This window comes from Zootoca vivipara, chromosome 4, assembly GCF_963506605.1.
Source record: "Zootoca vivipara chromosome 4, rZooViv1.1, whole genome shotgun sequence".
NCBI classification, from domain to species: domain Eukaryota; kingdom Metazoa; phylum Chordata; class Lepidosauria; order Squamata; family Lacertidae; genus Zootoca; species Zootoca vivipara.
Genome location: NC_083279.1, coordinates 94,138,709 through 94,676,539, shown reverse-complemented (window position 1 = coordinate 94,676,539; position 537,831 = coordinate 94,138,709). Strand labels below are relative to the sequence as shown.

Genomic DNA, 537,831 nt, shown 5'->3' with positions numbered 1-537,831 from the left:
TTTTTATTCTTTTATTCTTATAGTCAACATTTTCAACGTACAATTCTCCCATATTTTTTCCCAGCTTTGACTATCTATATGCCCTATCAATCACCTCTTTTTTAAAATTAAACTTTGTTCAATTTTTTTTAAAAAGAAACAATTAAAAACAATTCAATACATATTCAAACATAGAAATCATAAAGCCTTTTACAGTTTCAATACCTTCTTCTCCCTCCCCATGCTTCCCTTCACCTATGTACGATCTTCTTTGCCTATTATTCTTTTTGTTATCGTTGCGGTGCCCACTATCTTATTTATCATGTCATTACTCTTATATTGTATTTTCTATATCCTTGCGGCATATTTTAATCATAGCATATTAAATTTCAAATTCCACCACCAACTTTTTCCATATATTCCTTTACACATTCCCACCCTTTCTTATTTTCTTGATTAGAGCACCCTCTAATTGATGCTGTTAGTTTTGCCATCTCCGCAAATTCAGACATTTTAATTCTCCATTCTACCACTTCAATAGTAATGTATGGAAGTGAGAGCTGGACCATAAAGAAGGCTGATCGCCGAAGAATTGATGCTTTTGAATTATGGTGCTGGAGGAGACTCTTGAGAGTCCCATGGACTGCAAGAAGATCAAACCTATCCATTCTGAAGGAAATCAGCCCTGAGTGCTCACTGGAAGGACAGATCGTGAAGCTGAGGCTCCAATACTTTGGCCACCTCATGAGAAGAGAAGACTCCCTGGAAAAGACCCTGATGTGGGGAAAGATTGAGGGCACAAGGATAAGGGGACAACAGAGGATGAGATGGTTGGACAGTGTTCTTGAAGCTACGAACAGGAGTTTGACCAAACTGCGGGAGGCAGTGCAAGACAGGAGTGCCTGGCGTGCTCTGGTCCATGGGGTCATGAAGAGTCGGGCACGACTAAACGACTAAACAACAACAACCACTTCAGGTGTTTTATCAGATTTTCAACTTTTTGCCAATAGTTTTCTGGCTGCCGTGGTTGCATACAGGAATACATTCCTTTTGTCCTTAGGGATGCCATTTGAAACTAAGCTTAGTAGGAATGCCTCAGTCACCTCTTTTTTGATGCCCATGGCAGCCATTTCACACTGGCACCCGCAACACTTTTATCAAGATATGAGTAACGGCACCTCACCCCCCCCAAAAAAAGTGCTAATGACACCTGCACATTCAGGAAATCTTCTGCAACATCCTTGACCCAAGGCCTTTCAGCCTCTGCTTCAAAACCTCCCGTGAAGGAAAAATCCACCCCACTAAAAGGCAGCCTGCTCTTATAAGCTCGCACCCCCGGCAAATTCTTCCTTATGTTCAGCAAAAATATCTTCTTTGTTATATTTCAGTCCATTGCTCCAGGCTCTAGGAACTGAATGAGGCAAAGTGATTTTGATATTGGCCCAGGAACTTACCATTGGGGTGGGCTAGTCATGGAAATAAACCCTTTTCAGTGATCATCTCTTATGTTCAAAGAGATCTTCGGCTCTCTGTGTGGATGGGGAAACTGTTGCTCTGTGGGTTTTACGGAGATATTATTTCAGATCATCTTTCTAGCAAGACGATGAGTGCCGTTTCCAACTTCACATTGTGATGCCCACAAAAATAAGTGTAGCTATCCTCTCCCGTCCAACTGTTTATCGACTGTTTGATCAAACAAGCTCTAATGGACCATTTTGGATCAGTTTTATCACAGTCAGATTTTTGGAGATCACGGCTATGGAGAACAAGCCTGTATTTAGTCAGTTGCAGTTGTTCTCCTTCCTCAATCTACCTTGTTTCTCTGAAAATAAGACACCGTCTTATATTTATTTTTCCTTAAAAAAAAAAAAACCCACAGTGGCTTATTTTCAGGGGATGTCTTATTTTTTATTACGCGTCCAGCCTCGCCTCTTCCTTGGGGCCCTCCAGAACTGCGCCTATCACTATGTCTTATTTTTGGGGTATGGCTTATATTGTGCAAATGCTTAGAAATCCTGCTATGGCTTATTTTATGGGTATGTCTTATTTTTAGGAGAAACAGGGTATATTTCATTCATCTACAACAGACATGTCCAACAGGTAGGTCGTGATCTACCGGTAGATCACGGACGTCCGCAGTAGATCACTGGTAGATCATTGGCTCCCCTCAAAGAAGCTGAACAACTGTGGCTCTCCTAAAAAAAAAGCTCAACATTTTACTTCCTCCCTGAAAAAACTCAACAACATTGACCCAACCCCCCCCTAAAATGGACCTTCCTCATTCCTAAAAAAAAAGCTAAACAACTTTGACCTGAACCCCAAAAAGGGGGTAGATCACTGCCAGTTTTTAACTCTGTGAGTAGATCACAGTCTCTTGGGAGTTGGCCACCCCTGATCTACAAGAAAACCACATGGAATTGACTTACCGGCTCAGTTGAATGTAGTTACTGACATTACTGACCACCACAGCACAGAGTTTGAGGGGGATACTTCATAACGGCAGGCTCAGTGGAAGCCCTTGGTTTTTTCTACAGCTTGAAGAAAATTCATCTACGAATGAAATAACCAGTCCTTAACTGCCAGAAGAGGCGGCGACAGTTGCCCTGAACTTGGTGGTAGAAAACAGCACATTCAGCACCAAGGAGAGTTCCTCCCTTGGGACTCCTAATTAGAACTGCTTTGACAGCAGGCTAACTAATGCTCTTGGTAGCGTGTTATCAAATGAAAGGCACTGCTCTCATTTCAAAGTTGTTCTCCTTTGGGAGGCTGCCGCCAACCTGCGTGTCTCAAAGTGGCTCCAAATGCGAAGCAGCATCTTAAATCCCGACTCCGTTCATCAGCCAGTGAGGCAGCGCTTGTGAGCAGCCTTTCCTCTGTGAAAACACGTCCCAGCTCCGTATCGGAGGTGCCCGCCATGACTGCAATTGCAGCAAGAGCATGTTAAACCTCTCTTACTTGGGTTAAGAGGATTTCGATTCGTACAATACAGGTTTTGTTGCAGAGCTGGGAGGGCAATGCAAATCCAGAGGGATCAAGGCCCTGGTGTTGCGGACATGGATTCAGAGTGAGTTTAGTGGGCAGTACAGCACACTTTTATATGCCTGTTGTCGTTGTCCATGGAGTTTTCTTGGCAGGGATACTGGAGTGGCTTGCCGGTTCCTGCTCCAGGTGGATCACGTTTGGTCAAAACTCTCCACTATGATCTGTCCGTCTTGGGTGGCCCTGCACGGGCATAGCTCATAGCTTCTCTGAGTTATTCAAGCCCCTTTGCTATGACAAGGCAGTGATCCATGAAGGAGATCCCAGTAGTGATATATGGAAGTGAGAGCTGGACATAGCTGCCAAGTCTCCCGTTTTTCACGGGAAACCCCCGTATTTTAAACCATTTCCTGCTGGCAGCCCGGATTGGGAAAAAATCCCGTAAATCCCCATGATTTCCTACCTGCCAGGGAGGCTCCATTTTGGGTCCTGGCGCCGCCCGATTTCCGGTGCCCAGACATGGGTAGTGCAGCACCGGAAGTCACTTCTACGCGTACAAGCGACTTCCGGTGCCGCTCCGCCCATGCCTGGGCACCAGAAATCGGGCAGAGCGGCACCGGAAGTTGCTTCTACGCATGTCCTGACATGCGTAGAAGCGACTTCCAGTGCCGCGCTACTCATGTATGGGCACCGGAAATCGGGCGGCGCTGGAAGTTGCTTCTACGCATGTCCAGACATGTGTAGAAGTGACTTTGTGTGCCATGCCATTGTTGGTCCCGCATTTTTCAGCGGGAGACTTGGCAGCTATGGAGCTGGACCATAAAGAAGGCTGATCTCCGAAGAATTGATGCTTTTGAATTATGGTGCTGGAGGAGACTCTTGAGAGTCCGATGGACTGCAAGAAGATCAAATCTATCCATTCTTAAGGAAATCAGCCCTGAGTGCTTACTGGAAGGACAGATCGTGAAGCTGAGGCTCCAATACTTTGGCCACCTCATGAGAAGACTCCCTGGAAAAAACCCTGATGTTGGGAAAGGTGGAGGGCACAAGGAAAAGGGGACGATGGAGGATGGGATGGTTGGACAGTGTCCTTGAAGCTACCAACATGAGTCTGACCAAACTGCGGGAGGCAGTGGAAGACAGGAGTCCCTGGTGTGCTCTGGTCCATGGGGTCACGAAGAGTCGGACACGACTAAACGACTAAACAACAACATAGCACACTTAAGAATATGCCTCCCTATGGGGACTTTCCCTCCAGAAGCTGCAGTTTGTGACACACCTTGTTAACACATACAGTCAAACTTCGGTTCTTGAATGTAATCCATTCCGGAAGCCCGTTCAGCTTCCGAAATGTTCGACAACATTCCAAAATGTTCGACAACTGGTTGCAGGAGCTTCCTGCACTCAAACAGAAGCCGTGTTGGATGTTTGGCCTCTGAAAAACATTCAAAAACCAGAGCATTTACTTCCGGGGTTTTGGCAGTCAGGACCCGAAACGTTCCAAAAAACAGGCGTTCGGGATCCGAGGTTTGACTGTGACACCTGTGCTCAGAGATCTGCGCTGGTTGCTGATTTGCTACTGAGCCAGGTTTAAGGCATAACTATTAGTCAGGGGTCAGCAAACTTTTTCAGCAGGGGGCCAGTCCACTATCCCTCAGACCTTGTGGTGGACCAGACTAGATAGATAGATAGATAGATAGATAGATAGATAGATAGAGGAATGAACGAATTCCTATGCCCCACAAATAACCCAGAGATGCATTTTAAATAAAAGCACACATTCTTCTCATGTAAAAACACCAAGCAGGCCCCACAAATAACCCAGAGATGCATTTTAAATAGAATAGAATAGAATAGAATAGAATAGAATAGAATAGAATAGAATAGAATAGAATAGAATAGAATAATTTATTGGCCAAGTACCAAACATACTTGGAATTTTGCTTCGGCTACATTGCAATGTAAACGTACCTTATACAAACACTGTTCCCCTCACAATACAACGGCACAGCAAAGGAACCCCACCCATAACTGGCCTCCCCTTCCGCTACACAACTACAAATTTAACAATTTGATGGCACGAGGGGAAAACCTGTTCCTGTGCCTAGCCGTTTTTGTGTATAGAGTCCTGTAGCGACGTCCAGATGGAAGTAAATCAAACAGATGATGTCCGGGATGCAAAGGATCTGCGACAATTCCCTCTGCTCTCTTCCTAGCTCAGATAGCATAAAGTGTCTCTATTGAAGGCAAACTAATATCAATTACATTAAAAGGACACATTCTACTCATGTAAAAACACACTGATTCCCAGACCATCCGCAGGCCAGATTTAGAAGGCGATTGGGCCAGATCCAGCCCCCGGGCCTTAGTTTGCCTACCCATGCTATTAGTACATAAAGCCCCAAACAACTTGGGACCACTTTACATATGAGATCGCTTTATCTCCAAAATGCTTCTGCTTCCACTGTTACCACATACACATTTGTTAGAACTTGATCTTTTAGCATAGCAGCACCTATTGGACTACTGCAGTGCGCTCTACGTGGGGCTACCTTTGAAGGTGACCCGGAAACTATAACTAATCCAGAATGCGGCAGCTAGACTGGTGACTGGGAGCGGCCACCGAGACCACATAACACCGGTCTTGAAAGATCTACATTGGCTCCCAGTATGTTTCCAATCACAGTTCAAAGTGTTGGTGCTGACCTTTAAAGCCCTAAATGGCCTCGGTCCAGTATACCTGAAGGAGCATCTCCACCCCCGTTGTTCTGCCCGGACACTGAGGTCCAGCTCCGAGGGCCTTCTGGCGGTTCCCTTATTGCGAGAAGCCAACTTGCAAGGAACCAGGCAGAGAGCCTTCTCGGTGGTGGCGCCCGCCCTGTGGAAAGTCCTCCCATCAGATGTCAAAGAGAAAAACAGCTGCCAGATTTTTAGAAGACATCTGAAGGCAGCCCTGTTTAGGGAGGCTTTTAATGTTTAATAGATTATTTTATTTCATTTTTCTGTTGGAAGCCGCCCAGAGTGGCTGGGGAAACCCAGCCAGATGGGCGGGGTATAAATATATTATTATTATTATTATTATTATTATTACTACTACTACTACTATTGACAGCAGGAAGAAGCCTTCACGGTACTCTTTTCAGTTCCAGGTAAAGCCATCCTTGTTTAGACAAGCCTACTCAGATGTTTAGAAAGTCAATGGGAGTTTCCATCTATTCTCTGACTTGTCTTTTTGAAAGCTTTAAATTGCTTTTGCTAAAGTTTTAATAGATGGGTTTTTTGTGTGTTTTATTGGGGAGGGGGTGTTGTAAACCACTTTGAGGTTGTTGCTCTTTTTACAAGCAAGCAGTGTATAAATTTTATGAAACAAATAACAGGGGTCTCGGAGGAGCGGACTGAAAGTCCTTTGACATCGGCATCCTGGCTGTGGCAGTGAAAAGCTCCCCAATGGTTTCGTGTCGTACCAATATTGTTTGCGTGCTTGTTTCATAAAACTTCTATGCCACTTGTGTAATTTATAATAATAATATATTATTTATACCCCACCCATCTGGTTGGGCTTCCCCAGCCACTCTGGGCAGCTCCCAACAGAATATTAAAAACACGATAAAGCATCAAACATTAAAAACAGAGCTGCCTTCAGATGTCTTCTAAAAGTTAGACAGCTGTTTATTTGCCTGGCATCTGATGAGAGGGTGTTCCACAGAGTGGGCGCCACCACCAAGAAGGCCCTCTGACTGGTTTTTTAACTTGCTTATTATTATTTTTTAAATCCCACCTCAAAGCAGTTTACATACCAAGCTGCAAGAGGGGAAGGGGCCAGGGCAAAGACTGCTAACTTTATGTTATGCAGATTCGATGTGCAGATGTGCAGCCCTAACATTATACAGACGCAAGTTTCACTGACTTGAGGGGAAACATTTAAGCAGATAACTGGCTTTGGCCCAGGCTTGTATCTCCCTATATGAATAGCTGCCTGGGTGCTAAGATCCTTGGATGAGCACCTTCACTCAGTCCCATCACCATCAGAGGCATGGCTGGTGGTGACATGAGGCGGAGCCTTTTCTGTACCTGCTCCAAAATTGTGGAATTCCCTCCCAAAAGAGGTGAGCTTGGCTCCCTGTTTGTTATCCTTCCGCCAGCAGGCTAAAAGCTTCCTGTTCAGACAGGGCTTTGGAAACTAAAGTACAAAAAATGATGATTAATGGGCTGCTGTTTGGGGCAAACTGCATTTTAATTGCTATTATTATTATTATTATTATTATTATTATTATTTACTGCCCCATACCCAGAGGTCTCAGGGCGGTTCACAGAATAGTCAAAATATCAAAAGCAACCCAATAACCCCCCCCAAACCCCCACATTTTAAAAGATCATAGGATGTCAATCAAATCAACAAAGGCCTGGTTAAAAAGGAACATTTTTGCCTGGTGGTTCTAAATGTGCTTCTGATGCATTTTGATTATTGTTTCAAACTAGCTTGGTTTTTTATTATTATTTTGTACGATGCTTTAAACCAGGCTTCCTCAACCTCGGCCCTCCGGATGTTTTGAGACTACAATTCCCATCATCCCTGACCACTGGTCCTGCTAGTAAGGAATAATGGGAGTTGTAGGCCAAAAACATCTGGAGGGTCGAGGTTGAGGAAGCCTGCTTTAAACATTGAGGGCTGCCTTGAATCCATAGCTGCCAAGTCTCCCGTATTCCCCGGGAAATCCCCGTTTTTCCAGCTGTTCCTAGCTGAAAAAACAGATTTTTTTGTTCCCCCCGGTTTATTCTGGCGCAGTGGCCATTTTGGAACTGGGCGGAGCATGCTCAGAAGCGACTTTTGATGCTGCTCTGCCCAGTTCCAAAATGGCTGCAGCGCTACTTCCGGTCTGCTACTTCCGCCTGGTCCCTTATTTCTCCGACAACAACTTGGCAGGTATGCTTGAATCCCAATTTGGGGAAAAGGTGGGATATAAAATTAGACGCAGAAATCTCAACACACGGTTCCCCATCTAACCTGAAACCATACCAGACCCTGCTTAGCTTTGCAGAATAAATGAACTGCACTTAGGAGTTACAAGAAAGGGAGCGGGGAATGGAATAATCCCCTTCTGCCCACATTGCTGTGGGATGCTTTAATAGCTTCTGCAGGGAGGACTGGGCCAGTTTTTCTCATTAAACGGAAGCAGGTGCTTAAGGACTCCTGAAAGGCTAATTTTCCAGCTGGTTATGTGATTTGATAATGAAAAGTGCTTCTTGCATAGAAGGTCTATTTAAAAAGAAAGGGGGGGAAGTGGGCTCCTAGGTCCTGCCGCGTAAGGTTCTACGCTCAGCAGTTTTTGCTGGAGTTTGATTACAATTGATAGCTGAAGCACCAGCAAGTCCAAACTTGCCCTAGTCTTGAGTAACAGGCGTTTCCTCTTCCTAGCCTGTTTTTCACATTTGCAACATCAGCCTCTCGCATAGAGCCAAGAAGAAGGAAAGCAAGAGAGGCACTGAAAAATGGGTCCTAAATTCAGTCTGGTGAAGTGGTAAGGGGGCTGGACTATGACTTGGATTGAGACCAGGGTTCAAATCCCCACTCAGACATGAGGCCCACTGGGTGACTTTGGGACAGTCTAACCTACCACAATGATTACAGTGGTGCCTCGCAAGACAAATTTAATTCGTTCCATGAGTCAATTCGTTTTGTGAAAAATTTTGTCTTGCGAATCGCGGTTTCCCATAGGAATGCATTGAAATGTCTTTTTTTGCCCATAGGAACGCATTACAGTAATTAAATTTCAAGGCGTTCCTATGGGAAACCACGATTCGCAAGACGAATTTTTCGCAAAATGAATTCGCCTTGCGAGTCACCATCAGATCGCAAAACGCATTCGTCTTGCAGGGCATTCGTCTTGCGAGGTACCACTGTATAATATTTTTTAATTGAAGGGCAGTATTGGTATCTTCAAACAAACACACAAAATTTAAGAAGGGCCTCTCTACCGTTTTAAGCCCCACCACCTTCTAGAGCCTGCGGAGAATCCTACAGAGAATCCGGGTTGAGGCAGCTAGACTGGTGACTAGGAGCAGCTGCCGAGACCATATATCACCGGTCCTGAAAGACCTGAATTGGCTCCCAGTACATTTCCAAGTACAATTCAAAGTGTTGGTGCTGACCTTGAAAGCCCTAAATGGCCTTGGTCCAGTAGACCTGAAGGAGCGTCTCCACCCCCATCGTTCTGCCCAGACACTGAGGTCCAGCGCGAGGGCCTTCTGGCGGTTCCCTCCCTGTGAGAAGTGAGGTTACAGGGAACCAGGCAGAGGGCCTTTTTGGTGGTGGCACCCACCCTGTGGAACACCCTCCCATCAGATGTCAAGGAAATAAACAACTATCTGGCTTTTAGAAGACATCTGAAGGCAGCCTTGTTTAGGGAATTTTTTAATGTTTGATGTTTTATTGTGTTTTTAATATTCTGTTGGGAGCCACCCAGAGTGACCTAGCCAGATGGGCAGTGTATAAATAAATAAATAAATAAATAAATAAATAAATAAATAAATAAATAAATAAATTATTATTTACTGCATTTTCAGGCAGAGAGAGATGGCAGAGGTAATCGGGAAGAGAGAAACTGAAGCCAAATTGTGAAGAGAGAGAAAAACTGAGGATTCAAATTATTATTATTATTCGCTTTTTCATTCCACTCTTCAGACAGGAAAAAAAGGCTCCCAGGGCAGCTTTCAAATATCTCTGGGAAGACAGTGGGGTCTTGTTTTCTGGGCAGCCCGAGACCTCCAGACATGCTGCCCAAGCTTGTGCCCCAGAGGCCACTTTTCTGCTGCTAACACAGCGGTCTAACTACAGGAGGCCCACTCCATTATCTCTTGAGCCAACAATATAGATATATTCTATAACCTGGTGGAATGGCTCTTTCAGCAGAGCAGATGGAGAGGACCTGTAGCCCCATCGCCCCCTGCTGCATCCTGATGGAATGACTGCTGCCAATTACAAATAAAAATGATGAAACGTTACATCCTCCTCGCTTTTGAAATTCCATTTCGACAGATACTTAACAAAAGCACTCAGAGCGCAACCCTGTTGTTGTTTAGTCGTGTCCGACTCTTCGTGACCCCATGGACCATAGCACGCCAGGCACTCCTGTCTTCCACTGCCTCCTGCAGTTTGGTCAGACTCATGTTCGTATCTTCGAGAACACTGTCCAACCATCTCGTCCTCTGTCGTCCCCTTCTCCTTGTGCCCTCCATCTTTCCCAACATCAGGGTCTTTTCCAAGGATTCTTCTCTTCTCATGCGGTGGCCAAAGTATTGGAGCCTCAGCTTCACGATCTGTCCTTCCAGGGAGCACTCAGGGCTGATTTCCTTCAGAATGGATAGGTTTGATCTTCTTGCAGTCCATGGGACTCTCAAGAGTCTCCTCCAGCACCATAATTCAAAAGCATCAATTCTTCGGCGATCAGCCTTCTTTATGGTCCAACTCTCACTTCCATACATCACTACTGGGGAAACCATAGCTTTAACTATACGGACCTTTGTAGGCAAGGTGATGTCTCTGCTTTTTAAGATGTTGTCTAGGTTTGTCATTGCTTTTCTCCCAAGAAGCAGGCGTCTTTTAATTTCGTGACTGCTGTCACCGTCTGCAGTGATCAAGGAGCCCAAGAAAGTAAAATCTCTCACTGCCTCCATTTCTTCCCCTTGGTTTTTTTGATGTTGAGCTTCAGACCATATTTTGCGCTAATATAGATATATTCTGGGACCCAGGTAGCGCTGTGGTTAAACCACTGAGCCTAGGGCTTGCTGATCAGAAGGTCGGCGGTTCGAATCCCTGTGACGGGGTGAGCTCCCGTTGCTTGGTCCCAGCTCCTGCCAACCTAGCAGTTCGAAAGCACGTCAAAATGCAAGAAGATAAATAGGAACCGCTCCGGCGGGAAGGTAAACGGCGTTTCCATGTGCTGCTCTGGTTTGCCAGAAGTGGCTTTGTCATGCTGGCCACATGACCTGGAAGCTATACGCCGGCTCCCTCGGCCAATAATGCGAGATGAGTGCGCAACCCCAGAGTCGGTCACGACTGGACCTAATGGTCAGGGGTCCCTTTACCTTTTATAGATATATTCTATAACCTGGTGGAATGGCTCTTTCAGCAGAGCAGATGGAGAGGACCTGTAGCCCCATCGCCCCCTGCTGCATCCTGATGGAATGTCTGCTGCCAATTACAAATAAAAATGATGAAACATTACATCCTCCTCGCTTTTGAAATTCCATTTCGACAGATACTTAACAAAAGCACTCAGAGCGCAACCCCTTCCGTGTTTATTATCCCATTCAGTTCTGTGGGACTTCTTACTTCTCACTCCACAGAGTATATGCTCGGCCTTGTTGGCTGATGTTAAGGGTGAGCTTTCGCAATTCAAGGGGCTGGGGAGGTTTTCCTTTAAAAAACCAAACCATTGTCCACAATTGGGAATGTTAGGGAAAATATTTGATGTGGCATCTAAATTGGAGTAGAATCATTAGACCCAGAGAATTTAGCGGCTGTCCCCAGGGAGAAAGGATATTAAATGCATAAGCCGTTGTTGATTTGAGAATCTGGATGAACAAAGAAAAGAAGATTAGAGACACGCATTGTTCCCAGGAATTAGGAGACCCTGAAATTGGAAAACACACAGGGTGCCATCAACAAAGTTTTTTGATATAAGATACACATGGCCAGCAGGCTATTTCTTTCTAGACAAAGAACCGATATCTCTGGTCTGCATAACGCAAACACAACCAGTACTCTCAAACTACACTGCTTTTCTGGCATTTTAATCCTAGATACAGCCATGGTTCGCCTTTGAGTTTTTGCAGAGAGGGCCCTTGCCCTCCCACACCAAAACCTCTTCTCCCCTCCGTCCGCCAACCAAAAAGCCAAATGGCATTTATTAGTTTATCATATGTATGGTTGCCTAAATATCCAGCATGTGGCCCTTTGAAGAGGAACAGTGATGGCCGGCCCAACATATTTTGGTGTCCAAGGCGAACCACAAAAGGTTACCTCCTCCCCTCCAGGGAGGAAGGGGTGAGCAAAGATCTACACTGGGAACACGGGAGGAATAAAGCTGTACATCTGGATCAAATATCGGAAGGACTGTCACATTTAAGATGGAGGAAGCTTGCATTCTCCTGCTCCAGAGGGGAGGACCCGAACCAATGGATTCAAATAATAAGAAAGGAGACTAGGAAGAACTTTAGGAAGAAGTACGTTCTGACAGCAAGAGCTGTTCAACAGTGGAACAGCCTACCTTGAGACTGCCTCGGCCCAGAATACCTGAAGGAGCGTCTCTACCCCCATCGCTCAGCCCGGACACTGAGGTCCGGCTCCGGGGGCCTTCTGGCAGTTCCCTCCCTGCGAGAAGTGAGGTTGCAGGGAACCAGGCAGAGGGCCTTCTTGGTGGTGGCACCCGTCCTGCGGAACTCCCTCCCATCAGATGTCAAGGAAATAAACAACTATCTGACTTTTAGAAGACATCTGAAGGCAGCCCTGTTTTTAATGTTTGATGTTTTATCTTGTTTTTAATATTCTGTTGGAAGCTGCCCAGAGTGGCTGGGGAGACCCAGCCAGATGGGCGAGGTATAAATAATAGATTGTTGTTGTTGTTGTTGTTGTTGTTGTTGTTGTTGTTGTTGTTAGGTGGTGGACTCTCCTTTCTTTGAGGTTTTTAAGCAGATATCGGATGGCCATCTGTCCTGGATGCTTTAGCTCAGTTTCCTGCATTGCAGGGGGTTGGACTAGATGACTCTTGCGAGTTCTATGAGAAGGAAGCTTGTTCTAGCATTAACTCAGCTTGCAGTGAGTCTTTTATGGAAACAGAAGGCAACACACTTAGAAGTTCCATTTTAAAAGTTTAGACCAGGCACCCCCAAACTGCGGCCCTCCAGATGTTTTGGCCTACAACTCCCATGATCCCTAGCTAACAGGACCAGTGGTCAGGGATGATGGGAATTGTAGTCCAAAACATCTGGAGGGCTGAAGTTTGGGGGTGCCTGGTTTAGACCAAAGCTTGTAGAGGGAACTGAGGGGCAGGTGGAGCTCATAAACTTGGGAAGGTGGTCCATTGAGAAGAATTGCTTCTTCACACAATCAACTCTAGGACAAGCAATTAACACTGGGCAGAAAGCCAAGGTCTGCTTCTGCCATAGTAACTGCGCTCTCATTGGTTGATGATCAGCACAGAGACCTGTTATCAGTGAAAGCTAGCACAGTGTGTGACGTGGTGAGTGTGGTCAGTGTAGGAGGAGAGGTGCTGTATCGGTTGTGTGTGTGTGTGTGTGTGTGTGAGAGAGAGAGAGAGAGAGAGAGAGAGAGAGAGGAAAGGATTTATTTTACTTTGTTTTTGAGTTCTAAAGCTGTACATAGAAACTCTGGATTTTCTTTTATTTTAATAAATCCTGTATATAGTTTATTCTGCGTCCAGACGTCTAGTCATTTAAGTTACCGCCAGAAGCTTCCGGAAAAACCTGCGCAAACTCTGCTGTGTTCAGGCTGAAGTTACACCTGACACTTAAAAACACTAAGAAGACAGTTGGTTGATGCCTTGTAACGCCTCCTGCAGCCAGGCTGGTGCCAAATGTATTGCTCTGCTTTCCTTTGGACCACATCAGCGAGGCTGAGAGGGGGCATCTTGTTGTCTGGGCAGCCCAGGACACTCTGGTCTACAGCATGTGCTGAAACTGCTTTCTTGGGCTGGGGAACTGCAGCAAGAAAGTGCTATTATACCCAAACGCTTCATTTTTAGTTTACCACTGGCATTTAGTGGGCCATTACGGAAAACAGGACGCTGGACCTTGGGCAGGGCTCATCTCATGTTCTTACGCTCTGCATACAGGTGGAAGCCCATTTGAGGAAGATACTGCAATCCTGCAGATCAAATTCACCCACAGAGACATCCACACCCGCGCCGGTTCTTCAGCAACCTTCCGACAGGTGATTATCATCTGCTGATGTGTCTCCTCTCAGCCACCAGGTGGCGCTCGGTCCCTTAGTAGACTGCTCTGGCATAAATCGGGCGGAGATTCCAGTTTACTTCTTACTCCCAGTCAAAGCACGATGGTCATTTTTCCTGGAGGAATTTCTGGAGGGTGTTTGCAGGAGCCAAAGGGGTGGGGAGAAGCAGGGGGTCTCTCAAGTCTTGCTTGGTGGATTAGAAATAGTTTGCCAGCCTTCACTCTTCTCTTGGCTGCATTCCTGATCCTCATTAATTGCTCAGTGCCATAAATTTCTCAGTTGTTGTTGTTTAGTCGTTTAGTCGTGTCCGACTCTTCGTGACCCCATGGACCATAGCACGCCAGGCACTCCTGTCTCGCACTGCCTCCCGCAGTTTGGTCAAACTCATGTTCGTAGCTTCGAGAACACTGTCCAACCATCTTGTCCTCTGTCGTCCCCTTCTCCTAGTGCCCTCAATCTTTCCCAACATCAGAGTCTTTTCCAAGGATTCTTCTCTTCTCATGAGGTGGCCAAAGTATTGGAGCCTCAGCTTCACGATCTGTCCTTCCAGGGAGCACTCAGGGCTAATTTCCTTAAGAATGGAGAATTTTTCAGATTAAATGCTAAATACAGTATGCAAGCCACTGTGTGTCTCTCTATGTATCATGTACACTAGGGGTTAGCAGCTGCAGGCCTGGAAACTGAATGCAGTCTCCCTCTCTCTCCCTCTCCCTCTCCCTTCTTGTTTTGTTTGTTTGTTTGTTTGTTTGTTTGTTTGTTGTTGTTGTTGTTTAGTCGTTTAGTCGTGTCCAACTCTTCGTAACCCCATGGACCAGAGCAAGCCAGGCACTCCTGTCTTCCACTGCCTCCCGCAGTTTGGACAAACTCATGTTCGTAGCTTCGAGAACATCTCGTCCTCTGTCGTCCCCTTCTCCTTGTGCCCTCCATCTTTCCCAACATCAGGGTCTTTTCCAGGGAGTCTTCTCTTCTCATGAGGTGGTCAAAGTACTGGAACCTCAGCTTCAGGATCTGTCCTTCCAGTGCACACTCAGGGCTGATTTCCTTCATAATGGGTAGGTTTGATCTTCTTGTAGTCCATGGGACTCTCAAGAGTCTCCTCCAGCACCAGAATTCAAAAGCATCAATTCTTCGGCGATCAGCCTTATTTATGGTCCAGCTCTCACTTCCATACAGCACTACTGGGAAAACCATAGCTTTAACTATACGGACCTTTGTCTGCAAGGTGATGTCTCTGCTTTTTAAGATGTTGTCTAGGTTTGTCATTGCTTTTCTCCCAAGAAGCAGGCGTCTTTTAATTTCGTGGCTGCTGTCACCATCTGCAGTGATCAAGGAGCCCAAGAAAGTAAAATCTCTCACTGCCTCCATTTCTTCCCCTTCTATTTGCCAGGAGGTGATGGGACCAGTGGCCATGATCTTGGTTTTTTTGATGTTGAGCTTCAGACCATATTTTGTGTTCTCCTCTTTCACCCTCATTAAAAGGTTCTTTAATTCCTCCTCACTTTCTGCCACGTTTTGTTTACCCTCCCATTATTAACAATTATACTAGGAGCTGCACCTTTACTAATGCCGTTTGCCAACCCACTACCATTCCCCCACATCAATCCCCTAGAACTTCCCCTTCCCATGGTGACTGGGAGCGGCCGCCGAGACCACATAACACCGGTCCTGAAAGACCTACATTGGCTCCCAGTACGTTTCCGAGCACTGGTTCAAAGTGTTGGTGCTGACCTTTAAATCCCTAAACGGCCTCGGTCCAGTATACCTGAAGGAGCGTCTCCTCCCCCATCGTTCTACCCGGACACTGAGGTCCAGTGCCGAGGGCCTTCTGGCGGTTCCCTCGCTACGAGAAGTCAAGTTACAGGGAACCAGGCAGAGGGCCTTCTTGGTAGTGGCACCCACCCTGTGGAATGCCCTCCCACCAGAGGTCAAAGAGAACAACAACTTCCAGACCTTTAGAAGGCATCTTAAGGCAGCCCTGTTTAGGGAAGCTTTCAATGTTTGATGGATTTCTGTATTTTAATATTTTGTTGGAAGCCGCCCAGAGTGGCTGGGGGAACGGGGTATAAATATATTATTATTATTATTATTATTATTATTATTATTATCTCCTTCAACTACTTCCCAACCCTATTTAAGAACCCCAGAAGAGCCTGCTGGATCAGGCCAGTGGCCCATCTAGCCCAGCATCCTGTTCTCGCAGGGGCCAACCAGATGCTTGCGGGAAACCAGCAAGCAGAATTCGAACACAAGAGCATTCCTGCATTGCAAGGGGTTGGACCAGATGGGGTCCCTTCCAACTCTGCAATTCTATGGTTTTATGATTCCCCTCAGTGAGAGATTTTACTTTCTTGGGCTCCTTGATCACTGCAGATGGTGACAGCAGTCACGAAATTAAAAGACGCCTGCTTCTTGGGAGAAAAGCAATGACAAACCTAGACAGCATCTTAAAAAGCAGAGACATCACCTCGCCTACAAAGGTCCGTATAGTTTAAGCTATGGTTTTCCCAGTATGGAAGTGAGAGCTGGATCATAAAGAAGGCTGATCGCCAAAGAATTGATGCTTTTGAATTCTGGTGCTGGAGGAGACTCTTGAGAGTCCCATGGACTGCAAGAAGATCAAACCTATCCATTCTGAAGGAAATCAGCCCTGAGTGCTCCCTGGAAGGACAGGTCCTGAAGCTGAGGCTCCAATACTTTGGCCACCTCATGAGAAGAGAAGACTCCCTAGAAAAGACCTTGATGTTGGGAAAGATGGAGAGCACAAGGAGAAGGGGACGACAGAGGACGAGATGGTTGGACAGTGTTCTCGAAGCTACGAACATGAGTTTGACCAAACTGCGGGAGGCAGTGGAAGACAGGAGTGCCTGGCGTGCTCTGGTCCATGGGGTCACAAAGAGTCGGACACGACTAAACAAGAACAACATGATTCCCCATCTGCGGTCTCCAGCAACTGGTGTTCAGAAGCGTTGCTGACTCCAGCCGTGAAAGCAGAGCAAGGCTATGATGCCAAACAGCCATTTCTGCAGTGCTTTGCACCCCCATTTTCACCTTCACCCCATGGCCCATGCCTCCTCCTCTGCAAATGTCTCTGACCGGTTCTAGGCAGTGTGTCTTTCTTCTGTAAGCCATTATATGGGCCTAAGTTGGCTCAAATTCTTTGCTAGGAAAAAAATATATCAGGAGCGGAGAGGAAAAGAGAGCCTAACAGATGGCCACCCGTTGAGTTTTATGGATGAACGGGGACTTGACCCTTGGGCCTTCCTGGTGCTCTCCCAGTATTCTGATCACTGTGTCACAAATTTCCCACAGCTTGCAGAGAAGGAGCAGCAAGCCAACATCTTCTGGAGGAGACGCGGCTCCAGGCTGTTGCCAAACAACAACCGAAAACACACGCAACGGCATCAGATAAGCTATTTTATTACATGTAAACTGTTGGACGGGTTCCTGGATCAGTTATATGCACATGTGAGCTGCAAGTGAGCATGACTCACTGTGATTGTTAAACAGCTGGGTGTTCCTCTGGGTGCAATTTGCCAGTGTTGGAAAGGCTATGCACATATTTGTCCAGTAAGCGTTCTGCATCGCTGTCACCTGTGGACTTGGGGGAGGGATCTGAACCTAGATCAACTGTTCTCCGGGGGAGAAATGGAGGAGGACTGGTTCACACCTGCTTGGAAGCTGCTTGGTAACTCGTTGATGAATTTCAGAGAAATGCAGGGGGAAAGGATTGTGTTCAAGGCTAGGGGGGGAAGTTGTGGCTCATTGGTAGAACATCTGCTTTGCATGCAGAAGGTCACAGGTTTGATTCCTGGCAAAGAGGTGCTTCTTCAGCATATGACGAAAAACAAGGAATAGAATCATAGAGTTGGAAGAGACCACAAGGGCCATCCAGTCCAACCCCCTGCCAAGCAGGAAACAGGGCCGGCTCTAGGTAGAGTCTCGGCCGGGCCTGGTAGGCAGGGCGCTGCACAGCACAGCCGCGCGGAAGCCATGCTGCGCCCTGCGAGGGCAAGGACGCCGGAGCGATCTCCGCCCCTCAGCGCCAGGGCGCGCGACCTGCTCGAGACTGCCCTGACAGGAAACACCATCAAAGCATTCCTGACCTATGCCTGTCAAGCCTCTGCTTAAATACCTCCAAAGAAGGAGACTCCACCACACTCCTTGGCAGCAAGTTCCACTGCCGAACAGCTCTTACTGTCAGGAAGTTCTTCCTAATGTTTAGGTGGAATCTTCTTTCTTGTAGTTTGAATCCATTGCTCTGTGTCCGCTTCTCTGGAGCAGCAGAAAACAACCTTTCTCCCTCCTCTCTATGGACATCCTTTTAAATATTTGAACATGGCTATCATATCACCCCTTAACCTTCTCTTCTCCAGGCTAAACATACCCAGATCCCTAAGCCGTTCCCCATAAGGCATCGTTTCCAGGCCTTTGACCATTTTAGTTGCCCTCTTCTGGACACGTTCCAGCTTGTCAGTATCCTTCTTGAACTGTGGTGCCCAGAACTGGACATAGTACTCCAGGTGAGGTCTGACCAGAGCAGAATACAGTGGTACTATTACTTCCCTTGATCTAGGAAGTAAGGAAGGTGCCAGGCTCACCCCTGTGGGAAGGGAATTTCACAACTTAGGGGGCTGCTGCTGAGAACGCCCTTTTCCTGGCACACCCAGTCTTTTGAGGGTGGTGGAACTACCAAGAAGACCCTTTCCGCCGATCTTGACTCCTGCAAGAGTTTGTAGGAAAGGAGACTGTCTTTCAGATATTCGTCCCCTAAATCCTTGAGGTCACTCTGCTTATTGCTTTGGTGGAGAATCGGAAGACGTGTTTATGTGCGAGTTTGGTGTGGCTGGGATGTAGCCTACTGGACAACGGGAGGAATCACAGAATTGAAGATTTGGAAGGGACCCAAGGGCCATCTAGTCCAACCCCCTGCAATGCAGGAATCTCAACTAAAACATCCATGACAGGTGGCCATCCAACCTCTGCTTAAAAACTTCAAATGAATGAGAATCCACCACCAAGTCTGTTCTTACTGCCAGAAAGTTCTTCCTGATATTTAGTTGGAATCTCTGCTCTGGTAACTTGAAGCCATGGGTTCAGGTCCTCTCCTCTATGTGGGATGGAACACTGGGGCAGACAAGTCACAACAGTTCCTAGAGTGTCCACTAACAGGAACTCACCTGGAGGGACACCTGACTAAGTTCCTGTTCCTCCAGATATGCAGATGAGATGGATTAGCTGGGACAAAAGCCCCTAGCCAGCAGCCATTCTCTCTCTTAGCCTTCTATCCTTCGATGGGAACACATCTCCAGAGAATCTCCAGTTAGGATGGTTCTCCCTCTTGGCCTGCAACCAAGAGAGAGACCAGATGGAGCCTTACTTTACCAAGTAGTCTCCACATGTATATATCTGTAACTTTTCTACGTAAGCCTGCCTTTCTGCGATTATGCTGTTAACTCAGGATGAAACTGTAAGTAAACTCTATCTTATTTTATAAACACTGTGTTGTGTATTTCTTTTAAGAGGGACAAAGGGGACTTTGCCAGGAAGTATAATATTGTACAGGTTTTAGCAAACCTGAACGCACACGCTTTGCTGCGCACAAAAGGGGAATGTCACTCTGCTGACATTGGAAGCTTGCTAACACAAGCTTGGATAGGATCTATCTAATAATATATCCTAATCCACATCCCTAACATTCCCACACTCTAGAGCCGGAGAAAACAAACTTGCTCCATCTTCCATGGGACAGTCCTTTAGATGTTTGAAGAGGGCTATCATATCTCCTCTTGGTCTCCTCTTTTCCAGGCTAAGCATACCCAGCTCCTTCAACCATTGCTCATCAGGCTTGGTTTTCAGACTCTTGAACATCTTGGTTGCCCTCTTCTGCACACCTTCCAGCTTGCCAATATCTTTCTTAACTTGCAGTGCCCAATTCTGCAATGTGGTTTATACAGCCAAGTAATGTGTATAGCACAATGGGTGCTACCGGTATATAAAACACTATGGATGGAGCAGCCGAGTAATTTCGTTGTTCCCGCAGGGGGGCAATGACAATAAAGATTATCTTATCTTATCTTAAGGTAAAGGTAAAGGGACCCCTGACCATTAGGTCCAGTCGTGACCGACTCTGGGGTTGCGCGCTCATCTCGCATTATTGGCCGAGGGAGCCGGCGTATAGCTTCCAGGTCATGTGGCCAGCATGACTAAGCCGCTTCTGGCGAACCAGGCAGCGCATGGAAATGCCGTTTACTTTCCCGCTGTAGTGGTTCCTATTTATCTACTTGCATTTTGACGTGCTTTCAAACTGCTAGGTTGGCAGGAGCTGGGACAGAGCAACAGGAGCTCACCCCGTCACAGGGATTCGAACCGCTGACCTTCTGATCAGCAAGCCCTAGGCTCAGTGGTTTAACCCAAAGAGCCACCTGGGTCCCTTATCTTATCTTACTATATATTTGGGTAAGGTGTGCAAAAAATGCATATGTTGGTGAAAATAACTTGCAGGAACGTATCAGGGTAAACATAGATATTAGGGGGAATATGCCTTGCAAAAATGTGTGTTAGGCAAAATTGCATACAAAATGTATAAATTTCTGGTGGATTTTCATGAGGTTTTTGTTTTTGTTTTGTTTTAATGCAAACTGATGTGGAAACATGGCAGAACTGAACTGAAGTTTGGGGAAATGAGAAATAGAGGGAAACAGAAATTGGCATAATTACCCAGCCCTGGAGGAAAGCGGCTGCTTGTAGCTGGCCTGTTTATTCATCAGGGAGGCGAGATGACGTTGTATCAAGTGTGGTGCAGCGGTTAAAGTGTCAGGTCAGGACTGGGGAGACCCGGATTCGAATCCCCCGCTCAGCCATGAAGCTCACTGGGTTTGACCTTGGGGGTCAGCCACTGCATCTCTCAGCCCAACCCACCTCTCAGGGTTGTTGTGGGGATTAAACAAGGAAGGGGAGAACAAGGAAGGGGGGCTCCTTGGAGAGAGAAAAAGGAGGCATATAGATGAAATAAATAACCCCCATGCTTTGTAGCACATTTCATCGTCACCTTCCTTCCCACCCAAAAAAAAGCCCACCCTTTGAGCGGAGGAGCTGGTTTGTTGCGCAGGAGCTCCGCATCGACTTTAATCGCGCAACTTGCATCTGCCGGTGTGCGTTCGAATTCCACGCAAAATAGTGACAGCCTGGAAGCGCCCGGAGAGGAAAAAGAGAGAGAGAGACACTGAGAGGGGGAGGGAGATGGCATGGCAACCGTACAGCTCGATAAATCAATCTCGCCCACCCATTGCGAGGGTGTGGGCGCTGTCGGCGCATACGCGAGATGCCTCTCGCACCTCGGCCGAGCATCTCATGTGCAGATTTGGGAAAGCATCTGATCCCACCCCACGTGTTCAGAAAATGAAGCATTCGAGATTAGCCAAAGCCCTGCCATAGCTTCCTGGCCCTCCCCTCTCTCGCCCGACTTCAAAGAGAAATGGTGCCTTAAATAGTCATTACTTCATAAATTGACATCTAAGGCACCCTTTAGGAGAGCTTGGGTGATTGATGGTGGCCTATGTTGACCTTTCCGGGGGGGGGGGCAAGCCCTTGTTCCCTGCTTGACCAGCTGATAGCTCTGGTCAGGGGTCAAGAATCTGAATGGAAAGTCACTTTGATTCCAACAATAGACCAGAGTCTGGCGCTTGTTGGTGGCTTATTTTCATTTTTTAATATATATATATATATATATATATATATATATATATATATATATATATATATATATAATATATATATATATATATATATATATATATATATATATATATATATATATATATGCTTGGCTATCTCGATCAAAGCTCAGGCACAAAGTTCCCTGGACTAATTGTCATGTTTGTCCTTCTGTATGCCACCTGACTTGGTTCTTGGGCCATTTTTGGCTATTGACACTTTGGGACATATTTTCTGTTTTCGAAGCCGGTGGCTGGTGTTTTCGTTTTTGCGGGGGACTTGTGAATATGTGTAATGAGGCAGGTCACCTGAGAAGCGGGCGGTTTTTCATCGGAACAATAGGCCCTCAAAATGCTCCCATTGAATTAAAATGATACGGGCTCTGAATAGATGCGTTATTGATCACCGAGATCTGCCTTGTGGAGTCAGGAACATTACTGCCAGAGTCTCCCTTTAGGAGTCTGGATGCTCCAGCATGAGAAAATGACGAAAATGCACACACAAGACGGCTAACATCTCCTCTTGAAAAATACAGTAGGTATAGTGGTACCTCGACTTACGAAGGCGATCCGTTCCGTGGCGCTCTTCCGAAGTCGAATCCTTCGTAAGTCGAAGAGTCCATTTTGCGCATGCGCAAAGCACGATTTTGCCGCGCACGCCGCTTCTGCGCAGGCGCAGGCCGCGCACACGGTGAAAATACTTCCAGGTTTGCCGACTTCGGAAGTCTAAACCTTCAGAAGCTGAAGTATTCGTAAGTCGAGGTACCGCTGTATTCAAACGCATTCGGAATTCGGGTCAATCAAGACGACTGTTTTCTCCCTAGGTTGAAAGTAGTTCAAACCCATCTTCAAAATATCTCAAGGGCTGTCACATGGAAGATGGAGCAAGCTTGTGTTCTCCAGCTCTGGGAGGTAGGACTCGAACCAGTGGCTTCAAGTTACAAGAAAGGAGATTCTGACTAAACATCAGGAAGAACTTTCTGAATGTAAGAGTTGTTTGATAGTGGAACGGACTCCATTAGGAGGTGGTGGACTCTTCTTCCTTGGAGGCTTTTAAGAAGAGGTTGGATAACCATCTGTCATGGATGCTTTAGTTGAGATTCCTGCATTGCAGGGGGTTGGACTAGATGGCCCTTGGGGTCCCTTCCAATTCTATGATTCTATACTGCAGCACAATGGACTTTTCAGCAGGACTTCTTCTTTTGTATATAATTTTTATTAAATTTCCTGTTTTACAATTTAAAATAATCATTTTACATCCTTAAGATATCAATGACTTGCCTTCTTCTCTTTCCATGGTTCATTTTGCATATCAAAAATCCTTGCATATTTTACAAAAACTATACCATTCAGTATTCCATTACTGCATCCATCAAAACATATTTACACTGTTGAATGTATCTTAATGCTGCCAGCGTTTTCAGCTGTACACAGTTATTTCTCCCCTTATATTCAATAAACGTTTCCCAATCTTCTCTAAACATATGCTCTTCTTGGTCTCTTATTCTGTATGTTAAGTCTGCAAGCTGTACATATTCTGTCAATTTAAGTTGCCATTCTTCTTTAGTTGGGACCTCGCTCGTTCAGGGAAGCTTTCAATGTTTAATAGATTACTGTGTTTTATTTTTCTGATGGAAGCCGCCCAGAGTGGCTGGAAAAACCCAGCCAGATGGGCGGGGTATAAATAATTTATTATTATTATTATTATTATTATTATTATTATTATTATTATTACAGTATTATTACAGTATTATTATTACAGTATTATTATTATTATTATTATTATTATTATTATTAATTTGGGGGCTAGCAAAACACCGGCCGCAGTAGTGGCATACATAAATAACCTTTTTTGACACCTGGGAATCTCCATCTGAATTATCCCCAACAGAAAGGACTCTGGGTTGTTTTTTTGGGGGGGGAGTACATTTAAATATTTTTTTCCAATTCATTATGGAGACATCCTGGCTTCTTCACCAGCTGGACTCACCTCTGCGTCTTGGCCTCCTTCCTGCTTCGGCTTCTGCCTCTGATTCTGGACTGCTCTCTGCCACAGACTCTCCCCTCTCACTAAGACTCTCCCCTCTCACTAAGCCCTGTTGTCCCTTCAGCTTCCAACACCGCCCCCTCCTCATCTTCTCCCTCTGACCTCTCATCCTCACTCCCTGAACCCTGAGCCTTCTTCCCTTGGGTGTCCTCCCCCAGGCAGTCCATGACATGGGATTTTCTGGTTTTAGATATGGGTTTTATGTGGGAATACACAGCAGCTACATTTCTGAATGCAGGGAATGGAAATGGCCGTGTGCTGTAATGGCTAGATTGCCAAACTAGGATCAAGGACTCAGATCACTGCTCACCCATATGGAGCTCACCGGGTGACCTTAGGGTCTTTCTTCTTCTTTGGCGATCACTTGTAGCCGAGTAAGATTTTCTTCCATAAACACGGTTTTAACAATGGGTCTGCAAGTGACTGTGGAGGCCAATTCTGGACCCACACGTCCTTCCACAGTGGGGACATTGGTTTCCAGGCAGGAGTTGATCACGGTGTGGATTTGCCAAGCGTGCCTTTCTCTTAGCATATTTCTCCCTTGTGTCCTGAGTTCGAGTGTCTTCAAAGCCCATGACACCTTTGGTAAAGGCTGTTCTCCATCTGGAGCGCTCGCAGGCCAGTGTTTCCAGTTGTCAGTGTCTTACCTTCCAAGTCCCGGACTGCAGAATCCGGGACCAGCAGCCGTGTGACACCGGAAGTTGCGTCGATGTAACTTCCGGTGTCGCTTTGCCCTTCTATGGGCACCAAAAATGGCCGCCGCCGACACCGGAAGTTGCGTCTACGCACTTCCGGTCATGCGTAGATGCGACTTTTGAAGCCGCCGGTGGCCATTTTTTTGTGCCCATAGAAGGGCAAATCAGAAAAAAATGGCCGCGAGCAGGAGAAAATAACAGAGAAAAACGGGAGACAAAGTGATATGTGGGACCACCAGGAAAAGGTAAGTAAAAACGGGGGTTTCCCGGAGAAAACGGGGTACTTGGCAGCTATGCAGTGTTTATACTACATTTTGAAAGATTTGCCTTGAGACAGGTGCCAAGTCCCTGAAGCCCTGGGTGCCCGAGCACCCATAAAATTTCCCATGAAGAAGCCGGGCACCCACAAATTTCAGTGCCAGGGCTATGCACACTGCATGGCACCCACAGCCCCGGGCAGCCACAGTCATAGGGCCAAGCTGGCAGTTCTGACCTTCGGCCCATCACTGCCTCTCAGCCTAACCTACCTCACAGGGCTGTTCTGGAGATCAAATGGAGAAAGGGGGGAAACCACGTTTGCCACCGTGAGTTCCCTGGAAGAAAGATGGGCAACGGATGTGATTTTTAAAAGAATTGTGAGAAAGTCCAGATTTGTGGAAGCAAAATGAAATCAGCGCCACATGTTTGGCGGATCAGTCTTCACCGAATGACGCTGTTCGAACCGTCAACTGGCTTGGGGATTAATTTCCTTCTCTTTTGGCTGATGGCACAATGTTCCACTGTGAGCACATGTTTGTTCATGAGCTGGAGCAAGTTAACATTTTCATTTGGGCTGTTCCAACAGTAAGAAGGGGAGGGGGATTATTCTCAGTGGAGCTGTTGTTGGGCGTTCTGCTAAATGCTGAGGCAGCCAATCATCTGGGCTGGAAGAAATCATTTACTTAACAGTGGTACCCGCCAGCCAAGCCATTTCCTCATGCAAGATGAGAACCAGGCCTGGGATTTGAAAAGGGGCAGGGGCAGAAACCATGAATGGCACTAAAAAAACAAAAACAAAACAAAACTGCCCTCTTGCAAAACAAGTGAAAAAAATTTCAGCCGTTATTGAAATATGCTGTTTATTTATTTCATAAAAATTATATACCACTTGATTGTTTTTTTAAAAAAAACTCAACGCAGTTTACAAAAATTATTATTATTATTATTATTATTATTATTATTATTATTATTATTATTATTATTACTATGGCTGCTTTTTCTTGCCCAAGGCAACTAAAATCAACTTACGACCGACCAAATGACAAAACCTACAGAGATATATTAAAAACAAGGGAGGGGAATGCTTCGAAAACATCCCACCCACTCTAAAAAGAACAAAGCAACGAAATTATCAGTAGAAACAACCATTCGGAACGGTTTGAAAAACCAGCAGTAAACTAAAAACACATTTAAACATATGCCAATGTTCAACATGTCTGGGTAGGCATGTCTAAACAAAAGTGCTTTCAGCAGGCACTGAAAAGAAAAGTTTGCCTCATTTGGGTCTTTTTAATTTAGAGAGGAAAAGCAAGGCATATGATAAAGGTGAATAAGATTAGGGAGAAAGCAGACCCTCCAAGTGTCCCTATTTTCCGGAGACAGTCCCAGATTTACAGAATCCATCCCAGTTTCTGATTTGATCCCAGAGTGTCCCGCTTTTCCTTAGGACGTCCCTATTTTCATCAGAGAAATGTTGGAAGGCTGTGGTAGGATGTTCCTATTTTTGGAGGGCATAGCTGCCAAGTCTCCCGTTTTTCCCGGGAAATCCCCGTTTTTCCCGCTGTTCCTAGCTGAAAAAACGGATTTTTTTTGTTTTTTCCCGGTTTATTCTGGCGCGGCGGCCATTTTGGAACTGGGCGGAGCATGCTCAGAAGCGACTTTTGATGCTGCTCTGCCCAGTTCCAAAATGGCGGCGGCACTACTTCCGGTCTGCTATTTCCAGCCCGGTCCCTTATTCCTCTGACAGCAACTTGGCAGGTATGTTGGAGGGACGTCTCTGTTTTCATCAGAGAAATGTTGGAGGGTACGTATTTAGGGCCATGCAGAGCACGGCCTGAGCAGAGGTCATGAAAGCTGGCATCTGTGAGCCACAGAAGCAAAATTGTTCCCATGCTACAGTTTCCAGATATCCAACCAGTCTCTATAACTTTGTCTTTAGCAGTAGTGTAGTTTGGAAGTATTCATGTTTATTTCCCTGCTGTGAAAAGCCTTACCTTGGGAAACCCAGGCAGATGGGCGGGGTATAAATAATGATAATAATAATAATAATAATAATAATAATAATAATATATGATTATTATTTCCCACAAATACCTGAGATGCTCTTAAAAGGCAGAGCAAGCTCTCTTATCTCCACATTTTCTCTCTCCCCTCACACAATTTGCTCTGTTACACATGCACACAGAGAGAGTCACTATTTTGTGGGCCGGATGCAATCAAATACAGTACCAGAATGTTAAAGGTAAAGGTAAAGGGACCTCTGACCATTAGGTCCAGTTGTGACCGACTCTGGGGTTGTGGCACTCATCTCGCTTTATTGGCCGAGGGAGCCGGCGTACAGCTTCCAGGTCATGTGGCCAGCATGACAAAGCCGCTTCTGGCGAACCAGAGCAGCACACGGAAACGCCGTTTACCTTCACGCTGTAGCGGTTCCTATTTATCTACTTGTACTTTGACGTGCTTTCGAACTGCTGGTTGGCAGGAGCTGGGACCGAGCAACGGGAGCTCACCCTGCTGCAGGGATTTGAACTGCTGACCTTCTGATCAGCAAGCCCTCGGCTCTGTGGTTTAACCCACAGCGCCACCCGCGTCCCTATCAGAATGTTAGGTCTGTGCATTTAATGTGTATAAGGCACCCTAGTACCACAAAGGTGTGAAAAAGTGACAGTGAGGTACATTGAAAAGTGTGATATGGACGGATGATGAATGAGAAGCCGTGCAAAAAAACAAAACAAAAAACAAAAAACCCACAAGCAAATTAGAACAAGTGCATACAGTGGTACCTCGGTTTACAAACACAATTGGTTCCGGAAGTCTGTACTTAACCTGAAGCGAACTTAACCTGCAGCGAACTTTCCCATTGAAAGTAATGGAAAGTGGATTAATCCGTTCCAGACAGGTCCGCAGAGTACTTAAACTGAAAATACTCAAACCTAGGCGTACTTAATCGGAGGTATGACTGTATTGTCCTCTAATTGCCCCACAAACCAATTGGAACAAAAATAAAAACCAGATGCAGTGTAACTTTTGTGGAAGCAAATCAGATTGAATGCACAATAAACAGGTTGTCTGGAGGGGCTCCAAGAGGCTTTCCCCCTGAGGATAACTGGTCTAAACTACATTATTATTATTATATGAATTAATTTCTGCACCGCCCTCCGTAGAGCAACATAAGAATACAAGATGAAAACACCAAACACACATGTTCTACATACTATTATAGGGTTTGAGGGGGGGGTCATTTTTAATGGTTTCTGTGGGTTCCTTACAAACCTGTGGTCCTCCTGATAAAGGAGGGTTAGAATCTATAAAAGGAATCCACTCGAACCAGTCTTTGTCGAGGTAATGACAATTCCCTATACCCAGGGGTCTGAGGGCAGTTCACAGAATAAAATCAAGATATAAAAACGACAAAATACATACCAAAAATAAAAACAACTCAATACCCCCCCACACACACAAAGGAACACATTTTAAAAGGGCATAGGATCAGGGCTGTCTTAAGCATATCGGGCGCCCGGGCGCCGTGGTGTGAAGATCGCTCTGGCGCCCCCCCGCCCCGTTTCCCACCGCGGCTGGCAGGCGGGCACAGCGCCGCTGCACCGGGCATAGCCGTGCGGCGCCCCCCTGACGGCACGGCACCCTGGCGCCCTGCGCCACCCAGCCTTGCCTTAGAGCCAGCCCTGCATAGGATGTAAATCTGATCAAGCAAAGGTTAGAAAGGAACCTTTTGGCCTGACATCTAAAGGTGTGTAATGAAGGTGCCAGGCGAACTTCCCTGGGGGGAGCTTTCTACAGACAGGGAGCCACCGCAGGGAAGGCCCCGTTTTTGTGTTGCCACCCTCCGGACCTCTCAAGGAGGGGGCACACGAAGAAGGGCCTCAGAAGATGATCTCAGGGTCTGGGTCATAGCTGCCAAGTTCTCCCTTTTTCTAAGGGAAATTCCCTTATGCTGAATAGGCTTCCTCGTGAGAAAAGGGAAAACTTGGCAGCTTTGGTCTGGGTAGGTTCATATGGGAAGAGGCAGTCCTTGAGGTATTGCAGTCCTGAGTCGTTTAAGGCTTTATAGGTCAAAAGCAGCACTTGGAATTGGGCCCGGAAACTAATCGGTAGCCAGTGCAATCGGACCAGGATCGGTGTAATATGCTCAAACTGTCTTGCTCCGGTGAGCAACCTGGCCGCTGAATTCTGCACCAGCTGAAGTTTCCGAACCATCTTCAGAGGCAGCCCTACGTAGAACGGCCTATGTATAACAACCTCGCCGGGTTGTTGTGGGGATTAAATGAAGAGGGGGAGAGAACCGTGTAAATCATAGAATCATAGAATCGTAGAGTTGGAAGAGACCACAAGGGCCATCCAGTCCAACCCCCTGCCAAGCAGGAAACACCATCAAAGCATTCTTGACATATGCCTGTCAAGCCTCTGCTTAAAGACCTCCAAAGAAGGAGGCTCCACCACACTCCTTGGTAGCAAATTCCACTGCCGAACAGCTCTTACTGTCAGGAAGTTCTTCCTAATGTTTAGGTGAAGTCTTGTAGTTTGAATCCATTGCTCCGTGTCCGCTTCTCTGGAGCAGCAGAAAACAACCTTTCACCCTCCTCTATATGACATCCTTTTATATATTTGAACATGGCTATCATATCACCCCTTAACCTTCTCTTCTCCAGGCTAAACATACCCAGCTCCCTAAGCCGTTCCTCATAAGGCATCGTTTACAAGCCTTTGACCATTTTGGTTGCCCTCTTCTGGACACGTTCCAGCTTGTCAGTATCCTTCTTGAACTGTGGTGCCCAGAACTGGACACAGTACTCCAGGTGAGGTCTGACCAAAGCAGAATACAGTGGTACTATTACTTCCCTTGATCTAGATGCTATACTCCTATTGATGCAGCCCAGAATTGCATTGGCTTTTTTAGCTGCCTGATGTCCTTGGAGACCTTGATGTCCTTGGAGGGAAAAGAAAGGATGTGTGTGTGTGTGCAATAAATGAAATAAATAAAAGGATTTTTAGAGGGAGCGATTAGTGCAGAAGAACTGTGGCTCTTCCTGCACCCCATATACATTACAGGGACCTTTGGGTTCCTCCCAACTCTACAATTCCATGAGAATGCCCATGATTGAAATCCATGGGAAAGGAAAGTGAATGTGATTGTTGCCAAACTTGGGTGCCACCCCCACTCTTTGCTAAGGTGCAGCAAGACCCCAGGGGGTCCCAGGAGATCTGTGTTCCTTTAGAGAATTGAGACATGGCGGAGGCTGTTGTAGCTTTTAAGAAAGATGGTTAATCGACCTATTTACACCTTCAGTCTGCATGGAGGGAGTCCAGACCTTACTGCACGGTCCTTTCAAGAGGGGCTCGTTCCCCGTAGCAGTCCGAGGCATCTCTCCCAGCCAGCCTTCGGCCAACCTGCCCAAAATGGATCCCAGTCTTTCTTCTTCCTTTCATCTTCCCAGCACCCCTTGCTCAAAAACTCCCTTTTCCTGTCACTTCAAACACACACCCCATCACCTTGGCAACATCTGTCTCCCCAGGCTAAAGGCTTCCTCTTGGGCATGTTAACAGATCTGCTCTTTGTTAGGTCAGCCAGGCTGGTTTGCAGAAGCCAAGCCAGGGATTCCTTGTCTAGCATAGCAGCTTGTACTTTCATCCATGTCCCAATTAAACAAAACACTACCATTTATTACTTTCTAAGGTTTAGGGCAGGCATCCCCAAACTGTGGCCCTCCAGATGTTTTGGCCTACAACTCCCATGATCCCTAGCTAACAGGATCAGTGGTCAGGGAAGATGGGAATTGTAGTCCAAAACATCTGGAGGGCCGAAGTTTGGGGATGCCTGGTTTAGGGCGTCTCCCTCTGTTATGTACTGAGCTGAATCATAGAACAATAGGATCCAGAATCAGCAGTCTGATTGGTCCGCAGGAGCCACCCAATCCAACTCCAGGTGGAAGTGAATCCGCAACCTGATTGGCCTGCAGGAGCAGCCAATCAGGCGGCTGGCAGAAGTGAATCCGCAACCTGATTTGCCTGCAGGAGCAGCCAATCAGGCTGCTGGCAGAAGTCAATCCACAAACTGATTGGCCCACAGGTGTAGCCCTGAAGTAGCCAATCACGCAAAGCCCATTGTGTAAATAATGTATATAAGCAGATGGTTTTGGGGAAAAGGGCATTCTTCTTCTCTTCTTCTCCTTGATGACTATGAGCTGAATAAAGAGCATGAAATTCACTCTCGACTCCGAGTATATTTCACCCTCCAAAATCTATAACACCGCCTTAATGGGTGAATAAACAAACTAATGAGGTTTTAAGAGCAAAAAAAACTGAATGGGAGGGGGGAGGGACTCCTGCAGATTTTTACCCCAGACTGAAGCAAGGACACCATGTATTTGGAAAACCTAACGCCTAGGCTCAAATACCAGCACTATTTGTCAACCAGATTCCAGTCCAACCAGTACATTGCTGGCATTTATTTGCTGCGGCTCAGATTACAAAGGGAGCCCCATGCCTCAGTGATCTTTGGATTACCCAAGATATCATCTCACGAGTTTCCTTTACATCCAAAGCCTGCTTAAAGGAAGCTTCTAAAAGGATTTGTTTATTTATCTCAAGGCTTGCTTGCCATTCAAAAAGGGAACCGGCTAATCTCCAGGAACTGGAAACGATGCCTTATGAGGAACGGCTTAGGGAGCTGGGTATGTTTAGCCTGGAGAAGAGAAGGTTAAGGGGTGATATGATAGCCATGTTCAAATATATAAAAGGATGTCATATAGAGGAGGGTGAAAGGTTGTTTTCTGCTGCTCCAGAGAAGCGGACACGGAGCAATGGATTCAAACTTCAAGAAAGAAGATTCCACCTAAACATTAGGAAGAACTTCCTGACAGTAAGAGCTGTTCGGCAGTGGAATTTGCTGCCAAGGAGTGTGGTGGAGTCTCCTTCTTTGGAGGTCTTTAAGCAGAGGCTTGACAGCCATCTGTCAGGAATGCTTTGATGGTGTTTCCTGCTTGGCAGGGGGTTGGACTGGATGGCCCTTGTGGTCTCTTCCAACTCTATGATTCTATGATTCTATGATTCTAAGTGCCACACAACCTGGGCCAATTTGTCTTGAGATTGAGTCACAGGCTGGTGACAACTGCCACCTTTTGCCTCGGGACGGTGCATGAAGATAATAATAATAATAATAATAATAATAATAATAATAATAATAATAATAACCCCACCCATCTGGCTGGGTTTCCCCAGCCACTCTGGGCAGCTTCCAATAAAATATTAAAATACAATAGTCCTTCAGATATTAAAAGCTTCCCTAAATAGGGCTGCCTTCAGATGTCTTCTAAAAGTCTGGCAGTTGTTTTTTCCTTTGACATCTGGTGGGAGGGCGTTCCACAGGGCGGGCACCACTACCGAGAAGGCCCTCTGCCTGGTTCCTTGTAACCTCACTTCTCGCAATGAGGGAACCACCAGAAGGCCCTCGGAGCTGGACCTCAGGGTCCGGGCAGAACGATGGAGGTGGAGACGCTCCTTCAGGTTTACTGGGCCGAGGCTGTTTAGGCCTTTAAAGGTCAGCACCAACACTTTGAATTGTGCTCAGAAACATACTGGGGGAGCCAATGTGGGTCTTTCAATGTGTGTTATGTGGTCCCGGTGGCATACCTGCCAAGTCTCCCGCTGAAAAATGCGGGATCAGCAGCTGCGCGGCACCGGAAGTTGCATAGAAGCAACTTCCGGGGCCGCTCTGCCCATGTGTGGGCACCGGAAATAGGGCAGAGTGGCACCAGAAGTCGCTTCTACGCATGCCTGGCGGCCATATTGGTGATGGCCACATGGCGACGGCCAAGATGGCCACCGGGCATGCGTAGAAGCGACTTCCGGTGCCCACACATGAGCAGAGCAGCACCCAAAATGGAGGCTCCCTGGCAGGTAGGAAATCTGGGGGATTTCCGAGATTTTTCTCCATTTGGGAGAACAGTGGGAAATGGATTAAAATATGGGGGTTTCCCACGAAAAACGGGATACTTGGCAGCTAAGCCCGTGGCCACTCCCAGTCACCAGTCTAGCTGCCGCATTCTGGATTAGTTGTAGCCCCACGTAGAGTGCATTGCAGTAGTCCAAGCGAGAGATAGCTAGAGCATGCACCACTCTGGCGAGACAGTCTGTGGGCAGGGAAGGTCTCAGCCTGCATACCAGATGGAGCTGGTAGACAGCTGCCCTGGACATAGACCTGACCTGCACCTCCATGGACAGCTGTGAGACAAAATGACTCCCATGCTGCGCACCTGCTCCTTCAGGGGCACAGTTACCCCATTCAGGGAATCCTCCACACCTGCCTGCCTCCTGCCCTGGTGAGGCATGGGCAATTCTCCTCCTCCTCCTCTTTTCCAGAAGGGATATCCAGTTTTCTAGTGTGTGTCCTGCAGACCAAGAATGTATAAGAACGTAAGTCCTGCAGGATCAGGCCAGGGGCCCATTCAGGCTGCTATCAAGGAGTGTGGTGGAGTCTCCTTCTTTGGAGGTCTTTAAGCAGAGGCTTGACAGGCATATGTCAAGAATGCTTTGATGGTGTTTCCTGCTTGGCAGGGGGTTGGACTGGATGGCCCTTGTGGTCTCTTCCAACTCTATGATTCTATGATTCTTAAGCCACACGTTCAGACTTTAAAGTTCCATGTCCAAACATGTGGGTTTTTTGTTCCTGGGAAATCCTGTGTTTCCCTACTGAATCAGAACAAACAGCCATCAAGTTCCCCACAGATTGCCTTTGCTCCAATTCAGTGGCAAAACGTGCTTTGGGACCCATGTCCGGCATCTTGTTTTCACAGCGGCCAACCAGATGTCCGTAAGAAACCCGTAAGAAACTGGGAGTCTTCCCAGTTTCCAGCAGCTGCTCTTCTGGAACATACAAAAGGAACTTTCCAACACTTCTGTCGCAATAAGCAGCAGGACAGGAGCAAATTTGACAATACTGCAAGTCCCAAGCAAAAGTGCCTTCGGCCAGGACATGGTCATGAGATCATGTTTTTAGCCCTGACAGCTGCAGAAATATGAAGTTGGTCCCGTCTGATGACTTCCCAGAAGACAGTGGATGAAGGAAAGCAGAGCTTTTCTGAGGTTAAGGAGCAATGGATACTGGCCCCAATCCCCTCCCTATCTCCTAAGCAAATATATACAGATGTCCTCATTTTTGTTCTCAGACAGGACCTCTCAAAACCTGAAGATCGAGAAACTCATTATGTCAAACAACGAAGTTTCCAAATGTTGCTCACCAAACGTCTGCTGTGTTTAGAGAGCCTGGGACTTTTTGAAATAATCTACAGGCAGATGCAAGCCGAATAGACACTGAGTTTTATGTTTTGGTTCCTTCCCTCGCACAGAACGGCAATCAGATTTTTACTCTTCCTTTCAGGGACCAATTGTCCTTCCCGTCTACTGAGATGAATTAGACTTTGATTAACTGTGGGCTTTCTGAAATATTGCCCTGGACTTAATAATGGATCTGTTATAAACATGGCATCATCATTCAACACCCCTTTTTCTTAGAGACCGGAAAGTTGCCTTTTGAAATACCTAATATTTCTTTAAAACCAGACATTTTCGGGATGCAGAAAAATTGTGCCTCCAATATCAGTTTCTGCCCTTTGTACCAAGAGAATGGTGCTGTCTACAATTCCCAAACACATGTGTTATGAAACCAGATTCAAAGTGGCAAAGTGACTTGGTCATGATGACGACTCTGAAGGCAGGTTAAAAAAAACACCAGGGTAATCATAAACAAGATAATAAATGTTGGAAATGTAAGAAGCAAGAAGGAACCTTCTTCCACATGTGGTGGACGTGTCCCCAAGTGAGAGACTTCTGGGAAAAGATTTATAATGAACTGAAAAAAGTGTTGAAAAACACATTTCCTAAAAAAACAGAGGCCTTCTTACTGGGGATAACGGGGGATGAAATACCTAGGAAGGATGTTACTTTCTTTCTGTATGCCACAACAGCCGCAAGAACTCTACTTGCATAGAATTGGAAGAATGAAGAATTACCAACAGTGGATGAATGGCAGAAGAAGGGGATAGAATTCATGGAACTGTCTGAGTTGACCGGGAGACTCTGAAGCAGCAGTGGAAGAAGATTGCAATCAATTTAAAATTTATTTAAAGAATAAGCATATAATTGATTAGAATTAGTGGAAGTGAGGGAGATAAAATAGAGGCTGTAGTTAATACAATGGGGTGAAATAGGTATTGTTAGAAGTTAATGATGATTTAATTAAGAAGTAAGATATAGATAGAATATAAAAGGATAAGATGTAAAAGATAGAGAAATAAGGTAATATTAAATTAATAATTAGAAATTATATAAGATTTAGAGTTTACTACAGATGATATGTAAAGAATCGCAGAAGGAGGAGGAATGAGGAAGCCAATAGATTAGAAATAAGGGTTATAAGTTAGAATTTTTGTTTTTATATTTTTTTGTATTTTTGTATTTTGTATTTTTTGTGTTTTGTATTTTCTTTTTGTGTTTTGTATTTTTGAATGTTTTTGTTGTTTGAAAATCTTTAAGAAATACATTTAAAAAACAAAAATAAAAAAACAAACCAGGGTTATCAGCTTCAGGATTGAAGTCCTAGATCCCAAAGAGGGAATGGTTACCAGATGTCCGTTCTTCTTAGGATGGCTCCTTTATCCTCAGGCTCATTCCTGACGTTATGCATTTCTATGTTTGTTTGTTTAAAGCTTGCAAACGGCCCTGAAATCAATATACATGATGGGTAGTGTTGTGACGTGGGGTTTGTGATTTCAGCTCTCTTGACAAAACATGCTGGAGACAGTTCTCTAGTAACAGCTCTTTATTAAAGTGAACAAGACTGAAGACTGAGGAGAGGAAAGCTACATTTATAGGGACAGGGGACTAGCTAGGAAGGGATACATTTTGGAGGGAACAATATCAAGCAATCACAGTGCTGCCTTTTGGAGGAAACCAATAAGACAGAGGATCCAAATACAGCAGCTTAAATGAACCAATAGTAGCTGTACCCTCTGGAACCAAAAGGCAGTTACTTTATCCTAATGCAAATACAGACAATAATAATACAGATATAAAATCCTTTGACTCAATACACAACACCCCTCCCCCCCTAGTGAGCACAGCAGACGTAATCCCTCAGGTACTGTGGGGTCCTACAACTTCTACCTGATCTCCTGACAACAGGTGTTGCAGGTTCTGGATTGGGTGTTACCTGTGGTGGAGGGGCTGCTATAGGGGTTTCATCAGGAACAGATGGAGTCCCAGACATCTCAGGGTCCCCGACCTGTACCTCGTCATCATGAGGACTAGCAGACCCTGGTTCATTTGCTGAAGCCCCTGGTGACTGTACCTCTGGACCATTTTCACTCTGGTCTTGCAGCTGTGCGTCATTAGCCAGGGATGAATTATCTGACTCCTCCCTGCTGAGCGCCCGGCGCCTCAGCTGATCTATATGTCTCTTCCAAACTTGCCCATTTTCCAAGGTCACATAATAGGACACAGGTCCACTAGCCCGTGTGATCACACCGGCCACCCACCGCGGACCTCGTGAATAGTTCCTCACCCAGACCAGATCTTCAGGGGCGAGATACCTTGTTGTGTCAGTCTCAGCCTGGGGGGTTGCTCTTGAATTACGGTTTGGCATTTTATCTGGGTGGACATAATCCAGCACCGTTACCAGTCTTCTACCTAAGAGCAGCTCGGCTGGTGACTTGCCCGTCGCAGTACACGGTGTCGCATGCTGCAAAAATAACATTCGCGCAATGCGAGCCGACCAGTTACCCTCCATTAAGCGCGCAATGGATTCTTTGGCTGTTCTTACCATGCGCTCAGCCTGCCCATTGGAGGATGGGTGAAAGGGCGCGGATGTGACCCCTCTTATAAAGTTATCAGCCAAGAATGCCCTGAATTCTTGGGATACAAAAGCTGCCCCATTATCTGATACAATGGTCTCAGGTAACCCGTGGGTAGCAAACAGCTGCCTCAACACCTTGATTACGGCAGCTGATGCCATGCTAGGGACCATCGCCACTTCTAACCATTTGGAATATGCATCAACGATAACCAAAAAGACCTTCCCTTGGAATGGCCCAGCAAAATCTATGTGCAGCCGGCTCCAGGGAGTCCTGGACTGCTCCCACCAGTGGACTGGTGCTCTGGCCACTTCTGGCCGCACCTCTTGGCATGCCTTGCATGTTCGTACCCATTGTTCTATGTTCTGGTCCATTCCAGGCCACCACACATAACATCGGGCTAGCGACTTCATCCTGACCATTCCCGGGTGTCCCATGTGAAGCGTCTCAAGAACCCTGTTTCTCAGTGGTGCTGGGATTATCACCCTATCTCCCCATAGGAGACAACCCTTATGCATGGACAATTCGTGCTGCCTTGTCGCATAAGGCCTGAATTTTTCTTCATGCGGACCACCTGGCCACCCCCTCCCCACCCAAGTGAGCACACGGGAGAGAACAGCATCTTTCCTAGTTTTCTCAGCTATATCCGTAGCTGTTACAGGAGCCCCCGGAAGTGTTTCTAGCATCATAATGTGCTCCGCCGGAGCAGGATCCTCATTGCTCCCGCCAGGAAGGGGCAATCGACTCAGCGCATCAGCATGGCACAACTGTTTCCCCGGCACATGGGTCAAGGTGTACTGGAACCCATTCAGGAATATTGACCAACGCAACATTCTGGGGGAGAGAATTTGTGGCGTTTGTTTGTTTGGGTTGAACAACCCTAACAGTGGTTTGTGGTCCGTTTCAATGGAGAAATGGCGACCGTACAAATAATCATAGAACCTTTTGATTCCGGACACAATAGCCAGTGCCTCTTTATCAATTTGAGCATAGTTGCGCTCTGTGGGCGACAACGTACGGGAATAGAAAGAGATGGGCTTTTCCGACCCATCCGGTTCCCTATGACTCAGCACAGCCCCCAGACCGTATTGAGAGGCATCACATGCCAGGACCAGCGGCTTTGACTCATCATAATGAGCAAGGACGCTCCTGCTACTCAGCATTCCTCGCAAGGAGTCAAAAGCCTTCTGCTGCTCCCGCCCCCATCGCCACACACATTCTTTTTCTGCAATAGTCTATGTAATGGTTCAGCTACCGAAGCTTTCTGGGGTAAGAACGAATGATAAAAGTTAATAAGTCCCAGGAATGACTGCAACTCCGTCTTGTTCTGTGGTCGTGGTGCCTCGATGATGGCCTTAATCTTAGCATCTGTGGGGTGGATGCCTGATGCATCAATTTTAAACCCCAAGAAATCCACAGTTGGCACCCCAAAACTGCATTTTTCTTTTTTCAGTTGCAACCCCACCTCCTTGAACTTGAGCAACACTGCACGGACACGCGCAACCAGTTCCTGTGGGTCTTTTCCAGCAATCAAAACGTCATCAAAAAATGGCAAGACCCCCGGCAGACCTCTTAACAGGCGTTCCATGAGCCCTTGAAAAATCCCTGGGGCCACACAAACTCCGAACTGTAATCTGTTAACTCTGAACGCCCCTTTATGTGTGACAATAGTCTGTGCTTCCGCTGATTGTGGGGTTACTGGCAGCTGTTGGTAAGCTTGTGCCAGGTCAATTTTGGCGAACACCTTGCCCCCAGCCAGTTTAGCCAACAGATGTGATACGACTGGAATGGGGTATGAGTTTCCCCTGAGTGCCTTATTGATAGTACATTTGTAATCTGCACATATCCTGACTTCCCCATTTGCTTTAAGGGGTGTGACGATTGGAGTCTCCCACTTAGCAGAGTCCACGGGTGAGAGAACTCCCTGCTTGACCAATTTATCCAGCTCTGCCTCGATCTTGGGTTGCAGTGCAAATGGCACTCGCCTTGGTTTGAGTCGGATTGGAGCCACCCCGGGGTCCAACTCGAAGTCAACTGGGGGCCCTTTATAACAACCCAGTTTTCCATTAAAGAGACCAGCAAATTCCTTGCATAATATCTCACTCATCTCAGGGCAGGTTTGGATTGAATTAAGCCCTGAGATACTCAGTCCCAGGGCAGGGAACCAGTCAGTGCCCAGGAGACTGGGGCGACTGCCCTTCGCAATCACCAGTTTGAGTACAGCCTGTTTGTCCCGGAACTGTACTCTCATGGCACACATTCCCATAACATGGATGCGGCCTGCTGAGTACGACTGCAAGGTTGCCGGAAAGGGCTCCAGAGGGGGCAACTTACCCCTGGGGAAGAATGTCTTCGCGGTCTGGTCCGACACGATGGTGAATGCGGATCCGGAGTCCACCTCCATGTCGCACTGCTGACCCTCAATCTTCACCTTGACGTGTGCCTTGCCTTGCGCTGGAAACTGCACGGCCCTCCCGTTGATCTCCGTTACGTAGTGGCAGTCCTTTAGAAAACGAGTTGCTGTGGGCGGTCTGCGGTGCTCCAGTCTAGGTGCTCCTGTCGCTCCCGACGACGCCGATCTACAGACCCTGGCGATGTGACCCGTCTTTCCGCACGTCCGGCAGATAGCATCCCTGAAACGACAACTCTTCCTTTCATGGTTTCCGCCACAACCTGGGCAACTGCCTCGGCGATCTCTGTGCACTGTGCAGGCCTGACGCACCGACTCGACCCCACGGACTGGGCTCTGGCTCGGAGTAGCCTCTAGCTCGTCCATGGCATGCGCAACTTCTATCTGTGGCTTAGTGGCCTTGCGACTGGCATCAAGCTCCTCTCTTTCATAATTCTCCGTGGCGGTGGCCTCCTTCAAGGCTGAAGCAAGGGTAACCTCTTCTTTAGCCACGATGCGTCTTCTGGCTTTCTTGCTGCTCAGACCACCAATAAACCGATCCAGGAGAGTCTCTTCCAGATTTTGGAAGCCGCAGTGCTGAGCGAGCTTCCAGAGTTCAGCCAGAAATGTGGATACAGACTCCCCAGCATGCTGCTGCCTCTTATGGAACTCCATCCGCCGGGCCATCTTGGTCTCAGTAGGCGCCAAGTGGCTTGTTAGGCAGGCAAGAATATCTTTGAGAGATGTCTCACTCAGCTTCGCTGGAGCAAGTAATGCCTTGGCCAGCTTGAAGGTCTCGGGCCCACAGTAGCTCAGGAATGTGGCCCTTCTTTTGCTGGCATCGGTGATCCCTTGAGCCACTGCAAAGAACTCGAAGCGTTCGACGTAGTCTTCCCAGGTGTGGGGCTCTGATGGCTGGAAGGGCTCCAATACCCTTGGACTCTCCATTGTCCTAGCGGGCAGGGTCGTCTTCTCAGCTGGCCAGTGAGTCTTGTTCTCAGCTGCAATCCGGACTCTGAGGCAGGGTTGTGTTTAACCGCTCCTCAGCATTCCGGATCCCACCTTCGTCGCCAGTTGTTGTGACGTGGGGTTTGTGATTTCAGCTCTCTTGACAAAACATGCTGGAGACAGTTCTCTAGTAACAGCTCTTTATTAAAGTGAACAAGACTGAAGACTGAGGAGAGGAAAGCTACATTTATAGGGACAGGGGACTAGCTAGGAAGGGATACATTTTGGAGGGAACAATATCAAGCAATCACAGTGCTGCCTTTTGGAGGAAACCAATAAGACAGAGGATCCAAATACAGCAGCTTAAATGAACCAATAGTAGCTGTACCCTCTGGAACCAAAAGGCAGTTACTTTATCCTAATGCAAATACAGACAATAATAATACAGATATAAAATCCTTTGACTCAATACACAACAGGTAGGATGAAAAAATGTTGTAGACAAATAAGTAAACGTTTAAAGAATGGGGATTATCCTAGATTTTTGCTAGGTGCTGAAAATATTGGGAGGCGAGGGGTAGGTAAAAAGGTAAAAGGTAAAGGACCCCTGGACAGTTTCGTCCAGTCAAAGGCTACTATGGGGTTACGACGCTCATCTCGCTTTTCAGGCCAAGGGAGCCGGCATTTGTCCACAGACAGCTTTCCGGGTCATGTGACCAGCATGACTAAACTGCTTCTGGCGCAATGGATACCAGAGCGAATGGAAACACCATTTACCTTCCTGCCAGAGCGGTACCTATTTATCTACTTGCACTGGCATGCTTCCGAACTGCTAGGTTGGCAGGAGCTGGGACAGAGCAACGGGAGCTCACCCCGTCGTGGGGATTCAAACTGCCAACCTTCTGATCGGCAAGCCCAAGAGGCTCAGTGGTTTAGACCACAGTGCCACCCACGTCCCTCTGGGAGGCGAGGGGTGCCTCAGGTCCATGACACAGTTTTACCTCTGGGCAAATTAAAATAATGTGTTGACGGACTAACGTTGCCATTGTTGTTTGCAGAGTGTTCAGCTAACCTGCAATGTAAGCAAAGTAAAATAATAATAATAAGTGGGGAAGGCAGACGTTCCTGGGCCCAGTGCAAAAGACCAGGGGCTCAGGACCCTTGGGCAATCTCCTGGTTTATTCACCAGGAGGATCAAATCAGAAACCGGGACGGCTTCTCTAAATCAGGGATGTCCCTGGAAAATAGGGATACTTGGAGGGTGTGGAAGCTGTGATATGCAAGCCTGCTGGCTCCTGCTCTCTGAGAGCATCTGAGAGCTTGCTGGATTTGCAGAACTAAGCAGGCAGAGAATATGCACCTGAAATTCAAGGATCAGGAATATTTTTCCGTCTTTTTGCAGCAAAATTCTGAGCATGCTTACTGAGAAGTCCCACTGAGCTTAATGGGGCCAACTTTGAAACAAGCACGCAGGGGATCGCCTCTTTTGACTCCCAGTTTCAAAGTAAACAGAGTTTCCAGACATCCCAAAGCTCGTGAACCAGCATGCTGGCTAGGATCCGAGAGGGACCGGAGAGGTTTCAGGGAACGCCCGTGGCCAGAGCTCAGCACTTCTTCTGCACATGTTTCTTTGGTATAGGAACTTCTGATGCATTATGAAATCAACCCACAATGAGCCAAGGCCCAGCCTCCCAGAGTCTCCCCCAGCTGCAAACCCTTTGGCCCCTGCAGGGATAGGAAGGGGAGAGGGAGGAGTTGTGTTGATTAAGGGAAACTTAAATCTTGCTCCGTCTCCTCCCTGTTTTATGTAATTGGTGTCATTTTTCTGGTTTTTCTTTTTTTGTGCAATTGCAGCTGGAATGACTTAAAATGTCAGGCAGGGACAATCGCAGCTATTGAGGCTTGAGGAGCAGCTGTACGTAGAAATCCTAGCTGGCTTGCGGGGAGGGGGGGGAAGCTGGGCTCCGTTTAACTGGTGATTAGCCAACGCATTTGAAGAGAGTGAAGGTTTTGGGGCTTGCCTGGGTGTTCAGTTCGAAGTCGAGACATAGCTGCCAAGTTATCCCTTTTTTTAAGGGAAATTCCATTATGCTGAATAGGCTTCCTCGCGAGAAAAGGGAAAACTTGGCAGCTATGAGTCGAGACCCTTCCCGGAGAAAGTTGGTCCTCTCATTAAAACCTGCCTCTCTTCCCACCGATTCCTTAACAGTTTCACCTGAGAAGCAGGGCCGGCCCGAGTAGGGTTGCCAGACTCAATAGTGGATAGGACATCTGTGTCTTTAATTGCCCTGTTCTCTTTTGAGTCTGGTAACCTTAAAGAGAAACCAGCAGACCCTTTGCTTGGAAATTAAACAAAGGGTCTGCTGGTTTCTCTTTAAGGTTTTCAGACTCAAAAGAGAGCAGAGCAATTAAAGGCACAGAAGTCCTGTCCACTATTGAGTTTGGCAACCCTAGGCCCAAGACATTTTGCCACTTGAGTTATAATATCATGGAATTGTAGAGTTGGAAGGTACCCTGGGGGGTCATCTAGTCCAACCCCCTGCAATGCAGGAATCTCAGTTATTGAGTCCCTGACAGATGGGCACCCAACCTCTGCTTAAAGACCTCCAATGAAGGAGAGGCAACCACCTTCCGAGGAAGTTCGTTCCACTGTTGAACTTCAGTAAATTGTCACTGTTTTTTTTATGGAGCAAGATTAGCTGTTGTCTGCACTTAGAGAAGCCAGGAGCTGACAGAATGCAAGGGAGATGTCAGGGAATTCACGCCTCTGGGACTGATGTGGAAATACCTGGTTCTGGGTTAGGGTTAGGGTTAGGGCACCAGAGCAGATCCTTAATCTTTTTGTCCCATGTTTTGCATATGTTCAGGGGTGTCACAAGGGGGGTTCAGGGATGTGGTTCACCCCAGGTGTCATGCCTGGGTGTGTGTGACAAAATCCCCCGGGGCGGATTGTCATTGCGGTGCTCACACCTGCAGTGGGCTGATTTTTGCGATCGCCGTGATCGTTGTTGTAAAAATCTGCCTGTTGATCGCGCAAATATGCCCGGTGATCAGCCTGGCACCCCCCGGCAGACGGTGTTCCCATCCCCTGGTGGGCGGATTTTCATGATTGGCGGTACCCTTAAAAAAGCTCAACAGCTCTGGGCAACGTTCCCAAAAATTGCAATGTGGGGGGGGGGGAGAGAGTGACCAAAAAAAAATGTTCCGGGCACCACCTGACCTTGCTACGCCTCTGCATATGTAAACAACCCAGATAGGGAATCCAGGAAGGATAATAGAATAAGAGACCCTGAGGGTCATTGCAGTAATCACAGATAAAGCGTCCCTGCCAGATCTCCATTCAGCCTCTGTTAAAAAATCTCCAGGGAAGGAGAGTTCACCACCTTCAGAGGCAGACCATTCCACTATCAAACAGCTCTAACCACAGTTCTTCTTGATGTAGAGTCAGAATCTCCCTGCTTCTCATTTGAATCCGTTGGTTCTGGTCCTCTCCTCTGGAGCAGGAGAAAGCAAATGTGTGCCATCTCCCATTTAATAGCTCTTCAGAGATTTGAAGATGGCCATCGTATCACCTCTCAGTCTGTGGCTCTCTAGAGTTCTCCTCCCAGAACCACTTGGCTGCTGCTGGAGAGGTGAGAAAGTGAGGTCCCCTTCATCTTCTCAGCTGGGCTCTGCTTTGGCGGCCATACCACCTGGCCATTACATAATAGTACTATGCAGGGCCCCAGAATTGCTATGTTTTCCTCCTCCCTCCCCAGAGCTTGGCCAAAAGAGTCCCGGGAACTGTGAGTGTAGACGATAAGTAATAAAGTTGGCATGTTACATTCAGCTGTAACGTTTACCTGCTGCATGACTGAGCCCCAAATTAAATTCTTAGATCTGCACCGACTTTCAAGTCAAGTCACGGGGCATCAGTTTCAAGATTCGAGTCCATCCTTTATGCCAAAGTTTCCCGCTTGCCTCTCCCTGCTAACTTGTTAGGCTTTTATTTTATTTTGCCTGGAGGAGACGGCCTGCAATCTGTTACAGCCCCGACACAAGCAAACAGCCTAGCCCTAGTATGAGTGAGGACCTAAGATTTACTATATGTATGATAATAAATGCTGGAAATGTAAGAAGGAGGAAGGTTCCTTTTACCACATGTGGTGGACGTGCCCACTAGTAAGTGACTTCTGGGAAAAGATTTATAATGAAATGAAGAAGGTGTTGAAAAACACATTTGTGAAAAAAACAGAGGCATTTCTAGTGGGCATAGCAGGAAAAGAGATTCCTAAGAGAAGCGTCAATTTTTTCATGTATGCTACAACGGCAGCAAGAATTTTGTTAGCAAAGAACTGGAAATCCCATGCAATACCAACTATCGATGACTAGCAGATGAAGATGATGGAGTTTATGGAACTGGCTGAGATGACCGGAAGAATCCGTAACCGGGGGGAAGAAGCAACAGAAGAAGAGTGGAAAGATTTTAAACTGTATTTAAAAAATATGTAAAAGTTATATATTAAGATCAGAAGTAGGCTGAAATTAAACTGTGGAGATGATGAATATGTAAGATGTAAATTATAAAATAAGATATGACAAAGTGAACAAATTGGTATATAAATTGCTAAAATAGTGTATGTTAAAGAACCACAGTGGATGGGGGCCCGAGGAGGTCCATATATATAAAATGTGAGAGGAAATTAAGTATAGAAATTTTTTCTTTTTTGTTATGTTTTTTGTTTTATTGTAGTGTTTATTGTGTTTCTTTTCTGTTTGTATTTTTTGTGGTGTTTTGGAAAAACTAATAAAAATTATTATTAATTTTTTAAAAAAGTATGAGTGAGGACCAAGTCTCCATCTTCCCACTGCATTCCAGGTGGGTGTTTTCTTTCGCAAGGTGCAAAAGCCCCTGCTTTCTGTGCAAAATCTCCCAGGTCCAATCCCTGGCACTTGCAGTTTAGGGGCTCTCCGATGCCAGAGCCCTTTGAAAGCGGAATGTCAAGCTGTCCTGAAAGTCATGGCGAACTCACCCGGTGCAGCAAGTGTACATTTGCTGCATCAATAACTAAACAGAGATGACCAGCCTCAAAAGATCCCACTCTGGAAGCCTTGACCCAAGTTCCTCCATCCTTATCTCCAGCCCTGTAAACACAACTCTCACGGGGAAAAGCTGCCTCTTCTGGAACAAAGGCAAAAACAGTGCGCTCTGGCTCTGTACACCTGAATATTTCTGATCATGATCTTTTATATATAGATATATAATATTTATTGATTTTATAGCAAACAAAAACAAAAACATACAAAATACAAAATAAAAAAAATAAAAAAAATAAAAATAAAAAAAATTCCAACATTCTATATCTTGGTTCAAATCTAACACTGTTGACTTCTCATTCCTCCTCCAACTGTGTTACATTGTAAATCAACTTTACTGATTTCTACATTGTTATGTACTGAACTGAATCATAGAACAATAGGATCCAGAATCAGCAGTCTGATTGGTCCGCAGGAGCCACCCAATCCAACTCCAGGTGAAAGTGAATCCGCAACCTGATTGGCCTGCAGGAGCAGCCAATCAGGCTGCTGGCAGAAGTGAATCCGCAACCTGATTGGCCCACAGCTGTAGCCCTGAAGTAGCCAATCAAGCAAAGCCCATTGTGTAAATAATGTATATAAGCAGATGGTTTTGGGGAAAGGGCATTCTTCTTCTCCGTGATGACTACGAGCTGAATAAAGAGCATGAAATTCACTCTAGACTCCGAGTATATTTCATACATCTTGACCTTAAACTTATTTTCCATTTTAACTAAGCCTTTTTTACATTATATTATTGTAACTTAACATATATTTCAAATCCTTTTCCAAACTTATAACTACATCTCAATATATTTACTCCTCTACATTTTATATTTCTACAACCTCTCTGTACCTCCTTCACTTCAATTAATTCTATCCAACAATATGCTTATTCTTGAAATAAACTTTAAATTTCTTCCACTCTTCTTCCACCGCTTCCTCCCTCTGATCCCGGAGTCTCCCGGTTAGCTCTGCCAGTTCCATGTATTCTAACATCTTCTTCTGCCATTCATCCACTGTTGGTAATTCTTCGTTCTTCCAATTCTTGGCTATTAAAATTCTTGCTGCTGTTGTGGCAAACGGGGGGGGGGGGGAATTTCCTCAGTAATTTCTCTAACTATCCCAAGTAATTTCTCATCGTGATTTTAATGCTGGTGGCTGCAATTGCTCGTGACATGCAGGAATTCAATGCTTGCAGCTAGCATTGTCAAGCCTCAGCTGTGGACTTGCAAAATGTTGGGCTCACCGGCTGCAAGACATGGACCCACCAGGTTAAATCTATTCGCTGCATCTATGCCCCGTCACTCCCCTAAGGAGCTCAGGGCAGCATGTGGGGCTCGCCACATCCTGTCCCCCTTTTGTCATCGCAACAACCCTGAAAGGTAGGTTAGGATGAGAGGGAGGGACAGGTCACCCAGGGAAATTCATGCCTGAGTGGGATTTGAACCCTGGTCTCCCAGGTCCAAGTCTCACTAACCAATACAACATTCTGACTCGCTGCCAGGGGTGGGAAGATCTGTTCATTTCAAATTCTCTGTTTCTCATTTCCCCTCCAATCTTAAATTTGGTTCTCCGCATTTCGCAGCAATTTGTGAATATTACTATGTCTTTTCAAAAACTCACCAGCTTCTTCGTGTGAATTTCTACTAATAAACACATTTTAATATGTGTTTTTGACCACTGTGCCTGTGTTTGCAAGCCATTTCCCATAAAATAATGCATTTTTCCAAGTCATTTGCATTTTTCTAAGTCATTTGCTCTCAGATCCTCGTTTCTGTGAACACGTTCCCCAAATAGAATACGTTTTTGCAAACATTGTTTTCTTGGAGAACTGCATCGCAGAATTCAGATCCTTCAGAATTTCAAAGGGTGGTTATGTTTCAGCTCAAGAGTTGTTCTGGAAAGTGTAAAGTGGACAGGTTTTTTTTAAAAAAAGATGCATGCTGAATTTAATCTCTCCTCCCTCTCTACTCACCATACACCACACTGACACAATTACACCGCTAATGCTCATTATTACCTAATAGGCCTGAAACCGAATAAGCACTACACTATGTTGGCTCTCAATGGGATGTCCTTTCCCTTTGCCCCTTGCCCGCATGATTCCTGCAGACTTCTTATTTTCAGTTTTTATTTGCAAGTACCTTTCATCTGATGAAACTGCTCTTAGAAGTTTGGAAAGGCAGCTTTGTGATTGACATGAGGGCTAGCCAGTGAAACCTGTGTCCAGCGCTGCTCTAACAAAGGGAAATGTGAGTTCAGAATGTGTGCTTGTTTACTTTAAGGTGCCCTGCCGCGTTCCAAAACACAGGTTCTCACGACTCCTCAAAGGCTGGCAAATTTGATTCTGGCATAAGCTGCCGTGGGCCAGAGCCCCCTTCATCAAATAAATGAAGTGTCATTCATCCGAAAAATGCAGGTATATGAATGCTTTCTGGTAAACAACAGGTGTGGGGGTGTCGCAAACTGCGGGGTCAGAGGGAGAGGAATTGCAACAAACACAGGTTGTAAAAAAATCAATTAGATCTCAAATGTGTTGAAACTAAGCACAGAGTTTAAAGTCGATAGGTGATGAAAGGATCCGCTTGGCAACGCTGAATTAATTAGCATGTGTCATGGGGAAGAAAACCATTGTCTCCATTTAGGCGCAAATGAAGAGAGATGGACTTCTTGATGAATCGTCATCCCACACTCTTTGCCCTTCTGAATTTCCTTTGTTCAAGTGTGACCACCTAAAGATCAGTGGGAGACGGAAATGTTCTCCTATTGGGGTACGAGAAACGCTATCTCTGATGCCAGGTTTCTGTCCATTGTTTCGGGGCAAAACTGCTGGATCGCAATCCATCAAGAAGTTCAGCTCTATTCACTTGGGCTTGAATGGAGACAATGGTTTTCTTCCTCACGGCAGACGTTAATTAACTCGGCATGCCTAAGCTAATTGCCTGATCCCCTCTGCCTGCTGTTGTGAAGAGTCACTGGGCTTTATTTGCATACATCCTGGCTCTAATTGAATCGATCCTGCTTGCTTATCATTTCCCTCTGACCTCACTGCTTACAATTCCCCGCACCCTTGGACCTTCATGCTTCTGATGAAATCTGATGCCACTAAGGTAGCATAAAACACACATCTAAAGCCCATCCACTGGTTGGCACCCATCTGTCCCCAGAGAAATGGTGGAGAGTCACAGCGCCTGCTGTGGCTGTAGAGACTGATGATAGAGAGCCCAGCCCTCACTGAAGAAGCATGTCAGGAAATGCTGTGGCCATTCAGGGACGAGATTTCCAAGAAGAGAGGAAAGTAGCTTGTCCAAACTCAAAATAACCCAGTCCCTGAAAAAGCCATACATATATAATAACAGAGTCAGAGGAATGATTCCTCCATTTGGGTTAGCTTTATCCTTCTAATCAGGTAGTCGCTCAGTTACCTCCTCCTATAATTTTCAGTCTAATTTAAAGCAAGTGGAGCAATTTTTGCTAGAAATTGCAGCTAGCACCAGGAGGCCAAGGAGGAGGAGGAAGACAGGAAGCCCCGTAACCCCGTAACTCAGCGAAAGGGCATCTGCTTTGCCTGGAGAAAGTCCCAGGTTCAATTTTCTGCTAGAATCTCCAGGTGGGGATGGGAGGAGACTCCTGTGGTCTAAACCACTGAGCCTCTTGGGCTTGCTGATCGGAAGGTCGGCGGTTTGAATCCACGCAATGGAGTGAGCCACCATTGCTCTGTCCCAGCTCCTGCCAATCTTGCAGTTTGAAAGCATGCCAGCGCAAGTAGATAAATAGGTACTGCTGTGGCAGGAAGTTAATCGGCGTTTCCATGCGCTCTGGGCTTCCGTCACAGTGTTCCGTTGCACCAGAAGCAGTTTAGTCCTGCTGGCCACATGATCCAGAGAAAGCCGTCTCTGGCCAAACACTGGCTTCCTCAGCCTGAAAGCGAGATGAGTGCCACAACCCCATAGTCGCCTTTGACTGGACTTAACCGTCCAGGGGTCCCTTTACCTTTTACCTTTACCACTGCCCTGAGGAGCTGCTGCCAGCCAGTGTAGGCAGAACTGAGCTGGATAGACCAGGGTTTTAACTTGGCACAATGCAATATTGCTAGATCTCTCTCTGTCTCCTTCCTTCCTTCCTTCCTTCCTTCCTTCCTTCCTTCCTTCCTTCCTTCCTTCCTTCCTTCCTTCCTTCCTTCTCTCTTTCTCTCCTTTCTTTCTTTCTTTCTTTCTTTCTTTCTTTCTTTCCTTCTTTCTTTCTTTTAAATAAAGTTTTATTAGCAATAAAAGACAAGGTAATCTTTACAAAGAATAGCAAAAATACAAAAAAAAGGAGAAGAGAAAAGAAATCAAAGAGATAAAAGAATACAGGATCTTCTCTCACAAATATGTCTTGACTTTTGTCCCATAAAGAAAAATATGTGTCTGCCCGCCAGCTCTCACATGGGGTTTTCCCTTTCTTCTCCCAGCCTCTCACCCCTTCCTTGTCTCTCACACAGGGCTCTTCAGATTACACATCACGTTATCAGCATGCAAGTCTTACCCAAATACAATAAGAAATGATAATATCGTTATAAGAAAAAAAACTGCTCCTTTTCCCTTATGGGGTGCCCAAGAGTCCGTATAGAGTCATTATGTAGGAGAAAATAGCAAAGCGGCTAGTAAGCCTGATCTATATTAAACTGTTGCAACAGGGTGCTCAAACCACGCAGGAGGGAGGAGGAACCCAGAACATTGGTGTGCAAGTCCTTATATAGACTTTTGAAATTGCCCACCCTGTATCCCAAGACCATCCCCTTGAAACATCATGCATACATCACAGAAGGAGGCGGTCTACGGCAGAGGAGGTGGTCTATAGCAGAAATCCTGTCTGGCAGGAAACCTGTTGATGGGTTTAAAGGTGAAGGTACCCCTGACCATTAGGTCCTGTTATAAAATCATATTGGGGGGGTTGCAGGACACCATTATTAATGAACAGAGAGGGGTAACCACAGCTTGACAGCTACGGCTACCCAGAGTCCTTCGCACCACCATTTCGCCGCCACAGCTTGGCTCTCCTTCCCTCCACAGACCCGCACCCCCTCCGCAGGGATTAACATATTCAAACACCTCCTAAAATCCAACATAAACTCTGCATTTCCCCTTCGCCTAAGGACAAGCATATGCAACCCTTGCCTAGACATCTGCATTTCCCCTTCGCCTAAGGACAAGCATATGCAACCCTCGCCTAGACAATTATCACAGACAATTATCATAAACTCCACCAAGTAACGCAGCCCATTTTTATACAGCCTTACCATTTTATACAAACCTTATACAAACTTGCTATGAACCTTTACCTTCTCGTGATTATATGCTTGCTTCTTGTGATTATATGTCTGCTGGCCTTATGTGCCTTAAATGTGAGAAACCCCTTATATCCCTTGAAAGGCGTCCCTCCCTATATGCCTAAGAACCTAACCACAACCTCAGTATTACTCTTGATTAATTAGACTAGTGTTCCTCTGTATTAGAAAATAGGTTTGTTAGTATCTCTTTGTATTAGAAAACCACTGTTTTATATTTTAGAACTGTATACGTCAGGATGTATTAGAAATGTTTTCCATACTTATTTTCTGTGCAACCCTTCTCTGACCCCAAGCCCCCCTGAAACCTCCCCATCACCGTCCCATACCCAACGAAGGAAGACACGGACAATAGAAAGATTAGCTTGACAACTTTATTCAAATAAATTGCCATCCTCAACGTAGCCCACCCTTCCATGGCCTGGAGGAAAACACTGCCGGGCGGACTTCCACCCCATGGAAATCGCCAGGAACTGCCCCACCTCTGCACCCATCTTGACTGATTGCCCTTCCTGCCAAACAACAGGGAGCACCATCAACGACAGGAGAAGAGAGATTGACATCTCTCCATCTGAAAGGAAGAGTCATCTCCGCACCCCGTCGCCCTTGTCTCCCCCTCCCTCCTAGTCCAGAGATTTCCATGCATGAACAGGAGGGTATATAGGGGGACTTCACCATTTCCCGGGTTCCTTCCTTCTTTCCAGAGGCAGGGACCCTACAGCTGTAGCTTTGCATTCTGCAATAAAGGGATCAGTTTGTTTTTCCTGACAGCATCGTGTGGTCTCTGTCATTTTCCCGGCGGAGCTGAACTTAGTGCAAATTTTGGAGCTTCCGACCCGCGTCTGTCCTTCTTAAAAGGCAACGCATTTTGGGGTACATTTTTCATAACAATATGGCGAGCCAGGCAGGAGACTCCGTTTAGCCGTACTCTTGGGGCGCCGTGGTTGGGGAGCCCAAGCGCACCCAGCCATTTGCAGGGGGGATCCCCTTCCCCGACTGTCCCTGGAGTTCTGGCCTAACTGGGATCCTTAGCGGGACCACACAGGAAAAACAAACAGGATCCAGACGGCCGTGGGGGTTGATTTTACAAGATTTTTCTTCTCCTGATTGTTGCGAGGTGACCAAGCTTCAGGAAAAGAAGGCAGCGCGCTGCGACGTGAGTATCAATAGGGAAATTGGCTTTTCGGGGTGGGAATTGTCACAGCAATCAAACTCTTTCCTATTTTTCATAGCCAAAAAAACCCAAAGCCCGTCGGAGTCTGCCCAGGCTGGAAGGTTTTGCGGCTGCCCTTTTCCTCCCCAAGGCTTGTTGTCCGTCGGAGTTTTGCCCAGATAGCGAGCCTTGGCAACTCTCCCTTCTCTCGCTTAGCTATCCCGGGTGAAGACGCCCCTCTGCCATGGCGACCTTTTGTTAGGTATGACCCATGACCAGAGATTGCAAGTGCGCCCGTTCCCTTTTCCTACTTTTCATTCCTCAGGTCCGATCTGGCATTGCGTAGGCAAGCGTTCAGTAGGACCTGAGTCTAGAGAGCAAGAGGCAGGGAGATTGCTGTGGCACTATTAAATTGTGGGTGGGAATAAGAGTCCTCCTCGGAGTGTGCCCACTTTCCTAGAACGTTTTCCTAAGGAGACTTTCCAAACCCCATTTTTCCCTTAGAGAGCCCTTTAGCAAACCTTCCCAAGCCCACTTTCCTATCGGAGTCGGTCCACTTTCCTATCGGAGTCTGTCCACTTTCCTTAGACGTGCCCCACGTTCCCAAGGAGTCCCCAGAACCCCGAGAGACCCCACAGCCCCGTCGGAGACTGCCCAGGGCTAGAACTTGCGCAAGTGCCCCTTCGGAGACTGACCAGGGCAAAAATGGGTGCACCCCTGTCCAAAGAGACAACTCTGCAGGCTTCAGGGGAGAAATAAGCCCAAGGAGAGCTTACTTCCCGTCTGAACTCTGATAAACGCCTCCAATTGTATTTAAGAAATGTTTCAGGGTCTAAAAAAAAAACAAAAGGAAAAACCAAAACAAAATGCAAGCTTGCTTAAATAATTTTTATGTAAGGGCTTGATCAACCCAAAAACATGGCAAATATTAAAAAGAGTGGAAGTAGTGTGTAAAGGTTTGTTTTAAAGAGGCTGTAGAAGGGTTTTTTTTCTCTCTCCAAAAGTATAAAGAGGTGTGTGTGTGTGTACCTACCCATTTTTCAACAGAAAAGAGGGGCAGGATGGAAGAAAATAAAGAGTTGTAACTTTGAAAATGCTTGCTCAATGCTTTGAAAAAAATTTCGAAACTTGAAAATATTCACTTCATAAACTCCAGCTATAAGTGGATAAGAGATGTACTCAATGTTTAGAAATGTTGTGGGGTTGTGTTTAGATTGGCCACAACATCCATAGACTGCCTTCTTAAGTGTGCATAGTTAAAACTGCCAACTTGTTTTAAATTTCTAGTATAAAGAAACAATGTTGAACCAATCAATCTTAAACATGATAAATATGAGAATGAGGTGTGCAAATGTTGTTATTGAGAGAGGCTACAAAGGGGAGTCTTTCTCCAAGTGACTAGAGGAATATTGACTAAAGGAAAATTGAACAGCTATTCCTATAAAGGTGATTTGTTTGTCAAAAGTAGAGCTTCCATAGCCAGGAATTGTCTATCTGAGTCTAGTTTTAACTTTGATTGTGTTGGACAGAAGGGTTATTGTCGGGCTCCTGATATCAGTCTCTTAAGGAAAAAAAACTCATCTGCTAAAGGGTTCTGTATAAAGTTGGTATTTTCATTCAAATCTTGTGAATCCTGTATCTTAGAGGGTTAGACTAAATGACCTCAGGGTCCCTTCTAACTTCCATTTTAGAGCTATGTGAAAGGCAATGTGTCTGATGTGGTGATGGGTTGAAATTCAGCCCAGCTCTGCTTTCTGGCAAGGAAAGATTATTGGTTTTCAGAGTTGGAACAAGAGTGTCATTGTTGTTATGGAGTGATTATATAAGTTTTTATCACTTTCTCTATTAAGGTTTAAAGTTTAAGCACATATGAAAGTCTTGAACATTTCCCAATCTTTATCCAATCTTAAGATTTGCTAAAGGCTTCTATATAACGTTGGTACTTTTAATCTTCCCCTTCCTTATTTTTCCCTTAGTACACACGTGTGCTTCCGTGATAGGGCATAGCCCGTGTTTCCTTCCCAGTCAGGCATCTGTACTCAAATGTATGTGTATCCTAAGGGCGGTGATAGTGTTGAGATCCCCATATTTCAGAAGGGGTGGACTAGATTACTCAAGCACTGAAAAGTGAGTTTAAACTCTGGTGGCTTAGTGAAATGGCCTGAATTCAGTCAAGCTTTACTCTTTGGTGGAGAAGGATGGAAAGACAGATTTTTAAAGTTTGGCATGAAGAGTTTGAGGTGCCACTTAGAAAGAGGTAGAGATGGTATATCATACATTGGAAATGAATGTCTGGTGTTTCCCCCCCCCCACCATATTGTCAGCTATTTTTTAACTGCAAAACTCCACCCAACAGTTCAAGCACATACAAATTCATAATCAAGCAGAATGAGCCTTGACCATCCCTGTACATAAAGGCCAGAAGAATTAGTCTGGAAGATGGTGAGGCTGAGATGAGTGAGAATGTTGAATATCATTAAGTCTGCTCTGGCCATATCACCCATAGATAAGGGGGCAGAGAATTTAGTCTGCCATGGCTGTAATAAATTAATTAAAAACAAACGAAAACATTTGCAATTACGAATTCACCCCGAACCCTGTAGATAAAGGGGGCAAATCAAGATTTATTTTGCCTGGGGTATGAGATGTTTATATAGTACAGTAAACATGGCTAATTAGTGCCATGACTTCATTAAGGAGTTTAATTTGACCAAACTTTTATTGCAGCTTTCTTGTGAAAGTATTGGGTTGGGTTGTCTGTGAAAACATTGGGTTGTCTGGATGTTGAAGTTTTATATATTTAAAGTTTAAGATTTATAAGCCTGCTTCCTAAGCAGCAAGGAACAGGAAGTAAGAGGTGTCAGAAATATCTCAGGACACAAAAGCTATAGAAATGGATTTAAACTGACCAAAAATAATTTAATTTGACCACTTTTTGTTGCTGGTTTGGTGGAAGTGTAAATTGTTGGGTTTCTGTGTAAAATCTAACCTATTCACCCTTCCCTTCCTCTATTCAAATGGTAATTTAGCCAACACCAGCAACACTTTCAAGTGGTACAATGGATTTCTGAATCATGAACTTTGTACATGCACAGAGGCTATGCCAGCTTGAAGAGAAAAATAGAGAGAAAAAGGAGGTTAAAAACAAAACAAAACAAAAACAGCAACCAAATGCTGAAGTGCCTGTGCCATGCAGGGGAAAATTTGTTTAAATTTCCTTATGTGTCTTTGACTCCAGGGGGTCACTTGAGAAAACAAAAGGGTCAAGTGTTGGACCATCATTCCAAATCTAATATGCAAAATTCTTTCCAGAGGTAAATATCTCAGCACTCCCACTTTGAGTTCATCGCTTGAGTACTTTCATCGCTTGAGTACTTTTTGTTGCTGTTTGTTTCCCCTTTCAACAGGATACTGATTGTGATTTTAGTCAAGGGCTTAGAAAAAAAACTCCAGACTATGCAAACCAAGGGTCTGCTCCCCCTTTCCAATGGGTATTCAGGAAGCACCTTCAGATACTTATCTCGCATTTGCATTTCACCCCAAGCATTAACTCCTGCATAACCTCCCCCCTTGCAAAGTTCCAACCTAACATGCAAAAATTATTCTCACAGCTTTTCCAGGAAGAACATTTCTAAAGGATATGTGAACCTTTAAGAAGACTAAACTCCAGTAACAAGTGTTTATTTTTTCCTTTCTCCCACAGCAAAAAAAAAAGGGGGGGGAGTGAAGTGATACAAACAGTAATTTCCTTTTTCCTCTTTTATTATTTCTCTTTGGCTTTGACGCTTCTCTTTAGCTTACAAATAATCTGCTTCCATTTATTAAATCAGTTTTTCCATTATGTCTATTAAATTAATCTAACCATACTTGTACAACTTTAGATTGCTACTCTTTATTTTCATTTGAGATGCTCATTATTAGAAATTGTGTGTTTTAGCATTTATTTATTTATTTTGGTTCCTCATATGTCAGTGTTTTGTTTTGTTATATTTTGGGGCATGTCCATCAGTCCATCACGTGGAATGCCAATATTAACCTGTATGGTCTTTATAATGTCTTCATATTATTTGATAATAATTTTTTTAAATCTGAGATTTTTGTGTCAAGTCCTTCTTAAAAAAAAAAAATTGCTGTTTGAGTGGTAATCTAAATATCATTTTGTTTTTATTTATGCATTTTTTCTATTTCTACTTTTTCTTCCTGTACATACGAATGTAGCATCTAAGTCATTCTTTCCTGTAAATAATAATAGTAATAATAATCCCTTTCAAACAGGATACGCGAACCTCAAAGAGAATTCAGAACCACACATGGAAAATGTTAATAACTTATCAATTGTGTCCTAATTAACAAAATTGTTGTCCTCCACAGCCAAACTAGGTGAAGTAAATTAAACAGACTGAGTAGACAATAACAGCAGTAATTAAATATGAATGATAATAATAATATTTAAATGAATAAAATGCTTAACTATGATCACATATTATTTGCAGCTTCCCAAGAAGAACTTTATAGAATATTTTCCCCTTTATTATTATTATTATTTAACTAATTATATCTTCAGGCCCCAACCCCCCTGCAGGCCTATTTTCAAAAGGATGTTTTACAGGAAATCAAATGCTAATACCATCCCCTCACCACCTTACCAACCTGCCAATGCATCACAGTGGCCACAACAATTTATTCCCATAAAAGACTTGAGAAACTAAGTAATTGAATTATGAAGGGCATTTTATCTCTTAGCTATAATGTTTCAGCAAGGTTTAGAAGTGCTGTTAACTTCCTCCCAGTGACTCAAAGGCAGACAAGAAAAGCCCTTGTGCCCAAGGTTGGAAATACATGCAAAAGCAGCAAGAATTATCTCAAGTTCACCCAATTGCCTCAAGATATACAAATGGTGTAGACTTAACAATGTGAAGGTTTTATGCATTATGTGTTATTATGTAGGAATGCTGAAATGTGTCAAATGGGACGGACAAGGGGGGGGAATGAGTTACAAGGATATTTCTTTTTTTATTTTAGACTGTGCCCTCAAGATTGTGCAACTGATATATAATTATGTTTTATGTTACGTGATATTCTGCAGAAACCTTGACCTATGTCTGACAAGTATATGTTATTTCCACAAAGGGGGGGGGCATTTTTGTGTGTAATTGCTTTCATGTTTTATGTATAGTAAGTTATTGTATAGTGTAACATTCCTTATGCACCCAATGGTGGTATTATTCCTTATACGCCCAATGGAGGACTCATGTTTTCTAAAAGATCAGGCTATTGCATAGTCCATTGTTGAGATTTAGATCAATTTATGACCACATTTCCTTATCTCACCTGGCACTTTGTAGTGTGCCAGCCTTCTTTTTACCAAGAAGCAGTTTCAGGATTCATGAAACCAGCAGATACAAGAAGGTGTATATGCCTTGATTTACCTGGAATGATTCCTTATAGAATTAAATTGACCAATTTGGACATGTGCCCTTTTCAGAATGGTTTTTATGGGGCTGTATAAATTATAATTGGGTCAGTTCTAATTGGGCAAGTGAATCCAAGGTGCAAGTAGCTTTCTCCCTTTAAGAGTAACTGAGCAACTCCCTACTACAGTGCAAGACCAGAGCCTATAATAAAAAAATCCCATAGAAAGCCCAAGGCAAAGGCATCTCTCTCATGACATGTCCAAACCTGTGGCAGCTATGGTGAGTGCCAGGTGACATGGTCGATATGAAAGCCCTAAGGGGATTCACCAGGGATTGTTGCTGCTGTGCCATGATGGAGGTGTGAGACCAGAGGAGAGCTAGCTTTGACACCTGACAACACACAAAAAGGTAAAAACAAACAAACAAACTACGCTTTCCAGTCAATATTGGTGGATCTTCTGGTAAATGTAAAGCATAGACCACTTGTTTTTCCCATAAGTGCTAGAATACTGCTGCATACAGTGAAATGGAGAATGCGTCACTGTCGATTATATGAGGCAATGATTGGTTGTTACACAACAATATTGCCTCAGAGAGGGGACACTGTTATAAAATCATATTGGGGGGGTTGCAGGACACCATTATTAATGAACAGAGAGGGGTAACCACAGCTTGACAGCTACGGCTACCCAGAGTCCTTCGCACCACCATTTCGCCGCCACAGCTTGGCTCTCCTTCCCTCCACAGACCCGCACCCCCTCCGCAGGGATTAACATATTCAAACACCTCCTAAAATCCAACATAAACTCTGCATTTCCCCTTCGCCTAAGGACAAGCATATGCAACCCTTGCCTAGACATCTGCATTTCCCCTTCGCCTAAGGACAAGCATATGCAACCCTCGCCTAGACAATTATCACAGACAATTATCATAAACTCCACCAAGTAACGCAGCCCATTTTTATACAGCCTTACCATTTTATACAAACCTTATACAAACTTGCTATGAACCTTTACCTTCTCGTGATTATATGCTTGCTTCTTGTGATTATATGTCTGCTGGCCTTATGTGCCTTAAATGTGAGAAACCCCTTATATCCCTTGAAAGGCGTCCCTCCCTATATGCCTAAGAACCTAACCACAACCTCAGTATTACTCTTGATTAATTAGACTAGTGTTCCTCTGTATTAGAAAATAGGTTTGTTAGTATCTCTTTGTATTAGAAAACCACTGTTTTATATTTTAGAACTGTATACGTCAGGATGTATTAGAAATGTTTTCCATACTTATTTTCTGTGCAACCCTTCTCTGACCCCAAGCCCCCCTGAAACCTCCCCATCACCGTCCCATACCCAACGAAGGAAGACACGGACAATAGAAAGATTAGCTTGACAACTTTATTCAAATAAATTGCCATCCTCAACGTAGCCCACCCTTCCATGGCCTGGAGGAAAACACTGCCGGGCGGACTTCCACCCCATGGAAATCGCCAGGAACTGCCCCACCTCTGCACCCATCTTGACTGATTGCCCTTCCTGCCAAACAACAGGGAGCACCATCAACGACAGGAGAAGAGAGATTGACATCTCTCCATCTGAAAGGAAGAGTCATCTCCGCACCCCGTCGCCCTTGTCTCCCCCTCCCTCCTAGTCCAGAGATTTCCATGCATGAACAGGAGGGTATATAGGGGGACTTCACCATTTCCCGGGTTCCTTCCTTCTTTCCAGAGGCAGGGACCCTACAGCTGTAGCTTTGCATTCTGCAATAAAGGGATCAGTTTGTTTTTCCTGACAGCATCGTGTGGTCTCTGTCATTTTCCCGGCGGAGCTGAACTTAGTGCAAATTTTGGAGCTTCCGACCCGCGTCTGTCCTTCTTAAAAGGCAACGCATTTTGGGGTACATTTTTCATAACAGTCCAGTCACAGACGACTCTGGGGTTGCGGCGCTCATCTCGCTTTACTGGCCGAGGGAGCCGGCGTTTGTCCGCAGACAGCTTCTGGGTCATGTGGCCAGCATGACTAAGCCACTTCTGGCAAACCAGAGCAGCGCATGGAAAGGCCGTTTACCTTCCCGCCGGAGTGGTACCTATTTATCTACTTGCACTTTGATGTGCTTTCGAACTGCTAGGTTGGCAGGAGCTGGGACCGAGCAACGGGAGCTCACCCCGTCGCAGGGATTCGAACCACCAACCTTCTGATCGGCAACCCCTAGGCTCAGTGGTTTAGACCACAGAGCCACCCACGTCCCTGTTGATGGGTTTATCTGGCTGTTAATGGATTTACCTGGATAGCCTGGCTATTCTTTTGTGATGTTAAATAAGAACACCTGCTGGACCCTAGTGAGCATGATTTAGTAAGTGAAAATGCTTGACTACCGGTATTTTGCCTGCCTCTCTCCCGAACAGTTTGGCTACATTTAATCCTCTTCCCTGTGTTATTATCAGCGCGCCGTAGGGCAATGTAAGTAAGTCAATAGCCTCTTTCTTGCCGTGCATCCAGTCATTACAGCGGCGCTATCTGTGCCGACAAATGTCACCTCTGCAAGACCCCTGTGTCCGATAACAGCAGAGCTTTCTCTGCTGTCCTTGGTTCCCCCCCACCCCGCCCTGCCCCTGTTTCCCCACCCCCGCCCTTCCCTCAAGGCACAGTTCCCGGCCCTCCATCACATCAGGTCCAAACTACACCATGTGCATACCTAATATCTCTTTCCTGATGTGCATGTTCTCAAAAAATACAAAACAAAGCCATCTGAGACCGAGGCTGCTTCTGGGCGATCTGTTTATTGAGCTCAAAACCTGATTTGTTTGCAGGGAGATTAGATGGTGCCAGCTATTTAATGAGCATTTGTTTTCCTTTGTTTCCAGGGAGGTTAGATGATATTGTGTCAAAGGGGGTGTGATCTCATACTTTCCAGTGTATTTTCCTATCATCACTTTCCTTATTTCAGAAAGATGCAGATAGGTCTGGGGTTGCCATATTTCAAAGAGTGAAAATCTAGAAACAACTGGCTGAGCTTCTTCTTCTTCTTCTTCTTTTTTAACAAAATGTTTAAAAAATAAAATAAATTTGAGCTGTTTTTAAGGAAAGTCGCCATAACCTGTACATGGGTTGCCATGCATCCAGAATTTCCTGAACATTTCAGAGATTTCCTCCAGGACACTGTTTCCGACTGCCGTGTTCCATTTATGTCCAGGAAATTCCAGACATATGGCATAGGTAGATATAGGGAGCTCGATGGATGAAAGTGGGTTTGCTGTGCAAGAACTTCCAATCAACTATAATTTCTCAACCTGAATTTACTGCCATGTAGCTGAATCCCATTCAGGGGGAATAATGAATGTCTGGAAATGCCCAGAGGCTATGAGTTTGAATGGCGCACAGAAAGAGAGGCTGCTTGATCCCTGCCCCCCTCCTCTGGTTCTTTTTTCAGCTCGTAATCACCTTCCCCAACTGCTCTTTCATCCACAGAAAAAAACCCAGGATGTACCGATCTGTATGAAGTGGGAGGGAAAGAAGAGGATCATTAATAAAATCTAGAAGACAGAGAGAGAGAGAGAGAGAGAGAGAGAGAGAGAGAGAGAGAGAGAGAGAGAGAGAGAGAGAGAGAGAGAGAATATTTTGGCTAATAATAATAATAATAATAATAATAATAATAATAATAATAATTTATTATTTATTCCCTGCCCACCTGGATGGGTTTCCCCAGCCACTCTGGGTGGTTTCCAACAGAATATTAAAAATAGAATCAAACATTAAAAACTTCCCTAGGCAGGGGTGCCTTCAGACGTCTTCTAAAAGTCAGATAGTTGTTTATTTCCTTGACATCTGATGGGAGGGCGTTCCACAGGGCAGGTGCCACTACCAAGAAGGCCCTCTGCCTGGTTCCCTGTAACCTCAGTTCTCACATGGAGGGAACCACCAGAAGGGCCTCAGAGCTGGACCTCAGTGTCCGGGCCGAACGATGGGGGTAGAGACACTCCTTCAGGTCTACTGGGCCAAGGCCGTCTAGGGCTTTCAAGGTCAACACCAACACTTTGAATTGTGCCTGGAAATGTACTAGGAGCCAAGCCTACTCAATCCCCCACCCCCTCTAATTTATGCCCTGCATGAGCTTCCACATGTGTTTCACACTTCCAACACACACAAAAATGTTTATTTATTTTTATTGTATTATATTCATATCCCACCCTCTCTACCAAAGGAGCCCAGGGGCAGTGAATGCAATAGGATCAAAAATGAAATGGAAAACATCTAAAAACAATAAACAGGGTAAAGCAGTGGACTCCCTTGGGAGGTGGCAGTCTCTCCTTCCTTGGAGGTTTTCAAATGGAGATTGGAAAGTCATCTGTCAAGCATTCTTCAGCATTGCAGGGGGTTGGACTAGATGACCCTGGGGGAGCTCCCTCCCAACTCTACAATTCTATGATTCCAGGGAACTGAACCTACGATGCCCTTCGGTTGCGGAGCTAGGCTTGCTCCCAGAGCCTTACCCAGGGAACCCGCCCCCCTTTGATTTGATTTCCCTTTTGCCTCAAAATAGCTCTCCCCCATCACACCTCCGGCTCTATCCTGTTTCCAGGGAGGTGGGGTAAAGGAGGGAGGGAGAGAGAGCAGGCTCCTTTGACCGTGGAAAAGGTCACAGCTGGGAAAACACAACCGGAGGGGGGGAGTTTGGCGGGGTAGGATTTTCCGGGGACAGAAAGCCGCCCAGGCCTCTCTCGGCACAATCTCTTCTTTATCCAGCCGCTGCTTGACATGGGAGTCAGGAAGTGACGGGAGCAGAGTTCAGGCGCGGACTATGCGCCAGGAATGATAACAGTCCGCAGCGGAGGCGGTAGAGCCTTCGGAAACATCACGCAGAGGACTTGTGCCATCTCCAGTGCTGGAATGACGTATAAGCTAAACAAGCCACAGTTTAGGGCCCCACTCTCTTGGGGGCCCCCAAAAATTAAAAGGGGGGGAAACCTGGATGTACATTTCCAAAATATGAGATTTTAAAAAAAAACCTACATGCAGCAACAGTGTGTTGTGTTGTGTCCTATGATGTAAGTCATAGGCCCCGCCTGCTAGCTTGCTCCGAAAAATATCACTGGTTTGCTCCTTTCTATATGTAGGGTTCCATGATCACTGCAGATGGTGACAGCGCAAAATATGGTCTGAAGCTCAACATCAAAAAAACCAAGATCATGGCCACTGGTCCCATCACCTCCTGGCAAATAGAAGGGGAAGAAATGGAGGCAGTGAGAGATTTTACTTTCTTGGGCTCCTTGACCACTGCAGATGGTGACAGCAGTCATGAAATTAAAAGACGCCTGCTTCTTGGGAGAAAAGCAATGACAAACCTAGACAGCATCTTAAAAAGCAGAGACATCACCTTGCCGACAAAGGTCTGTATAGTTAAAGCTATGGTTTTCCCAGTAGTGATGTATGGAAGTGAGAGCTGGACCATAAAGAAGGCTGATCGCCGAAGAATTGATGCTTTTGAATTATGGTGCTGGAGGAGACTCTTGAGAGTCCCATGGACTGCAAGAAGATCAAACCTATCCATTCTTAAGGAAACCAGCCCTGAGTGCTCACTGGAAGGACAGATCCTGAAGCTGAGGCTCCAATACTTTGGCTACCTCATGAGAAGAGAAGACTCCCTGGAAAAGACCCTGATGCTGGGAAAGATGGGGGGCACAAGGAGAAGGGGACGACAGAGGACGAGATGGTTGGACAGTGTTCTTGAAGCTACGAACATGAGTTTGACCAAACTGCGGGAGGCAGTGGAAGACAGGAGTGCCTGGCATGCTCTGGTCCATAGGTCACAAAGAGTCGGACACGACTAAACAACAACAACAAATATATAGGGGGCCTACATTCTGCATGGACTGCTTGCATGGCAACATGTGCAAATGGCTTGAGATACCTATTAGGTCCATAAATTACTATATGGCATATATTCAACACAAAACACAGCGACAAATTGTTGTTGACAAAGGACAGCTGGACATATAAAGGGCCCCATTACCTTCAGTAGCTTAGGGCCTCATCAAAACTACTAAATCCGGCCCTGGTCATATCCAATGCCCGGGGATGTAAACAACAACAACAACAACAACAACAACTTATTATTTATACCCCGCCCATCTGGCTGGGTTTCCCCAGCCATTCTGGGCAGCTTCCAACAAAAAATAAAACACAGTAATCTATTAAACATTAAAAGCCTCCCTGAACAGGGCTGCCTTCAGATGTCTTCTAAAAGTCTGGTAGTTGTTTTCCTCTTTGACATCTGTTGGGAGGGCGTTCCACAGGGCAGGCGCCACCACCGAGAAGGCCCTCTGCCTGGTTCCCTGCAACTTGGCTTCTCGCAACGAGGGAACCGCCAGAAGGCCCTCGGTGCTGGACCTCAGCCAAGTGCCTGCTAGCCGTGGGTGGCACCTTAATGATTGGGGTTGGCAAGGGGTACTAAAGAGGGCAAGGAACAGAGGCGGGGACCTCCTTTTCCCATGTGAGCTATACACAGCCTGTGCCAAGCGCAGGTTGTTTTTTTACATAATGAGCTCCTCTCTCTAAGCAGGCCTCCTCCTGTCAATCTTGGCTCCTTGCCTTCATAGGGTGATTTTTATTAAATTTCCTGTTTTACAATTTAGAATACTCATTTAAACAACCTTAAAATATCAATGACTTCCTGTCTTCTCTTTCCATGGTTCATTTTGCATATTTTAGATAAACTAAACCATTCAGTATTCCATTATTACATCCATCAAAACTGAATCACACTGTTGAATTTATCTTAAGTGCTCCCTTTTGGCTATACTTAGTCACCCGACATTCAACTTCAGTTCTAGGGTTGTGAGAAAGGGAGAAACACATTCTTTTTTAAAAAAAATAATTATTATTATTTATGCTTTTCAGGTTTATACATTTCATTAATTTTACAATCATTTTAACGTTTCAAAAAACCCGATAAAAAACCCAATAATAAATAAAAAGCTTTTGAAAATAAAATAAAATAAATGGAAGCACATAAATCGGTCATTGCCTCTACTGCATTAGATAGTCTGATGATCTGACTCAGGGTGTGTGTGTGTGTGTAGTCCCCCTTTTTCTTCTATATTATGTTATGTTATGTTATATGTTATGTTATGTTAATACTTTTCAAGTTTTTACATTTCACTAATTTTATACATTTCACTAATTTACCATCATTTTAACATTTCAAAACTTGACTTCCTTCCCCCTTTGTGCGGTTCCTTAAATTTATTTTTAATATCTTCTGCATATCCAAATTAACTTAATTTCCTCATTTATTCATCTACTTTAAATATATACTCTTATAAAAATGCAGGTTGTTACAATAATCCTGCCAATGTTTTTAATCTGTTTATATTCAATAAACCATTTCCATCCTTTTATAAAAAGTTTGTTGTCTTGATTTCTTATTCTTCCGCTGAGTTTCACCATTTCTTCACATTCCACAAGTTTTTGAATCCATTCTTCCTTTACTGGGACTTCTGTTTCTTTCCATTTTGGGGAGAGTAACATTCTTGTCGCTGTGGTCACATACACGAATAAGTTTCTATACGGTTTAGGTAGTTCTGTCCCTATGATTCCCAAAAGAAAAGCTTCTGGGGGTTTTTTGGTGTGTGTTTTTTTACAAAAGTTATTTTAAACATCCTTTCAATTCATTATATATCATTTCCCAGTAAGCTTTAACCTTACTATAAGAACACCACATATGATTAAAAAAACACCTTCTTTCTCTTTACATTCCCAACACTTGATTTAGATTTATACATTTTTGCCAATTTCTATCCACTTCCTCTCCATCATATCTCTCTCATGTCCTCAGCTAACTCACCTTTTTTTCCTAACTGAAAAAAAACCCAAAATGCTTTTCTCACAGGGGATTTGCTCCAGCCTTTATTCATTTGAGCTGCCCTTTCTTGAACCTTTTCCAATTCTGCAATATTCTTTTTGGGGATGCTGGCTAGCAAGTCCCAGGAGAGCTCATAAGTGGGGGAATGTGCTGGATGACTGACAAGACTGCAAGAATTGCCCAACAACAAGGTTGGATTTCAGAGGGAGGGAGGGAGGGGAAGAGTTCAATTATGCAATTTTTCCCCGGCAGGTAAATTTCCGGGAGCATTGTTTTATTTATTTACCATTTGACCTGCCCTTTGTGTAAATTACCTTTGGAAAGGGACAGTTTGTGCTTTGAACTCCGTTGCCCTGTTGTGAGAAGCCTAGGCTGGCAGAGAAATAGCACCAGCTGAGTTGAAGATTGGCCAGGAAGATAATTCAGATTAGCCATGCATGGCTTTCTATATAATGGCAAAGGAGGAGAGAGAGAAAGACCTGAGAGGAATCCTCAGGTGCCTGCTTGTAAACAGCTCTTAAGATGACTGCGAAATTTCAAAGGTTATCACGGGACAATAATGAGCAGCAGATGAAGGTCCTTAGGGGATGTGTGAGCGCGCGCACACACACACACACACAAACACACACACACACATCAGGCACAAAAATATACCTGAAGGAACGTCTCCACCCCCCATCGTTCAACCTGGACCCTGAGGTCCAGCGCTGAGAGCCTTCTGGCGGTTCCCTCACTGCGAGGTTGCCGAGAACCAGGCAGAGGGCCTTCTCGGTGGTGGCGCCCGCCCTGTGGAATGCCCTCCCATCAGATGTCAAAGGCAACCCTGTTTAGGGAAGTTTTTAATGACTGATTTTTTAATCTTTTGTTGGAAGCCGCCCAGAGTGGCTGGAGAAACCCAGCCAGATGGATGGGGTTTTGTTGTTTAGTTGTTTAGTCGTGTCCGACTCTTTGTGACCCCATGGACCGTAGCATGCCAGGCACTCCTGTCTTCCACTGCCTCCCGCAGTTTGGTCAAACTCATGTTCGTAGCTTCGAGAGCACTGTCCAACCATCTCGTCCTCTGTCATCCCCTTCTCCTAGTGCCCTCAATCTTTCCCAACATCAGGGTCTTTTCCAGGGAGTCTTCTCTTCTCATGAGGTGGCCAAAGTATTGGAGCCTCAGCGATAAATAATCATCACCATCATCACTATCATCATCATCATCATCATCATTATACAAGGAATGCTCTACATGCCCAAATCATGGAAAACAGTGGTACCTCGGTTTACGAGGATGATCCATTCCGGGGAGCCGGTCGCTCCCCGAGTTCGTCGCTTGCCGAAGACACGCTTTTGTGCGTGCGCGAAGCACCAATAGAGTGCTTCTGCACACGCACATGCTGCGTAGATTGCTTCTGCGCATCCGTGCGCAGGGAACCCGGATGTAAATACTTCAGGGTCCGCAGCGGTTGCTCTCTGAGTTCATCATAAATGGAGGCGGTTGCAAACCGAGATTCCACTCTATTTATTAGTAGTATAGTCTAAAAGTGTGTAGTAAATTTGTAAATAAATAACATGGACCATGCTCCAAGCCCAGGTAGGCCCTGAAGCAGACAGGGACTGATGTTTGCAGCATAATGAGGTAGTCTGAGGTAATCTTCTTTCTTCTCTGGCGATCCCTCGTAGCCGAGTAAACTTGTCTTCCATGAAGGTGGTCTTAATGGTGTGACCAGGGCCGGTGCATCCATTTAGGCGGACTAGGCGGTCGCCTAGGGCGCGTAAATGGAGGGGGCACTGGCCATCCTGCCCCGCAAAACCCCTGCGCCACCGCCACCTTCCCACGGCGCGCGCTCGCGCTCCTCCCGCTTATGGAGAGGACGCTGTGAGCTCCTCAGCGGCTGCAGAGAGCGAGCAGGTGGTAGCGGCGGCGGCAGCGGCAGTGCCCATAGCTGAAGCCTTCAGCTACGGGCGCTGCCGCCGCCGCTCACTTGCTGCAGCCGCTGAGGAGCTCACAGCGCCCCCTCCACAGGCGGGAGGGCGCTGAGCTCTCCTTTTGGCTTGCGCCGTTGTGTGTGGGGCGTGACACATGCGCCATGATGTGCGACACATGCGCCATGACGCATGTGCCGGGGGGGCGCCAGAAGGCGATTTTGCCTAGGGCGCAAAAAGCCCTAGCACCGGCCCTGGGTGTGTCCGTAAGGGACTGTGGAGGCCAATTCTGAATCCACACGTCCTTCCACAGTGGGGACACAGGTTTCCAGGTTACAGGTTCATCATGGTGAGGATTTGCCAAACGTCCCTTCCTCGTAGCACATTTCTTATTTCGTCCTGAATTTGAGCATCTTCAAAGCCCATGACACCTTTGGTATAGGCTGTTCTCCAATCGGAGCACTCACAGGCTGGGGTAGTGCAGCGCATGGGACTGTACCACTTCAGATGCAGTTGGTGGTATGTGAGACTATGCCACTTCGGATACTTGGGATCGGATGCCATGGTTTGCTGCAGAGGAATGGTGGGAGGAACCAGCTGGGGAATCTCCAAGGGAAGAAGGTTCAGAGTCTGGGGAGTGGTGGTGCGAGGACGATGAGGGGTCAGAGGGAGAAGGAGGAGCAGACTGGGAGAAGGAGGTGTCGAAGGAGAGGGAACAGGGCTCAGTGAGGGGGGAGAGTCTGTGGCAGAGAGAAGTCCAGAATCAGAAGCTGAAGGTGAGGGAGACCAAGAGGCAGAGATGAAGGAGAGGTTGACTTCATGCAGGCGCAGTCAGGGCCGACTTATCCATAGGCGCTAGGGTGCAGGGCACCCGGGTGCCGGGCTCTCAGGAGCACCAGGCCAAGAGTCCAGGGCCGAGATTTGGAGTATGGAGATTGGGAAGAGCCAACAGCCACTGCCGAGCGGAGCAGAGCCCACCGGAGCACCGCAGCTCTTCTGCTGTGGGCCAGCGAGGTGCTGAGGCAGCCAGCCAGCTCCGCTCTCCTGCGCCCTAAGGTTAACTTTGCTGCCGCTGCCTTGGCTTCCTCTGTTGATGTCGAGGCGGCCAGCCAGGCCAGCCCATGCTAAAAAAAGGTCAACAACTTTGCCCCCCCCCCTAAAAAAGGTTGACAACTCCGGACAACCGGGGGGGAGCGCTGGACAGATCTTTGCATCCTGGCGCCGCATATGCTTAAGACGGCCCTGGGCGCAGTCTCTGATTGGTTGGGGAAAACCTTGGAGAGTTTGTCTGTGGACAAACGCAGGCTCCCTTGGCCTGAAAGCAAGATGAGCGCTGCAACCCCATAGTCGCCTTTGACTGGACTTAACCGTCCAGGGGTCCTTTACTTTTACTTTTACCTTTACCTTACAGTATGATAATCATCTTCAAATATCTCAAGGGCTGTCACATGGAAGCTTGTTTTCTCCTGCCCCGGAGGGTAGGGCCCAAACCAATGGATTCAAGTTACAGGAAAGGAGATTCCGACTAAGGGCTTCCTGACAGTAAGAGCTGTTTGACAGTGGAACGGACTCCCTTGGGAAGTGGTGGCCTCTCCTTCCTTGGAAGTTTTCAAGCAGAAGCTGGATGACCGCCTGTTATGGATGCTTCAGCTGAGATTCCTGCATTGCAGGGGGTTGGACTAGATGACCCCTGGGGGTCCCTTCCAACACTACGATGCCAACTCCCACCAGCCACTGCTGGCACAAGCACCAGGTTGCATGAGGCTGCTGCAGAAGATGGCAAGTGAGCTTGTGCCCCAGAGGCAACGGGCCTCTGACTCAGCGCTATTTTGCTAGATAACCGGCCCATTAAACTGCTTAGTTAATAAGTCGCTAGCAGGTCAAGGAAGGGCAATCCTTTTGACAATCAAACATTTCCCAATGCTGCAAAGACTCTGCTTTGGATTTGGCTCAGATGAGCCACAGCTCCTTGAAAGGTCAGATAAATACTGTTTGGATTTGGTTCAAACTTTCTGAACTCATAACACCCGCCCCAGTCCACACCCAGCCTAAGCAAAGGAGTTCGTGTTAATGAGTGATTTAATGGGTTACGGTTAACTTTGCCCAGATCTCTCAGGCCACGTGACAAGCCACAAACTTAGGAGGCAGCAAGAAGCTTATCTGTTTAGTAACATATCGAAGCCCCATCACAGGAGCGTCAAAAAAATGTATGCAATCCCTACTTGGCTGCACATTTTTAAGTAAAAACATAAAAAAAAATATTTATAAGGAACAAGTCAGAGCCCTTTGCCTATCAACATTCTCACCTCCTTGCCCAGTATTGTTATCCTGACTGTGCAATATACAAAATCTGCCTTTATTCTCTTCTGGGGTACACAAGAGCCCTTACAGAGTCCTTTGTAGGTTCTCCATCGGTAGGAGAAATTAACAGAGGCCAACCAGAGAATATTGAGAAGCAAAGCAGCTAGTAAGCCTGATCTTTATTGAACTGTTGCAACAGGGTGCTCCCTTCACAGGCAGGAGAAAGGAGGACCACCCAGAACAAACTTGTGCCTCCCTTATTTAGACATTTTGAAATTCCCTGCCCTAGAGCTCAAGACCACCCCTCCATACGTCATACCTACATCACAGAAAAGGCTGTCTACAACAGAAATTTGAATGTTTTTCCTGTCTGCCAGGTTATCTGATAATGCCTTATCTAATTGCCGTTCCTGGTAGTCTGGCCATTTCTTTGAGATAGTATTGACTTAATTCCTGAGACAATGGGAAGGTTCCCTCACCCCCTCCCTCCTTACAGAGAAACATTTGGTCAGTTTGGGAGTCAAAATGGTTTCAGGACTGTACTATTTCCATTCATTGGTTTATATATTTACTAGCTGGCCCTGCCACGCGTTGCTGTGGCTCATCCCTGTGATTTCCCCCACCCTGTGCCGATTCATGACGTACCAGGCCCCCTCTTCCCCCCATCCCCAGCTCATCCCTGTGACTGGCCCCACCGTGTCCTGACCTATCCCGTCCCCTCCTCCCCCCAACCCCCTTCCAGACGAGTCAGTACCTCCATTCGGCCTAGTCTGTAAAGGCTTTGGCCTTGTATGTAAACAGGAACCGAGGTGCTGTTGAGAGGGAAGGTTTTATAGGTGCAGTACCAGTGTAGCCAGCCTCCGCTAGAGGGCGCTGGTTTGCAACCTGGTTCTTTTCCCAGCATGCACTTTTGGCTGAGTGGTGCATTCTGGAACAGGGTTTTTTTGGGGGGGTTACCTGGCGGGGGTGTGACATCTGTCTTAGCAAACTTTCCTATGTCCTTCAGACATTCGCATGTGATGTTGTGTCAAAATTTCACCTCAATCGGTCAAGCAGCTTTGGTGAAAAGTGGAAACACACACACATTTCCTTTTTACATTTATATATATATTAGCTGACCCGGCCACGCGTTGCTGTGGTTCTTTCCTGTGACCCCCCACCCACCCTGTCATGATCCATGACGTATCCTGCCCCTCCTCCCTCCACCCTGGCTCATCCCTGTGTTTCGGTAGGATAACCTTCCCTCTGTTGTCCCTGGGGAGTGTTAGCCCCCTCCCCCTGTATCTCCATACCTTGGTCCCCACCCTCAAAAAGGAACTGTTAGGTTCTGGGTTCTATTTCCCGGCATGCACTTTTGTCTGAACCCTCTGTTGTTCCTGGGGAGTGTTGGCCCCTACCCCCGGTATCTTCCTACATTGGCCCCCATCCTTGGAGAAGGAGCTGTCAGTTTCTGGGTTCCATTTCCCAGTATTTACTTTTGTCTGAGCCCTCTGTTGTCCCCCCCCCCTGTATCTCCATACATTGGCCCCTGCGCACGCATCGTGAACATTTCTATATGTTTAGATTAAGGATCGGGGGTGATGATGTGCCCTGGGACCCAGATAACTACTTAAAGAATCCCAACCCAGGGAGGGGGGGGGCAGATAATGAAGCCCCACAGCCCTGTAGCAACAGACAGGCCCAGACAGAAGGAGGGGGATCATATGGGCCACTTGGCTTACAATCAGTTGTTTCTCCTAAAATAAGACATACCCATAAAATAAGTCATATTTATTTTTGTCTTGTGGATTTTTGGGGGGTAGTGGTGCTAAATTGTAAAGTAAAAACCCCTTGCAGTGTAGGGGCCTACATAAATCAAAGGCCGTGCTGCGTCCTGTGGCAACCCCCCCCCCCCCAGGCAGGCCCCGACCTCCACTTGGCAATGTTGGTTCTTTGGTGGGGTTTTTTGGGGGGCGGGGTAGTGGTGCTAAATGGTAAAGTAAAACCCCTTGGCGTGCCCCCAAGTGTGTTGCTGTGGGTTATCCCCCTCCCCGGGCCTAGTGGAGGCCTGTCAGCCTGTCAGGGGCCTAAAACAAAGGCCTAGATAAAATGGCTACCTTGGTGTATTTCAGTTGCTTGGTTGATGATGATGTCATTCGGTTTGTGGGTGTGGCTTAGATTTCACAGGAAGGGAGGGGGTGGAGGAGGGTACTACGCCACTTGAGGGCGCTGTTTGACTTGTTGGAAAAGCAGGTCTGCACCTGGGCAGGTGTGCGATTTGAGAGATTTTTGCCCCCAACAACGCTCTAGGAGTGGCCTGGATTGTTGTGTCAAAAGTTCAGGACGATCGGTCAAGCGGTTACGGAGAAAAGTGTCAAACGGAATTTCACGATTTTTACATTTTTATATATATAGATATATAGATGTACGTGTTTGCCTTGTACATTTCTGAGCATTTATTATATATCTAAGACCTTAAAATTCTTATAACAATTGCCAATGGCATGCCCTCCAACATTTCTCCGATGAAAATAGGGATGTCCTATTCCACAATACCTTGGTATTCAAACAGCTTAGTTCTCGAACATTTTGGCTCCCAAACGCCGCAAACCCAGAAGTTACTGTTTGGGAGTAACTATTTTTGGAAGCCAAAGTCCGACGGGGCTTCCGGGGCTTCCGATTGGCTGTAGGAGCTTCCTGCATCCAATCAGAAGCTGTGCTTTTGTTTTTGAACATTTTGGAAGTCGAACGGACGTCCAGAATGGACTTCCAGAACGGATTCCATTTGACTTCCAAGGTACGACTGTAACAACAACAACAACAACAACAACAACAACAACAACAACAACAACAACAACAACATTTATATCCCAACCATCTGACTGGGTTGCCGCAGCCACTCTGAGTGGCTTCCAACATATATAAACACATAATAAGGCATGAAACACTAAAAAAACTTCCCTACACAGGGCTAACTTTTAAAGGCTGTATAGTTACTTATTTCCTTGGCTCGGTGGTCACATAACTCCATACCCTCTGACATTTCTCTGATGAAAAGAGGGATGTCCTAAGGAAAAGTGGGATATTCCGGGATCAAATCAGAAACCAGGATGGCTTCTGTAAATCCAGGACTGTCCCTGAAATAGGGGTATTTTTTATGCCTTTTCAATTTTAAAAGGGATCTCCCCTACTCCAGGTCTAATTGCTGCAAAGAGGCGTGTGCCCCAAGTGTGGGGGCACAGAGGCTATATTTCAGGGGTTCGGGGGGGGGGGCAGAAAGGACCAATGGAGCTATGGAACAGGACAGAGGGTAATTATGGCGATGGGAAAATCTTGGTCTGTGGTTTAATTCCCCACGCAGACTTGAACGTTCTTCCTGAGGGCAGAGATTTCTCCGGGCCTGGACCCTCGGCTGCTGGAAGAAGAAAAAGGCAGATAAATGGTCACCATGGTGACCAGGCCTTGGCCAAGCTCTGAGACAATGGACCAGTGTGAAGGAGCCTTGGGGTGGGATGCCTCCAGTGGCTCTGAGCCCAGAAGACCCTGGGATCATGTCAGTCTCCCGGAGACAAAATGAAGCTGCCCAGCAGTAAAGTGGTGTCAGGAACTCCCGACCCCAACACCATTTAAAGAGCCCTGAATTTTAGTTATGAGGAAATTTGGAAGCACAGAAAGAAACCAGTCAGTGAGCAGGAGAGTTTTTTGGGGGGAGGATATTGGGACCCAAAGTTTTATGTGTAAGGGACCCAGGTGGCGCTGTGGGTTAATTCACAGAGTCTAGGGCTTGCTGATCAGAAGGTCGGCGGTTCGAATCCCGGAAGCTGTCTGCGGACAAACGCCGGCTCCCTCGACCTATAGAGCGAGATGAGCGGTGCAACCCCAGAGTCGGACACGACTGGACCTGATGGTCAGGGGCCCCTTTACCTTTACCTATTGGGAAACAGAGGGAAAGCTTCGATTTCTCCCCAGACTTCACAGAAGGCCAAAGAAATGGATCCCTTAGTTCTGTATTTGGGCCAATAAGTGCAGGGTTCGAATCTTAGAATTACAGAGTTGGAAGGGACCCCAAGGGTCTTCTAGAATAACCCCCGGTAATGCAGGAATGTCAGCTAAAACATCCATGGCAGGTGGCCATCCAACCTCTGCTTAATGAACAGCTCTTACCATCAGAAAGTTTCATGTGTGAGGGACAGTATCCCTGTGACCCACGTGTGTGGGGTAAATAACAAAAGAACGAGCTGGATACATGGATTCCAAACATGGGACTGAACTCAGCTGTATAACCATAGCTGCCAAGTTTTCCCTTTTCTCGCGAGGAAGCCTATTCAGCATAAGGGAAAATCCCTTTAAAAAAGGGATAACTTGGCAGCTATGTGTATAACATGGGAATATAGGTTGCATATTGCAAACATGTGCTGGATTATGGAGAAAGCTAGAGAGTTCCAGAAAAAACATCTGCTTCATTGACAAAAGCATTGGACTGTGTCGACCACAGCAAACTATGGCAAGTTCTTAAAGAAATGGGAGTGCCTGATCACCTCATCTGTCTCCTGAGAAATCTCTATGCGGGACAAGAAGCTACAGTTATAGTTAAAGCTATGGTTTTCCCAGTAGTGATGTATGGAAGTGAGAGCTGGACCATAAAGAAGGCTGATCGCCGAAGAATTGATGCTTTTGAATTCTGGTGCTGGAGGAGCCTCTTGAGAGTCCCATGGACTGCAAGAAGATCAAACCTATCCATTCCGAAGGAAATCAGCCCTGAGTGCTCACTGGAGGGACGGATCCTGAAGCTGAGGCTCCAATACTTTGGCCACCTCATGAGAAGAGAAGACTCCCTGGAAAAGACCCTGATGTTGGGAAAGATGGAGGGCACAAGGAGAAGGGGACGACAGAGGACGAGATGGTTGGACAGTGTTCTCGAAGCTACAAACATGAGTCTGACCAAACTGCGGGAGGCAGTGCAAGACAGGAGTGCCTGGCGTGCTCTGGTCCATGGGGTCACGAAGAGTCGGACATGACTAAACGACTAAACAACAACAACAACAACAACAAGGCTTGGCTTCTAGACCCTTGATCACATTGGTCACCCTCCTCTGCACATGTTCCAGCTCGTCAATTTCCTTCTTAAATTGTGAAGCCCAGAACTGGACACAGTATTCCAGGTGTGGTCTGACCAAGACAGAATAGAGTGGGACTATTACTTCCCTTGATCTGGATACCAGACTTCTGTTGATGCAGCCTATAATAGCATTTGCCTTTTTTTGCTGCTGCATCACACTGTTGCCTCATGTTAAGCTTGTGGTTCACTAAGACCCCAAATCCTTTTCACACATACTTCTGTGAAGCCAGGTGTCTCCCATCTTATATTTTTGCAGCTCTTTCTTCCTGCTTAAGTGTAAAACCTTACACTTGTCCCTACTGAAATTCATTTTGTTAGCTGTAGTCGAAAACAAACAGAGGACAAACAGAAGGCTGTTGTGTACTTTTATTTGGGACAGAATGGAGTGGCTGGGAACTGGAACCAAAAAAACCCCATGCTGCAACGTTTTGTTTTGTTTTGTCTTGTTTTTTTTTTTTTTACTGCTGCAACTTTTTGTTGCAGATGCCCTGCTTGTAAATGCCAATTCACGAAGCATTTGATGCACATGCTAGGTGCTGTTAACAGAATATTTTTTCAATATACACAGAATCACAGTCTTTTTAAAGAAAAAAGAAAAAGAAAAGCACAAGACCAAAAGGAAAAGGAAATAAAAAAGAAATAGAGACCTTCACAAACAGTGGGGAAAGGTAATAGAAAAGGCCTGACAATGAACTAGGAAAGGCATTTTTGAAAGCCAAATATTCCATCAAGAATTGCAGCGCAAAAAGAGAAAAGGTGTCATTTTCATTTCTGCTGTTGTCCTCCTTCCTCTCAGCATTTTCCAAAGTGGTGGCAATTAGGAAAGTGTGTTACAACAGAAAAGGAAGCTACCCACTGCGGAGGGCGGGAGGGGGGATCTCCTCCACTCTCTATACCTCTTCCTGGGTTTTTATTGTCTGAGTCAGCTTCTTCATTCCAGCTGCAAGCTTTTATTATTCCAAGAATTATTGTCCTTTGGCTCAGGCTCCTTGCGGGCTCAAGGGGGGAAGAGACTCTGAAGCCTGCCGTGCAGATGGAGCCTAGCCCAGGGGCTGAAGAGCCCCATTTGAACCAGATCTTTATGAATTGAGCTTCGAAGGGTGGGGCGGAAAACAAAAGAGAAGCTGCGTTTCTATTCCGTTTGCAACTCATTGCATTAAAAACATGTAAGAGGAAGGCGCCTTATGCTGAGTCAGCGGAGGCTGGCAAAGCAGGTCTGACTCAGCATAAGGCGCCTTCCTCCTCTTACATGTTTTTTAGTCAGACCTACCGTCAGGGCCGTCTCTAGGCCTGGGCTGGGTGGCGCAATGCACCAGGGCACCTGGCCACCAGGGGCCATAGCTGCCAAGTCTCCCGTATTCCCCGGGAAACCCCCGTTTTTCTAGCTGTCCCCAGCCGGAAAAACGGATTTTTTTGTTTTTCCCCGGTTTATTCTTGCACGACGGCCATTTTGGAACTGGGCGGAGCATGCTCAGAAGCGACTTTTGATGCTGCTTTGCCCAGTTCAAAATGGCCGCAGCGCAACTTCTTGTGCGGCGGCCATTTTGGAACAGGGCAGAGCAGCATCAAAAGTAGCTTTTGAGCATGCTCCGCCCAGTTCCAAAATGGCGGCAGCGCTACTTCCGGTCTGCTACTTCCGGTCCAGTCCCTTATTTCTCAGGCCGGAACTTGGCAGCTATGAATCATAGAATCATAGAGTTGGAAGAGACCACAAGGGCCATCCAGTCCAACCCCCTGCCAAGCAGGAAACACCATCAAAGCATTCTTGACATATGGCTGTCAAGCCTCTGCTTAAAGACCTCCAAAGAAGGAGACTCCACCACACTATTCCAGGGGCGCTGCTGCTCTGCCCCCACCTCCCTGCCCATGCCTCGAGCGTGCCCTGCGGGGCCAATGACAAAAGCTCCCCCCCCCGCCCCCTGCAGTCGCCGTGGCCTCTGTCTCCCTCCTCCCACAGCCGAGCACCTCGCACTCGGGAGAGCCGAGCGTGCTGTCTGAGGGAAAGCGAAAGAGCAGCTCAAGAGAGTTGAAAACATCTGGAGGGCGTCAGGTTGGTGTCAAGTCTAGTCTGCATGTCCCGGCAGCAGTTCTCTGGGGCTTCAGGTAAGGAACACCCCCAGTCCTTACCTGGAGATGCCTGTGATTGGACCTGTGACCTTCTGCATGCAAGAAAGATGCTTGGCCACTGAGCTACAGCCCTTCGCCAGCATCAGGCGTAAGCCGGATTGTTAGGGGGTACAAAGAGGAAGGAGAGGGGGGACCCCCGTTGCGCTAGCAGGACTCCTTTTGCATCTACTTATTTGAATTGCAGGGGGTTGGACTAGATGATGCTTCGGGTCCCTCCCATGTCTACATATATGGAAGGAGGGGGGGATTTGCGTCCAAAGCCCCCAGTTAGAAGGCATTACAGTAGTGCATAACATTTCTCTGCTGCTTAGTGTGGGAATTGTCAGGAGTCCAGGTTTCCAGCTTGATAACACAGTAAGCGTAGGTAATTAAAAAGGAGGATTTATTGCAAAAACAAACAGATAGCTCCGGAGGGCTCCAACAAAGCCTCCGGCATCATTACTCAAGATGACCCTTCTGAAGACTCCTTCCGACATCTTCCGACATCGACAGAAGATATTGAACTTACGACCCTTATGTCTCGTTTTGCTTCCTGTCTAACAGCCCTCCCATTCACCGACTCTTAGGACTTAGTGCAGGGGTGTCAAACTCAAATTCATCGGGGACCGCATCAGCAGTTTGGTCACCCTCAAAGGGCCGGTTGTATCTGTAGGACTATGTGTCCACTCTTTATTATCATAAATTATTGTCACTGCATTCAATTATTACTGTTTTTTGTAATAATGTAAGCAATAACTAGCTCTGAAAGCAGAAACATAGTCAGAATAATGGCAAGTAGATATTCAAATGTACAATTATTGTACAATTTATTGAAAAATGTTTTTTGGTAACTGCACTGGGTGGTGGAGGCTCGCTAGGGTTTCATGCAGGAGCTTTGCAGAGCTACTGGTACCTGGAGATGCTGGGGTCCTTCTGCATGCAGGACAGATGTTCTGCCAGTGAGCCACCACCCTTCACCAAAGGGACTGGCTGAGGTTGACTCACTGGAGCTGCTCTCCTGGTTCCAGGGTTTAAGGGCCAGAAGTATAAAGCAGCATCCTATGTTTCTGAGGAGAGGGAGATGGAGAGGGAGGGGAGGGGAGAGGAGGGGAGGAAGGAAGGAAGGAAGGAAGGGAGGAAGGAAGGAAGAGTCCAGAGAGTCTGCAAGAGCATTTCCATTAGGACACACAATATATAGGACAATACAGGGACCCAGGTGGTGCTGTGGTTAAACCACTGAGCCTAGGGCTTGCTGATCAGAAGGTCGGTGGTTCGAATCCCTGCGACGGCGTGAGCTCCCGTTGCTCGGTCCCAGCTCCTGCCCACCTAGCAGTTCGAAAGCACATCAAAGTGCAAGTAGATAAATAGGTCCTGCTCCGGCAGGAAGGTAAACAGCGTTTCCGTGTGAGGCTCTGGTTCGCCAGAAGCGGCTTAGTCATGCTGGCCACATGACCTGGAAGCTATACACCGGCTCCCTCGGCCAGTAAAGCGAGATGAGCGCCGCAACCCCAGAGTCGTCTGCGACTGGACCTAATGGTCAGGGGTCCCTTTCCCTTTCCCTTTATTCCATTATTACATCCATCATAACTTATTTTCACTGTTGAATTTATCTTAATGCTGCTGTTTTGAAATGTACACAGTTCCCCCCATATACAGTGGTACCTCGGTTTAAAGACGCAATTGGTTCCGGGGAGCCGTTTGCTCCCCGAGCACTACTTAAATGGAGCACCTCTTCTCCGTGTGCGTGAAGCGCCGATAGATCGCTTCTGCGCATCCGCACGCATCCCCACAGAGTACTCAAACCGCAGTGGACTTAAACCAAGGTATGACTGTTTAAAAAAAAAAAAAAACATTTCCCAAAACAAAATAAAAAAATCCTTCCAGTAGCACCTTAGAGACCAACTAAGTTTGTCATAGGTATGAGCTTTCATGTGCATGCACACTTCTTCATGCACACGAAAGCTCATACCTATGACAAACTTAGTTGGTCTCTAAGGTGCTACTGGAATGTTTTTTTTACTGCGTCAGACCAACACGGCTACCTACATGAAACATTTCCCAGTCTTCTTTAAACATACATTCTTCTTGTTTTCTTATTCCATATGTTAAGTCTGCAAGTTGCGCATCTTCCACCAGTTTGAGTTGCCATTCTTCTTTAGTTGGGACCTCGCTCGTTTTCCATTTCTGGGCTAATAAAACATGGCCCGCAGTAGTAGCGTACATAAATAGTTTTTCTTTTTTTAACTCTGGGAATTTCTTTCTGGGCTATCCCCAATAAGAAGGTCTCTGGGTTTTGTTTTGTTTTATGAAAAGTACTTTTAAACATTTTGTTCCTTGTAAATTATCTCCCAATACTGTTTTACATTTTACAGATCCACCACATATGATAGAATGTACCCTCAACCTCGGTACATCTCCAGCATTTATTTACACATACAGTGGTACCTTGGTTCTCAAACTTAGTCCGTTCCGGAAGTCTGTTCCAAACCAAAGCATTCCAAAACCAAGGCGTGCTTTCCCATAAAAAGCAATGCAAAATGGATTAATCTTTTCCAGACTTTTAACATCCCCTAAAACACCAATTTGACATGAATCTAACAAAACCATTGATCCACAAAATGAAAGCAATAAACAATGTTCTGCAGTCACAAAATCAATCCACCCGTAACTGAACTGGGTTCCACGCAGTCACAAAAACAAAAAACTGCAAAAACAAAAACGCAAAATAAATAGCAAAAACGTGGCTGGGGAAACCCAGTCAGATGGGTGGGGTATAAATAATAAATTATTATTATTATTATTATTATTATTATTATTATTATTATTATTATTATATGGCATGGAGAATTATTCTCACCCGCTGGCAAGTCTAACACCCGCTCTCACTACAGTATTCTACAACCACCTCCTTCCTTCAAAATTCAACATTTCTAAAGGCTGCCCAACTGCACAGCAATGGTGGCGGTGGGGGAGGGAAGCTGTCGTCCACCTCTCTCGCCTCGCAGATTGCGCTTGGCAGCCAGAAGTGTGTACACAGCAAATACCTTCCTAAAGGTTTCCCCCTTTGCCTGGTCCCTTATGTAATCTTGGTTCATCCATCCTTGGCGCCGCATAAGGGAAGTCGCAGTGACTCACCCTTGGGGTTTTTCGTTGCCAGATTCTTTTCCTGTTTGCAGCTGGAATTTGAATTGCGTATGCCTTATTGTTCGTCCAAACCAAACCACTGGCCTGAATGGCAGAAAACCAGCTCGTCTCCCTTTCTGGGCCGGCCGATGTATAATCCTGACGCAGACCTTCTAAATCTGTTGTTGTTGTTTAGTCGTTTAGTCGCGTCCGACTCTTCGTGACCCCACGGAACATAGCACGCCAGGCACTCCTGTCTTGCACTGCCTCCCGCAGTTTTTCTAAATCTAGGCGCAACCAATATCGCAAAGACATGGAGCAGCTGGGATCATGGCTGCTGGCCCCACCCATGCTGACTATACATTTGATCAGACCTTGCTGAGCCTGCATGAAACCAACCTCTCCTCTGCCTTTTCATGCCTCTTCTAGTGCTGGGAGTGTCAGGGGCTGGTCTGGATCGGAAGACTGGGGAATGCAATCTCAGGGAGATCAGCTTCTAACAGTAGAGGAGGGAAAATACCCCCCCACCACCACCACCACTTCCAGCTTTTCTAGAAACAGAGAGACAGGCAGACACAGAAGCTGCACAGTTGAGAGAGGAGATACCCAGCTATGAGATAGTAGCTAAGCAACCGGGAGGGAGGGAGTAGCTGCACGATACATCAGTCAAGAGTGGTGGGGCACTTCCTCCCTCCTCCTGAAATCGGAGGTCCGAGCGTGTCAGAGAACAAAGGAGACGCAGGGAGGAAGGGACTTCCTGTTGGCACGCTTCTTACTGCGGAAGTGAGGAGGAGTCAGAGTAGGCAACTGATATCCTTGTGGCAATGAAGCAAGTGTTTTCTGATAAACAAGAAGTTTTGTATCTGTGGATTGCCAACACCTGTAACTAAAATCAATATTGTTGCTTGTCCATATAACCCCACATTGTAACAGTTGCTGTTTATCGTGGCTACTACTATGCCATAGATAGATCCTCTATTTTGATACATCACATATGGTATGTACAGTTGTCTATGGTAATTATATTATTCTTTTGTGAAAATGTATGTGTAGTATTGTATGATTTTACATTACCCAGCACTTGCACTACTGGTGAAGCCCAGGACGGCGAAACAAGGTTAATATTCCGGAAATCCTTGTCTTAGACTTTGTGAAAGGATTCTGTGGAACAATAACAACTCTCCTTGTGGATAACATGAACCTGATGAACAGACACAGGTGGAATAGACACTAACATACCTTTGGACCTGATCCATGAACTGATTAGAGTGTGCACTGATCTACTGACTCGTCTGCTTTTTCTTGTTGTTTTTATGACTTATTTCTGTTGAAATCTATAATATTATACAGTGAATGATATACTTTATTTATGCAAGAGTAAAGATAACAATTGGCCAGCTTCCCAGCTTTTCTGGGTTACGCTTAGCATGCAAGCATCCTGAATCACAATGACCTAACTCTGACCTTGCTCTCATGGATTCAATCACTCACTGTTCATTCCTTACAAGTTTCTAACCTGGGTCAGCTTTACCTCTTGGTAAACAGCAAATTACTGCAGAGGGAACGTTTCCCTTTGTTTTCAAGCCCGTTAATTCTTATTGGTGAGCTACCAGAAAGGAGAGGGGAACTCCTGTACTTGACAGGGCGACAAGTAATAATAATAATAATAATTTATTATTTATACCCCACCCATCTGGCTGGGTTTCCCCAGCCACTCTGGGCGGCTTCCAACAGAAAAATAAAACACAATAATCTATTAAACATTAAAAGCCTCCCTGAACAGGGCTGCCTTCAGATGTCTTCTAAAAGTCTGGTAGTTGTTTTCCTCTTTGACATCTGTTGGGAGGGCATTCCACAGGGCAGGCGCCACCACCGAGAAGGCCCTCTGCCTAGTTCCCTGCAACTTGGCTTCTTGCAACGAGGGAACTGCCAGAAGGTCCTCGGTGCTGGACCTCAGTGTCCAGGCAGAATGATGGAGGTGGAGACGCTCCTTCAGGTATACTGGACCGAGGCCATTTAGGGCTTTAAAGGGGAGGGAAGCTTGTCACAGCAGGAGGGGGAGACACCCTGGGCTCTTCACCCAGCCTGACTCATCTCTTGGCCTCCCTCATCCCAGTCTCCTATTTCAGCTTCTGCCTCCGATTCTGAACTTTTCTGTGCCACAGACTCTTCCTGTTGTCAGGGCTGGAGTCAGACGCAGGTCATCAAGAAAGGAAGCAGATCTCTGTTGTCAGCAAAGTTAACTCTTTATTCAAGGGAACAAACGGACAACTCGGCCTAGTGGTCTCAGCAATGCTTCCCAGTAAGTGTTGCCCCTATGGAGCAGTTGTCACCATTGAAGGTCCCTGCCTTCTTACAACAGCTGTGCGGACGCTACTTGCCCAAAGGTGGAAGGAAGACAATTTACCTACAAAAGAAGAATGGCTGATAAAGATGATGGACTATGCGAAATTGGTGGAAATGACCAGGAAAATCAGAAATCAAGAGGACAATAAATTTAATAGAGAATGGGGAAATTTTATAAGTTACTTGAATGAACACTGTAAACAATTGGAAACATTGGTGGGGTTTTAAAAACACTTGCAATGAAGTGTGAATTTTGATAAAAATTGAGATTTAAGAAAATATGGAGAATATGATAAGATGCAGCTTGAAAAGAATATTTGGGGAAACCATGGAGGAAAGTCCAGGGATTCCGAGAATCCCACTTGTAAAACGATTAAAATTTGTGCCTGATGATAAATGTTAAAAGTGATAATGAGTGATAATAATAAAAACTTATAGAAGGTCCCTGCCTTCCACTCTTTCTAAGGCTCCTCCTCTCCTGGATGTCTCCCAAGCAGTCTCAAAAGGTGTCTGCACACCTCTGACCTCCATACCTGCCAAGTTGCTGTCAGAGAAATAAGGGACAGGGCCGGAAATAGCAGACCGGAAGTAGCGCTGCCGCCATTTTGGAACTGGGCAGAGCATGCTCAGAAGTGACTTTTGATGCTGCTTTGCCCAGTTCCAAAATGGCCACTGCGCCAGAATAAACTGGGGAAAAACAAAAAAATCCGTTTTTTCAGCTAGGAACAGCTGGGAAAACAGGGATTTCCCGGGGAAAACGGGAGACATGGCAGCTATGCTGACCTCTGTTCTGCTCTTCTCATTACTTTGCAAGTTCTTGGAGATCGAATGAGGGGAGATTGTCACAGCAGGAGAGGGAGACTCCCTGGATTCTTCAGAAGTCCCTTGGCCCCTCTCTGCTTCAGCGCCAAAGTCTGAACTGCTCCCTATCACAGGCCCTTCCTGCTCACTAAACCCTGTTTCCCCTACAGCATCCAGCACTTCCTTCTAAATCTTCTCCCTCTAACCTCTCCTAAGTGTCCCACCACCAATCTGAGGGCTCTGAGCCTTCCTCCTCGGGGGTTTCCCTTAGGGGTTCCCCAGCTGCTTCCTCCCACCTTTCCTCTGCGTCCAGCCAGCCCATGACACATGCCAGCCATTTCACAGTTGTGACTACCGGCCGCCAAATCCTTTCATCTTCAAGAGAGGGAGAAAGAGTGCCGCTCGGAGCAAAAGGTCTGGACAGAATCTTGGACAGAGCGGACTGCACAGATAAATAGAAAAGGGGAAACATCTAGTAAAAGAGAACGAATAGGCTTTTATGCATGCAGAAGGAAGGAAAGGAACTTATTTTAGAAATGATTAAGTACCCATTTATTGTGGACTGATAATTTGCGGAGTAACTCACTCGCAGATACTGCAAATGTTAAAATATTGTACGTGCAGGAATTGGCAAGTGGATGGCTGATGGCTAAGGATAAATAAAAGCAATAAATAACCAGGGCCGTCTTAAGGTCATCGGGCGCCCTGGTGCAGGGACCCCTCGGGCGCCCCCCCACTCTTAAAAAAAGGAAAACTCTTACCTGGCATGCCGGGCGGCGGGAGCCTCACAGCGGCCCCCGCACCTCACAGCAGGGCCGCGCTGTGCCGGAGGCTGCCTGCCTGCCCGATGCCGGATTGAGTGGGGGAGGGGGTACCGCTGCTCTGCGCGGCCTTCCTCCCTTCTCCCAGCGTGTCGGGGTGCCTGGGCAGGCTGGGCCACGCCGGGTTCCTTCCCGTCAACAGGTGCTGCGTTTCATTGGTAGAGGTGCTGCCATGTGGCGTCACCTCTACCAATGAAATGCAGCGCCGGGGTTAGGGATGACCCTGGCCCTGCAGAGCAGAACAGGGTCCTAGTGCCCCTGTTCCGCTTGCTTCCCTCCCTGCGCGGCTGGTGGAGGGAAAAGGGAGGCCGCTGCGAAGCTCTCCCACTTGCTGGGGCGCCCCTCAGCGCCCCCTGATCGCCCAGGCACCGTGGTGCATTGCGCCACTAGAGTCAATGGGCGAGCCGGGCCTGTAAAGAACCATTGTTCTATAAGGTTAACTGTAACAAATGGAATGCGAACAATTAGGAAAATTAAGCAGCAACAAGGGGAAACTTTGGACGCATCAAGAACGGATTGCAGGAAACCGGTTTGGGGGGGGTTGTATTAGATTTGCCTTAAATTGTGGCTGATTTGGTAAAATTTGGGAAATCGATAAAAAAAATTGGGCAAAAAATAAAAATAAAAAGAGCGCCGCTCAGACAGATTACATTCAAGCAAAGGGCCCTCTCCATCTGCAAAATGCCTTTATGAGATATGACAGGGACCGATTAGCATATCAAAACATCTCGGGAAGAAAAGCACAGCTGTTGGAAGCAAGGAGACTTGTGCGCCAAGTCCCTAGCTCTGCGTAAAGGGGTAGGGGTCGGCTGGGGTAGCGCCGCTTCATTGCAAGTCGCATTGAGACCCACTGTGCAGTTTCTGTGTCCCTGAGCTCAGCCAACTCTGCAAGGAAATCTGCAATATGAACTGAAACCTCAGTTCTCTTGCTTAGTCCTCCTTCGAGCCCTCTGATGAGCTTGGAGGAGGAATGAGACCGGGGGATCATTGCCACTCATCCAGACAAAGAGCTTCTCAGTGGTTGGCAGGAATGGCAAACAGGAAGAACGGCGGGCTGGGAGGAGGGAAGCTCACGCGCTATAGATTGAAGGAGCGTCTCCACCCCCATCGTTCAGCCCAGACACTGAGGTCCAGCTCCGAGGGCCTTCTGGCGGTTCCCTCCCTGCGAGAAGCAAGGTTACGGGGAACCAGGCAGAGGGCCTTCTCAGTGGTGGCGCCCACCTTGTGGAATGCCCTCCCATCCGATGTCAAGGAAACACAGTGGTACCTCTACTTACGAAAAACTCTACTTACGAATTTTTCTACTTACGAATGGAGCTCCGTCCGCCATCTTGGATGCGGTTTAGATAGGATTTTTTTCTACTTACGGATTTTTAGATAGGGTTGCTTCGACTTACGAATTTTTTATCCCAATGCATTCCTATGGGATTCAACTTACAATTTTTTTCGACTTACGAATGTGCGTTCGGAACGCGTTAAATTCGCAGGTAGAGGTACCACTGTAAACAACTATCGGACTTTTAGAAGACACCTGAAGGCAGCCCTGTTTAGGGAAGTTTTTCATGTTTGAAGTTTTATTCTGTTTTTAGTGCTCTGTTGGGAGTCGCCCAGAGTAGCTGGGGAAACCCATCCAGATGGGTGGGGTATAAATAATAAAATATTACTTTTAGATTGGGGTGAGGAGCCTCTTTTGGACTGAGGGCCACTTTTCCTACCATACAACCTGTCAGGGGCCATATGCAAGTGATTAGCAACGCCAGAGGTGAAAAGTGGGCGGAGCATCATCAAAGGCATGAAGGTAACAGACTGTCCCTCTCACGTTCTCCAAGTTCTGGTATTCAGAGTCTTGTTCTGCAGACAGAACGTAGTTATGATAACTAGGGATGGACAAACTGGTCAATTTCGGATCCTATCAGTTTCTGATTTCCCCCCGTCTCCCATTCTCAGCATATTCGCATCAATCTGCAATTTTGTTAAAACAGGACACATGAAAACCTATTGTCAGGGTTGTTGCGACTACTCTAGAGTAACGACTTTCCACATGCTTGTCTTTTAACAGTCTTTATTGGTGCACTCTATTTACAGTGTAACGAGCAGTTGGATGCATGTCTGCTCATTCCGATCCAGAATCCGGCACTGCCCCTTTGCGTGATTTCGACCAACATAACAGCCTCGGGACAGTGAATCTCCTCCCCTTTCTCCTCCTCCGTAATTCCGGTGCCGGGGGAAAGGGTCTGCGCTCCGTCTTTTCCCTTTCCCCCCTTTCCGCCTCTCTCTCTTCCCACCTGTGGAGCAGGGGCTCTCCCATGCTGCCAGAGACCTGGCACTCTCTCTCCTCTTCCTGACTAGCCCCTTCAGACCCCGCACTATCATGGCTGTTTGGGGAGGAACTGCTCCTGATGAGAGGGGGAGGTTCTCTATACTCTCTCCCCCTTACACCTATCAACAAATTTCTCGTCATATACAGGTTTGTATGTGTTTCCCCCCAACACAGGCATTTTTGCAAAGCTACCGTATTTCTCTGAGCGCTGTGTGCAATTTCTGTACACTTTGCTTGGCTGCAGGAACTTGCCCTTGCAAAATTCAGAAAACTGCAGCTTTTGAAGGACAGCTGTTTTTCGGTTTGCAAATTGCCACGCAAAGTGTGAATTGCGTAGGTTCAAGTGGATCGAATTTCCTCCCCATCCCTAATATCAACTCGCAGCCACTGACGGTGTTTTTATCCTCCATGGGTTTGCCTAGCCCCATTTTAAAGCCATCAAAGAAGCCATCAGCTCATCTTGAGGAAGGAAATCACAGTTAAACTCTAGGCTGTGTGAAGACGTCTATCCTTTTGTCTGACTCAGCAAGAATCCCACCATCAAGCAGTCACACTCAGTGACTTTGTGGTTCCCCAGAGATTGGCCAATAGCCTACCAACAAGCCACGGTCTCTCTGCCTTGAGCCGAGCCTCCCATTGTTAGCTTGCAGAGTTTGTATGCAACAGCAGAAGTTAAGTTAGGAAAATTTAGAGAAATACATCCTGCACAGGAAAGAGTTCTAAAGTCCTAACTAGCTAATCTGCTGTAGAAACAAAGAAGCCATATTGTCCCTTTACAGGTAAGTAGCTGTGTTGGTCTGACGTAGTCAAAACAAAATATAAAAAAATCCTTCCAGTAGCACCTTAGGTAAGGTAAAGGGACCCCTGACCATTAGGTCCAGTCGTGACCGACTCTGGGGTTGCGCGCTCATCTCGCATTATTGGCCGAGGGAGCCGGCGTACAGCTTCCAGGTCATGTGGCCAGCATGACAAAGCCGCTTCTGGCAAACCAGAGCAGCACATGGAAACGCCGTTTACCTTCCCACTGTAGCGGTTCCTATTTATCTACTTGCATTTTGACGTGTTTTCGAACTGCTAGGTTCGCAGGAGCTGGGACCAAGCAACAGGAGCTCACCCCGTCACAGGGATTCGAACCGCCGACCTTCTGATCAGCAAGCCCTAGGCCCAGTGGTTTAACCCACAGCGCCACCTGGGTCCCTTAGACGCCAACTAAGTTTGTCATTGGTAGGAGCTTTCTTCAGATACACTGAAACAGAAGTCACCAGACCCTTATATATAGTGAGAGGGTGGGGAGGGGTAATACTGAGAAGGGTGGTGGGAATGGGTGATTGGCTGATAGGAGTGTTAAACCTGTTGACGACTGTTAACAACTGCAATTGGTCTTACAGGAAAAAGCAAGGGGTGAGATGGCTAAAAATAGCTTTATCGTGTATAATGAGATAAGAATCCAATGTCTTTATTCAGACCAGATCTCTCTATGGTTTTAAGTTTGGTAGTTTGGTGGAACTGCAACTTATTACCAAACTTATAACCATGGAGAGACCTGGTCTGAATAAAGACATTAGATTCTTATCTCATTATACATGATAAAGCTATCTTTAGCCATCTCACCCCTTGCTTTTTCCTTCTGAGTAATACCCCTCCCCACCCTCTCACAATATATAAGGGTCTGGTGACTTCTGTTTCAATGTACAGTGGTACCTCGGTTTAAGTACACAACTGGTTCCCAAAGTCTGTACTTAACCTGAAGCGTACTTAACCTGAAGCGAACATTCCCATTGAAAGTAATGGAAAGTGGATTCATTCATTCCAGACGGGTCCGCGGAGTACTTAAACTGAAAGTACTCAAACCGAAGCATACTTAAACCGAGGTATGACTGTACCTGAAGAAGTGTGCATGCACACGAAAGCTCATACCAATGACAAACTTAGTTGATCTCTAAGGTGCTACTGGAAGGATTTTTTAAAAAAATTATATTGTCCCTTTGTTCTCAGAAGATACATCCAAGATGACCTTGCGCCTTAAAGTCCAGGAAAAGTGGGAGGAGGAGGAGGAGGAGGAGGAGGAGGAGGAGGAGGAGGAGGAGGAGGAGGAGGAAATTGTAAACTGGATGGAACCTAAGTTGTATCAGTCTAAACTTTAAAGGAGAGAGGTCAGCACAGAGGTTAAAGGTACAGGGGTAGCCTGAGAATCTGGAGGTCCCTTATTTGATCTGCTTAAACCCCACACTTTTTTTGAGGGAGTTCTTACTTTCTTGGGCTCCTTGATCACTGCAGATGGTGACAGCAGTCACGAAATTAAAAGACGCCTGCTTCTTGGGAGAAAAGCAATGACAAACCTAGACAGCATCTTAAAAAGCAGAGACATCACCTTGCCTACAAAGGTCCGTATAGTAAAAGCTATGGTTTTCCCAGTAGTGATGTATGGAAGTGAGAGCTGGACCATAAAGAAGGCTGATCGCTGAAGAATTGATGCTTTTGAATTATGGTGCTGGAGGAGACTCTTGAGAGTCCCATGGACTGCAAGAAGATCAAACCTATCCATTCTGAAGGAAATCAGCCCTGAGTGCTCACTGGAAGGACAGATCGTGAAGCTGAGGCTCCAATACTTTGGCCACCTCATGAGAAGAGAAGAATCCTTGGAAAAGACCCTGATGTTGGGAAAGATTGAGGGCACAAGGAGAAGGGGACGACAGAGGACGAGATGGTTGGACAGTGTTCTCGAAGCTACCAACATGAGTTTGACCAAACTGCGGGAGGCAGTGCAAGACAGGAGTGCCTGGCATGCTATGGTCCATGGGGTCACGAAGAGTCCGACACGACTAAACGACTAAACAACAACAAACCCCACACAAACCCTTTTCAGCAAGCAGAGTTGCTCCCGAACTTCCAACATCCATTATATAAAGATTAATAATCGACAAAACTGCATGTTTACTCGGCATCAGAACAAGGAAAATAATGGTTTCCTGCAATGATTCTTGGGACTCTCTCTGCTGTTTGGATTAAAAAAACACCAATGAAAATTAAGAAAAAGAAATGATTCATAATGGCAACAGGGAAGGAATTAAATGTGACAGCTGAGAGGCACATTTGAGCACTGTTTCCAGAGCAGTCAGAAGTTACGGGCTCCATAAAAGCTCTGTTGAGTAATATTCTCCGGCTTGTTTTGTACAGGAGGTCAGATGGTATTATCATAACAGTCCCTGCCAGCTATAAAATCCATAGCACAGGCGATAAAGCCTGACACTGCAATTCTTCCACCCAGGCCATAAATTTGAGAGCCTGTTAAGAAATGTTCCGATAACTTCTCTTGTCTGTTAAAAAATGATGTGTTCATCAGAGAAAGAGCAAAGTTCCTTTTCTCCCACATCAAAACCCTCCATTCTTTTCAGCGGAATTTCAATCGCCGATAGTGCTGAATACCAAACAGACTTCTTTCACTTTCAGTTGCGATGCTAGTTTGTCACAGAGGCGGCAGCCATTGGTTTTCCATCATGCACTCTGTCCAGATACCGAAGGCATGAGCGGTGAAATTCTGACTTCTTTCGATCTGAGCCTAAAATATCCTTTTGTAGAAATTCTATCGTTCTGTAGGTCTGCATTACATCGCAGTTTGAAGTTGCTCCTGTACAATGTCATTGGGGGGGGGGGGTCTTGGGCTACAGGGTGGACAGTTTCAAAAGTCTATATAAATGCTTGCACACCATTGTTCTGGGTTCCTCCTCCCTCCTGCGTGGGGTGAGTGAGCACCCTGTTGCAACAGCAGTAATAAAGATCAGGCTTAATAGCTGCTTTGCTCCGACTTGACCATGGTTGATCTGTGTTTCCTTTCTCCGACCGATAGGTAACCTTTTAGTTTCTTATACGGGTTTCCCGGCCAGCCTCCTACAGGCAGGGAAACGGGGTTACTGAATTCTGTTTTCAGAAGGTACCTCAGGGGACATCTAGTCCAACCCCCTGAAATGGAGGAGTCACAACCGAAGCACTCATGACAGATGGCCATCCACCCTCCTCTTGAAAATCTCCAGCAAAGGAGCACCCACCACCTCTCGTGCAACTGGTCTCTTCCAACTCTATGATTCTATGATTCTATGTTTATGGAAGACAATCTTACTCGGCTACAAGGGATCGCCGAAGAAGAAGATGAATAGTAGCACGCAGGGGCACACTAGCAAGAGTATCGAAGCCTCCGGCAGCAGCCATCTGGAGTCATGCTAACAGTTGCACCAGATTTACTAAAGTTTGTTTGTTTCAGTCTCCCCGGGCATCCCTGTAATAAAGTTTGCAGCAGCAAATATTAACACTGCTGTTGCCATTGTTACAAACACATCTGCTCTGCACCCTCGCTTAAGCTGGTGCGGGTTAGCTGATGCATCAGGAAAGGTCATTACAGAAAATTGCATTAGTCAGCCCAGACTATCGCAGATGAACCCACCCTAGTGACTTCACTGAGACGTTTTGTAATCTGAGGCACACCCGGCGATGTAAGCTTACATTCCTTCTTCTTTCTGCGTTGGACTAACATCATAACAAAACACATTCAGCCATGGCAAAATTGGCCTGAATGGTGAAGCCTGGAGGCATTTGCATCCTGATTCCTCATGAGGACTAGCTGCTTTTTGGTATCTCAAAAAACGAGGAGCAACTTCTGAGGTTTCCCCGAGGTTGTTCATAGGAAGCTCACCATCAACAACTGGAGTTTTGGGGAGATTTCAGAAAACTTTAGATATGGGTCATTAGATTTGGTTTCATTTCCAGGTGAACAGTTCACGGTCCAGAGTCCGTGGTCACCACCATGTCATTCGTTTAAAACACAAAGAATCCTTGTGAGATAGAAGGTTTTCACCTTTCAGCCTGGATTATTATGTTTGCCGTGTCTCTGGGGCAAAATGAGTAGGGTAGCAAGAAGCTTCTCCTGTACTGGGTGTAAGCATGTGAATCTTGTCGCTTTATTCAAGACAAATGGGATGTTTCCAGATGGGGGCTGCAAAAATGCTGTTCCGATATCCTAAACAGTATATTGGTGACAGGTCGTTTTACTGGGTTTTCCACTAAAAGAATAAACCTTGATTAAATGGAGGGAAATGCGGGCTAGCACTTGGGAGATGGAGAAAAGGTTGTTCAATCCTTGCAGGCCTTTATTAGTGTAAATAGCAATTTCAGTTTCAAAGACTGAAAAAGAAAGAAAATAGTGGCACTATTTATTAACCTATAAACCAGTTTCGCTTTATTTGGTTTTTGTTTTTTTTTAAGGAAGACATCTAAGATGTACACAATTGTACAATTCTCTTCTGCCTTGGTCAGACCACACCTAGAGTCCTGTGTCCAGTCCTGGGTACCACAATTTAAGAAGGCTGTTGACAAGCTGGAACATGTGCAGAGGAGGGTGACCAAGATAATCAAGGGTCTGGAAACCAAGCCTTATGAGGAACGGTTGAAGGAGCTGGGTATGTTTAGCCTGGAAAAGAGAAGACCGAGAGGAGATAAGATAGCCATCTCTCAAGGCTATCTTGATTCTATGATTCAAGGGCTGCCACATGGAAGATGGAGCAAGCTTGTTTTCTCTTGGTTCAGCAGCTAGGACCTGAACCCATGGCTTCAAGTTACAAGAACGGAGATTCCGAATCAACATCAGTAATAACTTTCTGACGGTAAAAGCTGCTCGACAGTGGAAGAGTCATAGAATCATAGAATCGTAGAGTTGGAAGAGACCACAAGGGCCATCCAGTCCAACCCTCTGCCGAGCAGGAAACACCATCAAAGCATTCCTGGCATATGGCTTTCAAGCCTCTGCTTAAAGACTCCAAAGAAGGAGACTCCACCACACTCCTTGGTAGCAAATTCCACTGCCGAACAGCTCTTACTGTCAGGAAGTTCTTCCTAATGTTTAGGTGGAATCTTCTTTCTTGAAGTTTGAATCCATTGCTCCGTGTCCGCTTCTCTGGAGCAGCAGAAAACAATCTTTCTCCCTCCTCCATATGACATCCTTTCATATATTTGAACATGGCTATCATATCACCCCTTAACCTTCTCTTCTCCAGGCTAAACATACCCAGCTCCCTAAGCCGTTCCTCATAAGGCATCGTTTCCAGGCCTTTGACCATTTTCGTTGCCCTCTTCTGGACACGTTCCAGCTTGTCAGTATCCTTTTAACTAATCGTTAAACATGGTTTTAACGATTAGTCTGCAAGTGACTGTGGAGGCCAATTCTGGACCCACACGTCCTTCCACAGTGGGGACATAGGTTTCCGGGCGGGAGTTGATCACGGTGAGGGTTTGCCAAGTGTGCCTTCCTCTTAGCACGTTTCTCCTTTGCGCCCTGAGTTTGAGTGTCTTCAAAGCCCATGACACCTTTGGTAAAGGCTGTTCTCCAACTGGAGCACTCGCAGGCCAGTGTTTCCCAGTTGTCAGTGTTTATACTACATTTTTTGTTGTTGTTAGATTTGCCTTGAGACAATGAGACAGTCTTTAAACCTCTTTTGCTACCTATTCATAGAACACTTTGGCCCCTGCCAATATTACAAACACACTGCCAATAGGATATGGAAGGTGTGCAGAGGAGGGCGGCCAAGATGACCAAAGGTCTGGAAACCAAGCCTAATGAGGAACGGTTGAAGGAGCTGGGTATGTTTAGCCTGGAAGAAGAGGAGATAGCCATGTTCAAATCTCTCAAGGGCAAGGAAGATGGAGCAAGCTTGTTTTCTGTTGCTCTGGAGGGTAGGACTCGAACCCAGGGTTGTGTTTCCATTGGGAATTGAGGCATGTTGGAGGTTGCAGCGTTTTAAGACATATGGCTTATTTTACACATGGGTCTCGGTGGAGGAAGAGAGTTTGCAGCATTACACCTCGAAAGGGGCTTGATCCCCACAGCACTGGAGTCCAAGACATCACCATTTCCATGTCTCTGCCCAGCCTGGCAAGATGGTTCTTGCCCCGAAAAAGCCTATGCCACCTGTTCTGGCTCCTCCTTTCTCCTTCCCAAGAACTTTGGCTAAATCTCCCCTCTTCTTCTCCAAACCCCACTGTTTTAAAAGGGGCACACATCTTTCCTGTGTGACGTCTTGTCTCTCTCCACTCTTTGCAGCAGCGGGAAGGATAGCTTTTGTATTCCCAGTTGCCCTTAATAGCCAATACCTGGCTCCCTATTGCTTCTCAGTGGCTCTTTACTCATCTCAACTGGCTGGGCTGGTTTGCATGAGCTAACCCAGGAAATTCTTTCCCGGCACCGTTCTGCAGCCCTCAACCCCAGCTGTTACTGGGCACCAACAGGGTGCACTTTGCACATGGTCAGAGTCTAGTCGACCCATATCCGTGTACGTAGTGGAAGTCTGACCTTTGGCTACCCTGTAAAGATCTAGGCTCAAAACTCCATTGAATTAATTACGCTCGGGCGGAGGTTAGCCGGTTTAGGAATATTTAGTATAAATCCACCACTTCCAGGATAAAAAAGAAAAGGTAAAGGGCCTCTGGACAGCCACATTGGGTGGATTCAAACTGCCAACCTTCTGATCAGCAAGCCCAAGAGGCTCAGTGGTTTACACCACAGTGCCACCCACTTTGTGGCTGCACTCATTTCAGACTCCTTCAACCCGGGTCCTTAGCAAGCAGCACCAAATTTATCACCAAAATGAAAGAAAGCTGGAATAATTGTTCCGCCTCATCCCGCCCCGTCTCCCAGGACCTCTCTCTGCCCTCCACCAAGCTGTTACTCTGGGGGGGGGGCCTCTGGAAAAGAGCCCAGAACCTCCCCTCCCCCTCCCACAGATGTTCCCTTCTCTGCATCCATCTGCTGAAACTTTCTACCTCCCCACCCCACCTCCTCCTCCTGTCCCTAACATACAAACCCACCCCCTCCAGAGTTGGGTGGGTGGAAAAGAAGTGGGAGAGAGTGAGATCCAGCCGCCCCCTGTACCTCTGCCTTTGAAAGACTGCACCCCCCCATTCTTGCTTGCAGTACACACACACACACACACACACACATCTCTCCTTGCGAAGTTGCACCCTCGCTTCATGGGCATAGCTACGATTTTTGTTAGGAGGGGACCCAACACGTTGATGAGCTGTTTTGGGGAAATCTCCCCCAAAAGCTTTTGGGGGGGGGAGATGGGGGGCAGGCTTCTGCTGGAGGGGGGAGCAGAACCTCCGTTAATTAAGTATTTTTAATGCTTTCCAATTCCAATACTTTTTGAGGAATATCAGTGCTTTTTTTCTGGGGGTACGCACAGGGGTACACGAACCCCTAAACATTTTGTGAATCTAAGTCTGGCCTCATCGAGGGGCAGTATTTCAATAGAAGTAGGAAAATGAGAGTACCCCTAAACATTTCTTTTAGGAAAAAAAAGCACTGCCCCTAAACGTTTTGTGAATCTAAGTCTGGCTTCATTGAGGGGCTGTGTTTCAATAGGAGTAGGAAAATGAGAGTACCCCTAAACATTTTTGTAAGGAAAAAAGCCACTGAGGATAATAGGGGACAGTTGCCCCCTTACACCCTCCCCTTGGCTACGCTCATGCCATGCCTCTCCCCCCCACCCACCCAGGGAGAGGTGACCGCCGCCTGCAAAGTTGTGCACGCACAAGAGAGACGATCCCTGAGCGCCTCTTGTCTCCGCGCGCGCGCAGCAGCAGCACAAGTGCGCGCCCTCCCCAAGCCCGGAGCCCGGGCAGCTGGCGTGCCGCCTTGGTTGGGCGCGCGGGGCGGAGCTGTGCACTTTGGAGACGCTCCCCGGCCGGGGAAGGCAGGGAAGAGGAGCTGCAGCCGCCGCCGCTGTTCAGCTGGTGCCTTTGGGGAGGCAGCCGGCACATGCTCGCACAGAGCGCGCGCCCGCCTGGCCGCCGGAGAGGAGGAGATGCGGGGAAAGAAGGAGGGATTAGTGCATTGAAGGGGGAAGAAGAAGAGGAGGAGGAGGAGGAGGGATTGCATGGAGCAGAGGTGAAAGGCTGATCCAGGAGGGGTGTGTTTTGTGTGTGTGTGTGCGGAGAAAAGAGATCCAGTTTGCCCGCTGGAGACTTCCACAAAAAGAGACAAGCCGAGCAGCCGCGATTTGCAAAGCGGTGGCCGTGGAGGCGGCAGCTGCTTCGGCTACTTCTGAAAGCTGCTTTCCTTGTGGATTCCATTGCAAGCCTCGCTTCCCACCCCCCACCCCACCCCTTCTTGCTCCACTGCCGGTTTGGTTGTGTTTTTCTTTTCTTTTTTAATTGCTTCTTCCGAGCCCCGGGTCGGCTCCCACCTCTGCTGGCGAGGAGCTGGCTGCCGAGGAGGAGACGGAAGCAGGGAAGCCTCTCCTCCATTTCAAGTCTCCGAAGCCAAAAACACAAAAAGGAAGGTGAGCGGCGGTCTGTGCTCTTCTTGCAAAACTTTCTGATTTTGGCAACCCTCTTTTGGAAGTCTTTTCGTGAGAGAAGGGGTGGGGTGGGGGGTCGGCGCTGCCTTGCTCTGCCGGAGACCCGAACTTGGAAAAGGGCGGGCGTGAATGCGAATTGGGATTCGCATCGTTTGGGGAGAGCAGGCGCGGGGAGGGACTCTTTCCAGGTTGCAAGAGCTGGAGAAAAAGGCAGACAAAGGTGAGCTTTATGAAAGTTGCGCCGTGTTTTCCCCGGAGCTCGTTTCCCCTGACGGGAAGGCAGGCTCGCCACATCCTCCTTCATGGGCGCATTCAGACGTTCTGATGTCCTGCATCTTCCCTCCTTTCATTCATCCATTCGTTTTTTTTATTTTAATCGATGCTAAACTACCACGTTGGATACCTGGTTTGTTTTCTACTCATCCATCCGTTGGAGAGAGAGGTGTCTTTCTTGGGGTGGATTTTTAAAGCACCCATTTCTGTCCCTGCGCGTGGAACAAGCGTACACACACACACACACACACACACACGTACACGTGCTTTGAAACTTAAAGGGTCGGTTTCCAAAGAAACTGCGATGGAGTGAGCTGATCAAAACCGAGGGACGCCCTTGAAGCCGGTCTGTTCAAGAGAGGTGTGTTGTATGTCTGTTTTCCCTTCCTGAAATCAAAGGCAGTCATTATTTTCCAGGACTTTTGCAAAGCTCTGGCTTAAGAAAGGATGCTTTCAAATGAAACTGCTTTCTTGCCAGCTGAGTGAGGAGCTTAAAACATTTAATTGCGAAGAAGCACCGAGGGCCTTCTGGCGGTTCCCTCGTTGCGAGAAGCCAAGTTGCAGGGAACTAGGCAGAGGGCCTTCTCGGTGGTGGCACCTGCCCTGTGGAACGCCCTCCCAAGAGATGTCAAAGAGGAAAACAACTACCAGACTTTTAGAAGACATCTGAAGGCAGCCCTGTTCAGGGAGGCTTTTAATGTTTAATAGATTACTGTGTTTTATTTTTCTGTTGGAAGCCGCCCAGAGTGGCTGGGGAAACCCAGCCAGATGGGCGGGGTATAAATAATAAATTATTATTATTATTATTATTATTATTAAATTGCCTTGCTGGTGTGTGTGTAGCCTTGGATGCCACTAACACGTGTTAGTGTGTGGAACGAATTCATTGGATTCCTTAGGGCTGATTCCTTAGGTGTTTGGGTAGTTACATACTTAAGACATTTGAAGTGTACAAGTCAAACGGGACATGGAAACCAAGGGGCAAATGTGTGTTTGCATGTACACATTCTGGCCTGTTGGTCTACATGCACCCAGCGATGGCTTGCACATGTGAACGGACCAGGAACAGAACTTCGAAACGCACGTGCCTGTCAGCAGGGTCACTTCAGTCATGTACCGTAGCTGTGAGGGATAGAGACATGTGGGTGGTAGAATAAGGTGGTATAGTTCTGAAATGGGGAAAGGACTATACCGCTGGAGGTCGGAATTCATGTTTTTGGATGCTCCCTACTTGCAAGTTTCTGCGCAAGGTGCAGGCTCACCTGGAACATTCACCCCCACGTGTTTCTGCTTCCTTTTTTAAAAAAAACAAATAAGTGGGGTGAGCATTTGAAAATGGCCTCTCCAAGCTTAGAAGCACTGAGTTTGGTGTTGTCCATCTTTCACTAGCCTGGCTCCCTCCAGATCAGGCACGTCCAACAGGTAGATTGTGATCTACCAGTAGATTACTGGACGTCTGTGGTAGATCATTGGTAGATCACTGGCTCCTTCCAAAGAAGCTCAACAACTTTGGCTCCCCTAAAAATGCTCAACATTTTAGCCCTTCACCCCCAAAACAGGGCTTTCTTCCCACCTCAGAAAAGCTCAACAACTTTGACCTGAACCCCTAAAAAAGCAGGGCTTTCCTCCTCCCTAAACAACTTTAACCTGAACACCCCAAAAGGGGGCAGATCACTGCCAGTTTTTAACTCTGTGAGTAGATCGCAGTCTCTTCGGAGTTGGCCACCCCTGCTCCAGATGTTTCAGACTAACAGCCTGGAGAGCTCAGCTTGTGAGAGCGTGGCGCTGATAATGGCAACCTTGCAGGTTTGATTCCCATACAGGACAACAGCCTATCCCTGCATTGTAGGGGGTTGGGCTGGATGACCCTCAGGGTCCCTTCCAACTCTACAATTCTTTGATTCTGCAAACCATCTGGAAGCGGGTCTACATTGATTGGAAGGAGCTCCCTTCAGTGTTTCAGATGGGGCAGTTCCCATCCCTACCTGGAAGTGCCAGCAATTGAACCTGGTGCCTTCTATATGCCAAGCAGGTACTCCAAAAACAGAAGCTCGTAAGAATCTGCCTTCCACAGCGTCAGACACCAGTGGGTCTCCTGAGCTTCAGACAGCTGTTCTTCCCAGCCCTACCTTAAGATCCTGGGTTTCGGAAATGGGAACCAATTTCTTTCTTCTCTGGCGATCCTTCGTAGCCGAGCAAGATCGTCTTCCAAAACAGGGTTTTAGCAGTGAGTCCGTAAGTGGCTGTGGAGGCCAATTCTGGATCCACACGTCCTTCCACAGTGGGGACATAGGTTTCTCGGCCAGAGTTGATCACGGTGAAGGTTTGCCAAGCGTGCCTTCCTCTTAGCGCGTTTCTCCCTTTCGTCCTGAGTTTGAGTGTCTTCAAAGCCCATGACACCTTTGTTCTCCATTAGAGAGGAGGTTTTGCCTCCTGTCAAGCCTTAAAGGGCATTCAGCAGGGTGAGGAAACTTTCCTTCCCCCTGGCAAATGAAATCTGCTATACAGTGGCACCTTGGTTCTCAAATGCCTTGGTACTCAAGCAGCTTACAAACCCAGACGTAAGTGTTCCAGTTTACAAACCTTTTTCGGAAGCCAAACATGCTCCGTTTTGGGTCCGTCTGGAAAGAGAAGTAGCTGAACTGCAACTTATTACTAAGCTTAAAACCAGGGAGAGACCTGGATTGAATAAAGACACTGGATTCTTATCTCATTATACATGATAAAGCTGGAAGGAATTCTCACCCCTTGCTTTTAGACCATTTGCAGTCGTTAATGGTCATCAACAGCTATCAGTCTGGCAATCACCCACTCCCTCCCCCCCCACCATCTGACTATATATACACACCGGGTCTGGGGACTTCTGCTTCAGTGTATCTGAAGAAGTGTGCGTGCACACGAAAGCTCATACCTATGACAAACTTAGTTGGTCTCTAAGGTGCTGCTGGAAGGAATTTTTTAATTCCGTTTTGAGTGTTACGCTTCCGATTTGAGTGCCACACTTCCGATTGTTACGCTGAGGTCTGTCTGTTTTTGCTACAGTGGTACCACCGGTTACAAACGCTTCAGGTTACAAAGTCCGCTAACCCAGAAATAGTACCTCGGGTTAAGAACTTTGCTTCAGGATGAGAACAGAAATTGTGCTGTGCCGGCACGGCGGCAGCGGCAGCAGGAGGCCCCATTAGCTAAAGTGGTGCTTCAGGTTAAGAACAGTTTCAGGTTAAGAACGGACCTCCGGAACGAATTAAGTTCTTAACCCGAGGTACCACTGTATTTATTTTGCATTTCTGTTTTTGCGGCTTTTTTTGTGTGTGTGACTGTGTGGAACCCAGTTCAGCTCCTGATTGACGATCGTGTGACTGCAGTACATTCTTTATTGCTTTCATTTTATGGATCAATGGTCTCGTTAGATAGTACAATTCATGTTAAATTGCTGTTTGGGGGGTTGTTTTTAAAAGTCTGCAATGGATTAATCCATTTTGCATTACTTTCTATGGGAAAGCACGCCTTGGTTTTGGAACGCTTTGGTTTTGGAACGGATTTCCGGAACGGATTAAGTCTGAGAACCGAGGTACAGTCATACCTCGGTTTAAGTACGCCTCGGTTTGAGTATTTTCAGTTTAAGTACTCCACGGACCGTCTGGAACGGATTAATCCACTTTCCATTACTGTCAATGGGAAAGTTCGCTTCAGGTTAAGTACGCTTCAGGTTAAGTACAGACTGCCGGAACCAATTGTGTTTGTAAACCAAGGTACCACTGTATTTCTATATTTTGAACTGCTCCTTTTCTTTGGCTCCCTCTCCACTTTCTGGTCTGGGTTTCTCCTCTTCCTGGATATGTGCTAGCAATTGCCACGGTGGCTGCAAGTAATATGATCGGCGGCTGGCGTTCTGGTGCCTGCCTCCAATGCCCAGCCTTTGATTTCAAACATGACCCCCCACCCACCCATAGCAATCCTCCACCTTGCAGTTCACCCTCTTCTCTCTCTCTCTCTCTCTCTCTCTCTCTCTCTCTCTCTCTCTCTCTCTTCTCCTTCTCCCCCCTCTCCCCGTCCCCCAAACAGGCCAAATTATCGGGAAAAGGTGAAAGTGAGTAGGAGGCTGTTTCTGGGACCTCTGCTGTAAAAACTTCCCTAGTAAGTTATGACAGGATTAAAGGGATTCCTGAATTGAGGGAGGGAGAACCCCCTTCTCTGAACACAAAGCTTGAGAGAGGTTAAAAGGTTTGCTCTTGGGAGATAAGCCCAGACATGTCAATTGCCCTGTCTGGATTGAAATTCCAGAACGTAAAAATAGAGATCTTGGCTGGGTTTGGGTGCAATGCTTAAGTGTCTGCGCAAACGAAGAAAGCAGGAATCGCTCTGAGTTTTAGAATATCCTGTCTTTGATGTAAGAAGAGATCATTGTTTGGGTTTTTTTTTACACAGCACATTCCTTGGAGGTTTTTAAGCTAAGGCTGGATGGCCATCTGTCATGGATGCTTCAGCTGAGACTCCTGCATTGCAGGGGGTTGGACTAGATGACCCCTGGGATCCCTTCTAACTATGATTCTCTGATTCACTGCCTGTGGTGCCTTGCTGTATTGTACACAGACTAGGAGAGGTGGGTCCCTGCTGTCAAGGAAGCTACAATCTGAAATTGACAATGGGAAATGAGGAATAATAATCATAATTAGATGAACATGCATAGGTATCAAGTGAGAAAATAGCATGGCATGTCCTTCAAGGTGGGTGGCTCTGCTAGGATGGACCAGCTGGGCCTTCTTAGTAGTGGCTCCCCATTTGTGAAATATTCTCCTCAGGGAGGCCCACCTGGTAGAGTCATTGCCTATGTTTAGGCACCGGGCAAAGCCATTTTTGTTTAAAGGGGCCCCTGACCATTAGGTCCAGTCGTGTCCGACTCTGGGGTTGCGGCACTCATCTCGCTCTATAGGCCGAGGGAGCCAGCGTTTGTCCGCAGACAGCTTCCGGGTCATGTGGCTAGCATGACAAAGCTGCTTCTGGCGAACCAGAGCAGCGCACGGAAACGCCGTTTACCTTCCCGCCGGAGCGGTACCTATTTATCTACTTGCACTTTGATGTGCTTTCGAACTGCTAGGTGGGCAGGAGCTGGGACCGAGCAACAGGAGCTCACCCCATTGCAGGGATTCGAACCGCCGACCTGATCAGCAAGCCCTAGACTGTGGTTTAACCCACAGCGCCACCTGGGTATCACCATTTTTGTTTACCCAGGACTTATTTACCCTCAACTTGGAGGGTTATTGGATATGTGTACGGCCTCTCATGCTTTTGGTGGCGGGAGTTGGGTATGTCTTTTTGTGACTATTTACGCTTGCACTTTTTAGGTTCTGGTTTCATCCTTGTTCCTGCGTATGGTGATATTTGTTGCTATTTCTTGTTTTGCAAGTCGCTTTGAGGCGCTTTTGTGGTAGCAGATGATGGGAGCTAGTCAAATGTCTGGGTGGGCAGCTAGCAGCGAGTTAACGAGGGTGCCACTCCAGTTTCTGCGGTGGTAGACAGGGGAAGAAGTCAACCTGAAAAAGTTGTGCCCACGGGTGCTAATATGGGGTGCCCCCTGTCGTAAGAATGCAATCCTATTGCAAGGGGTTGGACTAGATCTGACCCTCAGTGGTACCCAGCAACTCTACAGTTCTGTGATCCTATGCATGTAGGCGAGTCAAGGCCTAGATTTCCAGCATGGAGAGAATTCATGCCTCGGCAAGAAAAATAATAATACCGGTAATTGTCATATTTAAAGAAAACCTCCGGCAAGAAAATGAGGAAAGGTTTATTAGTCATGCCTTAGTCAAAAGGAAGTCCGAGACAGATGAATTGACTCTGAACCATTGTGTGTTTGGTTTTTTGGGGTGTGTGTGTGTATTTTTTTTAAAAAAATAAACAGACGGAAGCCTTATTCTGCTGATTCAGAAACCGAAATCAGGTTGTGTATACGGTACCTTTAATCCACATTCTTTCCCTCGAAGAGTTCTGGGCAATGTTATTTAGCCCTCTCAGGGTTAAGAGCAGGCATCCCCAAACTTCAGCCCTCCAGATGTTTTGGACTACAATCCCCATCATTCCTGACCACTGGTCCTCTTAGGTAGGGATAATGGGAGTTGTAGGCCAAAACATCTGGAGGGCCACAGTTTGGGGATGCCTGGTTAAGAGATCCCAGCAGCTGTTAACAAACTACATTACCCAGAATTCTTTGAGGTGAAAACATACTTCAGATGCAGGGCTGTCTTAAGGGTACCCAGCGCCCTGGCGCCAAAAAAAAAAAAAATTCACCGGCCCCCCTTTCCCTCCGGCCTGCACGGCTTGTGGCTCCGGATGCTCTCCTCCTGGTGCCGCTGCTCGGCTCCAGGCGCTGCTCAGCTCCAGGCGCACGGGCTAGCCCAGCTCCGCTTCCCTGCCCAGCAGAGGCTTGTTGTACACGGGCCTGCGGAGGAGCTGCCGGGCGAGCTCAAGAGGCTGCTGCAAGGGGAGCGCGACTCCGCCGGCCTCGCCGAGCTCAGAGTCCGGCAGGCCCCGTTGCCAGCCCAGCGTCCCTTCGCTGCCACCAGCAGGGCCGACGCCAAAGCCGGAGGCCCTCCCACTCGGGACACCCGAGACCGCCGGCCCCTCTTTGCTGCGCCACTTGAGGAGCGCAGGGTGGGACCCGAGGAGGAAGGGCCGCCCCGCCCGGAGCAAGGAAGCGGCCTTCTTTGCAGGAGCAGCTGGGGTGCCTCAGAGGCCGCGCGGCTCCTGGCCTCGGAAGTTTGACAGCCTTCCCGCCAACCCTTGCGCTGCGCTTCATTGGTAGAGCTGCTGCCATGTGGCGTCGCCTCTACCAATGAAACGCAGCGCCAGGGTGAGGGATGACCCTGCAGAGCGGAGCAGGGTCCTAGTGCCCCTGCTCTGCTCGCTTACCTCCCTGCTCTCCGCTGAGCGGCGCGGCTGGCGGAGAGAAAAGGGAGGCCGCTGTGCCGCTCCCCCACTTGCTGGGGCGCCCCTCAGCGCCTCCTGGGCGCCCTGGCGCAACGCGCCACTAGAACCAATGGGTAAGCCGGGCCTGTTCAGATGTGGTTGAAAGGTATATAAATGTGTACACAGCTTTGGTCTGCATTAGTCTTAATAGAAGAAGCAACACAAATTTTGCATAGAGGTGCAATACCACCACTCATGTAGAGCCCCTTCCCATCCAATCTATGCATCACTTCTGCATGGTCTGAAGGAGTCCAGGAAAGACTATAACGGGAACAAGAACAGGCAGAACAAAATATATAAATCAGAAATGCATTAAAGCAATTATACTGAAAAGGCAATGAGGGCCACGTTCAAGGTGTTACTATTAGCATGTATAGCCTGCCCGCTAAAAGCATTTTTGCTTAAGACAAGCCAACCCAGATATTTAGAAAGTTGGTGTGAGTTTTAATCTGTTTGTAGTTTATTGTTATTTCAACTTTCCTAAAGTCTTACTGACAATTTTATTGTTTCGTGTTTCTTCTTGCAAACCGCTTCCAGGTTTCTTTGCAATCAAGTGGTGTATGAAATTGAGGAAATGAATGAAAATAAACGAACAGCAGCCTAAAATAACCCCCGCACCCATCCAAACAACAGACCACCCCAAAACAGACTGTTACTTATTTTCCCAGGCATTTGGAGAGAAGCATGTATTTGTCTGTCATCCTTGAGGCTGTAATGTTGCTTGCCAGGGAGCATCTCTTGGGAGTCGGGACCCTTGGCGAACGTCCCTCCACCCTGTTCTCCTTGCGGCAACTGAGGATATTTTATTTACTGCTTTATATTTTTAATAAAAGCCTCAAAGCGGTTTACGGAACATTAAAGCAGCAATAAAACAATCTGATGTAAATCAAATTTTAGAGTATACAGTCAAAGCAACATGATTAACTAAAACAATAAAAACACTAATATAGTATACCAAAGATTTCGAAATAAAACATTACAAAGGAGGTCAACTACAGAATACACACTCTACAAAGTTAAAAATCTTAAACATCTCAGAAAACAAAACATTGCTAAGTGAAGTCAAAGATAAAATGCACATTTAAAACAGCACAACTAACAAGAGAATTATCATAAGATATGCATCAGACGAAGTTGGAGCCCGTCTTCCTTGGTCTAGTAGAATAATAATAACTCTGTTGTCCCTTCTCCTTCCAGGACAACTTGGGGAGAGGCAGGTTCCCCATTCATGAATGTTGTCTTCTTCTTTGGTGATCCCTTGTAGCCGAGTAAGATTGTCTTCCATAAACACTGTTTAAACAGTGAGTCTGTAAGTGATTGTGGAGGCCAATTCTGGCTCCACACGTCCTTCCACAGTGGGGACATGGGTTTTCAGGCAAGAGTTGATCATGGTGAGGGTTTGCCAAGCCTACCTTCTTCTTAGCATGTTTATCCCTTTCATCCTGAGTTCGGGTGTCTTCAAAGCCCATGACACCTTTGGAAAAGGCTGTTCTCCAATTGGAGCGCTTGCAGGCCAGTGTTTCCCGGTTGTTGGTGTTTATACTACATTTTTAAAGATTTGCCTTGAGAGAGTCTTTGGACCTCTTTTGTTGACCACCAGCATTGCACTTTCCATTTTGGAATAGAGAACCATAGTTGCTTTGGAAGATGATAATCAGGCATCCGCACAACGTGACACCAGTCCAACGAAGTTGATGTTGAAGAATCATTGTTTTGACATGGGTGATCTTTGCTTCTTCCAGTACACTGGCATTAGTTAGCCTATGAATGTCGTAGTGTTGGCTCACTGTGGGATTGTGCATAGCATGCTCCTTGGAAAATTCTCCAGGGAGCAATGAGATGATCAACGATGATGGATAAGCGTCCTTGAAAGGCCGGCTGCCCCACCCTGCTGAACTTCCTTTGCAAATGCGCAGCCACAGGGGAGGGATGGATGTGTCCTAAGGTGCACTTTTGGTCAATAATAATAATAATAATTTTTTATTTTTATTTATTTTATTATCTGGCCGAGTCCCCCCAGCCACTCTGGGCGGCTCCCAATCAAATATTAAAACAATACAGCATTAACACAATTACAAAAGTCACAAACAGTACATAAACCACATCAAAAAATACACAACCAAACGGAAAACAATTTCCACATAGATCAAAATCTAAAACTAAGAATACAACTGAAGAAGTGTGCATGCACACGAAAGCTCATACCAAAATAAAAACTTAGTTGGTCTTTAAGGTGCTACTGAAGGAATTTTTTTATAAGAATACAGCGTTAATGCAGTTTAAAATGACATAGGTAAAAAATAGCAGGAATTTAAACAGGAAAAATGCAAAACAGAGCCCTCTCTTCCCAACAGCATTTGTCTTGCGAAAAATTCATCTTGCAGGGCATTCGTCTTGTGAGGTACCACTGTATTCCCCCTCCCCTGCCCTCAGCTTGCTGAAAACTCCCCTTGTGCTTTTAGGCGGCCCCCTTTCGGCTCCTTTTCTGTCGGCACTCACACCTGAGTTTGCTGTTAAGAGGGAGTGATGGTTTTGTTGCAGTGGCTGAAAAGAAAAGTAAGCATTAAAGCCAAATATCTCTGTTATAGCTCACGCCTTGTAGTATTATCAGTTTGCTGGGGGGACGGACATTTTTTGAAAATACAGCCAGTCCTGCAGGAGGATTCTCCGTGCAACTAACGGCTTGATCTGGGAGGAGGATTTTCTGGGGTAACTTAAGTAGCTATGGGCTACTGTAAGCTATAAGGGTGCTACAAACTCTGCTCTTCCAGCACAGTCACAAAAAAGAGCTGCGAAAACGCAAAATAAATAGCAAAAACAGACCGACCTCAGCATAGCACTCAAATCAGAAGCATGACACTCAAAACGGAGCACGTTCAGCTTCTGAAAAAAAGTTCACAAACCGGAACACTTACTTCCAGGTTTGCAGCGTTCGGGTTCCAAGTTGTTTGAGTACCAAGGCGTTTCAGAACCAAGGTACCACTGTAAATAATAACTGTGTTGCCGAAGGAGCTCTTCTTCCTGCCGCTACATTTAGGGATTTTTGTGTGCACGACAAAAAAAATATTACCAGTTTCAGCTGCATTAAAGTCTTTACTTTTTCTAACTAACCCTCTTTAGTGCCTATGGGCAGCTCTCTCTTCCATCCCTGGGAACATTTAAAAATAGCCTCTCAGTGTGAGCCAGGAAGTGAGACCTATCCAGACAATGAGATTGTTCTTTCCATACATCTCTGTGCCTCTGTCCTCCTGTTCCAGCCACCGCAGGGAAGGCTTTAACTTCAACGAATCTGTCTCATCCTCTTTTCAAACCACCTAAGTTGGTGGCTATCCGTGAAGCACATTCTGCAGATTAACAATGGCCTGTGCCCTCCTTCTATCTAGCTAGCCTGAATCACCCAATGTTCATTTTTATTATTATTGCATGCTCCTGAGATCCATTGTTATGTGCAAGGGGGAAGAAATCTCCACTTTCTCTGCGCCATAATATTTTATACGCTCTCGGTCATGGTCCCCCCCATCTTAACCTCCTTTTCCCCAACTTAAAAAGCATCTAGATCAAGGGGAGTAATAGTACCACTGTATTCTGCTCTGGTCAGACCTCACCTGGAGTACTGTGTCCAGTTCTGGGCACCACAGTTCAAGAAGGATACAGACAAGCTGGAACGTGTCCAGAAGAGGGCAACCAAAATGGTCAAAGGCCTGGAAATGATGCCTTATGAGGAACTGGGTATGTTTAGCCTGGAGAAGAGAAGGTTAAGGGGTGATATGATAGCCATGTTCAAATATATAAAAGGATGCCATATAGAGGAGGGATAAAGGTTGTTTTCTGCTGCTCCAGAGAAGCGGACACGGAGCAATGGATTCAAGCTACAAGAAAGAAGATTCCACCTAAACATTAGGAAGAACTTCCTGACAGCAAGAGCTGTTCGACAGTGGAATTTGCTACCAAGGAGTGTGGTGGAGTCTCCTTCTTTGGAGGTCTTTAAGCAGAGGCTTGACAGCCATATGTCAAGAATGCTTTGATGGTGTTTCCTGCTCGGCAGGGGGTTGGACTGGATGGCCCTTGTGGTCTCTTCCAACTCTATGATTCTATGAGTTGAACATTGATCATTTTTGGGTGGCCATTTCTGAACTTTTTCCAGCTCTGCCGTTTCCAGCTGACACCATCCGAACTTTTCAAGAGTCTTCCAAGTGTGGTTGCACCAGGTGGTTTCTGTTAGCGATTTTTTGCAATTGCAATAAAAGTGGCTTGCAAAGGAGGAAAGGAAAGGAAAAGAAACCCAAATTCAAGCATCAAATAGCACTTTAAAATGATACAAAGCACGACAGTGGCAGTCTTCTCACTTTGGTGATCACTCATAGGCGAGTAAAATTGTCTTTCATGAACGCCGTCTTAACAGTGAGTCCGTAGGTGACTCTGGAGGCCAATTCTGGATCCACACGTCCTTCCACAGTGGGGACATAGGTTTCCGGGCAGAGTTGATCATGGTGAAGGTTTGCCAAGCGTGCCTTCCTCTTAGCACGTTTCTCCCTTGCATCCTGAGTTCGAGTGTCTTCAAACACCTTTGGTAAAGGCTGTTCTCCAATTGGAGCTCACGCAGGCCAGTGTTTCCCAGTTGTCGGTGTTTATACTACATTTTTTTATATAGATTTGCCTTGAGACAGTCTTTAAACCTCTTTTGTTGACCACCAGCATTACGCTTTCCATTTTTAAGTTCGGAGTAGAGTAGTTGCTTTGGAAGACGATAATCAGGCATCCGCACAAGATGTCCAGTCCAACGAAGTAGATGTTGAAGAATCATTGCTTTGACACGGGTGATCTTTGCTTCTTCCAGTACGCTGGTATTAGTTGGCCTGTCTTCTCAAGTGATGTGTAAAAAGTTTCGGAGACACCGTTGATGGAATCTTTCAAGGAGTTGGAGATGGTGTTTATAGGTGGTTCACAAGCATACAATACAGTGGCAGTAGCGTCACGTCAATTAAAGTGACAATTTGAAGGTGGCAATTTAAAAAAAAATCTGAGCCAACTGGTCTTCTGGTCAGCCTGTCCCCAAGGTTTCTCATTAAGGTCACCTCTGGATAAGCTTCCAAGGAATGCCTTCATCCCCTGGGAACCTGCTGCTTCTACTTTAGAAGAGTCTGCTGGATCAGGCCAATGGCCCACCTAGTTCAGCCTCCTGTTCTCACAGAGGCTGACCAGATGCCTTTGGGAAACGGACAAGCAGGACCCGAGCACAGGAGCAACTCTCCCCTCTAGCGGTTTCCAGCAACTGGTATTAAGGATCATTGCTCCAGCTGTGGAGGCAAAGCACTGTTGTCATGGCCAATGGCCATCCAATTGCCTTCTCCTCCATAAATGGTTCACAATGTCATGGAATTGCATTGAACATCAGCTTTAGGCTCCATGCAAGGAATGTTGCAGCTCATGCTCTCGGCTGCTACATTATGCCATTTCTCCCTTGGTGGGGGGTGGGGAATACACGAATCCACCCACAACTAATTGTTGTTGTTGTTGTTTAGTCGTTTCCGACTCTTCGTGACCCCATGGACCATAGCACGCCAGGCACTCCTGTATTCCACTGCCTCCCGCAGTTTGGTCAAACTCATGTTCATAGCTTCGAGAACACTGTCCAACCATCTCGTCCTCTGTCGTCCCCTTCTCCTAGTGCCCTCCATCTTTCCCAACATCAGGGTCTTTTCCAGGGAGTCTTCTCTTCTCATGAGGTGGCCAAAGTATTGGAGCCTCAGCTTCACGATCTGTCCTTCCAGTGAGCACTCAGGGCTGACTTCCTTCAGAATGGATAGGTTTGATCTTCTTGCAGTCCATGGGACTCTCAAGAGTCTCCTCCAGCACCATAATTCAAAAGCATCAATTCTTCGGCGATCAGCCTTCTTGATGGTCCAGCTCTCACTTCCATACATCACTACTGGGAAAACCATAGCTTTAACTATACGCACCTTTGTCGGCAAGGTGATGTCTCTGCTTTTTAAGATGCTGTCTAGGTTTGTCATTGCTTTTCTCCCAAGAAGCAGGCGTCTTTTAATTTCGTGGCTGCTGTCACCATCTGCAGTGATCAAGGAGCCCACTTCTTCCCCTTCCATTTCTTCCCCTTCTATTTGCCAGGAGGTGATGGGACCAGTGGCCATGATCTTGGTTTTTTTGATGTTGAGTTCAGTTGATGAAGCTCAACATCAAAAATAACCCACAACTAATATTTGCATGCATTCGAGGTGAGCAGCATGCAATGCAAGAAGCCCTCCCTCCCGGCGCTGTTGCAAGGAGCCTGCCAGAAGAATCATAGAATTGTAATGTTGGAAGGGACCCCAAGGGTCATCTGCAATGCAGGAATCTCAGCTAAAGCATCCATGACAGATGGCCATCCAACCTCTGCTTAAATACCTCCAAGGAAGGAGAGTCCACCACCTTCCGAGGAAGTCCACAAACAGCTCTTCCTCTAAACATCTTCCTGATGTTTAGCCGGAATCTCCTTTCTTGCAACTTGAAGCCATTGGTTCGAATCCTACCTTCCAGAGCAGGAGGAAACCAGCTTGCTCCATTTCCCATGTGACAGCCCTTAAGTTATTTGAAGATGGCCATCCTATCTCCTCTCAGACTCCTCTTTTCCAGGCCAAACATTCCCAGCTCCCTCAACCATTCCTCGTAAGGCTTAGTTTCCAGACCCTGGATCATCTTGGTTGCTGCCCTCTGCACCTGTTCTAGCTTGTCAACCTGCTTCTTAAATTGTGGTACCCAGAATTGGACACAGTATTCCAGGTGTGGTCTGACCAAGGCAGAATAGTGTGGTTCTAATGCAGTGGAACCTCGAGTTACTTTACCCTTGGGTAACGTAACCTTCGGGTTGCGAAAGCAGCAACCCCAGAAGTGGTTCGCCGCTCGCGCATGCACAGAAGCGGTCCTCCAGTTGCGAAAACTTCGGGATACGGCCGGACCTCCAGAACGGATCCCGTTTGCAAGCGGAGGTACCACTGTGCTTTCCACTGTGATGCAACAGCCCCAGGGAGGGCTTGAACACATCTCGAGGCATTCTAGCCCAGTGTTGTAGGCTGGTTGGAAGCAGTGGTGTAGCATGGGTTGCCAGAGGTGGTGGGAGGGAGGTTAATGATTGGAATACACAAGCACATTCAACAGCCTAATGGCATCCGCGTCACCTGGGAGATCTCAGTCCCGGAGATAAGAAAAGAAGAGTTGCTCCATTGTCTGGAGAGGTCATTTCCTGGTTTGCATAGAGAAGCTGTTTTCCTTGATCTGGATGTGGATTCATGAACCAGCCTCTGGAGAACTTGGAAAGCATGCCATTTTAAAAGGTCACCTGTGTTTTATTTAAAAAGTGCATCGGTGAGAGGCAGCAATGCCTCCGGCCAGCTGCTGGAAACCTCAGGAGGAGGAGAGAATACTTTTGTGCTTGAATCCTGCTTGCAGGTTTGCTGCAGACATCTGCTTGGCCAGGAATAGGACAGGAGGCTGGAGTAGATGAGCCGTTGGCCCGATCCAGCTGCAGACTGAACTCCTGATTCCATCTCCCTTCCATGCCACTGAACGCAAGCAGTTTTTCTATGAAGCTTGGGATTTTTCCCTCTGTCCCTTCGCTGGTTCTTTTGGCTTTCCTCCTCCACTGGCCCTCCTGTGGAAGGAGGAGGAGGAGGGAGGGGGCGTTTGTGCAAAGGAGGGGCCTGCGCGCACTTTTTTGAAGACAAGTATTCCTTTTACATTTGTCTTCGCAGTTTCTTGAGAGTTTCAAGCCAAGCGAGGCAGGACACAACACACACACACACACACACACACACACACACACAGAGAGAGAGAGAGAGAGAGAGAGAGAGAGAGAGAGAGAGAGAGAGAGAGAGAGAGAGAGAGAGAGAGAGACCGACCGTGTCTCACTTTTTGGCTGGTTCTTTCTCGCAATCAATTCCTCGCCCATTTTTATATATAAAGTTTTTTTTAACATATTAAACAATGTAGTTCAAACCCGTTTATAAGAAAATACAAAACACAATTGTATAGAAAAGGAAAAAGGAAAATAAAACAGAGAAAGAGACCCTTTTTGTGCCAGATTTTGGATGAAGTAAAATGATTTGGGAGCACCGAGAGTTCAATTTTTTTGCGGCAGCGGGGGAGGGGGGCAATTTGCAGGGAGACAGACACCCCAAAGCAAGTAGGCAAGGATATAAGATCAGAAAGGTGAAATTCTGACTGCAGTGAGGCCCTCTGACAATCCGAGCCTTGCAACGTCTTTACTCAGAAGTAAGTTCCACTCGGCTTCCTGGTTCGTCTGCTTACAGCCAAGGCTTGATATTTGTTTTATCTCTGTGGTTTCACTGTGTGGCTGCACTGCAAGAGAGTGCCTGGCAGAATTTGGCTCAGCAGGCCATTTGAAATAACCCTTCGTTTGGGACTAAAATAGATATGTGCATGGCTTGAAATGAAGGCCAGTGTCTGCCCTTCCCTGTCGATAAACTTTAATGAGTCCCGCAGAGACAAAACTTGCTGTTTCTCCAGTGGCATATAGTCATACGCTCAGCAGTACGGTTTAGTGGATAGAGCAGCCTTCTAAACACACATGCCCCACCCCCGGGCAACCCAGTGTCCTCCAAGGGTTTTGGATCACACTCTCAGCCACAGCCAGGATGCAGTGTTAGAAATTAGCCAGGCGCGTTTTGCTACTGGCGCAGGTCCAAATGCGACTACAAGGAGATTCCTGGGCACCAAGTTCGACCCCAGTTTATAAACCCCTCTGCCTTAGTCCATAGTTAATACCATTTCCACTTCCACTGTATCTCTCTCCTCCTTGCATACCGGACAAGTGAATTGTTGTAAGAGGAAGTTGCAGTCAAGCAATGTACAGTCGTACCTTGGATCCCGAACACCTTGCAAGTCGAATGTTTTGGCTCCCGAACGCCGCAAACCCGGAAGCGACTGTTCCAGTTTGCAAACGTTCTTTAGAACCCGAATGTCTGTCGGGGCTTCCGCAGCTTCCGATTGGCTGCAGGAGCTTCCTGCAACCAATCAGAAGCCGTGCTTTGGTTTCCAAACGTTTTGGAAGTCGACCGGACTTCCGGAAAGGATTCCATTCACCTTCCAAGGTACAACTGTAGCTGAGATCATAGAATTGTAAAATTGTAGCATCAGGAGCGACCCCAAGGATCATCTAGTCCAGGCACCCCCAAACTGTGGCCCTCCAGATGTTTTGGCCTACAACTCCCATGATCCCTAGCTAACAGGACCAATGGTCAGGGATGATGGGGATTGTAGTCCGAAACATCTGGAGGGCCGAAGTTTGGGGATTCCTGATCTAGTCCAACCCCCTGGTGAAAAGACATTCTGCTGTGGCGACTGCAACCTAGATTTCAGGTGCCATCGGGCACCTAGCTTACATATCTGAGTTTCTAACACCTCCTAGGACTGATGGGAGTTGTAGTCCAAAACTTCTAGCAGCCCCCAGGTTGGGGGGAGACTGGGATATATGGTGGATGTGTAACTCATGTCAGGAGGGCGCTTGTATCTTTGTTCTTGAAGTAGCCACATGACTCCTGAATCTCCTTGGCCAAGCCGATATCTTGGGGAGCTGATTTCCCCAATGAATTAAAGTATTCATGTATTAAAGCCTGGTGCCTTCTTCCCAAAGCCCGGGCAAGACCCGTGCAAGACCCGTGCAGGTGCTGGGGAACATTTTCAGGGAGGGATGTTCAAGGCAGCCATGCAATTCTCCTGTCCTACGTTGTTTCCACTGTTTTGGCACACAGAGACACTCCCGTGTGTGCATCAGCCCCCCGCCCAAGCCCCTCGTGGCACCACAATACTCCTTTTGTCTTTTTGAGACGGTGGACCAACGCTTCTGGAATCCTGCCCGGACACAGGCTGGCTCGTTCCACTTCCTTGCCTTGGCAGGTGGTAGCTGTAGGAATCTTTTCCGCGGGTTGGCACCTCGCCTGTGGTCAGCCAGCCGTGCCCAAGGCAGGCAGTTCAGCTTTGGGCATGGACAGGTTCCGGAACGATGTATGGGGGCCGAAAGGCAGCTCCCTGCATCAATGTCAGGTTGGTTTGCAAAGCGGCACAGCAGATCCCCAATGGACCTGGTCCTTCCCCACCCCCATCCCTTGCAGCTGCAGAAATCTCACCCATAGATCTTGCAGCATCTCAAACGGCTGTTTGGAAACCCTGCCCTCAACGGTTCCTCGTTGTGAAGATCGCTTGTGGTGAGCAAGCATCCCTGCAAGCTTGCCTGTTGTTAGCAATGCCCTGTGATGCAACAGCCCCAGGGGGAGGGCTTGAACACATCTCGAGGCATTCTAGCCCAGTGTTGTAGGCTGGTTGGAAGCAGTGGTGTAGCCTGGGTTGCCAGAGCCCCGGGCTGCGCAGAGGTGGTGGGAGGGAGGTTAATGATTGGAATACACAAGCACATTCAACAGCCTAATGGCATCCGCGTCACCTGGGAGATGTCAGTCGCGGAGATAAGAAAAAAAGAGTTGCTCCGTTGTCTGGGGAGGTCATTTCCTGGTTTGCATAGAGAAGCTGTTTTCCGTGGAAGCATGCAGCTGTATTCGGGCAGCACCGGGTTTTGAAATTTTGCATCCCTATCAATTTTGCGCCCGTAGCACACACACACACGTGGAAACCCACCTACGCTACGCCACTGGTTGGACGCGGAAGAATGGTGGGAGGAACCAGCTGAGGGGCCCCCAAGGGAATAAGGTTCAGAGGCCAGAGAGTGGTGGTGGGGCAATGATGAGAGGTCAGAGGGAGAAGACTGGAGGCGTCGGAAGCTGAGGAGGTCACAGGGTTTAGTGAGCAGAGAAAGTATGTGGCAGAGAGAAGTCCAGAATCGGAGGCAGAAGCAGAGGCTGGAGAGGAAGGGAGGCCAAGAGACGGGTCAGGCTGGTGAAGAGCCACAGGTGTCTCCCTCTCCTGCTGCAACAAGCTCCCCTCCTCGCTTGTCTCCCAGAACCAGAAGAGGCATGAAAAGGGTGAAGGAGAGGTTGACTGCAGGCAGGCGCAGTCTCCGATTGCTTGGGGTGGGGAAACCCTAGAGAGGGAGGGGACAGCCGGCTGTGGGAAGGTGAGGACTTTCAGTCTCAGTAACTGATGCCTCGGGCAAGACCCACCTGTGATGAGCTGTTGTGCTCATTCGGCTTGACACTCCTTTGCCAATTGTGTTTTGCCAATAAAGACTTAACTCTAAGTTGCGTGGTGCGATTTACTGCTGGGAGGAGTAAATCCACTGTTGAACAGGTCCTCCCCTCTGAACGTTCTTCCTAATATTTAGTCACAATCTCTTTCCTTGTCGCTTGAATCCATTGGTTCGGATCCTGCCCTCTGGAGAAGCAGAAAGCAAGCTTGCTCCATCTTCCAGGGGGAGAGCCCTTCCCATATTTCAAAATGGCTCTCTGATCAGTTTTCTTTTCTCTGGGCTAAACCTGCCCAGCAGTCCCAGCCTGCACTCCAAATAAACAAAACACACATCCCAGAAATAGAGACGTTTCCTCTGTTTAATTAACCTGATTAATCGGTTAGAGTCGTGCGTAAATTGCAAAGCAGGCTCCTGATTGTCCCTGAGGCCAGCTTATTTTATCTTGGAACGTTTTGTCTTTGAGCTCCGCTGGGATGCTACGCCCCTCCTATCAGGAACCGGGAGGCTGCAAGGAGCCGCTTGGATGATCTGGAGAAGTTGATGGCATGCCATGTTTCTATCCCACTCCTGTGATCTGGGAGACCTGGGTTCAAATCTCCACTCAGCCAGGAACTTGGTTGGGTAACCTTCGGCCAGCCACTCACTCTCAGCCTAGAGTACCTCACAGGGTTGTTTTCAGGAGAGAATGGGGAGGGGAGACCCACATAAGAGCTCCTTGGAGAAAAGGTGGGAGATAATTTCCTAAATAATAATAATAATAATAATAATAATAATAATAATAATTTATTTATACCCTGCCCATCTGGCTGGGTTTCCCCAGCCACTCTGGGCAGCTTCCAACAGAAAAATAAAACACAATAATCTATTAAACATTAAAAGCCTCCCTGAACAGGGCTGCCTTCAGATGTCTTCTAAAAGTCTGGTAGTTGTTTTCCTCTTTGACATCTGTTGGGAGGGCGTTCCACAGGGCAGGCGCCACCACCGAGAAGGCCCTCTGCCTAGTTCCCTGCAACTTGGCTTCTCGCAACGAGGGAACTGCCAGAAGGCCCTCGGTGCTGGACCTCAGTGTCCAGGCAGAATGATGGAGGTGGAGACGCTCCTTCAGGTATACTGGACCGAGGCCATTTAGGGCTTTAAAGGTCAGCACCAACACTTTAAGCACATAGGGAAAGCCTTGCTGGTTCCGGCCAATGGGAGTTCAACATCCTGTTTTCTCCGTGGCCAGCCAGATGCCCCCATGGGAAACGGACAGGCAGGACCTGAGCACAACAGACCCTCTCCCCTCCTGCGGTTTCCAGCAACCGGATCAAAGGATCAGGAGATGGGGAAGGACTTTATGTGGCCGAGACCCTGGAGGGCAGCCACCCGCCAAAGTACAGCGTGCTGAGCTAGACAGACCAAACTTTAGGAAGGCGTGCAAATTCATGGGAGATAAGAGCTATCAATGTTTTACTAGCCACGGGGGTGATGCTGTGCTTCCACTGCCAGAGGTGGCCTGATCCAGCAAGCTCTTCTTTCATTGTTAAGTAGATATTCTCTCTCTCTCTCTCTCTCTCAATTTATATATAGTTTTCAATTTTACAACAATTAAACAAATTGCATGAATTAAATCACATCGTTAATATCAACTTCCCTTCTCCTTCCATGGCTCATTATAATTTCCCCCTTTCTGCTGCATATTCAAAGTACAGTCATACATCGGTTTAAGTACGCTTCGGTTTGAGTACTTTCGGTTTAAGTACTCCGCGGACCCGTCTGGAACGGATTCATCCACTTTCCATTACTTTCAATGGGAAAGTTCGCTTCAGGTTAAGTACAGACTTCCGGAACCAATTGTTAAATTGAGGTAGCACCGTACTCCTTTTTCTTTCTGTTTCACCATCTTATCTTATTTTATCCCCCCAACCTCCGCTCCAATTAGTCTGAACTTGCTAACGCTTTGAGTTGTTCACAATGATTTTTCATATATCCCACGAATTTCCCCTGTTCTTTCTTAAAAACTAACTTCTCCTGGTCTTGAATTCTACTAGTTAATTCCGCCATTTCGGCATATTCTGTCCATTTCATCTCCCAGTCCTCCTTCGCTGGAAACTGCTCCTTCCTTCCACTTCTAACTGGAGATTCCCCAGCCCTTTCTGGGTGCAAAAACCCCCCCTCAAACCCACACCTTAGCGCTACCCTCCAGCTGTGATCCCTCTCCCAATTAGGGTCAGAGGGCCGTTGGCATGTGCAATAGCGAGTTGGCTGCGGTTGAAGCGGCCCTTCCTCTTTTCTGTGCCTGCTGAGAGCTTCTGACAGACCCATTGCCTCTCCCCACTCCTTTGTGTGTTGCAACGTAACGTTCACAAGTCTGCCAAGGGCTGTGGGGAGATGAGCAAAGGGGAGGCACTTTGACTAGGGACTTGTGGCATTGTGGTGTTCAACCCGAACTGTTCATCCTCCTCCTGTTACCCTGTCTGGCGGCAAAGCTGCCTCAAACTGGCGGCTTTCTATGATTTTCCTCTGCCCTCACCCCCACCCCCATGGTCTATTTTCTTGGAACTTGACAGCAAAACGTCCTGGCTGGCGCAATCTGGGAGATGGGAGTTTAGGGGAGTGAGACAGGGTGGCACAACCTCCAGTTTAAAGCCTCGTATTCACTGTACACTTAAAGTAGCATCGTAGCGCTTTGAACGGGATGCGGGTGGCGCTGTGGTCTAAACCACTGAGCCTCCTGGGCTTGCCAATCAGAAGGTTGGCAGTTCGAATCTGCACAATTAACAGGGAGAAATGTAAAGTACTACACTTGGGCAAAAATAAAAATAAAAATTGAAAGGCACAAATACAGGATGGGTGACACCTGGCTTGAGAGCAGTACATGTGAAAAGAATCTAGGAGTCTTGGTAGACCACAAACTTGACATGAGTCAGCAGTGTGATGCAGCAGCTAAAAAAGCCAATGCAATTCTGGGCTGCATCAATAGGAGTATAGCATCTAGATCAAGGGAAGTAATAGTATCACTGTATTCTGCTCTGGTCAGACCTCACCTGGAGTACTGTGTCCAGTTCTGGGCACCACAGTTCAAGAAGGATACTGACAAGCTGGAACGTGTCCAGAAGAGGGCAACCGAAATGGTCAAAGGCCTGGAAATGATGCCTTATGAGGAACGGCTTAGGGAGCTGGGCATGTTTAGCCTGGAGAAGAGAAGGTTAAGGAGTGATATGATAGGCATGTTCAAATATATGAAAGGATGTCATATAGAGGAGGGAGAAAGGTTGTTTTCTGCTGCTCCAGAGAAGCGGACACAGAGCAATGGGTTCAAACTGCAAGAAAGAAGCTTCCACCTAAACATTAGGAAGAACTTCCTGACAGTAAGAGCTATTCGACAGTGGAAATTGCTGCCAAGGAGTGTGGTGGAGTCTCCTCCTTTGGAGGTCTTTAAGCAGAGGCTTGACAGCCATCTGTCAGGAATGCTTTGATAGTGTTTCCTGCTTGGCAGGGGGTTGGACTGGATGGCCCTTGTGGTCTCTTCCAACACTATGATTCTATGATTCTACAATGGGGTGAGCTCCTGTTGCTCTGTCCCAGCTCCTGCCAACCTAGTTGTTCGAAAGCACATCTCTTTTTTCTGTCATAGTGTCCTGTTGCGCCAGAAGTGGTTTAGTCCTGCTGGCCACATGACCTGGAAAGCTGTCTGTGGACAAACGCCGGCTCCCTCTACCTTAAAGCGAGATGAGCGCCACAACCCCATAGTCTCCTTTGACTGGACTTAACCATCCAGGGGTCCTTTACCTTTACCTAGCACTTTGAACAGTCTGGGAGTTGTAGTTTGTTAAGGGTGCTGGGAGTTCTTAGGAGACTCCCTGCCCTCCTCAGAGTTCCCTGGGAAGAGGAATTGATTGTCAAACCACAAAATCCTGAACTGGATGGAGCAACGGTCTGACTCGGTAGAAGGCTGCAGCTCAGGTGGCAGAGTACAGGCTAACAGATTGAATCCTGACAAGACAGAAGTACTGTTCGTGGGGGACAGGAGACGGGCAGGTGTGGAGGACTCCCTGGTTCTGAATGGGGTAACTGTGCCCCTGAAAGACCAGGTGCGCAGCCTGGGAGACATTTTGGACTCACAGCTGTCCATGGAGGCGCAGGTCAGTTCTGTGTCCAGGGCAGCTGTCTATCAGCTCCATCTGGTACGCAGACTGAGACCCTACCTGCCTGCAGACTGTCTAGCCAGAGTGGTGCATGCTCTAGTTATCTCCTGCTTGGACTACTGCAATGCGCTCTACGTGGGGCTACCTTTGAAGGTGACTCGGAAACTACTGGCGGTTCCCTCGTTGCGAGAAGCCAAGTTGCAGGGAACAAGGCAGAGGGCCTTCTCGGTGGTGGCGCCTACCCTGTCGAACGCCCTCCCAACAGATGTCAAAAAGGAAAACAACTACCAGACTTTTAGAAGACATCTGAAGGCAGCCCTGTTCAGGGAGGCTTTTAATGTTTAATAGATTATTGTGTTTTATTCTGTTGGAAGCCGCCCAGAGTGGCTGGGGAGACCCGGCCAGATGGGCGGGGTATAAATAATAAATTGTTGTTGTTGTTGTTGTTGTTGTTGTTGTTGTTGTTGTTGTTGTTGTTGTTGTTATTATTATTATTATAACACCCCATTTACCTGGGCATTACGTTCCGAGGAGTTTAAGCGAAATCGCGTATATTGGGGGCACCATCGAAAAAGCCCACCATCAAAAAAGCCCACAAACACAACAGCCGCTCCCTCCAAACCTCCTTGCTCACACTCCCAACTCTCCACGAGCCTCAAGGACGGTGCAATGGCAGTGTTAGAAACGGCACCTTGGCTTAAACCCTAGGTTATGGTTGCCGCAACAGAATGCGTGGGAGCCTTTAAAAAAAACCCAGTGATGTTTATTTTTTATTCGTTTCATTATGATACCACTTTATATTTTGAAGAAAAAAGAATCTCTAAGCATTTTGTAAAACATTAAACCAGAAAAGGATGGGGGGGGGAAGGGTAGAAATGCAATGAATAAGCTGTACCTGCTTCAGAAAGCTGGAGGTGCCAGGCAAATGGAGAGGTCCGTCGCCCACCTGGCACCCAGAGATTTGTCTGAGATTTCTTTGTTTTTCCTCTTCCCTCCCTAACCCTTTGCCCTTGTGTGTCGTTCTGTTGCGTTTCAGATTGCAAGCCTGCAGGCAGGGGCCGTCAGGTCTGAATTGATTCTACTTGAGCCGCCCTGGGGGGGGGGGCTTTTTGGCTGAAGGGCAGGGTAGAAACTCTAAATTTAAAGTGAAGTTTTGTAGCTGCAGGGACTCGTTCAAGAGGAAGCAGGGATGTTGCCTGTTTTGGGGGCTAAAATGCAGGCATCTGGGGTTAATTAAGAGCTTTTCTTCCTCTCTTGGCGGCTGAGTCTGTGTTTGCTTTTGGTCGGCTTATTTGTCTTCATAGCTTTCTATTTGTTTTCTGGCAGGGATAAAATCACCCCTGTCCCCGTCCCCCCCAAAAAAGAAGAGCAGGCAAACTCAGGAGAACCGTAAATCGCCCTGAATAATGTTCAGGCAGTGAAGGAGCTCATTTAGGGCCCGTTTGCTTGGAAAGGGTCGAAAATCTATTCTGAACACAGGGCTGCTTGATTTGTGGCTCAGATGCTGAGCTCAGGGGTGTCAGCAGGCAGGTCAGGATCGATGGGCAGATTGCAGGATGAGATTCACTGGGCTGAGCTTGGATCCTGACAAGACAGAAGTTCTGTTTCTGGGGGACAGGGGGTGGGCAGGTGTGGGGGACTCCCCGATCCTGAATGGGGTAACTGTGCCCCTGAAGGACCGGTTGCACAGCCTGGAGTTCATTTTGGACTCACAGCTGTCCATGGAGGTGCAGGTCAATTCTGTGTCCAGGGCACCTGTCTACCAGCTCCATCTGGTACGCAGGGTGAGACCCTACCTGCCTGCAGACTGTCTCGCCAGAGTGGTGCATGCTCTGGTTATCTCCCGCTTGGACTACTGCAATACGCTCTACGTGGGGCTACCTTTGAAGGTGACCCGGAAACTACAAGTAATCCAGAATGTGGCAGCTAGACTGGTGACTGGGAATGGCCGCCGAGACCATATAACACCAGTCCTGAAAGTCCTACATTGGCTCCCAGTTCGTTTCTGAGCACAATTCAAAGTGTAGATCTGACCTTAAAAGCCCTAAACGGCCTCGACCCTGTATACCTGAAAGAGCGTCTCCACCCCCATCATTCAGCCCCAACATGGAGATCCAGCACTAAGGGCCTTCTGGCGGTTCCCTCATTGTGAGAAGTGATGTTACAGGGAACCAGACAGAGGGCCTTCTTGGTGGTGGCGCCCGTCCTATGGAATGCCCTCCCATAAAACAGCAAACAGATAAACAGCTATATCAGGCTTCCTCAACCTCGTCCCGCCAGATGTTTTTGGCCTACAACTCCCATGATCCCTAGCTAGCAGGACCAGTGGTCGGGGAATATGGGAATTGTAGTCTCAAAACATCTGGAGGGCCGAGGCTGAGGAAGCCTGAGCTATATGATTCTTGAAAGGCACCTGAAGGCAGCCCTGTTCAGGGAAGTTTTTAGGGTGTGGTGTTGTTTTGTGCTTTTACTATTTTATTGTTGGAAGCCGTCCAGAGTCAGTGGGGCAACCCAGTCAGATGGACAGCATATCAATAATAAATTATGAGGAGGATGAAGAAGAAGAACTGGAAGGGGGCTTGGGGGCCACAGAGTCCAACCCGCTAGCCAATCTGTGAATCAGGTAGGCAGCAATGGCCTTAAGCAATGGCCATCAGTTGGGGAAGGGATATAGCACAGCAAATGGAGCATCTGCTTTGAGTGCAGAAGGGATAGAAGGGGAGACCCCTGTCTGAAATCCTGGAGAGTTTCCCTGTTCCCCCTTCCAGAGCAAGAGTTTCCAGAGTTCCCTGGGATTCAGAGAATTGTAGAGTTGGAAGGGACCATGAGGGTCAACTAGTCTAACCCCCAACAATGCAGGAGTCGCTGGAGGCCTTTAAGCAACGCATGGATGCTGAGTCAGTGCTGATTCAGCACTGTCTGGTCCAGTGGCAGGAAGTTTAAAGGACAATCAAACTCATGGAGTTTTGTGTGTGTGTATACATACTACTAGTGGGACCCAGGTGGCACTGTGGGTTAAACCACAGAGTGTAGGGCTTGCTGATCAGAAGGTCAGCGGTTCGAATCCCTGTGACGGGGTGAGCTCCCGTTGCTCGGTCCCAGCTCCTGCCAACCTAGCAGTTCGAAAGCACGTCAAAATGCAAGTAGATAAATAGGAACCGCTACAGCGGGAAGGTAAACGGCGTTTCCATGTGCTGCTCTGGTTTGCCAGAAGCGGCTTTGTCATGCTGGCCACATGACCTGGAAGCTGTACGCCGGCTCCCTCGGCCAATAATGCGAGATGAGCGCGCAAACCCAGAGTCGGTCACGACTGGACCTAATGGTCAGGGGTCCCCTCTACCTTATACATACTACTGCCTGACATTTAGAAAACACCTAAAGGCAGCCCTGTTTAGGGAAGTTTTTAATCTGTGATATTTGATGTATTTTAATGTCTGTCCTGGAAGGACAGATCGTGAAGCTGAGGCTCCAATACTTTGGCCACCTCATGAGAAGAGAAGACTCCCTGGAAAAGACCCTGATGTTGGGAAAGATGGAGGGCACAAGGAGAAGGGGACGACAGAGGACGAGATGGTTGGACGGTGTTCTCGAGGCTACGAACATGAGTTTGACCAAACTGCGGGAGGCAGTGCAAGACAGGAGTGCCTGGCGTGCTATGGTCCATGGGGTCACGAAGAGTCGGACACGACTAAACGACTAAACAACAACAACAATGTTTGTTGGAAGCCGCCCAGAGTGGCAGGGGAAGCCCAGCCAGATGGGCAGGGTATAAATAATAAATTATTATTATACATACATACATACATACATACATACATACATACATACATACATACATACATTTAAAGTATCTATGTAAGAGGCTTGTTTATAATTATATTTTGGGAATGTTCTTATGTAGCTGCCTTGTTTCATTATTTCTGGATGCCCTGTGATCATATTATAAAGTAGCTGTGATCTGTGTTATAAATCAAGCCCTGCTAGGAGCTGCCTCTTTTTGTTTCCAGTGATTTCTTGTCAATAAGAAATTGAGTGCAGTGCAAACAAAGTGTGGCCTGGGGTGGGGGAGTTTGAGAACCACTGCCTAGGCATCTTACTGCTCTGAACACTCACGGCTTCCCACAAGGAATCCTGGGAACTGTAGTTTGCTAAAGGGTGCTGAGAGTTGTTAAACCACAGAGCCTAAGGCTTGCCGATCAAAAGGTTGACGGTTCGAATCCCCGCGACGGGGTGAGCTCTCGTGGTTCAGTCCCAGCCCCTGCTAACCTAGCAGTTTGAAAGCATGCCAAAAGTGCAAGCAGATAAATAGGTACGGCTCTGGCGGGAAGGTAAACGGCGTTTCTGTGCGCTGCTCTGGTTCACCAGAAGTAGGTTAGTCATTCTGGCCACATGACCCGGAAGCTGTACGCCGGCTCCCTCGGCCAGTAAAGCGAGATGAGCATCGCAACCCCAGAGTCGTCCACGACTGGATCTAACAGTCAGGGGTCCCTTTACCTTTACCTATACCCGCTCACAGAGCTACAATTCCCAGAGCGGTTTACCAGTAAATCCGTCTTTCTCTGGGATAGCTCATTTGGTAGAGCATGAGATCTCAGGGTTGTGGGTTTGAGCGCTCTGTTGGGCAAATCCCGCATTGCAAGGGGGTTGGACTAGATGATCCTCAGGGTTCCCTTCCGACTCTACAATTCTGATTCTATGATTCTCCACTCTCGTCACATATTAGCTTTTATGGATGAGCATGAAAGTTGGCAAGCAGGTAAGAGAACCAGCTTCTCGCTCCCCTCCTTGAGGCTTCAGCTTAAAACAGCTAAAGCCTGCCACCGTCCCCCCCACCCTTTCCTTTTCTTAACATGACCTGTGTCGGAAAAACAAGAGTGGCAGAAAATCTGTGTGTAACTAGCTGTGGAGTCTTGACTTAAATGCAGGTGGACAGATTAATCAGTGCTTGGGGGTGGGGGGGGGGAGAAAAACCCAACAACCCAGGAGTCTATTAAAACTTGACAAACAGCAGGTAAGGGATTTTTTTTTAAAAGAAGGGGGATGCTTTAAAGGGCTAGCAACGAGAGGCTATTAAAACAACATCACTCGAGGTTTGATTTATTTCCTACAGCTTTATTCACTGCTGGGCTGCTGTCTCTCTCTTTCCTGTTTAAAAATAGAAGGCCCTAATGATCGTTCCTTTCCTCCCGAGGCTGTGGAATTTATCTCTATTGTCTGTCGTTTTCAAATAGCTCTCTCTCTCTTCCCGCCTCCCCCCCCCTCTCTTTTTTCTTCTGCTAAACTTTTCCACCGCTGTAAATTCACACTGGGGTCCGATCTTGAGATCAATCAGGCCAGTTCCAAAGTTTATGGCTGTTAATGGCACTTGCCAGGGATATAAACTGCATTTCCTCACCTCTCCCAGAGAAAAGAACAGAGAGCACCATGTGGCTGTTAGGAAGTATTGACCCAGTTGGGTTCAATTTTTTGAAACGGGGATTAAGAAAGAAGTGATAGGAGCCTGGTTTTATTTTATTGTCAAGCATGCAAAAGTGGCATGTTTCAAAGTTCAGTAGGCTTTAAAAATCCATCCGCTCTCATCAGGGAGCCCACAGGGGAAATGTGCCCATTATGGTCACCGCTTTCAGAAAAACAAAAACTTTGGCATAGAATCGTAGAGTCGGAAGGAGGTCCCGAGGGTCATCTAGTCCAACCCCCTGCAATGCAGGAATCTTTGGCCCACAACCCTGAGATTAAGAGCCGCGTGCTCTGCTGTCTGAGTGATCCCAGCTGAATCACCTTGGTAAGGGCATGAGGCTCTTAATTTCAGGGTTGTGGCGTTGAAAACCATGGCAAACTGCACTTCTTAAGCCAATTCTGAGATTTGTTTCAGAAACTTGGAGGAAGTTAAATCCAGATCGCAGCTTGAGATGAACTCGGTAGGGTGGCACCCAACCAAACAATGGCGGAACCAGGGCAAAGATGCACCCAGCCCTGTTTGCAAAGCTTGTTTAAATAAAGGGAGTGTAGCACGGAACGAGCGCACGTATTTTCTCAGTGCACGGCACCAGCACATAGGAGCGTGGTAGACTTTGGCAAGAAGGGGGCACGCCAAATTAATATTATGCCTTTCCCCCAGAACTGGGACTCAGGGTGGCTCACAGAAATTAAAACCAACCCCGATAAAATGCAGAAAGCTAAAAACGTACAAAAGATAATAGTTGAAAAAAAGTTCGATCAACAGAATTGGCACTACTATTGCGCCACATAATTCCCGTTTGGCTTTTGTAAGAACTCGTTCACTTTGGAACTCCCTGCCTATTGAGATCAATCACGCACTTTCACTGTGCTCTTTTTGTTTCGACAATCCTATCCAGATGCATAGGAAGTTGAAGGTAATATTAATCGGTTTTTAGCATTTTAACTTTTGCATGTTTTAAGTCGGGTTGTGAATTTTTCTCGTTTTTATTCTGTCTTTGAGGGTTGTTGTTGTTTTCAATCAAGCGGTGTATAGATCTCATGAAATAAATAAAAACGACTTAAGCATTTGGAACAAATATATTATTTATACCCCGCCCATCTGGCCGGGTCTCCCCAGCCACTCTGGGCGGCTTCCAACAGAAAAATACAACACAATAATCTAGTAAACATTAAAAGCCTCCCTGAACAGGGCTGCCTTCAGATGTCTTCTAAAAGTCTGGTAGTTGTTTTCCTCTTTGACATCTGTTGAGAGGGCGTTCCACAGGGCAGGCGCCACCACCGTGAAGGCCCTCTGCCTAGTTCCCTGCAACTTGGCTTCTCGCAACGAGGGAACCACCAGAAGGCCCTCGGTGCTGGACCTCAGTGTCCGGGCAGAATGATGGAGGTGGAGACGCTTCTTCAGGTATACTGGACCAAGGCCATCGAGGGCTTTAAAAGTCAGCACCAACACTTTGAATTGTGCTCGGAAACGTACTGGGAGCCAATGTAGATCTTTCAAGACCGGTGTTATGTGGTCTCGGCGGCTGCTCCCAGTCACCAGTCTGGCTGCCGCATTCTGGATTAGTTGTAGTTTCTGAGTCACCTTCAAAGGTAGCCCCACGTAGAGCACATTGCAGTAGTCCAAGCGGGAGATAACTAGAGCATGCACCACTCTGGCGAGACAGTCCGTGGGCAGGTAGGGTCTCAGCCTGCGTACCAGATGGAGCTGATAGACAGCTGCCCTGGACACAGAACAAAGAGCAGATTTTGCCAGAAAATGCAGGCAGTGGCTGCCTGGGCACTCAGGTGAAAACTGTGGCAAGCAGAGGATATGAAGGAGTCCGGACAAAGTCTTTGCGAGCTGCTGATGCATTGCTGCCATCTAGAAACCAGATCGCTTAATTTGCAACCTCCAAATTAGGGTAATTTTGTAAGGACCACCCCTGCTTTCAAAGATCCTTCTTGGAACTATCCATCCCACTAATTGTACCTTCTTCACGCTGTGCCACTATTTGGTGACTCTCCCTGACGTTCCGCTTGTGTTTCCTCTTTGCAGATCCCAGCAATGCCTTTCTTAATCTGGTTCCACCTGCTGCTGATCTCCCCCAACGTTGGCGCTTCGAAGACTTGCTTCCCAGGGTGCCACTGTGAAGTGGAGAGCTTCGGTCTCTTCGACAGCTTCAGCCTAACCAAAGTGGACTGCAGTGGGATCGGGCCCCATATCGTGCCTGTCCCCATTCCCCTGGACACGACCTACTTGGATTTGTCGTCCAACAACCTGGACTCCATCAATGAGTCCATGTTGACCGGCCCTGGATATACCACGCTGGTTAGCTTGGACTTGAGCTACAATAAGATCTCCAAGATCTTTCCCACCACTTTCTCCAGACTCCGCTACCTGGAATCTTTGGACCTGAGTCACAACTCTTTGGTCGCCCTTCCGGACGAATGCTTCTCGGGGTCGCCTTTGGGGGATGTCGACCTCAGCAACAACTTCATCCTGGACATCAGCACGAACATCTTTGCGTCCAAAGGTCAAGGGAAGCCCATCAACGTGGACCTCTCGAACAACTTGATCAGCCTCGTTTCGAGACACCAGGGCAAAGCTGTTCCCAACATCCAGAGCTTAAACCTGTCTGGAAACAGGTTGAAGAGGATCCCCGATCTCCAAGGGATCCCTCTCCGGTTCCTCAACCTCGACGGGAACCCAGTGGCAGCCATTGAGAAAGGGGCATTCCGGGGGCTGAAGGATTTGATCCACCTGTCGCTCAGTGGGATTCCCGACCTGGTGGAGATTTTGCCGTACGCCTTCAAAGACCTGCCAGCTCTCCAAGCGCTCGATTTGTCCAACAGCCCCAATGTCAAATCCTTGAATGCGGAAGTTTTCTACAGCCTCAATTCTTTGCAGGAGCTCAACCTGTCTGGCACAGGGGTGGCGAACTCCGTATCGAAAACGATGCTGAAATTTCTGCCTTCCATCAAAAGCATCACCCTCGGGAAGGATGTGAAGTGCATTAAGACAGTCCGAGAAGGACAGTACCACAGACAAACCGGGCTGACCAAGAAAGAGATTCTAAGTTGTCACGACAGTCATGGGTCAGTAGCAACAGCACCCTATGCTTTGTGACAAGGGTCAAGGAGATTGTGTGGGTGCCTGGACTTCAATAAGCCTCAAATGTGCCTTCTGTAAAAACTGTTAATTTATATATTTTGTATAATTCAATACTTGATTACAATGATTGATTGGAGATGCAGGTTGTTGTGTGTGAGTTAATTTGATTTATTCTTCCAGCTACCAAATTTCTCCCCTTATTAAGCCTGGCAATATCCCTAGCTGGGAACGGTGAGAAAGACAGACATCCTCCAATGGTTGCCCAGATCTAGGGGTCTTAGAGGGCCACATGCTGAACAGGAGTCAACAGGGTGACACAGCAGCAAAAAAAAAAAAAAGCTAATGGTATTCTAGGCTGTACCCACAGTAGTGTGCAGGTCAGGGAAAGTCACAGTACTGCTCTAGCCTGCCTTGGTGAGACCACAACTGGAAGACTGTGTCCAGTTCTGGGCGCCACAATTTAAGAAGGATGTTGACAAGCTGGAAGGTGTGCAGAGGAGGGTGACCAAGATGCTCAAGGGACTGGAGACCAAGCCTTATGAGGGAGTTGGGTACGTTTAGCCTGGAGGAGGAGACTGAGAGGTGATAGGATAGCCATCTTCAAATATCTGAAGGGCTGTCACATGGAAGATAGAGCAAGCTTGTTTTCTCCTGCTCTGGAGGGTAGAACCCGAAACCAGTGGATTCGAATGAAAAGAAAGGAGATTCTGACTAAACATCAGGAAGAACTTTCTGGTGGTAAGAGCTGTTCAGCAGTGGAACGGGCTCCCGCAGAAGGTGGTGGACTCTCCTTCCTTGGAAGTTGGGTGGGCATCTGTAATGCATTCTTTAGCTCCGATTCCTGCATTGCAGAGGGTTGGGCTAGATGACCCTGGAGGTCCCTTCCAACTCTGCAATTGTATGATCCCAAACCTGAAGGGCCAACCGTCAAGGAAGCTCAGCCCCACCACTCTGGGTCCCACAGCAAGGGGTGAAGGAGAACTCAGGGAGAGAAGAGGACAACCGTCTTCCATCTCCGTCACAAGCTTGAGCCAGCAGCTGCTCCGGAAAGCCATGGATGAGAGGGCTATTGATGGCTACTAGTCATCTGCTCCCCAATAGGAGATACAGCAGTAATGCCGCTCAGTACCAGTTGCCAGAAAACACAGGAGGGGGAGAGGGCTTTTGTGCTCAAATCCTGCTTGGTGGTTTTCCCCAGGCACTGGTTGGTTACTGGGAGCAGTGGCATTGCAAGGTGGGGGCGGGGGGCGGTGTGCCCCGGGCTCCATGTCTGGGGGGTGACAAGAAGGCACCCCATGGGTTGCTTGCCCTGCTGCCCCTGCCCAGGCGCATCGGCACGAGCAGCCATTGCGCTGCTGCAGCCGCATGTGGAACATAGCTGCCAAGTACCCCGTTTTCCCCGGGGAAACCCCGTTTTTACTTACCTTTTCCCGGTGGTCCCCCATTTCACTTCGTCTCCCGTTTTTCTCCGTTATTTTCTCCTGCCCTTCTATGGGCACAAAAAATGGCCGCCGGCTTCAATAGTCGCTTCTACGCATGACCGGAAGTGTGTCGCCGCAACTTCCGGTGTCGCCCGCCCATCTATGGGCACCAAAAATGGCTGCCGCTGACACCAGAAGTCGCATCAATGCACTTCCGGTCAAGCGTAGAAGCTACTTTTGAAGCGGCGGCCATTTTTGGTGCCCATAGAAGAGCAAAGCGACACCAGAAGTTACGTCGACGCAACTTCCGGTGTCACACGGCTGCCGGTCCAGGATTCTGCAGCCCGGGACTTGGAAGGTAAGATGTGGAAGACCCTACATTTGCAGCTGCAGCCATGAGCAGAGGATCCCACCGGCATTCGAGCAGCGCCGGCAGCAAACCGCTACGTACAATGCATGTGTGGTGTGGCACGCGCTGTATGTAGCGACGCCACACATGTGCTGTACATAGCGGTTTGCCACTGGCGCCGCTGGAGCACCATACGGACGGTGGTGGACTCCCTCCGCCGCCGCCGGCAGGAGCTGCTTACAGCGAGCTGGGGGCCCTTCTCCCAGCCTCCCTCCCTCCCCGGCTCGCTGTAAAGCAGCAAAGCAGGAGCCGCTTACGGCGAGCTGGGGACCCCCTCCCAGCCTCCCTCCCTGGCTCACCATAAGCGGCTCCCGCTTTGCCGCTTTACAGTGAGCCGAGGACGGAGGGAGGGGGACGGACAGGAGCCGTTGCTCCCGAGAGGATGAGCTGTGCCGCTTTGCCAGCACCCCGGCAAAGTGGCATAGCTTCCCCCGATGGCTCGGGGTACTTGGGAGTCACGGGGGGTGGGGGCGCAGAGGCATAGGAGGGGGCGGACCACCCCAGGTGTCATCGCTGAGGGGGTGACATTCGGCACCCGCCCGTCACTGTCAAGCCTACCCCGAGCTGTCGATTGGGGGGGGGGGGTTGACAAAAAAAATCTGCACCGGGTACCACCTGGGCTTGCTACGCCCCTGAGTGGGAGAACAGGATGCTGGAGTAGGTGGGCAGCTGTCCTGATCCTGCAGGCTCTCCTTATGTTCTTAAGCGTTCCTAGGTTTGACCCTTGGCAGTGGATTTCTAGTTGGGTATACAGTACAGAGGTTATCTGTTAGGTTATCTGTTAGCTCAGCTTACGGCAGCCTGGTGCCCTCCAGCAGCTGCAGACAGCAACTTCAAGTAGAGTTCATGCTTTGTGTGCTGCCCTAGGTTCAAACCCTGAATCATAGAATTGTAGCATTGGAAGGCACCCCAAGGGCCATCTAGTCCAACCCCCTGCAATGCGGGAATCTCAACTAAAGCAAACATGGCAGATGGCCAAGACAACCCCTGCTTAAAAACCTATTGAAGCAGTGTGCAATTAAAATAGGATGAAAGCCAAAAGATAGAGACTCTTTTAAAAGGAAGATACAGAGTCTAAAAACAAGACCAGATGCAAAGATAACTGTAAGGGGGTGGGGACCAATAAAACTATTCCTGAAATGTGCTGTTAATATTCCATAAATGACTGAGCCACACTTCTCAAAACTTGGTTATGGTATGGTATGAAAGCCTAGAGGTTTCAAGCACACTTGAGTTAACATATTTTAATTTTTTTTGCCAAAATATATAAGAGAACGCAAGAAGAGGCCTGTTGGATCAGGCCAGTGATCCATCAACACCAGCATCCTGTTCTCCCAGTGGCCAGGTGCAACCCCCTGCGAAGCCTATAAGCAGGATCCAAGCACAATACAGTGGTACCTCTACTTACAAATAACTCTACTTACGAATTTTTCTACTTACAAATGGAGCTCCATCCGCCATCTTGGATGCGGTTTAGATAGGATTTTTTCTACTTACGAATTTTTAGATAGGGTTGCTTCGACTTACAAATTTTTTCTCCCAATGCATTCCTATGGGATTCGACTTACATTTTTTTTCGGCTTACAAATGTGTGTTCGGAACGCATTAAATTCGTAAGTAGAGGTACCACTTAACACTTTTTTATGCCGTGGTGCTGATAACACCTAGGTTGCAGGTTCCCCGTATGGGACGGCTGCCAGAAGCATTAGTCAGCAGAGAAAGAACTTAACCACTTCAGCTAGTAACTGGTTATAGCCTTACCCTTCATGAATTTATTGAATCCTTTTTTTTTAAGCCCATCCACATTGGTGGGCATCCGTACCTCCTGCGGCAGTGAGTTCCAGAGTTTAGATATGAACTGCAATAACTTCCTTTTGTCTCTCCTGAATCTTCCGTGTGCCAACTTTCCATTTTGGATAAACTAGGGCAGGGATTTCCATACTTTCCCCTTTTGGATTAACTGTTTTTACACGAACAAGGGGCCCCTGCAGGGCCGGATTTAGGTTTGATGAGGCCCTAAGCTACTGAAGGTAATGCGGCCCTTTATATTCCCAGCTGTCCTTTGTTGACAACAAATTGTCACTGTTTTTTGTATTGAATATATGCTACAGTGACGCCTCGCTAGACGAATGCCCTGTTAGACAAATTTTTCGCTATAGGAATAGGTTTTGCGATCGGAGGCTGCCTCGCAAGACGGCGAGGTTTTCTATGGCCGCTGCTTCGTCTTGCGAAGTGTGGCCATAAAAACCTCCGATCACAAAACCTACAGGGCATTCCTCTAGCGAAGGGGGAACAAGCTGTAGCGTGGGAAGAAGGCAAAGGAAGATGAGCTGTCAACGCCTGTCGGCTGATCTTCCTTTGCCTTCTTTCTGCGCTGCAGCTGGTTCCCCTTTGTGTTCTGCTGGTCTCTGCCGGCTGCCGCAAGCAGTGAGGGGCAACTGGCAGAGACCAGTGGAACACTAGCGCGGGGAGAAGCGGAGGAACGGATCCGTTCCTCCACTCCCCCCTCCCCCGCCGCCGCCTGTCACAGCCGGGATCGGACGAGGCTTCTGAAGCCCCGTCCGATCCCGGCTCTGTCGGGTGGGGTGGGGGAAAGGCGGAGGAACAATCCGGACGAGGCTTCAGAAGCCCAAGAGAGTGGGGCCCTGAGCTATAGCTTGTTTAGCTTATACGTAAATCCAGCACTGGTCCCCTGCATGGCTACCACAGAACCCAAGAAGAATGCAGAAGAATAAAGGACATGTTCTAGGCACAAGCTCACTTTATGTGGGGGACTGTTGGGTGTCACTTAAGAAGATAGCAGCTGGATCAGGCCAAACCCTTAACTAGCCTGCCATCCGAGAGGGTGACCATCATTTGGGGAGCGAGTTCCATGGATCAACTATGCACTGTGTAAAGAAGTCCTTCCTTTTTGTCTGCCCTGAACTTTCCAACCGCCAACTTCATTGCAGGTCCACAAGTTCCTAGGGTTATGAGGGGGTGTGGGGAGAAACATGCCTGCATCTTAAGACCAGCTTTTGATGCCGCAGGCAAGGTGTGGTCATGCCGAAGGAACTCAAAACAGTCATGCTAGGTAAGGCTGATGGGAGTTGTAGTCCGAAAGATCTGGAAGGCACCAGGTTAGTCTGGGGAACCACAGAACGTATCTAACCCAGTGGTTTCAAATGATATATTCCAGCCCATGCCAGAATTCCTCTTCAGGGATTCCTCCGTGAGAACATCAGCGGTGGCCAAAAAGCTTATAAAACTTTCCCACCGTGACGGATCTTTCCCCTTGCCATGTGGAGCCCCAGAAAGTGCTTGGTGTGTCAAACTTAAAAGTTGTGCTCTCAAGTTTATAGACTTAGGGGGTGGGAGACATGGCAAAGTAAGTAAGATTACTGAATAATGTGAGTAATGGGGAGTAAAAGGTTGTTTGAGGGAGAGAGGGACCATAATGCTATCATATACCTGGTGCACTGAAAGTGCTGCAAAAGCAACAATCGTTAATGATCTTGCAGGGTGTTAATTGAAAAGTTAAGTGTTGAGCTCAGATGATTTCCTATCGCCTGCACAGCATCCCCTGAGACAGAGCTATGGGTGGAATAAACTCCTGGGTCATGATTGATTGATTGATTGATTTTTATTCTTTCTTTTTCCTGAGAATCCAAAGTCCCACTTATCTGGATAACCTTGTCAAACCTCTCCCAGGCCCATAGGATTGAATGGGCTGTTTTCCGCTCCTGTGACTCACAGGAACTCTTTGATGCCGTTGAGGAGGAAGAAGAAAAAAGCTCTGATCAGCTGATGTGGAAAGGCAAAGAGTCCTGCTTATCTGGCAGCACAAAGCGGCTCAAGAATTCTGGGGAAAGCCTTTTTTAAAACAAAAACAACCATATGAGATGCTTGCCTTGTGCTTCTTCTTCTATAAAATCCTCTTTGATCTCGACATGACACGTCACCACAGTTCCTTTTCGTGGTATCTGATGGCTGCAGCTGCTGAATGTGGCCAACGAATGAGTCAAACTAGAACAATCCAGATTTCTGTGATTGATAAAGGGACGTATTTCAGGGCAAGATGCTGGACTGAGATGGGGAATCAGTAGTTATCCAGATGTTGCGGTAAGTTTCCATCATCGTCCCTGACCATTGGCTGAGCTGGCTGAGTCTGAAAAGGGATATGTTTCAGGGAGAAAAGTTGGGCCAGTCGACATCTTCACACACAGGGTGGCTGAAATTTGAAACTCGCTCCCACAGGAGGCAATGGTGGGAGGCAACTGGGATGGGCTTCTAAAAAAGGATTGTACAAATTCATGGAGCAGAAGGCTACCAGCCACAATGGCTATGCTGTGCCTCCACATTTGGAGGAAGCAATGCTTCTGAATACCAGTTGCTGGAAACCACAGGAGGGGAGAGATGCTCTCGTGCTGGAATCCTGCTTGTGGGTTGGCCACTGTGAGAAGAGTGTGCTGGGCCAGATGGGCCATTGGCCTGATCCTGCAAGCTCTTCTTGTGTCATTATGTTAGAGGTGGGGAACCTCTGACATTCCATGAGATGTTGTGCTACAACTGGCATCCCTGACCATTGGCCATGCTAGCTTTGGCTAGTGGGAGCTGCAGTCCAACAACATCTGTAGGTTTCCCATTGATGGGCTACTCTCAGCTTTAGGGTTCATTGATGCTACGAAATGGTGATTGTCCTTGGGGGCGAGTTTTATCCCCCATCTCTCCTCTGCCTTTGAACCAAGATCTAGAATCATAGAATCGTAGAGTTGGAAGAGACCACAAGGGCCATCCAGTCCAACCCCCTGCCGAGCAGGAAACACCATCAAAGCATTCTTGACATATGCCTGTCAAGCCTCTGCTTAAAGACCTCCAAAGAAGGAGACTCCACCACACTCCTTGGTAGCAAATTCCACTGCCCAACAGCTCTTACTGTCAGGAAGTTCTTCCTAATGTTGAGGTGGAATCTTCTTTCTTGTAGTTTGAATCCATTGCTCCGTGTCCGCTTTTCTGGAGCAGCAGAAAACAACCTTTCTCCCTCCTCTATATGACATCCTTTTATATATTTGAACATGGCTATCATATCACCCCTTAACCTTCTCTTCTCCAGGCTAAACATACCCAGCTCCCTAAGCCGTTCCTCATAAGGCATCGTTTCCAGGCCTTTGACCATTTTCGTTGCCCTCTTCTGGACACGTTACAGCTTGTCAATATCCTATCTGTTCCCAAAGTGTCTTCCGACTCAAAACAATGCAGCTCTTCTTGGTCCCTGGCAGTTGGAGGCACAATCCAGGTTCCAGACTCGACTCTGCAGAGGGAAGAAGAAGAAGAGGAGGAGTTTGGATTTGATATCCCGCTTTATCACTACCCGAAGGAGTCTCAAAGCGGCCAACATTCTCCTTTCCCTTCCTCCCCCACAATAAACACTCTGTGAGGTGAGTGGGGCTGAGAGACTTCAGAGAAATGTGACTAGCCCACGGTCACCCAGCAGCTGCATGTGCAGGAGCGGAGACGCGAACCCGGTTCACCAGATTACGAGTCCACCGCTCTTAACAACTACACCACACTGGCTCTGTGGATGCGGCAATGACCTGCAAATGGAACAAAACAAAACAAAACCCTGTTTCTCCGGATGCCAGAAAGAGACCACCCCTTCCCAGCCAGTGGGGCTGAGTTTACATGGCACAAACGGAAAATGGTCATTCAGTTATTCCCTTGTGGGAAATGGCCTCCTCTTCCTCCTCTATCTTGAAGCAGCAAACATCGAAATAGATTAGAAATCAAGGCTATGGAACAAAAATGGAGGGAAGCCCTTAACACATAGGCTTTTGTCATGTACCTCTTTACTGTACCCTTTGACACCATACAGAGCCGGCCCTGGGATTTGCACGAACCCTCCTTTTAATACGCCAGCCCTAACCCTAACCCCCTTCCCTACCAGAACTTCAGGACAGGTCTTAAACGAGGAGGGTAAATAAAAGATGTTGTCCATTGCATCCTTTTTTGCAAGGGAAGCTCTTGGCACGTCCCCGTTAATTGCCGTTTTACTGTGCTGGGAGATCCGGCGTGCATTTTGAAAGGATCGTTAACTTTTCCTGTTCCTCTTTTGAGTCATATCTCGGGGCTAGGCCAGCTTCAAGGCAAAGATTACGAGCCTCTCTGTTACTCCTCCTCAAAGGCCTTTACGATGCCCTGTTCATTTTCAACTGAGCTGACATTTACGCCAAAGCGTTTCCTTCCTCGGTGGTAATTGGCGTCTGGTTGCTACATTCTCCGCAGGCACACTTAAAACTCCAGCCATGAATTCAAACTCACTGTGATGGCAGAAGTTCTGTGTGTGTCCAAACTGCCCCAAGAACACAGAAAGATGGGGAGGGGGTGGGAGCAAGTAAAGCACAAGGCTCTTCATCTCAAGGTCATGGGTTCGAGCCCCATGTTGGGCAAAAGATTCCTGCATTGCAGGGGGCTGGACTAGATGGCTCTCGTGGTCCCTTCCAGCTCTACCATTCTATGATTCTGATGTATAGATTTTGCATCATAGAATCGTAGAATATTTTCGGGACCACGAGCGTCTTGAAGATAAGTTGTGCTGAGCCCTCGGTCTCTCAAATACAGCTTACTTCCCCAGAGGACTCTATCTGCAGGCTTCTCTGATACCAAAAGTATACATGGCCCTCTGTATATTGTTGGACTATAGCTCCCATCAACCCCAACTAACATGCCCAGTGGTCAAGGATTATGGGAACTGTAGTTCAATTATGAGGGACCCAGGTGGCGCTGTGGGTTAAACCACAGAGTCTAGGGCTTGCTGATCAGAAGGTCGGCGGTTCGAATCCCTGCAACGGGGTGAGCTCCCGTTGCTTGGTCCCAGCTCCTGCCAACCTACGGTAGCAGTTCGAAAGCACATCAAAGTGCAAGTAGATAAATAGGGACCACTCTGGCGTGAAGGTAAACGGCGTTTCCGTGCGCTGCTCTGGTTCGCCAGAAGCAGCTTTGTCATGCTGGCCACATGACCCAGAAGCTGTCTGCGGACAAACGCCGGCTCCCTCGGCCTATAGAGCAAGATGAGCGCCGCAACCCCAGAGTCGGACACGACTGGACCTGATGGTCAGGGGCCCCTTTACCTTTACCCTTTAGTTCAATTATATTAGGAGCGCATCAGGTTGGGGGAAGCCTGCTTTAGAATTTATTCACTGAGGTGCTTCAACCCCTTGACCGCTTTCCAGAAGCCTTGCCTGGTGGTGGCCACTTGAGGTCATTTGAGGTCACAGGAGCATGACAGTCGGTAACCGCACTCTTCAAAGTTGGAGCTAATTCTTTATTAGCAACAACACGATCTCCACTTACTTGATTGTCGGCCCTAATGAGGAGAACAGCTCATCGCTGGTGGTATTCCTCCATGAAAATCAGTTCCCGAGACTGAAAGTCCCCAACTCCTCACAGCTGCCCAAGTCCTCTCCTCTCCCTTTTCATGCCTCGCCTGGTCCTGGGTGACCAGGGGAAGAGGAGCTTTTCGCAACAGGAGGCGGAGACCCCCTTGAGCTACTTCCTCTCCTGCTTCCACTTCCAATTCTGGACTTCTCTTGTCCACAGACTCTCCCTGCTCACTAAACCCTGTGACCTCTTCAGTTTCCGACACCACTGCTTCCCAGTTTTCTTCCTCTTCTCCCTCTAACCACTCATCGATGTCCCACCACCACTCCCCGGGCTCTGAGCCTTCTTCCCTTGGGGTTCCCCAGCTGGTTTCCCTCCCACACACACACCCTTCCTCTGTGTCCAGCCAGTCCACAGCAGTTCCACTCACAGGGCCTGTATGTGTTTTAGCAAGTGCCATCTTTTACAGAAAAAATTCAGAAACAGACTGGAAAGAGAAGTTGCTGAATTGCAACTCATTACCAAGCTTAAAGGGGACCCAGGTGGCACTGTGGGCTAAACCACTGAGCCTAGGGCTTACTGATCAGAAGGTCGGCGGTTCGAATCCCTGTGACGAGGTGAGCTCCTGTTGCTTGGTCCCAGCTCCTGCCAACCTAGCAGTTCGAAAGCACGCCCCAAAGTGCAAGTACCGTAGATAAATAGGGACCGCTCCGGCGGGAAGGTAAACGGCGTTTCCATGTGCTGCTCTGGTTTGCCAGAAGCGGCTTTGTCATGCTGGCCACATGACCTGGAAGCTATACGTTGGCTCCCTCGGCCAATAATGTGAGATGAGCGCGCAACCCCAGAGTCGGTCACGACTGGACCTAATGGTCAGGGGTCCCTTTACCTTTACCAAGCTTAAAACCATGGAGAGACCTAGTCTGAATAAGGACACTGGATTCTTATCTCATTATACATGATCAAGCTTTCTTTAGCACCTCAAGCCCCTGCTTTTTCCTGCAAGACCAATTGCAGTCGTCAACAGTCGTCAACAGGTTTACCACTCCTATCAGCCAATCACCCATTCCCACCACCATTCTGAGTAATACCCCTCCCCACCCTCTGACTATAACTAAGGGTCTGGTGAAGTGTGCATGCACACGAATGCTCATACCTATGACAAACTTAGTTGGTCTCTAAGGTGCTACTGGAAGGATTTTTTTATTTTGTTTTGACTGCGTCAGACCAACACGGCTACCTACCTGTAACTCATAATGTGGAAGGTCCACCACTTAATACGAATTACTAAATTAATAAATACACCACGAATGCACTATTGCCACATCAGTTACCAGCGGCAGAACACACCCACAAAAACAGACAGGGGAAAAACCGCCATCAGTCTGGAGGGGACCAAAAATGTTCTTCCTTAACCTCCTGACCAAGGCTGGCGCAAGACATTTTGCCACCTGAGGCAAAAGAGAACATGGAGGATTCCCTGCTGCCGCTGCCACAAACTCCTGCCGCCTGAGGGGACTGGAGATAGCCCATGGAAGCCCCAGCGTGATGATGGAAATGGGGGGGGGAGAAAAAAGGAGGCTGGAGGTGAGCAGCATGGTATTTGGGGGCCCAAATCTGCCACACCACCCAACTGCATAGCTGCCAAGTCTCCCGTATTCCCCGGGAAATCCCCGTTTTTCCAGCTGTTCCTAGCTGAAAAAACGGATTTTTTTGTTTCCCCCCGGTTTATTCTGGCGCAGCGGCCATTTTGGAACTGGGCGAAGCATGCTCAGAAGCAACTTTTGATGCTGCTCTGCCCAGTTCCAAAATGGCTGCAGTGCGACTTCTGGCGCGGCGGCCATTTTGGAACTGGGCAAAGCAGCATCAAAAGTCACTTCTGAGCATGCTCCGCCCAGTTCCAAAATGGCGGCAGCGCTACTTCCGGTCTGCTACTTCCGGACGGTCCCTTATTTCTCCGACAGCAACTTGGCAGGTATGCCCAACTGTCCCCAGCCTGCCACGTGAGGCAATTGGGTGGGCTGGCCCTGCTCTTGACTGGGGTGTCTTCAAATACTTCTGTGGCAAGAGAAGGTGCTTCTGTTAAATGTTAGCTGCCGTTTGTATAGGTACTTATTCAAAACAGTTAACATTTTTTAAAAAAATGTGTTTCCCAGTTAATCAGGGTTGCCGTTTTAGTCAACTGACAGAACTTTTAATCATTAGCCAATTAAGTAATTTAGGTTTCTTAACCGACACAGAATTTTTCTCAAAAAACTATTCAGTGCTACTAATAAATCTTTTGTTCTCCTCGTACTTTCCACAAAACGCCTCCCACTTTTGGGATATTTGAGACACTCCTTCAACTTAAATAGAGCTCGCCACGTGTGACACCTTTCCCTTCATTCCTCGCCCCCTCCCCTTTCACAAGTGTTTCCTTTGAATGTTGTTTCTGTTCCAAAACAAATACAGGAAAGCCAATTTACTATAGCTATAACCATTCTCTTCTTTAAAGCAATGTAAATACTCTCTGGGGGATTCCGTTTCTTGGAAGGAAAAGTAAACGGCTTCCTTGGTTTTCTCTTTTGTTGTATTTGCAGCAGGGTTGGGAGTTGGGTATGGATTTTTTCTAATAAAAAAAACTATTAATACCCTTTGTTATAAGAATTTTAAGGTCTTATATATATATAAAGTAAATGTTCATAAATGTACCAAGCAAGCACATACATAAATGTATAGACCACATGTCTGATACCCACAGAATACCGCATTTGTCGCTCCATAAGACACACCTGACCAAAAGACGCACCTAATTTTTAGAGGAGGAAAGGGGGAAAGCCCTGGGGTTTTGAGGGGATCAGCTCACAGTTGTGCAGCTTTTTTTTGCAAAGGGGGAAAGCTCCATTTTTTTGAGCATCAGCTCAAAGTTGTGCAGCTTCTTTTGCAAATGGGGAAAGCCCCGTTTTGGGGTGGATCAGCTCAGAGTTGTGCAGCTTTTCTGCAAAGAGGGAAAGCTCCATTTTTGAGGATCAGCTCAAAGTTGTTGAGCTTACCTTGCAAAGGGGAAAAAAATCCTGTTTTTATGGAGTTCAACTCACAGTTCTGCAGCTTCTTTAGGAAAGGAAAGGGAGCCATTTCTACAGTTTCCAGACAGATAATCTAATCAACCAGTCACATGTCACTGGGGAAACACAACAATGGAGGCCTGGGCAAGGGGCTGGGGCTGGGAAGGGAGCTAGCCTCTCTTATGTCTGCCCCCCCCCATCTCTTGCAATCAGCTGCTGAGCGGGTTCTCTTTCCCTCTTGTTACCCTTTAGCTCTTTCAAAAAAGAAGAAGAAGAAGCACAATCTGTTTTTGCTCCTGGGCAATTCGGCTCCAGGGACCATGCATTCACTCCATAAGATGCACAGACATTTCCTCTTACTTTTTAAGGAGGGGAAAAGAGTGTCTTATGGAGCGAAAAATACGGCAAGTCCTGAAACCATTTGTCTCTTCCAAATTGACCTCAAATATTTCTCTGCAAGGTCGAAGGAAATGGGGAGCCTCCCCATTGTCTCTTTGCTCACAAATCCTGCCTCAAGGGCACATTTAAGAGATGAATAGGGTGAGCCTGTGACCTGGATTCAGGGATTGAGTAGTTATCATAACAAAAGAGTGGCCAGGATGCCCAGGTAATCCAATCAGGTAACCTGGCAGACAGGATATAAACAACGCACTCAGATTTCTGTTGTAGTCCACCCCTTCTCTATGATGTATTGGAGGGTGGTCTTGGGCTACACCCCTTCTGTGATGTATGGATGTATGGAGTCTTGGGCTCTAGCGTGGGCAGTTCAAAAGTCTATATAAGGGCTTCTGTGCTTGATTCGGGGTCCTCCTCCTCCCTCTTGCGTGAGTGGGGAGCACAACCTTTAATAAAGATCAGGCTTACTAGCTGCTTTGCTTCTCAATATTCTCTGGTTGGCCTCTGTTATTTATTCCTACCGATGGAGAACCTACAAAGGACTCTATAAGGGCTCTTGTGTACCCCATAAGGGAAAGGGAGCAGTTTTTGTTTACAACACCTTGCTGTGGTCTAGAACAGGTGTCGGCAATGTTTTCCGGCCGTGGGCCGGATCATTCACAGACGATCGTCCGTGGGCCAGACATGCACAGAAGCGATTTCCAGCGCCGTGCTGCCCATGTCCAGGACGCTGGAAATCGCTTCTGTGCATGCCCAGAAGCCAGAAATCACTTCTGTGCATGCCCGGAAGCCGAAAATTGTGCCTGCGTAGAAGTGATTTTTGGCGTCTGGGCATGCACAGACGTGGTTTCTGGCATCTGCGCGTGTACTATTTGGCAAGTCCCCACACTGCGCTGCACAGCGCTGATTTAACGCAGCGCGTGGGGGACTTGCCGAGCGGGCGGCTCAGTGACTGGGCAGCTCGTGGGTTGGATAAACGGCCCCCGTGGGCCGGATCCGGCCCATGTACCGGAGGTTGCCGACCTCTGGTCTAGAAATTCCACTAGTTTAAACAAACTGTACAGTTCCAGGAAAACAGCAGCAGAAGCAGCTCTTGACATCAGTTGAACACTGTGCCCTAGGTTAAACATTCAGAGTAAATAGTGTAATGACGGGTGCCACTCTGGTTTTTTTCTGGGGTTTATTGCTATAGATCATAGCATCGGTACAGTTGGCCCCAGTATGAACTATCTTTATGGAAGTGAGTCATGGACAACTTAAAACCTCTGGGAGTGATGATTTTTGCAAAGATCCACACATTTATTTAATTTTTTTAAAAGAAGTATAAATCCACAGGGTGGCTGTGTTAAGTTCTTGTTGTTTAGTCGTTTAGTCGAGTCCGACTCTTCGTGACCCCATGGACCATAGCACGCCAGGCACTCCTGTCTTGCACTGCCTCCCGCAGTTTGGTCAAACTCATGTTCGTAGCTTCGAGAACACTGTCCAACCATCTCGTCCTCTGTCATCCCCTTCTCCTAGTGCCCTCAATCTTTCCCAACATCAGGGTCTTTTCCAGGGAGTCTTCTCTTCTCATGAGGTGGCCAAAGTATTGGAGCCTCAGCTTCACGATCTGTCCTTCCAGTGAGCACTCAGGGCTGATTTCCTTCAGAATGGAGAGGTTTGATCTTCTTGCAGTCCATGGGACTCTCAAGAGTCTCCTCCAGCACCATAATTCAAAAGCATCAATTCTTCGGCGATCAGCCTTCTTTATGGTCCAGCTCTCACTTCCATACATCACTACTGGGAAAACCATAGCTTTAACTATATGGACTATATATAACTATATATGGTGATGTCTCTGCTTTTTAAGATGCTGTCTAGGTTTGTCATTGCTTTTCTCCCAAGAAGCAGGCGTCTTTTAATTTCGTGACTGCTGTCACCATCTGCAGTGATCAAGGAGCCCAAGAAAGTAAAATCTCTCACTGCCTCCATTTCTTCCCCTTCTATTTGCCAGGAGGTGATGGGACCAGTGGCCATGATCTTGGTTTTTTTGATGTTGAGCTTCAGACCATATTTTGCGCTCTCCTCTTTCACCCTCATTAAAAGGTTCTTTAATTCCTCCTCACTTTCTGCCATCAAGGTTGTGTCATCTGCATATCTGAGGTTGTTGATATTTCTTCCGGCAATCTTAATTCCGGTTTGGGATTCATCTAGTCCAGCCTTTCACATGATGAATTCTGCATATAAGTTAAATAAGCAGGGAGACAATATAGCGAGGGAATGAACTGAGCAGCACCCTGCCCCTTCCTACCTTGTCTTGAAACTGGCCCTCTGAAAGCCCATTCATTCCCTGCAATCCTTTTGGGAAGATGCTCACACCCTCCTGTGCCAGTTCCAAGCCCTAACCTATTGCCTTGGTCTCCCACTATACTTCTCCCATGGAAATATGAAGCTTACATAATTATCGGCCACATTGATTTTTGTCTGTTCCGCTCATGGGACACTGGTAGTTGAATCAGCAGCAAACAGGGTTCAAAAGGAGTCCATTAGCTTCGAACAAAAGGCAGGCGGGTTGCCACCTTCCTTTATTAATTTTGTTTAATTTGATCATATTGCTTGGTGCTTTTTTTTTTTTTTTGCTGAGTCAGTGAATTGGGGTTGCTCCTGAATGGTACTTTTGGGGCTGATGCACACACTCCCCATGCAAGCTGGATTTTGCATGGGGCAGCTGCAATTTGGATCAACCCCAGGTTTCGTTTTACCAATTAAGAGCCCCAAGGAGCTGCTCTGAAGGCCAGGGAAGCCTCGCAGAGAGAGGCCATTTTAACCTCTTCCTCCCGTAACTGTTCTTCGATCGAAATCCATTCTCCCCATTGCACCAGCCTCGTCACCTTCTGCACCATCTCGGAACAGGGAATTCTTGTCTGATTCAGGCGGCAAAATGCCTTGGGCAGGCCCTGCCCTTTTGTGACTGATTTCTGGAAGTTGCTGCAGCAAGGTAGAATGCTGCCGCAGGGTTTTGGCTCAGGACAAGGACCGGTTCAAAGCAGAGGAGAGCGTGGTGCACAGATCAGACCGAGAAGTGATGAATCAGGCGCATCCCTTGTTGCGCTGGCAAAAACGACGAGGAGACAGGATGGATGTTTCAATGGGAAGGCGACCTCGGACTCCGTCAGAACGCTTCCTTTTATTGACATTTTCTCATGCGGGTCAATGATTAGCTATCTAGGTCAGTGATGGCGAACCTATGACACGCGTGTCAGACGTGACATGCAGAGCCCTCACTGCTGGCACGCGCCCCATTGGCCCATTCCCGCTGTTGTTGCTGTTGTCCCCCCCCCCCATTTGTTCTCCCGCTCCTCCTACAGCTTGTCTCCGCTAGAGCTTGTCTCAGCTGTTAAAACCCGGATCCCTTTTTGTTGTTGTTGTTGTTGCTGGTAGCCAGAGATTGGTTTTTTAACCCTTTCTGTGCTGTTTTTTCTGGCGCTTTGACAGACTATGATTGGGTGTAACCTGCGTTCGTTTTTTTAACCCGTTCTGTGCTGGGTTTTTTTGGTGCCTTGGCAGACTGTGTCGATGCTGCGTGTTAGTTCCAGCGAAGGTATTATTCGTCTTTTATTTCTGTTCTCATTCCCCCCCCCAAAAGCACAGCAGCTTTGGGGCACCCCTCCAAAAAACCAAAGCAACTTTGCACCCCCAAAAAACCTCCAAAACTTTGGTCAGCAGCTCCCCCCCAAAAGCTCAACAACTCTGGGCACTTTGTGATAAATAAGGGGTTTTTGGTTTGGTTTGGTTAAATAATTAGTTTTTGGTTTATTAAATACAGTTCTATATTACAATTATACATTTTTGTTATTTAAACTATAAATTTCGCGAAATTGTATTTTTTTCTCTCTCGAAGTGACACACCACCCGAGTTATGCTCAGTTTCTTGGCGTATTTTGACACACCAAGCTCTAAAGGTTGCCCATCACTGCTCTAGGCACAGCCTCACACCATATAAGGACACATAATAGCCAGAAGGTGGTACAGTAACACCAAACAAGGCACTACTTATGCATATGTATCTCTGGCAACACCCACACGACCTCGATTGCGTACGTGCTCTCTCCCTCATGCTCTCTTAGCATGCTCTGTTCATGCCCCGTCCTCATGCACACCTTGTGACCCATTCTTGTGACTTCCCAGCATCATCCAGTTCTATCCAGCACTATCCAGTACTATCCCTTTACCTCTTTTGTCCTGCTTTCCTGCTAAACCCTTTGTTCGCCCATCCTGATGTTCATGTGGTTTGCCAACACATATCTCTAACCTTGCATAATTGGTGTGGCGTGCCAGCGCCAATCTAGCCACCATCCCTACAATCCCTCTCTACACAGCAACTGGTGTGGGGTCTCTGGTTTGCAAAACACTGATAGCCCAAGCGCAGAATTTAATTTTAACATTCCAAACCAACCAAGGACTATCGGGGGGAAATGGCATTTGACTTGCAATAGAGCTGAGCAAATATGGTCTGAAGCTCAACATCAAAAAAACCAAGATCATGGCCACTGGTCCCATCACCTCCTGGCAAATAGAAGGGGAAGAAATGGAGGCAGTGAGAGATTTTACTTTCTTGGGCTCCTTGATCACTGCAGATGGTGACAGCAGTCACGAAATTAAAAGACACCTGCTTCTTGGGAGAAAAGCAATGACAAACCTAGACAGCATCTTAAAAAGCAGAGACATCACCTTGCCTACAAAGGTCCGTATAGTTAAAGCTATGGTTTTCCCAGTAGTGATGTATGGAAGTGAGAGCTGGACCATAAAGAAGGCTGATCGCCGAAGAATTGATGCTTTTGAATTATGGTGCTGGAGGAGACTCTTGAGAGTCCCATGGACTGCAAGAAGATCAAACCTATCCATTCTTAAGGAAATCAGCCCTGAGTGCTCACTGGAAGGACAGATCGTGAAGCTGAGGCTCCAATACTTTGGCCACCTCATGAGAAGAGAAGACTTGAGGGCACTAGGAGAAGGGGACGACAGAGGATGAGATGGTTGGACAGTTTTTCTCGAAGCTACGAACATGAGTTTGACCAAACTGCGGGAGGCAGTGGAAGACAGGAGTGCCTGGCGTGCTATGGGAAGATGGGAATTGTAGTCCAAAATATCTGGAGGGCCAAAGTTTGGGGGTGCCTGATCTAGTCCAATCCCTGTACTTTCACACAGTATAATCCACAGCCCAATGTAGGTGGGGCACCCTTGCCAATCTACTGCAAACCACTCGGAGACCTACTGGTAGATCCTCATCGACCTTCTGTCCACCCCTGGCTTAGGAGTGCTTGGCGTGCTCTGGTCCATGGGGTCACGAAGAGTCGGAAACGACTAAACGACCAAACAACAACATTGAATGGACCATTCAGTTCCATAAGAGGGAGTTCCACAACCAGAGTGCCACCACTGAAAAGGCCCTGTCACGTGGGTCTGCCGGACACGACTAAACAAAAACAGAGCTGAGCATTCAGAGCTAGGCAAACTGATATATCAAACTAGGTGAGGCTGGCCCTACCATGAGACAAAGGTGGCAGATATCGGGTTGGGGGTTGTAACGGATTAGCCCCAGGATGGAAGATTTAGTACACCCTGGATTAGAAAGAGTTCACCACCAGCTTAACTGACAGCGCATCTTTAGGAGGTGGGACGGTGCCCGGTTTAGAAAGGAGGCAGTTGGAAGAGGGGGAGTGTGGTGGCGAAGAGGGAAGAAGAAGGGTGTGGGGCCAGGATAGTGGTGGTTTAGGTTAGGCTTAGGATAACTTGAAGTTAAAGTCTGACAGAGTTAATGTATAACTGTAACTAAGCTTGTAAACTTATGCATCATTAAGAAAAGAAAAACCTATGTTCTCAAGAAAATAAAATTTATCTTCTTTTTGGTGCCAAAGAGTATCGTCTTGGTTATTCCAGCAGCGTATTAAAACTCACCGAGGTGGAGACTCAGAAAAGGGCAAAACTTACCTAAGGAAAAGGGAAATAGTTTGTGTCCTAGAGTCGCACAGGAAGGGCAGTATGGTGAAAACCTAGAGTGCCACAGGTTTGCCAGGGTGATATGGCAGACTGATACAGTGGGGATCTGAGGTGAGGGAGTCCCTATTCTGTAGGCAAGAGGTTGTTCATTCAAATAGCCCTGAGTGTTTGTGAGATCAGGCCACGGAAGCTGGAATTAGACACTCTTTACTGAGAATCCCAGAATTGAGGGGTTTATTTTAAGGCGTAAGGAATTGAGTGGGGATTGCTTTACCCCTGTACCCTTTCATCTCATAATCTATTGGCAACGTCGGCGAGGGGGTTCGTCGCAGGGGTGAAGCAGTGGCAGTTGTCTGGCTGCTCCTCCTACCGTGTTTCTCATATTATAAGACACGTCTTATATTTATTTTTTCCTCAAAAACACACACTATGGCTTATTTTCAAGGGGCGTCTTATTTTTTTCCTCCTCCTCCTCCTGCCGCGGCCAGCATTGCTGCTGTACCTATCACTATGTCTTATTTTCGGGGTATGGCTTATATTCCTTGAATGCTTAAAAATCCTGCTATGGCTTATTTTATGGGTATGTCCTAAAATATGAGAAACAGGGTAAGCACCCTCCCCCAGACCAGTCCTTCTGTTGGGGGACAGAGTTGTGTACACTACACTATATGTCCAGGCCACCCTAAACTAGCTTTGCTGCTGCAGAAGATGGCTTACCTGGTCACGAGTGTTGAAATAAGAGTTAATCTCCAGTTGGCTTCCGATGTGGTGGAAGACAATATCCATAGCTGCCAAGTACCCCGTTTTCTCCGGGAAAACCCTGATTTTACTTACCTTTTCCCGGTGGTCCCCCGTATCACTTCGTCTCCCGTTTTTCTCCGTTATTTTCTCCTGCCGGCGGCCATTTTTTTCTTTCCGATTTGCCCTTCTATGGGCACCAAAAATGGCCGCCGCTGGCTTCAAAAGTCGCATCTACGCATGTCCAGAAGTGCATAGACGCAACTTCCGGTGTTGGCGGCGGCCATTTTTGGTGCCCATAGATGGGCGGAGCGACACCGGAAGTTGCGTCGACGCACTTCCTGACATGCGTACAAGTGACTTTCGAAGCCGGCGGCGGCCATTTTTGGTGCCCATAGAAGGGCAAAGCGACACCGGAAGTTACGTCGACGCAACTTCCGGTGTCACACGGCTGCCAGTTCCGGATTCTGCAGTCCGGGACTTGGAAAGTAAGACAATATCTCTTCACAGCTATGGAAAGAAGAGGCAACTTTTATTCTATTGGGCTTCTGAACAGGCAGGAGACGCCATCTATGTCCTTGGCCTCAGATGGCAAAATGTCTTCAGCCAGCCCAGATACCAGTTAGTTAATAACTGCAACATCATAGCTAGCGATAAATGTGCTTCCCATTGCTCAAGAGGACCTGAGTGGGGATCTGTTTTATCTCTGAGAAAATGCAGAGAGTTTTCTCAGCTCCTGTTTTTAAAGGGAAGGAAAAAAAACACTGGGATTTCTTTTTAAAAAAGAATTAATTACCCACATTTATTTACACCCTGGTTTGATGTTGCATTTCTCCACAGTTGTTAAATGAGCAGGTTTGAGTCTTTTCTTTCGCTTCCATGAGAAAATAGCCGCGTTGATTATTTCTGTCCCTTTGATTTCTCCAAAGGGTTCTGTTCACTCAGCCCATTAAAATTCTCCAAAGGGGAAGCATCTGAAACGTTTTAATGCGCCTGCAAAGCACGGCAGGGACAGATTTCACGGGGCCAAGCTGTTGTTTTGAAAGGGGCGGGAGGTCTGTCATGCGGAACTTGCAGGAATTTATCAGATTAATTAGAGAATATTTTCTGGGGGTAATCAGAATCATTCCACACTGAAACAGGATGACAAAAAATATACAGAACAAGCAAATTAGGAAGTCAGAGATGAAAGAACAGACTTTTGGGATGTTTAAGGGGTGCAGCTCACTGGAGGGACCCACAGCCGGCCCAACCATTAGGTAGAGTGAGGAGGCCACCAGAGGCAGCTGAAAAGACAGCAAATCGTTGATTATTTAATGTGTTACTATTGTATTTTAACTGCCAGGGAGAGGTGCTTGTGGGATGTTAAAAATAACTTGGCTAGGTTTGAGTACTACATACCTTGACTCTGGGAAGGAGAGGATGTCATATGCTCTGCTTCAGGCAGCAAAATGACTTGGGCTGGTTAGTGGGGTAAGAGAGCTGAAAAGAATTCACATCTAGCAACCAATGTGCCCCTTTAGTTGCAGATAGTACCTGGATAGATGAGTCTAAAAGGCTTGCAGCACACATTTTCACGGTCCTCTGGCAGCTATGGTGGCTCATTTACCAGAAGTAATGTATTTAGTGTTAACTCTGGAAGTATATGCTCAATTCTGACCAAACTAAGCCTCCGAGAGCAAAATATACACCAGAAGCTTCGTTTGGTCAGAATCGAGTATACACTAAGAGCCCTTCCTCGAGTACCCACAAATACAGTCAGTCATGGCAGACCCAAGTGACAGGGCCTTTTCAGTGGTGGCACTCTGGTTGTGGAACTCCCTCTTATGGTCCATTCGATGTTGTTGTTTAGTCGTTTAGTCGTTTCCGACTCTTCGTGACCCCATGGACCAGAGCACGCCAAGCACTCCTGTCCTCCACAGCCTCCCGCAGTTTGGTCAGACTCATGTTGGTAGCTTCGAGAACACTGTCCAACCATCTCGTCCTCTGCCGTCCCCTTCTCCTTGTGCCCTCCATCTTTCCCAACATCAAGGTCTTTTCCAGGGAGTCTTCTCTTCTCATGAGGTGGCCAAGGTATTGGAGCCTCAGCTTCAGGATCTGTCCTTCCAGTGAGCACTCAGGGCTGATTTCCTTCAGAATGGATAGGTTTGATCTTCTTGCAGTCCATGGGACTCTCAAGAGTCTCCTCCAGCACCATAATTCAAAAGCATAAATTCTTTGGTGATCAGCCTTCTTAATGGTCCAGCTCTCAATACAGTATGGTCTCAATATGGTCCATCCAATACAGACCTTCAAATGTGCTTTTTACTCATTCATTTCTTCCAGTCTGCCTTTCTCTAACAACCCTTTTTATGCTGATGATTCCTGAGACTTCTGTGTGTGTGCTTACTACTTAAAGGTAAAGGTAAAGGGATCCCTGACAGTTAAGTCCAGTCGTGAACGACTCTGGGGTTCCGGCTCTCATCTCGCTTTACAAGCCGAGGGAGCCAGCATTTGTCCACTCCACAGTTTTTCCGGGTCATGTGGCCAGCATGACTAAGCCGCTTCTGGCGCAACAGAACACCGACACCAGAGCAGTGCATGGAAACACCATTTACCTTCCTGTCGGAGCGGTACCTATTTATCTACTTGCACTGACGTGCTTTCGAACTGCTAGGTTGGCAGGAGCTGGGACCGAGCAATGGGAGCTCGCCCTGTTGCGGGGATTCAAACCACCAACCTTCTGATCGGCAAGCCCGAGAGGCTCAGTGGTTTAAACCACAGTGCCACCTGCATCCCGCTTAGTACTTAGCTGTGTCTAAATCAGATCTTTTCAAGTTGTATGCCACTTTATGAAAGCCAACCCCAAAAAGCAGCACACAAATACTTCAAACAAAGAAATAGAAAAACAGCAGCATTAAGGGACAGGGAAACTCTTCCTCCCCAGAAAAGTCCCATTCCAATATAAAAGGATAAATTCATTTAATAAGCAAATCCATTTGCAGATGAAGAGATGCAGTTGCTTCCTGTCCTCCGCCCTGAAAGCAAATGCATTGTGCTGGGTGGCGGGAAAGAAAAGAAACGGTCACATCACCTATTTACTGAGATGGGAGGTGATGGATTGGAAATGACAGCTCTGTCCAATCAAGTCAGCGAGCTGATTATATCCCGAGCCTTTTGCCAATCTCAATAATCCCTGCAGCTATCCTGGTTTAATTATGACGGGGCTTCTCCAGAGGTGCCTGCTCATTTGATTCCTGAAATGATGTCAGAGGAGGAGTTGTTGAGCTCCCAGCACTGTAGCTGCGACCGTCCTAAGCCAGGGGTGGACAGAAGGTCAATGAGGATCTACCAGTAGGTCTCTGAGTGGTTTGCAGTAGATTGGCAAGGGTGCCCCACCTACATTGGGCTGTGGATTATACTGTGTGAAAGTACAGGGATTGGACTAGATCAGGCATCCCCAAACTTCGGCCCTCCAATATTTTGGACTACAATTCCCATCTTCCCCAACCACTGGTCCTGTTAGCTAGGGATCATGGGAGTTGTAGGCCAAAACATCTGGAGGGTCGCAGTTTGGAGATGCCTGGACCAGATGAGCCAGTTTTGTGCTTCTAATGAAGGGACTAGGAGCTCAGCTCAGTTCTGGAACGATAAATCCCTAGGGTGCACCATTGTATTAGTTTTGCTGATTATAATCCTCATGCTCCCGTCCCATTTTGTGATGTTCCTTTCGCCCTGCAGCCCCTGATGGGTTACAGAGCTGTGGCTTTTCGATCAATATGCTGCCATGTCACGCTAAATTTCATTCACGCCAGTGGGCTTGGTGTGCCGCAACAGCGGACATCATCAGACGTGTTGCCACCCCTTGTGCACACATGTGCTTCTGTTCCCCCACGAATCAGCAAGAACTGCGAGCTGGAATGCGCCAATTTTTGCCACGTGGTGTGATCCATGAAACGCTGAGGAAATTGCAGTGCGAAACTCCCACTATGGTATTTTCGGGACTAAGAATGGGCTGCAAATAGTTTTCTTCTGAGAGCAACGCTCTGTTCCGCCAGACTTCCAGAAATGGCTTTTACAACATGTGAAATATCAGCTAAAAGGCAGAAATTAACAGGTAGAGGAAACTGCCGTGTGAATGTAGCCCTAGGCTAAGCCTTAGCGTGTGCTCAAAGACAGCTTGTTCTTTAATTAAAACTGTCTGTCTTTTGCACCTGGCTCTGGTTGGTAGATCTTGGTGTTCTAATAAGAGAGCAAAAGTAGACCTGGCAAGTAGATCCTGTGCCCTGTACCAGGCCTGTGTTATTCAGCTAGAGCAGGCACCCCCAAACCTGGCCCTCCAGCTGTTTTGGGACTACAATTCCCATCATCCCTGACCACTGGACCTGTTAGCTAGGGATGGTGGGAGTTGTAGTCCCAAAACAGCTGGAGGGCCGAGTTTGGGGATGCCTGATCTAGGGCAGGGGTGGTAAACTCATGGTCTTTCAGATGTTGCAAGATTGCAAGTCCCACCCACCCCCCTTCTTTCTTACAACTGTAGATTTGGAAGGGACCATTTATTCCAACCCCCTGCAATGCCCGAGATTAAGATTCTTATGCTCTACCGACTGAGCTACCCCAGGTCTTTGGTTACGCTGACTGGGGCAATGGGAATGGAGAGTCCCACACCGTCTGGAAAGCCATTGGTTTGCCGTAGCAATAAAGATGCAATTTATGTGGAATTATTCCCGTCACCACCCTTTGCTTTTCTAAGGTTGAAATGGGGACAAGGGGAGGGAAGAAGCAAGGTATATGTCAAATCAGGATCAGGTGTTGTTATTGTAAAGCTATGCGGGACATCTTTGCGAGAGGAAAATCCAGAGCAGAGTCCCTAAGGTGGTTGAATGGTGCTTTGTATGCCGCCTTCGGGCAGCTCCTGCAGCCAAGCTGGTGCCAAACGTATTGCTCTGCTTTCCTTTGGACCACATCAGCGAGATTGAGAGGAGGGGTCTTGTCGTCTGGGCAGCCCGGGACCTCCAGGCACACAGCCCAGGCTTGTGCCCCGGGGAGGTCACGTTGGCACTGCTAATGCAGCAAAAATAATGCGAGAGGCAGCAGTTACGAGTTACCGGTCTCTGCAGCCACAGCAGGCGCTGCGATCGCCAGCGGTTTGATTTTGGCCCCGGAGACGCACATTTGTTGTTGTTGTTTAGTCGTTTAGTCGTGTCCGACTCTTCGTGACCCCATGGACCACAGCACGCCAGGCACTCCTGTTTTCCACTGCCTCCCGCAGTTTGGTCAAACTCATGTTCGTAGCCTCGAGAACACTGTCCAACCATCTTGTCCTCTGACGTCCCCTTCTCCTAGTGCCCTCAATCTTTCCCAACATCAGGGTCTTTTCCAAGGAAAATGAAGTCAATGAAGCAGAAGTAGACGTTTTTCTGGAACTCTCTTGCTTTCTCCAAAATCCAGCGCATGTTTGCTATTTGGTCTCTGGTTCCTCTGCCCTTTTGAAATCCAGCTTGCACTTCTGGGAGTTCTCGGTCCACATACTGCTTAAGCCTGCCTTGTAGAATTTTAAGCATAACCTTGCTAGCGTGTGAAATGAGGGCAATTGTGCGGTAGTTGGAGCATTCTTTGGCACTGCCCTTCTTTGGAATTGGGATGTAGACTGATCTTCTCCAATCCTCTGGCCATTGCTGAGTTTTCCAAACTTGCTGGCATATTGGGTGTAGCACCTTAACAGCATCATCTTTTAAAATTTTAAATAGTTCAGCTGGATTCATTCATGGATCAATGCCTTGTCATGGCGAAGGGGCTTGAATAACTCAGAGAAGCTATGAGCTATGCCATGCAGGGCCACCCAAGATGGACAGGTCATAGTGGAGAGTTTTGACTAAACGTGATCCACCTGGAGAAGGAACTGGCAAGCCACTCCAGTATCCCTGCCAAGAAAACTCCATGGACAAAGACAACAGGGAGACACACATATGAAGTACGATTCCACTGATCCATCCAGCCCAGTCTTGTCTGTTTTGACTATAAGCAGATCTCAAGGGTCTCAGGCAGAAAAAAGATCTTTTTCATCCCTTGCCACCTGACCCTTTTAAACAAGAGACCAAACCTGGGATCTTCTGTTTTGCCTGAGCTCTACAACTGATCTATGATTTTATTTTAATAAAATCCCGGCTGCTGGCAATGGAGACAAGCCCTAAATTGCTTGACTAAAAGCTACGGTACTGCCCCGCTTTGTATTTCATTGAGAAACATCTGTTTCCTCTTTGAAAGACTGCCTTTTCAAACTAAAAAAAAAAAAATCACAGCCCTACCTTTTCCTTTATCCAAACAGCCCTTTCCATTTCTGCAAAAGTGAAGGATAATGAGGTCTTTTATGGCGCCGTTTGAGAGATTTCACTTAAGAACTGTGCACTCTATTGAATTCCATGCCGGTTAACCGTTCAATAGTTCCATTTCCCCCTTTTCTTCTCACAGCGCAAGGAGATGTTGGGGCGGTTTTGTGTGCCCCATCTCCATTTCTCCTGCCAAGTCTTCTGTTGGGAAGTGAAGACAGCCTGCTTACTCATTTCCAGACAAGCAGACAAGCGCTGCTTTTCCATGACGGGTCTGATCTGCATTGGCCCACTGCCCTCTACTGGCCTGTCCTTGAATAATAACAATACAACAACAACAAAAATAGAATCAGCTGGTACCTAGGAGCATAAGGTTGTTGTTGTTTAGTCGTTTAGTCGTGTCCGACTCTTCGTGACCCCATGGACCAGAGCACGCCAGGCACTCCTGTCTTGCACTGCCTCCCGCAGTTTGGTCAAACTCATGTTGGTAGCTTCGAGAACACTGTCCAACCATCTTGTCCTCTGTCGTCCCCTTCTCCTAGTGCCCTCAATCTTTCCCAACATCAGGGTCTTTTCCAAGGATTCTTCTCTTCTCATGAGGTGGCCAAAGTATTGGAGCCTCAGCTTCACGATCTGTCCTTCCAGGGAGCACTCAGGGCTGATTTCCTTAAGAATGGATAGGTTTGATCTTCTTGCAGTCCATGGGACTCTCAAGAGTCTCCTCCAGCACCATAATTCAAAAGCATCAATTCTTCGGCGATCAGCCTACTTTATGGTCCAACTCTCACTTCCATACATCACTACTGGGAAAACCATAGCTTTAACTATACGGACCTTTGTCGGCAAGGTGATGTCTCTGCTTTTTAAGATGCTGTCTAGATTTGTCATTGCTTTTCTCCCAAGAAGCAGGCGTCTTTTAATTTCGTGACTGCTGTCACCATCTGCAGTGATCAAGGAGCCCAAGAAAGTAAAATCTCTCACTGCCTCCATTTCTTCCCCTTCTATTTGCCAGGAGGTGATGGGACCAGTGGCCATGATCTTGGTTTTTTTGATGTTGAGCTTCAGACCATATTTTGCGCTCTCCTCTTTCACCCTCATTAAAAGGTTCTTTAATTCCTCCTCGCTTTCTGCCATCAAGGTTGTGTCATCTGCATATCTGAGGTTGTTGATATTTCTTCCAGCAATCTTAATTCCGGCTTGGGATTCATCTAGTCCAGCCTTTCGCATGATGAATTCTGCATATAAGTTAAATAAGCAGGGAGACAATATACAACTTTGTCGTACTCCTTTCCCAATTTTGAACCAATCAGTTGTTCCATATCCAGTTCTAACTGTAGCTTCTTGTCCCACATAGAGATTTCTCAGGAGACAGATGAGGTGATCAGGCACTCCCATTTCTTTAAGAACTTGCCATAGTTTGCTGTGGTCGACACAGTCAAAGGCTTTTGCATAGTCAATGAAGCAAAAGTAGACGTTTTTCTGGAACTCTCTAGCTTTCTCCATAATCCAGCGCATGTTTGCTATTTGGTCTCTGGTTCCTCTGCCCTTTCGAAATCCAGCTTGCACTTCTGGGAGTTCTCGGTCCACATACTGCCTAAGCCTGCCTTGTAGAATTTTAAGCATAACCTTGCTAGCGTGTGAAATGAGCGCAATTGTGCGGTAGTTGCAGCATTCTTTGGCACTGCCCTTCTTTGGAATTGGGATGTAGACTGATCTTCTCCAATCCTCTGGCCATTGCTGAGTTTTCCAAACTTGCTGGCATATTGGGTGTAGCACCTTAACAGCATCATCTTTTAAAATTTTAAACAGTTCAGCTGGAATATCATCACTTCCACTGGCCTTGTTATTAGCAATGCTTTCTAAGGCCCATTTGACTTCACTCTCCAAGATGTCTGGCTCAAGGTCAGCAACCACACTACCTGAGGTGTACGAGATCTCCATATCTTTCTGGTATAATTCCTCTGTGTATTCTTGCCACCTCTTCTTGATGTCTTCTGCTTCTGTTAGGTCCTTACCACTTTTGTCCTTGATTATGGTAATTATTGATTATTACCATAATCAAGGAGCATAAGGAGCTGCTTTCTATTAATTCAGAGGATTACTACATTTAGCTCAATATTGCCAGCACTGACTGGTAGTGGCTCTCCTGATGCAGCAGCTAAAAAAGCCAATGCAATTCTGGGCTGCATCAATAGGAGTATAGCATCTAGATCTAGGGAAGTAATAGTACCACTGTATTCTGCTCTGGTCAGACCTCACCTGGAGTACTGTGTCCAGTTCTGGGCACCACAGTTCAAGAAGGATACTGACAAGCTGGAACGTGTCCAGAAGAGGGCAACCAAAATGGTCAAAGGCCTGGAAACGATGCCTTATGAGGAACGGCTTAGGGAGCTGGGTATGTTTAGCCTGGAGAAGAGAAGGTTAAGGGGTGATATGATAGCCATGTTCAAATATATCAAAGGATGTCATATAGAGGAGGGAGAAAGGTTGTTTTCTGCTGCTCCAGAGAAGCGGACACGGAGCAATGGATTCAAACTACAAGAAAGAAGATTCCACCTCAACATTAGGAAGAACTTCCTGACAGTAAGAGCTGTTCGGCAGTGGAATTTGCTACCAAGGAGTGTGGTGGAGTCTCCTTCTTTGGAGGTCTTTAAGCAGAGGCTTGACAGCCATATGTCAAGAATGCTTTGATGGTGTTTCCTGCTTGGCAGGGGGTTGGACTGGATGGCCCTTGTGGTCTCTTCCAACTCTATGATTCTACAGACAGGCTTTGCACTCACTGCCTGAAGGCACCAGGACATGAAGGTTCTGTTAAGGGAGTTCCAAAGTTGGGACCCACTGGAGAAGTCCTGGAGCTGTTGGGGAAAGTGGCACCACCTCAAGAACACAAGTCCAGGATGAGCAACTTCGCTGCTCTACATAGTTTGACCAGAAATAAGGCAGCTTTCTATGGTCTCTTTCTTTCTTCTTCTGCCATCTCCTGTCTGGGAGGTCCTGAAGAATGCAATACAGTAAATACCCAGCATAGCTTTTTTTTGGTTCCTCTAGGTGGCACCATCTTAACAGTTTCTAACCAGCAGCTCCATCCCTGGGTCTTAGGAGATGTAGCAGCCATTTCCATTAACACCCATCAAAAATCATACAAGGTAGCATCCCACAAGCAGAAGTGTGCTAAAACTCCAAAGAGAAATGACATTCAAGCATCCACATTTGCATTACTTCAAATGCTGGGGTAGGGAAAAGCCAGCAGCGACAGAGGGGAGGGAAGCGGGGAAACTCCCATAGAAATAAAATTAAAAAAATCCTTCAGTAGCACCTTAAAGACCAACTAAGTTTTTATTTTGGTATGAGCTTTCGTGTGCATGCACACTTCTTCAGATACAGTGAAATGGAAGTTTCCAGGCACTTATGTAGAGAAGGGGTGGGGAGGGGTGGGGATGGGGAGGGGGGATCACTCAGAAGGGTGGTGGAAATGGGTGATTGACTGACTGATAGCTGTTGATGACCGCAAACGACTGCAAATGGTTTTGCATGAAAAAGCAAGGGTTGAGATGGCTGAAGATCGCTTATCATGTATAATGAGATAAGAATCCGATATCTCTGTTCAAACCAGGTCCCTCCATGGTTTTGAGCTTGGTGATAAGTTGCAATTCAGCAACTTCTCTTTCCAGTCTATTTCTGAAATTCTTTTGTAGTAAGACAGCTACTTTGAGATCTTGTATAGAATGTCCTGGGAGATTGAAGTGTTCTCCTACTGGTTTTTCTGTCTTCTGCCTTATCGGAACTGCCCTTGACTTTCCCTCAAATTCCTCAGATGTTTCTCTCAAGTAGCACCCTACACAAACATTTCTGAAAGTTTCGCTTTCGGTGAAGGGTGCAAATAGCCAGCCTAAAAATATCGCTCAACATTTCTGGGAAACGCTCAAGTTTGTTTGAATGTGTGTTTGCAGCCTGGAATCCAAAACTGTGCTGCTCCAAAAGCTGCCGGTGCTCTTTGGTGCCCAGATTCCTTATGCGGGAAGAGGCCAATCTTAGCTGAATTGAGAAGCCACTTAACATCCGCTTGTGGGAACGGTAGTACTGGCTTCTTAACGTCAACCCACAAACTCGTTCTGCTCAGCTGGAGGACGGGACGCTAATCTGCTTTATATTCATGGTTTGTTTTACGTGTTGTTTGTGAGCAGGTGAGTGTGTGGCTCTCTGGATGTCGCTGGACTTTAGCTCCCACCAGCCCCACGTTGCGCAAAAAGGTTCCTACATTGCTGGTGGTTGGGCTATTCTACGGTTCTATACACCTGTTCTGCATTCATAAGAACTCAACCGTTTAGTGTGGGAACTACTTGCCTATTGAGATCAAGCCCTCCAGAGTGTCTGAGGCTTGATGGGTGGGGTATAAACAATAAAGTCAGATGGGTGGGGTATAAACAATACCCCAGTCAGATGGGTGGGGTATAAACAATAAAGTTGTTGTTGTTGTTGTTGTTTGTTGTTAAGCAGGTGGTGCCTGCTCCATTCTTTCCGGTGCCTGCATCTCTTTTGCAGGCCACTTGTTGATGTTTTACAACAAGAGGTACAGAAGGAAGGAAGGAATGGATATGAAAGCAAGTAAATAAAATGAATAAGATTTGACAATAAAGGCATGACAAGAAATCAGCTACCCCAAGTTTGGGATAGGTAACTATTTTTAAAGAAGGGCAACCTGACCTTTCCTGCAAATAACAAATTACTTTTGTTTTAGTAGCAGGACGCCTACTAGTGGCGCAGATTGCAACATCTGTGCATTTCTCCTTGGAAATGGAATGCATGGTCCATCACTGTATCTGAAAAATTAAGCAAGAGATTACATATATTGAATAATGCAAATGATGTAGACGATTTTGTTGAAATACAGTGTCCTTTTACTAAGGACTTTCCCGATAAACCTTAAGGACAGCTGCTACTGAAGTCACAGGCTTTGGCACACTGATCTATACTGGAGCAGGGAAAGTTGGGATGCTGTCCTTTCATTTTTATTGTAATTATCGTATTAATTATTATTATTATTATTATTATTATTATTATTATTAGTGTATACCACCCTATACCCACAGATCTCGGGGTAGTTCAAGAACTACTAACAACATGCCATAGAAGAAATCTATTCTGTAGATGGTAATTGTTGTTACGTATTGGAAATCATAAAACTATGCTTATAGAAAAAAGGCACTGCAAGTTCCTGTAGCGCTGCTTTCAAATGTTCTCCTCATGGTCCCCTAAAGGCTGTGCAGTCTCCACCTCGCCATAAGCAGGTGGCCACGCAGGCCCTGGCCCAGGCCCCCAGCCCGACCTTTATTATTATTACAGTATTATTATTATTATTATTATTATTATTATTATTTCTCCACCTCCAGAGCCCCTGTCAATAAGCAGGCCTAGCCCCCCACCCTAGCCCCCCTTTACCCCTGCTCGGCCTATTATTTATTTATTTATTCATTCATTTATATTATTATTTCTTTCTCTCCCTCTAGAGCTCCCTGTCAATAAGCAGGCCCTCGCCTAGCCACTCGATCCCCCTGCTCGGTCTATTATTAATTATCACAATCATCATCACTATTATTATTATTATTATTAGTTCTTTCTCTGCCTCCAGAGCCCCGTCAATAAGCAGGCCCTCACCCAGTGCCCCCTCCCCTCTGCTCGGCCTATTATTAATTATTATTATTATCATCATCACTTTTATTATCATTACTATGAGTTCTTTATCTGCCTCCAGAACCCCCTCTCAATAAGCAGGCCCTCTCCCAGCCTCTCTTCCCTCTGCTCAGCCTATTAATAATAATAATTATTATTATCAGCAGCAGCAGCACTATTATCAGTATCATAACTATTATCATTATTATAATTTATTCCTCTGCCTCTAGAGCTTGCTGTCAATAAACAGGCCCTCACCTAGCCACTCGTTCCCCCTGCTTGGCCTATTATTAATTATCATCATCATCATCATCATCATCATCACTATTATCATTATTATTAGTTCTTTCTCTGCTTCCAGAGCCCCGTCAATAAGCAGGCCCTCACCCAGTGTCCCCTTCCCTCTGATCGGCCTATTATTAATTATTATTATTATTATTATCTTCATCATCATCATCACTGATATTATCATCATTATTATTTCTTTCTCTGCCTCCAGAGCCCCCTGTCAATAAGCAGGCCCTCTCCCAGCCCCCCACCTTCCCTCTGCTCAGCCTATTATTTATTATTATCACCACCACCACCACTATTATCATTATCATATTGCCACAGGGTTCTGTCTTGGGCCCACTCTTATTCAACATCTTTATCAATGACTTGGATGATGGGCTTGAGGGCATTCTGAGCAAGTTTGCAGAGGACACCAATTTGGGAGGGGTGGCTAATACCCCAGAGGACAGGATCACACTTCAGAATGACCTTAACAGATTAGACAACTGGGCCAAAGCAAACAAGATGAATTTTAACAAGGAGAAATGTAAGATACTACACTTGGGCAAAAAAAATGAAAGGCACAAATACAGGATGGGTGACACCTGGCTTGAGAGCAGTACATGTGAAAAGGATCTAGGAGTCTTGGTAGACCACAAACTTGACATGAGTCAACAGTGTGATGCAGCAGCTAAAAAAGCCAATGCAATTCTGGGCTGCATCAATAGGAGTATAGCATCTAGATCAGGCATCCCCAAACTGCGGCCCTCCAGATGTTTTGGCCTACAACTCCCATGATCCCTAGCTAACAGGACCAGTAGTCAGGGATGATGGGAATTGTAGTCCAAAACATCTGGAGGGCCGAAGTTTGGGGGTGCCTGATCTATATCAATGGAAGTAATAGTACCACTGTATTCTGCTCTGGTCAGACCTCACCTGGAGTACTGTGTCCAGTTCTGGGCACCACAGTTCAAGAAGGATACTGACAAGCTGGAACGTGTCCAGAAGAGGGCAACCGAAATGGTCAAAGGCCTGGAAACGATGCCTTATGAGGAACGGCTTAGGGAGCTGGGTGTGTTTAGCCTGGAGAAGAGAAGGTTAAGGGGTGATATGATAGCCATGTTCAAATATATAAAAGGATGTCATCTAGAGGAGGGAGAAAGGTTGTTTTCTGCTGCTCCAGAGAAGCGGACACGGAGCAATGGATTCAAACTGCAAGAAAGAAGATTCCACCTAAACATTAGGAAGAACTTCCTGACAGTAACAGCTGTTCGACAGTGGAATTTGCTGCCAAGGAGTGTGGTGGAGTCTCCTTCTTTGGAGGTCTTTAAGCAGAGGCTTGACAGCCATCTGTCAGGAATGCTTTGATGGTGTTTCCTGCTTGGCAGGGGGTTGGACTGGATGGCCCTTGTGGTCTCTTCCAACTCTATGATTCTATATTATCATTACTGTATTATAACTTCTTTCTCTGCCTCTCTGCCTCCCCTCCTTAATAAGCAGGGGCCCGGCCCCTCTTCCCCCTGCTCGGCCTGTTGTTGTTGTTGTTGTTGTTGTTGTTGTTGTTGTTGTTGTTGTTGTTGTTGTTGTTGTTGTTTCTTTCTGTGCCTCCAGAGCCCCCTGTCAATAAGCAGGCCCTCGCCCAGCCCCCGCTTCCCCCTGCTCGGCCTATTCTCCTCCTCCTCCTTCCCAGCCAGGAGGCCGGCGTAGTGAGGCCTCCTTGGCAGTGGCGGCAGCAGCAGCAGCGTAGGCGCGGAAGGCTCGGCGGGGTGCGTAGGCCTCAGCCCGTCTCCATGGCGACGCGGAGGCCGGGCCCCGCTGAGAAGAGGGGGAGGAGGAGCAGGCCTCCTTCTCCTCCTTGCGAGGCGGGCCTCTCTCGCCGCCGCCAGCCGGCGGGAGGGCGGGGCCAGCTCGGCGGACGGCCCATCCGGGGAGCGGCGGCCGCCCTTCTTTTTCTTTTTTAACCCCGCCGCCCTCCTTCCCTCAAGCCCGCCGGCCGCCTCTCTCTCTCTCTCCCTCATCCCGCCTCGCCCGCCAACCAGGCCGGCGTCACGCAGCGGCATGGCTCCCGCCGGCGACCGCGAGGGCTACTGGGGGAAGCCCACCTCCACCCTGGACTGGTGCGAGGAGAACTACGTCGTCTCCCACTACATCGCCGAGTTCTGTGAGTCGACGCGGGTCGCAGGTCGGCGCGTTCAGACGTGCGCGGCGGAAACGCTCCTCCGCGGCCTCCTTAATGCGCGGCGGGGGATGATTGACGGATCCACTTCCCCGACATCCCCTCAAGGGTTGGGGGTCGGGGTGGGTGGGAGGCGTGATTTGGGAAGGTCGTGAGCACCGCCCCCCGTGTAACATAATTAGGATTATTATCATTACGTTAACCGTAATTTTGGCCCCCGGGTCCCTAGGGACTAGAAGCGGCTTCCAGGTTTTAAAAAACTGGGGGGGTGGGGGTGGAACACCTCTAAATGCGTAGATGGGGCGGGAGTGGGAAAACTATGGCTGCAAAAACCACCATACGCGGGGATTTTGATTTATTTTATTAAATTCGCACGCCGCCCCTCATCCGAAGGTCACACAGGGGTTGGTTTGCAATGTAAGAATGCAAACGTGAAATACGTAAAGGGAAAAAAGAGGGAAGTAGAATTCAAACTATGTGCATGTATATTATATATGCGCATACTGTATATAAAAATCAGTTAAAACTGTACCAATAGTTACAATAAACCGGCACGGTACCAGATTATTATAATAATTTGCATTTGCATCCTGCCCTTCCAGGGAGCTCAAAGTGTTTCTCCTTCTCTTCATTGCAATTTGCCTTGGGCAAGGCAATGATAAATAAATGAATCCCCGCAACAACCCTGCAAGGTAGGTTAGGCTAAGAGAAGGTGGCTCATGATCACCGAAGTATCTGAAGAAGTGTGCATGCACACGAAAGCTCATACCAAAATATAAACTTAGTTGGTCTTTAAGGTGCTACTGAAGGGATTTTTTTATTTTGCACCGAAGGCTAAGAAAGGGTTTGAAGTCCCATCTCTCCCAGGTCCTAGTCTGACCCTCTGACGTCTGCACCACAGTCACTCTGTGGCAGATAGTTGTGCCGTGCATTCATTTTGCATGGGGAAGTAGCAAAAGGGGCCCTTTGCAAATTATTCTTCCCCTTCCAATTAGGGTTATGTCAGATTATTCGGTTGAAGAGAGACCGCACAAAACACCTTGGTGCCTGATGGCTACCCCACTGTGAGTATCATAATTATATACTTATCCCAGGGAGGTTAATCCGAGGCGCGATTATTGCTAATTGAAAAATTGCAAACTGTCCTGTGGTCCTTGGATGAAGGATCACAGGACTTGCCTCCCCCCGCCCCCGACTCAAGGTGGCTTACAGATAAAATAAGAACAGCTAAAAGGATAGGAGGAAACATTAATGGATAGCAGATATATTAAAAACCTGCGGATTATTACGATTAAAAACAACACTGCGCTAGCACTTTGATTAAAAGCAGTCAGTTCCTAAAAGCCTGATGGAATAAGAAGGTATCTCCCACTTAGCTCACCACACCTGGATGGAGCTTGTAGGAGTGGAATAGGGACACCTTTTTGCAGGTGTGAGGAGCCTGTGGCTCTCCAGGTGTTGCTGAACTACGGTTGGCCACAGCGGCTGGGGCTGGTGGGGTTTTGGAGTCCAGCAGCGTCTGGGCACCACAAGTTCCCCACCCCAGCCACCCCACACTATAGAATTTGGCTGGGGTGTCCTGCCAGATAGTGGTGGGAGAAACATTTTGCAGTGTATCTTCTCCTCTGGTTTTAAAAAAAGAACCCTTGATGTTGTCAAGTACCACTTCACAGATAATGTTTCAGGAAGGGGATGTTTTAAAGGGTGACACATCTTGTTTATCTGTTTAAGTACTGTATCAATAGCTTGCCTTTTTAAAATAGTAGTAGTAGTAATAATACTCTGGGTGACAGCCACCATAAACATAAGCTAAAACACGATCGGACTTCTTGTTGTTGACATCCGTCTGTATCAAGAGACAGTGGAGTGCGTACCAAAGGGTGAAGTCAAACCGCTGTGTTAACAGCACCAAAGTGATCTCCCTGGGGCACAAGTCTGGGCAGTGTGTCTGGAGGTCCTGGGCTGCCCAGACGACAAGAACCCCCACCCCTCCCAGCCTCGCTGATGTGGTCCAAAGAAAAGCAGAGCAAGACATTTGGCACCAGCTTGGTTGCAGGAGGTGCAAAAGGCGCCATCCAACTGTTTTAGGGACTCTACTCTAGATTTGTGTAGGGTTTACTCCTTAGCCTTTTCTTCTCCTGAAGATATCCCTCAAGGCAGCAGAGGTTTAGGATCAGAGTTTTCTTTCTCCTAGGTGGGCTAGCTTCCCAGGTGGACGAGCCCCATCTGCCCCTCTCTTCCCTCTACAGCACGTGCAGAAACCGCCCTCTTGTCTTGTCCACTCAATCTGTGCATGCAGAGGAAGTCCTCAACGTACCGAGGGTTTGAGACCCATCAGCTACCATCACCTGGCTTAACCTGCCATTGGAAGCCATTCCCAGGGTGTGGCTGCTTTCGCCTGCTGACAGCTTCTAGAAGCCTAATCAAAACTAATACCTACTTAAAACCACACAGAACCACAGGAAAAACAAGATTCCCAAAACCATTTCGAACAACGCACAGAAGAATCTGATGTGCTGGCAACACCCAGAGAATAGGATGCTGCCCCCACCAGAGATCAGGATATGTTAGAAAGGGGAGCATGGTCTGAGGTGGACCACTGGTGGACCACCAAATTCGTAATGGTTTATTACAATCTTGAAAGTGAATGGCAAGGGTAGTCAGCACGGTGTCCTCAAAATGTTGTTGGATTACAAGTCCCATCATCCTTGGCCATTGACTGTGCCGGCTGGAGCTTTTGTGAGGTGTAGTCTAATATGTGGAGGGCACCACATTAATGACCCCTGGTACATGGCTTGTTCAGCTTTCTTAGCCTCCTTGGAAATGTGACAACACTGGTTTCATATCTTAGTTTATGGCATGCATTTGCATAACTGAGATTTGAGATTCTTGAATCGCAAGAATGCTGAATTTTGGGGGCGTTGGTCTGATCCTGCCAGGCACCTTAGTTCTTTAAATAAGGCTGTGCGCTTGAGGTTATTTGTTGCCGCTTAGTTGTGATCTAACTGTTAGAGACCCCAAGGATCCCCATGGGACAAAACACTTTGTGATGCTCTCTAGTGCTGTTGTGTGATAGATGAGTCAGCCTTTCATAAGTCCCAGATGATATTCTGCAGTGGAGGCAAAATTCATTTCAGTTTCATTTATCGAAAGGATGTCTTGGGGGTATTTTCCAAAGGGCAAAGCATTGCTGTCCCTACATACAGAGCTGCTCAAGAGCCTATGACTTTACTCTTTCGAACAGAGTGCTGGAGCAGATGGAAATTAGAATCTCCCTTTTAAATGTGTGTCAACTTCATATGCATCCCTTCTCATTCCCTAAGGAAAGGATGTCATGGCAGCTAGTATATTCTTGCGTATAAGACTACTTTTTAACCCAGGAAAATCTTCACAAAAGTCGGGGGGGGGGCCTTATATGTCGGGTCATATTTCTTATATGGCAAGTATATCCCAAACTCTATATTTTAACTGGAAAATTTGGGGGTCGTCTTATACGCCCAGTCGTCTTATACGCCGGAATATATGGTAATGGTTTGGAATTCCCTTCAGGCTCTCACACTCCCTCCTCTCCTCATATGTGTGGATTCTCTCATCTCATGCCTGGTTTGTCCTACGGTAGTCAAAGTTTGCTCTTCTGCTCCAATTGAGGAAGCCTTGGTCCACACTAACCAGGAATTTCCTCCAAACCGCGATGTGAAACACAGTTTCTGCCGCAGAGGCAATTCGCAGCATGCTGATTGTAGTTCACCTGATTTGGGCATTAGGTCAGTTTATATTAATTTGAGCAAGCAATGAATACGGTAGTGTTATGGGAATCTGTGCAGAGGCACCTGAATAACTCCTAAAGCTGCATAATAATTGCAACCGTTGGCTGCCCTGGCCTCTGGATGGATCCATTTAGTTTTTGAAGGTAATTTATGCAAAGAGTGGGATGGGGAGAAGCAAAATTGAGAAGGGAACCCATACAGGCAGGACGTGTTCATCAGGTTAAAGACTTGCACCCTGAGATTAAGTCGAATTAAGGAAATGCACTAACAAAGGCAGGGCTCTGGTATTGTGTACTCAGAGGTTTCCAACCTTCTTGAGTCCAAGGCTCCCTTGACCAACTATATTCTTTCTGCAGCTCCCCTGTGGAGAAGTGCCCTCCGAGCCTCAGAAAACCCAGCTGGCAGCCCCTCACCCCTTTTCAAACACCCTCCCCTGTGGGGTGTTCCCTCAGCCTCTTCTTCTTTCCCCTCTCCTCGGGAGTCCTCTGGACAGCCAGAGTCTGGTCTCTGAGGGCCCCCCCCCCCGCCCCAAAGAGAGGTGCCTCTTCACGCCGCCCCACAGGGGCCTGGGAAGAGGATGCCCCCAGCCTCAGTGACCTGATGGAGACTGGCCAAAGTGAATGAGGCTAGCAGCTTAGCTTAGTGGGCTTGCATGGTGGAAAGGCTCCCCTTTGGTGGCGGACACTCAGCTCTCAGGCAGGCATTGCACACAACAAGCACAAGAAAGCCCAATGTGATGCTTGCCTGCCTGGCATCCCACTTGCCCATCCATTCCCAACAGCAAGAGCTGGGCTACCTCACCCACTAGCTTGCTTACCCTGAAGCCACTTCAGCTCCTGGCAACCAGCACCCCCTGGCTAGCTTCTGCAAGAAACAACCATACAAGGCTTGGTGAGGCAGAGTCGCAAGAGGGCATCAGAGGAGGGAGGGAGGGAAGGAAAGAGGGAGGGAGGCCAGAGTTGCCCGCGGCACCCCTGACCATCATTCATGGCACTCTAGGGCAGGCATCCCCAAACTTTGGCCCTCCAGATGTTTTGGACTACAATGCCCATCTTCCCCGACCACTGGTCCTGCTAGCTAGGGATCATGGGAGTTGTAGGCCAAAACATCTGGAGGGCCGCAGTTTAGGGATGCCTGATCTAGGGTGCCATGGTTGAAAGCCACTGGCGTACTGAATCACACCCTGCTTGGATACCACAGCTTTTTCAAGGAGAGAGGGCTTTGTTGAAGATACGACGCAACTCTTGATTTCATATTTAAGTACTGTAGGGTCTATAACTCCTAGCAACTTGCGTTTTAAGAATTGTATTCCAGGCCACATGTGGAAATTTCTTTACTGTAGAACAGGCATCCCCAAACTTCGGCCCTCCAGATGTTTTGGACTACAATTCCCATCATCCCTGACCACTGGTCCTGTTAGCTAGGGATCATGGGAATTGTAGGCCAAAACATCTGGAGGGCCGCAGTTTGGGGATGCCTGCTGTAGAAGATAGGATTGGATGTATGGCAGCTGATTGTGTGAGCCCGAAACTGCTGTGCTCAGGGTGGAATTGGATAACCTGACATTGTGACATCAGATGATTGAGGAGTAGGCGGCCCCCTTATCAAACTTGCCCCGTGGGGGAGATAAGAATCTGGAGCATTGGCCAGATTGGGATCAAGATCCTGTTCCTCATCCCTACCTTATAAGCACACTCTCCACCCATAGAGTTACCTGGGGCAGTACAAGTTGGGGGTCACGCAGTAAACCTCTTTTTAAAAAATCTTTCTCTCATGGTTGCCATTTACTGCTGTGTGTGTCTTGGTGGTAGGTGAACAGCACCAGCAAAGTACTGTTTGCCCTCTGTCTCTTTATTACTGGTTTATTTTAAAATATATAACCTGCCCTTTCAGTTCGCAGGGTGGCATACTATACCATAATACTGGATTGGTGAGCATCCACCATTCATAAACCAAGAGGGAGTAGAGATTCACTGCCTCTCCTACGTTAGAGCCATTTCACCATACAGCCCCTCCCTTTACACATGTCCAACAAGTCATAATGCAATGAGTGTTTTGCTTATTGCAATTCACGGCACAGATGGAATTGTTTAAAACACTTAACATAGTCTCATTAATCCTTACAGCAACCCTCCAAAGTAGGCCAGATTTATAATTCCCATAGTTTGGAGGGTGGCATGCCTGTGGTCAGCTTCTGAGTTTGTGGTGTGGCCGAGGCCTCACACCCTTACTGTACAATCCTGTTTGTCTACTCGGGAGTAAGCCCCATTGGGTTCAATAAGACTTATTCCTGGGTACGTTTGGACAGGATTGCTGCCATGCACTGTCTGCTGCACCACTTTGACCCCAAAGGGGTTCATGGACAAAAACCACACTATTTGTTCTGGTCAAACAAGCAGTGAACATTTATAAGAATTATGTACTCTTCTTATAATAAGTTACTAGCTTTAGTCTCATCAAGACCTGTTGCCAAGTTAAATTTGCTTAACTAGGCTACAGGTCTTGATGAGACTAAATCCAATGTGTGCAATATATAACTATAAATTATGTAAAAATCTTGGCCTGCCTTTTCCGATTGGTTGTAGTCTAATAAGTAAATTAGTATAATGTAGCAATGGTGTGAAATGCCAGCCTTTATATAAGAAATACTTGGACTATTTAATAAGTTGTATTTGGACTATCTTTTGAAAACATTTAGGATCAGGGAATGCCCAGAGGACCTAGATTGCCATTTTGGACTTCTTATTGGCTCACCTTGATTCGTTTAGCAGTTCAAGCTGTGTTCATGCACAATTTTCAAGCCCATTCCTGAAAGGGGACTTAAAATTCAGATTGAATGCTACCCTGTCCAGATTGAATTATTTTATGGTTCCCTGTATCCAGATTTTACTTGCCGTTCTAATACGGAATTGAGACATGTAAATGAATACCAGGTGGCGTTGATTAAAGTTGAGAACAGCTGAATATTGGTGCAAATCCCTAGAGAAGCTTTTGTGCAGTTTTGCCATTGTGGAAAGTACAGTAGCTTGGGGCAAGGTATCCATTTTCCGCGTGGGATCTGTGTTGCTGGACTCTTGCAAGTGAGCAGCCTTTCCCCCCAGTCCTGGTAGCCACATCACAAGCTTTGGTCTGAATTGTCAGATCATTATCTCCACCATGCCCATTGCCCAACCATGGCCCACAGCCAAGGGAGAAAGTGTGGCCTGAACCAGCAGTTGCTCTTCATGAACAGTAAGAACTCTTGCATTCCCTCAGACTACGGTAGGTCAGTGGGTCCCAGACTTCTTTTACCCATGGACCACTTGAAAATTGGTGAGGGTCTTGGCAGCCCACTTGCCTCTTGTGGCAATTGCAATGCGCTGTGCTAGATTGTTTTTGTTGCTTCTTTTGTTTCTTAAATGCTGTATTTTATTTGTAGAATTCGAATTGCAATACAGTAGAATGCAATATGTAGGGACCCAGGTGGCACTGTGGGCTACTAAACCACTGAGCCTAGGGCTTGCTGATCAGAAGGTCGGCGGTTCGAATCCCTGTGACGGGGTGAGCTCCCGTTGCTTGGTCCCAGCTCCTGCCAACCTAGCAGTTCGAAAGCACATCAAAATGCAAGTAGATAAATAGGAACCGCTATAGTGGGAAGGAAAATGGCGTTTCCATGTGCTGCTCTGGTTTGCCAGAAGCGGCTTTGTCATGCTGGCCACATGACCTGGAAGCTATACGCCAGCTCCCTCGGCCAATAATGCGAGATGAGCGCGCAACCCCAGAGTCGGTCACGACTGGACCTAATGGTCAGGGGTCCCTTTACCTTTACCTAGAATGCAATATAATAAAATAAGTAATAAAATACAGTTAAAAAAATCAACATGAATGTGCCATCTTCAACTACGAACCCACAGACACAACCGTGAAGCAATGAAACTTCAGACCACAGGGTAGGTGGGAGAGAGAGAGCAGGGCTGGAGGAGGAGATTTGCAGAAGAGATGCTTGGAAAATCCAAGAAACCTTTAGTGAGGCCATATCATCATAGCTTTAGCTAGAACCCCACACTACATACTGCAGAGGCGGCATTTGATATGGTTTGCTAGTAAAAAGAGTAGGAGTACGGTTGGTGTAACCGCAGCTGTTGCATGCTGCCACGTGCCTGAATTCAGACCCCTTGTGGCTGGGGAAATTTTGGCCCCTCTGAAGGCTGCTCCACTCGACAGAGTGTTATTGTTCTGTTGATTCTAAGCCGACATGCCACTCTGCTGGTAAAATGACAGCGTTGGGTCTCAGCCGCACAAGTCTGTCCTAGAGTAATCTGGGCTGATGTCACTTAGTATTTACAGAGATCTGAGCAGGTACAAGGAGAATGAACGTTGAGCAATTCAAGCATCCCAAATCTGAAGATTTAAGTGTGTTAGAGATGCCATCAGGTGCAAGCAGAACAGTTACACCCAAGAATTCTTATAAGGACTCAAACGTGAAATGCTTGATCTAATAAAAATACACAACCTGTCATTAAAATCAGCCTCCTTGATAGAGGCCTTGAAATTGGCTAGTGTAACAGCAGTCCCTAAAAAGAGAGACACCTGTTAACATCTGTCTTGGGTAAGCATTATTTAAACTTGAGATATTCAACATACAGAACAGGGTTTCTGAACCACTCCCGAGCCACATGCTTCACTCGCCCTGCTTCACATTTTCCTCGTGATTTGCCTGACTGGAAAACTTTCTTAAGCAGTTTGTGGAGTGGTTAGAGGGCCAGACTAGGACCTGTGAGACCAGGGTTCAAATCCCCCACTCATCCACCAGTAAACTCAGTGGGGTGACCCTGGACCAGTCACAGTCTCCTAGCCTAATCTACCTCACAGGTTTGTTGTGAAGATAAAATAGGGAGGAGGAGGAGAGCCACGTATGCTACTTGGAATTCCTTAGAGGAAAGGTGGGTTTAAATACAATAAATGCCTCTTGCTTGCCTGGGTGGAGGGAGGTGTGTGTTGAAACTCCTGATTTTTTTGTGGCCCACTGTACAAAGCCCATTGCTCTACCCATTTCCTCCCTTTGGCTGGACCCATGCACCACTGGTATATGTGGTCCTGCAAAAGATTCCCTGCCCCTGATAGAGAAGAAGAAGCGATGCTGAGGAAGGATCAGCATGGCTTCTGCAGAGGGGAAGCCTTGCCTTTCCAAGCTTTTAGGATTAAACTGAGCATGTCATCAAATGTGTAGATGCAGCAATTCATTAGACATGGAATTTCAGAGGACTCTGACAGAGTCTGTCACCACAGCCTTCTGAGTAAGCTTGTAAATCATGGGATAAAAGGACAGGTCTTTTCTTGTAAGTAATGGGTTAACCAACAGGAAGCAGAGGGTATGCATAAACAGGCAGTTTTTTACAATGGAAGGAAGTACAGTAAAGAGCAAGGCCTCCCAAGGATTGCTTTGAGACCATTTATTTGGTATCAAGTTGGGATTGAGTGGCAAGGTAGCAAGGTTTGGTTTCAGGATGGGGAAACTCAAGCTGACTGGACATTTCCAAAAGCATATCTCCAAACTGGGTGAATGGGCAACATGATAACAAACAGTGTTCAGTGTAAGAGACTTCAGAAGTGATGTGCATAGCAGCAAAGAAAGCTAATTATGAACACACACACACACACACACACACACACACACACACGGTGTGAACTGGTTGTGATTACCCAGGAAATAATTTTTTGGGCTTGTCATTGATAGCTCACTGCTCCACAAACAGCAACTTCAGCGAAAGGAATCGATAAGAAGGGGATTGAAAATAAACTGCCGGTATAATTCTGCCTCTGAATTAGCTGCATTTGGAATGTCTTAGTTATGGTTGCCTCATCTCACTTAGAGTGATGCAGAGATGGAAAAGATGCAGAAAAGGGATAACCAAAGGATTCTGAACCGTGTTCTCAAGAGGAAAAGCTAAACTTAGCATTTGGTGCTTTTAGTTTAGGGGGGGGGAAATGACAGATATGGGGACGTGACAGACTGCATGGTGTAGGAAAAAGTCTCTTGGGATCATCCAGTGAAATTGCTGGTTGAACAAAAGATGATTCTTCACACAGAGCATAAAATTAACTTGCGGAATTGCTGTTGTAGGATGTTGTGCTGGGTGTTAGGTTCGACAGCTTTAGAAAAGGGGATTCATAGAGAATCGATCCATCATTTGCCATCAGCCATGGCATTTAATTAACCTCTGGCTAGTGTTGTGGGAGGGTGGAGAATTTTGCATTTATGCCCTGGTTTGGGGTTTCCCGGAAACAGCTAGCTACCCACTGTTGGAAGCAGGATTCTGGACTAGATGCTCGCTTGGCTATTCAGCAGTCCCCCCCCCTCTCTCTCTGTAGCCACTGTACCTTTGGTTCCTCTTCATCTTGGAAGGCATTTCTCCCCCCCCACACTATTATCAGCAGGACTGCAGTTCTTTGTTTTAATTCCTCTTGCTTTCAGCAATCCACCATACGAAGGGTTAGTCAGGAAGCATTATGTTCTGTGTCCGACTGATATAGTGGGAGAACCTTGAATGGGCAAAAACTCCCGTCACCCATGCTGGAATCTGTCCAAGGTACAACGCGGGGGTCATCCACGGTTAAGATCGTGCCTTTGTGGTTTTCAGCCTGCGGCATTTTCTAAACCCAAGGTTAGAACTCTGGGTGCTGTCAGAAGGAAGAAGTACTGTCCAGTTAGTTGTTGTCTAGTATCTGGGAAGGTGCACAAATATCATTCAGAATAATTCCTAAAAATAGTTCTAGCTCGTGGGATCTTCAACACCATGTAAACATAGTTTACGGTCCAGTGTTAAAAACTCAGGCATTGCAAGAATGTTCCTAATTCTTGGGAAGTAACATCACATGTTTGGATATCAGTACTTCAGATTCCAGAGTACAGTACTAACTTCAAGGTTTTAGTTGCCTTTTTGTCGCCGCCCCCCCTTTTTTCCCTTTCCAGCTTCATTAAATTAAAGTAAATTTTAAATTTTGCTAAATCTATTATTTTTGTTTCATACACTCATTCACCTGTTGCTTTATCAATTACTATTTTGCTTTGATTTTTCTTCCATTCCCTGTTTAAGAAGGCAAGAAAGCCCTTGTATCATCATATCAAAGGTCCAGCTTGCCAGCTTGGAAGACCTTTGACAAGGCCTGAGGGCAGTAACCCTCTCCTCCTGTTTGCCTCCCAGCAACTGGCATTTGGTGTCCTACAGCCTCTGAACCTTTGTGTGCTTTTATATTTATTTCAGATCTTTATAACCAGCAGTTCTGAGGGAGGCTTACAGGATAAAAACAAAACAAGTTAAACTAAACAACAGTGAAATGGATAATACAGTTGCATCTGTTGCAGAGTAGAGATTATCTTCTGGCAGCAAATCTAGTAAATTAAATACATATCGTGTGCACATGTGTGGAGTCTAGGCATTCCATAGCATTTCCCGCTAAAATACCGACTTATTTGGTGTCCAATGCCATTTCCATCCATATTCTAGTAGATTAAACACTTCAGTAAGGCATGCCGTTAGTTTCAACCAATCTGCTTTTGAATATTCCGTCTACAGCTAAAAGCATGGTTGCCATATCCTGATTCTGAAGGCGATATGTCAGTTCCCCTAACACAGCTATGACCAACCTTTTTGCAGGTGCCCTGCGGGGGTCACACAGCCAACATAGGAGTGTCTGCCGCTCACACTTGCAAGCTTCCGTGCCTTTGGATCCTTTTGCCTCTTGTCTTCTGAGACAGAGCACCTTAGCTGAGTGGTAGAGAACATACTCGATATCATGAAGGTTCCGAGTTCAATAGCTGGTGTCAGGGGTTCTTGCGACTACTCCAGAGTAACGACGCTCCACATGCTTGTCTTTAAACAGTATTTTATTGGTGCACTCTATTTACAGTGAGACAGGTGTGGAAAACATGTCTGCTCATTCCGATGCAGAATCCGGCACTGCCCCTCCGCGTGACTTCCTCCAACATAAGAGTCTCGGGACAGTAAACCTCCTCCCCTTTGTTCTCCTGCATAATTCCGGAACCGGAGGAAAGGGTCTATGCTCCATGCTTTCCTTCTCCCCCCTTTCCCCCTCTATCTCCTCCCTCCTGTGTAGCCAGGGCTCTCCCATGCTGCCAGAGCCCTGGCACTCTCCCTCTACTTCCTGACTGGTTTCCTCAGAGCCCTCGCTTCCATCACTGCTTGGGGAGGAGCTACTTCTGATGCAAGGGGGAGGTTCTCTATACTGTCTCCTCCTTACATCCGGTGTCTCCATTTAGAAGGATCTTGGGTTTGGGAGACAACTCAGTAACGCACATGCAGGGGAAAGAGAACGATGGCAAGAATACATGAGGGAGGTGGCCGGCTCCTCTCCTCTCCACCCCACCCAAACCACAAGAAGGGAAGTCAGCTGCTGGCTTATTCTACGGGCATCATTGCAATGTTGTCTTTTTTTTAAATTAAGAGGAAGCAGCACTTTCTGTTTCTCCTCCTCCTGCTGTTGCTTGTGGTGTTGGTAGCGATCAGGCCACCTCAGCTCTGCCAGCCATCCTCAGATACAGTCATATCTCGGTTTAAGTACGCCTCGGTTTTGAGTACTTTCAATTTAAGTACTCCGCGGACCCGTCTGGAACGGATTAATCCACTTTCCATTACTTTCAATGGGAAAGTTCGCTTCAGGTTAAGTACGCTTCAGGTTAAGTACGGACTTCCGGAACCAATTACACTCATACCTCGGGTTAAGTACGCTTCAGGATGAGTACTCCGCGGACCCGTATGGAACAGATTAATCCACTTTCCTTTTTTTTATATAATAATTTTTATTCAATTTTTCCAAATTAACAAATAAAACAAACAAAACAACATTTTTGATACAATTCATCTTAAATTCACCCATCTCAATTTGCTCTGCCGAGCTTTGACTTCCCTCCCTCCCTTCCCGCGGTTTTCTTATTTACTCCTGTCTCGCAGTTTATTATTATCCTCACTTTAGTCAATTCGTAGGATTTATTTCAGTCCTGCAAGTGATTTTAAACTTCTACAGTTCTTCTCCATATGATCCACAAATTTACTCCAGTCTTTTCGGAACTTTGTCTCTCCCTGGTTTCGGATCCTGCATGTCAGTTTTGCTGATTCAGCATAGTCTATCAGTTTCATCTGCCACTCATCGATCGTTGGTATTTCCTGGTTTTTCCATTTTTGGGCCAACAAGGTCCTGGCCGCGGTTGTCGCATACATAAACAGTATTTGGTCTTCTTTCACAATCTCCCCTCCCATAATTCCTAACAAAAATGCCTCTGGTTTTTTGGGAAAGGTATATTTAAAAATCTTTTTCAATTCATTATATATCATTTCCCAAAATCTTTTAACTCTATCACATGTCCACCACATATGATAAAATTCACCATCTTTTTCTTTACATTTCCAGCAAGTTTTACTACTCATTCTATACATCTTAGCCAGATTAATCAACTTTCCATTACTTTCAATGGGAAAGTTCACTTCAGGTTAAGTACGCTTCAGTTTAAGTCAGGGGTCAGCAAACCTTTTCAGCAGGGGGCTGGTCCACTGTCCCTCAGACCTTGTGGGGGATTGGACTATACTTTGAAAAATATATATGAATGAATTCCTATGCCACACAAATAACCCAGAGATGCATTTTAAATAAAAGAACACATTCTACTCATGTAAAAACACTAGATAGGCCCCACAAATAACCCAGAGATGCATTTTAAATAAAAGAACACATTCTACTCATGTAAAAACATGCTGATTCACGGACCGTCCGCGGGCCGGATTTAGAAGGCGATTGGGCCGCATCTGGCCCCTAGGCCTTAGTTTGGGGGTGCCTGGTTTAAGTACTCCACGGACCGTCTGGAACGGATTAATCCACTTTCCATTACTTTCAATGGGAAAGTTCACTTCAGGTTAAGTACGCTTCAGGTTAAGTACAGACTTCCGGAACCAATTGTGTTTGTAAACCGAGGTACCACTGTACATGCTAATTGCCAAACAGCACCTTAAACCCAGGTTACGGTCACTGCCATGATATGTCTAGGCAACCCCCCCCCCCCCGTGAGGGGGTGAGTTGCTGTTACTTTCATCTTTATACCACTTTATATTTTAAAATCTCAAAGCGGTTTGCAGCACGTTAAAACAGCAAAGCAAACCATTCAGAGTAATACAAATTCAAGCTTCAAGGAAAATATTTCAGATCCTTCTCTAAATGATATTTTGCTTTCCCCATATTTGTTTACCTACTTAATTTATAGAGCTGCCTCATAGCAGAAGGACTCTGGGAAGCCCGTGTGGTGTAGTGGTTAGAGTGTCGGACTAGGACTTGGGAGGTCCGGGTTCAAATCCCTACTCAGCCATGAAGCTCACTGGGTGACCTTGGAGTCAATCGCAGCCTCTTAACCTCCATCACAGGGTTGTTGTAGGAATTAACTGAGGTGTGTGTGTGTGTGTGTGTGTGTGTGTGAACCATGTACTCCTTGGAGACAAAGGTGGGATAGGAATGCAGAAAATAAGCTCTTCTGCTGACCTGCTTAAGAAAGCTGGAGGGGTCAGCCAGATGGAGATGTCAGTCGCCAAAGTAGTACTGTATTGTCAATATTCCAGAATGAGCTCCTCCTCTCAGTGTCGTCCCTATCAATTACCATACAGGAATACGTGCACCCCCACATCCCTCATTCACAAAACGTAGCGCAGATTTCCTAAGGCAGTGAGCATTTTTTCTCAGTGCCATTTAAACAATTCAGGAGCCACCGCCACCATTCATAAATTTATGTGGATGTGCCAGGTTTTAAAATGGTTCTTTGCACTATTTCACTAAGGTCTGAGAGGAGGAAAAGGAGAAGGGAAGGTGAGACGGCGCCAGCTATGGATATGGGACACTTTTGCTGGCTTCTGGGCACTTGTTGTTGTTTAGTCGTGTCCGACTCTTCGTGACCCCATGGACCAGAGCACGCCAGGCACTCCTGTCTTCCACTGCCTCCCGCAGTTTGGTCAAACTCATGTTCGTAGCTTCGAGAACACTGTCCAACCATCTCGTCCTCTGTCGTCCCCTTCTCCTAGTGCCCTCCATCTTTCCCAACATCAGGGTCTTTTCCAGGGAGTCTTCTCTTCTCATGAGGTGGCCAAAATATTGGAGCCTCAGCTTCAGGATCTGTCCTTCCAGTGAGCACTCGGGGCTGATTTCCTTCAGAATGGATAGGTTTGATCTTCCTTGCAGTCCATGGGACTCTCAAGAGTCTCCTCCAGCACCAGAATTCAAAAGCATCAATTCTTCGGCGATCAGCCTTCTTGATGGTCCAGCTCTCACTTCCATACATCACTACTGGGAAAACCATAGCTTTAACTATACGGACCTTTGTTGGCAAGGTGATGTCTCTGCTTTTTAAGATGTTGTCTAGGTTTGTCATTGCTTTTCTCCCAAGAAGCAGGTGTCTTTTAATTTCGTGACTGCTGTCAGTGAAGGGAATTGAAGGGAGACAGCATGTTTGAAAGGGTGTGCTCACCCAAGAAATAGTGGCATGTGGGTGGCTTGGAGTAAAGAGCTGCTTGCCTTCTCTCTCTACCCACCTTAGAAATCTTAGGTGGTGACTTGGCAGCAGCTGCAATGTGAGATTCCTACCCCCCCCCCAGCTATTTGGATGGGGTAAGTCCAGAGGGCTGGAAGCAGCAACTGCCACATAGTGAGCAAATTGAAATTGCATAAAGCTGTACAAAAGTTTGCATGCTTTCGAACATAGCAAAAGCTTCCTTCTGAACTTCTCTGGTTGCTCTGCCCAAAATATTTGGATGACTCTTTGCCTGGCTGCCAATTTCCCTGATGCATAGATGTTGGGTTGCTGCAACATATCATGTGATGTCTGATGGTGCTTATCCCCTCTTGCGTAACAGCATCCACTTCGGGCAGGCAGTTTTAGAATGCGTTTTGATTATGTACCATGCAGGACAAATGAGCAGCTTAGGAAGAAAGCTAGTTATTCAAATGGCTATGGAAATCCTGATTTATTTATTTTCTTGTAATTGAATGTTTGCATGACAGTGCTTTATTTAGAACTCGCTGCATCTCTTGCAAATATGTGACAAATGATACTGTGCCACAACCGGTTGTTCTTCCCATGCACCATTTATAAATCATGGTTAAGGAAGCTTAACGGTGGTTTGGTGTGATGCCTGGACCGTTGAACCATAGTGGTGGCCGAGCAATTCACCTCCAGAAGTTGCTGTGTCGGAGTCCTTTGTAGGGATGCTAGGTGCTCAGAAAACTTTCCTGAGTTGGAGCAGTCGGCACAAGCACCATGAAGGAAGGTCTCCAGCAAGACCTCCTTGCTGCTGCCATCACCTCTTGTCAAACCAGGCTGCAGAGACTCAGAGCCACCGCAGAAAAGGCCCATTCTTGTTTTGCCACCCTCTGTATTCTCATGGAGGGGGCATACGAGGAAGGGCCTCTGATGATTAGCATAGAGTCCAACAGAGGCGGTCCTTGGTGCATTGCTGTTCTGAGCTGTTAAAGGCTTTATAGGGGAAAACCAGTACTTTGAATTGGAAGCTAATGGACAGTCAGGCCAGGTTCGGTGTAATACAGTCAAACCTTGGTTGTCGAGCGTAATCCGTTCCGGAAGCCCGTTCGGCTTCCAAAATGTTCGACAACCGAATCGCGGCTTCCGATTGGTTGCGTGAGCTTCCTGCACTCAACAGAAGCCGTGTTGGACATTCGGCTTCCAAAAAAATGTTTGAAAACCAGAGCATTTACTTCTGGGGTTTTCAGCGTTCGGGTGCTTAAATGTTCCGAACGGGAGACATTCAGGATCTGAGGTTTGACTGTATGCTCAAACTGTCTTGCTCCAGTGAGCATACTAGTGGCTGATTTCTGAATTCCTTCTAGACTCCCATGCAAGGATTCCCCCAACCCTCTGGTGCGGTTTTTGTGGATGTGCAGGGCACTTAGCACAGAGACGACCCCTTTACATGACTAGACTGCTGCTTGTGAAGTGTTGGATCTCAACCAGTATTTTTATCCACATTTAAAAATATAAAAATATCAGCATCATATTTTAAATATCAGTTATCATTAGTAGCTGAAGCAGAGGTATGCTACCTTAAAGCCAAGCTAGACAAGCAAGGGTAAAAGTTGGTTTGGTTGTGGCCAGGATTTCTTCAGTCTCTGGTTTAGTTGCTGAAACTCTCCCTTTCTAATCTGTCGGCTTCCATTAAGCTGCACGGAATTGGTTTGCGATACTTCTCTGCCCTTAAAAGCACACTCCTGATAACATTGTTTTCAAGAGTGAGCTTTGTTCCAGGAACAATGTGGCCATGCCTTGACTCTTCCCCCCCCCCCCCAGTGTTATGGGGGAATGGCATTTTTATGACAAGAAGCAACCTGTGGGCTATTGTCAGGTTGTGTTCTTGGGCCCGAAAGGTTCTTTTCGAGTGTTCAGAGTGTTTATGGCAGTGCAATGACTAATGGATACAGCTAGGCTGGCAATGGAAAACCGGTACCCTCAAAAGCGTTAACATTTGACCATATACAGTGTGTGTCTGCATAACAGCATCTTACAGGTGCAGGAAATGGGCGGGGAGTCAATGTATCTCACGAAAGCAGTCAAAGGCAACTTCAGATGATTCAGTTTCCTGCACACAGGTCAGTTTCCACGTAGGAAATGTGTCATTTGCAGATTTGTATGTGTGTGGCAGGGTTCTTTTCACCCAGAGTCATGGGGGACCCCTGACCATTAGGTCCAGCCGTGACCGACTCTGGGGTTGCGGCACTCATCTCGCGTTATTGGCCGAGGGAGCCGGCGTACAGCTTCCAGGTCATGTGGCCAGCATGACAAAGCCGCTTCTGGCGAACCAGAGCAGCGCACGGAAACGCCGTTTACCTTCCCGCTTGGAGTGGTACCTATTTATCTACTTGCACTTTGACGTGCTTTTGAACTGCTAGGTTGGCAGTTCATAGAATCATAGAAATCTTAGAATTGTAGAGTTGGAAGGGACCCCCAATGTACACCGAGACAGGTATTTCCCATTCTGGCAAGAAACATTCTCAAGCCATGCTTTAAACCAGGCATGGGTTGCATGTTGACAGCTGGATCGTGCTCCCCACAAGATCTGCTTTAAACCACTGGCCTTCGACTCATGTCTCAGGACCAACTGGGTGTTTGCATCAACCACACCACTGCCATTTGGACTCAGGGAGAAAACGCGAGGAGGGTGTTCCATTAAGGAGTTTTGGAGAGGTGAGAGTTGCTTACAAGAAGAAGGTGGGCATGAAAATAAGGTGCTGCTTAGGAGGCACAGAGTATATTTTCTTCTCCATTATGTAAAGGTGGTTCCCAGGTGTGGAAAGCTTAGAGTGTGTCACTTGAAATGATGCAGACCATGTAGGGATAGTTCTCTGCTTAGGAGGAAAAGAAAAAAAAGGTAAAGCTTGGAATGCCTCTGAAAGTGTCCAGTTCTGTTGGACATTTAGGTAACCATTTGAAACTATTCTCCCTCTCCTTTTGAGCAGGAAAGTTTGACTGCTGCCCAGGAGCACTTTGCAGATTTCCCTGCGCAGAAGGTGGAACTTCTCAGTAAATCCTGCTCTTGGATATAGTCCAGTTAAATGGCCTCCCCACCTCACAAGAAAGCAGTGCAATTTTTAAGAGCATTTTAAAATATGTTATATAGCAGTGTAACTCAAGTAAGGCACCTTTAAAAAAAGGAAGTACAAATTTGTGCTTTTGACTTCCTTCCTTCCAAGGAAATAAGCAACTATTTGACTTTGTGAAGGCATCTGAAAGCAGCGCTGTATAGTAAAGTTTTTAATGTTTTATAATAATAATAATAATTTATTATTTATACCCCGCCCATCTGGCTGGGTTTCCCCAGCCACTCTGGGCGGCTTCCAACAGAAAAATAAAATACAGTAATCTATTAAACATTAAAAGCCTCCCTAAACATGTTTTATCATAGTTTTAATATTCTGTGGGAAGCTGCCCAGAGTGGCTGGGGTAGCCCAGTCAGATGGGTGGCATATAAATATTATTATTATTATTATTATTATTATTATTATTATTATTATTATTATTCATTGTTGTTGTTTAGTCATTTAGTCGTGTCCGACTCTTCGTGACCCCATGGACCATAGCACGCCAGGCACTCCTGTCTTGCACTGCCTCCCGCAGTTTGGTCAAACTCATGTTTGTAGCTTCAATTAATAATGAATTATTATTAATTACAAAGGCCCAACTTAACGGCAGTCACCATAGGGCATATACCTGCAGAAAACTTAAGTGTATTTTCTGTTGGGATAAGTGTATTGGTTTCCCCCAAAGGAGCCAGGAAATTGTAGTTTGTGATGGTGCTGAGGACTCTTCATTTGAGATACCCTCCCTGAATAACACCTCCGAGCTTTTATTGGAGAGAGAGCTGATTTCTACAAAACAATCTGAAAACTATGGTGTGGCTGTGTGACTTCAGTGCTCAGGTGCTTCTGAGGAATAATTGTATATGGGTTGAATTGCAAGTGTTCTCCCCGCCACCCACCCACCCTTTGTCATGGGCAAGTTACCCTCCTGCACCTTATTTACCCGTTCATGCTTGCAAGGTGAACTAAAGCTTCCTTTTGAACCTTTTTTCCTTGGGGCGGTTAGTTGCGTGGTGCAAAACTACGCGAGACGATGGAGCATTATGTAAGGACCCAAGGCAAGTCAAAGAAGCACGCCACGCCACCATGGAATTTTCCTTTGATACATGCCTGTGTTGATGGCATTTGGGAGCACATGGAGAAAGAGAGTTTCTTCCACCCAGCCACCCTCACACTTTTTTTTTTTAATAAAAGAAACTTTATTCAGATAATTGCACAAAATACAAAGAAAAAATAAATGCAAAATCAGGCATACAAAAACAAATGATACATTAAAAATTCAAAAATGAAAAAAAAAATCGTATATCAACTCAATAATACCTAACCTCCAAAAAAAAAAGGAGCTTAAGTACCTACTTTAAGAATAAAAAGAAAGAAAACCACAAAAAACCAAAAAGAAGAAAAAGAGGAAAAAGAAGAAGAAAAAGAAAAAAGAAACAAATAAAAAGAAAAATGCAGATAAAAAAAAGAAAAATAAATAAATAAATTTGCTTCCTATTATTTGCAACACGCGTCCCTAAATAAATTGTTAATCCATTGCTGTATCTCCTGCTATATCTATGTAAAGATTTCAATATTAATAAATGCAATATGTTAAATTCTCCTCTTGTGATTTATTTATTCTAAGCACATCACTAAGTTGCACTCTAAGTTCTCTTTCTCCATATAATCCTGTACATATCTCCATTCTTCCATGATTCTCTGCCTGGGTACATCTCTGATTATAGCTGTCAATTTCGCCATCTTCAAATACTCAATTTATTTCTCCTGCCATTCCTGCATTCCTCCAGCCACCCTCACACTTTAGGACTTACTAGCGGAATGTCTTTTAAGCTACTAAAATACCTTTACCTTGATTCTACTACAGGGGTCAGCAAGCTTTTTCCGTCCACTGTCCCTCAAACCTTGTGGGGGGCCGGACTATATTTTTGGGGGGGGAAATGAATGAATTCCTATGCCCCACAAATAACCCAGAGATGCATTTTAAATAAAAGCACACATTCTACTCATGTAAATACACGCTGATTCTCGGACCATCCACGGGCCGCATTCAGAAGGCCATTGGGCAGGATCCGGCCCCTAGGCCTTAGTTTGCCTACCCATGTTCTACTACCTACAGACAGTTTCATTGTGCCTTTCTCCCCTCCACCTTGAAAGAATCAGTGAGGAAATGTTTACTGCCCAGATTATACTTGGAAAAAATGTTTATTACTACTGGGAGTGGGGAAACAAACACTTAATAAGCCACCTGAAAGTGTGCCTTGGAATTGGACATTTTTTTTCCAGCACTTTAGCCTTGGTGATAATTGTTCTTGGGTCTCTCATCTATCAGGGGTTCTTTAGCTGCGATTCCTACATTTCAAGAGGGTGGACTAGAGGACCCTTGAGGTCCCTTTCAACACTATGATTCTGTGATTAAGAACACTTTAAAAGATGTGAGTTGCTGGTTGGGTGTAGTTTAGTGTTCTGTGCCTTGCAAAATCTCTTTAGAGATCCTCCTTAATTTCAAGCATAGCAAGGTGGCAATGCTGGACCTCTGTTACCTGAACCTGACGTCCGGTAACCTGTCTGCTGCCACTGAACATGGTTTTTAGAAATCATTCCTTGAAGCTACTGAGAGATATCAATAAAACTGTGTTATCTTTTTCAAATGCCGCTGGCATGATTGTGAGGAGCAGCAATCCCTCCACTTACAGTAAGAGCTGTTCAACAGTGGAATTTGCTGCCAGGGAGTGTGGTGGAGTCTCCTTCTTTGGAGGTCTTTAAGCAGAGGCTTGACAGGCATATGTCAAGAATGCTTTGATGGTGTTTCCTGCTTGGCAGGGGGTTGGACTGGATGGCCCTTGTGGTCTCTTCCAACTCTTTGATTCTATGATTCACTTATTTTAAAGGTGAAATGTTACACTACGAAGAAGAGTTATTCTTGCATGCCATCTCCTGTGCTAGACCATAGAAACTCGAGAGAGTTCTTAATAGCCATTTTGAAAGTTTCATCAATACCAACTTGTATGAAAAATAAAGCTTTTTTTTCTTTTTAAAAAGAGCAGAGAAGTTTGGGATAACCTCACTTGTTTTCTTCTCGGTACTGTTGGAAGTTTTATTTTATTTTATTTTATTTTGCTGAGCAGATTTTAAATCATCTAAAGTTTGCTCACTGGTCCTTGCTAATCCCTTTTCGCTTTGCTTTTTGTTTTTCTCACGCAGGGAACACCGTTAGTAATTTGATTTTCATTCTACCTCCAATCTATGGTGCAATTCAGAGTCACAGAGATGGCCTCGAAACACGATATATAATAGCTTATTTGTGTGTCGCAGGTAAGTGGGGCAGTTTGTACTCTATATCCTGATGGTGTGGGGAGTCGGGTGACTTTTCGAGTGACAAGTGGTGGCAAGTTTTATCCTTGCTTTCCCCAGATTGTGTCCCTATGGCAAAGGGAAACCAAGATGCATTTCTTGGAGCCTGTTTGCTATCTTTAAAATGGGCTGCTGTGACCACGTCCCTTGATTTTCCTCAAGCAAGAATCCCTGTAACTGTGAGGCATTGTTCAAGTACCCTTCTGCTGGGGGCAGCTTAAAAAGAGTCTTTGGCATTGCATCACTCGTTAAGAAACGCAAGTGGATAGAAAACCACACCTTGAATAGTTGTCGCTCCCAAAGGAGAGTCCCTGAGAGCGTTTGCACAATTAAATCAAAGTTTACTCCTCTCTTTGCTTGAGTAGAGAAACAAACTAGGAAACTGCAATTAAACATGGCTTCCCATTCTATAGCAGGCACGTCCAACAGGTAGATCGTGATCTACTGCTAGATCACTGGACATCTGTGGTAGATCACTGGTAAATCACTGGTTCCCCCCAAAGAAGCCCAAGAACTTTGGCTCCCCTAAAAAAGCTAAACATTATTTAATAATATTTTTTTTCTTACTTTCACAACATACAGCCATACAATAACAAACAATAAAACCTTTCCGCTCCACCGAGCTTTCGACCCCCCTCCCCTCCCTTTAGCAGGTAATTTATTTCACCTCCAAGAAAAAGAAAAAGAGAAGAAAAAAGCTAAACATTTTAGCCCTGCAGCCCATAAAAAGAACTCAACAACTTTGACCTGAACTCCCCAAAAGGGGGTAGATCACTGCCAGTTTTTAACTCTGTGAGTAGATTGCAGTCTCTTGGGAGTTGGCCACCCCTGTTCTATAGGAACCGGAACTATGATTAGTGGCTTTCAAAAAAGCCAGGATTTAAAGTTTGTTTCAAGGAACAGAGAAGCTTTTTTAAAAAAAATAATAATCCGTAAGATTATTTCAAATGCCACTGGCATGATTGTGAGGAGCAGCAATCCCTCCACTTACAGTAAGAGCTGTTCGACAGTGGGATTTGCTGCCAAGAAGTGTGGTGGAGTCTCCAGGTCCCCTTCAGACCCCTCGCTCTCATGACTGCTTGGAGACGGGCTGCTTCTGATGAGGGGGGAGGGTTCTCTATAATCCCTCCCCCTTACATTACCTATAATTTTTTTTTGTACCGCCTTTCATAAAACTTCACATGCAACAAATAAAGTAGTAAGTAGCAGCATACTAGCCAGGGCAAAATGAGAATTCCATTTAAAACCAACTGGTGTTAACTGCCAGCAAAGACCTGGGAAAATTAACACTTTTTTTTCCAAGTGGTGGGAGCACACCTGTGTTGGCCCTAGACTTAATTTTTTTGGGGGGGGAGGGGTTGCACAGCAAAAAATGCCCGTGCCCGGGTCACCTTGAACTGGCTCTCTGCAGGCTGCTAAATATGTCGGAGAAGACTCATTAGTTGATCTTGCTGACTGGGTCGGTCCATATGGGAGAAGGCGCTCCCTCGGCTCGCCGAGTCCCAACTTGCTTAAGTTAGAATTGAAAACTTTAGGCTTGGTCCGATCGCTTTGACAAGCATGATTGTCGGAGTCTCTTTTTGCTCATTCCCCACCCCGTTTACACCTCATTCTTCCTCCAAAGAGCTTGGGGTATCTCGTGGCTAGAAATAGGTTTTCTTGCCAGGCAGCTTGCAAGACCAGGCAAGCTTTGCTTCAATAGCAGAGCTGCGCCATGCATCCTCCTCCTGTTACCCTCCCTGCACACATGCTGCTCACGACAAGAACCTAACATCCTGGACTACACAGAGAACCAGTGTGCTCCCTGCCTTACTGGACTTCTTCAACCCATTTATCGGTTGGCCATCTAGTTTCTGAAAACTCCTTGGGCGAATAATTTCATAGGACCTGCTGGAGAGCAAAGAAACTAAGGGAAATGCCAATGCTACCGCAAGTATCACATTCATCCAGTGCTTTACCAGCTGCACTGGCTCCCGGTGGAGTACAGGATCAGGTTTAAGGTGCTGGTTTTGACCTTTAAAGCCCTCGTACCTACGGGACCGCCTCTCCTGGTATGCCCCGCGGAGGACCTTAAGGTCCACAAACAACAATATTCTGGAGATCCCGAGCCATAAGGTGGCTAGATTGGCCTCTACTAGAGCCAGGGCCTTTTCAGTACTGGCCCCAACTTGGTGGAACGCTCTTTCCCAGGAGACCAAGGCCCTGCGGGATTTGTCATCTTTCCGCAGGGCCTGCAAGACAGAGCTGTTCCGCCTGGCCTTTGGGTTAGACTCAGCCTGACCCCTGTGTTTTCCTCCCTCATGGCTTGGATTTATGGACTACTTGAAATGAGGCTGTATTTTAATTAATTGTTTTTATGTTTTATTGTAATTCTGTTGGTGTGAGCCCGGTTTTTGACTGGGGAGAGCAGGGTATAAATAAAAATTTATTATTATTATTATTAAGTGTTTAATAATAATAATTTATTATTTATACCCCACCCATCTGGCTGGGTTTCCCCAGCCACTCTGGGCGGCTTTCAACCGAATATTAAAAACAGTACAGCATCAAACATTAAAAACTTCCCTAAAGTCTCAATTAACTTGTCGTGTGAAACAGCCCCACCTCCTGAACAGCCATTTTAGGTTTGCTGCCTTTTCTCACTCATGAGTACAAAGTTGGTTTGGGTACAAGGAAGACCTTGGTTTGTCTAACCCAGTGTTCCCCAAATTTTGGGTCTCCAGCTGTTTTTGGACCACAGTTCCCATCATCCTTGACCACTGGTCCTGCTAGCTAAGGGTGGTGTGATTTGGAGTCCAGAAACAGCTGGAGACCCAAGTTTGGGAAACACTGGGCTAGCCCAATATTTTGATTGGCTCCAATCTAGCTGCCCAATTTCCTTCTTTCACTTTAGGAGCTTGTAGGTCCACATTTGGTTGCAGGAAAAAAGGAGTGTTTGGAGTTTCAGAAATTCATTTGACTGCCGTGGAAAGGCCTTGGAATGAACTCTGGTAGATCTCTTAGCATAGGTTCCAACTGTGATCAATTCATGTTGAAGGTCAATGTTACAGTAGCCAAGTATTTTGCCTACAGCATGCCATCCCCTAACGCTTTCTTCCTTGGATTTCAGCCGTAGGTTTGGGCTCGTGGTGCTTTCACATGACCCTAAAGTATGAAATGCAGGTTAGTACTGTTTTAAAATGTCCACACGTCTTTTATGGGTGTTTTTTTCTTCCTAGAACTCTTTATGGGGTGGTTGGAGCAGTTGTAAGTTTTTACTACAGACAAATCTAAGTAAGCAAATACCCCGTATGCAAAATAATAACTGTACCAAATGGTTAAAATGTGCTTTCTACAAAGTGCATTCAGAAATCTTGGAAATAAGACAGAAGCCTTTTTAGAATAAATAAATATGAAGAGCCAGTCTGTGAACATGTTACTTTGGGAAGAGGGGTGGTCTGTAGAAATGGAGACTAGTTTGGCTGCAAATATGTTTCAGGTCCTGTGTAGCATAGTGACTAAGGGAAATATCCCTAGGTGCTCTTAGGCATTGCCCAGTAAGCATTGCCCAAATGCAGTTGATAACAGGATGCCCAGCTGCTATACTGGGGAGTCTATATCATTGCACAGCTTAGTATCTCCTCTGATAATGGCTCTTGTATTTTTATTTTTATTATGTAATGGTCAGAGTTTATCCAGCCAGCCAGCTTCGCTCTAGCATGTACATTAATTTATCTCTTTGAATATAGCAGTTTCCTCCTGTTGGCGCTTGCTGACCTCTTTAACTGCTGGCTAATTGACCACTATTGTCTGCCATCATGGAGTATTGCCTCTTACTAGACCTGGTGGTGCCTTTGCAATCCCACGCAGGGAGATAATCCCGTTCCAGGCTGCCTCTGACCACCTTGATCACTTCACAAAACATTGCGTGTCGCTCTTGACTCAATGCTGCCATTAAAAATTGCAACCCTATATTGCCTCCTCCCCAAATTTATTAAACTGTAAATACTTTTCTGCTTCTTCTTTTTTTTTTTTGAAGCTGTTGGATGAGCTGCCCATGATCTACAGTTGTTGCATGTTTGTCTACTGCCTGTAAGTATTTGTCTCGCTAAAACCTAATGCCACTTGCCTCTACTTTGTAGGTGTATTCTTTATCTTGCTGACATTGGGGGACGGGGATGGGACGGTGTTAAAATGACCACTGGGCCACAGAGCCCTTGAACCTGCAGTGCTCACGCCAGACTGCAAGCCATTTCCTCTGACCACCCATTTTTATAGCTGCTGGGAAATTTAAGGATCCGCCCCCTAGCAACATTTGCCAGGAGAACTGATGGACACGGGGGCACGCAGCCCTTTTCCTATTCACTGATTCTCCCCCTGAAGTCTATGTCCCTCCTTTAAAAACCTTTCTGGAAGCACACCTGACAGAGGTGAAAGGGGGGGAGAATATTTGGCGATGCACGAGTTCCGAGCTTCCCTCCTTTGCTGATTCTTCTTCCCGTGGAGGATAGCGTCTACTAGTCCTAACGGTTACATAAAACCTCTTGTGTTATGTGGTTGTCTGTCCCTACTGCCAGGGAACCATTGACACGGGAGGAATGTTTCTTTCATCATCAGCTGGTTGTGGGCTTCCAAGAGGTAATCTGGTTGGCCACTGTGCTAAACAGCTCGGTTGGCTAGATCAGTGGTCCTCAACCTTGGGCCTCCAGATGTTTTTGGCCTACAACTCCCATGGTCCCTAGCTAGCAGGACCAGTGGTCAGGGATGATGGGAATTGTAGTCTCAAAACATCTGGAGGCCCAAGGTTGAGGACCACTGGGCTAGATGGGCCTTTGATCTGATTCCACTGCACTCTTGCCGCGTCCACATTGCGGAGGTAAATGCAGGCTTGAAAATGCACAGCAGCTGGATATAATCTCAGCTAGGATATTTCAGTTTTGTTTTCAGCAGGACCTAGGAAGTTGTATGACGGAAAAGAAAGCAGCCGTTTTCCAGGAGTTTAGCGAGAGAAGTATGGATAAATTGCAGCCTGATTATAGTCAAAACTCTGTGTGTGTTGTGCAGTTTAACAGACTGCGCCAGTGGTTCAGAGTTCTGTTTCCCCCCACAAAAATCTCTGCTTCCCCTTTTCATAAAGCAGCAAATTTCTAACCCTTGTGTTCACAGTGGTGCACTTGAAAGTGACTACGCACCGGCTGATGAAATCTCGGAAACCATAATGGTTGAACAGCTGTTTAGAGCGTGGTGCTGAGAATGCCAAGATAGCCATCTGAAGATGGCTATCAAATCTCTCGGTCTCTTCTTTATCAGGGAAAACATCCCTCCACCATTCCTCATAAGGCTTGGTTTACAGACCCTTGATCATCTTGGTCTCTCTCCCTGGGACTCTCAGGTGCTAATCTTGCAAGGCACTATAGTTTGTGCTTTCATGATAGCCCTGTAGACCTGCAGAGTCTGAGCATCACTTAGAACAGAATAACAAAATCTCCCATCTTGGAGCAAAACCTGCTGCCCGCAGAGCCTACATAAAGCTTCCGCTTGGCTGCACACTCAGCACAAAGAGCAATTATAACTTGGCGGTGCTACGTAATTTTCATGGCAGTAGGTAACTAAACAGTCCTGCCCAGTTTAATAACCATGTCTTTCTCCACTTCACTTTGTACTCGCTGTTCTTTTCCGCCGCCTCCTCTCACAGGTGAGCCTCGGTGTCTTCCTCCAAACAATAATGTTTTTCCTTTACCCCATGATGAATTATGTTTAGAGAGGAAAACGACACTGTGAATTAGCAGGATGAGGGCAGGCAGTGCACTTCCAGACTGCCACTGTTTGGCGAGTAGGGTTTAGTTGTGCATTGGCAGACGAAGGTTACATCATGAAAGTGGACTTGGCGCTCTTTTGCAACAAACCTGCTTACAGAACAAACAAACGGAACTTTTGCGATGACGAGATATGACGGGGAAATGCCCTGGAAAGTGTGGAATAAAGGCACTGACGTCTAACTTCAGTGCAAAGAGATCGTAACGAATGTTTAAGAAACAGCCTGTCTGGAAGAGCCACAAATGCTTTTTTTGCAGTCGCCCGACAAGGCTTTGGTTCCTATGCTTGTCCATGCATTTATTTCGTCCCACTGTTCCGTGAAACAGGTCTGGGAGGTTTTTGAAAACGCAAAAAAAACCCCATCCCTGCTTCCCAGAACCGATTGTGTACTGAGTGCATATTGCACAAGCTGCAATCTCTCTTTCAAATCATCCTCAGCGTGGAAAAACATTTTCTTGCGTTAGTATTTAAAAATTAGTGGGGAGGGAGGGAGGGAGGGAGAGGGTTTAGTGGGTTTTGGCCAGTTCTTACATGCTCCACCAAGCAAGTGTAGTGAGCTTCTCCCCCTTTCCAGTCACCAGCAAAAGAAACTCAACCTGTTCACCAGCCTTAAAAGACCTTGTAATGAATGCTGCCTTTGTCACTGCTGCCTCATCACTGTTCATCTTTGTGTCTGTTTCAGGTATGAATGTTTCAAGTACAAGAAAACAATCAATTATCCCCTCCTGTTTATACTAATAGGCTACAGCATTGGCGTCAGCATAGTAAGCAGTACAGTTTTGTGGTTTCTTTTTTAGAAGACTTCTCCTCCTCCTCCTCTTCCCCTGCCCTTTGCAAATAGCATCTGTGAATATACTACAATAATCCTCTCCCGCGCCCAGTTGCAGATGACTCTGCAGCCATGAATAGCCCAGGGCACTACTCCTGGCACTGGGGAAAATAGCAGTGGGGGGGAAAGGCAGGACAAGGTGCTGCCGATCTGATTTTTGAGTGATTTCATAGAATCATAGAGTTGGAAGAGACCACAAGGGCCATCCAGTCCAACCCCCTGCCAAGCAGGAAACACCATCAAAGCATTCTTGACATATGGCTGTCAAGCCTCTGCTTAAAGACCTCCAAAGAAGGAGACTCCACCACACTCCTTGGTAGCAAATTCCACTGCCGAACAGCTCTTACTGTCAGGAAGTTCTTCCTAATGTTTAGGTGGAATCTTCTTTCTTGAAGTTTGAATCCATTGCTCCGTGTCCGCTTCTCTGGAGCAGCAGAAAAATTTGCTGCACCCTTTTGTAGTTCAGTGCCAGAGCGCTTGCATTAATAATAATAATTTTAATATTTGTACTCCGCCTATCTGACTGGGTTGCCCCAGCCACTCTGGACAGCTTTCAACACCTATAAAAACGTAGCGAAACATTAAAAAGCCTCCCTAAAAAGCTGCATTCAGATGTTTCTAAAGGTTATGTAGTTACTCATGTCATTGACATCTGGTGGGAGGGTGCTCCACAGGGCGGGTGCCACTACCAAGAAGGCCCTCTGCCTGGTTCCCTGCACCTTCAATTCTCGCAGGGAGGGAACCGCCAGAAGGCCCTCAGAGCTGGACTTCAGTGTCCGGGCTGAACGATGGGGGTGGAGATGCTCCTTTAGGTATACAGGGCAATGGTGAATACAGTGGTACCTTGTTTCTCAAACTTAATCCGTTCTGGAAGTCCGTTCCAAAACTAAAGCGTTCCAAAACCAAGGTGCACTTTCCCACAGAAAGTAATGCAAAACGGATTAATCCGTTCCAGACTTTGAAAAACAACCCCTAAAACAGCAATTTAACATGAAATTTACTATCTAACAAGACCATTGATCAATAAAATGAAAGCAATAATCAATGTACTGCACCATAAAATAAATAAGACCATATTGTAGATGATCAAAATTAAAATTAATGTTTTTTTCTTACCTGCCCTGATGATAGTCACTGTTTGGATGGGGGGCTTTTATCCATTTCCACAGTCACAGAATCAATCAATCAATCAGTAGCTGAACTGGGTTCCACGTAGTCACAAAAACAAATTAACCAAAAAAGCCTCAAAAACAAAAACGCAAAATAAATAGCGAAAACACAAGTGCCAAATACCTTGATCTTGAACTTAATCCATTCCGGAAGTCCATTTGACTTCCGAAATGTTCGAAAACCAAGGCGCAGTTTCTGATTGGTGCAGGCGCCCTGGAAACAATAGCCAACAGCCGCATAGGCCATTCGACTTCTAAAAAACGTTTGAAAACCGGAACGCTTCCTTCCAGTTTTCGGTGTTTGGGAACCAAGGCGTTTGAGAACCAAGGTACCACTGTATACATGGCAAACAGAGAATTCCTGCAGAGCTGCTATAGATGCATTAAGAACTGTAGAACAGTGCTTCCCAACCTTGTGCCTCCAGATGTTTTGGGACTACAACTCCCATCATCCGTAGCTAGCAAGACCAGTAGTCAGGAATGATGGGAATTGTAGTCCGAAAACAGCTGGAGGCACAAGGTTGGGGAAAACTGCTGTAGAACATACAGAGCTGCTTTATTCTGAGTCAGGCTGCTAGCCTATCTAGCCAGTGCTGAAGGGCAGCAGCTCAAACAGAAGACTTTCCTTGTCCCTGAGAGCATTCTAACTGGAGGTGCCAGGGACCGTGTACAAAGCATTTGCTGTACCCTGCAACCCATAGCTGCCGAGCTGCATCAGGTATTCCTGCGGTCATTTGTAGCCTGGGGCCTCCTTGCCCTTCCCCAGTAGTCACTTAGAACGAGAGCGTTGGGCTAAAATGCCAGCCAAAGCCACAGCCTGACCCAGGAGTGCCACCACACCACACCCACACCTGGGCACCCTCCTGTTCTCATGCCACAGGTTGGTCACCTGCGGTACACACCAGCAAGAGCTGCTTTATGCATATATTTCTTTGTGTTTCCTTTCTGCAGGTATACCTAAATTGGAAACAGCCAGTGTTTCATCAGGTAAACAGTTGCTCATTTGTCGGTTTAAACAGAGGGGATGCAATCGCTCATCGTTTCTTTTCCTTGTGCTTGAAACTGTAGTCAGGCGTCTTACTGCATCACGAGTAGAACTTAAGAGGGCTGCCGGGACTTCCCAGATCCATCGCAGCCCAGGAAACCACTAGTTGTTCATCATCCCTTTGCAAAGAAATCAAGTTCTGTAGTGTGCAACTGCCAACTTAGTTCTATCTGTGGGTGGCTAAAGTTTGGTGATTGGCATACAGCAAGCAGACCTGTTATGTGGCTAAATCTATGGGAGAAACTCACCCCCATCAAGAAAATATCCCACACTGTTGCTTCTCTTCCTTTTACATCCGGCATCCCAAAACTTCGGCCCTCCAGATGTTTTGGACTACAATTCCCATCTTCCCCAAGCACTGGTCCTGTTAGCTAGGGATCATGGGAGTTGTAGGCCAAAACATCTGGAGGGCCGCAGTTTGGGGGTGCCTGTTTTACATCTTCCAAACCACTTGGGGCCTCTCCCTTCCACCTCCCACCAGTTTCCACTGATGCGTAGTACCACCAAAGGCATGTGGTTATGCTAACTTTGTTGCACCTGGCGTTGCAACCTGGTTTGGGTAGTTCTGCAGAGAGGAAGGAGAAAGATACATAGCTGCCAACATTTTAAGGCCTTTAGAGAGATGTCTGCGAAGAATGGTTTTGGTAGCAGACTGAAGGTGCAATCCTGACCAGGGAGAGGGCTGCACTGAATACAGTGCAGTTTACTTCTGGGTAAACATGCATAGGATTCTCCGGTGAGAAAAATATTTAGATTTCCTAGGCGGCTGCATCAAATTTCTAAATGCCCAGGCAGCCAGTTGGGTGGGACCCTTTACTACCTCTGCTGCAGGAGACAAAGAACTCAGCCATCTATTCTCCTCTCCCCCAGTAACTGTCTAACATTTCTGAATGGACATGGGTTTTTTTGGGGGGGGGGTAAGCACTACCTTTCGAAGTTAACATTATATTTGTGTTGGGTAAAATCACACCTGTGTAGGCAAGCTGCTGATAATTCAGATGTACCAAATTAGAGACTGCAGGTAGGGCTAAGACATTTGCCTAATTGTGAGCAACGTTCAACCCTGCCCTCTGGCGATGTGTTTTTTAATAATTGCAGAAGCTTTGTTCCAAGCATGATATAAATAACGTACCTTGGCAAGAGATTAGAAAGCACTCCTTGCTTTCTGCAATTAATTGTCAGCACACAGGCAGACACGACTGCGTTCCAAGTGTGTCTGGAGTCTCTCATTATGGAGTCTCTCAATAGGGTTTTCCCCTATTTAGATGCATATTTTCTGCATGTTAGAATCGCAGCAACTAGATACATGAACATATGTCAACACAGCAAGTCTTCCAAATGGATCAGTATCCAATATAATATGCTCCCTGTCTTTTGATACAATCTGCTCTCTTGCTGCTGTCTCACCAGCTCCTGCTGGTTCTTCTCCCTCCTCTTCCTAGTTTGACAATCCCTTTTCATGTGATACTAAATGTCACAGTGAGCAAAGCACACTGGCAGATTATACGTTCTGACTATATTAGAGAACCAACCAGCAAGACACTTCCCTTTGGGTAATTGATATGCACGGGCTAATTTGCATGCTTCCGTTGGTTTAGTGTTCTGGAACGTAGTGTATTTTTTAGGAGAAGAGCTTTTTTCAGCTGTGGAAGATACTGGAAGCAAAGAAATCTAGCAAAGAGTGAGGTTGACACCGCAAACATTGAAGGGACGGTTGTAGAGGGGGAGCTACAGATATTGAATGGAATAGAAATACTTTATTGTCACTGTACCACTTGTTTACAGTGAGATTAAATGAGCCCCCCTCCTCCCCCCCCACAATCTCTCCGTCCTTGTTACATTCTGTGTGCTGTCGTACGACCACCAACCCCGAACGTCAGCTGCAATGTTGCTGTCTTCCATTCAGCAGCCTCACGGCCCATGGATAAAAACTGTTCCGTTGACCTGTTGGTGTGGCTTATCATGCTTCTATATCACCTGCCCGAGGGCAGGAGATTAAAAAGGTGCTGGCCAGGATGTGAGTCATCCCCGAGAATGTTCCTCTCTCTTCTGAGGCAACGGTCTGCCGCAATAACATCTAGCGGACTCAGGGGGCAGCCCACGACAGGCATCCCCAAACTGCTGCCCTCCAGATGTTGTGGCCTACAACTCCCATGATCCCTAGCTAGCAGGACCAGTGGTCGGGGAAGATGGTGTTCAAACATCTGGGGATGCCTGGCCCACGATAGTGTGTGCTGTCTTCACCACCCTCCGTAGGGACTCTCTGTCCATTGCTGTCAAACCAGCATACCACACCGTAATGCAGTATGAGAGAACACTTTCTGTCGTGGACCGATAGAAGGAAATCATCAGTTGCTGTCCAACCTTATTGGCAGTATACCTGTGAATTGTGAGGGTCAGGGTCTCTCGCTACTTGGATCAATAAATGGGAGGGAGAGCATTTCAAGTCAGATAACCGTTGCAAGCCTACTTTCCTCGGGCTGGAGACCAAGTGCCATGGATGGAGGGAGGGGATAGAAGCTTAAGGAAGAAATCCTGAACATATTTGTGGTGGTGCTCAGAACCGCAGGTCCAATGGAGGGCCTGAGCGAGTGGTTTGATGCAGGAATACCAAAGAAGGATGTCAGAAATGCCAGAATCAAAGAATTGTAGAGTTGGAAGGGGACCCATTGTAAGCAACAGCAATGGCTAGCACACAGTCTGTGTGTAAATAGTGAGTTTTATTCCAAATAGACAAAACAAAGGCAAGTAACCACAAGAAAGACTGCAACTTCCTGCTCAAGACCACTAGTTAATCAGATGATGACTCATCTAGCTCTCTAGCGTGAGTCCACCTCCTTTTATTCCTACGCTCGAACAACGCCCTCTGCCTCTCTCTCTGTAATTGCCATTTCCTCTTATCCTGTAACCCTCCCCTCCTACGTTCCTGTAACTTTAAAGAACTAGGACCAGACTCGGACAAACTCTCTTCTGAGGTTTGAGTTATTCCTGCCATTTGCTCACCCCTCCCAGCCAGTTCCTTTATCAAAGCAAGCCTCCCTTCCAGTTCCGGGCTATCAGCCAAGTCCGACAGCTGAGCCTCATTAGTTATCGGCTCTAACCTAACACCCATCTAGTCCAACCCCCTGCAATGCAGAAATCTTTTGCCCAACATAGGCCTTGAACCCACAACCCTGAGATTAAGTGTCTCATGCTCTCCTGACAGCTATCCAATAATAATAATAATAATAATAATAATAATAATAATAATAATAATAATACTGTAGTAATAATAGTAATAATTTATTATTTATACCCTACCCATCTGGCTGGGTTTCCCCAGCCACTCTGGGCGGCTTCCAGCAAAATATTAAAATACAATCATCAAATATTAAAAGCTTCCCTAAGCAGGGCTGCCTTCTAGAGCAGGCATCCCCAAACTTCGGCCCTCCAGCTGTTTTGGGCTACAATTCCCATCATCCCTGACCACTTGTCCTCTTAGCTAGGGATCATGGGAGTTGTAGGCCAAAACATCTGGAGGGCCGCGGTTTGGGGGTGCCTGTTCTAGAGCTTTAGTAAAGAAAGGTGGAGAGGCCTGATGCCTTTGCAGACGCAGGAAGAACACGGCGGCGGCAGGACGTTATCATGGCTTGTCTGCAAATGTGTATGCTATACTTATAGGCAAGACAGCGTAAGGCAGTCTGGCCAGAACCTCCCATCAACCCACCTGACCCACGAGGGCGGAGGTGGCAACTATCCAAGCTTTTTAGATAGCTCCCCTCTCTGGGCCAAGAGCCCAGCATCCCAGGAGCCCACCACAGATAAATGCAACATCAAAGCAAGCCAGTTAGCATAGATCAGAGCAAGTCAGTGCAAATATATATGAGCTCATCAAACTACCAATTAATTCTGGGGTTATCTTGACTACCAAGACGGTGCTTGCAGGCCTCCCGGAACAGTTCCCCTTTTGCTCAGCGCAGAGTGGGAGGGACAGAAACCGAATTTAACAAAAGCAAAGATGCGGAATGACAGCCTGAACGTCAGCTTTAGCAGCAAATGGGGTGTTGAGGGGGAAAGCAAGGGGGAAATCGCGATTGATTTCACAGGAATCATTGGGTCACATTATCAACTAACATATTACATGAGCTTTTGAAAGCAAAAATCGTCAGGTGCATGGACTGGAATAACATGGTCTCGGGAGGCAGTTGGGGGGGGGAATCGAAGTCAGTTTATTTTAGTTTTTCTTTTCCCCTCTCTTAAATCTGACTTGTCCCTCTCCCCCCCCCCCCCCCGGGCATGCATTTCCTTAAAGCAACGGAAGGCTAAATTTTAGCTAGCCTTGCATATGTTTGCCAAAGCGCAACACCTTTCATGCAGGGAAGCATAGTATTCTATTAACTTACCGGAGAGGGGAGAGACAGAGAAAATTAAACCTTTTTTCCCTTCTGCTCTGTCCTACAGGTTATGTATGGGACGCTGGTGGCTGTTCTAGTACTGCGATCTGTATATATAGTCTTATGGTAAGGAACGGGTTAACTTTAAAACGCTTGCACTTGAACATTTGTGGGAGGGGAGTTATTGGGGTTTTGTTTCTTTGCTTAATATGTTTTAGTGTTCTCAATTTTTTCCCCCATTTTCAGCCAACAAACAAGCCTGAGTCAAAAATATCATGCAGCCTTCAGGCTAGGCTTGTTCAGTCAGGACGTGGGAGAGTTGCGGAGGGGTCCAGAAGTGCAGGCTAATTCATAGAATCATAATTTCCCCCCCCAACCCCCGTCCTAATACCTCGAACCCGAGGACACCCAACCGAGCCAAGTGTTGGAAGTTTCGGGACAGTCGAAAGGAAGGGCTTCTTCACATAGTTGAACTGTGGAGTTCGATCCCACAAGAGGCTGTGATGGCTACCAATTTGGATCAGTTTAAAAGAGACCCGGGACCCAGGTGGCGCTGTGGGTTAAACCACTGAGCCTAGGGCTTGCTGATCAGAAGGTCAGCGGTTCGAATCCCTGTGACGGGGTGAGCTCCCGTTGCTCGGTCCCAGCTCCTGCCAACCTAGCAGTTCGAAAACACATCAAAGTGCAAGTAGATAAATAGGTACCGCTACAGCGGGAAGGTAAACGGCGTTTCCATGTGCTGCTCTGGTTTGCCAGAAGTGGCTTTGTCATGCTGGCCACATGACCTGGAAGCTATACGCCGGCTCCCTCGGCCAATAATGCGAGATGAGCGCGCAACCCCAGAGTCGGTCACGACTGGACCTAATGGTCAGGGGTCCCTTTACCTTTACCTTTAAAAGAGAATTAGGCCAATCTGTGGAGGATAAAAGCATCGGTGGCTTCTAGCCAAAATAGCTGAGTTTCACCTCCACTGCTGGAGGTGGTGCATTTTCTAAATGCCAGTTGGTGAGAGCAGCAATTGGGGAGAGAGCCGTTGCTTTTAGGTCCTGCTCGCGGTCTTCCCAGAGGCCTCTGGTTGGCCAGTGTGAGAGCACAGGAAGCTCCCTTAGCCTGATTCAGGCCACTGGTCAGCCTTTCTCAGCATTGCCAACACGACCGGCAGTGGCTCTCCCAAGATTTCCGCCATACCTGGAGAGGCCGGGGATTGAACACGGGAACTAGATGGACCTTTGGTCTTGATCCAGCAGGGCTCTACTCCTGTTCTTAAATCTTCTTTAAGGTGTTTGAAAAATCTCATTTGCTTCTCTCCAGGGTATACCCGTGGCTGAGGGGCCTAGGCTATACGTCCCTGACAGTATTTTTGCTGGGTTTTTTCCTTTGGAACGTAGACAACATTTTCTGCGATAAACTGAGGTAAGCGAACTGCGGCGCGTGGTTCCTCTCATTCCCTGACTTTGCAGTTTGGGGGAAATTGACTCTAAAACCCCGTTTTTAATACTGTTTTTGAAATATTGTAACACACACACACACCCCCGAGAGCTTGGGGTAACAAATCATCAACAATAATAATGGTTGTTGTTGAGATGCAATGGAGTGCTCCTCTGGGGGTGAAGTCAAAGAGCTGGGGCGCAAGCCTGCGCAGTGTGTCTGGAGGTCGTGGGTTGTCCAGATGAGACCTGCCTCTTGGTGCCCCAGAACATAACCCCCACGTAAGTGGGGAGTTGCCTATACAACATGCAGTACTAAATCACCCATGGCGATGCTTCACCCTTGAACACTCTCTTCTATTTTTTTCCCTTTTTTATTTTTTATATTTTTTTCATGCTTATTTCCATGCTTATTACATACAAAAAATTTAAAAAACCAATACCGAAAAGGGGTACAACTTAAGAGGGGAGGGAAATGGAAAGAAAATAAAGTTTACACAATCTGTTAATAAGATAAAAATTATGGCAGCAATTTGCGATTGCGATTTCATGTTACAATAAAAATAAAAATCTCATTATCTTTTATACCCGACCTCCCATTTATTCCTTAATTCTTTTGACATGAATTTACTGCCATATCAAAATACATTTTTTTTATATTAATATTTTCACAATTTATAAATGTTTATATTTATATAAGCAATTAATAAAAACTGCTGGGATCACTCAAAAGCTGCTACAGATTTTAACACTGTATAATTTTGTTTAAGATACGTTCTGAAGGCCTCCCCTTTTGATACAAATTCAATTCTCTGTTTAATTTTTAGTTTTTTCAGATAGACTACCTAATTCAGCATATTCAGTGTACACTCTGTTCTAAATCGTAGCTCCTAAATCGTAGCTTCAGTGTCTCAGTCGGTCCAGAACTGCACTCTTGTAGCCGTAGCATTTGAAGGTAGACCACACAGTTGTGGAACGATAGGCCATCTGTAAGACTGTAGTCAGCGTTGACAAACAGTATTGGAAGATTCTGGGTTAGGAGGTTGTGGTGAGAACATGGTTTGCCCCCCCACCCCCAGTTCTAAGGTTGGAGGGCAAAGCTGCGTTTAGGAGGACAACTGTGTGTGGCCAAGGTCCCCTTGCAGCTGCAGCATTTAGCTTCCATGGTAGAGAATTGCAGAGACTTGAAAGTTACCTAAACAACTGGAGCAACAAGTGCATGTCTTTGATCCTGCTGCTACAGTGATTGCCTGCCCTCTAGAGACCGTGTTGGACTGAAGGTGAGCAGCTTTTTATCAGACAGTCCTGAGCTACATGGAAGAGCTACTCTGGGTGAGCTTCACCCAGAGAGATTGCTTTAGTGACGTTAAGTCTGCATCATTGGGCTGCAAATGGGCTGTGAGACATGCTTTTGTCAGACAAGTCTTTTTCCACAGTCTCTTTCATAGCCACTGGGGGTGGAATAAACCCTGTAACCCGCACAAATGGCCTTCTATATCAAGTTACAGGTAGGTAGCCGTGTTGGTCTGCCGTAGTCGAAACAAAATAAAAAAAATCCTTCCAGTAGCACCTTAGAGACCAACTAAGGTTGCATGCACACGAAAGCTCATACCAGTGACAAACTTAGTTGGTCTCTAAGGTGCTACTGGAAGGAATTTTTTTAAATTTTGTTTCTTCTATATCAAATGGAACATGCGGTTACAAAAAGCAGTGCTTGTCTCTGCTGGCGTGAGGAAGCCTCATTGCGCATGGAAAAGTAAACCGGGTGCACCGAAAAAGCTACCCACACCTTTGACGCTGGCTCGTCCTCTGTCAGGCGAGCCCGCTTTTCCTCGAGTGTGCAGCTTTGACAAAGGTCACCTTTCAAACTTGGCCTCCAATATCTATTCTGCAAGAGAACGGAAAGCACTGTTTCAGCAAGCTGCCAGGCAAAAAAATTTGTTGAGTTAGTATCTGTAGATCTTCCTAGAAAGCAGACACCCAGGAATCTGGACATTTCTGGTCTGACAGGTATGTAAATTGAGCAGCTTAGAGGCCCAAGTTGTGACTCTGTCCTATTTCTCCCCCCTCTCCACAGGGCGTTGCGGGAGAGGCTACCTCCGCTTGTGAGCGTCGTGACGCAGTTTCACGCTTGGTGGCACATTCTTACAGGCCTCGGCTCCTACCTTCATATCTTGTTCAGGTGTGGTACGGCCTCCCCTTCTCGTGGGCTCTGGGTGGGGAAACTCCTGGCCCATGTGCTTCCAACTTCATAGCTGTAAACCATTAACCTTCCTTCCAGAAGATTAAGAAGCGTGACTGCTTTCTTGGTAAAAAGTTCTGTTAATAAGATTAGAGTTGCGTCCTGGGCTGTATGTATTGAAGAGGAGCAGCAGCAGCGGGCGACAGGTGTCAAGGGGATTGGCAGGGAGGAATGGCAGCAGCTGGTACAGCGCCGGCCCTGTCATTAGGTAGAGTGGGACAGCTGCCTCAGGCAGCTGACATGGGACTCTTCTGAAAGGGCAACAGAATAAATAACAATTTGTTATTCTTGTGTTTTTCACTGTCAGGAAGGGGGAGAGAAGGCACTTGTGGGTAGGGCAGGGCTGGGCAACATCTGGTTTTCAACTTCTTGATATATCACCAGCTAAACATCACGATATACTGTACTGATATATCGCAATGTCTGCAATAAGGATGGAGCTATGTAGAGGCATTCGCTGGCTTCATGGTTTTCCCCGCATTGTGATTTTGGCTTACCACGCATGCACGCACATCATGATTTGTGCTACATTGCCAGGTCAAAAAATGAAACCGATAACGCGCCATGGACTTCAAACTGGTTTTGCACAATTCAAAGTGTTGGTGCTGACCTTTAAAGCCCTAAATGGCCTCGGTCCAGTATACCTGAAGGAGCGTCTCCACCTCCATCATTCTGCCCGGACACTGAGGTCCAGCACCGAGGGCCTTCTGGCGGTTCCCTCGTTGTGAGAAGCCAAGTTGCAGGGAACTAGGCAGAGGGCCTTCTCGGTGGTGGTGCCTACCCTGTGGAACGCCCTCCCAACAGATGTCAAAAAGGAAAACAACTACCAGACTTTTAGAAGACATCTGAAGGCAGCCCTGTTCAGGGAGGCTTTTAATGTTTAATAGATTATTGTGTTTTATTCTTCTGTTGGAAGCCGCCCAGAGTGGCTGGGGAGACCCGGCCAGATGGGCAGGGTATAAATAACATATTATTATTATTATTATTATTATTATTATTATTATTATTATTATTATTATTATTATTATATCGCCCAGCCCTACTTGTGGGGTTAACTCATCCCGGTGCCACAATAATTTGACTATACAGCTGGCCTCGTGGGGGCAGAGGAGACAATTGCCTCGGGAGGCAAAATGCCTGTAAGTTGGCTCTGGCTGTAGCTGTGCCCGCCCACCCTCTCCACCTGAGCTCTGAATACCAGCTGCTGGGAATCACAAGCGGGGAGAAGGTAGTTGCACTCAGGCCCTGCATGCTGGCTTCTCATAGACATGAGGATGGCCACCGGAAGAGCAGCGTGCTAGACAGGGCCTGATCCAGCAGAGCCAGGCTCCTCTTATGATTCCCCCAACTCAGTATCGCTGCACAAGAGTCCCAGCTTCAGCAATCAGAAGCTCCACTCAGCAGTGGGCTTCTCTGTCCCATCAGATGCTGGCCCAGCTGACCTCGTATGGTTCCCTGCCAGGTTCTCTGCCACCTCCTGCTCCCAGGCACGCAAAACAGGAGGCTGGTTGCTTTTGCCTTTGTAGAGTTGGAAGGTTACCCCGAGGGTCATCTAGTCCAACCCCCTGCACTGCAGGAATCTTTTGCCCAAAGTGGGGCTCAAACTCACAACCCTGAGATTTAAGAGTCCTGTGCTCTGCCGACTGAGCTGCCCAGCAGCTCCGGTGTTCACTTGAGTTGGGGCCGTGTTCTGTCGTCTCACCTAAGCTGATGTACCCAAGCGCTTGTTTTAATCTTCATTTCCTTCTCTCCACCTACCTCTTTAGCTTATATTCAAGGACACTTTACCTGAAGTACAGGCCAAAGGTCAAGGTAAGGAATTCTACAGTACCGTAATTTGCGGCTTGTGCAAGTGACGGGGCTTGTTAGGACAGAAGCATATAATAAGAGTGGTAGTGATGGTTTTTTTTTCCTTTTTTGATTTACTTTTTCCTGTAGGGAAAAACAAAAGATATGGCATACATAAAATCTGCAGTGTCAATTTAACATTGAGAAAGAAGATAAATGGACACCTGCATCCTGAGCTTTATTATTCAAAAACATAATGAACCAATGTCATTCCGCCCCCACCAATAAATTCTATTGAGTTGTAAAACCTGCTTGAGTCCTTTTGTAGTGAGTTAATTTTGTCACCAGCACAAATGGTCCCGTGTCTGGAAGGACCTCTTGAGAAACGAAGGGATACATAAGCGTTTTCCAGTTAGCTACTTGTGCCCACCTGCAGCTGTAAGGAGATTTATTGCATCTTCCAAATGCGATTCATCGACCAGGTGATCGATCGTAGCGCCAGCAAAACCACTTCAGGGTCTCGAGGCGTTAAGCAGCCAGGCGTTTTAAGCGATCGTAGCTGAAGCAGTTCTACAGGAATTTTGGATTAATGGACGCAACCAAATTGCTTAGAAGGAAGGTGCAGGTGTTGAGGCACAATTGATCTTGCAGCCTGGCAGGGTGCGACAGTGTGCTTTCTTTGAAGTAAGATTCTGTAGCATTGTGATGCTCCTCCTTTGGGCTCAGAGGCGGCATTCAGGGCAAAAATGTTCTTTGGAATCTGCTCCTGCAAGGCTCTTAAATTCCCCCCTCTCCACATGTGTAGACAAGGACCCATAGCTCAGTGGTGGAGCGCATGCTTGGCATGCAGAAGGTTGCCAATCCCTGACATACCTCTCTTGTTAGCAGGATCGGGAAAGGAGTCCTCTTCCCCCCCCCTCCCCTCTCTTTTTCTCTGAACCTGGGAATTTTTTGATAGCCCTGGAATTCTTTTGCCAGCCACTGGAGTTCCCAAACTGTGGTCTGTGGACCACAGGCTTCGTTCAGGCAGACCAAAAAGGCGTCTGTGAAGAATGCATACAATTTGAGTTCTGTGGAATTCAGATTGTCATACAATAAAATACAATATAGGAGATAAAAGAATCAATAAAGATACAGCGTGTGACGGCAGGCACAAAATAATAATAATTAAATGATCTGCCAAGACCAGCAATTTTCAAGTGGTCCATAGAGGGGGATTTTCAGAACCACCAGGGTAAACAATAGATGGATAAGTGATCTGTTTTAAGGCTGCCTCCTTTGTTCCGGCAGCATTTCCTACATCCCTGGGCTTTAGATACAGATCTCATTTTTCCCCTCGGTATAAAGGAAGCAAAAGTTTTCACTGATGAATCAACGAGAACAGTAACTGCAAAACTTTTCAGTCGGTTTAAAAACGTGTACCCCTAGTTGATTTTAACTCCTTTTAAAATTCACCTTAACATCTTGCAAAACCTTCAGTGACAGGTGGCCCTCTGGTGGTAGATGCGTGTGTCAGCATAGAACAGGGGTGGCCAACTCCCAAGAGACTGTGATCTACTCACAGAATTAAAAACTGGCAGTGATCTACCCCCTTTTTGGGGGGTTCAGGTCAAGTTGTTGAGTTTTTTTTTCGGGGGGAGGCAAAATGTTGAGCTTTTCTTAGGGGAGCCACAGTTGTTCAGCTTCTTTGGGGGGAGCCAGTGATCTACCAGTGATCTACCACAGACGTCCAGTGATCTACTGGTAGATTATGATCTACCTGTTCGACATGCCTGGCATAGAACAAGGAGCAATCTTTGACTTCAGAACGATGCGTTTTCTTAGTAAGCGTAACTAATCAATGCACAATTACTTGAATAGCATGCGGGTGTTTTATTTTCCCCAAACTCTAAACCAGATGTAGGCCCTCTAGATATGTGACTCCCAGCTCCCTTGGTTCTGTTCACCAGAGCCATTAAGCGACGGCTGGTGGGCATCGGGAGTCCAAGAGCACCTCATATTTACCATGATGTAAGTGATTTTGAGGTCTCTCGGATCCTGCCGCTTGCATTTCAGTGCCTCCACTGGGCAGCAGCAAATCAGCTTCCCTTGAAACAAAAGTTCCAGTTTCAGAGATGCAATTTTGTTGGAACCATGATGGGGGGAAGAGCATGTTAAACTCCAACCCCTACACTGCTCTTGCTTCCTATTTACATAAAAAAAACCAAACCCAAGCATGTTACTTGCATTCACACCATTAACCTCATGCCTCGCTTGCTTTGAGGGTGTATCATAGAATCGTAGAGTTGGAAGAGATCCAGTCCAACCCCCTGCCGAGCAGGAAACACCATCAAAGCATTCTTGACATATGTCAAGCCTCTGCTTAAAGACCTCCAAAGAAGGAGACTCCACCACACTCCTTGGTAGCAAATTCCACCGCCGAACAGCTCTTACTGTCAGGAAGTTCTTCCTAATGTTTAATGTTTAGGTCTCTCGGGGCCTAAGGCACAAGCCTCTTTAAAAAAAAACCCATCAGAACATGGTTGTTTTGAACATTGTTCTGAAACATGGTTCTGAACCACCAGAACGTTGTCCCACAACAGTAACGAAACAGCTTGCCCCCTTTTTTTCGTGTGTGGAGACAGCAAGGGCACACTCCAGGCGATAATATTGCTAAGTCTCAACGGGGTGGTCGTACGGTAGCTTTCCCTATTGTTGGGACATGCCTAATTGTCTTGAAACTCTTCCACTTCAGTCGCAGCACTGAACTAACACACAAGGCAGGCATCCAAGCGGGAACCTTTCCAAATGGCACCTACTTTAAAATAGCAAAGGTTTGCCCAAGTGCCACAAGTTGGAAAAGCTTCCAAGAAACAGCCCAGCAGCTAAGAACTTGCTTCACTTTCACAAAATGCTCATTGCTTCGCAGGGCACACAGAGGGAGGGGAGAGCTAAGCTTTGGAAGGCCTTGCCAAGTCATTTGCTTGGGCAGACGAAGGGGTCAAGGGGCGTGGGGGCAGTGTCTCCAGCATGCAACACTACAGCATTTTAAAGCTTCATGTCATTGGGCGGAGATAAAGGATTGTCTTTTTTTTCTTGCTTTGCTGTTTTGTTTAGGCTGTTAAGGAATTTTCTGTTTAATGATTTAACTGGTTTGCATTTAGATGGGTGATGACCGTTGTTACTGTTTCCTTGTATTATCCTTGATGTTGTAGCTTTTTTGGTGCACCCGGTGAAATGCGTAAAAATGAAAACAGAATAAAGTACAGTGGTACCTCTGGTTAAGAACTTAATTCGTTCCGGAGGTCCGTTCTTAACCTGAAACTGTTCTTAACCTGAAGCACCACTTTAGCTAATGGGGCCTCTTGCTGCCGCCGCGCCGCCAGAACACGATTTCTGTTCTCATCCTGAAGCAAAGTTCTTAACCTGCGGTACTATTTCTGGGTTAGCGGAGTTTGTAACCCGAGGTACCACTGTAAATGTCATTTTTGAAGATGCCTTTTGATCGAATAACTGCACCGCCTTTCATGTATATTAATTTTCTTTATTGAACAAGATTTATATAGCAGGTACTCTTTAAGAAAGCATAAGTTAGTATAAAATGCTAGGTAGACATAGGAATTAAAAACAGACTTTAAAAGCAGCAGACAAAGGAGCATAGAGTTGTAGAGTAGGAAGGGACCCCCAATGGTCATTTAGTCCAACCCCCTGCAATGCAGGAATAACATAATAACATCATCAAAATGCAGAGAAAATCTGCATATTAAAATTACGTGTCCGGGTAGGGTTGCCTAAATGAAACCGCTTTTTGTAGGCACCGAAAACAGTGCCACGGAGGTTCCTGCACTAATATTTTAAAAAAACCCAGGAGCCCATGCACCCCCAGCTGGCAAATGGGGCCACAAGGTCCCGCCCTCTGCAGTCCCTGGGGCAGTTGGAGCAGAGCATTCAGTTTCTGGCAGAGAGGAGGGAGGCAAGCGTCCTTCCGCAACTGCACCCCTCCTCGGGCTGATGGCTGGGGCCAGGTCAGTCTCCCCTCTTGCCTTAACAAAGGTCCCTTTGTTCTGATGGCAAGAGGTCCCCAAATGGCTTCCTCCCAGTGCCGCAGTGCTAGGGTTTAGGATCCCAGGATTGCAGCGACGAGAACGCTTCTCTGCACGTAACGGCTTCTCTCGCACCTATCCAGGCCATGTGAATTGCCTCTTCTAACCTGAAGGTGAACATTGTCTTCCCCAAGCCGGCTAAAATTCCTGGTTGCTTGTGCTCTGAGTCCAGGAGACGCCACGGCTCAGTGGGGGAGCCTAAAGAGTCCCAGGTTCAGTCCTTGCGGGCATCTCTAGGTAGGCTTGGGAGAGACTCCCTGCTTGAAACCCTGGAGAGCTGCTGTCCGTGTTGACTGTACTGAGCTAAATGGACCAAGGGTTCGACTCAGTATTGTACAGTATGACAGCTCTTCATCTTTTTTTGCCTATTAAACCCATAAACGTTTTATCAGAAGAGAGAGTCACCCAGGTGCTCTTGTGCATAAACACTGCGTAAAGTGGAATAACTAATCATGTTCATTCCCCTGACTCCTGTGTCTTTAACAGCAGCTTGGTCTGTGGCCATTAGCAAATCTCCTTGCTTGCATGCCATGAAAACCCACTGGCGTCTGCAGATCAAGCTGCTTTTAAATGGACAGGAGCAAAAAACGGAACGTTTTGTCTGATTAGTTGGCAATCTCCAGGGAGGTGTGTGTGTTGTGTGTTGTGTTTCTATGTTTCGGCCCAACAGTCTTAAGAACCCCTTTTCTCCCTTCCTTTCAATAGTTTCTCTTTGGGATTTGGCCTGTTCTCTTAGTAGAATCGACCAATAAGCAAGAATCTGCGAAGAAGCAATGACGAGGACATCTGACCAGCGCTGAAGAGACAACTTACCCCAGATGCATCAAGAGAGTCTACAATAAACCACTTGGACTGGCGTGTTGGACGTTCTTGCAAAGGAATATCCCCCCTTCCCTTCCCTCTGGAGCTGCAGAGAATCTGTAGAAGCGAGAGCCAGCCTATCTACAGAAGCCACGATCAGAGGTTCTTCTATGCTTGAGGTGTCAAAACGAGGGCGTGGGATTTCTGTGTACCATATTTTTGGAGCTGCTGGGCTGGCAGATTGTGCTGCTCACAGAAAACAAGTGTGTCTTGACGGTGGGTTATAGAGGTTTTCATTTGGCTGGCCAGAATTTTCATTTGTGGGTGAAAAACGAATGCGTCTGAGCATCATTGAAGCCAGACAGGAACGGACAGACCATCTATTTGATCTTTATAGGGGTCTCTGTGTTCTCAGGCGTACTCTATATGTCTGCTGGTACATCCTAACAGTCCGGGGCTTTACTCTGGTTTTCCAAAAACTTGTTTCTTTAGCAATTTGCATACAATAAGGGGAGCTGGGGTAGGAGTGTTATTCTCTTAACCGAGTGATATGTCCTGTTTTCTTTACAGACAGTGGGATTTTAATTTGATAGGGGGGGTGTCTATAAACAGAAGTCCAGTTGTCCACCCCAGTGGTTACTTGTGGAACCAATAAAACAGTATTAGCTGGAGAGGTGTGACCCAGGATCCCTTGTGGAACAGTAGAGGATGCTGGGGCACATTTCTCCGATCACTGTGCAGCTGCAAAATGTTTTGAACCAGAGTAGGAGAACCATCCCTCCAAAAAACCACTCCCTCTCCATGGGATAATTGTAGGCCAAAGGAACAAAACCTGCCTTAGCTCTCGCCCTCTGACCATTTGGAGATGTGAACTGTGAAGCTGGACTTTCATTGCGGTCCTAAATAGTTACCTGGAGGTAACCAATCGCCGGTTCTCATTCGCAAACAAATTTAATCCATGCCTGCCTGCCTGCCTCCCGGAGTACAAAATCCATGCACAACTGTTCAGATGCACACGTGTCATCTTTTGAGTCTTTTATCTCTCAGCCTAACCTACCTCACAGGGCTGTTTTGAGAATATTGGGCATGCCACCCTGATCTCCTTGGAGGATGGGCAGAAAAAAAACATCATAAGAAAGTTAGGATTGTGCCTTCCTAAAACGAAGAAAAGTGTCAATTGGGTCATCTGCCCTTTTCTTGACTATTGCTTCAGAGGTTCTTAAAAAGAGACATATGCCTAATTCTACAGTTACGCTACCTGAAAACTGATGGGGTGTGGATGTGTTTTGCAGTTTGGTAGGCATCCCTGAATCTCGAGCAGGAATTTTGCCTTGGGTGCTTCTTACGATGTGAGGAGCTAAGAATTGGGCTGTTCGGCTTCTGTCGGATTCTGCCAGATAGTGAAGGAAATGTGGTTTTGTTGCGTTGCTTTTCTTCCATGCATGCTTTGAGCTTCTGTGTGCTTTGGCTAAAGTCAGCAGCCTCTCGTGAGCAGCTCAGTTTGTTTTAAGAAGTTCCTGAATGGCACCGGTACCCGAAACACCCACACCCCTTAAGAAAAAGGGCACAGGCTATTCCTAACCAGAGCGTCCCGTGTCATTATTTTCTCTGCTTTGGCTTCTCTTCATTTGGAATATTTGCTGCCTTCCTGAGTTTTCTAGCTACTTAAAAGTGGAAGAATCACAAAAGTGCATTTCTCCACCCCCACCTTGTGCTCATGCAATAAGAGTTCCCATGCGGTCGAGATTAGGGGTCACTGCTTCTTAGATTGAACTCTCTCCGTGCATAAGCCGTTCATTGCTATCTCCCCCTCAACCCTGCAAGCTGGCTGACAAGCAGACTCTACAACCGCCTGTCAAAACACCTGATGCCATTATGACATCAGATGATTGGCAGGTGCATGGTCCCAGCTGACTGACAGCGTTGGCCTGTGGGGTGTGGGGGTCAGAGGCCAAAAAGGTTTCCCAGCCCTGCTCTGCTGCAAAGGGCTGCATTCACGAGATCATTTCCCCCACGTGAAGTCTGAGGAAGGGCATTGCTTCATGTTTGAAATTTGCCACGCGCCAGGCGCATTTTACACCTGGCTATCGGCCCCTAGTGACCAAGTGCGGATGCCCACGTGCCAGGATGGGGCCTGGCATCTCCACCATCTGGAGGTGCATGCCTGGGGATCCTTGGATCCGGTCTGTTTTCACACGCTAGCAGCACCCCGTGTAGAATCCTACCCGCTTATTTTATATCCGCAGAATCAGAACAAATTTCAGGAAACACAAAGTCGCATTGAAAAATACGATTTATTTATTTATTGAGCCGCCTGGCCCCCAAAATGGCAACTAGGCATTCCGTTTTGGCGACTGATTTAAGCATCCCTTTGGCACCTAGCTTATGCACCTGAGTTTCCAACACTGCTCATGGTTGACTTCCCTCTGGTTTTCTCTTGGCTCTTATTGTGAATTGGCCAACCTGCGAATCATGTTTGGTATCTCATGCCTGTATTTGGTTACAGATCAGTGATGTGCAATGTGGTCTCGCGGGCCTCAAGTATCCAGGCTTTCAGTTGCCAATGACATTTGCCGCTCTTGAGCCCAGCCCCCCCCCCAGGCCCCAAAACCCATCTCCCACCCTGTCCCATCACATTGCTTGTAGGGGCATAAGAACTGCCTTGTGCTCATTCTAGATTTCGGGATCCCTATGTAGCTCAGTATTGTCCACACCAGGCATGTCCAACAGGTAGATCGTGATCTACCGGTAGATCACTGGATGCCTGTGGTAGATCAATGGTAGATCACTGGCTCCCCCCCAAAGAAGCTCAACAACTTTGGCTCCCCTAAAAAAAGCTCAATTTTTTTGCCCTGCACCCCCCCCCCAAATGGCGCTCTCCGTCTCCCTAAAAAAAAGCTCAACAATAACTTTGATCTGAATGCCTAAAAAAGGGGCCTTCCTCCTCCCCAAAAAAGCTCAACAACTTTGACCTGAACCCCAAAAAAGGGGGTAGATCACTGCCAGTTTTTAACTCCGTAAGTCGATTGCAGTCTCTTGGGAGTTGGCCACCCCTGCTCTACACTGACTTGTAGCTGCTCTCCAGCAAGGTCTGTTTCCCAGTCCTACCGGGAGATTCTGTTTTCCCCCAGTTCTAGGTATCTTGGAAATCATAAATAGTAATAATAATTATAGCCAAGATCATGATGGCTAGCAGCTTCCTTTGGGAGTATCAATTCTGCACCAAATAGTGGGTGAATGAGGAAAGAGGGCACCCAAGGTGAAGAGTCTTCGAAGTCGCATTTTTCTGTCGTGTGGCTGCCGGCCCCGGCCTCCTCTTGCTTTTTCATATGGGATGGGAAGACCCAAGGGGCTGCTGCGTTGCCCGCCCACCCAGACTTCTGCGACTTGCAGTTTCCCTCTCAATCTTACGCGTGTTTGGCATGTTTCTGAGAGCGAGGCGGAATCGCAGACTCTTGATTCGGAGCTCTTTTGTGGCAGCGTGATAAGTGATTACGCGGTAAACAATAAGAAATCCCAGCGTCTCCCTCTCTCTTTGCTGTGCAGAGACGCAAGGCTGGCTCAGCTGCAGCTGCGTTGAGAGCGCCCAATGTTTTGCCCACACAGCGGGGGCAAAGTCTCTTGGGTGCGGGCCCAGCACAGAGGGAGAGGCGTGTGGGTGCCATTCAGAGCTTCCTGCAGAGAAATTCCATGACTTGCCTACCGCCCACCACAACATGCCATGGCTGTTAACGCTTTTTTTATACCAGAGTGAGGCATTCCAGGCACTATTTCCATGGAGATGGGCAAACTCCTGCGGCGTCAAGACATAAAAACTCCTGGAGCTACTGCATGGTTCACGTCTCTGGCCCTGCCTCCTTCCCAGCCAACCTTCGTTGGAGGGCAGGAAGTGGGGCTCTGCCCCATCTCCCCATTTGGATGCGATCGGAGTGACTGGATTCAGCTGCTCCCAATTTATTTATTTTTTTAAAGCCCATCAAAGAAATGCTCTTGGTTTTATGGGAGTCGCTGCTAGGGGCCAATCCCCTTTCAGGAGATGTGCTCAGATCCCACCATAGTGGTTGGGGGCAAATGGCTCTTAAAGTAAGCCTTTTGGGGGTATAAAATTTGCAGTGGCTACAGCAGAGCTCTGCTAGCTAAGGAAAGAGGCCTGTTTAAAAGTGAGTCGTCTTAAAGGCACACCTGCTCCTGTTTGCATCTCTGTTTTAGAGAGGAACATACTCTAAACCAGGCATCCCCAACCTTCGGCCCTCCAGATGTTTTAGACTACAATTCCCATCATCCCTGACCCCCTGGTCCTGTTAGCTAGGGATCATGGGAGTTGTAGGCCCAAACATCTGGAGGGCCGCAGTTTGGGGATGCCTGCTCTAAACCCTTCAGCCATCCTGGAGGTGTGACTACTCGCCAGTGACTCCACAGAGGACCTGCATGAAAGCATTCCTTTCTGTAGCAAAATCTGGCACGGCTAAGCACCCGCTTCTTCACTTTATGTAGTTGAAAAGAGCAATGTTTGGTCCAAATGTATTTTAGAAAACACCACTGGAAGAAAAGAATGTAATATTTTCAGACCGGGGGTATCCAACATGGAGCACTATGGATGACGTTTGACTCCTAACACAGCCGCAGTGGTTGGGGGTCCATGTCTACGGGGGCTACACATTGGCTACCCCTGCTAAAGACCGTGTGCCTCTAAAACTCCCATCTTGGCTTAACTGAACCTGTGCAATACTGAAAGTTGTGTGTGAATGCTTGGGGAGCTTGTCCCTTATCGGGGGGGGAACCCAGGCTGCCTTCGCCCAGAAGGAATATAAATGGCATGGATGAAATAAAAGCGGAATTATGTGTGGTGTCCCTTGAAAATCCGCCCCTCCTGCTCTTTGTGTGTTGAAACTCTGCTTTTGGGGGGCGGGTGTTAAAGCCTTATTCTGAGTCTTGTTGATGCTGTTCCCTGCCACACACTGTTTGCTGCAACAAAAAAGAGACGCACAACATTAGGAAGCCTGTAAACGCCGTGTGCACTTTGGCTCTGAGATGCTGCCAGCTAAAACGTGGAGCCCGGAACTTAAAGGTTGTATTTACTACGATTGTATCTCCCCAAGCAGAGGGCTCAGTTTTTTTAATTTTAAAAAATCAGCTCCCTGTGACCTGCAGCCAGGAGGTGATGAGCTGCAATCTCCACCCCAACTGGAATGTATCTTAAGACCATGTCCAATATGGAGCCAAAGGCTGGTGCTGGACCCATAATGGGGGGAAAAACTACTCACATCCACGAGGTACAAGGTCTTTGCCCCTAAGCTGGCCTCTTTCTTCCTCCTCCATTTCTGTTTCTCCTTAAAACAATCTAGCTTGTCTCTCTCTAGCTGTCTCTCTAGCTCTCTCACCCGTGAAGGATCTGAATCTTCTCCCCAGGTGAACCCAACAGCAGGAACTTGCAGAACTCTGCATCCTTTCAGTCCCACAAACCGTTGAAATAGTTTTACGCGGAGGACAATGGTGAACGTTGCCAGTTTATTTGCAAACCTGAATTAGCTCCGCAGTCTAGTCATTAAAAAATAAAACCCTTGTGCAAATTAATTGAAACAAACAATGTAGTTTATTGTACAAAACTCACATACTACACACAGAGCCTAGGGCTTGCTGATCAGAAGGTCGGTGGTTCGAATCCCCGCGACGGGGTGAGCTCCCGTTGCTCGGTCCCAGCTCCTGCCAACCTAGCAGTTCGAAAGCACGTCAAAGTGCAAGTAGATAAATAGGTACCGCTCCGGCGGGAAGGTAAACGGCGTTTCCGTGCGCTGCTCTGGTTCACCAGAAGTGGCTTTGTCATGCTGGCCACAGGACCTGGAAGCTGTACGCCGGCTCCCTCGGCCAATAATGCAAGATGAGCGCGCAACCCCAGAGTCGGTCACGACTGGACCTAATGGTCAGGGGCCCGTTTACCTTTTAAAGGATATTACCTCTGCTATTTTTAAGCAGCATTTGTACACTGTTTGGCATGGAGTCTACTAGTTTTGAACAGTCACTGTTGGTTTTCGGATCCCTGTACCACACTTGAATCAGTGCCTGAATGAGCTTCTCCATAGTCGTACAGTCTACAGCACAGAGGCAACGTTTGCATATAGCCCACAAATTCTCAATGGGATTTACATCTGGGGAATTCTCTGGCCAATCAAGTACCTGTATTTGCTGCTCTGTCATGAATTTCTTCACCACTTTGATGTGTGACAGGGGGCTAGGTCCTGCTGCAATATCCCAGGACCGTCAGGATACCTCTTCCAGCTCTGGAATAACTCTCTTTCGTAGAACCTCAATGTATTGTGGCGAGCGCATCATTCCTTCTATTGGCTGTAGGCTTCCGACACCATAATGATCAACTGACTTTTCATGTTTGTACAGGATTTAGAGTAAGATATAAAACATGCTTTGTTTCAATTAATTGGCACAAGAGTGTATCTCAAGACTTGTGGTATAATGTTTGATTTGGCAATGACAGTAGATGTTGTTGCAGGGGGTATTTTTTGGGTGACCCCCTGCTTGGAAAGACCAGGTGTTGTGTCATAATATCTGACGGCATCCCTGTGAGGCGGACAGATTGTCTCCTGCTCTTTTTTAAATTGCCTTTTCTCCGTCATAATGGCAATGTGGATCATCTGACAGATTGAGGAAGGAACATGGGATGCCGCCATATACTGAATCTGAGCATTGCATTTGAATGAGTGGCAAGCAATTGAAGATTGGGACTATGTTGGTATTTGAATACCGAACAGTATTAAATAAAAGCCCTCCCTCCCTCCTTAACTTCTGAGAAGTTTGCACAACTGTATGCGCTCCTTAGCTAACTGCCTTCCCATTCTGCTCGGGGGGAGAACCAGGAATGCAGTCGGGCTGTCTTCACAAACCAGGCGGTTTGGGCTGCAGTTTATTCTGGCAACAGCACTAAAATATTTGCCAGTGACTCTTCTTAGCGAAAGCTAAAAGTGGGGTGGTAGAAGGGAGCAGGAGGAGGGAGCTTGGGTTTAAAGGGTGCCTTGGATGTCCACAGTGGGCGGCGATGTGCACAGATCAGACACGTGTGAAATGCAGAAATCTTTGGGTGAGGTAGCCAACCTACTTCTGCTCTGCAGCCCTTCAGGCTTCTGTGTGGAGAATTAATTTATCCGTGGAGAACCATTTCAGCTATGCAACCTCCTCACCTGAAGGCTGAAGGGGTTCAGTGCAGGCTCACCTAAACTGCCTTCTCTCCTAATTCTGCTGAGCAAATTCCTGGTTCCTGAACTTTTCTTTTTTTAAAAAAAATACTTTTTATTAAATTTTCCAATTAAAACACAATTCAATTATTTCAGTTATATCCAATTATGCACATACATATCGATTAAGCCAAATATTATGCCAAATCATAACAAATTTTTAGACTTCCCATGCTTCAATGCCTGGGGATTCTAGAAGACTATTCACACTGCCATCCTAATCCTGATATCAAAATCTTGCTGTAATCCACAGTAATCCCAATTTTTTTTCCAACAGTCCCTCTAGATGTTTTCTTCTCTCTTTTGTCTTTTGTCGCAGCTTCTGAGATAGGCATCAAACAAGATTTAACACATATCCATTCTTCCTGTGTGGGTTTTTTGTCCAGTCCAACCTCCCCATAAATCTCTCTTGATCTGGAGTGTCTTTCTTGCCGCGTCAACAGTCTGACACAAGCCAGCGCCATCTTGAACGCCTCGGATCGTATTCCATCTTCTTCTAAACTGTCCGTCGATCGCAAGAGTACAGCTTTTTGGCGAGGAACAGCCAGTTCACATTATGCACAATCTCTTATAGCCGATTTATGACTTTCCTCGCCTTTTAGCTGCCCTCTGCGTTCCGAGACTCCAATTAGGCTGCTATTATCCCTCAAATTCCAAATATGCCACAGCTCGTAAATCCAACTCGCCGGCGGTTTTCCAGGCCATTCCAATAAGCATACGGACTGGGGAGGTTTTTTTACTCTTAACAGTTTAACAAAGCAACTTCTAAAATCATACCAGATGACAATCCTCTATTTATATGAATTCCGATGCCACACAGTTCGTTTCCATTTGTCCCAAATAATCAGACAGTCCGTCCGGGAAGGTGGTAGGTACATCTTAAAGTATAAAAATAAAAAGTTCACTTCCCTTTTCGTTCCGTCCCAATCATTCTTTCTTCTTGATGATGAAATACTCCCTCCACTCTCTTCTCGCTCAGAAGCTGATAAAGTCCTGGCAGTATCTTCTCCCCCTTCTTTTGAAGCATGTCCATGAATTTAAATCCAATTATTCTCTTTCATCATGGAGATCGCGCTCGCATAGGGTGGCCTCCAGGAGCTCCGGCCCCCATGGGTGCTCGGTCCAGGCCCCCCCACCCCCTCAAAAGGTTCGGGTGGGTTAAGGGGCATCCGCGGGCCAGCGGCCCTTCCCGTCATCCCGGGAATTCCCCATGGGGGTCGTGAAGATGGTACAGGTCAGCCATAACGAGCGCGAGCGGAAGTCCCTGGTTCCTGAACTTTTGCCAGTTTTCGCTTCCTTGGCTCAACTTTCATTTCCACACCTCCAACTCTGCTCCTATGGATCTCTGGCTGTGTCATCTGCCCTGTTGCGCCAGGGTTGGAGAACTTCAGGTTTCGAGGAGCCGGTCCTCTGTACCCAGCTCTCTGGGTTTTTCCCAGGCCATACTCTTAATCCTGCCCTGCCCCACCCTTGGGTGTTTTTGCCTGGCTGAAATATGTCCTCGAACTCTTGAGACCTTGAACTCTTGCGCTCCTTGCCGAAGAGAGAGAGTTGGGCGAGCCATGTGTAGAAACCAGCCTGCTTATACAGTGCTTTGCCCACTTTTGGTCCCAGAAGGTCTGGAAAGGAATGTGATCCTCAGAATGGAAAACGCTCCCCACCCCTCTGTATTTACGGTTTCTGTATTTATTGCTGCTTATCCCTCTGTGCCGTTTACGCTTTCCCATGTGCAAAGTACACTTTCTACCGCTTTGCTTCCACGTTAAAGAACCAGCACCCAGATTTCCCAGGGCGTGGTGTGTGGGGCGTTCCGTTCTTTCTGGTTTTGCTCCTTTACCCAGAAACCCCCTCTCGGTTTCCGGCACTCGGTTTGCAGCAGCGGGTCTTGCCCGTCAGGTTGGCATCTCTTTGGAGTATTCCTCGGACCTCCCTGTTTCCGAAACCCTCTAAAACAAGTATTGCTTCTTTCTTGCCGTGTCAAATGAATGTTTGATTATTGGACACACTTTTTAATGCACTGATTTTAAGATGTCGCTTATTATTATTATTATTTGTTTAAAATGGAAATGGAACCGGGCTGTCGAAAGGGATGTGGGGGATATCTTATGTAAAGTGACCAAACTTGGTTTTCACACCTTTTTTTTGTTCTTGCTGTTCCGGACCTGTGGGATTATTTTGGAAAGAAACATTTTCCTTTACAGACGAACTTAACTGTGGTTGTATCATGAAACAGCAGATAACTGTATATAAAAGCCATTGTGATGAATACTCTTCAAGCATTTTGATATACTATATTGAAATCTTTCTATGGGACTCATTTCTCAACAAAGAAGCTTATAATATATAATGCTATTTTGCAATAAAAGTGGCTTTTTCAGATTTTAATGACGTATTTAATCAATTTACCCTTTCAGCATTAATTATGACTTTCTAGCTAATAATTATTAAAGGATTTTTGATTTAATTAAGGACTCCGTTGTTCGTTCTTTTCCCTCCTCGTTCGTTTTTTTGAGGTGTGCCTTCGTGAGTTTTAAGGTTCCTTTTTTTGCACCTGTTGAACAAATTATGGGTAGGTAAAAGTAGAAGTCTATATACAAATACACACAAAATCTAATGTTTGTGGTGCCCATAGAGATCTTAAGAAAATTTATTAAATATAAATTGAGTTGAACCTTTATAGCAGAAAAGACAGGAATATACCAAAATCCAGGATGCGAAACTCCAAATATAAAACTGATGCATCAACATAAAACAATAAACTCTACATACATCAAAATAATATATCCACAACATGTGAGGAACTATGCAATAAACCAGGCATCCCCAAACTTCGGCCCTCCAGATGTTTTGGACTACAATTCCCATCATCCCCGATCACTGGTCCTTTTAGCTAGGGATCATGGGAGTTGTAGGCCAAAACATCTGGAGGGCCGCAGTTTGGGGATGCCTGCAATAAACTATAAAAAGAAAGCCTCTGTATGGTACATGAAACGTGCCTGTATTTAGTCATATTCCTTAGACAGCTAAAATGCCTGCTTAAAATGTTCTTAACATCCATCGATCCAATTTTCTGGATAGCTTAAAAACCAAACACGTTTCAGCTGCTCTGCCTTTTTCAGTGGCCTATTTTGTTACGCAGTGTCTAAAAAAAAATCAAAATGTATAATGAAAAAACCAATTGACTAATGCTCTCCAGCTGCTTAAACTCAATTTGCCTACCAAATCACATCCAAATAGCTCCTTGGCTTGTGCCAAGGTCGAAAGCCAACATCTCCACTTGGCATAAGTTTGCAAAAAAAAAAAATGTCAATCACCTGTTCTATGTAGTTTCTGTGTGTGTGTGTGTGTATGTCAGGCATAGGCAAACTCGGCCCTCCAGATGTTTTGGGACTACAACTCCCATCACCCCTAGCTAACAGAACCAGTGGTCGGGGATGATGGGAATTGTAGTCTCAAAACTTCTGGGAGGCCGAGTTTGCCTATGTACACCCATAGAAGAAGTTGTCGACATGGGCAGTTGAGCAGACAGCTCTGTTTCCCTTTTATACTGTTACAGATTGGGGAGGGGGAAACTCCCCTAAACTCTAGAAATGAATAAATGCTAGGATTTTGATTAGCCGAGCTATGGGTTAAAGTACAAGCTGCAGAGCTGCGCCAGACAGAGAATTCCTGAGCTGGCTTATGCCAAACAGCCTGGCTGGCTTGGCGAAGAGCAAACCTGTTAGCATGATAAAAAGTCTTGATGGGCCATTGGGGAATAATCTCTTGGCCTGGGGAATGAGATGTTACCAAGGCGGTGGGGTGTGTGTTTGAGGTGACGGGAGCAAGGGTTGCTGGGAAGAAGAAGCAGGCAAAAGAGTGGGAGATCCATCTTGGGCAGGCTGGCTGAAGGCTGCCTGCACTGCTGCGGGGTACAAGCCCCAGTGGCATAGCTGCCAAGTCTCCCGTTTTTCGCGGGAATCCCCCGTATTTTAAACCATTTCCCACTGGCAGCCTGGATTGGAAAAAAAATCCCGTAAATTCCCCTGGATTTCCTACCTGCCAGGGAGGCTCCATTTTGGGTCCTGGCGCCGCCCGATTTCCAGTGCCCAGACATGGGTAGCGCGGCACCGGAAGTCGTTTCTACACATGTCCGGACATGCGTAGAAGTGACTTCCGGTGCCGCTCCGCCCATGCCTGGGCACTGAAAATCGGGCAGAGCGGCACCGGAAGTTGCTTCTACGCATGTCCGGACATGCATAGAAGCGACTTCCGGTGCCGTGCTACCCATGTATGGGCACCGGAAATCGGGCGGCGGCACCGGAAGTTGCTTCTACGCATGTCCAGACATGCATAGAAGCGACTTCCGGTGCCGCGCCGCTTCTGATCCCACATTTTTCAGCGGGAAACTTGGCAGCTATGCCCAGTGGCGGAGCTTCATGCCCCGGCACCGGGGGCGGAGAGCAGGCAGGGGCGGGGCTGGTGCGTGTCCTGGGGGTGGGATGTGCCGCCTGTGGGGGCAGGGGAGCAACCGCGATGACAACCTGGGATTGCGCTGCCGGGGGCGGGGCGCTCCCCCCCACTCCTCTTCCTCCGCCAGTGACAAGCCCCTCTCGAAACGACCATGCCGTGATACCTGGACTCCATGCAGACGGAAGGTGAAAAAAGAGGTGAATAAACCATATTTCTTAAAGCCACGGCAGTCTCCACCATGCCTTCAGTCCTCCGAAGGAGCAGGACCCTGTCAGTGCCGGATTTATGTATAAGTTAAACAAGGTCATTGCTGCCACCTGCTGATAAACACCAATAAACACCATGCACATGGTAGCTTGCAGGTGGTGGTGGGCGGGGTAGTGTTAGGGCAGGCATCCCCAAACTGCAGCCCTCCAGATGCTTTGGCCTACAACTCCCATGATCCCTAGCTAACAGGACCAGTGGTCGGGGAAGATGGGAATTGTAGTCCAAAACATCTGGAGGGCCGAAGTCCGGGGATGCCTGTGTTAGGGGAGGGGTAGTACCTCTGCTGGGGGGCACGTCGTGCTCCTTCTGGGATAGATTGTCCACCTTTTGTCCTCACCTTGCACTCCGGCTCTCACCTGCGGCTCCTAGAAACAGCCGCATCCCAGGAATGGCTTTGACTGGCCGGCTAAACCAGGTGAGGGTAGCAGATGGGTCTCAAACCCTCAATGAGTTAAGGACTATCCCTGCAGTAAGACCATATGAACAACTGAAAGATAGGTTGAGCGATTGGTTTCAGTATGTGCAGATAAATGAAGCATTCAAGTTAGATAAAAAAATAGGATTTCAACCAGAAAAATCGAAATTAGAAACGGAATTATTAGAGACAGACCACAAGAATTTGTTCAGAATGTACAATTTGTTGTTAGAATGGCATTTGAAAGATGAGCAAACGAAATCAGTTATGATTGAATGGGCCAAGGATCTGGGTCATAATGTGATGATGTCGGAGTGGGAAAAATTGTGGAAGAAAGGTATGAAATTTACGGCTTGTACGGTGTTGAAGGAAAACTTGATGAAAATGATGTATAGATGGTATCTGACGCCGGTCAAGTTAGCTAAAATGTACCACAAAAGCGACAATAAATGTTGGAAATGTAAGCAGGATGTTGGCTCATTCTACCATATGTGGTGGACATGCCCAAAGATAAAAGGCTTCTGGGAAATGATTTATAATGAATTGAAAAAGATGTTTAAAAACACATTTTTGAAAAAACCGGAAGCCTTTTTGCTTGGAATAATTGGGGAAGAAATTCCCAAGAACGATGTTAATTTGTTTATGTATGCCACCACAGCTGCTAGGATTTTAATAGCAAAATATTGGAAAAAAGAGGAATTGCCTTCGATGCAGGAATGGCAAATGAAAATGATGGACTATATGGAACTGGCAGAACTGACAGGAAGACTCCGGGACCAGACAAATGACAAAGTTTTAAAAGATTGGAAGAAATTTAAAACGTATATAGGGAATGTATTTGACAATTAGAGTTTGAATATCCAGGAAAATAAAGAGGTTAAGGCATTAGGGAGATAATAGAAGATTGAAAGTCAGAAATTAGGGTAGATGATATGAAGATGAATTAACTTTGAAGCGTTAAAGGGATTACATGATGGATAAGGAAGATGATTTAGAAACTGCTATAGAAGTTTATAAAAATGAAAATCAGATAGTAGGGAATTGGGGAAGCCGGAAGACAATGAATATTAAAATGGTTGAGAAATGATATATTTTTCCGTTATATGTTGTTTGATTTGTGTATTTTTGTATTTTGTATTTTGATGTTTTCTGTATTTGTATTTTTGTATTTAGTATTTTGTATTTTGTTGATAAAATTAATAAAAAATATATTTTAAAAAAAAGGACTATCCCTGCAGACAAGACCGGCTCTGATGGATGAAGCGGACGAGACCAAGAGTGTGTCCCAACAGTCAAGACGGCGGTTTCTGCACATGCTGTAGAGCAGGCATCCCCAAACTCGGCCCTCCAACTGTTTTGGGACTACAACTCCCATCATCCCCAGGACCAGTGGTCAGGGATGATGGGAATTGTAGTCCCAAAACAGCTGGAGGGCCGAGTTTGGGGGTGCCTGCTGTAGAGGGAAGTGAGAGCCAAGTTGGTGCCAAACGTCTTGCTCTGCTTTCCTTTGGACAACATCAGCGAGGCCAAGAAGGGGGTCTTGTCGTCTGGGCAGCCCAAGACATCTATATTCACTGCCCAGGCTTGCGCCTCAGAGAACTCACTTCGGCTCTGCTAATGCAGTGTTTTGACTTCACCCCCAGAGGCACACTCAAGATTGTTGTTTAGTCGTGTCCGACTCTTTGTGACCCCCATGGAGCAGAGCACGCCAGACACTCCTTTCTTCCACTGCCTCCCGCAGTTTGGTCAGACTCATGTTGGTAGCTTCGAGAACACTGTACAACCATCTCGTCCTCTGTCGTTCCCTTCTCCTAGTGCCCTCCATCTTTCCCAACATCAGGGTCTTTTCCAGGGAGTCTTCTCTTCTCATGAAGTGGCCAAAGTATTGGAGCCTCAGCTTCAGGATCTGTCCTTCCAGTGAGCGCTCAGGGCTGATTTCCTTCAGAATGGATCGGTTTGGTCTTCTTGCAGTCCATGGGACTCTCAAGAGTCTCCTCCAGCACCATAATTCAAAAGCATCAATTCTTCGGCGATCAGCCTTCTTTATGGTCCAGCTCTCACTTCCATACATCACTACTGCCTCTCAAGGTAGACAGGTGCAAACAGTATACAGGCCACCAGCAGCTCATGTTTTCCAGTGGCCAGTAGGGGGCACCAGATCTGCAGCAGTTACTTAGATACAGGATCCGCCCCCCCTTTTTTTCGAACCGTGTAAGATTATAAGAACAATGAACTACCAGTAAGCTATTTGATTTGTGTGCATTTGGAGGGAGAATACTGAACCGAGAAGAGGGTTCTTAAGACTTCGAGGGGAAAGCTCGTCTGCGCCCAAGAATTCGGGAATAATGAAATTAATCCAGCAGAGTGGATATTTCTTTCCTTTGATGGAGTCAAAGGAAATCTTCTTTGCAAGAGTGGTTTTATTTCTCAACGTGTTTTACACCTTGAACCTACGCAGTCAGCAGTAAGCCACCATCAAGTGCAAAGGAGGTTATTCCCAGGAAACTGCATATAACACCCTTTCTTCTTTTCTCTTTTTTGCATATGCTATTTTGTATTCATATATTGGTAAAGGTAAAGGGACCCCTGACCGTTAGGTCCAGTCGTGACCGACTCTGGGGTTGCGCGCTCATCTCGCATTATTGGCCGAGGGAGCCGGCGTACAGCTTCCAGGTCATGTGGCCAGCATGACAAAACTGCTTCTGGCAAACCAGAGCAGCACATGGAAACACCGTTTACCTTCCCGCTGTAGCAGTTCCTATTTATCTACTTGCACTTTGACGTTCTTTCGAACTGCTAGGTTGGCAGGAGCTGGGACCAAGCAACGGGAGCTCACCCCATCACAGGGATTCGAACCGCCGACCTTCTGATCGGCAAGCCCTAGGCTCAGTGGTTTAACCACAGCGCCACCTGGGTCCCCTCATATATTGTTAGGCCAAGCCCAAAACAAAACAAAGCACCCCAAACCAAATAACAATGAGAAGCTGGACCTGCCAGATCTTCCTAAGAAAAGTCGATTGAGAAGCCTCCTTATTTACATCTGGTGACCCCGACTCAGCTGGAAGGGCCCCAAGTGCTGAGTCAGCTTCACCTCTCCCCTCCCCTTCCTCTCCCCCCCACCCCGTGACACCCCGCTTCTCCACAAGGATGCTTCAGACCTGACAGCGCTCGCATAATTCAATCTTCCAGCAGACTGGAGGAGGGCAAATGTTGTCCCTATTTTCAAAAAGGGGAAAAGAGAGGACCCAAACAATTACCGCCCAGTCAGCCTGACATCAATACCAGGAAAGATTCTAGAGCAGATCATTAAGCAAACAGTCTGTGTGCACCTAGAAAGAAACTCTGTGATCACTAAAAGTCAGCATGGGTTCCTGAAAAATAAGTCATGTCAGACTAATCTGATCTCATTTTTTGACAGAATTACAAGCCTGGTAGATGAAGGGAACGCTGTGGATGTAGCCTATCTTGATTTCAGCAAGGCCTTTGACAAGGTGCCCCATGATATTCTTGTAAAGAAGCTGGTAAAATGTGGGCTAGACAATGCTACCATTCAGTGGATTTGTAGCTGGCTTACTGACCGAACCCAAAGGGTGCTCATCAATGGCTCCTCCTCATCCTGGAGAGTAGTGACTAGTGGGGTGCCACAGGGTTCTGTCTTGGGCCCAGGCTTGTTCAACATCTTTATCAATGACTTGGATGATGGGCTTGAGGGAATCCTGAGCAAGTTTGCAGATGACACCAAGTTGGGAGGGGTGGCTAACACCCCAGAGGACAGGATCACACTTCAGAATGACCTTAACAGATTAGACAACTGGGCCAAAGCAAACAAGATGAATTTTAACAAGGAGAAATGTAAAGTACTACACTTGGGCAAAAAAAATGAAAGGCACAAATACAGGATGGGAGACACCTGGCTTGAGAGCAGTACATGTGAAAAGGATCTAGGAGTCTTGGTTGACCACAAACTTGACATGAGTCAGCAGTGTGATGCAGCAGCTAAAAAAGCCAATGCAATTCTGGGCTGCATCAATAGGAGTATAGCATCTAGATCAAGGGAAGTAATAGTACCACTGTATTCTGCTCTGGTCAGACCTCACCTGGAGTATTGTGTCCAGTTCTGGGCACCACAGTTCAAGAAGGATACTGATAAGCTGGAATGTGTCCAGAAGAGGGCAACCAAAATGGTCAAAGGCCTGGAAACGATGCCTTATGAGGAACGGCTTAGGGAGCTGGGTATGTTTAGCCTGGAGAAGAGAAGGTTAAGGGGTGATATGATAACCATGTTCAAATATATAAAAGGATGTCATATAAAGGAGGGAGAAAGGTTGTTTTCTGCTGCTCCAGAGAAGCGGACACGGAGCAACGGATTCAAACTACAAGAAAGAAAATTCCACCTAAACATTAGGAAGAACTTCCTGACAGTAAGAGCTGTTCGGCAGTGGAATTTGCTGCCAAGGAGTGTGGTGGAGTCTCCTTCTTTGGAGGTCTTTAAGCAGAGGCTTGACAGGCATATGTCAGGAATGCTTTGATGGTGTTTCCTGCTTGGCAGGAGGTTGGACTGGATGGCCCTTGTGGTCTCTTCCAACTCTATGATTCTATGATTCTATGATTCTATGATTCTAATCTTAATGTCCCCACAGTTGGCACTGGGACAGCTGACAAGGCAGGAAGGGCTGAATTAATGGCCTTTTCTGCTTTGCAAAGCAGAAGGCAGCCGTGTCACATTTGCAATCGAAGTGGGGTTTCCGCCTGCAAGCTGCTAGGCTTGCATCACCTGCGGTAGCAAATGCCTAACACTACCACGTGGGGTGCTGTTCAGGGAGGTCCCATCGCTGCTTCCCTGCACAAGGGAGGAGATTTACCGGTACCTGTTGAGTTTCTGCCTGCTATGCGGGCCAACTGTGCAGGCCGAGGCTGGGTAGAACAGGTAGCAACTTAATACAATCGTCCACACTAGAATGCCGTGCTGATAACACCAAGGTTGCAGGTTCGATTCCCAGGCGGGACAGCTGCACATTCTTGCATCAAAAGGGATTGAAAAAGATGATCCACAAGTGTCTGGAGACACTGGTATTAAGCAATCTATGAACTTAATATTATTAATAATAACTCACCTGAGTAAACATGGGCATGGCTGGGCTGAATTGGTAGCACAAGCCCCTGCTATCCAGCGCTTCCAAAGAGTTATTCACGAGGCTGCCAACTTCTTTACCAGATCCTGCTCCTCTGCCTTTAACAGCAGCTTTGTTTCCTTGTTTGAATCAGGCAGCAGTGGTGCTTAGTCCCTTTCCCTGAAAATACTTCCCTTGTTGATTTCTCCAGATCAAAGTGTTCTTAAAAGTAAAGGTCGGGTTGTCTTTTTTTCCTGGTCAATTGGCCACCTTTAGCAAAGGGGTAGGAGGAAGTTGAATACCCCCAACCAGTTTGAAACTCCCTTTGAGGTCTGAAACAGGTTGAATATTAACCTTGGCCTCCTACCCCTTTGCTTCCTGCTTCCCCTCCCCTCTCCGTTGGCCTGGGTCGGGATCTCCTCTTTAGATGAACCTTTCTCAAACAAAGAAGGAAAGTACCGGTATTAAACTGGCCAGGTTATTATCAGGTTCCCTACTATCAGTTTCCTGCTTGGCAGGGGGTTGGACTGGATGGCCCTTGTGGTCTCTTCCAGCTCTATGATTCTATGATTCTATACTATTATAGTGAAGAGGGTGGAGAAAGTGTTTTGCCCTTGCCGAAGGAATGGCTTTGCTGCTGTTGTAAGAATTTAAGAGAATTATCTAGATACAGTGGTACCTCGGTTTATGAACACAATTGGTTCCGGAAGTCTGTTCATAAACTGAAGCGTTAATAAACTGAAGGGAACTTTCCCATTGAAAGTAATGGAAAGTGGATTAATCTGTTCCAGACGGTCCGCGGAATACTTAAACTGAAGCGTTCATAAACTGAAGCGAACTTTCCCATTGAAAGTAATGGAACGTGGATTAATCAATTCCAGACGGGTCCACGGAGTACTCAACCTGAAGCGTACTTAACCCAAAACATGGGTGTAATTGGTTCCGGAAGTCTGTTCATAAACTGAAGCGTTCATAAACTGAAGCAAACTTTCCCATTGAAAGTAATGGAAAGTGAATTAATCCGTTCCAGATGGGTCCGCGGCATTCGTAAACCGAAAATTCGTAAACCGAGGTGTTCATAAACCGAGGTTCCACTGTAACGGGTCCGATTCCGGGTGGAAGCCTGAACCCCGGCAAGACGTTATTTTAACGGCCTGCCGGCGCAAAAGTAACAGAGACCAGACCAGAGTTCTAATGGAAAGCAAGACAGCTAGTTAAGCCTGATCCTTATTAAAAGCTGTTGCAACAGGGTAGTCCCCCCCAAAAAAACACAAGGGGGGGGGAGACCCAGAGCCATGCGTGCAAGCCCTTATATAGACAATTTAAATTCCCGCCCTGGAGTCCAAGACCACCCCCAGAAACATCATAGATACATCACAGAAAAGGCGGTCTCCAGCAGAAATCTGAGTGCCTTGTTTTGGCAAGTTATCTGATTGCATTGTATCTGGTTTGGCCACTCTTTTGTTATTATAACTACAGTACTTAATTCCTGAATCTAGATCACAGGTCACAGGCTCACACCCTCTTCATATCTTGTTGTCGTTTAGTCATGTCCGACTCTTCATGACCCCATGGACCATAGCACGCCAGGCACTCCTGTCTTCCACTGCCTCCCGCAGTTTGGTCAAACTCAAGTTCGTAGCTTCGAGAACACTGTCCAACCATCTTGTCCTCTGTCGTCCCCTTCTCCTAGTGCCCTCAATCTTTCCCAACATCAGGGTCTTTTCCAGGGAGTCTTCTCTTCTCATGAGGTGGCCAAAGTATTGGAGCCTCAGCTTCAGGATCTGTCCTTCCAGTGAGCACTCAGGGCTGATTTCCTTCAGAATGGATAGGTTTGATCTTCTTGCAGTCCATGGGACTCTCAAGAGTCTCCTCCAGCACCAGAATTCAAAAGCATCAATTCTTCATATCTTGAATGTGCCCTTAAGACAGGATTTGTTAGGGCAGGATTTTGTGAGGAAGGAGACAATGGGGAGATTTCCCACTTTGACCTTTCAGAGAAATATTGAGGTCAATTCATTCAGGACCCAAACTGTGGGGTTTCAAACATGTGGTTTTATACGGTATATACAGATCTGAACCTTAAAATTCTTATAGCACTGCAAGCCCACAAACGCACAGTGGCTCCTGCCTTGGTTTACCTCTGTGTCTTGTGTGTCTTGTGTGTTGTGTTAGAAGCGGAAGCCACAACCTCAGCCCAAGGACATCTGCATGGCACTTCAGACAGATTATGAACCACACAGGCATAGCAAAAGTTCAACTCCCAGTTATGAATCAAAATGCACACACACACACACACACACACACACACAGTCTCCCAGTATGTTTTAAAGTGTCAGTGCTGAACTTTAAAGCCCACCAGCCTCAGCCATCACCACTGATGGGAGTTTTAATCTAGAAACACCAGGGAAGAGGCCAGCTTGGCAGAGGGTGACCCCACCTGGAGTCCTGTGTCCAGTTCTGGGCGCCACAAAATAATTAGGATATGGACAAGCTGGAACATGTCCACAGGAGGGCAACTAAGATGATCTGGAAACGAAGCTTTACAAGGAACCAGGGTTGGGCCAGACAGACTCCAAAAGGGCTGCTTGCTGCCCAGCAGAGAGTGCTGTCCACATTCTTTTAAAGTACTTTTTAATTAATAATAATAATAATAATAATAGTTTTAAACTGTTGTTATGTGTTGGGGGCATTATTCAGCTGGTTCTGTTTATATTTTGATTATGTATTTTGTGTTTTCATATTGTGGTTTGGGCTTGTGAACCGCCCTGAGACCCACGGATCTAGGGCAGTACTGTGTATAAATTGAATAAATAACTATAACAAATAACAGTCGAGGGATCTGAGTATGTTGAGCCTGGAAAAGGGGAGACTGAGAGGAGATGGGATAGCCATCTTCAGATATGTCAAGGACAAGGCTCACAACAAACGCGTATTTAACTTGTGCGTGTTCAGATTTAGGTGTTTGGCTATATATATATATATACATATATATATATATAATTTAAAAGTGGGTGGGAAAGGGGTTGGCGTCCAGGAGAAAAGACTTTGGCAATCTCGGCTGCCGCGCCACCCAGTGTGTTTTGACTATACCTGATTTGGACTTTAAGCACAGTCTTCGCAATATAACCCCCATGCCAAGTTGCGGGCTGACTGTATCGAACAGGCCAGTGTTTCCCAACCAGTGTGCCTCCAGATGTTTTGGGACTACAACTCCCATCATCCCTAGCTAGCAAGACCAGTGGTCAGGAACACTGGAACAGGCAGACAGAATGAGTCCAGTAGCACCTGGGTGTAAAATAACGAAGTCCCTTGTCAAGACTACTGACGTCAGATCATCAGGTATCACTCCAGATTCACCAGGCTTGTGATTCACCAGGTTGTGTTGAAACTGATGCTTCCATTGTTTGTATGTGAAATAAAGGGATGGCAAAAAAAAGAAAAAGATATGTCAAGGGCTATCACATGGAAGGGGGAACAAGCTTGTTTTCTTCTGCTCTGGAGGGTAGGACTCGAACCCATGGCTTCAATTTACAAGGAAGGAGATTCCGGCTTAACACCAGGAAGAACTTTCCGATAGTAAGAGCTGTTCGACAGTGGAGCAGACTCCCTTGAGAGGTGGTAGACTCTCCTTCCTTGGAAGTTTTGAAGCAGAGCTTTGGTGGCCATCTGTCATGGATGCCAGGGTTGGACTGGATGACCCTGGGGGTACCTTTCCAACTCTGCAATTCTATTGTAGAGAAAAACAACTACCAGACTTTTAGAAGACATCTGAAGGCAGCCCTGTTTAGGGAAGCTTTTAATGTTTAATAATTATTGTATTTTAATGTTCTGTTGGAAGCCGCCCAGAGTGGCTGGGGAAACCCAGCCAGATGGGCGGGGTATAAATAATATATTATTATTATTATTATTATTATTATTATTATTATTATTATTATTAGACCTGCAGTGTGTTGTGTTGTGTTGTGTTGTGTTGTGTTGTGTTGTGTGTTGGGCTGTAGTTACAAGCAGAGGGGAAACAGCTCTCCAAAAAGCTATAGATCTACCGGTATATTTAAGCCTGGCTGTTTGCTTCAGGAAGTGATATTAAGCTAATGCTCATTTGGTTGAATGCAACTGGAAAAAAATACAAACTCACTTCCTGGTGTACTGCAAACTAAAGGCACACACTCTGTACTATTAACCCGAGACTGCCTGGGGGAGAAGAACATGACGAGTTCATCAGGATCAGGCCAATAGCCCATCTAGTCCAGGATTCTGTTCTCATAGTGGGACATATCCTGAAGAGCTGCTGCCAGTTTGTGCAGACAGTACTGAACTTGATGGATCAATGGTCTGACTCTGCAGAAGGCAGCTTTCCAGGTTCCTCAATTGTCCTTACGAGTTCTTTCGAAACCTGTCATTCTCCTTTATAGCAACCTATTTTTCAGGCTGTCTTGAATTAGATGCTCCCGCAGCATTTGAAAATGCCAATTTGCAAACCGCAGGAGAGATATACGTAGACTGAAGTTCAACCTAAGCTAGTTTCTCATTGCCAAAGTCGGCAAACCGGAGATACTCTGGTTTAAGTGGTTTGTGGGTCACGGCCAAAATCACACTCTTAAATCCTGAAACATTTAATATTCTCCAAACCCAAATTGCTCAGGTTTTAAGAAACAGCAAAAGCATGGCATAATGCTGGTGTAGCGTCAAGCAGGTGAAAGAATACAATTTCTCCAGGGTCCATTCAATGACATCCCTAAATCACGGTTGGTTAATCCCTTTTTTAAAAAGCTTGAGGGCCACATCCACCCTCAGCCAATACACACACACTTGCATGTGGACAAACACACAGCCCTGCCATGTCTGATCTGTGCAGATCAGCTAGAGAGATCACCTGATCCCCATTCACCAAATTACTTGTCTGCTGACCAGGGAGGGGGCAATTTGTATCGGCACCAGGGATGCTGTAATTGCACCCTGCATTGCAGATTCGGCATTGAGGATGGGGGTCAGACTAGAGGACCTCCAATATCCCTTTGCAACCCCAACACGCTATGACTGCAACCTCAGGCCCATGCACGTAAAGGAAAATGCACCGAACATGCTGCTGCAGTGTTCTGTGGTCTTATCCTGTTCCACAATCACTGACCGGACCATAAGAGTTACTGGATATTTTCTCAGCTGAAACTGTTGCGTCATCTTCTTCCATCTATTTTTAAACTTCTTTTTATTGCATGTACAATGTTGTTGTTGTTTAGTCGTTTAGTCGTGTCCGACTCTTCGTGACCCCATGGACCATAGCACGCCAGGCACTCCTGTCTTGCACTGCCTCCCGTAGTTTGGTCAAACTCATGTTCGTAGCTTCGAGAACACTGTCCAACCATCTCGTCCTCTGTCGTCCCCTTCTCCTAGTGCCCTCAATCTTTCCCAACATCAGAGTCTTTTCCAAGGATTCTTCTCTTCTCATGAGGTGGCCAAAGTATTGGAGCCTCAGCTTCACGATCTGTCCTTCCAGGGAGCACTCAGGGCTGATTTCCTTAAGAATTGATAGGTTTGATCTTCTAGCAGTCCATGGGACTCTCAAGAGTCTCCTCCAGCACCATAATTCAAAAGCATCAATTCTTCGGCGATCAGCCTTCTTTATGGTCCAGCTCTCACTTCCATACATCACTACTGGGAAAACCATAGCTTTAACTATACGGACCTTTGTCGGCAAGGTGATGTCTCTGCTTTTTAAGATGCTGTCTAGGTTTGTCATTGCTTTTCTCCCAAGAAGCAGGCGTCTTTTAATTTCGTGACTGCTGTCACCATCTGCAGTGATCAAGGAGCCCAAGAAAGTAAAATCTCTCACTGCCTCCATTTCTTCCCCTTCTATTTGCCAGGAGGTGATGGGACCAGTGGCCATGATCTTGGTTTTTTTGATGTTGAGCTTCAGACCATATTTTGCGCTCTCCTCTTTCACCCTCATTAAAAGGTTCTTTAATTCCTCCTCACTTTCTGCCATCAAGGTTGTGTCATCTGCATATCTGAGGTTGTTGATATTTCTTCCGGCAATCTTAATTCCTGCTTGGGATTCATCTAGTCCAGCCTTTCGCATGATGAATTCTGCATATAAGTTAAATAAGCAGGGAGACAATATACAACCTTGTCGTACTCCTTTCCCAATTTTGAACCAATCAGTTGTTCCATATCCAGTTCTAACTGTAGCTTCTTGTCCCACATAGAGATTTCTCAGGAGACAGATGAGGTGATCAGGCACTCCCATTTCTTTAAGAACTTGCCATAGTTTGCTGTGGTCGACACAGTCAAAGGCTTTTGCATAGTCAATGAAGCAGAAGTAGACGTTTTTCTGGAACTCTCTAGCTTTCTCCATAATCCAGCGCATGTTTGCTATTTGGTCTCTGGTTCCTCTGCCCTTTCGAAATCCAGCTTGCACTTCTGGGAGTTCTCGGTCCACATACTGCCTAAGCCTGCCTTGTAGAATTTTAAGCATAACCTTGCTAGCGTGTGAAATGAGCGCAATTGTGCGGTAGTTGGAGCATTCTTTGGCACTGCCCTTCTTTGGAATTGGGATGTAGACTGATCTTCTCCAATCCTCTGGCCATTGCTGAGTTTTCCAAACTTGCTGGCATATTGGGTGTAGCACCTTAACAGCATCATCTTTTAAAATTTTAAATAGTTCAGCTGGAATATCATCACTTCCACTGGCTTTGTTATTAGCAGTGCTTTCTAAGGCCCATTTGACTTCACTCTCCAAGATGTCTGGCTCAAGGTCAGCAACCACACCACCTGGGGTGTACGAGACCTCCATATCTTTCTGGTATAATTCCTCTGTGTATTCTTGCCACCTCTTCTTGATGTCTTCTGCTTCTGTTAGGTCCTTACCACTTTTGTCCTTGATTATGGTAATCTTTGTACGAAATGTTCCTTTCATATCTCCAATTTTCTTGAACAGATCTCTGGTTTTCCCCATTCTATTGTTTTCCTCTATTTCTTTGCATTGCTCATTTAAGAAGACCCTCTTATCTCTCCTTGCTGTTTTTTGGAAATCTGCATTCAGTTTCCTGTATCTTTCCTTATCTCCCTTGCATTTTGCTTGCCTCCTCTCCTCCGCTATTCGTAAGGCCTCGTTGGACAGCCATTTTGCCTTCTTGCATTTCCTTTTCCTTGGGATGGTTTTCGTTGCTGCCTCCTGTATAATGTTACGAGCCTCCATCCATAGTTCTTCAGGCACTCTGTCCACCAAATCTAAATCCTTAAACCTGTTACTCACTTCCACTGTGTATTCATAAGGGATTTGATTCAGATTGTATCTTACTGGCCCAGTGGTTTTTCCTACTTTCTTCAGTTTAAGCTGGAATTTTGCTATAAGAAGCTGATGATCTGCGTTACAGTCAGCTCCTGGTCTTGTTTTTGCTGACTGTATAGAGCTTCTCCATCTTTGGCTGCAGAGAATATAATCAATCTGATTTCGATGCTGCCCATTTGGTGATATCCATGTGTAGAGTCGTCTCTTGTGTTGTTGGAAGAGAGTGTTTGTGATGACCAGCTTGTTCTCTTGACAGAACTCTATTAGCCTTTGCCCTGCTTCATTTTGAACTCCAAGGCCAAACTTGCCAGTTGTTCCTTTTATCTCTTGATTCCCTACTTTAGCATTCCAATCCCCTGTAATGAGAAGAACATCCTTCTTTGGTGTCATTTCTAGAAGGTGTTGTAGGTCTTCATAGAATTGGTCAATTTCACTTTCTTCAGCACCGGTAGTTGGTGCATAAACTTGGATTACTGTGATGTTAAAAGGTCTGCCTTGGATTCGTATCGAGATCATTCTGTCATTTTTGAGATTGCATCCCATTACAGCTTTTGCCACTCTTTGCATGTACAATAGCAGCAACATAACAATAATAATAATAATCTTTGCATGTACAATAGCAGCAACATAACAACACTCTGTGGTCAAGTCACACAAAGATAACATCGAGCCGCACAATAATAAAGGATGTCGTCATTGCAAATGGGGTTTGTGTGTTTACACAGGGTGTATTTCCAACACGAATGCAACAAGAGCCATGTGGTACTTACAGTGTTGCTGGTTTTGCTTTTTATTTTTATTTAAAAGTAACTGGTATGGGTGGAGAAAGAAACCTCTTCAACAATGCACAGTGATGGGACGGTGGCCTGACTCTGATTCTTGCTGAATAAGGGGATTTATTCCTGCACTACAGGGGGCTGGACTAAATGACCCTCGGGGTCCCTTTCAACTCTACAACTCTACGATTCCACTGGTGGGAGCCAGGGCATTCAATCGGGAAAGACAAAAGAAAGTTCTTCACGCAATTCATAAATTCCGTGGAAGAATTCCATCCAATCCATTCTGTGGAAGGTGGCAATATTGCAGGGCTTACTCGCGAGTAGAAGCAGCCCGAGGAAGGAGCGTACCCTTAAGAGTCCCTGGGCGACCCGGTCTTGCACGTGCCTAAGTTTTTAAACCCCAACGGAGTTACTTTCTCCCAAGCAAAGGTCTGAATGAACGAATTCTGTGAATGGAAACGCTCCCACGCACCGCCGGTGCCGCGCGTCAGGCGCATGCGCCGACTGCAGCCCCGCCCCACGCCCCATGCCCCGCCCCTTGCCTCCCGAAGCCCCGCCCCGAGCAAGCAAAGTCCTGGAGAGAGGGGAGCTCTGGAGAAACAGACCAGATCCTACAGAGGCTGCCTTTCCTGGGAGGAAGGTAAGGCAAAGCGTGCAGGGCAGGGCGGATCAGGAGTGAATCCGGTTTCCCTCTTGTGCCTGCGGTAGTGTGTGTGTGTGGGGGGGGGGAGCTTTGCAGAAGCCCCCCACTCCCCCGTGTCAATGCCATGGGACTCGAGGGAGGGAGATCTAGCTGGTGGGGAGGGAGACAAAGCTGCTCTCTTTCCCCCTCTGGATCCGCAGGAAATCTCCTGCGTCTGCACACATGTGCACGCATCTTGCATGTGTGTGTGTGTGTGTGCACCCGCAGACAAAACGAATCGGAAAAGTGCGGGGTTTGCGGAGGCGCATTTGGCTTTCGTTTTCTGTTATTTAAAAAGCGGGGAGAATGGAGATGTTGGGCTGATGAGGGAAGACGATGGAGAGGCTGCCTTACCCACAAAACACACACACATCCTTCTTTTTTCAGTCTTGTGACTAGGATATTCGTGCATGCTTGCTCTGTATTTCCTCCGGGGTGATTGATTGATTGATTGATTGAGAGGAAGGCGGTAAGCAATCGGTAGAGGAATCCACCTCCCTTTAAGGAAAGGAAGTTCTGCTAGGTCCAGTGGGGCTTAGTCTCGAGCAAGGTCTCCTTGCAGGAGGAAAAGCAGAAGGGTTGCAACTGCGATCCTGAGATCTCTTTTCGCTGCTGTTCGTTTGTTCTTGTGCACGCGCAAAAACCGCACACACCCCTGCGATTTTGGGAACATGCTTCGTTCTAGATTGCTTTCGCCTCCCGGCCCCTCAAACTCTTGAGGACTCGGACATGCTCTGTGCTCCCCTGAATTGCAGTGAGTTTCCAGGGGTCGATTTGCTTCCTTCTGGGCAGAGAAAGTCCTGTATCGTCTGGAGGAGGCGCATTATGTAACAATTGTTTCCAGGTGTTGAGAAGCAAGACCACCTGCCAGGGCCCTCTGTCCCCCAATCAACATCACCTTCATTTCGTTTAAAAGCATTTTTTAATTCACCTTTTATACAGAGTAGCTGGTGTTTTGTGTGTTTTGGGGGGGGGAGCAGCACTTGCTTACGCATATATGAACTGAATTGTTGTCTTAGGCGATTATGACCCTACTTTTGTTAGAAGCTACAGGGCATGTGGGTCTCTAAAAAGTGTGTTTTGATAGTAAAATAACTGCAAGGGAGCAGAGAAGATTGAATCAGCGCCCGCAGCAGTAAGTCACAGCCCTCCCTATTTAATAAATACCTCCCAGACCAGTGTTTCCTACTATACTCTGTGCAGGTCCTGGCAGTCAAGTTTCTAGTCCTTGTGATAGAGGGATTGTGTCTCAAAACAGAGCCCTGGGAGTTAAAAAAAAAAAGCAGGGTTCTCTCCTAAATAATACAAGGCATATATAGAGTTATTCTCTCCCCCTCCACCCGCAACTGGTGATTTTAGACTAGATGATGTCTGGCTTGCGGAAGAATCCCCTCCTGAGCAAAGGGTGTGACACTCTTAAGAAATTAAGCATCCTCATTTATGCTGTGGGTTAAACCACAGAGCCTAGGGCTTGCCGATCAGAAGGTCGGCGGTTCGAATCCCCGCGACGGGGTGAGCGCCCGTTGCTCGGTCCCAGCTCCTGCCAACCTAGCAGTTCGAAAGCACAGCAAAGTGCAAGTAGATAAATAGGTACCACTCCGGAAGGAAGGTAAACGGCGTTTCCATGTGCTGCTCTGATTCACCAGAAGAGTGCCTAAGCTGTACGCCGGCTCCCTCGGCCAATAATGCGAGATGAGCGCCACAACCCCAGAGTCGGTCACGACTGGACCTAATGGTCAGGGGTCCCTTTACCTTTACTTAATGGGGTTTGTGGTTTCTCTGTTCGAAGCATTATCCATTCTCTGCTTTCATTCTCTTTTGCCCATCTCAAAGCTTTCTTCAGGGTTTTTTGCTAAAAACCCACCAAACCACTTCCTGTCCTTTCACATGACTTGAGACTATGCTGATTGTTTTTTTTGTTTGTTTGTTTCCGAGGCAAGCGGGCAATCTGCATTCCTGGGTTGTGTGCACTCTGTATACATTTAAAGCAGTTTTGAAACACATTTGCAGTGCATGGCTTTCCCCCAGAAATTCCTGGGAACAGTCGTTCCTTGAGGCTGCTGGGAACTGTAGTGCTGTGTGGGTGGAAACTACAGTTCCCAAGATTCTTGGGCGGGGGTGGGGGAAGCCATATGCTTTAAATATAAGGTGTGTGTATATATAAGTCGCTCTCTCTATTCTCTCTATTCTGCTAGCTTTGCATTCTCCAATCTTCCCGTTGTCCCTCTGCATTAAATGCAGACTGGGTGCTTTTAAGACGGGGTCTCTGGCCCTGTTGACACATGTAAGTCATTGCTTGATGATGCATCCAAGGAGGGAACATGTGCAAAATCCATTGCAAATTAAATGGGCTTCACTTCGCTTCTGATCCGATTCCTCGTCCCCACCCCAGTTGAGGAATATTTTATGTTGGCTGCTGGGTGTGTCTGTGGGTCAGCCCTGACATGCATTTTTATTGCTGGACGACATGAAGTTGGAAAAGATGAGAGTGCCTCTGAGCATTGGCAGAGTGAATTCCTCGCCACCAGGGTGGATTTGATTTAAATAAAATCGATTTAAATCACTAGATGGCAGGACTTGATTTAAATCATTTTTTAACAGAAAGACTCCTTGCATATTTACAACCAGATGAAGGTTTCATTTTTGGAATAATATATTTTCAGAGGAGCTTTTAAAGTTATATCAAAAATTACTGATTTGGTTATACTACTATAAATACATAGGGACAGATAATTATGAAATTATTGCGAGTTTTAATAAGTTAACTGTTTATATCTGGACAACTTTTTTGCTGTACAAACCAGTGATATTTTAGGGAGCAGGCTAGCAGGCGGGGCCCATGACTTACATCATAGGAGCCTACACAACACAAAACACTGTTGCTGTATGTAGGTTTCATTTTATTTGTTTTTCATCTTATATTTTGGAAATGTACATCCAGTTTTTTTCCTTTAATTTTTTTGGGGGCCCCCAAGAGAGTGGGGCCCTAAGCTAAAGTTGGTTCAGCTTATACGTAAATCCGGCACTGAACCCGTGCCAGTAGCAAAACGCGCCTGGCTCCTGGCTAATTTCTAACGCTGCTGGTAGGGAATCTCCGGATGGGGGGGCACATGTCAGGAGGCAAAATAGGGCAAAGCAATTGATGCAACTTTTGGCTTGGGGCCAGTAGACTGCATCCTGAGGTTCCCCACCACTGGTACGTGTGTGTGTGTGTCTGTCTGTCTGTCTGTCTGTCTGTGTCTGTGTAGATATGGGGTTCTGAGAGCAGAGATGAGACTTACAGTATTCCCGCATCCTGCTGCACATATGTCACTTAGACAGAGCCGCTAGGGTGTCGTGAGACAGAAATTTAATTATAGGCTCCTGGGAGATCTCTTGCAATCCTCCTTCCACTCAGTTGCTTATGAGTTCACGCAATTGTGCTGATGTCTCACTCTGTGTTGGGAGCGGTTGTGGAATGCCGCCTCTCAGAGCTGGATCTCTGTACGAGTTGCTGTTCTGGGCACGCTTCCTCCCATCTTCCCTTGAGTGCAGCTTCTGATTTTAATTCGCAAAAAGCTGGCATGCCGTACAGTTATCTTGGTGGGGTGGGGGGTGGGGAGGAAAAAAATGCAGATCAGCACTTTTTAGGGTGGTGGCCTCAGATGAGTCCCCTCCTCCTTTGCCGAATTTGCGTGTGAAAGTAGCGTTCGTTTGTAGCCAATGCCTCGCGGGCTCTCTGTGTGTGGTAGTCTATGACACTTTCGCCCCTTTGTGGGTGTGCTCCTTGGCCCCCAAAAGTGGGCAACCTCACTGCTAAAGTCATAGAAGCCGTGCCAAGGTGGGGAAGCTGGCAATTGCATGGCTTGTTAAGTGCTTAGCAGCTTTGCTATGCCATAAGTGGTTATTAGAAAAACTATTCTGCCTCTGACGTTTAAGCTTTCTGAATTATTATTGTTAATAATTCAGTATTAACTGAATTAATACTCGGTCCAGTATACCTGAAGGAGCGTCTCCACCCCCATCGTTCTGCCCAGACACTGAGGTCCAGCGCCGAGGGCCTTCTGGCGGTTCCCTCACTACGAGAAGCCAAGTTACAGGGAACCAGGCAGAGGGCCTTTTCGGTAGTGGCACCCACCCTGTGGAATGCCCTCCCACCAGAGGTCAAAGAGAACAACAGTTACCAGACCTTTAGAAGGCATCTCAAGGCAGCCCTGTTTAGGGAAGCTTTTAATGTTTGATTTCTGTATTTTAATGGTTTGTTGGAAGCCGCCCAGAGTGGCTGGGGGAACCCGGCCAGATGGGCGGGGTATAAATAATAAATTATTATTATTATTATTATTATTATTATTATTATTATTATTATTATTTTACCTCTGTTCAGACTGGAAGAGACTGTGGGTGTCCAATTCTGGCATCCAGTGAAAAGGGATCCTGTTGAATGTAGGAGAAGCCAAGGCAATGCAAGCAGGAAATGCAAACAATCCTTTCCTTGGAGGTTTTTAAATGCAGAGGTCACTTTGCCGCCTGTCATACATGATCTAGTTGGGATGCCTACATTGCAGGGGGTAGACTAGATGGCCCTCGGGTCCCTTCCAACTCCACAATCCTGTGATTCTTGAGGTGATACTTCCCGAGACATTTCATGGGCACTGTGTGCGGTTGGTGGAATCGCTGGCACCCGTGGGTCCCACACCAGCGACCTCCTGGGACCCCTTGCACAAAGCAGAGTAGTTTTAGATCAGGGGCCAGCAACCTTTTTCAGACCTTGTGGGGGGCCGGACTGTATTTTGAAAATAATAATAATAATGAACGAATTCCTATGCCCCACAAATAACCCAGAGATGCATTTTAAATACAAGCACACATTCCACTCATGTAAAAACACGACGATTCCCGAATTTCAGGAATTACTTGCAAGAAAGCGATAATAATGATCGACTCTTCATGGCAGTCTTGGAATGATGGCTGGTTTGTAACAAAGATCTAGATAATTGGGTATGATTAGAATTAATATGTACAAAAGAAAAAAAATAAGAATATGATGAGTAAGGTCTGTACATTGGAAATCTAAAGGAGACACACAGTGGAAGGTGACGGGAAGTCAACGGAATTATATTTATTTTGTTTTGTAAGTGAGATGTAATTCTAGTACAATTGTATAATGAAATTTATGTTCAATAAAAAAAATGAAGAAAAAAACACGCTGATTTCCGGACAATCTGTGGGCCGGATTTTGAAGGCGATTAGGCCGCATCCGGCCCCTGGGCCTTAGTTTGCCTACCCCTGCTTAATCCAAGTGGCAAGAACTTTCTAGAAGCAAGGGCTGGCAGTTGCTGTGCTCTTGCAAGGTTGGAAATAAATGTCTGTGCTTTTCGGTTGCCAGAGTCATAAATATTCATCTCCTTCCACAATAATAAAATACAGTATGTGACCCATAGTGCTGGTTTTTTTTTAAAAAAAACCCGCTTGACTTCAAGACAGATATTCTCCCCGACCCGTCCCCAATAGTTCAATCTTTGATGCAGGAAGGAAGCCTTTAGAGAGAGGGCTTCTTGAGTCAGTTTGATGAGATCCTCTGTGTGTACTCTAAAATAAACAACCCACAGTATGGACAAATTGAACCTGTCTGTGTGTGTTGTAGATGGCCACTTAATATAATTAACTGATGTTTTAAAAATCAGATTCATTTAAGCAACAACAACTCTTCACTATATACCTAAAAAAAAAAACCTCTTATGGAAAGTGCACCAACAGGTATAGCCAGCATTTGAAATTTGAAAGGTGCATTTTGCACCTGGCTATCGGCTACTTGCGACCAAGTGAAGATGCCCGGTTGCCAGGATGGCACCTGATGTCTCCACCATCTGGAGGTGCCTGCCTGGGGATCCTTGGCTCTGGACTGTTTTCACACACTACAAACACACCCTGTAGCATTCTAGCCTTGATATTTTATCTGCACAATCAGAACGAATCTCAGGAACCAAAAAGTCTTATTGAAAAAGACTACTTTTGAGCCATTTGGTCCCAAAATGGCAACTAGGCATACTGTTTTGGCGACTGTAACCCTGGCTTAAGGAGCTATTTAGCTGGTCTTCTTCTTCTTCTTCTTTGGCGATCACTCATAGCCGAGTAAGATTGCCTTCCATAAACACGGTTTTAACAATGAGTCTGTAAGTGGCTGTAGACGCCAATTCTGGATCCACACGTCCTTCCACAGTGGGTTTCCGGGCGGGAATTGATCACGATGTGGATTTGCCAAGCGTGCCTTCCTCTTAGCACGTTTCTCCCTTGCATCCTGAGTTCAAGTGTCTTCAAAGCCCATGACACCTTTGGTAAAGGCTGTTCTCCAGTTGGAGCGCTCACAGGCCAGTGTTTCCCAATTGTTGGTGTTTATACTACATTTTTTTTTAGATTTGCCTTGAGACAGTCTTTAAACCTGTTTTGTTGACCACCAGCATTACGCTTTCCATTTTTAAGTTCAGAGTAGAGTAGACAATAATCAGGCATCCGCAGAACATGGGCAGTCCAACGATGTTTATGTTGAAGAATCATTGCTTCAACACTGGTGATCTTTGCTTCTTCCAGTACACTGGTATTAGTTCGCCGGTCTTCCCAAGTGATGTGTAACATTTTTCGGGGGCACCGTTGATGGAATCTTTCAAGGAGTTGGAGATGGCGTTTATAAGTGGTCCATGTTTCACAAGCGTACAGTAAGGTTGGTAGTACTGTACAATAGCTTTGTAAACAAGCATTTTGGTTTCCCTGTGAATGTCCCGGTCCTCAAACACTCTGCACTTCAATCGGGAGAAAGCCGCACTCGCAGAGCTCAAGCGATGCTGGATTTCAGCATCAGTGTTGGCCCTTGTGGAAAGATAACTGCCTAGGTAGGAGAAGTGATCATCATTTTCCAACGTTACACCATTGAGTTGGATTTGTGGCTTTGCAGAGGGGTTATTTTGTGCACCCTTGTATTTTCAACAGTTACCCCAATGTTCCCAGATTGTGACTTGTTCTGCCTCAGCCAAAGTAACTGACCTCTACTTTCTGTTGTAGTCTTTTAAAGTGAACATACTACTTTGGCCAGGATGTATAGAATCTTAAAAAAAAAGAATTGTCCAATGTCAATACATTATTGAACTTTCTAGAGGAGCAAACACCTCTGGGACGCCCCGCGCCTTTGCCAAACAATTTTCTTGCGTTACCTCTCGGGTTTGGCAGGCTTAGCTCCCGAGCTGGCTAGTGATACTTTCACAGGACCAGTAAATGATGGTTTGCTGGGGTTTTTTAATGGTTAAACACAGAAATGTAACAGGCTTAAATCCTCAGGTGAGCTTGTTCCCAGCACAGCGATTCAGCGGCTGGGAGTGGCATGGAGAGGTTCAGTGGGCGATTTCGACCAGTTATGCAGAAAGTATGAACACGGCACTTCTGTCCCGTGGAATAGGTGCCAATTTTAGAAGCCCACAGTCTAGACAGCCATTGTTTAAAAGAGGGAAAGTCATATGAGGATGAGGAGAATGAGAATCGGCATAGCTTTCCCGCACCACTGGCACAATGATCCAGTTTGGAAGCTACACAAAATCTTCTGCCTTCTTGAAAACGTGTGTTTTGTATTTGGGGATCAGATGTAGGCTGGGCAGTCCTGCCCCAGCCCACGGGTTGCTGATTTTGTACAGCGGTACCTTGGTTCTCGAACGTAATCCGTTCTGGGAGTCCATTTGACTCCTGAAACGGTTCGAAAACCAAGGCATGGCTTCCGATTGGCTGCAGGAACTTCCTGCAGTCAAGCGGAAGCCGCGTCAGATGTTTGGCTTCTGAAAAACGTTCGCAAACGGGAAAGCTTGCTTCTGGGCAAACCCGTGCCACCCCTTGCCAACCTGGTGTCCTCAAGATGTTTTGGACTACGATTTCCACCAGCTCCAGCCAGCCCTTCCCACTTTACATTGTGAAAGTTCTCTGTCTTAAACCTAGAATCGTAGAGTTGGAAGGGATCCCAAGGGTCCTCTAGTCCAACCCCCTGCAAAGCTGGAATCTCAGGCCAAGCATCCAGGACAGATGGCCATCCAACCTCTGTTTAGAAACCTCCAAGGAAGGAGAGTCCACCACTTCCTGAGGGAGTCTGTTCCTCTCGCTGTCAGAAAGTTGAGTCGGCAACTCCTTCCTTATAACTTGAATCCATTGGTTCAGGTCATAGACTCTAGAGCAGGAGAAAACAAGCTTGTTCCATCTTCCATATGGCAACCCTTGAGATATTTGAAGATGGCTACAATGTCTCCTCTCAGTCTCCTCTCCTAGCTCCAGGGCTCAGATCTCGAGCATGAGATATAATTCAGAACATAAGAAGAGGCTGCTGGATCAGGCCAATGGCCCATCTAGTTGAGCATCCTCTCCTCAGAGGGATTGATGATCCCTCTGGGAAGTCTGAAAGCATGGCCTGAGCACAAGAGCACTCTCTCCCCCTGTGGCTTCTAGCAACTGTTACCCAAAAGCATGGCTGACCAAGGAGGCAGAGCATCGCCATCAAGCTCACTGTCTCTTACAGAAGCAAGAGAGGGTTAAGGGGTGATATGATAGCCATGTTCAAATATATAAAAGAATGTCATATGGAGGAGGGAGAAAGGTTGTTTTCTGCTGCTCCAGAGAAGCGGACACGGAGCAATGGATTCAAACTACAAGAAAGAAGATTCTACCGAAACATTAGGAAGAACTTCCTGACAGTAAGAGCTGTTCGGCAGTGGAATTTGCTACCAAGGTGTGTGGTGGAGTCTCCTTCTTTGGAGGTCTTTAAGCAGAGGCTTGACGGCCATATGTCAAGAATGCTTTGATGGTGTTTCCTGCTTGGCAGGGGGTTGGACTAGATGTCCCTTGTGGTCTCTTCCAACTCTATGATTCTAAGTTCCGTAGTTTAAATACACACTGCGTCAAGAAGTATTTGCTTTTACCTCTCTTGAAATCTTCCAACCTTCAGCTTCCTTGGATGTCCACGAGTTCTTGTGTTATGAGAGAAGCAGAAAAACTTTGCTCTTTCCATTTTATCTATCCACTGTGTGTCGAGTTCATTTCGGGGGGCGTTTCTGCCAGACTGAAACTGGGCACACCAATTTGCTCCGGAATGTGTGGGAATTTCAGCTGTGAGTCCCTCAAAACATTGCAACAAACTTCTGCTTTGCATCTAAGCGAGTCTGTTGGTGGAAGTTAGCCATGGTTTTCCAGACTCTGCTAACAAACCTAACTAACCAGGGGCATACCCAGGATCAAAACTGGGGGGGGGGGGCAAGAGAGGGGAAGAGAGAGGGAAGGAAGGAGGGAGGGAGGGAAGAGAGAGAAGGAAGAAAGGAAGGAAGGAAAGAAGGAAGGAAGGAAGGAAGGAAGGAAGGAAGGAAGGGGTGAGAGAGAGAGAGGAGGGAGGGAGGGAGGGAGGGAGAGAGAGGAAGGAAGGAAGGAAGGAAGGAAGGAAGGAAGGAAGGAAGGAAGAAAGAAAGAGGGGGGAAGGAAGGATGGAGCTCCCGTCCGCCCCCCCCCCCAGCCCAGGCTGCTCCTCCCCCCTCCCATGTTCCTATCGCTGGCTGCAGCCGTGGAGGGGGCGAAAACAGCTCGATTTCAGGCTGCTTCTTGCCCTCCCCATGTTCCTGTCGCTGGCTGTAGCCGCGGAGGGGGGCGGAAACAGCCCAATTTCCATAACCCACAGCGACTTTTCCCCTTCAGTTTTTGGAGGGAAAAAGTGTGGGTTATGGTTCATAAAATACGGTAAAAATTTTTGTTTCGGGGGGGGAGCTGCCCCCTGCCCCTTACTGGGTACGCCCATGTAACTAACCCAAAGCCCTACTTTAGGAGTTGGAGGATAACTTTTAAGCTTTCCCTGAGCCTTATCTGATGAAGTTCATCCTCCTCCCATCACTACAAATTACGACATGTTTTTAGCAACCGAGAGGCTTTGGCTATTAGTTTCTGAGAGCCATGGGACTCCTTTTGTGTATGTGTGTGCCTTGCTCTGTTTGGAAACAGGGCGCCGTGCATTTGTTCAGTGCCATTCTTATTGATCTGGGAACACCCTGATCTTGGGGTGTGCTCTTAAAAAAGATAACCTTTCCCATGAATAATTGGAAGAATGCAGTGACTCAGTGCGATGGACTGTCCTGTGTTTTACAGCGTGGGAGGGAAGAGGGCACACAGAGAACCTGTCCCTCTTGTGTACACTGTAAGTTTCCACCTTTGTTGACCCGTGTTTGACTAAAAGGAGGGAACGGGGAGCCTCCAGGTTTCGGCAATCCGGAGCAGTCTCTGCTTTGCTGCAGATCGGAACGGCAATATTTGCAGCCGTGGCTGAGCAAATGAACAAATGAGCAAATAAATGATTGCATCTCCCTCCCAACACTTTCTTATGGCTTAAAGAAATACAAGCCTACTGTGGAGAGAAAGGGCGAAATGTGGGGCTTGTTAGTTGTGAGCTAACTTCAGCCAGCAAATACTAATACTAATACCAATAAGCTTTATTCATGTTTATATGCTTAATTTGCATCCAGTCTAGAGTCATATCCTAGCCATGATGGATGGCTATTCTCTCTTTTTTTTTGTATTTAATTTTTGTAAAACGTTCTGTTTTACAATTTAAAATGCAAATTTTTACATCCTGAAGATATCAGTGACTTCCCTTCTTCTCTTTCCATGGTTCATTTTCATTTTACATATCAAATCCCTGCCTATTTTACAAAAACTATACCATTCACTGTTCCATTATTGCATCCATCCAAACTTGTTTACACTGTTGAATTTATCTTAAGGCTGCCAGCGTTTTCAGCTGTACACAATTATTTCCCATGTACTCAGATAAACGTTTCCCAATCTTCTTTAAGTGTATGATGTTCTTATTTTATATGTTAAGCCTGCGAGTTGTGCCTATGGCTATTCTCTACCCTCCACTGTTGGACAAAGTCTGCCTCTGAATACCAGTTGCCTGGGAATTGTGGTTGGGGAGAATGCTGCTTTGTTCAGCTCCTACTTTTTGGGTTTTGCACAGGGATCTGGAGGACCAGTGTGAGAACAGGGTGCTGGGCTGGGGAGGCCATTGGCCTGATCCAGTGCAGCTCTCCTAATGTCCTCATGACCTAAATATACCGTGCAACTGCCCCGTTTTAAGCGTGACCACCATGGAGCAACAGAAGCCTTCCTGGCTTCTGATCCCAATCCCAGTTGTCCTGTTTTGGCTTGACCAAAAGACGTACGTTTTCGGCTTCTTCGCTGTGGCACGAGTCGGATTCTGACCAAACCAAGCCTCCTAGAGCAAAATATACGCCAGGAGGTTTTGTTTGGTCAGAATCGAGTGCAGTGGGACCGTGGTTCCAGAACGTAATCCATTCTGGGAGTCCGTTTGACTCCCAGAACGGTTCGGGAACCGAGGTGCGGCTTCCGATTGGCTGCTGGAGATTCCTGAAGCCAATCGGAAGCCGCGCCGGACGTTCGGCTTCCAAGGTGTTCAGGAACTGAGGTTCCAGAGTTAACGCTCAATACATTACTTCTGGCAAAGGAGCCACCATAGCTGCTAGAGGGCCATGAAGAATTGTGTCCTGGGCTTTGTAGACTTGTCTACCCATGTATTGGTTGCCAGGTGTGATTTCTTTCCCCCAGCTCTCCTATCCCACTAGAGGGAAAGAGAGCAATATTGGGAATTACAACCATACAACTAGAAAGATTGTATAATATAGAAATTTGCTAGTTAAGGTCATAACAAGATAATTGAAGCATGATATAGAAATTACTAAGGATGATATACAGTGGTGCCTTGCTAGACGAAATTAATTCGTTCCACAGGTCTTTTCTTATAACGAAAAATTCGTCTAGCGAATCCCATAGGAATGCATTGAATTGTTTTTTAATTTATTTTTGCCCATAGGAACGCATTAATTGAATTTCAATGCATTCCTATGGGAAACTGCGATTCGCTAGACGAATTTTTCATAAAACGCATTCGTCTAGCGAGGCAACCTCTGCTAGAAAAAACCTTTCGTTAAGCGGAAATTTTGTTAAGCAGGGCATTCGTTAAGTGAGGCACCACTGTATAATGAAAAGCAGAAAGGAGGGATTTGAGGAAGTCAAGGATGTTAAGACATATGAGTGATTTAATATGGTTCTTTTTTCTTTTTGTAATGTGTATTTTGTATTTTTATGTTTTGCGATTCTTTCTTGTATTTTTGGGTTTTTTATGTTTGCTTTTTTCTTGTTTCAGTTTTATAAAATTAATAAATATATTTGGGAAAAAAGAAAAAAGAAAGTTAAGCTAAACACTCTTAAGTTCACACACACTCACTCCCAATGACGCATAATCTTTCACTAGATTCAGTTCATTAAAATACACACCCATCATACAGGAGGTTCACGATATCACACAGTGGTACCTTGGTTCTCAAAGTGAATCCATTCCGAAAGTCTGCTCCAAAACCAAAGCGTTCCAAAACAAAAACCAAGGCACGCTTTCCCAAAGAAAGGAATGCAAAACGGATTAATCCGTTCCAGACTTTGAAAAAACAACCCCTAAAACAGCAACTTAACATGAATATTACTATCTAATGAGACCATTGCTCCATAAAAGGAAAGCAATAATCAATGTACTGTACTATAAAATAAATAAGACAGTATTGTAGATGATAAAAATTAAAAATTGCATTTTTTCTTCTTCCCTGCACTGATGATAGTCATTGTTTGGATGGGGGGGCTTTTATCCATTTCCTCAGTCACACCATCAACCAATCAATCAGTAGCTGAACTGGGTTCCACACAGCCACAAAAACAAATGAACCGAAAAAGCCTCAGAAACAAAAACGCAAAATAAGTAGCAAGAACAAAAGCGCCAAACTTAATCCGTTCCGAAAGTCTGTTTGACTTCCGAACTGTTCGAAAACCAAGGCGTGGCTTCTGATTGCTGCAGGTGCCCCGGAAACAATAGCTCTCAGCCGCACCGGATGTTTGGCTTCCCAAAAATGTTTGAAGACCAGGACACTTACTTCTGGGTTTTCGGTGTTTGGGAACCAAGGCGTTTGAGAACCAAGGTAGCACTGTAGAAGTACCTCCAGCAGGGCTATTCTTTAACTTATTAGTTGCCAAGTTAAACCTGTGATCCGTGTTGTTCAAGGCAGGCAGTGGCAACAGCCACTAATATAGCAAAGTACGACCGTTTCCATGTGCTTGGGCTTAAGGTAAAGGTAAAGGGACCCCTGACCATTAGGTCCAGTCGTGATCGACTCTGGGGTTGCGCACTCATCTCGCATTATTGGCCGAGGGAGCCGGCATATAGCTTCCAGGTCATGTGGCCAGCATGACAAAGCCGCTTCTGGCAAACCAGAGCAGCACATGGAAACTTGCATTTTGACATGCTTTCGAACTGCTAGGTTGGCAGGAGCTGGGACCGAGCAACGGGAGCTCACCCCGTCACAGGGATTCGAACCGCCGACCTTCTGATCAGCAAGCCCTAGGCTCAGTGGTTTAACCACAGCGCCACCTGCAAATTCCAGCTGCTGTTTTCTGCGGCCACCATTGTAGGTCACTGGCCTTTCATACAGTGTTTCTCCGAAAAAAAAGACATTGTCTGATATTTATTTTTCCTAAAAACAAAACAAAACACAAAACAAAACAAAACAAAACACAATGGCTTATTTTCAGGGGATGTCTTGGTTTTTTTAAATTAAGTATGGTACAGTTTAACCTACAAGGTTAAACTGCCTATCACTATGGCTTATTTTTGGGGTGTGGCTTATATTCCTTGAATGCTTAAAAATCCTGCTATGGTTTATTTTATGGCTACGTCTTATTTTCGGAGAAACAGGGTAGAAGCAAAAGTTTCCCAAGCCCCGAAACCTTGAGAAATGGAGAAGACACTGGAGGGCTCATTGCTTTATTGGATCAAGACTCCTTCTTGCACAATGGTAGGCAGGCAGTGTGCCCATCGAGGATCCTTTTGGGGAATGTCTTCGTTCATTTTTCTTCCACGGTGAGCTTGTACTGGGAAGCTCAGGGCTGTGACGAGTGCAAGTGTCAAAATGTACAGTGGGACCTCGACTTACGAATTTAATCCGTTCCGAATGCACACTCGTAGGTCGAAAACTTCGTAAGTCGAATTTCCCATAGGAAACGCGGTTTCCCATAAGAATGCATTGGAAACAGAAAAATTCGTAAGTCGAGGAAACCGCATCTAGCCACGAACGGGTTTTCCGTTCGGATGTCGGAAAAATCGTAAGCGTGTGGCCACTTTCCCCGCTCGCAGGTCGAAAACATCGGATGTCGAGTAGTTCGTAAGTTGAGGTCCCACTGTATACTCTTTTATTTTTGCAAATTGGGGGTGCTATCTAACAATTTTCTGTCGGGCAGTTGCAGTATTCACATGACCCGGAGCCTGAATAAAATATCTGGCCAAGGTTTTAAACTTTCCAGTTGTAACAATCTGCATTCACTTAAACTGCTGCATAGGGCTTCAGAAGCAGCCAGCGGTTTTATCCGAGGCTTTTGCGCAAACATTCACGCTGTTCTCTTGGGCCTGTTATGAAACTTTTTGGATTAGCTGGCTGGGGGTGGCATGTTCTCTCGAATTTGCATTTCATGCCCCCCCCCCCCCGCTTTGTGAAGCAGAAAGACACACAATGAGGACTTTTCATGTCTGGAAATGGAAGGCTGATGAAAACTACAGCTTATTTCTATGGAAATGAATAGAAAAATGAATAACTTTCATAGTCCTCCATATAACCAATTCTTTTATACTTAGAGGGCATCTAATTATTAAGGCAGGATATTCACGGCAGACACTAGGCTGGTTTGCTTCAAATCAATATGAGGATTTCAGATTCCTTGCAAAGCCCCTCGCTTTCTTGTCCTGAGTCTACCCCCAAACCTCTTCGGGAATCAATTTTTACTTTTCTCCACCTAGGCTCATGCTCCTTAGGCCTGTATCCTGACTGCTTGTTACCACTTTGTGCTTCAAAATGGGATGCAATTTTTTTATTCTTGCACCAGAGCCTTGCAAGTTGCACATGGACTGTCAATGTCATTCTAGTTTGGGTGATTTTTAAGGTGCTGGACAAATTGCACAGTCCAGATTCGTTGGCTGTTTGGCCAAATTAACATTAACAAGAAAAGAAAAGCAGAAAAGGGGGAAATGCACAATAGGGGGGGAAAACCAATATTAACTATATATTTTGGAAAGCTGTATGTTTGGTCAGAATCCATCAGTGGAAACCTTGCGCAAGATGAATAATATTGTTTTGGGTGGAAGATGGACTGCAGCAGAACAGAAACAGTGCTGCTTGAGATTGGGATGGAATGGAAAACAACGTATGCCTTCTTCTATCCCTAGATGTGGGTACCCCATGGCTTGCCCTCTGTGAGGATAAGTAAGCAATAAATCACACAGAGTAAGTGAAGTTAACTCTTTATTAGAAGCTATAGGATCTGCTGCTAGGCTTAGTGAGCACAGCACCTCTTCCCGGTAGATCTTGCCCCTATGAGGCAGCTGCAGAGACTGAAGGTCCCGAACTTCCCACAGCTCCCTAAGTCTCCTCCTCCCCCAGGTCCTTTTGAGACTGTGCCTGCTTGCAGCCCACCTCTCCTCCTCCCTCTTCATACCTCTCCTGGTACTGGGAGACCCAAGGGGGAGGGGAGCTTGTTGCAGCAGGAGGGGGAGACTCCCTGGCATCTTCACCAGCCAGGCTTAACTCTGCCTCTTGGTCCTCTTCCTCTCCAGCCTCTGCTTCTGCCTCTGATTCTGAAGTTCTCTCTGCCACAGACTTGCCCTGCTCACTAAACCCTGTTACTTCTTCAGCTTCCGGCGCCTCCTCTTCTCGATCTTCTCCCTCTGACCACTCATTGTGGTCCCACCACCACTCCCCAAGCCCTGGACCTTTCCCCCTTGGGGGTTCCCCAGCCGGTGCCCCCCACCCTTCCTCTGCGTCCAACCAGTCTGTGACACCCTCTGTGCTCCGGACGCCACTTTTCTGCCCTCCGCAAGGTGAAGGATGCTGCCTCATCACCAGTTTGGGAACAGGATCACTTGTCAGATTGGTCGCCTTCCGTCTCCAAGATGGCTGTCTACCAGCTCCATCTGGTACGCAGGATGAGACCCTACATGCCTGCCGACTGTCTTGCCAGAGTGGTGCATGCTCTGGGTATCTCTCACTTGGACTACTGCAATGCGCTCTACGTGGAGCTAACTTTGAAGGTGACTCAGAAACTACAACTAACCCAGAATGCAGCAGCTAGACCGGTGACTGGGAGGGGCTGCCGAGACCACATAACACCGGTCCTGAAAGACCTGATCTACATTGGCTCCCAGTACGTTTCTGAGCACAATTCAAAGTGTTGGTGCTGACCTTTAAAGCCCTAAATGGCTTTGGCCCTGGATACCTGAAGGAGCATCTCCACCCCCATCATTCAGCCCGGACACTGAGGTCCAGCTCCAAGGGCCTTCTGGCAGTTCCCTCACTGCAAGAAGTGAGGTTACAGGGAACCAGGCAGAGGGCCTTTTCGGTGGTGGCACCAGATGTCAAGGAAATAAACAACTGACTTTTAGAAGACATCCGAAGGCAGCTCTGTTTAGGGAGCTTTTTAATGTTTGATGTTTTATTGTCTTTAATATTCTGTTGGGAGCCACCCAGAGTGGCTGGGGAAACCCTGCCAGATGGGAGGGGTATAAATATTATTATTATTATTATTATTATTATTATTATTATTGGAATGAGGGGAGGGGCACCATCTTCCCCATTGTCTCGGGCAGCGAAATTTCAGGGTCAGCCCAGCCATTTGAGCTGGAAGCGATGGCTTTGTATTGTGCATGCAAAAAAGAAGAAGAAACAGCAGCAGCAGAAAGTCAAATGGAGTCTGGACTTCTTGGTCCTACTGATGGAGAAATCACAGGTCTTCCGATTTCCTCTGGGCTGGGTAAAGCCATTTCTGTGTCTGCAAATTCCAGCTGCTCTTGGGAGAAAGTATTTAATCAGGAAGTCCTTGGCTTGGATCCAGGAGGCCTTTTTAATTAAAAGGGGGGTGAGTGGAGAAAGAGCAGCTTTTTCAAGAACCGCTACTAAATCTTAGTGTCATCCGTGCAGAGCAGAATATCAACATCTGGGGGCACAGAGTGGCATTTTTTCTCTTTCAGCGGGACTTACCAACATCTGGTGTTTCTGCCTCTTTGCACCGAAGGCTCTTGTAATATGCGTAAAAACAAGCCTCCTCCCACTTTGGACTCTGGTCCCACTCACCAGAGACATGTGGCCCTCTAAACACTATTCAGAGAGGAATCCAGCCTTTCTCCACCCCTGCTTTAGCTTTAGTGAGTCATTGAGGTGTCTGGGGGGGGGAACCCCAAAACTTTATATTTTACAAGGTGGTTGTTGTACTTCACCTGACCGTAACCTATTACAGTATTTGTAAGAATGGATTCCAAATATCATTGAATTTGTCCATGGCACAGTCTTCGTTTATATGCAGGTTGTTCACACGTGGCGAGTTTGTATACATCTTCAAACCAATCGTAGAAGGGAGCCGCATTTTTATTTTTCCAATTCGTCAGTATCAGTCTTTTTGCTGTTGTCAGGGCACGGAGAGTCCATTCGTATCGTCCTTTTGTAAGGTTCCATGTTCTGGGTATATAATTCAAGAGGATCTTTTGCTCTGTAAATGTAAGGCCGTTCCGTACTGTGAGGGACAAGGGATATAGGGAAGTCCCTCCCATCTTAAGTTCCAGCCCATCCCCAAGCACTGGGGAGAGCAGGGAGAGCTCTGCCTCCAGCGGAGAATCAGGAAGTGGTGTCCGAGGCTCAGGCAAGGTTGCGGAGCCCATCACCCAGGTGGGACAGGAAAGGGGTAGCCCAGGGGGAAGGCCAATTCCCCCAACTCCGGAATTGCGCCGAAAACGTAGGGGGAAGAGGTTGGGTCTCCCAAAGCTTCTTTGCTGGAAGAAAACGCGCCAATCTCCATTCAGAGGTACTGACACCTCACCGTGAACATGTATATAGATCGCTCTGAGCACTGTAAATAATCAGCACTTAATAAAAGTCTAAAAAGACTATGCCGCGTGGAGTCGTTACTCTAGAGTAGCCACATCAGCACCTTTGACACGTACAGTTCTGTTTTGATGGTTTCAGTTACCTTCTGCCAAGAATCTTTCTCAATATTGTTGTTGTTGTTGTTTAGTCGTTTAGTCGTGTCCGACTCTTCGTGACCCCATGGACCCCATGGATTCTCAATATAGGACAATGAAAAAACATACGTTTTAGAGGAGCATTATCCCTGTTGCATCTCCAACAGTTAGATACCTTTGCTGCTGCTGCTGTTGTTGTTGTTTAGTCGTTTAGTCGTGTCCGACTCTTCGTGACCCCATGGACCATAGCACGCCAGGCACTCCTGTCTTGCACTGCCTCCCGCAGCTTGGTCAAACTCATGTTTGTAGCTTTGAGAACACTGTCCAGCCATCTCGTCCTCTGTCGTCCCCTTCTCCTAGTGCCCTCCATCTTTCCCAACATTAGGGTCTTTTCCAAGGATTCTTCTCTTCTCATGAGGTGGCCAAAGTATTGGAGCCTCAGCTTCACGATCTGTCCTTCCAGTGAGCACTCAGGGCTGATTTCCTTCAGAATAGATAGGTTTGATCTTCTTGCAGTCCATGGGACTCTCAAGAGTCTCCTCCAGCACCATAATTCAAAAGCATCAATTCTTCGGCGATCAGCCTTCTTTATGGTCCAACTCTCACTTCCATACATCACTACTGGGAAAACCATAGCTTTAACTATACGGACCTTTGTCGGCAAGGTGATGTCTCTGCTTTTTAAGATGCTGTCTAGGTTTGTCATTGCTTTTCTCCCAAGAAGCAGGCGTTTTTTAATTTCGTGACTGCTGTCACCATCTGCAGTGATCAAGGAGCCCAAGAAAGTAAAATCTCTCACTGCCTCCATTTCTTCCCCTTCTATTTGCCAGGTGGTGATGCCCTTTTTAAAACAAATTTAATGGGGTCCAGTATATTCTAAATATTATTTTTTGTTTTATGAGCCTCAGTTTAAGGTCCACAGACACCCTTGTTATAGCAGTTAAAACAGTTTCTCAAAAAAGCTATAGCTTAGGACCCCATTCTCTTGGCCCCCCCCCCCAAAAAAAAATTTTAAAGGAAAAAAATCCAACTGGATGTACATTTCCAAAATACAAGATAAAAAACAAATAAAATGAAACCTATATACAGCAACAGTGTTTTGTGTTGTGTAGGCTCCTATGATGTAAGTCATGTTCCCCCCCAATCATTTAAAGTTAGAGCTTAATCATCATTTCACTATTAATATACTTCTTCTTAATTGTATTTCAGTTCAACAATTACTTTGATAAAATACATATTTTGTGATGTGCAAATGGCTTGAGATACCTATGAGGTCCATAAATTACCATCTAGCACAGGGGTTCCCAAACTACAGCCCACGGGCCAGATGCGGCCCAATTGGCCTCCCAATCCGGCCCGCGACGACCCCCGCTGCCCGCCTTTACGGCGCGCAGCGTGGTGGCACACTTCCAGATCGGAAAAAAGCACCGAAAATCATTTGTGCGCATGCGTATGGTCCTCTCCCGACCCAGAAGAGGTCATTTCCGGTGCACTTCCGGGTTGGGGGGAGGCCCATACGCATGCACACAAATGATTTTCGGTGATTTTTCCGATCTGGAAGCGCGCCACCGCGCCAGCAAGTGTGTGTGCGCACGGGCGCGCACTGCCCTGCCCTCCGGCCCGCTGCGCGATCGGCACGGCGGGCACCGGCCCAAAGCCGGGTAAGTCTGGGGACCCCTGATCTAGCATATATTCAACACGAAAAACAGCGACAATTTTTTGTTGACAAAGGACAGCTGGACCTATAAAGGACCCCATTACCTTCAGTAGCTTAGGGGCTCATCAAACCTCAGTCCGGCCCTGCCCATCTCTCACCGAAGGGTGGTGCCCCTCTTCCTTCTGTCCCCACAGAGGCTGCCAGGGAACGATGTTCTCGTCTGCAAAGCCGTATGAGAACCAGCGCTACTCTGCCTTGAAGAAAGACTGCCAGCGGAGGAAAGCCCTCTTTGAAGACCCCTTGTTCCCGGCCAACGACGACTCCCTCTTCTACAAGTCGCGAATTCAAGGTGTGCAATGGAAACGGCCAAAGGTAAGGCGAACCTTTGCAAGGGATGCATTGTGAAGCTGCGGTGATGCTTTTAAAAGGAAATGGGGGAAAAAATGGTTCAGGGAGTCCTGAAAGTCTGTGTGCAGGAGATACGCTAATACTATGGGCGCTCCTGCTTCTTGGGTCTGATCCTTGTCTCCCTTACTCCTTGTGGGAGAAGTTTGACATGTCCGCCCCCTGGCATTGCAACAACATCAGGCGGCGATGGTGGGGAGTTCGAAGCTGCCGCCTTCAAAGCTGGTGCAAAGCCATAAAGGCCAACGTGGAAAATTATTTGTCGGAAAAGTACAGTGGGCTCTGCAGTCAGTGTTAGAAATTCAGATGTATACGGTAATCTAATTGCCATATGGCTTTTTAAAACTAGGCTGTGGTCACCACAATGTCTAGGGGTGGTACCCGCCCCATTGAATTTACAGTGGTACCTCGGTTTATGAACACAATTGGTTCCGGAAGTCTGTTCATAAACTGAAGCGTTCATAAACTGAAGCGAACTTTCCCATTGAAAGTAATGGAAAGTGGATTAATCCGTTCCAGATGGTCTGCGGAGTAACCGTTCATAAACTGAAGCGAACTTTTCCATTGAAAGTAATGGAAAGTGGATTATTCCGTTCCAGACGGGTCCGCGAAGTACTTAAACTGAAGCGTTCATAAACTGAAACATGGGTGTAATTGGTTCCGGAAGTCTGTTCATAAACTGAAGCGTTCATAAACTGAAGCGAACTTTCCCATTAAAAGTAATGGAAAGTGAATTAATCCGTTCCAGATGGGTCCGTGGCGTTCATAAACCGAAAATTCATAAACCGAGGTGTTCATAAACCGAGGTTCCACTGTATTATCATTATCATTATTATTAATTCCATTTCTATACTACTGTATATTTTAAAACATGGATATGATGCTGGATCCTGACCATAGGGCCACCTTTCTTAACCTGCCTAGGTATTTTGGAATATTTGGCTGCTATTTAATAATAATAATAATAATAATAATAATAATAATAATTTATTATTTATACCCCATCTATCTGGCTGGGTTTCCCCAGCCACTGTGGGTGGCTTCCAACCAAATATTAAAAACAGTATAGCATCAAACATTAACAACTTCCCGCCTTCAGTTGTCTTCTAAAAGTAAAATAGTTGCTTATTGCCTTGACATCTGCTGTTAGGGCGTTCCACAGGGCGGGTGCCACTACCGAGAAGGCCCTGTGTCTGGTTCCCTGTAACCTCACTTCTCACAAGGAGGGAACCGCCAGAAGGCCCTTGGTGCTGGATCTCAAGTGTCCGGGCAGAACGATGGGGTGGAAACGCTCCTTCAGGTATACAGGACCGTGTCCGTTTACGGTTTTAAAGGTCAGTACCAACACTTTGAATTGTGCTCGGAAACGTACTGGGAGCCAGTGTAGATCTCTCAGGACTGGTGTTATGTGGTCCCGGCGGCCACTCCCAGTCACTAGTCTAGCTGCCGCATTCTGGATTAATTGCAGTTTCCGGGTCACCTTCAAAGGTAGCCCCACGTAGAGCGCATTGCAGTAGTCCAAGTGGGAGATAACCAGAGCTTGCACCACTCTGGCGAGACAGTCTGCAGCCAGGTAGGGTCTCAGCCTGCGTACCAGATGGAGCTGATAGACAGCTGCCCTGGACACAGAATTGACCTGCGCCTCCATGGACAGCTGTGAGTCCAAAATGACTCCCAGGCTGCACACCTGGTCCTTCAGGGGCACAGTTACCCCATTCAGGACCAGGGAGTCCTCCACACCTGCCTGCCTCCTGTCCCCCACAAGCAGTACTTCTGTCTTGTCAGGATTCAACCTCAATCTGTTAGCCGCCATCCATCCTCCCACCGCCTCCAGGCACTCACACAGGACCTTCACCGCCTTCACTGGTTCTGATTTGAAAGAGAGGTAGAGCTGGGTGTCATCTGCATACTTCCACCATCCCTGACCATTGCCCATGCTGGCTGTGGCTGATGGGAGTTGTAGTCCCTAGTATCTCCAGGGTACCAAGCTGGAAAAGACTTCTCCTTCAATTTGCAGGCAGTCTCTTAGGCCTAATAGCAACACAATACAAAACAGTTGCTCACTGTTCCTAGGATGGGTCATTTCGGCACCCGTTGCGTGTCTCTAAACGAGCTTGGCGCTTTAATTTCATTTCTGAATTGATGTGCTTTCCGGCAAACTGCATAAACGTGCATCTCTCAAGAGAGAATCTCTTTCTTTCCTTCCTCCTCCCCCTCCTTTTGCCTCAGCTGCAAAATTCGCCCAGGCGAACAAAGCACTTGAATTTCAAGGAGGACAAGGCAATAATTGTCTGGTTTGGTCAAGGATGGGAGAGGGAGCACTGAGGAAAGTGGAGGCTGGAGGAAATGGAGTCCCTTTTGCCTCATTGTCGACTGGTGTGTCGGAGTGTTTCACATGGCTGTGAAGAAACTCTCTTCTCTCAAGGATGGTTTTCATAGAATCATAGAATCATAGAGTTGGGCCATCCAGTCCAGCCCCCTGCCGAGCAGGAAACACCATCAAAGCATTCTGGACATATGCCTGTCAAGCCTCTGCTTAAAGACCTCCAAAGAAGGAGACTCCACCACACTCCTTGGCAGCAAATTCCAGTGTCGTACAGCTCTTACTGTCAGGAAGTTCTTCCTAATGTTTAGGTGGAATCTTCTTTCTTGTAGTTTGAATCCATTGCTCCATGTCCGCTTCTCTGGAGCAGCAGAAAACAACCTTTCACCCTCCTCTATATGACATCCTTTTATATATTTGAACATGGCTATCATATCACCCCTTAACCTTCTCTTCTCCAGGCTAAACATACCCAGCTCCCTAAGCCGTTCCTCATAAGGCATCGTTTCCAGGCCTTTGACCATTTTGGTTGCCCTCTTCTGGACACGTTCCAGCTTGTCAGTATCCTCCTTGAACTGTGGTGCCCAGAACTGGACACAGTACTCCAGGTGAGGTCTGACCAGAGCAGAATACAGTGGTACTATTACTTCCCTAGATCTAGATGCTATACTCCTATTGATGCAGCCCAGAATTGCATTGGCTGGGCTGCATCAATAGGAGTATAGCATCTAGAGTTGTAGTACAGAAGACCTGCATGGCTCCCCGGCTGGTGTAGGGAGCTGCTGGTCAGGAAGAGAAAAATAAACTAGTAGATAAAAAGCGCTACGTGTTAGGCCAAAGAAAAGACGATTACAGTGGCCCCTCAACTTGCGAATTACTTGACATCCGAAGTTTTCGACTTATGAACGGGAGAAATGGGCGCATGCTTACAAATTTTTCTACATCCGAACGGAAAACCATTGACGGTTTTAAATCGCTTTCTTCGACTTATGAATTTTAAATGTGGTTTCCTCGACTTACGAATTTTTCCGAATATTTGTTTTCCTCTATGGGAAACCACTTTCCGACTTACGAACTTTTTGACCTACGAATGTGCATTCGGAACGGATTAAGTTCGTAAGTCGAGGGACCACAGTATTATTGGAGGTGGGGCAAGATTAAAAATGGCGACAGTTCTGAAATATTAAGGATATCTGGGTAGGCAGGAGGACAAAATGAAGCCAAATTTCTTAGGACAACGTGGTTCCCTGTTGTTTTGGCAACATGTTGCTCTAAGAAGCTTAGGAACATGTGGTGGTTTAACTTTGTCCCCTCCCCTTGTTTTCCCCTAACAACCCTGTGAGGTAGATCATGCCAAGAGACAGTGACCAACGGCAAGGTGATTTTGAACTTGGTTTTCCAAATCTCTGGGCTACTTCCAATACCCCCCCCCAAATAATATTTATTCATTTTATAAAAACCAACATTAAAAGTACAAAAATGCAACAACAACAAAAAATGTACCAACAAAACATAAAAAAGCCAAACAAAAACATACTACTATTTTCTTATATAAAACCATTTTTCATCACATCATTAGGTGACTTCCCTCGATCCCCCTTCTGGATTTCATTTTATTTCCTCTTTGACAGGTTATTCACCATTTTCTAATTAACCAATTATTAACTTAATTAATCCCTTATTTATTAACCTCATCATTATTCAACTTCTTCCCCCCCCAAACTTTCCTACTTCTCCTATTTAAATTTATTAATTTATTATAAATTGATAACCAATATTTACCACGACAAACCTTCCTTTACATCTTTCCGCCCAAGGGTTATATAACTTGTTTAAATCTAATTTCCATATTTCATTCTTTCCCATATTTTCAACTAACCCCACTTTCTGTTCGCCCCCCCCCAAAAAAAATCAGCTCGAGAAATTTCTTATATGTAACCTTTCCTAGTCCACACCTTATAAATCAGTCTTTAATTTTTTATCTATCCTTTTCAACCTATCCCCATCCTATAAGCTTTCACCACCCAATAAACCCATCGATGATCCTGCCAGTTCCTAAGGAAAAACAAGCACCTGTCTGTCCACCAAATATTTCCACTCGTCTTCTTGTATCAGTGTCAAAATGCTTCTTTCGCCATTTTCTTGTTTGCTGTCCTTTTGCGGTATAATAAAAGTATATGCCATTCCCTTCAAGTTTTCACCAGAGTCCATCCGGGGCTACAATATTTTGTGGCATTTCTGGGGCTATTGATGTTTTGCTTTCAGAAACTGGCATTCAGGAGCAGAGGGCCTCTGAGCATGTGTTGAGAGACTCGGAAGGCAGCGCACTCCTGCTACGGTTCCCCAGTGACTGGTATTGAGAAACATGATCCTGTCTGGCTAGCTGGCTGGCCGTTGTGAGAACAGGCCTTTGCATAGCTGCCAAGTCTCCCGTATTCCCCGGGAATTCCCAGTTTTTCCAGCTGTTCCTAGCTGAAAAAGCAGATTTTTTTGTTTTCCCCCGGTTTATTCTGGTACGGCGGCCATTTTGGAACTGGGCAAAGCAGCATCAAAAGTCACTTCTGAGCATGCTCCGCTCAGTACCAAAATGGCGGCAGCGCCACTTCCGGCCTGCTACTTCCGCCCGGTCCCTTATTTCTCCGACAGCAACTTGGCAGGTATGGGCCTTTGGAGAAGATTAGGCACCGCTGACTGTTCTTAAAATGCAAAAGGGGGGGGGGCAAAGATCAGCAGAATCACGAGGTTTTGCTGCAAAAAGACCATTCGCAGAGGCCCTCTGTGTGCAGTATCTTCTAGGGATCGCTGAATTTCTCGAGCTTGTACCAGAACTTTGATAAAGGAAAGCTGGTTCCAGCGATAGTTCTGAACATATCGTTAAAGTAGCATATTTCCCGCTCCACCACAAATGCACTGGCGTTGATAACAGTTGCAATCGCCTTTCTCTCTTAACCTCTTTAATTAATCTTCCAGGGTCAGTTGTGCAGCGCAAGGTCTCCCAACGAAAGGACGTGAACTGCTTTTAGTCGTTCCTAGGAAATCGCTTTGAAAATTGTTTTGAAAAACTTGCACGGTGACAAATGTCCTTTGCTCTTCCCCGCAGGGCAAAAGCAAGCGTTGTGTTGTTTTGGGTCAGCCGAGGTTCTGAGAATTGTGTAGGCTCCACGTTCTCAGGTACAGTGGTACCTCTACTTACGAATAACTCTCATAGCTGCCAAGTCACCCGTTTTCCCCGGGAAATCCCCGTTTTTCCAGCTGTTCCTAGCTGAAAAAACGGATTTTTTTTGTTTTCCCCTGGTTTATTCTGGCGCGGTGGCCATTTTGGAACTGGGTGGAGCATGCTCAGAAGCGACTTTTGATGCTGCTCTGCCCAGTTCCAAAATGGCTGCAGTGCGACTTCAGGCGCGACGGCCATTTTGGAACTAGGCAAAGCAGCATCAAAAGTCACTTCTGAGCATGCTCCGAGCGGCAGGGCTACTTCCGGTCTGCTATTTCTGGCCCGGTCCCTTATTTCTCTGACAGCAACTTGGCAGGTATGATAACTCTACTTACGAACGGAGCTCCGTCCGCCATCTTGGATGCGGTTTAGATAGGATTTTTTCTACTTACAAAGTTTTAGATAGGGTTAGATAGACTTACGAATTTTTTCTCCCAATGCATTCCTATGGGATTCGACTTACATTTTTTTTCGACTTACGAATGTGCGTTCGGAACGCATTAAATTCGTAAGTAGAGGTACCACTGTATGTTGGAAATCCCATTAGACCTGCAGCAGGAGGAGTGGGCGGAATCAACTGGCCCTTGTGGGAGCGACGTGCCACATTCCCACCAGATCACCCTTATTTCTGGCCATCTTGGGGTGTGTGTGTGTGTGTCTGTCTGTCTGTTTCGGCTGCTTTCGTCTCCTTTATATCGTCACTAGTTGGCTGGCACCCGTCTGCCTCGGGTGACGATGGAGTGCGCCTTTGCGGGCGAACTCAAACCGTTGGAGAGTCGCAGCGCCTGCTGTGGCTGTAGAGACCGATACAGGAGGGACATGTTTTGTTGCAGCTGGGGCAGATGAAGGCGTCTGGTTGTGTTGCTGCAGATGCACCAGGGCATTCTTCTCTCTGCTCTCCTCCCAGTGGCCCTTCCTCCTCTGGTCACTGCTATGGTCACCTGAAAGTCATTTTCACATGGCAGTGTTGATGTTGCCAGCCTTCGTGTCACATTTGAGGGCATCTTTTTAACGCAGAGTTGGTCTAGCCCAGTGGTTTTCAAACAAGGGGTGCCTTGGATGGTGGTCAGGGGTGCTGCAGGCAACTCTGGCCTCTGTCCCTCGTTCCTTCCCTCCCTCCTCTGATGCCCTCTCATGCCCCTGGCTCCCAAACACCTGTTGGTTGCAGCAGCCCTCCACAGAGGGAACACTCCACAAGGGAGGGTGTTCGGAAAAAGGGCGAAGGGCTGCCAGCTCTCCAGGCAAGGGGTGGCATAACTGGGCTCCTGAGCCCCACAGGGGTGCCGCAGAAAGAATATAGTTGGTCAAGGGAGCCATGGGCTCAAAAAGCTTGAAAACCTCTGGTCTACCCAATAGGCCTGGTGTCTGAAGCCAGCTCCCCTTACAGCAGGCACCCCCAAACTGCGGCCCTCCAGATGTTTTGGCCTACAGCTCCCATGATCCCTAGCTAACAGGACCAGTGGTCAGGGATGATGGGAATTGTAGTCCAAACATCTGGAGGGCCAAAGTTTGGGGATGCCTGCCTTACAGCACATCCTTGGCGATTCTGCCATCTTCCATTCTTGAGCTGTCAGGATTAGTCCCTCTAACTCAGCGTTGTCTATTCTGTTTGGCAGTGGATCTCCTGATCCTTTTTAACTGGTGCTGCAGGATTCGAATCTGGGACTTTCTCCATGCAAAGCTGGAGCTGTGCTAGCACTGAGCGGTGGTCAGGACATCACTTGGAGGGGTGTTTTCTTGCAAAAAGGTTTTGCAGAAGGATGAGCCACTTAAATTCCGTAGCAATGCCTTTAATGTTTAGTATGTCTGCTGATCAATGGGGTCTTTTAAAAAAAAGAAAGTGCATTTGATTTTTTTCTTTGCGTCTTAGGCCAGAGCTCGTTTTGAGCTTTCTCCCTTCTGAAATAAGGTTAGCTGAGCTGAAGGCAGATGATTGAATTACTGGCTCCTCTCCACCAAGCCCAAGAACAGTCTGGCAGGACTGCATGATAGTCCCAGATTCTCCTGATGCTCAGCTGCAGCACACCTGAAATTTGATGAGGTGTCAGGTTTTGGGCACACACCATTGTGGTTCTGAAGGAAGATGATCGGTGAATTCATAGGATTGTAGAGTTGGAAGGGACCCCAAGGGTCATCTAGTCCAACCCCCTGCAATGCAGGAAACTCAGCTAAAGCATCCATTGCAGAAGGCCTCTGCTTAAATACCTCCAAGGGAGGAAGGTCCACAACCTCTTGTGGGCGTCTGTTCCACGGTCAAACAACTCTTGCTGTCGGAAAGTTCTTCCTGATGTTTAGGGAGAATCTCATTTCTTGTAACTTGAAGCCATGGGTTCGAGTCCTGCCCTCCAGGGCAGGAGAAAATGAGCTGGCAAGGGTGAGGAAGACCTCCTTTTGCCCTTTGGATGGACTAGACTGGTCTAGGCGACAAATCCTTTGACCTTGCATAAAGCGGCTCAGTGTTGCCAATACTGGTGTTGAAATAACGAAGGGAGAACGTTGCGAAAACAAACTAAACCCGAAGATGGCCAGAAACTGATACGGATGACCTGGTGGGCACGGAGCTCCCACAAGGGCCAGTTGATTCTGCCCACTCCTTCAGCTGCAGGTCTAACAGGATTTTCAACATACCTGAGAACGTGGAGCCAACACAGTTCTTGGAACCTCAGCTGATACAAATCGAAGAACCAAAGTCTTCTTTTGCCCTGCAGGGAAAAGCCAAACGCATTTGTCATCTTGCAAATTTTCCACCACTAGGGGAAGGAGGGGCAGTTTCTAGGAACTGCTAAAAGCAGTTCACGTCTTTTTCGTTGGGAGACCTCACATTGTCCCAGGAAGATTAACTTTAAAAAGGTTAACAGTTTGGGCCACCCTTCTACCTTATCAAGGCAAGTGTAGTTCCATAGGTAGGGGAGAGACCGTATTAACTCATATGAACCGGCCCAGCCTTTGAGATCTCTAGGGGAGGCCCTTCTCGTTGCCCCACCACCCTCAAAGGCATGCTAGTTAGGGACGCAAGGCAGGGCCTTCTCGGTGGTGGCTCCTCCCAGGTAACTTTGGAACTTCCTCCCTGGAGAAGCCAGACAGTTCCCCTCCTTGTTGTCCCTCTGCTAGCGGGTGAAGACCGTCTTGCGCGCCTTCCAACATTTTCACACCAAAAACTGGGACACGCGCTTTCCAGGACGTGCTTCCAGGCGAGTCATGTGACCCGCTCCATAATCTCGCCCTGGAAAAAAGGCTTTTCTTCGGGGTGGGATTGCAAGACCCAAAATGGCTGTCACGATCTCACGTGGGAAAATGGGATGCCCTGTGTTTTTTTTGATACATTTGCAAATGAACTGCTTTTAATGACGGCTGGTGATGGGTGCCGTGCTGTTTTCATTGTGACTATTTGTAAGGTGTGTGTGTGTATATGTGTGTGTTTTAATTAAAAAGGTAAAGGGACCCCTGACCATTAGGTCCAGTCGTGACCGACTCTGGGGTTGCGGCGCTCATCTCGCGTTATTGGCCGAGGGAGCCAGCGTACAGCTGCCAGGCCATGTGGCCAGCATGACAAAGCCGCTTCTGGCGAACCAGAGCAGCACATGGAAACACCGTTTACCTTCCCGCTGGAGCGGTCCCTATTTATCTACTTGCACTTTGACGTGCTTTCGAACTGCTAGGTTGGCAGGAGCTGGGACCGAGCAACAGGAGCTCACCCCGTCACAGGGATTCGAACCACTGACCTTCTGATCAGCAAGCCCAAGAGGCTCAGTGGTTTAACCCACAGTGCCACCTGGGTCCCGTGTTTTAATTACTTGCTTTTAAATTATTGTGGGTTTTTTTTTACCTGTTTTTGTTTTTATCTTTCCCTGTTAGGGAAAAAGGCAGATAATAATAATAATAATAATAATAATAATAATAATAATAATAATAATAATATGTCTGCTTAGTCCGCTCCTTTATACTCTTTATACCTATGATTGTGTCGCTGCCCACCCTAGAAATAGGGTTGTCAAATTTGCAGGTGACACAACCGTGATCGGGCTCATCTCCGATAAGGAGGGTGAAACGGACTATAGAGATGAGGTAGAGCGGCTGACAGAGTGGTGCAGAGTTAATAACTTGCTCATAAATACAAAGAAAACAAAGGAGCTTGTGGTGGACTTTAGGAGACAGAAGAACGAGGTCCAGCCACTTTTGATTGACGGCATTTGTGTGGAGAGGGCAGTGGTTCCCAACAGGTGGTCCGCGGACCCCCAGGGGTCCCTGAGCTATGCCAGAGGCTTCCGCAAGATGCTATTAGAATAAAAAATAGATTAAATATATTTTGTATGATAACAGATTTTTTGTTTTGGCCGCTTCCTGCATGAGCAGAGTCTAGCGCAAAACTAGAATTAGATAGAGGCAGTAGTTCTGCTGTGTGCCGTTAGGTGGCGCTTTACAAACACTACTGTTTTGCAAAGAGGCAGCGCGCACATTCTACTAACGCTCACCTCCCCAAGATGCTTTGCGTGCGTCGGCTTCATTTGTGCGCTACTGCGCAGGTATCCTGTCTTCTCCATTCCCCTCCCTCCTCCCTGGCGCGCGCTGCCTTTTTGCAAGACAGTAGTGTTTGTAAACAAAGCGTTGTTTTTCGCGGAAGCTACAGTTCGCGTAGTTAAAAATGGACCGTTGGTTAAAAAGTGGTTCGTTAAAATGACAAAGGCCTACAGATGAAGAGGAAGATAATGCATTTGATGTTCAAGCAAGTAAGTCAGTGACTCTCGAACTGATCTTGTCAGTGTCCATTGAACCTAAATCGTCGGCGTCCCTTGAATCAGTGTTAAGCTTACTGGAAAAATTAGAAAATATAACTCTGATTACTTGGAAATCGGTTTTACGGTCACTGGACCTGAGGAACAGCCTAAACCTCAATGTGTAATTTGCTATGAAAGCCTTTCGAATGAATGTATGAAACCAGCGAAACTCCGGCGCCATCTTGAAACAAAGCTCCCAGAGTACAAAAGTAAGTCATTAGATTTTTTCAAAAATAAATTAGGAGAAAATTAAAACTAACTGTATACTGATGGAGTACTCTGTTGTAACTGTAAAAAACGTATAAATATAAAATATAAAAAGACTCTTAATTTGGCTCTCACTTTTTAATTTAGGATTAGGAATTAATGGGGGTCCTTGTCACAATAGCGGCTCGATGAGGGGTCCTCGAGAAAATTTTGTTGGGAAGCCCTGGGAGAGGGTAACAACGTTTAGATTTCTAGGCATTGAGTTACAGGAGGATCTGTCCTGGAGTGTTAATACAAGGGGGCTTGTGAAGAAGGCGCAGCAGAGACTGTACTTTTTGAGAATTTTAAGGAAGAACCATCTTCCACAAAAGCTGCTGCTTGCCTTCTATCACTGTGCCATACAGAGCGTGCTCACGTACGGTTTATGTGTGTGGTACGGAAGCTGTACTTCTCAGGACAGAGCAGGGCTGTGTAGAATTATTAAAACAGCAGAGAGCATTATTGGCTGCTCACTCTCCACCTTAGAACAAATCTATACCACCAGGTGCCATAGAAAAGCACTAGACATCTCAAGAGATCCAACGCACCCTGGTCACCATTTCTTTCAGCTCCTGCCATCGGGACGGAGATATACAGTCGTACCTCGGGTTACGAACACCTCGGTTTGCGAACAGTTCGGGTTACGAACTGCGCAAACCCGGAAGTGTTTTCGCCGCGCATGCGCAAAATGGCGCTGCGCATCGCGTCCGGGTTACGAACTATTCGGGTTACGAACTGCGATCCGGAACGGATCGCGTTCGTAACCCGAGGTATTACTGTAGAACAATGCAGGCAAGAACGAGCCGTCTCAAGAACAGTTTCTTCTCTAGAGCGATTTTGGCCTTAAATGGAAAGCCTGGACTTTGAAGTCATCTTATTTTACTTGTTATTTGTATTATATTTACTGTTTTTAACTAGGTTTTGTAATTTTGGATTATGCGGAATGCTTTATCTGAGTGGATGTAGCAACCGAGTAATTTCGTTGTTCCCGCAAGGGGACAATGACAATAAAGATATCTATCTATCTATCAATAATAATAATAATAATAATTAATAATAATTAATAGGTGTGTGTGTAAGGGGGGGAGAGAGGAGTCATAGTGTGGTGGTGGAGAAACCTGCAGAATTTTGGGAGAGGTTTTCCTTCAGGGAAAGAGCTGCTCATTTTACATAGGCAAAGATGCAGGGACAGACCGTGTACTTGATGTTCCAAGGAGATAACTGGTTCATTCCAAGGCCATGTAGGGACTGCCCGTAAATTACAGTTTAGATTTTATCCTGTAACTGAACTGCATTATTGCACACCCACTAGAGCAGCGATTCCCAAACTCTGTGGTGCATCGAATTCAAAATGCAATACAATAAAATGCAGCTTACGAAACAGAAAAAGTCATCAAAAGTGCTGTTTTAAAGCACCAAATCAGCTACACTGGACAGAATAATCCCCTCCAAGGCCTGGGTAAAACAGCTGAGGTTTTTTATGAGATGCTTGATATATCCAGTAGGTGGAGCTTCCAGAATGTCTCTCTTTGGAGAGGATATTCCACAGGGTCGGTGCTACAGCCAAAACAGGCTCTCGATTCCAGCCCCATCTGGTCCCTCAGCTCCTTCGAAAAGAAGTTTTGCAGAGAACGGGAGATCTATCTGCAGATTTCCAGTGTCCTTCCCCACCCCCACCCCACCAAAAGCTAGAGGCAGGAAACCATGGCACCCGGGAAAAAAGTTATAGCATTAGTTCTGCAAACTTGTTCAGTTTGCATGGTTTTATTAAAGAGGCTGATCTATTTCAGCTTTTCCTGGCACGAGAGCTCAGAGAGCCTGTGTGCCAAATTCTTTTCGGGTGTTGTTTTAGAGCAGGATATACCGTACTTTCCCATGTATAAGACGCCCCCATGTATAAAATGCCCCCTACTTTGGGGGACTGAAATTTCAGAAAATGGGGGGAGATGGCAAAAAGTTGTTGAGCTTTTTCGGGGGAGGATTGCCCAGAGTTGTTGAGCTTTTTTTGGGGGGGGGGGTTACCGAGGGTTGTTCAGCTTTTGTTAAACGGGAATGCCGAAAATCGCTTACCCGCACGTGTCGCTAAATCCGCCTCTCGTCTGTCCCCTCGCCAATCGCCCGCCCAATTGCCGCAGCCTCGGCCAATCAACACCACCCATTGTCGCAGCAACCAATAAAACGCACAATAGCTGCTGACAGCCGTGGCAGCAACCAATCAAACGTCCGCCCTATGCATATATAAGACGACCCCCACTTTTTAGCATGATTTTAAAGGGGGGAAACCCAGTCTTATACACGGAAAAATACGCTACGCAGTGTGGGATGTAAACAGGTGCAGTCAACTCACAACAGTTCCTAGAGTGTCCACATGGAGGAACACCTGACAAGGTCAGTTTCCTGTTCCTCCACACATGCAAATGAGATGGAAAAAGTGGCAGATAAATTCACTGGCCAGTAGCCATTTCCCTCTCTTGGACCACACACTTCAAGCAAGCAACATCTTAGTGAGGAGACACTCTCTAGGCTTCCAGCCAAGAGAGAGAGGAAATGGAGTCTCACTTCATATAAGTGTACTTCACATGTATATACTACTTTTATCTAAGCTAGTTTACCTCTTGAGTTGTGCTGTATCTCAAGAAGCTTGTAAGTAAACTCTTTTTATACTTTTAAAAGAGCACTGTGTTGTGCCTTTTCTTTTTAGTGGGATAAAGGGGAAAATCCAGGAAATATACTTTATTGTAGAGGTTTAAGCAAACCCGTATGACCGTTCAATGTTGTGCATTGAAAGGGAATGTTACTCTGCTAAGTTTGGAGCTTGTTAACACAAGCTGGGAGAGGATATATTTAATAATATTTCCTCATCCACATTCCTGAACATTCCCACACGCAGCACTGCCCATAAGACAGGATGATGAGGAACCATCAATGAGTATTCTTTGGGTTCGTTCGGTCAACCAGCTACAAATCAACCCACATTTTGCCAGCTTGTTCACAAGAATATCACGGGGGGCTTTGTCAAAAGCCTTACTGAAAACAAGATACGCTACGTCTACAGCCACCCCGTGATCCACCAAGGTTGTAACACCATCATTACAAAATGACTTGTTTGGGGGAACCCCAGGCTGTTTTTCAAAGGGAAAAATTTAGTGGACTGAGCCTGTGATTCCTGCATTGCCGGGGGTTGGGCTAGATGACCTCTTGGCTCCCTTCCAGCTTGACGATTCTACAATTCTGTGATGTAAATCTGGGCCTTATCGACAGCTCAGACCAAACGGCTGCAGTTGCATTTGCTGGCAAGGCGAGCTCGGTGTCCTGAGTGTGAAGGTCGTTCGTGGACCTCGATGTGGGGAGGAGGGCACATTGCTGCTAATTGAGGGTGTGCCGAACATGCTTTTGCCGTTCAGCGGTGCATGCCTTGCCTGCGAGAGAGAAGCCAAGGTGAGACGTTGCACAGCCACGAAAGCAGAGCAGCGTTATCAGCAAAGCCGCACGGCTCAGCCAAGCGAAGGGTGTTAATTTGAGTGGTTTCATGCATGGATGAAAGCAAAGAAGAGGATCAGAGGCCCGGAGCGAAATGAGTTCCTGCATTTCACACCCGCCAAGGTGTGCAACCCTGTTAGCAGAGCAGAGTTAACAGCAGGTTCCGGAAGCCTACTTTAAAAATAAGACAGGTATATTCATGTTTGCAGGCAGGTGTGCAGAAACGAGGACACTGTAGAATCATAGAGTTGGAAGAGACCACAAGGGCCATCCAGTCCAACCCCCTGCCAAGCAGGAAACACCATCAAAGCATTCTTGACATATGCCTGTCAAGCCTCCGCTTAAAGACCTCCAAAGAAGGAGACTCCACCACACTCCTTGGCCGTTGTGGCCTCTTCCAACTCTATGATTCTATGAGAGTCCCACTCTATTCTGCCTTGGTCAGACCACACCTGGAATACTGTGTCTAGTTCTGGGTGCCACGATTTATTTATTTATATTTTGGGTGCCACAATTTAAGAAGGATGTTGACAAGCTGGAATGTGTGCAGAGGAGGGCAACCAAGATGATTAAAGGTCTGGAAACCAAGCCTGATGAGGAACGGTTGAAGGAAGGAGCTGAAGAAGAAGAAGAAGAGTTTGGATTTGATATCCCACTTTATCACTACCCGAAGGAGTCTCAAAGCGGCTAACATTCTCCTTTCCCTTCATCCCCTACAACAAACACTGTGAAGTGTGACTAGCCCAAGGTCACCCAGCAGCTGCATGTGGAGCAGCGGAGACGCGAACCCGGTTCACCAGATTACGAGTCTACGGCTCTTAACCACTACACCACACTGGCTCTCACTGGGTATGTTTAGCCTGGAAAAGAGGAGACTGAGAGGAGCTAGGATGGCCATCTTTCAATATCTAAAGGGATGTCACATGGGGGATGGAGCAAGCTTCTTTCCTCCTGCTCTGGAGGGTAGGACTCGAACCCGTGGCTTCGAGTTACAAGAAAGAAGATTCTGACTAAACACCAGGAAGAACTTTCTGACACTAAGAACCATTTGACAGTGGAACGGACTCTCCTTCTCTGGAGGTTTTTAAGCAGAGGTTGGATGGCCATCTGTCATGGATGCTTTCGTTGGGATTCCTGCATTGCAGGGGGTTGGACTAGATGACCCTCGGGGGGTCCCTTCCAATGCTACAATTCTATGAATCCTGCTTGCTGGTTTCCCACAGGCGATCTCTTTGGAACAGGGTGCTGAACGAGGTGGGCCATTGGGCCTGATCCAGCCAGCTCGGTTTACATCCTTAAGTAAATTCAGGCAGCCTATATGGTCCCTCCTTGCCGGTGGCGGGGGTCGGGTAGGAGTGACTATCAGCGCAAAAAAGCTGCACAACCCTGCTGCTGTCGGATCGTAATATTTCTCTTCCAAGTAGCCTGACTTGTGTGGCTCCAAGGAGGAGATCCAGCTTGGCAGCGGTGCTTGGAAGAGCCTGCATCTCGTAATGCCTGCTTAATGGAAAACAGACCCTTCTTTCTGAGCATGCCAAACTTAATATGCAATCTGTGTGTTTGTCTGTTTGTCTTGTTCTGCGACCTGAGACTTTGACACAAGCCAGCAAGAGTCTGATTGAATTGGACTTGGGGGTGGTGGTTTTTCCTGTTGTTGTTTTTATGCTAGAAGGGAATATCTTGGAGAGGGCAACTTTTGCTTCTTCATCATTCGTGGTGCGTGGTTTGGATTGCAGCGTCTGCTGTTAGGTACTGGAAAGTGACTTCTCTGTCATTCAGAGCCACAGACACTATGGCCTAGATTGGGAATTAATTCATCCCAGGGGTTTATTTGTATGGCATTGGATAGGAGGGCCACTGCCAGCCTCAGTTTGCCAACGATCCCTTGCGATGTCATCTAGCGGGCTCAGGGGACAGCCCATGATATCATGTGCCGTGTTCACCACCCTCTGTAAAGACTTTCTGTCCGTGGCTGTCAAGCCAACGTACCGCACTGTGATACAATACGAGAGGACACTTTCTATTGTGGACCGGTAGAAGGAGATCATCAATTGTTATTTAACATTGTTCTTTCGCAAGATCCTGAGAATATGGAGTCTCTGTTGGGCCTTCCTAACCACCTGAGTTATATTGTTTTTTCCAAGTGAGGTCTTCACTAAGGCAAACCCCCAGGAATTTAAAGAAAGAGACTCTCTCCACACAACACCCCCAGATATACAATGGGGCTAGTTCCCCTCTCTTCCTCCAAACGTCCAACACCATCTCCTTTGTCTTACTAATATTTAAAGGTAAAGGGACCCCTGACCATTAGGTCCAGTCGTGACCGACTCTGGGGTTGCGCGCTCATCTCGCCTTATTGGCCGAGGGAGCTGGCGTATAGCTTCCAGGTCATGTGGCCAGCATGACAAAGCCGCTTCTGGCAAACCAGAGCAGCACATGGAAACACCGTTTACCTTCCCGCTGTAGCGGTTCCTATTTATCTACTTGCATTTTGACGTGCTTTCGAACTGCTATGTTGGCAGGAGCTGGGACCAAGCAATGGAAGCTCACCCTGTCACAGGGATTCGAACCACTGACCTTCTGATCAGCATGCCCTAGGCTCAGTGGTTTAACCACAGCGCCACCTGGGTCCCTTACTAATATTTAGGTGCAAGTTATTCTCTAAGCACCATGTTTATACTTTTTGAACTTCCCCTCTGTACGCTGATTCATCTCCACCTGCAATTAGACTCATTATGGTAGTATCATCTGCAAACTTAATAATTACAGTGGGTGGATCAGATGAAATAGAGTCATATGTATACAACATGCTGCAAATGAGCCTGATCTAGGTCCCTTGATGTTGGGTCTCTGCTCACTTATGTTCTTTGTCAAAACATTCCGGAAAGCAGAGGAGGAGAGGTCAAACAGCGACTTGGGTTCCCTGCTCGGCATTTTCCTAAGCAGATGTTCCCTGCTCTGTGCCGAGATGATGCTTTTTTTTTTTATTGCGCAGGAATCTGATTTCTGGCCCAGGATGTTGCAGAGTCTTCCAAATATTTAGGGGAGAAACTGGTCCTCTGGCCCGCCCAGCTCAGTTTTGTTGACACTGGACGGCAGTGACTCTTCTTCATCTTAACAAAATAAAAAAAATTCCTTCAGTAGCACCTTAAAGACCAACTAAGTTTTTATTTTGGTATGAGCTTTCGTGTGCATGCACACTTCGTCAGATACACTGAAACAGAATCAACCAGACCCTTATGTATATTCAGAGGGTGGGGGTGGGTGGGAATGGGTGATGGGCTGATAGGAGTGGTGAACCTGTTGATGGCTGTTAACGACTGCTGATGACTGCAATTGGTCCTGCGGGGGGGGGGAGCAAGGGCTGAGGCACAAAAGAAAGCTAGATCATGCATAATGAGATAAGAATCCGATGTCTCTGTTCATCCCAGGTGGCTCCGTGGTTTTAAGCTTGGTAATGAGTCCCAATTCAGCAATTTCTCTTTCTTGTCTGTTTCTGAAATTTTTCTGTAGTAAGACAGCTGCTTTGAGATCTTGTATAGAATGTCCTGGGAGATTGAAGTGTTCTCCTACTGGTTTCTCTGTCTTGTGGTTCCTAATGTCAGATTTATGTCCATTTATCCTTTGGCGTAGGGTTTGGCCTGTTTGTCCAATATAGAGAGCTGAAGGGCACTGTTGGCATTTGATGGTATACACAATGTTAGACGATGAGCAATTAAACAGTCCTGAGATGGTATGTTGGATGTTGTTGGGGCCAGTAATGGTGTCTTCTTCATCTTGTGTTTTTTCCCTCCTCTCTCTGTGCAGGACATTTGCGACGACCCCCACCTCTTTGTGGATGGAATCAGCTCTCACGACTTGCACCAGGGCCAGGTGGGGAACTGCTGGTTTGTGGCGGCTTGCTCCTCCCTGGCATCGAGAGAAGCCCTGTGGCAAAAGGTAAAGGCGGACCTTGGAAAAGTGGTTGTTGCTTGTGTTTACTTTAGGAGCATTGTCAATGTGCACTTCACTTCTTGCAAAGCCGACCTGTGTGGCTGGCAAAACCTGGCTTCTTGCAAATCCCCACCACTTCTTGTTTTGAAAACACAAGTCTCTGGTCCTCATGATTGGGAAGGAAAGTTTGGAAATGTTTTGAAGGTTCTCCGAAGCCAGAACAATGCCAAGGGAGAAAAGACAGGATCTGAAAGACTTCTCTTCACCACTTCTTGTTTTAAAAACACAAGTCTCTAGTCCTCATGATTGGGAAGGAAAGTTTGGAAATGTTTTGATGGTTCTCCAAACCCGGAACAATGCCAGGGGAGGAAAGACAGTGTCTGAAGGACTTCTGCCTTCTTTTTAGCTTCCCTGCAATCCTATCCTATTTACTTTTGATGGTTTTATGATTGGGCCCAGACGCCTTCAGATGAGATGCAACAGAATTTGGGAATTTGAACATAAGAAGAATGCTGTTCGATCAGACCAAAGGACCATGCTGTCCAGCATCCTGAGACCCAATGAAATTATTGAAAAACCAGACCCTCAGCGCCGTCTTAAGCGCTCCCGGCGCCGTGGTGTGCCGGATCCTCCGGCGCCCTCCCGCCCCATTCCGGCGCCCTCCCACCCCGTTTCCCAGCGCGGTGGGTGCCGCGCGCCGCGCGGGTGCAACAGGCACGGCTGCGCGGCGGGTGGGCGGGCAGGCGCTGCTGCGCGACGGGCGGGCAGGCGCAGCTGCGCGGCGGACCGGTCAGCCAGCGGGTGGGCGCAGCTCGTGGCGCCCTCCTGGCGGGCCGGCGCCATGGTTCCCTGCGCCACCCAGCCTGCATGTAGAGCCGGGCCTGCAGACCCTCCAAGTGCCCCAATTTTCCAGGGACAGTCCCAGAATTACAAAAGCAACCCCAGTTTCTGGTTTGATCCCAGAATGTCCCGCTTTTCCTTCACTGGAGAAATCTTGGCAGGGATGGAATAGGATGTCCCTATTTTCACCAGAGCGGATGAAATACAGATAAAACCAACAGATTTTAAGGACAGTTCGGGGATTGTTTTTTTTAATGCAACCTTCGCCAAAGTGGTGCCATCCAGATATTTTGGACCATAACTTCCATCAGCAGCGAGCTGGCTGGATCCGATGGAAGTTGTTGTCCAAAACACCCGGAAAAGCCTAGGCTGGCAAAGACCGTTCCAATGGAGGAGACCACATTGATGCAAAAGCTTAAGCCATTCCTTCCTGACTGCTATGGGTCTCAGAATCCCCCGTGGTTTCGATGAAAGAGTTATGGCTGCCCTGCCCTTCCTGCAATGCCGGGCTTTCTGCTTTGCCCTTCCTCTGCTGTATCCGCCCTGAATCCCATCAACTAGATTATGCCGTTTGCCTGTTGGCTGTTTGTTGGCCGGCTGCCCACGGCTGCCCCTGCATGAGCCATGTGCCGAACGGGTGGGGGCTACGCAGATACACATCAGCACACAAACACGCGCACTGCAATCTCTTCCTCATTATGCACTGCTCAGACGCCGCACCCTTTCACACTGCTGCAGAAAAGGTACGTTTCCAAGCATAATTCAAAGTGCTGGTGCTGACCTTTAAAGCCCTAAATGGCCTTGGTCCAGGATACCTGAAGGAGAGTCTCCGCCCTCATCGTTCTGCCCGGACACTGAGGTCCAGCACCGAGGGCCTTCTGGTGGTTCCCTCATTGCGAGAAGCCAAGTTGCAGGGAACCAGGCAGAGGGCCTTCTCGGTGGTTGCAGGTTCAATCCCCATATAGGACAGCTTGATACATCTGGACTAGATGATCGTCAGGGTCCCTTGCAACTCTACAATTCTATGATTCTCTGGGTGTGTTTGTGTGTCTGCCTGCAGACTGTCTCGCCAGAGTGGAACATGCCCTGGTTGTCTCCCACTTGCACTACTGCAATGCGCTCTACGTGGGGCTACCTTTAACGGGGACTCGGAAAGCACAACTAATCCAAAATGCGGCAGCTAGACTGGTGACTAGGAGCGGCCGCCAGGACCATATAACAGGACCATATAAAGGATCTTCACTGGCTCTGAGTACATTTCTGAGCACACTTCAAAGTGTTGGTGCTGACCTTTAAAGTCCGAAACAACCTCAGTCCCATATACCCAAAGGAGCATCTCCACCCCCATCGCCCAGCCCCACATTGAGGTCCAGCTCCGAGGGCCTTCTGGTGGTTCCCTCATTGCGAGAAGTGAGGTTACAAGGAACCAGGCAGAGGGCCTTCTCGGTGGTGGTGCCCGCCCTGTGGAACGCCCTCCCATCAGATGTCATGGTAATGAATAACTATATAACCTTTAGAGGGCACCTGAAGGCAGGCCCTGTTCAGGGAAGTTTTTAATTCTGTTGGGAGCTGCCCAGAGTGGCTGGGGAAACCCAGCCAGATGGGCGAGGTATAAACAATGAATTCTTCTCCTTCTTATTGGCTAAGGAATATTCAGGGATAACCCCCAAATCCCACAGGACTGTGTATGAATTGTTTGCTTGCTGGGGTGTATGTGAGAGAGGGGGAAGAGGAAGGGACGTACCCCCTCCTGAAAGCGTTACTGCTTGCTGGGAATCATAGAATTCTAGGGTTGGAAGGCACCCCCTAGGCAGGAATATTGTGCCCAACCTGGGGCTCGAACCCACAGCCCTGAGATTGAGATTTCCTACCAGTTCTCGCCAGAGGGGAGAGCACTGTTGTGCTCAGGTCCTGATTGTGCGATTCCCACAGGGGCATCTCATTGGCAACTGTGAGAGCAGGAGGCTGGAAGGATTATTCTCCGTTTCACTGTTTAATTTTAGAGCCTCATCCTTTGAACTTTGCAAGGGCTTTCAGAGGAAACAGACGGATTCACACAGGGACAAAAGCTTGCCAAGGACTAGAAGTTGCAACGACTGTATTCCAACCTCCGGCACCAGAAATTGAAGTGCCCAAGGCGCCCGAACAAAAATATAATTTAAAAGCCGGTTCCTGTTTGTAATCTTCACCCCCATTGGAAAAGATGCTTGTGGCAGCTGCTGCCCTCTAGTGGACAAACGCTGGATTTCTGCTTGTCCACACTTAGCAAATTGTGATTCTGATGTGTTCGTCAGATCATAGAATTGTAGGGTTGGCAGGGACAACAAGGGTCATCTCGTCCAACCCCCTGCCATGTAGGAATCTTATCCCCAATGTGGGTCTTCAACAATCTCTAATACAGAGATTAAGAGTCTTGGGACGTGCAAATGAGTAGCAGACTTTGAAAACCTGCTATTGCCAAATCAAGTTCATCAGTTTTGCATAGTAAACCTAAATAACTTTAACTGGCTTTTGAATAAATGCCCAATGCATTGTTACTGTCTTGAATTATTTTGTGTCCAGCGCCGAGGGCCTTCTGGCGGTTCCATCGCTACGAGAAGCCAAGTTACAGGGAACCAGGCAGAGGGCCTTCTCAGTAGTGGCACCCACCCTGTGGAACGCCCTCCCACCAGAGGTCAAAGAGAAACCCCAATTACCAGACCTTTAGAAGGCATCTTAAGGCAGCCCTGTTTAGGGAAGCTTTTAATGTTTGATGGATTTCTGTATTTTAATGTTTTGTTGGAAGCCGCCCAGAGTGGCTGGGGGAACCCAGCCAGATGGGCGGGGTATAAATAATAATAATAATAATAATAATAATAATAATAATAATATAGGATTATTATTATTTGCTTTCTGCGCCGGCTGCCAGTCACTGCCTGCCTTCTCCCCCTGTTTGACTTCCTTCCATTGACTTCAGCTGCGCAAATTGCCTCCCAATCTGCTCCGGGCTCTTGGCCCTAGGAGACTCCATTCAAAGAGGCGAAGAGGACCCATGAGGACCTCATTATTTCAGACATTGCCGTTCCTTCCCCCGGCAACCCGATTTTTGTTTTGTTTTGTTTGTTTGCTCGATGCTAACTTTCCAATCCCTTAGCTCTCCCGGTGGGAGCAGAGACGATCGCATGCCTCTTGGGAGTCTTTTTGTATTCCTTGCTGGACGGGGTTGAGGCTGGAAACTTTTTGCTCTGACGTAGCCTTTTCAGACAGACAGCCTGCTTCATGCCCAACTTTAGAGGGCGGTTGGTGCAGGGATTCAGTAGAGGTAATGCAGCAGTGTGCAACTTTGAGACTTTCAGGAGGGGCAAAGTCATCTGCTGGAGCATCAGAGTAATGGAAAGAGCCTCCTTGCTCTTGCAAGCGAGGTAAAAGGTAAAGGTAAAGGGACCCCTGACCATTAGGTCCAGCCGTGACCGACTCTGGGGTTGCGCGCTCATCTCGCATTATTGGCCGAGGGAGCCGGCGTATAGCTTCCAGGTCATGTGGCCAGCATGCCAAAGCCGCTTCTGGCAAACCAGAGCAGCACATGGAAATGCCGTTTACCTTCCCGCTGTAGCGGTTCCTATTTATCTACTTGCATTTTGACGTGCTTTCGAACTGCTAGGTTGGCAGGAGCTGGGACCAAGCAATGGGAGCTCACCCCGTCACAGGGATTCGAACCGCCGACCTTCTGATCAGCAAGCCCTAGGCTCAGTGTTTTAACCACAGCGCCACCTGGGTCCCTATTGGTCCTGCAAGCGAAGGAGGGGAGAAAAGAGGCTTTCAAGTTTGTGCATGCGAGGTCAGCCATGGGGAAGCCAGAGAATGAGGACAGCAATCGAGCAGAGGCTAGCTACTTCTTTCCTTTTCTTTAATGGGGATCATACTTTGCACCGGTCCTTTAAGCGGCGACACTTCTTTGCGAGATTGGTTCTTAATTGTTAATCATAGAATTGTAAAGTTGGAAGGGACCCTGGGGATCATCTAGTCCAACCCCCTGCGATGCAGGAATATGCAGCTTGCCCCCATACAGGGATCAAACCTGCAACCTTGGCATTATTAATGTTTTATTGTGTTTTTAAAAATTTGGTTGGGAGCTCTCCAGATTCGCCGGGGCAACGCAGTCAGATGGCGGGATATAAATAAAACGTAATAAAATAAAATAAATAGCGTTTCTAATTCAAAGCAGCTCTGCAGGGTTTCAGTGTGTGAGAAAGGACTATCAGGAGGAACAAAGGCATCTCTCTGGCCTAGGCACGGTCCTTAGCTCAGATGTTAGGACGCCTGCTTCGCATGCAGAAGGTCCCAGGTTTAATCTCTGGCACCTCTGATCTCGAGCCTATCCATTGGCCACGCTGGCTGTGGCTGATGCTAATTAGGAGTCCAGTAACTTCTGGAGGGCCTAAAGTCCCCTGCCCTTGCTCTAAACCAGGCACCCCCAAACTTCGGCCCTCCAGATGTTTTGGACTACAATTCCCATCATCCCTGACCACTGGTCCTGTTAGCTAGGGATCATGGGAGTTGTAGGACAAAACATCTGGAGGGCTGCAGTTTGGGGGTGCCTGCTCTAAACACTACACCAGGAGCAAGGACCCTTTTCGGTGTGGCTGACCCGATCCTGAGGTCCTGCGTGGCTGGCAGGCTGCTTTGATGGGTGAGCACAGCATCCGCCTGTCAATCACCTGACATCACCATGACACCAGGTGACCAGTATCCCCACCCTGCAAAGGAAGACCCAAGCACTGGTGTTCAGTGGGGACCAAGCCTCACGGGGATCGGCTGCCCTCCAGAGTTCTCAGTCGGCACTGTCTTCGACCCCCTGTTTTAGCTACTGTGGGATCGCTGGGCTAGAAGTCGGCGCCGATCAGCTGTTCCACCAGATTTAAATTTGGCAAATGCAAGTCCCGCTGGCCAAAGGACAATCTGGAGCACCTGTGTTGGAGAGCAACCGGGGTGAGACTGTTTGAGACATTTCTCTCCCCAAAGCTTGCATCACACACACCTCCCGCAGGGATGCAACTTTCCTTATGTCACAGCCATCATCTGGGCCTCTAGAGAAGTACATGATGATGGAGATAATCGGGAGACAGTTTCCACTTCGAGGGTTGTTTTCCCCCCCAGCCTCACAGGACTGTCCTGCAGTACAACGCTGCTAGACGTTCCCAAACTTTTGCTCTTGGTCCTGTAGCAAGCATGGCAGGTGAGCAAGCACCTTGATCTACGAGTTTGTTTTCTCCTGCTCTGGAGGGTCAGGGTATAAATAATAAATTTATTATTATTATTATTATTATTATTATTATTATTATTATTATTATTATATTTATACCCCGCCCATCTGTCTGGGTTTCCCCAGCCACTCTGGGTGGCTGCCAACAGAATATTAAAAACACAGTGAAACATCAAACATTAAAAACTTCCCTAAACAGGGCTGCCTTCAGATGCCTTCTAAAAGTCAGATAGTTGTTTATTTCCTTGACATCTAAGATTGTGAGCTTGAGGGGCAGTGATGGTTTTGTTTCTTACTGGACTGTGAGTCACTCCAAGAACCCAAGTTTGCTTGTTTCCCTCTTTCTTCCTCATTCATTTCCCCCTTTTTGTTAGATTGTATGCCTGCCAACCTAGGGACCCAGGTGGCTCTGTGGGTTAAACCACAGAGCCTAGGGCTTGCTCATCAGAAGGTCGGCGGTTCGAATCCCTGTGGCGGGGTGAGCTCCCGTTGCTCGGTCCCAGCTCCTGCCAACCTAGCAGTTCGAAAGCACATCAAAATGCAAGTAGATAAATAGGTACCGCTACAGCGGGAAGGTAAACGGCGTTTCCGTGTGCTGCTCTGGTTTGCCAGAAGCGGCTTTGTCATGCTGGCCACATGACCTGGAAGCTATACGCCGGCTCCCTCGGCCAATAATGCGAGATGAGCGCGCAACCCCAGAGTCGGTCACGACTGGACCTGATGGTCAGGGGCCTTTATGCCTGAGGGGCAGAGATGGCCTGGCTTGTTACTGAACTGGGAATGGCTCCAAGAATCTTTTTCAGCCAAAGGGCAGGATGAAAACACTTTTCTTGGCAGCGCCAGATGTATTAGGAGTGACTGGCTGAAATATTCCCAGCCCTCTCTTAGGAAGATCTAGATAAAAGCAAATGTGGAAACGCTAATAGCTTCTTGTGGTCAGAGAAAGAGGGCAAATGTATCGCAAACGTAACCCCTGAAAGTCCCATTAGTCCATTAGCTACTGAGGCATTGTAAATACAGATGAAATATGCCCCGCACACTGACAGAGAGAGGCATACGGAGAAGAAATCTGTTTAATATTGATGCTGATATCTGCCTCCAAGAGCAATATATTAATAAAGGGGGAGAAAGATGCAGTGCATTTGAGGGGGGGAGGAGAGAGAAGCACCCTCCTCCGCAAAATGCCAGAGTGGGACGACCATCAAGGTTTGCTTTTGCATGCAAAAGGCCAAAAGGCAACTGGGAAGCAGAGAAGGAATTGAAAGCAACCCCCCTTTCAATTAAAAACAGAGCTCTGCACTCTTGTAACCGTTCGCTAAATGCAAAAATAATTGCGCTGCGTGTCAAAGGACAGCCTCAACACGGTGAATTAGAGCAAATCGCTAAAAGAATAAATTTTAAAATGATTTTTTAGTGTAAGAAAACAACAAGACTTTAAAATGTATCGCTTTCTAAAAGAACCCCGATCTCAAATTAAATTGAATTTAAGGCATTTTTCTTTTTTAAGCAAAGCGCCACGAAGTCCCAAAGGGAGGACACCAAACGTCATCTCAGATTCCTAAAGGTGCTTGCAATGGGAGTTTAAAGTGAATGCGCTAATTCCCCCCCCCCCGCATGACGATCATTGTGAACCACGTCTGCATCTCAGGGGCAAATGTTGCTGCAAAGCAAGGATGGGGCAAATCTGTGCCCCCTCCAGACTTCAACCCCCCCCCCCCGGTCAGCATGGTCAATGGTCAGAGATTCTGGGACATTGCATTTATTTATTTAAATATATACCGCTTAACACTGTAGCCTCTAAGCAGTGTGCAATAAGTGTAAAATCAGTTGAAACCATAAAAGTACTTCTGCTGTCTTCAACAAGTGTCAGAAGTTCAACAGGGAGAGGGGGCCTGTCAATGCTTCCCATGCTCCCCCCCCCAAAAGAAATCCTGGGAATTGCAGAATGCTGAGACTTGTTCATAGAATCATAGAGTTGGAAGAGACCACAAGGGTCATCCAGTCCAACCCCCTGCCAAGCAGGAAACACCATCAAAGCATTCTTGACATATGCCTGTCAAGCCTCTGCTTAAAGACCTCCAAAGAAGGAGACTCCACCACACTCCTTGGTAGCAAATTCCACTGCTGAACAGCTCTTACTGTCAGGAATTTCTTCCTATTGTTTGGGTGGAATCTTCTTTCTTGTAGTTTGAATCCATTGCTCCGTGTCCGCTTCTCTGGAGCAGCAGAAAACAACATTTCACGCTCCTCTATATGACATCCTTTTATATATTTGAACATGGCTATCATATCACCCCTTAACCTTCTCTTCTCCAGGCTAAACATACCCAGCTCCCTAAGCCGTTCCTCATAAGGCATCGTTTCCAGGCCTTTGACCATTTTGGTTGCCCTCTTCTGGACACTTTTCACATGTACTGCTCTCAAGCCAGGTGTCTCCCATCCTGTATTTGTGCCTTTCATTTTTTTTTTGCCCAAGTGTAGTACCTTACATTTCTCCTTGTTAAAATTCATCTTGTTTGCTTTGGCCCAGTTGTCTAATCTGTTAAGGTCATTTTGAAGTGTGATCCTGTCCTCTGGGGTATTAGCCACCCCTCCCAATTTGGTGTCGTCTTTGGTGTTGTTAGGTAACCCCTCACAGGACTACAATTCCCGGCACCTAAAAAAAATTTGTAGTTCCCGGGATTCTCTGGTGGAAGCTACAGCCGGAATGCTTCAAAGGTATGTGGATGTGAGCTAAGAATGGCCTTGCAAGCAAAATATGCCCCCTCCCCTAATCTCAAACCTCTGCATTCAGGGAATCTGACGACCAGACCCCTGCATAAAAAAAGTTAGGGAGAGACAAAACAGCTGGAGCAGCAGAAAGCAACCTTTCTCCCTCCTCTATATGACATCCTTATATATATATGATAGCCATGTTCAAATATATAAAAGGATGTCATATAGAGGAGGGAGAAAGGTTGTTTTCTGCTGCTCCAGAGAAGTGGACACGGAGCAATGGATTCAAACTACAAGAAAGAAGATCCCACCTAAACATTAGGAAGAACTTCCTGACAGTAAGAGCTGTTCGGCAGTGGAATTTGCTGCCAAGGAGTGTGGTGGAGTCTCCTTCTTTGGAGGTCTTTAAGCAGAGGCTTGACAGGCATATGTCAAGAATGCTTTGATGGTGTTTCCTGCTTGGCAGGGGGTTGGACTAGATGGCCCTTGTGGTCTCTTCCAACTCTATGATTCTATGATTCTATGAGTCTAGCTGCATTCAGGTACCCTGACGGCGGTGCCAGATTTACGTATAAGCTACACAAGCTATAGCTTAGGGCCCCACTCTCTTGGGGGCCCCCCAAAAAAAAATTAAAGGAAAAAACCACTGGATGTACATCTCTAAAATATAAGATGAAAACCAAATAAAATAAAACCTACATGCAGCAACCGTGTTTTGTGTTGTGTGGGCTCCTATGATGTAAGTCATGGGCCCCGCCTGCTAGCCCGCTCCCTAAAATATCACTGGTTTGCTCATTTCTCTATATAGGGTGCCTACATTCTGCATGGCAACATGTGCAAATGGCTTTAGATACCTATTAGGTCCATAAATTAGCATATAGCATGTTTTCAACAAAAAAACAGTGACCATTTGTTGTTGACAAAGGACAGCTGGACATATAAAGGGCCCCGTTACCTTCAGTACCGTGTTTCCCCTTTTTTAATCCGTAGTCAGAAAGTAAGCCATAGCAGGCTTTTAAAGCATTTGTTCAATATTAAACACCCCCTGAAAATAAGCCATACCTTCACGCAGCAGCGCCGCTCGCCTTGAGGCAGTGGGACCCAGCAGCAGCGCTGTCCTTGTCCTCCCGCTGCTGTTGCTGTTGCTGCTGCTGCTGGGCCAGGCGGAGGCGAGGCCGCTGCTCGCCCCTGGGGGCTGCATGGCCCAAGGCTGAGCGGCGGCGGGAGGCCCGCGGGCGCTTCTGCACGGCTGGAGTGACGGGCGGCGGCGGGAGCGCTGCTGGCCCCTTCCGCGCCGCCGGAGCGTCGTGGGCTGCATGGCCCAAGGCAGAGCGGTGTTGCGCCACCAGGGCAACAGGCGGCGGCGGGAGCACTGCTGGCCCCTTCTGCGCCGCCGGAGCACCCGGCGAGGAGGCCTGCCTCCCCAGCGCCCGGTACCGGCGGCTGCAGAGCGGAGCGCTCTGCCGCGCCGAGCGCTCGGAGCGCCCAGCAGCGCCTTGCAGAGCGCCGAACGCTCAGAGCGCCGCAGCAGCCTGGCCTCTTCCTGCCTGCCACCCCACCGCCCGGAACCGGCAAGGAGGAGGAGAAAGGGGCGCCTGGGAAGGAGTCGGGAGGGCCCTTGCTGCATGATCCATGGGCACCCGGCTCCTTCCAAGCGCAGTGAACGCCGCGCCTCGCTTTGAGCAAGAGGCATGAAAGGGACGCGGCAGCGAGGGTGATGGCTGCGCGGGCGACGGCTTCGTCACGTTTCCCGGCGGCCGTGGGGGCTCTCGGTGCTGCCTTGCCCGGGCCCCGCATTCCCCGGAGGCCGGCCTCATGTGGTGGGTGGAAGGCGCGCGGGTGGCCTGCCTAAGGCCGGGCGGGATCCCTCAGCCCTCCTCATCCTCATGCGTTTATTTCGCGAAACACGCCCCCCCCCAAATAAAGCAGCAGGAACCTCGGAGCGGTTGGCAGGGGGTGGGGTGGGAGAAAGATTAAAAAAAACACGACAAAGGCATCACCGGGCGGAGCGCCGAGCCAGCGGCCTGGCCTCTTCCTGGCCATGCCGAGGAGGCCTGCCGCCCCATTGCCCGGAACCATAGGTACCATAAAAACATAATAAAACTAAGACATCCCCTGAAAATAAGACACCATGTGGTTTTTTGAGGGGGAAAAGTTATAAGACGGTGTCTTAAAAAGGGGGAAACACGGTAGCTTAGGGCCTCATCAAACCTAAATCTGGCCATTCCTGATGGGATGCCCCACAGGCAATGGGGCAGATCTGCCTTCAGTTCCTCCAGAGAGCACGGGTATAATGGAAGGGCAGAGTTCAGTTAAGAAACTTCCCAGTGGCGAGAGCTGATTGACAGGGGAAGAGCCCAGTGTTTGGGAGGTTGTGGCCAGGTCAGGTCTCTGCTACCCAAGGTTTTACTAGGGCTTGCTGATCAGAAGGTTGGCGGTCCGAATCACCGTGACGGGGTGAGCTCCCGTTGCTTGGTCCCAGCTCCTGCCCTCCTAGCAGTTCGAAAGCACGTCAAAGTGCAAGTAGATAAATAGGAACCGCTACAGCGGGAAGGTAAACAGTGTTTCCGTGCGCTGCTCCCTCGGCCTATAGAGCGAGATGAGAGCCGCAACCCCAGAGTCGGACACGACCAGACCTGATGGTCAGGGGCCCCTTTACCTTTACCTGGACAGGACGTCTTTCAGGGATTAGCACCAGCCTCGAGTGAATCTCCTCCCTTCCCGCTCTACAATATACTAAGAAAACCTATCGTCGTTGTAGATGCGGTTGTTTTTCAACCGTAGCACAATTCCAGTGTCGTTTTTAAATGCAAAGGCAACACTCCGATATTCTGAAACGAACAAGACACAGTGAAAAGAGGATCTCACCCTTATAATAGAAAGAGATCACGAGCTGGAAATTGCGTTCCAAATAATATATCTATATCTATATTTTATTACAATATTTTTTTTACACAAAAAGGTTATTCTGAAGGAAGCTTTGAGAATACAAGCTGCTACATTGCAGGTGGGTGCATCAAATTGCAATGCAATAGCAAGGAAGTGCAATTGCCATAGATTGCGTGGCAAGAACGGGCTGTTGTGTCATTTCAGGCAGGACTGTGTGTCTGAACCAGAGAACCACCTTCTGATGTTGCACAGAAGTGAGCAAAGCCAGCTCCGCGGCGCTTTTCCTTTCCAATTATTTCCCAAACGGGCTAATTGTTTCTCAAGCAAGCAAACGATGGCCGGCTGAAGACTGAGGAACTTTTCAAGGCACCCGAAACCCACAGGTTCACAAACGCCATTACTTATAAAGCGCTCTGGAAGTTCACAGAGACACTGGCAGCCGCCGAGAAATTGAAAGCAGCAGCTGAGCCGCAGAAAGCTGTAGTTCTAGGAGGGCTCACACTCTGCAAAGGAAGGTGCTGAACTAATGGCCTGGCTCCCAAAAGCCACAGCATCTAGAAAAGGAAAATATATAGATCCAGGTGCACATATTGCAGTTGCTCACAGCGTCACATCTCGCGGCACCACAAGGCGGCCAAGGACGTGGTGCTACGGAAGCCCATTTAGGACAGCTTTTGCACACACACAAAAAGCAAGGGGGAAGTTTTAAGCTCCTCCCCATCGCCTTGGAAGACTCCACCGCTAGGGGCTTTGCAAACAAATAAACAAGAAAATGCACGGCATAAAATTTGCACGTGCTAAATTTATACAGATAGATGTTACGGGGCAGATTAACATGGTGCGTGGCTGGTGCCTTCACCAGCACATAAGAACATAATAATAGCCTGCTGGATCAGGCCCGTGGCCCATCTAGTCCAGCATCCTGTTCTCACAGTGGCCAACCAGAGGCATGTGGGAAACCGGCAAGCAGGACTTGAGAGCACAAGAGCAGAGCAACTCTCTCCTGCTGAGATTCCTGCATTGCACGGGGTTGGTCTAGATGACCCTTGGGTCCCTTTCCGACTCTTAAGATTCTGTGATTCTCTCGTCCTGAGGTTTTTAATCAACTGGCATTTGGGGCATTGCTGCCTCCAACTGTGGAAGCAGAGCATAGGGATCTTAGCTAGCAGCCCTTGATAGCAGCCCTCTTCCCCCTCTGTGCGTCTGTCCGTCCCAAAGCTTCAAAACAGAAAACACTTCTCTTCCCCCACCCCCCCCGGCAGGAAACTTTGCCACCTAAGCTGCGCCGCTCGCCGCTACGGAACGTGGCGTTGAAAGCGCGGGTGTGCCAGCCTGGCCTTCCAAGTTAGAGAAGCAAAAAACTAAAATCAAAGGAAATAAGCAGCCTTCCCAAATTGAGGCAGGCACCTGTGACAAGCAGGAGGAAGTCAACGGCACGGTCTCAACAGTGCAATTTTGTTTTAGAAAACGAGAAAGGAGCCACAGAGTCAGCAGCAGCAGCGGGGAGAAAACAGGAGAAGTCAAGCAGGTTGAGAGGGCAAACTCAGACTTCGAACACGACAGAGCACTTGAGCTGGGCCGGTTCGAGGCCGTCTGTGTACGCCAGGAGGAAATACATTACTTTCCGGATCCTGGCCAGCTCCACCAGCCTCTCCCCAAACTCCAGAGCATCCGCCTCGTTCCAATCGACCTCCTGGGCGCCAGCTTTCTTCCAGAAGACCCCCACTGGCTCCAGGAGCTGCCTCCGCATGAGGTGGGTGAGGTCGGGCGTCCAATGCTGGGAGGTGCCGATGACGGTGACCTTGCCGGGCTTCTCCAGCACCACGTTCCAGCGCAGGAAGCGGAGGCCTTGCTGGCGCGAGAAGTCCAGCCGGTAGACAAACTCGTTGGCTTGCAGGAGCTTCTCCCCGTCCTGCGGCTTCTCGTTCCTCTGCTGGAGGCTCTCGACCCGGAGCCGCATGCACCGGGTCAGCTCGGCGTCCTGCACCAATTGGAGCTCCAGCTCGGCCGCCTCTGAAGCCATCGAGACCCTCGATTTGCCCGCAATGCCCTCTCCTCCCTTTCCTTCAGCCGTGTTCTGCAGCACTGCCTCTCTCTCTCTCCAGCTGTCCGAGATGTAGGAAGAAAAATATGACACTGTTTGCAAACTCTTCCTTCTCTCTCTCTCTCTCTCTCTCTCTCTCTCTCTCTCTCTCTCTCTCTCTCTCTCTCTCTCTTTTGCCGGCCCTCCCCTGTCCCAGCGGTGCTAGGCAACCTGCTCCGGTGACGCGAAGCACCCTCGGGGGCTTTCCTCCGTGTGCCCTCACTTCATTTGCAGGCGAGGGACGGATCCCGAGGCTGTGCGATAAATCTATAGGGGACGCGGCCTCTGATGTCAGCTTCCCTGGCAACACGCCTGGCGACCGTTCCCAAACAAGGCACATGGCATTCTTGGTCGGGTTTAAATGAGGTCTCCTCTGTGCTTCGGATGGGGCCTGCCTCTTGGGGTGGGGGGCAGGGGCGAGGGGCATATGCTGGCAATTCAGGAGGGGGAAGGAGGCTTCCTCTCTCCTCACCCCGTATGGCACCGAAGCATGTAAAGAAGGCTAAGATCATGCTAGAAACATCCCCATATTCTCCCCCCCTGCCTGCCGTTCATAATAATAATAATAATAATAATAATAATAATAATAATAATAATAATAATAATGTTGTTTAGTCGTTTAGTCGTGTCCGACTCTTCGTGACCCCATGGACCATAGCACACCAGGCACTCCTGTCTTCCACTGCCTCCCGCAGTTTGGTCAAACTCATGTTTGTAGCTTCGAGAACACTGTCCAACCATCTCGTCCTCTGTTGTCCCCTTCTCCTAGTGCCCTCCATCTTTCCCAACATCAGGGTCTTTTCCAAGGATTCTTCTCTTCTCATGAGGTGGCCAAAGTATTGGAGCCTCAGCTTCACGATCTGTCCTTCCAGTGAGCACTCAGGGCTGATTTCCTTCAGACTGGAGAGGTTTGATCTTCTTGCAGTCCATGGGACTCTCAAGAGTCTCCTCCAGCACCATAATTCAAAAGCATCAATTCTTCGGCGATCAGCCTTCTTTATGGTCCAGCTCTCACTTCCATACATCACTACTGGGAAAACCATAGCTTTAACTAGACGGACCTTTGTAGGCAAGGTGATGTCTCTGCTTTTTAAGATGCTGTCTAATAATAATAATCAGCCAAATACTTCTTAGAAACAGATATACTTACCCCCCTCCTTTTATTTCTGACATTCGGAGGTGAATATCCATGCTTCTGTAGCACCATCAGCACACAAGAGGAAGGCATTGTTACGAGTCAGCAAACCCCAAGATTTGCAGGAACATGGAAACACAAATCTTTAGGGAAAACAGTGAAAGCTCAGTGTGCTCAATGTCTACAGAATACCTGCTGACCGGTAGTAGGGATGGAATGGAGTACGCTGAGAAGCAGCACTCGTTTTATTGCGGTTCTCCATTTTTTAAAAAGATGTTTCCTAAGAATTGTGTCCTTTTGCCAGGCAAGCCTCCAAATGGTGCTTTCTGGAGCCACCTGCAGGCAGAAAGTAAGCACAGCATGTGAAAGAAACACTGGAGACCAATAGACAGGATTTGCTCGAAGGCTGATGGGCAAGGAAGAACGCTCCCTTAAATATTGTGCATCGGGGGAAAGATAAAGTCCCTATCGGAGAAACAAAATCAAAAAATTCCTTCCAGCAGCACCTTAGAGACCAACTAAGTTTGTCATTGGTATGAGCTTTCGTGTGCATGCACACTTCTTCGCTCATACCAATGACAAACTTAGTTGGTCTCTAAGGCGCTGCTGGAAGGATTTTTTTTAATTTTGTTTCGACTACATCAGACCAACATGGCTACCTACCTGTCCCTACCAGAGAGGAATGGCAGATCAAATTGATGGATTACACCGAAGTGACTAAAATGACCGGAAGAATCGGAAATCAGGAAGACCAACATTTTAATAAGGAATGGGGGATTTTTAAAATATAATTTATCTTTAAAAAAAACCCATTGTAAGCAGTTAAAATCGTTAGTAGGATTGGAATAACACTTCTAGTTTAATGGTGAATTTTGGACACAATGGAGGGGTAAAAGATTTGGATTATTATAAAAGATGCAGGAGGAAATGATTAACAACAGGACCCACAAAGAGGAGGAGAGAAGTCCAGGAGATTCCTTGGAATCTTGTTTCTATGTTGTATGTTGGATGTTGTTGTTGTTGTTGTTTAGTCGTTTAGTCGTGTCCGTCTCTTCATGACCCCATGGACCAGAGCACACCAGGCACTCCTGTCTTCCACTGCCTCCCGCAGTTTGGTCAGACTCATGTTGGTAGCTTCGAGAAAACCACTTCCGCATCCCAAAAAATCCCTTCTGCATTCTCGCGATGGGGCTGGGAACCGTTTTGGCAGTTGGAAGAGGGAGAGTGTGGTGACGAAGAGGGAAGAAGAAGGTTGTGGGGCCAGGATAGTGGTGGTTTAGGTTAGGCTTAGGATAACTCGAAGTTAAAGTCTGACAGAGTTAATGTATAACTGTAACTAAGGTTGTAAAAACAAATTAAAAAATAATAATCCTTCCAGTAGCACCTTAGAGACCAACTAAGTTTGTCATAGGTATGAGCTTTCGTATGCATGCACACTTCTTCAGATAGCATGCACACGAAAGCTCGTACCTATGACAAACTTAGTTGGTCTCTAAGGTGCTACTGGAAGGATTATTATTTTTTATTTTGTTTTGACTGCTTGTAAACTTATACATCGTTAAGAAAAGAAAAGAAAAACGTATGTTCTCAAGAAAATAAAATTCATCTTCTTTTTGGTGCCAAAGAGTATCGTCTTGGTTATTCCAGCAGCGTATTAAAACTCACCGAGGTGGAGACTCAGAAAAGGGCAAAACTTACCTAAGGAAAAGGGGATAGTTTGTTTCCTAGAGTCACACTGGAAGGGCAGTATGGTGAAAACCTAGAGTGCCACAGGTTTGCCAGGGTGATATGGCAGACTGATACAGGGGGGATCTGAGTTGAGGGAGTCCCTGTTCTGTAGGCAAGAGGTTGTTCATTCAATTAACCCTGAGTATTTGTGAGATCAGGCCACGAAAGCTGGAATTAGACACTCTTTACTGAGAAGCCCAGAATTGAGGGATTTATTTTAAGGCGTATGCAATTGAGTGGAGATTGCTTTACCCCTGTACCCTTTCGTCTCATAATCGATAGGCAACGTCGGCGAGGGGGTTCGTTTCATTAGTCACACTGCCTCTCGACCTAACCTACCTCGCAGGGCTGTTGTTGCGGGGGATTAAGTGAGAAGGAGGAAGAACCATGTGTGCCACCTCAAGCTCTTCAGAGAAGAAGGCGGAATGCAAATGCAATAAATAAATAACTTACCCCACCCCACTCTAGTGGTGTAATGCACTTTAATTCTAAAAAAAAAAATGCTGGCAAACTCAGCATTTTTGTCAGGGATTTTAGGACAAGGCCTGCCAAAGAAAACAAAGAACTTATTCATGTATGCTACAACAGCGGCAAGAGTCTTGCTAGCACAAGGATGGAAGAATGAGGAAGTCCCAACGAAAGAACAATGGCAAGAAAAATTGATGAGCTATGCGGAACTATGCGGCACAATTAACATAGAAACTACGTGAGGAGGACAATCGTGACTTTAAGGAAGAATGGGAGCTTTTTACAAATTACTCAAAAAGACAACCAAATGATTTGGGCTCCTTGGCAGGTTTTGAATAAACACCCACAATTTATTAGTAGAACATTTGATAGATAATGTAATGATATGTGCAATTTATTAACATGCAGAAAACATTATGTATAAACAAATCAGAGAAGGGAGCTGAGGGAAGGCCTGAGAGGGAGGGAAAGGGTGGGAGGGGAGGAAAAAAGGGGGGGTTAGAATTGATTATGTATTGGCAATTTGTATTGTTTAACCTTTTTTTTTTTTGCTTAATAAATATTCATTAAAAAAATGCTGGCAAACTCTGCCTGACGGCGTAGGTATGTGCGTAACGTGGCTCTTTACTTCTCCCCAATGCAGGTCATCCCAGACTGGAAGGAGCAAGAGTGGTCTGCTGAGAAGCCAGAGAACTATGCCGGAATCTTCCATTTCCAGTTCTGGCGGTTTGGCGACTGGATAGATGTGGTGATTGACGACCGCCTGCCCACGCTCCACAACCAGCTCATCTACTGCCACTCCAACTCCAAGAACGAGCTGTGGTGCGCGTTGGTGGAAAAGGCCTACGCCAAGTGAGTGAGGCAGCGTGGCCTAGTGGTTAGACTAGCTGGGCTACGACCTGGGAGACCAGGGTTGAAATTCCCACTCGCCCATCGCAGAGCTTTCCGGCTAGGGAAATGACTCCTACCTGAATCCGGGGGGGGGGGGACTGCTGCCAGTCAGTGTAGGCAGCACTGAGTTAGATGGACCAGAGGTGTGACTTGGCATCTACCTGCCCTGGATACACCGTTGACAAAAATTTAAAAGATGCGCACTCACATTTCCCTCTTGTTAACAAAGTCACTTCAATGACACGAAGAGAGCCCAGAGAGAAAACAAATCCTGATGACTGAGTAAACTGAACAAATGAATGTATAATTTGAGGAAAACCAAACAGAGGTTTTTGTCTTTCGTGGTTCAGGCCTTGTACATAGCCAGGAAGACATTTAGTCAGACGTACAGAGGAAAATCTCCCTCAAAGCGATGCAGCCAATCCAAACGCTGCTCTGCTTGGTTTCTAAGCATCACCATCGCCTCCCTCTTGGTTTCCTCGGAATAGAATTAACCCTTAAGTTATGTGCAGAACGATCTCTGCTGCTGAACTTGCGGCGCCTCTTCTAAGCATTTGCATGCACCAGCTGTGTTTGCTATTAGAGGGCGTGATATGTGGCATAGTGGTCTAAACCACTGAGCCCCTTGGGCTTGCTGATCAGAAGGTCGGTGGTTCGAATCCTGGTGACGGAGTGAGCTCCCGTTGCTCTGTCCCAGCTCCTGCCAACCCAGCAGTTCGAAAGCCCGCCAGTCCAAGTAGATAAATAGGCACCGCTGCAGTGGAAAGGTAAACGGCGTTTCCGTGCGCTCTAACTTCTGTCACGGTGTCCCGTTGCACCAGAAGCGGTTTAGTCCTGCTGGCCACGTGACCCGGAAACCTTGTCTGTGGACAAACGCCGGCTCCCTCGGCCTGAAAGCGAGATGAGAGCCGCAACCCTAGAGTCGCCTTTGACTGGACTTAACCACCCAGGTGGGCGGCACTGTGGGTTAATCCACAGAGTCTAGGGCTTGCCGATCAGAAGGTTGGCAGTTCGAATCCCCGCGACGGGGTGAGCTCCCGTTGCTCGGTCCCTGCTCCTGCCAACCTAGCAGTTTGAAAGCACGTCAAGTGCATGTAGATAAATAGGTACTGCTCCGGCGGGAAGGTAAACGCCGTTTCCGTGCGCTGCTCTGGTTCGCCAGAAGCGGCTTAGTCATGCTGGCCATGTGACCCGGAAGCTGTACGCCGGCTCCCTTGGGCAGTAAAGCGAGATGAGCGCCGCAACCCCAGAGTCATCCGGGACTGGACCTAATGGTCAGGACTCCCTTTACCTAACCGTCCAGGGATCCTTTACCTTTTACCTTTATGTGGCATTATGTTTCTATTCCGAGGAAACCAAGAGGGAGGCGATGGTGATGCTTAGAAACCAAGCAGAGCAGCGTTTGGATTGGCTGCATCGCTTTGAGGGAGATTTTCCTCTGTACGTCTGACTAAATGTCTTCCTGGCTATGTACAAGGCCTGAACCACAAAAGACAAAAACCTTTATGTGGCATAGCCTTGAGCTTACACCACAAACATCATATTTGTTGCGCCCCGTCTTCTTATGCTCCTCTTCCCCAATGCGTAGACTCTCGGGATGCTACGAGGCCCTAGACGGAGGCAACACGGCTGACGCTTTGGTGGACTTCACCGGAGGTGTCTCGGAACCCATCGACCTGCTGGAAGGCGGCTATGCGAACGACGAAGCCAAACGCAATGTCCTCTTTGAGCGGGTGTTGAAGGTCTACAACCGGGGAGGTCTCATCAGCTGTTCCATAAAAGTAAGGAGCTGGCAGGTCTTCTTGGCGTAAGCGCGGGAGGGTGGGCCTCATTGTCTCCTGACTCTTAAGCGGTTCCCAAGAATCTGGCGCAAGATGTAAGCGTTGCTTAACCTATTAGGATTGGTGTCCACGGAACCACGGAATTGTAGAGTTGGGTGGGACCACGGCGGTCATCTAGTCCAACCCCCTGCAATGCAGGGATATTCCACCCAACTTGGGACTCGAATCCGCAACCCTGAGATTAAGATTCTCCTGCTCTATCAACTGAGCTAGGATGCTGTGGGATAGCCAGCCTCATATAAGCAATATGCTTCAGTTTAATTGATGCACAAAGGGGTTAATACCATAGAGTAAGCTGTCCTGCCAGGCTTAGCTAGGTCATTCCTCCTCACCTTGGGCGGAAGGTAATTATTCCCCATCAGTCTGCCTGAGAAGCTCAATGTGTGAGGTCTGAGGTGCTTGCTCCAAGCTCAGACCGCATGGCTCTAACAAGCCCCTCTTCCTATACTAATAATTTAGGAACTTTCAACACTGTAACTAAGCCAAGTTTTACTATCTGTGCAACAGTTTCTGACTGATGTATGTAAAAGCACATGAATCTGACTTTTGGAGAGTGTGTAAGTACTGTAAACCATTCTTAACTTACCGAATGTGTGATCTTTTTCTATGCTGGGGGAAGAGGGAAACTTTGGAAGGAACTCACAAGGGCATATTTTAAAGGTCTAACAGCCTATATTTCCATGCTTTACTTTGCTGCATTTTGTGATTTTTAAATCTCTGCTGGCATCCTCTCACCAAAGAGCACTTGCCCCAAACCTGGATCTTGGCATCCAGGGAATTCATCTTTTATATGTTTATTTTTTCCCTTCGCCACCAACATCTGCTTGATCTGTGCTGGATTCCAGGCTGTGACTAATTGAAAAGCAAGATCTGTTTAGCTGTTAATGCCACGAGCCCTCCATCCCTTTGCCAGCGTCCCTTGGGTGGATGTTTCTAAGCGCTCTGTTTAATTCTTGTGCTTCCTTTGTCCCCTCGGCAAGGCCACCTCGGCTGCCGACATGGAAGCCCGGCTGGACTGCGGCCTGGTCAAAGGCCATGCCTACGCCGTCACGGACGTGAGGAGAGTCCGCCTGGGCCACGGCCTCCTGTCCTACTTCAAGTCCGAAAAGCTCGATATGATCAGGCTGAGGAACCCCTGGGGGGAGAAAGAGTGGAACGGCCCCTGGAGTGACACGTGAGTATGTCGGGGGGGGGGAGGCCACTGGAAACGGGGGCCGCCTTGTCTAAGCTCGGAAAATTAGAATATCGTCGAAAAGTGCATTTATTTCAGTAATGCAACTTCTTATTTATTATTTTCCTTTTAATTTTTACAAATGCTTTCTTTTGGAAACTCCACAGTAATAAAACAAATAGTTACAATACTACAAAAAGAAACATCGCTATTACATTCCATTAATTACATTCCATTTACAACTGACCCGCCTAACGACAAATAATTACAATTTTCAACAAACAAGGGCTTGAAATATCTTGCTTTGCATGCCATGCATCTATCTCATATATTGGTTTCACCTTTTAAGTTGCGTTACTGAAATAAATGCGCTTTTCGATGATATTCTAATTTTCCGAGTTTCACCTGTATATATTTAATTGCAACATTCCGTGTATAAGACGACCCCCAATTTAAAATTTTAAAATGGGGGGGGGGATATAGTCTGATACACGGAAAGATACAGTAATATGTATGGAAAAAACAACCCATAACTATTTACTTACTTACTTACTTACATTTGTATATTGCCCTTCATCCGAAGATCTCAGGGCAGTTCACTGCATAAATACACCAAATTAAAAGGCCGAATACATAATAAAAACCAAACCAAACTCCATACCCCCCCCCAAAAAAAACATATAAAAGGACAACGAATGTTAATCAGCCACAGGCCTGGTCGACAAGGAAGATTTTTGCCTGGCGCCTAAAAATATGTCATGTAACTATATTAATATGATTTTTGCGTTTCCTATTATTATTATTATTATTATTATTATTATTATATTTATACCCCGCCCATCTGGCTGGGTTTCCCCCGCCACTCTGGGCGGCTTCCAACAAAATACTAAAATACAGAAATCCATCAAACATTAAAAGCTTCCCTAAACAGGGCTGCCTTGAGATGCCTTCTAAAGGTCTGGTAATTGTTGTTCTCTTTGACCTCTAGTGGGAGGGCATTCCACAGGGTGGGTGCCACTACCGAGAAGGCCCTCTGCCTGGTTCCCTGTAACTTGACTTCTCGTAGCGAGGGAACCGCCAGAAGGCCCTCGGCTCTGGACCTCAGTGTCTGGGTAGAACGATGGGGGTGGAGACGCTCCTTCAGGTATACTGGACCGAGGCCGTTTAGGGCTTTAAAGGTCAGCACCAACACTTTGAATTGTGCTCGGAAACGTACTGGGAGCCAATGTAGTCTTGGTAGTGGCACCCGCCCTGTGGAACGCCCTCCCACCAGATGTCAAAAAGAAAAACAACTACCAGACTTTTAGAGGACATCTGAAGGCAGCCCTGTTTAGGGAAGCTTTTAATCTGTGATATTTGATATATTTTAATGTTTGTTGGAAGCCGCCCAGAGTGGCAGGGGAAACCCAGCCAGATGGGCGGGGTATACATAATAAATTATTATTATTATTATTATTATTATTATTATTATTATTATTATTATTATCTTTCTCGCAGCTCAGAGGAATGGCAGAAAGTCAGCAACAGCGAGAGAGAGAAACTGGGAATGACTGTCCAAGACGATGGGGAATTTTGGTGAGTTAACGTTGTGCGTATGAAGCAAAAACGGAGAATTCTTTATCTCTCCCTCCGTAGCCCAGGACAACTCTCAGAGTTTTTCCTCAGTACAAAAGTTTTTTACGGGGGTGCTGGGTTTTGAGCTGGGATTGGCGCAGAAACGGGCAGTGGAAATGGTTAAGGGGCTGGCACAACGCCCCTCTGGCTTTTTAGTTAAAAAGTCGGGGCTTTTTTTGTTTAGGTAGGGAGAAAGGATGATTAAAGGGAGATGTGATGGAACTGTACAAAATGATGTACATTGCTGAGAAAGTGGATAGAGGGAGGTTTCCCTCTCTCACAAAAAAGGACAGCACGGAGTAGTGGTTAGAGTGCTGGTCACAGTGGCCAACCAGATGCCTATAAAAAGCCCACCTGAGCTCAGGAGTGCTCTGTGATTTCCAGCAATGCGCACAGTGGCACCTTGGTTCTCAAACTTAATCCAAAAACCAAAGCGTTCCAAAACCAAAACCAGAAGTGTTTCTATTAAATATAATACCAGAAGATATTAAAACAACAAAAAGAATATAGCTAATAGTCATACCTGCCAAGTTGCTGTCGGAGAAATAAGGGACCGGGCCGGAAGTAGCAGACCGGAAGTAGCGCTGCCGCCATTTTGGAACTGGCCGGAGCAGCATCAAAAGTCACTTCTGAGCATGCTCCGCCCAGTTCCAAAATGGCCGCCGCACCAGAATAAACCGGGGAAAAACAAAAAAAAACCCGTTTTTTTCAGCTAGGAACAGCTGGAAAAACGGGGATTTTCCGGGGAATGCGGGAGACTTGGCAGCTATGCTAATAGTTGCAGCAAGAGTTCTGGTCGCTAGAAATTGGGAAAATAAAAGTCTACCCAGTATAACGGATTGGCAAACTTTGATGCTAGAATATTTACAGTTAGCAAAAACTACGGGAAGAATAAGAGGACAAATGAAACAAAAAAACATATAAGGAATGGAAGACATTCAAAGAGTATTTAATGAGGAATTGTATATCGGGAATCCTAATGGCAGATTTAAGCTGAACGTGGTATAAATATAAAGAAATAAAATATGTGAAAATAATTAAATAGTAAGTAGAAAATTATAACTGTGTGATAAAATAATGTAAGTATACAGACTACAGAGAGAATAATTGGAAGTTAGTAAAAAAAAATGTGGATTGTTCTACTTTTGTTCTTTTTTCTTTCTTTTTCTTCTACATTTTTCTTTTTTCTATATATCTTGTGAAAGGTGTGAATATTGAATATTGTAAGTTTGTTGTACTTGTTGTATTTTAAACTATTAAAAACAATAAAGAATTTATCATTAAAAAAAGAAAGTAATGCAAAACGGATCAATCCATTTCAGGCTTTTAAAAACAACCCCTAAAACAGCAATTTAACATGAACTTTACTATCTACGAAACCATTGATCCATAAAATGAAAACAATAATCAATGTACTGTACTACAAAATAAATAAGACAGTATTGTAGATGATAAAAATTAAAATTCAATATTTTTCATACCTGCACTGATGATAGTCATTGCTTGGATGGGGCGGGGGGCTTTTGTCCATTTCTGCAGTCACACAATCAATCAATCAGTAGCTGAACTGGGTTCCACACAGTCTCAAAAACAAATTAAATGAAAAAGCCTCAAAAACAAAAACACAAAATAAATAGCAAAAACAAAAACGCCAAACTTAATCCGTTCCGAAAGTCCTTTTGACTTCCAAAATGTTCAAAAACCAAGGCCCTGCATCGGACGTTTGGCTTCCGAAAAATGTTTGGAAACCGGAACACTTACTTCCAGGTTTTCGGTGTTTGGGAACCAAGGTGTTTGGGAACCAAGGTACCATTGTATACAGAAGCCTTGCTGCCTCCAGCTATGGAAGCAGAGCAGAGCCATCATGGCTTGTAGCCATCAATAGCCACTTCGCAGGTCACAGAATCATGGAATTGTAGAGTTAGAGGGGACTACAAGGGTCATCTAGTCCAACCCCCTGCAATGCAGGAATCTTTTGCCCATCCTGGGGCTCGAAGCCACGACCTTGAGATGAAGAGTCTTGTGCTATAGCAGTGGTCCTCGGATAGCGTTTCTGGGTCAGATTCAGCTAGCTGAAGTATCTTAAAGGTGGCACCACACCAAAAGAAAGGGATACAAGGCCTATTTAACCTGGCCAGGCTTTGAGTCGAGATTCGAACTCTTGATTGATTGATTGATTGATTGAATTTATATACCACCCTATACCTGGGGGTCTCAGGCCGGTTCACTGAATGAAATGAAGATATAAAACCACAAACTACCTAATGAAAATAAAAACAACAATCCAATAGCCCCCCCCCTCAAAAAAGCACCCACATTTTTAAAGGGCATAGGATGTCAATCAAATCAACCAAAGGCCTGGTTTAAAAGGAGAAGATGATCTCAGGGTCCAGGTAGGTTCATATGGGAAGAGGCGGTGCTTGAGGTATTGCAGTCCTGAGTTGAGATTTGAACTCTTCCCCGCCGCAGGATGATGTTTGAAGACTTCTGCAGGTACTTCACCGACATCATCAAGTGCCGCCTCATCAACACCTCGTACCTGAGCATCCATAAGACCTGGGAGGAGGTGGTCTTGCGGGGGGCCTGGACGAAGCACGAAGACCCCTTGAAGAACCGCTGCGGGGGCTGTGTCAACAACAGAGACACCTTCCTGCAGAACCCACAGGTGAGGCAGCAGGGAGTGGCAGGTGAGAGGGGGAGCAAGGGGGCAGTGTACGTACCTCATACCTACCCTCATACCTACGGGACCGCCTCTCCTGGTATGCCCCGCAGAGGACCTTAAGGTCCACAAACAACAATACTCTGGAGATCCCAAGCCATAAGGTGGCTAGATTGGCCTCTACTAGGGCCAGGGCCTTTTCAGTATTGGCCCCAACTTGGTGGGACGCTCTTTCACAGAAGACCAGGGCCCTGCGGGATTTGTCATCTTTCCGCAGGGCCTGCAAGACAGAGCTGTTCCGCCTGGCCTTTGGGTTGGACTTAGTCTGACCCCTGTGTTTTCCTCCCTCATGGCTTGGATTTATGGACTACTTAAAATCAGGCTGCATTTTAAATTTTAAGACTGTATTTTAATCTGTATTTTAATTAATTGCTTTTTATGTTTTATTGTAATTTTATTGGTGTGAGCCGCCCTGAGCCCGGTTTTGACTGGGGATGGCGGGGTATAAATAAATTATTATTATTATTATTATTATTATTATTATTATTATTATTAGTCTCTGGCATCTGCTGTCTGCTTCTGGACTCGAAAACCTAGGGAAGCTAATGTGGAGAGAGATTTGCCAATTGTGTTTTTGAGCTAAATCTGATCATATAGTCTGCATTGTATAATTCTGAGTGCATGGCTTAGTCACCCCACCCCCCATTGCTCTCTTTGCCTCTCTGTGTGGCAAAGTGCAATGTAACAGTAAGACAGCTTGCTATCAAGGCTAAGAGCTGACCTTGTCTGGAACACAGAATGAGAGGCAGAGAGGTTTATCAGCGGATGTACTGCCAGCCTGATGCTGGAAGCTGCTATCCTTGACGCATAGTCTTACTCAAGGCTGAGTGAGGATGCTACCGGGGCAGCATGAGCCAGCATGTGTTTATGCACAGGACCGGATACGGATCTGTCTTATATGTACTTGTGACCCCCTTGCGTGCGCACATTTACAGAGGAGGGGGAAAGGAGCCCAAGAAGTGTATAAGAAGCTTTGCAAATTTGTGTTTCTTTACTCTTGTCGTGAAACATGGATCACTGAGAGTCCCTTAAATTTAAGGATTATTAAATTCTTTCTCTGAATTCAACCCCCGGTGTCATTATTGACTGTCTCTGTCCTGTCTGGGCGCAACTTAAGGAGAGGGAAAGGAGCCCAAGAAGTGTATAAGAAGCTTTGCAATTTGTGTTTCTTTACTCTTGTCGTGGAGCTGACCACCAAGAGTCTCTTATTAATAAGAAATTAAATTCTTTCTCTGAATTCAACCCCCGGTGTCATTATTGACTGTCTTTGTCCTGCCTGGGCGCAACTTAAAGGACCCTTAGTAGCTGATAAGGCTACACTGGCAGTGAGCAGGTTGCAAAGGGCAAAGAAGGCGGCAGCTTTCTCCGCAGCTCACGCAGATGTAGAAATGGTTCCCATACTCTGTGCAGCAGGCATAGGACCTCCAGGATGTATGGGGGCCCAAAGCCCCATCCGTAGTACAGTGGTACCTTGATTTAAGACCATAATCCGTTCCGGAAGTCCGGTCTTAATACAAAGCGGACTTAAAACAAGGCGTGCTTTCCCATTAGAAAGTAATTGAAAATGGATTCATCCGTTCTAGACAACACCCCCTAAAACAGCAATTTAACACGAATTTAAACAACAGCTCAACAGCTGGAAGCCTTTGATTAGCAGCGAGGGACTCAATTAACAAACGAAACAGACTCAGTAGGAACCAGATGATGATGATGGGCCCGACTTATATATTAAAAAATGACTCAACCCGGAGCACTCATTTCCGGGTTGCAATTGGACTTAGTCCAAAACGGACTTATAAAAGACTGGAATTTAGTCAAGGTACCGCTGTATAATGTTTAAAGCAGGCTTCCTTAAATTCGGCCAGCCAAATGTTTTGGGACTCCAACTGCCATCATCCCTAACTAATAGGACCAGTGGTCAGGGATGATGGGAATTGTAGTCTCAAAACATCTGGAGGGCCGAGTTTGAGGAAGCCTGGTTTAAAACAACATCATACTACTTTAAATAGTCACGGCTTCCCCCAAAGAATCATGGGAAGTGTAGTTTGTTAAGGGTCCTGAGAGATAGTCTTCAACTAGTTATAATTCTAGTTGCTGTTTTTTTAAAAAATATTTTTTTATTTTCAGAAGCAGGCAGACATTAAACATTCATAATAACCCACGAGTAAAAAGAAAAGGGGTGGGGAATGGGAAAGGCTTTTGAAGACCGATATGATTTACCTGTCAAAGAGAACATTATGAAAATGTTCTACAGGTGGTATATGACACCTTCAAAGCTCACTAAAATTTATAAGTCAAAATCCAATCTCTGCTGCAAGTGCAAGGAGGTGTATGTCTGGTGGGGCTGTGAAAAAGTTTTTTAAAAAAATTCTGGGGATGTATCCATGAGGAGTTAAAAAAATATTCAAAATTTCTATAGGAAAAAAACCAGAGTCATATTTATTGGTCTTAATCGGAAAGGATATTCCACAAGATAAAGAAAGATTATTTTTGTATGCAACAGCAGCAGCAGCCAAGTTTAAACTTGCAAAGAATTGAAAAGGAAACACCATATGCACAAAAGAGGATTGAATTTGCAAACTATCTGAGTTCATGGAAATGGCAAAATTAACAGCAGCCATAAGGTATCAGACTAATCAGGAATTAAGGACAGAATGGAAATGTTTTGAAGTGTATCTGACTTAAACACTGGTCTAAGGATAACATGTTGGTATGTATAGATTAAGCTTGTAACTATCATTGCGCAGGGGCCATGCTAATCTTCTCTGTATCGTTCCAATTTTAGTATATGTGCTGCCGATAGTTAAAAAGTATGATCTTTAATGTGATTAAAATGATGTAGAATTTGCTAATTAAATAATCTCTAAGGGACCAAAGGGAGGGAAACCCGAGGAGGTCCCTAAAGACAATGTAAAGGGTTTAAGGAACAAGTAATTAGAATGTGTTTTTATTTATTTTTTGTGTATTTTTTTTTTCTGGTTTCATGTTTTTGTGTGTTTCTCTTGCTTGTTTTCTTTTTCTTTTTGTCTTATGTTGAAAAATTTTAATAAAAATATTTAAAAAAAAAAAAAAGCTTGTAGAGGAAAATCTGGAAAATTTTCTAACCATATTAAGAACATTAAGGATGAGATATATAAGATGCAATGTAAATAAGAACTCTAAGACTAAAAGATGACGAGTAGTGGGAGAGGGAAGTCACATGGGTGTGTTATTATGTAGTATTTTATATTTTTATTTTATTCTATAATTCTAGTTGTTTTAACCTGCTGATCACCCATTCTTGTCTCTCTGCTGTAATTCTGGCTTGCTTTTATATTTATTGTATCTTGCTTTTATTATTTTGTATTTTAGCTATTTTTAAACCGCTGGTCTATGGCCATAATAAACTGATTGATTGATTAAAGGGTGCTGAGAGTAGTTTGGAAATCCCCTATTCCCCTCACAGAGCTACAGTTCCCAAAGTCCCCTTGGAAGGGCGGATGGGCTGTGAAACTACCCTAGAAATCGCAAATCTGGGAGAGAAACGGGAGTCTTCTAACAGCTCTCAGCTTATTAGAAAGTACAGCGCAGGCATAGGCAAACTCGGCCCTCCAGATGTTTTGGGACTACAATTCCCATCATCCCTGACCACTGGTCCTGTTAGCTAGGAATGATGGGAGTTGAAGTCCCAAAACATCTGGTGGCCGGGGTTTGCCTATGCTTGGTACAGGGACTGAGAGACTGGGCCAGCTTAAGCAAGGAACATGAGAACATAGGAAGTTGCCTTGTACAGAATCAGACCATTGGCTCATCTAGCTCAGTGTTACCCACACAGGCTGGCAGCAGCTCTCTCCAGGGTTTTCAGGAAGGAGATCTATGCCAGCCATGCCTGGAGATGCCAGGGATTGAACTTGGGACCCTCTGCATGCCAAGCAACTGCTCTGCCACTGAGCTACAACCCTTTTCCGGAGCGCAGGCTGGGTAGAGACGGGAAAACGGCCTGAAACCTCCGTCGAACTGGGAATTCCCTGATTTGTAGCTCAGCCTCTTAGCCAAGAGGGTGCACCAGAGAACGCTGGGCGCTAGAGCCCCTGGCTTGGAGGTTGCCAACCAAGTGCTCCCCCCCCCCAAAATTAAACCCTTCTCATTTTCCATTGCTTTTCTCTTCCTGCCCAGTACATTTTTGACGTGAAGAAAACGGAAGACGAAGTTCTCATTTGCATCCAACAGAAGCCCAAAAAGACCAGTCGGAAGGAGGGCAAGGGAGAGAATTTGGCTATCGGATTTGACATCTATAAGGTCAGGAGTGTGTGTTTGTGTGAAACCGCTGGCCTGTTTCTGATTCTTGCTTCTCACCGTTAGAGACGCGTAGAGGGATTGCTTTCTGTTCTGCTCCATGTCCGTTGCCTGCAACGCTGTTTCTACTCTCCTGCGGTTCCGCTGCAGAAACTGCCTCGTTATTCTTACTGTCCTCTGCGGCGACTTTACGTAGCTAACGTAAGTTGCGCCAGTTCCGCTGTCGTTACGCTATTTCGCTCCATTTGTTTCAGCGCAGAGCAACCGCCATGCAAATGTGGCTACTGGATTTGGAAACGTAATCGAATAGGTGTGGTTTGCTGACCGAAAGCAACAGCGGCAGCAAATTCCAATTGTATTGGCTGAATTGATACCTGTTCCTCACACAAGTTGAAAAGTCAAAACACCAGCCATTTCTACTCCTGTGTCTGTTTCTATAGGAATTCTTTAACTCCCTTACTCACAATATATTTTGGACTCTGAAGAAATGATTCAGAACCTTCAACGCCTTCCTGACTTTGGCTTTTAAAAGCTTTTCATCGCCACCCCCTCCCCAGGCATTCAGAACCATTGCTGCCTCCAATTGTGGAGGTAGAGCCTAGTGGTTGTAGCTAGTAGCCATCGTGGTTGCAGCTAGTAGCCATGAATTTGCCTGGTCCTCTTTTTTTCCTTTTCCTTCGAAATTTACACACACACACACACACACACACACACACAACATCAAAAAAGAAAAGCAAAAGATGAGCTTATCTTACATTGGTATTCTTAGACTGAAATAATTGTTACGGTGTGCGTAATAAAAGAAATCTAAGATCACTACCGGTATACAAATATAAATAGGTAAATCTAAGAACATTACAAAGAATAAACGACAAAGGCTAGGGGGAGAGAGAAAAGGAAGGGAAAAAGAAAAAGAAAAACAATCAGCAAAACCGAAAAACGATTAAAAAATAAAAATTTCTATCAATCGACAGTAAGCAGTGTTCAATACAGTATATTCAAATTTGTTGATTTGTTGACTTCCGTCTACTCTTTGCAGTTTCAATTCAACCACAGTATTACTGTTTTTAATCTATGTTTAATTATTTGTCCCCATCTTCGGGTATGAAAAATGTGGAATTAGTTGAATATGACCATTGTATTGTAAAAAATTAATACAATATTATATGGCCAAAAAAATAATTATTTTTCTATCTGTGAAATGAATCTAGACAAGGCATCCCCAAACTCGGCCCTCCAGATATTTTGGGACTACAATTCCCATCATCTCTGACCACTGGTCCTGTTAGCTAGGGGTGACTCGGAGGGCCGAGTTTGGGGATGCCTGATCTAGATAAAGCCAAGTGTAATTATTGGAACCAAATTTTGTCAAATAATTTTAATAACATTCCCATTCTTCTTTAACCTTATCTACTGATTGGTAGACAAGGTCCTCTTTTAAAGCCACCTGGGTTGCCTTCTGTGGCAGTGAGTTCCATAGTTTAAATCTCCCTTCTTCTTCTCCTCCTCCTCCTCCTCCTTCTCCTCCTCTTTTCTGTGCTTTCTTCTGCCCAGGTGGAGCTGAACCGGACTTACCGGATGCACACCCTGCAGCCCAAGGTAGCCAGTTCCATCTATATCAATTCCCGCATCGTCTTCCTGAGGACAGACCTGAAGGAAGGGCGCTACGTCATCATCCCCACCACCTTCGAGGCCGGCCACGTGGGCGAGTTCCTCCTCAGGGTGTTCACAGATGTGCCTTCCGATTGCCAGTAAGCTGCTCTCCGCGGAGCGGAGGCTTCCTGCAGGCCTCTTGATCCCGGCTGGGACCATATTTGCACCTGGCTGCCTGCACCCCAGCGCTTAGTGGGACTCTGATAATAGAGGATGCTTGGAGGTCAGGGGCAAAGTCACTGATGTATCTCAGGTGTCTTCCCCCCCTCCCTTTCCTCTTTCCAGGGAACCAAGGTGGATTTGATTTAAATCAAATCGATTTAAATCACGATTTACCGTATTTTTCGCTCCATAAGATGCACCTAGTTTTTAGAGGAGGAAAACAAGGGGGATTTTTTTTTCTAGTGAGAGCTGCGGAGAGTGTGTAAGTGGCTCTCCTTTTGCTTGATTTACAGTGAGCTAGGAGGAGGGGCAGAAGGGGCTGCCATCTGTCCCTCCTCTTGCCTCGTTGTGAAGCAAGCAGACCTTGAGGACAGCCTCAGGAAGGAAGGAAGGAAGGAAGGAAGGAAGGAAGGAAGGAAGGAAGGAAGGAAGGAAGGAAGGAAGGGGTGAGAGAGAAAGAAAGAGAGACAAGGAAGGAAGGGGTGAAAGAGAGGGAGGGAGGGGGAAGGAAGGAAGGAAGGAAGGAAGGAAGGCGTGAGAGAGAGAGAGAGAGAGAGAGAGAGAGAGAGAGAGAGAGAGAGAGAGAGAGAGAGAGAGAGAAGGAAGGAAGGACGGAAGGGGTGAAAGAGAGAGATGAAGAGGGAGGGAGGGAAGGAGGGAGGGAGAGAGAAGGGAGAAGGAAGGAAGGAAGGAAGGAAGGGGTAAGAAAGAGAGAGAGAGAGAGAGAGGAAGGGGGGGAGGAAGTACCTACCAAGCCTGCTCTTGCGAGAAGCAGCAGCGGGATTAGCGCCCTGAAAGGAGCTGATCCCACCAACGGCTCTCGCAGGGGCAACCACGGCTACCTCCCGCTCTTGCGAGTAGTGGCAGTGGGATCAGTGCCCCGAAAGGAGCCCTTTTGGGGTGCTGATCCCGCCACCGCCACTCGCAGGGGCAACCACCACTACCAAGCTCCCAATGGCGGCTACCAAGCCTACTCTTGCGAGCGGGCCTTCGCTCCATAAGACACACAGACATTTTCCCTTCCTTTTTAGGAGAGAAAAAGTGTGTCTTATGGAGTGAAAAATACGCTAAATCACTAGCCAAAAGAAAATTTAAAAAATCCTTCCAGTAGCACCTTAGAGACCAACTAAGTTTGTCATAGGTATGAGCTTTTGTGTGCATGCACACTTCTTCAGATACTAGTCAGTAAGACTTGATTTAAATCATTTTATTTATTTTTTTACAGAAAGACCCATTTTTTTCTGGTATAATCTTAATATTTACAACCAGATGAAGGTTTCGTTTTTGGAATAATTAATTTTCAGAGTAGTTTTTACGGTTATATCAAATATTGCTGATTTGGTTATACTATTAGAAACACAAAGACAGGTAATTATGGAGTTGCTGTTTCTATTTGGACAACTTTTCTGCTGTACTTGATTGGAAGGAGAAAAATGACCATTTCTTCAATAACAATTTAAACAATTTATTTAACTAAAACAATAACATTATAGCCTATGTATCCATGTTTGTTAACTGATGTAGTTAGACGATTTTTTCAAACAAACAAACAAACAAACAACAACTTAGACTGAGTTTTAGCACACATGAAAAACTTAAAACAAACCCTTATTTCCTGATGAATAGCCTTTGGACTATAATGTAACTTAGATAGAAAACTATCTTTAGAAAGATTTTTCCTCCAGAAGCATTGTATTTTAAAAATCCAATTTAAATTTTAAAAAATCCGATTTTTATTGATTTTTTTCATTTATATTTATCCACCCTACAGGGAGCTGACCCTGGACGAGCCGCCGCACACCTGTTGGAGCGGGATGTGTGGCTACCCGCAGATGGTGTCGCAAGTCCACGTCGTCTCGGCTTCCGGGCTGAAGAACCAGGATTCGCAAGAAGGTGCAGGGCCTTGATCCCACCCCCATTTCCAACCCCACCCACGCGACATGCCCGAAATCTGCAGGGGGAGGAGAGGGTTTCAGCCTGTCTCGGGGTTTCAGCAACCCTTGTTGTCGTTTTAATTCAGGCGTGGACCCCTATGTGATCATTAAATGTGAAGGCGACAAGATCCGTTCGCCGGTGGTGAAAAGTACCGTGACGCCAGAGTTTGATGTGAAAGGCCTGTTCTACCGCAAGAAGCCAGGGCAGCCCATTGTCATTCAGGTGAGGCTTCCTTTATCAAAGAATCATAGTATACTACAGGGTTTGGAGGGACCCTGAGGGTCATCCAGTCCAGCCCCCTGCAATGCAGGAATCTCAGCTAAAGCATCCAGGACAGATCATCATCCAGCCTCTGCTTAGAAACCTCCAAGGAGTTCACCACCTCCCAAAGAATTATGTTCCACTGCCAAACAGCTCCTACCGTCAGAAAGTTTTTCTGTACGTTTTGTCAGAATCTCCTTCCTTTTAGTTTAGGTTGACTGGTTCAGATTCCTACCTTCCAGAGCAGCGGAAAGCAAACTTGTTCCTCCATGGGCCAGCCCTTTTGATATTTAGAAATGGGTGTCATATTTAAAGCTGCAAGCCCACGGATGGCATAAAAGCAGGCATGGCATAAAAGCCGCAATTAGGAACATATCTAAACAACGGTCTGAATTGGAATGGGGGTTGGTCGAAGATTACTTCAAAAAAAAAGATATAAAAACGGAACTGATGATTTGCTTAAATTAAGGGGTCATGGGGAAATAGATAGAAATAAGGGGTCATGGGGAAATAGATAGAAAAGATAAGATAAATAGGAATAATTTTGATTGGAGACGCAATATTCAAAGATAGCAACGCAAACTAATGAGAATATGTCAGTTAAGTGATGTGGATGGATTGGGAAGTCTTTTTTCTTTGTTTGTTATCAAATTTTATTATATTATTTGTTTGCATGATGTACTTGTTCTTATATTGTATTTTAATAATTTAAATAAAGACTATTTTAAAATTAAAAAAAAGCAGGCATGAAAAACACACTTCTCCTAGCCCAGGCATGTCAAACCTGTGGCCCTCCAGATGTTTTGGACTACAATTCCCATCTTCCCCAACCACTGGTCCTGCTAGCTAGGGATCATGGGAGTTGTAGGCCAAAACATCTGGAGGGTTGCAGGTTTGACATGCCTGTCCTAGCCTGTCCTTTCTTCACAGTTCCACCCTGGATCATTGTTGCATTAGCGTGAATATAATAATAATAATAATTTATTATTTATACCCCGCCCATCTGGCTGGGTTTCCCCAGCCACTCTGGGCGGCTTACAACAGAAAAATGAAATAAAACTATTAAACATTAAAAGCCTCCCTAAACAGGGCTGCCTTCAGATGTCTTCTAAAAATCTGGTAGCTGTTTTTCTCTTTGACATCTGATGGGAGGGCGTTCCACAGGGCAGGCGCCACCACCGACAAGGCCCTCTGCCTGGTTCCCTATAACTTGGCTTCTCGCAATGAGGGAACCACCAGAAGGCCCTCGATGCTGGACCTCAGTGTCCGGGCAGAACGATGGGGGTGGAGACGCTCCTTCAGGTATACTGGACCGAGGCCATTTAGGGCTTTCAAGGTCAGCACCAACACCAACACCAGACAGATGGGCAGGGTACAAATTATAAATTATTATTATTATTATTATTATTATTATTATTATTATTATTATTATTATCTCTTCAATCATGAGGACTAGATGCTTAGGTTTTAGGTTTTGGTTGGTCGAGGTCTGCTAGGTCCACTGTGGATGCGATTGGATGCACGCAGCCCTGGTCTGTGGGCACGTTCTTTCTCCGATTGTCCACCAACTTCTGCTTCTCTCCCTCCAGGTCTGGGACCATAACCTCATCAGCGACACATTTCTGGGCCAGGTGAGCCTTGCAGGTGACCCCAACAACCTCCTGTCGATGCACATCCTCCACCTGGAGGACAAAGGCAGCAAACGCGTCAACGAGCTTCCGGGGACCCTCAAGGTGCAGTTGCTCACCAGCAGCGTCCTGACTAACATCTAAAAGAAGGACGGTTCCCTTCGTGCCACCTGTACATTCGATCTTGCAATATGCAGTATATACATTTATCTATATCTGTACCTGCATCATGTACTGTGCATGCGTTCACTTTTAAAAGGGGACCAGCTCTCTCGCGTTAGGTTTTGATTTGATTTTTATACAACGGTGCCTTTTCAAGAAGTGGGGGGGGGGAAGTGTTTTCAAATACAAGTCCCGGGCATAATTCTACTGCCAGCGATGGGCCTCTGGGCAGTATAAAGAAGTCCCACTCGGGGCTGTATGTTTACACAGAGAAATCTGTCTCACATGCGCACATGCGTGGCTGGGGGTGGGCTTTGTACCCAGCCTGAAAAAAAACCACCACATATTGCCAACCTGGCCAAAGGGCTCATTTCCTAACTCACATATCCCCAAGGGTGCTATTCCCCAAAGGTGGGAAAAGGCAGGGAGGAGACGAGGCCTCGCTTGCAGGATGCTCAGGAAGAAACACCAGGAATTTGTTGCTTAGGTGCTCTCCACATGCACAAGTTGGCTCAGGCAAATTCTCATTTTCTTCCTTAAGAGATCAAGGTTCTAGACCTCATGGGTGCAAACGTGTGAGCGAAGCCAACTGAAATCTCAGAAGGCCATATTTCCAGTAGCAGAACGGTGGAGCTTTTAGTAGCTCGTGCCCCCCCCCGCGGCCCCGTTGACTAGCAAAAAACCCAGAATGCAATTGCACAAAATGAGAGGTGAATATTTACCCAGTTTCTGTGATTGCCAGAGGTTGCAGAATTGGTTCAGGATTTCAGCTGCCTGGCTACATAAGCATCACCATTTCCTTGAAAATACTGAGCTAAAAAGGGGAAGGTGAGTGGATGGGGCGAAGTTTTCCTTCCTCTCTTTTAACACAAAAACTTGGGGACATTCGATGAAGATGGATGTCGGGAGATTCAGGCCAGGCAAAAGAAAGTATTTCACACAGCGCATAGCTGGAACGATGTAAGTCGCTACTACAAGGTGTGGAGACACCCAGCGACTCGGGTAGCCTTTGCACATGACTTCTAACAAACACCGAACTTCCATTACCATTTGCAGTTAACATAGCAAGCGATGGTATGGCTCAGTGGTTAGAGCATCTCCTCTGCATGCGGAAGGTCTCGGGCTCAGTTCCCAGGCAGGGCTGAGAAATACCCCTGTCTGAAGCCTTGGAGAGCAACTGCCAAGTCAGCGTTGACAATACTGATCTAGATAGACCTTCCCGTGTTCCTATGCACACTTGGTCTTGCATACTGCAACCCTATGGAACGTGCCTGCTGTTGTTTATAGACGGCACTGTACACGCAGCAAAACCAGGGCAGTAGAGGGATCACATCTGTCATGTATTTCCCATATAAGAGACACTCCCTGCTTGTTGAAAACTAGCCTAATGAGCAGGGGAGGTGGCTATCTCCTTGATGTTCTGCGTGCTAGTTTTCTATATGCAAGGAAAGTTTGATTTTTGAAAGGTGATTGTTTTGGAGAGCATTAGCAAAATGTGTTTCCGGATTGAAATGGGAGGGGATTCCATTTGGAGAGTTCAACCACAGATTTAATTCCAACTTGTGCATTTCAGGGTGGTGTGCCTGTGTGTGTGTGTGATGGGAATATTGCCCGTAAGAAATAAGCCATAACATCAATAGGGCTTTCAATTTAATCCGTTTATTGGGACCAAAAATACCTTCAGATGTTTACTTTGGGGTTTGCTTGTTTTTAAATAAAAAGAATGGCTCAATGTTTATTATTCTAGCCAAAACTTCGTTCACTGTTTCCGCCCATTGTTTAGGGACATAAGAGTTGGGCTTTTGGTCCTTGGAAGTAAAACTGAGATTGTTTTCAGAGAGGGGAATGACAATCAGGATCGGGCGTGTGATCCATAGGTGATAGGTGATGTTTCTGATTTAAGGTCTGCTGGTTCCAACAGTTGTTTTTTGTACCTTTATGAAGTCTTATCACTCGCACTTTATCCAATAAATGCCCCGTGATGTGTATGAATGCAAACTGAGGAAATATATTATTGAGAAGTCGCAATTTTAGAAAATGTTGAAATTGACTGCCTGTATGAGATTTGCAATTAAAAGCCAAAAAATGGCTGAGTCTTATCAATAAATTACTTGACTTTGGGTTTTCTTTTTTTCTTTCTTCCCCTCCACACTTTTCAAACCAGGTCTCTTCTCTCCATAGTTTTCAGTTTATTGATAAATTGTAATTCAGCAACTTCTCATTCAAGTCTGTTCCTGAAATTCTTTTGTAATAAGACAGCTGCAGTACTGAATGTCCTGGGAGATTGCAGTATTCTCCTAATGGCTTCCCTGTCTTGTGATTCCTGGTGTCAGATTTGTTTCCATTTATCCTTTGGTGTGGCGCTGTGGGTTAAACCACTGAGCCTAGGGCTTGCTGATCAGAAGGTCGGCGGTTCGAATCCCTGCAATGGGGTGAGCTCCTGTTACTCGGTCCCAGCTCCTGCCAACCTAGCAGTTCGAAAGCACATTAAAGTGCAAGTAGATAAATAGGGACCGCTCCGGCGGGAAGGTAAACGGCATTTCCGTGCGCTGCTCTGGTTCGCCAGAAGCAGCTTTGTCATGCTGGCCACATGACCCGGAAGCTGTCTGCGGACAAACGATGGCTCCCTCGGCCTATAGAGCGAGATGAGCACCGCAACCCCAGAGTCGGACATGACTGGACCTGATGGTCAGGGGCCCCTTTACCTTTACCTATCCTTTGGTGTAGGGTTTGGCCTGTTTGTCCAATATATATGCAGCACTGTTTGCAAAGCAACAGAAAACTCCTATCTATAATAATAATAAATAATAATTTATTATTTATACCCCGCCCATCTGGCCGGGTTCCTCCAGCGACTCTGGGCGGCTTCCAACAAAATACTAACATACAGAAATCCATCAAACATTAAAAGCTTCCCTAAACAGGGCTGCCAAAAGTTGCCTTCTAAAGGTCTGGTAATTGTTATTCTCTTTGACCTCTAGTGGGAGGGCATTCCACAGGGTGGGCGCCACTACCGAGAAGGCCCTCCGCCTGGTTCCCTGTAACTTGGCTTCTCGTAGCGATGGAACCGCCAGAAGGCCCTCGGCACTGGATCTCAGTGTCCGGACAGGACGATGGGGGAGGAGACGCTCCTTCAGGTATACTGGACCGAGGCCGTTTAGGGCTTTAAAGGTCAGCACCAACACTTTGAATTGTGCTCGGAAACGTACTGGGAGCCAATGTAGGTCTCTGAGGACCGGTGTTATGTGGTCCCGGCGGCCACTCCCAGTCACCAGTCTAGCTGCCGCATTCTGGATTAATTGCAGTTTCCGGGTCACCTTCAAAGGTAGCCCCACGTAGAGCGCATTATAGTAGTCCAAGCGGGAGATAACCAGAGCATGCACTACTCTGGCGAGACAGTCCGCGGGCAGGTAGGGTCTCAGCCTGCGTACCAGATGGAGCTGATAAACTGCTGCCCTGGACACAGAATTGACCTGCACCTCCATGGACAGCTATGAGTCCAAAATGACTCCTAGGCTGCGCACCTGGTCCTTCAGGGGCACAGTTACCCCATTCAGGACCAGGGAGTCCTCCACACCTGCCCGCCTCCTATCCCCCAAGAACAGTACTTCTGTCTTGTCAGGATTCAACCTCAATCTGTTAGCCGCCATCCATCCTCCAACCGCATTTCCAGGGATCTGCATTTCCAGGGATTCAGAGGTGGGCTTCAGACACCTGTAACCGCAACCATGCTCTCTTTCTTCTCAGCAAGAATAAAAGTCATAATTTAAAAATGGTTAAAGAGCCCAACCATTGCAATCAATCACAGTTTATAGCTTCTGCCCACACCGTGGAGCTATTGCGCTTAGAATATTGCTTGCTGGGAGGAGACAGTCCTGTTTTTGTTTCCCATTTGCTGATTGCTTCGGTCTGAGCCCAACATTCGCCTTCCTCCTTGTCCAAATGCAGATCTAACAGCAGCTGAAAAGTCAAAAGGGATGGATGATTTAGGCAACAACTACAGTGCTATGTGGAAACTCTGCTTGTCTTGCTAAAAAATCTCTTCTTTCTCTCTCTTGTCTTTGAAATTCCTCTGATGCTTCCACCTGACAACAGACTTCCCAAATTTAATCTGGATCATTTCAATTTAGGAACTGGTGCAACTTTCGGTCCTGATCCTAAACACGTTTAGCACCTCCTGGTTATGGATTGGCTTTTCCGTTTCCCCTTTTCACAATCACAAACTCAGCACACATTTCTGCAACGAACTGCAGTTTAAAGATACATATATTATGAAAATTTAGTGTGAATTCCTCTGAATAAACACATTCTTTTTGTATGCCGTTTTGACCAACATACCCATTTGTACAAAACATTTCCCCTTAATACAATGCATGTTTTGCACGTTATTTTCACAAATACCTTATTTCTTTCTGTACACTTTTCCCCTGACCAATGTATTTTTTGTAAGGAGAGCTGCATCACAAAATTTGGATGACTTGGAATTTTGACAGGTGGCTGTGTTAATGTGATAGATTCTCTTCATAGGACGGTTGAAGGCTCTGTAAATTGAAGTGCTGGTGAAATCCAGCCCGCCATCTTTAATTTCCCAGAGGCACCTAGCCATAGAAATTACAAGGTGTAGATCTGTGTCCCCACCAAAGTCCTCATCCAATGAATTTTTCTGTGGTCCCCTCCCCTCCATTTATGGATCACTCTTCCCAGGGAAACTCACCTGGAACCAAAACTGCCAATATTTATTCGCCAGGTTAAGATATTTAACCTGCGGCCGCCGAGTTATGTGGCTGCCGAGACCACATAACACCGGTCCTGAAAGACCTACAATGGCTCCCAGTACGTTTCCGAGCACAATTCAAAGTGTTGGTGCTGACCTTTAAAGCCCTAAACGGCCTCAGCCCAGTATACCTGAAGGAGCGTCTCCACCCCCATCGTTCTGCCCGGACACTGAGGTCCAGTGCCGAGGGCCTTCTGGCGGTTCCCTCGCTACGAGAAGCCAACTTACAGGGAACCAGGCAGAGGGCCTTCTCGGTAGTGGCACCCGGCCTGTGGAATGCCCTCCCACCAGAGGTCAAAGAGAACAACAACTACCAGACCTTTAGAAGGCATCTCAAGGCAGCCCTGTTTAGGGAAGCTTTTAATGTCTGGTGGATTTCTGTATTTTAATGTTTTGTTGGAAGCCGCCCAGAGTGGCTGGGGGAACCCGGCCAGATGGGCGGGGTATAAATAAATAAATTATTATTATTATTATTATTATTATTATTATTATCATTATTTACCCTTTTGTTATTTTGGAAAACTAGCAAAAATCTATAGTGTGTTGGAAATGTAAGGAAAAGGAAGGTACTTTTTACCACATGTGGTGGTCCTGTAGAAAAGTAAAGGTCTTATGGGAAATGATTTATATTGAATTGAAGAAAAGGTTTAAGATAACTTTCCCTTAAAAAAAAAACACCAGAGGCCTTTTTTTTACTTGGACTAACGGGATGGAATACTTAGGGACCGCAAAGTTTATGTATGCGGCAACAGCCTCAAGGATGTTGCTTGCCCAGAATTGGAAATAGGAGAAGATACCAACAAAAGAAGAATGGATAACTAAGATGATGGACTATGCTGAAATGGCAAAGATGACCACGAAGATCAGAGATCAGGATGAGAAAAAGTTTGAGTAGGAATGGAAGAGATTTATAGATTACAGTGGTACCTCAACTCACGAACGACTCGACAACCGAATTTTTCAACTTACGAATGGGGGTAATGTCTCGACATCCGAAAGAAAACCGCGGTGGTTTTAGATAGGGATTTTTCGACTTACGAATTTTTAGATGGGGTTGCTTCGACTTAACGAATTTTTCTGTTTCCAATGCATCCCTATGGGAAATCGTGTTTCCAATGGCGTTTTTCGACTTATGAATTTTTCGACCTACGAAGGTGCCTTTGGAATGGATTAAATTCGTAAGTCGAGGCACCACTGTATTTAAAAGACCACTGTAAATATATTAAAACGTTAGCAGGTTTGATATAACATTTATGTAATCAAATATTTGGAAATTAAGATAAATGAGGGGGAAACAGAATTTGGAGATAAAATGAGATGCAATAAATTTTGTGGGGGGGAATTGGAATCCATGGGAGGGGCGAGGGGAAGTCTGTGTTGTTTGTTTTTTATCTTGATTGGGAAAATGTTGAATTCATCAATTATTGTGATTATAAAATTTGAATTTTTTTTTAAAAGATATTTTTATTTACCCAGACTTTGGGGAGAGGCGTAAATATTTGAGATCACACTTGTTCATGATAGTGTGACAGTAGCCTAAACTGGGCCCAGTTTTATGAGAACCAACAGGATGGTGTTTATATTTGTCCTGTGGCTATTTGGTGGGGGATTTGGGGGATGGGTAGTGGTGCTAAATTTTAAAGTAAAAACCCCTTGCCGTGCCCTCAAGTGCGTTGCTGTGGGTTATTCCCCTCCCCCCCCTCCCTGGGCCTAGTGGGGGCCTGGCAGGGGCCTACATAAAACAAAGGCTGGGTTGGACTGGATGGCCCTTGTGGTCTCTTCCAACTCTATGATTCTATGAAAAGTGCCAGGACGTGAGAAGTATCAGGCTTTGAAAAAGTTGGCACCTAGCCTTTCCTTTCCCCAAAAGAAGTTGGGCCGGGGAATCGGCGCTTGCGAGTCCAGCTCCTGCCCCTGTTCTTGTCTCGTTCGGTAATCTCTCTCTGCTCAGCCCCTCCTCCCGGCTAAGACGGATCAGTGTGCATGAATGGGAGGCTGTTGGAGTGAGTCAGGTACTGTGCAAAGCAGCTCTTGACAGCGAGCGAATGGGAAGGAAGGGGAGCGAGCTGGTGGGGAAGGAAAAACTGACAGCCAGGCGATGCACTCATTCGCCATCTGTGCCGTCTGAACTGAACTCTGCTCGCACCAAGATCTCCCTCAGAACTGGACTTTTGGCTTCTTTTAAGAGATGCCCATCGGCTGTGGACTCTGAGAAGAAGTTCCCATGCACCACTAAGGTAAGCTGCTAGCAAGCAGACCCAAGTCTAGAGCTGGCCAGTACAGTTTGTCTGGATTTCCATTTTAATTCACAGGGATTTTCTCAAAAGCCTCTTAGAGCTGCGGAGATTTCATCGCAGGCTTTCTCTTGTTCCCACAGACTGGGCGATTTTCACTGTTGTTGTTGCTTTTGTGTGTATGTGGGGTGGGTGAGAGGACAGTCACTTCTGGGAGTCTATCCAAAACAGCAAACAGATACGTAAAAAGAAAAGCAAAAAAAGAGATTTCTGTGGTCAAACAGGGAGATGCTTTACCGTTGCCTTCCCTGATCTAAGAGGCAGACCCCCCCCCAAAAAAAACCCCTCTTGTAATTAGAGTTGTGGCTCAATTAAATACATTGTAGTTGAGTGATCAAATGAGTTTTAGTTAATCAATTGAGTCGTATAACCGCCAGATTTGCATACCGCTGAAAGCAGCAGTTCTGAAGCAAGATGCATACATTGTTTTTAAAGTGACGGATTGCTGTCAAAAGAGGCATTGCCTCACGTTTGAGAGGGAAAGAAAAACTTCTAAAATCATCCTTGCCATCCACTTTTTGGGGGGATTTAATAAAACATGCCTACTTTTTGGTTAACCAGAGGCGCCTTTTTCACTGATTACGGCTTTTGCAATCCTATACATAGACCTGAGAGTCTTCCCCATGGAACTCAACGAGGCTTTCTTTCGAAAAGGCGTGTAAGGTTGCACTGCAATTTATTTCAATTGGTTAACCTATTAAGTGATTAGACATTCCATTCCTGCTTGAAAAGTTGCTGAAGGAGAAGGCGGGACACAACTTCTTGATTGTGAGACCCATCCCACCATCTTCAACTAAATTCTCTCTTTCCCCCACCCCACCCCCAGCTGCCAGATTTACCTCTTAAATCTCACACTGCTTCATCAACATCCATAAAATGGGCGCCACAAACAATAACTGGGTTGTTTGAGACACTGAGCTGGCCCTCAGAGGTTGGGTCAGGAACAAAAAAGCGGCACAGTCTGTTGTCGCTGTAGATTTGCGTTCCATGGTGTTCGATGTTGGCTGAGACTCGAGAACTTGCAGAACATTTTAGGCTACCTTTGAATTGTTGCAACTGCAAATGCTCAATTCCTCACTAGCCTGCAAACACACACACACACACACACACACACACACCACAACTGTGTTCTCTTTGCCCCACAAGCCTAGATCAATGGGCTTATGTCACGCAAGGGTAGATTTCGAACAAATTGGGAGAAGCCTTTTGAAAGCACTTTGATAATGGGAACCGTTACCCAGGAGGGTTGTGGGCTATTCCCTTGTTGAAGATCTTCAAGCTGAAACTGGGCGGTAATCTGGCGGATTAGATGGTCTTCCAATTCTGTACTTAGTTTTTTAGTGTTCAGATAGAGTAGAAGGGATCAGGCAGCAGTATCACCACATTTGTTTGTCTGCCATCTCCCCACAAAATTGTAGCCAGTGTGGCTCACAAGATATCACAAGAGACAATGATGGCCATCAATTTGGATGGCTTCAAAAGAGGATTAGATAAATGCATGAAAGGTAAAGGCGACTATGGGATGCGGTGCACATCTCGCTTTCAGGCCGAGGGAGCTGGCGTTTATCCACAGACAGCTTTCCGGGTCATGTGGCCAGTAGGACTAAACCGTGGCAGAAACCAGAGTGCAAGGAAATGCCATTTACCTTCCCGCTGCCCACTAGACCTATTTATCTACTTGCACTGGCGTGCTTTCGAACTGCTAGGTTGGCAGGAGCTGGGACAGAGCAACGGGAGCTCACCCTGTCGCGGGGATTAGAATCACCAACCTTCCGATCAGCAAGTCCAAGAGGCTCAGTGGTTTAGACCACAGCGCCACCCGCATCCCTTGCATGAAGGGTACCCACTATAGATGCCTACTAGATACATTGGCTATACTCTGTCAAAGTATGGATTTAAAAGGGGAAACAGACAAATTCATGGAGGAAAGGGCCATCAATGGCTACTAGTCTTGATGGTTATTGCTCTTCCTTCACAGCAATGCTTCTGAATACCAGTTGCTGGAAACCACAGGAGGGGAGAGAGGGCTCTTATGCTCAGATCCTGCTTGCTGGTTTCCCACAGGCATATACAGTAGCTGGTTCATAGCTGCCAAGTCTCCCGTTTTCCCCGGGAAACCCCTGTTTTTCCAGCTGTCCCCAGCCGAAAAAACGGATTTTGTTTGTTTCCCCCCGGTTTATTCTGGTGTGGTGGCCATTTTGGAACTGGGCGGAGCATGCTCAGAAACGACTTTTGATGCTGCTCCGCCCAGTTCCAAAATGGCCACCGCGCTACTTCCGGTATGCTACTTTCGGTCCGGTCCCTTATTTTTCAGAGAGGAACTTGGCAGGTATGAGCTGGTTAGAGTGAGAACAGGTTCTGGACTGGATGGGCTACTGGCCTGTTCAAACAAGCCTATTTTTACATTCTTATCAAAATAAGAACATAGAACAATAAATTTTTTTTACTGAGAACACTTAAATAATAATCGTCTTCTCAATCATTACAGAAAATAAATCCATAAAACATCATAAAAAACAACACAAATAAGTTGATCTAATTTAGCAGCCTCAAACTAAACAGGAGAGAAAAGAATGCCCGGTGCAGAAATAAAAGGGTGGTATACAAAACGGGGGGCTGAGAAAGAGTCACTATACCAAAAAGGCATTTCCACAAAGAACATAAGAAGAGCTTGCTGGATCAGGCCACTGGCCCATCTGGTCCAGCATCCTGTTCTCAAAGGGGCCGACCGGATGCCTGGATTTGAGCACAAGAGCAACTCTCTCCTCCTGTTGTTTCCAGCAACTGGTTTGCAGAAGCATTGCTGCCCCTTAACTGGGCAGCCAGGGCAGAGCCATCATGGTTGGCAGCCTTCATTAGCCGACAGGGGTTCTCCACAATTACTTAAATGCATTGAGTGGTGGCTGCATTTGTTGCCTGGCATCAGGGCCGGCCCTAAGGCAAGGCTGGGTGGCGCAATGCACCAGACAGCCGTGCTAGGAAACGGGGCGCGGGGGGGGGGCGGGCGCCGGAGGGATCTTTGCACCACGGCGCCAGGGCGCCAGATATGCTTAAGACGGCCCTGCCTGGCATGCTAGTAAATGGTACAGTTTGGGGTCTTCTGCACGAGGTCCTTGACATAAACCCAGAGCTTGGTTCACTTGCCAAGAAAGAGAGAGAAACCCCTTGTATCTGTTGTTGTTTAGTCGTTGAGTCGTGTCCGACTCTTCGTGACCCCATGGACCAGAGCACGCCAGGCACTCCTGTCTTCCTTGCATCTACCCAAGCATTTAATGAGACAACTTTGCAAGGACGGCACGGGATGCTGGCGTTTTCTGTGCTTCTGTTTTTAATCAGGTCAGGACAACTTCTAAACAAGAAGGCAGCAGAATCCATTTGCTGGGAGGAATGCGGAGCTTTTGCTTTGCCCCAGTGGAAGCTGTGAGAACCGACATCCTTCTGGATAACACAGGACAGGCGGCCTGTAAATACAGATATTCTGCCCACTAGACCTGTCGAACGTGCATCTTTACAGATTCTGTTTAGCAGATGTCGTTAGGGGCAAACTACACATTGAAATGCAATGGCCTATAATATTAGTCCGATGTCTTAACTGCAAAGTATCTTGGAACAGAAGTGACTTGAAGCAGAGCGGCAATTAGCCCTTCCCCTTGTTCTCTACATTCCCCCAAAACCAGTTCCCTAGGAGGATACCAGTTCCCCCCAAACCAGCTCCCCAGTGCACTGGTGTACATAGGGGGGTGGGGGGAGTGCACCGCACCAGGTACCATTTGGGGGAAAGTGTGGCATCGCGGTGGTCCCTCCCCTGGGATGCGCAGTGCGCCCTCTCGGAACGCGCGCCACACACACACACCATGCCCCTGCACCACGCGCAATGCCCCTGAGAAATGTAAAGTACTACACTTGGGCAAAAAAAATGAAAGGCACAAATACAGGATGGGAGACACCTGGCTTGAGAGCAGTACATGTGAAAAGGATCTAGGAGTCTTGGTAGACCACAAACTTGACATGAGTCAGCAGTGTGATGCAGCAGCTAAAAAAGCCAATGCAATTCTGGGCTGCATCAATAGGAGTATAGCATCTAGATCAAGGGAAGTAATAGTACCACTGTATTCTGCTCTGGTCAGACCTCACCTGGAGTACTGTGTCCAGTTCTGGGCACCACAGTTCAAGAAGGATACTGACAAGCTGGAACGTGTCCAGAAGAGGGCAACCAAAATGGTCAAAGGCCTGGAAACGATGCCTTATGAGGAACGGCTTAGGGAGCTGGGTATGTTTAGCCTGGAGAAGAGAAGGTTAAGGGGTGATCTGATAGCCATGTTCAAATATATGAAAGGATGTCATATGGACGAGGGAGAAAGATTGTTTTCTGCTGCTCCAGAGAAGCGGACACGGAACAATGGATTCAAACTACAAGAAAGAAGCTTCCACCAAACATTAGAAAGAACTTCCTGACAGTAAGAGCTGTTCGGCAGTGGAATTTGCTACCAAGGAGTGTGGTGGAGTCTCCTTCTTTGGAGGTCTTTAAGCAGAGGCTTGACAGCCATCTGTCAGGAATGCTTTGATGGTGTTTCCTGCTTGGCAGGGGGTTGGACTGGATGGCCCTTGTGGTCTCTTCCAACTCTATGATTCTATGATTCTATGTGATGCACCCCCACGGGCGATGTGGCATGCCCCCGAGATGTGCGCCACACCCTTGCAGGCGACACGCCATGGCCCCGGGACATGCGTCAGCCCCGCCCCGACTGTTGCTCCACCACTGCCCCAATGGGATACCAGGAGGTTTGCAAAGGGACATGCCCCGTCCGGAAGTTTAGTGGTGTGCTAAAAGTAGGAGGTGGGAATTTCAAGGGGAAAGTGGTAGGTCTCAGGTGCTGGCGATCATGGAGTCTCTTGCACCAGTGGAAAAAATATTTAAACCTGACCCTGAACAATAATAGGAGGGGACTTTTGCAGGAGGCTGCAGGGGCAGTGAAGAGGAACTTTCCTTCCACGAACATCATTAAGGCTGCAATGCTAAGCATATCCGCCAGGGTGAAAATAATAATAATAATAATAATAATAATAATAATAATAATAATAATAATAATAATAATAATAATATTTATACCCCGCCCTCCCCAGTGAGAGCAGGGCTCAGGGCAGCTGACATCAATAAAGTTACAGTAAAAGTATAAGAAAGAAAAACAATGGATTAAAATGCAGATTAAAATACAATTTAGATTTTAAAATGGTCCATTGGGACTAACTTTTGGGTAAGCATGCCATAGATAACACTGAACCTTAACTTATCTTAAGATCCAAGCAACACATTTTTATTTATATGCTTACCGTATATATAAGTTTATTTATTAATGAAATTTCTACGTTGCCCTTCATCTGAGGATCATTGGGTGGTTTGCAATATATAATCACAAAAATACACAACCCATCAGTTCTTAAGCTCAGTTCTCCACACTAGTTTGAGATTTCCTTTTTAAAAGCCCTTGTGAGAATTCACCAGCACTTGAGAGCAAAGTGCTCCTGATATACAAATTTTTGCATGCAATTTTGCCTAATCTGCACTTTTTTTTTTGCAAGGCGATGTCCCCTCATCTAATGCACCTTTCGTTGCTATTTCCATTCACCTTTCCGTTTTTACACGCAACATGCAGCTAGTATATGCATTTTCACACATAGCAACGGGACTGGAAAACTGCATTACAAAATTCAGACGAGTGTGCTGTAAGCCGCCCAGAGTGGCCGAGGAAACCCAACCAGATGGGCGGGGTATTATTATTATTATTATTATTATTATTATTATTATTATTATTATTATTATGGTGTGTTTTGGTTCTCAAATTAGGAAGGTTCACCTTTTAAAGCTAGCTGAATTTCTCCTCCATCCCTATTTAATTTATTTGTAGTATTTATCCCACGGCAGTTCACCCCTCTACCTCTGGCTGACTCAGAATTCGAACACACTTCTTCAAGGGAGTGTCCCCAAATTCCCAGATGTCTGCAACAGATACGCGATATGACAAGACAGTTTGGGGTTGCCATATGGCCCTGTTGGGTAGATTATGCCCCGACTGAAGCCATGCCATTTGGAATATTAGTTGGCCTGGATCCCCAGCTTTTATTAAAACAGAAGAGGGAGCAAATATCTAGTGGTTTAGTATTTTAAACCCTTGCCTGTCTGCACAGGCACACAATGCAATGTAAGACAGCTCTCTATGTTCCATTGTAGCCCCTTGAAGGGGAAAGAAATACAACTTCTGTAGAGTTCCTTTTTCTTGTTGTTGGTAGTTGTTACCAGCTGGGAGCCGGAGAAAGTTTCTGCTGCATAGATTCCCCGGAAGAAAAACCTCTGAAAGTTCTCCAGGCCAACATACATCTTGGGGTGGTGAATTTTGGGAGGCACAGTGTGAAGGAACAGGGTTCTGCTCTCCCCTGATCCTGTCCATCTCCTCTTCCCTGTCTCGTGCTTGCTAACTTGTGACTTCACAATCGCCGGGTTACCATGGAAGGGATTATTCTGCCGTGAACGAAAGCCTTTTTTTGGCTCACCCGCTTCCAAAGCCTTTTCAGGGGCTGCAGAGGCTGGCTGACTACTCGGGAGTAAGGCTGGGTAGACCTATCGATTTCGGTTTCCGGTTTTCGCAGTGATCGGATCTGTTCTCCACATCAGTTTGTTATTTGTTGTTGCTGTTAAATGCTGAAAGTTAATCAACAGTATACAGTGGTACCTCGGTTTATGAACACAATTGGTTCCGGAAGTCTGTTCATAAACTGAAGCGTTCATAAACTGAAGCGAACTTTCCCATTGAAAGTAATGGAAAGTGGATTAATCCGTTCCATTTATGTATGTTATATTCACGAATATATGCAGTTTTGTGGACACTTTGCCTCAGTATACGCACTTATGTACATATTACTAGGCTGGACTTCCCTGAGTCCAGTTACAGTACTGTATTTTTTCCCATGTATAAGAGGATTTTTTTTTTGCGTAGAAAAAATAGTCAAAAATTGGGGGCCATCTTATACATGGATGGTGAATGCACAGGTTTGGGCTTTGACTCTGGCCCTATTTCTTAATTTTAGGTTCAAAAAAAGTGTGTTCATCTTATACACGGGGGCGTCTTATACATGGGAAAATACGGTATATTTCCCAGTTCTTTAATGAAACCCACCCATCATCGAAAGAGCATCTTTAGCTCCCTCAGCAGGGGTTGGGGTATAGCATCTGTCTTCTGCATCGATCTGTTTTCTCTCCCGCCTCCCCCCCCCCCGGCCATTTCCAGCCTGGATTAAATGGCCGTTTTGGCTGCCCTCAGCGATGGGGATTATGTCCCGAAGGAAATTATGTCCTCACATTACACAACGCCTCTTGACAGACCACCGCTGAGTTTTCTCTTCTTGGCCTAGGAGCTATTAAACTTTCATCGGGTGTTTAAGCGACTGCTGATGCTCCACTGCGGAAGGGCACCAAATTTTCCACCGGATTCCTCTGTGAATCCAAGCCCGGCTCAAGATATTCTTCTGCCTAAGGTGAAGGGGAAGATGGAGAGTCCCCACGCTGTATACAAAACACCATGGGGGGGGGGTCTGAGCCCTTGTGACAGGTGTTTAACCATGCCACTCTTTTATGCCACCCTGCATTGTTCTATAGTGGTGGTGAACGACTGTATAGCTATAGCTTAGGGCCCCACTCTCTTGGCCCCCCCCAAAAAAAACTAAAGGAAAAAAAATCTGGATGTACATTTCTAAAATATAAGATAAAAAAACAAATAGAATAAAACCTACATACAGCAACATTGTTTTGTGTTGTGTAGGCTCCTATGATGTAAGTCAGGCATCCCCAAACTTTGGCCCTCCAGATGTTTTGGCCTACAACTCCCATGATCCCTAGCTAACAGGACCAGTGGTTGGGGAAGATGGGAATTGTAGTCCAAAACATCTGGAGGGCCGAAGTTTGGGGATGCCTGATGTAAGTCATGGGCCCCGCCTGCTAGCCTGCTCCCTAAAATATCACTGCTTTGCTCCTTTCTATGTACAGTGGTACCTCTACTTATGAATTTAATGCGTTCTGAACACACATTTGTAAGTCGAAAAAATTAGTAAGTCAAATCCCAAAGGAATGCATTGGGAGAAAAAAAATTGTAAGTAGAAGCAACCCTATCTAAAAATTCGTAAGTAGAAAAAATCCTATCTGAACCGCATCCAAGATGGCGGACGGAGCTCCATTTGTAAGTAGAAACATTCGTAAGTAGAGGTACCACTGTATAGGGTGCCTACATTCTGCATGGACTGGTTGCATGGCAACCTGTGCGAATGGCTTTAGTTACCTATTAAAAGGTAAAGGGACCCCTGACCGTTACGTCCAGTTGCGGACGACTCTGGGGTTGCGGCGCTCATCTCGCTTTATTGGCCGAGGGAGCCGGCGTACAGCTTCCAGGCCGTGTGGCCAGCATGACAAAGCCGCTTCTGGTTAACCAGAGCAGCGCACGGAAACGCCGCTTACCTTCCCGCCAGAGTGGTACCTATTTATCTACTTGCACTTTGTGCTTTCGAACTGCTAGGTTGGCAGGAACAGGGACCAAGCAATGGGAGTTCACCCCATTTCGGGGATTCGAACCGCCGTCCTGATCGGCAACTCCTAGGCTCTGTGGTTTAACCCACAGAATAGGTAACCCTTAGTTACCTATTAGATACCTATTAGGTCCATAAATTACCATAGAGCATATATTCAACACAAAAACCAGTGACCATTTGTTGTTGACAAAGGACACCTGGACATATAATGGGCCCCATTACTTTCAGTAGCATAGGATCTCATCAAACCTAAATCCGGCCTTGACCGTGGTAGTGGTGAGGGTGGGGGCTGAAGATTTGGCTGCCCCAAAATGTGGATGCAAATGGCTCAGTGGGTCAGTATGTTTGGCTCTGAACCAGAAGGTAGGTAGTTCGAGCCCACCCAAGGACGGCTGTGGGGCAGGATTACTGCACTGCAGAGAGTTGGGTTAGATGACTTTCAGGGTCCCTTCCAACTCTATTTATTTTATTTGTTTATTTATTGAATTCATATACCGCCCTATACCCGGGGTGGGTGGGTCTCAGGGCGGTTCACAGAATAAAATCAAGATATAAAACCAAGATCACATAACACCGGTCCTAAGAGACCTACATTGGCTACCAGTATGTTTCCGAGCACAATTCAAAGTGTTGGTGCTGACCTTTAAAGCCCTAAACGGCCTCGGTCCGGTATACCTGCGTCTCCAGCCCCATCGTTTAGCCCAGACACTGAGATCCAGAGCCGAGGGCCTTCTGGCGGTTCCCTCATTGCGAGAAGCAAAGCTACAGGGAACCAGGCAGAGGGCCTTCTCGGTAGTGGCGCCTGCCCTGTGGAACGCCCTCCCATCGGAGGTCAAGGAGATGAACAACTACCTGACATTTAGAAAACACCTAAAGGCAGCCCTGTTTAGGGAAGTTTTTAATCTGTGATATTTTAATGTATTTTAATCTTTGTTGGAAGCCGCCCAGAGTGGTGAGGGAAACCCAGCCAGATGGGCGGGGTATAAATAAATAATAATAATAATAAAACCACAAAATACCTAGTAAACATAAAAACAACAACCCAATAACTCCCCTCCCTTAAAAAGGCACATTCTAAAAGGATGTTGGATGTCAATAAGATCAACTAAAGGCCTGGTTAAAAAGGAATGTTTTTGCCTGGTGCCTAAAGGTGTGTAATGAAGGCACCAGGTGAACTTTCCTGGGGAGAGCATTCCACAGACAGGGAGCCACTGCAGAGAAGGCCCCGTTCTCATGTTGCCACCCTCCAGACCTCTCATGGAGGAGGCACATGAAGGAGGGCCTTCGAAGATGATCTCAGGGTCTGGGTAGGTTCGTATGAAAAGAGGCTGTCCTTGAGGTATTGCGGTCCAGAGCCGTTTAAGACTTTATAGGTCAAAACTCTACAGTTCTACAGTTCTCTGATTCTATATCAGACAAGATTTGCCGTACACAGGTCAACCTCCCCTGGAGAGGTGGGTGAGAGGCTTCTGAAGTCCCTAGCTGGGAGTTCCTTAGGCTTCCGGTTCCAGGAATTGAAGGGGCCATAGAGTTTCTGCACCTGTCAACGTGCACTTTGTTCTGCAAATAGACACAGTGCCCTGCAAACAATCTCAGAAGAATGTGGCTTATTTAGGTCACAGGCACAGCATTCCCAGCCCTACGGAGAGCTCCACAGTAGAGAGACTTCCTGCTGGAAGATTGGGCGAAACTCTGGGGTTTGCGCAGAGCAAGGGACTTCCAGATTCCCAGACTATCCCTGTATCTCGGACCAGCTCCATCTGGTACGCAAGCTGAGACCCTACCTGCACGCAGACTGTCTTGCTAGAGTGGTGCATGCCCTGGTTATCTCCCGCTCAGACTACTGCAATGTGCTCTCCGTGGGGCTACCTTTGAAAGTGACCCAGAAACTACAACTAATCCAGAATGCGGCAGCTAGACTGGTGACTGGTAGCGGCTGCCGAGACCATATAACACCGGTCCTGAAAGACCTACATTGGTTCCCAGTACGTTTCCGAGCACAATTCAAAGTGTTGGTGCTGACCTTTAAAGCCCTAAATGGCCTCAGTCCAGTATACGTGAAGGAACGTCTCCACCCCCATCATTCAGCCTGGACACTGAGGTCCAGCTCCAAGGACCTTCTAGCGGTTCCCTCCCTGCGAGAAGTGAGGTTACAGGGAACCAGGCAGAGGACTTTCTCGGTTGTGGCACCCGCCCTGTGGAACGCCCTCCCTTCTGATGTCAAGGAAATAAACAACTATTTGACTTTTAGAAAACATCTGAAGGCAGCCCTGTTTAGGGAGGTTTTTAATGTTTGATGTTTTATTGTGTTTATTGTGTTAATATTCTGTTGGAAGCCGCCCAGTGTGGCTGGGGAGGCCTGGCCAGATGGTCGGGGTATAAGTAATAAGTTGTTGTTGTTGTTGTTGTTGTTGTTGTTGTTGTTGTTGTTGTTGTTGTTGTTGTTGTTGTTACCTCTATACTGACCTCCCTGTCCTTTAAAGTTTAGAATCGTAGAGTTGGAAGAGACCACAAGGGCCATCCAGTCCAACCCCCTGCCAAGCAGGAAACACCATCAAAGCATTCTTGACATATGCCTGTCAAGCCTCTGCTTAAAGACCTCCAAAGAAGGAGACTCCACCACACTCCTTGGTAGCAAATTCCACTGCCGAACAGCTCTTACTGTCAGGAAGCTCTTCCTAATGTTTAGGTGGAATCTTCTTTCTTGTAGTTTGAATCCATTGCTCCGTGTCCGCTTCTCTGGAGCAGCTACAACTCCCTAGCTAACAGTACCAGTGGTCAGGGATGATGGGAATTGTAGTCCAAAACATCTGGAGGGCCAAAGGTTGGGGGTGCCTGGTTTAGACTGATATGTCTTAGGTTGCATCCTGTTCACAGAGTCCTCTTCACACTTCCCTCAACACTTAACACTGCGTGTGCTTCTGGGGGAAGCCTCAGGAGAGGGTTGCCTCAGTCAGCGCTGTCTTAAGCATATCCGGCGCCATGGCACAAAGCTCCCTCCGGCACACCCCTCCCCCGTTTCCCAGAGGTTTTTTTAGGGAGGTTGGTGCTGCCGGCGAGGCTAGAGGAGGTGTGCAGTGGCGTGGTATGGTGGAGGCAGCAGGCTGATGCCGGTAGGCACTGTGTCCAGCCTCTGCCTCTTCCCTGGCGCCCTCCAGAACTTGGCGCCCTGGCGCCCCGTGCCGCTAGCCTCTATGGGTAAGATGCCCCTGGCCTCAATATATAATCCTCTTGGCTTTATCTGAAGTGCAGGCCGCTGGAGAGGCTGCAGGGTGCAGACCACAGGTGAGGCAGTTTGTAGAATGAAGGAAAAGACACTCCCAAGCACCCCTTGGCCAGCTTAAAAGTAAGGTACGTGCATCAAAACTCTGCACTCCACCCACTAGTATTTCGTTGGCATTTCCTCCCCCCCCCCGAATGAATTTTCAAGAGCAATTCCTATTTCTCATGAATTGATGGAGCACGGTAGGAGAATTTTCCAGCATGGCAACAGGAAACCGAAATATATATATACCCCTAGCCAGCAAATATTTTTTAATCGAAATCTCTTTCGAAATGGTGTGCGTGCAAAAGAAGGAGCAGATTTATAAGTTCAGCAAAATCGACTGGTAGATCCTCTCCTGGATTGTACCACTTCAGACGGCACATGGGGGCGGACGGCGGACGGCAGACTGCAGATCAGAAACCTCCCTGTGGGTAGAAAAGGAGAGGGTGGAAGGTCAGAGAAAAAAGTGTTGGTCTAGACGTCTTCTGAATTTGTTCATTTCCTACATCCTCTTTTTTTAAGGGAGACATTTCCTCTGCAAAAGTGGCTGCCCTGAGGATGATATTACATTGTTGGGGGCTCATTTGGACTGATCTTCTGGATAAGCCTTTTTTTCCGATAGAGCCCTTCTAGGCCCAAACTGCAAGGGATCTGAATCCTGTAGCATCTGCTACCAGGCTTTCCTCATGCTGAAACGATTAAACCCGTTTGTGTTGCTAAATGATCTCCTCTCTGATTCAGATGGCTGCAGACACAATAGCCTGCAGACAAAAGGAAATCACCTGCCCTGTCCCTTTGCGGCCAACCTGTATCGAATTCCTTGGCAACCTTACAAAACTGGCTAGACAAAAAAAGCCAAAAGCAAGAGGAGAAGGCCACACTATTCACGCTTCCCCCACTTTCTCTCCGGCATATTGTTCTGAGGTTCAGAAGTAAGGGACTAATTCATTGTGCTTTCTCTGAGAGGGTTGAAAAATTGATGTGTGTTTCCTGATGGGTCTCGTCAGAACCCCCATGAAACATTGATAACATACCTGTCCATGTGTCGTAGGTGGCACAAAACCAGGAAGACTTGCAAATACTCTAGAGCAGGCATCCCCAAACTTCGGCCCTCCAGATGTTTTGGACTACAATTCCCATCTTCCCCGACCACTAGTCCTCTTAGCTAGGGATCATGGGAGTTGTAGGCCAAAACATCTGGAGGGCCGCAGTTTGGGGATGCCTGCTCTAGAGGATAAGTTAAGCATTCAAAACGATCTTAATAAACAAGAGCAGAAAGCAGAGAGCAACAGGATAGGATTCCACATGGAGCAATGAAACACACTGGGCTGGATCCAGACCATAGCTGCCAAGTTCTCCCTTTTTTAAGGGAAATTCCCTTATGCTGAATAGCCTTCCTCAAGAGATAAGGGAAAACTTGGCAGCTATGATCCAGACTGAAGCTGCGATCCTATACACACTTGACGGAGTCTTATCGAATTTCTTATGAGAAAACAAGCACAGCAATCCCTATGTATATTATTTGCTCAAAATTAAGACCCACTGGCGCTGTGGGTTAAACCACAGAGCCTAGGGCTTGCTGATCAGAAGGTCGGTGGTTCGAATCCCCGCGACAGGGTGAGCTCCCATTGCTCGGTCCCAGCTCCTGCCAACCTAGCAGTTCGAAAGCACGTCAAAGTGCAAGTAGATAAATAGATACCGCTCCGGTGGGAAGGTAAACGGCGTTTCCGTGCGCTGCTCTGGTTTGCCAGAAGCGGCTTTGTCATGCTGGCCACATGACCTGGAAGCTGTACACCAGCTCCCTCGGCCAATAAAGCGAGATGAGCCTTTACGACCCACTGTGTTCAATGGGGCTCACTTTCAGATAGGGGCGGATGGATATACTGGTATCTGTTTTCACTCTCTTCATTTCTTATGTTCCCAATCTTAAGTGTTCCTGCGCAATTTGCTATTTTTAAAAAACCCTCATTAAAATCCGTCAGCTTTTTTGCGTGAAGTTCCACTAAGGATTTGTGAAAGGGTTAACTCCCTAGCCCAGGCATCCCCAAACTTTGGCCCTCCAGATGTTTTGGCCTACATCTCCCATGATCCCTAGCTAAGAGGACCAGTGGTCAGGGATGATGGGAATTGTAGTCCAAAACATCTGGAGGGCCGAAGTTTGGGGATGCCTGCCCTAGCCTTTTCTTCTCTCAAAGATGTTCTGCAAGGCAGGGGGTACTTTGCCCAATAGGGCAGGAAAGCTCACAAATACATTATTGAATGCAGGAGTTGCTAACTTCTTCTTTTTTTATGTGTTCACCGCTCTTGCGCCTTACACAGCAGTTCGATCTGCCCTGAAAAGCTTCAGCGGCTCAAGTTGTTCTTAAAGGCACAGGAGCAGCCAGGATATTTAGTTAGTTGGCAACCGCAATAGGAAGGCAGCCTTGGGGAGGGGAGAGAGGGGGGGGAACGAATCAGAAACACTCTGGTCATCAACCTGCACTTTTGTTAGCAAGTCTTGGCATTTTTCATCATAATCTCCCTTGGTTTGGCCGTCTGCTGATTTTAAATCTCATGACCAGCCAGGCTGCCAAGTAATCCACAGAGGCATTGGTACTGGATGTTAAATTCATTCATTCGTTTGCCACCAGTTGCAAGGAATTTCAAGCATGCCTCCTCAGCCTGGGTTCAACCCCTGATGGAGCCTTCCAATGAGCTTCTTAAAAAAACCGACAACAGCAGGTCCTTCAAAGCCCAACTGATTTGCACCTCACAATGTGTTGTGAATATCAGGACCTGCGGGGAATTACACCAAGTCAGGCCATTGCTCATTCCACATTTGCCGCTGGCCCTGATGCAAAGCCAAGGGAGTGGCAGTGAGGCATAGTGGTTAGAATGTCGGACTAGGACCCAGGAGACCATTGTTCAAATCCCCGCTCGGCCATGGGCCAGGCACTGCCTCTCAGCCTAACCTACCTCACAGGGTTGTTCTGTGGATTAAATGAGGAGGGGGAGGACCGTGTAGGCCACCTAGACACAAAAGCAACAAATAAATAAGTTGTGCAGGCTTGTCGCTGAATGACAAACCAGATTTAAGTGACATTTTACGGTTATGTTTTGTTGGTAGAACATGAGACTCTTAATCTCAGGGCTGTGGGTTCGAGCCCCGATTGGGTGAAAGATTCCTGCATTGCAGCGGGTTTGACTAGAGGACCCTCGTGGTCCCTTATAACTCTGTGATTCTATTTTCTTCTGCGTATTTTGGAAGCCCCTTCGTGGGATTAAAAATTGCACAAATCCACTTATTTTGTTGGTTATTGGCATCCATCAGTCTCGGGAGACAATGGAGGAGGGCGCCTTGAAGTCAAACCAATGGAGAGTTTCAGCACCCGCTGTGGCTGCAGAGACCGATAAAGGAGAGACATGTTTTGTTGCAGCTGGGGCAAATGAAGGCGTCCGGTTGTGTTGTTGCAGATACACCAGGGCATTCTTCTCTCTGCGCTTCTCCCAGTGGTCATTCCTCCTCTGGTCACTGTGTGGATGCACAACCTTGTCTCCAGGTGCTGAGATTATATATAATTGCAGATTGTATGAATTGGCCCTATTGCACACCCATGACTCTGCATTTGAAGACCCTCTTCATACCTGCAGCTTGTTCAGGTTGCATTCAACGTGTGAATGTGAGGGGAGGCTGGGACCGGGTCGCCCTGTGCTATTATAGCCCCTCACCTGGGCTGACATACAGGGCCAGATTGAGGTTAGATGGGGCCCTTTATATGTCCAGCTGTCCTTTGTCAACAACAAATGGTCGCTTTTGTGTGTGTTGAATATATGCTATATGGTAATTTTGGACCTAATAGGTATCTAAAGCCATTTGCACATCACAAAATATGTATTTTATCAAAGTAATTAACTGAAATACAATTAAGAAGAAGTATATTAATAGTGAAATACAATTAAGAAAAAGTATACAGTGGTACCTCGGTTTAAGCACACAATTGGTTCCGGAAGTCTGTACTTAACCTGAAGCATACTTAACCTGAAGCGAACTTTACCCAAAGTATGAGTATAATTGGTTCTGGAAGTCCGTACTTAACCTGAAGTGTACTTAACCTGAAGCGAACTTTCCCATTGAAAGTAATGGAAAATGGATTAATCCATTCCAGACGGGTCCACGGAGTACTCAACCTGAAGTGTACTTAGCCCTAAGTATGAGTGTAATTGATCCTGGAAGTCCGTACTTAATCTGAAGCGAACTTTCCCATTGAAACAAAATAAAACCTACCTGTAACTTTCCCATTGAAAGTAATGGAAAGTGGATTAATCCATTCCAGACGGGTCCGCGGAGTACTTAAACTCAAAGTACTCAAACCGAAGCGTACTTAAATCGAGGTATGACTGTATTGGGGGGGGGGTACCAAGAGAGTGGGTCCCTAAGCTATAGCTTGTTTGGCTTATACATAAATCCGGCACGGTTGACATACCTGATTTGAGGCAGGTGCGATTGTAAGGAGTAAGAATGGGTTTAGTTAGGGCTGAGTGATGGCAGAATCTAAGGCACTAACTTGTGCATCTTACGCCTCCCTGCACCCATGTTTTTTCTCCCCCCCCCCCGATGCACCTTTGCTGGGAAGGTTATCCTGTTTATTCCTTATTAATTAGCATCTTTGCCCTCAGGGGTCAGCTGGAGGTTGCTAATATAGGTTACACCCGGAGGGAGAAGAGCCATCACTGAAATGCAGGCAATCGTGGTGGCACCTTTGGGTCGACGAGCAGGAATGGGGAGCTTGTTGCTGGACTCCATCTCCCATGAACCCCAGCAAGCATGACCAGGGGTCAAGGATGATGGGAGATGTAGGAGTCGTTCCTCAGGGATTTAAATGAAGGCTTAGCCAACGGGGGGGGGGGGTTGGTTGGGATTGGAAGGTGCAGGGGTCCCGTTCTATTTTGCAGAGGGAGGAAGGGAGGGACCTTCATGGCTGAAAGAAGTGGGGTAGGACCATATACAGTACCAGGGGTGGGTCAGAGACTAAAGTGAGTTGAAGAATTGCTTACATTCCATAGATGATTTACAGGTGTTAGATGATTTGCAGATGATATTTAACTCCGAGTAGGCTTGCTAAAGGGATGCGGGTGGCGGTGTGGGTTGAACCACAGAGCCTAGGGCTTGCCGATCAGAAGGTTGGCGGTTCGAATCCCCGTGACGTGGTGAGCTCCCGTTGCTCGGTCCCTGCTTCTGCCAACCTAGCAGGTCGAAAGCACATCAAAGTGCAAGTACCGATAGATAAATAGGTACCACTCCAAGCGGGAAGGTAAACGGCGTTCCCGTGTGCTGCTCTGGTTCGCCAGAAGCGGCTTAGTCATGCTGGCCACATGACCCGGAAGCTGTACGCCGGCTCCCTCGGCCAGTAAAGCGAGATAAGCGCTGCAACCCCAGAGTCGTCTGTGACTGGACATAACGGTCAGGGGTCCCTTTACCTTTACCTTTAGGCTTGCTAAGATGTATAAGACTGAATCAGATAAGTGCTGGAGATGCAATGAGGTTGAGGGAACATTCTTTCACATGTGGTGGACCTGTAAAAGGGTATTGGGCAATGATCCACAATGAATTGAAAAAAATGTTTAAAAGTACTCCCCCCCCCAAAAAAAAACTAGAGTCCTTTTTGTTGGGGATAATTCAGACCAAAATTCCCAGGTGTCAAAAAAGGTTATTTATGTATGCCACTACTGCGGCCCATGTTTTGTTAGCCCCAAAATGGAAAACGAGCGAGGTCCCAACTAAAGAAGAATGGCAACCTAAGCCAACAGAATATACGCAGCTTGTAGACCTAACATATAGAATAAGAGAACAAGAAGAACATACGTTTAGAGAAGATCGGAAAACGTTTATTGAATATATGGGGGGAAACTGTGTGTATAGTTGAAAACGTGGGCAGCATTAAGATAAATTCAACAGTGTAAATAAGTTTTGATGGATGTAAGAATGGAATGCTGAATGGTTTAGTTTTTGTAAAATATGCAGGGATTTACGATAGGCAAAATGAACCATGGAAAGAGAGGAAGGGAAGTCACTGATATTTTAAGGATGTCTAAATTAGTATTTTAAATTGTAAAACAGAAAGTTTAATTACACACACACACACACACACACACACACACACACACGAAGCAGTGCTTACATTCTGGGCCAGTACGCACACTTCTTCTTCTTCTTCTTCTTCTTCTTCTTCTTCTTCTTCTTCTTCTTCTTCTTCTTCTTCTTCTTCTTCTTCTTCTTCTTCTTCTTCTTCTTCTTCTTCTTCTTCTTCTTCTTCTTCTTCTTCTTCTTCTTCTTCTTCTTCTTCCTAGTTTTCCATTCTCATTCCAGACAAATCAGATGAATTTACAGTGGACAGGGACACATTCCAGCAGGTTGCTTTGTTCTGGGAAGGGAATGTGACCTTGGTGAGAGTCCGAAGGGTGATGTGAAGAGGCCCAGAGGCATTTTTATGGTGATTCCCCACTTATGGAATGCCTGTATCCCCAAGGATGTTTATTTGGTATCCAGGCCAATACTCTCACACACACACCCAATTCAGCCAGGCAGTTTAGCTGCTTTTATTGACTGCCTACCCACGTCCCCATTATTTTGCATAATTTGCTCTTCTATTTGCATGCCCTAATTTGCATAATTTATTCACGCTTTGCCAGGCAAGGGAACTCCACTGGAAATCCCTTCTGCCGCCTCTCCGGCTTCCGAGAATATAAGCACATCCTCGCAATCGCGAGAGCTAGAAGCTTGCTTGTTCTTCACATGCTAAACTTACCCTGTGGGGAAACCCCAGACTGAAAATGGCAAAGAAATATGGTGAGATGGGAAAATTGGATGGAAGCAGATGTATTGACACTGGAACAACTGATGGATGGGGAAGATGAATTTTATACTTTTGCTATTTAAGACAATAATATCATCTTTCACATGGAGCCCAATGGCAATATCTTCAGTTACAACATCTCCTACCAAGTGTGGGCTGAGAGCCCTTTCAGCTTCGGAGATACCTGAGATATTGGGGCAATTGGACCACTCATTCAAAAATAAAAAGCCAGCAATTACTTTTATAGATATCTATTAACAATACACAAGCTCAATATGCAGACAAGTAAAAGATGATTGGGATAAAGAATTTGGAACTTTCATTATTACCCAGACAGTGGGAAATGTACTAGCTTTAATACCTAAGGTGTCGTTAGATTTTAAATTAAGACAAATACAACAGAAAATAATTCTTAAAACTTTATTGGACTCCTTTACAGTTGTATAAAAAAGGGTTAGCTAAGATAAGGATGAGCTAAGAGGGTTAGCTAATGGACCCAGGTGGCGCTAACGGACCCAGGTGGCGCTGTGGTTAAACCACTGAGCCTAGGGCTTGCTGATCAGAAGGTCGGCGGTTCGAATCCCTGTGACGGGGTGAGCTCCCGTTGCTTGGTCCCAGCTCCTGCCAACCTAGCAGTTCGAAAGCACCTCAAAGAGCAAATAGATAAATAGGAACCGCTACAGCGGGAAGGTAAACAGCATTTCCATGTGCTGGTCAGGTTTGCCAGAAGTGGCTTTGTCATGCTGGCCACATGACCTGGAAGCTATACGCCGGCTCCCTCGGCCAATAATGCGAGATGAGCGCGCAACCCCAGAGTCGGTCACGACTGGACCTAATGGTCAGGGGTCCCTTTACCTTTACCTTTAAGGGTTAGCTAAGATTGAGGGCACAAGGAGAAGGCGATGACAGAGGATGAGATGGTTGGAGAGTGTTCTCGAAGCTACGAACATGAGTTTGACAAAACTGCGGGAGGCAGCGGAAGACAGGAGTGTCTGGCATGCTCTGGTCCATGGGGTCACGAAGAGTCGGACACGACTTAACGACTAAACAGCAACAAAGATAGCTCTGTGTTGGAGATGTGGCAAGGACAATGCCTCTCTGAAACACCTGTTTGTACATCTCGCATTATTGGCCGAGGGAGCCGGCGTATAGCTTCCAGGTCATGTGGCCAGCATGACAAAGCCGCTTCTGGCAAACCTGACCAGCACATGGAAATGCTGTTTACCTTCCCGCCGGAGCGGTCCCTATTTATCTATTTGCTCTTTGAGGTGCTTTCGAACTGCTAGGTTGGCAGGAGCTGGGACCAAGCAACAGGAGCTCACCTCTCTGAAACACCTGTTTGTACAGTGTTCTTTACTTAACAAGTTTTGGGGGAGAATGTGCTGGACTGTATAGCTATGACTGTGCAGAAGAAGTTAAATCTCTCAGCGGAAAATATTTTATTGAACTATATACCTGCAGTATGGAAATAAGCAACGGGGCAACGGGGAAATGGATTTTCCGTGCCCTAATGGTGGCCAAGAGATTGACATCACTGGCAATTTATGAATGGACTGCTTACAGGCGCAGGCTCTCTATGGAAAGAATACGATAGCATCTGGAATGAGTTTATACAAAATGTAGTAGGGCTATTAACATTTACATAAGCACTAGGACAATAACACTATACCATTTTATACAAGAATGTATGGGAATATAATATATTGGTTTTTTTGTTGTTGCACATTTTCACTTTTATATTTACAGATAGGTAGCCGTGTTGGTCTGAGTCGAAGCAAAATAAAAAAATTCCTTCAGTAGCACCTTAAAGACCAACTAAGTTTATATTTTGGTATGAGCTTTCGTGTGCATGCACGAAAGTGGTATGCACACGAAAGCTCATACCAAAATATAAACTTAGTTGGTCTTTAAGGTGCTACTGAAGGAATTTTTTTATTTTACTTTTATATTTGTTATTGTTGTTTTTCTCCCTCTCACTTTTCCTCCTCCTTTGTCTGTACCACTTCATTTCTTTTAACTGACATCACCTTAATAAAATATAAATATTAAAAAAAATTGCTTGTTCTTCAAAAGCACCACATTCTACGCTCGACATGCTTTTTTCCCGGAACTCTTATTAGTCCAAACCATGCAGAAAACCCTGCCATTATTTTGCCCGGTTTCTGCTGTTTTGTTTGCAGCTTGCCTCCTATACAAGAAACTCCACAGGGAGAATCCGTGCTTATCACTGCAGGGAGGCTGTGTGGATATTAACCTGGTTAGATTTCGAGGATTATCTTCTGCTGTCTAGAACGAAGAGTTCGATAGCTGTCACATTTATAGCCGTGCGTGCCGTTGTTGTCGTTTCTTACGTAGTCCGGGCCCAAGCGTGTGTGTTTGACAAAATGATGCTTCTTCACTGATCGCAATCTTGACCTCTCCAAAATGAGGGTGATAATGAACGAGTCCCTCTAATTCTCTGATTCTCCTTTCTTCCCCAGGCCCACTGGCGCTGACTGCCGATGAGTTTACGCAGGAGCCATGGTTATTCTACGGCAGGTAAGTTGCGTGCCCGCTCTCTGTTGACAGTGCTAATTTTAAGATATTGCTCCCCTGGTTTAGGAAGAAACCTTGTCAGAGATGAGGGGGTGGATACGTCCCTGGCTATTTTTATGTGGCATCCCCACCCCACCCCACCTGTTTCTGGAAGAGGGCAAGTGGACACTTTTATCTCTTGTATCTCATTGGCCTTAGTCCTTGATTGGCTTAAAGGGAATCACTGACGTGTGTTGTGTAGATTAACTAGCTAGGAAGTGTTTGGCTTCATGCAAGGGGCAGATTATATCGTTCTCAACTGGTTGGAGGGGAAACAGCTATAAGGTAACTACACAGCAGTGATTAGAGAAGATCGCGGGAACTTAATGAGACACCTTGCTGAAAAGGCAAAAAGAAAAAGGGGGGAAAGGGAAGGTGATACACCGTACACCTATGTTTTTTTCCCAGAACCGCACCTGTTCATACAGAGCTGTGAGCAGAGTGGAAGGAAATTTCCTTTCTTCTTATGTTCCTCAGATAGGGCAGGGCTTCGGGGTTTTGTTTTAAAAAAAGAATCAGTTAAGGAATAAGTAAATAAATTGTTTACAGGTTGGCTGTGCATGTTGAGTATGCTGACTTTCTCATGGCATATAGGGATTGTCAGGTCTCTTGCCAGGGACTCGTGGAACGGCTGTAATGATGTCATTGGGAGGGGACACACGATGCCTTTGGGCTGGTTTGATTTCATAGATGCGTATATTGCTTTCTACTATAAAAAAAGTCTCTAAAGTATTTACAGTCTATATGTGCTGTGGGGGGGGGAGGTGTAGATACAGTATGTTTGTTGGTATCCGTCTGCCTCGAGAGACAATGGAGTGCGCCTCTGGGGGGTAAAGTCGAACCGCTGTGTTGGCGGCATCTGAGTGACCTCCCTGAGGCGCAAGCCTGGGCAGTGTGTCTGGAGGTCCTGGGCTGCCCAGATGACAAGACCCCTCTCTCGGCCTCGCTGATGTGGTCCAAAGGAAAGCAGAGCAAGACGTTTGGCACCTGCTTGGCTGCAAGAGTCGCTGGAAGGAGGCGCACAAGGCACCATCCAACTGTCTTAGGGACCCCACTCCAGATTTGTGTAGGGTTTACTCCTTAGATAACCCACAAGGCAGCAGAGGTTTAGGACCAGAGTTTCTTTCTCTTAGAAGGACTTCCTTCCCAGTTGGATGAGCTCCATCTGCCCCTTGCTTCCCTCTATAGCAGGTATCCCCAAACTGTGGCCCTCCAGATGTTTTGGCCTACAACTCCCATGATCCCTAGCTAAGAGGACCAGTGGTCAGGGATGATGGGAATTGTAGTCCAAAACATCTGGAGGGCCGGAGTTTGGGGATGCCTGCTCTACAGCATGTGTAGAAACCACCTTCTGACTGTTGGACCCACTATTGATCTCATCCACTCAATCCTCCAGAGCCTGTTTTTGCATGCTGGAAATCCATATTTATGTAGATACATATATCTCAACCGCTAGGTCATCACCTTGTCTTGGTGAATGGGCTTGCACGTTCCTATGACCCTTGTGAGCGAAGCTGTCGGGAATCTCATACAGTGGAACCTCGGTTTATGAACACCTCGGTTTACGAATTTTCGGTTCACGAACGCCGCGGACCCATCTGGAACGGATTAATTCACTTTCCATTACTTTCAGTGGGAAAGTTCACTTCAGTTTATGAACGCTTCAGTTTATGAACAGACTTCCGGAACCAATTACACCCATGCTTCGGCTTAAGTACGCTTCAGGTTGAGTACTCCGCGGACCTGTCTGGAACGGATTAATCCACTTTCCATTACTTTCCATGGGAAAGTTCGCTTCAGTTTATGAACAGACTTCCGGAACCAATTGTGTTCATAAACCGAGGTACCATTGTACTCCCAGCAGGGTCACCCAAGGCGGTAAGGTCAAAGGGAAGGAGCTAGACAAAGAATGATCCAAGAAGTCCTCAACAGCAGAACAGGCGGACGATAACAAGAGGTATGTTACAACGGCTGTGAAGGTGGATGAAGGCTGCAGCAGATAAGAATCTACCAGTCGCCGTGACTCCTCATGCCATTGGAACAGAGCCTTACTGCGAAGACTGTGCGTTGGTCGCACTGATCTACACACATGAAACAAATTCACGCACGGGCACCTTCCAAAAACCCATCCCAAACCCAAACCCCCAAAGTCCCATGGAGATCGGCAAATGGTAACAGGGGCAGGATTGTGAAATCTGGAAGCCCCTAGCCATGAACCGGAACATGGGCGGTGGATACAGATTCAGTCGCTCTGACTCAAGGAATGAGGCAGTTGCGCAGCTCGGCAGTTGTATCCATGACTCTGCTCACTCCCGAAAAGAGGGAGGGGCTAGAAAAGGTGCCCTAAACATAGTCTGCCTCCCTTTCCCCCTGACTGGATTACTGCACCCAGTGGGGTCACCACCCAGCAGTCATAAAAGAAAATGTGTTTATGGAAGGCAATCTTACTTGGCTACTAGTGATCGCCAAAGAAGAAGAAAAGATACAGATACGTTTTTGCATAAAATTCATTTATGAAATGCTTCCCATGAGGTACCCTGAAGTAATTAACAACAGGATAACGTTATGAAAACAGTTAAAACAACTGCATTTTTTTTAAAAAAACAAATTTAAAAAGCAATAATAAAAAACGCCACATACGTGAAACCAATTTGAATCCGAGATACCAAGATTTAAGAAGATTTAAGAAGGCTTGTCAAAACACAATAAACCCAACACAACATCACAGAACAATCACAACTGTTCTGTTTGAGTTATTGGACGGAGTAACATATATATATGTTTTTGCAAAAAAAATAATCCATACATTCTTTAACATTCATTCATATCTTATACAATTCTGGATCCACATGTCCACAGTGGGGACATAGGTTTCCGGGCGGGAGTTGATCACGGTGTGGATTTGCCAATCGTGCCTTCCTCTTAGCATGTTTCTCCCTTTCGTCCTGCGTTTGAGTGTCTTCAAAGCCCATGACACCTTTGGTAAAGGCTGTTCTCCAACTGGAGCTCACGCAGGCCAGTGTTTCCCAGTTGTCAGTGTTTATACTACATTTTTTTTATATAGATTTGTCTTGAGAGAGTCTTTAAACCTCTTTTGTTGACCCCCAGCATTACGCTTTCCATTTTTAACTTTGGAATAGAGTAGTTGCTTTGGAAGATGATAAGCAGGCATCTGAACAAAATGACTAGTCCAAAGAAGTTGATGTTGAAGAATCATCACTTCGACACGGGTGATCTTTGCTTCTTCCAGTACACGGGCATTAGTTCGCCTGTCTTCTCAAGTGATGTGTAAAATTATTCGGAAACACTGCGTTGATGGAATCTTTCGAGGAGTTGGAGATGGCGTTTATAAGTGGTCCATGTTTCACAAGCGTACAGTAAGGTTGGTAGTACAATAGCTTTCTAAACAAGCATTTTGGTTTCCCTGCGAATGTCCCGGTCCTCAAACGCTCTGAACTTCAGTCAGGAGAAAGCCGCACTCGCGGAGCTCAGGCAATGCTGGATTTCGGCATCAATGTCGGCCCTTGTGAAAAGATAAGGCATTTGACCACCGAGTGCTTTTGGATGAGTGAGGGGCATGAAGCAAAGCAACAATTACTGCTGGCCTCCCAGACATCATCACCACGGGTGTGAGCTCTCCCTCATAAATCACACACTCCGCAAGCTGTTGTCCATTCTTGTCTTGTACAGGATTGATGTCCAAACCTGGAAGCTTCTCTGGACGGCAGTAAACAGGGCCACAAACGGTGCTGTGAGTGCCTGCCGGATGGTCCATTTGCATATAGATTGAAATGTGAATCACTGGGGCCTACTCATTAGCTGGAGAGATTGAGGCGTTTGGCATTTTTAACGGCACCCTCTGTCAGGATCCTGGCCATCAAATGGATTTACGAGGCAATTAATGCCTCCACAGTGGGTGCAATGGGGCAATGAAGATTCAGGTGGTGGGGAAAGGTGGGTGTCTTGCATATCCTCCAACATTTCTCTGATGAAAATACGGACGTCCCATTCCATAGTGATAATTTTACTATTTATACCCCACACATCTGATTGGGTTGCCCCAGCCACTCTGGGCAGCTTCCAACATATATAAAAAACATAATAAAACATTAAACATAAAAAAACCTTCCCTATACAGGATTGCCTTCAGATGGCTCATGGGTTGGATAACTCCATACCCTCCAACATTTCTCTGATGAAAATAAGGACATGCTAAGTGCGACCTTCTGGAATGGCTTCTCTAAATAGGGACACTTGGAGGGTCTGGTCTTGAGTGGTCAATGGGTGTGGGGAGGTTCCTGCTGCAGCTTTGAAGGTTTCATGAAACGTATAAACCCAAGGCATTGTGCCGCCCGACAAGGGCGTACCCACCACGGGGCAAGTTAGGGCAGCTGCCCTACTCTAGAAGCAGGGCTGGTGGGCAGAGGCGGAGCACAGCCCGGCGGAGCGCGAGTTCGCCATTCCCGCCGCGCCGCACCCTCCCTCCAGCTCCCCGGCGCGCCCTCAGGCAAGGCCAAGCGCGGCGGGGAACCAGGGAGCGCGGCGCGGTGGGCGGGAACGCTGAACTCGCGCTCCGCTGGGCTGGGCTCCGCCTCCGCCCACCAGCCCTGCTTCTAGAGAGGGTCACAGCCCGGCGGAGCGCGAGTTCGCCGTTCCCGCCCACTTTGTGGCCCCTCCCCTTCCGTGCCTTGGCCCCTCCCCTTGCCCCCCCCTAGTTTTGATCCTGGGTACGCCCATGCCGCCCGAGGCAAACAAGATGGTGCTTCCTTCCTAATCCATGTACAGAACCCACTGTAAGTAGTAGCTAAATCTCCACTAATTGTGGCAAAGTGACTTCTTTATCAATGCATTCAGTATCAATTAGTACATAGCAAAATAAAAAAATTCCTTCAGTAGCACCTTAAAGACCAACTAAGTTTTTATTTTGGTATGAGCTTTCTTCAGATTAGTGTGCATGCACACGAAAGCTCATACCCAAATAAAAACTTAGTTGGTCTTTAAGGTGCTACTGAAGGAATTTTTTATTTTGCTTCGACTCAGACCAACACGGCTACCTACCTGTAATTAGTACATACATATTGTTACGTATTCAGTGGTCTGTGTTTGCCTGATCTTGAGTCTGGACTAAGGATTTTGAGCCCCTGCGTTCTGATTCGATACATGATATCCAATCATAGAACACTTCAGGATTTGGGCCTCTGCCATTGGCCCTTAAACTCTGATTCATGATTCGCAGCTTGGAAGTTTAGACAGCCAATCACGTTGGGGTGGGAGTGGCCCAGGCCTGGTGGTCTGCATTTGGCTTGAGATTCCCTATCCTTGGACTAGATCGTATTGGCTCTCTGTACTATGCCTAACATTCCCAACACCACCACACAATTTGGGGCATCCGGTGGGCGCCCAAACATGTCTGGTGGGCCACACTCATCTTAGTGGATCACTACTAAAGATGCACAAACTGGTCCATTTTGGTTCTCTCTCATTCTTCCAAACTTAAATCCTGTTTCCCACATTCCTGCAGATTTTTCTTTTTTAATTCCTCTTGAAAGTTCGTTAGCATTCCAGTGTGAATTTCTCCTAATATGCACATTTTAATAATAATAATAATTTATTATTTATACCCCGCCCATCTGGCCGGGTTCCCCCAGCCACTCTGGGCGGCTTCCAACAAAACAGAAATTCTAAAATACAGAAATCCATCAAACATTAAAATACAGAAATCCATCAAACATTAAAATACAGAAATCCATCAAACATTAAAATACAGAAATCCATCAAACATTAAAAGCTTCCCTAAACAGGGCTGCCTTGAGATGCCTTCTAAAGGTCTGGTAATTGTTGTTCTCTTTGACCTCTAGTGGGAGGGCATTCCACAGGGTGGGTGCCACTACCGAGAAGGTCCTCTGCCTGGTTCCCTGTAACTTGGCTTCTCGTAATGAGGGAACCGCCAGAAGGCCCTCGGAGCTGGACCTCAGTGTCCGGGCAGAACGATGGGGGTGGAGACGCTCCTTCAGGTATACCGGACCGAGGCCGTTTAGGGCTTTAAAGGTCAACACCAACACTTTGAATTGTGCTCAGAAACGTACTAGGAGCCAATGTAGGTCTTTCAGGACCGGTGTTATGTGGTCTCGGCGGCCGCTCCCAGTCACCAGTCTAGCGGCTGCATTCCATGCACGTTTGATTAAACTGCATATTCTAAAAAGAAATTCCTCCCACTACAAGGCATTTCTGTTTGCTACTTTCACTAATCACTATGCTATTATGCACCGTTCCTCCTAATACCATGCGTTTTGTGCAAATCGCTTGGTTGGAGAATGGCCTCCCAGAAAAATTCAGTGGAGTATGAATTTTGAAGGATGGTTGGGGTTTGGTTTTTTGGTCTGATTTGCAATTGAGGTGCGAATCAGCGACTTCCTCATTAAAATGCAAACAAGATCTGAGTTATCCCAGCATCTCAAAGTGCCCGCCACCCCCCTCCTCCTGCCAATTTCACCAGCACAGAACGGAGAGTTTTTCTTCTCCCAGCCGAGTGGCCTCTTTTGTGCAGCCAGGCCAAATGGAATGTGAATGATTGATGGCCGTTTGCCAAGGAAGAGGGGCAGGCCCATTTTACTGCCTGTGCCACCCACCACCGAAGCCTTTCTCTGGGTCACAGGCTGCAGTTTCACGACCCACAAATCACTCCCTGGAAGGCAGCTTCCACGCAGATTTATTGCAAGGGGGAGGTGGCTCATTTTGCAGCAAAGCAGGCGACTGTTCTTATCTGACCATAATATCATCTGCCAGGAGATGCTGTCGGTTATGTTGACATTCTCCACGTCCTTCCTTCAGCGGTGCTGGCTTGGTGCCAGGGGAGGAGCTGTAGAACGAGAACCACTGTGCGTATTTTGCCAAAATAATGTCATCGTGAATCTATACATGCTCAACTGTTGTCTGACAATATTGGGGGGGGGAGGCTTTCGCACCCCGGGGGCTACACTTATTGATTTATTTATTATTAAATTTAAAGACATAAGAAGAGCACTTTGTAGACCATCATCCTGTTATCACAATGGCCAACCAGATAATGGACAAATTCCAGACCCTCCAAGTGTCCCTGTTTTACAGAAGCCACCTCAGTTTCTGGTTTGATCCCAGAATGTCCCACTTTTCTTTATTTTCATCGGAGAGATGTTGGATGGTATGGAGTTATCCAACCCCCAAGCCAAGGAGATAAGTAAATATGCTTTTACTGAAGGCAGCCCTGGTATAGGGAAGGGTTTTTTTAAAAAAAATGTTTAATGTTTAATTATGTTTTTATATATGTTGGAAGCTGCCCAGAGTGGATGGGGCAATCCAGTCGGATGGGTGGGGTAAAATTAAATTATTATTATTAAATAGGGCGGCCTATTTTCATCAGAGGAATGTTGGAAGGTATGCTTTTTTATGGGATCTGGAGCCGAATTTAGCGAGTGTGCCAGCCATCATTGATTGACTCATCAGGAGAGTGTGCAAAAATGCTGATACCGTATATTACGGCGTATAAAACGACTGGGCGTATAAGACGACCCCCAACTTTCCAGTTAAAATATAGAGTTTGGGATATACTCGCCGTATAAGAAATAAGACCCGGCGTATAAGACGACCCCCCGACTTTTGAGAAGATTTTCCTGGGTTAAAAAGTAGTCTTATACGCAGGACTATACAGTATTTACGTATGACACCCACTTTTTCATCTTCATCCTTAATATAATAACGTAACCTGTTGTTGGTCAACATTGAAACACAGGATGAACACAATGATTTGCTTAGCAGTATGCATAGAATGCGGGTGGCTCTGTGGGTTAAATCACAGAGCCTAGGGCTTGCCAATCAGAAGGTTGGCGGTTCAAATCCCCGCGACAGGGTGAGCTCCCGTTGCTCGGTCCCTGCTCCTGCCAACCTAGCAGTTTGAAAGCACGTCAAAGTGCAAGTAGATAAATAGGTACCGCTCCAGCGGGAAGGTAAACGGTGTTTCTGTGCGCTGCTCTGATTCGCCAGAAGCGGCTTAGTCATGCTGGCTGCATGACCTGGAAGCTGTACGCTGGCCCCCTCGGCCAATAACGCGAGATGAGTGCTGCAACCCCAGAGTCAGTCACGAATGGACCGAATGGTCAGGGGTCCCTTTACCTTTACTATGCATAGAACCACATGAGTAAGCAGTTGTTGAAACTACGTAGTTCAACAAATGGTGAGTGGGATCTTTGCCCACTTCCCTGAATTTCTGAAGTGTGTGTGTGTGTGTGTGTGTGTGTGTGTGTGTGTGTGTGTAGGGAAATATGCCTCCATCTGGCCGTTGTCTTCAACGACGGGCAGCACAGTTCTGAAATTTCAACTAATACCAGGAGAGTGTGCTGGAAGGCAAGAGATCAGATTCTCCCTTTCTCCTGCTGGAAGAGGAAACAAAGAGCAGAAAGATGTGATAACTTTTATTTCACGAGATATGACTCTTGCTAAAAGCAATCTCTATGCCCCAACATGGCACAAATGAATCCAGAAACATTTTTGGAACACCAATATTTTTCACAGGTCAAGGGTCAATTCCCCTACCATGCCTGAAGGATCGACTCCATCTATCGCGTGCTGTATTCTTTGGTGTCTATGGTGGACAGCTCAGTGATCATAGAATCATAGAATCATAGAGTTGGAAGAGACCACGAGGGCCATCCAGTCCAACCCCCTGCCAAGCAGGAAACACCATCAAAGCATTCTTGACATATGCCTGTCAAGCCTCTGCTTAAAGACCTCCAAAGAAGGAGACTCCACCACACTCCTTGGCAGCAAATTCCACTGCCGAACAGCTCTTACTGTCAGGAAGTTCTTCCTAATGTTTAGGTGGAATCTTCTTTCTTGTAGTTTGAATCCATTGCTCCGTGTCCGCTTCTCTGGAGCAGCAGAAAACAATCTTTCTCCCTCCTCCATATGACATCCTTTCATATATTTGAACATGGCTATCATATCATATCATGATGATGATGATGATGATGATATATTTATACCCCACCCATCTGTCTGGGTTTCCCCTGGCACACTGGGTGGCTCCCAACAATATTAGAAACATGATAAAACATCAAACGTTAAAAGCTTCCCTAAACAGGGCTGCCTTCAGATGTCTTCTAAAAGTCAGATAGTTGTTTGTTTCCTTGACATCGGATGGGAGGGCGCTCCAAAGGGTGGGCGCCACTACCAAGAAGGCCCTCTGCCTGGTAGCTGCGAAAAAGAGAATTCCATGTTAAGGACCATCAAGGGAAGGATTGAAAATAAAACTGTCAAGTAAGACAAATTTGTAGTGTACAGTTTGGGTTGCTGCATCTCATAAAGGATGTTGCAGGAAAAGGTGCAGAAAAGGGCAATGAAAACGATCAAAGGGCTGGAGCAACTTCCCTGCAAGGAAACGTTTGGAGCTGTTAATTTGGAAAAGGAGGCAGACAAAACAGAGGTCCCAGGAACCAGGGGCTGAGGAACCTTCCTGACTCTGCAGACCAGATTCTTATCAGGATCTGCCTCGCAGGCCAATTTTGAAAGGTGGGTAGCACCTTTCCAAATCCTTTTCACTCTGATCTTAAAGGCGGAAGGGAGAAGGCTGGCCAAAGTCTCTGTGAGGCTTCCCCCTTTTAAGATTGAATCCTAGAAGGGACCCAAGGGTAATCTAGTCCAACCCCCGGCAATGCAGGAATCTCAGCTAAAGCATCCATGACAGATGGCCATCCAACTTCTGCTTGGAAACCTCCAAGGAAGGAGAGCCCACAACCTCGCAAGGGAGACCATTCCACTGTCGAACAGCTCTGACTGTTTTTCCTTATGTCTAGTCGGAATTTCCTTTCCTGAAACTTGAGGCCCTGGGTTCAAGTCCTACCTTCCAGAGCAGGAGAAAACAAGCTTGCCCCATCCTCCATGTGACATCCCTTCAGATATTTGAAGACGGCTACCATATTTCCTCTCAAAATAAAAAAAATCCTTCCAGTAGCACCTTAGAGACCAACTAAGTTTGTTATTGGTATGAGCTTTCGTGTGCGTGCACACTTCTTCAGATACTTCCTCTCAGTCTCCTCTTTTCCAGCCTAAACATACCCAGCTCCTTCGACTGTTCCTCATAAGGCTCAGCTTCTAGACCTTTTTAGTTGTGCTCCTCTGCCCATGTCCCAGCTTGTCAACAGCCTGAAGCGTGTTGGGGGACTTAAAAGGGGGGGATTGCAAATGCCTTTGAAAAGCTTCCTCCCACAGGTGCACAGCCTGGGAGTCATTCTGGACTCACAGCTGTCCATGGAGGCACAGGTCAACTCTGTGTCCAGGGCAGCTGACTATCAGCTCCACCTGGTATGCAGGCTGACACCCTACCTGCCTGCAGATTGTCTCGCCAGAGTGGTGCATGCTCTGGTTATCTCCCACTTGGACTACTGCAATGCGTTCTACGTGGGGCTACCTTTGAAGGTGACCCGGAAACTACAACTAACCCAGAATGCGGCAGCTAGAGTGGTGACTGGGAGCGGCCGCCGAGACCACATAACACCGGTCTTGATAGATCTACATTGGCTCCCAGTACGTTTCCGAGCACAGTTCAAAGTGTTGGTGCTGACCTTTAAAGCCCTAAACGGCCTCGGTCCAGTATACCTGAAGGAGCGTCTCCACCCCCATCGTTCTGCCCGGACACAGAGGTCCAGCTCCGAGGGCCTTCTTGCAGTTCCCTCATTGCGAGAAGCCAAGTTGCAGGGAACCAGGCAGAGGGCCTTCTCGGTGGTGGCGCCTGCCCTGTGGAACGCCCTCCCATCAGATGTCAAAAAGGAAAACAGCTACCAGATTTTTAGAAGACATCTGAAGGCAGCCCTGTTTAGGCAGGCTTTTAATGTTTAAGAAATTAGTGTATTTTAATGTTTCTGTTGTAAGCCGCCCAGAGTGGCTGGGGGAACCCGGCCAGATGGGTGGGGTATAAATTATTATTATTATTATTATTATTATTATTATTATTATTATTATTATTATTATTATTATTCCCTTAAAGTACCCCAGTCTATTACTTTAAGATCAGACCTCTTATCCTTATTTTGTGAGTGGCAGCGGGAGGAAGAGAGCAAACAGCGCTTTTGAGAAGTGCTTAAAGGCAGCTCGATGATCCCATTCCAGCTGAATCAGGACAGTAGGGGCTGCCTTAAATCCCTTCTCAGAAGCTTTTTTTTTTTACTGTTGCAATGCAAAAGAATGAAATGTCACTGACTTCCCCTCCCTTTCCTTTCGATTTTTGTGACTCTTTTCCCCCAACTCAGATATTACCTATAACAGTACCTATCTGAGTGTTTTTTCTGAATGATTCTGTTGCATGAAATCAGAGGCTCCGTATTCTATTTACAGGTAGGTAGCCGTGTTGGTCTGAGTCGAAGCAAAATAAAAAAATTCCTTCAGTAGCACCTTAAAGACCAACTAAGTTTTTATTTTGGTATGAGCTTTCGTGTGCATGCACACTTCTTCAGATTCTTCAGGTATCTGAAGAAGTGTGCATGCACACGAAAGCTCATACCAAAATAAAAACTTAGTTGGTCTTTAAGGTGCTACTGAAGGAATTTCCGTATTCTATTTTTACCCATGACAACAACAACAACAACAACAACAACAACAACAACAACAACAACAACATTTAAAGCATATTTTGAGGCATCCTCCTGCCTCCTTTAGTGGGACACGGGTGGTGCTGTGGTCTCAACCACAGAGCCTAGGGCTTGCCAATCAGAAGGTTGGCGGTTCGAATCCCTGCGACGGGGTGGGCTCCTGTTGCTCGGTCCCAGCTCCTGCCAACCTAGCAGTTCGAAAGGACCTCAAAGTGCAAGTAGATAAATAGGTACCGCTCCGGCGGGAAGGTAAACGGCGTTTCCGTGCGCTGCTCTGGTTCGCCAGAAGGGGCTTTGTCATGCTGGCCACATGACCCGGAAAAACTGTCTGCGGACAAACGCCGGCTCCCTTGGCCTACAGAGCGAGATGAGCGCTGCAAACCCAGAGTTGTCCATGACTGGACCTAACGGTCAGGAGTCCCTTTACCCTAACCTTTAACTGCCACCTTTTTTTTTAACTATGTGGGGTGAATGCTTCAAACATCTCCTTTGAAAAGGGGTTTAAGGCAGCACCCCGTCCACACCGAGGGTCCCATTTTAGCCGACATAGGACCAGCGACTGTCTTAAAGTGTTTTTCAAAGGTTCTGCTTCTCCTGCACTTTTGAGAAGGCTTGACTGTCTGCTTTGTCAGCTGATAAGCAGAGATTAAATCCTGCTGCCCAGGCTGCATGACCCTGTTCCCTGCTGGGAGCAGGGTACGGTAGCTAATGCAGGATTAAACCCTGTTCTCCTGCCCATCGGCTGCCATCACCAGAAACACCTGGGTCAGTATGTTCTGGGGGGAGGGGGAATGGCTTCATGGGCCGAATGGGACCCCCTGGTGGGCAAGAATGAATCGTTTATGGAGGCCATGCTTTTGAAAGCGTGCCGTTTCTTATTTTGATATCTATAGCTTTTGATTTTATGTTGCTAATTGACTTTGACGGCCTGCAGAGTCGTAATTTGCTCACTTAAATAAATAAACACTAATAATAATAATAATAATAATAATAATAATAATAATAATAATTTTATTTATACCCCGCCCATCTGGCTGGGTCTCCCCAGCCACTCTGGGCAGCTTCCAACAGAATATTAAAATACAATAATCTATTAAACATTAAAAGCTTCCCTAAACAGGGCTGCCTTCGGCTGTCTTCTAAAAGTCTGGTAGTTGTTTTTCTCTTTGACATCTGGTGGGAGGGCGTTCCACAGGGTGGGTGCCACTACCGAGAAGGCCCTCTGCCTGGTTCCCTGTAACCTAACTTCTCACAGGGAGGGAACTACCAGATGCACGGTAAGAAAATAAACAGTGAGGCAAGCATCCTGATCTGTTGGTCTGCTAAGGGGAGGGCTAGATTGGGGTTGAATCCTGACAAGACAGAAGTACCTAGAATCAAAGTGCAAGTAGATAAATAGGGACCGCTCCGGCGGGAAGGTAAACGGTGTTTCCGTGCGCTGCTCTGGTTCGCCAGAAGCAGCTTTGTCATGCTGGCCACAATCTGCGGACAAACGCCAGCTCCCTTTACCTTTACCTTTACCTATTTTACTCTGGGGCAGAGGATTTCTGTATTGTCCATCCTTGAGCAAGTTTCATAGGGACCAAAGTGGTGTGAAAGGAGGTTGCTGTATTATTTAAAGGCTGAGTTTGCGGCTCTCCTTTCAATAGGGAAAGTATCCGCTTGCAATGCCTGAACATCTGAAGCTGGTGTTGCCCTGAGACACAAGAGCAGTAATTCCCAAGCTGCGAGCCGTGATGAGAGATGTACCACGGTACTGTTAGAAATAAACTTTCTTGTGAGCCCGAAGGATCCACACATAGGGGAGGCTGCCAGATGCATCTCTGTTCAATGGACAACTCTACCCAAGCCTCCTTCCAGTCAAGTTTTCTCTGGGGGCAGCCGTATCTCTGCATCATCTAATCGCTCCTGATACAGAAAGGCAAAACTTCCAAGTCTCACAGGAGTCTACCCTTCACACAAAATATGCTACTTCTGCAACCTTTGACATTCCACCCATCTCAATTTCAGTTTCAGTTTCTCATTTCCCTTCTCTTAAGTTCCGTTCTCCACATTTCCGCTAATACATTCATTTTTGTTTGGAGTTTTACCCAATATACATACACATGACAGTAATAAACAAAGAACAGATTAAGACATGTGTCAATATACCACATTTCTAGATTGTTGTTGTTCTTTAGTCGTTTAGTCGTGTCCGACTCTTCGTGACCCCATGGACCAGAGCACACCAGGCACTCCTGTCTTCCACTGCCTCCCGCAGTTTGGTCAAACTCATGTTCGTAGCTTCGAGAACAGGACCGTCTTAAGCGCCCCTGGCGCCGTGGTGAGCCGGATCTCTCCAGTGCACTCCCTCCCCGTTTCCCAGCGCGGTGGGCAGGTGGACGCAGCTGCGCGGTGGACTGGCGGACCGGCCGGCCAGCGGGCGGGCGCAGCTCGCGGCGCCCTCCTGGCGGGCCGGCGCCGTGCTGCTCTGCGCCACCCAGCCTGCACGTAGGGCCGGCCCTGTTCGAGAACACTGTCCAACCATCTCATCCTCTGCCGTCCCCTTCTCCTAGTGCCCTCAATCTTTCCCAACATCAGGGTCTTTTCCAGGGAGTCTTCTCTTCTCATGAGGTGGCCAAAGTATTGGAGCCTCAGCTTCAGGATCTGTCCTTCCAGTGAGCACTCAGGGCTGATTTCCTTCAGAATGGAGAGGTTTGATCATCTTGCCGTCCATGGGACTCTCAAGAGTCTCCTCCAGCACCATAATTCAAAAACATTTCTAGATAGGCTTGTCTAAATGAAAAAGCTTTTAGCAGGCACCGAAAAGAGTACAATGGTACCTCAGAAGTCAAAGGGAATCTGTTCCGGAAGTCTGTTCAACTTCCAAAACATTTGGAAACCAAGGCCCAGCTTCCAATTGGCTGCAGGAAGCTCCTGCAGCCAATCGGAAGCCGCGTCGGACATTCGGGTTCCAAAGAACCTTCACAAACCGGAACAATCACTTCCGTGTTTGGGCCGTTTGGGAGCCGAAACGTTTGACTGGCGAGGCATTTGGCTTCCAAGGTACGACAGGGAGATTTCCAAAGTGTGGGTGCTCCAACACTATAAGATAGATTTCTTACATCTGTGGGATGAGGGTTATGTGGCATCTTTAACAGCGCCAGTTCTGCAAATCAAAGCAGTCGAGTTGGCATATATGGGGGAAGACCATCTTGCAGGTAAACCGGCCCCAAGTTTCTATCACTTTGTTTTTTGCTTTCATTATAGTACAGTATTACACTCTCTAAAATATGTTTTTAATGTCATCTACACCGCCCTGAGATCTCTTGATGAAGGCCAGTATATAAATTGAATACAGAAGAAAGAGGTGGAGGTGGAGGAGGAGGAGGAGGGAACATATATGTGTGTGCATAGCTCAGTTGGTTAGAGCATGGTGTTGAGAACACAAAGGTTGCAGGTTCAATCCCCATATAGGACAGCTTGATACATCTGGACTAGATGGTTGTCAGGGTCCCTTGCAAATCTACAATTCTATGATTCTCTGGGTGTGTTTGTGTGTCTGCCTGCAGACTGTCTCACCAGAGTAGAACATGCCCTGGTTGTCTCCCACTTGCACTACTGCAATGCGCTCTACGTGGGGCTACCTTTGATGGGGACTCGGAAAGCACAACTAATTCAAAATGCGGCAGCTAGACTGGTGACTAAGAGCAGCCGCCAGGACCATATAACACCAGTCCTAAAGGATCTTCACTGGGTCTGAGTACATTTCTGAGCACACTTCAAAGTGTTGGTGCTGACCTTTAAAATCCGAAACAACCTCGGCCCCATATACCCAAAGGAGCGTCTCCACCCCCATCGCCCAGCCCCACATTGAGGTCCAGCTCCGAGGGTCTTCTGGCAGTTTCCTCACTGCGAGAAGTGAAGTTACAGGGAACCAGGCAGAGGGCCATAATAATAATAATAATAATAATAATAATAATAATAATAATAATACAGTGGTACCTTGGTTCTCAAACGCCTTGGTATTCAAACGCCTTGGTTCTCAAACGCCAAAAACCCGGGAGTAAGTGTTCCGGTTTTTGAACAATTTTTGGAAGCCAAACGTCTGATGCGGCTTTCAGCTACTGTTTCCGGGACACCTGAAATCAATCAGAAGCTGCGCCTTGGTTTTCGAACATTTCAGAAGTCAAATGGACTTCTGGAACGGATTAAGTTTAGCGCTTTTGTTTTTTCTATTTATTTTGCATTTTTATTTTTGGGGCTTTTTTCGGTTGATTTGTTTTTTGTGGCTGTGTGGAACCCAGTTCAGCTACTGATGGATTGATTGTGTGACTGCAGAAATGGATAAAAGCCCCCCCCCCCATCCAAACAATGACTATCATCAGTGCAGGTAAGAAAAAGAAATAATTTTTATCATCTACAGTACTGTTTTATTTATTTTATAGTGCAGTACAGTACAGTGGACCCTCGGGTTACGTTACCTTCGGGTAACGTAATTTTCGGGTTGCGAACGCGGCAAGCCCGGAAGTGGGTTTGCAACTCGTGCGCTTTGCACATGCGCAGAGGTGGTCCTTCAGTTACAAAATTTTCAGGATACGGCCGGGCCTCCAGAATGGATCCCGTTCATAACCGGAGGTAGCACTGTACATTGATTATTGCTTTTATTTTATGGATCAATGATCTCGTTAGATAGTAAAATCCATGTTAAATTGCTGTTTTAGGGGTTGTTTTTAAAAGTCTGGAACAGATTAATCCATTTTGCATTACTTTCTATGGGAAAGCGCGCCTTGGTTTTGGAACGCTTTGATTTTGGAACGGACTTCTGGAACGGATTGAGAACCAAGGTACCACTGTAATAATAATAATAATATATGATACACTTTCTAGCCAGGCAGCAACACTCGAGGTCTAAAGCAGGAATGTTGAGGAATGTTTTTAGGGGGGAGGTGGCGTAGCCAGAGGAGAGTTCAAAGGGCCACATAGAGAAGCCTGGAGGGCCACATTGGCTTTTTAGGGCGTCATTCTCCCCTACACCTGTTATCCATGCTTATCCGGAAGCAGATACCTCCGGGACTTATTTCTGAGTGAACATGCATAATATTGCTCTGCCAATCATCAGGCATTTTATGAAGTCACCATCACGTGCCGTCTCCCTCCTAGGGTCTATCCTGCAACTCCATCCACTTAGTAGGTATTAACTGTTCAGGATGCCTCACGCTCAATTATTTAAAATTCCGTTGCCATGGCTCCGCAGCCCGGCGACGGGGTTTAAGGCGTCCGCAGATGGCCTTTGGTTTTGAGTTCCCATTTGCGCTTTGGTTAACTTGGCGCTCGGAGGTATTAGGTTAATTAAAAGCCATGTGTTACACGGGGGAACCGACTTACATCTGTGGATTAATAAGTACCCGAGAGAGCTGTTGAAAGGCACGAAGGTCCGTGGAGCCTCTTCTTGGAATAAGGGGAGCTGGGAGCTCCGGAAGAGAAGAGCCCCTTTTCCTTTTTTTTTACACCCACCTCCCTCAGATATGAATTTCTAGCCTCTTCCAGAGCTGGAGCCTGGGATCCAGTGCGGATTTCCCTCGGAGGCGAAGACAGTGCTGAAACCGCAGTGGATTTGGAGAAATGCCATTCAAACAACAAAGAATGTGTTCAGGATCTCATCTGAGGAGTATGTCCCAGCAAGGAGCCGGCTTGTGACTTGAAAAGAGTAAGCCGGAACCTCACAGACGGGGGGGGGGGGGAATAGGAGTTGCTATCCCAGAGAACTATGTTGCTGCTTCTCCAGATGAAGGAATTCGTCTAAGGCTCAAAGAAAGGAAAGAGAGAGAAAGAGAGAGAATTAAGAGCAACCTCCGTGGAATGCCAGCAAGGCTGAATCCACCATGTTCCCAGGCTACAGCAACCCGGCTGTCCACGAGAGGGACCAGAAAAAGTGGGCCCTCATCCGTAATGTCAACCAAGTTCTGAAAGCCACTACGCTCCTATCGGTAAGAGAGACTCACACCGGCTCTTGCAGGCTGCAATCTTGCTTATCTATTTCATAAAACTTATACGCCGCTCGATTGTCAAAAGACCTCAGAAGCGGTTCACCAAGCAATGAAATTATCGCTAACCATAGTTTAAGACTTAAGAAAAGCTAAAGTAACAATGGGCTTAAATTAAAACTCACGCCAGCTTTCCAAGCGTCTGGCTTACCAGAGCAAAAATGATTTTAGCAGGCATTGAAAAGCGTACATTTATGGCGCCTGCTTGGGGTCAATAGGCAGGGAGTTCCAAAGGTGTGTTGCCCACGGTACAAGACTGATTGCTTATAAATGTGGAATGGGTGTTACGTGGCACATGTAATACTGCCAGTTCTGCCAATCACAGCTACTGAGTGGGCGCATATAGGGGAAAGGTGATCTCATAGGCAAACGGGTCCCAGGTTGTTAAATACTAATAGCCTTGGACTTCACCAGGTAGCAAATCGACGACCAGTGCAGATCTCTGAGCACTGGTGGGTATACTGCTCACCCGTGTCAGCAATCGTGCTGCAGCATTCTGCACTAACTGCAGCTTCCGGGTCTCCGTAGAAGGCTCCCCAAAGTGGACCTTTGTTGTGTCCTGATTTCCTGACCACCTTGGAAAGATGCGCCTGGCAGATTTTAGAGTCCTAAATCCCAGGGCAGTTGTTTGGGGAGGAGGGAGCACAGCAGTTTGGGGCAGGGCTGGCAAAAACTTCTTCCTGTTGGGGGGGACCTTGGTGGGTGGGCTGGCACAGGCCAGTGGCGAGGGGGCAGAGCGGGGGGGGGGAGCTTTCCATTGTATGCTTCATTCATTCTTCGGCTGTGGCAGTGGCACCTAGTTCTGAAACACCTTCCCTTTAGAGGTCTGCTTGGGCCCTCTCAGGATTTCAAAGGCCTTCCACGATAGCTCTTTTTAAGCAAGTGCTTGATGGTTGACTTCTCCTTGTGTCGGCTAATTGTTTTGGAAGGTTGCCGTTTCGCTATGGTTTTATGTAAATGTTGCTGTTATTGTTAGTGCTTTTTAGGATTAAAAACCAAAGTGCTAGTATTCACAAATTGATGAAAAGCGCTGTGAGCGTCATCACAACATGGTTAAAAGGGGTACTGGTATTCCCCAAAGGTTGCCAACTCTTGGGATAGCCAATGGGAGCTCACCCCGTTGTGGGGATTTGAACCACCAACCTTCTGATCGGCAAGCCCAAGAGGCTCAGTGGTTTAGACCACAGCACCACCCGCATCCCACACTGGGCTATAGAGGCAAATAGTCTTACTAGCTCCTACATTTCCATAAAAGGCATTCCGGTGATTTTCATATCCCTCTGGGCTTTGGCAATACAGTGATTTACTTTGGTAACATGTCCATATTACTGTCATGGGCTGGTTGGACGCAGAGGAATGGTGGGAGGCACCAGCTGGGGAACCCCCAAGGGAAGAATCATAGAATCATAGAGTTGGAAGAGACCACAAGGGCCATCCAGTCCAACCCCCTGCCAAGCAGGAAACACCATCAAAGCATTCTTGACATATGGCTGTCAAGCCTCTGCTTAAAGACCTCCAAAGAAGGAGACTCCACCACACTCCTTGGTAGCAAATTCCACTGCCGAACAGCTCTTACTGTCAGGAAGTTCTTCCTAATGTTTAGGTGGAATCTTCTTTCTTGTAGTTTGAATCCAAGAAGGCTCAGAGCCTGGGGATTGATGGTGGGACAACTATGAGTGGTCAGAGGGAGAAGAGGGAGAAGACTGGGGGGGAGGAGGTGTCGGAAGATGAAGAGGTAACAGGGTTTCGTGAGCCAGGAGAATCTTTCACAGAGAGAAACAGGAGAGTCCAGAAACAGGAGAGGAGGGGGGCCAAGAGGCAGTGAAGAATCAGGCTGGTGAAGAGTCAAGCTCTGCGCCTCCCTGGTCTCCCAGAACCAGGAGAGGCATGAAAAGGGCGGAGGAGAGGTTAGTTTCACTCAGGCGCAGTCTCAGATTGCTTGGGGGGGACCCTTGAGAGGAGGCGACATCGGCAGCTGTGGGGTGGCAGGCACCTTCAGTCTCAGCAACTGAGGGGGCAAGATCTTATGGAGATGAGTTGCCTGTGCTCATGAGGCCTGACGCTCCTGAGCAGATCCTGTAGTTTCTAATAAAGAGCCAGCTTCACTTACTCTGTGTGATTGATTGCGAGCTCATCCTCACAGAGGGCAAGCCATGGGGGACCCGCATCTAGGGATGTAAGAAGGCATTGCAGGTCCTGTTTTTGCTAACAAAGAGCAGACTCCACTTTCTTGGTGTGATGTTCTTCTGTCTCGATCCTGTCAATTACCTTTTTCTTAGGTTGCTTGGGTAGGAGCCCACACCTCAATCCCACCTCCTCTTGAATGCAACCCAGTCTGTGCATTATTCGGATGCAGGCCCAGCAAGTGACTATGGGAGGAAGGAGTGGGGCTGGCCATGGGTGGAGCTCCAAACTTCATGCAGTACCACTGTCAATTCAACTACAGTGGTACCTCATGCTGCGAATGGGATCCGTTCCGGCAGCCCGTTCACAACATGAAAGGGCCACAACATGAAGTGCCGCATCTGCGCACGTGCGTGATGCAATGCGACGCTTCTGCGCAAAGCATGATTTGGCGCTTCTGCGCATGTGCGCAGGTCACGGACGCACCGAACCCGGAAGTAACCCGTTCCGGGACTTCCGTGTTCAGCGTGTTCGTAACCTGAAAAGACGCAACATAAAGTGGACGTATCCTGAGGTATGACTGTACTCCACCACAGGTGCTCCTTTGCGGACATCCATGCTCAAGACGTATGCGTCAGGGCTCAGGGCCCATGGCGCATACAATTCCATCAAGGGCAGAGCTAGTTCCTTGGCCTTGCTCCCCCTTATCCACAAACCATAGGCCCATGCATGGCTAACATGCAGCTATGGTTTCAGTTTCATATCCTTTATTCCTTCTCCTCTCACCTAGCACCACCAGTTCTTGGAACATGTTGGGGAGAGAGCGGAAGCAGAAGTGACAGTTGCTGGTGTTTATTTCTATTTATAACAATGCATGCTTGTATATTTGGTAGGTGAGGCTGCTTGCGTTTTAGATCTCTTATGCCCTGTCCCGTGTTAGTTCTTCCAGTTTATGCTAATTTTCAAGAGGATATATTCTCTCTGGAGAGCCAGTGTGGTGTAGTGGTTAAGAGTAGTGGACTCGTAATCTGGGGAACCGGGTTCGCATCTCTGTTACTCCACATGCAGCTGCTGGGTGACCTTGGGCTAGTCCATAGCTGCCAAGTTATCCCTTTTTTAAAGGGATTTTCCCTTATGCTGAATAGGCTTCCTCGCGAGAAAAGGGAAAACTTGGCAGCTATGGGCTAGTCACACTTCTCTGAAGTCCCTCAGCCTCACTCACCTCACAGAGTGTTGGTTGTGGGGGAGGAAGGGAAAGGAGAATGTCAGCCGCTTTGAGACTCCTTCGGGTAGTGATAAAGCGGGATATCAAATCCAAACTCCTCCTCTTCTTCTTCTTCTTCTTCTTCTTCTTCTTCTTCTTCTTCTTCTTCTTCTTCTTCTTCTTCTTCTTCTTCTTCTTCTTCTTCTTCTTCTCATCATCATCGATAACACACCCCTTTACCCTGGATTTTGGCACTTGAGACTTTGATTTTGTCTTATTTCTGAAATTTTAAGCACTGCTTTTAATATTGTGTTTTAACTGACACCTTGGGGTGATGGTGGAGTGATAAATTCTAATAACAGCAATAAAAAACAGTAACAACAATTTTTGGCAGTCCTGCGCTAAAATATGACGCACATTTTTTTTAAAAAAGCGTTTTTTAAAGGGATGTTGCAAACCTTTTAGAGATTTTCTTTGTGGATTAGTGTCTAAACCACCTAAAGAAATAAACAATCTGGGTGGGGTCTGGGAGGCGGAGCTCTTGGTACCGGAGGGCGGGGCCTAGAGTGGACCTGGAAGGTGTGGGGGGCTTAGACCTCCCTTAATCCCCCTCCATCCTTTTTGCTACAGGTAGGTAGCCGTGTTGGTCTGCCGTAGTCGAAACAAAATAAAAAAAGTTCCTTCCAGTAGCACCTTAGAGACCAATTAAGTTTGTCATTGGTATGAGCTTTTGTGTGCATGCACACTTCTTCAGATACCTCAGATACACTGAAACAGAAGTCGCCAGGCCCTTATTTGCTGTGTCCTTCCCTTTTCCGAGATCAGCTTCACTCTCTCTGCCCATCCAGCCGGTTCTCCTTTTCAAACCCTCTAGAGAGGACGTGAGGACGTGATCTCTCCTTTGGTTCCACACGCTCCTTGCTGAGTAGAGAGTCATGGGACAAGGACAGGACCGGGCTGCTCTTTTGACCTCTGGTGACAGATAAGAAGGGATTGGCACAGAAAAGACTGCAGATAGTGGGGAAGAAACCAATTCAGAACTGATAAAAAAGTTTTAGATTTGAGGGAGGACCTTTGGCATGGCACCAACAGAAGATTCCCCCTGAGTGACAGGAGCACCCTCTGATTGCAATTAATTTTTGCAGGAAGAGCTATATCTATATATTATTAATTTATTAATGTATTTAATGCCCTATACGAGTCGCTTCCTAGAAAACATCTTGAGGTGATTTGACAGTAAATACCTCAACATTAAAAACAAGTAAAACACACGTTTCATGTCAAAAATATATTTTTTATTGTCCAGTAGCACCTTAGAGACCAACTAAGTTTGTTCTGGGTATAAGCTTTTGTGTGCATGCACACTTCTTCAGATACACTGAAACAGATGACCAAAAATAGCTTTAGCATGTGTAATGAGACAAGAATCCAATATCTCTATTCAGACCAGGTCTCTCCATAGTTTTCAGTTTAGTAAGGTGAAGGAACCCCTGACCATTAGGTCCAGTCGCAGACGACTCTGGGGTTGCGGCGCTCATCTCGCTTTACTGGCCGAGGGAGCCAGCGTACAGCTTCCAGGTCATGTGGCCAGCATGACTAAGCCGCTTCTGGCGAACCAGAGCAGCGCACGGAAACGCCGTTTAGCTTCCCGCTGAAGCGGTACCTGTTTATCTACTTGCACTTTGATGTGCTTTTGAACTGCTAGGTTGGCAGGAATAGGGACCGAGCAACAGGAGCTCACCCCATCACGGGGATTTGAACCGCTGACCTTCTGATCGGCAAGCCCTAGGCTCTTGTAGTTTAGACCACAGCGCCACCCGCATCCCATTTCAGTTTAGTAATAAGTTGTAATTCAGCAACTTTTCTTTCAAGTCTATTCCTAAAATTCTTCTGTAATAAGACAGCTGCTTTGAGATCTTGTATTTAATGTCCTGGGAGACTGAAGGCCTTCTGGCGGTTCCCTCACTGCGAGAAGCAAAGTTACAGGGAACCAGGCAGAGGGCCTTCTTGGTAGTGGCGCCCTCCCTGTGGAATGCCCTCCCATCAGATGTCACCTGACATTTAGAAAATATCTGAAGGCAGCCCTGTTTAGGGAAGTTTTTTTATATCTGATGAATTATTATATTTTAATCTTTGTTGGAAGCCGCCCAGAGTGGCTGGGAAAACCCAGCCAGATGGATGGGGTACAAATAATAAATTATTATTATTATTATTATTATTATTCTCCTACTGGCTTCTCTGTCTTGTGATTCCTGGTGTCAGATTTATGTCCATTTATCCTTTGGCATAGGGTTTGTCCCATATAGAGATCTGTTGGCATTTGATGGCACTGTTGGCATTTGATGGCATATTTCATGTGTGATCTTTTCTGGTCTGCATCTGCATTGGAATTGTTTTTTAGATGCTCTAATTGCTTTATATTTTATGTGTGTTGCCACCCTGGGCACCTTCCGGAGGATGAGCAGGATATAAACTGAACAAGAAATTTGATTTCTTTCCTTCATTAGATTCCTAAACCACCTTTCCTCCAAGAAGCTCAAGGAAGCATCATACCTGGTTTTCCCCTTTCCTATTCAATCCTCACAACATCCCTGTGAGGTAGGGTAGACCCTAAGTCCATCAGCTTTATGACTGAGTGGGGATTTAAACCCTGCTCCTCCAAGTCTTGGGACCCAGGTGGCGCTGTGGGCTAAACCACTGAGCCTAGGGCTTGCTGATCAGAAGGTCGGCGGTTCGAATCCCTGTGATGGGGTGAGCTCCCGTTGCTCAGTCCCAGCTCCTGCCAACCTAGCAGTTCGAAAGCACATCCAAGTGCAAGTAGATAAATAGGAACCGTTACAGCGGGAAGGTAAACGGCGTTTCCGTGTGCTGCTCTGGTTCGCCAGAAGTGGCTTTGTCATGCTGGCCACATGACCTGGAAGCTATACGCCGGCTCCCTTGGCCAATAATGCGAGATGAGCGCGCAACCCCAGAGTCGGTCACGACTGGACCTAATGGTCAGGGGTCCCTTTACCTTTACCCCCAAGTCTTAGACCAGCACTATGCCACAATTTCAAATCCACTGCAGATACAGATTCGGATTGTTAAAAGCAGGCTTCCACTTTTCAGCTTGTTCCTGAAAAGACAATAGAGATGTAACATTTAGTGTGTTCATTTCGAATCTAGTGCCGTTGTTGTTGTTGTTGTTGTTGTTGTTGTTGTTGTTGTTGTTGTTGTTGTTACAGAGTCATATAAAGTAATCTCATAATCTGAAGCCATAGAACAAATGTATTTCAAAACTGTAAATTACAATTTTAATTCAGCTTTAACTCTCAAACATCCAGCACAGAGCCCCTTCAATAGCGCTGCCTCAACCTGGATGGAAAGAGCATTTTTATTTCAGATTATAAACCAGAGACACAATAAATTCGAAAAAAGACAAGAAAAAATCCAGCAATTTTTTTTTTTTTGGATTTGCTAGCAATTGCTTTGTTAGCTTTCCAGTAAGCCGGAAACAGTGCCTCTTTGCAATTCTTGTTTAGTGTACAAAGGTCAAACTCGTACATCTCCTTCTTGAAATTCTAGGTATGTGGAGAGTTCATGTATCGCAAAGGTAGCAGGAGAAATGTGTGTTTGATATCTCTCTTCTGACCATGCCTGGTGCCTTCATTGTACAGCTTTTGTCATATGCTAAAGACTCACCTATTATTATTATTATTATTATTATTATTATTATTATTATTATATTTTCTTTTACAATTTAAAATACTCACTTTTACAACCTTAAAATATCAATTACTTCCCTTCTTCTCTTTCCATGGCTCATTTTACATATCATAAATCCCTGCATATTTTACAAAAATTATTTGCACTGTTGAATTTATCTTAATGCTGCCAGCGTTTTCAGCTGCACACAGTTATTTCCCATATATTCAACAAACGTTTTCCAATCTTCTCCAAACATATGTTCTTCTTGTTCTCTATGTTATGTTAAATCTGCAAGCTGAGCATATTCTGTCAGCTTAAGCTCCTATTATTATTATTATTATTATTATTAAAGTTATTACCGCTTCACCTTCAATCCTGCTCTCCTTTGCTTGTTTTCCATCAATAATAATAATAATAATAATAATAATAATAATAATAATAATAATAATAATAAATTATTTCTACCCCGCCCATCTGGCTGGGTTTCCCCAGCTACTCTGGGCAGCTTCCAACCGAATATGAAAAACAGTACAGCACCAAACATTAAAAACTTCCCTAAACAGTTGTCTTCTACAAGTAAAATAGTTGTTTTTCTCTTTGACATCTGCTGGGAGGGCGTTCCACAGGGCGGGTGCCACTACCGAGAAGGCCCTCTGCCTGGCTCCCTGTAACCTCACTTCTCACAATGAGGGAACCGCCAGAAGGCCCTCGGAGCTGGATCTCAGTGTTCGGGGTAAACGATGGGGGTGGAGACGCTCCTTCAGGTATACAGGACCGAGACCGTTTAGGGCTTTAAAGGTCAGTACCAACACTTTGAATTGTGCTTGGAAACGTACTGGGAGCCTCAATAATAACCTCATTAATTAAATTACTCCTTGTGTTTCCTTCCAGGGAGATTATGTATGGATGGACCTGAAGACCGGGCGGGAATTCGATGTTCCCATCGGAGCAGTGGTCAAGCTGTGTGATTCTGGGCAGATCCAGGTTCTAGACGATGAAGGAAATGTATGTAAGATGGAAATGGAAATCGACGGTCTTATTCTGGCTGTGTCTTCCTCCTAGGTCTTGCTCTGCCGCGAGAGATCTCCATTTCGTATTGAGGAACATGAGTGCTTAAGCAGACTCCATTCGCGACTCGGCAGAACCGGATGTTCAGCAAATATTATTTTATTAAATCCACTTGCAAATCGCTTCCCTGCCATCTTTAATTGTCCTGTTGGAAGTGCAACAGCAGGGATCATTCAGTTTGTAACTTAGGGGTTAATTCTGTTCTCAGTCAACTACCCAGTGCTGTCTCTCTCTGTGTGTGTTAGAAATGTTGCTTACCAACCAGGCATGAAGATTACTGAGGTAGCAAGTGCTCCAGTTGGCTGTGCAGTTCCGAAGAAGCTTCTCCTCCGCTTGTTTAGTAAAAAAACCCTTCCTCCTCGAATTATACGCTGTTTTTGTTCACTTTGCTCAGTAAAGCATCACCAGGGCATTCCTCCCTGGACTCGGCTTGCGTGATCTAACTGATCCTCTGCAGATGCTGTTACACCTGATCATGCTGTCTGCTTTTTCTTGTCTCTTTCTAACCTCCGGCACACTCTGCTCTCCCCCTGCCCTTTTGCAGGAGCACTGGATATCCCCCCAGAATGCCACCCACATCAAACCTATGCACCCCACCTCTATCCACGGGGTGGAGGACATGATCCGTCTGGGAGACCTGAACGAGGCAGGCATCCTCCGCAACCTGCTCATCCGCTACCGGGAACACCTGATCTATGTGAGTATCGCAGGAGGCCATGCCTGTCTCTTGCTCCCTGTCTCTGCCCAGGCTCATCCCCTCTTAATCCAACTTTATTTGCAGGAAATAACTAATAATAATAATAATAATAATAATAATAATAATAATAATAATTTATTTATTTATTTGTTCCGTTTATATCATCCCACCCTTCCTCCCAAAAGGAGCCCAGGGTGGAAAACTCATCAATAACAATCCTCACCCCCACCATTTCAAAAAGCATTCTAAAGAATTCCCCTTTTATTTCCCTCTTATAATAATAACAACACGAAAATCTTGATTGAAAGTACCGTGTTTCTCATATTATAAGACATGTCTTATATTTATTTTTTCCTCAAAAAAACACACTATGGCTTATTTTCAAGGGATGTCTTATTTTTTTCCTCCTCCTCCTGCCGCGGCCGGCATTGCTGCTGCACCTATCACTATGTCTTATTTTCGGGGTATGGCTTATATTCCTTGAATGCTTAAAAATCCTGCTATGGCTTATTTTATGGGTATGTCTTAAAATATGAGAAACAGGGTAAGAGTAAAGTTTGCTTACAGTCCACAGTAGTATTCTGAAGGCAGGCTTTATCTTTATGTTTGTAGAGAAAAGAAGTCTGAGCCAAGCCTTAGACTTTCTACCTTGTGGCTTCCATCCTCTGTAAGGATGAGCCATGTGCTGCTGGCTAAGAGCCAGCAGACAGCAAAAGAGCAAAAAAGGCAAAAAGAGGATGGTGGCTGCATGACTAGCCCTTTTATAGGTGATGATACATCCCACAAAAAGGCCCTAACACGGGCCAACCTTTAAATAAAGTGTCCCCATTTAAGATGGACTGTGCATATTCCATAGACCAATAGGCCCACTTAGTGCTTTACATGATACAGTGGAAGCTCGGTTTATGAACACCTCGGTTTACGAATTTTCGGTTTACGAACGCTGTGGACCCACCTGGAACGGATTAATTCACTTTCCATTACTTTCAACGGGAAAGTTCGCTTCAGTTTATGAACAGACTTCCGGAACCAATTACACCCATGCTTCGGGTTAAGTACGCTTCAGGTTGAGTACTCCGCGGACCCGTCTGGAATGGATTAATCCACTTTCCATTACTTTCAATGGGAAAGTTCGCTTCAGTTTATGAACGCTTCAGTTTAAGTACTCCGTGGAACGTCTGGAACAGATTCATCCACTTTCCATTACTTTCAATGGGAAAGTTCGCTTCAGTTTATAAACGCTTCAGTTTATGAACAGACTTCCGGAACCAATTGTGTTCATAAACCGAGGTGCCACTGTAATAATAATAATAATAATAATAATAATAATAATAATAATAATAATAATAATAATTTTGTACCCCACCCATTTGGCTAGGTTTCCAACAAAGATTAAAATACATTAAAATGTCACACATTAAAAACTTCCCTAAACAGGGCTGCCTTCAGATGTTTTCTAAATGTTAGGCACTTGTTTATCTCTTTGACATCTGATGGGCGCCACAACCGTACCACAGGGCGGGTGCCACTACCGTACAGTCTTGTATGGTAGGATAAAATTGGCTCAGTGTAAGATCTAAAGGGCTAGGACGCTGCTCTCAGGGAGCCACTGAATTGTAGAGTTGGAAGGGACACCAGGGGCCATCTATTCCAGCCCCCTGCAATGCAGAAATCTCAACGGAAGCTTCTATGACAGATGGCCAGCCGACCTCTGCCTACAGTCATGGGCCTGCCTTTGGGGAAGCAGCTGGGGTGGTGGCCATGTGCTGAGAGCACATGGCCGGGGTGGGAGAGTGAGAGAGCCTTCCTCTCCCCCCCCCATACCCTACCGCAACGGATCTTGTATGCGTGAGAAACAACCCCATGCTCTTCCGCTGCTGATTCCTGCCTCTGCTTAGAATTTAAATTTGCATTTGTGTGTGGGGTGGTGGAGGAGGAGGAAGAAGAGAGGGAGTCACATCTTGGTGCGACCACAGGCAGCTGAGCACTCCGGCCTCCGTGCAGCGCATTAACTTTTCATTAAGTGCGTGAAACACTGTCCTGGATATCTGTCTCCTCTTAGGAGGTTAACCCTGAAGCAGCTATGAATTTTTCATCAGATTAGCAACCCTAGGCTCCTTGATGGTTCTTACTGAATCGCTCCCCCGTCCCACAAGACTCATTCGCTCTGGGCTGCTTAAGCAATGAGTCCCAATGGACAGGTCGCCAGCATCACATTCGAGGGGGGAGCTGTCCAGCTGTCTCTCAAAGGAGCTGTTCAGAAGGATGTTTGATGAAGGGGTAAATCTATAGAGTGCCAAGCATCAAATGCTGGAGGCGTTGCAATGGCAGAAAATCAGCTCTTGGGATATGTTTAAGGGGTTGTTTTTGGTGAACGCAGCCCTACACAGCCTGGGGACCTGTGTCACTGGACGCAGGTGGCACTGTGGTCTAAACCACTGAGCCTCTTGGGCTTGCTGATTTGAAGGTCAGCGGTTCGAATCCCGGTTACGGGGCGAGCTCCCGTTGCTCTGTCCCAGCTCCTGCCAACCTAGCAGTTTGAAAGCACGCCAGTCTAAGTAGATAAATAGGTACCGCTGTGGCGGGAAGGTAAATGGTGTTTCTGTGCACTCTGGTTTCTGTCACGGTGTTTCGTTGCGCCAGAAGCGTTTTAGTCCCGCTGGCCACATGACCCAGAAAGCTGTCTGTGGACAAACGCCGGCTCCCTCGGCCTGAAAGTGAGATGAGTGCCGCAATCCCATAGTCACCTTTGACTGGACTTAACCGTCCATGGTTTTACCTACCTACCTTACCTTTTCATCTAAAAGATTGACTCGGCCCTTATTTACCCAACTGACCACTGTGCTCTGCAAGCAAAGGATTCCAGTGGAGACCATCTTGTCATCTTATCATGAAGCCTATTCAGCACAGTATAGAAGCTGGGCACGCGTCCTTTGGAACTCTCTTCCCCATGAATATCAGGCAGGCACTGGCTCTGTTGTCTTTTTTGGTGTCTGCTGAAGGCCTTCCTCTTCCAGCCAAAAGTTAATTTACCAAGCAAAAAAGGTTCTATCAAGTCTAATATTTGCATAAATCCTATTCCCAGCAAACTGCCTTATTGTTTGAAAGCACTGCATTTGTAGATTATTATTTTTAAATAATAAAAATTAAAAGGGTTAGGCGCAGCACCTCATTAGACACCATATTCTTCCAGTTCCCTGGATGGGGCATTGACCTAAGATGCCATCTCCATGTCCCCTGATTCTTTGCCCGCTTCCGATCCTGGCAGCTGGCAAATGGGGTTGATGGGGCAGGTTATAATCCCAATGGTGTCCCCTCAGAGATCCCTTGTATCGTATGTTTCAGTTTGTGGTTTATGCCTCTTAACAAAATTACATGCTCAGCCGTGGGACAGCATAGGGCATCCTTTTCCTCTTCCCTCCTCCTCCTCCTTTCCTCGGATGTCTTTGACTTTGACAAATAGTTTTGTGATCTGCTGATAACCGAGAACATGTATTCCCCTCTGCCTCTGTTTTTCAAATTTTAGACCAACTGTGGCGGCAGGGTAAGTCTAACTAGCCAAGCAGCTGAGCCATCCCATTTTCACACATGCCTCCCCACCCCCCCCCAAAGCGCCTTGTCATCTCATTGTGACCTGCTTGGTCATTCATTGATACTAAGCGCTGTGGAGTTCTTCCATTTGTTTGCATTGGCTTTATAAACTCATTTGTTTAAACCTCATCCTCCACTGGCTTGCTATGCGGCTGTGCGGCTTTGCTAACTACAAAGAACTAGCAGCAAACTCTGTCTAAGCGAGGGAGAAGACCAGTATTGGGAGTTGCAGTGATTTGTTTCTTAATATTCACATTTTGGTGAAATGAGCATCACCAAAGGCTTTGCCTAACTGCCTGTGCACGGCACCATTTTTTTTTTTTGCATGCATAGAAACAACGGCACTGAATAATGATGTCATTTTGTTGTTTCGTTCCTTCTGCTAACCGTAGAAAATTTGAGGGGCCTCTGTTCCTCACTAATGTGCTCATATCATGCGTCTCAGCGAGGAATTTCCAGCATTTCACCTCCAGCATCTATAGGGATTAGACCAGGCATCCCCAAACTTCGGCCCTCCAGATGTTTTGGACTACAGATCCCATCATCCCTGACCACTGGTCCTGTTAGCTAGGGATCATGGGAGTTGTAGGCCAAAACATCTGGAGGGCCACAGTTTGGGGATGCCTGGATTAGACAATGCCTTCCTGCAAAGTCATTGTGGAGTCCAGGATACTCAAAATAGCAATTCTCAATTTTAAATCTCAAGAAACATTTTGTATGGATTCCAAAGCAATTTTCCATTGCTTAGCTTGTAGAACCTATTCTAATCCCCTGGACTATTTAAGTCCTTGATCTTTTATTTACGTGCTCCCAATAAACATTGATCAACAATAGTAACAGGTTTGGTTTTCTGTGAAGATCCATTTATTCCTTCCAGTAATTTAGGGCACACTGAGGCAACCAAAGAATGTGTATGAAAAAGTGGACACTCGTTAGATTACAGTGGTGCCTCGCTTAACGAATGCCCTGCTTAATGAAATTTCCGCTTAACGGAAGGATTTTTCGAGCGGAGGTTGCCTCGCTAGACGAATTCGTTTTATGAAAAATTCGTCTAACGAATCGCGGTTCCCCATAGGAATGCATTGAAATTCAATTAATGTGTTCCTATGGGCAAAACATAAATAAATAAATTCAATGCATTCCTATGGGATTCGCTAGACGAATTTTTCGTTATAAGAAAAGACCCGTGGAACGAATTAAATTCGTCTAGCGAGGCACCACTGTATTTAATTTCTATACCATTGAATAAATTAAGAATATTAGAAGAAAGCGTGCATAAAACTGCATATTATTAATGACAGTAAGACATAAAATGCATTTTATTAGGGAAAGTCACTTGCAAAAGTGTGTGTGTTTTAATGCAAAATCACATACATAAATATGCAGGCACATGAGGGCTTTTTTTTTAAAAAACAACAACAACAACCAAACAGCTGCAGAAATCTGGGGATTTCATCTAATGGCTGAAAAACCGAGAAGCAGAGAGAAACTGAAATTGACCGATTCATCCACCCCTATCCAACGGAGCTGTTCTTATGTTTTTATCCTTGTGTGAACAAGTCTTTCCTCTCTCCAGACCTACACCGGCTCAATCTTGGTGGCTGTGAACCCTTACCAGCTGCTTCCAATCTACTCACCGGAACAGATCCGCCTCTACACCAACAAAAAGATTGGGGAGATGCCGCCCCACATTTTCGCCATCGCAGACAACTGCTACTTTAACATGCAGAGGAACAACAAAGATCAGTGTTGTATTATAAGGTGGGTGGATGAATTTCACAGGTATGTGGCTGTCAAGGACTCCATCTCTTTGCTTTGAAGGAGCTGTGGCTTCTTATAGATTTGTCATCTTTCTGCAGGGCCTGCAAGAAGAGAGCTGTTCCGCCTGGCCTTTGGGTTGGACTTAGTCTGACCCCTGCGTTTTTCCTCCCTCATGGCTTGAATTTGACTACTCAAAATGAGGCTGCATTTTAAATTTTAATACTGTATTTTAATCTGTATTTTAATTGCTTTTTATGTTTTATTGTAATTTTATTGGTGTGAGCCGCCCTGAGCCCGGTTCTGACTGGGGAGGGCGGGGTATAAATATTTGTTTAAAATTATTATTATTATTATTAGTCAGGAGTTTGAGCCGCAGGTCCATTTTACCCAGGACTGACATTAAGGCAAGGGTCTTTCCCCCCAGCTTTGCTAGCGGAGACACTTACTGGGGATTTTGGCAACAGACTCTTGGCCCTGGCAAAGCAGGGAGCTGTTTCGGGAGAAAATTCCCTTTAGGGGTGTTATGTACTGAGCTGAATCATAGAACAATAGGATCCAGAATCAGCAGTCTGATTGGTCCACAGGAGCCACCCAATCCAACTCCAGGTGGAAGTGAATCCGCAACCTGATTGGCCTGCAGGAGCAGCCAATCAGGCGGCTGGCAGAAGTCAATCCACAAACTGATTGGCCCACAGGTGTAGCCCTGAAGTAGCGAATCACGCAAAGCCCATTGTGTAAATAATGTATATAAGCAGATGGTTTTGGGGAAAGGGCATTCTTCTCTTCTTCTCCTTGATGACTAAGAGCTGAATAAAGAGCATGAAATTCACTCTCGACTCCGAGTATATTTCAAGGGGCCTGGTCTGAAGGCTCACACTAAATTCCCCTGTGGCTCCTAGAAGCTGTCTTTGACATCTCCCTGTGTCTGGGACAGAGCCAGATTTAGGTTTGATGAGGCCCTAAGCCAGTCACCCCCAAACTGCGGCCCTCCAGATGTTTTGGCCTACAACTCCCATGATCTCTACCTAACAGGACCAGTGTTGGGGAAGATGGGAATTGTAGTCCCAAACATCTGGAGGGCCGAAGTTTGGGGATGCCTGCCCTAAACTACTGAATGTAATGGGACATATGTCCAGCTGTCCTTTGTCAACAACAAATTGTTGCTGTTTTTTGTGTTGAATTTATGCTATATGGTAATTTATGGACCTAATAGGTATCAAAAGCCAGTCCATGCAGAATGTAGGTCATAGCTGCCAAGTTATCCCCTTTTTTAAGGGATTTTCCCTTATGCTGAATAGGCTTCCTCGCGAGAAAAGGGAAAACTTGGCAGCTATGATGTAGGTACCCTATATATAGAAAGGAGCAAACCAGCGATATTTTAGGGAGCAGGCTAGAAGGCAGGGCCCATGACTTACATCATAGGAGCCTACACAACACAAAACACTGTATGTAGGTTTTATTTTATTTGTTTTTATCTTATATTTTGGAAATGTACATGCAGGTGTTTTTTTCCCTTTAATTTTTTGGGGAGCCCTCAATAGAGTGGGGCCCTAAGCTATAGCTTGTTTAGCTTATACATAAATCTGGCACTGGTCTGGGATCATGGAGAAGTGAGGACATTGGGGGCCACAGAAGCTTTGCTGTCCTTTGCCTTGACGAGATTTGGCCGTATGGTTACACCCAATTTTGTTGTTGTCATCGTCACAGCGGTGAGTCGGGCGCAGGGAAGACAGAAAGCACCAAACTGATCCTGCAGTTCCTGGCTGCCATCAGCGGGCAGCACTCTTGGATTGAACAGCAAGTGCTGGAAGCCAATCCCATCCTAGAAGGCAAGTTCGTAAACGTGGAGAAGAATACTTCTTTGTAACGTACTGTTGACACGCCAATCACCGGGCGCTGCAAGATTCCAGGGTTTCCAGGCGCTTGCCCCAGGGTTCAGTTTCTACGGAATGAGGGGCATTGGCGACTGTGGTATATTTAGGGTATAGGGTTTATTTACACATATATACAACCTGAGCCTACGATGGAGGGGCTCACAGCATTGTCACCCCATGAGGACCTGGCGGTTCCCATTGCCGCAGCCTTGGCTTCAAGCAGAAATCAGGCATGGCTCTGTCTCCCAGCTTCCCAGCCTGCTGCCTGGTTCTAGCTTCAATAGCTGAGACCTCCAGCTCTGCCTTTTGTCTTTCTATCTACCGCACAGTTGAGGGAGGAGGCCCCAGCCCATCTTCCCTCTGGCACAAGGCCACTTCCTTTGTTACCTTAACAGCCCATACTTAGCGGATTATTATGACCCTTGTCTCGTTAATTCAGCAGTTGAATCCCTTCCAGATCCATACCCCCACCCCTAAAATCACAACAGCATTAAGGTTCCTTCAGTCGGGCAACAACCCTACTAAAAACCGGTTATGAAAAAGTCGGAGAGAACTCTTGGGGACGCAACTGTTTCCTCCCTTTCTTTTTGTCTCCTGTAGCTTTTGGGAATGCAAAGACGATTCGCAATGACAACTCCAGCCGATTTGGTAAATACATTGACATCCATTTCAACAAACGGGGTGCTATTGAAGGAGCGAAGATTGAGCAGTACCTGCTGGAGAAATCTCGTGTTTGCCGACAGGTGAGGGTCTTTGGGTGGCAGAGGCTTAGGTATTCATCCTCCACATGTATGACTTACCCTTTGTCCTTCTGAAGTTTCCATTAGGTTCAGGATGGAACCCAAAGCATGTCACGCCCGTCTGTTTATGCCCATACATAACACCTAGCAAGGCAAGCTTATGCGTATCACATCTGGAAATGTAGTCATCGTAGAAACGTAGGAAAGAGTTCGATAAGTTTAGCCAGGTAAAAGATAAAGGTAAAGGACCCCTGGACAGTTACGTCCAGCCAAAGGCGACTATGGGATTGCGGCGCTCATCTCGCTTTCAGGCCGAGGGAGCCAGCGTTTGTCCACAGACAGCTTTCCAGGTCATGTGGCCAGCAGGACTAAACCGCTTCTGGTGCAACAGGACACCGTGACGGAAACCAGAGCGCACAGAAACACCATTTACCTTCCCGCCACAGCAGTACCTATTTATCTACTTGCAATGGTGTGCTTTCAAACTACTAGGTTGGCAGGAGCTGGGACAGAGCAACAGGAGCTCACCTTGTCGCGGGGATTCGAACCACCGACCTTCTGATCGGCAAGCCCAGCTAAGTTTGTTCTGGGTATAAGCTTTCGTGTGCATGCACACTTCTTCAGATACCATGAAAGATACCTTCTTCAGATGCACATGAAAGCTTATACCCAGAACAAACTTAGTTGGTCTCTAAGGGGCTACTGGACAATTTTTTTATTTATTTCGACTGCGTCAGACCAACACGGCTACCTACCTGAATAGCCGATTATAAATTTTGTGTGGCTTCCCACATGCTGTACTTCAAGGTCTGATTCCCTTTAATTCTGCCTCCAGACTATTGCACAAACCAAATACAACCCACTCTTGATAAAATCCCTTATGCCACAGCTACAGTAACTTAACTTTAATTCGCATTGACACATATAAAAATTTGTAAATTCGCAAGTGACTTGGAACTCAAGGCTGATGTGGCCTGTTTAATTATTATTTGCTGATGTTTGACTTTACTGTTTACTATTAGATTCTGATGGATTGTTGAATGTTGCTTTGTTTGATAGAAGTTGTTTATTTTAAAGTTATTGTGACTTTTATATTGGATCAGATTGTTACTATTCATGTTTGATGTTTTCTTTATCCTCATCTATGTCTACCTCTACCTCTTCTTCTTCGAGTTAAGTCCTCCAAAGTGAAAGCAAAAAAACTTCCTGGAGACTGCCTTGTAATGTTTAATTCCATGGATGTTAGAAATTTAATTCTGAGTCAGAGCTTTACACAAAAATTAGTGATAGATGGAAGAGAAATTATTGTGTACAAAGAAATTCCGAATAGAATCCTTCACAAAAGGGACAATTATAGAGAGATTGTGGGAGTACTGAGGAAAAATGAAATTAATTTCAGATGGGAAATATTGGATGGAATAACATTTTACTTCAAAGGGAGAAGGTTCACAATTAAAGGCTCCCAGGAAATTGAAAAATTTAGGAGGAAATATAAGGAAATATTAGGATGGGTAAGGAAAGAGGAAGAAGGGGCGGTAGGAGGAGTAGGTGAAGGAATAGAAGAAAAGGCTGAGGGAAAGGAATCAAGTCATGTTTGATGTTTTATTATGTTTTCATGTCTTGGAAGCCGCCCAGAGTGACTTGGGCAACCCAGCTAGATGGGCAGGGTAGAAAATAATAATAATAATAATAATAATAATAATAATAATAATAATAATAATAGAGCTTTACTCCCCCCCCCCCCGTTTCTCTTTCAGGCCCAGGATGAGAGAAATTACCATGTCTTTTACTGCATGCTGAAAGGAATGACGCCAGAACAGAAGAAGATGCTTGGACTTCGGAAAGCAGGAGACTATAACTACCTCTCAATGGTGAGGGCAAAGCCATTTTAAGATTAAAGGGGATGGGTTTTCACTGGTATCTGAGGCCTGGTTTTCACTGAGGTAAGCCTCTGTCTGTGGACCGTGCCATTTCAGACCCCAGACAGGAGCTCACACAATGGAAAACTCCTCCATACCAAGAAAAGAAAATACCTGCACTTAGAAACCTAGCATGTCAGGGAGAGGGAGGGTAGGCTAGGTTGCTTCTTCCTGGCATGCCGTTCTAGATCTCCACATGCAGGGAACTTCCTATGGTTACTCTGTGCATGCTCAGAAGCGCACCCACTCAGCATTGTGACGTTTGCCAAAGACCTTTCTCTCTCCCCCCCCCCAAGCCTTTCCAAAATCAATCTTCTTTATGTTTCTGCTGTTTTAAGACTCTCCTTGGTTTTTTAGTGGTTCTTTGGCTCCACTCTAATGATAATAATAATAATAATAATAATAATAATAATAATAATAATAATAATTTATTATTTATACCCCGCCCATCTGGATGGGTTTCCCCAGCCACTCTGGGCGGCTTCCAACAGAAATATTTAAATACACAAATTTCTTAAAGATTAAAAGCTTCCCTAAACAGGGCTGCCTTCAGATGTCCTCTAAAAGTCTGGTAATTGTTTTTCTTTTTGACATCTGGTGGGAGGGCATATTCCACAGGGTGGGTGCCACTACCAAGAAGGCCCTCTGCCTGGTTCCCTGTAACTTGGCTTCTCGCAGCAAGGGAACCGCCAGAAGGCCCTCGGCGCTGGACCTCAGTGTCTGGGCAGAGCGATGGAGACGCTCCTTCAGATATACTGGACCGAGGCCGTTTAGGGCTTTAAAGGTCAGCACCAACACTTTGAATTGTGCTCGGAAACGTACTGGGAGCCAATGCAGGTCTTTCAAGACCGGTGTTATGTGGTCTCGGCGGCTGCTCCCAGTCACCAGTCTAGCTGCCGCATTCTGGATTAATTGTAGTTTCTGGGTCACCTTCAAAGGTAGCCCCACATAGAGCGCATTGCAGTAGTCCAAGCGAGAGATAACTAGAGCATGCACCACTCTGGTGAGACAGTCCGCGGGCAGGTAGGGTCTCAGCCTGCGTATCAGATGGAGCTGATAAACAGCTGCCCTGGATACAGAATTAACCTGCACCTCCATGGACAGCTGTGAGTCCAAAATGACTCCCAGGCTGCGCACCTGGTCCTTCAGGGGCACAGTCACCCCATTCAGGACCAGGGAATCCTCCACACCTGCCCGCCTCCTGTCCCCCACAAACAGTACTTCTGTCTTGTCAAGATTCAACCTCAGGTGTTATAATCCCTCCATACAACACTAACATGCTTGCAATGGGAAAGCCTTGCAGAACAACCAGTAAGGCCTAAGAAATCCATTATTATTGTGGCAAGAAATTGTTGAAGAAATCCCAGCTGCATTAAACTCCTAGTAGCCCTTAGTAATGACTTGCTGTTTATTTGATGGTTTCTGCTTGCTGTTTTTAGTTGTCATTCTTTCATATCGTCGCCTCTTTGAAGAGCCTTCGAGATGAGATGCACTTATTTTTGTCCTTGCAAAATAATAAGAATAAGAAGCCGATTAGGCTACAGATGTCCAATATTGTGCGCCACCTGGCACAAGTATTTCTGCTCCTTGTTGATGGCTCATTGATCCATCTCATCTTCATTAGGGCAACTGCATTACCTGCGACGGCCGAGACGACAGCAAAGAGTACTCAAACATCCGAGCGGCAATGAAAGTCCTCATGTTCACCGACACGGAGAACTGGGAGATCTCCAAGCTCCTGGCTGCTATCCTGCACATGGGGAACTTGCGGTATGAAGGTAGTATGCCCGGCAAAGAGTTGGATAACGGCGGCAAATTGGATTTCCCCAGAGAGACAGTTAAATTTAATATTGTTGCAGCTGGCGGGTTGCCAAACCTTTTGTCAGGCTAGTTGTGTGCCAGTGAATACCTGATCTCTCACATGATATAGGGCATGAATGCCATTTCCCCCCACCTATGCTCTCCTATGAACTGGATATTGCAAAATGGCACAAAACATCAATGATCTCTGCTCTAAAGGAACCTTGAATCCAAGTAGCAGCAAATAGCTGCCAAGTCTCCCGTTTTTCGCGGGAAACCCCGGATTTTAATCCGTTTCCCGCTGTTATCCCGAATAGGAAAAAAAAATCCCGTAAATCCCCCGATTTTCTACCTGCCAGGGAGGCTCCTTCTGCGCATGTCTGGAAATGCCGCTCTGCCCATGTCTGGGCACTGGAAATCAGGCAGAGCGGCACCAGAAGTCGCTTCTACGCGTGTCTAGAAGCGACTTCCGGTGCCGCGCCGCTGCTGATCCCAGATTTTTCAACGGGAGACTTGGCAGCTACGTAGCACCACCCTCAGAGCTTCTCACTGCTTGGAGACCACATGGCAATATTTGTGTGATGCATCGTGGAGGCTGGTATGTGTGAAATGATGATCGCCTAAACAGTACTCACTGCGAATTCTGTTTTCAGAAGGTGTGAGGAATGCCTATGCGGCAAAATGAGCCTTGGTGAATGGTGGGATGGTCTAGCTTGATAACAACAACAACAACAACAACAACAACAACAACAACAACAAATTAATTATTATTATTATTATTATTATCTATACCCTGCCCATCTGCTGGGTTTCCCCAGCCACTCTGAATGGCTTCCAACAAAATATTAAAATACAATAATTCATCAATTATTAAAAGCTTCCCCAAACAGGGCTGCCTTCAGATGTCTTCTAAAAATCAGATAGTTGTTTATTTATTTGACATCTGGTGGGAGGGCATTCCACAGGGCGGGTGCCACCACCGAGAAGGCCCTCTGCCTGGTTCCCTGTAACTTTGCTTCTCGCAGTGAGGGAGCCGCCAGAAGGCCCTCAGCGCTGGACCTCAATGTCTGGGCAGAACGATAGGAACCAAGTGTGCTGTTTTGAGGTTGTTCGTAACCTTTGGCTTAGTTCTCTGTGAGGTGATAAGTCCGTACAGCGGTGAGGGGGAATGAGATGGTGGAATGCTCCATAACATACATTCACACTGTAGGAATGGTGTGGATAGCAGGAGAGGATATATTGATTCAATATTATCCTTCCTCACTCACGCTAGTGAGCTAGTAGCAGAGCACATTCCCTTGCCCATTGCTGGAAGCAAGTTGATGGATTCGTTAGAATCATATAAGTCAGGCATCCCCAAACTGTGGCCCTCCGGATGTTTTGGCCTACAACTCCCATGATCCCTAGCTAACAGGACCAGTGGCCAGGGAAGATGGGAATTGTAGTCCAAAACATCTGGAGGGCCGAAGTTTGGGGGTGCCTGATATAAATTAAGCAATCTAGCCTGGCTTGTAAATTTCCCCCTTAATTCCCTCTTAAAAACAATAACGACACAACAGTCATGTTTAAAAGTAATGATAAAGCTTACTTGCATTCAGTTCACAGTATTGAGCAGGCTTTATCTTGCAGTTACAGGTCCATTTGTAGAGACAAGAAGTCTGAGCTAGGCCTCAGACTTTCTACCTTGTGGCTTCCATCCTCTGTAAGGATGAGCCATGTACTGCTGGCTAAGAGCCAGCAGAGAGGAAGATGGCAAGAGAGCAGCAAAGGAGCTGAAAGAGAGGAAGATGGCTGCATGACTGGCATTTATAGGGTCTGCTAGGGTCATGCCCACCTACCTGGTCACACACGGGGGGGGGGATGCTCCAGAGCAGGTGTGGCAGGAAGTGTGGAGCAACATTCCTGTAAGGGGGAGGGCTTATAGGGAACAGCCCCCCCTCGTCAGGTCGAGTTCCTCGCAGAGCAGCAAGTCCAGCAGCGGATCAGATTACAGGAATCAGGAAGTAGAGAGGGAGGGGAGAGGCTCTGACAGCATGTGAGAGCCTCAACACCGAGTAGAGAAGGAAGCAGCTGGGGAGGAAATGACGGGATTGGCCAATGGAGAGCAGTCAGAAGGACGGCCCTTCCCCCAGACGCCTGAATTGAGGCGCATGGCACCCTGTAGGGCAAGAGGGAGGCGCTTTGGGGTTCCCAAGCTCTTATGTTGGGCGCGAAACAGAAAGAAGCCATTGTGAGGTTCTGACTCGAACTAAGCAGACATGTTTTCCAGACTCTTTGTACTGTAAATAAGATGCACAATTAAAAAACACTTTAAAGACAAGGAGGTGTGGAGCGTCGTTACTCAAGAGTAGCCGCAAGAACCTCTGACAATTCCCCTGTGCGTCCACTCTAGGAAACAAAAATATTGAATTTGACTGCTTCAGTGAACGATACATCCCACATACACACAAAAAATACAGCTACAAAGGGTTGTATACAATCTCTTCTCCCCCAGTAGTGTGAGAGCCCTTTCACTAATGAATAGCAGGGTTTAAAGGCTGGTAAACGAAGGAATCCAACAGCTGTGCCTGCAGATTCTTGTTGTGAAACAGCTGATCCTTGCCGTGCATCTTGACGCAAAACAATCATCGGTAAGGTGCTTGTCTTTTCCCTTCCGCAACGTTCTGCCAGTGAAACGATTGTGCTGCTAGTTGACTTCAAATGTTAGATGCGACCCGTAAGAATGTTAGATGCTCTTGTATCAACCGTTTTTGCAACCATCTTTTCTCGGATATTGCCTCACACAGCTCGGACCTATGACAACTTGGATGCCTGCGAGGTGGTTCAGTCTGCATCGCTGATCACTGCGGCTTCGTTACTAGAGGTGAGCTGAACATCTCCCTTCCTTGTCTGGCTTGCTTGTTCTTCGGAGGGGGGGTGGTCTATGGAACGGATGCACAGAAAGGAGAACAGAAGTGATGGTGCCTGGGAAAGAAAATCACCCTGAACTTAAGTGAAATGAAATTGAGGTCGCAGGATCCTGTTGCGATTCACGGGGATAGTACCAGACAGTGAGCTGGTAGGGCATGGCCTCTGGACCCACAGACTCAATGTGGTCCCACAAAAGAGAGAAAAACACTATGCGGATGGAGACACGCTTGAGCTTCTCTCTACGAGGGAGTGTGGCGGTGGCTGATGAAATGCCTCTCCACACCCTGAATTGCTTGGGTAGGTGATGGAGGGGAAGGGAGGAACATGTTTTTCTAGAAAAAGAGGTGCCAGAACTCACCACGAACGCTGTTATGTATTCAGTGGTCTGTGTTTGCCTGAGCTTGAGTCTGGACTAAGGATTCTGATTCGATACATGATATCCAATCACAGACCATTTCAGGATTGGGGCCTCTGCCATTGGCCCTTAAACTCTGAATTGTGATTTGCAGCTTGGAAGTTTAGACAGCCAATCATGTTGGGAGTGGGAGTGGCCCAGGCCTTCAGAAATGTATATAAGCAGTTGCTTTGCCCCTGTTGTTGAGTTCTGTGTTCAATACAGTGGTATCTTGGGTTACGAACTTAATTCGTTCCGGAGGTCCGTTCTTAACCCAAAACTGTTCTTAACCTGAGGCGCACTTTTGCTAATGGGGCCTCCCACTGCCGCCGTGCGACCAGTGCACAATTTCTGTTCTCATCCTGGGGCGAAGTTCATAACCCGAGGTAGAACTTCCGGGTTAGCGGAGTTTGTAACCTGAGGCGTTTGTAACCCGAGGTACCACTGTAAAGGTTCTTGCTGTTATCACTGTGTCTTGCCTCGTGGGAACCCACCTACACTTCAAACGCCTCCCTTGTTCTCTTATGGCAACGGCACCCACCTGAGAGGTGCCCAAACTGAGTTCCAGTAAGTTCTGACTGGGGGGAAAAACCCTGGATGCATGCACAATTTTGTGGCCCAGTCTGCTTTCCTTCTCTTTTGAACACAGAAGCCATGTTGTGTTATGCCTAAATGGCCTCGGTCCAGTATACCTGAAGGAGCGTCTCCACCCCCATCGTTCTGCCCGGACACTGAGGTCCAGCTCCAAGGGCCTTCTGGCGGTTCCCTCCCTGCGAGAATCCAAGTTGCAGGGAACCAGGCAGAGGGCCTTCTCGGTAGTGGCACCCGCTTGTGGAACGCCCTCCCATCAGATGTCAAAGAGAAAACAGCTACCAGATTTTTAGAAGACATCTGATGGCAGCCCTGTTTAGGGAGGCTTTTAATGTTTAATAGATTATTATTATTTTTTCTGTTGGAAGCCGCCCAGAGTGGCTGGGGAAGCCCAGCCAATAGGCGGGTATAATAAATTATAATAAATTATTATTATTATTATTATTATTATTATTATTATTATTATTATTATTATTATGCCCCGCCCACACAGCAACCAGTTTAGAATGTGCCATAGCCCCACAATAGCCATGTTGTGTTATGCGATACTGATAATGAGGCATTTTGTGTTGTGCCACGCCTCCTTCCTGATTGGTGCCCTCGACACATTTTGCAAAATTCTAAACAGGTGCCAGTGGCCCCAGAAAACCCCTGATGTAGATGCTGTACTTCTGCAGTTCTTATGATTCCCCCACAGCGTTCTGACGTCTCCCTCATGTTTCTCAGTGGTTCCCCTTTAGCTACAAAGCAGCCTGTCCTCACCCACCTAAGTTTGTTGTTGAAAGTCGGGGGTGAGGCGATAGATCATAGAATCATAGAATCGTAGAGTTGGAAGAGACCACAAGGGCCATCCAGTCCAGCCCCCTGCCAAGCAGGAAACACCATCAAAGCATTCTTGACATATGCCTGTCAAGCCTCTGCTTAAAGACCTCCAAAGAAGGAGACTCCACCACACTCCTTGGTAGCAAATTCCACTGCCGAACAGCTCTTACTGTCAGGAAGTTCTTCCTAATGTTTAGGTGGAATCGTCTTTCTTGAAGTTTGAATCCATTGCTCCGTGTCCGCTTCTCTGGAGCAGCAGAAAACAACCTTTCTCCCTCCCCCACATGACATCCTTTCATATGCTCAGATCAAAGCTGCAGGGGGCAGTGAATGGCTTTTATTTCCAATGCAGGTCGACCCACAGGACCTAATGAACTGTCTCACCAGCCGGACTATCATCACAAGGGGGGAGACCGTCTCCACCCCTCTCAGCATGGAGCAGGCGCTGGATGTCAGGGATGCCTTCGTAAAGGTAAACTCACTCCCATCTCTCTCTTATTTATTTTCTAAAATTTGCACACCGCTTGATGTAGGGGCGGGTGGAATGTCAAAGCGGTTTACAAAACACTCAAGTTTGTGGGTTTCCCTGGAGCAGGTTGAAATTATGTAGGGATATTAAAGAATTCAAGGATAAGAAACCTAAATGAATTCTATCATCAGTTTCTGTCTACATGAAATCTAAGGGCTGCGGGTGGCGCTGTGGCTTAGGCTTGCCGATTAGAAGGTCGGCGGTTCAAATCCCCACGACGGGGTGAGCTCCCTTTGCTCTGTCCCAGCTCCTGCCAACCTAGCAGTTCGAAAGCACACCAGCGCAAATAGATAAATAGGTACCGCTGCGGCGGGAAGGTAAATGGTGTTTCTGTGCACTCTGGTTTCCATTATGATATCCCGTTGCACCAGAAGCGGTTTAGTCCTGCTGGCCACATGACCCGGAAAGCTGTCTGGGGATAAACGTTGGCTCCCTCAGCCTGAAAGCAAGATGAGCACCACAACCCCATAGTCGCCCTTGACTGGACTTAACCGTCCAGGGGTCCTTTACCTTTTACATGAAATCTAATGGACATGAGGCCACTTGTCAACAAAATCCATTGCATAAAAATGGGAGCTGACAAGAAGAGACAATATAAAAGTCATTGAAACTGAGCGCCAGGTGTAAAAATTCTGCTATGCAGTAACAGAAGTAGATAGAGCCACAAAATGGAAATCCATTTATTTATTTCGACTATTTGTGCAATGCTTCGTCCCAATTGCCTCTAACGTATCTCAAAATAATATTTCCTCAGCATGTGAAGTACCATCAGTGCCGGATTTACGTAGAAGCTAAACAAGCTCTAGCTTAGGGCACCACACTCTTGGGGGGCCTCCCAAAAAATTAAAGGAAAAAACAAACTGGATGGACATTTCCAAAATATAAGTTAAAAAATAAATAAAACAAAACATACATACAGTTGGAGCTTAATAATTATTTCACTCTTAATATACTTCTTCTTAATTGTATTTCAGTTCAACAGTTACTTTGATAAAATACATATTTTGTTATGTGCAAATGGCTTTAGATACCTATTAGGTCCATAAATTACTATACAGCATACAGTGGAACCTCGGTTTACGAACACCTCGGTTTACAAATTTTCGGTTTATGAACGCTGTGGACCCATCTGGAATGGATTAATTCACTTTCCATTACTTTCAATGGGAAAGTTCGCTTCAGTTTATGAACAGACTTCCGGAACCAATTACACCCATGCTTCGGGTTAAGTACGCTTCAGGTTGAGTACTCCACGGACCCGTCTGGAACGGATTAATCCACTTTCCATTACTTTCAATGGGAAGGTTCGCTTCAGTTTATGAACAGACTTCCGGAACCAATTGTGTTCATAAACCGAGGTACCACTGTATATTCAACACAAAGAACAGTGACAATTTGTTGTTGACAAAGGACAGCTGGACATATAAAGGGCCCCATTACCTTCAGTAGCTTAGGGCCTCATCAAACCTCAATCCGGCCCTGAGTACCATGCAATAATCTGAATGGAAATAAAAACTCTACACAATACACAGAGTATTCTTACAATTCTTCAGTCATCCTTTAGATAGCTGAAATGCCAGCATAAGATGCTCTTAATGCTCTTCAATCAGATAAAAATAAAAAATGCACATGGTAAAATTCTGGATTCCAATTATCGTGAGTAGTTCCTATCCCTGGGCAAGCAAGAGGCATGTTGAAGAACCAAAGCTTTTGAGGCAAGCTATAAAATAAATGGCATTTACTTCCCTTCCCTTTCTCCAACCTTTCCAGGGAATCTACGGAAGGCTTTTCGTGTGGATTGTGGAGAAGATCAACGCTGCCATTTACAGACCTCCTTCCCACGAACACAAAAGTGTGAGGAGATCCATTGGACTCCTTGATATCTTTGGGTTTGAGAACTTCACTGTGAACAGGTACAGGAGCGAGAAATGTTCAGCAAAAATCTGCTGTGGTAGCTGGTAGAAGGGTGCAGAGATACTGTTGGGGTGTGTGTGTGTCATCCATCCATCAGTGCCCAGGATGTAGAAGGAAAAGTGAGGCTCAATCACAGTGAGAACCTCTTTGTAACTCTGTCAGAGACTAGGCTGAGGAGTACTGCTCTGATGATGAATGGTGGGAGCCTTCCCCTCCCCTTGCTCCTGATCAGGATCCTGAATCTTCCCAGGAGCAGTGGGGCAGTATAGATTTGGAACAGCGGTTTGCAGAGGGGCATAGTTCTAAAGACAAAAGTTGGGAAGCACTGGGGGGTGAACAGCAAAGTGAGGAAGAACTGGAAGAGAGAGAGAGCTAACCGACTCTCTCTCTGGAAAGATAGCAGCATACCAGTCCATGGTCACATCGCACAGATAAGGTGGCTGCACAAAAAGCACAGTGGTTGTGAGATCAGGTTGCAAGATGCGGAAGTGACTAGGGGGGAAGTGGAGGAAAACCTTAATTGGGAACACCTTCATTCCGAGAATGGCTGCTTTGTTTTTTTGCTGTGATCATTAAAGACTCTCGATATGGTAAGCGACTCTTTTCGCTTATCTATGGCCAAAAGGGAGGAAGAAGTCAAGTCCCCGAAGCCTGACACTCTCCTTTGTTTGGATTTGAAGAGAAGGGGGGGGGGTGTCCAATCCAGGCACCTAATGAAAGTGATCGTGTTTAAAGAGGGATGTTCAATGTAGGACTCATGCTCTGCCTAATGGTAGGGCTGGCCTTATGCTGGAGTGCACAAGGGGTGTCAACACTGAAAAGGCCCTGCTTCTGGTAGACCTGGCGAGGGCACCCAGAAGAGGGCCTCAGATGTTTGAATTAAGTACATGGGTATATCTGGGAGAAGGGGGTCCTTCAATTCATCCCGTTGGGTATTAATTCTTAGCAAAATAATAATAATTCTTGCATCTGTTACCAAATTATTCCTGAGCTAATTAAAAAAAATAAATCTGTTTCTGTATTTCCCTCATTGATGATGCTTGTTATCCCTCCCCCAGTTTTGAGCAGCTGTGCATCAACTTTGCAAACGAGAACCTCCAGCAATTCTTCGTCCGCCACGTCTTCAAGCTGGAGCAGGAGGAATACAACCTGGAGAACATTAACTGGCAGCACATTGAGTTCACCGACAACCAGGATGCCCTCGACATGATTGCCATCAAACCGATGAACATCATCTCACTCATTGACGAGGAGAGCAAATTCCCCAAGGTCAGGATTCAGAACTTGTGTGTTGGATTGAGGGAAGACCTCCTTCTTTCCGACACTCGCTCTCACCGGTGCTGAAATCAGCAGTTACTGCACTCAGGTCCATCAGAAACCTGCAAGAAGGATCTGATTGCAATAACTCCCTCTGCTGATTTCAGCACTCGAGAGGGTCTGTAAGGAAGAAGTCTTTCAGATATTTGAGGCCAGCATCATCTGGGACCTTAGCACCGATGTGAGCTGTTTTATGAGATCTAAACAGAACCCTTCCCACAGCCCCCAATGTCTCCTCCTCTCCAGGGAAGCCGGTGGCGCTGTGGTCTAAAACACTGAGCCTCTTTGGCTTGCTGATCGGAAGGTCAGCGGTTCGAATCCCCGCAACGGAGTGAGCTCCCGTTGCTCTGTCCCAGCTCCTTCCAACCTAGCAGTTCGAAAGCAAGCCAGTGCAAGTAGATAAATAGGTATCGCTACGACAGGAAGGTAAATGGCGTTTCTGTGTGCTCTGGTTTCCATCACGGTGTCCCGTTGCACCATGCTGGCCACGTGACCCGGACAGCTGCCTGCGGACAAACGCCAGCTCCCTTGGCCTGAAAGCAAGATGAGCGCTGCATCCCCATAGTCGCCTTTGACTGGACTTAACCATCCAGGAGTTCTTTACCTTTACCTCCTTTCCAGGGTTCCCACACACACACACAAGCAATTAGAGACTGTGGCTGATTGAGTGCCTTTGCTCCTTTCACTTCATGCCTCTCCTGGTCCTGGGACATCAGAGGGAAGGGGAGCTTGTTGTAGCAAGAGGGGGAGACACCTGTGGCTGTTCACCAACCAGACCCATATCTGCTTCTTGACCCCTCCTCCACTTCTGCCTCTGCTTCTGGACTGCTCTCTGCCATGGGCTCTACCCATAGCTGCCAAGTTATCCCTTTTTTAAAGGGATTTTCCCTTATGCTGAATAGGCTTCCTCACGAGAAAAGGGAAAACTTGGCAGCTATGGCTCTACCTGCTCACTAAGGCCTGTTACCCATTCATCTTCCAACACCTCCTCCTCCTCCCAAGTCTTCTCCTTCTGACCACTCATCATTGAACTGCCACCACTCCCCAGGCTCTGAGCCTTCTTCCCTTCAGGGTTCCCCAGCTGATTCTTCCCACCCTTCCTCTGTGTCCAACCAGTCCATGCCACGAGCTAGCACATAAATTTGCATATGCAGACACGGATCATTGCCCCCTTGAAAGAAGGTCATCCAAATTTTAAATTAAATGAGATTAGAATGGTTGGTAAATAGTGAAAACTGTAAAGATGGAGCTGACAAATGAAAATCAACAAAGGGGGGGGGGGGTCTGGGGAAGCCCAATAGACAATGTTTAGGAAATTAGATGAGATTTGAATTTTTGATGTTATGTGTTTTGTTTTTATTTTTATCATACGCTGTGGTTTTTTTTCTTCTTCTGTTTTTTCTTTTTTTTGTCATTATTTTTATTTTATTTTTTATTTTTTCTTACCGTTTTTGAATGTTAATGTTAGACAACAGCTGGGTGGATATTCGCCTGTTCCTATCCTTGCCATCCTGGGACCTCTTGGTGGCAGAGGGAGGTTCAGGGGGGAAGGGGGGGGTGGATAGAGACCCAACTATAAAATGAACCACATTTGATTGCCTCCCTCTCAGGGGGTTCTCTTGTGGGAGGAGAGGGCTCTGGGAGGGGGGTAGGAGAATGTGAAAAATATGTTATGTAAGTGTATGGTCTTTGTTATTATGTAAAATCTTATTATGTAAAATCAATAAAAAAATTAATTAATGAAAGAAGGTCATCCAGGTAGTATAATGTAAGAGGGAGGGATTATAGAGAACCCCCCCCTCTCATGAGGAGCAGTCTGTCTCCAAGCAGTCATGAAAGCACAGGGTCTGAAGGGGTGAGTCAGGAGACGTAGAAGGAGTGCCAGGGCTCTGGCAGCATTGGAGAGCCCCTGCTCCACAGGAAGGAAGAGAGAGCAGTGGGAAGGGTGGACAGGGAGAAGGCAGACTGTAGACCCTTCCCCCCCCCCGACACCGGTATTGAGGAGGAGGAGAAAGGGGAGGAGATTCACTGTCCCGAGGCTTTTATGTTGGTCAAAGTCGCGAAAAGGGGCAGTGCCGGATTCTGATACGGAATGAGAAGACATGAAACCGACAGCTCACTACACTGTAAATAACGTGCACCAATAAAGACTTTTAAAAGACAAGTATGTGGAAGGTCGTTACTCAGGAGTAGTCTTAACAACCCTGACATATAAGATACAAGGAGGGTTCGGTGGAGAAAAAGGAAGATCAAACTGATCATGATTGTGGCCTATTGTGTTCTAATTGATATAGGGAACCGACACAACCATGCTGCACAAGCTGAACTCCCAGCATAAGCTCAACACCAACTACATCCCTCCCAAAAACAACTACGACACCCAGTTTGGCATCAACCACTTCGCTGGAGTCGTGTACTATGAGACGAAAGGTACGTCAAAGTCACAGAATCATAGAGTCTTAGAGTTGGAAGGGACCCCCAAGGGTCATCTAGTCCAACCCCCTGCAATGCAAGAATCTTAGCTAAAGCTTCCATGACAGGTGGCCATCCAACCTCTGCTTAAAAACCTCCAAGAGTCCACAACCTCCCGAGGGAGTCTGTTCCACTGCCAAACAGCTCTTACTGTCAGAAAGTTTTTCTGCGTGCCTGGACGGAGTCTCCTTTTCTGCAACTTGAAGCCATGGGTTCGAGTCCCACCTTCCAGAGCAGCAGGAGTCTGCAGGTGTGAGGCAGCTGCCTGTGTGCAGTATCTGAACGACCTGTTTTTGATACTGAGTCCCCATCAGGAAGCAGTCGAAAACTTACCCTGTGCCCACCATGAGATGGAACGGGCTTCAGACTTGAGTATATTGTAATGCGCTCTCCCAATCTCTGTGCTGTGAGAGAATCCTGGGGGTTCCAAGCTCTTACTCTGGATTCAGCTTCCTTGGAATGAAAGTCAGCGGAGAGTGTGGTGTTTTTAAGATATGTGGTTTTATTTACACCTATATGCAACCTGAGCACAAGATGGAGGGCTCGTGGCATTAACAGCTAAACAGATCTTGCTTTTCAATTGGTCACAGCCTGGAATCCAGCACAGATCAAGCAGATGTTGGTGGCAAAGGGGAAAAATAAACATATAAAAGGTGAATTCCCTGGATGCCAAGATCCAGGTGTGGGGCAAGTGCTCTTTGGTGAGAGGATGCCAGCAGAGATTTAAAAATCACAAAATGCAGCAAAGTAAAGCATGGAAATATAGGCTGTTAGACCTTTAAAATATGCCCTTGTGAGTTCCTTCCAAAGTTTCCCTCTTCCCCCAGCATAGAAAAAGATCACACATTCGGTAAGTTAAGAATGGTTTACAGTACTTACACACTCTCCAAAAGTCAGATTCATGTGCTTTTACATACATCAGTCAGAAACTGTTGCACAGATAGTAAAACTTGGCTTAGTTACAGTGTTGAAAGTTCCTAAATTATTAGTATAGGAAGAGCCATGCGGTCTGAGCTTGGAGCAACCACATTGAGCTTCTCAGGCAGACTGATGGGGAATAATTACCTTCCTCCCAAGATGAGGAGTGACCTAGCTAAACCTGGCAGGACAGCTTACTCTATGGCATTAACCCCTTCGTGCATTAATTAAACTGAAGCATATTGCTTATATGAGGCTGGCTATCCCACAGCATGCTAGCTTAGTCGATAAGAGCAGGAGACTCTTAATCTCAGGGTTGTGGGTTCAAGCCCCACATTGGGTGAAAGTTTCCCACATTGCAGGGGGTTGGACTAGATGACTCTCGTGGTACCTCCCAACTCTGTGATTCTATGCTTCTTGGTCTCTCAGTTTCCAGCCTGCTTCTAGCTCAACTCTCACACGCTACATTCCTCTTGTTCTGTCCACCTGACAGATAGACAGGGTGCGGGGAGGAGGCCCACCCATTCATTCTATGGCATGATTATGCTAATTGTGGCACTTAACTAGTCAGCCACAACCCATAGCTGCCAAGTCCGGATCGTAAAGATCCGGGATCGGCAGCGCGCGCATGACCGGAAGTTGCGTGACGCAACTTCCGGTGGCGCTTCGCCCTTCTATGGGCACCAGAAAATGGCGGCGCCATAGAAGGGCGAAGCGCCACCGGAAGTCGCGTCACGCAACTTTCGGTCATGCGCGGAAGCGACTTCCAGCGCCGGTGCCGCCATTTCCTGGTGCCCATAGAAGGGCAAAGCGGCACCAGAAAAATGGCCGCCGGGAAGAAGCGAATTTAAGGGACAATGCCGGGATTTTTCGCCAAACGGGAGACCGCCAGGAAACGGTGAGAAAAAAGGGGTTTTCCCGGCGGATACGGGATACTTGGCAGCTATGCCACAACCATTGCCAGGACATAGGAGCTGGTTTTGCGCTCTTGCTCCTCATACTTTCTACCCTGCACAGAGACATGATCCCAGGAACCGGAAGGGACTCAGAGCATCATGCAGACTGACCTACCCACCCCCTCCCAAAAAAACCTCAGAGCAGTGTAAATAATTCTGGGCTCATGCTGTTGTCTTCTCCACTGCAGGATTTTTGGAGAAAAACAGGGACACACTTCATGGAGACATCATCCAGCTGGTCCACTCCTCGAGGAACAAATTCATCAAACAGATCTTCCAGGCCGATGTAGCCATGGTAATAAATCTCTATTGTGGAGGGGTAGGGTGAGTTGTCGGGTGCGGAATAGGAACATGGGCAGAGTACCTCTGAATGCCAGTTGCTGGGAACTACAATTGGGCAGGAGTGCTGCTGCATTTGGGGGTCTTGCTTTTGGGCTTCCCATTGGGTCATCCGGCTGAGAACAGAATGCCAAACTGGGTGGTCCTTCGGACAGTTCCGCCAGGACCCTTTGTACATTCTTGATACCCAATTCTTTGCACAAACTAAAGGGCCCACCACATAAAAGTATCTGTGTGCAATTCGGCATCCATTTAAAAGCATACCAGCCTCATAGAGTATAAAAGGAAATACAAAGGGTTAACCGAGGCAGAGAGCATTTCCTTCTTTTTGGAAAATCGAATGCGGCTAAATATTCTCTAATTCAGGATTTCCCAAACTTCAGTCTCCAGCTGTCGTTGGACTCCCATCATCCCTCGCTAGCAGGACCAGTGGTCAGGGATGATGAGAACTGCAACCCAAAAAACAAAAACAGACCCAAGTTTGGGAAACCCTGCTTCAATTGACAAAGCTGCTACAAGAAGCCCTTTTATCATTGCAGATCCTGGTTTTTTTGTGTTTTGAAGAACACATTGAATTTTTTCATAATGGCTGGGGGGAGATGATCATTCTCCAGCATTTATTGCTAAAGCTATCCCTTTCCCATGTCTTTGTACCGCCACATGCAACTGATGTTGAAATTAACCCCAGTTTTCCTTTGGCCGGTGCTGCTAGTTCTGAAACGGGAGCTGCAATATTTATTTTATTCCTTGCATTTATTTTCCACCTTTTTCTCCAAGGAGCTCAAGGTGATGTGCATTGTTCTCCCTGCTCCTCATTTGATCCCCACAACAATCCTGTGAGGTGGGTTAGGCTGAGAGAGGCAGTGACTCGCCCAAGGTCGCCCAGTGAGCTTCTTGGTTGAGCTGGCATTTGAGACCTAGTCTCCCAGCCCTCAATCTGACACTCTAGCCACTACACCACAACTGACCTTAATCAATCCATCCATCAATCAATCAATCAATCAATCAATCAATCAATGTTAGATAAGTCACTTCAAAACATTTTGATGGCCTGATAACATGTGCTTGATTAATCAAGCTGCAAATTTTAAATGCCTCCTTTGAGCATCATCTATAAACATTCTTCTTCCTGCAATTCTATACCTTTTTCTTGCATGCAAATTTATACCTATTAATCAGCTAAGTCGCCCAACCAGCTAAGATTTATTCAGTCAGGTGACAGCCATACTTGAAACCACAGAAGGCGAGCTCTTGTGATGTTCATTTTATGTTCCTGGTTTAGTGATGTGTGCATGGTTGGGAATGTGCAATGTGTTTGGTTTTTTTTTTAAAAAAAGGCAGATTCTACCTTTTGCTCTGGGATGCCTGCCCTCTGGCAGCTCCCCCTGCCTGGCATATGGGTGGCCATGGGACCTGAAGGGATTTAAGTCTCTTTGTGCATGCGGATGGCCAGAATTGGGCATGCTGGCATGATATGAGCGCATCCACCGTCTCCCAAACCATCGTGCAGCCATGCTCAAAAATTCCAAGGCAAAGGGCATACTTGCGATTAGAGACCAGCAGAACCAATGCTTTAGGAAAGTTTCACTTGATCCTTTTCCTAAGCCAGGATGGCCTCTGTAAAGGGAAGAGATGCAGCCTGTTTAGGCAACCCGTGTGCCTATTCATTCCCCCTGGATCGAGGGGACACAGGTGACGCTGTGGTCTAAACCACTGAGCCTCTTGGGCTTGCCGATCGGAAGGTCGGTGGTTCGAATCCGTGCGACGGGGTGAGCTCCCGTTGCTCTGTCCCAGCTCCTGCCAACCTAGCAGTTCGAAAGCACACCAGTCCAAGTAGATAAATAGGTACCGCTGTAGCGGGAAGGTAAACGGAGTTTCCGTGCGCTCTGGTTTCCGTCATGGTGTTGCGCCAGAGGCGGTTTAGTCCTGCTGGCCACATGACCCGAAAAGCTGTCTGTGGACAAACGCCGGCTCCCTCGGCCTGAAAGCGAGATGAGCGCCACAACCCCATAGTCGCCTTTGACTGGACTTAACCGTCCAGAGGTCCTTTACCTTTTACCTTTACCTTACCCTCTGGGTTCTATTATTTCTCCCAGCTCTTGTGCACCTCCTGATCCAAAAACACAAGCAAAGGGCACCAAGTCCGTCTTCCCCAGTATGAACCAGAAAAAGAGGCTTTCATTTGGAAGATATGGCTGGATAGCTCAGTTGGACAGAGCGTGGTGCTGATAACTGCAAGGTTGCAGGTTCGATCCCCGTATGGGACAGCTGCATATTCCTGTATTGCAAGGGGTTGGACTAGACGATCCTCGGGTCCTTTCCAACTCTATGATTCTATATGATTCTCCCATGCTGGACCCACTCCAATTTGCTCATGTCTTGGCTAATGCCTGGGGGACCTTTGTTTAAACCATTGTTGCTCTAATCAGGCTGATGAACAAGGGGTTATAGATCCCTATACAGGCTGATGAACAAGGGGTTATAGATCCCTATACAGGAGTACCATCAGCTCTACTCAATTGCAGACAGTGGCCAACTCCCCTATTTACTTGCATCTTGGCTGCTTTATTCCCCCCTCCCTTTATTTATTATAATATGTATATACCGCTGCATTGTAAAAATACACCATAGTGCTTTGCAGCAATATGAAAGCATAAAACCAAACAATAAGATAATAAAAGTTAAATACCTTCTTGGTAGTGGCACCCGAACTGTGGAATGCCCTCCCATCAAGGACATAAATAATTCTACAACTTTTAGAAGATGCCTGAAGGCAGCCCTGTATAGGGAAGTTTTTAATGTTTCATGTTTTAATATGTTTATATATCTGTTGGAAGCTACCCAGAGTGGCTGGGGCAACCCAGTTAGATGGGCAGGATACAATTAGTAGTAGTAGTAGTAAACATAAGTTAAAAACAAACATCAATAGGCCATTGTGGAGGATGTATTCTTAATTGCCTGCATGAGCCGGGCAGAATAGGAAAGTTCTCAGCAGGTGTTTAAAAGTTGGCACAGAAGGAGCCTGCCGAATATCTAGTGGCAGGGAGTTCCACAGGATTGGGCTGATAACCCTGAAGCCTTGGTTTCTCGTTGTTGTCAAACGAGCCTCCCCAACTCGGGAACCGGCCAAAGACACTCCTGCTAACACTTTGGAGAAACAAAGGGAGGCCTTTGTAAAAATCTTTGTTGCTGGAGAGGAAGAGGCTAACAAGCCCTTTGCACACTGGGTGGGCCTTCCATCCTTACTCAGTTGGAGAGAGCTTCCAACACCCCTGTTTGCTTGCATCTTGGCCGATGCCTGGGCGGGCCTTTGCTTAAACATTTGTTGCTGGAGAGGAAGGGGTTAACGAGCCCTTTGGCCCCGCACAATTGTCAGTGGGTGGCCCTGCTTAGTTGATGACACTGTCAACATTTCTTTTTAAAAAAACCAGCCGCTGAGCAGGAGCCTTAAGTGTCACTTAAGATGTGACTCTTAAAACACCTCTTAAGCACAGGGAGGTCAGGAGGTGCGGCTTAAGCGCATGGCTGAGAAAGGGAGCATGGAAGGGGCTGCTCTAAATCAGAAAGGTAAGGCTCCCCACAGCCTTTTTGCATGGTGGGGATGATGCAGAAGAGTAACGCATATAAGGAGATAGAGAGCTAGCTCAGTGTTAAGAGGTCAGGGGTCGGCTCTTTGCCGGCGCATCAAATCCCTCGACTGAACAGCTTAAAGGCAAAGGTCGTGTTCAGGTGCCATAGAGGGAACAGCTTCAACAGGAATAAAAGAGACAGCGCCTCTGGATTTTGAGCCGGCAGAGCATTAAAAAAGCCAGATTGAAAGGAAGCAATAAGAACTAGGGATGCGATGCATGCCTGCTTTTGTTTCCCAAAGTCAAACTCACCTATTCGTAGCAACTCTAGTAGTTACTTGGCATTTGCTTTACAGTGTTTGCAGCATTTTAGGTGCATTGTCACTCTGTTATCCTTACAACATAGCTGCCAAGTTTTCGCTTTTCTCGCGAGGAAGCCTATTCAGCATAAGGGAAAATCCCTGTAAAAAAGGGATAACTTGGCAGCTATGCCTTACAAGCACCTTGTCAGTATTACCCCCTTACAGGGGTGTACCCAGGATCAAAACTGGGGGGGGGGGCAAGAGAGGGGAAGAGAAGGAAGGAAGGAAGGAAGGAAGGAGAGAGAGAGAGAGAGAGAAAGGAAGGAAGGAAGGAGCTCCCGTCCCCCCCCCAGCTCAGGCTGCTCCTCCCCCCTCCCATGTTCCTGTCGCTGGCTGCAGCCGCGGAGAGGGTGAAAACAGCCCGATTTCCATAACCCACAGCGACTTTTCCCCTTCAGTTTTTGGAGGGAAAAAGTGTGGGTTATGGTCCGTAAAATACGGTATTATAATTTTTTTTGCTTCTGGGGGGGGGCAGCTGCCGCCCCCCTGCCCCTCGCTGGGTATGCCCATGCCCCCTTATTGAGGACTAGCTGTTCCCGGCCACGCGTTGCTGTGGCTCAGAAAGAGAAAGCATGTTCTGTTAGATCCCCCCACCCCAGCCCAACCCATTCATCCTCCCCAAAGACACGGCCCTCCTCCACTCAGCACCCTCGTTCCTCACCCCAGACGTCACGACACCTCTCTCTCTGGTCCCCCCGCTGCGTGATGTCATCTTCCTCCCGCGTGATGGCACCCGTCACCCTCACCCTGACCCCTCTCTCTCTTCCACCCCCCATACCCCATGTGCATCTTGGGAAGGGCCTGACCTGTTCCCCTGGCTGGGCAATGTTATTGTGATGTCAGAGATAGTCTGTAGCTGTGCTGCTTTGACATCTAGCAGATGGCGATGTTATTCTAAAAAAGCATGTTTTTACCTGTCACAGGTGAGACATCTATATAATCTAGGTACAGTATATAAAAACACTGGTGTACGGTGTGGCAATGTTGTGTCAAATTTTCAAAGCAATCAGTCAAGCACTTTCAGAGATTATCAATTTTGAACAAGGTTATCTTTACATTTTTATTTATATAGATGGAGGCCCAGCCTTCTCCAATATTCTCCTATTTCAAGGGAGCAGGCTGGACTCGGGTCCCCCCGGATCATCTCCAGTGGTTTTGCCGAATCCAAAAACGGTTGATTTCCCCATTGTGTTTGATCTTCCACACAACATAACAGTGTGGAAAACTCATGGAATATAGCTCGTGATTAGCGCTCATTTCTTGTTATTTGATTCTGGAAAATCGCCATGTGAAGCCCCTTTAACCTGGCAAATTGCAGGAGTAAAGCAACGTGATTTGGGGCAGAATACCAGCATGCAGGGCTCTCTTTTTTTCAGCTGGTGCTCACTGGAATTCGGCACCTCTCAGGTGGGCACAATTGCCATTCTAAGAGAACAAGGGAGAAGTTCATGGTGAGCTCTGGCACCTCTTTTTCCGGAGAAATAGCGCTGGTAAGGAGCATTTGAAAACAGAAGTGCTAGTACTATTATCAGGGAAACAAATGCAATATTCCCCATGGGCAAGCGCACCCTTGGTCCCTGGCAGGGATAGGACCTTCTTGGTAGCAGCACCCAGGAATTGGAAGCCTCCCCGATTTCCAGACCTTTCTGTCCACCCACTTGAGTGGCCTTCCAGTGTCTAGTGAAAGCCATCCACTTCCATCAAGCCAATGGCTTTTATTTTCTCCTCATCTGCTGTTTAACTGGTGTTTTCTTTCCTTGCCGGCCTGTGTGTGTGAGAGAGTGTTTGTGCATTGCTCAGATTTTGTTATTCCAATATGCATGCTTTGCAGTCTGTGTTCATTTAGGCACTTTCTATTTTATTCGATGATATGCTCTGCTTTTGACTCCTTTGGGCAGAAAAGCAGCAATAAATGTCAGGAAGGGGGGGGGGACCCTAAGATTTGTGGTTCCCTAACAACCTCAGTTAAAAGACGGGAACTTTGGTAAGAGGAGAAAGATCTCTCTGTGCTTGAGACCTTGGAGAGCAGCTGCCTGAATTTTTTGCCTGAATTTCTCCTACTATACATAATTTTTTAACTGATATTTTCACTAATCCACACATATCTGCAGGGGAGTTTCCCCTGCTATAATGCATGACATTTTCGCTTAATAAGTGCATTGATGTGCAGGGCTGTCTTAAGCATATGCGGCGCCAGGGTGCAAAGCATAGGTGCCAACTCCCAGATTGAAAAATCCGGGATCGGAAGTCGCGTTGCGACCAGAAGTCGCGCTGCGGCCATTTTGGAACTGGGCAGAGCAGCACCGGAAGTCGCTTCTACGCATGCTCTGCCCATTTCCAAAATGGCTGCAGCACCAGAAATCGCTTCTGCGCATGTCCAGAGACTTCAGACATGTGCAGAAGGAGCCTCCCCGGGCCAGTAAGAATCCGGGGGATTTACAGGGGTTTTTAAAATCCGGGCTGCCAGCGGGAAACGGCTGGGAAAACGGGGGTTTCCTGGGGAATACAGGAGACTTGGCAGCTATGGTGCAAAGATCCGCCCAGCACCCCCGCTCCTAGGTTGCCCAGTCCCAGGTGCACAGGAGAGCAGAGCCGGCCAGCCGCTTCAGCGACTTGCTGGCTTGGTCGCCCCCGAACTCACAGCGCAGTGCTGCCTGCAGCAGAAGAGCCCACCATGGCACTCGACCGACGGGCGGGCTCTTCCCTGGACTCAAATCTCGGGCCCTGGACTCTCAGCCTGGCGCCCCTGAGAACCCGGCACCCGGGTGCCCCGCACCCCTAGCGCCTATGGGTAAGACGGCCCTGTTGATGTGCACACTTAAATAGAGGCGTTTTGACCCTTGTGGGGCTTGAAAGGATGTGGAGTTCAGCACAGGCTTAAAATGTGATCATTCAGGCCTGGGCACAACTGACCTCTGGGAAGTCCAATCATTGCTACTTCTAAGCCACCCAGTGCCCATCAGAAGTTGTGTGCACTGGAAGTAAACAAACATGAGCCAAAAACATCCAGAACACCCTTTTTACTTTTCAATCATGAGGCCACGCCAAGGCTGTTGCTAAGCTGGTTGTTTCTTGGCTATGCAATTCCCAGGAAATGTCTCCCTGGCCCCCACTTTCCCCACTATAACTGTCTATCCAGCTAGTAAATACCACTGCATATATTCTATTCCAAGTTGCACCTTTCTATAGCTATTGCAGCCAGATCGACTGAAGAGTTTTAAAGCAGCGGTTCCAAACCTTTTCGGGCTATAAACTCATTCCCAATGTCCCCTTGCAAAAAGTGCTGTTCAGAATAACGGTTTGCACAACCCGCTAAGGACTGCAATAATGCAGCAAAATCCAAAACAGTAAGGATCCATTGCACACCTGTTTGAAAATTGAAGTTATGTAGTTTTAACTAATCCAATAAAATGGATGAACTTGGTCCAGCGTCACCAGCTTTTCAAAGTCACTGACACCTTCAGCTCCTCCCTTGCTGCCCTCTTGGTAACCCCCCCCCCCCGGAGGGTGGTACAACCCACTTGGGGAACAACTGGTTTAAAGCATAAAAGAGGTTTCAATTGTATCTAATTGGCAGGGTGGGAGGGATATGGTAACCCTTGTGTGAGAGTAGAGGGTCTCTATGTTTGTCTATGATACACTGGATGGGAGAGATCTTAACTGTGGTGGAACCTTCATATGTCAGGGGTGGCATTGATGTTGGGGTGACCAGGTCTGTAAAGACTGATGTATATGGCTGGATCAGCCCCTGCCCAATGCAAATTTTTGCAGTTGCAAAAAGGGAGTGGGGAATAATGTATACATAGAGCTGGGTCTCCATTGCATCCCGATGAGGACGCAAATTGCCTGCTCCCCAGTCATCACTGATCATTTGAGGAGTGGGGTGAGGTTGATAACCCCTTGCCCAACCTCAGATGGTGTGCACAAGTTAGTTGAGATGGGGGACTGTGGGTCTTGAGTGTATGCAACTTTGTGGGGTGGCTACATCCAGTTTGGGCAACATCCATCGCTTGGATATTTGCCTCCAAGGCATCAGCCAACAGGGAATGCAACGCTGGGGCCAAAAACGAGTATAGCCACCCATATTGTGCAAGAAAAATATCACTGGGTATCAATTGTCAGGCGGTGGGCAAATTGCCAGAAAGACACCCTCTGCCACATCCCACTAAATCTAACCTGGCAGCAGCAGTAGCAAAGGCTGTTGAGATTGTTCTCATTAGCAACAGCACTTGGTAGGGGCAATATGATGCTTGGGAGCTGCTAGTTTCCCAAGGCTCCCGAGTCCTTACTGAGGACCCGGGAGCCATGAGATTCTACAGATCCCAGGGGTCCCAGTGTTCAAGATGCTGTCGCTGGAGCATTCAGGGGTCCTGGGGTCTGAAGGATGGGCTGGATCTGTGGGGCTTGTATTTATTGGATGTGGGGGTGGGGGTGGAGATAAGTTTTGTGATCAGTCAGCACACAGAAAATAAGCAGGCTCTCGGTTACTGCTTGAAATCCAAATTCTATGAAAGCTGCTTGCTGCAATGAGCCAATCTGATGCCTGATCAGATGCACACAACTTCTACCACTCCACTGCAAAGGATGAAGAATAAAGAAAAAAAAGTTTGCAATTTTATACTAAAATCTTTGCACACTGGGACAGATCCGCCTCCGTCTGTTCCAATTCATTTTTGCTGGGGCTCAACCATAAGTCTGCTCTATCCCATTTTATGCAGAATTATTCAAAGAATGAACCGAAAATTGTACACATTATATTATCTGCAGCAATGCACACCTTTTTTTTGTATGCATGCCCCCCAAATGCATATTTTTCAATGCTCTTCAATGAGCCTTTGAGTTAAATACACAGAACAGTAAAATGTGTGTTTTTGTGGACGCTATTTTGAGCAGCAAAACTGTGACGCAAAATCCAGAGGAGTGTGTAGCCTCCGACCAATTGGATTCCTCCTCTATTCAGAAGTGGGGTGAAGCCACTGCTCTAGCTTCCAAGTGGGTGTGCCATTGCTTCTTACTGAGGGGGGTGGGAATTGGTGCAGTGCAAACACATCCCCAGGAGTGCCAAATTAGTTCCCGCAGCGTATTTGCACTGGGAGTGTTGAATTCCAATGAAAAGGAAATGGGAGCGGAAGATGCTGGGGTTTGCTTATTCCCCCGGTGTCCAGAACAGAAATCAACCCAGCGAAATAACTACATTAGTGAACATGATTTTGCAGCGGAAGGCGATCTGCAGCAGAATGGAAACAGAGTTGCGTGCAACGAATGCAGCACGCAACGATATCTTCTTACATCCCTAGTTTGCACTGCACCAACCTCCCCACCACCTTGTCCATCCTGCTAAGCAGCCATGGCCCCCACCCTTGCAGGGAAGCTAGCATAGCAGCTGAAACCCACCCCACCCCACCCAGCAAGTTGCCTCTGCCTCCATTCCTACCACTGGGTGGCAGGAGCATAATACTTATGCAAAAGCAGCCGCTGCAACACTTGGGTTTCAAACACCCCCGGACCAGCTGCTTGTGGTTAGTGAATAGCTCGGAAGTCCTGTCTTAGTCGTTCTTCTTTTTCACTTTTTTTTCTCCTATTCTCTGTCTCTCGTTTGTTTGTTTTTTTATCTTTTGATCCCCTGTAGTTTCTCTGTGGCTATGCGTCCAGTGCTTTTGGGCAGTCGCCAGCACCCAGTCTGAAGGTAAAAATAAGCCAAAGAGCTCCCTTGTGTGTGGTATGTTCACTTCTTCTCCCCACCCCCCACCCCACTAATGCTCCCCCCCCGCCCTCCTCTATCGCCGGTTTTACTCTTCTCCTTGCGTCCTTTGCAGCAGATCGCTCGCGAAAGGACAGAGGTGGTTGCGGACTCGCGGAGGGCTTGCCTCAGGGATGCAAGGCTGTTCTCTGCCTTTGCTAGGGATGCCTGGAGCCACTACATTATGCTGGAAAAGGTGATGGCGAAGGGCAATCAAAGCGGTTCAGGGGCTTTTCCTCCAGGGATCAAAGGCTAAATTGGACCTCGCATTAGTCTGACAATTACTTGGTCGGGTGTCCCAGGAGAGTCTACCTTCCTGCAAGAGCTCAGAGCGCAGCAGCAGCAGCAGCAGCAGCAGCAACAACAACAACAACAACAACAATTTAATATTTATACCCCACCCATCTGTCTGGGTTTCCCCAGAAACTCTGGGTAGTTTCCAACAAAATAGTAAAAACACAATAAAACAGCAAACATTAAAAACTTCCCTAAACAGAGCTGCCTTCAGGTGTCTTCTAAAAGTCAGATAGCTGTTTATTTCCTTGGCATCTGCTGGCAGGGCGTTTCACAGGGCGGGTGCCACTACCGAGAAGGCCCTCTGCCTGGTTCCCTGCAACCTCACTTCTCGCAGTGAGGGAACTGCCAGAAGGCCCTCAGAGCTGGACCTCAGTGTCCGGGCTGAACAATGGAGTTGGAGCATAGCTGCCAAGTCTCCTGTTTTCCCCGGGAAACCCCCGTTGTTCCTAGCTGAAAAAACTGATTTTTTTGTTTATTCTGGCGCAGTGGCCATTTTGGAACTGGGCGGAGCATGCTCAGAAGCGACTTTTGATGCTGCTTTGCCCAGTTCCAAAATGGCTGCAGTGTGACTTGTGGCGCGACGGCCATTTTGGAACTGGGCAAAGCAGCATCAAAAGTCACTTCTGAGCATGCTCCGCCCAGTTCCAAAATGGTGGCAGCGCTACTTCCGGTCTGCTATTTCCTCCCGGTCCCTTCTTTCTCTGAGGTATGAGTTGGAGGCGCTCCTTCAGGTCTACTGGGCTGAGTCTGACTAGCAAAGTCAGTGCTTCTGGGGCCCCACTAGGTGTTGAGGATTCTAGGAGATGTAGTCCAAGATGTCTGGAGGGCAGCAGGTTGGAGAAGGATGATCAAAAACATGGCCACCATAATTTTTTGGGTGTGTGTGTGTGTGGATCTGTGGCCCTCTAAATGTTGGGCTCCATTTCCCATGATACCCAGCAAGTGCGGTCAATGGTCAGGGATGGTGGGAGTTGTGGTCCAGCAACACACAGTGGTGCCTCGTAGGATGAATTTAATTCGTTCCGTGAGTCAATTCGTTTTACGAAAAATTCGTCTTGCGAATCGCGGTTTCCTGTAGGAATGCATTGATATTTCTTTTTTTGCCCATAGGAACGCATTAATTAAATTTCAATGCATTCCTATGGGAAACCGCGATTCGCAAGATGAATTTCCCCCAAAACGAATTCGTCTTGCAAGTCACCATCAGATCGCAAGACGCATTCGCCTTGCGAAAAATTCGTCTTGCAGGGCATTCGTCTTGCGCGGTGCCACTATAGAATCATAGAGGGACCCCGAGAGTCATCTACAGTAGTTCAACCCCCTGCAATGCAGAAATCTCAGCTGAAGCATCCCTAACAAAAGGCCACCTAACCTCTGCTTAAGAACCTGCAAGGAAGGCGAGTCCACCACCTGCCAAGGGAGACCGTTCCACTGTTGAACAGCTCTCACCAGCTCTTCCTGATGTTGATTCGGAATCTCCTTTCTTGTAACTTGAAGCCGGTGGTTTGGGTTCTACCCTCCGAAGCAAGAGAAAGCAAGCTTCCTCCATCCTCCACCTGACAGCCCTTGAGCTATTTGAAGATGGCTAGCCTATTTCCTATCAGTCTCCTCTCATCCAGGCACCTTTCCTTACCCCTTCCATGGCAGTCAGTAAGACCCACCTGCTAAGGTAAAGGTAAAGAAAGGCTAGATCGGTCGGATCAACGAAAATGGTTGAGGGCAACCAAAATGGTCAAAGGCCTGGAAACGATGCCTTATGAGGAACGGCTTAGGGAGCTGGGTATGTTTAGCCTGGAGAAGAGAAGGTTAAGGGGTGATATGATAGCCATGTTCAAATATATAAAAGGATGTCATATAGAGGAGGGAGAAAGGTTGTTTTCTGCTGCTCCAGAGAAGCGGACACAGAGCAATGGATTCAAACTACAAGAAAGAAGATTCCACCTAAACATTAGGAAGAACTTCCTGACAGTTAGAGCTGTTTGGCAGTGGAATTTGCTACCAAGGAGTGTGGTGGAGTCTCCTTCTTTGGAGGTCTTTAAGCAGAGGCTTGACAGGCATATGTCAAGAATGCTTTGATGGTGTTTCCTGCTTGGCAGGGGGTTGGACTGGATGGCCCTTGTGGTCTCTTCCAACTCTATGATTCTATGATTCTATGGATAGGACGCCAGGCATTTGCAACCTGGCAACTTCCTCTGATGCTTGGCTGAGCCCTTTTATCCTCCCCTTGACCTATTCCAGGCTCATCCCCCTCTGGGATTAATAGAGTTATTTAATGGGCAGTCCTTCTTCCTGGAACCTTGCATTCTGGACTCACTATGTGTTAAGTCCAGCCAAATACTGGTGCCCCCGTCCACTTTGCTCCAGCTGGTTCAAAATGCTTCAGCTAGACCAGAGCTTTCCAAACTGTTGCGTCATGATACATTAGTGTGTCAGCTGCAGTGTGTAGGTGTGTCACACAAACACTCCCCGCGCTCCTCCCGGGGCTGGAAAGGGGTTAGTTCAACTTCTGGTTTGCTAGTAAAACTGAACTGCTGTGTTGTGAAACGACGCATGTCTAAAAAGTGTGTGTCCCCCCAACATGAAAAGTTTGGAAAGCTCTGAACTAGGCTGTTGATGGGGATGGACTGCTACCAGGGCATAAATCCAATGCTTCAAAGATCATTCCGTACCTTATCCCATGTGATTCATTAATTTTTTAAAATAAAATACCCGAATTTGCAGAAAAGTATTTCCTGCTTACCAAAGCAAGCAAGCAAACCAAAAACCAAATGCAAAAGCAATTTCAAATCTATTACAGAGACAGATTGTGTGGTGTTTGTATACAGTATTCCCAAGGGGTGGTTGGGGGATAGTTTATTTTTATTTATTGAAATTATTGAATTTATATACCGCTTTATACCCACAGGTCTCAGGGCCCCACTTTTATTCAGTGGATAGATAGATAGATAGATAGATAGATAGATAGATAGATAGATGATAGAATCCATTCTCTGTTAAATATTATATGGGCAGCAGGCACTGAAGGGGATTTTTGTTACACATGATCTTCCTTTGGGTATCTGGGACTCCCACTGAAGAGGCATTGGAAAAGCTTATTGGACACTTGTCGCTCAAGGATGCTGGCTGTTTATTTGTGGCTGGGCAGGGAATTTACTTCCTGAGTCACTTTGCTTATTTGAGGGTTTAGTCAAATCCGTAAAAATGGGATGTGACACTTTTTAAATGTGAACCGAAGCTATGTGCTCCGTAGACACCAAGGTTCACTGAACATTAGAACGAACTGATTTGCTTTAACGAATTCACCTGAAGTAGTTCGAAAAATCTCTGAGCTATACCTGAGAGTAGCTCCCACGAACTGCTGGGTGAATGGAATGTGAATTAAGTCTGTTTGTGGGTAGGTAGAACTTTGAACAATTTTTAGTTCAAGTTCATTCTCTTGCATTAATTCTTTTTGCCTCCTAAGACTTTGGGGCCATTAAGCTTAAAGATCATAATTATTGGGGCCATTGACATCGCACCGTGTGATGTTTTCTTACTTTTCTTAAGTGTTATAATTTGACACAGCAGCAAGTAACGTTCTAAATGCTGGAGGGGGGGGAGGAATGCAGAGGATAAATTGTATGAACTTGAACAGAATGGATGCTCGCCCTTTTCAGGTGGGCAGCGGTTGCGATCCCCCTCGCTTCTGGCAGACAGTTCTCACGTGCTTGCTGGCCATTTGAGATTTCCCCTGGCTGACGGGATCTCAGGGCGGGACTTCCCATCTGAACGCCAGCTTTCAAACAAGCCAATCAGAGGCCCCACCTGATGGGCAGTGCCTTGCTGGCTGGCCTGTCATTGGTTGCTGCTATACCAGGTCAGACAGCAGCCCTTGAACTGAGCATGAGCCAAACTCGGATTCAGTTCCTTTTTGGACTTTGACTAAAAGTTCCTTTTTAAAATGAGCATTCCAGGCTCTGTTCCCACTGGCTTTTTGTTTGTGAACTTTATGATGTGGCTTTATCTTGGAGGAAGAGGGATCTTCCTTTACAACGACGAAACGGATTTGAGGCATAGCTGCCAAGTATCCCGTTTTCCCCGGGAAACCCCCGTTTTTTCTTAACTTTTCCCGGCGGTCCCCCGTATCACTTTGTCTCCTGTTATTATCCCTTATATTCTCCTGCCGGCAGCCAATTTTTTTTCTTATTTGCCCATCTATGGGCACCGAAAATGGCCGGCGCCAGCTTCGAAAGTTGCGTCTACGCATGTCCGGAAGTGCGTAGGCGTGACTTCCGGTGTCGGCGGCGGCCATTTTCGGTGCCCATAGATGGGCAGAGCGACACCGGAAGTTGCATCTACGCACTTCTGGACATGCGTAAACGCGACTTTTGAAGCCAGTGGTGGCCATTTTCGGTGCCCATAGATGGGCAAAGCGACACCAGAAGTTGCGTCTACGCAACTTCCAGTGTCACGCGGCTGCCGGTCTCAGATTCTGCAGTCCGGGACTTGGCAGGTATGATTTGAGGAGCAATCCTGCCGCAAGAACTACAGTTCCCAGAGTGGTTTAGCAACCAGTCCTTCTTCACAGGGAACTCCAGGGGTTATAGCTTTGGGAAGGGAATAGAGGATTTCCCTGTTCTGAACTGCAGACCCAAATGAAGGGCCTGGGTGTGTGGTTTGATGCAGAGATACCAAAGAAGGCTGTCAAAAATGCCAGAATGGCCAGTTCTTGTGCTTTATGATGGGAAGGTGTAAACTTGCAACACAGCCTGCTGTTACAGATGCAGGTCAGACACCACAGCAGAGAGAAGTCATAGAATCATAGAACCATAGAATTGTAGAGTTGGGTGTAGAGGGATACAGGTGGCGCTGTGGTCTAAACCACTCAGCCTCTTGGGCTTGCCGATCGGAAGGTCTGTGGTTCGAATCTGTGTGACGGGGTGAGCTCCTGTTGCTCTGTCCCAGTTCCTGCCAACCTAGCAGTTCGAAAGCATAACACTGCAAGTAGATAAATAGCTACCACTGCGGCGGGAAGGTAAACAGCGTTTCCCTGCACTCTGGTTTCCATCACGGTGTCCCATTGCGCCAGAAGCGGTTTAGTCCTGCTGGCCACATGACCTGGACAGCTGTCTGTGGACAAACGCCAGCTCCCTCGGCCTGAAAGCAAGATGAGCACCTTTGACTGGCCTAGCCTTTAGCTAGAGTAAGGCATCTTTACTCAATGGTCATCAAGTCCAACGGTCATCTAGTCCAATGCAGGAATGTCATTTAAAGCATCCATGGCAGATGGCCATCCAACCTCTGCTTCAAAACTTCCAGTGAGGTTGACATGGCTTGTCTGCAAAGTGCTACTAGGTAAGCATTGCAAAAGACAGCATCCGTCAGTTTGGCATGAGCCTCCCATCACTCTCCCTGGTCGATGCTCCGATCAGCTTTGAGATCCAGGGCCGGCCCTAGGGCCAGGCTGGGTGGCGCAGCGCACCATGGCGCCGGCCCGCCAGGAGGGCGCCGCGAACTGCGCCCACGGCCACCGCGCTGTGCCTGCCCGCCCGCCGCGCAGCAGTGCTTGTGGTAGCCGCGCTGCGCCCGCCCGCCCACCGCGCTGGGAAACGGGGCGGGGGGCGCCGGAGGGATCCGTCGCTCCACGGCGCCAGGGGCGCTTAAGACGGCCCTGTTGAGATCTACAAATGAAGGGCGGTATACAAATTTAATAAATAAATAAAATTTCCCACGTCTTACAGATAGCCCCTCTTTCTCGGCCAACAGCCCAGCGCCCCCCCGAGCACACAGATAAACAGAACATTGAAGCTCATTCTTGCAACAAGTTTCTGGGGTTTCTTAACTACCAAGATGGCATTTGCAGGCCTTCTGGAACAGCGTCACTGTTTCCTCACAACTCTCAGCACCCTTAACAAACTGTAGTTCCCAGAATTATTTGCGGGCATCGTAGTGCTTTTAACGTGGATGGTGCGGTTGTGGCCTAAAGCAGAGGTGGCAAACCTCTTGCAGCCCAAAGGTCCGTGTGACCTTCTGAGGGCCATGTGCCTTGCATGCAGAATGTCCAGATCCACTCCTTGGCTTCCTCAGCATATATATCCATCACTGCAGGTGAAAAAGAAGCTTCTCTGCCTGGTATCTGAGGAAGCAGCTGCCGGTCAGAGCAAACATCATTGGGGTAGATGGAGAAATAGCCTAACCTGGTACCAGGCAGTGTGTCCAGAGTTCCTATTGGTGACATTCTCTGTACATAGAATCATGGAATGGTAGAGTTGGAAGAGGTTCCCAGGGTCATCTAGTCCAACCCCCGAAATGTAGGAACCTCAACTATAACCTCCATGGCAGATGGCTATCCAACCTCTGCTTAAAAACTTCCAAGGAAGGAGAGCTCACATCCACCCAAGGGAGACCTGCTCTTACTGTCGGAAAGTTCTTTCTGGGGTTTAGTCGGAATCTCCTTTCCTGCAGCTTCCCTTGTTGTTTGTTCTCTGCGTGTGGTATTCAGGGATACACTGCTTCTGCCTCTGGAGGTTCCTTCAACTGTGAGAACTGGTCTCCATGAACGGACGTACCCTCTGCGCCTTTGTCCCCTTCCCACAGTGGCAGAAGACATGCCTTGAGTGCAGAAGGTCCCAGGTCCAACCCTTGCCATCTCCAGAGTGTCAAATTTCCCTTGGCCTGAGAGCTTGGATGGCTGCAACCAACTCTTTTGAATCTTAGTGGGTTGTTATCTTCCTCTGCTCTCCTGAATAATGCTTTGTCTAGGGTAGGTGGCAGTGGGGATGAGCTAATGGAAACAGGGGGCAGGAATCCAGAAAGGCTTTGGAGCCCCGGCCAAGGCGGACGAACGGCCTGCCTTGCTGAAACGCAGCTTCCTGTGCAACAGAGTGTCCCCTTTGACCCAGCTTGAGGGGGAAATGCTCTGCTTGCTGTTTGCATTATCCGTTCATTTCCGGACACTGATCCTCTGTGGCGCTTCCCCCCCCTTTCTTTCCAGGGGGCAGAGACCAGGAAGCGCTCCCCGACTCTCAGCAGCCAGTTCAAGCGCTCGCTGGAGCTGCTGATGAGGACTCTCAGTGTCTGCCAGCCTTTCTTCGTCCGCTGCATCAAGCCCAACGAATACAAGAAGCCCATGGTAAGCCACGCGCCCATTTCCCTTCTTCTGGATAAAGCGGGTTTTTAACCGGGAGGGGGCAGGCTCTAGGTCACTTGCAGAAGGCTACTTGCCACTACTTCCCAATTCGAACACGATGACAAACTTAGTTGGTCTCTAAGGTGCTACTGGAAGGAATTTTATTTTATTTTAATTTTTTGTTACAATATTAACAGAGAGTCCATAAGTGACTGTGGAGGCCAATTCTGGATCCACACGTCCTTCCACAGTGGGGACATAGGTTTCCGGGCAGGAGGTCATCACGGTGAGGGTTTGCCAAGCGTGCCTTCCTCTTAGCACCTTTCTCCCTTGCGTCCTGAGTTCGAGTGTCTTCAAAGCCCATGACACCTTTGGTAAAGGCTGTTCTCCAACTGGAGCGCTCGCAGGCCAGTGCTTCCCAGTTGTCGGTGTTTATACTACATTTTTTATATATATATTTGCCTTTAAACCTCTTTTGTTGACCACTGGCATTACGCTTTCCATTTTTAACTGGCTTCTGAATGCCAGTTTCTGGAAACCACAGGAGGGGAGACCGGCTCTTGCGTTCGAATCCTGCTTGCGGGTTCCCCCCCCCCCAGCCAGTGTGACGACAGGCTGTTGGACGAGATGGGCCATTGGCCTCATCCAGCAGGATTGACTTATGTTCCTGTGCCTCTTCTTTACTTGGTGGACTTTCATTAGCAGCACACCCGGGGGGGGGGGGGAGGCAGGTTAGCCTCATATCTCTGCAGGGTTTGGGGAGCCTGTCTTTTTGCCATGTCCTCCTTCCGAGATTCTAGGCTCAGTCTATCTCCATGAGCCTATAGATTTCCACTTGTACAGTGAAAGTTCCCCCATCTTTCCTTTTCCTGCATCCCACCCATACACCCCTCCATCTGCTCCAGAGAGTTGGGGGGACCCCAAAGCGGATTTGGGGAGGAGAAGTTCCACTGAGTGAGAAGAAGCCGTTGTGCTTGGTTGTGCTTAGCTCTCCAATCTTTCTTAACTCTCGCCCCCCCCCCAATTGGGGGAATATCCATTGATATCTTCGCACTGGCTGTGTAAATGTTGTAAGAAAAATACCTCTAATTCCCTTATGGGGTATCTAGAGCCCGTATAGAGTCCCTTGGGAGATCGGGCAGTGAGAAAGCAGAGGCCAACCAGGGTATATTGAAAGCAAAGCAACTAGTAAGCCTGATCTTTATTAAAGAAAATAAACTGTTGCAACAGGGTCCCCACTCGCCACACGCTGCAGGGAGGAGTACCCTGAACAATGGTGCGCAAGCCTCTATAAAGACTTTTGAAATGGCCCACCCTGTAGCCCAAGACCACCGCTCGAAACATCCTACATGCATCACAGAAGGAGGCGGTCTCCAGCAGAAATTTGAGAGTGTTGCTTCTCTCCTGTCTATCCTGATAATGCCTTACTCGATTGCATTTTCTGAGTAGCCTGGCCATTCCTTTGAGATGGTAAATACTTGGTTCCTGAATTTCTTACGCATATTGATACTCGCCAAACTATGTTTGAAAAGGGAGGTGTAAGCCCCTACAGTCCAAAGCAGGCACCCCCAAACTGCGGCCCTCCAGATGTTTTGGCCTACAGCTCCCATGATCCCTAGCTAACAGGACCAGTGGTCAGGGATGATGGGAATTGTAGTCCCAAAACATCTGGAGGGCCGCAGTTTGGGGATGTCTGGTCCAAAGACTGTCCATTTCCTTCCTCCTTGCAGAGGAATATTTGAGGTCAATTTGGGAGAGTCAAAATGGCTTCATGACTGCTCTCCTGTGCTATTTCAGACACATGGCTTATATACTTATGTATGTGTTTGCCTTGTACATTTATGAACATTTCATCTATATTTGAGACCTTAGAATTCTTATAGCATAAACTTGCCAGCTGGGCAAACTTGCGACTGAAGCACCTCTCCTCCCCCCTTGTCTCCTTTCATCCCTTCCTGCCCCACTGTTTCTCTCAACCTCTCTTTTTGCCACCTTTCTTCCTTCCTCCCGCCCTCCTCCTCCTCATCACCCCTTTTTCCTCCCCTCTTGAGTTTTGTGGACATCCCGGGACCACAGTATACCTTGTGTTTTCTTTACGAGATGGTGTTCATTCCCCCGCCACTGAAAGTTGTGATCGAAACCCTTAAAATACACGGGGCAGCCAAAGAGAACAAATGGCACCACAACAGGAATCTGACAGTAAAAGTAGCCTGTGAAATAAAAACATCTTTTTCCCCCCAGGAGAGGATTTTTATGCCTGAGGTCAGAGAGGATCAAGAGCTGATAGTGACAGGAAACAGGATTTCAGGAAACCGGTGGGGGGAAAACCAGTGGAAAGAGCTTTGCCTGTTTTTGCATTACGTTCCCTGTTAGGACTTCTAGTTAATTTTGCAAAATGTGGGAGCATCAAGCTTTGCAGATATAAAGGAAACAGATTTTGTTTCTGTCCAGGTGTCTATGAGTGAATCTTCCCGGTACAAATTGTTTTTCTCCAAGCAGCCAAACTGGAGCAGTGCATTTAGCCGCAGCCAATGGCATACCCAGTGGTTAAAACACAAAGCACGGCTGCCTCAAAATATTAATATTAAAACAAATATTGAGGGGCCCGAGGGGCCCTTCGCCCCCTAGAGTTGGCACGCCTGGCTTAGGGCCCTGTTAGGTATTGCTGCCATGGCTCTGTTTAGGTTTGCTACTAAATCGGCCGCCTAAATTAAAACAACCTTATTCCCGTTCTTGCTTATCATCGTTCTTGCTGCCTGCTTTTGTAATGTCCGTGTTGAAAAGGGTTACGTGGATTTTTATCCTCACGTTTAGTATGCCTACTTGGGAAAATTCGTGCCTGTGCTTTAAAAAACTGCTTTGTTGTTGTTTAGTTGTTTAGTCGTGTCCGACTTTTCGTGACCCCATGGACCATAGCACGCCAGGCACTCCTGTCTTCCACTGCCTCCCGCAGTTTGGTCAAACTCATGTTCGTAGCTTCGAGAACACTGTCCAACCATCTCGTCCTCTGACGTCCCCTTCTCCTAGTGCCCTCAGTCTTTCCCAACATCAGGGTCTTTTCCAAGGATTCTTCCCTTCTCATGAGGTAGCCAAAGTATTGGAGCCTCAGCTTCACGATCTGTCCTTCAAGTGAGCACTCGGGGCTGATTTCCTTCAGAATGGATAGGTTTGATCTTCTTGCAGTCCATGGGACTCTCAAGAGTCTCCTCCAGCACCACAATTCAAAAGCATCAATTCTTTGGCAATCAGCCTTCTTTATGGTCCAGCTCTCACTTCCATACATCACTACTGGGAAAACCATAGCTTTAACTATACGGACCTTCATCGGCAAGGTGATGTCTCTGCTTTTTATGATGCTGTCTTGGTTTGTCATTGCTTTTCTCCCAAGAAGCAAGCGTCTTTTAATTTCGTGACTGCTGTCACCATCTGCAGTGATCATGGAACCCAAGAAAGTAAAATCTCTCACTGCCTCCATTTCTTCCCCTTCTATTTGCCAGGAGGTGATGGGACCAGTGGCCATGATCTTGGTTTTTGTGATGTTGAGCTTCAGACCATATTTTGCGCTCTCCTCTTTCACTCTCATTAAAAGGTTCTTTAATTCCTCCTCACTTTCTGCCATCAAGGTTGTGTCATCTGCATATCTGAGGTGTTGATATTTCTTCCGGCAATCCTAATTCCGGCTTGGGGATTCATCCAGTCCAGCCTTTCGCATGATGAATTCTGCATATAAGTTAAATAAGCAGGGAGACAATATACAACCTTGTCGTACTCCTTTCCCAATTTTGAACCAATCAGTTGTTCCATATCCAGTTCTAACTGTAGCTTCTTGTCCCACATAGAAATTTCTCAGGAGACAGATGAGGTGATCAGGCACTCCCATTTCTTTAAGAACTTGCCATAAGGACACCATGGTTTAATTTCATAGAACTGTACACAACCCTCCACATAGTAAAGAGTTGGTACCAACAAATAAACAAATGTGCCATGCTCATCATTCAAATGCATTAACTTGTTTGACCTTTCTATTCTTGCCATTTTCCTCTCCTACAGACTCTAACCTTACAGCTAAAAAAAAAAATCCTGCAGAGCTGGAAAGGTCTCTCAGAGGACATCCAGCCCAACCCCTTGCCTTCAGAAATGTTCTCCTTTCCGGCCTCTGCATGTAACACTCTCCTTTTTTGCCCATTTATTCTGTTACAAAGTGTTTTTGGTTGTCAGGCGTTCTCCCCCAGTAATAATCGGCAGCTCGCAAAATACTTAAAAGGGGGAAATGTTTAAGCTCATAAATTCAGGAGCGAGTGGGTAAAAGCATTGACACTGAGGTCATTTCCCCCACCACTGCAGTTGTTTGACCGGGAGCTCTGTGTCCGCCAGCTGAGGTATTCCGGCATGATGGAAACCATCCGGATCCGCAGGGCTGGGTACCCCATCCGCTACACTTTCGTGGAGTTTGTGGACCGGTACCGAGTGCTCATGCCTGGGGTGAAGCCAGCATACAAACAGGTACAGTTGAAATCACTCCTCATAGCTCTAAAGAGAGAGATCCTGTGGCATTAATAAGCATGCTGAGAGCCGAGCCGGCCCACACTTGAGGCAAGGTAAGGCAGCTGCCTCAGGCGGCAAGATCCACAGGACAAGTAGAACTGGCCTCCAAGGAATGTATTACCCGCTGCTACGGCGGCAGCAACAGCTGCAGCATGCTCCCTGGATGCCGGATCTGCTATTATTATTATTATTATTATTATTATTATTATTATTATTATTATTACAGTGGTACCTTGGTTCTCAAATTTAATTCGTTCCAGAAGTCCGTTCCAAAACCAAAGCATTCCAAAACCAAGATGCGCTTCCCGTAGAAAGTAACGCAAAATGGATTAATCCATTACAGACTTTTAAAAACAACCCCTAAAGCAGCAATTTACAGTCATACCTCGGTTTAAGTATGCCTCGGTTTGAGTATTTTCACTTTAAGTACTCCACGGACCTGTCTGGAACGAATTAATCCACTTTCCATTACTTTCAATGGGAAAGTTCGCTTCAGGTTAAGTACGCTTCAGGTTAAGTACAGACTTCCGGAACCAATTGTGTTTGTAAACCGAGGTACCACTGTAACATGAATTTTGCTATCTAATGAGACCACTGATCCATAAAATGAAAGCAATAAACAATGTACTGCAGTCACACAATCAATCAATCTCTAGCTGAACTGGGTTCCACACAGTCACAAAAACAAAACAAAAAGAGCGGCAAAAACAAAAATGCAAAGTAAACGGCAAAAACAGAGAGCGTAACGCTCTAAACAGAAGTGTGGCACTCAAATCAGAATCATAACACTCAAAATGGAAGTGTGGCACTCAAACCGGAAGCGTAATACTCAAAACGGAGCATGTTTGGCTTCTGAAAGAGAGTTTGCAAACCAGAACACTTACTTCTGGGTTTGCAGTGTTTGGGTTCCAAGTTGCTTGAGTACCAAGGCGTTTGAGAACCGAGGTACCACTGTATTATTATTATAACTTACTGAATTTATATAGCACCCTATACTCAGGGGTCTCAGGACGGTTCACAGAATAAAATCAAGATTAAAAAAACCCACAAAATAGTTAATAAAAATAAAAACAATAACCCAATAGCCTCCCCCACAAAAAAACACATTTTAAAAAGGGTATAGGATGTGTAGATCAAGTCAGGCAAAGGCCTGGTTAAAAAGGAACGTTTTTGCCTGGCGCCTAAAGGTGTATAATGAAGGCGCCAGGCAAGTTTCCCTGGGGAGAGCATTCCACAAATGGGGAGCCACTGCAGAGAAGGCCCTGTTCACGTGCTACCACCCTCCAGACTTCCCGCAGAGGAGGCACACGAAGAAGGGCTTCAGAAGATGATCTCAGGGTCCAGGTGGGTTCATATGGAGAGAAGCAACCCTTGAGGTATTGCGGTCCTGAGCCGTTTAGTTCCTGCTGTAGATCTTCACTTGCCCCTTCTTCCCTGACCAGGAGTGGGGGTCATTTTGTGGTTTGCCTCAGGTGCCAAAACGTCTTAGGCCATCCTCGATAAAGAGTCTAGTAGTATCTGTAGTAATGCTACAACATTTCCCCCCTAAATGTGACGCATGCTACGTTGATCATTATATTGTTTGGACGATGGGAGTTTCCTTATCTTCTACCCTGCAAAGTCACTTTGGGACGTTTTATGAGGAGTGATTAATGAATGGAATTAAGTAAAAGAAATGAAAATCCCACTATTTCTTCCAGGGAGACTTGCGGGGGACTTGCCAGCGCATCGCTGAAGCCGTGTTGGGCAGAGACGATGACTGGCAGATTGGCAAGACGAAGATTTTCCTGAAGGTAAGATGGCAAGCAAGTTGTTGGGGGCATATGCCCGGAAGCAGAACGTGTGTGTTTGGTGGCTAGCTGATATCTCAAACGGGGCAACAGCCACCATTTAGCAATTGTTTTCAAGGCTGAGATGCTATCAAAGCATAAAGATTCTTAGAATCATAGAATCATAGAGTTGGAAGAGACCACAAGGGCCATCCAGTCCAACCCCCTGCCAAGCAGGAAACACCATCAAAGCATTCTTGACATATGCCTGTCAAGCCTCTGCTTAAAGACCTCCAAAGAAGGAGACTCCACCACACTCCTTGGCAGCAAATTCCACTGCCGAACAGCTCTTACTGTCAGGAAGTTCTTCCTAATGTGCAGGTGGAATCTTCTTTCTTGTAGTTTGAATCCATTGCTCCGTGTCTGCTTCTCTGGAGCAGCAAAAAACAACCTTTCTCCCTCCTCTATATGACATCCTTTTATATATTTGAACATTTAAGCCTCATAAGGAACGGCTTCCCCACAAAGTTTCTTCCCCACAAAGTTTCCCCAGTGACCAGACATGCCATTGTAACACCAAAAAGAAACCAACTAGGAAAGCTTTGCCGTTTTCAGTTTCCCATCCAAAATAATTTCTACTGTAGGGATTCATTATGGTTCTGTAGGGAACTGATACTTCCCCCACGAAGAAGCATGAAATAATAGGCAAGAAATAAACCTCTTCTGTACAGGAGTGTTGCTGCTGTTTTAATCACCTCTCCGCTGTTATCTGTATGCTTCTTCTTTTTTAAAGGATATTCCTCGCCTAATGCTTAGTTAGTTAAGTGTTAAGAGTTCCCGTCCGTTCCTCCAGAGAGCCTTATCAGGGCTGTGCAGCTGCACAAGGAGGAAATGGGGAAATGAGCTTGTCAAAAGGTCTGCTTTGGGCTGGGCCAATCTGGAAGCAGGCAGGACTATATACCAGACTTGACACCAGTGGCCCAAGGAAGAAATCAAACAGTGAAGGTCGAGGAAAGAAAATCCTTAAAGCAGTGATTCCCAAACTTGATAGCTGGGGTTCAGTTTTCTTTCAAAAAACCCAAAACCGTTTGCTTCTACATAGAATCATAGAATCATAGAGTTGGAAGAGACCACAAGGGCCATCCAGTCCAACCCCCTGCCAAGCAGGAAACACCATCAAAGCATTCTTGACATATGCCTGTCAAGCCTCTGCTTAAAGACCTCCAGAGAAGGAGACTCCACCACACTCCTTGGTAGCAAATTCCACTGCTGAACAGCTCTTACTGTCAGGAAGTTCTTCCTAATGTTCCTAATGTTTAGGTGGAATCTTCTTTCTAATGTCCATGTTCTAATGTTCCATGTCCGCTTCTCTGGAGCAGCAGAAAACAATGATGAAAGGAAAAGAAGTGCCCGCCCTTTTCCTGTTTCCTCCTTCCCTTAAAATTAGGGGACTGAGCAATGGTCAATTCCAAAATTCCCAGAAGTTCCTAAATGTTCTCCAAATGGTGCGTGAGAAATGGAGCGATGTGAAATGCTTGCCCCAAAATCTTTTGTACATACTCCATTGCAAGCACAGAAAACCTTGCAAACACTTGAAGTTAGGGATGGGGAATACATTTTGTTCCGGATAATGCAAACCCATCAAATTCAGGCTTCCCGAAGCAGTAATGCACAGCTATCCTTTGAAATCCAGACTTCTCTGAATTTTGCAGTTCAGTTCTCCCACCAAGGGGCAAGAGAAACGGGAGGTGGAGATTAGTTTCTGGTGGGAATTCCTGCCGGGAACGTGGGAACTTGTAGTTCCCCTCCCTTCCCCCCTCCCTTCTCCTGCCCAGGTAAGTTTTGTGGGCCCTGGAGGAGCAGAGGAACTGAGCAGTGGTAGCAGAGGGGGTGGTTGCCCAACTTGTGGGTTGAGTGGGTCCTGCTTCACTTACGCCCACTAGGAGAAATGGATCTGTTTAATTTCCTGTGCCATCCCTCTTTCTTTCTTTTCAATTCTGAAATGCAAAAGGGACGCTTCAACAGTACATGCGTTATACAACACACAACCTCCTGTGGAATGCCCTCCTGACTGAGGTGTGTCAATCTCCCCTCACTATTAGTGTTTAGGACAAATCAAGAAACATTCCTGCCTACTCAGACAGCTGGTGGCTGAAAGTTCTGTCACCGACAACCCTGAAATCGCTTTTAGGTGGTTGCTTTTAGGAGCTTTTAACTGTTTTTTGAAGGTTGTTTGTGGAATTTTAAACTTATTATTATTAACAATTGATATTATTATTGACAATTATTAACAACAACAACAACAATAAAAACGACAACCATATTTTAATTTATATCCTGCCCATCTGGCTGGGTTTCCCCAGCCACTCTGGGTGGCTTGCAACATACAGTGGTATCTCAGATTTTGAACGTAATCCATTCCGGAAGATGGTTCGAGTTCTGAAACGTTTGAAAACTGAAAACTCAATAGCCGACAGCTAGGCCTCAGGAACTTGCATTCAACGGAAGCCACGTGGCATGATCGACATCCGAGGCATGTTCGAAAACTAAAGCATTTACTTCCGGGTTTACAGCGTTAGAAAACCGAAATGTTCATCAACGGAGACGTTCAAAAACCAAGGTACCACTGTATATAAAAACATAACAAAACATCACACATTAAAAAAAACAAACTATCCTATACAGTCGTACCTCTGCTAACGTATCCCTCTGGATACGTAAGCTTCGGGATGCAAACATGGTAAACCTGGAAGTATTTTTCTGGGTTTAGTCACGCCCTCATGCACAGAAGTGCTCTACGCGCCGTGTGCATGTGCAGAAGCGCTAAACCGCGCCACACGCATGCGCAGAAATGGTCCTCCAGTTGCGAATTCCTTAGGATGCGGCTGGACCTCCGGAATGGATCCCATTCGCAACCGGAGGTACCACTGTACAAACAACAAACCAACCAATAAATCAATAACAGCAATAACAAAAAGAGCAGCAACAATAACAGTAATAACAATAATGATCAACAGCTCACAGCTATACCCAAATTAAAATAACCACCAACCCCAACTAAACATTTAACGAACCCGACAAAAACAAAACAGAGGAACCAAAATTAGAACCATTTAAAACGTTTTAAAACAATTGAGACACTTGCTCCAACCCAGCAATGTCCCTCCGGCATCCCAGGAGCCTCTTTTAGCTGTTCAAGGTGAATCTGGGCCAGGTGGAAATGGACCTTGCGGCAGAGAGTGGTCTTCCTACCAGTACAGCAGTATTGACCGTGAGGGAAGAGCAGGATGTGCAATTGCCGGTAATAAATATATAAGAACTAGTGGAATTCAGCCCGTTTAAAAACGGGCGCTAGAGCGCGTGTCTCGGCAGAAGCCAGGGCCGCGGCGCCACCTCCTCGGCCAGGACACCATGGGCGCCGCTAGGAAAAGGAGAGGTGTCGGGGCTCAGGCAGCCAAGGGGCGGAAAGGAGGAGGCGGTGGGTGGATCCCAGGGCCAGCGAGCCTACTCCTCCTCTTCCAGCAGCCAGCCAGAGGCTATGGCGACGCCCGTGAGGAGCCGCGAGGGGCGGCCGGAGCTGCCGGGAGATGGGAGGAGGGGGGTCCCACCATTGTCGCGCTCCTGCTGCTGCTGCTGGAGGAGGAGGAGGAGGAGGAAGGAAGGAGCCCGGAGCTTGAGGCGGCCTCCCCGGCGGCCCCCTCGGCTCGACGCCCGCCGCGTCCTCAGCTGCACATGGCAGCGGTGACTCTGCCGCTTTCCCGGTGTCTCTGCCGCTTCCCCGGTGTCTCCGGCCCGAGTCCTGGCGCCACTGCCTGGCCCGAAGGAGCCTCCGCCGGGGCGAAGGCAAGCGAGGCGCTGAGTTGCGGCTCTCTTTCCCCGGCGCCGCTTCCTGCCTTTGCCCCCGGCCCGAGAGGCGGCAGTTCCTGGCGGCTGCTTGCCATCATGTCCCACCAGACCGGCATCCAAGGTACTGAGCCCCTTGGTCTGCTGGTCGTAGGGGGGGGAAGGGGGCTAAAGCAGCCTCCTCCTCCTCCTCGCTCTTTAGCGCAAGCACACTGAGGCGCTTGTCCGGCCGGGAGCGGCAGTTGGCAGAGGGGTGGGGGGGGAGAGCGTGTGCGCGTGTGTGTACGTCGTCTCTGCTGTCCAATCCCTGTGTCCCTGGGGCCCATGCGCAGTACCCCAGGGACACACGGGACAACTGGACGCAGGGACAACTTGGACATTATTATATAGGATAAATGAAATGAATTCCGTGCTGTCCTGCGGAGTTCCAGAAGCGAGTGGCCTGCTGATGTGTTCCTCTCCTCAGGATCACCACGATATGCTGCTGGAGATAGAGAGAGACAAGGCCATCACAGACAAGGTCATCCTCATCCAGAAAGTGGTCCGTGGATTTAAGGACAGGTAGGAAGCCTGGATGGAGACGACTACTCTTAGTCTATTCAGTCTGCTGGGCAATGTTGGGCCTTGTTGCTGCAAAAGGCCTGTTTTCATTTGGTTGCTGTGGTGAAGCCATGGCGGTTCCCGTAAGGTAGAAATAGTGGGCAAGGAGGGAAACGGAAATCAGGCGAAGATTATGCATGGGCAGATTTAATGATACTTGGAACATATTTGTCAAAACCATAGTGACACATAGATTAACATATAAACCATGTTTATCCATCCACATATATACTATATAGTTTTGTAGCATTAAGTATATATATTTTTGTTTTTGGGTTATTGCTGTTTCCCTCCGTTGTTGTTTTTTAAAAAACCTTTCTAATGTATTCTCCTCCTCTCTTGTTTTCGATTCTTTCCTTTTCTTCTTTATTTACTTTAATTTACTATAATCATCTCATTAAAAAAAAAGAACATTAAAAATCCCTGAGCTTACAAAACATCTTTCATCTGTCTCCTTAACCAGGGAGGGCATGGCATGCAAACAGGGCATCTCTCCACTTGGCCGCCTAACTGCCCATCCCTAACCCCAGATCAATTATGAACAAGTTGAAAAATGCAGGTCCCCAAACCGATTCTCAGAGGACCCCACTTTCTACATCCCTCCTCCATCGGAAGAACCGCCTGTTTATTCCTACTCTCTTTCCGAAACGATGCACAAGATGAAACAGAGCCATCCTTTGAACTTTGCACTCCTCCAAATCCGGCACTGCAGTTCTGCAGCTGAATATCATGTGCAAAAAATGCATATACTAGGGTATATGTGTATACTTTGCATGGATTTTTTTTTTAAAAAAATTAAGACTGGTGTGTAAATGTAGAGAACTGAACTTAAGAGTGGCAAAAACAAAAAGCAGAGGAAAAACTGAGTTTAACAGATCCATCCATCCCTGTCATGTACAGACCTGCACGGTCACTTAGATCAGCTGCTTCAGGTGACTTGAAAACAAATACCTCTGCCCTGTTATTGCTGAATGCCTGTTCTTGCCTGTTTTTGTAATACTGGTCTTCAGGTTGTGTAGCATTTTATAATTCTTACTAGTTGGCCCTGCCACGCGTTGCGGTGGCTCAGTTGGTTAAATGGAGCCTCAGAGTCCCACTTCAGACTTCCCGCACCTTCAGAGTCCCCCTGTTTTTCTCTGTGTTATGTTTACATAGGCGCATCCCTGTGTCCTCCCCGCCCTGTTCTGTCCCTCCTCCCCCCATCCCCCGGTTCATCCCTGTGATTGGGCCCACCCTGTCCCAACCTATGACCTATTTGGGGCCCCCCATCCCCCACCCAGGCAGGCCCCTACCTCCACTTTGCCTAGTCTGGAAAGTGGCCTAGTCTGCAAAGCCGAGGCAAGATACTGTGGAGAGGGCAGGTTCCATCCCTGTGTCTCCCCCCCACCCTGTTCTGACCCATTACTTATCCCTGCCCCCTATTCGGCCCCCCCATCCCCCCCAGGCAGGCCCCTACCTCCACTTGGCCTAGTCTGGAAAGCGGCCTAGTCTGCTGCGGCCTATTCAGTCTGCTGGGCAATGTTGGGCCTTGTTGCTGCAAAAGGCCTGTTTTCAGTTGGTTGCTGTGGAATTTTGTGATGTCATCTGGTGGCGCGGCTTTGGAGGCAGCAGCGTGCGATCTGTCTTTCTGTTGGATGCTGCTGGAGTCTTCAGACCTTCTGCTGGTGATGTCTAATTTGGGTGCCACTTTTTGTGTTTAATCATTATTTTAGGTCTGAAAGGTGTGGGTTTTTTTGGGGGGAAATTATGCCAGATCCGTCCCTGATGGGCAAGGTACACTTTGTCCTAATTTGATGCAATTCAGTTCAGCGGTTACTGAGGAAGGCTGTTACATCCGTGTGCGCAATGGCTACATTTTTTAAATATACAGATTGTGTTTATTCTGAATTTTTGTATAATGCTTAGAGATTTTTTTTTTAAAAAAAATACTATGTAATTTAGAAAAACATAAACATTTCAGATGGCTTAATCCTGGAGGAAGAAGAAGAGGGAAGGCAGCAGCAAATTATTCAGGGAGGCTTTTAATGTTTAATAGATTACTGTGTTTTATTTTTCTGTTGGAAGCTGCCCAGAGTGACTGGGGAAACCCAGCCAAATGGGCGGGGTATATATAATTTATTATTATTATTATTATTATTATTATTATTATTATTTTATTCAGTACTGCTTACAGTCACGTACAGCTCACAATCTCATTCAAAGCACCTTTCTGATTTCACATTAAAACTACAAACAGGAAACAAATTGTACCCTAATGTCTATCGAGCATTGCTCCATTGGTGTTTGGATGCTGAAAAGGGAAGCAATCTTTGGCCGAATTCAAACCTTCGAGAGCAGGCGCTTTCCTTGCAGAGTTCAGGAAAAAACAGTCCAAAGAACAAATAAAAAAATTATTCTTGAGCAAGAAGCCTGAACAGTTGTTTTTGCTGACCCGTTCCTTTACATATTAACTCAAAGACGTAGGGAAAGAGGACTCACTTCATTAACTAGCCCCAAAGCCACTCTTAGGGGAATAGGCCTGTTCTACTTTGACATTTGTTTATTCGATTTCTAATCTGCCTTCTACAGTCAATGGGCAGGTTCCAATGATATAAACATGCAAGTAAACTCAGTTGAAACCATTTGGAATCGGAACAATAGAGTGATTGTATTTGTCCACCTTTCTGAGGTAATCTGTCAAGAATTGCGTTTCTTCCTGGGTCAGGGCTTAAAAACAAAGAGTTCCCAAGGAGAAAAATGGATTGTAACTGCCTCTTTCCCAGGTCCAATTTCCTGAAAGTGAGGAATGCAGCTCTAATGATCCAGCGGAACTGGAGGGGGCATAATTGCCGAAGAAACTACGATGCTGTAAGTACACCTGGAGCGTGCAGGTTTCTGAACCAATTGTCTACCCAGCGGCGGAGCAGGCTGACCGGGCGCCTGGGGCGGTGCGCATGCCCTGTGCCCAGGGGTGGGGCCAGCTGCCTGCGGGGGCGGGGCCAGCCGGGGCAGGACGCTCCGTGAGGCCTCCGAGGAGTCTGCCTGCCTCCTCCCACTCAGCCGCCCTACAGCTGAGGGGGAGGCGGCGGCCGGACCGTTTGGGGCAGCATGGATCCTGTGGGCGTCCAAGCCACCGCGTCACTCCCAGGAGAGACGCGTGGCTCCGGCGCATTGCAGGCTCCACGGTGAGTGCCGCCCGGCATTTTGTCACCCCCCCTCAGTGGTGACACTGGGGCGTACCGCCTCCACCGCACCCCCTTCCTTTGCCCCTGCGGCCTGGCCCCCCATGTGCTCTGCTTCACCCAACCTGCCACTGTTCGCCTTAGAACTCACCGAAATGACCCTCCATTCGCCATACATCTTACCCAAGTTGCTCCCCCCCCCCCGGTCACTCTTCTCCCCAGCCCCCCCTCACTCACCAAACCCCCATTCCCCTTGGACTTCACCAACCCTCTTATATGCCTCTCCAACCCATTCCTCTTACAGCTCACCCAAACTCCCTCTCTGTCCTCTCTCAGGTCACCCAAACTTACAATTCACCCAGAGCCTGCGGGCGCCCAAGCCACCACGTCACTCGCAGGAGAGACATGTGGCTCAGGCGCACTGCAGGCTCGGCGGTGAGTGCTGCCTGGCATTTTGTCACACAAACCCCTCAGTGGGCGACCCTTCCTCCGCCCCTGTGCCTACCCAGCCCAGAATTGCCTATGGCTGGCTAGTCATGGCTCCCCAAAGTCTCAGCATGGTCAAGGTCAAGTCTGAGACAACCCGCAATGTGTCTTCACCCCCCACCCCAAGGCTGAGTTGCACCTTTAGAACAGAGATGCTCCTCCATACTACAGCAGGGAAGGAAATAATGAATGGGGTAAGGGCCATAGCTTAGTGGAAGAGCATCTGCTTTGCATGCAGAAGGTCCCAGGTTCGATCCCCGGCATAATTTAGACCGGTGTGCTTTATGTCAGTTGTTTGCGCGTAGGAATTGCTCCCTGAATTGCTCCCCCGCTTTCTCCCTCACCCCAACAGATGAGGATCGGCTTCCTGAGGCTGCAAGCCCTCTACCGCTCCCGCAAGCTGCACAAGAGGTACCACATGGCCCGCAAGCGCATCATCGAGTTCCAAGCCAGGTGCCGGGGGTTCTTGGTGCGCAGAGCCTTCCGCCATCGCCTCTGGGCAGTCTTTACCATCCAAGCATACGCCAGGGGCATGATCGCTCGACGCCTGTATAAGCGGTTGAAGGGAGAGGTAAGTGTGCTTCTTGCCTTGCCCCTAAAGGCCAGACCGAGGCATATTTCTACTTTTTTATTTGCTAGGGTCTGCTCCCCTGCTTGCTCCACTTGCCAGCCCTGCCTCCCCTCTTTCCTCACACCTGGCCAACCCCGGAGCACCTCCCCCTCCATTAAACATCTCGCCTGGGTCACCTGCCTCCCCACGCTGCTTGCTCACTCCCTCAGTTGCCTGCCTGCTGGTCTGACCTTACACTGAACTGCAGCGTGACGACCACCTTACATGTTTGTTTATATAGAAAGATACCTTATTCGTCCATCACTATAAGGTCCCAAGGTGGGCCACAGAAACTTTATATATATATATCAGTCACAAAACAAATAACAGCTTTTCCAAATGGAACAGAAAAGTAGGAATTTAATGAAAGAGGTGTATCTCATAAAACAAAAATGCATTTATAGTTCAGCATTTTATATTGTTGGGAGGGGCTGTGGAACTGAAAGGTGTCTGTGATATTTTAGGTATGGGATATCCTAGGGCAGGCATCCCCAAACTTCGGCCCTCCAGATGTTTTGAACTACAATTCCCATCATCCCTGACCACTGGTCCTGTTAGCTAGGGATCATGGGAGTTGTAGGCCAAAACATCTGGAGGGCCGCAGTTTGGGGATGCCTGTCCTAGGGTTTGATGAGGGCTGGCATGGTGTTTTAGTTAGTGTTGAACTAGGACCTGGAGGAGCCGGGTTCTGTGACCAAGTGGAATTGTAGAGTTGGAAGGGACCCAAGGGTGATCTAGTCCAACCCCCTGCAATGAAGGAATCACAGCTAACCCCTTTCTCCCGGTACCCACTCCTCAGTGTCCAGTCAAGTCCCTGACATCTGCCCCCTCTTCATGGGTGATTTCCCTCCACAAACAAAATTGCTTTCCCTTCCATCAGGGGAAAGATATTGAGTTTCCATACCTTAGAATAATAGAATCGTAGAATCGTAGAGTTGGAAGAGACCACAAGGCCCATCCAGTCCAACCCCCTGCCAAGCAGGAAACACCATCAAAGCATTCCTGACAGATGGCTGTCAAGCCTCTGCTTAAAGACCTCCAAAGGAGGAGAATCCACCACACTCCTTGGTAGCAAATTCCACTGCCGAACAGCTCTTACTGTCAGGAAGTTCTTTCTAATGTTTAGGTGGAATCTTCTTTCTTGTAGTTTGAATCCATTGCTCCGTGTCCACTTCTCTGGAGCAGCAGAAAACAACCTTTCTCCCTTCTCTATATGACATCCTTTTATATATTTGAACATGGCTATCCAGCGGAGAGAAAATTAGTCGGGGAAAGGAGACTTTGGGTGCTCAGATGGTTTGTGGGGAAAGTATGCCCCCCCCCACTACAGCTGCCATCAAATGCCAAGTCACCGCAGCCTTCATTTCATATGTCTCCTGCCTCATATCTAGCTTGGCCCCAAGTTCTCCCCGGTGGCCATTCACCTTCTAAAATGCAGGCTGGGTGATGAATGAAGCCACCCATTCAAGCAGTGCTTCTGAATTTCCTTCCTCCCCCAGTACCGCCGCCGCCTGGAAGCAGAAAAGCTCCGCCTCCTGGAAGAGGAACGTCTGAGGAAGGAGATGAGTGCCAAGAAAGCGAAAGAGGAAGCAGAGAAAAAACACCAAGTGGGTTGACGCTTCTGCTCTGTGTCCCTTTCTTTAATGGCGCAGAATCCACTGTTTCTGGGTGCCCCTAGGCCAAGTTCTCATATTAGTTAATAACTTGAGACCAGAATACATTAAGGACTTCCAAGTACCCCGTTTTCCCCGGGAAAATCCCCTTTTTACTTACCTTTTCCCGGTGGTACCCCGTATCACTTCGTCTCCCGTTTTTCTCCGTTATTTTCTCCTGCCGGCGGCCATTTTTTTCTTTCCGATTTGCCCTTCTATGGGCACCAAAAATGGCCGCCGCCAGCTTCAAAAGTCGCATCTACGCATGCCCGGAAGTGCATAGACGCGACTTCCAATGTCGGCCATTTTTGGTGCCCATAGAAGGGCAAAGCGACACTGGAAGTTACGTCGACCCAACTTCTGTGTGTGTGTGTGTGTGTTAACTAGTGAAGAAAGCACCTTTTTATTGCTTACTACTTGGGTATTGAAATTTTCTTTACAAAACGGTACAAGGGTCATTCTGGAGGCATGGACGGTTGTGTGATTATGTGACCCTCCAGATGTTTGTGGACTTAGGGCCCTTCATCCCTAACCATTGGTCATGCTGGCTGGTGCATATGGGAGTTGGAATCCAACTGCTTCTAGAGAGCACCAGGTTTCCCTCTCAACTTAATAAAATATCAGGTTTGCCGAAACTTTCCTTGATCAGTAGCACTAGACCCTTCTGCCCTATTGGCTGCAATTTGGTTTCACTGCTTTAACGAATTTTCCCTACTGCAAACGGCTTTGAGATTTCTTTATCACTATTTTTATCAATAAACAAAATACACCAAATATAAAGAACATAAAGAAATACTGTTATAGCAGGTTGAAAGTAGCATAAGGTTGGAATTCTTATTCCAAAACAGTACTAAAAACCCACCCGATTTTCCATAGTTCTGTTAGGCTAATTTATACAGTATTATTCTTTGTAATACGCTAGCTTAATCATATTTACTATGGTCCAAATCTTTTCAATCCATTCAGATATAGTAGGAGATTATGCCCCCTCCCCATTTTTTTTTAGCTATTTAAAAAATTTCTTTTAATGTAAGTGGTAATTCAATATGGTGGTGCCAATGATTTGCCTAGACCAGGCATCCCCAAACTGCGGCCCTCCAGATGTTTTGGCCTACAACTCCCATGACCCCTAGCTAACAGGACCAGTGGTCAGGGGTGATGGGAATTGTAGTCCAAAACATTATGGAGGGCTGAAGTTTGGGGATGCCTGGCCTTGGCAAGAAATGGTGGCCCCAGGATTTGTGTTGCGGCGACTGCGCAAAAGGCTGGCAGGCCTCCAGGGGTGGGGCTTTTGCCTGGTGCCTGTGTGCCTCTCGGATCCTGGATACTCATTGCCACACCTCTCTCCTAGATACGCCTGGCCCAGCTGGCTCGGGAAGATGCAGAAAGGGAAGTAAAGGAAAAAGAAGAAGCTCGGCGCAAGAAGGAACTCTTGCAGAAAATGGAAAAGGCCCGAAATGAACCCGTCAACGACTCCGACATGGTGGACAAAATGTTTGGCTTCCTGGGAACCACGTCGTCTTTTCCTGGCCAAGAAGGGCAGGCCCCCAATGGGTTTGAGGTAACTGGAAGGAGACATTGACACACACACCCCACTCCATATCATGGTTCGGTTAGCATGTTGAGGAAGCAGCTTCCCCGACTTGGTGCCCTCCAGATGTTTGGGACTACAATTGCGATCATCTCAATCCAACACCAAGTTGGGGGGACTCTGGTTTTCTAGAAACAATGTATTAAATTACCATACTTTTCTGCGTATAAGACTGCTTTTTCCTTTAAAAATCATGCTGAAAAGTGGAGGTCATCTTATACATGGGTAGTCCATATGGTGGACGTTTGATTGGTTGCTGCCAAGGCTGTCAGCGGCTATTGTCCATTTCATTGGTTGCTGCGTCAATGGGTGGTGCTGATTGGCTGATGCTCCGGCAGTTGTGTGGGTGATTGGCAGCTTCTGCCGGCGATGGGACAGGCGGGAGGTGGATTTAGCGATCTGTGCGGGTGAGCGATTTTTGGCAATCCCCCCTTAAGAAAGCTCAACAACCCTGGGTAATCCCCCCCAAAAAGCTCAACAACTCTGTGCTATCTCCGCCCATTTTCTTAAATTTGAGTCCCCCAAAATAGGGGGCGTCTTATACATGGAAAGTACAGTAAGCTTAGGAAGGAAGTTGTTGTTGTTTAGTCGTTTAGTCGTGTCCGACTCTTCGTGACCCCATGGACCAGAGCACACCAGGCACTCCTGTCTTCCACTGCCTCCCGCAGTTTGGTCAGACTCATGTTCGTAGCTTCGAGAACACTGTCCAACCATCTCGTCCTCTGTTGTCCCCTTCTCCTTGTGCCCTCAATCTTTCCCAACATCAGGGTCTTTTCCAGGGAGTCTTCTCTTCTCATGAGGTGGCCAAAGTATTGGAGCCTCAGCTTCAGGATTTGTCCTTCCAGTGAGCACTCAGGGCTGATTTCCTTAGGAAGGAAGAGCTTACCCCAAAATTGCAGCATCTTCTCCCAGCCCAAAGCCACCCAGTGATGATTTGCAGTTAGGCTCAGCGGTTTTTTTTGTTGCAAAGGTGATTTGCGGGGAGTGGAGGGAGGCAACACTGCGCGTGTGACGTCCCAACATCAGGTGGAGCCACATGGCTTCAATGGCCGGTGGCTCCTCCTCTTCCTCCTCCTAGCCGAAGGAGAAGGAAAAGGAGCTGGCCACTGGAACCACACTTTTTTTGGATCCACATTTTGTGTCCATGCTTTTTGGACCTTGGAGGGGCCCAGCCCACACACCCAAAATATTTGGGCCCCCCAAAACGGTTCAGCTTCGAAGGGCTGGCGCCCCTGACCCAGACTGAACCAAGTTAAATCTCCGCTGGTTCCCTCCCCAGGATCTCGAGAGGGCACAAAAGGAGTTGGAGGAAGACGACCTCGAAACAGCCTTGCCTTTGCCAGAGGAGGAGGAGGAGGATCTCTCGGAGTACAAATTCGCAAAGTTTGCCGCTACATACTTCCAGGGCACAACCACACAGACATATATACGCCGGCCCCTCAAGCAGCCGCTCCTGTACCACGAGGATGAGGGGGACCAGCTGGTGAGTTTGTTTGAGCAGCTCTGGAGAAGAGCAGTAATGGTTCTGTTAACTAGTCCTCTGAAACCAGTAGTGGTTGTGTGAACAGGCCCTGTGAATCTTACCTGATTTTGTCCACTCCTGGTTTTCCCCACAAGCTTTCTTCATCTTGGCCAGGCACCCCCAAACTTCGGCCCTCCAGATGTTTTGGACTACAATTCCCATCATACCTGACCACTGGTCCTGTTAGCTAGGGATCATGGGAGTTGTAGGCCAAAACATTTGGAGGGCCGCAGTTTGGGGATGCCTGATCTTGGCTGTGAGTCCTGGAAGACCTGCTCCCTGCCTTGCAGGTGCTTTTTTCCACCTGACCTAGGAGGACAGGGCCTGGACTGACTCCAGCTACGAAATCTGAGACTGCTGAACAGAATATTAGCCTGGGAGGGTGTTGGAAAGGGGCGTTGTTGGCGTTCATTTTTTGTATCTTTATCTTTGTTCTTATGATTTATGTTGAACTTGTTCAATTTGGTTGTGTACTTTTTGATATTTTGTTTATTGCTTGTATACTTTTGTCATTTTTTTAGTCGCATAACTTTTTAATATTTTGCAAGCTGCCTTCAGTGCAGTTCTAACTTGGGAAAGGCGGCATACAAATAAAACGATTGATTGATCTCAGCAGTCTAATTTAGAAGGGAGGGGGAAGGCTATTATTGAAGAAAGTATGGAAGTCAGAATCCTTGGTGATCCATTTGGAGATCTGCCCCTGCCTGCCCCTGCAAGGATAACTGACAAGTTGATGATTACGGTTCTTTTTTCTTTTTTTAAAAAAACCAACAACAGGCAGCCCTTGCGGTGTGGATTACGATTCTTCGCTTCATGGGTGACCTTCCTGAGCCCAAATACCACACAGCAATGAGCGATGGCAGCGAGAAAATCCCGGTGATGACCAAAATTTATGAGACCCTGGGGAAGAAGACGTACAAAAAAGAACTTCAAGCTCTACAAGGTGAAGGAGAGGTAAGAGGCGGAAATGTGCTTTATACCAGTGGGTGGTATAAAGTAGGAGTTAAATGAATAAAAACCAACCTATTAGAGTTTAAGGAGCCGCAAGACTCTTCTGCTGTAGTCCGTGAGAATTTAGTTCACAAATTGCAAGTTGAGATCCCAGTTGTCATCTAAGGTTGCATTTCATTTTGCTGATTCTTTCTATGGTGGTCTTTTGTATGGGTGGGGTATAAATAATAAAGTTGTTGTTGTTGTTGTTGTTTGGTTCTTAATGCACCTGGACGTTCTGGTTGTGATGTACTCTACAAACATAATATTGAGAGCGTTGTCTTTTTTTCTTTTTTTGGTGCTAATCTCCGCATCCAAACAGAAACCCATGTAGCTATTATTGGCACATTTATAAGGCTCTGCAGTTTAAAAATAGGAAGCACTGGATTTTTTTTTATCTTGTCCTATTTCATGATAAACCTAAGAGGCACATGGTATTCTCATTTTACTGATCAGGGAGGTGAGGCTCAGCTCAGTGCCTTATGCATGACTTCTTAAATGACTTGGGGAGAAATTTTTGCAGCCTCACTTTCCCAAATTTGCAAAACAGGGGTTCCAGCTGCCCTGCAGGGTTGGTATAATTTGAACCTAGACCTCCCAACCCCATGCACAGTTGTGTTGTGCACATGGAATCAGTTCTCTCGAGCTCAGTTGGCAGAGAGCATGGGACTCGTAATCTCAGGGCCATGAGTTCGAGCCCCACGTTGGGCAAAAGATTTCTCCATTGCTAGGGGGTTGGTCTGGATGACCCTTGAGGTCCCTTCCAGCTCTACAGTTCTGTGAAATAAGGCTGTTCCTCTTGCCTTTGCAGAGCGCTCACATAGACAGCCACAAGAAGAACAGTGTGCGGCACAAGCTGGTCTCCTTGACCCTCAAGAAGAAATCAAAACTCACTGAAGAGGTGAGCCATAGTTCTTTGCAGCTTGGGATGCACAACCATTCATTGGTCTGCAGGGCTTCCAGTTGTCCCCCCCCCCCCGAGAATCGAAGTAGGAAACAACCATCAGGACCATAGGAACAGAGCTAAAAGCTAATTAACAGTTGACCAAAATAGTTGTACAACCATACAAGGGATGGGGTGCAATTCACGTTACACAATCTACCACTGTCTATATTTTATTTTCGAGATGGAGTTATGGTCATACATAATCTCATACAAGAGGTAAAAATCTTTACACACTTGTTTTGGGACAGAATTCTCTTACCAATATCTTACCAAGTGATGAATTTCCACCATTGTTACCCAGGCATAGAATCCCTCGCTTGCCTTGGTAATTTCGTCAGCTAATTTATTTCGGCAGAACCTAAATCTGCCTCCTTTCCAATTCTGCCTTGGGATTCTTTCCACTTTAACAGTACTATCATGCGTACGGGTAAATGTTATATTTAAAATATAAAATAAGGAGGAGAGAATATGCTCCATGTTATTTTCTGGGCAATTTAAACCTATATTAACATTCTAGCAGAACAGCAATTATTCTTCACACACACCTGAAGGCAGCCCTGTTTAGGGGAGCTTTTAATGCTCAATAGATTATTGTATTTTAATATTCTGTTGGAAGCCGCCAGAGTGGCTGGGGAAACCCAGCCAGATGGGCAGGGTATGTATAAATAAATAAATAAATAAATAAATAAATAAATAAGGAGCTGCCATATACTTACAGCTTTGTGATGCTTCACAGGAAGCGATTTATGAAATAAATAAATAAATAAATAGCCGTTCTGTACTGTGTTTATTAAACTCTGGTCCCCAGTTGCTGTTGGACTACAACTCCCATCATCCTGGGCTAGCAGGACCATTGGTCAGGGATTATGGGAGTTGTGGTCCAACGGAAGCTGCACATTTGAGAAACACTTTTCCAGCCCTGGGTGGAGATGCCACTGATTGAACTACAGACCTTCTCCATAAGAAGAGCTTGCTGGATCGGGCCAGTGGCCCACCTAGTCCAGCATCCTGCTCTCACAGTGGCCAGCCAAATGCCTATGGAAAACCAGCAATCAGGACCTGAGCACAAGAGTTATCTCCCTTCCTGTGGTTTCCAGCAGTGGATATTCAGAAGCATTACTGCCTCTGACCATGGTTGCTTTACCGCCAAGTTTGGGTTCTTCCCCATCATGAGCTACAGGGATGCCCAACACCAAGGAGGAGGGATAATCCAAGCAAACAGAGCTCAGTCGTTCCTGGTTTCCCAGGCAGGCAGGCAGGCAAGATAGTGAGGCAAAGCAAGACTATGCAGAAATCAGCACCTTGGAGAGAGGGCAAGGGGTGGTTTCAGGACCACGGAGAGTGCTCCTGCAGCTGAGATCAAGCATCCAAGTTGCCTCAACAATGTCCTGGCTGAGTATTAGAGCAGAGCTAGCTTGTCAAGGTCCCTACCCCTCAGTCTGTATGTGGGTGGGAGTTAGGGAGGGGGGGACAATGCCTCGTTCACACATTTAACATTTCCCTCTATTTTGTTAGGTAACCAAGCGTCTTCACGATGGTGAGTCCACCGTCCAAGGCAACAGCATGCTTGAGGACCGGCCTACCTCAAATTTGGAAAAGCTCCATTTCATTATTGGTAATGGCATCCTCAGGCCAGCATTAAGGTTAGATATTAGTATGAAAAAGAAGAAACATTCTGTATGGGCATTAAAATTGTCACCGGGCCTTCTCTAGGGATGATTGGGGAGGAATTAGATTCGGCTTGTATTTAAAGGAGAAACTTCATAATTCACACTTTCCAAAACAATATTCAAACTGAAACAGCCGACCATCGAAATTTGCATGTTTCCAAATGTTGCAAAGCAGTCCCCCCACAATGTAATGTGTGCAAAGATGTGCAGATGGAGGTAAAGAGTGCCTAAAAATGCATTATATGACAGAAAATCGCTTTGCTAATATGTGTACGTTAGGCAAAATTGCATATGCAAATGTGTGTGTTAGGAATAATTTGCACTGCAATGCTGATAATTTTTTCATGAGGATTTTAAAAGAAAATTCACAATCTGGTATGGATATGTAGAGAACAGAGTGGATAAAAGATTGGCGAAACTGAGAGAAACTGAAACGGAAAACCTTTTTTCCCCCTAACATATTGTTCACACCCACCATTTCCTCCAAGTGGCAAGAGGTTCCAAAGACAGCACTGCCTGAGTTTGGTTTCCTTTGAATGGCAGAGACCAGCACTCTTGGAATATTTGCCTCACTCTTTTTTTAGCAATATACAAACAGTGCATAACTGGAATCAAAAAGTAGGCACACCTGCTACAAGCCAGCCAGGGGTGAGAGAGAAAGCCAGTTTGGTGAACCTAACTCATTCACACTTTCTGAATCAAACTGTGATCTGAAACACAGCAAGCCTTCAAAATTTCCCATTTATCCAAATTTTGTGATGCAGTTCTCCAAACATATACGGTAATGTGTATGAATGCATATGTAGATAGATGATAGATAGATAGATGATAGATAGATAGATAGATAGATAGATAGATAGATAGATAGATAGATAGTTGGATAGATGGATGATAGACAGACAGATAGATAGATATAGAGATAGAGATAGATATAGATAGATAGATAGATAGATAGATAGATAGATAGATAGATAGATAGATAGATGATAGATTGATGATGGATAGATGATAGAGAGAGATGATAGACAGATAGACAGATAGACAGATAGACAGATAGATAGATAGATAGATAGATAGATAGATGATAGATGATAGATGATAGATAGATAGATAGATAGATAGATGATTGTGTGTGTGTGTGTGTGCTTTTAAAATACACGTATTGCTCGAAAGTAACCTTCAAAATGGGAAGGGATATGCATATATTATTAGAAACTTGCACAAAAATTCATGAGGACTTTAAAAATAAAAACCTTAAACTGATGCAGAAATGTGGAGAAGTGTAGATTGGAAAAACTGGCAGATTTCTTCATCTCTTACTTAAAGCATCTTATATGCTATCCCACCTGGGATCTCCAAAGAGAGACTTTTGTGCCCTGTCCTTCTGCAGCGTCTCTGGGGTTTTTTCAGTATTAGATCCTCCCAAGATAGCTTTCTCCAACCTGATGCCCTCCAGATGCTCCTGAACTCTAACTCCCATCAGCCCCAGTCGGCACAGCAAATGGACAATGATAGTGGGTATTGCACCTGGAGGACCTCAAGATGAGGAAGGCTGAGCCAAGAGATGTTCTGCTCACTGTACGGCGCTGTTTCCACCTGTACATGAGCCTGTCCGCAAGAGGCGCTTCTACTTAGCTCTTGCAAATGGATTCTGTCCGTGGAGGGGACTTGAGAGTCATGATCCAAACTTAACCATTCTTCCTCCGGCAGGGACGAAATTTATTGCCAGATCTGCAAACAGCTGACCCAGAACCCTTCCAAAAGCAGCCACGCCCGAGGGTGGATCCTCGTCTCCTTGTGTGTGGGGTGCTTTGCCCCTTCAGAAAAGTTTGTCAAGGTAATGTTGGATCTTGGTAGGAATTGTTGTTCTACCAGAGAAGAATGGCAGGTGAAGTTGATGGACTAAAATGGCTAAAATGAAAGGAAGAATCAGAAATCAGGAAATGTTTAATGAGGAATGGGGAAAATTTATAACTTATCTTAAAGACCAGGGGTTGGCAAGGTTTACCGGCCATGGGCCAGATCACTCCCATGGAAATCGTCTGTGGGCCGGACTGGTGCAGCTCGACGCCGAAAATTGCGTCTGCACATGTCCGCGGCGCTGGAAATTGCTTCTGTGCATACCCAGACGCTGAAAATCGTGCCTGTGCAGAAGCGATTTTTGGCGTCTGGACATGCACAGACACAATTTCTGGTATCTGCGCGTGCGCAGATGTGATTTCCGGTGCCGCTGGTTTAGCGCAGCGCCCAGGGGACTCGCCGAGGAGGCGGTTTGGTTCAGGGGCAGCTCATTGGCCGGTAAAACAGTGTTTGTGGGCCGCAACCGGCCCATGGGCCACACGTTGCCAGCCCCTGTTAAAGACCATTGGAAACAGTTAAAATCATTAGTAGGATTGGAATGTCACTTGTCGTTTAATGTGAATTCTGGATACAACGGAGCATCATTTGGAGCATCATAAAAGATGCAGGAGTTAGGACCCACAAAGGGGAGGATGGAAGTCCAGGAGATTCCTTGGCATCTTGTTTTTATTATTTATGTTTGATATATGACTGTAACATTTTTATCAGAAAAACCAAATAAATAAAATTCAATAAGACTACTTAAAAATAAATAAAAGGAATTGTGAAACTGGGGAAGTCCGCTTCTCACATTAGGTTTGCAGGAACGTGTTGGCGCTTTTAACTTTCTCTAAAATTGTTACGAGGTAAAGCTATCTCACTGTTTTATTTATTCATTTTGCGGGATGTTAGGGATGTTTTGAATGGTTGTGATACTTACTTAACTGTCCTTACTGGGGAATCTTGGGGGGGGGGGTTGTAACTTCTTTCTTGAGGGGGTGGGTGTGCGGCAGGAATCAAATGTTGGACCGGAAACCAGAAGCATGAAATCATAAATTGAATAGTTAAAAACATGGTGCTGCCGACTGTGTTTTTGAATGTTTGAAAGCCATGTGGAAGTTCTCGTTGCCGTCTTTTGTCTTGGCATACAGTATTTAAGGAACTTCATCAATGGAGGGCCCCCAGGTTATGCTCCTTATTGTGAAGAGAGGCTCAGAAGGACATTTGCCAATGGGACAAGGACCCAGCCGCCAAGCTGGCTGGAACTTCAGGTAAAAAGTGCTTGATTTATGTAAGCCATATCACAAGAGACCAATATAATCTGCAAGGTGATGTTTTCCTCCGTGAACACAAAAACACTCTTGAGGGGACAAACATCAGAAAGTTAATATTTCCAGAACCTTTAGGCCCCATCTGCATTATACAGTTAAAGCAGTATTGTACCACTTTAAACAGTCATGTTGTTTAGTCGTTTAGTCGTGTCCGACTCTTCGTGACCCCATGGACCATAGCACGCCAGGCACTCCTGTCTTCCACTGCCTCCCGCAGTTTGGTCAAACTCATGTTCGTAGCTTCGAGAACACTGTCCAACCATCTTGTCCTCTGTCGTCCCCTTCTCCTAGTGCCCTCAATCTTTCCCAACATCAGGGTCTTTTCCAAGGATTCTTCTCTTCTCATGAGGTGGCCAAAGTATTGGAGCCTCAGCTTCACGATCTGTCCTTCCAGGGAGCACTCAGGGCTGATTTCCTAAAGAATGGATAGGTTTGATCTTCTAGCAGTCCATGGGACTCTCAAGAGTCTCCTCCAGCACCATAATTCAAAAGCATCAATTCTTCGGCGATCAGCCTTCTTTATGGTCCAGCTCTCACTTCCATACATCACTACTGGGAGAACCATAGCTTTAACGATACGGACCTTTGTTGGCAAGGTGACGTCTCTGCTTTTTAAGATGCTGTCTAGGTTTGTCATTGCTTTTCTCCCAAGAAGCAGGCGTCTTTTAATTTCGTGACTGCTGTCACCATCTGCAGTGATCAAGGAGCCCAAGAAAGTAAAATATCTCACTGCCTCCATTTCTTCCCCTTCTATTTGCCAGGAGGTGATGGGACCGGTGGCCATGATCTTGGTTTTTTTGATGTTGAGCTTCAGACCATATTTTGCGCTCTCCTCTTTCACCCTCATTAAAAGGTTCTTTAAGTCCTCCTCGCTTTCTGCCATCAAGGTTGTGTCATCTGCATATCTGAGGTTGTTGATATTTCTTCCGGCAATCTTAATTCCGGCTTGGGATTCATCTAGTCCAGCCTTTCGCATGATGAATTCTGCATATAAGTTAAATAAGCAGGGAGACAATATACAACCTTGTCGTACTCCTTTCCCAATTTTGAACCAATCAGTTGTTCCATATCCAGTTCTAACTGTAGCTTCTTGTCCCACATAGAGATTTCTCAGGAGACAGATGAGGTGATCAGGCACTCCCATTTCTTTAAGAACTTGCCATAGTTTGCTGTGGTCGACACAGTCAAAGGCTTTTGCATAGTCAATGAAGCAGAAGTAGACGTTTTTCTGGAACTCTCTAGCTTTCTCCATAATCCAGCGCATGTTTGCTATTTGGTCTCTGGTTCCTCTGCCCTTTCGAAATCCAGCTTGCACTTCTGGGAGTTCTCGGTCCACATACTGCCTAAGCCTGCCTTGTAGAATTTTGAGCATAACCTTGCTAGCGTGTGAAATGAGCGCAATTGTGCGGTAGTTGGAGCATTCTTTGGCACTGCCCTTCTTTGGAATTGGGATGTAGACTGATCTTCTCCAATCCTCTGGCCATTGCTGAGTTTTCCAAACTTGCTGGCATATTGGGTGTAGCACCTTAACAGCATCATCTTTTAAAATTTTAAATAGTTCAGCTGGAATATCATCACTTCCACTGGCCTTGTTATTAGCAGTGCTTTCTAAGGCCCATTTGACTTCACTCTCCAAGATGTCTGGCTCAAGGTCAGCAACCACACTACCTGGGGTGTACGAGACCTCCATATCTTTCTGGTATAATTCCTCTGTGTATTCTTGCCACCTCTTCTTGATGTCTTCTGCTTCTGTTAGGTCCTTACCACTTTTGTCCTTGATTATGGTAATCTTTGTACGAAATGTTCCTTTCATATCTCCAATTTTCTTGAACAGATCTCTGGTTTTCCCCATTCTATTGTTTTCCTCTATTTCTTTGCATTGCTCATTTAAGAAGACCCTCTTGTCTCTCCTTGCTGCTTTTTGGAAATCTGCATTCAGTTTCCTGTATCTTTCCCTATCTCCCTTGCATTTTGCTTGCCTCCTCTCCTCCGCTATTTGTAAGGCCTCGTTGGATAGCCATTTTGCTTTCTTGCATTTCCTTTTCCTTGGGATGGTTTTCGTTGCTGCCTCCTGTATAATGTTACGAGCCTCCATCCATAGTTCTTCAGGCACTCTGTCACCAAATCTAAATCCTTAAACCTGTTCCTCACTTCCACTGTGTATTCATAAGGGATTTGATTCAGATTGTATCTTACTGGCCCAGTGGTTTTTCCTACTTTCTTCAGTTTAAGCTGGAATTTTGCTATAAGAAGCTGATGATCTGAGTTACAGTCAGCTCCAGGTCTTGTTTTTGCTGACTGTATAGAGCTTCTCCATCTTTGGCTGCAGAGAATATAATCAATCTGATTTCGATGCTGCCCATTTGGTGATATCCATGTGTAGAGTCGTCTCTTGTGTTGTTGGAAGAGAGTGTTTGTGATGACCAGCTTGTTCTCTTGACAGAACTCTATTAGCCTTTGCCCTGCTTCATTTTGAACTCCAAGGCCAAACTTGCCAGTTATTCCTTTTATCTCTTGATTCCCTACTTTAGCATTCCAATCCCCTGTAATGAGAAGAACATCCTTCTTTGGTGTCATTTCTAGAAGGTGTTGTAGGTCTTCATAGAATTGGTCAATTTCACTTTCTTCAGCACCGGTAGTTGGTGCATAAACTTGGATTACTGTGATGTTAAAAGGTCTGCCTTGGATTCGTATCGAGATCATTCTGTCATTTTTGAGATTGCATCCCATTACAGCTTTTGCCACTCTTTTGTTGACTATGAGGGCCACTCCATTTCTTCTACAGGATTCTTGCCCACAGTAGTAGATATGATAGTCACCCGAACTGAATTCGCCCATTCCCTTCCATTTTAGTTCACTGATGCCCAGGATGTCGATATTTATTCTTGTCATTTCATTTTTGACCACATCCAGCTTACCTCCATCCATGGTTCTTACATTCCAGGTTCCTATGCAATATTTTTCTTTACAGTCATAGCTTCCCCCAAAGAATCTTGGGAACTGTAGTTTGTTACGGCTTCGGAGAATCATCATCATTATACAGTGGTACCTCGGTTTGCGACCGCAATCCGTTCCGCGGAGCCGGTCGCTCCCTGAATCGGTCGCTCGTTGAAGGCACGCTTCTGCACGTGTGCGAAGCACCGATAGAGCGCTTCTGCGCATGTGCGCGCTGCGCAGAGCACTTCTGCACATCCGAGCGCCGCGGAACCCGGATGTAAACACTTCCGGGTCCGCGGTGGTCGGAAACCAAAGCGGTCGCAAATGGAGGCTGTGGCAAACCGAGGTTTGACTGTAATTGTAATCACCATTATTGTAATTTATAGACTGCCGTTCATTCATCACAAGATCTCAGGGCAGTTTACAAATACAAGATAAAAACACAGTAACTAAAACAACCAAACTATAACCACCCCCTTCCCATAAAAGGTAAAGGTAAAGGGGCCCCTGACCATCAGGTCCAGTCGTGTCCGACTCTGGGGTTGCGGCGCTCATCTCGCTTTATAGGCCGAGGGAGCCGGCGTTTGTCCGCAGACAGCTTCCGGGTCATGTGGCCAGCATGACAAAGCTGCTTCTGGTGAACCAGAGCAGCACACGGAAACACCGTTTACCTTCCCCCCGGAGCGGTCCCTATTTATCCACTTACAATTTGATGTGCTTTCGAACTGCTAGGTGGGCAGGAGCTGGGACCGAGCAACGGGAGCTCACCCCATTGCAGGGATTCAAACCACCGACCTTCTGATCAGCAAGTCCTAGACTCTGTGGTTTAACCCACAGCACCACCTGGGTCCCATAAGCACATTTAAAAGGCCGTGGAATATTAATCAGCCAATGGCCTGGTTGCAGAGGAACGTTTTCTCCTGGCACCTAAAAATATATAATGAAGGCACCAGGCGAATCTCCCCTATTCCCATCACAGAGCTACAATTCCCGGATTGGTTTAACAATCTGAACTCTGGGGAAGAAAATCTGCGAATAGGGGTTTCCAAAGAACTCTCCGCACCCTTAACAAGCCACAGTTCCCAGGAATTTCTTTTGGGGAGACGCCATGACTGTTTAAAGTGGTATGACGCTGCTTTGAACGTGTGGTGTTTATGGGGTCTTATTTTAATCCTGTTTTCAGATGGTTGTGTAGAACATTAAATATTTGCCTACAACACCAGGCACAGGGGGAGATTTTACTGGAGGTCCTACTTTAGGTCGAAAATCTGAAGCCTGCAATCTTACTTTGTTTTTGTTCGTTTTTTAATTTTTTAAAAAATTAATGGCTTTCTTCTGCTAGGCAACCAAATCTAAGAAACCCATCATGCTGCCTGTTACATTCATGGACGGGACGACTAAGACCTTGTTGACAGACTCTGCGACAACAGCCGAAGAGCTCTGCAACTCTTTGGCGGACAAGATAAGCCTGAAGGACCACTTTGGATTCTCGCTTTACATTGCTCTGTTCGACAAGGTAGGCCACAGGTATAGGGGAAACTAGACGTGTTTTTAATATGTTGCTTTCCAAACCCATCTTAAAGGGAAGGCGGCGTTCATGGAGCGAGGTCCCAGTCCCCTGCCCTCCAGCATTCAACACAAACCGTTTGTTCTTGTTTACAGAAATGAGGGAGAAATCCGCTTCACTTTTAATGGTGGACCTACATATTTTGCATTTTCCAAAGCAATACAAGAACCGAAACACAGCCAGCCTTTGAAATTTGCACTTCTCTGAATTTTGCAATGCAGGTCACGTACATTTTCTCCTCATATGTGAGAAAAATGCATGTGCTAGGGGGAAATGTTCATAAAAATGCATATTTGTTCATTGATTTATGATTTTATGCATGTTTTACCCTAGTATATACATTTTTGTACACGTTACTTGGCACATACAAAATGTGTCTGAAATTTCTCTCTCTCTCTCTCTCTCTCTGTGTGTGTGTATATATACACAAACACACACACAGACACACACATTAAATTACAATCAGGAAAAAGATTATACAAAATTTTCCATCCACTATTATAGGAGAAAGAAAACCTGGATCATAACCTTAAATTTAGAAAAATAATATAGTATGATATCTTCACTAAATTTCTTGCTTGAGAAGGAAATAAAAATCACCTATTTTCTTACATTGTTTTTTTAACTTTGTTGCTATTTTTGTGATGTTTTCAAAGCAACTTTTCATTGTTTTTATGTAAGATTCATGTTGAAGAAGATTCATGAGATAACTGCTGCTGCCGCTACTACCGCTACGATGATGTTAGTAGGAATAATGATACCTAGGACCAGGGCCGGCCCAAGACATTTTGACACCTGAGGCAAACCACAAAATGGTGCCCCCCCCTCCTCAAGAAGGGTGTGAGTGAATATCTATTTGAGGAACAAGGGGGGAATAAAGATCTACATTGGGATCTGCTGCCCCTGTGGAATCTGCCGCCTGAGGTGGTTGCCTCATGTCGCCTCATGGGTGGGCCGGCCCTGCCTAGGACCAAACTGTAAAGGGCTCCATAGACAAACCCTCCGCACACACAGTGCCAGATTTATGTATAAGCTAAACAAGCTATAGCAGAGGGCCCCACTCTCTTGGGGGCCCAAAAAAAAATTAAAGGAAAAAAAGAACTGGGTGTACATTTCCAAAATAGAAGATAAAAAACAAATAAAACCTACGTACAGCGACAGTGTGTGTGTGTTGTGTAGGCTCCTATGGTGTAAGTCATGGGCCCTGCCTGCTAGCCTGCTCCCTAAAATATCACTGGTTTGCTCCTTTCTATATATGGGGTGCCTACATTCTGCTATTTATAATTATTAGTAGTTTGCATCATATATTTACACCTATTTTTATTATTTCATGTTATAGCAAGTTTCTGAGTCTTTGTAAATTGTGTTTCTAAAGGAACTTTTGTTATTGCCAAATGACAATGTGTTTGCATTATTCAGTTTGTTATGAATAAAAAATAATTTTAAGTTAGAGCTTAATAATTATTTCACTATTAATATACTTCTTCTTAATTGTATTTCAGTTCAGCAATTACTTTGATTATATATATATATATATATATATATATATATATATATATATATATATAAAATACTTTTTATTTATTTCAATTATTAAAAACCATACAGATTTACATTTACATAAACATAAAGAAAATTAGAACATTTCATTTTTACATACTGTATAAAGAATTCCACATTTGAGAGAGAGAAAATTCAAAAATAGGAAAGTAAAAAGTAAAAAGAATAAAACAGAGGCAAATATAAGGGAAAAAATAAAAAATGAGAAAAAAATAAAAAATAAAAACTATATATATATATAAAAAGAAGAAGAAGAAAGAGCAGCTTTCTTCCAATCATATCCTGTGTAAGTTATGTACATCCATTTAAATTCACACTTAAGTTTCATATCAATATTTCCTTGTCCTTTTAAATTTCAGCATGGTTCAATTCTGGTCTGCTTTCAGGATTTGGTTATTTAATCAAATTTATGTAATCTTCAAAGATCCTCCACTCCTTTTTTACTTTTTGCTTTGTTTGACCTCTAATTTTTCCAGTAGTTTTAGCTAGCTGTGAATATTCTTTCATTAGAATTTGCCAATCTGTTATATTTGGTGCATCTTTGTTTTTCCATTTTCTAGCGATAAGAACCCTCGCAGCTACAATACCATACATAAGTAATATTCTACTTGCATCTTTAATGTCCTCTGGTATTATATTTAATAAAAACATTTCTGGTTTCTTTATGATCTTACACTTCAACATTTTCTTTAACTCTTCATAAATATTATTCCAAAACTTGTTTATTTCTGGACATTTCCACCACATATGCATTTGGGTTCCTATCTCCTTCTAGCACCTCCAGCATTTTGGTGATTTGTTTTTATACATCTTGGCTATTTTGTCTGGTGTTTGATACCACCTGTACATCATTTTGAGAATATTTTCCCGCAGATTATAACAGGCGGTAAACTTCAAATCCTTTTGCCACAACCTTATATATATATATTGTTATGTGCAAATGTCCTTCGATACTTGTTAGGTCCATAAATTACCATATAGCATACATATATCCAACACACAAAAACAGCAACCATTTGTTGTTGACAAAGGACAGCTGGACATATAAAGGGCCCCATTACATTCAGTAGCTTAGGGCCTCATTGAACCTAAATCCGGCCCTCCGCACACAGCAACAAGGATGCAGTGAGGACCAGGATTTCCAACAATGGGAATCCCGTTTGTTTAGGGCCTCCAGCCACTTATTGGAAGGGGGCGCGCCAAACTTTTACCTGTTTTGCGCTCCCCTTTCCAGGTCTCTTCCCTCGGCAGCGGCAGCGACCATGTGATGGATGCCGTGTCTCAGTGCGAGCAATACGCCAAAGAGCAGGGGGCTCAGGAACGCAACGCCCCGTGGAGGCTCTTCTTCAGGAAGGAAATCTTCACGCCCTGGCACAACCCCAACGAGGACAACGTGGCGACGAACCTCATCTATCAACAGATCGTGAGAGGGGTGAAGTTTGGGGAATACCGGTGCGATAAGGTAAGACCTACATTGGCTTCCAGTATGTTTCTGAGCACAATTCAAAGTGTTTGTGCTGACTTTGAAAGCCCTAAACGGCCTTGGACCATGATACCTGGAAGAGAGTCTCCACCCCCCCATCGCTCTGCCCGAGGGCCTTCTGGCGGTTCCCTCATTGCGAGAAGCAAAGCTACAGGGAACCAGGCAGTAGTGGCGCCCACCCTGCGGAATGCCCTCCCATCAGATGTCAAAGAGATAAACAACTACCTGACATTTAGAAAACATCTGAAGGCATCCCTGTTTAGGGAAGTTTTTAATGTGTGACATTTTAATGTATTTTAATCTTTGTTGGAAGCCACCCAGAGTGGCTGGGGAAACCCAGCCGGATGGGCGGGGTACAAATATTATTATTATTATTATTATTACTAGTGGATTTTAGCCCGTTTAAAAACGGGCGCTAGAGGAAGCGGCCTGCCGGGACTGGCTTGGCGGTGGCGGGTCTTCCCGCCACCGCCAAGCCAGTCCGCAGCGGGGGCTTTTCGCCGTTTGCCTTCCCCTGAGGGGGAGGCAAACGGCGAAAAACCCCGCCGCGCCGCAATTCGGCTCCGGGACTGGCTTGGCGGTGGCGGGTCTTCCCGCCACCGCCAAGCCAGTCCGCAGCGGGGGTTTTTCGCCGTTTGCCTTCCCCTGGGGGAGGCAAACAGCGAAAAACCCCGCCGCGCCGCAATTTGGCTCCGGGACTGGCTTGGCGGTGGCGGGATGTTCCCGCCACCGCCAAGCCAGTCCGCAGCGGGGGCTTTTCGCCGTTTGCCTTCCCCTGGGGGAGGCAAACGGCGAAAAACCCCGCCGCGCCGCAATTCGGCTCCGGGACTGGCTTGGCGGTGGCGGGTCTTCCCGCCACCGCCAAGCCAGTCCGCAGCGGGGGCTTTTCGCCGTTTGCCTTCCCCCGAGGGGGAGGCAAACGGCGAAAAACCCCGCCGCGCCGCAATTCGGCTCCGGGACTGGCTTGGCGGCGGCGGGAAAAAGGGGAGGAATTCCTCCCCTTCTTCCCGCCGCCGCCAAGCCAAAGCGGGCTTCCCTCCGCGCCCGCTGCCGCTTCGGCTTCCTCGGGTTCCCCGAGGAAGCGCCGTCCCATGCCGGAGGTGTGCGGCAAGGCTGCCGGGGGGGGGAGCGCTTCTCTCCCCCGCCGCCTCACCGCGCACCTCCAGCATGAGACTGGGCTTCGGAGCGGCGGTTGGCGGAGCGGCAGTTGGCTGTTCCCTGTGTCCCGAGAGCGCGGGTCCAATCCCTGTGTCCCTGGTTGTCCCTCCGTCCAATCCCTGTATCCCTGGGGCACATGCGCAGTGACCCAGGGACACACGGGACATCTGGACGCAGGGACAACATGGACATTATTATATAGGATTATTATTATTATTATTATTCCCCCATGAAAACCGGGGCGGCGATGAATTCATACCTGCCAAGTTCCTCTCTGAAAAATAAGGGACCGGATCGAAAGTAGCAGACCGGAAGTAGCGCTGCCGCCATTTTGGAACTGGGCGGAGCATGCTCAGAAGTGACTTTTGATGCTGCTTTGCTCAGTTCGAAAATGGCCGCCGCGCCAGAAGTCGCACTGCAGCCATTTTGGAACTGGGCAGAGCAGCATCAAATGTCACTTCTGAGCATGCTCCGCCCAGTTCCAAAATGGCCGCCGCGCCAGAATAAACCGGGGGAAAACAAAAAAATCCATTTTTTCAGCTAGGAACAGCTGGGAAAACGCGGATTTCCCAGGGAAAACGGGAGACTTGGCAGCTATGGATGAATTATTAGGACGGATTTTGAACGAACATTGGCATCCCATGTGGAAAAGGTATCCCGTCTGGTGGTTTTGGATGGGGCTGTCAACAGAGTTTGCTCATTCTGACAGCAGACGGACTTCGTACAGCGACTGCATAGATGAATCTTACTGGCTGTGGTCCTACAAGTTTAACAACAACAACAACAACAACATTTGTATCCCACCTATCTGACTGGGTTTCCCCAGCCGCTCTGGGCAGCTTCCAGTATATACAGTACAAAAACATTTAGAGTAAAAACTTCAAGAAAGCATTCCCCTTGCTCTAAATTTGTCACATAAACACATCATGCCACATTTGTAGTGTATTAACTTCATTTTGACCACTTTATCCCACTTTTCTAAATGAACTGGGACTGGAAGGAAGTGGAAAGAAAAGTTTTTAAGTGTGAAATTTCACTCCAGTCCATAATGCATTTATTTTTATTTATTGCATTTATATCCCATGTTTTCTGCTAAGGAGATGAAGGTGGACCACATTGTTCTCCCCCTCCTCGGTTAATCCTCACAACAACCCTGTGAGGTAGGTTAGGCTGAGTGGCTGGACAAAAGTGACTCCCAGTGAGCTTTATAGCCAAGTGGAGGATTTGAACCCGGGTCTCCCAGGTCCTAGTCCAACATGCTAACCACCGCACGGCACTGGCTAATAAAAGAGTCAGACAAATTATAATAAAAATTGCAATAAAAATATCAAATATGACCATAAAATATAATATATAATATTGCAAAATAATAAAATATAATAGAAGGGTCTAAATTTCACCCAGTACTGGTTAGATACTGCAGCAAAAAGATTGCCTCAGTAAATTGTTGACTACCCTGTGAAGAAAGTTTGCAGCGTTTGGATCTTCTCAGTTCAGAGAAAAGAACAGTAAGAATCAACATGATAGAAGTTTGTGAAATTATGCATGTTATGGGGAAAGCGGACAGAGAAAAGTTTTTTTAAAAAATAATTTTTTATTAATTTTCAATTTCAATCCAATCGTAGCCTCATTACAACATTACCAAATTATAAAACAGTTACTAATACCAATGGTTCAAATACTAAGTTGTATAATTTAGGTGACCTCCCGCGTGCCAGAATTGAGGGTTTGGTGGTTTTCTTTATTTCTTTATTTATTTCTTTATTCCTGGAGGGGAGGGCTATCAAGGGCTATGCTCTGCCTCCATAAATGGAGATGGCTATGCTTCCGAATACTAGTTCTGGAACCCCTTTCTCCACAGGAAGAAGACCTGGCAGAGCTGGCTTCCCAGCAGTATTACGTGGATTACGGGTCGGAAATGGTCTTGGAGCGGCTCCTGAACCTGATCCCCTCCTACATCCCCGACAGAGAGATCACGCCTTCGAAAACCATTGAGAAGTGGGCCCAGTTCATCATAGCTGCCCACAAAAAGGCAAGGAGCTGAGCACTCATTTTAGGAAAAGCACTCATTTTAAGTGGCGGCATCCTAATTTGAAATTTGCATCCATTCTTTATACTAACAGAAAACTCCTTCTCCTGGCCTGCTGTGCGCCCATATTGCCATCTCCCAGCACCCTTAACAAACTACAATTCCCAGGATTATTAATTTTGGGGGGGGCGGGGACCCTGACTGTTTGAAGTGGCACGACACTGCTTCAAAATGTATAATTTGGTGCACCAAATTCCCCCTCAGCTTAAAACACATGCTTTGCAAATACAGTGGTACCTCGGTTTAAGTACCCAATTGGTTCCAGAAGTCTGTACTTAACCTGAAGCGTACTTAACCTGAAGCGAACTATCCCATTGAAAGTAATGGAAAGTGGATTAATCCGTTCCAGACTGGTCCACGGAGTACTCAACCTGAAGCATACTTAACCCGAAGTACTGGTATGAGTGTAACTGGTTCTGGAGGTCCATACTTAACCTGAAGCGTTCATAAACTGAAGCAAACTTTCCCATTGAAAGTAATGGAAAGTGGATTAATCTGTTCCAGACGGGTCCGTGGAGTACTCAACCTGAAGCGTACTTAACCCGAAGCATGGGTGTAATTGGTTCTGGAAGTCTGTCCATAAACTGAAGCGTTCATAAACTGAAGCGAACTTTCCCATTGAAAGTAATGGAAAGTGAATTAAGCCGTTCCAGATGGGTCCGCGACGTTCATAAACCGAAAATTCGTAAACCGAGGTGTTCATAAACCGAGGTTCCACTGTATTAAAATCCAAGTTTAAATCCAGAGGTTTTCTTCGATCCAGATAGCAGATGATGCGAAAGATCTTTTGCCCGGAGCTGCCACGCTTCGAGCAAGTACCTGGTCCCCAACCTTGGTGCCCTCCAAATATTTTGGACTACAACTCCCATCAGCCCCAGGCAGCAGGGGCAATAGTCAGGAATTATGGGAGTCGTAGTCCAAAAATATGGAAGGCAACAGGTTGGGGGAAGCTGGAGGGGACAATTCTGAACAAGGGGGAAGAAAGCATTACAGATTACAGATTATTCTTGAGTTAATAATGAGTTGTTTTCCTTTCATTGTTGTTGTTGGTTTGTTTGTTTTTAATCTCTTTACACACTTAATAGAGCAATCCGATGCATGTCTACTGAGAAGTTAGTCCCACCGAGTTTAATGGGATTTATTCCAAGGTGTGATATATCTCCTTGGGGAGAAGAGAAACCTAAGGAGTCAACCCTACAAAAATCCAGAGTGAGGTCCCTAAGGCGGTTGGATGGTGCCTGGTACGCCTCCTTCCTTTGGACCACATCCGTGAGGCCGAGGGGGAGGTCCGTTCGTCTGGGCAGCCCAGGACCTCCATACACACTGCCCAGGCTTGCACCCCGGGGAGGCCACTTCAGTGCTGCTAATTCAGGAGGTAGCAGTTACGAGTTACTGATCTCTACAGCCACAGCAGGCGGTGTGATTCTCCAGTGCTTTGACTTCATTCCCAGAGGTGCATTCCATTGTCTCTTGAGACAGATGCATGCAAACAACTGCTCTATCTATCTATCTATCTAGGTTGGGGAACATGCAGCAACCCAGTTGTTGTTTAACCACGTTCCCATCAGACTCAGCCAGAATCGTCAATGGTCAGGGATGATGGGGATTGTAGTCCAGCAACAGCTGAAGGGCCACTGGTTCCCCCTTCCTGGTATATAGGATTGCGATCTAAGTATCTTTGGAGTGGGGCAAGGCTACAACTGCTGAAAATATATATTTAGATTGCTCAGTAATGCTATATGAGTTGCTTGATCCACTCGAAACCGTGAAAGATGTTCACTGAGGTTTATCAACTTGGTTTTTTTCTCCCCTCCTTCCTACAGGGAATCTATACACAGAAGAGAACGGACCCCAAGAAAGTCAAGGAAGATGTGGTGGATTTTGCCCGCTTCAAGTGGCCTTTGCTTTTCTCCAGATTCTACGAAGCTTTCAAGTTCTCAGGTAAACCCAAGAAACTAGACCTCATGATAGGCTGCACCGCTCATAACTATAGATGTTGGTGGTGAAAAATGGCAATCTACTGACAGGCCCACTTCTTGAGTTTTAGTTACTGTTCTTTGTAAGGACCAGCTGGGAACAGTTCAAGGAGGCTGGTGAAACAGCTGCTATTCGGTAATAACTGGGGAAAAGAGCCAGGGGCAGCTGCTCTCTTAAAATTCCCAATGGAAGAATCCGCCGCTTGCAGGATGAAGACTCGGGGCTTCGCTTCTAGGAGGTGACGGTGGTGCCCAAAATGGCTCCCGCGACTCACACTCCGCTGGCTCTCGGTGGCTCTACTGTGCCGCCTGGGCAGCGGAGAAATCGCGCAAATTCGGAGCTCCGCTGGGCTGCTAAGCCCCCGGGACGCTCTTCCCAGAGTTTTTATGGCGAATCCGCCTGCCCCGCAGATGCCAGAGACCTCGGAGCTCGAGGTCACTGCGTCCTCTCGCCAGCGCGATGGACTGGAAGTCATCTTATTGCACATCTTTTCAAACCAGGGTGGATAAAAACCAATTATTATTTTTTAAAAAAATTAATCAGATTTTTTTTATTTAAATCGGGGTTGTTTTATTTAAAATGGATTTTTAAAATAAAATGCTTTTGGAGGGAAAATCTTTCTAAAGATAGATTTCTATTTAAGTTACATTATAGTCCAAAGGCTATTCATCAGGAAATAAGGATTTGTTTTAAGTTTTTCATGTGTGCTAAAACTCAGTCTAAGGGTGTTTTTTTTAAAAAAAACACGTTTAACCACATCAGTTAACAAACATGGATACATATGCTATAATGTTATTGTTTTCGTTTTTAAAAAATGCTCAAGCTGTTATTAAGGAAATTATTATTATTCTCCTTCCAATAAAGTACAGCAGAAAAGCTGTCCAAATATAAACAGTTAACTTATTAAACCTCACAATAATTTCATAATTATCTGTCAATATATTTCTAATGGTATAACCAAATCAGTAATTTCTGATATAACCATAAAAACTACTCTGAAAATTTATTATTCCAAAAACAAAACCTTCATCTGGTTGTAAATATGCAAGAATGAGTCTTTCTGTTAAAAAATATATGATTTAAATCAAGTCTTACTGACTAGTGATTTAAATCAAGTCTTACTGACTAGTGATTTAAATCGTGATTTAAATCAATTTGATTTAAATGAAATCCACCCTGTTTCAAATCTAGGTCCCAGCCTTCCCAAAAACGACGTTATTGTAGCTGTGAACTGGACAGGAGTGTATTTTGTAGATGAACAAGAGCAGGTCCTTCTGGAACTTTCCTTCCCAGAGATCACGGCCGTCTCCAGCAGCAGGTAAGGTGGTAAAATGCTAGCTAATTGGTAAGTCTGTTTCACAGAGCCAAGCAATGTGCTGAAGTGTTCAGTCCTCTGCTCTTTGGGGAAAGACCCTCTGTAACATATCCTGCCCACAATCTCAAAGACTCATCTCAGCCACTCTCTGTGAAAGCAACGGGACAGGAAAAGGTCTCTATAAGCCTTTCCACTTCAACAGGTATGCTGATACGGGTATGGGTTGGGACGCAGGTGGCGCTGCGTTCTAAACCACTGAGCCTCTTGAGCGTGCTGATTGGAAGGTCAGCGGTTCGAACCCCTGCAACGCCATGAGCTCCCATTGCTCTGTCCCAGCTCCTGCCAACCTAGGTTTCGAAAGCACACCAGTGCAAGTAGATAAATAGGTACCGCTGCGGCGGGAAGGTAAACGGCGTTTCCGTGCACTCTGGTTTCCGTCACGGTGTCCCATTGAGCCAGAAGCGGTTTAGTCCTGCTCGCCACATGACCCGGGAATCTGTCTGTGGACAAATGCCTCAGCAATATCGAAAGCAACGCGATGGCCAGAAACAATTACAGTATAGAAAACTTTATGGAATAATGCAGAACATCAAAACTATCAAACTGAAGTCTCTGAAAGTCCTTGAATAAGTCACGGTGCCAGACTTTGCCCGGCGGAGATCAAGCTTGTAAAGCTTTGTATAATCGGCAAATGTCCAATTCTGATGTCCATCTTTCTACTCACGAGTGTTTGTTCAACTAATTGGCTGATGAAGAACTGAACGAAACTGTAGTTGCTATCCAGAAACACTGTTCAGCAGAGTTCAGAGTTGGACATCAGAATTGGACATTTGCCGATTAGCTTTACAAGCTTGATCTCCATCGTGTTGCTTTCGATATTGCTGAGTCATATTTTGCAACACGGGTTTGTTTGTGGACAAATGCCGGCTCCCTCGGCCTGAAAGCGAGATGAGCGCCGCACCCCATAGACGCGTTTATCTTTTTTACCTTATATGGGAAGGGGTATGTCCAAAGGCATAGTGTCCATAAAATGTATATATTGGCAAAAGGGGGCATGCTTCTTGGATAATGTGCATATTGACTGGAGAATGTGCACATTGACCAGAGAATGTTCAAAACACAGTCAAGGCCCATTAGAGATTGTGCCTTGGATACTGTACAAATGCTTGGTTGCTGTACAAAATGCAGTTACAATAGACACATTCTCCAAGGCATGTTGGAGATTGTTATCTGTTGGCCAGGTAATGTGCACAACAACTTCTTCATGGACCGGTAATGTGCACATTCTCCATGGGGCCTGGTGAATGTTCACAATGGCCAGCTGTTGTGCACATTAACTGCTCAGCTTACACAACCCCTATGTAAATATTTTAAAAAATTAAATCAATGGCTTTTCTTCCTTTTCTGTTTGGGTGTGGCATTCCCTGCAACTGAAGCCTGAAGCTGTACAGCTGCCAGGGGCTGGTCAGAGTCAGATGCCAGAGGCTGGTCTGACTCTGAAGATGGAGGAATACAGTCAGAGACAGAGCAGCCACTGACAGAGGAAGAAGGGTAGGGTTTGCCCCCCCTTCCTTCAACATTCCCAGCAGCAGATTCAGAGGCCACACAGTTTGGGGGGGGGGAGAGAGTTCCACAGCTTTGAGATAGTAGCTAAGCAACCAGAAGATAGGGAGTGTTTGGAAGGCTCTTCATATGAGTGTGGGGGGGGGATTCCCTCCCTCCCCTTGAACTCAGAGGGCTGAAAGGGTTAAAGAACAACGGAAGGACAAGGGAGGGAGAACTGGATACTGCCGTGCTTCTTGCTGTGGAAGGGGAGGAGATTCAGATATCCTGGTGGAGGGTGGCCTTAGGCTGCTCTCTCTGTATGCTGTTGTAAATAAGACAGACTATAAGCCTGTCAGAGGCTTAATAATAATAATAATAATAATAATAATAATAATAATAATAATAATATATTTATACCCCGCCCATCTGGCCGGGTCTCCCCAGCCACTCTGGGAGGCTTCCAACAGAAGAATAAAACACAATAATCTATTAAACATTAAAAGCCTCCCTGAACAGGGTTGCCTTCAGATGTCTTCTAAAAGTCTGGTAGTTGTTTTCCTTTTTGACATCTGTTGGGAGGGCGTTCCACAGGGCAGGCGCCACCACCAAGAAGGCCCTCTGCCTAGTTCCCTGCAACTTGGCTTCTCGCAGCGAGGGAACTGCCAGAAGGCCCTCGGTGCTGGACCTCAGTGTCCGGGCAGAATGATGGAGGTGGAGCTCCAGAGAGAAGGGGGAAACTCCTGTGCCTGCCAGCGTATCTGACAACAGGCTGCTCTGTCACCTCATTGTTCTGGAGGTTGTAGACCTGGTTTGTTTGCCTGGGCAATGGAAGTGCACTTTTCAAGTGCAGGTGGAGAAAGCCCAGGGCTTAAAATTCCCCACTGTGTTCTCGGGCTGATGTTACTACACAATGGTTCTTTTCCTACGGCGCTTGTTCTAGAGGTGGGAAGCTTCAGGGCCAGAGCTTCACCTTGGCCACCATCAAGGGAGATGAGTACACCTTCACGTCCAACAACGCAGAGGACATCCGAGGTCTGGTGGTCATATTCCTGGAAGGGCTGAGGAAGAGGTCGAAGTTCGTGGTCACGCTCCAGGACAACCCAAATCCTAGTAAGGAAACTGAGCTGAACAAAACGTATCTAGGGGAATGTCAGTGTTCAATCCTTAAAACATACCTGCCAAGTTCCTCTCTGAAAAATAAGGGACCGGACCGAAAGTAGCATGCCGGAAGTAGCGCGGCGGCCATTTTGGAACTGGGCGGAGCATGCTCAGAAGTGACTTTTGATGCTGCTGTGCCCAGTTCCAAAATGGCCGCCGCACCAGAAGTCGCGCTGCAGCCATTTTGGAACTGGACAGAGCAGCATCAAAAGTCACTTCTGAGCATGCTCCGCCCAGTTCCAAAATGGCCACCACGGCAGAATAAACCGGGGTTTTTTGGCTGGGGACAGCTGGAAAAACGGGCGTTTCCCGGGGAAAACGGGAGACTTGGCAGCTATGCCTTAAAACAATATCAAGGGGGGGATATTGTCTGGGTCACTTTTCATAGTGCACTGTCCTGAGCTTGCTTGTGAATTAGAACACAGTTCCTTTGGTTTAACACACTTTTCGGGATTTTGCAATGTATTTCCGCCGAGCAAAAGGGGGCATGCAAACAACATGCAAGAGATCTGTACGCAGATGCACATTTTTTACTAGTGAGTGCATTGGAGAGTGTGTATTTTATGTAAAGGGCGCATCTTCTAAATTAAAAGCACATGCAAAAACTGTGTTTGGCCTGTGTGTGTACCCTAGAACAGTCTTCACCAAACTTGCACCCTCCAGTTGTTGTCGGACGACAGTCCCCACTGGGCAATGTCTTACTTGGGATTCCTGAATTGGAGGGGATTGGACTGGATGAATAACTAAGATGAACGGCTGTTTCTGTCTCCCGCAGCGGGTGAAGAATCGGGCTTCCTCAGCTTCCTCAAAGGAGACTTGATCATTCTCGATCAGGACACAGGAGAGAACGTGATGAATTCTGGCTGGGCTAATGGGATCAATGAGAGGACAAAACAGAAAGGGGACTTCCCGACAGATTCTGTTTACGTCCTGCCCACGGTCACCATGCCTCCTATGGAGATTGTGGTAAGTTGCAGGAACGGTGGTTAAAAACAGCAATCTATAAATCTAAATCAAACAGATGTTGGAAATGTAAAGAGAAAGAAGGTTCTTTTTATCATATGTAGTGGTCTTGTAGTAAGGTTAAAGCTTTCTGGGAAATGATATATAATGAATTGAAAAGGATGTTCAAAATAACTTTTATTTAACAAACAAAAAACAAAACAAAAACCCCAGAAGTTTTTCTTTTGGGACTTACAGGGACAGAACTACCTAAATTGTATAGAAATTTATTTATGTATGTGACTACAGCAGCAAGAATGTTACTGGCCCCAAAATGGAAAGAAGCAGAAGTCCCAGTAAAGGAAGAATGGATACAAAAACTTATGGAATATGCAGAAATGGCCAAATAAGAAATCAAGATAACAAACTTTTTATAAAAGAATGGAAATGGTTTATTGAATATTTACAGATAAATTGTAAACACATAAAAACATTAGCAGGATTATTGTAATAACCTACAGTTAGCGAGGCAGAAAGCGAGGAGGAATTAAAGAACCTTTTAATGAGGGTGAAAGAGGAGAGCGCAAAATATGGTCTGAAGCTCAACATCAAAAAAACCAAGATCATGGCCACTGGTCCCATCACCTCCTGGCAAATAGAAGGGGAAGAAATGGAGGCAGTGAGAGATTTTACTTTCTTGGGCTCCTTGATCACTGCAGATGGTGACAGCAGTCACGAAATTAAAAGACGCCTGCTTCTTGGGAGAAAAGCAATGACAAACCTAGACAGCATCTTAAAAAGCAGAGACATCACCTTGCCGACAAAGGTCCGTATAGTTAAAGCTATGGTTTTCCCAGTAGTGATGTATGGAAGTGAGAGCTGGACCATAAAGAAGGCTGATCGCCGAAGAATTGATGCTTTTGAATTATGGTGCTGGAGGAGACTCTTGAGAGTCCCATGGACTGCTAGAAGATCAAACCTATCCATTCTTAAGGAAATCAGCCCTGAGTGCTCCCTGGAAGGACAGATCGTGAAGCTGAGGCTCCAATACTTTGGCCACCTCATGAGAAGAGAAGAATCCTTGGAAAAGACCCTGATGTTGGGAAAGATTGAGGGCACTAGGAGAAGGGGACGACAGAGGACAAGATGGTTGGACAGTGTTCTCGAAGCTACGAACATGAGTTTGACCAAACTGCGGGAGGCAGTGCGAGACAGGAGTGCCTGGCGTGCTATGGTCCATGGGGTCACGAAGAGTCGGACACGACTAAACGACTAAACAACAACAACAGTTTTATAAGAGTATGTATTTCCAGGAGATCATTAAATGAGCAAGTCAAATGAATTTGGAAATGCAGAAGAAATAAAAAATAAATTTAAGGAACCGCAGAAAGTATTAGGAAATAATATTGGGGAACACTGGGTATTAAAAGTGCTAACATAAATCATATACCCCAGTTTCCCAGTGACCCTTCAAAGTACGCTTCACGCAGAGTTTATAGAAAAACAAAATACGCAAACAGAAGTTGACTTGGCTAAAATACACCACCAAGAGTTTAAAGATTTTTCCCCAACCTAGCATGAAACCCCTGACTAGCAGTATACCTGTTTAAAGTATAAAGAAGAAAAACAAAAGGTTGGCTTTCTCTAACAGAAAAACAAACTGACTCGGAAGAGACTTTAAACTAAAGATAAACGCTCCCTCTCCCAGCAACTTTACATACCCACATTCCAACCCTCCAAACCTCCCACCATACTCTCACACAAAATGCTTTCCAACAGAGCCTTATATACATGGAGTAGAGCCTGTGAGCAATTAAACAGAAATTACCGGCACCTGTTTTTCTTAAACAGACAGTATTGACATTAGACCGGCTCAAAAGCAACTTTGATCATTCAAGAAACCCAACAGAAAGAGGGGGAAGGAAGTCAAATTTAGAAGTGTTAAAATGGATTGTAAAACTAATGAAATGTATAAATTTGAAAAGTATAAATAAAAAACTAAAATAAAAACAGCAATCACACACATTGTTTTGTGAAGAAATAAAAGTAGTATTTACTTACATAACCCAGGTCTCCAAGCAGCGATTAAAGTAGCAAAAGGAAGGCAGGGTTAGAACTACTATCCAAGTTACAAAAGTACAAAATGTAAGTTCAAAAGTGGTATCTGAGCTGCAGAGTTCAGACATACACATGTTGTCAGCTTGGAAAAACATTTTGATACTACACCACACTGAAAAGTTTAACTATTTCTTTGATTGATTGCCTTGAATCTTCCTGCCACACTTCCCATTCTCTCCTGCCATACTGGTGTGGCATGCCGCTCCTTTGAGAGCCACTGCTCTATGTGATATTAATGTCATTTCACTGTTATTCTGTGCCATAATTAATGGTGGATGTTTCTCCGCACCCCAGGCCTTGGTTACCATGACACCAGACCAGAGGCAGGATGTCATAAGGACAGCCCAGTTGGTGATGTCGGACAGCGAAGAAAGAATGAAGCCATATACCCTGGAAGAATTCTCCTACGATTATTTTAGGTAAGCATTTTTTTTAAAATGGAGCAGAGAAGTCTACCAGTCTCTTGAAATTGCAGCTGGGTCCCTTTCTGTGCTGGAGAAAAGCAGACAGGGAGAAGTTTTCCTTTGTCTCTCACAATGCTAGAACCCGTTTGAACCCAATGAAGCTGAATTTTGGAAGATTTAGAGCATGGGTAGGCAAACTAAAGGCCCGGGGGCCGGATCTGGCCCAATCGCCTTCTAAATCCGGCCTGCGGACGGTCCAGGGATCAGCATGTTTTTACATGAGTAGAATGTGTGCCTTTATTTAAAATGCATCTCTGGGTTATTTGTGGGGCATAGGAATTCATATATATTTTTCCAAAATATAGTCTGGGCCCCCACAAGGTCTGAGGGACACTGGACTGGCCCCCTGCTGGAAAAGTTTGCTGACCCCTTATTTAGGACATGCAAGGGAAAGTTTATCACACAACACATCTATGGAATTGGTTTCCACCAGAGATAGAGATGGCCACTAACTTGGATCACTTTAAAAAAGGATTGGACAAAACTATAGAGGAGAAGTCTATCAGTGTCTTCTAGTCATTCCTCCTCCATTGTCACAGTCAGCATTTGCCTAATGGTTTGCCTATTAATAGTGTGTGTGTTGTGGGGTGTTTTTTGTTTTTTTAAAAATGTTGGTTTCCTTTGTTGTTCTAAACTGGATGCCTCTAATTGAAGCAGAAAGTTGGAGTATCATATCACTTCCTCTAACAGCAAATTCAGGCAGTGGGATGGAAATAGAGTCCAAATGGCAGCCGTCCTACTTTAGGTAGGAAGATACGCTGCGACATTTTGTTGCAGGCGCCACTTATAATGCATCGCAATGCAGCATAATATTGTTACATAGAAAAGAGAAGGTGTTGTTATGAGTTTATGGGTGGCAGGCCCCTTTCATCCCTGGATCCAGCAAATGTTAACATCTAATCAAGGCTTCTAACTTTTGGAATAGCCAGGCTAACCTCCTGGCGAGGTGTAAGGAAAACAAAGGAAGGGGGCTCTTTGGGAGATGGCAAATGGCCCCCCTTCAACTCAGCACAAAGCAAGAAGGACCAAAGGAAAAAGGGAGCTGAGAGTTTGGGGGAGGGTGCGCTGTGATGTGAACTGCAAGTTAAAGCAGCAAGCAAGCAGGGGAGAGAGCCGCACCTCACTGCTTTGTCTTCTGCCCCCCCCCAGGCCTCCTCCCAAGCACACGCTGAGCAGAGTCATGATCACCAAGAACCGAGGGAAAGACAAGATGTGGTCCTACACCCGGGAGCCCATCAAGCAGCCATTGCTGAAGAAGGTCCTGGGCAGTGAGGAGCTCTCGCAAGAAGCCTGCATGGCGTTCATTGATATCCTTCCAAGTGCTGTGCCCCCGTTGAGCCAACAGGCATGAATGAGGCCACGGAGAGAGTGGTAGTCAGCTTTGCCCATCCCTTTTCTGAAGTTGGTCACAATCCAGTGGTCTCATTTTACCTGTCTGGCAGAGTCTGAAAGACAAACTGGTGACAGGCTTTGGGGAATTGGTTTCCTCTCCCACCCACCCACCCACCCTCCGTGGCAGTAGATAAGAGGTCAAACGAAAGGAGCGCCTTACCAGTTAGAATCTTTAATAATCACAGGGAGGGAACAAAGAACACATCTCCTGGAAATGGCGGTGCTCCCAATTAAGGGATACTCCCCCCATAGTCCCTATTAATCTACGTCATTCATACGTCTTGTAATCTGAGTTTGTAGCCTCTGTGCTTTCTGTTCTGATACTTTCTGAGCTCTCTGTGACTTTGGAGAAGGGGTGTGTGTGGATGCTGTCCAGAGACTGTGAATCTGTTAACTTAAGGTTACCAGATTTTTTTCAATGAATCCGGGGACGCTTTTCAACTTCAATGGATTTTGTATGGGGACTGATTTGTAAATCCAGGGACTGTCCCTGGGAAATGGGGATGTCTGGTAACCTTAGGTTAACTCTCTCTCTCCCAGTGTTTCTTCTCCTAACTGTTCCCCATCCAGTTTTCCCCAGCTTCTGGCTTCTGAACTATGCCCCTCTGCAAACCACTGTTCCAGATCTATACTGTCCTCCTGCTCCTGGGGAGATTCATGAGCAGGGGGAGGGGGTGGCTCCCACCATTCCTCCTCGGTGCAGCCCTCCTCAGCCCGGTCCCTGAAATCTGGGTGGTTTTTGTTCCTTCCAAAATACTGTTCATTTGGCTCAAGCCAGTGAAGTGTTAGGAAATGGCAGTGGGCGTCCCACCAGCCCACCTCTTAAGAGAACAAGTTTTGTTAGGGAAAGTCCCATGACCCTTGTTGTGTATTGGTCCCTCCATCTCTTCTTCTTCTTCTTCTTCCTCCTCCTCCTCCTCCTTCCTTTTCCTCTTCTGGTTTTATGGTGTGGCAATGGTATGATCACATTTCTCACACACAGCCTTCCAGGAAGCCTCCGACCTTTCACAAACTGACGTAAATTATCCAGCTCTAAGCCCCTTTTATGAAGGCAGTGTCAACGGACAAGTCTGTAATACCAAATCACAAAAACCTACAAATGAGAGGCCTTGTGTCTTCTGTATACAGTCATACCTCGGTTTAAGTACGCTTCGGTTTGAGTACTTTCAGTTTAAGTACTCTGTGGACCTGTCTGGAACGAATTAATCCACTTTCATTACTTTCAACGGGAAAGTTCACTTCAGGTTAAGTACGCTTCAGGTTAAGTACAGACTTCCAGAACCAATTACACTCATACCGGTACTTTGGGTTAAATACGCTCAGGTAGAGTACTCCGCGGACCCATCTGGAACGGATTGATCCACTTTCCATTACTTTCAATGGGAAAGTTTGCTTCAGGTTAAGTACGCTTCAGGTTAAGTACAGACTTCTGGAACCAATTGGGTACTTAAACCGAGGTACCACTGTACTGCAAAAAAAACCCACCAAAAAAACCATAGAATGTGATCAACTATTTCCTGCACCCCACAAACCTCACAACATCCAGGGTCGATACTCCTGTGCAAACCGCTTTGAAGAGCTCATGGTCCCAACAAAACAGGCCAACTTTGTCTCTTCTTTCAGTTCAAAAATCTTCCCATGATAGGCAAAAGGAGAATACCCTCTTTCCCTTAGTCCCCCACCCTCCCGCACTGCTTTTGCCATTCAACCAAATGGTGTACACACGTACCTTGGAAGTTGAATGGAATCCGTTCTGGAAGTCCGTTCGACTTCCAAAGCATTCGAAAACCCAAGCGCAACTTCCGATTGGCTGCAGGAAGATTCTGCAGCCAATCGGAAGCTGTGGAAGCTCTGCTGGACGTTTGGCTTCCAAAAGTAGTTCGCAAACCAGAACACTCACTTCCAGGTTTGGGGCGTTTGGGAGCCAAAACATTCGTGAACTAAGCTGTTTGAAAACAAAGGTACGACTATTGTTTCCATTTGATTTTTAAGCCGTCTTGAATATTCGCAAGAAAAGCGATGTAGAAATGCTACCTTATTATTTCCTGCCTGTTCCGGTTATTGTACCCTTAACCTTTCCTGTGCACCCATCTTGAAGTATATGGGTGACTACCCTTCGAAAAGAACCCGCTCGGTGAACGAGCTAACAGACCAGATATTTGAAGGCGCCTTGAAAGCCGAACCGCTCAAAGATGAGATTTACTCGCAAATTCTGAAGCAGCTCACTGACAACCACATTAAGTAAGAGGTTCTACGTGTCTCCACGGGAATAACATTTGCAGTAGAACTTTCTGTGGACAGAGAAAGATTCACTGCCAGTATGTAGCAGCTCTCCCTCACCTGAGAAGCTCTTCCTACCTTCCCATATTTGAATCAGCCAGGAATGTGCTTGTAGGTGCAAGCAGAATTTTTTGCCAAATGTCTCCACCTCATTTTTCATTTCTTTCTTTGCTACAGATTTTTGTTGAGATTTGAGAAATCCTAAATATCAAATCAATTACTTAATAATAATTGGCATAACAGAGTTTTTTAAAAAATAAATAAATAAATCATACCCTAATAAGACGGGGGGATAAATGCAAATGAAGGACAAACACTGGCAAGCAATCTTCAAGGATCGTAGAATTTAAGCACACACACAAAAAAGAATTATTTTACAGGTGAAACTCGGAAAATTAGAATATCGTCAAAAAGTGCATTTATTTCAGTAATGCAACTTATTTTTTATTTTTATTTTTACAAATGCTTTATTTTGGAAATTCCATAGTAATAAAACAAATAGTTACAATAATATAAAAATAAACAAAAATAAACATCGCCATTACATTTCATTAATAACATTCCCTTTATAATTGACCCGCCTAATGACAAATAATTACAATTACAACAAATAAAGGCTTGACAAATCTTGCTTTGCATGTCACACATCTATCTTCATATACTGGTTTCACCTTTTAAGTTGCATTACTGAAATAAATGCAGTTTTCGACGATATTCTAATTTTCCGAGTTTCACCTGTATATCGCAGGTTCAGGAAACGGTTTGTACAAAAATGGGAGCGCTGTTTGAACAACAATGGCAGAGACTGACTGTGTTCTAGTATATTGGCACAGGTCACAAAACCAAACCAAACAGAAATAAGCTTCTCTGTTCTTTATTGATCTCCTGGTACTTTGTTAGTTTGATTGAACTTTTCCAGATTTGTGAAAAATACACAGTAACAAATAAGATGCACGTCACAAAACTCGACTATAAACCCGGTGCTGTTTGTAAATGCACGGAAAGAAGGGAAACCCCAATAATGGAGAAGGTGTGGAAACAGCCGACAAAAATGTTTTATAGATTTTAAGCCAGGCATCCCCAAACTTCAGTCCTCCAGATGTTTTGGACTACAATTCCCATCTTCCCTGACCACTGATCCTGTTAGCTAGGGATCATGGGAGTTGTAGGCCAAAACATCTGGAGGGCCGCAGTTTGGGGATGCCTGTTTTAAGCTAAGGGCTTTTGGTGTGTGTTTGTGCCGCAGTGACACATTTTCTTCCCCGTGTGCTCTTGTTTTCTTACTGGAAAGGTACAGCGAAGAGAGAGGCTGGGAGCTCCTTTGGCTGTGTACGGGCCTCTTCCCCCCCAGTAATGTGCTCCTGCCCCATGTCCAGCGGTTTGTTCAGTCTCGAAAGCATCACCTGCTTGCCACGGACTGCATTCAGAGGCTGCAGAAAGCACTCAGGTAAGCTGCTGGGTGGCGGGATGCGGGTGGTGCTGTGGGTTAAACCACAGAGCCTAGGGCTTGCCAATCTGAAGGTCGGTGGTTCGAATCCCCGCGACGGGGTGAAGTCCCGTTGCTCGGTCCCAGCTCCTGCCAACCTAGCAGTTCGAAAGCACGTCAATGTGCAAGTAGATAAATAGGTACCACTACAGCGGAAAGGTAAACGATGTTTTCGTGCGCTGCTCTGGTTTGCCAGAAGCGGCTTTGTCATGCTGGCCACATGACCTGGAAGCTATACGCCGGCTCCCTAGGCCAATAACACGAGATGAGCGCCACAACCCCAGAGTTGGTCACGACTGGATCTAATGGTCAGGGGTCCCTTTACCTTTACCCAAGCTGCTAGGAAGGGATTGTCAGCTCATGGGTGGAGCAGCTGCTTTGCATGCAGAAGGATTGGGACCGCAATACCTCAAGAGCCGCTTTCCCCCTTATGAACCAGCGCAGACCCTGCGATCTTCTTTCGGGTTGTTTTCAACTACAGTCGGACCTTGGATCTCGAACGCCTTGGGTCCCGAACAAATCGGCTCCTGAGCAATCGAAACCCGGAAGTGAGTGTTCCGGGTTTTGAATGTTCTTTTGGAAGCCGAACGTCCGATGGGGCTTCCATGGCTTCTGATTGGCTGCAGGAGCTTCCTGCAGCCAATCGGAAGCCGCGCTTTAGTTTCCAAATGTTTCGGAAGTTGAATGGACTTCCAGAACGGATTCTGTTCGACTTCCAAGGTACGACTGTAATTTGTTTTTATTGCTTTGTATTTCATAAGTGATGTTTTTAAATGTTGGAAGCTGCCTTGAATCCCAGCTTGAGAGAAAGGATATATTAAATGCATTAAGTAATTTTAAATAAATAAATGAAGGCATGCTCTACAGCAAGTTTTTTTTGTTTTTGTTTTGTTTTTCAGGAACGGATCTCGGAAGTACCCGCCCCATCTGGTAGAAGTCGAGGCAATTCAGCACAAAACAACTCAGATTTTCCATAAAGTGTACTTCCCAGATGACACAGATGAGGTAAAAGCAAAAAAAAGGAAAGGAAAGAGGGGGGGAATTGAACAAAATAAACAAGGCCACAGCCTGTGGATAAAATGTTGTTGTTGTTGTTGTTGTTGTTGTTGTTGTTGTTTAGTTGTACCCCGCCCATCTGGCTGGGTTTCCTCAGCCACTCTGGGTGGCTTCCAACAAGGATTAAAATACATTAAAATGTCACCCATTAAAAACTTCCCTAAACAGGGCTGCCTTCAGATGTGGAGACACTATAGTCTGTGAGTTGGGAACAGGGCTGTTGAGAGTATCTTCAGTCAAGGAAGATGATAGATAGATGATAGATAGTTATTGAATGATAAAGGTAAAGGTAAAGGGACCCCTGACCATTAGGTCCAGTCGTGACCGACTCTGGGGTTGCGCGCTCATCTCGCATTATTGGCCGAGGGAGCCGGCGTATAGCTTCCAGGTCATGTGGCCAGCATGACTAAGCTGCTTCTGGCGAACCAGAGCAGCACACGGAAACGCCGTTTACCTTCCTGCTGTAGCAGTACCTATTTATCTATTTGCATTTTGACAGAAGCAAAATATAATAACAAATTTAATTCAGGATGAGAGAAATATAGAGAAACCTGCAGAGATCAGAAAATGCTTCCAGAAGTACTACAAACAGCTATATAAAAAAGAAAAGGAGAATTTGGACAAGATCGAGCAGTTTTTGGACAGAAATGGGTTGCAAAAGATTCCAGAGGATAAAACTACCCTACTTAACCACCAGATAACGATACAAGAAGTGGAAAATGCAATAAATCAGATGCAACTCGGGAAAGCCCCGGGACCGGACGGACTGACAGCTAAATATTATAAAGCTTTAAAGGGATGATAAGACCACTGACAGATTTGTGCAATGAGATCCTGAGGGGAGGGGGGGCACCGGACTCCTGGAAAGAAGCTTTCATCACGCTGATACCAAAACCAGAAATGGACAAAACTCAAATCAAGAATTACCGCCCCATATCCTTATTGAATGTGGATTATAAAATTTTTGCAAATATTTTGGCCTCCAGATTGAAGACGGTGTTGGGGGATTTGATTCATTCGGACCAGGCTGGCTTTTTGCCGGGCAGACATATGAAGGATAATATTAGAAATGTAATTGATATTTTGGAGTATTTACAGGAGAAAATTAACAAAAAAGCGATGTTGATTTTTATTGATGCGGAAAAGGCATTTGATAATATCTCTTGGGCCTTTATGAAGAAGAATTTGGAAAGGATGGGGACGGGAAGTGGTTTTATGAATGCGATAAATGCAGTTTACACAGAGCAGAAAGCAAAAATCATTGTAAATAGTGGGGTATCAGAGGAAATTAGAATTGAAAAAGGAACCAGACAGGGGTGCCCCCTATCACCCCTCTTATTTATATCGGTCCTGGAGGTGCTCTTGTCAATGATTAGAAGAGAGGAATCGATTAAAGGAGTGGGGGTAGGGAGGAAACAATTTAAGTTAAAAGCCTTTGCTGATGACCTTGTTTTAACTTTGCAAGACCCAGAAACCAGTGCGATTAACGCACTGAACTTAATCCAAGAGTTTGGCAGTGTTGCTGGTTTTAAATTGAATAAAAGTAAAACCAAAGTGTTAGATAAAAACTTGACACCGGAAGAGAAAAAGACATTGGAGGAAGCCACCGGCCTACAATTTGTGAAAAAAGTGAAATACTTAGGGGTGAATTTAACTGCGAAAAATTTGGATTTATATAAAAATAATTATGTGAAAGTTTGGAATGAGATCAAGAGGGAGGTTGAAAGATGGTCGGATTTAAAATTGTCTTTGTCAGGAAGAATATCAGTTGTGAAAATGAATGTATTGCCAAGAATGTTATTTTTGTTTCAAATGTTGCCAATTATAGATAAGGTGGAATGCTTTAAAGAGTGGCAGAAGGTGTTATCTAAGTTCATTTGGCAAGGGAAAAAACCGAGAATTAAATATAAATTGTTAACAGATAGTAAAGAGAGAGGAGGTTTTTCCCTGCCAGATCTTGAGATTTATTATGAAGCTGCCGCTTTTTGTTGGTTGAAAGATTGGTGTTTACTAGAAAATACAGATGTTTTAGATTTGGAAGGATTTAATAATGCTTATGGATGGCATGCATATTTATGGTATGACAAAGTCAAGAATCATAAAAGTTTCAAAAATCATGTAATTAGAAAATCATTGTTGAAGGTGTGGATTAAATATAAAGATTTATTAGAGAGGAGAACACCCCTGTGGATCTCACCTTTGGAAGCTAAGGCTCATAAAAAATTGACTATGGAGGCCAGGTGGCCCAAATATAGAGATATCTTGGTGGAGGAAGGAGGCCAATTAAAGTTAAAAACGTATGAGCAGTTAAGAAGTAAGGTAGATGACTGGCTCCAATACCACCAGATAAATGAAATGTATAAGCTAGATAAGAAAAATGGTTTTTCACAGGAAAAATCCAAGCTGGAAACAGAACTGCTAGATCCAAAGACAAAGAATCTTTCCAGAATGTACAATCTGCTACTGCAGTGGCATACGAAAGATGAACAAACAAAAAAGGTAATGATAGATTGGGCAAAAGATGTGGGACACAACATTATGATGGAGGATTGGGAAAGGTTATGGAAAAAGAATATGAAATTTACGGCATGCACGGTCTTGAGAGAAAATATGATGAAAATGATGTATAGATGGTATTTGACCCCAGCAAAACTTGCAAAGATGTACCATAACCAGGATAATAAATGTTGGAAATGTAAGGAGGCAATAGGAACGTTTTATCATATGTGGTGGACGTGTCCATTAGTAAAGGACTTCTGGGAAAGGATTTATAATGAATTGAAAAGAGTCTTTAAGACTACGTTTATTAAGAAACCAGAGTCCTTTCTTTTGGGCATAATGGGAAGAGAATTACCTAATAAAGATTGGAATTTGTTTTTGTATGCCACGACTGCGGCAAGAGTATTACTAGCAAAGTACTGGAAGACATCTGAGCTACCAACAGTGGATGAATGGCAGATGAAAATGTTGGACTATATGGAACTTGCTGACCTGACCGGGAAACTACGCGACCGGGGAGACGAGAAGCTGCAAGAAGACTGGAAGAAATTTAGAATATATGTTAAGAAGTATTGTAACTTAGACATTTGAAGGGGATTTTAAGCAATTATATAGGTTGCAGATGGGGAAATAGGAGGTTTTGGGGAAAAAATGAAACCTGTAAAGTGGAGCCGATATTGGAACCGTTAAAAAGGGGGCTCGAGGGGGGTCCAATAAGGAATTAAGAAATTTAAAATTAGGTAATTTTATTGTTATTATTGTTTTTTTTTTCTTCATTGTATATGTTTTCATTATATGTTATATTTTGGATGTGGACATTCGGATTTGGAAATAAGATTGTCATGATTGTCTTTATTTGTTGTTTATAATCGGAAAATTTAATAAAAAATATTTAAAAAAAAAAATGAAATTGAAAAAAACTCTACATCAGACATTCAAAACCAACAAGCCTGCTATCCCATCCTGATTATCCCCCCCGACTCTGATACCCCATAATTAAATACAATATACCCCCATAAAGAGACTACCTTACACTGCATTTAAAACCAAAATCGCATTTGGAAAGAAACTGTTTCTCAGGCAGCTAGTCCTAGTCTTCATAAAACTGTGCCTTCTTACAGAAGGCAGAAGCTGAAAGAGCTGGGTTCAGGTTTCCACAGATGAGTAGCAGGACTAGGTGATCCATTTTAATGGGATCGTTTTATTGCATATTTTAATGAGGGATGCTTATATTGCATTGTTGCTATTGGGTTGTCTTTGTTTTTGTTTTTATCATGTATTCCTTTTTTTAAGCAATATAAAAAAATTCCTTCAGTAGCACCTTAAAGACCAACTAAGTTTTTATTTTGGTATGAGCTTTCGTGTGCATGCACACTTCGTCAGATACACTTGAAACAGAGGAGCCAGACCCTTATGTATATACCAGAGGGTGGGGGGGTGGGAATGGGTGATGGGCTGATAGGAGTGGTAAACCTGTTGATGGCTGTTAACGACTGCTGATGACTGCAATTGGTCCTGTGGGGAAAAAGCAAGCGCTGAGGCGCTAAAGAAAGCTTGATCATGCATAATGAGATAAGAATCCAATGTCTTTGTTCATCCCAGGTGGCTCCATGGTTTTAAGCTTGGTAATGAGTTCCAATTCAGCAACTTCTCTTTCCAGTCTGTTTCTGAAATTTTTCTGTAATAAAACAGCTGCTCGCAATTTTATATTGTGGACCACTCTGAGATCTACAGGTTTAGGGCTGAATACAAACGTCATAAAATAATTATTTATTTGCTTTTAACACTTTGCAAACCACTTAGAAGCCCATGTCATTTTCATTTTCATTTATTAAATTTCTGTACCGTCCTCCAGCCAAGGATCGCAGGGTGGTTTACGATATAAAAACACAGACCAGAGTGACAAACGAAAACAATAGCCCCCCCCCCCCCGTATGATTTTGGCAGTAAGCGATACATGAAATAAATAAATAAGGTCTCAGGCCTTAAGCACCACAACCTTCTCAAGTTCCTGCTCCATTTTTATTTTATTTTTTTGGCAGGCGTTTGAAGTGGAATCGAGCACAAAAGCCAAGGACTTCTGCCAGAACATCTCCAACCGGCTGCTGCTTAAGTCACCGGAGGGTTTCAGCCTCTTTGTCAAAATCTCTGACAAGGTGAGTGGACGACCAGGGCTTCATTTGGCATCATATCAGAGGGTTGTGGACAGCTTCCCCGGCTGGAATCATACAAATCGCCATTGCGTCATGGGCTTAGATATTTCCACCAGGCAGCCAACAGGTGACATTCCTTTCCCTTCCTTCCAGGCTTAATTCGGGGGGGGGGGGGTTGGGGCAAATGGAGCAGTGAAAAAGGTTGGCCAAGAATATCCCTGCAGTTGGCCATCCATGAGCCCAAGGTATCACAGCATCCTCGGTGGCTGGCTACCCCTCCATTGTAGAAATGCTTTTTCCACGCAGGCTCACCAAAGCCTGAGCACCTTCCAAAACCAGCATAAATCAACAGGCGCGATTCGCTTGGCAAGTGGAAGCACAGGCTGCTTTGCCGTTGGTTCATTGCCATGTTCATTGCCTTTGCTAGATCAAGGGGAGTAATAGTACCACTGTATTCCGCTCTGGTCAGACCTCACCTGGAGTACTGTGTCCAGTTCTGGGCACCACAGTTCAAGAAGGATACTGACAAGCTGGAACGTGTCCAGAAAAGGGCAACGAAAATGGTCAAAGGCCTGGAAACGATGCCTTATGAGGAACGGCTTAGGGAGCTGGGCATGTTTAGCCTGGAGAAGAGAAGGTTAAGGGGGTGATATGATAGCCATGTTCAATTATATAAAAGGATGTCATATAGAGGATGGAGAAATGTTGTTTTCTGCTGCTCCAGAGAAGCGGACACGGAGCAATGGATTCAAGCTATAAGAATGAAGATTCCACCTAAACATTAGGAAGAACTTCCTGACAGTAAGAGCAGTTCGGCAGTGGAATTTGCTGCCAAGGAGTGTGGTGGAGTCTCCTTCTTTGGAGGTCTTTAAGCGGAGGCTTGACAGCCATCTGTCAGGAATGCTTTGATGGTGTTTCCTGCTTGGCAGGGGGTTGGACTGGACGGCCCTTGTGGTCTCTTCCAACTCTATGGGTCTATGATTCTATGTTTTCTTCCAGGTCATCAGCGTACCTGAAGGGGACTTCTTCTTTGACTTTGTCAGGCACCTGACAGATTGGATCAAGAAAGCCAGACCACCAAAAGATGGTAAATACCTGTATAATTGCCTGTGTCCTTTCATTTGGAGAGCACTTAATGATAGCCTGATGGAAACGTCCGTTTTCCTTTGTTTATCATTCATAATAAAGGAGGTCAAAATGGTATGCATGGTTCTCTGATTTTATCTCCACAACAGCCCTGTGAGGTAGGTTAGGCTAAGATTGAATGACTGGCCCAAGGTCTCCCAGGGAGCAACATGGCAGATTGGGATTCGAACCCTGATCTCCCAGGGCCAACACTCTAATCACTGCACCACACTAGCTCATGACTGCCTGTTCTTTTGAGGCTGGAATTAGAACACTTCTCCCTGACATACTAGTTTTCTACGTGCAAGGATTGTGTGTGCGTGTGTGTGTGAGCGCGTGCATTTAAAAGGCAAACGTGCCTATTTTGCAATTTCCAAAACAATTCACACATCATTACTATCATCATCATTGCTATTGTTATTATAATTTGTTCACAGCCCTTCCATCTATAGATCTCAGGGTGGTTTTCCATATTTTGCAGCGCAATTCTACAGCCAAGTAACGTGAAGAAAAACGCAATGCATTGCAGCAGAGCGTGCGCAAAAATGTATCATGTTAGTCAAAAGGCAATGCAAATATGCATTATATTCATGGGGAAAGCGAGAAAAGCAAAATGGTCTGGTCACAGATTCCTATCTAAAGTGCTCCAGCCCAGACCTCGGGGAGAACTAGGCTGTCGTTCCACATACAGTACGCTGCCCTGGAATGCACAGCCACTTCCTAGCTTAATTTTGCAACGATTTCTTTGGGCAGGGATAGTGCCTTCTCTCACCTACCAAGTGTTCTTCATGAAAAAACTATGGACAAACACTGTGCCTGGAAAGGATTCGATGGCCGACTCCATATTCCACTATTATCAGGTATTACCTATCACCAAACATGCGGTCTGGGGGGTGGGTGGGTCAGGCATTTGTAGTCTCACATTAGCAACTGCAAAAGCAATGAGACAAAGGTCACATTAACAGAAAAGTTAACTCTTGACCTCAGGCACCTACATTTAGGATCCTTTTAGAAGCAGCGAGGGAGAAGTACCCTTCAGGCAAATGGCCGGAGCGCAATTTGCTTGGTTCACTATTTGTCAGCAACAACAACAGGCTATTCCAGGCTTTGTGCAAGACACCGCCCCATGAACCCATCCAGAAGCTGTGAAAGAAAGATATGCCGTATTTCCCCCCTGTTTATGGGGGCCGTAACAAATAAAAATGGGGGGGATTGCCCAAACGTGGTGAGCTTTTTTGGGGGGGAGATTGTCCAGAGTTGTTGAACTTTTCTTTGGGGGGAGGTTCAACGCCACCAATTGCTCTACAGCCTGCCCGCCACTGAAAACTGCACACATCATATGCAGGCTCGCCGCCAAAAGCCCACCTGCCCACTTGACGCAACTACAACCGGTTGCACACACGCCGGCACACACATGCAAACCAACCGGCCAATTGCTGCAGCCAGTCGTGAGCAGACCTGGCCACAGCAACCAATCACACGCCCAATTGCTGCTGCCAATCTCCTACTGGCTGCTGCTGCCACCAATCACCTGTCCGTCCGTCCCCCCGCTATCCAGGTATAAGGCAACCCACACTTTTTGCCTATTGTTTCTAAGGGGAAAAAAGATCGTCTTATACACAGGAAAATGTGGTGCTCTCCATCTCTACAGGCAGAGTCCTCTTTTTTGCTGCTGTGACTTTGCAAAATGCTCTGTCTCTCTCTTTCTCTCTCCCCCTGGTGCAGGAATTACCAAAGTACCTTCGTGGCTACCATAAATGCTCGAGGGAGGAAGTCCTGCAACTTGGGGCCCTCATCTATAGGGTGAAGTTTGAAGATGACAAGTCCTATTTCCCCACCATTCCTAAACTCCTCAAGGAGCTGGTGCCCGAGTCTCTCATTCGGCAGCTGTCTCCAGATGACTGGAAGAGGGTAGGTCTGCTCCAGCACCCCCAATGTCCCACTTGCACCCCTGGACCCCACTTTGCACCCTTTCCTTCCTACATGCATGTCTTTTGCAGCACTACCATCTCCCAGATCAGGGCCGGATTTAGGTTTGATGAGGCCCTAAGCTGCTGAAGGTAATGGTGCCCTTTATGTCCAGCTGTCCTTTGTCAACAACAAAATGTCGCTGTTTTGTGTGGCGGATATATGCTCTGTGGTCATTTATGGACCTAATAGCTATCTACAGCCATTTGCAAATGTTGCCATACAACCAGTCCATGCAGAATGTAGGCACCCTATATATTGTTGTTGTTGTTGTTGTTGTTGTTGTTGTTGTTGTTTAGTCGTTTATTCATGTCCAACTCTTCGTGACCCCATGGACCAGAGCGCGCCAGGCACTCCTGTCTTCCACTGCCTCCCGCAGTTTGGTCACGTAGCTTCGAGAACACTGTCCTACCATCTTGTCCTCTGCCGTCCCCTTCTCCTTGTGCCCTCAATCCTTCCCAACATCAGGGCCTTTTCCAGGGAGTCTTCTCTTCTCATGAGGTGGCCAAAGTATTGGAGCCTCAGCTTCACGATCTGTCCTTCCAGGGACCACTCAGGGCTGATTTCCTTCAGAATGGATAGGTTTGATCTTCTTGCAGTCCATGGGACTCTCAAGAGTCTCCTCCAGCACCATAATTCAAAAGCTTCAATTCTTTGGCGATCAGCCTTCTTTATGGTCCAGCTCTCACTTCCATACATCACTACTGGGAAAACTATAGCTTTAACTATACAGACCTTTGTTGGCAAGGCGTCAGCAGAAAGGAGCAAACCAGTGATATTTTAGGAAGCAGGCGAGCAGGCGGGGCCCATGACTTACATCATAGGAGCCTACACAACACAAAACACTGTTGCTATATGTAGGTTTTATTCTATTTGTTTTTTATCTTATATTTCGGAAATGTACATCCAGTTATTTTTTTTCCTTTTATTTTTTGGGGGGGTGCCCAAGAGAGTGGGGCCCTAAGCTATAGCTTGTTTAACTTATACTAAATCCAGCACTGTCCCAGATCAAAAAACCCCAGATCCCTAACATCATTTAACTTGCACACAAATTATGTGGTTGGTGTCCTTGATTGCTTGTTGAGATGGAGGTAGAATTCAGTTCAGTTTGCATTTAAATGCAAACATACCTGATTCTCACTTTCTGTTACAATACACAAACTGAAACACAATAAAAAAAATTCCTTCCAGCAGCACCTTAAAGACCAACTAAGTTTTTATTTTGGTATCTTAGTTGAAGACAAACTTAGTTAAAGACATACTTAGTTGGTCTTTAAGGTGCTGCTGGAAGGATTTTTTTGTTTTGTTTCGACTACGTCAGACCAACACGGCTACCTACCTGTAACTAAAACTGAAACACAGTCATCCTTTTAAATCAGCACTTCTCTGTTTTCCTTTTCCTTTTCCCAGTGCACTAAATAATAGAATCATAGTATCTTAGAATGCTAAGGGACCCAAAGGGTCATCTAGTCCAACCCCCGCTGTAATGCAGGAATCACAACTGAACTACCATGCACAAAAATGCATATACTAGGGTGAAATGTGCCAATAAATGCATATAAAATGCATTGTTTATGGACAACTGCTTTGCAAAAAAGTGAACTTGAGGCAAAATTGCTTTCAAATTAGAATTTCGCACCAAAATGCTGGTGAATATTCATGAAGACTTTTTTTTAAAAAAAATCACAAATTGATGTGGAGGAAATCTGGGAAACGGAACTTCAGATTTAGAAGAATGAGAAACCGAAATGTATTTTACTCCTTCTGTGCAGTCCATTGTGGCCTATTTCAACAAGCACGCTGGCAAAACGAGAGAAGAATCCAAGCTTGCCTTCCTGAAGATTGTATTCAAGTGGCCTACGTTTGGATCTGCTTTCTTCGAAGTGAAGGTAGAGATGGGTCCATCTTTATGTCCTCTGGAGGGCCCAGGGATCTAGGGTGGAACATGGGCATCAGAAATATTTGCTTGCTTGCCTGCTGCTTTTAGTGACAAAATCTGTATTCTTGCCTTTTGTTCATAATCCCTGGAGCGTGGTATGAATAATAAAAATAATATATATACACAGATGAATTGGCATATCATTTAGGGTGGCAGCATCTACCCTTTGGAACTCCCTGCATATTGAAATCAAGCAGGCGTTTTTCACTGTACTCTTTTTCAGTGCCTACAAAAAACATTCCCGTTTAGAAAAGCCTACCCTGATGCAGGCCTGGCTCTAGGTGCAGTCCTGGTGGCGGGGGCGCCAGGGCGCCGGGCCGGCAGGGGGGGCGCTGCGCGACGAAGCCGTGCAGAAGCCGTGCTGTGCGCTGCGAGGGCGGGGGCGCCGGAGCGATCTCCGTGCCTCAGTGCCAGGGCGCCCGACCTGCTTGAGACGGCCCTGCCCTGATGCTTAGAGAGTGGAGGCGATGTTAATCTGTTTTAACTTGTTTTCAAGTAGGGTTGTGATTATTTTTTCTCTGATTATACTGTTTTCTTGTTTGTAAACCACTTTGAGGTGTGTGTGTGTGTTTTGTTAACAATCAAGGCAGGCCCGTCTTAAGCGTATCTGGCGCCGAGACCACATAACACCGGTCTTGAAAGATCTACATTGGCTCCCAGTACGTTTCTGAGCACAATTCAAAGTGTTGGTGCTGACCTTTAAAGCCCTAAATGGCCTCGGTCCTGTATACCTGAAGGAGCGTCTCCACCTCCATCGTTCTGCCCGGACACTGAGGTCCAGCACCGAGGGCCTTCTGGCGGTTCCCTCGTTGCGAGAAGCCAAGTTACAGGGAACCAGGCAGAGGGCCTTCTCGGTGGTGGCACCTACCCTGTGGAACGCCCTCCCAACAGATGTCAAAAAGGAAAACAACTACCAGACTTTTAGAAGACATCTGAAGGCAGCCCTGTTCAGGGAGGCTTTTAATGATTAATAGATTATTGTGTTTTATTCTTCTGTTGGAAGCCGCCCAGAGTGGCTGGGGAGACCCGGCCAGATGGGCAGGGTATAAATAAATAATAATAATAATAATAATAATAATAATAATAATAATAATGGTGCGAAGATCCCTCCGGTGCCCCACCGCCCCGTTTCGCAGTGCGGCTGTGTGGCGGGTGTCGCGCACAGCGCGGCTGCCGCAGGCACAGCAACACAGCGCCCCCTTGGCGGCCCGGTGCCCTGGCGCATTGCGCCACCCAGCCTTGCCTTAGCGCCGGCCCTGAATCAAGGGGTGTATAAATTTTATTAAATAAACAAATGAAACCCAATCAGTTCCTAAACGGGCAGCCGGGGTCCCCAACCTTTGAATTGTTGCAGGCACAAAAAAATACCCATTGCACAGAATTGAAGCAGGCAATGTCCCCCTGGCCTGAAAACAAGACGAAACATCTGCATGCACATGCCAAACAAATAAAACACAGAAAAAGCAACACACACACACACACACACACACACACACACACACACACACACAAAACAACCCTTATTTAAAATAATAATAATGAGAGGGGCAGGGGCCTTGGCATGTGGGTGTCATTTTTGGCCCCAGCCCTTTAACATGTCTTCATCCTTGCACTCCAAACAGCAAACAACTGATCCAAATTACCCAGAACTCCTCCTGATCGCCATCAACAAGCACGGCGTCAGCCTCATTGATCGCAAAACCAAGGTAAGGCAGGTCTTTCATGCAGCTTCCCTAAAGCTTTTCTGTCACCCATGCAAAGTATCAAGATTGGCAGGTGTGTTGCCCCGCCCATCTGCCAAAGTCGGCCTGCAGCCAAAAAGTTTCACCAACATGATGTAGATCAGGGGTCAGCAAACTTTTTCAGCAGGGGGCCGGTCCACTGTCCCTCAGACCTTGTGGGGGGGGGGGTCGGACTATATTTTGAAAAAAAAAAATGAACCAATTCCTATGCCCCACAAATAACCCAGAGATGCATTTTAAATAAAAGAACACATTCTACTCATGTAAAAGCATGCTGATTCCTGGACCATCCGTGGGCTGGATTTAGAAGGTGATTGGGCCGCATCCGGCCCCCGGGCCTTAGTTTGGGGACCCTGATGTCGATGATGAGGTGGAACCTAAAGGCCTTTTCCCTGCATTCTATCACTGACTGGAGGTGGCTATATTTGCCCTCTTCAGTTTTTTGATCTTATATTCAGTTCAATGCATTTCTGCATCACTTTGTGATTGCTGCTTTTAACGTCCTCCGAGTCCCAAAAATTCATCAACGTTTTGGAATGTATTTCTCCTACTACGCGCATTTTCTTGTACGTAATTTTCCCTGATGCAACGCATTTTTATATCTCGATTTTTGCCAATATATGCATTTTTATGCACAATTATACCAAAAGGGACCCAGGTGGCACTGTGGGATAAACCACAGAGTCTAGGGCTTGCTGATCAGAAGGTCGGCGGTTCGAATCCCTGCGACGGGGAGAGCTCCCGTTGATCAGTCCCTGCTCCTGCCAACCTAGCAGTTCGAAAGCACATCAAAGTGCAAGTAGATAAATAGGTACCTCTCCGGCGGAAAGGGAAACGGCGTTTCCGTGCGCTGCTCTGGTTTGCCAGAAGCGGCTTTGTCATGCTGACCACATGACCCGGAAGCTGTCCGCGGACAAACGCCGGCTCCCTCGGCCTATAGAGCGAGATTAGCACCGTAACCCCAGAGTCGGACACGACTGGACCTGATGGTCAGGGGCCCCTTTACCTTTACCTTTATACCAAAACTGCCCGGGCTTGCAGCCGGGGAGCTCACTGCTAAGGCAGTGGTTTGACTTCACCGCCAGAGGTGCACTCCACTGTGTCTCGAGACAGACAGATGCCCACCAACCAATGCCTAATGTTCACATATTGATATCCCACTTTTGGATGGAGAATTGCATCACAAAACCTGGAGAAATGTGAGTTTCACAGATCATTTCAGGACCCTATGTGGTGGATCCCTTGTTTCCATGGCGTTGCTGAAGGCTGGGTCGATGGAGTGGGGAGACAGGGTCCAGAGTCGGGTCTGTGGTGACACTCCTGACTTCCTTCCCCGTGTCCCCAGGATATTCTCATCACGCACCCGTTCACAAAGATCTCCAACTGGAGCAGCGGCAACACCTACTTCCACATCACCATCGGCAACCTGGTGCGGGGGAGCAAGCTGCTCTGCGAGACTTCGCTGGTAAGTCACCCAAAACGCTTCCAGGCGCACACAGTTCCCAAATGGGGAGGAAAATGGACCTTCAGGCTGTGGGGCTTCAGAAACCCCCTGTACACAGGCTCCTCCAAGGCCTTGGCCATCTGCTGTTGGTCATGCTGTGTGGGCTTGAGTTGGCCTGCATGGGTTGAGTTTTAAAATGGCCGCCTGGTGCCATTGTGATGTCAGGTGACTGGCAGGTTGGTGGCACCACCTCCCTACCAAACCTGGTCCCCAAGGTGGTGGGGAGATGATGTGGAATGCTGGCCAGATCCAGCCCCACAACCCTAGCTTAGAAACACTCATATGAATGTAAGAAGAGTTCGCTGGATCAGGCTGGTGGCCAGGGCCGGCGCTAGGGTTTTTTGCGCCCTAAGCGAGATCACCTTCTGGCACCCCACCACCACCACACATTAATAAATAATAATAAATAAATAAATAACAATAGAAAATAGAAAAAATAAAAAGTAGAAAAATAAAAAATAAAAATAAAAAAACAGCTGAGAGGTGCGGCGAGGTGGCCCCAGGCTCGCGCTCCCCGCGCACCTCCGGAGCTTCGCGCAGGGAGCGCGAGCCTGGGGCCGCCTTCACTGCGCCTGTCAGCTGCTGAGCGCTTTCAGGCCGCTCTCCGGAGGCACGCCCGTGCCTCGGGATAGCGGCCTGAAGCCGCTCAGCAGTGACAGGCGCGGAGGAGGCAGCCCCAGGCTCGCACTCCCTGCATGCCTCCAGAGCTTCGCGCCTCCGCTGAACAGCAGAGAGGCGGTCCCAGGCTTGCGCTCCCCGCGTCCCTCCGGAGCTTCGCGCGGGGAGCGTGAGCCTGGGGCCGCCTCCATTGCGCCTGTCAGCTGCTGACCATCTTCAGGCCGCTCAACAGGTGACAGGCGCAGGTGACAGGGGGGCAGCGCCGGGCAGGCTGGCAGGCTGGCCAGTGCGCCCCCTCCATTGTGGCACCCTAGGCAGCTGCCTAGTTTGCCTAAATGGACGCGCCGGCCCTACTGGTGACCCATCTAGTCCACCACCCTGTTCCCCCAGTGGCCAACCGCATGGCTGTGGGAAATGCGCAAACAAGATCTGACGACAAGAGCACTGCCCCTTGTTCCCTGCCTCTGAGGTTTCCAGCAATTGGTATTCACAAGCACGGCTGCGTCTGAGGCAGAAGATGGCCCTCTCTGCCATGGGTTTCTCAGATCCTTGCTCCTTCTGTCAGGGCAGAATTTGGGTCCTGGCGCAGAACCAATGGTGCATGAGAAATTCTGCTTTTGCTTCATAAATATATATATTATAATAACAAGCTTTCTGGACCTCAGAGCTGGAAGCGGAACTTCCGCTGTATTGCTTTTGTTTTGACTCTCTCTCTCAGAGAAGATGGCAAGGAGAGACGACATGTTTCTTTGTACTGGTTTATGTAAATCCATAGTTGTTGTATGTATCCACAGCCTCAGCCTCTTCTGTTGGGCAGTTTACACTGCTAAGTATTGTGTGCTCAAGTCTGGGAGGCTTGAGTCACTGATCCCAGTACGTTTCCGAGCACCGTTCAAAGTGTTGGTGCTGACCGTTAAAGCCCTAAATGGCCTCGGTCCAGTATACCTGAAGGAGCGTCTCCACCTCCATCATTCTGCCCGGACACTGAGGTCCAGTGCCGAGGGCCTTCTGGCGGTTCCCTCGTTGCGAGAAGCCAGGTTGCAGGGAACCAGGCAGAGGGCCTTCTCGGTGGTGGCGCCTGCCCTGTGGAACGCCCTCCCACCAGATGTCAAAGAGAATAACAGCTACCAGATTTTTAGAAGGCATCTGAAGGCAGCCCTGTTTAGGGAGGCTTTTAATGTTTAATTGATTATTTTATTTCATTTTTCTGTTGGAAGCCGCCCAGAGTGGCTGGGGAAACCCAGCCAGATGGGCAGGGTATAAATAATAAATAATAAATAATAAATTATTATTATTATTAGTAGTAGTAGTAGTAGTAGTAGTATTACAGTGGTGCCTTGCTTAACAAATGCCCTGCTTAACGAAATTTCCGCTTAACGAAAGGTTTTTTCTAGCGGAGGTTGCCTCGCTAGACGAATTCGTTTTATGAAAAATTCGTCTAGCGAATCACGGTTTCCCATAGGAATGCATTGAAATTCAATTAATGCATTCCTATGGGCAAAAAAAAAATCAATGCATTTCTATGGGATTCACTAGACAAATTTTTCATTATAAGAAAAGATCGTCTAGCGAGGCACCACTGTATTATTATTATTCATGTCGGAGCCCAAGGTCGATGGATCTTCGCAGTTGCACGGCTGAGAAAGGGACGATCCAGCCGGGGGCTAGCCAGCTGGCCTTTCGACCCCCCGGATGCCGACAGTGCTATCAGGGTGTGTGAAACTTGTCCCTCTCGACTCTTCCCTCAGGGCTACAAGATGGACGACCTCCTGACGTCTTACATCAGCCAGATGCTGACGGCGATGAGCAAACAGAGGAGCACGAAAGGCAGCAAGTGAAGTGAGAGGAGCCACGGGCCTCTTGGCCTGGAGTTACTCTATCAGCTAAGGACTGTGGGCTACCCCTGCAGCTGGGGGAAGACCTTCTCCACCCATGTGTGGAAGATGAGCCGGACTCCTTCCGAAAGCATGTCAGACTCCGATTCCGAGGACTGTGGGTTGACGTCCCCTTCCAGCGAGGATGACTATCTGTGAGAACAGCCTTTGCGTCGCCTCCCCTTTCCTCTCCCCGCTCCTGGATTTAAGCCTCAACGCATCTTCCATCACGCTGACGGCTGACAGCAAAACTCCAGCCTGTTGTTGTGTGTTTTTTTAATGGAACCAAAATGGCAGGACTCGCCAAGGACAGTGTGGGGGAAAGCTCCGTGTAAGGCCTTTGAAACACATTACCGTCGACGAGATGGGCGGACTCTGACCCGTGCCAGGAACGGAATGATCTCATAAAAATCTAGTGGGTTCGGGGCTTTTTCGTTCCTCTTTATCTTTCTTCCCTCTTCGGAAGATGAGAAGCGAAATACTTTTCGTTTGCTTGTTTTCAAAATGAAATGTCAAAAGGCCGAGGAGAGGAAGCGCATTTCACAAAAGGAAACAAATAATAATAATAATAACCTGAAGGGCAAAAGCATAGATGGACTTGAGATTTAACAAACTCTGTGGGGGTGTGTGAAATGCTTAAATGTGCAATAGCTGGACTTATTTAAGGAGGTTTTGGTTTTGATGGCTGTTTGTTTCATATTTCTTTTATTTATTTAACGTAATGGGGTTGGGTGGCTTTTCTCAGCTGGTAAGATTGTAGAGACTGTCTTTGGAGGGGGCTTCGAACAGAACTTCCTCCTATCTGAGGAAATTCGGTGGAAACACCTGATGAGGAATATTCGGTGTGGTGGGTTGTTTGGCAAAGGCGTTTTTCACATTGTGCCCAGAATTTTCCAGTCTTGGGTCAAAGGAGAAGAGTGGGCGCTGTAAATTCTGGAAGTTCCAGGTTCCAGAGCTACCCAGCATATCAAGGTACACCAAACTTTAGAAGTAAACAGAATGGGATTCTATGTGTGGAATTCACTTCCTTTCTTTATTTCTTAAGAAACTCATATTTCTTATATATACCGCATATAAAAGTTAAAGTAATGATTGGGTTTGCAGCAGGGGACATTATGGGAGAAGACTGGCTGCGGACCCCCACCCCACCCCCACCCCACCCTGAGCCAACACAGTCCTACTTGCAGCAGGATTCCACACAGGCAAAGAGAGCCCCTGGATTTTCACTAGAAACACCCAACCAAAATGTCCAAAAGCGGGGGAAGTGGGTGCCTTTTTGTCACTCCAAAGAATGGTCCAGTGCCTTATGCATGAGGACAAGATACAATCCACTTGAGCCAGATTCTGCATCTCCTAAGAACATGGAGAGAAGAGGCTCTTCATGCCCCTTAGTCAGGGAAGAAAGGGAGAAAAATGGGGAATCGCTGGTCTACGGCATAACGTCAGCTGTGCAAATCCAAGCGCTGTCGGGCATTCTCTCCCGGCAATTCCAGACGCCGTGCCGTGAGTGTCCTCATCCGTGAGGCTTCCTAGAGAGCAAAGCTCTTGGAGGAGAAAGAATCTTCTGTCTAGAGGATTCTCTCCACCAAAACAGCTGGCATGCGAGACTCTCAAGCCACAGTCGGCATCCTGTCGAGTTCTGAAAATATATAAGGATGAAATATATCTCACCACTATATGCAGGGAATAGCCTGTAAGCCAGTTCAGAAATATTAGGAAAAGCTGGTTGGTTTCCTACTATGGTGAAACTCAAGGTTTGCACACTTCTTCCTCCCCACTGCTCTTGTATGCCAGAGGAGGAGAATGGTTGCTTTTAAGTTTAAACTAACCAAGGTTCCATGTGACGTGGAACAAGGTTCAGAAGACTGTGGTTAATTTAAAGCAGGCATCCCCAAACTGCGGCCCTCCAGATGTTTTGGCCTACAACTCCCATGATCCCTAGCTAACAGGACCAGTGGTCAGGGATGATGGGAATTGTAGTCCAAAACATCTGGAGGGCCGAAGTTTGTGGATGCCTGATTTAAAGCATGGTTTGAGAAAAGCCAGGATTCGAAGCCACAGTTTATTTTGTAGCTTGTTCTCACTAGCCATCATTTAAACCAGGCATCCTCAAACTGCAGCCCTCCAGATGTTTTGGCCTACAACTCCCATGATCCTTAGCTAACAGGACCAGTAGCCGGGGAAGATGGGAATTGTAGTCCAAAACATCTGGAGGGCTGAAGTTTGGTGATGCCTGATTTAAATGGATCACAGGTCCCTGAATTCAGATCATGGGGGGACTGTGGGTTGCTTAAAATCAGAAGCACAATCTTCTGAACCTGTGTGCATGAAAAGTGGTGAGGGGAACACACAAGCCCAGAAGCCTGAAGCGGTGGAATTATATTTACAGGATCCGGTCTTTGGAATGTATAAAATACAGTTTTCACAGTGTGGACAATCAAGATATTTAGTCCATGAACTTAAGACCACAACTTGAACAACTGAGCAATTTACATGTAGAAGCTGTGTGTGTGTGTGGATACCGATACTGATATATATTCTTTATACATAAATATGTAATGTAATATATTGTAGTGTGTGACCACAATAGGTTCCCACTAGGGTGATGACTTTTTTACAACCTCATTTCCCTGTATCATAATTTGATGAGCTTTCATTAAAGATTAGATAAAATCTTACTTTCAAAGAGATTTGATTAAAAAAAACCTCACGCACAAAATGATTTTAAAAATTTTATTTATCAGTTTTTTGACCATTTTTGAAGTCACTGTAAGCAGATATAAAATTGAACCCAAGCTTTAGAGTCACATATATACAACATTATATATAGGGTCATCAAACACACAAGGAAGCTTTTTTTTAGCTGCAGTAACAGTATAGACGCCACTAGAGGAGGATGTTTTGCTACCTCTCCTGTAGGTTCTTTTCCCAGCATGCCTGGCAGGGAGTGCTGGCTGAGTTTTGAGGTCCCGAAAAAGGGCTTTTACCTTGCGCAGGTGTGACATTTGTATACCCTGTGTTGCTAAGAACACTCCCCATTGTGGAATGTGGTGTTGTGTCCAAATTAGATACGAAATATATACAGTATAGAATTGTTAATACAGTGGTACCTCTACTTACGAATTTTTTGCGTTCCGAACACACATTTGTAAGTCGAAAAAATTTGTAAGTCGAATCCCATAGGAATGCATTGGGAGAAAAAATTCGTAAGTCGAAGCAACCCTATCTAAAAATTCATAAGTAGAAAAAATCCTATCTAAACCGCATCCAAGATGGCGGACGGAGCTCCGTTCGTAAGTAGAAACATTCGTAAGTAGAGTTATTCGTAAGTAGAGGTACCACTGTACAATTTTATGAAATGGTAAAACGGCATACAAAAAAATTAAAAACAGTTTGTGCGTAACCTTTTTAAATATTTCAATGGGATATACCTCATTTTAATCATTAATAGGCAAAAGTTCATCCATTTGCGCTACAGGAAATAATTTTTGAGAAAAAAAAAATGAAAAAAGTCATCACCCTACGTAGTTCCCACGCCAACTGCAGCACAAGGAATGGCAGGCAGGCCCAGGTGAGTTGTTCAATGGTGGTGCGGAGGTGCTTCATACAGCGAGTTAGGAAGCCACTGTTCACCTGCAGTTTAACAGGAGGCAGGCTTCACACCATAGGTGCCATCTCCCCGGGGCTCTGGGTGCCCGAGCACCCACAAAATTCCCCATATAGGGGCTGGGCACCCACAAAACATGGGGGCAGGCATGCGGGCACCACACTCCGTGGAAAGAGCGTGGAGTGGAAGAGAGAGCACAGAGTTGGGGAAAGAGAGAGCATGGAGTTCGGAAGGGAGGGAGGGGTCCAGTCGCAGCGCCACCGGAGCTCACCCCCCCCCCACTACCATGTCATGACACCACAGCATGTGTCATGATGTCACAGCATGTGCATCATGACATCACAGTGTGGGCGGGCCATGCTGGGCACTCACAGTGTGAGGCCCAAGTCGGTGCCGTTGCTTCGCAGAGCGGTTTAGCAAGCCGCTCTGTGAAGCGCCTCCCTGCTCCTTGAAAAGTTGGTGGGGCTTGGGGCAAGCTGTGGCGGAGGGAGAGGGGGTGCAAAATGAAGGGAGGGCGGTCAGGTGGGGGGATGGGGTAGGCAAGTGGTGCAAGCAGGGGTAACAGGCCCTAGTACTTGTTTTGTGTGTGTGCGTGTGTGTGTGTGTGCATGTGTGCGTGCACAAACTACATATATCACATTCTCAGTCAAGCGCCCTTTGGAAAGGTGCCAAGCAGGCAGAAATATATTGGATTTTCCCTTGTTTGTGTGAAGATCACCTGCCCCCCCGGAGTGAACCTTTGTCCTGCAGTTTCCTGCCCCCTCGGCCAAGCAGACCCTGTCCGGCTCTGTCCACCCAGCCTGGCCATTGGATGCTCTTGGGCAGGAAGGAGAATGTGAGGACTTCCTGTTCCACGTAGGTCTTCATCGAGCAAAACGGCCTTCCATCTTCAGTTAAAGGTGCTGATCAGGTGGCAGGTAAAGGCGGGGAAGCTCTCCTTAAGAGCTGGAGCAGGTTGGTGCTGGATGGAGAAATACTCTTGCCTGCTAGAAGGTAGAGAGGGCAAGGCTCACCTGTCTCAGGTGTGCTGCATAGATCATTATCAAAGGTCCCGTTGCTTTGAGCTTCGTAGGTGGTGTGGCCCACCTCTCTCCACCTGGGGGGGGAAATATGCTATTATTCACAGTCCATGAAACTCACACACATACCCCAACACTCACCTCCAGGTCTCTGTTTGCAATGGGTGAGTGGGTGTGGGTGTGCAAATATTGGCCTACCTTATGGGGCCATTGTAAGGATTACTGGTGGGGGAGGGGAATATGTGAGCCGCACTCTCTAAAAATAATTTCCTTTAATTGCATACACGGGGGTACGCATGCCAGCAGGGTTGGAGTCAATTGGGAGAAACTTGGAATCATTGAATTGTAGAATTGGAAAGGTCTCAAAGGGTAATCTAGTCCAATCCCCTGACAACTAGCTTTAATAATAATAATAATAATAATAATAATAATAATAATAATAATTTACACCCCACCCATCTGGCTGGGGAATTCTGGGTGGCTCCCAACAGAATATTAAAAACATGATAAAACATCAGACATTAAAAACTTCAGGAGGAATTGCAGAATCGTAGAATTTTAGAGTTGGAAGGGACCTCCAAGAGTCATCTAGTCCAACCCCCTGCAATGCAGGAATCTCAGCTATAGCATCCGTGAGAAATGGGCATCCAACCTCTGGAGGCTCCAGCTCAGTGTGAGTACAGATTGGAGGCCTTGAGAAGGACTTGTTCTTGTTGTCATCCTGGGGGTGCATGGGGTAGGGGGAAGAATTTACCAGTGAAAAGTGAATATGAGAAGGATGAAGAGGACCGCCAAGACGTCTGTCACTATCCACATACTCCGGTACTCGCCGGGTGTCTGTAACAGAACAGCGGACAAACTGGAGTCACTCCTCAAGGTGAAACTGCAGAAATGGGGGGTGGGTGGGACTCTGCAAAGAATGACGAGAAAGAAGGACCCGGGCTATTTGACAGTGCAACAGTTCAATGAAAATAGGGACGTCCTATCTGTACCCTCCAACATTTCTCCGGTGAAAATGGGGACATCCTAAGGAAAAGCGGGGCATTCTGGGATCAAATCAGAAACCGGGATGGCTTTTGTAAATCCGGGCCTGTCCCTGGAAAATAAGGGTGCTTGGAGGGTCTTGAGATGGGCAGTGAAACCTCACTCAAACCAACTCTCTTATAAATGATAGTCTGCCATAAGTGAGCACGTTTTTATAAGTACAGTGGTACTTTGGTTCTCAAACTTAATCCGTTCTGGAAGTCCATTCCAAAACCAAAGCGTTCCAAAACCAAGGCGTGCTTTCTCATAGAAGGTAATGCAAAATGGATCGATCCGTTCCAGACTTTGAAAAACAACCCCTAAAACAGCAACTTAACATGAATTTTACTATCTAACAAGACCGTTGATCCATAAAATGAAAGCACAATCAATGTACTGTACTATAAAATAAATAAGACAGTATTGTAGATGATAAAAATTACAATTAATTTTTTTCCCTTACCTGCACTGATGATAGTCATTGTTTGGATGGGGGGCTTTTATCCATTTCCGCAGTTACACAAACGATCAATCAGTAGCTGAACTGGGTTCCATACAGCCACAAAAACAAATGAACCGAAAAAGCCTCAAAAATGAAAACGCAAAATAAATAGCAAAAACAAAAGCGCAAACTAAATCTGTTCCGGAAGTCCGTTTTACTTCTAAAATGTTCAAAAACCAAGGCGCAGCTTCTGTTTGGTGCAGGCACCCCAGAAACAATAGCCGACAGCCGCATCGGACGTTCGGCTTCCGATAAACATTTGAAAACTGGAACACTTAATTCTGGATTTTCGGTGTTTGAGAATCAAGGCGTTTGAGTACCAAGGTACCACTGTAAAGGGTAGTCCAAACTTTGTGGCGTACTGGTGTCTCAGTGGCTATCAACCACGACAAGTAGCCATGGTTCTCCTTCACTGGCGGGGAGATGCTGTCTCCACTTACCAAGAGGAATAGAGGCCGCTGGAAGTTCCCTAGGGTGTGGACGGCATTGGTGGTGACAGAATCGGCCCCAGAGCACCACGCCAAGGAAAACAGCCATGGTTCGCTGACCACCCAGAGGTTGGTTGAGATGTTGGCTTTCGCGTATTCCCTGTCAAGTAAGCACAGGAGTTCCTCTTAGAGCAGGGGGTTTTTTTTTGAGGCCCTGCTTTTGGTGGCTGCAAATTACAGAGCCTGCCAGTCACAAAATGATGGCGCCAAGGCAAAGTCACTGGTGGAAAGAGGCTGAGTTGGGCAAAATCAGCTCACAAGGGCCAACATCATTTCCTACTGCTACCTAAGCTGTCTTTCAGTATTGCTAAATTCTCTGCAGCAGCCTTGTGGCAAGGAGTTCCATAGCTCAGCTTCAAGAACAGGCATTTGCTCTGGAGGTATTTTGACTCCCCTTCTTGCCGCTGTCGTCAGGCCAGACCCCAAGCAGTTCCTCCACTTCTCCCCCCCTTCTTCCCGCGCTACAGCCCTTTGTGTTCCGCTGGTCTAGAGACCAGCGGAACACAAAGGGGAATGAACTGCAGCTGCCAGAAGAAGGCAAAGGAAGATCAGCTGTCAGCGCTTCTCAGCTGGTCTTCCTTTGCCTTCTTCCTGTACTGCAGCTCGTTCCCCTTTGCTAGACAAATGCCCCTTTCGCTAGGTTTTGCAATCGGAGGTTTTTATGGCCACACTTCGCAAGACGAAGCGGTGGCCATAAAAAAAACTCATCGTCTTGCGAGGCAACCTCCGATCGCAAAACCTATTCGTATAGCGGAAAATTCGTCTTACAGGGCATTCGTCTAGCGAGGCACCACTGTATGTGGGTTGAAGTCACTCAGCAGGAGTCTTAAATCGCCACTTCCAGCACCCTCCTGCTGCCCTCTTGCCCCTTAGCACCCCCCTAGGCAACCCCACCACCTCCCAGGGGGCGGTACCAGCCCCCTTTGGAAACCACTGATCTGCCAGTTCATAAACGCCTCGCTGAAATTTGCCCAAAACATTCTCCGCGGAAATCAAGACTTGGTTTTCCAATCTGTTCTCTGAGGGTGGGAGGCGGAGACGGCTCTGTCCGGTCAACCTACCGAATATCTACCCAGCGCAAATCTCTGTAGTCCAAGTTGAGCCTGGAAATGCCCTTCACCTGGAGGACCTCAACTGGGTAAGCTGTGCCTGAGGTCTGCTGGAATTCAGGAGCTAAGCTCTGGACAATGGATCTATCCCTTGGTTCCAGCCACAGGACCTGCGATTGGCAGAAGATGAACAGAAATTATTCCTTCCGTCTTCCAGGTACAGGTGCAAAGGCAGGTGCTTCTGAAGCCACAGAAGCCCCCTCAACACACAAGAAGAAGGGGGTCAGCACCCAGCAGGGAGGGGGGCAACGTTTGCAGAAATATGGCAGCCCAATGTGGAATGAAACATTAGGAAGAACTTCCTGACAGTAAGAGCTGTTCGGCAGTGGAATTTGCTACCAAGGAGTGTGGTGGAGTCTCCTTCTTTGGAGGTCTTTAAGCAGAGGCTTGACAGGCATATGTCAAGAATGCTTTGATGGTGTTTCCTGCTCAGCAGGGGGTTGGACTGGATGGCCCTTGTGGTCTCTTCCAACTCTATGATTCTATGAGTTTTGCTCCATAGCTGTGGAGTGATGGAGATGGAGGAATGGAAAATTGGTTGGGAAGGGAAATCGAATGGAGTATTCTACCAAAGGGTTTGGCTGGCTGGAACAGTGCGCCCTTCACGCTGCAACATTTTGTTGCAGTTGCCACAGGTTGGTGTCGTTTTACTTTGAATGTTTTCAACCGGGCTTGCTATAAAGCATATTCAATCAGGCTTACAAAAAACAAACAACAACCCACATTTACTAGATGACCCTTTTTTAAAAAATGAATGAGGACAAAATTAATAGAGGAGAACTGAATGCCTGTTGCCGGGAGCTGCTGCACTCATTCTGTTTGTGGACTTCCTATCAGCAACTGGTGGGCCTCTGCGAGAACAGGCTGCTTTTGCAAAGCAACATCCACAAACAAGGTGTGTTTCTGTTCCCGCTACCCGGTTGGAGAACAACATCGTGAAATTCGGAGAAGCGCAAATTTCGGAGGATGGCGCCATTTGCACGTTGTTTTGGAGTGTGCAAATGAATTTGATTTTGCTTTGATAACTAATGCCTAGAAACCACCACCACCCCTTATCTCAGGAGGTATGGATCGCAGTAAAGTCTCTGATGGAGATCTAGCTAACCAAGCCAGCTCCCGTATCTCGGCTCTCTCTCACTGCACCAATCTGGGACAGGTAAGGAAGAGGGAGCCTTTGCTGCATAAATTTGAGATAAAACCTCCCCGGGCTGCATCTGGGGAACATGTTCAGATCAGAACACAGGCATGGAAACCTGCTGCCAATCAGTGTGGACAATACTGAGCTAGATGGACCAATGGTGTGACTTAATATAGGCAAGCTTCCTGTTTGTTGTTGTTGTTTAAATCACCATCGGTGATTTGATACCATGTGGGTCAGGATCTGGCCCACACACAACATTCTCGGGGGAAACTCAAGTTGGATAAAGAGGGGCGGGGTTTCAGAGGAGGGAATGTCTCGTACCAAGTGGGATTTGTTCCCCATTTCGTTTTGGAGGACCTCCACGATTCTGTTGATCCAGGTGTCCCTGTAAGGGTGATACGCTGGAGGGTACTGAAGATCAAAGAGGACCAGTTTGTCCTCCTGATAGGCAAGTTTCAAGAGATCGCTGAGCTTGTAGACTCTCTGTTTTCTTGCCAGTTTTTCATCCTCAGGCGAGAGCGGGGGCATTTCAAAGAATGGTCTCTTCTGCAAAGGAATTAGGAATTGTTGAAGGTGCTAGGAATTGTAGCTCTGTGAAAGGTAAACTACAGTTCCCAAGATTCCTTTGTTAGGGGTGCCATGACCATTTTATTTATTAAGAATAAGAATACCCCACCAATCTGGCTGGGTTTCCCCAGCCGCTCTGGGCGGCTTACAGCATATATAAAACATAGCGAAACATCAAACATTAAAAATATTTCTGATACAGGGCTGCCTTCAGATGTCTTTTAAAAGTTGTGTGGCTCTTTATCTCCTTGACATCTTATGGGATGGGGCCACTACTGAGAAGTCCCTCTGCCTGGTTCCCTGTAACTTTGCTTCTCGCGGTGAGGGAACCACCAGAAGGCCCTCAGCGCTGGACTGCAGCATCCAGGCTGAACAATGGACAGTGTTCTTGAAGCTACAAACGTGAGTCTGACCAAACTGCGGGAGGCAGTGGAAGAAGACAGGAGTGCCTGGCGTGCTCTGGTCCATGGGGTCACGAAGAGTCGGACATGACTAAACAACTAAACAACAACAATAAACGTTCCTTAACTGTACGGCATGAACGTGACTAAATACAGACTAGTAGCCTGCTCACACTATGCTATACTTCGTACCTCGGAAGTCAAACGGAATCCGTTCCAGAAGTCCGTTCGACTTCCAATCCAAAGAGCAGCTTCTGAAGCCCCATTGGATGTTCGGGAGTTTGGGTGAGATGTAAGAGAAATGGGTTGGAAAGGCATACAGGAAAGTTGGTGAAGTCCAAGGGGAATGGGGGTTTGGTCGGTGAGGGGGGGCTGGGGAGAAGAGTGAGCAGGGGGGGCAACTTGGGTAAGGTGTATTGCGAATGGAGGGTCATTTAGGTGAGCTCTAAGGTGGACAGTGGTAGCTTGGGTAAAGCAGAGCACACAGAGGCCCAGGCTGTAGTTGGAAACATGGACAAGCCTGCTCTCGGAACATAGCTGCCAAGTCTCCCGTATTCCCCGGGAAACCCCCATTTTTCCGGCTGTTCCCAGCTGAAAAAACAGATTTTTTTTGTTTTTCCCCGGTTTATTCTAGCGTGGCGGCCATTTTGGAACTGGGCGGAGCATGCTCAGAAGCGACTTTTGATGCTGCTCTACCCAGTTCCAAAATGGCTGCAGCGCGACTTCTGGTGTGGCGGCCATTTTGGAACTGGGCAAAGCAGCATCAAAAGTCACTTCTGAGCATGTTCCGCCCAGTTCCAAAATGGCGGCAGCGTTACTTCCGGTCTGCTACTTCCGGTCCGATCCCTTATTTTTCAAGAAGGAACTTGGCAGGTATGGCTCTCAGAAGGCTATTCCGCTGCTCACCTCCCCAGAAGGCAACTTGGGGGATGTGATGGGCTGAGTTCCATTTCAAGTCCCGTTCAAACATACCTCAAAGAACCAGTTTCCAGAGTTCAGCTTGTCCAGTTCACTCCAGGGGAAGTTGGCAGCAAACACCTTCGCCCACGTGCGATTGACAGCCTCAATGTTGGTGGTCCTTTCTAGCGTGTCGTCATGCATGAGGAAGGGGACGCCGTCCAAGCTGTTCAAAACAGAAAAGCAATTCCGCGCGTCATGCTTGGGGTCTTAGGTAGGCCATTCGCCAGGTTGCCCGAGAACAGCTGAGATGTGTCACATGTTCTTTCCAGTTCCAGTTTTCAGGGGAGAGTGGGAAACCGTAGTGTAGCTACACACACACACCAGAAAAAGCATACATTTAAAGCAATCGCCTTCCCACAAAGGATCGTGGGGGCTGCACTTGGCCACTCAAAATTCCCAGAACCCATAACAAACAATAGTTCCCAGGATATTTTTGCAGGAAGCCACATGCTTTAAATGTATGGCATGTAAGTATTTTGTGTGTCATTTCACATATTCCACCTCACTGAATCTGCTCTGGGTCGTCCGTGTGTCCCCCACCCCCACCCCCACTGGCCACTTGCTACCTTTCAGAGGAGATCTAGGGTGGTTTGAGGAATGATATGAGGGACAGCAGATGAGAGTAAAGGTCCATTGCACTGGTGGAAGTCCTTCCTCCCATGGAATGATTTATTTGGACGGCTACTAACCACCATGGCTACATTCTGCCTCCACTGTCAGAGGAATTATGCCTCTTGTGGGATGGAACACTGGGGCAGACAAGTCACAACAGTTCCTAGAGTGTCCACTAAGTGGAACTCACCTGGAGGGACACCTGACTAAGTTCAGTTCCTGTTCCTCCAGATATGCAGATGAGATGGATTAGCTGGCAGACAAAAGCCCCCAGCCAGCAGCCATTCTCTCTCTTAGCCTTTTCTCCTTCAACGGGAACACATCTCCAGAGAATCTCCAGTTAGGATGGTTCTCCCTCTTGGCCTGCTGCCAAGAGAGAGACCAGATGGAGCCTCACTTTACTAAGTAGTCTCCAGATGTATATATTTGTAACTTTTCCACATAAGCCTGCCTTTCTGAGATTATGCTGTTAACTCAGGATGTCATGTGAGTAAACTCTATCTTATTTTAATACTATTGTGTTGTGTATTTCTTTTAAGAGGGACAAAGGGGATTTGCCAGGAAGTATAATATTGAAGTATAATATTGTTGCAGAGGTTCTAACAAACCTAACGCTCACGCTTTGCTGCGCAGAAAAGGGGAATGTCACTCTGCTGATAGAGGTAAAAGTAAGATAGGTAAAAGACCCCTAGTCGGTTAAGTCCAGTCAAGGGAAACTATGGGGTTGTGGCACTCATCTCGCTTTCAGGCCGAGGGAGCCGGCGTTTGTCCACAGACAGCTTTCCGGGTCACGTGACCAGCAGGACTAAACCGCTTCTGGGGCAACGGGACATTGTGACGGAAACCACAGCACACGGAAATGCCGTTTACCTCCCCTATTTATCTACTTGAACTTTTTGGCGTGCTTTCGAACTGCTAGGTTGGCAGGAGCTGGGACAGAACAACGGGAGCTCACCCCATCGCGGGGATTCGAACTGCCGGCCTTCTGATCGGCAAGCCCAAGAGGCTCAGTGGTTTAGACCACAGCGCCACCCGCATCCCTACTGCCCAGTGAGAAGAGGATGCTGGATTAGATGGCCCTGCTCCAGCACAGGTCTTCTTACATTGGCCACAACCTGTTATACTGATGATCTTACCCAACTGTTAGAGGTTCCCCTCCGAAAGAAAAATGCAATCAAATATCAAAGCAGGGGAAATTGGGGGGGCGGGCCAATGCAAAAGGTTTTTTTTCCCTCTCCCGTAACAATAGAACTTGTGGACGTCCAGGAAAGCTCAACGTTGGAAGATTTAAGACAGGTAAAAAGAAAGCCCTTCGTCACACAGGTGCCTAGCCAGGCTATGGAACTTGTTCTCCCAGGAGGCAGTGATGGGTCACCAACTTGAATGGTTGTGAAAGAGGACACTAGAGATGCCACAATGGCAATGGTCACTTGGAGGCATCGGTGCTTCTGAATGCCAGGTGCTGGAATCCACAGCAGGAGACAGGGGTCTTATGCTCGGATCCTGCTTGCTGGTTTCCCAGAGGGATCTGGTTGGCCGCTGGGGGAACAGGATGCTGGACTATAGAGGGACCACTGACAGGGCCGGATTTAGGTTTGATGAGGCCCTAAACTACTGAAGGTAATGGGGCCCTTTATATGTCCAGCTGTCCCAGGAGCAGTGTTAGGGCTTTTTGCGCCCCCCGGGCGCATGCGTCATGACGCACGCACGCACACCGCTGATGCCCCTGCGTCCCCTCCATTGGCGGGAGGAGTGTGGGCCAAGGGGGGAGCTCGGCGCCCTCCCACCTGTGGAGGGGACGCTTTCAGCTCCTCAGCGGCGGCGGCTGCAGCGAGCGAGTGAGTGAGCGGTGGCGGCGGCAGTAGCGCCCATAGCTGAAGGCTTCAGCTGCGGGCGCTGCCGCCGCTTGCTCGCTACAGCCACTGGGGAGCTCACAGCGTCCCCTCCGTGGGCGTGAGGGCACTGAGCTCTCCTTTTGGCTCGCGCTCCTCCCGCCTGTGGAGGGGACGCTGGGGGCTCCTCGGCGAGCGGGCGGGCGGGCGGGCGGGCGACGGCGACGGCAGCGCCCATAGCTGAAGGCTTCGGCTGCGGGCGCTTGCCGCCACTACCGGCGTGGGGGTTTTGCGGGGCAGGCTCGGCAGCGCCCCCTCCATTTTTGCGCCCTAGGCAATGGCCTAGTCCACGTAAATGGACGCACCAGCTCTGAGCTGTCCTTTGTCCACAACAAATTGTTGCTGTTTTTTTTGTTGAATATATGCTAGATGGTAATTTATGGAAATAATAGGTATCTCAAGCCATTTGCACATAACAGTCCATGCAGAATGTACGTACCCTATATATAGAAGGGAGCAAACCAGTGATATTTTAGGGAGCACTGTTGCTGTATGTAGGTTTTATTTTATTTGTTTTTTATCTTATATTTTGGAAATGTACATCCAGTTCTTTTCCCTTCAATTTTTTTAGGGGGGCAAGAGAGTGGGGCCCTAAGCTATAGCTTGTTTAGCTTATACGTAAATGGCCACTGGCCTGATCCAGCAGGTTCTTAAAGCAGCACCAAGAAGGCAGCGACAGTTAGTGAGTTAAAAGAGATGGTTTAAACGCAGCAGGCAATAACGATCCCTTAAGACAGCGGGGCACATACGGGGGGGGGAGTTTGACCCCATCTGGGAAACTGTGTTCCAGAAGCTCACCTAATTTTGACATCCGTCTCAAAGCCGATAGCACCGTAAGCGGCAGTTTTTCTGAACGACATCTCTGTATTTTCAGGAGCTACCTATTATAAAAATGAGAGAGGAAGACATGACGGATGGGCAAACAGCCCCAATCCCTGTTTTGCAACCTCCTCGAGCATTTCCTGGAAAGAAACTCTGAGAATGCTTTTGGGGTAGCGGGGGGGGGGGAGTAATTTTTATTTGATTTTACAAGTGTAACATTTTAACAGTATCAAATACATACTCAGATTTAGAGATTCCTCTGAATCTCTAGACTTCCCTCCATCCTCTCCACGGGTCCTATTGTCATCTTTTCCTACTGCATATTATTTCATCAACAATATTTTAATATCTCTCCATTTTATCCAACGTATTTGTTGCATTTACAAGTGTTGTTAAAATCCTGCTAATGTTTCTGTTTACTTACAGTGGTCTCTTAAATAAATTACAAATCTTTCCCATTCTTTCTTAAAATGAATTCTGGGAATGCTTCTGACTGGCTTGGATAGAGCTATGGGAGAGTGTGGAGAAGAAAGGAGACAACTGCACACTTGTAAAATTCACTTCTTCTTTTTGCCTCTGGCCTTGTCCACTTGTGGCATGTGGCCCCTGGAAAGCTGCCCAGAATTAAATGTGGCCCTCAAGCTGAAAAGGTTTCCCCACCCAGGGACTGTACAAATATTTGCCACGACGGTCTTGTGCAGGCATCCCCAAACTGCGGCCCTCCAGATGTTTTGGCCTACAACTCCCATGATCCCTAGCTAACAGGACCAGTGGTCGGGGAAGATGGGAATTTTAGTCCAAAACATCTGGAGGGCCGAAGTTTGGGGATGCCTGGTCTTGTGCATTGTGTAAGGACGCACATGTTGACTGTAGTCCCTAGTTGAGTATGACCAACAGAAACGTTGCAAAATAGTGGCCTTCATCAGGAGCTCTTCATCAGGCGAGGAAAATGGTTTGGATTTCTTTAAAGGTTAAAAACAAACCAACTATCCAACGGAGGAGGAAGCGTAATGGCGTCAGGTAATCCTGAAGTCCCGCCCCGCCCTTCCAACTCAACCTACCATTGGTGCTCCTCTGTGGCCAATCAGGTGCGGCTTGGGACCCAACGCCCCCTTCTCCATAATACAGGGAGAATGCAACCCCAGGGGAATGAAGAGAAGGCAGAGGAGGATGGCCAAGTAGGGGGAAATAATCAATACCTGCAGAACTGAACGAAACAAGAATAGTCATGGTCTTTGCTATGCTGAGTGGGAAGGAGGACAAGTCCAAGTTGGACTGAATAAGTATTTGCTGGCCTTCTCACCCACAAGCCCTTTTTTCTTTCTTTCTTTGCCATAATATGCAATTAAATAAAAATAAACCAGCATGAAACCCCACATTTCTAAACCAATTTCCCTCGAAATACAGGTTGTTAGTGGATTCTCTCTCAAAACACACGGTTTGAAACTTGATAACTTTCTGATGGGTTCCATGTCGAAGTACTCTTGCGGCCCACTTGCTATGAAAAGTTGGACCCCCCTGCTCTAGAGGGCGGTCCCATGACACTGTGGGGGCAACTTTGTGGGGCTAGTTTGCATGATACTTGAGTCCCTGAGGTCCTGAAGCAAGCAAGCAAGTGTTAAAATCTTATGGAGGATTCTGTCATTCAACTAGTAAGGCCAGTTTCTTAGCGGCCATCATTTGCGTAACAAAAGAAGCGATGGCACCCTTCTGGGCACACGAGTGGGCCTTTCTCCCCCCTCACTTGGCTGGTATCTAGAAGGACAGTTGCCCAAGCGGTTGTGTGTGAGCTGAGAGCAGAAAACAGGCTGCAGGCAGAAGCCAGAGAGCGAGAGCCATGCTTGACTGGGAGTGGCCGCCAAGACCATATAACACCAAGACCTACATTGGCTCCCGGTACGTTTCCAAGCACAATCCAAAGTGTTGGTGCTGACCTTTAAAGCCCCTAAACAGCCTCAGCCCAGTAGACCTGAAGGAGCATCTCCACCCCCATCGTTCAGCCCGGACACGGAGGTCCAGCTCCGAGGGCCTTCTGGCAGTTCCCTCACTGAGAGAAGTGAGGTTAGAGGGAACCAGGCAGAGGGCCTTCTCGGTGGTGGCGCCCGCCCTGTGGAACGCCCTCCCGTCAGGGAAATAAACAACTACCTGACTTTTAGAAGACATCTGAAGGCAGCCCTGTTTAGTGAAGTTTTTATTGTTTTATGTTTTATCGTGTTTTTAATATTCTGTTGGGAGCCGTCCAGGTGGGTGGGGTATATTATTATTATTATTATTATTATTATTATTATTATTATTATTATTTATATTTCTGCTCAATTCCTAGGCTATGAGTATGGGAGAAGCCATTCCTTTTGGGGAGTTACTGCTGTGAATCCTTCCATCGGGTTGTAAATGTAAAGGGACCCCAGATCGTTAGGTCCAGTCACGGACAACTCTGGGGTTGCGGCACTCATCTCGCTTTATTGGCCGAGGGAAGAAGAAGAAGAGAAGAGTTTGGATTTGATATCCCGATTTATCACTACCCGGAGGAGTCTCAAAGCGGCTACCAATCTCCTTTCCCTTCCTCCCCCACAACACTCTGTGAGATGAGTGGGGCTGAGCAGCTGCATGTGGAGGAGCGGAGACTTGAACCCGGTTCCCCAGATTACAAGTCTTCTGCTCTTAACCACTACATCACACTGGCTCTCTTCCTGGTCATGTGGCCAGCATGACTAAGCCGCTTCTGGCGAACCAGAGCAGCACACGGAAACGCCGTTTACCTTCCCGCCGGAGTGGTACCTATTTATCTACTTACACTTTGACGTGCTTTCGAACTGCTAGGTTGGCAGGAGCAGGGACCGAGCAACGGGAGCTCACCCCGTCGTGGGGATTCGAACCACTGACCTTCTGATCAGCAAGCCCTAGGCTCTGTGGTTTAACCCACAGCACCACTCGAGTCCCTTTTCCATCGGGTTGTATATATGTGTAAATAAACCATACATCCTAAAGACGCCACAGTTTCCGCTGTCTCTCATTCCAAGGAAACCAAACTTTTGGTTAGTACCTGGAACCCCTGAGATCTTGCGCCGCTTGGAGTTTGGGAGGGGGGGCATGCAACAAAACTTTGTGGTTGTGGGGGGCCCATCAGCAGACCCATGCCAAGGGCCCCGCCCAAGTCAGGTGCTGTCCCCAGGAGCAACAGCCCCAGCCGCTATCTGCAAAGAGATGTTCATGCTTAGCAACCAGAGCTCATTGTACCTTTGTTGTCTGTCCAGAAGAAATGAAGAGCCACTGGCCACGCCAGGAGGACCATAATGAATACGGCAACCATGTGGAGGAAGGGAGCTGTGACCTGTTGGGAAGACAAAGTGTCCCCATGAAATGCTTGGGGCTAACTGACACATCGCTCTTTTAAAAACGCACACACAAAAATGGAAAACTAGCGAGGTCCCAACTAAAGAAGAATGGCAACTTAAGTTGATGGAATATGTGCAAGTCACAGACTTAACATATAGAATAAGAGAACAAGAAGAACATACGTTTAGAGAAGATTGGGAAATGTTTATTGAATATTTGGGAAATAATTGTGTACAGCTGAAAACGCTGGCAGCCTTGAGATAAATCCGACAGTGTAAATAAGTTTTGAGTTTTGATGGATGCAATAATGGAATACTGGATTATATACAAACACACACACACACACACACACACACAGAGAGAGAGAGAGAGAGAGAGAGAGAGAGAGAGAGAGAGAGAGAGAGAAGAGCCTCGCTGTTGGATCAGGCTGAACCGGGCAAATCTATTCCAGCATCCTGTTGTAATAACAATAACAACAAGTAGAACAGGAGAACAGCAGCGCTCTCCTCGCTTGCAATCCCCAAGCGGCAACTGGTGTTCAAAGGAATGCTGTCTCTCACCCTGGAATGACCTCCCCATTCTGTGCATTCAGCTATAAGTCCAGATGCACCTGGTTACACATGCATCCAAACCGCAGCTGATTTCATTCCTCTGCACTGTCACAAACGGGTTGGACATACAGTAGATGAATGGTGGGAGGAACCAGCTAGGGAGTCCCCAAGGAAAGAAGGCTGAGAGTCCAGGGACTGGTTGTGGGATGACAATGAGTGGTCAGAGGGAGAAGACTGGGAGGAGGAGGAGGAAGTGTTGGAAGCTCAAGAGGTAACAGGGTTTAGTGATCAGGGAGAGCAGGGCCGTCTTAAGCATATCCGGCGCCGTGGTGCAAAGACCCCTCCGGCGCCCACCCCCCGTTTCCCAGAGTTGTCAACCTTTTTAAGGGGGGGGACACCCCAAAGTTGTTGACCTTTTTCAGGAAAGGTCCCTCAGTGTTGTTGACAGAAGAAAATCTAATGAAGTCCTCAATTCCAAAGCAAGACTCATTCAAGACTCAGCAGTTCTTCTCATTCATCCTTATGATTCAAATCACCACATATCAAAAAGTTAAAGCAATCACCAGTTTGTTTTTCTTTAAATAAATTTAAACGTTGCGGGGCGCAACGTTCTCAGCACCCCTCCCCACACCATGCACTGGGCAGCTTGAGACTCGCTTGCCACGCAGGCTTCCTCAGGAGTCCCCCTACTGCCGCGGGACAGGCAGGAGGGAGAAGGGCGCCACGTAGCTTTGCACGCCGCCACTGCTGCCTCCTCTCCCAGGTAGGAAGCAAGAGAGCGCTGGCTATAGGAAGAGCTCCCGCCGCTGCCCAGCATGCCCTCACAGCTGTTCCCAGTCGATCCCGGACTCCTGCTGCTGGGCACCCCTGATGGGTGGGCGCCATGCCGCTGGGCGCCACTAACCCTAATGGCTAAGACGGCCCTGGGGGAGAGTCTGTGGCAGAGGGAAGCCCAGAATCAGAGGCAGAAGCTGAAGCAGGAGAGGAGGGAGGTCTAGAGGCACAAACGGGTGGAAAGGTGTCTCCTCCTTTTGCTGTGATCAGCTCCCCTCCCCTTTGGTCTCCCAGAACCAGGAGAGGAATGAAAAGGGTGGAGGAGAGGTTAGCAATATGCAGACACAGTCTCCTATTGCTTGGCGGGGGGGGGGCTTGGGGAGGGTTTCATGCACACACATCATGTAGCATGTTACTTTCAGTGGGATAGAAGGGTCCTTTTCCAGCCCTACCGAGAGATGTCAGGGACTGATCCTGGACCTTCTGCATGCGGACCAAGGGATCTACCGCTCACTGCGCCATGAACCTTCCCCAATGTTTGCAAACGTGCCTGTCATAAACAAGGAGGCCCGAGGAAGAAGGGTTCACTGCAACTCTCTTTCGTGGCAAACCCAGGTTTGCTGCGTCGTGTGTGCAAAAGGCCTCATCGAGTTCATGTACCAGCAGCTCCCCACTGGGCTCTTCAGAAATCCTTCACACGGAGCCTAGCGGTTTCCTCACCTGAAAGGACAGGTAGAACGTGCTCCACTGCGCCCTCCAGAGAAGCGTTACCATCGCAAAGGCAAAGCAGGAGATGCCCAGGGCAAACACCATCGCGATCTAAGGGAATCAAACATTAAAAACAATTCCCCCCCCTTTTTTTTAAAAAATACATAATTTCTATTAAATGTTCGGTTTTACAATTTAAAGTACTCATTTATACATCCTTAAAATATCAGTGCCTTCCCTTCTTCTCTTTCCATGGTTCATTTTATGTATCATAAATCCCTGCTTATTTTACAAAAACTATACCATCCAGTATTCCATTATTGCATCCATCAAAACCTATTTACACTGTTGAATTTATCTTAATACTGCCGGTGTTTTCAGCTGTACAGTTATTTCCCATATATTCAATAAATGTTTCCCAATCTTCTCTAAACGTATGCTCTTCTTGTTCTCTTATTCTATATTTTAAGTCTGCGACTTGCGCAAATTCTGCCAACTTAAGTTGCCAATCCTCTTTGGTTAGGACCTTGCTCACTTTCTTTTTTCAATATTTTTTTTAATTGGCTTTTCATACTTTTTACATATTTTAACATATCCATTTCAAACATTAAAGTACAAGGTTCTTTTGAACCCTCGGACCTCCTTCCCTCCCTCCATGGCTTCCATGTTTAAGGTTAAATTTGCTGCATCTTTTACCCTTATCCATCTGTTTAATAACCAAAATTATCTTAAATAATTCCACACTACAAGTGTCATTACATCCCTGCCAAGGATTGTAACTGTTTACAGTGGTCTTTTAAATAATTTACAAATATACTCCAGTCTTTAGAAAATACTTGATCTTCCTGGTTTCGGATCGCCCCCGTCAGTTTCGCCATTTCCGCATATTCCATCGATTTCATCTGCCATTCTCCTTCTATTGGTAATATTTCTCATTCCTTCCATCTCTGGGCAAATAGCACTCTCGCTGCCGTCATAGCATACATAAAAAGTCTTTTACCTTCCCTTGGTAGTTCTTCACCTGCTCACTTTCCATTTTGGGGCTAACAAAACATGGGCCGCAGTAGTGGCATACATAAACAACCTTTTTTAACACCTGGGAATTTCAGTCTGAGTTAAAAACGGTTTCTTAACCCTGTAAGTGTGCAGTTGCCGGAGGCTGGGTGGCTGTCCCCCATGTATTGAGATTCCTGCATTGCAGGGGGTAGGTCAATTAATTAATGCAGAATGCGGCAGCTAGACTGGTGACTGGGAGCGGCCACCGAGACCACATAACACCGGTTCTAAGAGACCTACATTGGCTCCCAGTACGCTTCCAAGCACAATTCAAAGTGTTGGTGCTGACCTTGAAAGCCCTAAATGGCCTCGGTCCAGTATACCTGAAGGAGCATCTCCACCCCCATCGTTCAGCCCGGACATTGAGATCCAGCGCCGAGGGCCTTCTGGCGGTTCCTTCACTGCGAGAAGCAAAGCTACAGGGAACCAGGCAGAGGGCCTTCTCGGTAGTGGCGCCCACCCTGTGGAACGCCCTTCCATCGGAGGTCAGGGAGATAAACAACTACCTGACATTTAGAAAACGCCTAAAGGCAGCCCTGTTTAGGGAAGTTTTAAATCTGTGATATTTTAATGTATTTTGGTATTTGTTGGAAGCCGCCCAGAGTGGCGGGGGGAACCCAGCCAGATGGGCGGGGTATGAATAAAATTATTATTATTATTATTATTATTATTATTATTATTATTATTATTGGTAGATCACTGGCTCCCCTCAAAGAAGCTCAACAAATTTGACCTGAAACCCCCAAAACAGGGCTTTCCTTTCTGAAAAAAGCTCAACAATTTTGACCTATATGCCCCCAAAAGGGGTGGATCACTGCCAGTTTTTAACTCTGTGAGTAGATCTCTTGGGCCTGGACTAGATGGCCCTTGGCGGCCCCTTCCAATTCTACAATTCTATGATTCCTCAAAGTCAACGACTAGTAGCTGCAATGCTCTACCTCTTAAGTTTATGCTCTGTTGTGCTGTTGTTATTTATTGTCTGTAAGCCACTTTGGGGTTCATTTGAATGAAACGTGGCACACAAATACAATCAACCAATCAAGCTGTTATCGGAGGCTGTATGCCCAGTTGCTGGGCACTCCAAGTGGGAAAACCGCTGCTGTGCCCAAGTCTTGCTTGTACGCTGTGCGTTGAGACATCTAGTTGGCCACTGTAAGAACAGGATACTGGACTAGGTGGGACATTTGCTTCAACCAGCAGGACTCTAGCATGATTTGACATGGATGTTCTGCTGCTTGGTGCCCTTGCTAGTCATAGAATCATAGTTGGAAGAGACCACAAGGGCCACCCAGTCCAACCCCCTGCCAAGCAGGAAACACCATCAAAGCATTCCTGACAGATGGCTGTCAAGCCTCTGCTTAAAGACCTCCAAAGAAGGGGACTCCACCACACTTCTTGGCAGCAAATTCCACTGCCGAACAGCTCTTACTGTCAGGAAGTTCTTCCTAATGTTTAGGTGGAATCTTCTTTCTTGTAGTTTGAATCCATTGCTCCGTGTCCGCTTCTCTGGAGCAGCAGAAAACAACCTTTCTCCCTCCTCTATATGACATCCTTTCATATATTTGAACATGGCTATCATATCACCCCTTAACCTTCTCTTCTCCAGGCTAAACATACCCAGCTCCCTAAGCCGTTCCTCATAAGGCATTGTTTCCAGGCCTTTGACCATTTTGGTTGCCCTCCTCTGGACACGTTCCAGCTTGTCAGTATCCTTCTTGAACTGTGGTGCCTTGAACTGTGGAGACTCAGAAGAGTCTCGGATACTCTTCTGGCACTAGTCCAGAAGGTGACCTGGTTCCTACACAGAGACTTGGGCCTGAAATCGTTTTATTACAAGGAAGGGCAGGAGGTTAAACGATTTACCTTGTGACTCCAGTGCAGATACAACCGCTGCCTCTCTGAAATCAGACACACCGCTATGATCTGCGGAAACATTGACAGGAAGGTACTTTAGTCGTACCCACAACTCAGAGCCCTGGAGCCTGGTTGATTTCAACGATGGGAGTATGGATTCCTATTCAATTCATTCCTTGCCCTTCATCCGAAGATCACAGGGCAGTTAGAAAAGCACAAAGCTACATAAAATTGGGAATCGAGCCAATCTGAAGATCATTTGATCTGCTGAGTATATGAATATGGGTCCGTCTAGTCCACAACTGTTCGCTCCAGTAATCACCAACTTTTTATGGCTCCGGAGACACATTTGGAAAGCTAAGGAACTCTCGTGGGCACCACCGAATATCTGTTTCACAGGAGAAAGTCGGGTAATGCTCAGAAACACATACACCCCAAACAGGCAAACTCCCCACCACAGCTTCAAAAACTGGGAGGACTGGGAGGCCTTGGTGGGCACTGCAGAGGGTGTCCTGGGGCTCGTGGGCACCATGTTGGAGACCCCAGGTCTGTTCGGAATAGCAGCAGCTCTCCAGGGTCTCTCGAAGAGTCTATTCCTGTTCCGATACTGCTATCAAATAGCTCCTTATATCTATGGGTTGAAAGGCCCAGGGGGCAAAGCTGCTAAAACAAGTCAAGGGACTTTGGGTGTTGAACCCAATACTTTCTACAAGCGAGGTATGCATTATTCCACCTACACGGCCCATGACTCCAGTCTCCACAGATATGGTCCTCTCCCAGAGCTTTTACAACCTTGGTTGAGACTTGGCTGCCAATCTGAACCACCCCCTTGGGAAGCCTTTAATCAAAAGAGAATTGCGCTTACTAGTAATAACAAGAGATAGGTGAACACGACGGCAGCGAGGATCAGGAAGACGGCAGACCAGTGAAACCAAAAGCCCAAATTCCCATAATTGTACCTAGAAATGCAACGCAAACTCGTTACGTGTAAGAAGAGCCGGGGTTCTAATTCTTGAAAGGCAGGGGCTCGTCATGACAGCCATGTCCCCGTGGAGAGCCCAAACATTTGAGCAGGAGGAGAACATAAACAGCTGCCTTATATTGAATCAGAGCAATGGTCCATCTAGCTCAATATTGCCTACACTGGCTGGCAGCAGTTCTCCTGCAATTCAGACAGAGAGCTACAATCCTTCCCAGTGAAGGGAGAGGAGTGGGGAGTAATGCATAACATAATACCATGGGCGTACCCAGCTCGGGGCAGGAGAGGGCAGCTGCCCCCCCTAGAAGCAGGGCCGGCGCATGAGAGCGGTGCTGCCGGCGGGGCTGGTGGGCAGAGGCGGAGCATAGCCCGGCGGAGTGCAAGTTCGGCGTTCCCGCCCACCGCACTGCACCCTCCCTCCAGCTCCCCGTCGCGCCCTCCGGTAAGGCCAAGCACGGCAGGGAACCAGAGGGCGCGGCGGGAAGCTGGAGGGCGCGGCGGGCGGGATCCTCTGAATGCAGGATCCCGCTGCCGCCGATCCTGCTGCTGAACTGCGTTCAGAGGAGAGGAAAAGAAAAAAGGAGAGTGCTTCTGGGCATGCGGGGCACCTTAAAAGACCACCACATTAGTGCCGCTTGGCGGAGCGGGTGCTAAGAAGCTTGCCCTGTTGTGTGCTGTTCCCTGGGAGCAAGTCCCATTGAACTCAGCAGCTTCTGCTGCTGCTGCCGCCGCCAGCCCCCTCACCTGGCAGCCATCGCGCTCTGGCTCCTCCCCTGCCCCGCTGTGCATGCTTCCTCCCTTCCCTCCCGTGCCTTGGCCCCGCCCCTTGCCCCCCCTAGTTTTGATACTGGGTACGCCCCTGCATAATACCCAACTGATAGCCATGAATGTGTCTAATCCTCTTTTGAAGCCGTCCAAGTTGGTGGCGATCACAACTTCTCGTGTGAGTAAATCCCATAATTTAACCTTCCTCAACCTTCCAGGAGATGTGGTCGACACATCTCTGTACTCCAACAGAAGGGAATGGTCAAGGGGCTGGGCTTAGGAATCGCTATGGCCCTGCCCTCCTGAACCTGCCACCCGAGGCTGTCTTCTCACTTTGCCTAACAGTAGGGCCGGTTGTGCCTCGCAGGCATTTCAGCTCCGGCACCTGCCTGGCCATTCCTTATGGGGGTGATGGGGCCTGTGGGTTGCAGAAGGAAGATAGGCAAGAAGAAGCTGGATTTCAGAAAGGGTTGCCTGCCACTACTGCGTTTCTCAGTGAGGATTCCCTGGGTTTCCCAAGACACAGTATAAAAACCATTATCTGTCAGGCTTCACCCCTCCCATGGTGACAGACAAGAAGTAGTTAAACAGGAAGAGTTCTTACCAAGTCTTTTATCCAATTTTCACAGAGAGAGAGATAGAAATGCCATCTCTCTTAGATAATGGCGTTGCTCCGAGTAAAGTCCCACCCCCTCCGTCTCTCTTATTCTATGTCATCCCAGCGTCAGATGATCTGAGCTTTCCTGTTCTCCTACTCTCAATGCCCGTCGGGTCCTGGGAGAGGAGGGGGCATCAGGAATGCTTTCCAAAGACACTGAGTCTGTCAGCTGTTTCTCCACTGGTGCTTCTTGTTCCTTCTGCCTCTCTCCCAATATTTCTCAGCTTCTCCCCTCTGCAGCGTTCTGCAAACCACTGTTGTAAATCTATACTGCCCTCCTCTTCTTGGGAAGGTTCAGGAGGAGTGTAAGCATTTCACTCCTCCGTTGCTGATGTGTGATTGTTACATCACCTGTCTGTGTTTACTTTCTGGGCTTGGCAAGCCTGAGAACGGAAGCTAGCCTTATCTCTTCCGCTCTGTTGTGTTTTTGTACTTTTTACTTTCTGTTCTCTCTCGGAGCTGAAGTGAGAGGACGCCGTGATCACTTTGTCCTGTATATACTGCTTAATAAAAGCTTAGAAAGAGCACACCAATCTCCACTTTGTTTCTGCTAAACTCTGCTGAGTGTTTGTGCACATAGGTAAAGGTAAAGGGACCCCTGACCATTAGGTCCAGTCGTGACCGACTCTGGGGTCGTGGCGCTCATCTCGCGTTATTGGCCGAGGGAGCCGGCGTACAGCTTCCAGGTCATGTGGCCAGCATGACTAAGCCACTTCTGGCGAACCAGAGCAGCGCACGGAAACGCCATTTACCTTCCCGCTGTAGCGGTACCTATTTATCTACTTGCACTTTGACATGCTTTCGGAGAAACGGGAGCTCACCCCGTCACGGGGATTCGAACCGCCAACCTTCTAATCGGCAAGCCCTAGGCTCTGTGGTTTAACCCACAGCGTCACCCGTGTCCTGTTTGTGCACATAGGCATCTGCTATGTGTCGCTGGAGCGTGCCTGGACCAATGATTTATGGATGTCCCAGAGCTGCACAACTTCAGGAAGACGCCCGGAGAGGTTTGGCTCATCTCAGGGACTGCGTGGACGCCCCAGCGTAATCCGACAAGGAGGTCTCCACCATTCCTCCTCAGTCCAGTCCCTGGCATTATCCTAGACCAGGGGCTCCCTGACTGCGGTCTGCAGAACACCACCGTTCCACAGGCTTCATTCCCATGGTCCACATCCTATCTTTGAAAAACAATGGCAATGTGGACCATGTAATTTGAAATTGTAACACAATAGAATACAATACAAGAAACAAAAGCTGCAGTACAGCTTTTATGGGCGGGTGGAGGATGGCTGGTGGCTAACAGATTGAGGTTGAATCCTGACAAGACAGAAGTACTGTTCATGGGGGACAGGGGGCAGGCTGGTGTGGAGGACTCCCTGGTCCTGAATGGGGTAACTGTGCCCCTGAAGGACCAGGTGCGCAGCCTGGGAGTCATTCTGGACTCACAGCTGTCCATGGAGGCACAGGTCAATTCTGTGTCCAGGGCAGCTGTCTATCAGCTCCATCTGGTACGCAGGCTGAGACCCTACCTGCCCGCGGACTGTCTCGCCAGAGTGGTGCATGCTCTGGTTATCTCCCGCTTGGACTACTGCAATGCGCTCTATGTGGGGCTACCTTTGAAGGTGACCCGGAAACTACAACTAATCCAGAATGCGGCAGCTAGACTGGTGACTGGGAGCGGCCGCCAAGACCACATAACACCGGTCTTGAAAGACCTACATTGGCTCCCAGTACGTTTCTGAGCGCAATTCAAAGTGTTGGTGCAGACCTTTAAAGCCCTAAATGGCCTCGGCCCAGTATACCTGAAGGAGCGTCTCCACCCCCATCGTTCTGCCCGGACACTGAGGTCCAGCTCCGAGGGCCTTCTGGCAGTTCCCTCACTGCGAGAAGCAAAGTTACAGGGAACCAGGCAGAGGGCCTTCTCGGTAGTGGCGCCCGTCCTGTGGAACGCCCTCCCATCGGAGGTCAGGGAGATAAACAACTACCTGACATTTAGAAAACAGCTGAAAGCAGCCCTGTTTAGGGAAGTTTTTTTTATTTAAAAAAGACATTTTTGGGAACAGTTTATTAAAGCAACCAAGAGGAAATAAGCCAAACACTTCTGGAAATAAAGTGATGCAAGATAAGCCAGCAGTTTTGTTATGTACTGAGCTGAATCCTAGAACAATAGGATTCAGAATCAGCGGGAGCTACCCAATCCAACTCCAGGTGGAAGTGAATCCGCAACCTGATTGGCCTGCTGGAGCAGCCAATCAGGCGGGTGGCAGAAGTGAATCTGCTACCTGATTGGCCTGTAGGAGCAGCCAATCAGGCTGCAGGCAGAAGTCAATCCACAATATAATTGGCCCACAGGTGTAGCCCTGAAGTAGCCAATCACGCAAGGCCCATTGTGTAAATAATGTATATAAGCAGATGGTTTTGGGAAAAGAGCCATTCGTCTTCTCTTCTTCTCCTTGATGACTATGAGCTGAATAAAGAGCATGAAATTCACTCTCGACTCCGAGTATATTTCACTGGCGACGAAGGTGGGATCCTGCTGAGCTGACCGCCACCACGCACTGCACCGCAGCACCGCCACCTGCTGCACCGCTGCATCGCACCGTGCATCCAGGCTTCAGCTCCAGGACCCAAGGAACCCAGAATGGCAACCGACAGCAGCTTCTCGCCATTCAAACCAGCATCAGGAGACTGGGAAGGGTACGCCGCCCGTTTCAACTTCCTCCTGCAAGCGAAAGAAGTCACCAACGATGCCATGAAGAGGGCGACATTCTTCAGCGTCTGTGGAGAGGAGACGTTTGAAATCGCCCGGGCTCTCCTTGCACCTAGAGATGTCGCTACCGTCTCTTACAAAACAATAATGGAACGGCTGAAGGAGCACTTCTCACCACAGCCCTCGGTGGTAGCTTGCCGAAATGCCTTCTACGCAAAGCGGCAAGCCCCGGGGGAAACCATAACTGGGTTTGTGACCTCCCTCCGCCAAGCCGCCCGGTTATGCAACTTCTCAGAGTTGGAGAACATGCTTCGTGACCGCCTCGTCGGTGGCCTGAGGGACGAGATGTTGCAACGACGCCTCTACGCCAAAAAAGACCTCACGTTCCAGATTGCTCTGGAGGAAGCCCTGGCAACCGAAGCCGCCGAGAGGTCAACGCAAGAGGCACGACCGGCCCCGCCATCCCAACCGAGGGTCTACCACGAAGACCTCACCGACGAATCCGAATCTGACAGGGAGGAAGTACACCGAGTACAGCGGCGCACTCAAGCAGCACACACACCACAGCAGCCTCGACGAGAAGGAGGGAACTGTGCAAGCTGCGGGGAGAACCACGAGAGGAGGACCTGTCGTTTCCGCAACGCAGAGTGCAGGCAGTGCAGAAAATTGGGACACATCGCCCGGGTGTGTCGGGCTCAACTCACCCGTCGACAAGCATCAGATGACCGACCCAGGAGCCCCAGGTCACACGGCACCATGCACCAAGGCAACTCGACGGAGATCACGGACTACCAGGTATTCCAGTTGCCCCATCCCAGCACAGAGAAAATTTATATAGAGGTACAGATAGAGGGAGCCCCATGCCGCATGGAGCTGGACACAGGTTCAACTCTATCCATAATCTCGGCCCGAACATTAAGGGAACTGTGCCCTAATGGGGGTCCCAAACTAAGGCCGGCCCCATTCACCCTCCGGGACTTCCAGAAACGTAAGGTCCCTACAATGGGGGTGGGGACCTTCAGGGTGCAATATCGAGGGCGAAAGCAACAATTGGACTTGCTGGTAGTTAAGGGCCCCTACGTTAGCTTACTGGGACTGGCATGGTTTGGACCTCTGGGGCTAGCCGTTACCGGGGTGAACCGCACTAGCTTACAAGTGGACGTGGACGCCATATGCAAAGAGTTTCCAGGGGTTTTCGATGGGGCATTGGGACGATATACAGGACCCCCCATTGCCCTACAGCTAGACCCCGCTGTACGACCCATCAGGCACAAGGCCCGCCGGGTCCCGTTCGCCCTGAAACCCCGCATAGACGAGGAATTGGACCGGCTCGTGGAGCAAGGAGTGCTGGAGCCGGTGCCCAACTCCCCCTGGGAAACTCCAATTGTCACACCCGTCAAGCCTAACGGTTCGGTCCGCATCTGTGCAGACTACAAATGCACCATAAACAAGGCTCTCACGGCCCATGCATACCCAGTGCCAGTGGTCAGCCATGTCCTCGCCACCCTGGCTGGGTCAAAAATCTTTGGCAAACTGGACTTGGCCCAAGCGTATCAACAGTTGCCTGTGGACGAAGCCACAGCAGAGGCTCAGACGATTGTGACGCACAGAGGGGCATTCAGAGTAAAGCGGCTGCAATTTGGCGTTAGCGTGGCACCAGGCATATTCCAGAATCTAATGGACTCTCTCCTTAAAGGGATTCCTGGCGTCACCCCCTTCTTCGATGATGTACTGATCGCCGGGCCCACACCAGAGGTATTTGAGGACCGCCTCCGCTCCGTCCTGCACCGTTTCCAGACGGCGGGCCTCAAGGTGAAGCGGGAAAAGTGTTTACTGGGAGTGCCGCAGGTGGACTTTCTGGGATTTAAGGTGGACGCAGAAGGGGTCCATCCAACCGGTGACAAGGTACGGGCCATTTGTGAGGCCCCAGCGCCCAAGAGCAAGCCCGAACTTCAGTCATTCTTGGGACTATTGAACTTTTACCATGCCTTCCTTCCCCATAAGGCAGCGGTAGCGGAGCCCCTACACAGACTCCTAGATAAAAGGGCCCCTTGGGTGTGGGGCCAGCGACAAAGGGCCGCATTCCAGGCAGTCAAGGACTTGCTCGTCTCGAACTCGGTCTTGGCACACTTCGACGAGAGGCTGCCAGTAGTGCTGGCATGCGACGCCTCTCCCTATGGCATCGGCGCTGTCCTGGGACACCAACTCCCGGATGGAAGAGAGGTGCCGGTGGCATACTTCTCCCAGACGTTTGCTGCAGCCGAACGAAACTACTCACAGATTGACAAGGAGGGTCTGGCAATCGTGAAGGGCGTAAAAAAATTCCATGATTTCTTGTACGGGCGGCCCTTTACCATAGTGACTGACCACAAGCCGTTGCTTGGCCTGTTTGCCCCCGAGAAGCAGACCCCCCAAGTGTTGTCTCCACGTGTCCTCAGGTGGTCAATTTTCCTTGCCGGCTACCAGTATGCACTAATCCACCGCCCTGGGAAGGCGATGGGCCACGCAGACGCCCTCAGCAGGCTACCACTACCAGAAACAGGCCCCGACCCAGCGCCTGCGCAAGAGGTTATGACCCTGGAGCTGCTTCCCGACCGACCCATTCAGGCACAAGAAGTTGCGCACCATTCCACAAAAGATAGGGTCATCTCCCGGGTCCTGGACTGGGTGTGGCGAGGATGGCCCAGCAGCAGCCCCGGGCCAGAATTCGCTGGCTACACAAACCGCAAACATGAACTGTCGGCCCACAAGGGGTGCCTGTTATGGGGAAGCAGGGTTGTTGTTCCCCAGCCCCTCCGCAAAAGGGTCCTCACAGCCCTACACGAGACACACCCAGGGGTAGTGAGGATGAAGGCCCTTGCCAGGAGTTATGTGTGGTGGCCGGGGATTGACAGAGAGATAGAGGCCTGGGTCCAACACTGCCAGACCTGCCAAGAATCCCGCCCGGATCCCCCAAGGGCCCCAGTCCAGCCCTGGGAGTCCGCCCGACAACCATGGTCACGCTTGCACGTGGACTTCGCTGGCCCCTTCCAGGGAAAAACATTCTTCATAGTGGTGGATTCCTACACCAAATGGCTGGAGGTCGCACTGGTACCGTCCACTTCTACGGCGGCAGCCATCCGGGTACTACGTAAGCTGTTTGCAACCCACGGGCTCCCTGACACCCTCGTCTCGGACAATGGAACCGCATTCACGTCAGAGGAGTTCCAGACCTTCACAGCGCAGAACGCCATCCGCCACATCCGCTCAGCACCATTCCACCCTGCCACCAATGGCCAAGCGGAGCGCATGGTGCGGACCACCAAGGACAGCCTCCGCCGCATGACACAAGGGGACTGGGAATACCGCCTTGCCGCATTTCTTCTAGCACAGCACAGCACCCCAAGCACAACGACGGGCCGGAGCCCAGCTGAACTACTAATGGGCCGGCGCCTTGCAACTAGACTGGACCGACTTCACCCCGACAGAGCTCAGGATGAGGTAGTGGTGGGGAAAGGCAGGAACTCCCGGACATTTGTGGCCCAGGACCCAGTGTATGCAAAGAATTTTGGGGCAGGCCCAGCATGGGTACCCGCCACAGTCACCAAGGTGACCGGTCCCGTGTCGTACGAGGTACTAACGGAAGGGGGGCAATGTTGGCGCCGCCACTGCGACCAGCTACGGCGACGATTCCCAGGAGGAACCCGGGAGGAGAGCGGGACAGAGGGGTCCCAAGGGGACAGCAGGGCAGTGAGGCCTGTAGAGCGAGAGGGGTGGGCAGGGGAAGCAGAAGCAGTAGGCACAGAGGGGCGCCCCGAGGCTGGAAGGACACCGGAACCAGAGCCACAACCTAGTGGTTCAGTGGCGCCAGACCAGACAGCCCCGGCACAGCCAGCAGCCTCGGAACACGAGCCAGAACCAGAACCCCTGACCAAGGAACACCCCAGGCCACAACGCACACGGAGGCGGCCAGCAGACCTTGGGGACTACGAATGCAACTTCCCGGGCAGGACTGGAACTTAGAGGGGAGGGGTGTTATGTACTGAGCTGAATCCTAGAACAATAGGATTCAGAATCAGCGGGAGCTACCCAATCCAACTCCAGGTGGAAGTGAATCCGCAACCTGATTGGCCTGCTGGAGCAGCCAATCAGGCGGCTGGCAGAAGTGAATCTGCTACCTGATTGGCCTGTAGGAGCAGCCAATCAGGCTGCAGGCAGAAGTCAATCCACAATATAATTGGCCCACAGGTGTAGCCCTGAAGTAGCCAATCACGCAAGGCCCATTGTGTAAATAATGTATATAAGCAGATGGTTTTGGGAAAAGAGCCATTCGTCTTCTCTTCTTCTCCTTGATGACTATGAGCTGAATAAAGAGCATGAAATTCACTCTCGACTCCGAGTATATTTCAAGTTTGCTTCCCTGCCCTTCAGGAATTTTTAAATTTGTGACATTTTATTGTATTTTAATCTTTGCTGGAAGCTGCCCAGAGTGGCTGGGGAGACCCAGCCGGAGGGGTGGGGTACAAATAATAAATTATTATTATTATCATTATCATTATTATTATTACCCAGTTAAAAATAATCCACCCCGTTATGCATCCTTTTTTTGGCCACTTCTGGGACACCACAATGCGCTTGTGTGCGGTTGTGCGCCAATTGGACATGTGTAAATCGGTCGTGGTCTGTATTACCACTTCCCCCACTCCTAGAAGCAACCCTTTTCTTTAAGGATGTTGCTTTCAGAGGTCAGATAACCAGGGCACCTACCAGTCAAAATTATGGTAGTCATTCTTGGTTTCTCCCCACAGGTACAGAAAGACGAACCAAAGGCAGAATGTCAGGCACACCAGGAGGAAAAAGATGCACTCCCTCTGGAAACAAAGGGAAAGAAAACCCGAATGAGATTTCATTAAACTTTTTTTTAAAAAATAAAAAATGAAAGCTCCTTTTTTTTTCAACTGAAAGTTCCTCTCCTATGCAAATGTGCAAAATGGCTGGCAGCGCCCTGGTTTAGTTGAATAAGAAAGCCTTCTCCTTCTTATCTACAGAGGTTATTTCTTTAAAATGTTCTCACACATTTATTTATTTATTCATTTGCTAGCCGCTTCACCTTGCCCAGGGCGACCCAAAGACAACCAGACAGACTGGGAACGCGCGCCCCCCCCCCTCCCCAAGATACATTAAAAGCAAAAGAAATGCATTTAAAACATCCCGCCCACTTCTAAGAGGGCACTGATTGTTAAAGGCCAAAGAGGAGAGTTTTTGCCTGGCGTCTAAAGATACATTGGTGGACGTGGGAGAAAGTGGGGAAGAGGGTGGGAAGGACAGGGGAAAGGGTTGCTCAAAGACAGCGGTGGAGCAAGCCGAGCGGGCGCCTAGGGAGGTGCGCGTGCCCTGTGCCCAGGGGTGGCGCCAGCCAGCCACGGGGCAGGGCAAGCCGGGGCAGGATGCTTCGCAGAGCCTCCGAGGTGTCTGCCTGCCTCCTCCCACTCATCCACCCTACAGCTGGGGGGGGAGGCGGTGGGCGGACCGTTTGGGGTAGCTCAGAGGCTGCGGTAGCTCTTGGGCTCCTTGATCACTGCAGATGGTGACAGCAGTCACGAAATTAAAAGACGGCTGCTTCTTGGGAGAAAAGCAATGACAAACCTAGACAGCATCTTAAAAAGCAGAGACATCACCTTGCCGACAAAGGTCCGTATAGTTAAAGCTATGGTTTTCCCAGTAGTGATGTATGGACCATAGAGAGAGCTGGACCATAAAGAAGGCTGATCGCCAAAGAATTGATGCTTTTGAATTCTGGTGCTGGAGGAGACTCTTGAGAGTCCCATGGACTGCAAGAAGATCAAACCTATCCTTTCTGAAGGAAATCAGCCCCGAGTGCTCACTGGAAGGACAGATCCTGAAGCTGAGGCTCCAATACTTTGGCCACCTCATGAGAAGAGAAGACTCCCTGGAAAAGACCTTGATGTTGGGAAAGATAGAGGGCACTAGGAGAAGGGGACGACAGAGGACGAGATGGTTGGACAGTGTTCTCGAAGCTATGAACATGAGTTTGACCAAACTGCGGGAGGCAGTGCAAGACAGGAGTGCCTGGCGTGCTCTGGTCCATGGGGTCACGAAGAGTCGGACACGACTAAACGACTAAACAACAACAACAGAGGCTGCGGGCGCCCAAGCCACTGCGTCACTCTCAGGAGAGATGCGTGGATTGGGGGTGCTGCAGGCCCCACGATGAGTGCCACTCGGCATTTTGTCACCCCTCTCAGTGGTGACACCTGGGGTGACCCGCCCCCACCACACACCCCTTCCTCCACCCCTGCTCAAAGAATGAGAAGACGGAGAGAGGCAGGGGAAGGAGACAGGAAGAGAAGGAGTGTGTATGGTGTACATGTTTTGGCCCACTCACTTTGGGGTCTGACCACCACCCGCCCATGCCTCAGCCAGTTCCCCCCAAAGGAATAGGCCCGTTGGGCAGAGGGAGGGGACAGTGGCGTAGCCTGGGAGCACCACAGGGGTTATTGCCCCAGGTGCAAAATTGTTAGGGGCGCAGGCTGCAAGGTTCTGTTGCTGGGCTCCATTGAAAACGGCTTCTCCGTGCGACCTCTCCAGACAATGGAACGACTCTTGTTTTTTTATTATTATTTCTGTGGCTGCGGTCTCCTTGGTGATGCGGACGCCGTTAGACAATTGAATGTGCATGCGTTCTCCATCCATTTACCTCGCTCCCACCCCCCCCACCACTCTGAGCAGCCCTGGGTGTCGGCCACCCACGCTACACCACTGGGAGAGAGGGGCAAGGTTTTCCAGCCATGCGCTGGGACTTATTTCTTAAGGAATCTAACGGGAATCTGCATTCACCCTGCAGCAGCAGCACTGGCCCCGCTCAATCCTGTTCTGGCGATCCCGTTGCCACTGACAGCTGTACAAGCCAGCCAGGCAGCGGGTAAAGCATCGGTGTTCATAATGACGCAGTAAACTCATCCATGGTTTCCTTAGCTGTCCGACGGTGATGGGGCGAGTGTCCATTTCTGGGACTTCTGCGTTATCCTCCACCTGAAATAAGAACTCTGAGAGTCAACTGTTTTTGCTCAGGTCTTTGCGTATGCTACAGCGGGATGCCAAAGGGGAATATAGGACCCTTTCTCCTAAGGGTCTCAGCTTTCATTTTTTTTATTTAAAAAAAATCACATCTCTAGTCTGTTGTGAAGTATGCAGCTTGTGCACAAACTTTCTCTTCACACATGCAACCCTCTTTTGACTTCAAGTCCTGAGCATGTCCTAAAACTGATTCTTTATGGAGTCGGATAACACCATTGAGTAATAATTTAAAAATCGCCAAAAAAAAATATTATTTATATGCTGCCCACCTGGCCGGGTTGCCTCAGCCACTCTGGGCGGCTTCCAACACATATATAAACATATTAGAACATTAAATATTTAAAACATCCCAATACAGGGCTGCCTTCAGATGTCTCCTAAAAGTTGTGTAGTTCTTTATCTCCTTGACATCTGATGGGAAGGCGTTCCACAGGGTGGGTGCCACCACTGAGAAGGCCCTCTGCCTGATTCCCTGTAGCTTCACCTCTTGCAGTGAAGGAACCACTAGAAGACCCTCGAAGATGGACCTCAGTGTCCAGTGTCCAGGGTGGAGACACTCCTTCAGGTCTACTGGGCTGAGGCCGTTTAGGGCAGGCATCCCCAAACTGCGGCCCTCCAGATGTTTTGGCCTACAACTCCCATGATCCCTAGCTAACAGGACCAGTGGTCAGGCATGATGGGAATTGTAGTCCAAAACATCTGGAGGGCCAAAGTTTTGGGGTGCCTGGTTTAGGGCTTTAAAGGTCAGCACCAACACTTTGAATTGTGCTCATAAATGTACTGGGAGCCAGTGAAGATCCTTTAGAACAGATGGTCCCAGAAATCAGTCCCTGTCACCCATCTAGTAGCCTCATTCCAGGTTCAAATCAGAAACCAGGACAGCTTCTCTAAATCAGGGATGTACCTGGAAAATAGGGACACTTGGAGGGTCTGATTTACTTGTTTGTACAGTGGTACCTCGACTTACGAATAACTCTACTTACGAATGTTTCTACTTACGAATGGAGCTCCGTCCGCCATCTTGGATGCGGTTTAGATAGGATTTTTTCTACTTACGAATTTTTAGATAGGATTTTTTCTACTTACGAATTTTTTCTCCCAATGCATTCCTATGGGATTCGACTTACAATTTTTTTCTACTTACAAATGTGCATTTGGAACGCATTAAATTCGTAAGTAGAGGTACCACTGTATTGTGATTTTAAGCTGTCTGTAAACATCAACCAGAGGCTTTGCTATGAGCATAATATACATTTTTAAATACAGGAACCATTTCAGGAGAGCCTAGTACGGTCTGCCCTTCTGCTACAGACAGTAGCACAGAATGGTCCCCACTCAGGTACTATGTAATCCGAAATAAAAATTGACTTATATGATTTATGTACCCTTGAAGAAGCCGGCTCCATTCTCTGTCCTTCCCCAATGTACCTTGGATGCTACTTAATCCAAAGTCTCAGTTTATCTTCCTGCCAAGAAATCAACATTGCAGCATCCACAGGCCTCCCAGTGAATCACTTAACTGCCACAGAACCTTCTAATGTGTTGGAACAAGCACTATTGCAACTTTCAAAAATTCCAGGTCACCATGAAAAATGCTTAGATTGGGACAATAGTTCAGAAAGTGGCCAGATTGTGGAGTCCAGAACATCTGTAGGGCAGCAGTTTTTGGAAAGGTTGGCCAAGAGGAACCAAGTTGGTTTTTGTTCTAATCAGCTGGCGAAATGGCCTTCTCGGCTTCTTTCTCTTGGACCCTTAATGAGCTACACTTCCCATGATTCTTTGGGGAAGCCATGGCTGTTTAAAGCGGCACGATGCTACTTTAAATGCATAGCTCAGATGGGACTTTCGGCAAACACAACACTTTCCCCACTTATGTTCGCATGCCCCTCAGAAGATTGGTAGGGGGGTGTTGGGGGCATTTTCACAAGGCCAAAGCATATCTCAAAAAGGGAGCTCCTCATTTCATCTCTGTCCTCTAAAGGTCTTCAACCTGTCCCCAGTTATTATTACATTTAACACAGGACCGATGATCTTGTGGTCCTTCAGATATCATCCTCCAGATATTTTTCATCTGGCCTTCACCATAAGTTCCTAAGGTATGTTACGATATCAGCAACATTAGGAACACTTTAATACAACGTACAATCACAAAAGGGATGCAGGAGGTGCTGTGGTCTAAACCACTGAACCTCTTGGGCTTGCCGATCAGAAGGTCGGCGGTTCGAATCCCCGTGATGGGGTGAGCTCCCATTGCTCGGTCCCAGCTCCTGCCAACCTAGCAGTTCGAAATCACGCCAAAAACTGCAAGTAGATAGAGTGGGAAGGTAAACGGCGTATCCGTGTGCTGCTCTGGTTTCATCAGAAGTGGCTTAGTCCTGCTGGCCACATGACCCAGAAAAACTGTCTGCGGACAAACGCCAGCTCCCTCGGCCAGTAAAGCAAGATGAGTGCCACAACCCCAGAGTTGTCTGCAACTGGACTTAACTTTCAGGGGTCCTTTACCTTTGCAATCACAAAAGTAGGCTTAGTTTGGTCAGAATCGAGTATCCACTTCCAGAGTTAACGCTAAATACATTAATGATGATAAATGAGCCCCATATCTGCTAGAGGACGGTGAAAATTTGTGTCCTGGGCTTTTGGGACTTGTGCCATCTGAAAACAAAGGGGTGCATTGGTTGGCAGAGGCGAAATATATTGGCATTATTTTCAGCTCTCCTACTCTCCTACAGGTAGGGACCCAGGTGGCGCTGAGGGTTAAACCACTGAGCCTAGGGCTTGCTGATCAGAAGGTCAGCGGTTCGAATCCCTGTGACGGGGTGAGCTCCCGTTGCTTGGTCCCAGCTCCTGCCAACCTAGCAGTTCGAAAGCACGTCAAAATGCAAGTAGATAAATAGGAACCGCTACAGCGGGAAGGTAAATGGCGTTTCCGTGTGCTGCTCTGGTTTGCCAGAAGTGGCTTTGTCATGCTGGCCACATGACCTGGAAGCAATACGCCGGCTCCCTCGGCCAATAATGCGAGATGAGCGCGCAACCCCAGAGTCGGTCACGACTGGACCTAATGGTCAGGGGTCCCTTTACCTTTACCTTACTCTCCTACAGAGAATGCTCTCTTGCAAGCTACCACCCCCTCCTGACTTCCAAGATGGCCCCCTCCACCCTCTTAATGCCCGAGATGGTGTTGAACTACAGTTACCATCTTCCTTGACCACTTGCTACCGAAACTGGGGCAGGATGGGAGCTGGAAGTCCAAGAACTCTCCCTCCTCCAACATTTAGACCAGGCAAAGGTGGGGCTCAGTTTCACATTAGATCTCCAACGGCAAGAGAAGTAGTAGGAATGCACGGAAGTTTTACGAACCCAGCGGATTCCGTCCTGGTTCCTTTACCGTAAGGGATCCTTTATCAAACAGAAGCAAAGGGGTGGGTGGGGAGAGTTACTGGATATTTCAGGGCAGGAGCAATTACAGAAACAGAATATGCAAGAGCGTGATATGATCCCCAAGCAAACGGGAGTGGCGGAACCCAGTCCTCACATTAGATACTCTTATATTATGTGGCTCCCATCCTATTCTTCGTGGAGTCTGTTTCTCAAGTCAGTCAAAGGTCTGAATTTTTAAGGGTGACTCTCCTTTTAAAGTATTTTTTTTCTTTAATAGCACAAGCGTGTGTCGCACCGGCCCCAGAAGTGAGTTTTAAAATGGCAAAACTGGCCCTAAAATAGCCCAGAAGAAAGGGCACAAAAAGGGCACAAAAACAGTACTCCCATGAGCCTTTGAAAGTGCAATCCCAGGAGCCTTTGCACCAACCATTGAATCCTGTGCAAAGCTGGAGTTTGAGCAAATTCACACTTCAGCAGCAATTTGCAATTATATTCATTATCATCATCGTTATTATTATTATGAATTGAATTTATATACCACCCTATACCTGTGGGTCTCAGGGTGGTTCACAGAATAAAACCAATATATAAAACAACCACAAAATAAATAATAAAAATAAAAGCAACCCTATAGCCCAATAGTGAAAATTCACCAGCATTTTAGTGCGAATTTCTCCTAATAACACATTTTTGCTACTCCTCTTTGAACAATACTTTTTGCCAGTAATTTCCTCATATCTGATGCATTATATATGTTATTTTTCACTAATGTACTTTCCTTTGATATATGCGTTTTGGTTGGAAAATTGCATTGAATTTCAAAGAAAGGGTTGCTGTGTTTCACTTTGATTGGTTTGAGAAGTGTGGGTCGGGTGTTTTCTCATTAAAATGCAAACAAAATCAAATTCCTTCTCCATCCCTGTAGAAGACAACCTTTAAATCGAACCCCAGGTGTCTAAAAATAAACCCAACTTTAAGCCTTTTCCCCATCTCTCTTTTCCTGGAGGTTAAAAAGCTGTAGTTGTCTAGCACGTGCAACAACTTTCCTAACACTGTTCACAATAGATTTGCAACAGAAATAACCCTCTTTAAAAAACATATATACAAATACGGTTAAAAGCTATTACAACTGATAGATTGCTTGTGCTGAAATCTACAACAACAGATGTGTGCTTTACTGATAATGTGATTCTTCACAAAGCTCAAAAGAGAGTTGTTCTCCTGGACTTACTGGGGAATATTTGGACTGTTTAGCTTTGAGATATTGAGTTGTGTATGCCTTTATTGTTTTGGCATTGTTAATATCATTTAAGTACTAGAAGGTGTTGAGTTTTTGTACATTACTGCTAATCATATAATTGCAAAGTTGGAAGGGACCCCAAGGGCCATCTAATCCAACCCCCTGCAATGCAGGAATTTTTTGCCCAAGGTGGGGCTCGAACCCATGACCCTCACATTAAGAGTCTCATACTCTAACAACAAAGCAAAATATAATTTTAAACCTGCTTCGTCATTCCGCTGCTGCAAGCTAGAATAACTCTTCTGACTGAGCTATCCAATTCTTTTTTCGCAAACCACATACAGAGTTATTTAGTTTGGGGAAAGTGTGATTCTGCCTCTTGGCTCTTTTGGCTTCGGCGACAACTTTGGGAACTGGCTACGGCTTCCTCCCAGATGTTAACATTTCACAGATTACTCGCTGCTCCATTTGCAAGATGACGGGGAAGCCTCCTTGCCAGATGTTTTGCAAACTCTCACTGCCACTGATCCCCTCCTGCTGTTGGCACCGGCCAAAAGAGAGGGTCACCCAACTCATCCATCGGTTTTAGATGCGTGCTCACGGCCCGTTATATAGGAAGAAATCACTCAGAACGCAGCGTGGCTTTCGAGACTTGTTAATAAAACGCATCCGTCCGAGCCAAGGGTGAGATTTCCCCCTCTGCCAAAGGATTTGTCCCTGCTCTGTCTGTTTGCAAAAGGTCACCTCATTAGCACTCTGTTCCCATCCACGAGGATGGAGATGTGGGGTGGGTTTGGGGGCAAATGGAAGAGAACTCCTCACACTTTCAAAACCGTTACTCTGCAGGGAATCTTAATAAGGACATTAACAACCAAGGCAGCATCCAGGACAAGCCCTTTTGGGGAGAGATGTCACTCACCTCAGATTTCTTTTCCCAAAACGATTTGCAGTTCTCCTCCTCCTCGAGCGCCCTCCCAATTCACTGCCTCCCTTCCATGGTGGTGACCTCTGCTTGTTATATCTCCGCAGCCAAAGAGAATTACAGCTGGAATCCCCAAAGTAAGAAAGAAGGGCTGCGAACAACTAAGCTCCTCCCACAGTGGGCGGGGCACCTGCCATCTGTGATCATTGTTATTTTTCTTTAAAAGCTCAATCCAAAGGCGGCTGGAAAAGATTGAAATGTAATCCAAATGGGGAAAGTTGTTTGCCATATGGCGGTGCAGGAGGCAGGGAGGGAGGGAGGGAGGAAGAAGGGAGAATTTGGTTCTCAGTGTTCCTGCTTCCGCATCAGACACGAACCATTTGATTTAAAAATTCTGCCAACAGATATTATTATTTTGAGCATCTGCGCTTAGCAAAATCGTCAAGCAGATCTGGAGTATGGCAAATGAGAAGAAATCATTTCTATTATTTAAGGTTTCTGCAGAAAACAGTTTCGTTCATATTACATACAATAAATTTTCCTTTTTATGTCTCCTCGTCCTGGTGTGTTATTCAGATTGGGGTGAAAATCCTGATGAACTATCTAGGACTGACAAGAGCACTTTGAAGTTGAACAAAATGTAAATCCAATTAGAAAAGAGCCTTCTTTTGGGAAGCTGAAGGGAGGCCGAAGAAGAAAGGAGTGGGGGGAAATGACCGGCCTCACAAAAGGAAGTTTGTTTGCTATTGTGTAACTGTCTGAGACTGTTCGGGGATATGAATTTGGCCACGGCCCTTTGAAAAGCAGGAACTCCGTGAAGCTCTCAGATTAGAGAACCGCATACCTCACCCCTGAGTGGCATGAGAATCTCTAGAAACACAGCCCTGTTGTCAGCCTTCAAATGCTCCTTTCCAATCATTAGCTAATTGGGCAATGGTCTCTCCTGCACGAGAGGTGCTGGGAAACCCTATTGGCCCCCTCACAGAACCACAATTCCCAGAGTTCCCAGGGAAGAGGGCTTGACTGTTAAGTAAGGTAAAGGTCGAGGGACCCCTGACCATTAGGTCCAGTCAGGGCCGGTGCATCCATTTAGGCAGACTAGGCAGTCGCCTAGGGCGCGTAAATGGAGGGGGCGCTGGCTATCCTGCCCCGCAAAACCCCTGCGCCACCGCCGCCCTCCCACAGCGCGCGCTCGCGCTCCTCCCGCTTATGGAGGGGACGCTGTGAGCTCCTCAGCGGCTGCAGAGAGCGAGCAAGTGGTGGCGGTGGCAGCAGCGGCAGCGCCCGTAGCTGAAGCCTTCAGCTATGGGCGCTGCCGCCGCCGCTCGCTTACTGCAGCCGCTGAGGAGCTCATAGCGCCCCCTCCACAGGCGGGAGGGCGCTGAGCTCTCCTTTTGGCTTGCGGCGTTGTGCGTGGGGCATGACGCATGCGTCATGATGCGTGACACATGCATCATGACGCATGTGCCGGGGGGCGCCAGAAGGCGATTTTGCCTAGGGCGCAAAAAGCCCTAGCACCGGCCCTGGGTCCAGTCGCGGACGACTCTGGGGTTGCGGCGCTCATCTCGCTTTACTGGCTGAGGGAGCCAGCGTACAGCTTCCGGGTCATGTGGCCAGCATGACTAAGCCGCTTCTGACAAACCAGAGCAGTGCACTGAAACGCCATTAAGTAGGGCTGCCATATTTCAAAAAGTGAAAATCCGGACAAAAAAGTTGTAAGAAAAAAGTGTACTAGCAAACTAAGAAGGAGACAGTTTACAAAAAACGAAAAGAGAACCGTGTTGAGAATGAAGGAAGTCAATTGGAAGAAAGAAAGAACTGAATTATTATTATATATATATATATATATATATATATATATATATATATATATATATATATATGGTTGGCTATTTGTTTTGTATAAGTTTTCATACGTTACTATGCTTTATTTGTATTTCTTTGTTTTTTCTTTTGATTGTGTATTATTATTTTCATGTTTAGTATTACAAGTGTGTTTGTATGTGCTGTAAATAAACTCCTTTAAAAGTGTGTGTGTGTGTGTGTGTGTGTTTTGGGGGGGGGTCCATGACTGTTTTGAAGTGGTACAATACTGCTTTAAATGCCTAGTGCAGATGAGGCCTATTCTCCTGCTCTGAAGGGAGGGCTCTCCCTGTTTCATTGCCTGCTTGTGAAACTCCGAAGATTGTCTACCATAAAACCACTCCTGGTTCACAATATGTTGAATTGACAACAGCCTCTCTGCCGCAGTGTCACACTGAGGGTCAAGATCCTTTACTTCAAGGGGAAATTGCTCTGTGTTGATGACTGCCCCAGAGAGCTATGAAGCCATAAACTTGCTTTCTGGAATGCCCATAGCATGTGGGAAAAAAAATCTAAGGATGGGCATCCTTTTATAACATGTGCACTGCACTTTATGACGGCAATCACACCTTGAACTCTACGGGGTTGCCGAAATGAATAAAAAGTCCAGGAGATGAGAGACCAAGCAGGAGAGAGAGAATTGCCCATCATTAAGTGAATGCCTGGTCCTGTGTGAGTGCCTGGAGGCGGTTGGAGGATGGATGGCGGCTAACAGATTGAGGTTGAATCCTGACAAGACAGAAGTACTGTTTGTGGGGGACAGGAGGCGGGCAGGTGTGGAGGACTCCCTGGTCCTGAAAAGGGTAACTGTGCCCCTGAAGGACCAGGTGCGCAGCCTGGGAGTCATTCTGGACTCACAGCTGTCCATGGAGGCGCAAGGTCAGTTCTGTGTCCAGGGCAGCTGTCTATCAGCTCCATCTGGTACGCAGACTGTCTCGCCAGAGTGGTGCATGCTCTAGTTATCTCCCGCTTGGACTACTGCAATGCGCTCTACGTGGGGCTACCTTTGAGGGTGACCCGGAAACTACAACTAATCCAGAATGCGGCAGCTAGACTGGTGACTGGGAGCGGCCGCCGAGACCACATAACACCGGTCTTGAAAGATCTACATTGGCTCCCAGTACGTTTCCGACCACAGTTCAAAGTGCTGGTGCTTACCTCCACCCCCATCGTTCTGCCCGGACACTGAGGTCCAGTACCGAGGGCCTTCTGGCAGTTCCCTTGTTGCGAGAAGCCAAGTTACAGGGAACCAGGCAGAGGGCCTTCTCGGTGGTGGCGCCCGCCTTGTGGAACGCCCTCCCATCAGACGTCAAAGAGAAAAACAGCTACCAGATTTTTAGAAGAGATCTGAAGGCAGCCCTGTATAGGGAGGCTTTTAATGTTTAATATATTGTTTGATTTCATTTTTCTGTTGGAAGCCGCCCAGAGTGGCTGGGGAAACCCAGCCAGATGGGCGGGGTATAAATATATTATTATTATTATTATTATTATTATTATTATTATTATTATTATTATATTTTTTATTATTATTAGGTCTTTCCTGGTCCTCCAAGGAGTATATAGTCCACTCACCTGTGTCCAGTGGCAGAGGTGCTTCTTTATGCCTCCAGGGACAAGATGTAGGCTCTGGTGCCAGTTGGTCCTTACTGGAAGGACTGGGGAGTGGATACCCCTCCTGATGGAGGAGGTCCGTGCATCTCAGGTTCGCTGGACCAGAGCCATGATGGAAGGTGTTGCTGGGAGGTGGCTGGTCCACCCAGCAAGCTTTAGCTTGTGGTGTTCTCCATGCTTCCATCCTGCCTCCCCATACTTTTTGAGATCCGTTATGAAATCACTCGGTGCAATCATCTGGACCCTTGGGCCGAGGCACCTTCAGGCCATTCCCGTCTTCCGATCCCAGAGAGGCAGCATAAGTGGCAAGCCTGGGGCCATTTGTCACGGGCCAGTCCGGTGAAGTTGGAAGCGCTGTTGATCAGAGAGCAATGTTGCACAGCCAGTTCTAGGAGGTCTTGCTAGCCAAAGGAGACAGGATGTGCCCCGAGGCCAGCAGAGCACATGGTTGCAAGTCCTAGCTCTCGGTGGGGAAGTTTGAGGCTCGGTTGGGTTGCGGCCATTACATGGACTAAAATAACAATGCTCATTTGAACTAACTCAATACGGCCCATAAGATCATTTATGCAGGCTATAATCCAGGGGTCAGCAAACTTTTTCAGCAGGGGGCCGGTCCACTGTCCCTCAGACCTTGTGGGGGGCCGGATTATATTTTGGAAAAAAAATATATGAATGAATTCCTATGCCCCACAAATAACCCAGAGATGCATTTTAAATAAAATGACACATTCTACTCATGTAAAAACATGCTGATTCCCGGACCATCCGCGGGCCGGATTTAGAAGGCGATTGGGCTGCATCTGGCCCCCGGGCCTTAGTTTGGGGACCCCTGCTATAATCCATACCTCAAAAGGCTTGGTCTCCAGGCATTGCAGAGGGCATAGCAACCGAGGTGAGTCTCTTGAGCCAATCAGAAGGCTTTGAGGCTGGAAACTTCTGGAAACTTGGCGTACATGCATTCCCACACAGCTGAAACCATTTCCCATTTAGCTGGCCTTATCCCTGGCCTTGAAGCAGAGTACAGCTAGATAACACAAGTGACTCAGCCCGATAAGATCGTTTTGAATGCCAAAAAGCAGTTTCTTTACCCAGAGGCCTAAGCAAGGGAACCCTTTTCTTGACACTTCTTGTAGGGGTGCCATATTTCAAACAGTGAAAATCCGGACTTTTTTGGCAAAGTTGTTGAACCTTTTTTGCCCAAAGTTGTTGCACTTTTTTGGCAAAAAAAAACCCCACCCAATTTTTAAGCTATTTTTATAGAAAATCAGCAGAAAACGTCATATCACTCGTGATTCATTCCAACATCATTTCAATGTATTCAGTTATATGCTGTAGTTAATATTGGGTATCCATATGACATATAAATTGGTTCAAATGTACTTCCAAATGGATGTGTAATACTTGCGATTTTTTGTTCACCGCTACCAGGAATATATAGTTTGGAATATACTGTGTCTGACAATGTCAGTTAGCGGTTATTCCACAGAATGGATTATCCAATCGCAGTGACAAGAATAGGTGGCAGCGGAGCATCCAGGAGAAGACGAGATGTTTATATGAAGGTGGCAATGGAGTATCCAAAAAAGCAAAAAATATCCAAAAGCAAAATACAAGTTTACCCAGGTTATGTGCCTTGTTTCGCCAAAGTTGGCTTCTTCAGTGAGCAAATTGCTGCGTGTTATAAGGGAATAAAAAGTCAGTCTTTTTACCACCAAAATTATTATTTTATTATTATTTATACCCCGCCCATCTGGCTGGGTTTCCCCCGCCACTCTGGGCGGCTTCCAACAAATACCAAAATACATTAAAATATCACCTATAAAAAACTTCCCTAAACAGGGCTGCCTTTAGGTGTTTTCTAAATGTCAGGTAGTTGTTTATCTCCTTGACCTCCGATGGAAGGGCGTTCCACAGGGCGGGCGCCACTACCGAAAAGGCCCTCTGCCCTTACCTTCCAAGTCCCGGACTGCAGAATCCGGGACCGGCAGCCGTGTGACACCGGAAGTTGCGTCGACATTACTTCCGGTGTCGCTTCGCCCTTCTATGGGCACCAAAAATGGCCGCCGCCGGCTTCGAAAGTCGCTTGTACGCATGTCAGGAAGTGCATTGACGCAACTTCCGGTGTCGCTCCGCCCATCTATGGGTACCAAAAATGTCCGCCGCCAATACCGGAAGCCGCGTCTATGCACTTCCGGACATGCGTAGGTGCGACTTTTGAAGCCGGCGGCGGCCTTTTTTGGTGCCCATAGAAGGGCAAATCGGAAAGAAAACAAATGGTCACCAGCAGGAGAAAATAACGGAGGAAAACGGGAGACGAAGTGATACGGGGGACCACCGGGAAAAGGTAAGTAAAAACGGGGGTTTCCCGGGGAAAACGGGGTACTTGGAAGTTATGCCTCTGCCTAGTTCCCTGTAGCTTTGCTTCTCGCAGTGAGGGAACCTCCACAAGGCCCTTGGTGCTGGATCTCAGTGTCCGGGCTGAACAATGGGGGTGGAGATGCTCCTTCAGGTATATAGGACCGAGGCCGTTTAGGGCTTTAAAGGTGAGCACCAACACTTTGAATTGTGCTTGGAAACGTCCTGGGAGCCAATGTAGGTCTCTTAGGACCGGTGTTATGTGGTCTCGGCAGCCGCTCCCAGTCACCAGTCTAGCTGCCGCATTCTGGATTAGTTGTAGTTTCCGGGTAACCTTCAAAGGTAGCCCCACGTCAGTAATGTTCTTACCTTTCCACGATAAAGTAACCTTTTGTTATACACTGTAAACATAACCTGGAAAGTCCCTTTAAAAGTTATCCGTGTTAGCTTTGATTGATCACATCTTTTAATGTCTGCAGCCAGACCTTTATATGGAATAGAGCCTTATCTGGTAATTGGAGCGTTACTTACCTGGAGTTTTCCTGCCAGTACTTTATCGTGGAAAGGTATGTACTGTACATACATTGATAAGAACATTACTGACATTTTTGGTGGTAAAAAGACTGACTTTTTTGGTGGTAAAAAAGACTGACTTTTTATTCCCTTATAACATGCAGCAATTCGCTCACTGAAGAAGCCAACTTTGGCGAAACAAGTATTACACATCCATTTGGAAGTACATTCGAACCAATTTATGTTATATGGATACCCAATATGAACTACAGCATATAATGGAATACATTGAAATGATGTTGGAATGAATCACGAGTGATATGACGTTAATGGTTGTGTTATTTAAGTTTTTCTGCGTTATATGTTTACGAACACTGCTGCAGACTGCAGTATTCCGGATATGTCCAGGCATATGGCAACCCTACACTTTTGCTGGTGGAGATGTGCTTTCAATAGATGGTGCCTATACCGACTGGCCGTAGCTCACCAGGCTTTCAGGCAGCCAGTCTTTTGAGATGCTAGGAATTGAACCTGCGGCCTTCTGCGTTAAAGAGCAAGTGCTCTTCCACTGATCTAGGGGTCTTCCCCAAAGGAACGTGAAAGAGCATGCTCTATATCAGTGATGGCAAACCTATGACACGCGTGTCAGACGTGACACGCAGAGCCCTCGCTGCTGGCACGCGCCCCATTGGCCCATTCGCGCTGTTGTTGTCCCCCCCATTTGTTCTCCCACTCCTCCTCACGCTACAGCTTGTCTCCTCTGTTAAAACCCGGATCCTTTGTTGTTGTTGTTGTTGTTGCTGGTAGCTAGAGACTGGCTTTTTAACCCTTTCTGTGCTGTTTTTTCTGGCACTTTGGCAGACGATGATTGGGTGTAACAGCGTTCATTTTTTAACCCGTTCCGTGCTAGTTTTTTCGGCGCTTTGGCAGACTGCATGATAGTTCCAGCAAAGGTATTATTCGTCATTTATTTCTCCCCCCCCCCAAAAAAAAAGCAAAGCAACTTTTGCACCCCCCAAAAAAACCTCCAAAACTTTGGTCAGCAGCTCCCCCCAAAAAGCTCAACAACTCTGGGCACTTTGTGATAAATAAGGGGTTTTTGGTTTGGTTTGGTTAAATAATTAGTTTTTGGTTTATTAAATACAGTTATATACAGTGGTACCTCGCTTTATGAACACAATTATTTCCGGAAGTCTGTTCATAAACTGAAGCGTTCATAAACTGAAGCGAACTTTCCCATTGAAAGTAATGGAAAGTGGATTAATCTGTTCCGGACGGTCTGCAGAGTAATTAAACTGAAGCGAACTTTCCCATTGAAAGTAATGGAAAGTGGATGAATCCGTTCCAGACGGGTCCACGGAGTACTCAACCTGAAGCGTACTTAACCCAAAGCATGGGTGTAATTGGTTCCAGAAGTCTGTTCATAAACTGAAGCGAACTTTCCCATTGAAAGTAATGGAAAGTGGATTAATCCGTTCCAGATGGGTCTGCGGCGTTCGTAAACCGAGGTGTTCATAAACCGAGGTTCCACTGTATTACAAGTATACATTTTTGTTATTTAAACTATAAATATTGCGAAATTGTGGGTTTTTTCTCGAAGTGACACACCACCCGAGTTATGCTCGGTTTTTTGGCGAATTTTGACACACTAAGCTCAAAAGGTTGCCCGTCACTGCTCTATATCCTCTATATCCTCTATATCCTCAGTCTTGGCATCTGCCATGCCAGGGAAAGTAGCTCTATTCCTTTCCTCCTTTCCCCACCAACAAGGAGTGTTCCATCATAGGATTTTCTCCACCTGTAATTGGAAGTGGTACAGTCCTGACCCATATTTACCAACTCACCAATTGGTATCTCTGTTGTATTGGAAAAGAATCCATGTGTGACATTTGTGTGTGTGTGTGCGTGCGTGCACGACACACTTAAGCACCATTTTTATTTATGCAATTGTTTTTAAATGTTTTCATTATATTGTGAACCACTTCAGGATTTCTCACGGAAAGCCCTTGAAATAAATCGCTATTGATAATAACGATAGTAATAGCCATCTAGCGTTCCTGGGAAGTTCTGAGAGACTGTTTCAAGGAAAAGATAATTGTTTTGATTCTATTGAGCATGTAACCTTTTGTTATACACTGTAAACATAATCTGGAAAGTCCCTTTAAAAGTTATCCATGTTAGCTTTGATTGATCACACCTGTTAATGTTTGCAGCCAGACCTTTATATGGAATAGAGCCTTATCTGGTAATTGGAGCTAGTTACAGGTAGGTAGCCGTGTTGGTCTGACGTAGTCAAAACAAAATAAATATATAAAGCGATCTTCAGCCATCTCAACCCTTGCTTTTTCATGCCAGACGTTCCTGGGAAGTTCTGAGAGACTGTTTCAAGGACAAGAGACGTTGTGCATAAGATATATCAGTTCAAAATGTCCCCTTGCTCCTCCCTCAGACTGCAAAAAGAAGACTCAATAATGCAAATTAACATATGCAAATAAGATTAGATATTTAAAGCACAGACTTTTTAAAAAAGCAAATAAACCCAACCTGAGCATGGCAGATGAAAACCATCTAGCTGCAACCTCCAGAGGGTGCAAAAAATATGTTTAAAAATTAAGTCTGCACTTTCTCAATATACTCCACATGGGGGAGCTCCCATAATGCTTGGTCATGAAGGTTCAGAAACACAAACTGCCAATTCTCAGCTGTCTGTTTAGCCTTTGGAAAGTGTTGACAAGGACACAGAAGTTATGTTTTGTCTCAGCCAACCACAAGGCAACACCTACAAAGATGGTGTACTGTAGGCTACGAGTGCAAATTGCTCATGGGTCGCAGTAGGATTTGAAGCCAAGCCAAAAGCCATCTTCAAATATTTCAAGGGCCGTCACGTGGAAGATGGAGCAGGTTTGTTTTTCCTTGCTCTGGGAAGTAGGACTCGATCCAATGTCTTCAAGTTACAAGAAAGGAGATTCCGACTAAGATGAGGAAAAACTTTCTGACAGTAAGAGCCGTTCGACAGTGAAACGGTCTCCCTTGGGAGGTGGTGGACTCTCATCGGAGGTTTTTAAGCAGAGGTTGGAGGGCCATCTATCCTGGATGCTTTAGTTGACATTCCTGCATTGCAGGGGGTTGGACTGGATGACCCTCGGGACCCCTTTCAACTATACAATTCTTTAATTATATGGACTGGACTATGGAATGGGAATTGGGCTCACTGTGTTATGGGCCCAAGTCCAGAGAGTAGCATGGGGAGAGTGCTTTTTGGGCCCTTGGTTTTTACACTGTGGGGTGCTGCAGGACACTGGGGGCCATCGTTGAGAGTTTAAGGGACGGTTTCTTCATCTGAGAGCCCTGGACCAGTGCCTTAAAAATGGAAAGCGTAATGGCGGTGGTCAACAAAAGAGGTTCAAAGACTGTCTCAAAGGCAAATCTATAAAAATGTACTGTAGTATAAACACTAACAATTGGGAAACACTGGCCTACAAGTGCTCCAATTGGAGAACAGCCTTTACCAAAGGTGTCGTGGGCTTTGAAGATGCTCGAACTCAGGATGAAAGGGAGAAATGTGCTAAGAGGAAGGCACGCTTAGCAAACCCTCACCGTGATCAACTCCTGCCCGGAAAACAATGTCCCCACTGTGGAAGGACGTGTGGATCCAGAATTGGCCTCCACAGTCACTTACAGACTCACTGTTAAGACTGTGTTCATGGAAGACAATCTTACTCGGCTACGAGTGATTGGCGAAGAAGAAGAAGAAGAAGGAGGAGGAGGAGGAGGAGGAGGAGGAGGAGGAGGAGGAGGAGGAGGAGGAGGAAAGAGGGGAAATAAGGAAGAGGGAAAATAAGCTAAGCTTGAATCTTGACGAGATGGAGGCACTGCAAATGAGGGGGTCCTGTATCCAAGAGACAACCTGACCTGGATGGGGTTGCATTCCCCTTATAGGCATAGCTGCCAAGTACCCCGTTTTCCCCGGGAAACCCCCGTTTTTACTTACCTTTTCCCGGTGGTCCCCCGTATCACTTCGTCTCCCGTTTTTCTCTGTTATTTTCTCCTGCCGGCGGCCTTTTTTTTCTTTCTGATTTGCCCTTCTATGGGCACCAAAAATAGCCGCCACCGGCTTCAAAAGTCGCATCTACACATGTCCAGAAGTGCATAGACGCGACTTCCGGTGTCGGTGGCGGCCATTTTGGTGCCCATAGATGGGTAGAGCGACACCGGAAGTTGCGTTGACGCACTTCCTGACATGCGTAGAAGCGACTTTCGAAGTCGCCGGCGGCCATTTTTGGTGCCCATAGAAGGGCAAAACGACACCGGAAGTTATGTCGACGCAACTTCCGGTGTCACACGGCTGCCGGTCCTCTATTCTGCAGTCCGGGACTTGGAAGGTAAGCTTATAGGAGGAGTTTTTAATTGAGAATGTTAACATTTCATTTTCTATTTTTGTAAGCCACTGAGAGGGTTTCTTGCAAGTGCCACGTAAATCCTGTTAAGTACATTAAAAAATAAAGCAAAACAAGTAGAGCATAATCACGTGTATTGCATATACATGTACACAAAAATCGAGTGTACCCAAAGTCTTGGAGCTGCCCCACAGCTAGTGGGCAACAAGGGGAGAGAGAACACCCAATATTCCCAGAGCTCGCACCCAGAGCAGGCCTTGCAGAGAGCTTAAACACTCTGTGTTGGGTAACCCTGAGCAGACCCAGCAAGAAAACAGCTTTTCGGTTTTTCTGCCTTGCTTGGGGGGGGGGGGGGTGGCGCCAAGGCCTGCTCAGCACGCCAGGTCTAGGAGGCCCAGGATGCTCATTTGAGACCTCGCAGGAACTCAGGTGTCCCTGTGTGATCTTTGAAGCGCTCTGCCCTGCTTGGATTTAACTTGTGCCATTTCGGCCAGTGTGCCCTCAACCACCCATGGTTGAAATCACGAAGGTTAAATTCATAGAATCATAGAATCATAGAGTTGGAAGAGACCACAAGGGCTATCCAGTCCAACCCCCTGCCAAGCAGGAAACACCATCAAAGCATTCTTGACATATGCCTGTCAAGCCTCTGCTTAAAGACCTCCAAAGAAGGAGACTCCACCACACTCCTTGGCAGCAAATTCCGCGGCCAAACAGCTCTTACTGTCAGGAAGTTCTTCCTAATGTTTAGGTGGAATCTTCTTTCTTGTAGCTTGAATCCATTGCTCCGTGTCCGCTTCTCTGGAGCAGCAGAAAACAACCTTTCTCCCTCCTCTATATGACATCCTTTCATATATTTGAACATGGCTATCATATCACCCCTTAACCTTCTCTTCTCCAGGCTAAACATACCCAGCTCCCTAAGCCGTTCCTCATAAGGCATCGTTTCCAGGCCTTTGACCATTTTGGTTGCCCTCTTCTGGACACATTCCAGCTTATCAGTATCCTTCTTGAACTGTGGTGCCCAGAACTGGACACAGTACTCCAGGTGAGGTCTGACCAGAGCAGAATACAGTGGTACTATTACTTCCCTGGATCTAGATGCTATACTCCTATTGATGCAGCCCAGAATTACATTGGCTTTTTTAGCTGCTGCATCACACTGCTGACTCATGTCAAGTTTGTGGTCTACCAAGACTCCTAGATCCTTTTCACATGTACTGCTCTCAAGTAAATAGATAGATTCAACCCTGGAAATGGCAGGACAAAGCTGGAGAGCCCTTGTGGCTCGCGAGGAGACCCTCCCTGGAGCCCAAAGAGGACGGAGGAAGCCCCAATGAGATTGGAGGCACATTGGGGCTTGCTTCAGGTTGCTGTCAGCGACTGGCTAGATGAGGAAGGGTGGTGGAAGCCACCTGACCAAGATCCCACCAGGGAAAGCACAGAGGGTTTGGATCCTGGCTCCTGGCGGTGGGAAACTGGCCGCCACACGCCAGAGAAGGGGAAGAGCTAGGAAGTGCTGGAGGCTGGGAGCTTGGAGGATGAGGAAGAGGAGGAAACAGGCAGGTGCCCCAGCCCAGGGCAAAGACTTGGCAGCTCCACCACAGACCCACCCAGACAGCTTCTCTGCTGACAGCCCGCAAGCCTCCACCCCTCCGCCTCCCGGAACAAGACATATTTTGTGTGTTACAGAGCAGAGAGCCAGGCAGACACAGAGAGGGTCCCTTGGGGCTCTGTGTAGGCAGAGGAAGGGACCTGACAAAGAGAGATAGAGAGCGAAGGGGGAGTTGCAAGCCAGTATGAGCAACTGCTTCACCTAGAGTCCTAGACAAGAGCAATCCTTAGTAACAGGGCTGTCTTAAGCGACCCTGGCGCCGTGGTGCGCCAGATCCCTCCGGCGCCCTCCCGCCCCGTTTCCCAGTGCGGTGGGCGGGTGGGCGCAGCGCGCAGCGCGGCTAGCGGGCGGGCAGGCACAGCGCAGTTGCCATGGGCGCAGCTGCGCGGCAGACCGGCGGGCCGGCCGGCCAGCGGGCGGGCACAGCTCACGGAGCCCTCCTGGCGGGCCAGCGCCGTGATGCCGTGCGCCACCCAGCCTGGCCGTAGGGCCGGCCCTGCTTAGTAATCTCTGTGTGTTCTTTGTTCTGCTTCCTTAATAAAGAAACTAGCTGCAAGTTAGCCAGAGTTTCACTTTCCTTCTCTGATCTGCAAACAACCTTGTTGGCTGCCTGACAGCTGCTCAGCCTCCCCACCGAACAGCTGGTACGTGAGGTAGCGCAGCAGCAGCAGCTTCTTTCCTGCTCGCCCTCCAGCCGCCAGCCAGCCCCAGAGCTTCAATCCTAGTTTGACTTTTGGTCTGGATCCCCAATTTTGGTCTGAGTGGGAAAGAGAGTGTCAGACTGGGTGTTTAGAGGGGGTTTGGAGGGTGATTCCCCAATTATGTGATTTTCACTTATGCAGGAACATAAGTGGGTGGGGGCACACCTGTGTTGAATATTCCGGCAAGATCATGTGGAATCAGATGGAAATTTAGGCTGGGGCATTTGTTTTCTTAAGTAGGGGAGGGGGGTCCTTTTAATTTTTGAAGGCACACGATTTTGGTACAAGAATGTGCGGCTAGCTCCACCGGGTTTGCTTCCCGCGCTGCAGCGTCCATCTCAATAGGGCAGCAAGCCATTCGACCTGCTCATGGGATGTGGAGAGAGGACTTCCGCCAGCAAACGGAGGCGGTCCGTGAACAGCAGAGCTTGGCTTCCGGATTCCAGGTCCTGGTTGAAGACAAAGAGGTAGACTTTGGCCAAGACGCTCAGGAAGCCCAGGCAAACGGCCACCGCCAGCAACAGCCACACGACTTTGGACAGCAGGAGGAGGAGGCTGCTCTGCATGGCCAAGGAATCCTGGACCAGCTTGGCTTGGACCATCTCGTGCAGCAGAGACGGGACCTTGAGGCTCTCATCTGTCTCCATCCTCATGAACGATGCCTCTTCCAGCTGGTCCTTCAGGCAGAGGATCTCGTTCTCCTGGACCTCGCGGATCTGCTCAAGCTCATCCAAGGTGCGCTGGAGCTCAGCAACTTCGCTCTGCTCCTCGCCAAATCTCTGCTCAGCAGTCTCGATCTTTGCTTCCAGTTGCTTGAAGTAGCTGACGATGTGCTCCATCACCTGTTTCATGCGGCAGATGTCCTGGTCTTGCCTTGCCTTGTAATCCTGGAACAGAACGATGTGGCCGGACACCTTTTCTATTTCGGTCCTGAGCGTATGGTTGGTGCCTTTCAAGGCCGTGTTCTGGGATTCCAGCTGCGTGATCGTCTCCTCCAGCTTCCTCAGCACTCCCTGGAGCTCCTCTTCTTCCTTTTCAAAGTCCTCCGCCATGGCTTTGAAACACTCGATCTTGGCTTCCAGGCTCCGGTTCTGCTCTTTGACGCTCTTGTTCTCCACCAGGATCTCCTGCTTCTCGGCATCAAGGTTGGCGGCCGTCTCTCTCAGGTCCCAGATCTGGTTTTTCAAATTCCCGTTGGCATCCGTCAGGTGGCACAGCGCAGACTTGTCCATGGTGCGACAGGGCTTGGCTTCCGAGAGGAGCAAAGGGGCTGTGGGCTCTGCAGAGATGAAAAGGGCAACATGGAAATAAACAACAACTCATCTTTCCCAGGATCTCAATATCTCTCTTTTTTTTTGCAATAATTTTTATTAAGTTTTTCATTTCTATGTTCATTACATTATATTCATTACATTTATCATGGCTTTAAATTCTTAATTTTCCAATCAAATAGAAAGAAAAGAAAAGAAAAGAAAAAGAGAAAAGAAAAGAAAGGGAGGGAAAAACATAAAGCTAGAAACAAAAATAAAAATATTATTAAGTCCAATTTCTATTCAACTTTATATGTTGGACTTCCATTCTTCTTTCTTCTGTCTTCCTTCTGTCATCTTTCCCTTTTTCGCAGATATTTTCACAGTTCATTTTAATTTTCTTCTCTCTTTCACAACTTATAAACATAACATTGAATATACATACAGTATATAACCTGGCTTTTAGTCAATCATGTATTTACTATACCAAATTAATGAACTTCTTTTGTATCGTATGTTATGTTTTAATATTCATACCCTGTTATCTTATTGTAATAAAGTATTTTATAACATCTAGTTATGAGGTTGAATTCATATTGCTTGTATTCATACATTGAACACATCTTACTGATATATTTTTACATATTTCTTTTCATAATGTTCCTTTGCCCTACTGTCAAGTTTTTGCTGTTGATTTAGTTTTTACCTTGTATCCAATTTTTCCTATCACCATTCATCCACTAATAAAATTTGCTACAATTTCCAAACCTAAGAAAAACAAAAACAAACAAACCAACAACAAAACTAAACTAACCATTTCAATAGAAGGGACCCCGTTAGAGTCTCCCATCGTTGGTATTTATTGTCCATATAATCTATCAAAATTTCTTCTAATTTTCGAGAAGTTTCCACTTTCCTCTCATGAGTACCTGCTAAGCTTAATTTTCCACCCTCTTATCATTATATATATATATATATATATATATATATATATATATATATATATATCCTGCTCAATTTCTTATTTATCTCCATCAGGTTCCTCTACCACTCCTTGTATTTTCCCCAACTCTTTATGGCTTCTTCCAAATTCCTTCATCTCCTGCTCTGTTTTAATCTTAAATTTTTCATCCTTGTAATAAAATAATACACCTTCAGGGTACTCCCATCGAAATCTTATTTTGTTTTCAGTCAAAAAAAATGGTCAACTCTTTGTAAACATTTCTTTTATATAAAAAACCGGTTTGGAATATCTCTGTACACCACAATTGGTTTCCCGTCTATATACCACTTCTCCTCTCTACTTTTCTTCATAATTGTATTTCTGGCTTCTATTGAACTGTTACTAAACAGACCCCTGGACATTTTTTCGATCTTGTTATGGGTGAGTTGACCTTTATTCTGAATGCATTGGTTATGATCTCAATATCTCAAGGACTCAATATCTCAAGGACTCAAGGACTCAGGATCTCAACATCTCAAGGACTGTCACATGGAAGAGGGAGCAAGCTGCTCCCTCTTCTCCCGCTCTGGACTCGAACCAATGGCTTCAAGCTACAAGAAAGGAGAGCACGACTCAAATTCACGGAGAACTCTTTGACAGTAAGAGCTGTTCTTACAGGAGAACTGTGGATCCTTTAGTTGAGACGCCTGCATTGCAGGGGGCTAGAAGACCCTTGGGCCCCTTCCAACTCTACAATTCTATGATGGTATGATTCTACCGTAGGATCTCTGCTATACTATTTGAATGGTGTAGGGATGTGGGTGGCGCTGTGGTCTAAACCACTGAGCCTCTTGGGCTTGCTGATGAGAAGGTTAGCGGTTTGAATCCCTGCGACAGGGTGAGCTCCCATTGCTCTGTCCCAGCTCCTGCCAACCTAGCAGTTCGAAAGCATGCCAGTGCGAGTAGATAAATAGGTACTGCTGCGGCGGGAAGGTAGACGGCACTTCTGTGTGCTCTGGTTTCCGTCACGGTGTCCCGTTGTGCCAGAAGCGGTTTAGTCCTGCTGGCCACATGACCCAGAAAGCTGCCTGTGATCAAAGGCCAGCTCCCTCGGTCTGAAATCGAGATGAGCGCCCCAACCCCATAGTCACCTTTGACTGGACTTAACCTTTTTAATTTTGAATGGCATTGTTTTATTGCATATTTTAAATATATTTTAATGCTTCTGTAATTTGCTTTTTTTTTTTTACCTGTAGCGAATTATTTTGCAATTAAACAGTTTATTAACAATTTGGGACCAATTTACCTGCAAGATCGCCTTACCCAATATGTGTAGCCACACAAGCGCTTATATCTGTAGGAGTGGTACTTTTGCAGACGCCACATAACACTCGCTCCACGTTTGGAAGAAATCCATCTTTCTGCACGGCAACACCTACCCTTTGGAACTCCCTGCCAATTGACATCAGGCAAGAGCCTTCACTGTACTCTTTTCAGTGCCTGCTAAAGCCAATTTTTTTAGACAAGCCTACTCAGCTGTGTCGATTGTTGGTGCATACTTTAATCTGTTTTTAGTTTATTGCTGGTTTTATATTTTGAATGTTTTAAACAGTTGTTTCCCCCAATAATTTTAAAACCACGTTGACACTGTTGGGCTTTTTTATTTTTTAATAATCAAGCAGCGTATGAATTTTATGAAAAGAATTACTCCAAAAGCATTTTACTTATTTAAGTCTAGATTATTTCTTTTGCAATATTGAGTTTCTTCTATGTTTGTTAATTCTGGTGCTGGAGGAGACTCTTGAGAGTCCCATGGACTGCAAGAAGATCAAACCTATCCATTCTGAAGGAAATCAGCCCTGAGTGCTCCCTGGAAGGACAGATCCTGAAGCTGAGGCTCCAATACTTTGGCCACCTCATGAGAAGAGAAGACTCCCTGGAAAAGACCCTGATGTTGGGAAAGATGGAGGGCACTAGGAGAAGGGGACGACAGAGGACGAGATGGTTGGACAGTGTTCTCGAAGCTACCAACATGAGTTTGACCAAACTGCGGGAGGCAGTGCAAGACAGGAGTGCCTGGCATGCTCTGGTCCATGGGGTCATGAAGAGTCGGACACGACTAAACGACTAAACAACAACAACAAATGTTTGTTAACAGGGCCGATTTCTGTATTTCTTGATACATTTTGTAAACTGCTTTGTCACTGCCCACCGCCCCCATATTTTGGATTTGAGAAAAAGTGGGTGCCTTTTGTAAGCTGCTCTGGGCACAGTGGAAATACAGTGGAAATAAATTCAAGCAATCCCAAAATGCCAGGGCCATAGGTACCAACCTCCAGGGGCCCTGGGTGCCCGAGCACCCACAAAGGTCCCTGTGAAGGTGCTGGGCACCCACAAAGTTTGGTGCCATGGCCAGGCACACTGCATGGCACCCACGGCCCCAGGTACCTATGGTTGCGGACGCCAGGCTGGCCCTCCTGGCCAGGGGCTCTGATCGGTTTCGTGTAGAAAAGGAGGCGATGAAATAAAAGCAGAAAGCCAAGCTTTGCCTACTCACCCGAGAGCCAGAGTTTTTGAAAGGTTTTTGCCTACATGCTCTCCTGGAGCTCAGCCCCGACCAATCCAAGGCTGGATGCTGGAATCTGGCCTGCAACTGATGTCACAATGGCCTCCCTGAGATCAGCGAACATTCTCAGAGGGCGTGGAAATGGAGGTGATGCAGAAAAGGTCTAGTGCTCGGAGAATTAAAAGGATAAACAGCACCAAGCAGGACCCATTTTTACCACAGATTGAAAGACTTATAAAATTTTCCGTCCAGCTTAGGCTTCATCGCTCATGTGCTTCCACTCTTTCGGGTTAAAGGAGGCGAAGGAGGCAGTTGGGCCACTGAGATAAACTGCCCACCTTGAGTCCCCGTCAGGGAGAAAGGTGAGGTATAAATATAATAAAGCATCAGCAACAACAACATTGCATTGCAGGGGGTTGGACTAGATGACCCTTGGGGACTCTTCCGACTCTACGTTGTTGTTGTTGTTGTTGTTGTTACAGCTGCACATTTCAGCAGCCACCCACTGCCTTTAAAAAGGCAGAACATTTCACAGAGGGGGGGGGCTTACCTTCCAAGTCCCGGACTGGAGAATCCGGGACCAGCAGCCGTGTGACACCGGAAGTTGCGTCGGCGTTTTGCCCTTCTATGGGCACCCAAAAGTCGCTTCTACGCATGTCAGGAAGTGCATCGACGCAACTTCCGGTGTCACTCTGCCCATCTATGGGCACCAAAAATGGCCACCACCAACACCAGAAGTCATGTCTATGCACTTCCGGACATGCGTAGATGCGACTTTTGAAGCCGGCGGCGGCCATTTTTGGTGCCCATAGAAGGGCAAATCAGAAAGGGGAAAAAATGGCTGCCGGCAGGAGAAAATAACGGAGAAAAATGGGAGACAAAGTGATACAGGGGACCACCAGGAAAAGGTAAGTAAAAACGGGGGTTTCCCGGGGAAAACGGGGTACTTGGCAACTATGGGGGGGTATTTATCTCCGTGTCTGTCACTGCTAATTCTGTTTATTTGTTTTATTTATTTAATTGCATTAAACTCCCACCTTTCTTCTCCAAGGAGCTCAAGCGGGGCTCCATGATTCCCCCCCTCCTCATTTAACCCCCCACAACAACCCTGTGAGGTAGGGTAGGCTGAGAGGCAGTGAGCGGTCCAGAGTGTCACCCAGTGAGCTTCATGACCGAGTGGGGATTTGAACCCTTGTCTCCCAGGTCCTAGTCTGATGCTCGAACCACTAGGCCGCATTGCCTCTGTCCTGTTGTGAGCTTCTCAAGAGGCCTCTGTCTGACTTGACCACCGCTGGTCCACCTGAACCCTTTTATCACAGCCCGCTTCCAGAGGAGCGCTGCCATTTGTCTGCCATGTTACAGAGGCCTGAATGGACTCAACCAGAAGTCTGGCATTGAGTGTCATCGATGATCACATGCCATGGGACACTCTCTTGGTGAAAATCCTCAGTTTTGACTTTCATTTGCCTCGTGGTGGCTTTTTTTTAATGTCACGAGTCATTTCAATGATTGCTCTTTATTACGTTAAATGTTTCTGTGTTGCTCTATAATATCAACCCAACAATTTGCGAGAAGGTGGCAGGTAAATACTTGTATAAATAAACTAGCTGGCCCGGACACGCTTTGCTGTGCCTGACTCATGGTCCTTGTTTCCCAGGAAAGGGGGAGGATGTGTCCATCCCCTGTGGACTATGTGTTTTTCCTCCCCCCCCCCAGTGGTTGTGTGTTGTAGAGAATTGAACGCTATACATTGCACTCATGAGAACACAAATGTACAGAGAGGGGAACACTTCCTTGTCATGACAGGAGCCATTTTCCAGACCAGGGATAATGGTCAAGGAAGGGTCATTCCTTGAGGGAGGGAGAGGGAAATCCCCAATCCAGACTGTCTCCGGAAAACGCCCCCACCTCCCTTTTGCATAAGTCTCACCTAAGCACCCTTACAATCTCTCCAAATAGATGCAAATGCCTTAAGTAAATAGGGTCTCGCAACACTGGTATTTCCACCGTCCCTCCACCCTCCTGGCTAAATCTCCACGTCAAAGCATTCCTTCCCAAAAAGAAGATATTGGGAACCTAAAATCCTTTTTCTGATCCAATAAAACTATGGTCTTATAGAAAGGTTATGTTAATGAATGTATAAAAAGAAAGCTATGGCTGTGAATGTATTCTTTTATATATACTGGAAATGTCAAGACTTTTAAGTGTTTCACTCATGTCCTTATAAACTTGTATCTGTCTGTATTGCTAAAATGTAACTTGCCTCCTTTCCCATTTATCACAACGCCATCTAGCTTGTCTAATACAGTGGTACCTCGGTTTATGAACACAATTGGTTCCGGAAGTCTGTTCATAAACTGAAGCGTTCATAAACTGAAGCAAACTTTCCCATTGAAAGTAATGGAAAGTGGATTAATCCGTTCCAGACGGTCCGCGGAGTAACCGTTCATAAACTGAAGCGAACTTTTCCATTGAAAGTAATGGAAAGTGGATTAATCCGTTCCAGACGGGTCCGTGAAGTACTTAAACTGAAGCGTTCATAAACTGAAACATGGGTGTAATTGGTTCCGGAAGTCTGTTCATAAACTGAAGCGTTCATAAACTGAAGCGAACTTTCCCATTAAAAGTAATGGAAAGTGAATTAATCCGTTCCAGATGGGTCCGCGGCGTTCATAAACCGAAAATTCATAAACCGAGGTGTTCATAAACCGAGGTTCCACTGTAATAATGACACCAATACACAACTCAGTGAAGAAAAACGATAAAAGTCGGAAAAATCCTTTGTTCGGGGTTCTTCGCTCCGTCTTGCTACGTGAGAGAGGAACCGCTGTTGCAACAGCTTTTTATTTTGTCTTAAAATCGCCTTGCTTTTTAGGAAGTCCTGGTGTGGTCTCTGTCATTTCGCTGTCAGTAAGAGCTCCTAATTTGTGCTGAGGTTCTTGGACTCCTCCTGGGTCAGAACCCTTACTTCTCTGGGTCTTCAAGGCCCCCCCAAATTCCTATTTCAGTGTCTCATCCCTGTGATTCCTCCCATCCTGTCACGACCCATGAGGTATCCCGTCCCCCCCTCCACCCACCTCCCGGTCATCCCTGTGACTCCCCCCACCCTGGCTCAAGCCATGACCTATTCGGGCCCCTCCCCCCCACTACTCAGGGCTCCACTCGGCCTAGTCTGTAAAGTAGAGCCGAGGCCTAGTCTGTAGGTTGTAAAGTAGAGCCGAGACCTAGTCTGTAGGCCTTGGCTTGGCCTAGTATGCAAATGCGAGCTGAGGCCTCCGCCCTGTATCTCTATTCCTTGGCCCCCACCCTTGGAAAAGGAACTGTCAGCTTCTGGGTTCTATTTCCCAGCATGCACTGAAGGGTGAGTTATGTGTTCTGAAACACGGGGTTTTGGCTTAGCTGCCAAGTATCCCATTTTTCGCGGGAAATCCCCGGATTTTAATCCGTTTCCCGCTGTTCTCCCGAATGGAGAAAAATCCCGGAAATCCCCCGGATTTCCTACCTGCCAGGAAGCCTCCATTTTGGGTGCTGCTCTGCCCATGTGTGGGCACCGGAAATAGGGCAGAGCGGCACCGGAAGTCGCTTCTACGCATTCCCGGGGGCCACATGATGGCGGCCATCTTGGTGGTGGCCACATGGGCATGCATAGAAGCGACTTCCGGTGCCACTCTGCCCTATTTCCGGTGCCCACACATGGGCAGAGAGGCCCCAGAAGTTGCTTCTACGCAACTTCTGGTGCTGCGCCGCTGCTGATCCCGCATTTTTCAGCGGGAGACTTGGCAGGTATGGGTTTGGGTTTTTTTACGTGGCCCTGGTGTGACATTTGTCTATGGAAAGTGTCTTAGGTTACTCTCTTATTCGCATGTGGTGTTGTGTCCAAATTTCAACACTATTGGTCAAGCGGTTTCGTTGAACATTAGAGAGGAACGGACATGCCCAGTTTACATTTATATATATATATAGATAAAACAAATATTTGAAGGAGGGAGAAAGATTGTTTTCTGCTGCTCCAGAGAAGCAGACACGGAGCAATGGATTCAAACTTCAAGAAAGAAGATTCCACCTAAACATTAGGAAGAACTTCCTGACAGTAAGAGCTGTTCGGCAGTGGAATTTGCTCCCAAGGAGTGTGGTACAGTCTCCTTCTTTGGAGGTCTTTAAGCAGAGGCTTGACAGACATATGTCAAAAATGTTTTGATGGTGATTCCTGCTTGGCAGGGGGTTGGACTGGATGGCCCTTGTGGTCTCTTCCAACTCTATGATTCTATGATTCTATGAAAGAGTGGAGGTGTCAGGTGTGTGAATGTTCCTTATATTAGTACCAAAAGAGCCTGCTGGATCAGGCCAATGGCCCGTCCAGTCCAGCATCCTGTTCTCACAGTGGCTGGCCAGATGCCTGTGGGAATGCAGCAAGCAGGATTCGAACGCAAGTGCACCTCTCCCCTCCTGTGGTTTCCAGCAACTGGCACTGAGAAGCATTGCTGCCTGCAATTGTGGAGGCAGTTGTGCTTCTGAATACCATTATGGCCCAAAGGCAGCCTGATTACATTCTTCCAAAAGGTAACTGAGTCTATCTCACGGTAACTTTCTGGCCTTCACTCTCCACCATGGGGCATTTCTGTGTCAGATTTGTCATTCCCATCATGACATATGCAGGCGGGGAGACAGCTTCCCGACATCAAAGCTGCCGAGCCGTTTCTATATCATTTTGAGGATTTTATAGGGTTGTGTTTTAGGGACGCAGGTGGCACTGTGGCACAAAACCACTGAGCCTCTTGGGCTTACCGATTGGAAGGTTGACGTTTCAAATCCCCATGACGGGGTGAGCTCCCATTGCTCTGCCCTGGCTCCTTCCAACCTAGCAGTTCAAAAGCACGCAAGCTGATAAATAGGTATCGCTGCGGCGGCAAAGTAAATGGCATTTCCGTGCGCTCTGGTTTCCGTCACGGTGTCCTGTTGCGCCAGAAGCGGTTTAGTCATGCTGGCTGCATGATCTGGAAAGCTGTCTGTGGACAAACGCTGGCTCCCTCGGCCTGAAAGCGAGATGAGCGCCACAACCCCATAGTTGCCTTTGACTGGACTTAACTGTCCAGTGTCCTTTACCTTTACGTGCTTATATACTGAACCGACAAGTGGTTTTAATACGGGATTTTAATCTCACTTTCGCTCATTCCTTAGCTGACTCAGGTGCAGCCGCTGTCAGATAACATAGCATATAAATGATAGCCAGCAAATTCTAAATAAGATTATCATGGCTTTGCTACAGAGGCATTTGCAGAAATAGAGAGATGGGAGTTCTATCTGCATCATCATGCAAATTGCATTTCCTGACTTATCCACACTTATTTTTCGCCCTGCTGTTTCTAGGCACAAGTCTCCCCTTAATAAAAGCTCCGTATCAGTGTTGTTGTTGTTTGCCCAACATAAACCTGCTCTTTGGCGCTCAATTGCAGCAAACATAAATTCAGTTTTTTCCACAGATTGCTGTCTGCTTGATTCAGCTTTAAAGAGCAAGTTTTTGCAGGGAAAGCTCCAGAGCAAGAAAAAGAGCGCTCAGACATGGAGTTTTAAAGCACGGACTGTGCTTCGGACGACCAGAGGAAAGGTAAGTGTGGATAAACCCCTTATACACAACCAGGGGATGTGAGCTGCTTCAAGGTATTACATACTGTACTTTCCAACATGTCAGCCCATGGGTAGCTCAGCTGGTTACAGCATGGTGCTTATAGCGCCAAGGTTGCAGGTTCGATCCCTATATGAGACAGCTGCATATTACTGCATTGCAGGGGCTTGGACTTGACGAGCCTCAGAATCCCTTCCAATGCTATGATTCTATGACAGTGGTGGCGAACCTATGGCACGCGTGCCAGAGGGGGCACTCAAGAGCCCTCTCTGTGGGCACATATGCCGTCGCCCCTTCCACCTCCCCACAATCCTATGATTCGATGGCTAGCCCGCCGGGCTGCACTTCTAAAACCCGCTCATGTGGGAGGGATCGAAATGCCGCCGGGGTTACTGGCAGTTCTGTACCGAGGCCGCAGCCCACGGGTGGCAAACCGGCTACTCGTGCATGCGCAGCTCTACTCAGTGTGTGCGCTGCCCCTACAAACTCTGTGCTGGGGCACCTCCATTCCAGGCTGCGACCGACAGCAGCAGAGCGCTGAACTGCTGCGCGTCTCCGGGCTTCACTCCGGGATTTCCTTTTCGCCTGCTTGTTCAGACCAGGAAGCAAACTTTTGAGCTGAACTCTCCCCCATCACCATGGGTAAGTGCAAGACCCTCCCTGCTAGGAGACACACAAAGGAGGGCAGGGGAGGCTGTTTTGGTTTTTTCATAGGATTGTGGGGAGTTGGAAGGGAACCCAAGAGTCCAACCCTGCGATGCAGGGATCACAACTACAGCATCATTGGCAGATGGCCATTCAGCTTCTACTTTGAAATTTCCCAAAGAAGAGTTTCTGGAAGGGAAATTATCAAAACGGCCATGTTGTCTGGGAGTCATTCCCCTTTTTCATGATTTCCCAAACAGGAATAATGCAAACTTTTTACCTTTCAATAAAACGTTGTTTCTATCATTGGAAGCTCTGTTATTGTGTTTTTCTTTTAAGACCAAAGATGTTAATGTAGAAGTCGTTTTTTTCTAAACTAAAACCTCAGCATTCAGGTTAAATTGCCCGTGTTGGCACTTTGCGATAAATAAGTGGGTTTGGGGGGTTGCAGTTTGGGCACTCGGTCTCTAAAAGGTTCGCTGTCACTGTTCTATGACGTGGCCCAAATTCAGGACAACCATCCTCCGGGCCTGAAATCCTGTGCGTGTCGCGTGACCCGCTCAAGATCCCCTGTTGTTTCCAGGAACTGGAATTCAGAAGCATCGCTGCAGAAACGAGAGCATGGCGTGGCTTTCGAAATCCAACAGGAGGCAAGCTCAGGCGTAGAGCAGCCTCCCTCCTCCTTATTTCTGAAGGATCGCTTTTCTGAAATTGTGAAATGCAAGGCAAAAGAATACTACTGTTCCTTAGGCAAAGGATAAAGAGCAAGCCGGTCATATGATTAGAAAAGGGGTCGGAAACCGTAGGGCCAGACATGTCTCCACACCTCTGTATCCAGTTTGCAAGACACTTCCTAAGCCACATCCCATGGACCACAGTGGCCTCCTCTGCATCTTACTGAAGCACCTTTGCCCAGCTGGAATGTGTCTTTGAAGTGTGACAGTGTCTCCTGCTTCCTGGGACGAAGGATTCTGATGCATGTGTAGAAAACTCTGCACATTTATGTGGCTAGACTGCAGCTTGCTGTAAAAAGGTAAGAATGTATTTCATAGGTCCACCCACACCGACTCTGCTCATACCCACCCAGCACGCAATTCCTTGGGATGAAGAAGCCCACCACCCCAACCTAGATTAGAAATTAGGGTGACTTTATAGCATAGCCCTCAGCATGTTTGGCTGGAAGGAAGCCACTCTGTTTTCACGCATGCTGCACAGCATACGTGCCAATTTGCTGTCGGAGAAATAAGGGACCGGGCGGAAGTAGCAGACTGGAAGTAGCGCTGCCGCCATTTTGGAACTGGGCGGAGCATGCTCAGAAGTGACTTTTGATGCTGCTTTGCCCAGTTCCAAAATGGCTGCCGCGCCAGAATAAACCGGGGGGAAACAAAAAAATTCATTTTTTCAGCTAGGAACAGCTGGAAAAACGGGGATTTCCCGGGGAATACGGGAGACTTGGCAGCTATGCTGCACAGTCTATGTGAGGGTAACTGAAGTCGCCCATTATGACAAAACACTTCCTCCTTTAGATGCCTCCACAATTTCAAACTACATGTCAAGATCATCTGGGCATTTGGGTCAGGCAAGCAATAGTATGTCCCCGGTACTAATAAATCGCTTTTGGGGTTCGATAGCACCACCAGAAGGGATTTCCACTCCTTTGGGAACTTCTAGCTAGTTGGCCTTTATGTCTTCTTTAAAGTACAGAGTGGCACCAACATCAGTGCAACTTCTCCTCCCTTCCTTGCAGGGGGTTAGACGAGATGACCCTTGGGGTCCCTTCCAACTCTACAATTCTATCATTCGCTCCGATCCTCCAAGGATCCGTTACACGCACCATATTGAGGCTGTCCTGCAAGACCGAACACCTCATCTCGCGCATCTTGGCTAGGAGATGTCTAGTATTATAGTAGTATATAAACACAGACAAATACAGTCTCTCTGTGTGTGTCTCTCTCTCCAAATGTCTCTTGCACTCGCAGTTAGCCTCCAGTACTTTGGTCTCCCTGAATTGCTGCACTTTCAATTGTCCTTTGATCTCAGACATGGCCTTTTGGCCAACAGAGCCCTCTGCGTATACAAAGCCTTTCACCTTTCTGACAAATTCACAACGCAATTAAAAGCACAGATTTACACAGATGATGCCGGTCAGAAGGGTGGAAACAAGGATGAGAATTTAATCAGAGGGCAATTAAGTTTCACACACAAAAAAAAATCCCACCACCACCCAGCCCCCAAACACACAGCATGATGAACATTCATTAATTGCCATCTTCCAACAGATATAGGATGCTCACTTCTGACCATTATCCGGTGGTTCAGAGGAATAAATTCCATTTCCCTTGAGGTTATTTTTTTAAAAAGAAAAACACTCTCTGTGCTAGTTTTCATGTAATCCAAACTATGCCCATCTCTCAGTAGTCTTAAGAACAGGGGGCTTTTTGCAGAGGCAAAAGAAAACACAGGCAGTGAGAAATGCAGTATCTCCAATTGTCCTAAAAGATTGCATGTAATCATGTTTTCCTCTCTTCTTCAATTCAACAACACACTAAAAGGTATGAAAACATACTGGCTTGGCAACTTATTTTGTTCAAGATCAGAGAGCCCCTTTTAATGGCCCTTTGAAACATACAAATTCCGCCCCACGCACTTATTCCATGTGGGGGGTCACAGTTTTGAGGGTGACACCTGCCTCCACCCCAAGGTGTCTGCTTTTGAGTTTCGTGTGCATGCCAATGCCGCGGTCCCGATCTCGCAGGATGAAAAGCTTCGGGGCGCGGCTATAAAAGTCGCGGAAGAGCCAGGCCCTTTGAAACAGGCGTTTTCGGAAAAGGTTAAAAGCCAAGAGGGTTTGGCATGGCGGCGGCAGCCCCGCGGAGCACGTCAGTGGTTGTTCTTTGCTGCCTCCTTCGCCGCGATGATCAGAGGAGTGAGGCTGGAGAGGGGCTTGGCGATTTTGAGAAACTGGTGCTGGAAAAGAAGGAGACGGGTTTCAGCAAAGGATGACCGGCCGGCTCAAGCGATAAACCAATGGCGGTAAATTCAAAGGTGGGCTGGTACCTGGGAAGGTGCCTGAGACCCGGGTGAGAGCTTTGATCCAATTAGCTCAGTGTTGTGGGAATGTTAAAGATAGTAGGAAAGGATATATTGGATAAGTATTATCCTTCCTTCACTCACGCTAGCAGAGCAGATTCCCCTCAATATAGTGCCTGGACACTGAGGTCCAGCACCGAGGGCCTTCTGGCGGTTCCCTCGTTGCGAGAAGCCAAGTTGCAGGGAACTAGGCAGAGGGCCTTCTCGGTGGTGGCGCCTGCCCTGTGGAACGCCCTCCCAACAGATGTCAAAAAGGAAAACAACTACCAGACTTTTAGAAGACATCTGAAGGCAGCCCTGTTTAGGGAGGCTTTTAATGTTTAATAGATTGTTGTATTTTATTCTTCTGTTGGAAGCCGCCCAGAGTGGCTGGGGAGACCCGGCCAGATGGGCGGGATATAAATAATAAATTATTATTATTATTATTATTATTATTATTATTATTATTATTATTATAGCTGGAAGCTAGTTTGCAGATTCATTTGAAACTTAGTTAAGATTATTTCCTGGGGTCCCCTTTCGATCCCTCTTAAAGGAATAAAGAGACAAGAGTCTTTCTGAGTAAAGCAACAAAAAGTTTACTCACATTTCAGTTCACGATTTGATCCCTG

General features: G+C 46.8%; 7 protein-coding genes and 1 pseudogene across 11 annotated transcripts; 4 read left to right on the top strand and 4 right to left on the bottom strand.

Annotated features, from left to right (window-relative positions):
• Positions 1-94,350: 94,350 nt before the first annotated feature.
• TSKU (tsukushi, small leucine rich proteoglycan) lies at positions 94,351-126,026 on the top strand. Its single transcript, XM_035115993.2, has 2 exons — positions 94,351-94,806; positions 124,835-126,026. The coding sequence occupies exon 2, from the start codon at positions 124,844-124,846 to the stop codon at positions 125,903-125,905; it is 1,062 nt and encodes a 353-aa protein (XP_034971884.1). The 5' UTR covers positions 94,351-94,806; positions 124,835-124,843; the 3' UTR covers positions 125,906-126,026.
• A 33,398-nt stretch (positions 126,027-159,424) lies between these two features.
• ACER3 (alkaline ceramidase 3) lies at positions 159,425-214,652 on the top strand. 2 transcript variants are annotated; one of them, XM_035115059.2, is made up of 11 exons: positions 159,425-159,639; positions 181,245-181,355; positions 184,504-184,556; positions 185,413-185,465; positions 187,873-187,954; positions 190,140-190,175; positions 194,674-194,732; positions 195,918-196,019; positions 198,111-198,215; positions 200,042-200,087; positions 204,851-214,652. In XM_035115059.2, exons 1-11 carry the CDS (start codon positions 159,537-159,539, stop codon positions 204,920-204,922), a joined length of 822 nt encoding a protein of 273 aa, XP_034970950.1. In that variant the 5' UTR covers positions 159,425-159,536; the 3' UTR covers positions 204,923-214,652. The 2 variants fall into 2 exon arrangements, with proteins under 2 accessions (XP_034970950.1, XP_034970951.1); XM_035115060.2 differs by lacking the exon at positions 159,425-159,639 and adding an exon at positions 159,677-160,718.
• A 16,405-nt stretch (positions 214,653-231,057) lies between these two features.
• CAPN5 (calpain 5) lies at positions 231,058-306,839 on the top strand. Of its 2 annotated transcripts, none has more exons than XM_035115499.2 (13): positions 231,058-231,145; positions 251,139-251,316; positions 269,195-269,326; positions 287,064-287,272; positions 288,900-289,092; positions 290,133-290,326; positions 291,821-291,898; positions 294,407-294,602; positions 298,812-298,934; positions 300,486-300,682; positions 302,518-302,639; positions 302,767-302,903; positions 304,532-306,839. In XM_035115499.2, the coding sequence occupies exons 2-13, from the start codon at positions 251,155-251,157 to the stop codon at positions 304,712-304,714; spliced, it is 1,926 nt and encodes a 641-aa protein (XP_034971390.2). In that variant the 5' UTR covers positions 231,058-231,145; positions 251,139-251,154; the 3' UTR covers positions 304,715-306,839. The 2 variants fall into 2 exon arrangements, with proteins under 2 accessions (XP_034971390.2, XP_060129905.1); XM_060273922.1 differs by lacking the exon at positions 231,058-231,145 and adding an exon at positions 241,107-241,367.
• On the bottom strand, positions 282,519-283,154 carry OMP (olfactory marker protein). Its single transcript, XM_035115500.2, has one exon. The coding sequence runs from the start codon at positions 283,027-283,029 to the stop codon at positions 282,550-282,552; it is 480 nt and encodes a 159-aa protein (XP_034971391.2). The 5' UTR covers positions 283,030-283,154; the 3' UTR covers positions 282,519-282,549.
• Positions 297,358-297,470, bottom strand: LOC118085809 (U6 spliceosomal RNA; annotated as a pseudogene).
• Positions 306,840-311,512: 4,673 nt separating the features above from the next.
• On the top strand, positions 311,513-470,907 carry MYO7A (myosin VIIA). The gene is made up of 49 exons (XM_060273921.1): positions 311,513-311,743; positions 332,953-333,010; positions 358,597-358,710; positions 359,318-359,470; positions 364,638-364,822; positions 366,530-366,651; positions 367,297-367,439; positions 369,194-369,307; positions 370,980-371,133; positions 373,942-374,018; positions 376,225-376,344; positions 378,172-378,314; positions 379,374-379,584; positions 381,927-382,062; positions 384,167-384,273; positions 401,259-401,396; positions 405,738-405,896; positions 407,639-407,731; positions 412,017-412,111; positions 414,913-414,997; positions 416,150-416,368; positions 417,907-418,014; positions 419,411-419,620; positions 420,930-421,133; positions 421,950-422,126; positions 422,974-423,063; positions 424,624-424,751; positions 426,489-426,615; positions 427,769-427,888; positions 432,228-432,401; positions 435,247-435,474; positions 438,515-438,685; positions 440,566-440,683; positions 441,911-442,037; positions 444,520-444,689; positions 445,513-445,703; positions 448,092-448,216; positions 449,411-449,568; positions 451,741-451,894; positions 453,225-453,380; positions 454,319-454,424; positions 459,017-459,130; positions 460,127-460,214; positions 461,006-461,112; positions 461,978-462,163; positions 463,993-464,109; positions 465,782-465,865; positions 467,247-467,366; positions 469,772-470,907. Exons 2-49 carry the CDS (start codon positions 332,993-332,995, stop codon positions 469,859-469,861), a joined length of 6,534 nt encoding a protein of 2,177 aa, XP_060129904.1. The 5' UTR covers positions 311,513-311,743; positions 332,953-332,992; the 3' UTR covers positions 469,862-470,907.
• Positions 470,908-471,050: 143 nt separating this feature from the next.
• On the bottom strand, positions 471,051-510,314 carry GDPD4 (glycerophosphodiester phosphodiesterase domain containing 4). Of its 3 annotated transcripts, XM_060273919.1 has the most exons (16): positions 510,046-510,314; positions 504,269-504,463; positions 502,178-502,281; positions 493,185-493,278; positions 492,329-492,388; positions 489,422-489,520; positions 487,278-487,371; positions 485,102-485,247; positions 484,017-484,099; positions 480,727-480,877; positions 479,108-479,332; positions 477,598-477,755; positions 476,489-476,636; positions 475,278-475,360; positions 474,518-474,600; positions 471,051-471,536 (listed from the first exon to the last, which is right to left on the bottom strand). In XM_060273919.1, the coding sequence occupies exons 2-16, from the start codon at positions 504,434-504,436 to the stop codon at positions 471,508-471,510; spliced, it is 1,725 nt and encodes a 574-aa protein (XP_060129902.1). In that variant the 5' UTR covers positions 504,437-504,463; positions 510,046-510,314; the 3' UTR covers positions 471,051-471,507. The 3 variants fall into 3 exon arrangements, with proteins under 3 accessions (XP_060129902.1, XP_060129900.1, XP_060129903.1); XM_060273917.1 differs by lacking the exon at positions 471,051-471,536 and having other exon boundaries at positions 472,508-474,600; XM_060273920.1 differs by lacking the exons at positions 471,051-471,536; positions 489,422-489,520 and having other exon boundaries at positions 472,508-474,600; positions 510,046-510,313.
• Positions 510,315-523,441: 13,127 nt separating this feature from the next.
• Positions 523,442-524,335, bottom strand: LOC118084922 (myosin-4-like). Its single transcript, XM_035115062.1, has one exon. The coding sequence runs from the start codon at positions 524,333-524,335 to the stop codon at positions 523,442-523,444; it is 894 nt and encodes a 297-aa protein (XP_034970953.1).
• Positions 524,336-537,831: the final 13,496 nt, after the last annotated feature.

Coding starts and splice junctions, on each gene's coding strand:
- ACER3 (XM_035115059.2), top strand. CDS start 159,537: ATGGCTCCCGCCGGCGACCGCGAGGGCTACTGGGGGAAGCCCACCTCC. Junction 159,640..181,244: donor CCACTACATCGCCGAGTTCT/GTGAGTCGACGC, acceptor TTTCTCACGCAG/GGAACACCGTTAGTAATTTG. Junction 200,088..204,850: donor AGTACAGGCCAAAGGTCAAG/GTAAGGAATTCT, acceptor TCCTTTCAATAG/TTTCTCTTTGGGATTTGGCC.
- TSKU (XM_035115993.2), top strand. CDS start 124,844: ATGCCTTTCTTAATCTGGTTCCACCTGCTGCTGATCTCCCCCAACGTT.
- LOC118084922 (XM_035115062.1), bottom strand. CDS start 524,335: ATGGACAAGTCTGCGCTGTGCCACCTGACGGATGCCAACGGGAATTTG.
- OMP (XM_035115500.2), bottom strand. CDS start 283,029: ATGGCTTCAGAGGCGGCCGAGCTGGAGCTCCAATTGGTGCAGGACGCC.
- CAPN5 (XM_035115499.2), top strand. CDS start 251,155: ATGTTCTCGTCTGCAAAGCCGTATGAGAACCAGCGCTACTCTGCCTTG. Junction 287,273..288,899: donor GTGGAAAAGGCCTACGCCAA/GTGAGTGAGGCA, acceptor CCCAATGCGTAG/ACTCTCGGGATGCTACGAGG. Junction 302,904..304,531: donor GGCAGCCCATTGTCATTCAG/GTGAGGCTTCCT, acceptor CTCTCCCTCCAG/GTCTGGGACCATAACCTCAT.
- MYO7A (XM_060273921.1), top strand. Junction 382,063..384,166: donor CGTGTACTATGAGACGAAAG/GTACGTCAAAGT, acceptor TCTCCACTGCAG/GATTTTTGGAGAAAAACAGG. Junction 422,127..422,973: donor CTCTACAAGGTGAAGGAGAG/GTAAGAGGCGGA, acceptor TTGCCTTTGCAG/AGCGCTCACATAGACAGCCA.
- GDPD4 (XM_060273917.1), bottom strand. CDS start 504,436: ATGGACACTCGCCCCATCACCGTCGGACAGCTAAGGAAACCATGGATG. Junction 492,389..493,184: donor CCTATCTCTTGTTATTACTA/GTAAGCGCAATT, acceptor ATGTTTCCGCAG/ATCATAGCGGTGTGTCTGAT. Junction 477,756..479,107: donor TGGGGAACAAATCCCACTTG/GTACGAGACATT, acceptor TGCCAATCGCAG/GTCCTGTGGCTGGAACCAAG.